The sequence below is a fragment of the Pongo pygmaeus genome, chromosome 20 (assembly GCF_028885625.2).
Source record: "Pongo pygmaeus isolate AG05252 chromosome 20, NHGRI_mPonPyg2-v2.0_pri, whole genome shotgun sequence".
Lineage (NCBI taxonomy): Eukaryota > Metazoa > Chordata > Mammalia > Primates > Hominidae > Pongo > Pongo pygmaeus.
In genome coordinates this window covers 20,075,154-20,651,869 of record NC_072393.2, presented here as the reverse complement: position 1 = coordinate 20,651,869, position 576,716 = coordinate 20,075,154, and the positions used below count along the sequence as shown (strand labels likewise).

At 43.1% G+C, this 576,716-nt stretch overlaps 11 protein-coding genes, 2 long non-coding RNA genes and 3 pseudogenes across 39 annotated transcripts in view; 7 read left to right on the top strand and 9 right to left on the bottom strand.

Annotated features, from left to right (window-relative positions):
* Window positions 1-24,752: 24,752 nt before the first annotated feature.
* ZNF682 (zinc finger protein 682) lies at window positions 24,753-59,663 on the top strand. 5 transcript variants are annotated; one of them, XM_054465126.2, is made up of 5 exons: window positions 24,790-24,967; window positions 37,484-37,545; window positions 40,246-40,372; window positions 41,518-41,613; window positions 57,096-59,663. In XM_054465126.2, exons 2-5 carry the CDS (start codon window positions 37,531-37,533, stop codon window positions 58,364-58,366), a joined length of 1,509 nt encoding a protein of 502 aa, XP_054321101.2. In that variant the 5' UTR covers window positions 24,790-24,967; window positions 37,484-37,530; the 3' UTR covers window positions 58,367-59,663. The 5 variants fall into 5 exon arrangements, with proteins under 5 accessions (XP_063514907.1, XP_054321101.2, XP_054321103.2 ...); XM_054465127.2 differs by lacking the exon at window positions 24,790-24,967 and adding an exon at window positions 37,036-37,390; XM_063658837.1 differs by lacking the exon at window positions 37,484-37,545 and having other exon boundaries at window positions 24,753-24,967.
* LOC129021035 (BCL2/adenovirus E1B 19 kDa protein-interacting protein 3-like) lies at window positions 29,969-36,602 on the bottom strand (annotated as a pseudogene).
* A 68,420-nt stretch (window positions 59,664-128,083) lies between the features above and the next one.
* On the bottom strand, window positions 128,084-247,913 carry LOC129020571 (zinc finger protein 93-like). The gene is given in 5 exon segments (XM_063658824.1): window positions 128,084-129,057; window positions 129,059-130,602; window positions 146,812-146,907; window positions 148,062-148,188; window positions 247,738-247,913. Coding segments are annotated over 5 exon segments (1,866 nt in total). The 5' UTR covers window positions 247,741-247,913; the 3' UTR covers window positions 128,084-128,961.
* On the bottom strand, window positions 194,800-199,323 carry LOC134738878 (uncharacterized). The gene is made up of 3 exons (XR_010125083.1): window positions 198,833-199,323; window positions 197,139-197,204; window positions 194,800-194,906 (listed from the first exon to the last, which is right to left on the bottom strand). It is a non-coding gene; the product is annotated as an uncharacterized LOC134738878 (long non-coding RNA).
* LOC129020574 (zinc finger protein 253) lies at window positions 220,275-302,298 on the bottom strand. Of its 2 annotated transcripts, XM_063658836.1 has the most exons (5): window positions 301,752-302,298; window positions 288,979-289,105; window positions 288,388-288,477; window positions 269,382-270,684; window positions 220,275-222,132 (listed from the first exon to the last, which is right to left on the bottom strand). In XM_063658836.1, the coding sequence occupies exons 1-5, from the start codon at window positions 301,752-301,754 to the stop codon at window positions 221,148-221,150; spliced, it is 2,508 nt and encodes an 835-aa protein (XP_063514906.1). In that variant the 5' UTR covers window positions 301,755-302,298; the 3' UTR covers window positions 220,275-221,147. The 2 variants fall into 2 exon arrangements, with proteins under 2 accessions (XP_063514906.1, XP_054321105.2); XM_054465130.2 differs by lacking the exon at window positions 220,275-222,132 and having other exon boundaries at window positions 265,583-270,657; window positions 288,385-288,477.
* On the top strand, window positions 302,013-414,899 carry LOC129020575 (zinc finger protein 506). 10 transcript variants are annotated; one of them, XM_054465131.2, is made up of 7 exons: window positions 384,314-384,568; window positions 385,954-386,250; window positions 397,190-397,221; window positions 398,306-398,435; window positions 400,471-400,597; window positions 401,409-401,504; window positions 411,900-414,899. In XM_054465131.2, the coding sequence occupies exons 4-7, from the start codon at window positions 398,388-398,390 to the stop codon at window positions 413,006-413,008; spliced, it is 1,380 nt and encodes a 459-aa protein (XP_054321106.1). In that variant the 5' UTR covers window positions 384,314-384,568; window positions 385,954-386,250; window positions 397,190-397,221; window positions 398,306-398,387; the 3' UTR covers window positions 413,009-414,899. The 10 variants fall into 10 exon arrangements, with proteins under 10 accessions (XP_054321108.1, XP_054321106.1, XP_063514911.1 ...); XM_054465133.2 differs by lacking the exons at window positions 397,190-397,221; window positions 398,306-398,435 and adding an exon at window positions 302,013-302,087 and having other exon boundaries at window positions 384,425-384,568; XM_054465132.2 differs by lacking the exon at window positions 384,314-384,568 and having other exon boundaries at window positions 386,062-386,250; window positions 401,430-401,504.
* LOC129020275 (zinc finger protein 486-like) lies at window positions 314,686-331,211 on the bottom strand. The gene is given in 3 exon segments (XM_054464402.2): window positions 314,686-315,538; window positions 315,540-315,823; window positions 331,131-331,211. Coding segments are annotated over 3 exon segments (1,215 nt in total). The 3' UTR covers window positions 314,686-314,688.
* LOC129020274 (zinc finger protein 737-like) lies at window positions 352,241-375,668 on the bottom strand (annotated as a pseudogene).
* LOC129020580 (iron-sulfur cluster assembly 1 homolog, mitochondrial-like) lies at window positions 380,276-380,757 on the bottom strand. The gene has a single exon (XM_054465144.2). The coding sequence runs from the start codon at window positions 380,740-380,742 to the stop codon at window positions 380,356-380,358; it is 387 nt and encodes a 128-aa protein (XP_054321119.1). The 5' UTR covers window positions 380,743-380,757; the 3' UTR covers window positions 380,276-380,355.
* Window positions 414,900-416,692: 1,793 nt separating the features above from the next.
* Window positions 416,693-430,921, bottom strand: LOC134738877 (uncharacterized). Of its 2 annotated transcripts, XR_010125082.1 has the most exons (4): window positions 430,538-430,921; window positions 429,318-429,431; window positions 417,819-420,979; window positions 416,693-417,482 (listed from the first exon to the last, which is right to left on the bottom strand). It is a non-coding gene; the product is annotated as an uncharacterized LOC134738877 (long non-coding RNA). The 2 variants fall into 2 exon arrangements; XR_010125081.1 differs by lacking the exon at window positions 429,318-429,431.
* Window positions 430,922-445,434: 14,513 nt separating this feature from the next.
* On the top strand, window positions 445,435-450,343 carry LOC129021034 (uncharacterized; annotated as a pseudogene).
* Window positions 450,344-468,242: 17,899 nt separating this feature from the next.
* Window positions 468,243-508,271, top strand: ZNF14 (zinc finger protein 14). Of its 2 annotated transcripts, XR_010125079.1 has the most exons (5): window positions 468,542-468,711; window positions 487,176-487,302; window positions 487,510-487,570; window positions 488,585-494,149; window positions 501,143-508,271. XR_010125079.1 is itself a non-coding variant. In XM_054465112.2 (4 exons), exons 1-4 carry the CDS (start codon window positions 468,709-468,711, stop codon window positions 490,320-490,322), a joined length of 1,929 nt encoding a protein of 642 aa, XP_054321087.1. In that variant the 5' UTR covers window positions 468,243-468,708; the 3' UTR covers window positions 490,323-493,541. The 2 variants fall into 2 exon arrangements, 1 of the variants encoding a protein (XP_054321087.1); XM_054465112.2 differs by lacking the exon at window positions 501,143-508,271 and having other exon boundaries at window positions 468,243-468,711; window positions 488,585-493,541.
* Window positions 508,272-521,377: 13,106 nt separating this feature from the next.
* On the bottom strand, window positions 521,378-542,143 carry ZNF101 (zinc finger protein 101). 6 transcript variants are annotated; one of them, XM_063658816.1, is made up of 6 exons: window positions 541,589-542,143; window positions 537,952-538,609; window positions 529,938-530,080; window positions 527,203-527,329; window positions 526,443-526,503; window positions 521,378-526,049 (listed from the first exon to the last, which is right to left on the bottom strand). In XM_063658816.1, the coding sequence occupies exons 3-6, from the start codon at window positions 530,037-530,039 to the stop codon at window positions 524,930-524,932; spliced, it is 1,410 nt and encodes a 469-aa protein (XP_063514886.1). In that variant the 5' UTR covers window positions 530,040-530,080; window positions 537,952-538,609; window positions 541,589-542,143; the 3' UTR covers window positions 521,378-524,929. The 6 variants fall into 6 exon arrangements, with proteins under 6 accessions (XP_063514886.1, XP_063514887.1, XP_054321081.1 ...); XM_063658817.1 differs by lacking the exon at window positions 541,589-542,143 and having other exon boundaries at window positions 537,952-538,109; window positions 538,264-538,934; XM_054465106.2 differs by lacking the exon at window positions 541,589-542,143 and having other exon boundaries at window positions 529,938-530,055; window positions 537,952-538,934.
* Window positions 541,859-560,757, top strand: ATP13A1 (ATPase 13A1). Of its 2 annotated transcripts, none has more exons than XM_054465104.2 (26): window positions 541,859-542,676; window positions 545,936-546,025; window positions 546,132-546,322; window positions 548,509-548,581; window positions 548,768-548,923; window positions 549,001-549,070; window positions 549,151-549,257; window positions 549,735-549,864; window positions 549,985-550,040; window positions 550,252-550,378; window positions 550,453-550,590; window positions 550,667-550,787; window positions 551,208-551,365; window positions 551,765-551,940; window positions 552,015-552,125; window positions 553,189-553,314; window positions 554,112-554,220; window positions 555,984-556,183; window positions 556,261-556,357; window positions 558,202-558,362; window positions 558,433-558,547; window positions 558,635-558,831; window positions 559,610-559,752; window positions 559,970-560,081; window positions 560,165-560,308; window positions 560,423-560,757. In XM_054465104.2, the coding sequence occupies exons 1-26, from the start codon at window positions 542,278-542,280 to the stop codon at window positions 560,531-560,533; spliced, it is 3,618 nt and encodes a 1,205-aa protein (XP_054321079.1). In that variant the 5' UTR covers window positions 541,859-542,277; the 3' UTR covers window positions 560,534-560,757. The 2 variants fall into 2 exon arrangements, with proteins under 2 accessions (XP_054321079.1, XP_063514885.1); XM_063658815.1 differs by having other exon boundaries at window positions 542,278-542,676; window positions 560,142-560,308.
* Window positions 560,758-562,285: 1,528 nt separating this feature from the next.
* Window positions 562,286-576,481, top strand: GMIP (GEM interacting protein). Of its 4 annotated transcripts, none has more exons than XM_054465099.2 (21): window positions 562,286-562,438; window positions 563,324-563,408; window positions 563,892-563,967; window positions 564,076-564,133; window positions 565,373-565,498; window positions 565,584-565,648; window positions 565,751-565,858; window positions 567,445-567,525; window positions 567,601-567,771; window positions 567,873-568,010; window positions 568,371-568,567; window positions 568,903-569,015; window positions 569,145-569,225; window positions 570,211-570,288; window positions 570,363-570,517; window positions 570,719-570,907; window positions 571,003-571,140; window positions 571,229-571,425; window positions 571,741-572,128; window positions 575,418-575,484; window positions 575,621-576,481. In XM_054465099.2, exons 1-21 carry the CDS (start codon window positions 562,420-562,422, stop codon window positions 575,992-575,994), a joined length of 2,904 nt encoding a protein of 967 aa, XP_054321074.1. In that variant the 5' UTR covers window positions 562,286-562,419; the 3' UTR covers window positions 575,995-576,481. The 4 variants fall into 4 exon arrangements, with proteins under 4 accessions (XP_054321074.1, XP_054321073.1, XP_054321076.1 ...); XM_054465098.2 differs by having other exon boundaries at window positions 569,136-569,225; XM_054465101.2 differs by lacking the exon at window positions 570,211-570,288.
* LPAR2 (lysophosphatidic acid receptor 2) overlaps window positions 575,900-576,716 on the top strand; it is a 6,350-nt gene continuing 5,533 nt past the window's right edge. The window contains exon 1 of one of the 2 annotated variants that reach the window (XM_063658812.1): window positions 575,900-576,011. The gene's annotated coding sequence lies outside the window, so the exon portion shown is untranslated. Of the gene's footprint in view, window positions 576,012-576,654 lie in introns of those variants that run through there. The other variant, XM_063658814.1, reaches the window with a different exon arrangement.

Here is a 576,716-nt window from a genome sequence, read left to right as displayed (position 1 = left end):
GAAGTAAAACACTGCTCAGCAAATGCGAAAGAATGGAAATCATAACAAACAGTCTCTCATGTCACAGTGCAATCAAATTACAACTCAAGATTAAGAAGCTCACCCAAAACTGCACAACTACATGGAAACTGAACAACCTGCTCCTGAACAACTACTGCGTAAATAATGAAATGAAGGCAGAAATAGAGATGTTCTTTGAAACCAATGAGAACAAAGACACAACATACCAGAATCTCTGGGACACATTTAAAGCACATTAAACCAGCCTTGGGCTGGTTTGCGCTGTCCAGTGGTTGCCCAGCACCCTCCCCAGCACAGGAAGTGTCTGTCCATAGCTAGGTCCCCCTGCCGGCTCATGCCGCAGCCTCTCTAGGAGCCGCTGGAGGTGGAAATTTGTTGGCATTAACTTTGGGCTGGAGAGCTGTGGCCTGGGTTCCTCGATGCAGTTGGAACAAGATTTCTTTTATAAGGGGTTTGGATAACATTTCTCTTTGGTTTAGTAATATTCATTTGTCCTTCTGAATTTTCTTTAGCACCTTTTTTATCCTTTTACTAAAAGGATATTTTAATTTCCTTACATACCTTGCATATAAACTGTTTCTTTAATAGTTTTATATTCAGGAGGCCTGATTACTTTTAAATTCTACAATATTTCCTGAATACATTCTTTTTAAATAATTTTTTTATGACTGTTACAGACAATCCTTGACATGCCTCAACTTTCTGACTTCCTTTTATAGTATTTCTCTCCCTGATCTCACCCTCTGCGTCTTTCTCTGATCTGTCTCTTCCAGTCTCTCTCTCACTCATTCTCGCCCTCTATTTCTCTCTCTCTCTCTCTCTCTCTGTCATCCCCTCTTGCTTCTCTCCTCACTTAGTCTCTTGGTCTGGGTGGGATCCTCATGGCTGCAGTCCAGGCCCTGGGCCGCAGCCGGCCAAGAGACTCGGCAGATGCCTGCTGCAAGTTGCTGCAGGTTCTCCTCCTCTGCTCTCTTCCCAGCGCCAGTCCCCACCCTCTTCTTCCATGCAGAGCCAGGCTGGGGAGAGGGATCCACACCCCTCCTGGTGCAATTGGCTGCCTGGCTGGGTGGCACAGGCTCCTGGCCCTGGCGCACTCACACTCTTCTGCTCAGCTCCAACTTACAGGTGTCCATGGCCTGCCATCCTCTGAGGGTGGCAAGACATGCCTGAGTGGCATGGAAGGTTTGCAGCTTGATGGCCAGTGGCCTGAGTGGCTCTGTCTGCATGGCAAGGTGTGAGGAGGGCATTCTAGCCACCACTTTGCTGAGTGCCAGCAATCCACAACAATGTGGAGCTGTGCTTGTTGCTCTCTCTCTCTGACTTCTTCTCTCAGTTTCTCTTTCCTCTCTGCTGGTCTTTCCCTGCCTCTGCCAGCCACCTACGCTGCTGTTCTCCCCTCTCCTTTTCCTCCCCCTAGGGAGCAGCCAGCAGGAGTGGAGCTTAGCCTCTTTCTTCCCCAGAGAGGAGGGGAAAGGGAAGTTCTGACTATTTTTCCTACTGCCAGAGGAGTGTGTGAGGTTCAGTCTCCCCCTAATGGGAATTTTTCACTTTTTTGTAACCTCTAAGACATCCAGACTAAGGATGTCAGGATGCCACTCCCCCATGGCTTTTCTTCCCTTATTCCCAACTAAGGAATGCCTTACTGCCCCGAGGCTTCTCTTTCCTTGGTGTGTCCTAACCAAGGAATGCTTCACCGCCCTGCTGCTTTTCTTTTCTTAGTCTTCACTACCAAGGAAATAATTTACCAGCTCCTCTGGCATTTCCTTCCTTGGCTCATGCATGAGGTTGCCTAGTCCACATGGTATATGAGGGTCCTTTACTCCAGGTCACTGGCTGGTTTCTTCCTGCATTGCTGAGAGTCCAGGTTGATTTGTCACACCGAGTAGATCTTGATTCCTTACCCCTGAGGCTGCCACAATGAGGCAGTGGGGTGCCTCCTCATGAGAGAGGACTGGAGACCCCCCTGGAGGAGAATGGCTCCCCATATGGGCCACCATTTTGTTATAAGTAAAATGTTTATTTAGAAATAGGATGCTTGTTCCTTGGTACCACAAGGAAAAACCAGGATTCAGACAAAAATTTTCTCAGCAAGGCAAATTTACGTTCTGCAAAAGGGTGCTCCTTGCAGAAGGGATAATGGCAAGAGCACACCTGAATAAATGAAGAAGGAATTTTTATCCCTTTTGCAGCTTGTCCCTGCTACTGTGTCTTGTCTCCATTGCCTGGAGCCAGACCTCACAATTTAAACTGAACCTGACTGGCTAACAACTTAAAACTTTTCTAAATAGGTAAAAGCAATGGAGAACAAAGGAAAAGAGGAAGTTGCTTATGAAAAGACTTAGAAAAGTAGTAATATTCCCAAATAAGGAAGGGGCATAAGCTGCTAGCTGGGACATGACTGTAAGCACATGCAGCACAGATATCTTGATTAAAGTACAAGGACATAGAGTGTACTATGTGCCTGTGAGCAAACTCCTGACCTCAGGTGATCCACCCACCTCAGCCCTCCAAAGTGTTGGGAATTACAGTCATGAGCCACCGCACCCGGCCAGGCACTTTCTTCTATAGATTTAGAAACAGATATAAAACATGTATACACGAAAACATATACAAACACAAAGGCTTATATGCATGTCCAATTAATGTCCATTTGTGAGCAGGTATTGAAAAAAAAAGCCCAAAAGAAAAGTATGTAAGAGGTCATTACCTTAATAGCTTGATGGCCAGTGGCCTGAGTGGCTCTGCCTGCATGGCCAGGTGCGAAGAGGGCATTCTAGCCACCACTCTGCTGAGTGCCAGCAATCCACAACAATGTGGAGCTGTGCTTGTTGCTCTCTCTCTCTGACTTCTTCTGAGAAGTCAGAAATTCAGTCAATGAACTCAGCCCATGTGATTCTAGTCAGCCCCAGTTAGCTCAGCCCAAGTGATTCCAGTCAGCCAATCAGATTACCCCAAATGATACCAATTAGTCAATTATATCACTATAGGTGAATCCAATTAGCCAATTAGATTAGCCCAAGGTGATTCCAATCAGCCAATTTTCTTAGCCTAGGTAGATTCAATCAGCCAATTATCTAAGTAGTGACTACAGATTTATCAAAACAGGCCCAAACTAGTGGATGTGAAGAGCACATACTTACATTGAGAAGGAATGCAGGATGCTGAAATGCACACCTGAATGGCATGTATAATGTGGCTTTGCTGTCAGCTTATTTCTGAGGCCTATGCTACTGAAGGTGAAGGTTTTTTTGTTTATACAAACAATATTGTACAAATATGTTTCATTCTGAAATGCTATTGAGTAAAAGAGATTGGAAGTAATTATATATCTGCATAATTTGTGCCAAGTGGTTGAAAATTGTCTTTTGGGGAATATTTCTTGTATACATAAATATTTACATAGACATACTCATCCTGTATGTAAGTTTTAAAAATCTATTTACCTGGCCGGGTGCGGTGGCTCATGCCTGTCATCTCAGAAATTCGGGAGGGCAAGGCTGGTGGATCACCTGAGGTGGGGAGTTCAAACCAGTCTGACCAACATGGAGAAATCCTGTCTCTCCTGAAAATACAAAAATTAGTCGGGCACGGTTGCACAAACCTGTGATCCCAGCTACTCGGGAGGCTGAGGCAGCAGAATTGCTTGAATCCGGGAGGTGGAGGTTACTGTGACCCAAGATTGCAGCATTGCACTCCAGCCTGGGCAACAAGAGTGAAACTCCATCTCAAAAAAATAAAAATAAAAATCTATTTACCTATGTGTGTGTATATGTATATATCCCAATGTATCAATATTTTTATTTATATTTATAAAGAATAAAGATGTAGAATGTGGAAGTATTGACAAATATTGGTACTAATAGTAAAACAGAAAGAAACTTTCATACATGTATAAACTTGTTTGCCTTATAAACTATATCTAGAATAGTAGACAAACAGAGGTATGCTCTGACATACATTCTGCTGCATTTAACATAAAAGAAGAAAGCACTGGTCTTTGTTGTTGACTTCTGTGAGATGTAAATGCACTAAGGCCATGGGAGTCATTAACTGTCATGTCAAGGTTGACCCCTACTCTATGTTGTATATATGGCCAGAGATAAACCAGCCCAAGTCCAAAGGCACACACCTACATTTGAGAATGCTTATTCTTCTTTATTACAACTTTCATCAGGACAAGCGTCCCTGTTTTATCCCATTAGTGTGTGATGTAAAAGTACAATCTTGTGTTTTTGTCTTTGTGGCTAAAGTAAGGTGTTTTTGTTTTTTTTTAGATGGAGTCACACTCTGTTGCCCAGGCTGGAGTGCAATGGCATGATCTTGGCTCCCTGCAACCTCCACCTCCCTGGCTCAAGCGATTCTCCCACCTCAGCCTCCCTAGTAGCTGGAATTATGAGCATGCACCACCATGCATAAATTTTCCTTGGCCCCTATTGTTATTAATTTCTGCTTTTCAGCAGAAGAAGAGATAGGAACTGCAGTTGGGGGAGGAAGGCAAGGGGTTAAGTGAAAAACAGGCATTTGAGAGGCATTTCCTAATGGCAGCCTCTTTGGCGATTTGATCTGCAAGGTTATTACCTCAGCTTTCTAAGGAGGTATTTTTTTGATGTCCTGGAACAAGGACAATAGCTATTTCTTATGGCAGCTGGAGATTATCTAATACTTTGCTGATTACATCTTTGTGGACCAAGTCTTGGCCTTTACTATTAATAAGACCTTGTTCAGTCCAAAATTTTCCCAAAAGTATGAACTACTCCAAAGGCATATTTGGAATCAGCATAAATAGTCCCTTCTTGATTTTGCAAGTGCCTTACGGCTTGATTTGGTGCAAACAATTCACATGTTTGAGCGGACCAATTATTAGGCAATCTTCCCGACTCTATCTCTGTGAGAGCACGAGAGCTTCACCATCAATTACTCAATGTCCGTTATGCCTTTTTCCTTCACTGGAGAAGAGCCATCAAGGATTAGGTGTTGTCCCATTTTGAAAGGGGCCTTAAATCAGGCCTGACTTTCGTGTGATAATTAATTAGATCTAAACACTTATGCTCTGGCCCTTTTCTATTTGGGTTCTCTGTTGGGAAACCTGCTGGGTTAAGTGAATTGTCAGTGGTTAATGTTAAGTCATCTCTTTTTAATAAGAGAGCTTCATACTTAAAAATTCTTGAGTCGGTGAGCCATCTCCCTGCTTTTTGGTTCAAGATAGTTGTAACTTGATTGGGTGTGCTCACAACTAAGTTTCCTCCAAAGGTTACTTTCCTACAGTCTTCAGTTAACAGGGTGGTAGCTGCAATGCATTGAACACATTCGGGCCACCCACAGGTTAGTGGATCTAAAACTTTTGATAGCAAGGCTACAGGTTGTCGATGCCCCTGGTGTTCCTGGGTAAGTACTCCTAGAGCTACCCCCTTGTTCACATTAATGACAAGGTGAAATGCTTTCTCTAGGGAAAGTAAGGCTAGACAGGGGCAGTTATAAGTTGATGTTTAAGTTCTTCAACCTGGTGGATTTCTTCAGAAGTCCACAGGAGAAGGTTAGGCTTTTCTTGGGTAAGCTTTAGATATAAAGGTTTTGTCCTTAGGGCCTATGAGTCATTTCATAAGTGACAATACCCAACTAATCATAGAAATTTTCTGAGCTCTTGCTTAGTCTTAGGCAAAGGCAATGACATGATTCCTTCAACTTGTTCAGGCCCTATCCTTCATTTGCATTTACTTATTAAGTATCCCAAGTACTTCACTTCTGGATCTATGAATTGAAGCTTTCCCTTTGAAACTCATAACCCTCCTCCTTGCAAACAGTTAAGGATGTGGGTGGAAAAATCAGTCACTTGTTCTACAGCCTCACCAATTATAAGATCATTTACATATTGGAGCAAACATGTGTTTGGGGGTAGAAACCCGTTCCAGAACCTGTTCTAACATTTGGCCAAAGGTTAGGGGAATCTGTGAACCCTTGGGACAAAACTGCCCATGGGTACTGTTGCTTCCATCCAGAATGAGGATCTTACCATTCAAAAGTAAATATGTCCCAGCTTTTTTCAGCCAAGGGGCATGCCCAGAAGGTGTCTTTTAAGTCTATTACTGTAAACCATTGATGGTCATATGGGATTTTGCTGAGGATGGTGTAAGGATAAGGAACAATGGGATGAGTAGCTTAGACTATTTGGTTGATAGCTCTGAGGTCAGGTACTAGTTGGTATGACCCATCTGATTTCTTTACAGGCAGTATTGGGGTGTTATAAGGGGACATACAGGGATCAAAGAGCCCATCCTGAATGAGACCTTCAATTATGGGCTTCAAGCCAATTCTGCCTGCTAGGGGAATGGGATATTGCTTTCTTCTTACTATTTTTCCAGGGGTTTTGAACTCTATGTGTATCGAAGGGACTTGAAGTCTTCCCCAATTTCTTTCTCTTGACCAGACATCAGGATGAATGTATTTTTCATCCACAGTAATAAGTAGCTTTAATGAAGCGAGGAATCCCTCTGGGCCAACATGTAAGCCTATAACTAGTTTTAACATTAAGTCCCTTCCTAATTGGTTAATTCCTGCCTCAGGTCAGGGATTAATAAAAACTTAATATGAGTTGATCCGTTTTTGTATCTGACTTCTGTTTCCTCTAGGATTTTGGCTTTAAATCCCTCTCCCTTTACCCCTGAAACAGAAAGTTCTTTCAAGGAGCAGGTGATATCAGATGGAGGGAAACAAACAGAGGAGTGGGCTGTTTCTGAATCTACTAAAAAGGTTATGAGCTCATATTTGGGCTCCACCTCTAAATTTATCAAGAGCTCTTGGTGGGATTCGAGAGAAAAAGACATAGCCCCTGACCCCCCTATTCTTCCTCAAAAGTCATGAGTGGAATAACTTCTTTTCCTACTCCCAGTTGGAACATTCCCTCATGAAGTGACCTACTCTACCACATTTAAAACACTTATCCTGTCCTTCCTCTTTTCCTACTCTAGGATTCTTTGGTTTTGCTTCCCTATGCCCATTATAAATAAAGGGCCCAACAGATGGAAGGCTTGGATCCTTTATAGGTTTTAGTCCCCTCAAGCTTTGTTTAGAAGTGTATGGGTTTGGAGCCCCCTGCTGGAAGGTGGATAACATAATTTTTGCCTTCTGGTTTTGCTTCTTTTCATCCCTCTTCACATATACTCTCTGAGCTTCTCTGAGAAGCTCATTCAAAGGATGGTCTTTCCAATTCTCTGTCTTTTGTAATTTTTTTGAGATATCTGGCCAACCATTGGTGACAAAATGAAGCTTTAGCATTTCTTTCCCTAGTGGGTCTTCTAAATCTACATCTGCATATGTTCTCATTTGCTCTTTCAGTCTATCCTTGAATTCCATAGGCCCTTCATCATTCCCTTGTTGAATGTTGAATGCTTGGGAAAGATTTCGTTTTTGGGGTACTGTTTCTCGAATTCATTTTATTACCATTTCCCTAAGGTCTTGTCTATGTTCCCGGTGAGCTGCATTGTTATTATCCCATTGGGGGTCTTGGGTGGGGAATTTTTGGTCCACAGCCAGAATATTTTGACCAGGAGGATGTTCATGTTCCCAGACTACCATAGCAGCCCTACAGATCATGCTCCTTTCTTCCCCTGAAAAGAGGAAGTCCAGGATGGACATTAACTCGGCCCAAGTGTATAACTGAGGTCCTAAAAATTGGTCAATTTGCTCTGCCACTCCATAAGTGTCATCTAACAATGGCTTGAGTTCTTTTTTTAAATTTTGAACTTCTTAGCTAGTTAAGGGAGCATCCATGAAGCCAATGGCTCCCCTCCTTAGGATACCTCCCTTAAGAGGAAGAGGGTTGGGGCTGACTCCTTAGAGGCAAGAGGAAAAGGGAAGTTCTGAATATCCTTTTTACATTGTTCTACCTCACATTGGAGTCCTTTTAGGGAACGGTACTTAGGCTGGTAAGGAGCAGGCTCATGGGATGATAATTCCCAAGAATCAGGCTTGTAGGGAGGAGGGGATTTGGAGTGGGGTCTGGGGCAGCAGCAGCTGCCTAAGAAGGGGGATCAGGGGTACTGAGCAGAGGAAGATGGTCTAGGGGATCCCATGCATTGGAGTCTTTAGGCATTGGAACTAGCTTATCTTTCAGAGGTGCTTGATCGGGCTTTCCCCCAGTTGTCTTTAAAGGAAAAAGGAGGACAGGTCCTTGTCTCCAACAAAGAGCATAGTCCAGCTCTTCTTGAGTGGCTGGATTTTATCATTCACATATTGAATTAAAAGCTGACACATCACATCATCATTTGACCCAAACTTTGGCCAGAAGACTAAGGGTTTGAGGATGGGTTCTTGGGTCCAAATAAAACAGCAATATTTTATCATTTGTTGCTTTTCCTTATGCTTAGTCCTTTCATTATCTTTCCAATACTTTAACATGAAACCTAGGGGACTATCAAGGGGAATATCATTGCTGTTAGCTTTATCCTTTTTACTCCCTGTCTTACTTGGATATTTCCCATTTTGGGTGCTGGTCAGGCTCAATCCGTTGTACTAGAGATTTCTTGCCTTTCCTACCTTCGAAGTTTGGGGTGAGGCTCAAGCCATTATATTAGAAATTTCTTGCCTTCCCTCTCCCGAGAGGCTTAACCCCACCTATTGCAGGTCTCTTGCACTCTCCTCCTTTTGCTTCGTCCTCTCTGGCCACTTCTCCAGAGGGAATTTAGGTCCCTCTTAGCACTGGTGGGTTCAGTACAAGCTCCTGACCTGGACTGCTTTACAGGAGGGCCACCATAAGCTGTATGAGGTGACCATGGAACCGCAGATTGGACTCCCTCACTCTGCACTCAATGTCCTTGAATCTCATTCATGCACTTTCAACCTCCAAGATATCCTGACCACCAAGGAAATACTTTGTCGCACCTGCAACATTTCTTACCTTGGTCTGTGCACAGAATTACCTGATCACCACAGTGTGTGAGGATCCTTCTGCCTGCATTGCTGACAGTCCATGTTTATTCATCACTCCAGGGGAAGTCTTAATCCCCTTGCCTCTGAGGCCATGGCAACAAAGCAGTGGGATACATCTCCTCACGAGAGATGACTGGGGACCTCTCCCCAGAGGAGAAAGTGAATCCCATACAAGCCCCCAAGATCATTGGAAATAAATGCTTGGTGCCACAAAGAAGAATAAGCACTCTGGCAGAAAGCCTTCTCAGCAAGGCAATTTACTTCTGCAGAAGGGTGCCACTTGCACCTGGCGTGTTCACAAGAGCACACCAAGCAAGGTAGGGCAGGGGTTTTTATCCCTAACGCAGCAGATACTGTAGCTGTGTCCTCTCCCCATTGGCTGGAGTCCTACTGCACAATCTAACTGACCTGATTGGCTACTATTTAAAATTGAATAGGGCTAATTAGGTGGGAAGGGAGAGGCTGTCCGTTACAGTACAAGGCATGTCGCCCAGGGTGGAGTGAAGTGGCATGATCTTGGCTCACTGCAACCTCCATCCCCCGGGTTCAAGCAATTCTCCTTCCTCAACCTCCCAAGTAGCTGGGATTATAGCGCCCACCACCACCCCCAGCTAATTTTTGAATTTGTAGTAGAGACGGGGTTTCACCATGTTGGCCAGGCTGCACTCAAACTCCTGACCTCAGGTGATCCACCCACCTCAGCCTCCCAAAGTGCTGGGATTATAGGCGTTGAGTCACCATGACCGGCTGATGCCACATTTTTTTTTTCTTTTCTTTACACAGGTGCTGATGAACTCAGGTGTAATTAACCCTAAGGGGTAAATTATTCACTAACTACAGTAATAGGGTCCAATTTTTATGAACAGGTTTTCAGTTCTTTGATATTGTCCTACATTCAGAAATCACAAATGAAACATACTGGAATATGTGACGTGAACAATGTCTTAGAGATTAACATCCAGGTTTTTACATATTACATATAACAACATGAAAGCTGGTACCATATGGGAACGAAAGGAACTGACCCTGAGAACATAGAATTTTACGGACATCAATTATTAAGAGTTTACATGGAAGCAGAAGTGCTCCTAGATGTTTCCATTATCTGGATAGAAAAATTCAACAGATGAGCCCCAGTGAGTTAAGGAACATCCCTGACTGCTGTGGGTGACGGGCTTTCCATCCAAAGCACAGATGTGAAACCTGACGGGTTTCTTTTTTTTTTTTTTTTTTTTTTGAGACAGAGTCTTGCTCTGTTGCCCAGGCTGGAGTGCAGTGGCATGATCTTAGCTCACTGCAAGCTCTGCCTCCCGGGTTCATGCCATTCTCCTGCCTCAGCCTCCCAAGTAGCTGGGACTACAAGCGCCCACCACCACGCCCAGCAAATTTTTTGTATTTTTGGTAGAGATGGGGTTTCACCGTGTTGGCCAGGATGGTCTTGATCTCCTGACCTCGTGATCCGCCTGCCTCCGCCTCCCAAAGTGCTGGGATTACAGGCATGAGCCACCACGCCCAGCAACCTGATGGGTTTCAAATGACCCCCCAGGTGCTCCACATCTCAAAAGTTGCTCCCACGATTCTGGAATGCTATCTGTTCCTTGGGGATCAGGTCCCACCTGTGTCTCTGAGACACTGACTTGAGATGAGGCCAATGAGTTCAAGCATAAATTGCCTAAATCATCATCAGCTTCATGTTGTGTTCTGGAGCTTGTCCACTTAAGAGGGTTGATTAAAAAATGGCTCACAAGACACATGCCTGGGAAATGGAGTTTTCTTCTTTGCTCTTAGCAGATCTTGGGCAACCCAATAATTAACCTTCTTGATTTCTCAACTTTCACATTTGCGAAAAAGGCGCCAGTGCCCGTGACATTTCCCTGAAGACACAGCCCTTGTTACCCCCTACAAAGCTCTGAAGTTGTGCACAGGTGGGCCAGGTGGCTGATTTCTCTCAAAAGCAGCTGAGCTCGCGCTCTGGCTAGAGAAGGCAGAGGGCTGCGGCACAAGGGACATTGTCTCAGACATCAGGACAGTTTCCATTGCAGTTTAGGAAAGAAGGCAGCTCCCTGGGCTGGAGATGACGCAACACTATGGAAAGACCCTTGGGTGCGGGTGACAGAGGCAACCCAGCTGCACAGGGCCAATGAGGGGAGGCCGAACCGCCCGATTTGGACAAAGGTGAGGTATACTTCCTAGCCTAATACCCTCCTCAATGCCCAGCCCAGACCTACCCTTCACGTCCCTAGCTGTATTCACTCTCCCTGGCAAGGGGGCGGCATGGAATTGGCTGCCAGCAATGCTTTGGACACCGGTAAGTCCACACCGCTTTGCCCCTACCTCCAGGGCTACGCACCGCCCCTATGCATACTGGGATTGTAGTTCTGAAGCTATCTACCCGTTGGCTAAGAACGGTGACGAGACTACAGCTCCCAGCATATCAGGCGCGGCGCGCACCGCCCTGCCCCTTCCTCTAGTGCTGCGAACCGCTCCCGAGCCTGGTACAGGCTGGGATTGTAGGTCCTGCAGCCTTGTGGCCAAAGAGCTGGGAGTTGCCATGAGACTACATCTCCCAGAAAGCTCAGCGAGGCGCGCGCCACTCTGCCCCTTCCTCCAGTGATGCGCACAGTCCCTGATCCCTGTGCGCGATGGGATTGTAGTCCTGCAGCCCTGCCATCGCTGGCCGGCATTGGTTAAGAAATTTTAGCTCCCGGCATGGTGGGCGAAGGCTCCACCTTCAGCCTCGCTCCTCCATACCTTCAGAGCAGTTCCGCCCTGCGGAGGGGGAGCCTGGCTGTTCTTTAACTTCTCCTACCTGACGGGAGTGAACGTAGCCAGGGCAGCTTGTCTCACCAAGTAATTGTAATCCCGCCTCCCCCAATGTGCTGGTTTTCTGACTTCCAAAGTGCCGGAAGTTTGATTTCTCACAGACCTGCAAAGGTCTGGGATCGTTTCCCAGCCTGCTCAAAGTTGCCATGGTACTCACCGTCTGGGAAGCTGGAACACTCAGTGACACCATGTGTTCCTTGAAACTAATCTGTGTCACCTTTTAGGCTTTCGAGACCACTTGAACTCTGACTTTGTGGCATTTATTACCAAATCTACTAAAATGGGTCAACTGTCTGATTTTACCTCCTTTTCCACACATGTTGGTTAGGTAATTTGTTGATTAGACATGGTTTCCTCCAAAAGGGGATTATCTCTTCCTGATTGCCTCCAAGAGAAGGATGAAACGGTTGGGGGCTCTAAGGATCTATTTCCTAAATTTGCGATTCCACACTGATCATTCCTGGGAAAATATGGCATTCTTTTCCATAACCTTAGGCCAGCCTGAGTGCCATTGCAGCTCAATAGGGCTTATGGGACTCCAACTTAGTTCTGATTAAGTTTTATGTAAATATCCTTGTCTGTATTTCACTTGGCTCTACTGGATAAAATGTCTAGGATAAAGTAGGAAGTAAGAAGAATATGGGTGAAATTATAGGTACTGGAATGGGACAGACTGGTTCTGTGGAGGTAGAGAGAGAACAACAACCTAAAACCCAGGGAATGAACAACTTAAACCTCAGAAGCTATGGGGAATGGAGGGGCATTAATAAGTTTTTGTCTTTCTGAATTACTCCTTGTGCAACCCAGAAAAGAGTCTGGGAATCCTGTTGGGCCGGGATAGGAGTAGTATTTGTTAGACCAGAAGGTAAGGCAGAGGCTGTGAATTCATCTCCTTTTGGCTGCCCACATTACCCTTAAGAATCCTTTGAGACTATTCTATCTCTCTGTGATGTAGATGTGGAATTCTAGTGGGCAGCGTGCACACTCAATGCCTAGCTGCCTGAGACCATAGTTCCTTCAAATGATGGATGATATGGTTTGGCTGTGTCCCCACCCAAATCTCATCTTGAATTCTAGCTCCCGTAATTCCCATGTGATATGAGAGGGACCTGGTGGGAGGTAGTTGAATCACGGGTGTGCGTCTTTCCCAAGCTGTTCTCGTGGTAGTGAATATATGTCACGAGATCTGCTGGTTTTATAGAGGGCAGTTCACCTGCACATGCTCTCTTGCCTGCCATAGTGTAAGATGTGACTTTGCCTCTCCTTGCCTTCCTCCGTGATTTTGAACTGACCGCCCACCTCCAGACATGTAGAACTGTGAGTCAATTAAACTTCCTTCCTTTATAAATTACCCAGTCTTGGGTATGTCTTTATTAGTAGCATGAGAACAGGCTAATACTATGGAGAATCGTTGCTTTTTTCAGAAGAGACTCAGTCCCCCATAGGTAAGCTGAAGCTGGAAGCTAGGCAGCATTGATTACATTTTCTCCTTCTGTGAACTGGGGCTTCTCTTTCTGTGAACTGGGGCTCCTCCTTCCCTTTTCCTACCACTTAGAGATGAATCTGTATTAGTCAATATTTGCGTAAATTAGAGACATAGGTAAGGGAATCTTAGACAGCCCGCAGCATAGCTTGACTCTTGCCTATTTTCTTCCCACTTTATGAAATCAATTATGTTGGCACAGAGAGATACCTTAAGATGGGGTCTCTCAGGAGCAATTAGAGCAGCATACTTCTAGAGAAGCTGATAGGACAGAGCAGGTGTGCCAGTGAGGATCAAAGCTTTTGTCCACATTTTTTAGTCAATCTGTGACAGATGACTTTGGGAAAGATCCCAGATCACTGGAAGGAACCATTAAGAGAGGATTCATGTAGATCAGAACACTTGGGTGTGTGTTCATCAGTGACCTTCTAAGTCAAATTCTCAGGGTTAAGTCTGTGGTAGGGCTGCAGAGCAATGATTCCCTGTGAAAGCCTCTGATCATGTGTAAAATATGTGGCTCTGGCACAGGGAGACATCTTTATCTGACAGAACATCGTACTTTTGTGGATGTGAGATTCTTTGCCCTTCCTTAGCAGAGCACCACTGACTGTTTGATAATCGTGCATACATAGGCCTTTATGTTTTGAATTTCTTAAATATTGGAACAGGAAAAAACATTTTTATCCACTTTCAAATTGAGTAAGAGCATGAGCAACTTCAGGGAAAATGTCACAGGAGGAAACTCTGCGGCCCTGTCCATCCCCAGAAACCTCCAAAATCCTGATACAACCTGTAGAATTCACCTTATCAACACCAATTTATTTTTCTGTATAGATTTACCTTTCATTGGACCTTTATTTTGTTCTATGTCGTGAAGAATGAGTCATTTATTTCCTTTGTGATAGGAACATCAATTTTTCACACGTCAAGTATTAATGATGCCATCCTCCACTAGTTTTTCCTGCTTATTAAATTTTTGCTGTGGTTTCAATATTTGTGTCCCCCTCCAAATTCATATGTGGATAGTATTAGGGATGTGACCTTTGGGGAAGTGACTAAACCAAGAGAGCTTCATCTTCCTGAATGGAATAAGTGAGGTTGAAGGGAGTGTCCTTGTCTCTTTTGCCATGTGAGGACACACTAAGAAGGTATCATCTGTGAGGAACTGGGCTGTCACCAAACACCAAATTTGTTGGTGCCTTGATCTAGCACTTTCCAGCCTCCAGAACTGTGAGCAATAAATTTCTGTTGTTTCTACATTACCCAGCCTAAGGTATTTTGTTATAGCAGCCTGGATGGACTAAGACAGTTTCTTAGACACTTTAGTCTATTTCTGAATTTTTAGTTCCAATGATCTATTAGCTTTTTTAATCAATCAAGACTTTTCCCAGGGCTGGCCAGTATTATCTGTGTTTTGTTGTGTTTTTTTCTTTTTTCCCACAGTTTTCTTGGCTCTTCTTGTCTTTTCATCTATATGCTGTTTATTTATTTATTTATTTATTTATTTATTTATTTATTTATTTTTGAGACAGAGTCTTGCTTTGTCGCCCAGGCTGGAGTGCAGTGGTGCAGTCTCGGCTCAGTGCAACCTCTGCCTCAGAGGTTTAAGCAATTTTCCCACCTCAGCCTTCCAAGTAGCTGGGATTACAAGTATCCATCATCATGCCTGGCTAATTTATGTATTTTCGTAGAGACGGGGTTTCACTATTTTGTCCAGGCTGATTTTGAGCTCCTGACCTCAGGTGATCCACCCACCTCAGCCTCCCAAAGTTCTGGGATTACAGGTGTGAGCCACCGCACCCGGCCTATATGCTGTTTTATAGTAAAATGCCTACCTCCAATATCTAATGATATCTATATTGGAACAAAATTTAATTTCTAAATTACCTTAAGGACAATTGATATTGATAGTATATTGAGTTTTTCTGCCTAAGAACATGTAAGTTTTCTATTTGCTTATGTCCTCATTCATATATTGTATGAACATTCTGTCTTTTCTGATATTCTGTAAACATTTTTGTAGTATGGATTCCTAGATAGTTTATTTTATTCTGCTAAAAAGTAATCTGAGACACAATAAAATTGTAAAGAGTTTGAGTAAGAGCAATTGATTAATTATAAGACACCAGTCTAAAAGAGGTTTAGTGCTTCATTGACAGTGTAAGAGGCAACTATTTATTGGGAAAATGTAGAAACAAAATAAATTATTTGATTAGTGGTAGTTAGAAACTTGTTTCTTCTCAGTTTTTTGTTTATTTGCCTTGTTGAAAAGTTCCTAGTTATATAAGGTAGTTGGCTACTTTTGATTGGTTGAGATTCATTTCTGTTTTTCTTTTTTTTTTTTTTTTTTTGAGACGGAGTCTCACACTGTCACCCAGGCTGGAGTGCAGTGGCGCCATCTCGGCTCACTGCAAACTCCGCCTCCTGGACTCACGCCATTCTCCTGCCTCAGCCTCCCGAATAGCTGGGACTACAGGCGCCTGCCCTCACGCCCGGCTAATTTTTTGTATTTTTAGTAGAGATGGGTTTTCACCATGTTAGCCAGGATGGTCTCGATCTCCAGACCTTGTGATCTGCCCACCTCGGCCTCCCAAAGTGCTGGGATTACAGGCGTGAGCCACCGCGCCCGGCCTTTCTGTTTTTCTTTAAAATAGGCAGCTACAAGAAAGAGTTCAAGTTGAGTTTTGCTTGTGTTTGGAAATCAAGCAAGGTTGAGGTTACTTATGAGGCCTAACTGATTTGGTCTGCTCAGGAATTCTTCAGGCCTGACCTCCATTTTAATTTACCTTAACAATCTTTTTGTCATTTTATTTTCCATTCCAACGGAAATTTATGAATTATTATTGTTGTACATAGGTTGGCGCATGTTGTGTATGTCATGAAGGCATGTCCTGCTTTCAAACTGATTTGTAGTATCAGTTGATACATTGAATTTGCCACATTTATTGGAATAATAAACTGCTATCCCCCAGTTACAGCAAGAGCTATCAGTTCTGGGGAGATCAGGTTGAAGATGAAGCACAAGTGAAACAGCTCTTCAGGCCAGGTGCCGTGGCTCACGCCTTTAATCCCAGCAGTTTGGGAGGCTGAGGTGGGTGGATCACTTGAGATCAGGAGTTCAAGACCCATCCTTGCCAACATGATGAAACCCCATCTCTAGTAAAAATACAAAAATTAGCCAGGCGTGGTGGTGCACACCTCTAATCCAACTACTTGGGAGGCTGAGGCAGGAGAATCACTTGAGCCCAGGAGGGGGAGGTTGTAGTGAGCTGAGATTGCACCACTGCACTCCAACATGGGTGACAGAATGAGACTCTTCTCAAAAAATGAAGAAACAAAGAACAAAAAACAAAAGAAAATCAGATTTTCAAGCTACACATGCAGTAAAAAATTCCATATGGATCAAATGAGTCATTATCAAAAATTTAAAATACTCATAGCTCATCACTATGTAATATGGACATTATAAGACAAAAAACAAAACAAATACCCAAAGACTTTTTTTTTTTTAATTTAATTTTTTTTTTTTTTTTTGAGACAGAGTCTCGCTCTGTTGCCCAGGCTGAAGTGCAGTGGCGTGATCACGGCTCACTGCAAGCTCTGCCTCCTGGGTTCACGCCATTCTCCTGCCTCAGCCTCCAGAGTAGCTGAGACTACAGGCGCCAGCCACCATGCCTGGCTAATTTTTTCGTATTTTTAGTAAAGACGGGGTTTAACCGTGTTAGCCAGGTTGGTCTCGATCTCCCGACCTCGTAATCCAGCCACCTCAGCCTCCCAAAGTGCTGGGATTATAGGCGTGAGCCACGGCACCTGGCCAGACTTTTATTTTTTAAAGAGAGATAAAGTCATTTATATGATGAAACACTGCATTATTTCAGTGTAAAATGCCAACAGAAAATATACAAAATAAAAGAACATAATATATAAAATAACAATGCCTGTAAATAGATTTAATATCCTACAATAAAATAAGATCAATCTAAACCTATAAAATGGAAGAAAGTTTAAAATTAGGCAGATATTATGAACCAGGTGAGAAATTAATATGTGTCAATAAGCATTTAATGTATCTTGTCTTAGATTTTATATTAAATAATAAAAAGTAACAAAAAAAGTAGCATGGTAATTTCACCATGATTTTATCAAACTGCAAAAAATAGAAACACTTCAAAAAAAAAAAAATAGAAACATTTCTCCGTTAGAGAATGCTAATTAGTTTGTATCCACTAATTTGTGGATATCGGTCCTCCCTGGACTCAGGCTGAGAGAGTAAAGAGCTTCAGCTTTTTCTGAATTTAATGGAGAGAATATAAATACATATTCATTTTGATACACTGTACAATATACAAACATATAAGCATGATTACATGATAATCTTTTTTCTGATTATAAAGAAATGCATAACTGTCATAAGATATCCAAAAGACATCAGATGTCTTACATGAAATATAATACATGAGATGTCAGTAATATTGGCCCTCAAGAAAACCCAGAGTTCGCCATTCTAAGTACATTGTTCAAGTTTTTTTCCTAGGACCACCACAGGTTCTGTCATTTACTACTACAATGAGTGTAAAAGTGTCTGAGAAGTAGCAGATCTTTGTTTTTTCTGCAGGAGCTACATTTTCTGTTTCCAGAGTATTTGAAATGTTTGTTTTTCAGTGCTATAAAGAAATAGCCCTTGAACATAAATTTAATTTATTTAGTAAGGGTATTTTTACTTCCTGCAGAAAGGGTATATTCGCCAGCAGTTTTGCCAAGAGAGTACATCGAACAAAAGAGACAGGGTTATTTATAACCTGATGTATCCACCCTACTGCTGGAATGGGACTTCACATTCTGCATTTGTCCCGATTGGCTAGCAATTTAGAACTTTTTAAGAGACAAAGGTAGAGGAGAACAAAGGAAGTAGGAAGTAACTTGTGGAATGCTGAGAAAGGTAAAAACACTTTTAAATAAGGAAGAGGAACAGGTTATGACCTAATGCTTGCTCGGATCAGTATAAGCATGCCAGGGCAAATATTTAGGAGCACAGATCTTTGAATAAATTTTGCTTCTAAGAGAAGTTACTATTTATTCATAATTAGATGGGGAGGAAAGTTTTTGAAGAGGAACCTCTACTTTACTTTTTACACAGAGTCCAGGATCTATAAGGCCCTAGTTGCTATAAAGCTCCCAGTTTCCTTCCCAGGGAAGACTGTATTAATCCATCCTCTGTTTCTCCTCATCTTGGAAGAGTCAAATTCTTGCCTTCCAAGAATTTGGAAGGTTTACATTGTAAACCTAGCAGTGCTGTTTCTGGCTTTGAGTTTAGTTTCTTTGGAATTATCCTGATTTGGATTGGGCTGTGATCAAAATGAGTTTAGGTGACTCTCCTCTCTCTAGGCACAGAGCCCCATAGTCTATCCCTAACCTGAACTTGTGGGTCATTCTCTCAGCCAGTGTCAAGAATGAACATGATGAACATAGCTCTTGAGGATGATTGCCACGTTTCTCAAAGCCCCCTGAGGGCTATAAATCATTTCCCATCCTCAATCTCAAAATGAAACCCAAACAAAGATACAGATTAGCATCCCTGATCACACACCAACTGAACACATTTATTTTTTAATTTATTTTCTCCTGATCACCATTATGGTTGGATGCCTCTTTATGCTAGAAAAGTCCATTTGTATTTCTTTTACTATAGCATGTTTTTATAGGTTCTGTGTCTTATTTTTATTAAGTTCATGTTTTTACTCTTCATTATCAGGAGTTCCTACCACATTTTATTTGCATGCCATTTCTCCCACATTATTCTAGAAGGCTGAAGCCTGTCCACGCATCCAAAAATAGATCTGTCCTGGATCTTTTCTCACAAGTCAGCCAGCTGTCAAGACACCTGAGTTGTGATTCTTTCACCTGGCAGAGCCTCTCGTCAAAACATGAACTGAGCTTCCTCTTATCTTATGGACAGCTGATGCATGGAGGTGGATTTATGAATTGGCCTCTTGCTGCACTCAGACACTTTGGCCAGGACTCAATGCTTATTGCCAAGATGAAAATCAGCAAACTAGCAGTTTGCTTTTATGATGTTCTCCAGCCTGCAACCAAGACAGTTATCCTGGCCACTTCTTCAACTCTGACATAAGGTTGTGCTGATATAAATGCAAACCCAGCTCTATGTCTACCAAACATCTATGTGGCTAGGACTGCAAATGGAGCATTTAAGCACCAGGCAAGAGGTCTTCCCAGTTTCCAACCAGACTTTGTAGAATTTCCCCAAAATACTGACTTGGCCTCTTTCAGACCCCATCTCCCAAAGAGAATCAGAGAGGGGCTCTGGAAGCCATTTAGACTGTCTGGCCTCTTCCCTAGTGAAAATGGACTTGGATAAAAAAAGGCAAACTACTGACCTCAAAGATACCAGCCCAGATACTGAGCATTGACCTCCTGCCTCCCCAGGACAGACGTCATCTGAGCCAGATCAAAGCCCGCACTGTTCCTCCATGTGCACCTTTCAGACATGTTCTGGAACAGCCCTCCAGAATTGTCTGGAGATGGGACAAGAGATGATGGAGCTCCAGGTTCAGAATGGCTGCCTCATCCCTCCCTCCTGAAAAGTCTATACCTGCTGATTAGAGCTCTCACACCTTAAGGGCTTAGCCCTCCCTAAGTAAGTGTTCCCTAAGAGGACCTTCTGGTCTTTTTCTACTCTGAGCAGAGTGTGCAGGAATGACACCCTCTGTGCTAGGGAATAAATGACTTCCACTCCCACACGACTTGGTTGACTGATGAACTGATGCCCTGAAGAAGGAAAAGAAGTAGGAACAGCCTGTTTCCCCAACTGTGATGTCTGTGCAAATGGAGGAACCCCAAATAATATTGGGTGGTAGACACACAGGCACTGCCTAATAAAATTAAGGAAATTTAAGTTGAATGTAAAGGGAACTTATATGTCATATACAAAATTTAAGTTAGTGAATTTTAGAAGAAAACTTTGTAAGGGCATTAACATAGTTTTAATATATAATTTTAACTTAATTAAAATTAATAAATTTAATTTTAATAGCATAATTTTAATAGGAAGCTATAAAAATTATCTGCACTTGCTGTGTAAATGACTGAATTTTGGGCAACTATGTAAAGGCCATCTATGGGCTTCAAAAGCTATCTGTTACTTAATGTTATAAGACATTTACTTTCAAATATTTGCTGTTTTTAACAAGCGCCTTCTCATGATATGAATTTTCTTTTTTTTTTTTTTTTCCTGCGATGGAGTCTCACTCTGTCACCCAGGCTGGAGTACAGTGGTATGATCTCGGCTCACTGCAACCTCCGCCTCCCAGGTTCAAGCAATTCTCCTGCCTCAGCCTCCTGAGTAGCTGGGATTACAGGTGCCTGCCACTGCGCCTGGCTAATTTGTGTATTTTCAGTAGAGATGGGGTTTCACCATCTTGGCCAGGCTGGTCTTGAACTCCTGACTTCATGATCCACCCGCCTCAGCCTCCCAAACTGCTGGGATTACATGCGTGAGCCACTGCGACCATTCCTATATGAAAATGTTTTATTGTGAGGGAGCATTTCTATGAAAACAATAGTAGGAATTTTGCCAATTTGGGTTATTAAAATAATAAAAATTTTTGGTGTGTTTATATTTTTCTTAACCAAATGCTCCTACAGATAGCATATTGCACAGATGTTTTGATTTGTCCTTTCACCTTAGGTCAATTTTTCTTAATTTTATTCATCCAATTGTATTTACTTTAGATAAAAGAGACATTGTAGTTACCATGTGCTCTATGGATCCGTACTTTGTTAGAAATACGAATTCTCAGTCCAAACTCAGACCTATTTTATACAAATCTAGATTTTAAATAATACTTTGAGGTAACTTGTGGGCACATTAATGATTGTTAAGTGGAGTAATTCTGTTCTTAAAAGAGGAGATGTTTATATGAGTGAGTTGATTTGTCCAAAAGGTACAGTTAACATCATACCTTTCAATGTATATACATTTTATCTAAAAAAAAAAAACTAAAAAATTAAAAAAGGGATGGGAAATGGGTTGAAATATCAATGAAACAAAAATGGCACATGTCAAGTTTCTGTTAAAGCTGGGTGACGGGTCTATTATACACCTTCTTTGTATTTTGTATATGTTTTTAATGCTCTGTAATAAAACACTTGTACAAAATGACAAAGTTGATCTACACTTAGCTCTTTTTTTTTTTTTTTTTTTTTTTTGAGATGGAGTTTTGCTCTTGTTGCCCAGGCTGGAGCACAATGGCGCGATCTCAGCTCACCGCAACCTCCACCTTCCAGGTTTAAGCAATTCTCCTGCCTCAGCCTCCTAAGTAGCTGGGATTACAGGTATGCACTACCACGCCTGGCTAATTTTTTTGTAGTTTTAATAGAGACGGAGTTTCTCCATGTTGGTCAGGCTGGTCTCGACCTCCTGACCTCAGATGATCCGCCCACCTCGGCCTCCCAAAGTGCTGGGATTACAGGTGTGAGCCACCACGCCCGGCCTACACTTAGCTCTTAAGCTCTTACTTTTGCGAAGAGAAGGAGAAAGTGACCATCCGGCATGAGCAAGTCTGATTCTATTTCTTGGTTACACAAGTTTGGTTTGTAATAATTCACCAAGCTTTCCATAAATGTTTTGTTCATATATTTCTGTATGCATGCTATACATCAATCAAAATTTAAATATTACGTGTTTGCATAATAGTTATAAATTAATATTTGAGAATAATAGTAATACTTTATTTTGTTTTCTTTTAAAGGCAGACATGTGGCCACGTGCAGTGGCTCATGCCTGCAATCCCAGCACTTTGGGAGGCCGAGAAGGGCGGATCACCTGAGGTCTGCCCAAGATAGTGAAACCTCGTCTCTACTAAAAATACAAAAAATTAGCTGGGCGTGGGGGTGCGTGCCTGTAATCCCAGCTGCTGGGGAGGCTGAGGCAGGAGAATCGCTTGAACCTGGGAGGCAGAGGTTGCAGTGAGCCGAGATCCACGCCACTGTACTCCAGCCTTGGTGACAGAGCAAGACTCTGTCTCAAAAAATAAAAATAAAATAAGATAAAATAAAATGGACATGTGTGCTCAGGGCACCATCAGATGTATATTAATATTCCAAGTTATTGATTCATGTTCTAACCTTTGGGTGACCCCCTAGGTCTTTTAATTTTCACCTCAATTCGGTAAGTAGCATGGTTTTTTGGGGTTTTGTTTTTTGTTTTTTGTTTTTTTTTTTTTGAGACGGAGTCTCGCTCTGTCACCTAGGCTGGAGTGCAGTGGTGCAATCTCGGCTCACTGCAACCTCCGCCTCCCAAGTTCGAGCGATTCTCCTGCCTCAGCCTCCCAAGTAGTTCGGATTAGAGGTGCCTGCCCCCACGCCCAGCTAATTTTTTGCATATTTAGTAGAGACGGGGTTTCACTATGTTAGCAAGGCTGGTCCCGAACGCCTGACCTCGTGATCCACCCACCTCGGCCTCCCAAAGTGCTGCGATTACAGGCGTGAGCCACCGCGCCCGGCCAGTAGCATGATTTTAACTTTTTGGGATGTGATTTTGTTTTCAGCAAGGTTCTCCCCGGAGAATGATGCTCACCGGGACCAGGGCACACAGCACAGTGCCCTGTGCATAGTATGCACTGAGCACACATGGAACCAGGTTCAATCAGGAACAAAGCGAATAGCAGAGGCTGGTTCTGCAAAGTATAGTAAGTGGGAAACGAGTTAAGATTGTAAGGTCACAACTCAGTAGCATTTGAAAAACCATTTATAACTAATTCATCAAAACTGTTGGTGAAGGCCAGGCGCGGTAGGTCACACCTGTAATCCCAGCACTTTGGGAGGCCGAGGCGGGTGGATCACGTGGTCGAGAGATCGAGACCATCCTGGCCAACATGGTGAAACCCTGTCTGTACTAAAAATACAAAAAATTAGCCGGGCATGGTGGCACACGCCTGTAATCCCACCTACTCGGGAGGCTGAGGCAGGAGAATCCCTTGAACCCGGGAGGCAGAGGTTGCAGTGAGCCGAGATCACACCATTGCACTCCAGGCTGGGCAAAAAGAGCGAAACTCTGTCTCAAAAAAAAAAACAAAAAACTGTTGGTGAAAAGCATTGGTTTGGGTACTTGGCTACACACTGTAATCACCCCTGAGAGCTTTAAACCATATTGTTGCCCAGATCCAACTCCAAGGATTCTAATTTAATTGGTCTGTTGCAACTTGGGCTTCAGGGATTTTAAGTTTCCATCCTGCCCCGCCCCGCTAGTCATTCTTCACACACACCCCCTCCCCCCCCAACAAAGTCTCACTCTGCAATGACGCAATCTCCACTCACTGCAACCTCCGCCTCCCACGTTCAAGCCATTCTCCTGCCTCAGCCTCCCGAGTAGCTGGGACTACAGGCGTGTGCCACCATGCCCGGCTAATTTTTGTATTTTTAGTAGAGACAGGGGTTTCACCATGTTGGCCAGGCTGGTCTCGAACTCCTGACCTCAGGTGATCCGCCTGTCTCGGCCTCCCAAAATGCTGAGATTACAGGCGTGAACCACCGCTCCCAACCCCGCAGGTGATTTTTATTTGCCAGGGGTAAGAAGCACTGGATCTGATGAGGAATGCATTAGCTGTGAGTGATTTTCATGTATGCTGCAGGGATTTGCCCCATGGCAACTCTGGAGACTGGGGTTTTAGAAAACATCCTTGCCCTGTTAAAAATTAGAAGATGACTTCAAGACATACTTAGCAGCTTGGCTAAATTGCAGAAAGAGAAAATGCCTTCTTCAGAGATCTTTTTTTTTTTTTTAACTGGGTTTCACTCTGTCACCCCGGCTGTAGTGCAACGGTGTGATCGTGGCTCACTGCAGTCTTGGTCTCCCAGGGTCAAGTGATCCTCCCGCCTCAGCCTTCTGTAGCTAGGACTACAGGCGTGCACCACCAGACTTGGCTAAATTTTTAATTATTTTTTGTAGAGATGGGGTCTCGCTATGTTGCCAGGGCTGGTCTTAAACTCCTGGCCTCAAGTGATGCTCCCGCCTCAGCCTCCCTAGTAGCTAGAACTACAGACACAGGCTACTACGCGTCGTTTCTTTTTTAAAATGTGGCTACTAGAAAAGTTAAAATTCATATGTGCTTCACCGTTTATTTCTTAGAGAATTGCCTCCCTTGAGACATCTTAGGCTGCCTGCTCAAAAGACTGGAGGCTAGGAAAGTGATGAAATCTGAAATTTTAAAATCATTGTCATTATATTGTTTCCATTTGTGAATAACATATGTATATTATTCACAAATAAAGATAACCTTATATACAAAGTTAAATGCAAATGTTCCCCAGGAAGGGCCAGTTTCTAGTTCAGGAAGGAAGCGCGCCAGAAAAGGGTTCAGGAAAAACCTGTAACTCTTGCCTTATTCAACCCATTCTCAGATGATGTCTCCTGTCACTCATGACGTGAGGGGGCGGGGAATGGAACTGTATCCAATCATGGGCGCTGGAGTGGGAACTGTCCAATCAGGTGCGCAGCCAAGGTAGAGGGGGCGGTGTCCTGGAGCTGGCGGGGCCTTTGTCTCGCTCCAGCCAGAGCTCAGGGTCCGTCTTCATTGCTTAGTATCCTCTGCTCTAGGAAGTCCCGGTGACTCTGTCGCAGCCCCTGTCGCCCTCTGACTTGCAGATGCTGTGAGATCCAGAGCTAAGACTCCAGGACATCCCGGAAGCCGAAAAATGGTGAGTGTGCCAGGCCGCGCATCCCGAGGTGGGGGCAGGGCTGGTTGAAACCGGCCGGAACCGGCTGTGACGGGACCGGGGCCTCCCCGCTGTCAGCTCCGGAGTCTGAGGACTCGAGTCCCGGCAGGCACAGCTCGGCCCTCGGTCCCCTCCGGGCACGGGATGCGAGGTGGGCCAGCAGCCGGGACCCTGGGCGGGCATCCCGTTCCGTTCTCCCGCATCCCGCGCGGAGCCCACCCTGGGAAGCGCCGCGCGCGTTCTTGCGTCTGCCCCGACTGCGGGGACAATGGGAGGGTCCTCAGGGCAGAGTCCAGACCCCGTGTGTGGTTTGTGCGTGGGAAGTGCTGTGATCCCGGGGGGTCCTCAGTCTTTTCCTTCTCCTGTTTAAAAACAATGGGAGTCACCTTTAAAATATTGAAAACTTATTGAAGTTAACAGTGATTCATGCTCGGAGAGCACCCAGCCACGGTTTGTGGTTGGGGGTCCAACCGAAGGGCTTGAAGGAAAGTTTTTTATAAGGTGCAGGAGGAAGCAAACCGAATTCAGTAACTGACTCGTTCCAGTTATGTAGTCATCTTACTTAGACTATTGAGGTTGTCATTGCCTGATTATGTAATCAGAAGTTAATTGAAGGTTTGTGGTTGTTTAAATCTGAATTTTGTTTCCCCCTAAGGTAGCAATTTACAGGAAATGTATTTGCCTTTGATTTTTTTTTAATGTAGGAACTCAGGGCACTAGAGCCACCTCAATCTGACCGCCTGCTATTTAATTAACACTCCTCAGGAGAAGTGGTTTTCTCTTGGATTTTGCAAATGTGTGACAAACAGAATCTCAAATCTACCACTCTGTTGCCCCAGCCTAACTCTGACTTGCAGTCGAATTTTAAATTTTCAGTTCTTTCCTGACATTCTTCAACACCAACTTCCCCTCTCTAATTCACAACATTATCAACTATTAGTCCTTTTTTGTACATTTCAGACACAGTATTTTGATTAATCATTATTTCAAAGAGCAGCGGATGGCACTTTTTAGAAAACGAATTGTTTTTCATTTGCAAACGTTTTACAGGAGATGAAAGCAGAGAATAATCCCAACACTCCACCATAAAAAAAAAAAAAAAAAAGACCAAAAAACAAAAACCTTTGTGCCAATCTCCTTTAATCTTTCCTAGGCACAGACACCTTATCAGAATGTTTTTGGGTTGAGGTTCCACTTTGGAAACTTCACAGGGCAATGCATCTTCAGCCACCCTGTGTTATTTTCCTGGTTTTAAGTTTCAGAACTGTCTGGGGATGACAAGAGATGCCCACAGTCGCTGTGTCTCCTGAGGTGTCTAGTGAATATCAGCCCCTGGGTCATCTCCTCTCAGGGGCAGCCCGAGGTATGGGAATGCCGCCTCTCTGTGGAGTAGCTGGTGCATTGTGCCTGGGAGAAATCAGGTATACCTTTCCTCTGAAAGCAAATCCATTAGGACCTTAAGATTTTCTTCCCCAACTCCCAGTTTCCATTTCTTAGAGATACAGTGCTAGCCAGGCAATTGGATGGTGGTATTGAGGAGAAAATTTTCTCAGATTGTTGAAGAGAGAAAAAATATCCCCAAGGACAAGGAACACCCAACCCAGTGAGGCAGTGCAAAAACCTGCAAAGCAAAGTGCATCTAAGGGACACAGTGGGGCACAGCACAGTGGCTCTTGGTAGAAAGGTTATTGTCCACTTCAGTGAGCAGGATGGGGGCGGGAAAATGTCCCAAGTGATAGAATGGCTTGACTTGACATCTGAGTCAGATATGTCTGTGTTCCAATCAGCATTGCCGCTTCCTGAGTTTGTCACCTTGGAAAGATTTCTTTGCTTATTTTAACTTCAGTTTTTAATTAAGTGTAAATTGCATTTTATCAGTAGAGCTTGAAAGGTAACCTGTACTGGCAACCTGGCTTTTTCACCAACCCAGGCTTCTGTGCTACCTGATCATAGTCTCATCTGCCTACATGGACACGGGAAGAAGTCAGAGCATAGCCTCTCCTGGGACACGATCTATAGCATGAACCAGTCCTTCCCTAACCCTGTACTGTCCCACCCATGGCTTCTTGATAGCAACTTTCCCTCGTTTGTCTTTTAGTTCCCCCACAAACCCTTTTTTTATGTGCACACAGTGTGCCCAACGCCACCCCACAGTTGTCAGATGTCCAGTAGTTCAAGACCATGGGCCTAGACCTACCTTTTGCAGAAGCAAATACAAATTAGAAATAAGGGGCTTCATTCCCCCACTTGAAAATGAGGGAAGACATTTTGTTCTTTTGCCTTTTCCTAAAGGATATAATTTAGAAAACTTTTATTGTTGATTAATTTATTTTTTTGAGACACAGTCTCATTCACTTAGGCTAGAGTACAACGGCATGATCATAGCTCACTATAACCTTGAACTCTTGGGCTTAAGCAGTCTTGCTGCCTCAGCCTCCCAGTTACCTAGGACTATAGGCATGCACCAACTTGCCTAGCTAATGTTTTTTTTTTTGGTAGAGACAGCATCTCACCATGTTCCCGGAACTGGTGTCGAACACCTGGCCTCAAGAGATCCTCCTGCCTTGGCCTCCCAGAATGCTGGGATTACAGGCATGAGCCACCATGTCTGGCCTAGACAACTTTCATATGTACCTTTTTTCTCTGCGTCTTCAAAATATATGTAAATCTTTTTTTTTTTTTTTTTTTTTTTTTTGAGATGGAGTTTCACTCTTGTTGCCCAGGCTGGAATGCAGTGGCACAATCTCGGCTCACTGTAACCTCTGCCTCCTGGGTTCACGCGATTCTCCTGCCTCAGCCTCCCGAGTAGCTGGGTTTACAGGCACCTGTCACCACACCTGGCTAATTTTTTGTATTTTTAGTAGAGACAGGGTTTCACCATGTTGGCCAGGCTGGTCCTGAACTCCTGACCTCAGGTGATCTGCCCACTTCACTCCAGCCTGGGCAACAGGAGCAAAACTTTGTCTCAAAAAAAAAAAAAAAAAAGTATACACAAAGGATAGGATTTAATTCAGCAATCCAGAAAGCTAAAGGGTCACAGATACTGAAGGGTATCTCTTCAGTATCTGGAGAGAGAAAAACGATAGGTGTTTTCAATAGAAAACTGCTGCTCCAAGGTAACTACTAATATGTGGAGGCTGAAGGGCTTATGCTGCAATAGCAAGACCAGCGCAGAGTACGCCCTGTACCTTGGTTTCTATTTATATTTTAAGAACAGTTGGCATAGTTATATGTACTCTTGTGTAGACAAACTGCATCCATTTAAATTAAAGAGTATTTTTTTGGCTGGGTGCAGTGGTTCACACCTGTAATCCCAACACTTTGGGAGGCTGAGGTGGGAGGATCACCTGAGGTCAGGAGTTCAAGACCAGCCTGGCCAACATAGTGAGACTTTGTCTCTACTAAAAATACAAAAATTAGTTGGGTGTGGTGGTGAATGCCTGTAATCCCTGCTACTTGGTAGGCTGAGGCAGGAGAATTGCCTGAACCTGGGAGGCTGAGGTTGCAGTGAGCTGGGATCACACTACTGCACTCCAGCCTGGGCAAGAGAGTGAGACTCCATCTCAGAAAAAAAAAAACAAACAAACAGTATTTTGTACAATAGTGTGAATATAACAGCACAATATTTATTTTGGACAAACTGCTTTAAAATAATGATTTTAATATTCTGTATTCTTTTGAAATATAAATTATTTTAACGAATTAATATTACAGATAATTTTCTAATACTACATACATTATGACTAATATGTTAAAATTGTTTATCCTAAGATATTTATATCTTATATCAAAAGAAAATAGGCCAGGTGCGGTGGCTTACACCTGTAATCCCAGGAATTTAGGAGACTGAGGCGGGTGGATCACAAGGTCAGGAGTTCAAGACCAGCCTGGCCAACATGGTGAAACCATGTCTCTACTAAAAATACAAAAATTTGCTTGGCGTGGTGTTGGGCGCCTGTAATCTCAGCTACTTGGGAGCCTGAGGCAGGAGAATTGCTTGAAACAGGAAGATGGAGGTTGCAGTGAGCCAAGATCATGCCACTGCACTGTAGCCTTGGCAACAAGAGCAAAACTCCGTCTCAAAAAAAATTTAAAAAAAGAAAAAAATATAGTAGCAAATTGTTACAATAGATATTAACCCCACCTCTGTCACATCAATTAATGTGCTTATTAATTAACCCAACAGATATGATTATAGGTCAGCATGATTTTAGTGTCTGTATATATGTATTTGAGACAGAATTTCAGTCTGTTGCTTAGGGTGGAGTGCAGTGGCACGATCTCTGCTCATTGCAACCTCTGCCTCCCAGGTTCAAGCGATTCTCATGCCTCAGCCTCCTGAGTAGCTGGGATTACAGGCACGCACCAACATGCCTGGCTAGTTTTTGGATTTTAGTAGAGACAGGGTTTCGCCATGCGGGCCAGGCTGGTCTCGAACTTTGGACCTGAGGCGATCTGCCCGCCTCAGCCTCCCAAAGTGCTTGGATTACAGGCATGAGCCACCGGGCCTGACCTTATTTTTTCTTTTCTTTTTTTTTTTTTCCGAGATGGAGTTTTGCTCTTGTTTCCCCAGACTGGAGTGCAATGGCGTGATCTTGGCTCACTGCAACCTCTGCCTCCCAGGTTCAAGTGATTCTCCTGCCTCAGCTTCCTGAGTAGCTAGGATTACAGGCATGCGCCACCAAGCCTGGCTAATTTTTTTAGTAGAGATGGTGTTTCACCATGTTGGTCAGGCTGGTCTCAAACTCCCAACCTCAGGTGATCCATCCGCCTCGGCCTCCTAAAGTGTTGGGATTACAGGCGTGAGTCACCGTGCCTGGCCCTATTTTTTCGTTTTACTAACTTAGGCATGCAGCATTTATAGAACTAATAAATGCAACGGATGCAGTGACCCACCCATGGATATAATAGCTCTTCAGTTAGCTATGCCACAAGCTCAGATATAATTCCAATATGTGAACAACGCTGGTTTCCTATTCCTCATCAAAAGATGCTGGTGGATGTTGTTAGATGGCTTCCAATATAAATCCCCAGTCCAATGGCCAGCAGATGAGACAGCGGCAAAGATGGAAGAAAAACCTCTAGAAATTCTGCATAGAATGTGTATCTGTTCTTCAGAATGCGTGTGTTTCTCATTCTGAGAGTAGCTGTGCACTTTGGTTCTTTAAAGAGAAACTCATTGGGGGGAATATTTTCTTGCTCACTTAACCAATCCCATATCTAATCTGAGTATTCCTTCAATATGCTTTCAATTTCTTTCTTTCTCTCAATATAATCTTCCACAGACTTAACAACTGTTTTTCTCTCCAATGCCTTGGGTGTTTCAGAAGCTCTGTTGGTTCCTTGTGTCTGTGAGCGAGGTGGGCTGTCACGGTGACAACTCGTGGAGCAACTCCATCCAGACTTCTTGCTGGGCATCCAGTCTCCATCCAGACTTCTTGCTGGGCATCCAGTAGTACTTTTTCCATGTCATCGTTGTCAGTAGAAACTGAGGCTGGAGGCCAGGCGTGGTGGCTCATGCCTGTAATCCCAGCACTTTGGGAGGCCAAGGCAGGAGGATCACTTGAGGTCAGGAGTTTGAGACTAGTCTGACCAACATGGCAAAACTCTGTCTCTACTAAAAATACAGAAAATTAGCCAGGCGTGGTGGTGGACGCCTGTAGTCCCAGCTACTGGAGAGGCTGAGGGAGGAGAATCGCTTGAACCCAGGAGGTGGAGGTTGCAGTGAGCCGAGATCACATCACTGCACTTTAGCCTGGGTGACAGAGCGAGACTCCATCTCAAAAAGAAGAGAACCCCAGAAACTTAGGCTGGAACACCACTTTTATTTCCATTATTGTGAAAATATAATTCTAACCAAGAGTGCTCCAGGCCCTCCTCCTGCAGCTTAGGGCTCTGCTCTGTGGCATGGTGCTGGAGCGCAGATGCAGCAGTGAGGGTCTGTGTGGGCTGCAGGCTGTAGGCTAAGCTTCACGGTCAGAAGCACCATGGCCCAGTACTCTGAGTCAGGAACCATTGATTTAATATATAAATAGCCAAGAACATAGATCCCTCTTCCACAGTTTCTTTTTTCTTTTTTTGAGACAGAGTCTCCCTCTGTCACCCAGGCTGGAGTGCAGTGGTGCAATCTCGGCTCACCGCAACCTCTACCTCCCAGGTTCAAGCGATTCTCCTGCCTCAGCCTCCCAAGTAGCTGAGATTACAGGTGCCCACCACAACGCCTGGCTAATTTTTTGTATTTTTAGTAGAGACGGGGTTTCACCACATTGGCCCGGCTTGTCTCAAACTCCTGATCTCAGGTGATCTGCCCACCTCGGCGTCCCAAAGTGCTGGGATTACAGTAGTTAGCCACCGCACCTGGCACCACAGTTTCTATAGAGGAGTAAAACCCTACCTTCAGCAGGTACCTGAATTTGGCTCCAAGTTGCAAAACTACCTCCTGTCATGAAGATGTGGGAAGTTTATCTTTCATAGAATATAATCAACTGACCTCCCCAATTCCCAGGTGGATTTAGGATAAACTACCTACGACAAGTGAGTGCTGTCATGTCGTCTTCTTGAGGACTAATTATGACAACCTTCTTTCTATCTTCGCAATCTCTTAGCAAATAGCCTGCAGTTAATGTCACATTCTGGCTTAATTGTGTAATCTTACAGTTTTTGCTTTGTGTTCTGCCATTGTGGAGAGTTTTTCTGGGGTTGGAGATGATTGTGCTTTTAATTACATTTTTGAAAACACTGTCTGAAATGACCAGGTATGATATAAACATATAAGGTACCCATCAGACTTCACCCTAGAGAGTCTTTCCCTCTTGGGCTTCAAGTCACAACCCACAATTGTGCAAACCCCAAATTTGCAGGCAAAATGGTCTCTCTGCCTATTTGTGATCTATAGTCCCTTGTAGAGCAGTCAGATCAGATTTCTACAAAAATAACCTTACAGGGCAGCAACCAACCATTCCACCTCTTTCAGTGTCCCTGGCGTCTTCAGATCTGAAATGAATTCAGAGACAATTAGGGCCTAGAAACCCTGTCAGGGTTACACATATGCATTGATTAGACCTAAGAATTTAAAATGTTCTCTTCCTCCTCCTGCACAAATGCCTGAGAATGTGCAGAGGGCACCTGCTGCTTTCCCACACCTCTGAAACCTAAATCTGAAACCCCCAAATTTGAATCCAGGCCCTGGGATTTGAGAAAGTAAAAGAACTTTTATCTGAGGGATGCAAGTTCTGTTAGTTATCGGGCTTAGAGAGACATTAAAACGAATCCAGAATTATGTCCTACTTCTCCTTTGAGCAATGTATTCATCTCTTGAAACTGCTTGTTACTGCCACACATAGCTATAAATTAATCTAATAATGCCACACAAGACACTATAGCCCATACCTTCTAGCTTAACCCTGTATAGCCAATCACTAATCAGTGTTATTCCTGTAAACTAATGAGAATCCTTGACAAAGAACTTTGTATCAGCCCACTTTCTATTCCCCTTTTTTACCTTTAAAAATCTACCTCTTGACTGGGCGCGGTGGCTCACGCCTGTAATCCCAGCACTTTGGGAGGCCGAGGTGGGTGGATCACTTGAGGTCAGGAGATCGAGACCAGCCTGGCCAACATGGCGTAACCCCATCTCTACTAAAAATATAAAAAAAATTAGCCGGGCATGGTGATGCATGCCTGTAATCCCAGCCACTCGGGAGACTGAGGCAGGAGAATTGCTTGAATCAAGGAGAGTTTGTAGTGAGCCGAGATCATGCCACTGCACTCCAGCATGGGTGATAAAGTGAGACTATCTCCAAAAAAAAAAAAAAAAAATCCGTTTCTCACTGCTGCTATTCAAAGTATATATTCAAGCCAACTTGAATCTATGCTCCTGGGTTGCTATTCTTGGCTATTCTCAAACGTGGCACATATAAACTCTCTATTTATATTAATTTTACCTCTTTTTTTTTTTTTTTTGGTTGACATTTCATTTATAATGTGTTAGAGCAGTCTCCATGACAGGATCTCTCCTTTGGTTTTGCGCAGCGTGCTATAACACCCAATAATGCACAGCCAGGTTGATGTCACTAGAATCTGCATATAAGCACTGGCTTCTGGGACTCATGAGACAGGGCCTGACTTTGGATTGAGAATGTACAGAAAGCCCATAGGAAACGTTTTCTGCATCGTGACAGGTCAACATCGACATTTTAGAGCCCCACCCTTCAAAGTGTGGTCCTTGAATATTTCCAGATCTTGTCCTCTGACCTGCTGCAGTTGTGTGAGAGGCTCTTGGTGTAAATAGAATCTGATGGCAGAATCACCCCAGCCGTGTGGGGTCCAGGCCACAAAATATCTACAGCTATGGCCATAACAACCACACCTACCTGTAAGCTGTGATACTGGAGTAAAATATTCCTGTCATTCCTCTTACCCAAGCTAACTGATTAAGGACAGGTGATATCACATATGGGTTTAGGATCTGAAGCTCTACCAGGGAAGTTCCATTGTCTATTCTGTTCCCACAGGATCAGTCTCAGTGTTTCCTGTTTGGATTGCTATAGGGACATCAACCCAGGGTGACTGTAGACCCTCTTCCCAGCACCTGAGAGTCTTTGAGACATTTGAGGTTGTCATGTGCAGACTGGGGTGAGGCTGACAAGAGGGTCTAATTCTGCTACCATCTAAGAGGGAGGGGAATGAGTCATTCAGTGTTTCTTCTCTTTCTCACAAAAATAATCTCTTTGGTTGGTTCCTAGATGGGAGTTGTTCCAGTTTTCACTTGGGTGAAAAACAAGGAGAGCTGGAGACTTAAACTGATCAACCAATTGCTTTTATTTCATATGACAATTAGAAAAACAGATGAGGCAATCATAATCTCTGCAATCCAGGAACTGTGTCTGTGGCAAATGAATAAATGGCTGAATTTCACATCATGGGGTCAGTACAAAAAAGGGACGTGTGCAGGGGATTTAGGGCCACTTTCCTTATGTTGGGAACTCTGATGTCACCATCTGAAGGGCCACTCATGAACAGAAGAGTTGTTATTATTATAGTTATTTTTTCTTTTCTGTTTTTTGAGGTGGAGTCTCGCTCTGTTGCCCAGGCTGCAATGCAGTGGTGCGATCTTGGCTCACTGCAACCTCCGCCTACCGGGTTCTAGTGATTTTCTCCTGTCTCAGCCTCCTGAGTAGCTGGGATTATAGGCATGCACCACCACGCCCAGCTAATTTCTGTATTTTTAGTAGATGTGGGATTTCACCATATTGGCCAGGCCGGTCTCGAACTCCTGACCTTAGGTGATCCAACCACCTTGGTCTTCCAAAGTACTGGGATTACAGGCATGAGCCACTGCGCCCAGCCCTATAGTTATTATTTCTATTGCTTTTACCTTGTGAAGACTAAATATTTAGCTTCTAATATACGTGTCCTAGAAAACACTATGCATTTTGGTTAAATTCCTTGTTACTGTATGTTATAAAATAGACAGGGAATTGGGTGAAATAGATTAAAATCACACAAACTTGGGGAGTCAAGTTTCTCTTGGGCAGGCTTAGAAAACACAGAATTGGAAATACCCCAGTGACATAGAGATCAGAATTCTACCTAGGGCCCTTTCCCTGTCCCAGCCTTACCCACATTTCACCTCTTCTGAGGCCTCATCCAGGTCTGGCTCCACCTTGGAATCTCCATACAGAATTGATTAAAGGAGATCAGAGTTTGGCTCCTGCTGCCTCTCCAGAGTGGTTGCTCACAATTCTTCCAAACCCAAAAGCAGATAAATGGAAGCAAATAACTAAATATTTTTGGTCCTTAATTTTTTTTTTAATTAAAACCAGTGTTTCTAGAGGCATACCACCTAGCAAACCATTTTCTATTCCTGCATATCCAGCAGTTGCTCCAGGAATCACAAGAAAGTAAATATAAACCCAATGCTAAGAAATTCCTTTGAACTACACTTAATTTTCCCATTCTATATTTCATTCTTGTGTCTATCTTCAGCTTTTATTTCAAGCTTTTTTTTTTTTTTTTTTGAGACAGGATCTCACTCTATCACCCAGGCTGGAGTGCAGTGGTGTGATCTCTGCTCGCTGCAACCTCTGCCTCCCAAGTTCAAGCAGTTCTCCCACCTCAGCCTCCCAAGTAGCTGGGGCTACAAGTGTGAGCCACCACACCCAGCTAATTTTTGTATTTTTAGTAGAGATGGGGTTTCACGATGTTGGCCAGGCTGGTCTCAAACTCCTGACCTCAGGTGATCCACCTGCCTTGGCTTCCCAAAGTGCTGGAATTACAGGCATGAGCCACCGTGCCTGGCCTATTCCATGCATTTAAAAAAAAAAAAAAGAAAGAAAGGCTGGGTGTGGTGACTCACGTCTATAATCCCAGCACCTTGGGAGGCCAGGGCACAGGTGGATCAACTGAGGTCAGGAGTTCGAGACCAGCCTGGCCAACACGGCGAAACCCCGTCTCTACCAAAAATAGAAAAATTAGCTGGGCATGGTGGCAGGCACCTATAATCCCAGTGACTCAGGAGGCTGAGGCAGGAGAATTGCTTGAACTGGGGAGGTGGAAATTGCAGTGAGCCAAGATCGTGCCACTGCCCTCCAGCCTGGGCAATAGAGCAAGACTCTATATCCAAAAAAAAAAAAAAAAAAAAAAAAAAATCAGTGATAGAACATGAAGAAATTTAAATGCTGGGCTTTTCATATAAATCCAGGGAATTATGGGACAGTTAGTACCCACCTCCCAGGGAGTTATGAGGATAAATTCACATTATGTCATCTTCCCAGCACAATGCTCTGTAGTGTGCTTCTGAGCACACAGTGCATGCTCCATCAACATCGCATTAATGCATGTGCGCATATTGTTTTCCAAATTCAGACTTACTCAGACATGAGCTGCCTGTGGAAACTTTAAAGGACCAACAGAGAATGCCATGTTTTAGAATAGTGATTGGTGGTTTTTATTTTGGACCAAAAGCATTTGTGTTGTAAGAAGTGTGTAGGTATAAGGGACTGTGTGCTGTGGCGCTTTGTCTAGTTGAGTGCTGTTATAAGTGATCTAGGGCAAGCAGGGTCAGCATTAGCTGGGAATGAAGCCAATCCATGGACCCCTTTCAAGCCTGCAGAATTGGCTGGGCACGGTGACTCACACCTGTAATCCCAGCACTTTGGGAGGCTGAGAAGGGTGGATCACCTGAGGTCAGGAGTTCAAGACCAGCCTGGCCAATATCGTGAAAGGCCATCTCTACTAAAAATACAAAAATTAGCCACCTGGGCATGGTGGCATGTGACTGTAGTCTCAGCTACTTGGGAGGCTGAGGCAGGAGAATCACTTGAGCCTGGGAGGCAGAGGTTGCAGTGAGCCGAGATCACGCCACTGCACTCCAGCCTGGGCGAAGAGTAAGACTCTGTCTCAAACAAACAAACAAACAAAAAAACCTGCAGAATCAAATTAGACTGGGGCTTGAAATACCAGATGATTTCTCTGCATATTAAAGTTTAAGAGGCAATTCTTAGCTAAGTGATTGTCAGCTCATCACATTCTAGTTAGGATTAAATGGCCAGTTTGAAGAAATACCCTTACCTGTGTCCTTTCGACGGATTGTGTTGGCCTGGGTGGAAGCATCCATGTTGTTTTAATTAAATGTCCCATGTAATTGTAAGATAAAGCCAGGGGCAATCATGAGGGCTCCCAGACATAATGTGAGAACTGAGTTCAGCCTTTTTGTGTGTGTGAGATAGTCTCACTCTGTCACCCAGGCCCCAGGCTGCAGTGCAGTGGCGCGATCTCGGCTCACTGCAACCTCTGCCTTCCAGGCTCAAGTGATTCTCCAGACTCAGCCTCCCCAGGCTTTGTTTTTTTTTGTTTTTGTTTTTCTTTTTTGTTTTTTTAGATAGAGTTTCGCTCTTGTTGCCCAGGCTGGAGTGCAATGGTGCGATCTCGGCTCACCACAATCTCTGCCTCCTGGGTTCAGGTGATTCTCCTGCCTCAGCCTCCCAAGTAGCTGAGATTACAGACATGTGCCACCACCCTCGGCTAATTTTGTATTTTTGGTAGAGACAAGGTTTCTCCATGTTGGTCAGGCTGGTCACAAACTCCCGATCTCAGGTGATCTGCCTGCCTTGGCCTCCCAGAGTGTTGGGATTACAGGCATGAGCCACCGCGCCCAGCCCCCAGGCTTTGTTTAAAGAGAGGTCACGGGGCCTGCTGTGCTTGGTTTTCATGGGAGCAGGGGAGTGGGGCCCATACTGCCTTTGCTGCAGCAGAAATTGCTGCCATCTCTGGCATGGAAGGGCATCTAAAGGCAGGAAACTAGAGACTCACATTTTAGTCTTTAGGTAGAAGGTCACTGTTCCTGAAATTCTCCTGTGACAATGACAAAGGACAAGCAAGTGTGGCCTTTTCTGCGCCTTTAAGGTACATCTGCCTATGGGTGCGGTGGTAGCAGGTGAAGGGGTTTTGCTGATGCTTTAAAAGGTGTATTCTCAAGTTACAGATGTGATTTTCCAGATAATATCACCTGAGAAGGAATCCCAAAGGAGGAGCAAGAGGAAGAAATGGCTGGTTCTCAGGTGAATGTGTCCCAGCTCAGGGGTGATGTTGTCTTTTCGTTCTTGAATGTCTTGGCTTTAGAACTTACAAACTTTTACTTCTCTACTTCTGATGTTCCTACCTAGCCAGTTTGTTTTAGATACTTTTTTTCCCCCTTTTCTTCTTATAAATATTACTTCTTACTATAGTAGTTAAGAGGCGCTGAAAAATACTTCTCTTTTATATACCAGAGCCTTCTCCTTTATTCTTTGTATCCAGGCTTCTTACATACCATGACCAGTTCTCACCATCGAGTGTATGACCTGCAAGAATAAAAATGTTCTCTTTGTGACTGGGCACAGTGGCTCATGCCTGTAATCACAGGACTTTGGGAGGCTGAGGCAGGAGGATCACTTGAGGCCAGGAGTTTGAGACCAGCTGGAGCAACATGGCAAAACCCTGTATCTACTAAAAATCCAAAAAATTAGCCAGGTGTGGTGGCACATGCCTGTGGTCCCAATTACTTGGAAGGCTGAGGCAGAATCGCCTGAACCCAGGAGGCGAGGTTGCAGTGAGCCGGGATCACGCCACTCACTGCACTCCAGCCTGGGCGATAAGAGTGAGACTGTCTCAAAAATAAATAAATAAATAAAGTTCTCTTTGTGTCACATCAATGTGGAAAGGTGTAGATACCTAAGATCTCTATTAGGGATGGTATAGGGTCCTCAGATATTAGTGAAGAGGGGAATGTGTATTGTTTAGGTTCCATCTGGATGTTCCATTAGCTCTATGCAGAAACAGGATTTTTTTTTTTTTTTTTTTTTGAGACGGAGCCTCGCTCTGTCACCCAGGCTGGAGTGCAGTGGCGCGATCTCGGCTCACTGCAAGCTCCGCCTCCTGGGTTCACGCCATTCTCCTGCCTCAGCCTCCCGAGTAGCTGGGACTACAGGCGCCCGCCACCACGCCTGGCTAATTTTTTGTATTTTTTAGTAGAGACGGGGTTTCACCATGTTAGCCAGGATGGTCTCGATCTCCTGACCTTGTGATCCACCCGCTTCGGCCTCCCAAAGTGCTAGGATTACAGGCGTGAGCCACAGCGCCTGGCCAGAAACAGGATTTTAAAAATGCACATTTAAAGAAGATGGCACTAATTGCCCAGAATAACTCAGAAGATTCTGGAAAAGAGAATAGTTAGATAAGACTTGCTCTTTAAAATGCTGAGGAAAGACTATTTAAATACATTATTAGAGGTTATAAAACCTGGGAGATATCTGTAGCTTGAACTTTGCATAAAGGTATTTCTTTATGCTTAGATTCAGGTTATAATTTACTTTTTGTTGCCAATAATATCATAGCTCTGATGATTGTCTGCCCATGTGTGTTGACACCGCACATCAATTTGTTCTATTGTAGTTCATGTTAATTTTTTTTTTTTTTTTTTTTTGAGATGGAGTCTCGCACTGTCGCCCAGGTTTGAGTGCAATGGCACAATCTTGGCTCACTGCAATCTCCACCTCCCACGTTCAAGCAATTCTCCTGCCTCTGCCTCCCGAGTAGATTACAGGCGCGTGCCACCATGCCCAGCTAATTTTTTGTATTTTTAGTAGAGATGGGGTTTCACCGTGTTAGCCAGGATGGCCTCAATCTCCTGACCTCGTGATCTGCTCACCTTGGCCTCCCAAAGTGCTGGGATTACAGGCGTGAGCCACTGCGCCTGGCCCAATTCATGTTAATTTCAATCACTTGGTTAAGGCTCTCTGTGACAGATTTTTTAAATTATAAAGTTAATTGTTTTTATCTTTATTATTTGTAAGTACCTTGGGAGATTTACTGACTGATATACATAAACCATCACATTTAATCTGCAAACTTCCCTTTCTTTTTAGATTCTCTTTGCTTAAAGCTTGCTTTGGAAAATGAAGGCTCATCTTTGTTTACTAGTCAGATAAACTGGGGCTCAACCACTTACTCTGTGTTTGACAAAATATTCTTGATTCGGACGCCTTGGTATCACTGGCTAGCTTGTTAGAAATTCAGAAACTCAGGCTTCACCTGAGATCACCTGAATCAGACTGCATTTTAACAAGATCTGTAGTTCATTGTTACGTACATTAAAATTTGACAGATACCTTCTAACCCATCATGACTTCTCTGTATGAATAATATTTACAACTTATTCTGTAATCTGTAGACATAAAACTCAAACTGTATATGCCTGTGTTTATGCCCTTAATTTTATACTGATTATTTAGAAAAGTATCTACATTGGTTTTGTGGATTCTGTTTTCCTTTTTGTTTGTCGCCCAGGCAGGAGTGCCATGGCATGATCTCAGCTCACTGCAACCTCTGCCTCCTGAGTTCAAGTGATTCTCCTCCCTCAGCCTCCCAAGTAACTGGGATTACAGGCGTGCACCACCACACCCAGCTAATTTTTGTATTTCTAGTAGAGGCAGGGTTTCACCATGTTGGCCAGGCTGGTCTAAAATTCCTGACTTCAGGTGATCTGCCTGCCTCGGCCTCCCAAAATGATGGGTTTACAGGCGTGAGCCACCGAACCTGGCCACGTAGATTCTATTTTCTTTCCTTAGTGTTAAAGAATACATCAGAAAATATTTTTGTTAAAAATACCAGATTGAATAATTCCAGTAACTCTCATAAGTCACATCAATTCTCTCTTTTCACATGGAGTCAAGAACTCTGCCCGTTGACAGTTGGTCAGTATGTTTTGTTTTGTTTTTCAGGAACTGTTGACATTCAGGGATGTGACCATAGAATTCTCTTTGGAGGAGTGGGAGTTTCTGAAACCTGCTCAGCAGAATTTGTATAGGAAAGTGATGCTAGAGAACTACAGAAACCTGGTCTCTCTGGGTGAGAATAACTTCAATACACAATTCCTATTTCACACAAAAGATTTTATTTTCTTCCTCTGTAGAATGTTTGGTGGGGATTTCTGCTTTGTATAAATGAGTTTTAGATTTCTGCTTTCAAGGAAAATTTGGGGATTTATTGGGATAGAGAAGAAAATTTTCAAGATGTTTTATGTTTACATTAACTTTCTTCTACCTTGAGGTGATGGGCATTTTTCACTCTAGTTTAGTGGTAATTCTATTTTTTTATTTTATTTTATTTTATTTTTTTGAGATAGAGTCTAGCTCTGTTGCCCAGGCTTGAGTGCAGTGGTACAATCCAGCTCACTGCAACCTCCACCTCCTGGGTTCAAGTGATTCTCCTGTCTTAGCCTCCTGAGTAGCTGGGACTACAGGTGCCCACCACCACGCCCAGCTAATTTTTGTATTTTTAGTAAAGAGGAGGTTTCACTATGTTGGCCAGGCTGGTCTCGAACTCCTGACCTCACATGATCCACCCTCCTTGGCCTCCCGAAGTGTTGGGATTACTAGTGTGAACTACCCTACCCAGGCTTTAGTGGTAATTCTTGGAATTCCATTATAAAAATTCCTTTATAAAATATTATTGACCAGACCTTAAAATCCAACTTCTACCACCAATTTTCGATTAAGTAGTATTGGGTAGGGAGCTAAAGACCCACAAATATAAAATATTCTAAACTTTCTGTTTAGAAATATTATTTTGTTATTAATTTTCTTTTCTTTTTTTTTGAGATGGAGTCTCGCTCTGTTGCCAGGCTGGAGTGCAGTGGCACGATCTTGGCTCACTGTAATCTTTGCCTCCTGGGTTCAAGCGATTCTCCTCCCTCAGCCTCCCAAGCAGCTGGGATTACAGGCACGTGCCACCACACCTTCCTCATTTTTGTATTTCTAGTAGAGGTGGAGTTTCACCATGTTGGCCAGGATGGTCTTGATCTCCTGACCTCATGATGTGCCCGCTTTAGCCTCCCAAAATGTTGGGATTACAGGTGTGAGCCAACATGCCTGTCCTTATTATTAATTTTCTAGAATCATCTATAATATTCTCTCTTCTCTACAGAGCACAACACTAGGTTGGTAATTGGAGAATCCCAGCAAGAATCACATTACTTTTTTCTAATAAAACAGGTCTTACTGTTTCTAAGCCAGAACTGATTAGCTGTCTGGAGCAAAGACAGGAGCCCTGGAATGTGAAGAGACATGAGACCATAGCCAAACCCCCAGGTAGGTTGGATGAATGAAACACATGCCACAGGTGAAAGCCCCAAAGGCCAAGAAGGAAGACAGACTTCAAGAGTTATTTGAGAAGCTCTGCTCCAATGGAGATGATTTTTGAGGAGCGTGATTGTTTCTTCTTGCTCTTGTACAGAGGCATCTTCTGTATAATGCTCCTAAATTCTCTAAAAAGTAACCTTCCTTTGAGGTTACAGTGAGAGCCAAAGTCCTCTTCATGGCTTATAAGAGACTTTATTATCTGACTGCCCTTTCATTGTCTTGGGGCACACAGAAATATATATGTATTTTTGAGGAACTCTATGTTAAACTATTTTTTTCTTTTTTTTTGAGAGAGAGTTTCGCTCGTGTTGCCCAGGCTGGAGTGCAATGGCACAATCTTGGCTCACCATAACCTCCGCCTCCTGGGTTCAAGCGATTCTCCTGCCTCAGCCTCCTGAGTAGCTGAGATTACGTGTGCCACCACGCCCAGCTAATTTTGTATTTTTAGTAGAGATGGGGTTTCTCCAAGTTGTTGAGGCTGGTCTTGAACACCCGAACTCAGGTGATCCACCCACCTCAGCCTCCCAAAGTGCTGGGATTACAGGCATGAGCCACCACGCCTGGCCTTTAAACTATTTTTTAAGGTTTTTGTTTTGTTTTGTTTTGTTTTGGTTTTTTTTTGTTGTTTGTATTATGTCTGAAATGTGTGAGAGTATTCGTGATAACGGTATTTGGTTCCAAAATCCCAGTAACACCACAAACAGATGTGGTATGTTCTCTGCTTTATGATTTCTTATGAAGTTTCTTTCTTTTTTTTAATTTTTTTTTGCAACGGAGTTTCACTCTGTCACCCAGGCTGGAGTGCATGGCACCATCTTGGCTCACCGCAACCTCTGCCTTCTGGGTTCAAGCAATTCTCCCACCTAAGCCACCCAAGTAGCTGGTATTACAGGCGTACACCGCCACACCCAGCTACTTTTTGTATTTTAGTAGAGACGGGGTTTCGCCATGTTGGCCAGGTTGATTTGGAACTCCTGACCTCAGGTGATCCACCCGCCTGGGTCTCCCAAAGTGCTGGAATTACAGGCGTGAGCCACCGTGCCCAGCCCCTTATGGAATTTTCAAATGTGATTCTACAAAAATTCCTACTCAGTAATTTTGTTATAATGCTAAGCATCTCCCTAAATATAAGAAAATCTAATGTTATTTTATTTCTACATTTTATATTTTTAGTGTGAACTAAAATTGGTAATTTAAACTTTATTTTCCCAGATTCTTCAACTATATTAGTTGAGGTGTGTATACATATACACACAGATATACCCACACATATACGTGTGGGGACCGTGTGGTTACTTTTCACAAATTAAAATTATATAACTATTTATTATGTAAAGTGTAATGATTTTGTATATGTAAACATTGTGAAGTGATTAATACAGTTAAGTTAATGAATGCATCTGTTACCTCACAGAGTTTTTTTGTTTTTTTTTTCTTTTTTGAGACGAGTCTCACTGTGTCACACAGGCTGGAGTGCAGTGGCGCGACCTCAGCTCACTGCAACCTCCGCCTCCCAGGTTCAAGTGATTCTTGTGCCTCAGCCTCCCAAGTAGCTGGGATTACAGGCTGGTCTCAAACCCCTGGCCTCATGTAATCCACCCTCCTTGGCCTCCGAAAGTGCTCGAATTAAGCCACCATGCAGAGTTTTCTTTTGCAGTGAGAACACCGAAGGTTTGCTGTCTTATTAAAATTTAAGCATATGGAGCATGTTTGTCCAACTCATGTCCTGCTGGCTGCATGCAGTCCAGGATGGCTTTGAATGTGGCCAAACACAAATTTGTAAACTTTCTTAAAACATGAGATTTTTTTAAAGCTAATCAGTTATCATTAGTGTTAGTGTATTTTATGCATGGCCCAAGACAATTCTTCTTCCAGTGTGGCCCAGAGAAGCCAAAAGATTGGATACCCCTGATATAGAGCATTATGATTAACTATAGCCATGATGCTATGCATTAGATCCCCAAAACTTATTCATTTCAGGACTGGAAGTATGTACTCATTGAACATCTTCCCATTTTCCCCACTTCCAGACTGGGTCAACCAGCTTTGTACTCTCTGTTTCTATGAGTTCATCCTTTTTAGATTACCCATAGAGGTGAGGATCATGCATTATTTTTCTTTCTGTGTCTGGCTTATTTCACTTAGCATAATGTCTTCCAGGTCCATCCATGTTGTTGAAATGTTGGCAGGATTTCATGATTTATTTTATTTTTTTATTTTTTTTATAATTTTTTTTTTTTGAGACCGAGTCTTGCTCTGTTGCCCAGGCTGGAGTGCAGTGGCGCGATCTCGGCTCACTGCAAGCTCCGCCTCCCGGGTTCACGCCATTCTCCTGTCTCAGCCTCCTGAGTAGCTGGGACTACAGGCGCCCGCCACCATGCCCGGCTAATTTTTTGTATTTTTAGTAGAGACAGGGTTTCACCATGTTAGCCAGAATGGTCTCGATCTCCTGACCTCGTGATCCGCCCGCCTTGGCCTCCCAAAGTGCTGGGATTACAGGCGTGAGCCACCGCACTGGGCCGATTTCATGACTTTATGGCTGAATAATACTCTATTGTGTATATATGCCATATTTTCTTTATCCAGTCAGTGTCCACAAACATTCAGGTTGTTTTCATGTCTTGGCAATTGTGAAATGAACATGGAGATGCAAATATTAGAAATACAGATTTTATTTCCTTTGGTTACATACACAGAAGTGGGATTGCTGGATTATGTGGAAATTTTTTTTAATTTAATTTAATTTATTTATTTATTTTTGAGATTGAGTCTCACCCTGTCACCCAGGCTGGAGTGCAATGGCACAATCTCAGTTCATTGCAACCTCTGCCTCCTGGGTTCAAACGATTCTGCTGCCTCAGCTTCCTGAGTAGCTTGGATTACAGGCGACTGTCACCACATCCAGCTAATTTTTGTATTTTTAGTAGAGACAGGGTTTCACCATGTTGGCCAGGCTGGTCTCGAACTCTTGACCTCGTGATCTGCCTGCCTCAGCCTCCCAAAGTGCTGGGATTATAGGTGTGAGCCACCGTGCTTGGCCTAATTTTATTTTTTAAAGAACGTCCATACCGGTTTTCATAATGACTCTACCAATTTACAACACACCAACAATGTACAAGATTTTTTTCTTCACACACTTGTCAACACTTGTTATCTCTTTTTAAAAATGTTTTTATGCTTAACATTTCTTTTTTTTTTTTTTTTTTTTTTTTAATTTAAGAGAAGGGGTCTCACTGTGTTGCTAAGGCTGGCCTTAAACTCCTGGGCTCAAGCAGTCCTCTTACCTCAGATTCCTCATGAGCCACCATACCCAGCCCTATTCTTTTTGTTTGTATGAATTTGTGGGGTACAAGTGCAACCTTGTTACACAGATAGATTGCATGGTGGTGAAGTCAGTGCTTTTAAGGTATCCATCACCCAAAAAATATAAGTGTCTCTTGATAATAGACATCCTAACAAATGTGAAGTGATATTTTATCATTGTTTTGGTTTGCACCTGCCTGATGACTGGTGATGTTGAGGTCCTTTTCTCATACCTCTTGGCTCTTTGTCTTCACTGGAAAAATATCTATCCATTCAGTCTGTTTTTCAGTTTGGTTCTTATTATCATTCTTATTATTGTTTTTGCCTTTGATTTGTATGAGTTCCTTATATATTCTGGATATTAACTTCTTATCAGACGTATGGCTTGCAAATATTTTTTTCTGTCCTATAAGTTTCCTTGTTTTATTTTCTTTGCTGTGCAGAAAATTTTCAGTTTGATGCAGTCCCACTCATTTATATTTGCTTTTGTTGCTGTGCTTTTGGTGTCATACCCCAAAAAATAACTGCCAAGAACGGTATCAAATAGGATTTTCCATGTTTCCTGGATTATATAGTAATTCCATTTTTAATTTTTTGAGAAACTGTCATAGTATGTTTTTTACAGTAGCTGCATGATTTTTGCCTACCAGTGGCTCAAAAGGCCTCTCAATTTTCCATATCCATAACAATTTTTTTTGGGGGGAGGGGTGGTTGCAGTTGTTAATGGCTCTCCTGATGGGTTTGAGGTAATATTTTACTGTGATTTTACTTTGTGTTGGTCTAAAAGTTAGGAATCTTGAGCATCCTTTCAAATGCTTATAGGCCATTTATGTATCTTCTTCGGAGAGATGTCAGTTCAATTATTTGTCTATTTCTTAATCAAGTTACTCACTTTTTATTGTTGAGTTTTAGACATTGTTTATATATTGTGAAAATTAACTCCTATCAAATATGTGATTTTCAAATATTTCACCCATTTCTTAGGTGACGTTTTCACCCCACTAAATTTTCCCTTTGATGTGCAGAAATTTCGAAGTTTGATGTAGTCCCATTTCTCTATTATTTGTTCCTTATGTATTTGATTTCAGATGTAAGAAAATGACATCAAATTCTTGGTCTTTTGTAACAAGAAATTAGTGCCAAGTCCAATGTCATATTTTCCCCCATATATTTATCTAGGAAGTTTGTTATATTTGTGTGTTCAAGTATTTAATCCATTTTAAATACTGTTTTTATATGGTGCATGTAACGGAAGGGCTCAACTTTATTTTTTTCATGTAGATACTCAGTTTTCAACATCATTTGTTGAAAAAACTATTTTCTTCCCCATTGTGTGGCCATAGCAATCTTATGTAAGTTTATTTGATTATGTACACACGTGCTTAATTCTGAGCTCTCTATTTTGGTTTATCATCCATTTATTTTTCTTTGTGCTAATACCACATTATTTCTATCTTTATAGCTTTGGGTAATGTGTTATAAAACCAGAAAGTGTAATACCTCTTTGTTGTTCTTTTTAAAGGATGTTTTGCTACTTATAGCTCCTAAAAGAATTTGAGAATCTTAAATATATTTCTGCAAAAAAAAAAAACTGCCATGAAGATTTTGATAGATATTACATTGAATTTGTACGTGGCTGTGCATGTTGACATCTTAACAAAATGAAATTATCTGATCCTTGAGCAAGAATATGTTTGAGTGGGTTTAATTTCCACATTTTTTGGATTTACAGTTTTACTTCTGCTTCTGATTTCTAGTTTCATTCCATTTTGGTCAGAAAATATAAACTGTATGATTTCAGTCTCCTTAAATTTATTAAGACTTGTTATGTGTCCTAACAGAATGCTCTGTGTGTAATTGAGAATATTATGTATTCTGCTGCTTTTAACTGGAACATTCTGTATATATCTCTTAGGTCTAATTGGTCTGTAATGTTTTAAGTTTTTTATTTTCTTATTGATCTATCTGATTTTTTTATATTCAGAATTGAGAATGAGGCCTTGAAGTCTGTAATTATTGTGCTGCTGTGTATTTCTTGCTTAACTTCTGTCAATATTTGTTTTATATATTTGAGAGTGCTATGTGTTATAGTTGTATAACTGTTACACTTATGTAACAGTTACATGTGTTATAGATTCCCGGTAAATGGATCCATTTTGCCATTATATAATACCAATCTTTATCTTTTGTAACAGTTTTTTACTTAAAGTGGCTTTTGTCTAACTATGGCCACCCCACCCACTTGAGCTCACTGTTTGCATGGAATATATTTTTGTATCCTGTCACTTTCAGCCTGTTTGTCTCCTTAAAACTAAAATGAGTCCCCTAAAGACGCATATTGTAAGATTTTGTTTTTAACTCATTCAGCTATTTTACTTTTTTAAAGGGTTCAATCTGTTCATATTTAAAATAATACCAGAAAGAAATAAAATTACTAGTAGCATTTTGTTTTCGATTACTTTCTGTGTTTGTCATGAATACGTTTTCCCTCATTTCCTCTCTTACTGCCTTTGTTTTTGTTTTGTTAATTTTGTAGTGGCATACTTTGATTCCTTTTTCATTTTCTTTTGCATATCTTCTATAGGTTTTTTTGTGATCACCTTGAAAAATGAGAGTTTATGAAACATAACGATATGCTTAAATCTCATAACATCTTTACTTCAGTTGAATCTAAAACTATACCTTTTTACATCCTTTATTAGTGTCACATTATATCATTTAGTATTGTGTATCTATTAACAGATTTATGCACATTTGTGTTTTGGTTTATTAAATTCTATGGCAAGATTTTCAGTTTTATACATCATTATTATAGTAGAGAATTGTAGATCTGTGTATATATTTACTATACCATTTCTTATAGAACTATATATAGTAGAGAATTGTAGATCTGTGTATATATTTACTATACCATTTCTTATAGAACTATACACATGGTGACAAAGACTGACAGCTTTTGTTTATCTTATAAAGTCTTTATTTTTTATCCTTATTCTAGAGGTAAATTTTTCTAGGTAAAATTTTCTTTGTTGGCAGTATTTTTTTGCTTTTATGACTCAATATTTATAAGTGAAATGTCTTTAATTTGCTGATACCATCTATTACCTCATTAAGTTATTTGTTGTGGCTCTGTAATAATTTTTTTAACTTAGTTATTGTATTCAGCTCCACAATTTTTGTTTTTTTAAAAAATACTTTTAATAGTTTTTTAAATCTCTGTTGATATATCGTTTCTTCATGCACTATTTTCTTGATTCTGTTTAGTTGAATACATTCTATTTTTGCTCATTGAACATGTTTAAAATGATTATTTTGAATTCCCTGTCAGATAATGCAAAGATCTTCATTTCTTAAAAATTGATTTCCCAAGAGTCATTTTATTCCTTTAAAGGAATATTATTTCCTGTCTTCTCTCTATGCCCTGTGATCTCTGGATGACATTTGGAAATTTATAAAATGAGTATTTATAGACTGGCTCTATAGACTGATTCAGCCCCCAAAGTAGCTGAGAGTACAGGCGAGTGCCACCACACCTGGCTAATTTTTGTATTCTTTCTAAAGACCGAGTTTCACCATGTTGTCCAGGCTGGTGTTGAACTCCTGAGCTCAAGCGATCCACCTGCCTCAGCTTCCCAAAGTGCTAGGGTTACAGGCATAAGCCACCATGCCTGGCCTAGTTTGTATAGTTAAGTTGCCTGCATGTAAAAAGCTTTCTTTGCATTTTCATCTATATTCCTCAACGTTTATCTGAATGATAGCATAATTTATTCCTAATTCATAATCAGTGTTTTATACCATATTTTACAATATTTATATTGTTCTTACAGTAAAAGATGTAAGTCTTTTCTTTGCTTCTGCAGGCTAGATTACAGCCTTACCATTTTGTGTAAAAAGAAGAGCAACATGTTAATAAGTTTCTCTAGTATTATATAAGTGCTTATTTCTTAAAAATTATTTTCTCAGAGCTTTTCATGAATAATTATAATGGGGTTTCTGTGAAACATTAATGTTCTAACTGTATGCTCTTGATTCAAAAATGTATGCTTTTTATGGATAGCCAGTCATGGTTGAAAATTGTAGCTATCTAGAAGGATTCTTCATCAGTAGTCCACTATGTTTATTCAGAATTTTATGGGTTGTAGTTTCTTTTAATTTTGCTTTGCAATTTTATATTTATTTATTACAGTTTTTATAATAGGCCATTTGACATTCATTATATTTTTTAGTTTTTATTCATATATTATAATTTTGTATGACAGTATTCAGCTGTGTACATTTTAAGACAGTGTGAGGCAAAAGTCAAATATGAATCAGCTGTATGTTTATTGCCAATTGTCTCTGTGTTTGACTGAATAAGTATTACCCCATTTTGTTTGTGACTCTTATATTTACATTTTTGTTGGTCATCAATGATGGTTTTGTCCTGTTTAGATGAGGAGTCATGAAAATTGTTGTAATTTCAACATCTATTTATTGGTGAGTATTTTCTTTTTGTGAGAGAAACACTTGTGATATGAAGGTGATTTTTGAAAAGCTTTATAACTGTATTTCTTTTAGGTGTAATTGTTTATTTTTAATTGTACAAAATACATAACAAAATTTAGAATCTTAAATATTTTCAGTTATACAGTTCTGTTGTATTGGGTATATTGACATTGTCATGCAGTATATCTCCACATGTTTTTATCTTGGGAAACTCAAACTCAACATACATGAAACTACTCATTTTCCCCATTGACTGACCCTTTACAAACACCTCTCTATTTTGTTTCTGAGTACAATACTTTAGATGTCTCATAAATGGATTTATACAATCCTGTCTTTTTATGGCTGGCTTATTTTACTTAGCATCATGCCATCAGATTTATCTTTATCGTACATGTTAGAAGATTTCCTGCCTTTTTTTTTTTTTTTTTTGGAGATGGGGTCTCACTCTGTCGCCAGGCTGGAGTGCAGTGGTGCAGTATCGGCTCACTGCAACCTCTGCCTCCCGAGTTCAAGTGATTCCCCTGCCTCAGCCTCCAGAGTAGCTGGGACTACAGGCACATGCCACCACGCCTGGCTAATTTTTTTTTTTTTGTATTCTAGTAGAGACGAGGTTTCACCATGTTGGCCAGGATGGTCTGGATTTCCTAACTTCGTGATCCGCCCACCTGGGCCTCCCAAAGTGCTGGGATTACAGGCGTGAGCCTACACGCTCGACCCAATTTTCTGCTTTTTAGAAGCTGAGTATTATTCCATTATTTGTATATTATAAATTGTATTTTTCTATTCATTTGGTGAGAGAAGTTTGGGTTTCTTTCACCTATTGATTTTTGTGAATAATGCTACAGTTAATATGGGTGTGCAAGTAACTATTTGACCATATACATGAAAGATAATATCTGTGCTACATTCTTTTTCATTGCTCTAATTGTCTGCTTTTATGCTAGTACTAAACTGCATTTATTACTGTAGTTTTGTCATGTGTTTTGAAATCAGGAAGTGTGATACTTCCAACACTTTTCTTCATTTTAAAGATTATTTAGGTCTTCATGGTCTCTTGAGATTTTATTTGATTTGGGCATTGCTTTTTTATTCCTGCAAAATATGAAATTGGGAATTTGAAGGGGATTGCATTGAATCTGAACATTACTTTGGGCACTGTAAAGATGTTGTACAGTATTCTTCCAATCCTTGAACATGAGCATGCTTAAGAGTGTGTTTAATTTCCATATATTCGTGGATTTTTTTCTATTACTAATTTTTAGTTTAATTCCATTTTGGTCATCATAATAGTCTATAAGATTTCCATTTTTAAAAGTTTGCTAGGCCAGTCATGGTGGCTCACACCTGTAATCCCAGCACTTTGGGAGGCCAGTGCAGGCAGATCACCTGAAGTCGGGAGTTCGAGACCAGCCTGACCATCACGGAGAAACCTCGTCTCTACTAAAAATACAAAATTAGCCGGATGTGGTGGCACATGCCTGTAATCCCAGCTACTCGGGAGGCTGAGGCAGGAGAATCGCTTGAACCCAAGAGATGGAGGTTGTGGTGAGCCGAGATTGTGCCATTGCACTCCAGCCTGGGCAACAAGAGTGAAACTCAGTCTTAAAATTAAAAAAAAAAAAAAGTTTCCTAAGAATTGCTTTGTGCCCTAACAAGTGATATATCCAAGAGAAGGTGTTATGAGCTATGGAGAAGATTGTGTATTCTGCTGTTGTGTGGAGTGTTTGCTATATGTCCATTAGGTGTAATTTTTAGAGTGCTTTGAAGTCCTCTGTTCTTATATTTGATATTCTGCCTTGCTTTATAACTTATTACTGAAAGTGGGATATTGAAATATCTTACTATTATTGCTGTGTATTTCTTCAATTTTGTTAATGTTTACTTTATATATTTGGGAACCCTGATGATCATATATATGTTATAGTTTTCTAGTTTATTAATCTTTTTATTATTATTTAATGTCCTTCTTTGTCTCTTGTGAGAATTTTGACCAAAGTATATTTTATAACAGTGTTTGACCTAAAATGTATTTTGCCTTATATAATTTTGACCTATTTTCTTCTCATTTGGTTAACATTCTAATAGAATGACTTGCACCATCCTTCTTTTAGTCTATTGTCTTCTTCAGATTGAAAGTGAGTATCTTGTAAAAAGAATGTAGTTGCATCTTGTTTTTATACCAGTTTATGTCTTTTGATTGGGAAGTTTATTCCATGAATATTTAATTTTCTGATAGAGAAGGGTTACCATTGCCATTTTATTGATTGTTTTGATGTTTGTTGTTATTTTGTCCTTCTTTTTCTCCCTTTTTGTCTCATTTTTTCATGTTTCTTGGCTGCTTTTATGTCTTTTGAGAAATGACCATGTCCTTTGACCACTCTTTAATGAGATTATTTCTGTTTTTCTTACAGATTTAAATTTCTTATAGATTGTGAACATTAGTCCCTTGTCAGATGTGTAGTCTACAAATACTTTCTCCCAATAGGTTGTCTGTTTAGTCTGTTGATAGTTTGTCATTTTTGATTTTGCTTATTTGGATCTTTTCTCTTTTTTTTCTTTGTTAACTTAGCTAGTGATCTAGTGATCTTGTTTATCGTTTAGAAAAACGTACTTTATTGATTATTTGAATGGTTTTCTTGGTTTCAATATTATTTTGTTCTGCTCTGATTTGAATTATTTCTTTTCTTCTTCTAGCTTTGGATTTACCTTATTCTTGTTTTTCTCATTTCTTTATGCGTGGTATCAGGTTGTTAAACTTGAGATCTTTCTATCTTCTTGATATAAAAGTTTAGCACTATAAACCCTCCTAACACTGCTTTTGCCACATTCCAAGGTTTTGTTACATTTTGTCACTATTTTTTTTTTAATAAGATGGAGCCTCACTCTGTCACCCAGGCTGGAGTACAACGGCGCAGTCTCTGCTTACTGCAACCTCCGCCTTCTGGGTTCAAGTGATTCTCCTGCATCACCCTCCCAGGTAGCTGGGATTACAGGTGCCTGCCACCACGCCCAGCTAATTTTTTGTATTTTCAGTAGAGACAGGGTTTCACTGTGTTGGCCAGGCTGGTCTTGAACCCCTGATCTCATGATCCGCCCGCCTTGGCCTCCCAGAGGCGTGAGCCACTGCGCCCGGCCTCATCACCATTTTTATTTGTTTCAAATAAGTTTCTGATTTCTGCCTTAATTTCATTGTTTACCCAAAAGTCATTAGGAACAAGTTGTTTAGTTTTCTGTATTTGTGTAGTTTTGCGGGTTCCTCTTGCTATTGATTTTTGAGTTTATTTTACTCTGTTTAAAGAAGATGATTTCAATTTTTCGAAATTTGTTTTGACTGAGCATGTGGTCAATCTTAAAGTATATTCTGTGCTCAGATGAGAATGTATGTGTGTGTTCATTAGATGAATTATTCTGTAGATGTCTATGAGGTCCAGTTGGCCAAGTGCTGAGTTTAAGTCCAGAATTTCTTTGTTTTCTGCCTTGAGGATCTGTAATGCTATCTGTAAGGTGTTGTCTTCCACTATTATTGTGTGGCTGGCTAAGTATTTTTTTTAGGTTCAGTAATAATTGCTTTATAAACCTGGGTGTGCCAATGTTGCATGCAGACATATTTAGGATAGTTAAACATTGTTGATTTATCTATTTATTTATTGAATCCTTTATTATTATGTAATGTGTTTGTCTTTTTTACTGTTGTTGGTTTAAAATCTGTTTTATTAATACAAAAATAGTGACCACTGCATTTTTTTGTTTTTTTCCCATTTTTGTGACAGATGTTACTTTTTCCCTTTACTTTGAGTTTATAGGTATCATTATACATGAGATGAGTTTTTTGAAGCTAGCAGAAGGTTAAGTCTTGGTTTTTTTAAAATCTGATTTGCCACTTTGTGTTCTTTTTTTTTTTTTTAATTAAAAATTTATTTTTTCGTTTTTGAGACGGAGTCTTGCTCTATTGGCAGTCTGGAGTACAGTGGCACGATCTCGGCTCACTGCAACCTCCGCTTCCCGGATTCAAGCAATTCTCCTGCCTCAGCCTCCCTAGTAGCTGAGACTACACGTGCACACCACCATGCCCAGCTAATTTTTGTATTTTTATTAGAGACGGGGTTTCACCATGTTGGCTAAGATGATCTCGATCTCTTGACCTCATGATCTGCCCGCCTCAGCCTCCCAAAGTGCTGGGATTACAGGGGTGAGCCACCGCGCCTGGCCAATTTTTTAAAATTTTTTATTTTTATTTTTTGAGATGGAGTCTCACTCTGTCACCCAGGCTGGAGTGCAGGTGCGATATCAGCTTACTGAAACCTCCGCCTCCGGAGAATAAAGTGATTCTCCTGCCTCACTCCTCCCGAGTACCTGGGACTACAGGCACGTGCCACCACTCCTGGCTAATTTTTGTATTTTTAGTAGAGACGGGGTTTTGCCATGTTGGCCAGGGTGGTCTCAAACTCCTGACCTCAGGTGATCCACCGGCCTCAGGCTCCCAAAGTGCTGGGATTATAGGCATGAGCCACCATGCCTGGCCACCACTTTGTGTCTTTTAAGTAGAGCATTTAGACTGCTATGTTCAAGGTTAATATTGATATCTTAGTTTTTGTTCCCTTCATGTGCTCTGTAGTCTTGTTTGTGCAGTTGCTTTGTAGGGTCTGTGGGCTGTGTACTTCTGTGTGTTTTTGTGGTGGTAGGTATCATTCTTCCATTTCCATGTTTAGAACACTCTTAAGCACCTTGCAATGCCAGTCGAGTGGTAGTTAATTCACTTAGTGATTGCTTGTCTGATAAATATTTTATTCCTCCTTTGCTTATGAAACTTAGTTTGCTGGAACATAAAATTCCTGATTCGAATTTCTTTCTTTCTTTTTTTTAAATCTCTTTTTTTGTTGTTGTTAAGATGGAGTCTCGCTCTGTGGCCCAGCCTGGAGTGCAGTGGTGCAATCTCGGCTCACTGCAACCTCCGCCTCCAGGGCTCAAGCAATTCTCTTGCCTCAGCCTCCCGAGTAGCTGGGACTACAGGTGCATGCCACCATGCCGGGCTATTTTTTTGTATTTAATAGAGGCAGGTTTTCACCATGTTGCCCAGGGTGGTCTTGAACTCCTGAACTCAGGTGATCTGCCCAGCTTGGCCTCCCAAAGTGCTGGGATTATAGGCGTGAGCCACTGCACCCGGCCTCTTTAAAAATGTTAAAAACAGGCCCCCAATATCTTCCAGATTGTAAGATTTCTGTGGGGAAGTCCACTGTTTGATAGAATTCATTTTTTAGGTAATATGGCCCTTTTCTCTAGCTGCCTTTTTTTTTTTATTTCATGTTGACCTTGGAAAGTCTGAATACTATGTGCCTTGAGGATGGTTGTCTTGTATAGTATCTCAAAGGAGTTCCTTGAATTTCTTGTATCTTTACGTCAACCTCTCTAGCAAGATGGGAAAATTTTTCGTAGATTATATCCTTAAGTATGTTTTCCAAGTTGGTTACTTTTTTTCCTTCTCTCTCAGGAATACTAATGAGTTATAAGTTTGACCCCTTTACATAATTCTGTATTTCTCAGAAGCTTTGTTTGTTTGTAGTGAATTCTTTTTTCTTTACTATCTTCTGACTGGGTTGATATAAAGGAGTAGTCTCTGAGCTCTGAAATACTTTCATCTGCTTAGTCTATTCTGTTTTTAAGGCTTTCAATTGTATTTTGAAAGTCCTGTAGTAAAATTTTCAATTTTTTAAAGTTGTGTTTGGTTCTTTCAAAGGAACTAGTGAGATCCTTTTGAGGTAACGAAACACTCTGGCTTTCTGTATTGCCAGCGTTCTTTTGCTTTCTCATCTGAGGGAGCTGGTGCTTCTTTTCCTTTTGAATTTTCTGTCATTTGGATGGGGCTTTAAAATTTTTTTAATTCTTTTTTTCCTTGAGGTTTGGCTGTGATGTATGTTGTGTATAATCAGTTGGTTGTGTATAATCATATAAGGTTGTTTTCAGAGGGCAGAAGCTCTGTCTAGGTCCCTTGGTTGTAGATAAGTTCCTGCAGTGGATTTCATAGAGTGCTTCATGTTGAAGCAATGTATTCTTGTTTGGTAGGTGTAATTCAGGCTGCAGTCCAAGCAGATGGCACTTAAGAGTGCTCTGGGGAGGGAAGATAATGTGTGAGAGATTATTTTCTCTCCAAATTTATTTTGGGGCCTTGGTGATATTCTCTTCAACTGCTGGCACTGCACCCATTTCCTTTGCTCCAAGGAGGGCTATGGTGGTCTGTGCTCCCCCCTGCCTTAGGGACAGTTCACATTTTTAGGTCACCAGGAGACCCATATTTATCAGGGGTCCTGCTGTTCTCCTTTGCTTGCAAAAGTAAGGGTGGGTTATGGAATGTGTCTGTGAATCGTTTGGTGATGCAGTGGCTCAAGGATGGAAAATCATCAGGCAGGGCAATTGCACCATGGGTTTGCAACCGATATTGCACCTGCAGCCCAGGATTTTTAGTCCAGCAGATGGCTGTGGGGCCCACTCAGCTTGTGGTCCCCCAACTCAGCAGGTCTGTCTCCAGTGTCTTCCCTGGGAGCAGGCTGAATTGGCTAGGCTTGTCCCAAGCCATCTGCATTGAAATTGCTGAGCTCTTCCAGATGTTCTAGGCTGCTAGGCTTCCTGGGATAGAAACCATGACTGGTCATCTGGCCACACCCTTCCCAGTTTATTCATGTGAATGAAGGGGAACCCACCTCCCATGCTGGCTCATGATCCCATGCCCCACTCTTCTCTGTGTGCTGACAGTGTGGGCTTCTACCCTACTTAAGCTCAGACCACATATATCAGCTTGATATTATTAGGCAGTGTGCTGAAGACCTGGGCAGTTGGCACTGGGCCCATGGATTTGTCCTCTGGCCCTTTGGGGTCAAGCACCATCTGTGATGTAAGTGGATGCTGTGCTGTGGGCACCCTCCTGTAGGAGCAGCCAGGTAGGTCATCTTGGAAGGTGCCAGCAAGCAAGGTGGTGCATGGATCAGATTCACCTCAGTCCCATGATATCTACAACCCTGCTCTCTCTCAGCCTGGCAGACAGCAGGAGATGGATCCCCTCAGTGCAAGATGCAGAGCCTCGGAGGATGGGCACCTATGGTCAGCTACAGCTGCATAGCACAGTGACAACTCAGATTTCCACAAGAGTTTAAGCTGTGCCTCTGCCTGTTCTCCAGGTGGCTCCCCCTGCCAGTTCACAGACGTATAGGGATCATATGAGTCTATAATCAGGAGCTCAGACTAGATTTAGCTGGGAAATGCCTTTCAAGGAGAAGGAACCAAAGTGAGAATCTCAGAGGTCCATGGCTAGACTGTGTTGCCATGGGGTTTCTTCACATATCCCTTCCTTAAGTCTGGTCTGGATTTAGGAGCCAGTCCTGGTGCCCAGTGACTTTGAGCAAGCTTCCCATCTTCCTCTTCAACCACAGTGTCTGCATTACCTCTGAATTAAGTTTTCTCTCAAAAGATCTGTTTAAAATGTGATGTTTTACTCAACATTTTGTTTTCTCTCCTTGGAGTGAGTGTTTCCCAGCTGCATCTAGTAAGTCATCCTGTCCTTTTCTTAATTTTCTATATTAGATTTGTAAAGTATATGTATCTGAGTCTGAAAATAACAAGTGGGATATTTTGTTAATTTTATATTTCAGCTATATCTTCTCATTACATTGAAGACTTTTTGCCAGAACAGGGCATGAAAGATTCATTCCAAAAAGTGATACTGAGAAGATATGCAAGCTGTGGACTCGAGGATTTACATTTAAGGAAAGATGGGGAAAATGTGGGTGAGTATAAGGATCAAGAAAAAAGTTATAATGGACTTAACCAATGTTTGTCAACTCTACCTAGCAAAATTTTCCCATATAATAAATGTGTGAAAGTCTTTAGTAAATCATCAAATCTAAACAGACAAAACATAAGACATACTACAGAGAAACTTTTCAAATGTATACAATGTGGCAAAGTCTTTAAATCTCACTCAGGCCTTTCTTATCATAAGATAATTCATACTGAAGAGAAACTCTGCATATGTGAGGAATGTGGCAAAACCTTTAAGTGGTTCTCATACCTTACTAAACATAAGAGAATTCACACTGGAGAGAAACCATACAAATGTGAAGAATGTGGCAAAGCTTTTAACTGGTGCTCGAGTCTTACTAAACATAAGAGAATCCATACCGGTGAGAAACCCTACAAATGTGAAGAATGTGGAAAAGCCTTTCACTGGTGTTCGCCCTTTGTTAGACATAAGAAAATTCATACTGGAGAAAAACCATATACATGTGAAGAATGTGGCAAAGCATTTAACCGGCACTCACATCTCACCAAACATAAGACAATTCACACTGGAAAGAAACCCTACAAATGTAAAGAATGTGGGAAAGCCTTTAACCACTGCTCACTACTTACTGTCCATGAGAGAACCCATACGGGAGAGAAACCCTATAAATGTGAAGAATGTGGCAAAGCTTTTAACTCATCATCAGTTCTTACTGAACATAAGGTAATTCATAGCAGAGAGAAACCCTATAAATGTGAAAAATGTGACAAAGTCTTTAAGAGGTTCTCATACCTTACTAAACACAAGAGAATTCACACTGGAGAGAAACCCTACAAATGTGAAGAATGTGGCAAAGCTTTTAACTGGTCCTCAATCCTTACTGAACATAAAAGAATTCATACTGGAGAGAAACCCTACAACTGTGAAGAATGTGGAAAAGCCTTTAATCGGTGCTCACACCTTACTAGACATAAGAAAATTCATACTGCTGTCAAACGCTATAAATGTGAAGAATGTGGCAAAGCTTTTAAACGGTGCTCACATCTTAATGAACATAAGAGAGTTCAAAGAGGAGAGAAATCCTGCAAGTATAAAAAATGTGGGGAAGCTTTTAATCACTGCTCAAACTTTACTACGTAAGAATTTTTACTAAAGAGAAATCCTACAAATGTAAAGAATATGGCAAAGTCCATAAATCTTACTCAAGCCATTGAAATCACAAGATAATTCATACTGAAGAGAAACACTACAAATGTGAAGAATGTGGGGAAAGTCTTCAACTATTGCTCACATCTTATTGCACATAAGAAAATTCATACTGAGAAAAATTCTGATTTTAAAGAATGTGGCAAAGCATTTAATAACTACCATGAGCTTACTCATCAGAGGTTTTGTGCTAGATAAAAGCAATATAAGTGTAATGATACACATTACATTTATCTGTGGAAAGTTGTCACCAAATAAAAGCCTTAGAGTACACAAGGTGTAATGATAGTGATACATTACATTTGCACGTGGAAAGACTTCAAAAATAAGCCTTAGAGTACACAAGGGTTTTTATACTGAAGAAAAACATTACAAATATAAAGATTGGTGCAATACTTTTACTTATGTTACAGATTTTGTTGTACATAGGAGAGTTTATGCTGAAAGGTAACCCTCTAACAGTTGCTCAAATTTTATTCCATTTTAGAGAATTTACATTGGAAAGAAACCCTACAACTGTAATGAATATGAAAAAAATTGTTTAAAAAGTACACCTTAGAAAACGCTAGTTTATATGAAAACATTTAACAGATGTAATAAATATAAAAAATTAATCAAAAATTAAGTCTAAATGAACATAAGATTCACAGTAGAAACCACTAAGACGCTAACACTTTCAATGTTATTCTAAATCAGGGCATTGATTATAGAGAGTAATTCGAAGTTAACATAATTTAGTTAGCCTAAACAGGAATAGGAGATTAATATTTTGAGACTTACAATTATATTCAAAGTATACTGTTTTTGCATTGAAAGAATTTTAGATTTTTACAAAGGCAAATTTTGATGTAATTGAACTCTCAAATTACTTGATGCTGTGTCTTTATTCCTAGTGTCTGTATGAAAGCATATGGTCAATTTCTGCTGCTCGGGGTTTGAGAAGTTCTATATTAGGATGTCATTTATATACTTTTCAACAGAAGATTGAGGACACTGAAATATGAGGTGTGTGAAGAAAGTACACAGAGAAACTTTTGTGGTTGACTTATAAAACTGTTGTAAGTGCTGCATGAGATAGATGTTCAGAGTAATAGTCTTGTGCATTATTCAAATTTTAGTAAATTGTTTTACCAATTGCACATTAGATAATATAGTGGATTTTGTAATGCTTTTCTTAGACTGTGTGAACTTAATTTGTTTTAATAAAACAAAATTGTTTTTAATGTGTTAAGACAGTTGTGCATTGAATTAGGTGTTATCCTGCCACCAACATTAACCTGTTTTACCTTACTCAAGTTTCTAGGTAACAGACGGTAACAACATACTATTCAGTAATATAGTGGAATGGCATCTCTAGTGATTCTTATCCTTAGTGACTTTAAACTTCAAATACGTTGGAGAATATTGTTTCCATAGGGTACATTTTTATTATTTTTCTTCTAATTATAGAGTCATTAAGATGGTTATTATGAAAATTACACAGGCATATAATCAAAAGCCATATATTTCTGAATCTTAAATGAGTATGTAGAAGATGTCATCTCACATTTTTCTTTGAACATGCAACCTCTGTGGCCTTCTAGACACACATAGACTCTAAGTTTTCACTTACATGGAAGTTTAATATACAAATATGTTACTCTAAAGATAAAGTGTGGGCTGGGCGTGGTGGCTCACGCTTGTAATCCCAGCATTTTGGGAGGCCGAGGTGGGTGGATCACGAGGTCAGGAGTTCGAGAACAGCCTGACTAACAGGGTGTAACCTCATCTCTACTAAAAATACAAAAAATTAGCCGGGCGTGGTAGTGGTGCACACCTGTAATCCAAGCTACTCAGGAGGCTGAGGCAGGAGAATTGCTTGAATCCAGGAGGCAGAGGTTGCAGTGAGCTGAGATAGTGCCACTGCACTCCAGTCTGAGCGACAGAGCAAGACTCCGTCTCAAAAAAAAATAAATAAAATAAATAAAGATAAAGTGTAAGAGAATTATGAAGCAAGTAATTGTATTTGAATGTGGTTGTGTACCTATTCTGAGAAGAAAGAAAATATGTTAGAACAAACTGGTAATTTTTAAGGTGTTGATAAGTTGCTACCAAACTAGAAACCTCAAAGAATTTCAAAGCAAATCTATTTTTCCCATTTGTATTGAATTCATTTTTTCAAAATCTTATGGTTCCTAGTTCAGAATCTCCTTATGTAAATCCAGGTTTTACTTGCCTGGTATTGATAGTAGACCTAATGCATAATTTTCTTTTTTTTTTTTTGTTTTTGTTTTTGAGACGGAGTCTCGCTCTGTCGCCCAGGCTGGAGTGCAGTGGCGTGATCTCTGCTCACTGCAAGCTCCGCCTCCCAGGTTCACGCCGTTCTCCTGCCTCAGCCTCCCCAGTAGCTGGGACCACAGGCGCATGCCACCAGGCCTGGCTAATTTTTTTGTATTTTTAGTAGAGACGGGGGTTCACCGTGTTAGCCAGGATGGTCTCGATCTCCTGACCTTGTGATCCGCCCGCCTTGGCCTCCCAAAGTGCTAGGATTACAGGCGTAAGCTATCACGCCTGGCCTTGTTGTTCTTTTAATTTTTATAATTAACATTGAGTTTATTGATCTTATTGGGTTAATTTCTTTAGGTGAACACTAGGGAGATGTCATCAGTCATGGTAGTGTTTCTTTTTTTACCAACTCTTACGTCTCTGCATCGGACATGGTGTTGTTTAGACATAAATGAAGTGAACAAACACAGAAAAGCACTAGATGTATTAAAGCACTACCATGTGTAATACACACTCCATAATTAGTGTTCCAATTGGAGTGAGTTGGTGGCTCCAGGAGATTAAAATTGCCATGAGGACATCATTTAATATTCAGTGGACATCCTGATAATATTTACTGTGTTTAACTCTTCAAATAGAATTGAGGCCCTGTGATTATCTGCTTTCTTCATTGAATTATGCCAAGCAGCTACAAAAGGGACTGCACAAGTTACGTGCTTAATATACATGTATTTAGTGAATGGAACCTAACCACAGCCTTCCAAAATGTCTAAGTGGGCCTGAGGCCCATCTTTCAGCACCCAGGGACCTCTGTTATGTCTGTGTGAAGGACAAAGACCAGCTAAGAGAATTGCCCTGGGAGGCCAAGGGAGGCAGATTGAGGTCAGGAGATCAAGAGCATCCTGGTCAACATGGTGAAACTCTGTCTCTACTAAAATACAAAAAAAAAAAAAAAAAAAAAAATTAGCCAGGGGTGGTGGCACACGCCTGTAGTCCTAGCTACTCGGGAGGCCGAGGCAGGGGAATCGCTTGAACCTGGGAGGCAGAGGTTGCAGTGAGCCAAGATCACACCACTGCACTCCAGCCTGGGCAACAGAGACTCCACCTCAAAAAATAAAAAAGAAATAATAACTATAATAACTCTTCTGTTCATAAGTGGCCCTTCAGATGGTGACATTAGAGTTCCCAACATAAGGAAAGTGGCCCTAAATCCCCTGCACACCTCCCTTTTTTGTACTGACCCCATGATGTAAAATTCTGCCATTTATTCGTTTGCCACAGACAGACTTCCTTTACAAAGGCAAAAAGAGCATTGCTTCAGATTGTGACTGTATTTGGACATAGGGTCATTAAAGAGGTAATTAAGGTTGTGAGTTCATTGGCATGGGACCTAATTAAATATAATGGTTCTTATAAGAAGAGGTAGTAAAGACAGAAGCACAAGAGAAGATTCTGTTAACACAGAGTTAGAAGACAGCCATCTACAAGCCAAGGAGAGAGGCTTGGAGAAGTCATTCCACCAACATCTGTTAGATTTCTAATTTCCAGAACTGCAAGAAACTAAATTGCTGTTTTTAAGGCCCTTGATTCTGTGATGCTGTGTTATGGCAGTCCTAGCAGACAATTACAGCCTGTTAGTACACACACACGATATTCTCTGCAGCATGACTGACGTGGAAATAGCATGTTATACCAGGCTGCATCAGCACTGAAAGACTAAACCACTGTGGGGAAGAGCCTCCCTTATGGAATATTATGAAGACATGTGCGTGCACACCTCCTTCCCTGATGGGATATGGGGATGAGTTCTTGAGATGATACATTGCAGGAACATGCGTAAAGTAGTCTCACCCCCTTTTTTTTGTACAGCACATTCCCCCATTTTTGCATAAAAACTTCCCTAGTAATAGTGTTGGCTTTTAAGTTCTGGAGAAGTTCTGTAAGACTGAAGCTGCATGCCACAGGAGATGCCTGGGGTGGGGAGTTAATATAAACTGTAGCAACATGCAAAAATGCTCATGGCCTAATGTAAAGTGAAAACAAGATGAAAGCCCTTTCTCTAATATTTCTACAAGTATGTGAACAGAGACTTTCCACCTAACCAAGTTGCCACTGGGACGAATGAAGGCCAGATTGTATTGAAACAGGACTATGAGTCACTCCTGGGAAGGCCCTAGGACAGAGGTCAGAGAGTTTCCATATTTCAATCTGGGACCTGGGCCTGTCCTGGTCTTCTCAGGTTCCTATCTATAGAGACCTCTAGGTGCCTGCTCTCACCACAGCCCAGTGCTGGCCAAGGTTAGTGGTGTAGGGCACCTGCTCTTTTTCCAAAGAGATGGAGGAGTTAGACTCATCAAACAGCTCCTCATTAATCTGAATGCAGCTCTGTAAACAGTGCCCAGCAGCCAAGCTAAAAAAGATTAATTGCCTGCCTTGTTTTTACCATAGATGACACCTCTATTGAAATTTTGCTCTTCAGATCAGGCACATAGGAATATCTGCATAGATCTTCAGCCAGCAGGGAAACCAGAGAACAGCTTAAAGTCTTGGGATTCACATCTGAGTAGATAAACTTGGTCCCCATTTTGCCAGCCATGACCTGGCTATGAACATGACAGAGCCATGAGAGTTTGAACATTTGACAACCTGGTTCTGTCCAGGAAGAATGCCCTCACCTCTTGATGCCCCCGCAATACATGGCAGTGGGGGTGGTGTGGGGCTATTTAGATGAAACGACAAGAGAGGACTGGCCTGGATCTGTTCTGGGTTGCCCTGTTATCTGTGGGTGTGCCTCATTAGAAATGAGCGCTGAGTGGACATCTGCATTATCGGAGAAGGCTTTTACTTTGAGCCTTTGTAAGGCTAAAACTCAGAAGTGTAAGGATACCATGGAAGAGCATGTTACTCTCATGAGCATCTCTCACCAAAGGAGCTGGATACAGAGTTGTCTCTAGGAGGTGGGGTCCTGGTTTCCTAAGTTCTGTTGGGTTCCATCACCAAGGAAGTATGTTAGTCTCTTCAAGGTTCCATCCACTGGGCCCCTTCTTTCTATAAGACCTATCCAGAGGCCCCACCAGGCTACTGGTTATTCAGCCTCCTCTCCCATGTCAGGCCTCTATTTGTATGTAATTATGAAATCACACCTTCCCCTTAATTCCCTGGGAAGACCTGAATGCAGCCTGGGTTTTAGAGTAGAAGAGACAGCTGGTCAGAACCTTGTTTATCTTACAATTTCTGTGACCCAGTAAAAGCCATTGTCTATTTTCGGGCTTCCCCAGCCTCCTACCGTGCACAGGGGGATTATGCTAGCATCTACCTCCTAGGGAATTTATCAGGTGTATATAAGACAAAACTTATAAAAATTATGGTGTAGGCTGGGTGCAGTGGCTCAAGCCTGTAATCCCAGCAATTGGGAGGCCAAGGCGGGCAGGTCACTTGAGGCCAGGAGTTCGATACCAGCCTGTCCAACATGGCGAAACCCCATCTCTACTAAGAATACAAAAGTTAACCGGGCATGGTGGTGTGCACCTGTAATTTCAGCTACTCAGAAGGCTGAGGTAGGAGAATCACTGGAGCCCAGGAGACAGAGGTTGCAGTGAGCCGAGATCGTGCCATTGCACTCCAGCCTGGGCAACAGAGCGACACTCCGTCTCAAAAAAAAAAAAAAAAAGAAGAAAAAGAAACGCAATGACAATTTGGGCCCTGACATCAGCAAGCTTATTCTTCACAGGCTTCAGTTGACCATATTGTTCCAACCAACTTCAGCCCGTTTTTAAAAATCTCTTAAGCAAAGGAAATTTCAGTGTTTCAGCAAGTTGTTTCTTATTTGCCATTCGGAAAACCCAACTTATTTTAGTCACAGGTTTAGTTTTGTTTTGTTTTGTTTCAACACTTTGGGGACAAAAATTCAGCTTCTGTCCAATGGAGTACAGAATGATAGGGTATCATTTTTGTCACAGTTCAGGCTGCCATCACCAAAGAACTGTGGACTAGGAAGCTTATAAACAACAGAACTTAATTTCTCACACTTGTAGGGGTTGGAAATGTGGGATCAGGGTCTCAGCATGGCTGAGCTCTGGTGATGACTCTCCTGAATTGCAGACTGCACACTTTGGGTTTTAGAATTTGGCAGAAGGAGGGAGAGAGCCCTCTGGGGTATCTTTTTTAAAGCCAGTAATCCCAATCACGAGGACCCCACCTTCAGGACTTAATTATGTCCCACCTCATAGTACCATTACTCTGAGGGTTAGAATTTTCACACAAATATAGGGGTAGAAATCATAATTCTCAAGATTATATATATATATTTCTAAAAGCTGTCATTTTCTTCCTACTTGCTCCCTCAGTCTCTCTTTTTGTGTTTTTCTGTTTAATTATCTGTTTCTGTATTGTATTACTCAAACTGAAAAAGCAAATTCCGATGCTACGAGATGCTCTATGTACAGACCCACATAAAAAGAACTGAGGGAGTGCTCAGGCCAATAGATGGAAGAAACATGGGCTCTCAGGCCACACAAAATCTTGCCAATTTCCACATTAGTGAGTTTAAAGCTGATCCTTCCCCAGTCCAGCTTCTGTTGAGAAGTCCAGCTTCCTATGAGGCCTAAGCCTCCTAAAGACCTTGAAGAAGAGGCACCCCACTAAACTATGTCCAGTTTCTGGTCCCCACAAATTGTGAGATAGTATTTGTTGTTGAAAGGTGCTAAGTTTCAGGGCAATGTTGTAAGAAAGAAGCAGATAACTAGCCTCATCTCCCAGGCCCCAAGATTCTCCATCCTTCTGCTTCTCTCTCTCAGGCTCTCTGCAGCCACAGTCGTCCCTTTCAAACTTCTGCCCAACTCACACCTGTGAGTCTCTTTACTAAGGGTGGCTTCTTCTGACACATTCTTGTGCAGTGCTGGCTCCCTATTGTCATTGTCATCATGGCATAAATGTCATCTCAGTGAGGCATTTGGGTCACCCTTGTGATGATTTCCCAGCTCTTCTGTCAACATTCTACTTTATATTATAGCAATTGCTCTTTTCTTTCATGTATACTTGCTTTAGTGTTTTTGGTCACCTGTCCTCAGACTGGTCCTCAGGGTACGGTGCAGGCATGATTCAATCATTTTCTGTACCACATGTTGGGTCCACCAGGGTAGCTGGCACAGGGTGAGTGCAAGGGAAAGACTGGCTAAGTGAATGCATGGGGGAATCTCAAATTCTCCTGCCTGCTTTTGACCACTTGATAATGTGGGGATCGTTAATAATAACTCAAGTTGCATGACCTTGGTATGACTTCTTTGCTCCAGCTGCTCCAGCAAAGCTCAGTGGGCACCAAAAACTCAGAAGGCTGTCACCACCTAGAGGCCATACTGGCACTGCAGCCCCATGCAGGAGCCTCACAGAACAAAGCTATTTTTATGTTTGGGTCCTCAAGACACTGGCTCTCCAGGGTCCCAGGGGACAAAGGAGCAGCATCCGGAGACTCCAAGTGCCATAAGAGTAACCTTGGAAGTCTCCGTTGTCCTCTCTTTGCCTCCACCTTTTGGGGTGTGCTCTTTACTCATGAGGGACAACCCCTCATCCAGGGAAATTATTTTCTACCACTTCCAAATGATCATCTCAAGAACACAACAGGAACTAGTATTTTCCCTAGACTTCAGAGTCAGAGTCCAGTTATATGGCACATTTCGCTTTATCCCACCTTTATCTACCCAAGATGCCTCTGGAGTGACCATGCCTCACTCTGAAGGGCTTCCAGGGAGTAGAAGCATTTTTGCAGTCTCAGAGCAAAGAGTCTTGGTTCACCAATGAAGAACCAAGGCCAGCAGACACTTATGGGTATGTGAAACCATTGAGGTCACCCACTTCAAGAACTCTCGTTTATGAGGTATGAAAAGGCTTTGCTGTAGCCATTGTCTATGCTAGGCTGAGATGGGGACATAGCTCATTTCCATTTCAGGTACCTACAGAGTTGGATAGTAGGACCCCAGTCCTGTCCTCTTGAAACTGACCTGGAAATGACCCCAGCTGATGGAGAACCCCGGGAACCTGGAGGATCCTCCTGCTCATTCTCTGTGCCCCTGGACATGTAGCCAGAGGAGTGCATGCACCTGGCTTATAGCAGAGCTGCCCCTATTCTGTTTTTTTTTTTTTCTCCTTGTCTTGTGCCTGGTTTCTGTCTGCCTCTTCTCTATCCTCACTTCTGTGATCTTTCCCTGAGAAGTGTTTCTGTGTGTGTGTCTGTGTGTGCTTATCTGAGAATATGGAGACAAAAATAGCCCATGTGGAGAAGGAGAGCACAGGGCTTTCTATTATTTAGGGACTCTAATTTCCAGCCTTTTTTGGGGCCTCAGTTTCCCAATTTTAAAATGAGAAATTGGGATGGTTTTCCTTTTTTTAAATTTCAATAGGTTTTAGGAGAACAGGTGGTGTTTGGTTACATGGCTAAGTTCTTTAGTGGTGATCTCTGAGATTTTGGCACACCCATCATCTGAGCAGTAAACACTACCCAGTGTGTAGCTTTTTATCCCTTACCCACTCCCATTTTTCCTCCCTGAGTCCCCGAAGTTTGTGTGTCATTCTTATGCCTTTGCATCCTCATAGCTTAGCTCCCACTTATAAATCAGAGTATATGATGTTTGGTTTATCATTTCTGAGTTACTTTACTTAAAATAATGGTCTCCAACTCCACCCAGGCTGCTGAGAATGCCATTATTTTGTTCCATTTTATGGCTGAGTAGTGTGCCATGGTATACATGTACCACATTTTCTTTATCCACTCAATATTGATGGGCATTTTGTCTAGTTCCATATTTTTGCAATTGCAAATAGTGCTGCTATAAGCATGCATGTGCGAGTGTCTTTTTCATATAATGACTTCCTTTCCTCTGGGTAGATAGCCAGTACTGAGATTGCTGGAACAAATGGTAGATAACCTTTAGTTCTTTAAGGAGTCTCCATACAGTTTTCCATAGTGGTTGTAACTGCAGAAGCATATGCTCATCGAGAACATGGATTCAAACTCCTCAATAGTTGATGAAATATTGGGGTGGGATGGGTTTGTGTGCCCATGGGTGCTCAAGCCTCCTTACATCGCTAATGCGGATGGACATAGAGCTTGAGGCAGCAAGGTCTCTTTTCCTGAGCTGGCTGATTTCAATACAATGAACCCAGGTCTCTGATCTTGAAGCTGGTCCCACAAGACACCCCACCTTCAGCCACCATCTGCTCTGTGCCGCCCATATCCTGTGGGGCCCATGGCAAACCCATGACAGCGAGGGGGCACAAGGCACTGGTCCTGTGGGCCTGGGGAAGACAAAAACACTTTTCTATTTCTCCCAAACTTTCGAGTGTGTTGTCAGATACTTAATTTTGATTATGACTGAGATGATATGTTCATGTATTTACAGCTGTTTAAATGTAATATATTTTGAAAACTGTGGGATAATGTCTTTCGCTTTTTTTTTTTCCTCCTCGTGTTCACAGATGGGTGGCCAACTCTGGAGCCCAGCCTGTTACTTCCCACTCTGGTGGTGAATCCTCCATAGTCTGGTATGGAGGTAAATTTAAATATTAAATTTGAACTTAATTGAATCTGGACACAAACAATGGTCACCAAGCCCTGGAACAGGTTGTGTGAGCCCCTTGAGGCATTCATCCCACGCTGTTTCAGAGAAATCTCTAATTCAATCTATTCCTATACATTCGTTATAGAAAAACAATAGACAAGCACAAAAACAAGTTGACCTTTTTGTGTTCCTTGAGCCCATTTGTAAAAGGCCCTCATGACTAAGCCTCATGCCAAAAAACTTGTTACAAAAGAGCTAGGGTCCCAGATAGCACCAGAGCTTCATGAGACCTCTCCTCATCTGTGCACGGACAAGTGGCTGACTCTGCAGCCCAGGTTGTTTCTTCCCAGTCTGGTGGTGTAAATATATATAGTCTGGTGAGTGTAAACCTTTTCCATTCTCCTCTTCCCATTGCAATTTGTTTATTATATCTGCAATCTGCTTATTATATTGATTTGCTTATTATAGCATTTGCTGATTAATTATTTGTTTATTATATCTGCATTGCCCTTTACGTGGTATAAAACTTCTTACCCTTAAAAGTATTGTGTGTGGGTCTTTTCTTCTCCCCTCGCAGGTTTCCTGCACAGAACATTTTTGGTGTCACAAACAGTATTTGGAAACAAAATTGTGCCGCTTTTTGGCCAGAAGGATGGGGCTGGAGGCTCAGGGACTTCCCATATCTTGGGATGGGAACTCCCCCAGTTTTCCCCCTTGGCAACTGAATGGTCAAGGGGAACTGGACTTTGTAAGAATTGGGAATCTAAATTAGTGCAATTTAAACTTTTGACTGTGCGGGAAGTGCTGCAGGAGATTCCAGTCACCAAAGGAGATGCTGAGGGGATCTCCCAGAGTGGATGGTGTTTGCTTACTGTTAATAAATTAATGTGTCAAGATAGGGGCTGGTTGCTACAAGAGAAATGTACATTGGAAAAGGAAAATGCTAGTGTGATTTCCAGACTGGCCCTGGCCCAATGCCAGGCCTATATCTTGACTGATCAGGCTCAAAGCTCTCAGCCTATTGCTGAAAAAAAGCAGCTGTCGGAATGGCTCGGTCAGGTTAAAACTGAAGAACTACTTTGCTGGAGCTTGGAGCAGGTAAAAACCCAGCTCCTATCTCAAGGATGGGAAATTAAGCTTAGCAAAATTCAAGGACCTGCACAAACTGTAAAATTCCTTGGCATCCTATGGAATGCAGAGATATAGTCCATCTTACAAAAGGTAAAGGGGCTAAAATACTAGAATTTGCAACCCCTACCACTAAAAAGGAGGCCCAGAAATTTATTGGCATCTTTGGATTCTGGAGACATCATATTCCTCACTTGAGTAACATTTTACAACCTCTGCATGCAGCCACTAGAAAACGCTATGACTTTCATTGGGGAGAGGCAGACAGCATGGCTTCTGAACAAGCTAAACAAGCGGTGCAACTGGCCCTGGATCTATGGTCCATACAGGATGGGCCAGGAGAACTGCAAGTAACTGTCCTAGACAACAGGCTACTTGGAGCCTTAGAAACAAGATGGGAAGAGGGTACCTTTCAGGTTTTGGACCCAGAAACTGCCAGAGGCCAGAAAAGCTTATACCCCTTTCGAAAAGCAATTGTTCGCTTACTATTGGGCTTTGCTGGAAACGGAACACCTCTGCTTCAACGAAGATGTCTTTATGAGGCCCGAAATTCCTAATATAACTTGGGACTTGAGTTCCCCCAAAACCCATCAGATAGGACATGCCCAAGAAAGTAGCATCATAAAATGGACACGGTACATACAAGACCAGGCTAAGTCAAAACCAAAGTGAGTATCACTTTTACATAAGGATGTACAAAATCTCCCAGCTCAGGAAACCACCGAGCAAGTCCTGCAGATAGGGAAGGAAACCTCCCCCACCCAATGGGGCAAATCCCTTAAAGAACTAAGCCCAGAGGATCAGAAACATGCTTGGTTTACTGATGCATCCATCAAATACCTTGGTGGGAATCGATGCTGGAAGGCTGTGTCTTATAATCCTATTAAAAACATAAGCATTTCTGTTGAAGGAAGGGGTGGGAGCAGCCAGTTAGCTGAACTAGTAGCCGTTCCTCTGAGCTATTCAGAAGGAGACCAGAGGGATTTTTCACTTCTATACCAACTCTTGGTCAATACCAAATGGTCTTACTACCTGGATGCCCCAGGCAACAAAGCAAATGGTTAATTGGGAATAAAGAGGTTTGGGGAAAACAATACTGGGGAGATATCTCAATCCTAGCACACACTACCATTATCACTGTTTTTTTTTTTTGGGTTATTTTTTTGAGATGGAGTCTAGCTCTGTCACCATTCTGGAGTGCAGTGGCACAATCTCACTCACTGCAACCTCTGCCTCCGGGGTTCAAGCGATTCTCCTGCCTCAGTCACCCAAGTAGCTGGGATCACAGGCACGCACCACCACGCCCAGCTAATTTTTGTATTTTTAGTAGAGACGGGGTTTCACCATGTTGGCCAGGATGGTCTCGACCTCCTGACCTCGTGATCCACCCACCTGGGCCTCCCAAAGTGCTGAGATTACAGGCGTGAGCCACCGCACCCGGCCCTGTTTTCCATATTGATGCTCATGAGTCTCTGCTTTCTCTTGACAGACTACTTAATCAGCAGGAAGAACAGCAGGCCAAAATTTCCACCATAACAGTAAACTTGAATGCGGATGAATGGATTACAATGTGTTCAAGCCTTGCAAAGAGAGGCATTATAATGTATGGTGCTATAATTGATAGTGATTACCAGGGAGAGTTAAAGGTCATTTTATACAATAATACTCCAGATTCTTTTGCTCTAAAACCACAAAGATGGGTTGCTCAATTGTTAGTGGTACCTTGTCAACAACCCCTGAGGAAATGTCTGCCCCAATAGAGGCTACATACAGAACTGGGGGATTCGGATCTGCTGGTACAGGTAGCTTAAATCCTGGAGCCAAAATATGGGTACAGTATCCATCAGATCCTGACCCTAAGGCTGGTGACCTTGTAGCTATGAAAGCAGAAAATGAAGGCATAGTACAATTTCCTAAAGATGAAAAACAATATCATGTTCCCCTCTGTTTTTGTTATTACAAGAAATAATCTATCTACTAATGGTCAGCACCTGTGTCTTTGTGTCTAAAGCCAAGAATAAATTCATCAACTTGGTAGCCACTGCTGCAACTGAAGCCAACCGCAGTCAATGTTGGCTATATGTTGAGTTGCTGGAGGCCACCTGGAATGTGCTACCTTGCAGAATTGTCCCTGACAACATTTCTGAATGGCTATGTTGTTACCAATAGGGCCACAACAGCAACGCTTGCAATCCAACCTGGACTTCCTTTCACCACACTAAGCAATCTGTCTTTGCCAAGTCAGACAAAAGATGAACTCCACCCTCATCTTTCCTCAAAAGCCTTGGTATCCTGCCCAATAATCCTGGAATGGCATATACTGAAAACCTGCTGTGCTGGTGGCCGGATTCCATACAGTCCCCACTTTGTCTAGAGGCCTTAAATGGCTCCTCTAATGTTTCTTTGGAGTTTCTTCAGACAATTGTTAACATACTCCAAATCAACAACATTGCACCCAATGAACCACAATCTCTTTCCTATTTTAATAACACATTAGTACACTATGATTACAGTAGCTCCATTGCTGTCCCCTGGGGGGCCCTCTGGGTATGCGGATCCTATGGGTGGTGATACCTGTCCCTGCATTGGATGGGGAGATGCACTTGGGGGTGGCCATTAATTCCATTCACCATCCAGGTTAATATTTCCCTCCCCAGTAATCTAGATGCTTACAAACATCGCTGGTTACAAATGCGCTGGACTCCCTGGTGGTGGTACCCTATCACAGTATTCTCCCCTGCCGCTGGTACATTCCTCCTTCACCAACAAATTAAAAGACTTACCTTACATGTAGAAAAAGCTCTTAATGATAGTAGCACTGAATTTATGTTGTTATCAGATGAATTTGCTCAGCTGAGTACCGTTGTGTTGCAAAATCAAATGGCATTAGATATGCTTACCGCAGCCCAAGGAGGCATTTGCACCTTACTGCATACTGAATGTTGTGTGTATTATCTCTGGCAGTTCTCACAATATGACTCTCAAAGCCATGGTGGGTGTGGTTTTTATTAATTGTGCTTTTAATTCTCCTGTGCTTACCCTATATCTGTCATCTATATCAATTATGCTTTCCCCTTGTATCTATAAGGGTATTTTCCTACAGTTGAGTATCCAATTGAGGCCAAATGTGGAGGAAATGTTAAATATTAAATTTGAACTAAATTGAACGTGGACACAAACAATGGTCACCAAGTCCTGGCACAGGTTGTGTGAACCCCTTGAGGTGTTCATCCAGCGCTATTTCAGAAAGAATCTCTATTTCAGTCTATTCCTATACGTTAGTTATTGAAAAACAATAGACAATCACAAAAACAAATTGACCTTTTTGTGTTCCCTGAGCCCAGTCACAAAGGGCCCTCATGACTGGGCCTCATGCCAAACAACTTCTTACAAAATGAAATAGGGTCCAAGACCGCACCAAGGCTTCAAGAGACCTCTCCTTGTTTGTGCACAGATGGGTGGCCAACTCTGGAGCCCAGGCTGTTGCTTCCTGGTGTGGTGATGAATCCCCCATAGTCTGATGAGTGTAAATATATCTGATCCTTTTGAACAAGGTACTTTGCTATTCCTTTTATAACCCCACCTCCTACCTCCAGCGAAAATGTCCTTGGCACTGTCTCTTCCAACATCAGAGAGAGACACCACTTATGGTGGTGTGATGGGACACATGTTCCTGGTGGTGGCACCAGCATGTATTAGATGTGCTTGGGCTGAACACCAAAGAGCTACAGGCTGTTAAATGGAATATTATGAGGACTACATATTTTTAAATAGAGTCAACTATGGACCACATCGTTTGGTTTTGTACATTTATTTACATATTTTCCCTTCTCCCTTTCCCATTGCAATTTGCTTATGGTATCAATTTGCTTATTATATGTGCATTGCCTTTTAGGTGGGATAAAGCTTGTTTACTCTTAACGATATTGTGTGTCTTTTCTTCTCCCCTCATACATTTCCTGCACAGAACACCATATTTCTCAGAGGCCTTATTTGTTCCTTTTTATTCTTTTTTCTTTAATCGTGTCTGAATGCCTCATTTTGGCAAGGTGGTCTTCAAACTCTGATATCCTTTCTTCTGCCTGCCAATTAGGCTATTGATACTTTTGTATGCTTCATGAAGTTCTCATGCTGTGTTTTTCAGCTCCATCCGGTCATTTATGTTCCTCTCTAAACTGATTATTCTACTTAGCATTTCCTCTAACCTTTTATCAAGTTCCTTAGCTTCTTTGCATTGGGTTAGAACATGTTCCTTTAGCTCAGCAGAGTGTGTTATTACACATCTTCTGAAGCCTACTTCTGTCACTTCATCCATCTCATCCTCTGTCCAGTTCTGTGAATTTGCTGAAGAGACATTCTAATCATCTCTAGGAGATAAGGCCTTTCAGGGGGTTTTGGTGATTCTTTCTCATCTTCATGAGTTTGTCTAATTTCAACCTTTGAGGCTGCTGACTCTTGGATGAGTTTTTTTGTTTGTTTGTTTTGAGACAGAGTCTCACTCTGTCACCCAGTATGGAATGCAGTGGCACAGTCTCGGGTCAATGCAACCTCTGCCTCCCAGGTTCAAATGATTCTCATGTCTCAGGCTCTCGAATAGCTGGGACTACAGGCATGCACCACCACACCTGTCTAAGTTTTGTATTTTTTAGGAGAGACTGGGTTTCGCTGTGTTGGCAGGGTGGTCTCGAGCTCCTGACCTCAAGCGATCTGCCTGACTCGGCCTCCCAAAGTGTTGGGATTACAGATGTGAGCCACTATGCCCAGCCTTGGATGGGGTTTTTGTGGGTACGCTTTTGTTGATGCTGTTGTTGTTTCTTCTGTTTGTTTTTTTTTCAATAGTCAGTTCCCTCTTCTGTAGGGCTGCTGCAGTTTGCTGGGGGGATCACTTCAGGCCCTATTCATCTGGTTTACTCCTGTACCTGGAGATGTCACTCAGGGAGGTTGGAGAACAGCAAAGAATGGTGCCTGCTCCTTCCTCTGAGATCACTGATGTCAAGAGGCACCAACCTGATTCCAGTATGATTGCTCCTGTATAGGGTGTCTGACAACCCCTGTTGAAGGGTTGCACCCAGTTTGGTGGCATGGGGAGCTGAACCCATTTAATGAAGCACTTTGACTGTTCCTTGGTGGAGGGGGGTGTTTTGATGGGGGGAAACCCAGTCATCTGGGCTGCCCGAGTTCCAAAGAACTAGCAGAAAGAAAGGCTAAGTCTGCTGGTCCACAGAAACTGCAGCCTCTTCTCCCCCTAGGGGCTCAGGCCCAGGGAGATCAGAGTTCTGTCCCTGAGCCCCTGGCTGGAGTTGTTGGAGTTTCTGGAGGGAGGCCCTGCCCAATGAGGAGGGATGGGTCAGGGTCAGGCCTGAAGGGACATTCTGGCTGCAGTCAGCCACAGCTGGTGTGTTGGGCTGTGGGGGACACCTCTTGAGACCAAGCTGTCCAGCATCCCTGCCTCTAGCGGGGGAAAAGTGTGGCCAGGAGCTATAGATATGGCTGCTTCCTTTCCCCACCCAGGGATCTTAGCCTGTTAGGCAGTTGTGAGTCCCATTGCTGGCTGCTGTCCCTCCCCCCAAGGAGCTCAAACAGCTTAGACAGCAGCCAGCCACAGCTGTGGTGTTGGTCACCCCTCCCCTGGGAACTTGGCAGGCTTAAGCAGATTCTAGCTGAGAGGCTGTTGAGAATCTGCTCAGCTCCAGGTTTGTGTCAGGCATAAGTTCCTCTTCAAAGGATAGCTTCCTTGTTCTTTGTTCTGGAAATCAACTTCCTTGTACCTTCCTGCTCCTAGCTACCTGCTCTGTAAACAACTCTTCCAGCCAGTCCCAATCTGTAACCTACATCTCTTCTTTATTTGGAGGAAGTCCTCCTCACTCCTAGTTACCTACTCTGTAAACAACCTTCCTGCCAGTCTTGATTTAGAATGGCCAATCGAATTAGCTTAGATTGTGTGGTCTGACTCCAGCCAATGAGGAGAGGATGCAGAAGTAGGGACTGCATTAGGGATAAAAACCCCTTCCCTCTCTTGTATGGTGTGCTCTCACAACAGCCAGATATGCAGCAGCACCTCTCTACAGAAGTAAATTTGCCTTGCTGAGAAATTCCTTGTTCGAGTGCTTGTTTTCTTTGTGACTCCAAGCTCTTGTTTCCAACAGTTGGAACCTTAGGCTCCAGTGGCGTGGGTTCACAAATTGAATCTTCTGGTCCATGGGTTTCACAGTTCCATGGAAAAAGCACAGTTTCCCAGGCTGGGTAGCCTGCTCAGTCACCGCCTCCCTTGGCTGGGGTTGGGGGCTCTCCAGTCCCATTTGGCTGTCAGGTGGGTTGCCACACCACATTGCTTTTCCTTCCTCTCCATGGGTCATGCCAGCCACCTAGTTCTGATGAGAGAACCTGGATACCTCAGGTGCTGCTGCAAGATTTATATGCTATTATGGTTCTTTTCTATGGGATGCTGCTTCTAGTCAGCCATCTGGGCCCCATCCCCACCAATTTTTCTTTGAATGTCTGATAGAATTCAGCTGTGAATCCAGCTGGTTCTGAACTTTTATTTTTGGTTGGCAATTTGTTAAATTATTATTCCATCTGGCTTGTTATTAGTCTGTTCAGAGTTGTCGTTTTTTTATCTAAGAGGACTGTACATTACCAGGAATTTATTAATCTCCTCTAGATTTTCTACTTTCTGCATGTAAAGGTGTTCACAGTAGACCTGAATGTGATCTTTCGTATTTCTGTGGCATCAGTTGCAATATCTTCTCTTTCATTTCTAATGGAGCTTATTTATATCTTCTCTCTTCTTTTCTTGGTTAATTCTGTTAATGGCTTAACAATTTTGTTTATCTTTTCTAAGAGCTAGCTTTTCATTTCATTCATCTTTTGAATTTCTTTTGTTTGTTTTAGTTTTATTTAGCTCTGGTCTTTCTTTTCCTCTGCTAGGTTTGGGTTTGGCTTGTTCTTGTTTCTCTAGGTACTTGAGGTGTTATTTTAGCTTGTCTACTTATGCTCTTTCAGACTTTTTGATGTAGGCACTTGATGCTATGAACTTTCCTTTTAGCACTGCTTTTGCTGCATCCCAGATGTTTTGATAGGTTGTGTCATTATTATCTTTCAGTTCAAAGAATTTTTAAATTTCCATCTTGATTTCATCCAGCAATCATTCAAAAATGGGTTGATCTTAAGTTTAATGTTTTATTTAATTTCCATGTATTTATTTAATTTCCAAAATTTATTTAATTTTCACATATTTGCATGGTTTTGATGGTTCATTTGGAGTTGAATTTCAATTTTATTCCACTGTAGTCTGAGAGAGTAGTTGATATGATTTTGATTGTCTTAAATGTATTGAGACTTGTTTTGTGGCCTATCATATGTCTATCTTGAAGAATGTTCCATGTGCTGATGAATAAAATGTATATTCTGCAGTTGTTGGGTAGAATATTCTGTAAATATTTGTCAAGTCCATTTGTTCTAGGGTATAGCTTAAGTCCATTTTTTTTGTTATTGTTGACTTTCTGTCTTGATGACTTGTCTAGTGTTGTCAGTAGAGTAATGAAGTCCCCCATTATCGTTGTGTTGTTGTATTGCCATCTATGTAATTTATTAGGTCTAGTAGTAATTGTTTTATAAATTTAGGAGCTCCAGTGTTAGGTGCATATATATTTAGAATTGTGATATTTTCCTGTTGGACTAGTTTTTATTTTTTTGTCCCTCTTTATCTTTTTTTAAAAAATGTTTTTGCTTTAAAGTCTGTTTTGTCTGATGTAAGAATGGCTACTACTGCTTTCTTTTGGGGTACATTTGCATGGAATATCTTTTTCCAACCCTTTACCTTAAGTGAGTCATTAAGTGTTGGGTGAGTCTCTTGAAGACAACAGATATGTGGTTGGTAAACTCTTATCCATTTTGCTATTCTGCATCTTTTAACTGGAGGATTTAGGCCATTTACATTCACCATTAGTATTGAGATGTGAAGGACTATTCTATTCATTGTGCTAGTCCTTGCCTGAATACCTTCTTTATTGTGTTATTGTTTTATAGGCCTTGTGAGATTTATGCCTTAAGGAGGTTCTATTTCATTGTATTTTGAGGTTTTGTTTCAAGATTTAGAACTCCTTTTAGCAGTTCTTATAGTAGTGGCTTGGTAGTGGTGAATTCTCTAAGCATTTGTTTGTCTGAAAAAGACTGTATCTTTCCTTCATTTATGAAGTTTAGTTTCACTGGATACAAAATTTTTGGCTGATACTTGTTCTGTTTAAGGAAGCTAAACTTAGGACCCCAATCCCTTCTAGCTTGTAGGGTTTCTGCTGAAAAATCTGCTGTTAATCTGATAGGTTTTTCTTTATAGGTTACCTGATGCTTTTGTCTCACAGCTCTTAAAAATCTTTCCTTCATATTGACTTCAGATAACTTGATGACTGTGTGCCTAGGTGATGATCTTCTTGTGACGAATTTCCTTGGTTCTTTGGGCTCTTGTATTTGGGTGTCTAGATCTCTAGGAAGGCCAGGAAAGTTTTTCTCAATTATTCCCTCAAATAAACTTTCCATACTTTTAGATTTCTCTTCTTCTTTGGGAACACCAATTATTGTTAGATTTTATTGTTTAACATAATTCCAAGTTTCTTGGAGACTTAGCTCATTTTTAAATTCTGTTTTGTTTGTCTTTGTTAGATTGGAATATTCAAAAGCCTTGTCTTTGAGGTCTGAAATTCTTTCTTTCACTTGTTTGGTTCTATTGTAATTTTCCACTATATTTTGCATTTCTTTAAGTGTGCCTTTCATTTCCAGAAGTTGTGATTATTTTTTATTTATGCTGTCTATTTCTCTGGAGACTTTTTTCATCCATATCCCATATTTTTAAAATTTTTCATGAAGTTAATATTCACCTTTCTGTGGTGTCTCCTTAAGTAGCTTAAGAATGGAATTTATGAATTCTTTCTCTGGCAATTCAGGGATTTCTTCTTGGTTTGGATCCACTGCTAGTGAGCTAGTGTGGTCTTTTGAAGGTGTTAAAAAAATTCTTGCTTTTTTATATCACCAGAATTTTGTTTTGGTTCCTTCTCATTTGGGTAGTCTATGTCAGAAGTAAGACCTGAGGCTCAAGGCTGCTGTTCAGATTCTTTTGTTTCATGGGGTGTTCCCTTGATGTGATGGTCTCCCCTTTTCTTTTGGGATGGGGCTTCTTGAGAGTCAGACTGCAGTGCTTGTTATTGCTCTTCTGGGTTTAACCACCCAGTGGAGCTACTTGGCTCTGGGCTGTTACTGGGGATTGTCTGCAAAGAGTCCTGTGATGTGATCTGTCTTCAGGTTTCTCAGCCATGGATAATACCACCTGCTCTGGTAGAGGTAGCAGGGGAGTAAAGTGGACCCTGTGAGGGTCCTTTGTTGTAATTCAGTTTAGTGCACTGGTTTTTGTGAATGCAGGTTGTTCTAGCAGTGAAGTTGTCACATGGACAGACTGAGGACTTCTGGGTAGCTAGAATGTTACAATGTTACAGGTGATTAAATTGGCTGTTGTTTTCTCCTTTATTGGAGTGGGGTAGTTCTTTTTTTTTTTTTTTTTTTTTTTTTTTGAGATGGAGTTTCACTCTTGTTGCCCAGGCTGGAGTGCAATGATGTGACCTCGACTTACTGCAACCTTGGCCTCCTGGGTTCAAGCAACTCTCCTGCCTCAGCCTCCCGAGTAGCTGGGATTACAGGCATGTGCCACCACGCCCGACTAATTTTGTGTTTTTAGTACAGACAGGGTTTCTCCATTTTGGTCAGCCTGGTCTCAAACTCCCGACCTTATGTGATCTGCCCACCTCAGCCTCCACAGTGCTGGGATTACAGGCGTGAGCCACCGTGCCCAGCACATTTCTCTATTAAATATTAAAGACTAGTTCAGCTCAGGAATTTGAAGGTTAACAGAAAATTTCCTTTTTAGCAGAACATTTTAAGGAAGCACAGATTCCAGAAAGACACACTGACTTCATTGTCTGTCCTTCGTGTATCAGACTCAGCATTTTCTGAGCCCTCCATGTGAGCCTCTTTCTTTCTTCAGAAATCATAGAAGAGAGTAGCCTGTTCCAAACTCCTTCATTTATCTGGAGATACTAGAGGGCTGTCATTGTTTTTCTTGTCTGTTTGTTTGTTTTTGTTTTTGTTTTGAGATGGAGTCCCATGCTGTCGCCCAGGCTGGAGTGCAGTAGCAGGATCTTGGCTCACTGCAATCTCCACCTCCCAGGTTCAAGAAATTCTCCTGACTCCACCTCCCAAGTAGCTGGGTTTACAGGTGTGCACCACCACACCCAGATAATTTTTGTGTTTTTAGTAGAGACAGTGTTTTGCCACGTTGGTCAGGCTGGGCTTAAACTCTTGATCTCAGGTGATCCACCTGCTTCAGGAGGGAGCCACCATGCCTGGCAAAGAGCTGTAATTGTTATTGGTAAATTGTAACTGGAGCAAATTTTTCAAAATATCTCTATTTTTTTTCAAGTTCAACAGCTGATTTTACTTTATTCAGCTATGAATAATAGAGATCTATCTATACTGACTTAAAACACATAAGTTATATTTTTTCACATAAAAGGTCAGGAGTTAGGCATACCTGGGCCAGTATGGCAGCTTCAGGAAGCCTTTAGGGATGTCTCTGCTCCATCACCCCTGACATTCATTTTCTGTTCTTCATGGTCCAAGATGAGAGCTGAAGATCCAGAGCATCTATTAACATCCATATTTTAGAAGGGCAAAAAAGCTCTTTTTAAAATCATTGTTGTTTTGTCTACTCTATTTCTGAATCTTTTTTATTTGTGGGTTTTTCTTCCAACTTCTATTTTAGGTTCAAGGGTGCATGTGCAGGTTTGTGAAATGGGTAAATTGCATGTCACTGGGGTTTGGTGTACACATGATTTCATCAGGCAAGTAGTAAGCATGGTACTTGATAGGTAGTTTTTTTTAATTTTTTTCTTTTGAGACAGAGTTTCACTCTTGTTGCCCATGCTGGAGGGCAGTGGCACAATCTCTACTCACTGCAACATCTGCCTCCTAGGTTCAAGCGATTCTTCAGCCACAGCCTCATGAGTAGCTGGGATTACAGGTGCATGCCACCACACCCGGCTAATTTTTGTATTTTTAGTAGAGAAGAAGTTTCATCATGGTGGCCAGGCTGGTCCTGAGCTCCTGACCTCAGGTGATCCGCCTGCCTCAGCCTCCCAAAGTGCTGGATTACAGGCGTGAGCCACCACACCTGGCAGAAAGGTAGATTTTTGATCCTCACCCTCCTCACACCCTCTATTCTCAAGCAGACACTCGTGTTTATTGTTTTTCTCTTTGAGTTCATGTGTACTCATTGTTTAGCTTCCATTTATAAGTGAGAACATGCAGTATTTTGTTTTCTGTTCCTGTATTAATTTGCTTATAATAATGGCCTCCAGCTGTATCCATGTTGCTGCAAAGGACATAATTTTATTCTGGTTTATGGCTGACTTGTATTCTATGGTGTACATTTACCACATTTTTCTAATTCAGTCCACTGTTGATGGGCATCTAGATTGATTACATATCATTGCTACTGTCAAAAGTGCTACAATGAACATATGTGTGCATGTGTCTTTATAGTAGAATGATTTATATCCCTTTGGGTATATATCTGGTAACAGGATAGCTGGGTCAGATGGTTTAAAGTTATTTGAGAAATCTTCACATTGCTCTTTCCACAGTGGCTGAACTAACTTCCACTCCCTTTTCCCTGCAACCTCATCAATATTTATTGTTTTTTGACTTTTTAGTAATAGACGCTCTGACTGGACTGAGATGGTGTCACATTGTGGTTTTTATTTGCATTTCTCTAATAATTAGTGATGTTGACCATTTTTTAAATATGCTCTTTGGCTGTGCATATGTCTTCTTTTGAGCAGTGTCTGTTTATGTCCTTTGTTCATTCTTTAATGGGGTTGTTTATATTTCGCTTGTTGATTTGTTTATGATTTTTTGTTTGTTTGCTTGTTTTGAGATGAAGTCTCTCACTGTTGCCCGGGCTGGAGTGGCTGGAGTGCAGTTGTTCAATCTTGGCTCACTGCAACCTCCACCTCCTGGATTCAAGTGATTCTCCTGCCTCAGCCTCCCTAGTAGCTGGAATTACAGGTGCCCACCACCAGGCCCAGCTAATTTTTTGTATTTTTAGTAAAGACGGAGGTTTCACCATATTGATCAGGCTTGTCCCAAACTCCTGACCACGTGATTCACCCGCTTAGGCCTCCCAAAGTGCAGGGATTACAGGTGTGAGCCACTGCACCTGGCCATTTATGTTTCTTTATAGATTCTGGATATTAGACCTTTTTCAGATGCATAGTTTGCAAATAGTTTCTTTCATTATGTAGATTGTCTGTTTACTCTATTGATTGTTTCTTTCACTGTGTAGAAGCTCTTAAGTTTAATTAGGTCCTACTTGTCGATTTCTGTATTTGCTGCAGTTGCTTTGGGTGTCATCATCGTGAAATCTTTGCCAAGACCTATTTGCAGAATAGTATTTCCTAGGTTTTCTCCTAGGGATTTTACAGTTTTAGATTTTATATTTAAGTCTCTAGTGAATGTTAGGTGGATTTTGTACAAGGAGAGAGATAAAGGTCCAGTTTCAAACTTCTGCATATGGCTAGTCCATTATCTCAGCACTATTTATTGAATAAAAAGTTCTTTCCCCTTGCTTGTTATTGTCAACTTTGTCAAAGATCAGATAGTTATAGGTGGGTGGCTTTATATCAGGGTTCTCTAACCTGGTCCACTGGTCTATATGTCTGATTTTTTACCAGTACCATGTTATTTAGATTACTGCAGCTTTGTAGTATAATTTGAAGTTAGGAAGTGTGGTGCCTCTAGCTTTGTTCTTTTTGCTTAAGATTACTTTGGCTATTTAGACTCTTTGTTGTTTTTATATAAATATTAGAAAAAATTCTGGGGAAAATATTATTGGTAGTTTGATAGGAATAGCATTGAATCTGTAAATTGTTTTGGACAGTATAGTCTTTTTAACAATATTGATTCTTTTTATTCATGAGCATGGAATGGTTTTCCATTACTTTGTGCTTTCTCTGATTCCTTTCAGCAGTGTTTTGTGATTCTCATTGCAGAAATCTTTCACCTCCCTGACATAATTTTATTTGATTTTTTGCATTCACAAATACTAATTTTCTCTATATACTTATGGTAATTTAGTTCCTCTATGCAATATTTGACCTTCTACTCATGTTTCAAGTCCCTTTTCTCAATAGCCATTCCATTATGTGCTCCTTCTTGGTTAAGTTAAAAAGTCTTCTAATTCCACGAGGAAACCATTTTTGCATTCAACAAATTCCACTTATTTTAAGAGGATGCTAAATCAGAACATTTATATTCTACTTGAATCTTTGAATAATTATAGATAATATTTGCCAATAAATTATGTAATCATATTTAAATGTAAAATTTTCATATTGCATTTTTAAATAAATATGTACATTCTTTAAAAAGCTAACAAGAGATACATGTTTTTAAAATATGTGGTGTTGTTTTTTTTTTTTTTTTGAGACAAAGTCTCGCTCTGTCACCCAGGCTGGAGTGCAGTGGCTTGGCTCACTGCAGCTTCCACCTCCTGGCTTCAAGCAATTCTCCTGCCTCAGCCTCCTGAGTAGCTGGGATTATAGACACGTGCCACTACGCTCAGCTAGTTTTTGTATTTTTAATAGAAACGGGGTTTCAACCCTCTCAATCTCCTGACCTCATGATCCACCCACCTCAGCCTCCCAAACTGCTGGGGTTACAGGCATGAGCCACTGTGCCTGGCCTATGTAGACTTTTTTAAAAAATATATCTGATGTTGAGACAGCATAATAGTTAAAAACATCTTCAACTCCTGAAACTGCCTCCTACAAGGAGGTGATTTTAGAAATGTCATTTATTCTATTTGTGTCTAAGATCTCTTCACCTGTAAAATAGGAATAATAAAGCACTTCATAGAGTTATAAAAATTATATGTAACACACTAATACAGTAGTTTATAGTGCTATGTATACAGTGTTATCACACTACATATATTTATAATAATAAAAAAGCCCATGGCATCTTTCATATTAAAGTTTTTTTGCAAGAAAAGCCAATGGAACCTTTCATATTAAAGTTTCATATTTAATTCAAATGTATTTCAATGAAATAATATAGGTGAAAATTAAATTACTAAAATAGAAAATGCCTGACAACATGTGAACTAGGTGTCAACCACTGAAATTTATTTTTAAAAGCACAGGCTAAATGCAAATAATGTGTAAATATCTATATGTGTGCGTATGTGTTTATATCGGTTTGTGTGTGTTTGTGTGTGTGTGTGTGTGTAGAAAGAGAGAGAGAATCGAAAAAATCTCAGTGAAAGAAAAGTGGAGTTTAAAAACAAAAAGTTATAAGTTGAAAACAATAGTATGTGGAAAAATAGTCCATTTTAGTTTCCACCATAAAATAGACCTTATGTGTCTATGCAGAATATTCTCACTCTGAATGAATATATTAGTAACTGGAAAATAATGAATGGCCTCTAGGAATTTGGAAATAGGAATGATCTTCTTTTCTCAGACAACAGTTGGATTATTGGAGAATTTATTTTTTTTGCCACTTTGTTATACCAGGTGGATATTAAAATCCACAGATTCGATTCTCAAGCACCTGGCTATAGACAACATCATAGTCATATTCTCCAAAGCAGCCTTACAGACAGCAGAGGTGTGTGTATTGCCACCACCTGCCTCTTAGGTATCTTCTTTTTTTTTTTTTTTTTTTTTGAGACAGAGTTTTGCTCTTGTCACCAGGCTGAAGTGCAATGGCATGATCTTGGCTCACTGCAACCTCCACCTCCCGGGTTCAAGTGATTCTCCTGCCTCAGCCTCTCGAGTAGCTGGGATTATAGGTGCCTGACACCACACCCAGCTAATTTTTGTATTTTTAGTGCAGATGGGGTTTCAACATGTTGGCCAGGCTGGTCTCAAACTCCTGACCTCAGGTGATCCACCTGCCTTGGCCTCCCAAAGTGCTGGGATTCTGGGCATGAGCCACCATGCCCGGCTCTCATGAGTATCTTCTAACTATTATTATCAGCCACATCAGGTGGGCACAGTTGAAACTACAAGCTCCCAAATACATTGGGCCCTCCAACATCTTGTCCTGGATTGTAAATACACTGGTAAATACCATTTTTTTCTATGCATGTGATTGGCAAATCGAACAGCAAAAACAACACAAAAAAGATTTGGGATGCTGTTCTTCATTAGATAATAACAGAATTTTAAGATTACTATGTATTGAATTATCATCATTCCATGGTGTTTTGTGTGTTAGATACAGTTAGGTTCACTCTTCAAATACCTTATCCATTTTCCCCATTCTCTATTCTATAATTCCAAATATTCCTTACCTCACCTGTGCCCCAATTTACCTAACTATGCCTAGACATGCGTGAACTTCCTACAACCCCAGTCCCAGTCCACATTCCTTTCCTTATTAGGGAATAGGTTACTTTTGTAGTTTCCCCATAAGTGACCCCCTTTCTTTCTCTCTTACCTCCCTTATGTGACTACCTTATCTAAAATGTTTTAAGTATTTAGCCATTCGGGACTGGTTTAGACTGTGCGGTCCAACCCTAACCAATAGGGGAAAGATACAGAAGTAGAAGCTGTGTCAGAGATAATAAAAACTCCTGCTTCCTTTGTTCTATGCACCCTTGCCATTGCTTAATTTGTGAGGCACACCCTTCTATAGAAGTAAATTTGCTTTGCTGAGTGCTATTTCTTGTGCAGCACCAAAAGTCTGTTTCTAACATGCGTTTGAGACTCATAATCTGGACCAGTGGCTCCAAGATTTTTATTCTGTACAAGTGGCCAATGAGCAGATGAAAAGATGCACAACATCTTAATTCATTAGAAAGATGCAAGTCAAAACCACAATGATATATCACCTCACACCTACTGGTGCAGGTATATTTCAGAAGACAGATCAGTGTGGGTGAAGATGTAGGGAAATTGAAACCTTCATACAGTGCTGGTGGAATGGCAAAATTAGGGAGCAGTTTTGGAAAACATTTTGGCAGCTCCTCCTAAGGTTAACATAGAGTTACTACTTGTCTTAGCAATTCCACTTCTGAGTATATACTCAACTGAAATCAAAATAGGTCCACACAAAAACTTGTAGATGCATGTCCATAGAAACATTATTTGTTATAGCCAAAAAGTGAAACCAGTGTAAATGCATATCCATGGAGGACTAGACTGACAAATGTGATGTAGTATACGAGGCAATAGTATTCAGCCAGAAAAAGGAATGATGTACTAATATGGGACACAACATGGACAGATATTAAAGACATTATGCTTGATGAAAAAAGCTATACAAGGCCAGGTGCGGCGGCTCACACCTGTAATCCCAGCACTTTGGGAGGCCAAGGCAGGTGGATCATGAGGTCAGGAGTTTGAGACCAGTCTGGCCAACATAGTGAAACCCCGTCTCTACTAAAAATACAAAAAATTAGCTAGGTGTGGTGGTGTGTGCCTGTAATTCCAGATACTCAGGAGACTGACACAGGAGAATCACTTGAACCCAGGAGGCGGAGGTTGCAGTTAGCTGAGATCGTGCCATTGCACTCCAGCCCAGAAGATAGTGTGAGAATCCATCTCAAAAGAAAAGAAAAGAAAAGAAAAGAAAAAAGCTATACAAAAAGCATCATATACTTTATGAATCCATTTGTATCAAATGCCCAAAATAGGCAAATCCTTGGCAACAGAAAGTGGGTTAGTGGTTGCCAGAGGCTGCTGGGGAAAATAGAAAGTGGCTGTTTGATGAGTGTGAAGTTTCTTTTTTGGGTAATTATACTGTTCAAAAATTACCTAGTGCTAATGATTGTAAAGCATTGCGAATACACAAAAAGATACTGAACTGTAAACCTGAAAATAATTAAGATATTGAATTTGATGTTATGTGAATTTCATCTCAATAAACATAATTTTATAAACAAACTTCAAGCCACTGTTGCCAATGATAAAGACTAGATAATGTGCTGTAAATGCAGCAGAAAAACACAGAAACACTAAATAAGCTGAAAGGAAAATTGAAAATAAAATCAAAATGAAGTCAACAAAGTTCTACTGAAGCTTTAGTCACCTAGATATCCAAACAACAACAAAAGATAGGAACACATATTAAAATATTTATTTAACTTCTGAGGAATCAGCATATATGATAACCAGTACAAAAAAAATTCAAATATACAGCAAAAGCAATATAAATTGGAAATATTTAAATAAATATGTAAATGGAGGGAGACTCATATTATTGTATTGTGAGAGAAGAAACAATTGACGCTCTACTGGACAAGACATTGTGAATATCTTTCAGTGACCTAAACCTTAGAAAAAGTTGTAAAAGCACTCAAAGAGAATACTGGCTAGAGTGTGATAATCTGTAGTGGTGTCCCCTAGACAGGGCAAAGTATTTTATTGATGACACATTTTTTTCTACAACGAAGTCAATTGAATAGCTAGAGTTTCTTTAAAAAGAGGGTTCAGTCATTAGAGTGACTAGATTCTAATCATGGGCATTTCTAGGCCTCGATCAGTTCATGGCCAAGTAGACACGAGTGGCATTCAAAAGTCTAGAGTATTACAAAGATGAGTGAAGGACAGGCCCACATGGACATAGTGGGTGTGACTGAGCACTGGGGTCTTGAGAGACCAAGTCCAGGTTGAAAATCAGGTTGATTAATGCAAAGCTCACTGGCTTAGTCCTTTTTGTGATGTAGGAGAACCTGAGACTGGGTAATGTATAAAGAGGTTTATTTAGCTCATGGTTCTTCAGGCTGGGAAGTACAAGAGGAATGGAGCTGGCATCTGTTTGGCTTTTGGTGAAAGCCTCATGTTGGGAGAAAAGCTGAGTGTTGGGAGAGAAGCTGAGGCAGGGCTTGCATGTCTGCTAGACTTGCTGGCTCCTTGCTTCTAGCACTCTCATTATCTCAAGCAGCCATATGTTTCTCATTCACTTGATACACTGTTTCCTTTCAACCCCCAAACCCTCATCACCTGTTTGTTTGTTTGGCACCAATAAATAGCGTGGGCTCCCAGAGCCCAGAGCCTTCACAGCCTCCACACTCGTGATGGCCCCCTGGTCCCACTTTCTCTCTCAAACTGTCTTATTCTCAGTCCTTTGACTCCACCGGACTTCGTCACCCCCACGACTTGGTGTTGGGTCTGATCACCCCAACACCTCATGTTACTTCCACTCATGGTAGAAAGCAGAAGGGAAGCAGGTATGTGCAAAAAGATTATATACCAAGAGGTGAAGCAAAAGGGAGATAAACTTGAGAAAGCCAGATTTTTAAAAATCTATTCTTGCTGGAAACTTTGAGAGTGAGAACTCACCTCTGCAGGAGAGCATTAATCTATTTATGACCTAAAATCTCACATGAGGCCCCCCTCCCAACATTGCCACATTGGGGATCAAATTTCAACGTGAGTCTTTTTCAAGGACAAACTACATCTAAACTATACCATTCAAAAAAGCCCATGTCTAGGATAAGAAGACTTTGAAGCTCTGATAGACATAAAAAGCAGACTTCAGGCCAGGCACGGTGGCTCATGCCTATAGTCCCAGCACTTTGTGCAGGTGAGGTGGGTGGATTATGAGGTCAGGAGTTCAAGACCAGCCTGACCAACATAGTGAAACCCCGTCTCTACTAAAAATACAAAAATTAGCTGGACGTGGTTGCGCATGCCTGTAATCCCACCTACTCAGGAGGCTGAGCGAGGAGAATTGCTTGAACCCAGGAGGCAGAGGTTGCAGTGAGCTGAGATCATGCCACTGCACTCCAGCCTGGGTGACAGAGTGAAACTCCATCTCAACAAGAACAAAAAAACAGACTTTACACTCTTAGCAAGAGCAGAACTACAGTTCTCCATGATATGTCTGGACACCTCTTGTGGGAGATCTGCTGTGTCCAGTGCCTGGACTCTTCCATGCTTATGTTTCTTGCTGCCACTCTTGAGTATCTGATGGCCCATATCCTGGAGCTGGTGACCAATGAAGCTCATAATAGCCACAGAAGGTAGAGTTATATTACATATGATTATATATGTATGTATGTATTATATATATACATATTATGTATTATCTAGAATGTATATAGACATATATATGTTTTGGACAAAGACATATTCAAACAGTAGTTAATGATTATTAAATATTCAAGATTAAAATTATTTATAAATATATATTTTTAAAGCACAGTTACTCATCTTATTCTTAGCCAAAACACCTGATCTGTCTAATAAGCACATATTTCACAGAGCTACATAGAGTTATCAATGGCTAAATACATTTTTTAGGGAAAAGCATACTTCATAGAAATTCTGCCTTAATTGATGAACTTAAAGCCCCAAGTGTTATAAGCCCTTTTATGGTTCCATTAAGTTAAAAATAAGTGTTCCATCAAGTATTGGGTCAATCTAACTCCTTCCTCCTGATTATCAATATTTGAAGTTTTTACCTATTCACCAAAGACTCAAATGGCACTCTCTGGCATCTCTGGTTTTTTCATAGGCAGAAGGTAAGAAGCTTCCCAGCCCATTTGACGTTCAGGATCAGATGGCCTGTACTAGAAGTTCCAGTTTACCATGTACCAGCCATGGGATTGTGTATATTTATTTATTCTCTCTATGCAGCCATCTCCGCCTATGTTTTTTTTTTTTTTTTTTTTTGAGATGGAGTCTCACTCTGTCACCCAGGCTGGAGTGCAGTGGTGCAATCTCGGCTCACCACAACCTTCGCCTCCCGGGTTCAAGCAATTCTCCTGCCTCAGCCTCCTGAGTAGCTGGGATTACATGCGCCCACCACCACACCCAGCTAATTTTTGCATTTTTGGTAGAGACGGGGTTTCACCATGTTGGTCAGGCTGGTCTCGGGCTCTTGACCTCATGACCCACCTGCCTCAGCCTCCCAAAATGCTGGGATTACAGGCATGAGCCACAGCGCCTGGCCATCTCTGCCTATGTAAAATAAGGATGATGAATTCCTCTATCTTTGGGTTGTCCCAAAGAGTAAGTCAATTTGAGCTTAAATTTGAGCTTAATGCAATGCTTGGCACCCCAGGGCATAACACAGGATGCTAAATTGAGCACCTGTATTTTACAAAACTATAAAACTTTGGGTTTCTTTCCTCTCCTGCATTGCCACATGTATTTGGTTTAATCTCTAAAGCTGTTAAAGTTGAATAGATGTGTAGACAAGGATTGAGATTAAAATCTCATTTACAAAAGCATCAAAAAGAATAAAATACACATAAATAAATTTATTCAAAGAGGTAAAAGATCCATACACTAAAAACTCTAAAACATTAATAAAATAAATTGAAGACACTAAAAAATTAAAAGATACACCATGCTCACGAATGGAAAGAATTAATATTGTCAAAATGTCCATACTACACAATGTGATCTACAGATTTAATGCAATCCTTATAAAAATTCCAATTATATTTTTTACAGAATTAAAAAGTAATTCACAAATCTTTATCAATTCATGAAAGACCCAGAATAGCCTAAGCAATCTTGAGGAAAAAGAACAAAGCTGGCGGTATCACACTACCTGGTCTCTGAATATATTACAAAGCTACAGTAAGGCCAGGTGCAGTGGCTCACACCTGTGATCCCAGTACTTTGGGATGCCAAGTGGGTTGCTTGAGCCCAGGAGTTTTAGACCAGCCTTGGCAACATAGCAAAACACCATCTCTACAAAAAATACAAAAATTAGCAGGGAATAATGGCACAAACCCGTAGTCTCAGCTGCTTGAGACACTGAGGTAGGAGGATCCCTTGATCCTGTGAGGTCAAGGCCTCAGTGAGCCATGATCAAGCCACTGCACTCCACCCTGGGCAGCAGAATGAGAACTTGTCTCAAAAAAAAAAAAAGCTACAGTAAGCAAACAGCGTGGTACTGGATAAAAATAAATGCATACTAATGAAGCATAATAGCAAGTCAAGAAATAAATGTATCTACTTCATTTCTGGTGAGAAAGGAACAACATTTTCACCAGTAGGCTTCAACTTCAAGCATTCTATCAGTGAATGTTTATCTGTAGATTATTTTTAATCTAACTTCAAGCATTCTGTAGAAGGCCATATGAGGGCAGCTCAGATAAATGTGTACGTAAAATTTTTGTGTATTTATAGTTAATGATTAATCATCCATGAAAAACTTACCTTATATTTCTGCAGTTGAATTTTTTGCAATTGGTCTAGTTGTGGGCACAGGCAATAAGAAACAGATAAATAAATAAATGTATAATAAGAAACTAAATCAGTGGCCTGAAGAAAAATTAGAGTTCTGTTTAAAACAATAAAGAGAGAGAGCCAGGTGCAGTGGCTCACACCTGTAATCCCAGCACTTTGGGAGGCCCAGGCAGGTGGATCACCTGAGGTCGGGAGTTCGATACCAGCCTGACTAACATGGTGAAACACTGTCCCTACTAAAAATACAAGATGCCTGTAATCCCAGCTACTCACGAGGCTGAGACAGGAGAATTGCTTTGATCTGGGAGGCAGAGGTTGCAGTGAGCCGAGATCACGCCATTGCACTCCAGCCTGGACAACAAGAATAAAACTCCTTGGCCAAAAAAAAAAAAAAAGAAAAAAAGAAAAAAAGAAAAGAAGAGAGAAGCCCTACTTAACAGTTTTTTTAAATCTCTGATGAAGAGTCAATCAATATCTTTCTCTCAAAAGGCAAAAAGAAAAAATGGTGGCCAGGAGACAGGACTAACTTGTATCTCCCACTTGGATGGACAGAACAGCATGTGGAGACTCTCATCATGAACTTTTGCTCCAAGAACTACCACAGGAACATACCAGGAAAACCAAAAGAATGCACAGACTCTTTGGCAGAAGTGGCTTGCCACTGCAACCTCTGCAAGACTACTGAAAAACCGCAAGTGCCCGAAGTGTGACAAGGGGAACATTCACATGCATACTCAAAACCTGAAAATCCAGATCACCAGAGAAGCATTTAACCTTACCTAGAGCCAAAATGAACTTAGAGAGCCAAGCAAAATATAAAAGTAGAAGAAGCAGTGGGAAGAGCCCTACAGGCACTCTTGGTCCTCAGGGAAGCCATTTCTGACTTTATCTCACAGGGGTCCTTGGGATGGGCTGCCAGTGGAATTGGGGAAGAACCACAGGGAGAAGCAAACTGGCAGCTGAACTTTGTAATAGTTTTGACCTAGTGTGAATTTTCTGTGGCAGAATCGGTGAGGGGACAATGAATGGGAAGCACAGATATGGGCACAGAAGCCATGGCAGGTGGTGAGGGGTGGGGCCTTAAAGCCCAGTTTGCTTTCTCAATGGGGAGGCTTATAGCCTGGGGCAAGATCTCAGTACTGCTCACCTCCTGGATATAAACTTGGTGCTGTTGGTGGGGTAGGGTGTGAGTGAAACTGGCCTTTCTGGCTTCATGGGAGCTGAGTGAGGCCTGTCACTGCTGGCTTTCCTTCACTTCCATCCTGACCTGTATGATACAGCAGAGGCAGCCATAATTCCCCTGGAAACATAACTCCATTGGCCTGAGAACCATACTCCCAAACCCACAGCAGCTGCAGCAAGCCCCACCCAAGGAGAGTCTGAGTTCAGACATGTCTAACCCTGCCCTCACCTGATGGCCTTACTCTACCCACCCATGTAGCTGAGGACAAAAGACATACTCTCTTGGGAGCTCTATGTTCCCACTCATCGCCTGAAAAACATGAATACTTATCCAGGTGACCAGGTGGCAAGCTTGCGTACCCCCATATTACCACAGCTGATGCTGTCTTAAAGCTGCCATCTCAAGGTTGGAGGCCAACGAACTCAAGCCATTACAGTAACTCACAAAATAACGACCCCTGCCAGGTGGGGTGGCTCACACCTGTAATTACAGCACTATGGGAGGCTGAGGTGGGTGGATCACCTGAGGTCAGGAGTTTGAGAACAGCCTGACAAAAATGGAGAAACCCCCTCTCTACTAAAAAAGTAAAATTAACCAGGCATGGTGGAACATGCCTGTAATCCCAGCTACTCAGAAGGCTGAGGCAGGAGAATCACTTGAACCCGGGAGGCCAAGGTTGCAGTGAGCCAAGGTCGCGTCATTGCACTCCAGCCTGGTCAACAAGAGTGAAACTCCATCTCAAAAAAAAAAAAAACCCCACTCCAATAAAGGAGAAAACAACAGCTAATTCCACCTGTAACATTGTAACATCCTGGCTACACAGAAGTCTTCAGTCTGTCCATGTGACAACTTCACTGCTAGAACAACCTGCATTCAAAAAAACCAGTGCACTAAACTGAATTACAACCAAGGACCCTCACAGAGTCCACTTCACTCTCCTGCTACCTCTACCAGAGCAGGTGGTATTATCCATGGCTGAGAAACCTGAAGACAGATCACATCATAGGACTCTGCAGATACTCCCCAGTAACAACCCAGAGCCCAGTAGCTCCACTGGGTGGTTAAACCCGGAAGAGTAATAACAATCTCTGCAGTCTGACTCTCAGGAAGCCCCATCCCAAGGGAAAAGGGGAGACCATCACATCAAGGGATCACCCCATGAAACAAAAGAATCTGAACAGCAGCCTTGAGCCTCAGGTCTTACTTCTGACATAGACTACCCAAATGAGAAGGAACCAAAACAAAATTCTGGTAATATAAAAAAGCAAGAATTTTTTTTTTTTTTTTTGATGGAGTCTCACTCTGTCTCCCAGGCTAGAGTGCAGTGGCACGATCTCAGCTCACTGCAAGCTCCGCCTCCCAGGTTCATGCCATTCTCCTTCCTCAGCCTCTCAAGTAGCTGGGACTACAGGTACCCACCACAACACCTGGCTAGCTTTTTGTTTTTTTAGTAGACATGGGGTTTCACCGTGATAGCCAGGATGGTCTCGATCTCCTGACCTCATGATCCACCCGCCTCAGCCTCCCAAAGTGCTGGGATTACAGGCGTGAGCCACCATGCTTGGCCAAAAGCAAGAATTTTTTTTTAACACCTTCAAAAGACCACACAAGCTCACTAGCAGTGGATCCAAACCAAGAAAAAAATCCCTGAATTGCCAGAGAAAGAATTCATAAATTCCATTATTAAGCCACTTAAAGAGACAACACAGAAAGGTGAATACTAACTTAATGAAATTTTTTAAAAATACGGGATATGGATGAAAAAAATCTCCAGAGAAATAGATAGCATAAATAGAAAACAATCACGACTTCTGGAAATGAAAGGCACACTTAAAGAAATGCAAATTATAGTGGGAAATTACAACAATAGAACCAAACAAGTAAAAGAAAGAACTTCAGACCTCAAAGACAAGGCTTTTGAATATTCCAATCTAACAAAGACAAACAAAAAAGAATTTAAAAATGAGCTAAGCCTCCAAGAAGCTTGGAATTATGTTAAACAATAAAATCTAACAATAATTGGTGTTCCCAAGGTAGAAGAGAAATCTAAAAGTTTGGAAAACTTATTTGAGGGAATAATTGAGAAAAACTTTCCTGGCCTTGCTAGAGATCTAGACACCCAAATACAAGAAGCTCAAAGAACACCAAGGAAATTCATCACAAAAAATCGTCACCTAGGCTCATAGTCATCAGGTTATCTGAAGTCAATATGAAGAAGAGATTTTTAAGAGCTGTGAGACAAAAGCATCATATAACCTATAAAGAAAGACATATCAGATTAACAGCAGATTTCTCAGCAGAAACCCTACAAGCTAGAAGCAATTGGGGTCCTCTGTCTAGCCTCCTTAAACAGAACAACAGCCAAAAATTTTGTATCCAGTGAAACTAAGCTTCATAAATGAAGGAAAAGATACAGTCTTTTTCAGACAAACAAATGCTTAGAGAATTCACCACTACCAAGCCACTACTATAAGAACTGCTAAAAGGAGTTCTAAATCTTGAAACAAAACCTCAAAATACAATGAAATAGAACGTCCTTAAGGCATAAATCTCACAAGGCCTATAAAACAATAACACAATAAAGAAAGTATTCAGGCAACGACTAGCACAATGAATAGAATAGTCCTTCACATCTCAATACTAATGGTGAATGTAAATGGCCTAAATATTCCAGTTAAAAGATGCAGAATAGCAAAATGGATAAGAGTTTACCAACCAAATATCTACTGTCTTTAACAGGCTCACCCAACACATAGCGACTCACTTAAACTTAAGGTAAAGGGTTAGAAAAATATATTCCATGCAAATATACCCCAAAAGAAAGCAGTAGTAGCCATTCTTACATTAGACAAAACAGACTTTAAAGCAAAAACAGTCAAAAGGAAAAAGACAAAGAGGGACATTATGTAATGATAAAGAAACTATTCCAACAGGAAAATATCACAATTCTAAACATGTATGCGCCTAACACTGGAGCTCCTAAATTTATAGAACAATTACTACTAGACCTAAGAAATTACATAGATGGCAATACAATTATAATGGGGGACTGCAATACTCTACTGACAACACTAGACAAGTCATCAAGACAGAAAGTCAACAATAACAAAAAAAATGGACTTAAGCTATACCCTAGAACAAATGGACTTGACAAATATTTACAGAACATTCTACCCAACAACTTCAGAATATACATTTAATTCATCAGCACATGGAACATTCTCCAAGATAGACATATGATAGGCCACAAAACAAGTCTCAATAAATTTAAGACAATCAAAACCATATCAACTACTCTCTCAGACTACAGTGGAATAAAATTGAAAATCCAACTCCAAATGAACCATCAAAACCATGCAAATACGTGAAAATTAAATAAATTTTGGAAAAAACATTTTTGAATGATCGTTGGATGCAATCAAGATAGAAATTAAAAATTCTTTGAACTGAAAGATAATAATGACACAACCTATCAAAACATCTGGGATACAGCAAAAGCGTGCTAAAAGGAAAGTTCATAGTATCAAGTGCCTACATCAAAAAGTCTGAAAGAGCATAAGTAGACAATCTAAGATAACACCTCAAGGAACTGGAGAAACAAGAACAAGCCAAACCCAAACCTAGCAGAAGAAAAGAAAGAGCAGAACTAAATGAACTGAAACAAACAAACAAAAGTACAAAAGATAAATGAAATGAAAAGCTAACTCTTAGAAAAGATAAATAAAATTCATAGGCCATTAACAGCATTAACCACGAAAAGAAGAGAGAAGATCCAAATAAGCTCCATTAGAAATGAAATGGAAGATATTGCAACCGATGCCACAGAAATACAAAAGATCACATTCAGGGCTACTGTGAACACATTTACATGCAAAAACTAGAAAATCTAAAGGAGATGAATAAATTCCTGGAAATGTGCAATCCTCCTAGATTAAAAAAACAAACTCTGAACAGACTAATAACAGGCAGTGAGATTGAAATAATAATTTAACAAATTGCCAAGCAAAAACAAAAGTTCAGAACCAGATGAATTCACTGCTGAACTCTATCAGACATTCAAAGAAAAGTTGGTGGGGGTGGGGCCAAGATGGCTGACTAGAAGCAGCATCCCATAGAAAAGAACCATAATAGCATGTGAATCCTGCACTGACACCTGAGGTATCCAGTTTCTCTCATCAGAACTGACTAGGTGGCTGGCATGACCCATGGAGAGGAAGGAAAAGCAGTGTGGTATGGCAACCCACCTGACAGCCAAATGGGGCTGGGGAGCCCCCAACCCCAGCCAAGGGGGGCAGTGAGTGAGCATGCTACCCAGTCCAGGAAACTGTGCTTTTTCTATGGAACTGTGAATCCCATGGATTAGAAGATTCAACTTGTGAACCCATGCCACTGGAGCCTAAGGTTCCAACAGTTGGAAACAACAGCTTGGAGTCACAAAGAAAATGAGCACTCAAACAAGGGATTTCTCAGCAAGGCAAATTTACTTCTGCAGAAGGGGCTGCTCATGTCTCTGGCTGTTGTGAGAGCACACCATACGAGAGGTAAGGGGTTTTTATCCCTAATGCAGTCCCTACTTCTGTGTCCTGTCCCCATTGGCTGGAGTCAGAGTGCACAATCTAAACTAACTGGATTGGCTAATTTAAATAGAGAAAGGCGGGAAGTTTGTTTACAGAACAGGTAACTAAGAATGAGGAGGACTTCTTCCAAATAAGAAGAGATGTGGGTTACAGATTGGAACTGTCTGGAAGAGTTGTTTACTGGCAGGAAGAGCAGGTAGCTAGGAGCAGGAAGGTACAAGGAAGTTGGTTTCCAGAACAAAGAACAAGGAAGTTACCCTTTGAAGAGGAACTTACTATGCCTGACACAACCCTGGAGCTGAGCAGATTCTCAACAGCCTCTCAGCTAGAATCTGCTTAAGCCTGCTAAGTTCCCAGTGGAGGGGCGACCGGCACCACAGCTGTGGCTGGCTGCTGTCTAAGCTGTTTGAGCTCCTTGGGGGAGGGACAGCAGCCAGCACTGGGACTCACAACTGCCTAACAGGCTAAGATCCCTGAGTGGGGAAAGGTGGCAGCCATTATCTATAGCTCCCGGCTGCACTTTTCCCACGCTAGAGCCAGGGATGCTAGACAGCTTGGTCTCAAGAGGTGTCCCCCACAGCCCAACACACCAGCTGTGGCTGACTTCAGCCAGAATGTCTCTTCAGGCCTGACCCTGACCCATCCCTCCTCACTGGGCAGGGCCTCCCTCCAGGAACTCCAACATCTCCAGCCAGGGGCTCAGGGACAGAACTGTGATCTCCCTGGGCCTGAGCCCCTAGGGGGAGAAAAGGCTGCATCCTCTGTGAATCAGCAGACTTGGCCTTTCCTCCTGCTTGCTCTGAGGAATTCAGGCAGCCCAGACGAGTGGGATTTTCCCCAGCAAAAAGCCCCTCCTCTACCAAGGAACAGTCAAAGTGCTTCATTTAATGGGTTCAGCTCCCCGTGCCACCCAACTGGGTGCGACCCTTCAACAGGGGTTGTCAGACACTCTATACAGGAGCGATCCTACTGGCATCAGGTTGGTGCCTCTTGAGGTTAGAGATCCCAGAGAAAGGAGCAGGCACCCTTCTTCATTGTTCTGGAACCTTCTTGAGTGACATCTCCTGGCACAGGAGTGAACCAGATGAATAGGGCCTGAAGTGACCCCCCAGCAAACTGCAGCAGCACTACCGAAGAGGGACCTGACAATTGAAAGAAAAACAAACAAACAGAAAGAAACAACAACAGCATCAACTATAAAAAGTACCCACAAAAACCCCACCCAAGGCTGGGCATGGTGGCTCACACCAGTAATCCCAACACTTTGGGAGACTGAGGCAGGCAGATTGCTTGAGGTCAGGAATTCAAGACCAGCCTGGCCAACATAGTGAAACCCTGTCTATACTAAAAAATGCAAAACTTAGACTGCCGTGGTGGTGCATGCCTGTAGTCCCAGCTACTTGGGAACCTGAGACATGAGAATCACTTGAACCTGGGAGGCAGAGGTTGTAGTGAGCCAAGATCGTGCCACTGCACTCCATACTGGGTGACAGAATGAGACTCTATCTCAAAACAAAACAAAACAAATACTCATCCAAGCATCAGCAGTCTCAAAGATGGAAACTAGACAAACTCATGAAGATGAGAAAGAATCAACAAAAACCCCTGAAAGGCCAGAGTGCTTCTTCTCCTCCAAATGATCACAATGTCTCTTCAGCAAGGGTGCAGAACTGGACAGAGGATGAGATGCATGAATTGACAGAAGTAGGCTTCAGAAGATGTGTAACAACACACTCCGCTGAGCTAAAGAAAGATGTTCTAACCCAATGCAAAGAAGCTAAGAACTTTGATAAAAGGTTAGAGGTACTGCTAAACAGAATAACCAGTTTAAAGAGGAACATAAATGATCTGATGGAGCTGAAAAACACAGTACAAAAACTTCATGAAGCATACAAAAGTATAAATAGCCGAATTGACCAAGTAGAAGAAAGGATGTCAGAGTTTGAAAACCACCTAGCCGAAATGAGGCATGCAGACAGGTTTACAGAAAAAACAATTAAAAGGAACAAACAAAGCCTCTGAGAAATATGGTGTTCTGTGCAGGAAATGTATGAGGGGAGAAGAAAAGACACACAATATCGTTAAGGGTAAACAAGCTTTATTCCATGTAAATGGCAATGCACATATAATAAGCAAATTGATATAATAAGCAAATTGCAATGGGAAGGGGAGAAGGGAATAAACATGTATATATATTTACATTCATCGGACTATGGAGGATTCATCACCAGACAGGGAAGTGATGGCCTGGGCTCCAGAGTCAGACACCACACTCACCAGACTATGGAGGATTTGTCACCACAGCAGGAAGCAACAGCCTGGGCTCCAGAGGCAGTCACCCGTCCATGCACAAATAAGGAGAGGTCTCTTGAAGCCTTGGTGTGCTCTTGGACCCTAGCTCTTTTTGTAACAAGTTGTTTGGCATGAGGCCCAGTCACAAGGGCCCTTTGTGACTGGGCTCAAGGAACACAAAAAGGTCAACTTGTTTTTGTGATTGTCTATTGTTTTTCAATAACTAACGTATAGGAATAGATTGAAATAGAGATTTTTTCTGAAACAGCACTGGATGAATGCCTCAAGGGGTTCACACAACCTGTGCCAGGACTTGGTGACCATTGTTTGTGTCCACGTTCAATTTAGTTCAAATTTAATATTTAACTTTTCCTCCACATTTGGCCTCAATTGGATACTCAACTGTAGGAAAATACCCTCTCAGATACATGGGGAAGGCAAAGTTGAAATAGATGACAGATACAGGGTAAGCACAGGAGAATTAAAAGCACAATTAATAAAAACCACACCCACCATGGCTTTCCAAGGAAAGTCATATTGTGAGAATTACCAGAGATATTACACACAACATTCAGTAAGCAGTAATGTGCAAACCCCTCCTTGGGTTGCGGTAAGCATATTTAATGTCATTTGATTTTGCAACACAACAGTATGCAGCTGAGCAAATTCATCTGATAACAACACAAGTTCAGTGCTACTATCATTAAGAGCTTTTTCTACATGTAAGGTAAATCTTTTAATTTGTTGGTGAAGGAGGAATGTACCAGCGGCAGGGGAGAATACTGTGATAGGGTACCACCACCAGGGAGTCCAGCGCATTTGTAACCAGTGGTGTTTGTAGCATCTAGATTACTGGGGAGGGGAATATTATCCTGGATGGTGAATGGAATTAATGGCCACCCCCAAGTGCATCTTCCCATCCAATGCAGGGACAGGTATTGCAACCCACAGGATCTGCATACCCAGAGGGCCCCCCAGGGGACAGCAATGGAGCTACTGTTGTCATAGTGTACTAATGTGTTATTAAAATAAGAAAGAGATTGTGGTTCATTGGGGGCAGTGTTGTTGATTTGGAGTATGTTTTGACAATTGTCTGAAGAAACCCCAGAGAAACATTAGAGGAGCCATTTAAGGCCTCCAGACAAAGTGAAGCCTGTATGGAATCCAGCCACCAGCACAGCAGGTTTTCAATATATATTGTTCCAGGATTATTGGGCAAGATATCAAGATTTTTGATGCAAGGTCAGGGTGTTCATCTTTTGTCTGACTTGGCAAAGATAGATTGCTTAGTGTGGTGAAAGGAAGTTCAGGTTGGATTGCAAGTGTTGTTGTTGTGGCCCCATTGGTAATGACATAGCCATTCAGAAATGTTGTCAGGGACGATTCTCCAAGATAGCCCATTCCAGGCAGCCTCCGGTAACTCAACATATAGCCAACATTGACTGTGGATGGCTTCAGTCGCAGCAGTGGCTACCCAGGTGATGAATTTTTTCTTGGCCTCAGACACAAAGACACAGGTGCTGACCATTAGTAGATAGGTTATTCCCTGTAATAACAAAAATGGCGTGGAACATGATATTATTTTTCATCTTTAGGAAATTGTACTATGCCTTCATTTTCTGCTTTCATAGCTACAAGGTCACCAGCCTTAGGGTCAGGATGTGATGGACGCTGTACCTATATTTTGGCTCCAGGATTTAAGCTACCTGTACCAGGGTATCTGAATCCGCCAGTTCTGTATGTAGTCTCTGTTGGGGCAGAGATTTCCTCAGGAGTTAATTGTTGACAAGGTACCACTAAAAATTGAGTAACCAGCATCTGGTTTTATAGCAAAAGAATCTAGAGTGTTATTGTATAAAATGACCTTTAACTCTCCCCGGTAATCACTATCAATTATACCACCATACACTATAATGCCTCTCATTGCAAGGCTTGAACACATTGTATTCCATTCATCCGCATTCAAATTTACCATTATGGTGGAAATTGTGGCCTGTTTTTCTTCCTGCTGATTAAATATTCTGTCAAGAGAAAGCAGAGATGCACGAGCATCAACATGGAAAACAGGTCTGCACATGGTGGTGAAGGGGGCCTGCCCCTCCACACCTGTGGGTATTTCTCTCAAGGTGGAGATGAGAGACTGAGAAAAGAAATAAGACACAGAGACAAAGTATAGAGGAAGAAAAGTGGTCCCAGAGGACCGGCGCTCAGCATATGGAGGACCCATACCCGGCACTGGTCTCTGAGTTCCCTCAGTATTTATTGATCACTATCTCTTTCATCTCAGTGAGGGGGATGTGGTATGACTACAGGGTAATGGTGGGGAGAGGGTCAGCAGGAAAACATGTGAGCAAAGGACTTTGTGTCATAAATAAGTTTAAGGAAAGGTGCTGTGCCTTGATGTGCACGTAGGACGATTTATGTTTGACTTTACACAAACATCTCAGTGTAGTAAAGAGCAGTATTGTCGCCAGCATGTCTCACCTCCAGCCATAAGGGGGTTTTCTCTTATCTCAGTAAATAGAATGTATGATCAGGTTTTACACCGAGACATTCCATTCCCAGTGATGAGCAGGAGACAGATGCCTTCCTCTTATCTCAACTGCAAAGAAGCCTTCCTCTTTCCCTAATCCTCCTCAGCTCGGACCCTTTATGGGTGTCAGGCTGGGGAGCTGTAAGGTCTTTCCCTTCCCATGAGGCCATATCTCAGGCTGTCTCAGTGGGGAGAAACCTTGGACAATACGCAGGCTTTCTTGGGCAGAGGTCCCTGCGGCCTTCCACAGTGCATTGTGTCCCTGGGTACTCGAGACTGGAGAATGGCAATGACTTTTACCAAGCATACTGTCTGCAAAGACATTTTTAACAAAGCGCATCCTGTACAGCCCTAAATACATTAATTCTTGAGTCAATACAGCACATGTTTCTGTGGGCACAGGGTTGGGGCTAGGGTTACAGATTAACAGCATCTTAAGACAGAAGAATTTTTCTTAGTTCAGATCAAAATGGAGTTTCTTATGTCTTCCTTTTTCTGCATAGACACAGGAACAGTCTGATCTCTCTTTCTTTCCCCATCATGGTGGCTCATGTCTGTAATCCCAGCACTTTGGGAGGCTGAGGTGGGTGAATCACGAGATCAGGAGATCGAGACCATCCTGGCCAACATGGTGAAACCTTGTTGAAACAGTGATAACAGTGAAACAGTGATAATGGCAGTGTGCGATGGATTGAGATATCTTCCAAGTATTGTTGTCCCCAAACCTCTTTATTCTGAATTAACCATTTGTTTCATTGTCATTGGGGCTTCCAGGTAGTAAGACCATTTGGTACTGACCAAGATTTGGTATACAAGTGACAAATCCCTCTGGCTTCCTCCTGAATAGCTTGAAGGATGGCTACTAGTTCAGCTAACTCGCTGCTCCCCCCTCTTCCTTCATCAGAAATGTTTATGTTTTTAACAGGGTTATAAGCCATGGCCTTCCAGCATCAGGTCCCACCAATGTATTTGGTGGATCCATCTGTAAATCAAGCATGTTTCTGATCCTCTGGGCTTAGTTGTTCAAAGGATTTGCCCCATTGGGTGGGAGTGAGGAGATTTCCTTCCCTATCTGCAGAACTTGCTCGAAGATTTCTGGAGCTGGCAGGTTTTGTACATCCTCATGTAAAAGTGATACCCACTTTGGTTTTGGCTTAGCCTGGTCTTGTATGTACCATGTCCATTTTATGATGCTACTTTCTTGGGCATGTCCTATCTGGTCGGTTTTGGGGGAACTCATGAGCCAAGTCATAATAGGAATTTCGGGCCTCATAAAGACATCATGGTTGAAGCAGAGGTGTTCCGTTTCCAGCAAAGCCCAATAAGAAGCTAACAATTGCTTCTTGAAAGGGGTATAAGCTTTTCCGGCCTCTGGCAGTTTTTGGGTCCAAAACCTGAAAGGTACCCTCTTCCCACCTTGTTTCTGCCTAAGGCTCCAATTAGCATGTTGATCTAGGACAGTTACTTGCAGTTCTCCTGGCCCATCCTGTATGGGCCATAGATCCAGGGCCAGTTGACCCACTTGTTTAGCTTGTTCAGAAGCCATGCTGTCTTTCTCTCCCCAATGAAAGTCATAGCATTTTCTAGTGGCTGCATGCAGAGGTTGTAAAATGTTACTCAAGTGGGGAATATGATGTCTCCAGAATCTAAACCAGCCAATAAATGTCTGGGCCTCCTTTTAAGTGGTAGGGTTTGCAAATTCTAATATTTTAGCCTTAGCCTTTTGTAAAATGGTCTATATCTCTGCATTCCATAGGATGCCAAGGAATTTTACAGTTTATGCAGGTCCTTGAATTTTACTAAGTTTAATTTCCCATCCTGGAGATAGGAGCCAGGTTTTTACCTGCTCCAAGCCCCAGCAAACTAGCTCCTCAGTTTTAACCTAACCGAGCCATTCAGACAGCTGCTTTTTTCAGTAATAAGCTGAGAGCTTTGAGCCTGATCAGTCAAGATATAGGCCTGGCATTGGGCCAGGGCCAGTCTGGAAATCACACTAGCATTTTTCTTTTCCAATTTAAAATATCTTGTAGCAACCAGCCCCTCTCGATACATTAATTTATTAGCAGTAAGCAAACACCATCCACTCTGGGAGATCCCCTCAGCATCTCCTTTGGTGACTGGAATCCCCTGCAGCACTTCCCACACAGTCAAATGTTTAAATTGCACTAATTTAGATTCTCAATTCTCACAAAGCCCAGTTCCCCTTGACCATTCAATTGCCATGGGGGAGAACTGGTGGAGTTCCCATCCCAATATATGGGAAGTCCCCAAGCCTCCAGCCCTGTCCTTCTGGCCAAAAAGCTGCACCTTTTGTTTTCAAATCCTGTTTGTGACGCCAAAAATGTTCTGGGTGGGAAACATGCAAGAGGAGAAGAAAAGACACACACAATACTTTTAAGGGTAACAAGATTTATACCACATAAATGGCAATGCAGATATGTGGGCGGCAAGCCACCCAGGTGCCAAGGCAAGAGACCGATGGCACGAGCTGTTCCAGTATAATAAAATATATAAAATAAGAATAGTTATACTAGACATAGATCTTAGATATGATTGTATATGAATATCATTAATCATTAGTTTATAGCAATTATTCTTTATTCCAGTATTATAGCAATCCTTGCTCTACAATCATAACCTAGGAAAAACCAGGCCATACAGAGATAGGAGCTGAGGGGACATAGGGAGAAGTGACCAAAAGACAAGAGTGCAAGCCTTCTGCTATGCCCAGACAAGGCCACCAGAGGGCTTCTTGGTCTAGCGGTAACGCCAGCGTCTGGGAAGATGCCTGTTGCCTAGCGGACCATGGTCTAGTGGTAGCCTCAGTGTCAAGGAAAAACACCCGCTACTTAGCAGACTGGGAAAGGGAGTCTCCCTTTCCCCGCGGGAGTTTAGGGAAGACTCTACTCCTCCACCCTTGCGGAGGGCCTGACATCAGTCACGCCTGCCTGCAGTTGTCTGGAGGCCTAACCACCTCCCTGTGATGCTGTGTTTCAGTGGTCATGCTCCTAGTTTGCTTTCATGTTCCATCCTGTACACCTGGCTTTGCCTTTTAGATAGCAGTAGCAAATTAGTGAAAGTACTAAAAGTCTCTGATAAGCAGAAATAATGGCATAAGCTGTCTGTCTCTCACCTCTCTCTCTCTCTGCCTCAGCTGCCAGGCAGGAAAGGGCCCCCTGTCCAATGGACACGTGACTCATATGACCTTACCTATCATTGGAGATGGCTCACACTCCTTACCCTGCCCCTTTGTCTTGTATCCAATAAATATCAGTGCAGCCTGGCATTCGGGGCCACTACCAGTCTCCACATCTTGGTGGTAGTGGTCCCCCAGGCCCAGCTGTCTTTTCTTTTATCTCTTTGTCTTGTGTCTTTATTTCTACACTCTCTCATCTCTGCACACAGGGAGAAAAACCCACCGACCCTATGGGGCTGGACCCTACACAGATATAATAAACAAATGATATAATGGGCAAATGATATAATAGGCAAATCAATATAATAAGCAGATTGATATAATAAGCAAATTGCAATGGGAAGAGGAGAATGGAAAAGAGATATATATATTTACACTCACCAGGCTATGGAGGATTCACCACCAGACTGGGAAGAAACAACCTGGGCTCCAGAGTCAGCCACTCATCTGTGCACAGAAGAGGAGCAGTCTCATGAATCTTCAGCACAGTCTGGGACCCTAGCTCTTTTGTAACAAGTTTTTTGGCATGAGGCTTAGTCATGAGGGCCCTTCATGACTGGGCTCAAGGAACACAAAAAGGTCAACTTGTTTTTGTGATTGTCTATTGTTTCTCAATAACAAATGTATAGGAATAGATTGAAATAGAGATTTCTCCTAAACAGCACTGGATGAACCCCTGAATGGACTCACACAACCTGTGCCAGGACTTGGTGACCATTGTTTGTGTCCACTTTCCATTAGTTCAAATTTAATATTTAAATTTGCCTCCACACCAGACTATGGAGACTCACCACCAGACCAGGAAGCAACAGGCTGGGCTCCAGAGTTGGACACCACACTCATCCGACTATGGAGGGTTCACCACCAGACTGGGAAGCAACAGCTTGGGCTCCAGAGTCAACCAGCCATCTGTGCACAGACAAGGAGAGGTCTCACAAAATTTCAGTGCAGTCTGGGATTCTAGCTCTTTCTGTAACGAGTTGTTTGGCATGAGGCCCAATCACAAGGGCCCTTCATGACTGGGCTCAAGAAACACAAGAAGGTCAACTTTTTTTGCAATTGTCTATTGTTTTTCAATAATTAATGTATAGGAATAGATTAAAATAGAGATTTCTCCAAAACAGCGCTGGATGAATGCCTCAAGGGGCTCACACAACCTGTTCCATGACTCGGTGACTATTTTTTGTGTCCACATTCAATTGAGTTCAAATTTAATATTTAACTTTTCCTCCACAAATTTCCCCATCTTGATGAATTGGCTCTGTCTAGGCAAAGGGCAAGGTGAACCCCTTGCGCCATTACACAACCTCTGCCTCCTGGGTTCAATTGATTCTCCTGCCTCATCCTCCAGAGTAGCTGGGACTACAGGTGTGCACCACCATGCCTGGATAATTTTTTGTATTTTTGGTAGAGATGGGGTTTCACCATGTTGGCCAGGCTCGTCTCAAACTCCTGACCTCAAGTGATCCGTCCACCTTGGCCTCCTAAAGTGTTGGGATTACAGGCGTGAGTCACTGTGCCCGGCCCTAAATGATTTCTATCTCCTATAACAGTTTGAAATTACTTAAAGGTTGTTTTGAATTGAAATAATAAAAAGAATATAGGTAAAAACAAAATATAAAAAATTTAAAAAATTACAAGAGATTACAAAATATATATGTAAATCTCCAGAGGTCAAAAATGACAAATTTTATTTATTTATAAGGTTTATTAAAATTAGCTTTAGTATTCAAAATACACTTTTACCAAAGTAAAAGTTGATTTTCTCTTGAACAAATATTTTATCTATTATTAATATGAAAGCAAAATACCTCTGTTCACCTTTTGAATAAATTCAAAAAGAGAGAGTAAAGAAGAGAGAGAATTTCCCCAAGCTCTGGGGTGGGCCTGGCTCAGCTCAGGGAGGAAGCCCTGCCTGAAAATGCTGCAGCTTAGGCTGTCACTCTTTCTTCACTCAGCCCAGCATCTGATGACATCTTCTGTCACTCAGGGCCTGAAGGGGCGGAGCCTTAAGCATTATCCAATCAGAGATGCTGGGCAGGAAACCATCAAATCAGGCATGCAGCTGGAGCGAACAGGGCGACTTCTGGGTTTGGTGGGGTCTTTGTCTCTTGCTGCAGCCGGAGCTCCAGGTCTCGTCTTCACTGCTCTGTGTCGTCTGCTCCTAGAGGCCCAGGCTCTGTGTCCCTCTGACCTGCAGGTATTGGGAGATCCACGGCTAAGACTCCAGGACCCCCTGGAAGCCTAGAAATGGTGACAGTGCTAGTCCGACATCCTGAGAGTGAGGGAGGGGCTAGTTGGAACCCGGGTGAAGTGGCTGTGGTGGGACTCAGGCCTCCCTGTAGTAATCACCACAATCTGCGCCCCTAGTTCTCCTTGCCCAGCTTGGCCTCAGTCCCCTTCAGCCATAAGATGGCAGCTGTGCTGACAGCCAGAATCCTGGGTGAAGGGGGCCTGCCCCTCCACACCCATGGTTATTTCTCGCAAGGTGGAGATGAGAGACTGAGAAAAGAAATAAGACATGGAGACAAAGTACAGAGGAAGAAAAGTGGGCCCAGGGGATGGCGCTCAGCAAGTGAGGACCCACACCCGCGCTGGTCTCTGAGTTCCTTCAGTATTTATTGATCACTATATTTACTATCTCAGCAAGGGGAATGTGGCATAACTATAGGGTGAATGTGGGGAGACGGTCAGCAGAAAAACATGTGAGCAAAAGCATCTGTGTCATATATAAGTTTAAGGAAAGGTGCTGTGCCTGGATGTGCACGTAGGCTAGATTTATGTTTAACTTTACATAAACATCTCAGTGTGGTAAAGAGTAGCAGAGCAGCAATGCCGCCACCATGTATTGCCTCCAGCCATATGGCAGTTTTCTCCTGTCTCAGAATAGAATGTATGGTCGGTTTTACACCAAGTCATTCCATTCCCAGAGGTGTGCAGGAGACAGATGCCTTCCTCTTATCTCAACCGCATAGAGGCCTTCCTCTTCACTAATCCTCCTCAGCACAGACCCTTTACTGGTGTCAGGCTCGGAGGCTGTAAGGTCTTTCCCTTCCCACGAGGCCATATCTCAGGCTACCTCAGTCAGTGGAAACCTGGGCAATACCCAGGCTTTCTTGGGCAGGGGGTCCCTGCAGCCTTCCTCAGTGCATTGTGTCTCTGGTTAATAGAGAATGGAGAATGGCAATGACTTTCACCAAGCATATTGCGTGCAAAAACATTTTTAACAAAGCACATCCTGTACAGCCCTAGATCCATTAAACCTTGAGTCAATACAGCATGTGTTTTTGTGAGCACAGGGTAGGGACAAAAGTTACAGATTAACAGCATCTCAAAGCCGAACAATTTTTCTTACTAGAGATCAAAATGGAGTTTATTTTGTCTTCCTTTTTCTACATAGACACAGTAATGATCTGATCTCTCTTCCTTTTCCCCACACCTGGGTGTCCTGCCTCTTCCCTGCACAGCGACTGTGCCCTGGCCTGGAGCCCTGTCTGGGCAGCTCTGCACCCACAGTGCGGCATCTCTCCCAGATTGTGCAGGGACCATGGGAGGGTGGTCGGGGAGACTCCTGACTCGGGGTGCGGGTCCATGAATGGGAAGAGCTTTGGACCATGGGGTTGACAGTTTCTCTTTTCTCCTATTAAAAATTTATGGGGCCAGCCTAGGTGGCTTATGCGTGTAATCCCAGCATTTTGGGAGGCCAAGGTGGGTGGATCACTTGAGTTAAGGAGTTGTTGGGACAACTAAGTTCCTCTTCAAAGACTTAACTTCCTGGTCATAAGTTGTAAAAGTTGTAAATCAACCCTATCCCTTCTTCTTTCCCCTTCTCCTTTTCTCACAAAATCACGAGTTTACCCTATTTGGAAAAAGTTTAAGGGTAAGCCAACCAGGATTGTGTGTCAGACCCCCGGAGGCTCACACCTGTAATCTCAGCACTCTGAGAGGCTGAGGCAAGTGGATCACGAGTTCAGGAGTTGTAGACCAGCCTGGCCAACATGGTGAAACCGAGTCTCTACTAAAAATACAAAAATTAGCTGGATATGGTGGCAACCACCTGTAATCCCAGCTACTTAAGAGGCTGAGGCACAACAATTGCTTGAACCTAGGAAAGTTAGGTTGCAGTGAGCTGAGATCATGCCATTGCACTTCAGCCCAGTCAACAGAGCAAGACTCCATCTCAAAAAAAAAAAAAGTAAGCATCTTAAAATTTCCTTCCCTTATATAAACACTGTGTTTGGGTAATTTCACTGGAATTTTCAAACACTTACTTTCAAAAACAAAGTGAATAACTCTGACATGGAAATTAAAGCTTGAACCTGGTGATTCCAAGCTAAGGCTAATATTAAGCCTGCAACAGAGGGTTGTTTGTTTGTTTTGTTTTGTTTTTTGTTTTTGGTGTGTCTGTGTGTGTGTGTGTGTGTGTGTGTGTCTGTGTGATGGAGTTTCACTCTTGTTACCCAGGCTGGACTGCAATGGTGTGATCTGGCTCACCACAGCCTCTGCCTCCCAGGTTAAAGCAATTCTCCTACCTCAACCTCTGGAGTAGCTGGAATTACAGGCATGCACCATCATGCCTGGCTAATTTTGTGTTTTTAGTAGAGACGGGATTTGTCCATGTTGGTCAGTCTGGTCTTGAACTCCCGACCTTAGGTGATCTGCCCACCTCCACCTCCCAAAATGTTGTGATTACAGGCATGAGCCACTGAGCCCGGCCAACAGAAGGTTATTAAAGGCCCAGTTAGTTCTTTCTGGGGAGCCTCCCCTGCAGGTGTCCCAGCCTGCTCACCCCAGCCATGGAAGGAGCCTTTATTCTGAGAGAAGCTACGGAGTCCTGGAAAGCTGGGGCCCCACAGGCAGATGCAGTTAAGATTAAGGTGAAAGGAAACTGGGAGGTTCTTACTGATGATGAAGTTGTTACTGTTTTGAGGCATTTTTTAGACTGTGTAAAATAAAAACGTTAGATTTATGTAAAAAAAATAAATTCCAAAAAATTATTGCAACAGGAGGAAGTACCAACTAACTATAAGGAAGGTCTTTGTGGCTTGCAAAGGTGTAGGCAGAAAACGACTTTCCTAGGGAGGTGCAAACAAGATTAGAAAGGAGGTGGGAGGGGAATGGCAAATGGAGGGTGAAAAAGTCAGATCTTAGATCAGAGAATGTTTTACACTGAAATCAGCATGTTCTTAGGAGGGACATAAAATGGGGTTGTATGTTGACTCAGACTGAGGGTAGCTCAAAGTTCAGGAGCCTAAGGGAGGGAGATAAGCTTAAATTTGATTAAGAAATATTTTATTTTAGGCCAAGTGAGGTGCTTCATGCCTGTAATTCCAGCACTTTGGGAGGCTGAGACAGGCAGATCACCTGAGGTCAGGAGTTCGAGACCAGCCTGGCCAATATGGTGAAACCTTGTGTCTACTAAAAATACAAAAATTAGCCAGGTGTCACAGTGGGCACCTGTAATCCCAGATGCTCAGGAGGCTGAGGAAGGAGAATTGGCTGAACCCGGGAGGCAGCCGTTGCAGTGAGCCAAGATCACGCCACAGTACTCCAGCCTGGGCAACAAAGCAAGACTCCATTAAAAAAATTATTTTGACCGCTGAAGACAAATTCAGCTGACTTTTCTAATGAGAAAAAGGAGAAAATCTGCAGAGTGTGTGTCTGGCTGATAGGTAAAACAGAGGACTATCTAAGTCATAATGGGAAGAGTGTTTCTTTCCATAAACTGTTCCTGGAGCACACAAAGGATGGAGAATTTTATTAATCACAAACATTTTCCAGGATTATCTATGTGTTTCATCTTCCCCCATCTCTTTTCTTTGTTCTATGCATTTCTTCCATTTGGCCTTCCCTGGGCTGCATCTTATATATTAAATCAGTAAACATAACTACAGTGTTTTCCTGAGTTCTGTGAGTAGCTCTACCAAATTATTGAACTTCAGGGAGGCGATGGAGTCCCCAATTTTTAAATAGTGGCTCTGAAGCATAGATGGGCCCATGGGGTTTGTGACTGGCATCTGCAGTGAGGACAATGTTGTGGGACTCAGCCCTGAATCAGGGTCTGTGCGGACTCTGGGTGGTGTCAGAATTCAAATGTTAGACAATGAGTTGGTGTTGGAGAATTGTTTGATGTTCAGCAAACTACAGATTTGGTGCCAGAAAAAAACATATCGTGGAGGCCTGGCCTGGAATAAAACTCTGGGTTTCTGGAAATGGAAGGCTCTGCTCTCCTGTACACAGGCTGTCACACTGCCCATTTTCCTGTGATTCCAGGTCTTCTCCCAGGGTGACAGAAGACTGAAAACTTAGAGAAAAGGACCTCTGAGAACAGACACCCCTGTCTTGCATCTGCCACCACAGGATTCCCACTCACTCACAAACACACACACACTAGACATTGATGTGTCCACACTCCTCCCAGGACTAGGCACCACCCTCAGGAACTTCATCACTGCATTTTTGATCCTAGTGTTTCTTGCCAAGAACCCACAAGTGTCTACAAGTCTCCTGGCTTATCCCCACCCTCAGACACTGAATCTGTAGCAGCAACTTGTTTTCTCCACCAACCTAAGGTTCTGGGCCACCTGTTCATAATCTCATCTGCCTGCATTCACACAGAAATAAATCAGTACAGCCCCACCTGGGCCACTATCTATAGTGAAAATCAGTCCTTTCAGCTACATTGCACTCTGCCATCCAGGGATATTTTTTCTTTTAGCTTTTATTTTTGGTTCAGGGTATACATGTGTGTTTGTTTTACAGCTAAAATTATGTCATGGGGGTTTGGCGTGCAGATTATTTTGTCACTGAGGTACTACCCGTGGCACCAAACAGATCTGTTTTCTCATCCTCTTAGTCCTCCCACCCTCCACCCTCAACAAGGCCTCAGTGTCTGTTGTTCTTCTCTTTGTGTTCATGTGTTCTTATTATTTAGCTCTCACTTATAAATAATAACATGTATTTGGTTTTCTGTTTCTGTATTAGTTTTCTCTTTTTTTGTTGCTTTTTGTTTTGTTTTTTGAGATGGAGTTTTACTCTTTTTGCCCAGACTGGAGTGCAATGGTGCAATCTTGGCTCACTGCAACCTTCATCTCCCAGGTTCAAGTGATTCTCCTGCCTCAGCCTCCCTAGTAGCTGGGATTAGAGGTGTATACCACCATGCCCTGCTAATTTTGTATTTTTAGTAGTGATGGGCTTTTTCCATGTTGGTCAGGCTGGTCTCAAACTCCCGACTGCAGGTGATTTGCCCACCTCCCTCCCAAAGCGCTGGGATTACAGGCACGAGCCACCATGCCCAGGCTTTCTGTTAGTTTTCTAAGAATAATGGTCTCCAGGTTCACTGATATTATTGCAAAGGACATGGTCATTTTTTTTAATGGCCACAGAGTATTCCATGATGTTTATGTACCATATTTTGTTTTTACTAAATCTTTTATTTTATTTTTGGAGACAGGGTCACACTTATTGCCCAGGCTAGAGTGTCATAGCATGATATTGGCTTACTTTAGCCTCAACCTCCCAGGCTCAAGCAATTGTCTCCTACCTCATCTTCCTAAGTACTTGGGACTATACATGTGCTTTACCACACTTGGCCAATTTCTCTTTTTGTATTTTCTATGGAGACAGGATTTTGCCCTGTTGCCCAGGCTGGTCTCAAACTTCTAAGCTCAGGCAATCCACCTGCCTCAGCCTCCCAGAGGGCTGGGATTACAGGCATGAGCCACCACATCTGACCATACCATATTTCCTTTATCCATTGATAGGCATTTAGGGCTTGTCCATGTCTTTGCTATTGTGAATAGGGAATCAACTGTATTGTTCTTTTTGAGTGGGCATGTATTGTAGCTGGAACAGGGAGTTCCTGGTTTGAAAGGACAATGTTAATGTCGGGAGTAAGGTAGACTAGGGCACAAGTGCTGTCCAGTTAGTAGGGAGACAGAAGTATGTTGTGGACCCACAGAGAAAGAAGATGCCTGAGGTATTTATGCAAACAGACAGGTGGATTGAGAATAGGTGTTGCAGTTTTTAGGTTCCCCACTTGGAGGGACTTGGCTCAGCTTCAGCAACCCAGAGTGAGAAAGACAGAGACCCCTTTGAGCACTCCTGTCCAAAGAAGGGGTTTTCCATGTTTGAGAGGTGGGAGGGGGGAAATGCAGAAGGGCTGAGTAAAGAGACCATTGACTTCAGGGGATACTGAATAATCCACTCAGAGTGAGATATGGGAGGAAGGGTGAGAGATGGTTCGGGTTGAGTTACAGGCAGAGGGAAGGAGGGTGCCTACGTGTACGTGTCCATTTTAAGAGGTGACGCATAAGGGGGCTTGGCCAAGTCTTGTGGTATGGAGAGTTATGAGACCTTGGATGGTGGGGTATGGGAGTTTTGAGTCATCATAATTGGCAATATAGGTGAAGAGGAGCTTGGTAGCTCTGTCAGCGAGGGCAGTGGGATAGTTTCCAGTGAGAGTGAGGGCTCTGTCTACAAAGGCAGGTCCCTTTTGGATATTGTAAGAGAAGTGAATGGGAACATGATCCCAGGGCTGAGAAATTGGGATAGCTGAGTAGGCAGTAGAGGAAAGGCAAAAACAGGTCCAGAAACTGGAAGCAAATGCCAAATTGGAGCTCAGTAACAAAAAGTGAGTGAGGTTGAGAGATCATTCGAGACTTGTAGAAGTGAGAAGGGACCCTGAGGAGGTAGAGGCCATGGGGCTGGATGTCAAAAGAATTAGGAATCTGAGGAAGAATCAGAATCTGTTGTTGGAGAGAGGAGCTGGTAGGATCCATACAGGGAGGTGGCTTCTTCTAGGGGGTCTATGAGGTGGCTGATAGCATCCCATGGATGGTCAAATTCTCCTTGCAGATTTGCAAGGTATAGGTGGGTTAAGACTTTTCCTCATGTGGAAATGGGGAGAGAAGAGAGGGATTCTAACATCTGATAGGCTATAGGGTGAGGCTGTTCCTTGTCACGAGGACCTTGGCATCTGTAGCAGGGGCAGAAGTGATATGTAAAAGAGTTACCGCTCATGGGCCTTCTTCAGGGGTGGGCATCAGGCAGAGTTTGGTTGGACCAAGGAGGGTGCTGGAGGGTTGGTGGAGGACAGTTCGTGGTTCAGTAGGCACTGCAGGAGCCCTTTTTAGTCTGGAAAGATGGTACCAAGAGGCATGTCCTGAGTTTGGCTGCAGTGGGGGTTGTAAGGATAATTTGAAAAGGGCCTTCCCACCTTGGTTTTAGCCTTGTTGGGTTAAGAGTTTTTAGGAAGACATACTTTCCTGGTAGGAGAGTCCAGTCAGTGGGGCATTTGTGGGGTTTTGGGAGGGCTTGATCTGTTCACAGAGGAGATGATGGATAAGGGAGAAGGTTGGGAGATATTCTCCTAGCTGGGAGTCAAGAGGAGGCCTGTTTTGTAAGAGGAAATGGCATCCATACATTAACTCAAATGGGCCAAGGAAGAAGGGTGATTTCGGACTTGCTCTGATGCAGGCCAGTGCTATGGGCAAAAGGGAGGTCCATGGTTTTTGGACTTTAAGCTTGAGTTTGGTTAACTGAGCCTGAAGGATCTCATTTGCCCTTCTGACTTTTCTGGATGACTGGGGCCATTATGGGATACAGAGGCACCTCTGGATGCCAAGGGACTGAAAAACCTGTTGGGTGATCTGGGAGATGAAGCTAGGGCCATTGTCTGATTGTATGGAGTGAGGGAGACCAAATATAGGAATGATTTCTGTTGTAAGGATTTGAGAGACTACTGCTGCCTTTTCTGAAGAGGTAGGTAATGCCTCTACCCACCCAGAGAAGATGTCTATAAGAGTAAGAAGAAATTTTGTCTTCTTGATGGGAGGCATGTGGGTGAAGTCTACCTGTCAGTCCTCCCCTGGGAGTGTTCCTCTGAGCTGATGTGTAGGAATTGGAGGAGAGCAGAGGGCCCCTTGGGAGGAAGTAACAGCACATATATGACAGTTTGAGGTTATGTGTCTTAGTGAGTTGAATAGGTGAGGGGAGGAGAAATAAGGGCAAAGGAGTAGGTACAGGAAGTGTGCACTGATATGGAAGGATTGGGGAAGAGATGTTATAATTTCTTTGCTTTGTTCTTGGGGGAGGATGAGCTTTTGACTTTTGACTATCCAGTCCCCTTGAAAGGAGGCTTCTTGCTTTAGTAACAAAGCCTTCTTGGTGGGGGAGTACCTGGGTTGGATTGCTGGGGTAACAAGGAGGAGAGGGGCAGGGGCTGATGAGAGGGAGGCTTCTTTTGCAGCCTCGTTGGCTTTTCTATTCCCTTTTGATATTTAGTCTCATACTGTTTCATGTCCTCAACAGTGTATAACCCCTGCCTAAGTTGGGAGGCATGTAGCCTGGAGGAGTTGGTAAATAAGGGGGGGGCATTTGTAATGGGGGTTCCTTTGGCAGTAAGGAATCTCTTTTCTGCCAGATGGTGGCATGAGAATGAAGAATGTGATAGGTATAATTAGAGTCTATAAAAATGTTGACCCATTTGCCTTTTGAAAGGGTTAGGGCCCTAGTGAGAGCTATGAGTTCTGCCTTTTGGGAGGAGGTTCCAGGAGGTAGGGGCTTATCTTTAACTACTCTGTCAAGCATATCCAGCAATTTTATTGGAATTGACTGACTTGGAGGAGGAGCCATCTATAAATAGCTGGTCATCAGGATCAAGTAGAGGTTCTGGGGAGATATTGGGAAAATGATGCAGCAGGTGATCAAGGATTTCAGTACAGGAGTGGATGGGAGAAGAGGAAGATATTGGAAGTAGAGATGCAGGACTGAGGGGAGCATTTTTGGAGAGGCAGAATTCAGGATTCTCAAGAAAAAGAGCATGGAGTAGTTGGACGTGGGAAGGAGAAAAGGTGCTCAGTACTTGGGAGGAGAGAAGATCTTGTAGATTATGTGGCCTATATATGGTGATATCTTGGCTGAATGTTAGTTTTTTGCTTCCTAAGGCTAGCATGGTGGCTGCTGCTAGGACTCTGAGGCAGGCTGGCCTTCCTCAGGTGGTGTTGTTTAGTTGTTTAGAAAGGTAAGCTATAGGAGTGAAGGAAGGAGGACTTCGTTTTTGTTGACCGAGGACACCAAGGGCTATTCCATGGTTTTCAGCTGTGTAGGGGTGAAAGGCTGAGAGATGTTGGGCAAAGATAGAGCAGGAGCAGTTACAAGAGCTGCCTTTAGTTTGCGGAAGCTGGGGATTATGTTGTGTGAAGGATTTAGGGGTTCATTTGGAGGGCCTTTGGCTGCCTCATAAAGAGGGTGGGCTAGGAGGGCAAAATTAGGGATCCATATTCTGAAGAAGCTTGCTAGTTCTAAGAAAGAAAGGATTTCACTTTTGGAGGAGGGTGGAGGTAGACTGTCTATTAATCTGCCCATGCTGGGGTCATGGCTTGGGCTCCGAGGGAGAGTTGGACTCCTAAGTAAGTTACCGTTGGGGTGGAGAGTTGTGCCTTAGAGGGGGAAACCCTATATTCTTTATCAGCAAGGAAGTTTAGAAGGGCAGTAGTGTGGGTTTGAGAGTCTTTTAGGGAGGGGCTGCAGAGGAGGAGGTCGTCTATGTACTGAAGGAGCCAGCAAGGGGAGAGGTTTAGGGATGTGAGGTCTTGGGCCAGAGCTTGCCCAAAGAAATGGGGACTATCTCTAAGGCCTTGAGGGAGGACTTTCCAAGTAAGTTGTTGAGACTGGAGGGTTTCAGGGTCAGTCCAGGTGAAAGTAAGATCTCGGGAATCAGGGTGAAAGGGAATAGCAAAAAAGACATCTTATTTTTTATTTTTATTTTATTTTTTGAGACCAAGTCTTCCTCTGTTGCCCAGGCTGGAGTGTAGTAGCATGATCTCGGCTCACTGCAAGCACCACCTCCTGGGTTCACGCAATTCTCCTGCCTCAGCCTCCCGAGTAGCTGGGACTACAGGCATGTGCCACGATGCTCAGCTAATTTTTTGTATTTTTATTAGAGACGGGGTTTCACCTTGTTAGCCAGAATGGTCTCGATCTCCTGACCTTGTGATATGCCCATCTCAGCCTCCCAAAGTGCTGGGATTACAGGTGTGAGCCACCACGCCTGGCTAAAAAAAAGGCATCTTTCAGATCGATGGCAGTGTAGTAGGTTGTGTTGGAAGGGATAAGAGAAAGGAGTGTATAAGGGTTGGGAACTTTTGGGTGGATGGGAAGGACTGCCTGATTGATAGCCTAGAGGTCTTGGACTAGTTGATAGGAGCCATTTGCCTTCTTAACAGGAATTATGGGGGTATTATATGGAGAATGAGTTGGTCTGAGAAGGCTGCGCAAAAGGAGTTTGTTTATGATGGGCCGTAAGCCTGTTTGATGTGCTACTGAGATGGGATATTGAGAGATGTTAGGGAATTTGGAGGCATCTTTTAGCTGGATTTTGATAGGATCATGGTGTGTAGCTAGGGAATGGGTAGTAGTATCCCACACTGTTGTATTAACCAGAGAAGAGGAGAGTGGATACTGGGGAGAGGGGCCCAGGGCTGGTTCAGTAGCAGAAAGGAGTAGGTGAGAGTCTGGTTGTGGGGAACAGAGGAAGGTAGTGGAAGCCTTTAATTTGGTTAGGAGGTTTCTGCCTAGGATGGGGTTAGGGCAACAGGGCATGATAAGAAAAGGGTGTGAGAAAACGGTATGAAATAGGGAACAGGTAAGAGGTTTGGTGGTGCATGGACTCAACATGAGTCCATTAACCCCTACAACTGAGACCTGGGAGGGATGAGTTGGTCCTGAGAATTCAGGCACAGTTGAGTAGGTGGCCCCAGTATTGATTTAAAAAAGAGATCGGCTTACCTGCTGCTAGTAGAGTTACCCTGGGCTCTGATGCAGTGATGGCAGATGGGGCCAGGGGCCCTGGGCCTCATCGGTCTTCAGCAGCTAGACTAAGGAGCTGTGGGAATGCAAGTGATACTTCACCTATTGTCTCTCCAAAAGGGTGGTGATTTTGCAGTACAGGCTTTTCTGTCTGCCTGTTAACAGGACAGTCAGACTTCCAGTGTCCTGTCTGCTGGCAGACTGGGCAAGGGCTTTTTGGCATTCAGGGATTAGGGCATGCTCATGCCCAGTGGCCTTCTTTGCTGCACTTAAAAAAAGGCCTGGGAGAGTTAATGCTATTGGGTGTTTTGTGCCCTTGGGTACTATGGCTAGGTTGGCAGATAGCCACTGCTAGAAGCTGGTATTTAGCAAGATCTCTTTGGGCTTTATCTAATTTATTTTGCTCATCCCTGTTATTGAAGACTTTGAAAGCTAGATTAGGGAGGTCTTGTTGGGGGTTTCAGGGCCATCTTCAGCCTTTTTAAGTTTGTGCCAAATATTGGGGGCAGATTGGAAGATAAAATGGGTATTAAGAACAATAGCACCTTCTCGGGAGGCAGGATCAACATGGGTATATTTTTGGAGAGCCTCCGTAAGACAGGAAAAAAAATAGGGCAAGGTTTTCATTGACCTTTTGGGAGATTTCTTTGAGCTTTTTAAAGTTTACAGCCTTGTGGGCAACCTTGTTTAGGCCTGCAATGAGGCAAGTAATCATATGATTATGGGATGCCAGGCTGGGGTCTGTGGGTTGGTACTCCCAAGGAGGCTCCTGCCAGGGTACCGCAGCGGCTGCTATGGGCTTGGTAAAATCTTGCTGATGGAGATCATCGGCAAGCGCCTGGGCTGTGAGCCACACTCTTTCCTTCTTTTCCAGAAGGAGGGTAAAAGAGAGGATAATATAGAGATCATGCCAAGTGAGTTCATAAGAATGGGTAAGATACTTACATTCTTTGATATAGGTATCAGGATCGGCGGAGAAAAATCCGAGACATTTTTCAATTTGAAAGAGATCGGAAAGGGAGAAGGGGATGTGGACACAGACGGTCCCTTTGGCCCCTGCTACTTCCCAAAGGGGCAACAAGGGAGCTGGCTGCTGGGCCTGAGAGTGGGCAAGGGGTGGCGATGGGGAGGACTGAGAGTCAGAAGGAGGGTTGTTGGAGAGACGGGGACAAAGAGGTAGAGCCAGGGCAGGGGCACACAGAGGAGGATCATGATGCTGACAGAGGATCATGATGTTGACGGGGAGGGGGAAAATTGGCGGGGTCAAAGGAAGAGGAGTCATCAGCTGGGGCGATGGGGAGGGTAGTAGGGGATGAGTCATCGGCTGGGGTCGTGGGGAGGGTGGTACGAGGCAAATCAGGTTTAGAGTGGGCAAGGAGGATTTGGAAAGTAGAACAGGACTGGCAGAGAGGAGTGGCCATGGACAGTGAAGAAAGCCTGAACATAAGGAATCTCAGACCATTTCCCATTGCGGTGGCAAAAGTTGTCTAAGTCTGTAAGCACATTGAAATCAAAAGTGCCATTTTCGGGTGATTGGGAGCCATTGTCCAATTTGTATTGAGGCCAGGCAGTATTACGGTAGAAAAGAAGCCTCTTAGGATGGACCCCTGAATGGAGGCTGAGAGCATTGAGGTTGTGCACAAGATACCAAAGGGGGGTGGTTTTAGGAGGGTAGAATGAGAAGCTCCCATGGTAAATAGAGGAGGGGGGTAGAGGAAGAACAGACTGCCAGTTGACAAGGATGGTGGGTGAGGGCGTCCCCTGTCCCACAAGCCCTGTCCAGAATGTAGGAGGTAGCTGCCTCCTGAAATGGAGAAACCAGAGGACTGGAGGCTGAAGAAAGTCCTTGGCTCAGCGCTGGGTCTTTTGGGAATGCAGAGACAGTCAAGTGTTCCGGGTAAATGGCAAGACTCTCTCTCTTACCCCTGTGGAGGTTCTGAAGGTGAATGAAGTCACCAACAATGGGAGAGTCTAGGAGATCCTTTGGGTCTTCAGCAGGTTTGGGAAGTGGAGGATAGCTAGCAGGGGGTGGCAGGAGAGGGGGAAAGGCACCTAGGCTCCAGCGCACAATGACCAGCAAGCCTGGGAGGAGGGAGGGTGTGAGAGAGAGAGTGACAGAGAGTCCTCTAGGGACGCTCAGCCAGAGTCTACCTCTTCCCAGGTTTTGACACCAAAATGTAAGGTTGGCCAAGAGAAAGGACAAGTAGACCCAAAGTCAGGCAAGTACATTTATTAACCTACCGGGCTGGTCCACTGCAATCAGAGGAGGTAGCCCTGAGCTTACAAAGTGAGGGGTTTATGTGAGATGAGAGGGGCTTAAGGGAGTTAACTTTGCCGCTAGATAGTTTATCCGTTAGGAACAGGCACAAAGGCAGTTTATCAGTTTACCACGAACTTGCAACACCTCATCTTGTGACATTTATGTGGCAGCTAGGTGAAAAACAGGAATTTACAGGAATGTGTAATGAAGTTTTGTTCCTATTTCCCATGACCTCCGCCTATGCTGCCCATATGGCTGTAATTAGGGTTTGCATGATGTACCATGACTGCAGATTCTACTGTGGCACCTAGATAAGAGCTTAGGAATGCAGCTGCAGAGTATTCAGGGTAAGGGTCAGCTGCATTTTCCTGGGGCAGCTTGTCCCTAACATCTCTATCTGGACTCATCCTGGGAATTCAGTAGTATTTTTTCCATTTCACCATTATAAATAGAAACTGGGGCTGAAACACTGCTCACATTCCCATTATTGTGAAGGTGTAAATCTACCCATGAGGCCTGTAGATTCTCCTCCTGCAGCTTAGGACTCACTCTCTGATGTGACACTAGAGTGCGGCTGTGGCAAATGGGGTTCACATAAAATGTGACCTCTGCTCTGGGCTGTGCCTCAGTAGCAAATGGGAGAACTCAACAGAGGACACTAGCAACCAGGAGAAAGCACACAGGAGGGCTGTAGCCCAGTGCCAGGGAGTGCAGAGACACTGCTCTAAAACGTAAATAGCCAAATAAAGATAGAACCCTATTCGACCATTTTTGTAGCAGAGTGAAAGCCTACCTTCAGCAGGCACCTGGCATCAAGCTGCTAAACTACCTTCTATTATGAAGATAGGAAAAGTTTATTTGTCATTGAATATAGGCAATTAGCATATACAGATGGCCTCTTCAATCTCCAGATGAATTTAGGGTGAACTATGTATGACATGGTTCTGAAAATTCTTCTACTTGTGGACTAATTTTGGTGACCATCATTCTGTCTTTGCAGTCTCTTAAGCAGTTTGACTATGATGCATGTCACATTCAAGTTCAATTGTGTAATAAAATATTTTCTTTCTATTTTATTATTGTGGAGTTTCTCTGAGGCTGGAGAAAATTTTTCTTTTAAGTATTGTTTCCAAGCACAGTCTAGAATTAGCAGACATGATATAAACACATAAGGTGAAAACCAGAATTTACTCTAGAGGGGACTTTCCCTCTCAGCCTTCCAGTCAACTCACACTTGTGCCATAAAGTGCACACTGTCCCCTAAATATGCAGGCAGAATTGTGTCTCTGTCTATATGGTATCTATAATCCTCTACAGTCACTTCTAGAGAGGTTAGGTCCAGATTTCTACAAACTCCACGGGGCACCAATCAATCATTGTATCTTCATACCTGAAACTGATTCAGACACCATGGGGCCCAAAAACCCAATCAGAATAACATGCGTGCATTGAGTAGACATGTAGACATGAGAATCTCCACTTTCCCCTTCCTCCTCTTACTGAAATGCTCACAAATCTGCAGTTAACACCCGCTGCTACTCCAGCCATTCAGGTTCTAAATCTGCAGCTCCGAATTTTGAATCCAGGTCTTGAGATTTGGGAAATAAAAAACTTTTATCTGGAAAATGCAAGTCCTTTGGTTATCAAACTCAGAGAGACATTAAAATGCAAGTGTAGTTATGTCTATCTTCCCCATTTGAACTATGTATTCATCTCTTGAAACTGTACACTATTGCCCCAAGTAGCTATAAATTAAACTAATAATGCCACATTGGACACTATATCGGGTACCATAAACCATAACCATATATATACAATATATATCTCATCAATAATGTTATTTCTGTAAATAAATAAAAATTTCTAACAATCAACTTTGTATCAGCCCACTCTCTGTCCCTCTTGTTGTCATTACAAATCCTCTCGTAACTGCTGCTAATCAAACTGTAGATTCCAGGCAACTTGAATCTTTGCTCCCAGGTTGTAATTCTTAAGCTTGACTCAAATAAAGTGTCTACTTATATTCATGTTTTGTCAGCTTTTTCTTTTTTTTCATGTAGATTTATCATTTAGAATGTGCTAGAGCAGCCTCTATGAGGGTATCTCTCCTTTGATTGTGCTTCACTTTCTGTAACACCAAAGGATGCAAAGCCAGGTGGATCCTACCTAGAATCTGCCAATTAGGTCTGGCCTCTGCCTTGGATTTACAAAACAGGGCCGGACTTTTGATTGAGAATGTACAGAAACAAAAGACATTTTCTGTGTCGTGAAATGTAAACATAGACATAGCCCCCATTTGGGAGTGTGGCTTTTTGAGATTTTTACATCTTGTTCATTGACTTGCTACAGCTATGTGAGAGGCTTCAAGAGGAAATAGAATCCGATGGCAGAATCTGTAAGTGTAAATAAGCATCTTAGGAGTAAGAGATCAAGGCCCCAAAGTATCCAGAGCCATGACCACAATTACATTTACCTGTAAAATGTGATACTGGAGTAGAGTATTTTTGTTCTTTCTTTCAAGAGCTAGAAAATCAGAACAGGTGATCCAGGTTCAGGAGCTCCACTAGGGCACTTCCATTTTCTATGTAGGATCAGCGTAAGTCTCCAGCCTGGCTTATTATTGGGCCATCAGCCCCAGGTCACTGGGAATTCTCTATCACCTAGGTGTCTTTGAGGCATTTGAGGATGTCCAGATGGAGTCTCACTCTGTGTCCCAGGCTGGAGTTCAGTGGCATGATCTCAGCTCACTGCAACCTCTGCTGCCCGGGTTCAAGTGATTCTCCTGACTCAGCCTCCCGAGTAGCTGGGATTACTGGCACATGCCACTGCACCTGGCAAATTTTTGTACTTTTAGCAGAGACGAGGTTTCACCATTTCAGTCAGGCTGGTCCTGTACTCCTGACCTCGTGATCCACCTGCCTCGGCCTCCCAAAGTGCTGGGATTATGGGCATGAGCCACCGCATCCGGCTGTATAATTTCTATTTCTTTCACTTGTTAAGTGTACGGTATTTATTAAAATTACCCTAGAAAACCTTAAGGGATTTGTTTAAATTGCTTATTAGTATATAGTATAAAGTTGACAGGGCAGTGGCTAGAAAATATTTAAATTACAGAAACTGTTGGATTTAAGTTTCTTTTAGGACACTTAAAAGAAACAAAGCTGGTAGTACCTCAGTGACATAGAGAACAGAATTCTACATAGGGTCCTCACACTGCCCCAGACTTGTTTACATATATTCTTTTTGGAGGCCTTATTTAGGTCTGACCATACCCTGGAGTCTTGCCTCACAGAACTGATTAGTAGAGATCAGAGTTTTGGCTGGAGAATCCTGCTGCCTTTCTAGAGCTGGTGCTCACAATTTCCTGAAGCCCAAAAGCAGATGAATGGGAAAAATAAAGTATGTATTATAGAGTCTTAGCTTTTAAGTTTTCTATTAAAACCAGTGCTTGCAGAGACATTCTATTTAGCAACTTGTTTTCTATTCCTGCAGATCCAGTAGTTGCTCCCCAAGTGACAAAAAAGTAAACATAAATAGAATTTTCTCTAAACTGCATTAAACTCATCCTTTCTATATCTTTTCTATCTGTCTATATTTAGCTTTTATTTCTTACAACTTTTTAAAAAATTTGATGACAGAGAAACAGAAAAATAAAAATGCTGGGCCCTTTATCTAAATCCTGAAAATTACTAAACCCTTAGTACTAGCTCCCAGGGTATTATGAGAATTAAATCACATAATGTGTTATGCCCAGCACTGTGCTCTGTATCCTACTCTTGAGTACATAGTACTTGCTTAATAAACATTGCAGTAGTACATGTGTACATGTTGTTTTTTAAACCCAGACTTATTCAAACATTGCTGCCTTCTGTTTCCTCTATAAACTTAAAGAGCCAGCAAAGAATATAAAACTTTAGGATGGAGATGGATTGTCCTTATTTGCACAAGAAGTATTTGGTCATGAGAAGGGTGCTAAGTGTAAGGGACCCTGTGCTGTTCCTGCTTTCTCTAACTAATGCTAATAATGAGCCAAGGGGGAGCAACATCAGCATTGACAGGGGACTTGTTTAAAACACTCATTCATAAACCCTTTACAAACCTGCAGAATCACCCTACATAAAGTGGGGCCAAAATTACCAAGTGATTTATACTTGTGCCCTCCCCACAGCTTCTGTTTATTGTTCTGGGTGGAAGGATCCATGTTGTTTTAATGAAGGGCCTCATGTGACTCTAAGGTGAGACCAGAATCAAGTATGAGGGCTTCAAAATACATTTTCGAGAGTGAAGTTCCACCTTTGCACTAAAGGGTGGCCACAGGGCCTGTTCTGTTTGGATTTGGTAGGGACAGGTCAGTGTGGTGCATATTTCCATTACTGTAGCAGAAATTGCTGGAGTCTCTGGCAGTGGAGGGCATCTGAGGACAGAAAAGGAGAAGCTTATATTTTTGTCTTCATGGAGCAGCTCATTATTCCTGAATCTATTGAAAAGACAGAAATAAGTGAATTTTTCTGTCTTTTTCTGCCAGTTGATGTCATGCTAGCAGGTAAACATGTGGTACTGACACCATTAAAGGTATATTCTCCATATGCAGGTGTAACTTGTCCAGAGAATCTCATCTGAGAAGGAATTCCAGAGGAGGAGGAGAAAGAAAAAAATGGCTTTTCTTCAGGTAAACATGTGTCAGATGAAGAGCTGTGTCCACTCTGCCTCCTGGACTGCCATGTGTTTAGTACTCACAAACCTTTACTTTTCTACTTATGTTTTTCCTCCCTAATGAGTTTGGTTTAACTATTTCTTAAAATTCTTATGATAGTCAAGGGTCTCTGGAAAACGTTTCTGTCCTATGTCCCACAGACTTCTCTACATTCTGTACATCATAGCTTCTTATATGCCATGCAGAATTCTCAGCAAGAATTTATGATCTGCAATATTAAAAATGTTCCCTTTGTGGCTATTGAACATGAAAAGATGTGGATACTCAAGGTTTCTGTTGGGGAAAACTGTGGTCCTTAGTAAAGATGGAGAACATGTAATGTTGAGGCTCCATCTGTGTGTTCCATTAGCTCTGTGCAGAACAGGATTAAGAAAATGCTTATTTAAATGGAATGGCATTTATTACCCAGAAAGTTCTGAAAAAAATTATTAGGAGATACCTGCTCTCTAGGGTGCTAAATGAAGCCTACTTAAAATTCCTACTAAAAATTACAGAACATAGGAGTTACCTGTATTTTGAAGTTTGCATAAACTGCTGTTTACGGTTAAATTCAGACTATAGTTTGCTGTTTTGGGGAGGAATATTTCAACAGTGATGCTGTGTTCTTCTGTGTGCATTAGCACATCATAAAAATTTGTCCTAGTGCAGTTAATGGTTAATGATTCACTTGGTGAAATAGCTGATAGATTTTTTTCACTATGGAGATAATTATTTTTCTCTTCATAATTAAGTATCTTTATGCAGCTGCTCTGCACAAGTGATCACATTTAATCTGGCAGTTGTCATTTTATTTTTTTCTACATATTTTTCTTTAGAAAATGAAGGCTTTTATCTTTGTTTACAGGCTAGAAAAACTGGGAAAACACAGGCTCTACCACTTACTGGATGTTTGACAAAATATCCCTATTAGGCCAAAAACGTTAGCATTACTGGTAAGCTTGTTAGAAATTCAAAAAATCAGTGGGGAGCCCTGGCTCATGCCTGTAATCACGGCATTTTGGGAGACCAAGGCGGGCAGATCACCTGAGGTTGGGAGTTTGAGACCAGCCTGACCAACATGGAGAATACCCTGTCTCTACTAAAAATACAAAAATAGCTGGGCAAGTGGTGGCCCATGCCTGTAATCTCAACTACTCAGGAAGCTGAGGCAGGAGAACTGCTTGAACCCAGGAGGGGGACACTGCCGTGAGCCAAGATCATGCCACTGCACAGAAGCCTGGGCAACAAGCATGCAACTCCATCTCATATAAAAAAGAAAAGGAAAAAATATGTAAATTAGACTTACTCTAGATCTTCTTGGAAAAAAAAAACAAAACCTGCATAAGGTCTTCAGCTTATTGTACATAATAAATTTGAGAGGTGCCTTCTAAGTGAATGTCTTTTCCATCTGAAAAATATTCACAACTCATTCCATATGATGTAAATATAGCACTCAAAAATGTACATGTTCGTGTTCATGCCCTTAATTTTATACTTTATTATCTAGAAAAATAAAATATATGAACTGTTGTTCTGGATCTTATGGTGCTTTTTTATCACAGTTAGAGAAGAATATTTCTGTGTTGAAAATTATTTTATTGGATACTTTTAGTCAGTGCTATAAGTCAGAATCACTTCTCTTTACTCTCTCATTTCACCTTAAGTCAAATTAAAAATTCCACCTCTGGCCACTTGGTAAAAATGTGAGTGTTTTTCAGGGACCATTGCAATTTAGAGATGTGGCCATAGAATTATCTCTGGAGGAGTGGCATTGCCTGCACACTGTACAGCGGAAGTTGTATATGAATGTGATGTTAGAGAACTATGGAAATATGGTCTTTCTTGTTGAGGATAACTTTAAGACATAATTCATAATATACCCTAAAAGTTTTATTTCTCTTTTATGTAGAACTTTTTTAGTAATTTATTCTTTGCATAAAAGAGTTTCAGATCCCCTTTTTTCAGAAGATCTTCAAAATTTGCTCATGCAGGAAAGTGTCTCTTCAAGATGTTTCATCTTAATCCAAACTTTCCACATTCCTGATTTGAGCTGTATAATTCACTCTAAATTAGTGGTAATTCCAAAAATTTAGTGACAAAGCATTCTTGCCCCCATCTGAAAATCTAATTGCCACCACCAATTTTTGATTCAGTAGTACTAGATAGTAAAATTAAGAAACCTACAAATTGAAAGCATTTTCTAAATATTTAGAAATTTGTTATAAATTAGCATTTTTGTATTAATTTACTAGAATATTTTATCACATCCTCTCTACTGAACACATTACTAGCTTGTAATTGGAGAATATGAGCAAGATTCATGTTATTTATTCTTAATACAACAGTATTGTTGTCTCTAAGCCAGACCTGATCACTCATCTGGAGCAAGGAAAAAAACCTTTGGCTCTGAAGAGACATGAGATGATTGCCAACCCCCCAGGTAGGTATGAGTGAAAAGGAATACAACAGAAAACACAGGTAAGAAGTCTCAAAGTCAAAGAGAAAACCAGTTCTTAAAATCTAATTTGGGAAGTTGTATTCCAAAGGAAATATTTCCTGAACAGCTGGGTTTTTTTTTGTTTCTGTTTTTTAATTTCGCTCTCACAAAGGGGCATCTTCTGTCTTATGTTTTTAAATTCTCTAAGGATTCTACTTTTCTTTCAGTGAACTTCCTTCAAGTTCACAGTGAGAGCCAAAGTCCTCTTCATGGTATATAAGAGACTGCACCATTGGCTTCTTTTCTATTGTTTTGGGGACACACAAATATCTGCATGATTTTGATAAACTATTTTTTAAGTTTTTTTCATCATGTCTGAAATATGTGTTAGCTTCTGTTGCATTTTTGTTCATTTTTTTGCACAATCCATTCGGTTTTTATTACTACACAGTCTTGAAATACAGCTTGATATTATAAGTATGATATCCTCCTACTTTTTTTCCTCAAGATTGCTTTGGCTATTCAAATTTTATTTTAGTTTCATATAAATTTTAAAATGGTATTTTCCATTATTGTGAAAGAAATACCACTGCAAATTTTGATAGGAAGTTTATTGAATCTGTAGATAACTTTGGATAATATGGCACTTTAATGATATTTATTCTTTCAACCCAGAGATAAAATGTTTTATGTTTATTTGGATTTTCTCTAATTTTTTATTGATATTTTTATTGTAAAGATTTTTTACCTTTTTGGTTATTTTCTCAGTTTTTTTTTTTTTTTTTTTTGAGAAAGTGTCTTGCTCTTTCTCCAGGCTGCAGTGCAGTGGCATGATCTCAGCTCACTGAAACCTCCACCTCCCTGGGTTCTAGCGATTCCCCTGCCTCAGTCCTAATTAGCTGAAACTAGAGACATGTACCACCATGCCCAGCTAATTTTTTATATTTTAGTAGAGATGGGGTTTCACCATGGCCAAGGTGGTCTCGATCACCTGACCTCGTGATCTGCCCACCTTGGCCTCCAAAAGTGCTGACATTACAGGCATGAGCCACCAGGCCTGGCCAGACATTTATTATTTAATGCTATAGTAAATATGATTTTTTTCTTTTTTTTTTTTTCTTTTTCAGATGGAGTCTGGCACTGTTGCACAGGCTGGAGTGCAATGGCACGATCTCTGCTCACCACAACCTCCACTTCCCAAATTCAAGCAATTCTCCTCCCTCAGCCTCCCAACTAGCTTGGACTGCAGGTGCTAGCCACCATGCCCACCTAATTTTTGTATTTTTAGTAGAGATAGGATTTCAACATGTTGGCCAGGCTGATCTCAAACTCCTGACCTCGGATCATTCACCCACCTCAGCCTCCCAAAGTGCTGGGATTACAGGCGTGAGCCAAAGTGCCCAGTGTGTTCCTCTGTTTAATTAGATAGCTTAAGTGTATAAAACCATATATATACATGTATGTTGATTTTATATTTTGTTAATTTACTGAGTGCATTTATTAGTTTAGACAGATTTTAATGTACTGTTTGAGGTTTTTCAAATACAAGATTGTATGATCTACAAACAGCAACATGTTATTTTTCTTCAATTTCAATGGCTATCTTTATTTCTTTGACTAATTCTTCTGCCACACACTTCCAGTGCTACATTAAAATAGAACCAGACAATGGGCACAATATAGTTTTGTATTGGTGTCTGAATTTGATGGAGCAAACACCTTTTCAAGTTTTCATAAACTGATTTTAGAAGGTAAAGATCTTCTTTCGTTGGGCCCTTAGGGTGACAAGATGCCCTCTGAATTTGTAGTGATGAGGGGTTTTAGCTTGATCATGAGGTTGCTGGGTCTGCACTATAGTCCACCTTTAGCTGGCTTGTTAGAGGGGGTTGGGGAGTTGAAATTTTCATTTTAGTTTTGGACAGACTAAATATCCTTCAGGACTTTGCTCTGTAGGGCAGACACTAGGGCATGTTTTGGCAGTCAGGTCTGCATATGGTGGGCCTTGTATCAGGATGTGGATGAGTATGGCTTTCAGAGAGTACCAGAGAGCATTTCCTCAGGTTAACTGTATGGGTTTCTATGTAGGCAGAACTGACCTTAAGCTGTGGCTCAGATAACTGAAACTGAGTCATTGAACCACTTCAGGGACTATAGTAAAGGCCAAGGTCTGCAGGCCTGCCTACATGGCTGTAAATGGACCACTTCCTCCAGGTCTCTGGAATGGCAGGACCTCTGCCAGACTGTGGCTGGGAGGAGTTTGGGATGGTTACAGAGTAAGCTCAGAACTCTCAGTGTATAGTAAGCTGTGAGGACCGCATGAAGGCTTTGCCACATTCTTCACATTTCTAGGGTTTCTCCCCAGTATGAATTATCTCATGTCTACTAAGGCTTGAGGGTGAAATAAAGGCTTTGCCACATTTATCACACTTGTATGGTTTGTTTCTCTCCAGAATGAATTTTCTTATGTGAAGAAAGGGTTGCAGAATGGTTAAAAGCTTTGCCACATTCTCTACATCTATAAGGTTTCTCTCCAGTATGAAGTATCTTATGTGTAGTAAAGTGTGTGGATAGGTGAAAATCTTTGCCACATTCTTCACATTTGTAGGGTTTCTCTCTAGTATGAATTTTCTTATGCTTAGTAAGGGTTGAGGACTGGTTAAAAGCTTTGCCACATTCTTCACATTTGTAGGGTTTCTCTCCAGTATGAATTTTCTTATGTTTAGTAAGGGATGAGGACTGGTTAAAAGCTTTGCCACATTCTTCACATTTGTAGGGTTTCTCTCCAGTATGAATTTTCTTATGTTTAGTAAGGGAAGAGGACTGGTTAAAAGCTTTGCCACATTCTTCACATTTGTAGGGTTTCTCTCCAGTATGAATGATCTCATGTTTAGTAAGGGTTGAGGATACAACAAAGGCTTTGCCACATTCTTCACATTTATAGGGTTTCTCTCCAGTATGACTTCTCTTATGTGAACTAAGGACAGAGGAGTACTTAAAGGCTTTGCCACATTCTTCACATTTGTAGGGCTTCTCTCCAGTATGAACTCTCTTATGTCTAGTTAGGACTGAGGACCAAATGAAGGCTTTGCCACATTCTTCACATTTGTAGTGTTTCTTTCCCATATGAATGATCTCATGTCTACTAAGGGTTGAGGATGCAATAAAGGCTTTGCCACATTTATTACACTTGTATGGTTTCTCTCCAGTATGAATTCTCTTATGTGTAGTAAGGGTACGGGAGTACTTAAAGCCTTTGCCACATTCTTCACAAACGTAGGGCTTCTCTCCAGTATGAATTTTCTTATGTTTAGTAAGTGTTGATGATTGGTTAAAAGCTTTGCCACATTCTTCACATTTGTAGGGTTTCTCTCCAGTATGAATTGTCTTATGTTTAGTAAGGGATGAGGACTGGTTAAAAGCTTTGCCACATTCTTCACATTTGTAGGGTTTCTTTCCAGTATGAATGATCTCATGTTTACTAAGGGTTGAGGATGAAATAAAGGCTTTGTCACATTTATCACACTTGTATGGTTTCTCTCCAGTATGAATTCTCTTATGTGTATTAAGGGCAGAGGAGTACTTAAAGGCTTTGCCACATTCTTCACAAATGTAGGGTTTCTCTCCAGTATGAATTTTCTTATGTGTTATAAGGGTTGAGAAACGGTTAAAAGCTTTGCCACATTCTATGCATTTGAAAGGTTTTTTTTCAGTATGTCTTATATTATGTCTGTTTGAATTTGAAAATTTATGAAAGACTTTCCCATATTTATCACATTGAAATACTTTGCTCTGGGTAGTTGTACTACATTGGTTAAGTCCATTATAACCTCCTGTGTGCACCTTACACTCATCCACACTTTCACACCTTTTTATTAACTGTAAATTTCCATGTCCACGTTTTTCATACCTTCTCGGTATCACTTTTTGGAAAGAATCTTTTATGTTCTGCTCTGGCCAAAGGTCTTGGGCAAAATGAGAACATATAACTGAAAGAAACAATAAAAACACATTGTTTCAATTGCTAGACTCAGATAAATATACTTTACAAATCTAACCCATAAAATTATACAAACTACATAACTAAGATGACATAGTAAAATACCACAAGCTGTAATTTCTTCCTGAACATATAAATGTAACAAAAACATACAAACCAAAATGGCACAAATGTAACTGGTAAGGCAGGTAAATTTAACTCCATCTCAAAAACAAACAATTGAAAAATAATATTTTGAAGATGTCTTTAGTGCTCAATTTAACCTACAGATTTAATGCAATGTTTTTCAAATGACTCATTGCATTTTCAAAGAAATAAAAACAACAAATTTAAAAGTATATGGAATCCAAACAGACAATAAAGTACCCAGCAATCTTCAAAAACAGGAACAATGTTAGAGGCAATACCATTTCTAATTTCAAAACACATCAAAAAGCTACGGAATTAAAATAATTTGGTATGAGTATAAAGGTGAAAAAGTAGACTAATAAAACAGAATGCAGCATATATATTACATTAACTTTCACATAATTATTGTAGCATTGTTACTGCAAGCCAATAGGTAAAAGTAATCCAAAGTTGTGTCACCAAATCATTCAGTAGACACAAAAGTACAGGAATTATCACTCAGTTTTCAAAAAGCAGAAAATACTGTAACAACTATTAAGATAAATATTGATGACATCATGGAAAATAAAATGACCCAGCCACAAAAAGACAGAGATTGGATGAGATATATAAAGCAGTTATACTCTTAGAAACAGAAAACAGAGTGGTGTTTGAAAAGAACCACAAAATACAAAGAATTGGTAATTGTTTAATGTGTATTGAGATTTAGCTTTGCAAGATAAAAAACACTCTAGTGATATGTTGCATAACAATGTCAATATAATAAGACCAAACTGAATATTTGGAAATATATATATATTTTGAGATGGAGTCTCACTCTGTCTCCCAGGCTGGAGTGCCTCCTGGGTTCTAGTGATTCCCCTGCCTCAACCTCCTGAGTAGCTGGTACTACAGGCATGGGCTACCATGCCTGGCTAATTTTTTGTATTTTAGTAGAGATGGGATTTCACCATGTTGGCCAGATGGTCTCGATCTCCTGACCTCAGGATCCACCCACCTTGGCCTCCCAAAGTGCTAGGATAACAGGCGTGCACCTGTAGATACACCATGTAAAATAATTTTTATATCAATAACAAACTGGAAAATATAGAGGCATAGTTTTTATTCAATTGAAGTTGTTATGAGATTAAAATACATTGTTTTAACTTTAAGATGTAGGTAATCTCCAGTTTTTGAGATGATTACAAAGATATTATTTATACAAAGCATGCAAAAGAAAGTAAAATATAATCAAAGCATGCCAGTACAAAATTAAATGAAAATTAAGTAAGTAAAACAGGAAATGAGAAAAATATAACTACTAGAAACACATAAAACAATAACAATATTAGTGGTAATAACAACTTCATCTCTTTAACCAATCATTATAAATATAGATTAAACTACTTAATAAAATGAAATGTAATCATAGGACTTTGGAAGGTCAAGGTGGGCTGATCACTTGATCCCAAAATTTCAAGATCAGCCTGGGCAACATGGCAAACCTCTGTCTCTACAAAAAATACAAAGAAGCTGGTTGACAGAGTGAGACACTATCTCAAAAATAAATGAGGCTGGGAGCAGTGGCTCATGCTTGTAATCCCAACACTTTGGGAAGCTGAGGCAGGCAGATCACCTGAATTCAGGAGTTCAAGACAAGCCTGGCCATCATGGTGAAATCCCGTCTCTACTAAAAATACAAAAAATTAGCTGGGCATGGTGGCATGCACCTGTAATCCCAGCTACTCAGGAAGCTGAGGCAGGAGAATCACTTGAAACTGGGAGGTGAAGGTTGCAGTGAGCTGAGATCATGCCACTGCACTCCAGCCTGGGCAACAAGAGTGAAACTCCATCTCAAAAACAAACCAAATAAAATAAATAAATAAATACAAATATAAATGTATATATAAATAAAATTATATAAAGAAAAAGACATAGAATGCCTAAGTGGTTTTTTTAAAAAAGCATACAGTATGCTGCCTACAAGGGACTTACTTTAGCATTGAGTCAAATAGGCAGAAAGTAACAGAATGAAAAAAAGTATATTCCATGAAAATAGTAACCACAATTAAGATGGTCATAATTATATTAGACATAATATGCTTTAAATCAAGTACTTCTACAAGATAAAAATTGATATTATATTGTGGGCAGCAAGCCACCCAGGTGCCGAGGCAAGAGCCCGAGGACATGAGCTGTTCCAGCATAATAAAATATAAGATAAGAATAGTTATACCAGATATAGATCTTAGATATGATCATATATGAATATCATTAATCATTAGTTGGTAGCAATTACTTTTTATTCCAATATTATAATAATCCTCGATCTATAATCATAACCTAGGAAAAGCCAGGCCATACAGAGATAGGAGCTGAGGGGACACAGTGAGAAGTGACACAGGACAAGAGTGCGAACCTTCCATTATGCCCAGACAAGGCCACCAGAGGGCTCCTTGGTCTAGCGGTAACGCCAGCGTCTGGGAAGATGCCCGTTGCCAAGCGGACCATGGTCTAGTGGTAGCCTCAGTGTCAAGGGAAAACACCCGCTACTTAGCGGACCGGGAAAGGGAGTCTCCCTTTCTCTGGGGGAGTTTAGAGAAGACTACTGCTCCACCTCTTGTGGAGGGCCTGACATCAGTCAGGCTCGCCCACAGTTATCTGGAGGCCTAACCGTCTCCCTGTGATGCTGTGCTTCAGTGGTCACGCTCCTAGTCTGCTTTCAGGTTCCATACTGTACACCTGGCTCTGCCTTTTAGATAACAGTAGCAAAATTAGTGAAAGTACTAAAAGTCTCTGATATGCAGAAATAATGGTATAAGCTGTCTCTCTCTCTCTGCCTCGGCTTCCAGGCAGGGAAGGGCCCCCTGTCCAGTGGACACGTGACCCACATGACCTTACTTATCATTGGAGATGACTCACACTCTTTAACCTGCCCCTTTTGCTTTGTATCCAATAAATAACAGCGCAGCCAGACATTCGGGGCCACTACTGGTCTCCGCATCTTGGTGGTAGTGGTCTCCTGGGCCCAGCTGTCTTTTATCTCTTTGTCTTGTGTCTTTATTTCTACAATCTCTCATCTCTGCACACGGGGAGAAAAACCCACTGATCCTGTGGGGCTGGTGCCTACATTATATGACGGTAAAGTGAGCTGATTTAGCAGGAATGTATAACTAAAACATTTATCTATCTATATGTATATGTGTATATAACATCAGAGCCCCAAAATATATAAAGCAAATATTGATAAAAGTGAAGCAAGATATACATAGCAACATAATGATTGTAGACATCAAGACCTAGTTTGCAATAATAGAAAATTCAGGTAAAAAATAACAACCAAAAAACTTAGACAACATTATAGACTATGTTGATTCTTTGGCATATAGAGAAATACTTGAGAGTGCATAATTTATAAAGAAAAATTGTTTATTTGGCTCATAGCTTGGCAGAGTGTATAAGAAGTGTGTGCCAGCATCTCCTTCTGGTGAGGATTTCAGAAAGCTTAAAATGAAGGTGAAAGGTAAAGAGTAACTGGACATATTATATGGTAAGAGACAGAGCAAGTATGAGGTGAAGAAGCCATGTTCTTTTAATGAACCAGCTCTTACTTGAATTCATAGATTGTAAACTTTTTGGTTACTGAGAGGATGTACCAAGCCATTCATGAGAAATTTGCCCCCAATGACCCAAACGTATCCCACCAGGTCCCATAGCCAACATTGAGGATTTATATTGCAGCATGAGATTTGGACAACATAGACATCCAAACCATATTATAGACCAACTAGGCTTCACAGACACATGCAAAACTCTCCAGTCAAAACCAAGGTAATACACAATACTCTTATTTGCATCTGGTGTATTCTGTTAGGACACATAACAAGTTTTATTAAATTTAAAAATACCGACTGGGTGCCATGGCTCTTGCCTATAATCCTAACACTTTGGGAGATCTATTGGTGTCAAAAGTTTGAGACCAGCCTGGGCAACATAGTGAGATCCTAACACTACAAAAAAGCAAACAACTAGCCTTACATGGTAGTGCACGTCTACAGTCCTACCTACTCAAAAAACTGGGGTGAAAGAACAGTCACTTCAGCCCAGGAGGTTGAGGCTACAATAAGCTAAAATTCTGCCACTGCACTGCAGCCTGAGTGATGGTAAGATCTTGTCTCAAAACAACAACAACAAATCAATTTAAAAACACTAAAATTATGCACTGGGTGTTTTCTAATAAAACCTGAATAAAACTAGAAATTAAAAAGCCAAAGTCAAACTGGCAAATTCAAAAATATGTGAATATGAAACACACTCTTCAATATATTCTTCCTCAGGGGTCAAAAATTTCATTTTTCAAAGACATCAATACAACCTACAGTTAAAAGCTACAGTAACATAAACAATATGATACTGACACAAAGATAAACAGATGAAAGAACAGAATAGAGAGCTCAGAAATGAACCATTTTGTATATGATCAAATGATTTTCCACAAAGTTGCCATGTTTACAAAATAGAGAAAAATAATCTCTTCAAAAACTGATTATCAACACTGATAAAGTTGGCTTATTTTCTTGAATGATACAAAAATGTATTTTAAATAAGCTACTTAGACATAAAAATACACAAATGGAAAAAAGTATTTATAAATCTACACCCAAAACATGTAACACAGGCCAGGTGCAGTGTCTCAAGCCTGTAATCCTAGCAATTGGAGAGGGTGAGGTGGGCAGATACCTGAGGTCAGAAGTTCGAGACCAGCCTGGCCAACATGGTAAAACATCATCTCTACTAAAAATACAAAAATTAGCTTGGTGATGTGGCATGCACATGTAATCCCAGCTACTTGGGAGGCTGAGGTACAATAATTGCTTGAACCAGAAGCCAGAGGTTGCAGAGAGCTGAGATTGCACCACTGCATTTTAGCCTGGGCAGCAAAGCAATCCATGTTTAAAGTAATCAGTATTCACAAAAGCCAATAGGCTGATGCACCCTAGATGTCTCTTGATTTATAAACATATTAAAAAATGTAACATATACATACAATGGAATATTATTCCACCTTAAAGAGAATAATCTTGTCACCTTTTTAGATGAACCTTGTGAATATTATGTCACCTGAATTAATCCAGTAACAAAATTATGGATACTATATGATTCCACTTATGGATATCTTAAGTAGTCAAAATCATAAAAACAGAAAGTAGAAGGCTTGTCTCTCAAGGTATGGAGAGAGGGTAAAATGAGCAGTTGTTACTTAATGGATATTGAATTTAAGTTTTACAAGATGTTAAGTTTCTAGAAGTCTTTTGCATAACAATGTGAATATACTTAACATGCCTGAAATGAACAGCTTTTTTTGAGATAGGGTATCACTCTGTCACCCAAGCTGGAGTGTAGTGGCACAATTTTGACTCCCTTCAATCTCCCAAGTAGCTGGGACCACAGCTGCACACCACCATGCCTGGCTATTATTAAATTTTTTTCATAGAGAGGGGTCTCCATATGTTGCCCAGGCTGGTCTCAAACTTTTGGGCTCCAGGGATCCTCTTGGCTTGACCTCCCAAAATCCTGGGATTACGCATGAGCACCACAGCCACACCTAGCCCTGAAATATAAACTTCAATAAATTTAAGATGGTAAATTTTATGTTATGTGTTTTTAAAACAATGTTTTTAAAGAAAAACTGAAAAAAATACAGAATTATAAATCTTTTTGAAAATTACCTTCAAATCACAAAAGTGTTTCTTTCACAAAAAGAAATATATATTAATCATTAAACACATGGTGAAAATAAGACTATCTCCATGACTACTCACTTAGACAAGATAAAACTACCATCGAAAATCAGCTAAGAAAGAATATAAGCCATAACTAAAATTGGAGTCATATTTATAGATATACACATATACATATATAATCTGATGGACAGAGATGCATAATTTATCTCTTAATTAAACCTCAAATTGACTTAAAGTGTACCAACAGAATTGCAAATTGTCTAAAATTATAATACATAAGTAAAACAAAAAAACACAAGAAACTAATGTTAAGAAACCTACAATGAGGCTGGGTGCAGTGGCTCACACCTGTAATCTTAGCACTTTGGGAGGCTGAGGCATGAACCACAATCCCTTGAATCCCGGAGGCAGAGGTTGCAGTGAGGCAAGATCATGCCACTGTGCTCCAGCCTGTGCGACAGAGTGAGACTCTGTCTCGAAAAAAAAAAACCCTACACTGAGAAAACACACTAATATGGAACTTTGAAACAATAATAGAAATGTTTACTCATAAAATCTAGTATGCAACATTGATGTATCACAAAAAAAAATTGTCAGGCTGGGTGCAGTGGCTCATGTCTGTTATCTCAGTGCTTTGGGAGGCCAAGGCGAGTGGATCACCTGAGGTCAGGAGTTCAAGACCTGCCTGGCCAATGTAGTGAAGCCCCGTATCTACTAATAATACAAAATTTAGCTGGGTGTGGGGACACATGCCTGTAATCCCATCTACTTGGGAGACTGAGGCATGAGAATGGCTTGAACCTGGAGGTGGAGTTTGCAGTGAGCCAAGACTGCACCACTGCACACTAGCCTGGATGACAGAGATTGACTCCATCTAAAAAAAAAAAAAAAATTCTAGGTAACTGCAATATTTAGCTTTTAGTTTGTACTCATTAAGTGCAGGTATTTTGAATCATTGGTATGCACTGTATGGCAGTAAAATTTCAGAGAATATGCCGTATAATTAGAAGATTCTAATAAGAAACTTAATAAATTAGCATTTAAAAGAACCTAGAGTTACTTTTGTTTTAAATATATGCTATTCTTACACAAAATGAAACTGCTGTAATCCAATTTTAGAAGCAAAGTGTAGTCTTACATTTTTAAATAAAGAAAACATATGTTTTGCAGAATAGGGTTAGACCCTCTGATATGTAAAACAAATATTAGAAAATAAAGTATATTATTATTTAGATATAGGCTGAAGTAAGTAGATGAAAATCCTTTAATTCCTTTTTGCCTGCAGCAAACTGAAATTTACAAGTAACTATTTTGGTAAATATGGAGTGCCTACTAATTATCTAATTTACTTGAGGCATACCATGTAAATTCTAGCATATTGTCCTAAATATCTGAATCTCAAATTACAGAAAAATTTGAAGTAGAAAATAGAAGTAAAAATGTACAAGGAGAGTGACATCAGTAAGATGAAAAGATTAAATGTGCCCTACTTTCATATCCCCTTACAGCAAAAAAGATCTCAACCATCCTTGACAAAAATGCCTTTATGAGAAAACCAGGCATTATGGTTCACACCTGTAATGACAGCTCCATGGTACATTAAGGTTGGAGAACTGCTTCAGCCAGGATTTTGAGACCAGCCTGGGTTATGTAGCAAGATGACATCTCCAAAATAAGTGCCTCTAACAGAAATTTGAGATCCGGGGAGGGAGTTGTGAAATGCAGTTGAAGCTGAAGATTGAGAAGTGTTCTATTCAGAAGGGAGGCCCTCATTCAGGTGGGAAACTACAGGACCCCTGTTCTTGGCTATAGACCAGGATAGGGCTCAGCCAACTTGGTCTCACTGAGAATTCTGAACTTACTCTGTAACCATCCCAAACTCATCCCAGCCACAGTCTGGGAGAGTTTGTGTCATTCCAGAGACCTGAATAAAGGCATCCATGTACAGCCATGTAGGCAGGCCCACAGACCTTCGCTTTTACTGTGGTCCCTGAAGCAAATCAATGACTCAGTTTCAGTTACCTGAACCACAGTTTATGGTCAGTTCTGCCTACGTAGAAATCCACACAGTTGGGCCAGGCGGGGTGCCTCCTGCCTGTAATTCCAGCACTTTGGGAGGCTGAGGCAGGTGGATCGCCTGAGGTCAGGAGTTGGGAGACCAGCCTGACCAATATGGAGAAACCCCTTCTCTACTAAAAATACAAAACCCCCCGGGTGTGGTGACACATGCCTGTAATTCCAGCTACTTGGGAGGCTGAGGCAGGAGAATCTCTTGAACCCAGGAGGTGGAGGTTGCAGTGAGCCTAGATTGCACCATTTCACTTCAGCCTGGGCAACAGGAATGAAACCCCGCCTCAAAAAAAGAGAAAAAAGAACGAAAAAAAGAAACCCACAAAGTTACCTGAGGAAATGGTTCTAAAATCGGTTTATGAAAACTTGAAGAGGTGTTTGCTCCATCGTATTCAGACACCAACACAAAACTATATTGTGCCCATTGGCAATATATCTATTTGAATGTAGCACTAGAAGTATGTGACAAAAGAATTATTCACAGAAATAAAAAAAATCCAGCCAGGTGCGGTGGCTCACAGCTGTAATCCCAGCACTTTGGGAGGCAGAGATGGGCGGATCATCTGAGGTCAGGAGTTTCAGACCAGCCTTACCAACATGGTGAAACCTCATCTCTACTAAAAAATTACAAAAAATTAGCCAGGCATTGTGGCGAACACCTGTAATCCAAGCTACTCTGGAGGCTGAGGCAGGACAATCACTTGAACCCAGGAAGCGAAGGTTGCAGTGAGCCAAAATCATGCCATTGCACTCCAGCCTGGGCAACAAGACTGAAACCCCACCAAAAAAAAAGAAAGAAGAAGGAAGGAAAGAAGGAAAGAAGGAAGGAAGGAAGGAAGGAAGGAAGGAAGGGGGCAGTTCCAAGATGGCCAAATAGGAAAAGCTGCAGTCTACAGCTCCCAGTGTGAGCGACACAGAAGATGGATGATTTCTGCATCTCCAACTGAGGTACCAGGTTCATCTCACTGGGAATTGTCAGACAGTGGGTGCAGGACAGTGGGTGCAGGACCATGGGTGCAGCACACCAAGTGTGAGCTGAAGCAGGGCAAGGCATCACCTTACCTGGGAAGTGCAAGGGGTCAGGGAATTCTCTTTCCTAGCCAAGGAAAGGGGTGACAGACAGCACCTGGAAAATTGGGTCACTCCCACCCTAATACTGCACTTTTCGACAGTCTTAGCAAATGGCACAACAGGAGATTATATCCTGCACCTGGCTCAAAGGGTCCTACGCCCATGGAGCCTCACTCATTGCTAGCACAGCAGTCTGAGATCAAACTGCAAGGCAACAGCGAGGCTGGGGGAGGGGCACCTGCCATTGCTGAGGCTTAAGTAGGTAAACAAAGCAGCCAGGAAGCTCAAACTGCATAGAGCCCACCACAGCTCAAGGAGGCCTGCCTGCCTCTGTAGACTCCACCTCTGGGGGCAGGGCAGAGCCGAACAAAATGCAGAAGAAACCTCTGACAGCTTGGAAGACAGTAGTGTTTCTCCCAGCATGGAGCTTGAGATCTGAGAACGGACAGACTGCCTATTCAAATGGGTCCCTGACCCCTGAGTAGCCTAACTGGAAGGCACCCCCAAGTAGGAGCAGACTGACACCTCACAGAGCCAGGTACCCCTCTGAGATGAAACTTCCAGAGGAATGATCTCTGGAGCAGCAACATTTGCTGTTCACCAATATTTGCTGTTCAGCAGCCTCCGCTGCTGATACCCAGGCAAACAGGGTCTGGAGTGGACCTCCAGCAAACTCCAAAGGACCTGCAGCTGAGGGTCCTGACTGTTAGAAGGAAAACTAACAAACAGAAAAGACATCCACACCAAAATCCCATCTGTACGTCACCATCATCAAAGACCAAAGGTAGATAAAACCACAAAGATGGGGAAAAAACAGCAGAAACACTGAAAATTATAAAAATCAGAGTGCCTCTCCTCCTCCAAAGGAACACAGCTCCTCACCAGCAACGGAACAAAGCTGAATAGAGAATGACTTTGACGAGTTAAGAGAAGAAGGCTTCAGATGATCAAACTTCTCCAAGCTAAAGGAGGAAGTTTGAACCCATGGCAAAGAAGTTAAAAACCTTGAAAAAAGATTAGACGAATGGCTAACTAGAAGAACCAATGCAGAGGAGTCCTTAAAGGACCTGATGGAGCTGAAAACCACGGCACGAGAACTACGTGACGAATGCATAAGCTTCAGTCACTGATTCGATCAACTGGAAGAAAGGGTATCAGTGATGGATGATCAAATGAATGAAATGAAGTGAGAAGAGAAGTTTAGAGAAAAAAGAATAAAAAGAAATGAACAAAGCCTCCAAGAAATATGGGACTATATGAAAAGACCAAATCTACATCTGATTAGTGTACCTGAAAGTGACAGGGAGAATGGAACCAAGTTGGAAAACACTCTGCAGGACATTATCCAGGAGAACTTCCCCAATCTAGCAAGGCAGGCCAACATTCAAATTCAGGAAATACAGAGAATGCCACAAAGATAGTCCTCAAGAAGAGCAACTCCAAGACACATAATTGTCAGATTCACCAAAGTTGAAATGAAGGAAAAAACGTCAAGGGCAGCCAGAGAGAAAGGTCAGGTTACCCACAAAGGGAAGCCCGTCAGACTAACAGCTGATCTCTCGGCAGAAACTCTACAAGCCAGAAGAGAGTGGGGGCCAATATTCAACATTCTTAAAGAAAAGAATTTTTAACCCAGAATTTCATATCCAGCCAACCTAAGCTTCATCAGTGAAGGAGAAATAAAATCCTTTACAGACAAGCAAATGCTGAGAGATGTAGTCACCACCAGGCCTGCTCTACAAGAGCTCCTGAAGGAAGCACCAAACATGGAAAGGAACAACCAGTACCAGCCACTGCAAAAACATAACAAACAGTAAAGACCATTGAGGCTAAGAAGAAACTGCATCAACTAATGAGCAAAATAACCAGGTAACATCATAATGACAGGATCAAACTCACACATAATATTAACCTTAAATGTAAGTGGGCTAAATGCTCCAACTAAAAGACACAGACTGGCAAATTGGATAAAGAGTCAAGACCCATCAGTGTACTGTATTCAGGAGACCCATCTCACCTGCAGAGACACAAATAGGCTCAAAATAAAGGGATGGAGGAAGATCTACCAACCAAATGGAAAACAAAAAAAGGCAGGGGTTGCAATCCCAGTCTCTGATAAAACAGATTTTAAACCAACAAAGATCAAAAGAGACAAAGAAGGCCATTACATAATGGCAAATGGATCAATTCCACAAGAAGAGCTAGCTATCCTAAATATATATGCACCCAATACAGGAGCACCCAGATTCATAAAGCAAGTCCTTAGAGACCTACAAAGAGACTTAAGACTCCCACACAGTAATAATGGGAGGCTTTAACACCCCATTATCAACATTAGACAGATCAATGAGACAGAAAGTTAACAAGGATATCCAGGAATTGAACTCAGCTCTGCACCAAGCAGACCTAATAGACATCTACAGAACTCTCCACCCCAAATCAACAGAATATACATTCTTCTCAGCACCACACTGCACTTATTCTAAAATTGACCACATGGTTGGAAGTAAAGCACTCCTCAGTAAATGTAAAAGAACAGAATTTATAACAAACTGCCTCTCAGACCACAGTGCAATCAAACTAGAACTCAGGATTAAGAAACTCACTCAAAACCACTCCACTACATGGAAACTGAACAACCTGCTCCTGAAGACTACTGGGTACATAACAAAATGAAGGCAGAAATAAACATGAGAACAATGAGAACAAAGACAAAACATACCAGAATCTCTGGGACACATTTAAAGCAGTGTGTAGAAGGAAATTTACAGCACTAAATGCCCACAAGAGAAAGCACAAAAGACCTAAAATTGACACCCAACATCACAATTAAAAGAACTAGAGAAGCAAGAGCAAACACATTCAAAAGCTAGCAGAAGGCAAGAAATAACTAAGATCAGAGCAGAACTGAAGGAGATAGAGACACAAAAAACTCTTCAAAAAATCAATGAATCCAGGAGCTGGCTTTTTGACAAGATCAACAAAATTGATAGACTGCTAGCAAGACTAATAAAGAAGAAAAGAGAGAAGAATCAAATAGACGCAATAAAAAATGATAAAGGGGATATCACCACCCATCCCACAGAAATACAAACTACCATCAGAGAATACTATAAACACCTCTACGCAAATAAACTAGAAAATATATAAGAAACGGATAAATTCCTCAACGCATACACCCTCCCAAGACTAAACCAGGAAGAAGTTGAATCTGAATAGACCAATAACAGGCTCTGAAATTGAGGCAACAATTAATAGCTTGCCAACCAAAAAAAGTCCAGGACCAGACGGATTCACAGCTGAATTCTACCAGAGGTATGAGGAGGAGCTGGTACCATTCCTTCTGAAACTATTCCAGTCAATAGAAAAAGAGGGAATCCTCCCTAACTCATTTTATGAGGCCAGCATCATCCTGATACCAAAGCCTGGCAGATACACAACAAAAAAAGAGAATTTTAGACCAATAACCCTGATGAACATTGATGCAAAAATCCTCAATAAACTGGCAAACCGAATCCAGCAAACACACATCAAAAAGCTTATCCACCATGATCAACTGGGCTTCATCCCTGGGATGCAAGGCTGGTTCAACATACACAAATCAATAAACATAATCCAGCATATAAACAGAACCAACAACAAAAACCACATGATTATCTCAATAGATGCAGAAAAGGCCTTTGACAAAATTCAACAGCCCTTCATGCTAAAAACTCTCAATAAACTAGGTATTGATGGGACGTATCTCAAAATAATAAGAGCTATTTATGACAAATCCACAGCCAATATCATACTGAATGGGCAAAAACTGGAAGCATTCCCTTTGAAAACTGGCATAAGACAGGGATTCCCTCTCTCATCAATCCTACTCAACACAGTGTTGGAAGTTCCAGCCAGGGCAATCAGGCAGGAGAAGGAAATAAAGCGTATTCAATTAGGAAAACAGGAAGTCAAATTGTCCCTGTTTGCAGATGACATGATGGTGTATCTAGAAAACCCCATCGTCTCAGCCCAAAATCTCCTTAAGCTGATAAGCAACTTCAGCAAAATCTCAGGATACAAAATCAATGTACAAAAATCACAAGCATTCTTATACACCAACAACAGGCAAACAGAGAGCCAAATCATGAGTGAACTCCCATTCACAATTGCTTCAAAGAGAATAAAATACCTAGGAATCCAACTTACAAGGGACGTGAAGGACCTCTTCAAGGAGACCTACAAACCACTGCTCAATGAAATAAAAGAGGATACAAACACATGGAAGAACATTCCGTGCTCATGGATAGGAAGAATCAATATCGCGAAAATGGCCATACTGCCCAAGGTAATTTATAGATTCAATGCCATCCCCATCAAGCTACCAATGACTTTCTTCACAGAATTGGAAAAAACTACTTTAAAGTTCATATGGAACCAAAAAAGAGCCCGCATCACCAAGTCAATCCTAAGCCAAAAGAACAAAGCTGGAGGCATCACACTACCTGACTTCAAACTATACTACAAGGCTACAGTAACAAAAACAGCATGGTACTGGTACCAAAACAGAGATATAGATCAATGGAACAGAACAGAGCCCTCAGAAATAATGCCACACATCTACAACTATCTGATCTTTGACAAACCTGACAAAAACAAGAAATGGGGAAAGGATTCCCTATTTAACAAATGGTGTTGGGAAAACTGGCTAGCCATATGTAGAAAGCTGGAACTGGATCCCTTCCTTACACCTTATACAAAAATTAATTCAAGATGGATTAAAGACTTAAATGTTAGACCTAAAACCATAAAAACCCTAGAAGAAAACCTAGGCAATACCATTCAGGACATAGGCATGGGCAAGGACTTCATGTCTAAAACACCAAAAGCAATGGCAACAAAAGCCAAAATTGACAAATGGGATCTAATTAAACTAAAGAGCTTCTGCACAGCAAAAAAAACCTACCATCAGAGTGAACAGGCAACCTAAAGAATGGGAGAAAATTTTTGCAATCTACTCATCTGACAAAGGGCAAATATCCAGAATCTACAAAGAACTCAAACAAATTTACAAGAAAAAAAAAAACAACCCCTTCAAAAAGTGGGTGAAGGATATTAATAGACACTTCTCAAAAGAAGACATTTATGCAGCCAAAAGACACATGAAAAAATGCTCATCATCACTGGCCATCAGAGAAATGCCAATCAAAACCACAATGAGATACCATCTCACACCAGTTAGAATGGCGATCATTAAAAATCAGGAAACAACAGGTGCTGGAGAGGATGTGGAGAAATAGGAATACTTTTACATTGTTGGTGGGACTGTAAACTAGTTCAACCATTGTGGAAGTCAGTGTGGCGATTCCTCAGGGATCTAGAACTAGAAATACCATTTGACCCAGCCATCCCATTACTGGGTATATACCCAAAGGATTATAAATCATGCTGCTATGAAGACACATGCACACGTATGTTTATTGCAGCACTATTCACAATAGCAAAGACTTGGAACCAACCCAAATGTCCAACAATGATAGACTGGATTAAGAAAATGTGGCACATAATACACCATGGAATACTATGCAGCCATAAAAAAAGGATGAGTTCATGTCCTTTGTAGGGACATGGATGAAGCTGGAAACCATCATTCTCAGCAAACTATCACAAGGACAAAAAACAAAACACCTCATGTTCTCACTCATAGGTGGGAATTGAACAATGAGAACACTTGGACACAGGAAGGAGAACATCACACACTGGGGCCTGTTGTGGGGTGGGGGGAGAGGGGAGGGATAGCATTAAGAGATATACCTAATGTAAATGATGAGTTAATGGGTGCAGCACACCAACATGGCACATGTATACATGTGTAACAAACCTGCACGTTATGCACATCTACCCTAGAACTTAAAGTATAATTTAAAAAAAGAAAGAAGGAAGGAAGGAAGGAAGGAGGGAAAGAAAGTCATTGAAATTGAAGAAAAATAAGCAAAAAGTTGCTTTTTGTAGATCATACAATCTCATATTTTAAAAATCATAAACAGTATATTAAAAACTGTCTAGCTGGGCGTGGTGGCTCATGCCTGTAATCCCAGCACATTGAAAGACCAAGGCAGGTGGATCACCTGAGGTTGGGAGTTTGAGACCACTCTGACCAACATGGTGAAACCCCATCTCTACTAAAAATACAAAATTAGCCAGGCATGGTGGTGGTGAGCTGAGATCGTGCCACTGCACTCCAACCTGGGCAACAAGAGCGAAACTGTCAAAAAATAAAAAAAATTTAAAAAGCTGTCTAAACTAATAAATACACTCAGTAAATAGTAAATTACCAAAATAGAAAATTAACACACAAGTATATGAATGGTTTCATGCACTTAAAAGAAACTATTTGACAAAATAGAGGAAGAAAAATCTTATTTAATGTAGCATTAAAAAAAACTTCTGGGGAAAAAATTAACTAAGGAGATAAAAAATCTTTACAATAAAAAAATTAGAAGATCCGAATAAATTTTAAAATATTTTATGTCTATAACTTGAAAGAATAAGTATTATTAAACTGTCATATTATCCACAGTAAACTACAGATTCAATAAACTTCCTATCAAAATTGCAGTGGTATTTTTTTCACAGTAATGGAAAATACAATTCTAAAATTTACATGAAACTACAATAAAAGTGTGAATAGCCAAAGCAATCTTGAGGAAAAAGAACAAAGCAGAAGCATATCATATGTACAATTGCAAACTATACTTAAAAACTATGTAGTAATAAAAATAGAATGGACTATAAAGAAAAATGAACAAAAAAATACAACAGAAACTACTCTCACACATTTTGGACCCAATGCAAAAATAGAACTAAAAAGTAGTTTCAGTTTTTCAAAATCATGCAGATATTTTTGTGTCCCCAAAAGAATGGAAAAGCAGCCAGATCGTGTAATCTCTTATATGGCATGAAGAGGACTGTGGCTCTCACTGTGAACTTGAATGAAGCTCACCAAAACAAAAGTAGAATCGTTAGAGAATTTAAAAGCATAAGACGGAAGATGTCCCTTTGTGAGAGTAAAATTAAAAAACAGAAACAAAAACAAAAAACAGCTGCCCAGGAACTATTTCCTTTGCAACACAGCTTCCCGAATCACATTTTAAGGACTGGCTTTCTCTTTGACCTTGGGACCTCTTCCTGTGTTGTCTGTTGTATTCATTTTCACTCACACCTACCTGATGGGTTGGCTACCATCTCATGTCTCTTCATAGTCAAAGGTTTTTTTCCTTGTTCCAGACGGGTGATCAGGTCTGGCTTAGAGACAACAATACCTGTTTTGTTAAGAATAAATAACATAAATCTTGCTCATATTCTCCAATTACAAGCTAGTAATGTGCTCAGCAAAGACAATGCGATAAAATATTCTAGTAAATTAATACCAAAATACAAATTTATAACAGAAATTTATAGATATTTAAATAATACTTTCAATTTGCCAGGTGCAGTGGCTCACGCCTGTGATCCTAGCAATTTGGGAGGCCAAAGCAGGTGGATCATGAGGTCAGGGGGAGGCCAAGGTGGGCAGATCACGAAGTCAGGAGTTGGAGACCAGCCTGGCCAACATGGTGAAACCCCATCTCTACTAAAAATACAAAAATTAGCAGAGCATGGTAACACATGCCTGTAGTCCCAGCTAATTGAGAGATTGAGTCAGGAGAATTGCTTGGGCCCGGGAATCGGAAGTTGCAGTAAGCCAAGATCATGCCACTGCACTCCAGCCTGGGCGACAGAGCAAGACTCAGTCTCAAAAAAAAAAAAAAAAAGGAAAAAGAAAATACTTCCAATTTATAGGTTTCTTAATTTTACTACCTGGTACCACTGAATCAAAAATTGGTGGTGGCATTTAGATTTTCAGGTGGGGGCTACAATATTTTATGTCAGTAAATTTCTGTAATTACCACTAATTTAGAGTGAAGAATACAGCTCAACTCAGGAATGTGGAAAGATTGGATTAAGATGAAACATCTTGAAGAAATTTTTGTTTTTTTCTCGAGAACTAATCTTGCTCTGTCATCCAGGCTGGAGTGCAATGGTGCGATCTTGGCTCACTGCAACCTCCGTGTCCTGGGTTCAAGCAATTCTCCTGCCTCACCCTCCCGAGTAGCTGGGATTACAGCCGCGTGCCACAACGCCTGGCTAATTTTTTGTATTTTTAGTAGAGATGGGGTTTGACCATGTTGGCCAGGCTGGTCTCGAACTCCTGGCCTCAGGCAATCCCCCCACCTTAGCTTCCCAATGTGCTGGGATTACGGGTGAGAGGCACTGAAGAAATTCTTTTCTAAATGAACAAATTCTGAAGATTTTCTGGAAAAAATGGATCTGAAACTCCTTTATGCAAAGAATAAATTACTAAAAAACATTCTACAAAAAAGAGAAATAAAATCTTTAGGGTATATTATGAATTATGTATTAAAGTTATCCTCACCAAGGAAGACCAGGTTACTGTAGTTCTCTAACATCACATTCCTATATAGATTCCGCTGTGCAGTGTCCAGGCAATGCCACTCCTCCAGAGAGAATTCTATGGCCACATCTCTAAATTGCAATGGTCCCTGAAAAACACACACACACACATTTTTACCAAGTGGCCATGGGTGGAACTTTTAATTTTACTTAAGGTGAAATGAGAGAGTAAAGAGAAGTGGTTCTGACTTATAGGACTGACTAAAATTACCCAATAAAATAATCTTCAACACAGAAATATTCTCTAAAGTATTCTCTGAGAAAAAAAGGGCAGCATTAGATCCACAACATCAGTTCATATATGATAGTTTTCTAGATAATGAAGTATAAAATTAAGGGCATGAACATGAACATGTACATTTTTGAGTGCTATATTTACATCATACAGAATGAGATGTGAATATTTTTCATATGGAAAAGACATGTTGAGTTAGAAGTCACCTCTCAAATTTTAATATGTACAATAAGCTGAAGACCTTGTTATGCGGGGTTTTTCTCCCAGAAGATCTGGAATGAAGTCTGATTTTTTGAATTTCTAACAAGCTCACCAAAAATGTCAAGGTTTTTGGCCCGAGAAGGATATTTTGTCAAACATCCAGTAAGTGGAAGAGCCTGTGTTTTTCCAAGTTTTTGTGGCCTGTAAACAAAGATAACAGCCTTCATTTTCCATAGAAAACTATGTAGAAAAAAAAGAAAAAAGGACAACTGCCACATTAAACATGATGGTTTATGCAAATCTGCTGCATAAGGATGCTTATAATGAAGAGAAAAATAATTAACTATAGTGAAAAAATCTGTCAGAGAGCTACTTCACCAAGTGAATCATTAACCATTAACTGCACTAGGACAAATTTTTCTGATGTGTTAATGCACACAGAAGAACACAGTTATCACTGTTGAAATATTCCTCCCAAATAACATAAATTATAATCTGAATTTAACCATAAAGAAACATCAGTTTTATGCAAACTCCAAAATACAGTTAACTCCTATGTTCTGTAATTTTTAGTAGTAATTTTAAATAGGCTTCATTTAGCACCCTAGAGAGCAGGTATCTCCTAATAATTTTTTTCAGAACTTTCTGGGTAATAAATTCTATCCTGTTTAAATAAGCATTTTCTGAATTCTGTTCTGCATACAGCTAATGGAACACATGAGTGGAGGCTTTTACTTTACCATCTTTATTAAGGACCACAGTTTTCCCCAATAGAAATCTTGAGTATCCACATCTTTCCATGTTCAACAGCCACAAAGGGAATATTTTTAATATTGTGGATCATAAATTCCTGCTGATAATTCTGCATGGCATATAAGAAGCTATGACATACAGAATGTAGAGAAGTCTGTGGGATATAAAAAAGAAATATTTTTCAAAGACCCTTGACTATCATAGGAATTTTAAGAAGTAGTTAAATCAAACTCAGGGAGGGAAAACAAAAGTAGAGAAGTAAAGGTTTGTGAGTACTAAACGCATGGCAGTCCAGGAGGCAGAATGGACACAGCTCTTCATCTGACACATGTTTACCTGAAGAAAAGCCATTTTTTTCTTTCTCCTCCTTCCCTGGAGTTTCTTCTCAGATGAGATTGTCTGTACAAATTACACCTGCATCTGGAGAATATGCCTTTAAAGGTGTACCACATGTTTACCTGCTAGCATGACATCATCTGGCAGAAAAAGACAGAAAAAGACAGAAAAAGCCACCCATTTCTGTCCTTTAAAACAGAAGAGATTCGGGAACAATGAACTGCTCCATGAAGATAAAAATGTAAGTTTCTCCTTTCCTGTCCTCAGGTGCCTTCCCCTGCCATAGACACCAGCAATTTTTGCTACAGTAATGGAAATATGCACCACACTTACCCATCCCTACCAAACCCAAATAGAATAGGCCCCATGACCACCCTCTAGTGCATAGGTGGAACTTAACTCTCATGAATATATTTTAAAGCCCTTATACTTGATTCTGGAATCACCTTAGAGTTACGTGAGGCACTTCATTAAAACAACATGGATGCTTCCACCCACAATAATAAACAGAAGCTGTGGGGAGGGCAAAAGAGATTTCAGCAAATTGGTCATGTGATCCTAATGAGAAGCCTGGGCTGATAACCACTAAGCTAAGCATTGCCTCTCAAGCTTTAACAAGCTTATAAATCACTTGATAATTGTGGCCGCACATTCTGTAATGTGATTCTGCATGTTTGTAAAGGGTTTATGAATGAGTGTTTTAAACAAGTCCCCTGTCAATGCTGATGTTGCTCCCCCCGGCTCATTATTAGCATTAGTTAGAGAAAGCAGGAACAGCACAGGGTCCCTTATACTTAGCACTTTTGCCATAACCAAATACTTCTAGTAAAAATAAGGACAGCCCATTCCATTTAAAAGTTTTATATTTTTTGCTGGCTCTTTAAAATTTACAGAGGAAACAGAAGACAGCAATATCTGAATAAGTCTGTATTTTAAAAAGAACATGTACACAGGTACTAATGCAATATTTATTAAGCAGGCAGTATGTGCTAGAGTATGATACAGAGCACTGTGCTGGGCATAACACATTATATGATTTAATTCTCTTAACACCCTGGGAGCTGGTACTAAGTGTTTCTTAATTTTCAGGATTTAGATAAAGGGCTCATTTTTATTTTTTCTTCTGTTTCTCTGTCATCAAATTTTTTAAAAAATTGTATAGAATAAAAGCTAAATATAGACAGATGAAAGAGATACAGAAAAGAAGAGTTTAATGTAATCTAGAGAAAATTTCATTCTGTTTATATTTACTTTTTTTGACTTGTGGAGCAACTACTGGATCTGCAGGAATAGAAAACAAGTTGCTAAATACAATGTCTCTGCAAGCACTGGTTTTAATAAAAAATTTAAAAACAAAGACCTTACAATACATACTTTATTTTTCCAATTTATCTGCTTTTGAATTTCAGGAAATTGTGAGAACCAATTCTAGAAAGGCAGCAGGATTCAGCAGCCAAAACTCTGATCTCCTCTAATGAGTTCTGTGAGGCAATACTCCAGGGTAGGTTCAGACCTAACTAAGGCCTCCAAAAAGGATGAATCTGAACACGTCTGGGGCAGGGTGAGAACCCTATGTAGCATTCTGTTCTCTATGCAGCTAGGGTACTTCCAGTTTTGTTTTGTTTCTAAGCTTACCTAAAAGAAACTTAAATCCCAGAGTTTCTGTAGTTTTTATCTTTTCTAGTCACTGCCCTGACAAATTTATAGTATATTCTAGCATGCAATTTAAACAAGTCCCTTAAGGTTTTCTAGGGTAATTTTATTAGCAAATAAATATCTACAGTTAGCAAGGTAAAAGAAATAGAAAATATACGGCCAAGCGCAGTGGGTCATGCTTGTAATCTCAAGATTTTGGGAGACCGAGGCGGGTGCAGAACGAGGTCAGCAGTTAAAGACCAGCCTGATCCAGATGATGAAATCCCACCTCTAGTAAAAATACAGAAATTAGCTGGGTGCAGTGGCAGGCACCTGTAATCCCAGCTACTCGGGAGGCTGAGAAGGGAAAGTCACTTGAACCTGGGCGGCAGAGTTTGCAGTGAGCCGAGATCATGCCACTGCATGCCAGACCAGGTGACAGAGTGAAACACCATCTCAAAAAAAAAAAGAATTTATAATAATTATTTTGTTCATAAATCTCCCTTCAGGTGTAGACATCAGAAGTCACAACAACATAAAGAAAGTGGTCTAAAGCCCAAGATTTTCAACACATCTATTTATTATACCAACCATATGATGCACACTTCAATTATTTATCCAGTTGTTAGTCTAGACTAAAAGTTTCTGGATTGTAGGAACTATGACTGCTTCAGTATTTTTTTAATGCCCATATGAAGTGGAAGGAGCTAGTTTATCTATCTGGGTCTCCAGATCTTCTCCTTATTATCCAAGTACCAGGAAACTGGAGAAGCTCTTATCTGGGTACCAACCAAAGATATCTCTTGTATGAGGGGATGAACAAACACAGGATGACTCATTTCTCTTACACTGAGACAGAAGCAGAATTAACCGCTCTTGTCAGCCTGACAAAATTCTGCTCTGGACATCCTCAAATGCCTCAAAGACACCTGGGTGATTGTAAGAGATTCCCAGTGACCCAGGCCTCATGGCCCAATGATAAGCCAGGCTGGAGAGACTCAGGCTAACTCTAAATAGAAAATGGAACTGCCCTGGTGGAGCTCCAGAACCTGGATCACCGATTCTGATTTGCTAGCTCTTGGGTAAGAGAAAGATCAAAAATACTCTACTCTAGTATTACATTTTACAGCTAAATATAATTGTGGTCATGGCTCTGGATACTTTGTGGCCTCGATCTCTCACTCCTAAGATGCTTATTTACACTTACAGATTCTGCCATCTGAGTCTATTTCTCCTGGAGCCCCTCACATAACTGTAGCAGGTCAATGAACAAGATGTGAAAATCTCAAAGAGCCACACTCCCAAATGGGGGCTGTAAGATGTCTATGTTTACATTCACAATGCAGAAAATGACTTTTGTTCATTTTCTGTACAATCTCAATCCAAGTTCCGGTCCTTTCTTGTAAATCCCAGGCAGAGGCCAGATCTTATCTGCAGATTCCAGGTAGGATCCACCTGGCTCTGCATCCTTTGGTGTTACAGCAAGTGGATTACAATCAAAGGAGAGATCCCCTCATAGAAGCTGCTCTAGCACATTCTAAATGATAAGTCTACATGAAAAAAAAAAGCTGATAGAACATTAATATAAGTAGACAGTTTATTTGGGTCAAGCTTAAGGATTATAACCTGGGAGCAAAGATTCAAGTTACCTGGAATCTACGTTTTGATTACCAGCAGTTATAAGACGATTTGTGAAGACAACAAGACAGGGACAGAGAGTGGGCTGATACAAAGTTGATTGTCAGAAATTTTTATTTATTTACAGAAATAACATCGATTATTGATTACATATAGGGTACATATAGGATATTGATTACATATAGGGTATGGGATATAGTGTCTAATGTGGCATTATTAGTTTAATTTATAATTACTTGTGGCAATAGTGAACAGTTTCAAGAGATGAATACATAGTTCAAAGGGGGGAGAAAGACCTAACAGTACTTTCATTTTAATGTCTCTCTGAGTTTGATAACCAAAGGGACTCACATTTCTTAGATAAGTTTTTTTTCCCCAAATCTCAAGACCTGGATTCAAAATTTGGAGCTTCAAGTTTAGGGCCTGAATGACTGGCATAGCCACAGGTGTTTACCTGTACATTTGTGAGCACTTAGCAAGGAGAAAGGGGAAAGTGGAGATTCTCATGTCTCTATGTCTACTCAGTGCACACGTTACTCTGATTGGGTTTCTGGGCTCCATAGTTTCTAAGTCAGTTTCAAATCTGAAGATACAAGAGTCACTGAAAAAGGTTAAATGATTAATTGCTACCCTGTGAAGTTTGTAGAAATTGGGTCTAGCCTCTCTAGAAGTGACAGTGGAGGAACTATCAATACCAAATAGGCAGAGACAAAATTCCACGTGCATATTTAAGGGACAGCATGCATTTTTTTTGCACAAGTGTGAGCTGACTCAAAGTCTGAGAGGGAAAGTCCCCTCTACAGTAAATTCTGGTTGGCACCTTATGTGTTTATATCATGTCTGGTAATTCTAGACACTCTGTGGAAACAATAATTAAAAGAAAAATTTTCTCTATTTTCAGAGAAACTCCACAATAATAGAACAGAAAGAAAATGGTCTTATTACACAATTAAACTTGAATGTGATATACATCATCATCAATCTGCTTAAGAGACTGCAAAGTCAGAAAGATGGTCATCATAATTAGTCCACAAGTAGAAGAATTTTCAGCACCATGTCATACATAGTTCATCCGAAATTCACCTGGATATTGAAGTGGCCATCTGTGTATACTAATTGCTTATATTCAATGACAAATAACCTTTTCACATCGTGATAATGGGAGTTGGTTTAGCAGCTTGAAGCCAGGTGTCTGCTAAAGCTAGGCTTTCACTCTGCTACAAAAATGGCTGAATAGTGTTCTATCTTTTTGGCTATTTACATTTTAGAGCAGTGGCTCTGTACTTCCTGGCACTGGGCTACAGCACTCCTGTTTACTTTCTCCTAGTTGCTAGTGTCCTCTCTTTACTGCTACCATTTGCCACTGAGGCACAGCCCACAGCACAGCTCACATTTTATGTGAACCCCATTTGCCACAGCAGCACTCTAGTGTCACATCAGAGAGTGACGTCTGAGCTGCAGGAGGAGAGCCTGCAGGCATCATGGATAGAATTTCACCTTCACAATAATTGGAATGACAGCAGTGTTTCAGCCTCAGTTTCTACTTATAATGGTGACATGGAAAAAATACTTCCGAATTTTCAGCATGAGTCCAGATAGACATACCTTCAAAAGTTCTCACTGTGACAGCCCACCTTATTCAGACACCACGGGATACTAATAGGATTTTTGAAACAGACGCCCAAAGCATTAGAGAGAAAACCAAATCTCCATCTGAGCAAGATTTTTTTTTTTATGAGACAGAGTTTCACTCTTGTTGCCCAGGCCAGAGTGCAATGGTGCGATCTTGGCTCACAGCAACCTCTGCCTCCCGGGTTCAAGCCATCCTCCTGCCTCAGCCTCTGGAGTAGCTGGGATTACAGGCATGTGCCACCATGCCTGGCTAATTTTTGTATTTTTAGTAAGGAAGGGGTTTCTCCATGTTGGTCAGGCTGGTCTCGAACTCCTGGCCTCAGGTGATCCGCCCACCTTGGCCTCCCAAAGTGCTGAGATTAGAGGCATGAGCCACCGCGCCCGGCCAGCAAGATTATTTTGAAAGAAAAAAGTTAAAAAGATCTTAAGAAAAAGCTCAGGTTAGATATAAGATTGATCATCAGCCAGAAAATACGCCCCTAAAAGCAATTTATTTCTAAACACCCAAAGTGCACAGCTACTCTCAGTATGAGAAACATGAGCATTATGAAGAAAGAGGGCAGATTTTCAGAAAAATTTTATAAAGTTTCTTTTCCATCTCTGCTGCAGTCTCATTTTCTAGCCATTGAATAGGGGGTTCTATATGGAAATCATCCGTCAACTTCCAACAACACTTTTTCATGAAGAAATACAATCTGACTGTGTTCATACAGTGGAACATATTAGAGCTTGTAATATAGTTAACTGAAGAGCTATTATGGTTTTTGGTGGCCACATCACCTGTCTTTATTTGTCCTGTAATAGCAGCGTTCCAATTTAGTGAAATAAAAGATACTAAAATTGTGTTTACCCATAATGATCCCTATTGAATCAAGTAATAAACATGTCAGACTAACATCTACTGTAACACTTCGGTAGTAAATTTTCTTTGGATATTAGATATAAATAAGTATGAATATTTTAATGTACTAGTAGTAATGTATGTAGCATTTTAAAAAATTGCAACTATACTTCAGTTAAAACACTTTATATTTCAAAAGTATAAATAACAATATTAAAACAACCATTTAAGCGATTCATTCAAAGTAAGTATTGCGGCTTTATATTCATACTATTGTAGAATATACTGTTTATGGCTCACACCTGTAATTCCAGCACTTTGGGAGGCTGTGGTGGGTGAATCACCTGAGATCAGGAGTTCAAGATCAAGCTGGCGGACATGGTAAGACTCCATCTCTGCTAAAAATACAAAAGCTTAGCCAGGTGTTGTGATGCATGCCTGTAATCCCAGTTACTTGGGAGGCTGAGGCAGGAGACTCACTCGAACCCAGGAGACAGCAGTTGCAGTGAGCTGAGATCATGCCACTGCACTGCAGCCTGGGCAACAGAGTGAGACTCTGTCTCAAAAAAAAAAAAAGAAAGAAAGAAAATGCTGTTAAATTTATATGAATGCAGGTTGTCTGCAAATATGCAAATACTACACATAATTATGCTAATTGTTCTGAAGTAGTAAATAGAAAGCAAGGTACAACTAGAGACTCCACTGTTCAGTTTACACACTGAACTGTTTTTGCTTTTGCAGTATAAGCACTTCAGCCTGCAAATATTTGATAATTAACTTGAATAATCAGGTTTCTGTCAATGGAACTTAGTATCTTTTAGTCTTTATCATTCGGTATTGCTATATTTAATCCTATTTTTGTGCTAGGCTTCTGTGTGCTCTTAAAATGAGCTTTTATCTAAACAAATCTGTGTCTACTTTGAAGGACTAAAAATGGAAAAAAATAAACTTTTCAGAAGCCAAAACAAAGCAATAAATCTGAAGTACTAGAGAAAGACAATCTGGGGTGAGAAAAAAATTACAAAAAGTTCCTTTAGCTGTGAATATGATTTACATATATGTTTTAAAAAGCAGAAAAAACATCTACATATAATGTAAATCCCTAAGGAGAAGAGAGAATAGCAAAATATTTTTTTGGAACTTTTTAAAGAATTTTTGAACTCTTGGACACCTGAATTTTGCACACTAGATGCACTTGAAAGAATCTTTATGGGGGAAAAAGCAGAAGAGAAAAAAATGTTATAAAAAAATCCATGAGTGCACAAGACCAACAGAATAGAGAGCCCAGAAATAATGACACCCTCCTACAACCATCAGATTTTTGCCAAAGCTGACAAGAGAAATGTGGGAAGAATTACTTATTTCATAAATGGTGCTCAAATAACTACCTAGCACTATGTAGAAGACTGAAACTGGACTCCTTCATTACATCATATATAAAAATTAACTCAAGACAAATTAAACACTTAAATGAAAAACTTAAAATTATAAGAAACCCTGAAAGATAACTAGGAAATACCATTCTAGACACAGAAACTGGCAAAGACTTCATGATGAAGCTATGAAAAGCAACTATAACAAAAGCAAGCATTGACAAATGGGACCTATTTAAACTAAAGAGGTTTTCACAGCAAAGGAAACTGAGTAAACAGACAACCTACCAAATAAAAGAAAATATTTGCAAACTTTGCCTCTGATAAAGGTCTAATATCCAGAATTTATTAAGAACTTAAACAATTTTACAAGAAAAACCAAACAACCTCATTAAAAAGTAGGCAAAAAAAAACATGAACAGATGCTTTTCAAAAGCAGGCATACATGTGACTAACAAGCATATGAAAAAAAGTTCATCACCAATCATTAGAGAAATTTTAAAAAAACCACAATGAGATACCACCTCACACCAGTCAGAATGGCTATTTTTAAAAAGTCAAAAAGTAACAGATACTGGCAAGGTTGCAGAGAAAGGAGAAAGGACATGCTTATACTCTGCTGGTGGGAGGGTAAATTAGTTCAACAACTGTAAAAAGCAGTGTGGTGATTCCTCACAGAACTAGTAACAGAATTATCATTTGACCAGAAACCTTATAATTGGGTATATACCCTGTCAGGCCAAAGAAATATAAATTATATTATAAAGACACATCCACATGCATGTTCATTGCAGCACTATTCACAATAGCAAAGACATGGACAGGCCATAAATGCCTATAAGTGGTAGACTGAATAAAGAAAATACGGTATGGTCAGATGCAGTGGCTCATGCCTGTAATCCCAGCACTTTGGGAAGCTGAGGCTGGTGGATTACCTGAGCTCAGAAGTTTGAGACCAGCCTAGGCAACATGGCAAAATTCTGTCTCCACGGAAAAAAAAAAAAAAATTGGCCAGGTGTGGTAACGCATATGTGTAGTTTCAGCTACTTGGGAGGATGAGGTAGGAGAGAATTCCTTGAGCCTGGGAGGCTGAGGCTAAAGTAAGCCAATATCATGCCATGGCACTCTAGCCTGGGCCATAAGTGAGACCCTGTCTCCAAAAATAAAAGATTTAGTAAAAACAAAATATGGTACATAAACATCATGGAATACTCTGTGGCCATTTAAAAAAAAAAATCATGTTCTTTGCAATAACATTGATGAAGCTGGAGACCATTATTCTTAGAAAACTAATGCAGAAATAGAAAACCAAATGCATGTTGTTATTTACAAGGGAGAGCTAAATAATAAGAACATAAACACAAAGAGAAAAACAACAGACACTGAGGCCTAGTTGAGGGTGGAGGGTGGGAGGACTAAGAGGATCAGAAAATATACCTGTTTGGTGCTATGTTTAGTACCTCAGTGAAAAAATAATCTGCACACCAAATCCCCATAACATAATTTCAGCTGTATAAAACCCACATGGGTACCCCAAACCAAAAATAAAAGCTAAAGGAAAAAAAAAAATCCCTGAGTGAGAGAGAGCACCATGTAGGTGAAAGGACTGATTTTTGCTACAGATAGTGGCCCAGGTGGGGCTGTACTCTGATTTATTTCTGTGTGAATGCAGGCAGGTGAGATTATGAACAGGTGGTCTAGACCCTAGGTTGGTGGAGAAAACAGGTTGCTGCTGCAGATTCAGTGTCTGGGGTTGAGATATGCCAGGGGTTCGAAGACACTTGTGGGTTCTTTGAAAAAAACACAGATCAAAAATGCCACGGTGAGGTTCCTGAGGGTAGTGCATAGTTCTGGGAGAAGTGTGGACACGTCAATGTCTAGTGTGTGTGTTTGTGAGTGGGTGGGAATCCTGTGGTGGCAGCCGTGAGAAAAGGGAGTCTGTCATCAGAGCTCCTTTTCTCTAAGTTTTCAGTCATCTCTCACCCTGGGAGAAGACCTGGAATTGCAGGACAGTGGGCAGCGTGACAGCCTGTGTAGAGGAGAGCAGAGCCTCCCATTCCCAGACACCCAGAGTTTTATTCCAGGCCAGGCCTCCGTGATATCTTTTTTCTGGCACCAAATCTGTAGTTTGCTGAACATCAAACAATTCTCCAACACCAACTCATTGTCTAACGTTTGAATTCTGACACCACACACAGTCAGCACAGACCCTGATTCAGGGCTCAGTACCACAACATTGTCCTCACTGCAGATGCCAGCCACAAACCCCATGGGCCCATCTATGCTTCTGAGCTACTGTTTAAAAACTGGGGACTCCTATCACCTCCATGAAACTCAACAATTTCGTAGAGCTACTCACAGAACTCAGCAAAACACTGTAGTTATGTTTACCAGTTTCATATTTAAGATGCAGCCCAGGAAAAGCCAAAAGGAAGAAATGCATAGAACAAAGAAAAGAGATGGGGAAAGATGAAACACATAGAAAATCCTGGAAAATATCTGTGATTAATACAATTCTCCATCCTTTGTGTGCTCCAGAAAGAGTTTATAGAAAAACCCTCTTTCCCTTATGACTTAGTGCTCTCTTTTCTTACCTATCACACAGCCAGACACACACTCTGCACATTTTCTCCTATTTCTCATTAAAAAAAAAAATTCAGCTGAATTTGTCTTCAGTGGTCAAAATAAAATATTTCCTTTTTTTTTTTCCCCAGCCAGAATCTCGCTCTGTTGCCCAGGCTGGAGTGCAGCGGCACAGTCTCGGTTCACTGCAACCTCTGCCTGCAGGGTTCAAGCAATTCTCTTGCCTCAGCCTCCCAAGTTTCTAGGATTACAAGCGCCCACCTAGTTTTTGTATTTGTAGTAGACACAGGGTTCCACCATGTTGGCCAGGCTGGTCTTGAACTCCTAACCTCAGGTGATCCGCCTGCCTCTGCCTCCCAAAGTGCTCGGATTACAGGCGTGAGCCACCGCGACTGGCCTGAAATATATTTTGTTTTTTTGTTTGTTTTCAGAGTCTCGCTCTGTTACCAGGCTGGAGTGCTATGGCTTGATCTGGCTCACTGCAACCTCTGCTTCTCGGGTTCTAGCGATTCTCCTGCCTCAGCCTCCTGAGTAGCTGGGAATACAGGTGCGCGCCAACACGCCGAGTTAATTTTTGTATTTTTAGTAACGATGGAGTTTCACCACGTTGGCCAGGATGGTCTCGATCTCCCGACCTCGTGACCTGCCCGCCTTGGCCTCCCAAAGTGCTGGGATTACAGGCATAAGCCACCAGGCCAGGCCTAAAATAAAATATTTCCTAATCAAACTTTACTTAGGTTTATCTCCCTCCCTCAGGCTCCTGAACTTTGAGCTACCCTCACTCTGAGTCAACATACCGCCCCACTTTACATCCCTAAGAACATGGTGATTTCAGGGTAAGACATTCTCTGATGTAAAATCTGACTTTTTCAACCTCCATTTGCTATTCCCCTCCCACCTCCTTTCTAATCTTGTTTGCTCCTCCCTAGGGAGAAAAACCCTTTTCTGCCTACATTTTTGCAAGCCATAAATATCTTAGAGTTAGTTGGTACTTCCTCCTGTTGTAATACTTTTTTGAAATTCATTTTTTACATAAATTAACGTTTTTATTTTACAAAGTCTAAAATATTCCTCAAAACAATAACAACTTCATCATCAGTAAGATCCTCCCAAAGGCCGGGCGCGGTGGCTCACGCCTGTAATTCCAGCACTTTGGGAGGCCGAGGCGGGTGGATCATGAGGACATGAGATCGAGACCATCCCGGCTCACACGGTGAAACCCCGTCTCTGCTAAAAAAAAATTTTTTAAATTAGCTGGGCATGGTGGTGGGTGCCTGTAGTCCCAGCTACTCAGGAGGCTGAGGCAGGAGAATGGCATGAACCCGGGAGGCGGAGCTTGCAGTGAGTCGAGATTGCGCCACTGCACTCCAGCCAGCGACAGAGCGAGACTCTGTCTCAAAAAAAAAAAAAAAGATCCTCCCAGTTTCCCTTCATCTTAACCTTAACTGCATCTGCTTGTGGGGCCCCAGCTTTCTGGGGCTCTGTGCCTTCTCTCAGAATAACACCTCCTTCCATGGCTGCGGTGAATAGGCTGGGACATCTGCAGGGGAGGCTCCCCAGAAAAAGCTAAATAGGACTTTATAAACTCCTGTTGGCTGGGCCCTGTGGCTCATGCCTGTAATCCCAGCACTTTGGGAGGCTAAGGCAGGCAGATCACCTGAGGCGGGAGTTCGAGACCAGCCTGACCAACATGGAGAAAACCCGTCTCTACTAAAAACACAAAATTAGCCAGGCATGATGGTGCATGCCTGTAATCCCAGCTACTTGAGAGGCTGAGGCAGGAGAATCGCTTGAACCCAGGAGGTGGAGATTTCAGTGAGCCATGATTGCACCACTGTACTCCACCTGGGCAACAACAGCAAAACGCAAAACTCTGTCAAAAAACAAACAAAAAAAAAACTCTTCTGTTTTAGGCTTAATATTAGCCTTAGCTTGGAGTCACTAGGTTCAAGCTTTGTCATGTCAGAGTTATTCACTTGGTTTTTGAAACTCAGTGTTTGAAAAATCCGTGAAATTACTCAAACACAGTGTTTACACAAGGGAAGGAAATTTTAAGATGTCTATTTTTTTTTTTAGACGGAGTCTCACTCTGTCACCAAGGCTGGAGTACAATGGCAAGATCTCGGCTCACTGCACCTCGCCTCCCAGGTTCAAGCAGTTCTCGTGCCTCAGCCTCCCAAGTAGCTGGGATTACAGGCGCCTGCCACCAACCCCGGCTAATGTTTGTATTTTTAGTAGAGACGAGGTTCCACCATGTTGGCCAGGCTGGCCTAGAACTCCTGACCTTGTGATCCACCCGCCACGGCCTCACAAAGTGCTGGGATTACAGGCATCAGCCACCGCCCTGGGCCAGGAAGGGGAATTTAACCCTAACGCAGTTCCGGTTTTTGTGTCCTTCCCATACTGGCTGGGGTCCCACCGCACAATCTAAGCTGATCCCGGTTGGGCTAGACACAAACTTTTTCCAAATAGGGTAAACGCGCGATGTTTTGAGAAAAGGAGAATGGGGAAGAAGAAGGGGTAGGGTTGCCTTACAATTTTTACAACTTATGACCAGGAAGTTGAGTCTTTGAAGAGGAACTTAGTTGTTCTAACAACTCCTCAAGTGATCCGCCCGCCTCGGCCTCCCAAAGTGCTGGGATTACAGGAGTGAGCCACCTTGCCCAGCCCCATAAATTTTTAATAGGAGAACAGAGAAACTGTGAACCCAACGCACTAAAGCTCTTCGCATTCGCGAACCCGCACTCCGAGTCAGGATTCTCCCCTGACGACTCTCCCGCGATCTCCGCACAATCTGGGAGAGAAGCGGCGCTGAGGGTGCAGAGCTGCTCAGCGAGGGCTCCAGGCCAGGGCACAGTCACCGCGCAGTGAAGAGACAGGACGCCTGGGGGCTGCGCTATTAGCGCAGCCGCCATCTTATGGCTGAAGGGAACCGAGGCCGAGCTGGGCAAGAACTCCGGCGCAGATTGTGGAGCTGACTACGGGGATACCTGAGTCCCGCCACCGTCACTTTCCACCGGTTCCAACCAGCCCCTCCCCCTCGCTTGGGATGTCGGACAGGCACTCTCACCATTTCTAGGCTTCCAGGGGTCCTGGTGTCTTAGCTGTGGATCTCCCAATACCTGCAGGTCACAGGGCCACAGGGGCTGGGCCTGTAGGAGCACAGGACACAGAGTAGTAAAGAGGAGACTTGGAGCTCCGGCTGCCCCGAGAGACAAAGGACCCGCCAAACCAGAAGCCGCCCTGTTCGCTCGGGCTGCGTGCCTGATTGGACGTTTCCAGACCAGCGTCCCTGATTGGATAATTCTTAAGGCCCCATCCCCTCAGGACCTGAGTGACAGAAGATGTGATCACATGCTGGGCTGAGTGAAGAATATTCATAATACTGTTGGAAGTAGTGTTCGGTGTCACAGTGAAACCAGTACTCAGGCAAAAGTTTTTTTAGTAAGGCAATTTACTTCTGCAGAAGGTTTTTGTTTGCATTAATCACGATCGCAAGAGCACCCTGAACAAAGGAGGGAAGGGGTTTTTATTTTTAAGGTAAAGTCTCTACCTCTGTGTTACTCCCCCATGGGCTAGGGTCGGACCCCACAATCTAAACTGACCCGATTGGCTATTTGTAAATATTTTTCCAAATAAGGAAGGGAAGGGGCATGTATAAGTCACAGTGGTGGGACGTGTGGTTTTTTTTTTTATCTTTTTTTTAAATTTATTATTATTATACTTTAGGTATATCTCCCAATGCTATCCCTCCCCCCTCCCCCCACCCCACAACAGTCCCCAGAGTGTGATGTTCCCCTTCCTGTGTCCATGTGTTCTCATTGTTCACTTCCCACCTATGAGTGAGAATATGCAGTGTTTGGTTTTTTGTTCTTGTGATAGTTTACTGAGAATGATGATTTCCAGTTTCATCCATGTCCCTACAAAGGACATGAACTCATCATTTTTTATGGCTGCATAGTATTCCATGGTGTATATGTGCCACATTTTCTTAATCCAGTCTATCATTGTTGGACATTTGGGTTGGTTCCAAGTCTTTGCTATTGTGAATAATGCCACAATAAACATACGTGTGCATGTGTCTTTATAGCAGCATGATTTACAGTCCTTTGGGTATATACCCAGTAATGGGATGGCTGGGTCAAATGGTATTTCTAGTTCTAGATCCCTGAGGAATCGCCACACTGACTTCCACAATGGTTGAACTAGTTTATGGTCCCACCAACAGTGTAAAAGTGTTCCTATTTCTCCATATCCTCTCCAGCACCTGTTGTTTCCTGATTTTTTAATGATTGCCATTCTAAATGCTGTGAGATGGTATCTCATTGTGGTTTTGATTTGCATTTCTCTGATGGCCAGTGATGGTGAGCATTTTTTCATGTGTTTTTTGGCTGCATAAATGTCTTCTTTTGAGAAGTGTCTATTAATATCCTTTGCCCACTTTTTGAAGGGGTTGTTTGTTTTTTTCTTGTAAATTTGTTTGAGTTCATTGTAGATTCTGGATATTAGCCCTTTGTCAGATGAGTAGGTTGCGAAAATTTTCTCCCATTCTGTAGGTTGCCTGTTCACTCTGATGGTAGTTTCTTTTGCTGTGCAGAAGCTCTTTAGTTTAATTAGGTCCCATTTGTCAATTTTGGCTTTTGTTGCCATTGCTTTGGTGTTTTAGACATGAAGTCCTTGCCCATGCCTATGTCCTGAATGGTAATGCCTAGGTTTTCTTCTAGGGTTTTTATGGTTTTAGGTCTAACGTTTAAAGTCTTTAATCCATCTTGAATTGATTTTTGTATAAGGTATAAGGAAGGGATCCAGTTTCAGCTTTCTACATATGGCTAGCCAGTTTTCCCAACACCATTTATTAAGTAGGGAATCCTTTCCCCATTGCTTGTTTTTCTCAGATTTGTCAAAGATCAGACAGTTGTAGATATGTGGCATTACTTCTGAGGGCTCTGTTCTGTTCCATTGATCTATATCTGTTTTGGTACCAGTACCATGCTGTTTTTGTTACTGTAGCCTTGTAGTATAGTTTGAAGTCAGGTAGCGTGATGCCTCCAGCTTTGTTCTTTTGGCTTAGGATTGACTTGGTGATGCGGGCTCTTTTTTGGTTCCATATGAACTTTAAAGTAGTTTTTTCCAATTCCGTGAAGAAAGTCATTGGTAGCTTGATGGGGATGGCATTGTATCTGTAAATTACCTTGGGCAGTATGGCCATTTTCATGATATTGATTCTTCCTACCCATGAGCATGGAGTGTTCTTCCATGTGTTTGTATCCTCTTTTATTTCCTTGAGCAGTGGTTTGTTGGTCTCCTTGAAGAGGTCCTTTACGTCCCTTGTAAGTTGGATTCCTAGGTATTTTATTCTCTTTGAAGCAATTGTGAATGAGAGTTCACTCATGATTTGGCTCTCTGTTTGCCTGTTGTTGGTGTATAAGAATGCTTGTGATTTTTGTACATTGATTTTGTATCCTGAGACTTTGCTGAAGTTGCTTATCAGCTTAAGGAGATTTTGGGCTGAGACGATGGGGTTTTCTAGATATACCATCATGTCATCTGCAAACAGGGACAATTTGACTTCCTCTTTTCCTAATTGAATACCCATTATTTCCTTCTCCTGCCTAATTGCCCTGGCCAGAACTTCCAACACTATGTTGAATAGGAGTGGTGAGAGAGGGCATCCCTGTCTTGTGCCAGTTTTCAAAGGGAATGCTTCCAGTTTTTGCCCATTCAGTATGATATTGGCTGTGGGTTTGTCATAGATAGCTCTTATTATTTTGAGATACATCCCATCAATACCTAATTTATTGAGAGTTTTTAGCATGAAGGGCTGTTGAATTTTGTCAAAGGCCTTTTCTGCATCTATTGAGATAATCATGTGGTTTTTGTCTTTGGTTCTGTTTATATGCTGGATTACATTTATTGATTTGCGTATATTGAACCAGCCTTGCATCCCAGGGATGAAGCCCACTTGATCATGGTGTATAAGCTTTTTGATGTGCTGCTGGATTCTGTTTGCCAGTATTTTATTGAGGATTTTTGCATCAATGTTCATCAAGGATATTGGTCTAAAATTCTCTTTTTTGGTTGTGTCTCTGCCCGGCTTTGGTATCAGGGACGTGTGGTTTTGAAGGGTGGAAAGGGTGCAGAGTGAGTAATCAAGGGAACAGATGTGAGTTATTGATTAGAGCTGTTGGGAAGGAAGGTTGTTACAGTAACTAGGGGCAAGGAGGCATGGAGAACAAGAAAGTTGAATTTGAGAACAAAGAACAAGAAAGTTAAGACTAAACCTTTGAAGAGGAATTTTATTGTATTTTACAATTTCCCCCTTTAATTTTTATAATTTAAAAAAACTTTTTTTTTGAGATGGAGTTTTGCTCTTGTTGCCTAGGCTGGAGTGCAATGGCACAATTTTGGCTCACTACAACATTCGCCTCCCAGGTTCAAGCAATTCTCCTGCCTCAGCCTCCCGAGTAGCTGGGAGTACAGGCATGTGCCACCACGACCAGCTAATTTTGTATCTTTAGTATAGATGGGGCTTCTTCATATTTCTCAGGCTGGTCTCTAACTTCTGACCTCGGGTGATCCGCCCGCATCAGCGTCTCAAAGTGCTGGGATTACAGGCGTGAGCCACCGCGACCACACGCTTTTTAAAACTTTTTAAACATACCTTTGCTTTGTTGTTTGACTTGATCTTTTAAAAGGAAAAGTTTATCTGAATAAGATGGAGGAGAACTAAGGGAGGTTTTCATAAGTGTTGTTTTTATAAGTCTTTGTACTAGCCCACGGATGCATGGTATGACACAACACCCAACAAGAATTAGTACACCTATTACAACTATAAGAGAAGTAAGAATTGAGGCTATGATTTTTTTTCATTTACTGAACCACCTCTCTAGCCATTCTGAAAACGTGTTATTGACCCCAGAATTTTTAGCTAATTCATTGGACAAAGTGGTAAGTTCGTGTAAGGCCCTTCTTATGTTCCTATTGGGGGCAGTATTGTTTGGGATGAAGGTACAACATTGAGTTTTAATCATAACACAAACTCCACATTTTTCAGCTAATATTATGTCCAGGGCCATTTTGTTTTTCTAAGTTATCTGGCTAGTAGGCCTTAATTGGTCGGCTATTTCTTTGACAGCATTTCTGGTGTAATTAATAAACCAATATTGGTTATAATCGATGTGATTTATCTATCTAATCTACATTTTTATTAATAGTTACCGTGGAAATACTGATTTAAATCCTGCAGCTATTTGATCTTGGGCTTTGAATTCATCAGGTACCACCCGTGGGACTCCAGTTGTGTCTAAATAAACTTGAAAGTCAAAAGACCCCCATAAGGGGCTTCTCTTATTTTACGGTGTTGTGGTTTTTCTTTTTCTAGTTGATGTAATGCCAGAGTGAAAGGGATAGCCAACTGGACAACAGTGCAAGTGCCGTTCCAGTTACTTGGTGGAGTCTCCAGTAAGGGTCCACCACAATACCACCATATATTTGCTCAAAGATGAACAAGGGCAGACTGACTGGTAAGATCTTGGAAAGGCTTAAGCTCACTGTATCCCATTAGGTCTCCAAGAAATGCCAAGTTTTCCCCTTGTCGTGAGAGACACAAGGTAAAATTGACACTAGGAGATGGAGGCTGGATGGCTCTTGGGGCCTGACCCACATGATGTTGGACTTTAAGAAATAGCAAATAGAGAGCTCAGCAGGATTTATTACCCTAGGCTGTGGGGTCTTGGAAAAGAGCTACTATACAGTTTATGCCTGGTCAACTAGAAGACCATCTGAGTGGGAAAGGGACAATTTGGTCCTCTGTCTGGCCATGTGCACAAATGCAACATTTGCTTTTGCTTAAAGTGTGCACAGAATATTTGATCCATTTTAACCAGGCATTTGTATCTTGGTATCTTGTTTTAATTGTTAAAGTTTGCCTTAAATTAGTTACTTTTACAATATCTATTTTAGTCTTATCACTGGGCATAGAAGATATGACAGTCTGGTTAGAAAAGAGCTTAGGAGAAGAGAGGAAAGGGAGCGAAGAGCGTGAGGGATGATTAGACGCATTTTGAAAGACCCTATGAGATTTGTGCCAGCCAAGTTGGGTCTTATGCCATAGAAGCAGCTCAAATCAAAGTGGGGTTAGGATCCACAGAAGTGGGGGTGAGAACAGAAATTTGCACCAGATTACATTGGTTAAACTGGCAATTGGAAGGAGTGTTTCCTTTAGCAAAGCAAATATATGGCTTTAAGGACATACAACCACTTGTTGATGAGGTCCAGCCCTGATATTCGGTTGTTTATAAAACATCATTCAGCTGTGGCAGGCCTGTTTTTTTTACATTTGTTAAAGAACAGGAGTCGTGTTAGAGGGAGCCTCTTGTCCAAAAGTGACAGATATTTCTCTGAGGCTGAGAGCTGTTTTTGACTCCGGAGATTTTCACAGGGCATAAAGAGGCAAGCACTAAAGGAAATAGTTTGGGGTGAGCCCAACCTAGTTACATTAATAACGAGAGGATTAGCAATAGAAGGGGAAAAGAAGAAGGAGTAACAGAACAGATGGAACATAGGTAAACTTTTCTTAGCTTTAGTTTGGTAGGGTTCTCCCCTGGAACTATGGCCCATGATTCTGGAGAGGGTGTAGCAGGATAAGCCACAGACAAAACTGCTCAGACACCGAGTTAAAGAAGGAAGGGGTTTATTCAGCCAGGTGTGTCAGCAAGACTCCTGTCTCAAGAGCTGAGCTCCCAAGTGAGCAATTCCTGTCCCTTTTAAGGATTCACAACTCTAAGGGGATGCGTGTGAGAGGGTCATGATTGATTGAGCAAGCAGCGGGTACGTGACTGGGGGCTGCATGCACCGGTAGTTAGATGAGAACAAAACAGGATAGGGATTTTCACAGTGCATTTCTATACAATGTCTGTAATCTATAGATAACATAACCGATTAGGTCAGGGGTTGATCTTTAACTACCAGGCAGAGGGTGTGGCGCTGGGCTGTCTGCTTGTGGATTTCATTTCTGCCTTTTAGTTTTTACTTTTTCTTTCTTTGGAAGCAGAAATTGGGCATAAGACAATATGAGGGGCAGTCTCCTCCCTTATTCCCCCACTTTGAGACTCTCACTCAATAGTGGGAGTTGTCACTTTTATTTTTACTACCTATGTTTTCTTGCAAGACACATCAATAGTGATTCATATGTTACACTTGTGCTGAAGCATTTTGGTGAACTAAGGTAGCAATGAAGCTTTTTATCATTTGAAGAAGTACAGTTAGCAAACAAGGGAGCAGTAAGCAGGTTCCTATTACTATTATAACTTTTATTATAAGAGTTTTAAATCCTCTTAGCACTGGGAACCATTTTCTAAACATGGCCCCAGGCTCAAATCCATGCCACACTTGCATGGGCACATGTGCCGGTTTTGTCATATCTCTAACTATGTCTTCAACAACTGGCCCTTGATTATCTACGTGTATACAGCAATTAGTAAGGTTAAATTTCCTGCAGACCTCTCCTTCAGCTGCTAGCAAGTAGTCGAGAGCTAATCTATTTTGATAGATAGCATTTCTCATCTGAGTTTCTTGCCAGGCCAGAATAGTCAAGGCTCTGCTGGTTTTATTAGTGATTATTTTTAAGACATGCTTGTAACCATATGATTTGGTTGATCATGTAAATGGGGGTCCGGTATCCCCATGAGCCATCTTGTGCCTAAGTAGCAGGCCTATAATATTGTATGATTCTCTCAGGGGGCCATTTATCATTTTTTCAATTTCTTATAGCTATGATTCTCTTTTCACAGGAAGCATAGACAGGGAAGCCAAGGAGTTTGCCTGTTTTTATGGGCAGTAGGAAGAAAGATGTTTTAATAGCACCAATAACACAACTACCTGCCTACTGATCAGTAATTTGTCATAAGCTCTATGCCTACATATCCAGTATAATCCAGTGGGGGCTGTCCAGTCCCAGTGGGACCCCAGGTGGTTCCACACACTTTGCAACTTTGGGAAGTTACTAAATTTTCTCCCTGTGTGATTAGAACCCCACCAAGTGATTGTTTTTGTGGTACCATTATACAGTTTCTGTCTCTGACAACTAAATCATCCTACGTGGTGAGTGAATTCTTTTCCTTCTGTAGCTATGCAATATTGTTTAATAATTGAGGCTTTTAGGATCAGAAATTATCAGGGTGATTCTTTTGAGCCAGGAATTCATCAGGAACTTTAGGTACTAATTCTCAGGCTTCCCATGGCCGTTGATCTCTTATTACAGCTTCTCCACATACATAACATGAAGTGACATTGAGAGACTGGGCTACATGCTTGGCTAATTGCAAAAACAAATTTCTTGTTTTTCCTGGAATTTCTGGTACTGGCACATTGAGTTCATCATAGAAAGTTTGAAACATTGGCTCAGGAGAGTCTTTGTAAACTTCTCGAACCAAGATATTTTTACTGGAGGATCCAGTCTGGCCCTGTCAATTCCTAAGGTCACACGCTCCTCTTTTTTTCTAGCGAGGGTCAAGGGCATTGGTTATTACTAGCTCTAAGGGGTTACATTGTCCCTTAGTACAGGAAGGGCCATTTTTTCCTTTCTGAAGGTGGGCTGGATCTTTTTCATTATTTTTTTTATCCAAGTGGCCTAAATGACACAAGACCAGTATTTACATTTATTTCCACACAGTGCTAATTTATGACAGTTGTATTTATTTTCTGCCATATAGCCTCTTTTCTAATTAAGAGAACCACACCTTATTCCTAACTTATTACTATTAATGACAGCACAGGCATCAAATTTTAAGGTGACTTGTTTGGGCACCCCTTTTTCTTCTGTTTTGGCTAACACTTTACTCATATCATTTATGAGCCCCAACCAGTCCTCAGTCCTTAATCTTATTTTAAAAACTGTGGTCATGGGAGGCTCAGGTGGGTCATAACGCACATCAGGTTGGTCATTTCCTGGGCTACATACCTTGTATAGAAAAACATTATACAAACAAGTTCTTTTTAGAGTTCCAGTACACTTATAATAACTATAAAATAACAGGACCATAGCAATCTTTTGTCCTACCTCAGTACTTGATGTATACACTAGGAACAGTCCTCAGTCTGAGGAAGGTCAGTTGAAGTCCTTACTGTACAAGTCCAAATTTTAAGGAAAATGAGTCCTGCAATGAGTTTTCTCATGCTTCAGCTGTGTGTGGATCAGTTGGCTTTTGGGTGTGACCAGAGCAGGGCTTGTCATCTTCTTCAGAGTCACTTTGCAGGGGTTGGCAAAGCTGCTCCCATCCATGTACCACTCACAGTCTACTGATGTTTAAGGATGGTCTTGGAGGTTGGGCCTGCTAGAATAAACTGAGTCCAACACCTCTATACAGTTATGTTCAACTTTGCTCTCTGATACTGGGAGCAAGGTGGTGGGGTTTAGGGTGTTGCAAACTTCAATGGTTATGTGGGGATTTTCACATAGCAAGCTTTGGTACTTGGTTAATCTAGCATTTGTTAACCAATGATGTCCTTTGGTAGTCATTAAAGTTACCACAGCATGGGGGACATTTATATTCAGGTTTTGCCTAAGGGTTAGTTTATCCACTTCTTGTGCTAACAGAGCCATTGCTGCTAGGACTCTTAGACCTGGGGGCCAGCCCTTGGAAACCCTGTCTAGTTGTTTTGAGAGATAGGCCACTGGCCTTGGCCAGGGCCCCACAGTCTGGGTTAAAACTCCAACTGCCTCATGAAAAGCTCATTGCTTCCCTCTCCCTCTCCCTCTCCCTCTCCCTCACCCTCACCCTCACCCTCACCCTCCCCCTCCCCTTTCTTCGGTCTCCCTCTCCTTTTTTCGGTCTCCCGCTGTTATCGAAGCTGGACTGTACTGCCATGATCTCGGCTCGCTGCAACCTCCCTGCCTCGGGCTCCTGTGACTCTCCTGCCTCGGCCTGCCGAGTGCCTGGGATTGCAGGCGCGCGCCGCCACGCCTGAATGGTTTTTGTATTTTTGGTGGAGACGGGGTTTCACCGTGTTGACCGGGCTGGTCTCCAGCTCCTGGCCTCGAGTGATCTGCCTGCCTCGGCCTCCCGAGGTGCTGGGATTGCAGACGGAGTCTCGCTAACTCAATGCTCAATGGTGCTCAGGCTGGAATGCAGTGGTGTGATCTCGGCTCGCTGCAACCTCCACCTACCAGCCTCCTGCCTTGGCCTCTTAAAGTGCTAAGATTACAGCCTCTGCCCCGCCGCCACCCCGTCTAGGAAGTGAGGAGCATCTCTGCCTGGCCGCCCATCGTCTGGGATGTGAGGAGCCCCTCTGCCCGGCCGCCCTATCTGGGAAGTGAGGAGCGCCTCTGCCCGGCCGCCCATTGTCTGGGATGTGAGGAGCGCCTCTGCCCGGCTGCCACCCCGTCTGGGAGATGAGGAGCACCTCTGCCCGGCCGCCCCGTCTGGGAGGTGAGGAGCACCTCTGCCTGGCCGCCACCCCGTCTGGGAGGAAGTGAGGAGTGCCTCTGCCCGGCTGCCACCCCATATGGGAAGTGAGGAGCGCCTCTGCCCAGCCGCCCCGTCTGGGAGGTGAGGAGTGCCTCTGCCCGGCCGCCCCGTCTGGGAGGTGAGGAGCGCCTCTGCCTGGCCGCCACCCCGTCTGGGAGGAAGTGAGGAGCACCTCTGCCCAGCTGCCCCATCTGGGAAGTGAGGAGCGCCTCTACCCGGCTACCACCCCCTATGGGAAGTGAGGAGCGCCTCTGCCCGGCCGCCCACTCTGGGAAGTGAGGAGCGCCTCTGCCTGGCCGCCCACTCTGGGAGGTGAGGAGCGCCTCTGCCTGGCCACTCCGTCTGGGAAGGGAGGAGAGCCTCTGCCCGGCCACCCCGTCTGGGAAGGGAGGAGCGCCTCTGCCCGGCTGCCCCGTCTGGGAGGTGAGGAGCGCCTCTGCCCGGCCGCCACCCCGTCTGGGAGGAAGTGAGGAGCACCTCTGCCCGGCCGCCCCGTCTGGGAAGTGAGGAGCGCCTCTGCCCGGCCGCCACCCCGTCTGGGAGGAAGTGAGGAGCGCCTCTGCCCGGCTGCCCCATCTGGGAAGTGAGGAGCGCCTCTGCCCGGCTGCCACCCCATATGGGAAGTGAGGAGCGCCTCTGCCCGGCCGCCCCGTCTGGGAGGTGAGGAGTGCCTCTGCCTGGCCACCCCGTCTGGGAAGTGAGGAGCGCCTCTGCCCGGCCACCCCGTCTGGGAAGTGAGGAGCGCCTCTGCCTGGCCGTCACCCCGTCTGGGAGGAAGTGAGGAGCGCCTCTGCCCGGCTGCCACCCTGTCTGGGAGGAAGTGAGGAGCACCTATGCCCGGCTGCCCCATCTGGGAGATGAGGAGCACCTCTGCCTGGCCGCCCCATCTGGGAGGTGAGGAGCGCCTCTGCCTGGCCGCCACCCCGTCTGGGAGGAAGTGAGGAGCGCCTCTGCCCGGCTGCCCCATCTGGGAAGTGAGGAGCGCCTCTGCCCGGCCGCCACCCCATATGGGAAGTGAGGAGCGCCTCTGCCTGGCCACTCCGTCTGGGAGGTGAGGAGCGCCTCTGCCCGGCCACCCCGTCTGGGAGGTGAGGAGTGCCTCTGCCCGGCCGTCACCCCATCTGGGAGGAAGTGAGGAGCACCTCTGCCCGGCTGCCCCGTCTGGGAGATGAGGAGCACCTCTGCCCGGCCGCCCCGTCTGGGAGGTGAGGGGTGCCTCTGCCCGGCCGCCACCCCATCTGGGAGGAAGTGAGGAGCACCTCTGCCCGGCCGCCCCCTCTGGGAAGTGAGGAGCACCTCTGCCCGGCCGCCCCCTCTGGGAAGTGAGGAGCGCCTCTGCCTGGCCGCCACCCCATCTGGGAGGAAGTGAGGAGCGCCTCTGCCCGGCTGCCCCATCTGGGAAGGGAGGAGCGCCTCTGCCCAGCCGCCACACCGTCTGGGAAGTGAGGAGCGCCTCTGCCCGGCCGCCCAGTCTGGGAAGTGAGGAGCGCCTCTGCCCGGCCGCCCTGTCTGGGAGGTGAGGAGCGCCTCTGCCTGGCCGCCACCCCGTCTGGGAGGAAGTGAGGAGCGTCTCTGCCCGGCCGCCCCGTCTGGGAAGTGAGGAGCGCCTCTGCCCGGCCGCCCCCTCTGGGAAGTGAGGAGCGCCTCTGCCCGGCCGCCCCCTCTGGGAAGTGAGGAGCGCCTCTGCCCGGCCGCCCCGTCTGGGAAGTGAGGAGCGCCTCTGCCCGGCCGCCCCGTCTGGGAGGTGAGGAGCGCCTCTGCCTGGCCGCCACCCCGTCTGGGAGGAAGTGAGGAGCGTCTCTGCCCGGCCGCCCCGTCTGGGAGGTGAGGAGCGCCTCTGCCTGGCCGCCACCCTGTCTGGGAGGAAGTGAGGAGCGTCTCTGCCCGGCCGCCCCGTCTGGGAAGTGAGGAGGGCCTCTGCCCGGCCGCCCGGTCTGGGAAGTGAGGAGCGCCTCTGCCCGGCCGCCCCCTCTGGGAAGTGAGGAGCGCCTCTGCTCGGCCGCCCCGTCTGGGAAGTGAGGAGCGCCTCTTCCCGGCCGCCCCGTCTGGGAGGTGAGGAGTGCCTCTGCCCGGCTGCCACCCGGTCTGGGAGGAAGTGAGGAGCGCCTCTGCCCGGGCGGCCCCGTCTGGGAAGTGAGGAGCGCCTCTGCCCGGGCGGCCCCGTCTGGGAAGCGAGGAGCGCCTCTGCCCGGCCTCCCTGTCTGGGAGGTGAGGAGCGCCTCTGCCCGGCTGCCCTGTCTGGGAGGTGTACCCAACAGCTCCGAAGAGACAGCGACCATCGGGAGCGGGCCATGAGGACGATGGCGGTTTTGTTGAAAGGAAGGGGGGGGGGAAGTGTGGGGAAAGGAAGGAGAGATCAGATTGTTGCTGTGTCTGTGTAGAAAGGGGTGGGCATAGGAGACTCCATTTTGTTCTGACTAGGAGAAATTCTTCTGCCTTGGGATGCTGTTGATCTATGGCCTTTCCCCCAGCCCCATGCTCTCTGAAACATATGCTGTGTCAACTCAGAGTTAAATGGATTAAGGGCGGTGCAAGATGTGCTTTGTTAAACAGATGCTTGAAGGCAGCATGCTCTTTAAGAGTCATCACCACTCCCTAATCTCAAGTACCCAGGGGCACAAACACTGCAGAAGGCCGCAGGGTCCTCTGCCTAGGAAAACGAGAGACCTTTGTTCATGTGTTTATCTCCTGACCTTCTCTCCACTATTATCCTATGACCCTCCCATATCCCCCTCTCCGAGAAACACCCAAGAATGATCAATAAATACTTCATAAATTTAAAAAAAAAAAAAAAAAAGCTCATTGCTGTTGGTTGTAATAGATATAGCTTATGCAGTCTACATTTTTGTTAACCGTTACCTATGAAAATATTGACTCAAATCCTGCAGCTATTTGATTTCAAGATTTAAATTGATCTGGTATTCCTCGTGGGACTCCAATTGTGTCTAAATAGACATGAGAGTCAAAAGACCCCTGAGGGGCTTCTCTCATTTTATGATGTCTTATTTTTTTCCTTCTGGTTGATGAAATGCCAGGGTGAAAGGGACAGCCAATTGGATTAAAGTACAAGTGCCACTCCAGTTATTCGGCAGAGTGCCTGGTAAAGGTCCACCACAATACCACCACACATCCACTTGGGGATGAACAAGGGCTGACTGATTGATAAGCTCTTGAAAATTCTTAAGCTCACTGCATCCTTTCCTTTCAGGTCTGCAAGGAACGCTAAGTTTCCTCCCTGTCATGAGAGACATGAAGTGAACTTAGTGTTGGGAGATGGAGGCTGGATGGTCCTCGGGGGCTGACCCACAGGGTGCCAGACTTTGGGATATAGCAGAGAGACCTTGGCACGACTTATTACTCCAGGCTGTAGAATCCTGGAAAAGAGCTACCATGCAGCCCACACCTGGTCAACCAGAGGACCACCTTAGTGGAAAGGGGACAATCTGGGCCTCTGGCCTGCCATGTGCACAAGCATAACAATTGCTTTTGTTTAACGTGCAGATGGAATATTTGATCGATTTTAACCAGGCATTTGCATCTTGGTATCGTGTCTTAATTGCTAAAGTTTGTTTTAAGTCTTTAACTTCTACTATCCTCTAATAAAGTGAATGTATGGTTTTAGGAAATCACAAAAACCGGTTGGGGCAGTCCATCCTTGCTCTTTAGTGGTCCACAGAATGTTGGACCAATTATGGCATGAAAGCTCTACATTGTGGGGTAAGACTCCTGGTTGGCACTGAGGTCTTTATCGAAATCTCCCCAGATTAAATGGTCCTAGTTTACTAATGCCCAGTCTGAGCAGAGTCAGGAGGGACAGAAGTTCTTTTCTGAAGTAGAGAGCTGTCTTTGACTTGGCAAATCTACACAGGGTATAACAAGGCAAGCATTAAATGCAATAATGCAATAGTTTGAGGCAAAATTGACTTGGTTATGTTAATAACTAGATGGTCAACATAGAATGAGGAAAGAAGAAACAGTAATAGAATAGATGAAAATAGTTAAATTTTTCTTAGCTTTAGTTTGGTAGAGTTTTCCACTGGGACTATGGCCCAGGACTCTAGAGGGGGTGGCACTTTCTTGACTCAGGTGTGATGAGTCCATTTTTTTTTTCTTTCTTTATGAACAGCAGGCTTGGTGGTTAGCAGCACAAGGTAGGGTCCTTCCCAGGCTGGCTCAAGTTTTTCTTCTTTCCACCCCTTGATAAGAATGAGATCTTCAGGCTGGTGCTGATTTACCGGAAATTCTAGGGGTGGTACATGTGCTAAAAGACTTTTAGTTTTTGAGAGAAAGGAAAGTGGAAGATAAACCAAGTATATAATTTTTAAGAAACTGACCTTTTGTTTTAAATGTGGGGAACTTGGCAGTGGCCTTTATAGTCCTTAGTGTCTTTTTACTGAGAAATTTCCTTTAGCACCTATTTTTATTAGTTTTTAAACCAAAGAAAGCCAAATACCATTTTACATTTAACAATGCTTCTTGTATGATTTTTATACCAGATAAGCTAAATTTTATCTTTATATTAGGGTGTTATTAATGTTAAACCTAATTTTAATAAAACCTTGTAGACATATTTATCTAATTTTTAATGTTTGACCATAAGGTAAGATTTTATAGACTCTTTTTAACCTTTTATAATTTTTGCTAAAGAGCAGGTTGGTGCTTTAAGAAAAACCTGTTATGCTTTTACTTTAATGTCCAGTTCACAGAAAAACTGGACGATACTTTTTTAACTTTAGCTAATATGTTTACACACAGAATTTTCTTTACAATTAACATTTTAAAACTTGCTTAAACCTTCAAAACAATAACTTTTTATAACTTTTTAATGTAGGTAAAAATGTACATTCTTATGCCTCCTTATAATCCTTTTACCAAAGGTATATTTTACTTTTCTTATACACCTTGCACATAAACTTTTTTTCCAATAGTTTTACATTCAGGAGGCCTAGTTGCTTTTAAATTATACAACTTTTTTGAATAAATTCTTTTTTATAACATTTTTCTCTTTCTTGACTTTCGCAGACAATTCTTCGACATGCCTCAACTTTCAGACTTATTACAAATATTTCTTTCTTTAAACAACCAATTAATTTGTTTCAGGACAAGAATTTACTGTATAATACTCTTTTTATATAAATTCCACCCTCCCCCACCCCTTTTTTTCCCCTTAGGATACTTTTGAACTGGTGAGGTGTGCTCACAATGAGGTTTCCTCTAAAAGTTATTCTTTTTACTTTTTTTGTTGTTGTTGTTAGCAAAGCAGTTGCCGCTACAGATTGAATGCATTTGGGCCATCCGCACGTTACTGAGTTAAGGAATTTTGATAGGAAGGCCTCAGTGCTTTCGGGACATGCCCTTGTTTACACTGACAACAAAGTGGTATTGGAGTGTTATAGGGTTATGAGAATACCTTCAATTATCATTTATAGGTTTTAAATTTACCTTGGCTTTTTAAAGGAATAGGGTACACTTTTTTTTTCTAACTACTTGTATCTCTTTCTTTCTTTCTCTCTTTGACTTTGTCTCTCTCCTTTTGACTTTCCTTTTGCCTCTGTCTCTTCCTCTCTCTGCCTCTCTCTTTCTTTCTCTCTCTCTCTCCTTGACTTCCTCTTTGTCTTTTCCTCTCTGTCTCTTCCTCTCTCTCTTTGCTTCTTTTTCCTCTCTGTCTCTTTCCTTTCTCTCTCTCTCTGCTGGTCTTTCCTGGCCTCTGTCAGCTGCTTATGCTGCTCTTCTCTCAATCAGTGTGTTTTGGGGTTGGGGGGTCTAAAATCAGCTGTAACCAAGTGTCTATGTGTGGGAACTGATCTGGGTTCCCTGGCTTACAGGTTACCTTGTGCCGTACCTTTGAAACAAGGGACCTGTCCAGGCTTTCCTTTAATGGCCAACCTACCTCTAATGCTGGCCAGTCTATCTTACACAAAGCTTTAAGTTTTCCTGGTGTCATAGAACTCCATTGTCTCCCTTAAATTCTTTTTTGAAATTTTTTAACGTAGTTCCTAGTAGGGTGGGCTTATTTGTGCCTGACCTATGCTGCTTTGAGACAAAATACCACGCTCACTCGACACGCACATCACAAAACAAAGAATGGGTAAAAAGGGCACACACACACTTTTGCAGTTTGCACCAAACCAAAATCAAAAGAGTATCCAGAAATCTAAACCAGGTCAAAACCAAAACCAAAGTATCAAGCAATCCAAGTCAAGTCAAAACCAAAACCAAAGTGCCGATAAAGGCACACCGTGGGTGTCAGGTCATGCTTCCACTCAAATGGAGTGGGCAAGTTCCCAAGATCCATCCTGTCAAGCAATTCAAACCAAGTCAAAGCCAAAACCAAAACCAAAGTGCCGATAAAGGCACGCCATGGGTGATCAGGCCAAACTTCCACTCAAATGGAGTGGCCAAGTTTCAAAGACTAGTCTTACCAAGTTTCAGATGTCCAGACTCCAAGTGCCCATTCCTTCCTAGTGTTCAGGCACTGCGTTCATCCTGCACAGGCACATGTGCCAGCTTTGTCATCTTTCTAACTATCCTCATTCTTTGGCCATGCATGGACCAGTCAGCTTCCGAGTGTGACTAGAGCAGAGCTTGTCGCCTTGTTCAGAGTCACATTGCAGGTGTTGTCCGGGCTTGGTCTCATCTCCCAGGTCTCAGGTGCTGCAGGTTTTACATGGCTATGGTGGATCCAGGCTGGGATTCTCTCTACATTTATGGCTGTGGGAGTGGTCAAGATGACAATCTAGGGTCCTTTCCACCATGGCCACAAGGGGGCTATGTTCCAATCCTTGATCCACACCCAATCACCTGGAGACAAAGGGTGAACTGGGGAGAATAAGCTGACAGGGCACCTCTCATTTACCCAGGAGAAACTGTTTGTGTTATGTTCCCTAAAGCCTGTAGCTGTTTCTGTAACTCAATTTCACCTAGCTTACGAGGAGTGCCTGGGATTCCCTGTAGTATAGGAGGAGGCCTATGATATAATACTTCATGAGGGGAATATCCTGTTCTTTTAGAAGGGGTACATTTAATCTTAATCCCATAAGGACAGCTTGTACCCACTTTAGTCCTGCTTCTTGACACACTTTCCCTAAACTATTTTTGATAGTCCGATTCATTCACTCCACCTTTCCAGAACTCTGTGGTTGGTAAGCGGTATGTAGTTTCCATGTGATCCCCAACATCTTTGCTGTCTTCTGTACCAAGTCAGTCACAAACACTGGCCCATTGAGCTGATACCGAAGGGCAGTCCAAACCTAGGGATGAGAGAAGTACATGGGTTACTTCATGAGTGTTCTCAGTTCATGTCGGATAGGCCTCCACCCACCCAGAGTATGTACACACTAGAACTAGCAAATACTTGTTACCTCCACATTTGGGCATCTCTGTGAATTCTACCTGGAGATCTTAAAAGGAGGCTGCTCCATAAGCTTGTATGCCAGGTGGGACAGTTGGACCTTGCCTAGCATTGTGCTGCTGGCAGATGACACACTGCTGCACCACTGTTTTGGCAAGGGCTGACAGATACAAGAGGTAGAAGTACTGGCCTAGCAACTTTTCAAGTGACTCTTGGCCTAGGTGGGTGATCTCATGGACAGCCAGTACAACTGCGGCTCCTAGCAGTTGTGGCACGGCTATTCTTCTGTCTGATAACCGGATCCATCCCTCTTCTATCACCTGCCCTCCCTCTCCTTCTCTACTTTAGAATAAGTAGGTACAATGTCAGGTGCCTGAGGGAGCTGTGACTGATGCCCAGTAGTAGGTGGATGCTGCTGTTCAAGCCTCTGAGTCAGCTCGGGAGTTCCCCAAGGTAATCGAGGTGGAAGCTCACTGGTGTCCTCTGCAGTGCATGACTGCCACCTTTTGGGGCTTCCACACTGCCTCTAATAATTGCAGGCTCTCTTGCTGATACTTTATGTCTTTTTCCCCCAGAGTTCAACAGGCCTTTTTCTTTGTATAACACCCCATGCCCTTGGAGAGTTAAGAAGGCATACCGAGGATCAGTATAAATGTTTACATTCTTACCTTCACTTAGCTCTAAGGCCTGAATTAAAGCCATGAGTTCAGCCTTCTGGGCTAAAGTACCCTGGGGCAATGATTTGGCTTCAATGACAGCGTCCAGGGTTACCACTGCATATCCTGCATACCTCTCTCCTTGTGGGTTGGCAAAGTTGTTCCCGTCCACATACAGCTCCCAGTCTACTGATATCCAAGGATGGTCTTGGAGGTTGGGCCTGCTAGAATAAACTGAGTCCAACACCTCTACACAGTTATGTTCAACTGGGCTCTCTGATACTGGGAGTAAGGTGGCAGGGTTTTAGGCATTGCAAACTTCAGTGGTTATGTGGGGATTTCCACAGAGCAAGCTTTGGTACTTAGTTAGTCTAGCATTCATTAGCCAATGATGTCCTTTGGTATGCATTGAAGTCACCACATCATGTGGGGGCCTTTATGTTCAGGTTTTGCCCAAGAGTCAGCTTATCCACTTCTTGTGTTAGCAGGGCGGTTGCTGCCAAGGCCCTCAAACATGGGGGGCCAACCTTTAGAAACCCTGTCTAGTTGTTTAGAGAGGTGAGCCACCGGCCTTAGTCAGGGCCCCATGGTCTGGGTCAAAACTCCAACCACCATCTTTTCTCTCTCTGACACATATAGTGTAAATGGCTTTGTCAGGTCAGGCAGCCCCAGGGCTGGGGCCGACATGAGTTTCTCTTTCAACTCATGAAAAGCTTGTTGCTGTTGGGACCCCCATTTGACAGTTTCCTTGTTGCCCCCCTTTGTGACTCTGTACAGGGGCTTGGCCACTACTGCAAAGTTTGGGATACATAACCTGCAGAACCCCGTGGCCTCTAAGAATTCCCTTACCTGCCTTCTGGTCTTAGGCTCTGGTAGGTTGCAAATGACCTGCTTTCTTTCTGATCCCAGAATGCGCTCCCCCTGTTGGATAGTAAATCCCAGGTAACATAGCTGCTGTCTTCAGATCTGAGTTTTCTTCTTGGACACCTTATACCCACAGTCCTCCAGGTGCTGGAGTAGTGTATCCATTCCCTTTGTGCATCCAACTGCTGTGGGGTGTCCCAGCAGAAAGTCGTCGATGTACTGGAGCAACACGCAGCCTAGGTCTTTGTCAGGAAACTTACGGAGGTCTCGAGCTAGCACCTCCCTGAAGACAGTGAGGGAGTTCTTGAACCCTTGGGGAAGCCAGGTCCAAGTGTACTGAGTGGTGACACCTGGCCCCAGATCCTCCCACTGAAAGGCAAACAGTTTCTGGCTCTCAAAGAGCTGCTCTGATGCTAAAGAAAGCATCCTTCAAGTCCAGGCAGGTGAACCAGCTGTCCTCAGCTGGCAGCAATACCAACAACATGTACGGGTTAGGTACCATTTGGTGTAAAGTCACTATAGCTTGGTTGACCAAGCACAAATCCTGTACTGGCCTGTAGTCCTTGGTCCCTGGCTTGGGAACAGGCAGGAGGGGAGAGTTCCATGTAGACTGACAAGGGACTATAATTCCAAAAGCCCTCAGGCACTTGAGATGGACCTGGATACCTTCAAGAGTTTCTCTGCAGACCAGGTACTGTTTTGCCTGACTGGATGGGCCCCAGGCTTAACTTCTATGAGTACGGGGGCCTGCTTGATTGCCAACCCTGGAGTCTTCTGCCCACACTTTTGGCCACTGCTTACCCAGAGCTGGTCCTATCTCTTGGCCTGGCTCAGTTAAGAAATTTCCATTTCTCCTCCTGAGGAACCATAAGGGCCATGATGACTCCCATTCCAGGTAGCTTTAGCTGTAAAGAGCCATGCTTTGTAAAAGAGATGGTGGCTCTCAGCTTGCTAAGTGGGTCCCTTCCTAGCAAAGGCAAGGGGCAGCCAGGCATGTACAGAAACTGGTGAATCACTTGATGCCCCCCACCCCTCACAGTGCAGGTCCAGGGCAAACAGAAAGCTTGCTTTGCCAAAATGCCTGTGGCTCTGATTATATCAATAATCTTTTTGGATAAGGGGGCAACCAGGGTGGTCACTACTGAATGCTCAGCACCAGTATTGACAAGAAACTCAATGTCCTTGACCCCAACTGTCATCCTGACCATGGGCTCTTTGGAAGTACATGAGCCCAGTCCCCCTCAGTCCAGTAACCCTCCTGCTAGATTGAACAATGCCCCTTCATCCTTGTCTGAGGCCTCTTGCTCAGAGTCGCCTTGTTTCCCTTTTGACTGGGGGCACTTGTCTTTCCAGTGTCCTATTTCCTTACAGTAAGCACACTGGTTATGCTGCAAGCATGAATGGCCAGACTAGGTATTATTCCTGGGGCCCCCCTTCTCTTGCCCCTTTCAGGGGGGGACCCCTCTAATAGCTGCAGCTAGCAGGTCAGCGGGCTTGGCTTTTGCTCTCTCTGTGGTTCTCTCTGCAGCTTAGTGCATCTCTATTCACGAACACTTGGTTGGCTATCTCCAATAAGTGTGAGGTATCCATACCTGCAAACCCAGCCTGTTTCTTCAATTTTCTTCTAATGTCTTCTGTGCTTTGACTAACTAAAGCCATGTTAATCATGTGCTGATTTTCAGGGCTATCAGGATCAAAAAGAGTATACATACAATAGGCCTCACATAGTCTCTCGTAGAATTATGCCGGGCTATCATCTTTTCCTTGAATGACCTCAGAGACTTTGTTACATTTGTGGCTTTCTGAGCTCCCTTCTTTAACCCTTCCAGAAGGGCTTCCCTATACCAGTTTAGCCTTTGCATACCCTGTCTTTCATTTGGGTCCCAATGTGGGTCTGTTCCTGGTAATTGGATCCTCACGTACTCTTGAAAGTTTTGGTAATCAGCTGGAACATGTTCTTCCAGCCACTTAGTTGCTGTTGGAGCACTCACCTCCTTTCATCTGCATTAAAGAGGTACATAAGCAACTGGCGGCAATCAGCCCAGGTGGGGTTGTGGGTCTGGATAATAGTTTGAAGCAAATCAATCATAGCTTGAGGCTTTTCAGTATAGGATGGGATATTGTTTTTCCAATTGAGGAGATTGGCAGAGGTAAATGTTGGTACATAAAGGCATGCCTTTCCACCATATGCCCATCCTCGTCTATCCCAGTATACCGTTGCTCTCTCAAGGGCATTTGTATCCCAGTTCTAGGACTCAAATGGGCTGCCAAGGGAGGGGTTTCTCCCGAGGTCTCACATCCTTTCTTTTCTACTCTGGGTGGCCTAGGGGTATGTAGGCCTTGTGGAAGCTCGGGCGCAGTGGGCTCAGGAGTGGGAGGCCTTCCTTCTTGGTGAAAGGGGGGGCCACTGGCACCATTTCTTGCCATGAATTCTCTGATGTTGGGTCAGACAGGACTTTAGGAGCTGACTCCCCTCGGCAGGTGGAGCGGGATTTTTCCTTGGCTGTCTGTCCCTTTGTTACTAGTACTACTGCTGCCTGTCCTCTTAACCACTGTGGGGGGTCTAAAACCAGCTGTAACCAAGTGTCTATGTACAGAAACTGGTCTGGATGTCCTGGCTTACCAGTTACCTTGTGCCATACCTTTGAAACAAGGGACCTGTCTAGGCTTCCTTCTGATGGCCAACCCACTTCTAATGCCAGCCAGTCTATCTCACACAAAGTTCTAAGTTTTCCTGGTGTCATAGTAACTCCATAGCCTCCATTAAATCCTTTCTTGAAATTTTCCAATGTAGTTCCTAGTGGAGTGGGCTTACTTTACATTCCACCCATCTTCCTCCCAAGACAAAACAACACTCACATCACAAGAAGGAAAGGGTAAAGGGGTCACTCACTCACCTCTCCTGTCTCAAACTCAAGCACTCACTCACTTTCATTTTCCTTTTTGCAAACAAGTCAAGCCAAATCAAAATCAATACTGACACCAAAGTGCTGATAAGGGCACACCATGGGTGATCAGGACACTTCCACTCAAATGGAGTGGGAAAGTTCACAGGACTGGTCCTACCTTATTCCAGATGTCTGGACTCCAAGAGCTGGTTCCTTCCTGGTGTTCAGCCACTGCGTTGATCCTCCACAGGGGCCTGCCATGCACCGCTCTGATGAGGTGTTCCACTGGGGCAAATGCCTACCCAGGAGGGATTTCAGGATCCAAGTTGCTCAAGCTGGCTGGAGTCTCCCATAGGGATGCTTCTCAGGGCAGGCCTAAGCCACCTAAGGGGCTGCCTCAACAGTCCATTAATCACCTTGCTTCCTGGTCAGGGAACCAAGAAATGTAGCAGGAGGAGCCATAGACAAAACCCCTCAGACACCGGGTTTAAAGAAGGAAGAGGCTTTATTCGGCCAGGAGCATCAGCAGACTTGGTCTCAAGAACCAAGATCTCTGAAGAAAGAATTCTTGGCCCTTTTAAGGGCTTACAACTCTAAGGGGTCCACATGAAAGGGTTGTAATAGATTAAGATCTATAGATAGCACATGTAGTTAGAGTGGGAGGTTAATCTTTAACCTCAGGCAGATTTTACTTCCTCCTTCTCTTCAGAGACAGGAGACAGTATGAGAAATGGCCTCTCTCCTCACTTTAAGATTCCTTGAGTTAGTAAGCCACTTCCCTGTTTTTTGGTTTAAGATAGCTCTAACTTGGTGGGGAGTCTTTACTATCAATTTCCTCTAAAGGTTAACTTTTTACTTTTCTCAACCAATACTGCAGTGGTCACAATGGGTTAGATGCACTGAGACCCTCTATAGGTGATTGGATCTACAACTTTTGATAGGAAGACACGGGCTGCCGGCAGCCTCTGTGTTCTTGGGTAAGCACCCCCAAAGCTACCTTATTGTACACACTAACAAAATGGTGGAATGGCTTTTCTAGGGAAGGGAAGGCTAAGACATGGACGGTTATGAGCCTTTCTTTTAGCTCTTCAACCTGATCTACTTCCTCAGAAGTTCACAGGAGATGGTCAGGCTTCCCCTGGGCAAATTTTTGATACCAGTTTACTGTTTAGGGTACATGAGTCAATCCATAAGCGGCAATGTTCAATTACCCCTAAAAATGTTCTGAGCTTTTGTTTCGTTTGAGGCAAAGGTAGAAACACAATTTTTTTCAACCCATTCAGGCCCTATCTTTTGTTTGTCTGTATTTATCAAGTGGCCTAAATATTTACATCAGACTCCACATACTGAAGCTTTCCCTTTGAGACCCCTAACCCCTCAGACTCCAGATGGTTAAGAGTATGTGTACAGAAGCTACATTTTCTATGTCCTTCCCAGATATCAGAATATTATCTACAATGGGGCATGGTGACTCATGCCTGTAATCCCTGAACTTTGGGAGACTAAGGCAGGCAGATCACGAGGTCAGGAGTTTGAGACCAGCCTGACCAACATGGTGAAACCCCATCTCTACTAAATATACACAAATTAGCTGGGTGTGGTGGCACGTGCCTGTAGTCCTAGCTGGTTGGGAGGCTGAGGCAGGAGAATCACTTGAACCCAGGAGGCAGAGGTTGCAGTGAGCCAAGATGGAGCCATTGCACTCCAGCCTTGGTGACAGACTGAGACTCCATTAAAAAAAAAATTATCTACATATTGAAGCAGAAATATTTGCTTTGGGACAACAACTTTTTTTAATACTTGTTTTAAAATTTGACCAAACTGGTTAAGGGAGTCTTGAACCCTTGGGGTAAGACTGTTCATCAATATTGTTGTTTCTGCCCTGAATGGGGATCTTTTCACTCAAAAGCAAATATATCTTGGCTGTGTTCAGCCAGAGGACATGCCCAAAAAGCATCCTTTAACTCTATCACAGTAAACCATTGATGATAATATGGAATCTCATTGAGAATGGTGTAAGGATTGGGAACAATGGGCTGGGTAGTCTGGACTATTTAGTTGATAGCTCTGAGGTCTCGTACCAGCCGGTATGATTCATCTGATTTCTTGACAGGCAGTATTGGGGTGTTATAAGGAGACACACAGGGTTTAAGGAGCCCGTCCTTAATGAGACTTTCAATTATGAGTTTTAACCCTATCCTGCCCACTAAGGGAATGAGGTACTGTTTTCTCTTTACTACTTCCCCGGGGGGTTTTAGTTTGATATGGATTGGAGGGACTTGGAGTTTCCCTTGGTTTCTTCTCTGGACCAGACATTAGAATTAATGTATTTTTCATCTGTGGTAGTGAGTAGGTTTAATGAGATAAGAAATCCTTTAGGTCCAACTTATAAGCCTATGTTCAATTTTAGCATTAAGTTTCTTCCTAATAGATTAGTTCCTGCCTCAGGGATCAACAAGAATTGGATATGAGTCCATCGATCTTGGTATATAACTTCCATACTTTTTAAGATTTTTGTTTTAAATCCTTCTCCTTTTATCCCAGAGACTAAAAGTTCTTCTGAAGAGTAGGTAACATTAGATGGAGGGAAACAGAGGAGCGAGTCGCTCCTGAATTGACTAAAAAGGTCATGCTTATGTCCCACCTCTAAATTTATTAAGGGCTCCTGGTGAGACTCAAGATAAAAGAGACAGATCCCCTGACCCCCCTATTTCTCCTCAAAAGTCATGAGCAGAAGGGCTTTCTTCTCCTTTTTAAATTCAGAACATTTTTTCTTGAAGTGGCCTGCCCTTCTGCATTTGTAGTACATATCTTGTCTGTCTTCACTCTCAGTTCTGGGATTCTTTGACCTTGTCCCACCTCATTATTTAGAGGGTCTGGTAAATGAGGGGTTGGGTCTTCTAGATGGAGGCTTGTGTTCTTTAAATCGGGGTCTAGACCCTTTATAGTTTTTGGCCCCCTGAGAGTTTTGTTTAGAAACATGTGGGTTTGCAGCCACTTGTTGGAAAGTGTATAGCATGAGTCTTGCTTTTTGTTTTTGTTTTTCTTCATCTCTCCTCACATAAACTTTCTGAGTTTCCCTGAGAAGTTCATTTAAGGACCAGTTAACCAATTTTTGTAACTTTTTTGAAATATCTGGCCAACTTTTAGTAATGAAATGGAGCTTTAACATTCCCTGTCCAAGGGGGTCTTCTAAATCTAGGCCTGCATATTGTCTTATTTGCTGTTTTAGTCTGTCTAGGAATTTTATAGGCACTTCATCTTTTTGTTGTTGTTGTTGTATATTGAATGCTTTAGAGAGATTTTGAATTCGGGGTACTGATTACCTAATTCCTTTTATTATCATTTCCCTTAGATATTGCATTTTTTCTCAGTGAGCTGTGTTATTATTGTCCCACCAGGGATCTTGGGTGGGGAATTTCTGGTCTGCAATAGGAACGTTTTCACCGGGAGGGTGTCCACGTTCTCAAATTGCCATAGCAGCCCTACGGATTATGCTTCTTTCCTCCCTTGAAAAGAGAATGTCTACGATGGACATTAGCTTGACCCAAGTGTACAACTGAGGTCCTAAGAATTGATTAACTTGATCTGTCACCCCAAAAGCATCATCTAACAATGGCTTAAGTTTCTCTTTTTAAACTTCATACTTTTGAAATGGACAAGGGAGCATTTATGAAGCCAAAAGCTCCCCCGCCTTCGGGCACCTCTTTTAAGGGGAAGACAGTTGGGGCTGATTCTTCAGGTGTGGAGGTGAATGGGAAATTCTGGATATTCCTTTTACATTGTTTTAACTCATATTGGAGTCCCTTTAGTGAGGAGTACTTGGGCTGAGAGGGAATAGGCTCATGGGGTGATGTAGGATTATAAAGAGGAGGAATAAAGTGAGCAAGGGAAGAATCTTGAGTGGGATCCAGGATGACAATGGCTGCCTGAGGGGAAGTGTCGGGGGACACTGAGCAGGGAAGATAGTCTAGGGGATCCTACGTGCTGGAGTCTTTAGACATGGGAACTGGCTTTTCTGACATTTTATTTTGGGGTGCTAGTTTAGGTTTTTCCCTAGTTGTCTTTAAGGGAAAAAGGAGGACAAGTCCCTGTCTCTAACAAAGAGCATAGTCCAGTTTTTCTTGAGAAACTGGACTTTTGGCCAGGTGCAGTGGCTCACACCTATAATCCCAGCACTTCCGGAGGCCAAAGCAGGCAGATTGCCTGAGGTCAAGAGTTCAAGACCAACCTGACCAACATGGAGAAACCCTGTCTCAATTAAAAACACAAAATTAGCTGGGCGTGGTGATGCATGCCTGTAATCCCAGCTACTAGGGAGGCTGAGGCAGGGGAATCGCTTGAACCTGGGAGGTAGGGGTTGTGGCGAGCCGAGATCATGCCTATTGAATTAGAAGTTGACACATCCCATCCTCATTTGACTCAAACTTTGGCCAGAAGATTGAGGGTTTGAGGATGGGTTCCTGAATCCAAATAAAATGCAATTTTTTTTTTTTTTGAGATGAAATCTCGCTCTGTCACCCAGGCTGGAGTGCAGTGGTGCTATCTCAGCTCACTGCAACCTCCACCTCCTGAGTTCAAGCAATTCTCCTGCCTCAGCCTCCCAAGTACCTGGGACTACAGGTGCATGCCGCCATGCCCGGCTAATTTTTATTGTATTTTAATAGAGACCGGGTTTCACCATGTTGCCCAGGCTGGTCGCAAACTCCTGAGCTCAGGCTATCCAGCCACCCAAACTGCTGGGATTACAGGCGTGAGCCACCACACCCAGCCAACAATATTTTATCATTTGTTGTTTTGTCTTATGTTTAGTCCTTTCATTATTTTTCATATATATATGTGTGTATATATATATATGTGTGTGTGTGTGTGTATATATATATATATATATATATATACAGAGTCTCGCACTGTCACCTGGGCTGGAGTGCAGTGGCATGAATTTGGCTCACTGCAACATTTGCCTCCTGGGTTCAAGCAATTCTCCTGCCTCAGCCTCCCAAGTAGCTGGGATTAGAGGTGCACGCCACCATGCCCAGCTATTTTTTTGTATTTTTAGTAGAGACGAGGGTTTCACTATGTTGGCCAGGTTGGTCTCAAACTCCTGACCTCGTGATTCTCCTGCCTTGGCCTCCCAAAGTGCTGGGGTTGCAGGCATGAGACACCATTCCCAGCCTATTTTTCCAATATTTTAACATGAGACCTAGGGGGATATCAGGGGGAATATCATTGTTATTATAGTTATCTTTTCTACCCCCTGTTTTGTTTGGAGTATTTCCCATATTAGGTCCTGGTTAGGCTCAATCTCTTGTACTAAAGATGTCTTGCCTATTCTTTCCCTGGAGGCTTATTAAGGCTCAATCCCTCATAATAGAGATTTCTTGCCAATTCTTTCCCTGGACGCTTGCTAAGGCTTAATCCCTTATACTAGAGATTTCTTGCCTATAATTTAGTCCCACCTGCTGGAGGCTCCTTGCACCTTTCTTTCACTTTGTCCACTCTGGCTGCTTTTCTCATGGGAATTTAGGTCTCTCTTAGCATTGGTGTGCCAGTATGAGTCCCATGGCAGGATCTGCCACAAGCCGTGTAAGGTGACCATGGAACTACAGATAGGACCCACTCACTCTGCACAGCAGTAGTGCTTAGTATCATTCCCACAAGCAGCACCACAAGCAGTAGTGCTTGTGATCATTTACAGACTCTCAACCTCCAGAATCCCAACCACCAAGGAGATACTTTGTCATCCATGTGACGTTTTTTACCTTGACCTGTGCACAGAGTTACCTCTTTGCCACACTATTGCAAGCCTTTTTCTTTCTGTGTTGCTGAGAGTCCAGATTTATATGTCACAATGAATGGGTCTCAATCTCTAGCCCCTGGGGCCACTGCAACAAGGTAGTGTGACATGTCTCCCCCTGGGAGGTGACCAAAGACCCTTCCCTGGAGGAGAATCAGAATCCCAGAAGAGCCCCTAGAACTGTTGGAAGTAAAATATTTTGTCACAAAGTGAAACCAGCACTCAGGCAAAAGATTATTCAGTAAGGCAGTTTACTTCTGCAGAGGGTGTTGTTTGTGTCAATCACGATTGCAAGAGCACCCAGAACAAAGGAGAGAAAAGGTTTTTATTTCGTTTTTCTTTTTGAGATGAAGTGTCACTCTGTCACCCAGGCTGGAGTGCAGTGGCACAATCTCAGCTCACTGCAACCTCCACCTCCCGGGTTCAAGCAATTCTCCTGCCTTAGCCTCCTGAGTAGCTGGGATTACAGGTTCATGCCACCATAACCAACTAACTTTTGTATTTTTAGTAGAGATGGGGTTTCACCATGTTGGTCAGGCTGGTTTCAAACTCCTCACCTCATGATCGGCTCACCTTGGCCTCCCAAAGTGGCGGGATTACAGGCATGATCCACAGCGCCCAGCCAAGTTTTTTATTTTTAACACAAAGTCTCTACATCTGTGCAACTCCCCCATGGGCTGGGGGTCAGACCACACAATCTAAACTGACCTGATTGGCTATTTGTGAATATTTTTCCAAATAATGAAGGGAAGGGAGATGTATGAGTCACATTAGTGGGACCTGCGGTTTTAAAGGTGGAATGGGTGCAGAGTGAGTAACCAAGAAAACAGATGTGAGTTATTGATTAGAACTGATGGGAAGAAAGATTGTTACAGTAACTAGGGGCAAGGAAGCATGGAGAATAAGAAAAGTTGAATGTGAGAACAAAGAACAAGGAAGTTAACAGGGATTTTTGCATTTATACAATAAAATTTTAAAAGAAATTTTATTGTATTTACAATACATAAAATTTTTGTTCAAAAGAAAATCAACTTTTACTTTGATAATAGTGTATTATCAATGCTAAAGCTAATTTTAATAAAAACTTATAAATAAACTCAAATTTGTCATTTCTGACCACTCAAGATTTACATATATATTTTGTAATCTCTTGTAATTTTTTAAACTTTTTATATTTTATTTTTATCTACATTCTTTTTACTTTTTCAAACAACCTTTAAGTAATTTCAAACTGTTATAGGAGATAGAAAGAAATAATTTAGGGCCAGGCACGGTGGCTCATATCTGTAATCCCAGCAAGTTGGGAGGCCAAGTTGGGAGGATCACTTGAGGTCAGGAGTTCAAGACCAGCCTGGCTAATATGGTGAAACCCCATCTCTACGAAAAATACAAAAAATTAGCAGAGTGTGCTGGTGCACACCTGTAGTCCCAGTTACTCCAGATGCCGAGGCAAGAGAATCTCCTGAACCCAGCAGGTGGAGGGTGTTCACCTTGCCCTTTGCCTAGACAGGGCCGATTCATCAAGCCAGGGTAACTTGTGGAGGAAAAGTTACATATTAAATTTGAACTCAGTTGAACATGGACACAAACCAAGTTTTGGAACAGGTTATGTGAGCCCCTTGAGGCATTCATCCTGAGCTGATATGGAGAAATGTCTATTTCAATCTATTCCTATATGTTAGTTATTGAAAAACAATAGACAATCACAAAAAAACAAGTTGACCTTTTTGTGTTCCTTGAGCTGTCACAAAGGGCCCCCATGACTGGGCCTCATGCCAAACAACTCGTTACAAAAAAAGCTAGGGTCCCAGACAGCACTGAAGCTTCATAAGACCTCTCCTCATCTGTGCTTGGATGGGTGGCCGACTCTGGAGCCCAAGCTTTTGCTTTCCAGTCGGGTGGTGAATCCTCCATAGTCTGATGAGTGCAATTTCCGACTCTGGAGCCAGGCCTGTTACTTCCTGGTCTGTTGCTGAATCCTTCATAGTCTGGCGTGGAGGCAAAGTTAAAAATTAAATTTGAACTAATTGAATGTAAACACAAACTATGGTCACCAAGTCCCAGAACAGGGTGTGTGAGCCCCTTGAGGCATTCATCCAGAGCTGTTTCAGAGAAACAGGAGCGATCCTACTGGCATCAGATTCCTGCCTCTTGAGGTCAGGGATCCCAGAGGAAGGAGCAGGCACTCTTCTTAGCTGTTCTCCCACCTCCTTGAGTGATATCTCCAGGCATGGGAGTGAACCAGATAAATAGGGCCTGAAGTGAATCCATAGTAAACTGCAGCAGCCCTACAGAATGGAGATCTGACCAATGAAAGAAAAACAAACAGTAAGCAACAGCAAAAGCATCAAAAACAAAAAAAAATTACCCACAAAAACCCCATCCAAGGCCGGACCTGGTGGCTTACACTTGTAATCCCAAAACATTGGGAGGTCAAGGTGGGTGGATCATGATGTCAGGAGACCAGTCTGGCCAACATGGCAAAACCCCATCTCTACTAAAAAATACAAAAATTAGGCCGGGTTTGGTGGCTCACACCTGTAATCCCAGCACTTTGGGAGGCCAAGACAGGCAGATCACCTGAGGTCAGGAGTTCAAGACCAGCCTGATCATCATGGGGAAACCCTGTCTCTACTAAAAATACAAAATTATCCAGACATGGTGGGACATGCCTATAATCTCAGCTACTTGGGAGGCTGAGGCAGGACAACCACTTGAACCCAGGAGGTGGAGATTGCAGTGAGCCAATATCACACCATCGCACTCCAGCCAGGGCAACCATAGTGAAACTCCATCTCAAAAAAAAAAAAAAATTCAAGGGTCAGCAGCCTCAAATATTGAAACTAGACAAACTCACGAAGATGAGAAAGAATCAACAAAAAAAACGCTGAAAGGCCAGAGTGCATCTTCTCCTACAAATGATCAAAATGTCTCTTCAGCAAGAGTGCAGAACTGGACAGAGGATGAGATGTGTGAATTGACAGAAGCAGGCTTCAGAAGATGGGTAATAACAAACTACTGAGCTAAAGGAACATGTTCTAACCCAATGCAAAGAAGCTAAGAACCTTGATAAAAGGTTAGAGGAACTTCTAACTAGAATAACCTGTTTAGAGAGGAACACAAATGACCTGATGGAGCTGAAAATCAGAGGACAAGAACTTCATGTAGCATACAAAAGTATCAATAGCCAAATTGATGAAGCAGAAGAAAGGATATCAGAGTTTAAAACCACCCTGGTGAAATAAAGCATGCAGACAAGATTAAAGAAAAAAGAATAAATAGGACCAAACAAAGCCTCTGAGAAATATGGTGTTCTGTGCGGGAAATGCACGAGGGGAGAAGAAAAGATACCTACACAATACCTTTAAGGGTAAAAAAGTTTTATTCCATGTAAATGGCAATGCAGATATAATAAGCAAATTGCAATGGGAAGGGGAGAAGGGAAAAGAGATAAATATGTTTACACTCACCAGACTATGGAGGATTCATCACTATACAGGGTAGCAACAGCCTGGGCTCCAGAGTCAGACATTACACTCATCAGACTATGGAGGATTCACCACCACACCAGGAAGCAACAGCCTGGGCTCCAGAGTCGGCCACCCCTCCGTGCACACATGAGGAGAGATTTCTTGAAGCTTTGGCTCAGTCTGGGATCCTAGCTCTTTTTGTAACAAGTTGTTTGGCATGACGCCCAGTCATGAGGGCCCTTTGTGACTGGGTTCAAGCAACACAAAAAGGTCAAGTTGTTTTTGTGTGGTTGTCTATTTTTTTTAATAACTAATGTATAGGAATAGATTGAAATAGAGGTTTTTCTGAAACAGTGCTGAATGATTGTCTCAAGGGGCTCACACAACCTGTGCTGGGACTTGGTGGCCATTGTTTGTGTCCATATTCAATTGATTTCAAGTTTAATAAGTAACTTTTCCTCCACATTTGACCTCAACTGGATACTCAATTGTAGGAAAATACTCTTACAGATATATGGGGAAGGCAAAGTTGAAATAGATTACAGATACAGGGTAAGCACAGGAGAATTAAAAGCACAATTAATAAAAACCACACTCAGCATGGCTTTGCAAGGAATGTAATATTGTGAGAATTACCAGGGATATACACACAACATTCAGTATGCAGTAAGGCACAAACCCCTCCTTGGGCTGCGGTAAGCATATCTAATGTCATTTGATTTTGCAACACAACAGTACGCAGCTGAGCAAATTCATCTGATAACAACATAAGCTCAGTGCTACTATTATTAAGAGATTTTTCTATATATAAGGTTAATGTTTTAATTTGTTGCTGAAGCAGGATTGTACCAGCAGCAAGGGAAAATACTGTTATAAAATACCACCACCAGGAAGGCCAGCACATTCATAACTAGTGATGTTTGTAAGCATCTAGATTACTGGGTAGGGGAATATTATCCCCAATGGTGAATGGAATTAATGGCCACCCCCAAGTGCATCCCCTGATTCAATGCGGGGACAGGTATCACCACCCACAGGATCTGCACACCAACAAACCCCCCAGGGGACAGCAATGCCACTGTAATCATAGTGTAATAATGTGCTACTATAGTAAGAAAGAGATTGTGTTCCATTGGGTGCAATGTTGTCAATTTGGAGTATGTGTTGACAATTGTCTGGAGAAATTCCATCTAAGACCTCCAGACAAAGGGGACACTATATCAAATCTGGCCACCAGCACAGCAGGTTCTCAATATATTCCATTCCAGGCATATTGGGCAGGATACCAAGGCTTCCGATGCAAGGTGAGGGTGGAGTTCATCTTTTTTTGACTTGGCAAACATAGATTGCTTAGTGTGGTCAAAGAAAGTCCAGGTTGGATTGCAAGTGTTGTTGTTATGGCCCCATCGGTAATGACATAGCCATTCCAAAATGTTGTCAGGGATGATTCTCCAAGATAGCCCATTCCAGGTGGCCTCCAGCAACTCGACATATAGCCAACATTGACTATGGTTGGCTTCTGTTGCAGCAGTGGCTACCCAGTTGATGAATTTTTTCTTGGCCTCAGACACAAAGACACAGGTGCTGATAATTAGTAGATAGGTTACTCCCTGTAATGACAAAAACAGAGGAGAACGCGATATTGTTTTTCATCTTTAGGAAATTGTACTATGCCTTCATTTTCTGCCCCCATAGTTACAAGGTCACCAGCCTTAGGAGCGGGATCCGATGAATGCTGTACCCATATTTTGGCTCCAGGATTTAAGCTACCTGTACCAGTGGATCTCATCTCCCAGTTCTGTACGTAGCCTCTGTTGGGGCAGAGATTTCCTCAGGGGTTAATTGTTGAAAAGGTGCCACTAACAATTGAACAACCTGCATCTGTGGTTTTATAGCAAAATAATCTGGAGTGGTATTGTATAAAATGACCTTTATATCTTGCCTGTAATTGCTATCAATTATACCCACCATATATTATAATGCCTCTCATTGCAAGGCTTGAACACGTTGTAATCCATTCATCCACATTCAAGTTTACAGTTATGGTGGAAATTTTGGCCTGTTGATCTTCCTGCTGATTAAATAATCTGTCAAGAGAAAGCAGAGACACATTTGCATCAACATGGAAAACAACAATAATAATAGTGTGTGCCAGGATTCAGCTATCTTCCCAGTATTGTTTTCTCCAAACTTCTTTATTCCCAATTAACCATTTGTTTCATTACCACTGGGGCATCCAGCTAGTAAGACCATTTGCTACTGACCAAGAATTGGTATACAAGTGACAAATCCCTCTGGCCTCCTCCTGAATAGCTCAGAGGGTGGCTACTAGTTTAGCTAACTGGCTGCTCCCACCGCTTCCTTCATCAGAAATGCTTATGTTTCTAACAGGATTATAAGCCACGGCCTTCCAGCATTGGGTCTCACCAATGTATTTTGTGGATCCATCAGTAAACCAAGCATGTTTCTGATCCTCTGGGCTTATTTCTTTAAAGGATTTGCCCCATTAGGTGGTGGAGGTTTTCTTTCCTATCTGCAGGACTTGCTCAGTGGTTTCCTGAGCTGGCAAGTTTTGTACATCCTCATGTAAAAATAATACACCTGCCGGGCATGGTGGCTTATGCTGTAATTCCAGCACTTTGGGGGCTGAGGTGGGTGGATCACGAGGACAGGAGTTCAAGACCAGCCTGACCAACATGGTGAAACCCTGTCTCTACTAAAAATACAAAAATTAGCCAGGCGTGGTTGTGTGCACCTGTAATCCCAGCTACTCTGGAGGATGAGGCAGGAGAATCGCTTGAACCTGGGAGGCGGAGGTTGCAGTGAGTCAAGATCAAGCCACTGCACTCCAGCCTGGGTGACAGAGTGAGACTCTGTCTCAAAAAACAAATGATACTCCCTTTGGTTTTGGCTTAGCCTGGTCTTGTATGTACCATTTCCATTCTATGATGCTACTTTCTTGGGCATGCCCTATCAGGTGAGTTTTGGGGGAACTCATGACCCAAGTCATAATAGGAATTTCAGGCCTCATAAAGACATTATGGTTGAAGCAGAGGTGTTCCATTTCCAGCAAAGCCAATAGCAAGCTAACAATTGCTTCTGGAAAGGAGTATAAGCTTTGCCAGCCTCTGGCAGTTTCTGGATCCAAAACCCAAGAGATACCCTCTTCCCATCTTGCTTCTGCCTAAAGCTCCAATTAGCATGTTGATCTTGGACAGTTACTTGCAGTTCTACTGGCCCATCCGTTATGGGCCATAGATCCAGGGCCAGTTGCACCACTTGTTTAGTTGTTCAGAAGCCATGCTGTCTGTCTCTCCTCAATGAAAGTCATAGCGTTTTCTAATGGCTGCATGCAGAGGTTGTAAAATGTTACCCAAGTGGGTAATATGATGTCTCCAGAATCCAAACAAGCCAATAAATTTCTGGGCCTCCTTTTTAGTGGTAGAGGTTGCAAATTCTAGTATTTTAGCCTTAGCCTTTGGTAAAATGCACTATTTCCCTGCATTCCATAGAATGCCAAGGAATTTTACAGTTTGTGCAAGTCCTTGAATTTTACTAAGTTTAATTTCCCATCCTTGAGATAGGAGCTGGGCTTTTACCTGCTCCAAGACCCAGCTGACTAGTTCTTCAGTTTTACCCTGACCAGGCCATTCAGACAGCTATTTTTTTTCAGCAATAGGCTGATAGCTTTGAGCCTAATCAGTCAAGACGTAGGCCTGGCATTGGGCCCAGGTCAGTCTGGAAGTCAGAGTAGCATTTTCCTTTTCCAGCTTACATTTCTTTTGTAGCAACCAGCCCCTCTCTTGATACATTAACTTATAAGCAGTAAGCAAACACCATCCACTCTGGGAGATCCCCTCAGCATCTCCTTTGCTGACTGGAATCCCCTGCAGCACTTCACACACAGTCAAAGGTTTAAATTGCACTAATTTAGATTCTTAGTTCCCACAAAGGCCAGTTCCCTTGGACCATCAACTGCCAATAGGGAGAACTGGGCGAGTTCCCATCCCGGGACATGGAAAGCCCCTGAGCTTTCAGCCCTGTCCTTGTGGCCAAAAAAGTGACACACTTTTGTTTTTGAATCCTGTTTGTGACACCAAAAATGGGCTGTATGGGAAATGCGTGAGGGGAGAAGAAAAGACACACACAATACAAGTAAGGGAAGCTTTATCCCACATAAATGGCAATGCAGATATAATAAACAAATGATATAATAAGCAAATTATATAATAAGCAAATCAATATAATAAGCAGACTGATATAACAAGCAAATTGTAATGGGAAGAGAAGAAAAAAGAGATATATATATTTACACTCACCAGACTATGGAGGATTCACCACCAGACTGGGAAGCAACAGCTTGGGCTCCAGAGTCAGCCACTCCTCTGTGCACAGAGAAGGAAAGGTCTCATGAAGCTTCAGCACAGTCTGGTACCCTAGCTCTTTTGTAACGAGTCGTTTGGCATGAGGCCCAGTCACCAGAGCACTTCACGACAGGGCTCAAGGAACAACAAAAAAATCAACTTGTTTTTGTGATTGTTTATTGTTTTTAAACAACTAATGTATAGGAATAGACTGAAATAGAGATTTTTCCAAAACAGCTCTGGAAAAAACACCTCAAGGGGCTCACACAACCTGTTTCAGGACTTGGTGACCATTATTTGTGTCCACGTTCAATTGAGTTCAAATTTAATATTTAACTTTTCCTCCACACCAGACTATGGAGGATTCACCACCAGACTGAGAAGCAACAGCCTGGGCTCCAGAGTCAGACATCACACTCACCAAACTATGCAGAATTCACCACCAGACCACGTAGCAACAGCTTTGGCTCCAGATTCAGCCACCCATTCATGCACAGGTGTCTGGGACACTAGCTCTTGTTGTAACGAGTTGTTTACCATAAGGCCCAGTCATAAAGGCCCCTGGCAACTGGGCCCAAGGAACACAATAAGGTCAACTTGGTTTTTTTGCAATTGTCTATTGTTTTTTAATAACTAATGTATACGAATATACTGAAATAGAGATTTCTCCATAACAGCTGGATAATCGTCTCAAGGGGCTCACATAACCTGTTCTGGGACTTGGTGACCATTGTTGTTGTCCACATTCAATTGAGTTCAAATTTAATATTTAACTTTTCCTCCACAAAATCCCCTGTCTTGATGAATTGGCTCTGTCTAGGCAAAGGGCAAGGTGAACCCCTTGAGCCGTTACACAACCTCTGCCTCCTGGGTTCAAGCGATTCTCCTGCCTCGGCCTCTGGAGTAGCTGGGACTACAGGTGTGCACCAGCATGCCCAGCTAATTTTTTGTATTTTTAGTAGAGATGGGATCTCACCACGTTAGCCAGGCTGGTCTTCAACTCCTGACCTCAAGTGATCCTCCCACCTTGGCCTCCCAAAGTGCTGGAATTACAGGGGTGAGCCACCGTGCCTGGCCCTAAATCATTTCTATCTCCTATAGCAGTTTGAAATTACTTAAAGTTTGTTTCAAATTGAAAAACTAAAAAGAATGTAAATACAAATAAAATATAAAAAGTTAAAAACATACAAGAGATTACAGAATATATATGTAAATCTCGAGAGGTCAAAAATGACAAATTTGATTTATTTATAAAGTTATATTAAAATTAGCTTTAGTTTAGATAATACACTATTATCAAAGTAAAAGTTGATTTTCTCTTGAACAAAAATTGTAGGTATTATTAATATGACAGCAAAATACTTCTGTTCACCTTTTGAATATATTCAAAAAGAGAGAGAGTGAAAAAGAGATAGAATTTTGGGCCTGGCTCAGCTCAGGGACGAAGCCCTGCCTGAAAAGTCTGCAGCTTAAGCTGTTCTTTTCCTCACTCAGCCCAGCATCTGATCTCATCTTCTGTCACTCAGGGCCTGAGGGGGCGGGGCCTTAAGCATTATCCAATCGGGGACATTGGGCTGGAAACCGTCCAATCAGGCACGCAGCTGGAGCGAACAGAACGGCTTCGGGTTTGGCGGGGCCTTTGTCTCTACCTGCAGCCGGAGCTCAAGGTCTCGTCTTCACTGCTCAGTGTCCTCTGCTCCTAGAGGCCCAGCTTCTGTGGCCCTGTGACCTGCAGTATTGAAAGATCCACAGCTAAGACTCCGGCATCCCCTGGAAGCCTAGAAATGGTGAATGTGTCCGGTCCAACATCTCGAGAGAGGGGGAGGTGCTGGTTGAAACCAGTGAAAAGTGGCTGTGGCGGGACTCAGGTCTCCCTGCTGTCAGCTCCACAATCTGTGCCCGAAGTTCTCCTTGCCCAGCTCGCCCTCAGTCCCCTTCAGCCATAAGATGGCGGCTGCGCTGACAGCCGCGGCCCCGGGCATCCTGTCTCTTGCCTGCGCGGTGACTGTGCCCTGGCCTGGAGTCCTCCCCCGGCAGCTCTGCACCGGCAGTGCCACGTCTCTCCCAGATTGTGCAGGGACCACGGGGAGGGTCGTGAGGGGAGAACCCTGACTCGGGGTGCGGGTTCATGACTGGGAAGAGCTTTGGTCCGTAGGGTTCACAGTTTCCTTTTCATCTATTAAGAATTCATGGGGCCGGGCGCGGTGGCTCACGCCTGTAATCCCAACACTTTGGGAGGCCGAGGCTGGCGGATCACTTTAGGTCAGGAGTTCAAGACCAGCCTGGCCAAAATACATCTCTACTAAAAGTACAAAAATTAGCTGGCTGTGATGGTGAATGTCTGTAGCTCCGGTTATTCGGGAGGCAGAGGTGAGAGAATGCCTTGAATCTGGGAGGCGGAGGTTGCAGTGAGTTGAGATCACGCCACTGCCCTCCAGCCTGGGCGACAGAGCAAGACTCGGTCTTAAAAAAAAAAATTATTTGAGTCACCGCCAAAATATCAAATAATTTAATCAAAGAATGATTCAAGAATTGTGGAGCACCCAGCTATCCTTTGTAGTTTGTGGTCCATGGGAGGGGCTTGAAGAAAAGACATTTATAAGGTGCATGATGAAGAAAACCAAATTCAATAATGGGTTAGGTATAGTTATGTAGTTTCTTAATTTGTACAATCAAGGTGGAAATTTCCTGGTTATGTATTCAGAGCTTAACTGGCAGTTTATAGTTGTTTAAGCCTGAATTTTGTTTCCTCTAATGTAGTAATTTACCAAAAAATACACTTAGAGTTTAGATTTTTTTTTTTTTTTTTTTTTTAGAAATAGAAATCGGGGGACTAGAGCCTCCTCAGTCTAATTGCCTGCCACTTAATTATTTTCACACCCCATAGGGGTCTGATTATCCCTGGCATTTTTCACATGTGTCCCAAGCAGGGCCTAAAGTGTTCCCCATGTACCTCAATTGATAATTTTTTTAAAGCATTGCATAACACTAATGAAAAGATTTGTTTTCTGTTTGTAAATATTTCTTATGAGAAGAAAGCAAACAATAATCCCCTGACACTGTATTGTAAAAAATATCTGTGCTTCTTTTTCCTTTATATTGCCAGAGAACTTACCGAAATGTTTTTGGGTCAAGATTACTCTTCTGAAACTTTATAGGGTGATGTGTCCTCAGCCAACCTTCAGTTTTTTTTCTGGTCCTGGGTTTTAGTAATTTCTGGGGATAAACCAAGATACCCACCATGGCTATGTCTGCTAGAGTGTCTAGTGACTATTAGCTCTTGGGTCATTTTCTCCCATACGACCACCTGAAGTATGGAGTGTAGCCTCTCAAGGGAGCAGGTGGCAGCCTTGGGACTGAAAGGCATCTCCTGGTGCACTTTTTTTTTTTTTTTTGGAAAAGCTAAACCCTTGAGACATGAAGATTTTCTTCACCCAACCTAGCTTCCATTTCTTGGAGACACATTGCTGGTCAGCCAATCAGATGCTGGTACTGAGGGGAAAACAAATAATTTCTGACCCCTGGATTCTCTTGGGTGTGGCAGAAAAATAATGAAAGAAAAATCGTGAAAAATTTGTTAAAAAAAAAAAAAAAACAAGCACCAAAAGACAAAAATCTGACCCCAGTAAGATGGTGTAAAATGCACCTGGCACACTCACTGGGGCATAGTGCCGTGACTCCTGGGAAAGTGGTTATTGAGCATGTAAGTGAACAGGGTGGGGTGGGTAATTGGATCTGTACCTTGAAAAGATTGATTCACTTATTTTGACCTCAGGTGTTTTTTTATTTGTGTTTTTTTGTTTTGTTTTGTTTTTTGTTTTATGTTTTGTTTTGTTTGGTTGGTTGGTTTGTTTTTGAGACAGTCTCACTCTGTTGCACAGGCTGGAATGCAGTGGCTCGATCTCAACCCACTGCAACCTGTGCCTCTTGGGTTCAAGCGATTCTCCTGCCTCAGCCTCCCGAGCAGCTGGGATTATAAGCATCTACCACCACGCCCAGCTTATTTTTTGTATTTTTAGTAGAGATGGGGTTTCACTATGTTGGCCAGGCTGGTCTCAAATGCCTGACCTCGTGATCCAACCGCCTCAGCCTCCCAAAGTGCTGGGATTACAAGGCGTGACCCACTGCACCCGGCCTAACACCCAGTTAGTTTTTTTTTGGAAAGCGTCTCCTGCAGATGTCCCAGCCTGCTCACCCCAGCCATAGAAGGAGCCTTTATTCTGAGAGAAGCTACAAAGCCCTGGAAAGCTGGGGCCCCACAGGCAGATGCAGTTTAGGTTAAGATGAAAGGAAACTGGGAGGGTCTTACTGATGATGAAGTTGTCATTGTTTTGAGGCACTTTCTAGACTTTGTAAAATAAAAACGTTAGATTTATGTAAAAAAAAAAATGAATTCCAAAAATGTATTGCAACAGGAGGAAGTACCAACTAAATGTAAGATCTTTCTGGCTTGCAAAAATATAGGCAGAAAAGGAATTTCTTTCCTAGGAAGGAGCAAACAAGATTAGAAAGGAGGTGGGAGGGGAACGGCAAATGGAGGGTGAAAAAGTCAGATTTTAGATCAGAGAATGTGTTTGGTTTTTTTGTTTGTTTTGTTTTGTTGTTGTTGTTTTTTGAGACAGAGTCTCCCTCTGTTCCCCAGGCTGGAGTACAGTGGTGCAATCTTGGCTTACTGCAACCTCCACTTCCTGGGTTCAAGTGATTCTCCTGCATCAGCATCCTGAGTAGCTGGGATTATAGGCATGCATGACCACCCCCAGCTAATTTTTGTGTTTTTAGTAGAGACGGGGTTTAACCATGTTGGTCAATCTGGTCTGGAACTCCTGACCTCATGATCTGCCCACCTCAGCGTCCCAAAGTACTGGGATTACAGGCATGCACCACCATGCCTGGCCTAGAGAATGTTTTACACTGAAGTCAGCATGTTCTTAGAAGGACATAAAGTGGAGTTATATGTTGAGTCAGACTGAGGGTAGCTCAAAGGTCTGGAGCCTGAAGGAGAAAGATAACCATAAGTAAAGTTTGATTTAGAAATATTTTCTTTTAGGCCAGGTGTGGTAGCTCACGGCTGTAACCCCAGCACTTTGGGAAGAAGATGGAGGTGGATCACCTGACATCGGTAGTTCAAGACCAGACTTGCCCACATGGTGAAACTTTGTCTCTACTTAAAATACAAAAATTAGCTGGGCATTGTTGCCAGTGCCTATAATCCCAGCTACTCCAGAGGCTGAAGCAGTAGAATTGCTTGAACCTAGAAAGCAGAGGTTGCAGTCAGCTGAGATCATGCCACTGCACTGCATCCTGGGCAACAGAGCGAGACTCCAGCTCAAAAAAAAAAAAGAAAGAAAGAAAGAAATATTTTATTTTGACCACTGAAGACAAATTCAGCTGATTCTTTTAATGAGAAAAAGGAGAAAATGTTCAGTGTGTGTCTGGCTGTGCGATAGGTAAGAAAAGAAAGCACCATCTGGCCAGGTGTGGTGGCTTATGCCTGTAATCCAAGCAGTAGGGGAGGTTGAGTTGGGCGAATCATCTGAGGTCAGGAGTTCATGACCAGCCTGACCAACATGGAGAAACCTCGTCTCTACTAAAATACAAAATTAGCTCAGCATGGTGGCACACACCTGTAATTGCAGCTACTCAGGAGGCTGAGGCAGGAGAATCACTTGACCCCAGGAGATGGAGGTTGCAGTGAGCCGAGATCACACCATTGCACTCCAGCCTGGGTAACAAGAGTGAAACTCCGTCTCAAAAAAAAAAAAAGAAAGAAAGCGCCATCTAAGACACAATGGGAAGGGTGTTTTGTTTTGTTTTGTTTTGTTTTGTTTTCATAAAATGTTCCTTGAGCACACAAAAAATAGAGAATTTTAATAATAACAAATATTTTCTAGGATTATCTATGTGTTTCATCTTTCCCCATCTCTTTTCTTTGTTTTATGCATTTCTTCCATTTGGCTTTTCCTAGGCTGCATCTTATATATGAAACCAGTAAACATAACTACGGTGTTTTGCTGAGTTCTGTGAGTATCTCTACCCAATTATTGAACTTCAGGGAGGTTATGGGAGTCCCCAGTTTTTAAGCAGTAGCTTAGAAGCATAGATGGGCCCAGGGGGTTTGTGACTAACATCTGCAGTGAGGTCAATGTTGTGGGACCCAGCCCTGAATCAGGGTCTGTTCTGACTCTGGGTGGTGTCAGAATTCAAATGTTAAACAATGAGTTGTTGGAGAATTGTGTGATGTTCAGCAAACTCTACAGATTTGGTGTCAGAAAAAAAATATCACAGAGGCGTGGCCTGGAATAAAACTCTGGGTGTCTGGGAATGGAGGCTCTGCTCTCCTCTACACAGGCTGTCACACTGCCCATTGTCCTGTGATTCCAGGTCTTCTTCTCCCAGGGTGACAGAGGACTGAAAACTTAGAGAAAAGGAGCTCTGATGACACAACCCCTTTTCCCACAGCTGCCACCACAGGATTCTCACCCACTCACAAACACACACACACTAGACATTGATGTGTCCACACTCCTCCCAGGACTAGGAACCACCTTCAGGAACTTCACCACAGCACTTTTGATCCACGTGTTTCTTGCCAAGAACCCACAGTGTCTACAATTCTCCTGGCATTTCCCCACCCCCAGACACTGAATCTGCAGTAGCAACCTGTTTTTTCCACCAACTTTGGGTCTGGACTACCTGTTCATAATCTCATCTGCCTGCATGCACACAGAAATAAATCAGAGTATAGCCCCACCTGGGCCACTGTCTGTAGTGAAAATCAGTCCATTCACCTACATTGCACTCTTCTACCCAGATATTTTTTTTCCTTTTAGCTTTTATTTTTAGTTTGGGGTACACATGTGGATTTGTTATACAGCTAAAATTATGTCATAGGGGTTTGATGTGCAGATTATTTTGTCCCTGAGGTACTATCCATAGCACCAAACAGGTATGTTTTCTGATCCTCTTAGTCCTTCCACCCTCCACCCTCAACTACACTTCAGTGTCTGTTGTTCTCCTCTTTGTGTTCATGTGTTCTTGTTATTTAGCTCTTACTTATAAATAATAACATGCATTTGGTTTTCTGTTTCTGCATTAGTTTTGTTTGTTTGTTGTTTGTTTTGTTTTGTTTTTGTGAAGGAGTTTTGCTCTTGCTGCTCAGGCTGGAGTGCAATGGTATAATCTCGACTCACCGCAACCTTTGTTTCCAGGGTTCAGGCGATTCTCCTGCCTCAGCACCCCGAGTAGCTGGGATTACAGGTGGGCGCCACCACATCTAGCTAATTTTGTATTTTTAGTAGGGACGGGGTTTCTCCGTGTTGGTCAGGCTGGTCTCAAATTCCCAATCTCAAGTGATCTGCATGCCTCGGCCTTTCAAAGTGCTGGGATTACAGATGTGAGCCACCGCACCTGGCCTCTGCATTAGTTTTCTAAGCATAATGGTCTCCAGCTTTATTGATATTATTGTAAAGGACATGATTTTTTTTTATAATGGCCACAGAGTATTCCATGATGTTTATGTACCATATTTTGTTTTTACTAAATCTTTTATTTTATTTTATTTTTGGAGACAGGTTTATTGCCCTGGCTAGAGTGTATAGCATGATACTGCCTTACTTTAGCCTCAACCTCCCAGGATCAAGCAATTCTCTCCTACCTCATTTTCCCAAGTAGCTGGGACTACATGTGTGCATTACCTTGCCTGGCCAATTTTTCTTTTTGTATTTTCCGTGGAGACAGGACTTTGCCATGTTGCCCAGGCTGGTCTAAAACTTCTAAGCTCAGGCAGTCCACCTGCCTTGGCTTTTCAAAGTGCTGGGATTACAGGCATGAGCCACCACATCTGACCATACTATATTGTCTTTATTCAGTCTACCATTGATAGGCATTTAGTGCCTGTCCATGTCTTTGCTATTGTGAACAGTGCTGCAATGAACATGCATGTGGATGTGTCTTTATAATATAATAATTTATATTTCCTTTGGTGTATACCCAATTATGAGGTTTTTGGGTTAAATGATAATTCTGTTTTTAGTTCTGTGAGGAATCACCACACTGCTTTTTACAGTTCTTGAACTAATTTACACTCCCACCAGTGGAGTATAAGCATTCCCTTTTCTCTGCAAACTTTCCAGCATCTGTTATTTTTTGACTTTTTAAAAATAGCCATTCTGACTGGTGTGATGTGGTATCTCATTGTGGTTTTTCTTTTAATTTCTCTAATGATTAGTGATGAGCATTTTTTTCATATGCTTGTTAGCCACATGTATGTCTTCTTTTGAAAACCGTCTGTTCATATTTTTTACCTACTTTTTAATGAGGTTGTTTGTTTTTTTCTTGTAAACTTGTTAAATTTTTTTTTTGTTTTTTTTTGAGATGGAGTCTTGATCTGTCGCCCAGGCTGGAGTGCAGCGGTCTGATCTCAGCTCACTGCAACTGCTGCCTCCTGGATTCAAGCGATTCTCCTGCCTTAGCCTCCCAAGTAGCTGGGGCTACAGCTGCATGCCAGCATACCTGGCTAAGTTTTTCTATTTTTAGTGGAGATAGGGTCTCACCATATTGGTCTCACCTTGATCTTGATCTCCTGACCTCAGGTGATCCACCCGCCTCCCTCTTCCAAAGTGCTGGGATTACAGGCATGAGCCATAAACAGTATTTTCTACAATTGTATGAATAAAAGCTGCAATACTTACTTTGAATGAATCGCTTAAATTGTTATTTTAATATTGTTATTTATACTTTTGAAATATAAAGTGTTTTAACTAAAGTATAGTTGCATTTTTTTTTTTTTTTTGAGATGGAGTCTCACTCACCCAGGCTGGAGCACAGGGGTGCCATGTCGTCTCACTGCAACTTCTGCCTCCTGGGTTCAAGTGATTCTTCTGCCTCAGCCTCATGGGTAGCTGGGACAACAGGCATGCTCCATCATGCCTGGCTAAATTTTTTTTGTATTTTTAGTAGAGACAGGGCTTCACCATATTGGCCAGGCTGGTCTCAAACTCCTGACCTTGTGATCTGCATGCTTCAGCCTCACAGAGTGCTGGGATTACAGGTGTGAGACACTGCACCTAGCTATATTTGCAATTTTAACAAATGGTACATACATTATGACTAGTTCATTAAAATTATGCATAGATACTTATATCTAATATCCAAAGAAGATTTACTACCAAATTGTTACAGTAGATATTAGTGTGACATGTTTATTACTTTATTCAATAGGGATAATTATGAGTAAACACAATTTTAGTATCTTTTATTTCACTAAATTGGAATGCTGCTATTACAGGAAAAATAAAGACAGGTGATGTGGCCACCCAAACACCATAATAGCTCTTCAGTTAACTATGTTACAAGCTCTAATATATTCCACTATATGAATATGGTCAGATTCTATTTCTTCATCAAAAACAGTTGTTGGAAGTTGTCAGATGTATTTCAATATAGAACTCCATTTAATGGCTAGGAGATGAGACAGCAGCAGAGATGGAAATAAAACTTTATAAAATTACTCTGAAAATCTGCCCCCTTTCTTCATAATGTTCACGTTTCTCATGCTTAGAGTAAGTAGCTGTGCACTTTGAGTGTCTAGAGAGAAAGCGCTTTTAGGGGAATATTTTTTGACTGACTTGATCTATCTCATATCTAATCTGAGCTTTTTCTTAAGATCTTTTGAACTTTTTTCTCAGCATAATCTGGCTCAGATAAAGATCTGTTTTTCTCTCCAGTGCTTTGGGTGTCTGTTTCAGAAGCTCTATTAGTATCCTATGGTGTCTGAATGAGGTGGGCTGTCACACTGAAAACTTTTGGAGCTATCTCTATCAGGACTCATGCTGGAAATTCAGCAGTATTTTTCCATGTCACTACTATACATAGAAACTGGCTGAAACACTGCTCACATTCCCATTATTGTGAAGGTGTAATTCTACCCAGGAGGCCTGCAGGCTCTGCTGCTGCAGCTCAGGCTTCACTCGCTGATGTGACACTAGAGTGCTGCTGTGGCAAATGGGATTCACATAAACTGTGAGTTATGCTATGGGTTGTGCCTCAGTGGCAGATTGTAGAGGTCAAGAGAGGACATTAGCAACCAGGAGAAGGCAAGCAGGAGGGCTGTAACCCAATGCCAGGGAGTGCAGAGCCACTGCTCTAAAATGTAAATAGCCAAAAAGATAGAACCCTATTCAACCATTTTTATAGCAGAGTGAAAGCCTACCTTCAGCAGGCACCTGGCTTCAAGCTGCTAAACCAACTCCTGTTATCACGATGTGAAAAGTTTATTTGTCATTGAATATAAGCAATTAGCATACACAGATGGCCACTTCAATCTCCAGGTGGATTTGGGATGAACTATATATGACATGGTGCTGAAAATTTTTCCACTTGTGGACTAATTATGGTGACTATCTTTCTGTATTTGTGGTCTCTTAAGCAGATTGACTATGATGCATGTCACATCCAAGTTCAATTGTGTAATAAAACCATTTTCTTTCTGTTCTATTATTGTGGAGTTTCTCTGGGGCTGGAGAAAATTTTTCTTTCAATGATTGTTTCCAAACACTGTCTAGAATTACCAGACATGATATAAACCCATAATATGCCAACCAAAATTTACTCTAGAGGGGACTTTCCCTCTTAGGTTTCCAATCAACCTACACTTGCACAGGAAAGTGCATGTTGTCCCCTAAATATGCAGGCAGAATAGTGTCTCTGCCTATTTGGTATCTATAGTCCTCTACAGTCACTTCTAGAGAGGCTAGATCAGATTACTACAAACTTTAGAGGGCAACAATCATTTTACCTCTTTCAATGACTCTTGTATCTTCAGACCTGAAACTGAAACAGAAACTATGTAGCCCAGAAACCCAATCAGAATAACGTGTGCACTGTGTAGACACAGAGACAGGAGAATCTCCACTTTCCCCTTCCTCCTCTTGCTAAAGTGCTCACAAATGTTCAGGTAACACCTGCTGCTACTCCAGCCATTCAGGCCCTAAATCTGCAGCTCAAATTTTGAATTTAGGTCTTGAGATTTGGGAAATAAGAAACTTTTATCTAAAAAAGGCAAGTCCTTTTGGTGATCAAACTCAGAGAGATGTTAAAAATGAAACTGTAGGTATGTATTTCTCCCCCCTTTGAACTATGTATTCATCTCTTGAAATTGTTCACTATTTTTACAAGTAGCTATAAATTAAACTAATAATGCCACATTGGACACTGTATCCCGTACCCTGAACCATAATGATATATATCTAATCAATAATCAATGCTGTTTCTGTAAATATATAAAAATTTCTGACAAACAACTTTGTATCAGTTTTTAACAGTAGGTTGTATTGACATCTTTAATAAATTAAATATTTTCACCCCTGAGCAAAAATATATTGAAGAGTGTTTTATATTCGCATATTTTTAAATTTGCCAGTTTGACTTTTGGTTTTAATTCCTAGTTTCATTTAGTTTTTGTTAGAAAACACACAGTGTATAATTTAATCTTTTAAATTGATTTCTTGTTTTGAGAAAAGATCTTACCATCACCAAGGCTGGAGTGCAGTGGGATAATTTTGGTTCACTGTAGCCTCAGCCTCCTGGGCTCAAGTGATCTTTTCACCTCAGTTTTCTGAGTAGCTTGGACTATAGACATGCACTACCATGTCTGGCTAATTGTTTGCTTGTTTGTAGTGTTAGGATCTCACTATGTTTCCCAGGCTGGTCTCAAACTTTTGGCCCCAATGGATACTCTTACCTCAGTCTCTCAAAGTGTTAGGATTATAGGCAAGAGCCACTGCTCCCAGTCAGTGTTTTTAAATTTAATAAATCTTGCTCTGTGTCCTAGCAGAATACACCAGATGCAAATAAAAACATTGTGTATTTTTTCGCTTTTGACTGGAGAGTTTTGTATGTGTCTGTGAAGCCGAGTTGGTCTATAATATGGCTTGGATGTCCAAGTTGTCCAAACTTCATACTGCAATATAAATCCTCAATGTTGGTTGTGGGACCTGGTTGAACACGTTTAGGTCATGGGGGCAAATTTCTCATGAATGGCTTGGTGCATCCTCTTGTTAACCAGAAAGTTTACACTCTATTAATTCAAAAGAGAGCAAATTTCAAATGAGGGCAAATTTCTCATGAATGGCTTGGTATATCCTCTTGGTAACCAAAAACTTTACACTCTATTAATTCAAATGAGAGCTGGTTCATTAAAAGAACCTGGCCCCTTCGCCGCACACTTGCTCTGTCTCTTACCATATAATAGGTCCAGTTACTCTTTACCTTTCAGCATGATTTTAAGCTTCCTGAAATCCTCACCAGAAGCAGATGCTGGCACACACTTCTTACACAGTCTGCCAAGCTGTGAGGCAAATAAACCTTTTTTCTTTATAAATTATGCACTCTCAAGTATTTCTCTATATACAAAATAATTCAGTCTATAATGTTGTCTAAGTTTTCTGTTTCTTTTTGTTGTTGTTGTTGTTTTTGTTTTGTTTTAAGATGGAATCTCGCTCTGTCACCCAGGCTGGAGTGCAGTGGCACAATCTCGGCTCACTGCAAGCTCTGCCACCTGGGTTCACGCCATTCTCGTGCCTCAGCGTCCCAAGTAGCTGGGACTACAGGCGCCCACCACCACGCCTGGCTAATTTTTGTATTTTTAGTAGAAACAGGGTTTCACCGTGTTGGCCAAGATTGTCTCGATCTCCTGACCTCGTGATCCACCCGCCTCAGCCTCCCAAAGTGCTGGGATTACAGGCGTGAGCCACCACGTCCGGCTTCTGTTTCTTATTTTTAATCTAAATTTTCCATTTATTATTGCAAATGGGGCTTTGATGTCTACAATTATTATGTTGCTACGTATGTCTTGCTTTACTGTCAAGAATTGCTTTATATATTTTGAAGTCCTGATGTTATATTCACATATACATATAGATAGATAAATATTATAATTATAGATTCCTGCTAAATGAACTCACTTTACCATAATATAATATCAGTCTTGGTCTCACAGTACTACCTGACTTAAAGCATATTATGTATAATATAATTATGACCACCTCATTCAATTGAGGTTACTATTTTCATGGAATATACATTTTTTTCATTCTGTTACATTCAGCCTATTTGACTCAATGCTAAAATGAATCTCTTGGAGGCAGCATAGTGTATCCTTTTTAAAAACCACTCAGGCATTCTATTTTTTTCTTTATATAATTTTATTTATATATATATTTATTTATTTTTATTTTTTATTTCATTTTATTTTTTTGAGACATAGCTTCGCTCATGTTGCCCAAGCTAGAGTGCAATGGTGCGATCTCAGCTCACCACAACCTCTGCCTCCCAGTTTCAAGCGATTTTGTGGCCTCAGCCTCCCCAGTAGCTGGGATTATAGGCAGGAGCCACCATGCCCAGATAAATTTTTTTGTATTTTTAGTAGAGAAGAGGTGTCTCCATGTTGGTCAGGCTGGTCTCAAACTCCCGACCTCAGGTGATCCACCCACCTCGGCCTCCCAAAGTGCTGGGATAACAGGAGTGAACCACCGTGCCCAGCTTTAATTTATTTTTTGAGATGGAGTCTCACTCTGTCGCCCAAGGTGGAGTGCAGTGGCGCAATCTCGGCTCACAGCTGTGAGCAGTGCCACTGCACTTCTGCTTGGAGAACAGAATGAAACTCCATCTCAAACAAAAGAAAAAGCAAAAACAAAAACAAAAAAGAGAGAGAAGGAAGGAAATGGATTACTCACAATACCTACAATTTGGAATTAACCTGTTTCACCAATAGGTGAATGGAGAAGGAAAATGTGGTGTATGTACACAATGCAATGCTATACAGCCCTTAAAAATAAGAAAGTCTTGTTATTTGCAACAATATTCATAAACCCAAAAAATATGCTAAGCAAAATAAGCCAGCACAGAAAAATACACACACACACACACACACACACACACACACAAATCCTACTTTTTTTTTTGAGAGGTAGTTTAGCTCTTGCTACCGAGGCAATGGTGCAGTGACATCATCTCAGCTCACTGCAACCTCCACCTCCTGAGCTCAAGCAATTCTCCTGCCTTAGCCTCCCCAGTACCTGGGATTACAGGCGCCCACCACCATGCCTGGATAGTTTTTATATTTTTAGTAGAGACGGGGTTTTGCCATGTTGGCCAGGCTGTTCTCGAACTCCTGACCTCAAGTGATTCACCCACCTCAGCCTCCCAAAGTGGTGGGATTACAGGCATGAGTCACCACCCCCGGCCCACATAATTCTATTTCCATGTGAAGTGTTAAAAATAATTTAAACTTGCCAGGGGCAATGGCTCACACCTGAAATCCCAGCACTTTGGGAGGCCGAGGCAGGCAACTCACAAGGTGAGGAGTTCAAGACCAACATGGTGAATCCCCATTTCTACTAAAAATACCACAATTAGCCAGGTGTGGTCGCACATGCCTGTAATCCTAGCTACTCAGAAGGCTGAGGCAGGAGAATCGCTTGAGCCCAGGAAGTGGAGGTTGCAGTGAGCCGAGATTGCGCCACTGCCTTCCAACCTGAACAATAGAGGAAAACTCTGTCTCAAAAAAAAAAAAGTTTTTTAATTCATAGAAGTAGAGAGTACAATAATGAAAAAACAACAACAAAATACATCCCCTATGGGTTTTTTTGTCTGGTTAAGGGAGCTTCTTCATGATCTTTCAGGGATTATATTTTCTTTCATCTGCATCCTTCTGTTGTTCTTCAGCCAATGGATGAAAAAAGATATAGAGAAAACACATTTGCTTTTTATCCACTTCACTTCCACTCACTATTAGTCAATGTGGTTACAGCTGAGAATAGCAGTTTTCTGGCAGGACAGCCACTTCTAAGCAATAAACCAACACACTGGGCCTGGTGTGGTGGCTCACGCCTGTAATCGCAGCACTTTGGGAGGCTGAGGCAGGTGGATCACGAGGTCAGGAGTTTGAGACCAGCCTTACCAACATGGTGAAAACCCGTTTCTACTAAAAATACAAAAATTAGCTGGGTGTGGTGGTGCACCCCTGTAATCCCAGCTACTCAGGAGGCTGAAGCAGGAGAATTGCTTGAATCTGGGAGGTGGAGGTAGCAGTGAGCGGAGATTGTGCCACTGCACTCCAGCCTGGGTGACAGAACAAGACTCTGTCTCAAAATTAATTAATTAATTAATTAATTAAAATAAACAACACACTAAAAAAAAGTCTAAATCTTTCATTAAAAGCTAATGGATTTTAAGAAAAACAAGCATAGGCATCAACAATGCTTGTGGTAAAATAAAGATTCATTTGGTTCATTTCTATTGAGCTCTGGTAAGATTTGATCAAAAGCTAGCAAATATAGAGCAAAAAAGAAGCATTATTCTAAATAAGAATATTGTGAATTGTTATTATATCAATATAAGTAAAAATATGACCTCACACTAATAGTCTCACCTATAGTTGTACAACTTCAAATGCTATTTTTTATTTAAAATTTTGTTTCATATAAAAATTCAATTTATATCACCCTCCTTTGGCCATTTCAATACCTTCTCCACTTTATATCGGTGGAAAACAGGACAGCAGGTCCCAGGAAAGGACGTGGTGTTATTGCTGCTTTAACAATGATCATGAAGAGCACTTGGCTAGGTGCTGCTCACTTGTCAAACCCTGTTCATTGCCTTAAAGTATTGGTTTCTAAAATTTACTTGTAATATAAAATTATTAACTAAGAAGACTTTATCTTATTCAAATATGTTTTATGGAATTTCCTTGACATTTAAGTGTCTGAGTTATCTGGAATATTGAAATTTTCCATGAACCCAAATTGAGTACTACAATCTTTTACTAAAAGCTTTTCTGAGGCAGAACAAGATTTATAACATTTTATTATCATATGGAAGAAGTGTATAAACCATGTTTCCAGTAATCACTTTGAGCACAGCATTCTCAGTTCCCAGTAGGCACCCTGAGTCACTCAGGTGAAATTGGTTTCTCTGTGAAGAGGCAGAAGAAAATGCTGAGTGGAGGCATCACACTGCACAGCAATGCTTTCCACATGCACCTATTAGAGTCTCAATTTAATTGGGCTGTTATTTGCTTGGCTAGATACTTACTGAATTTAGTCATACTATTTTTTAGCAACTAATGGCATCTATCACCCATTAATTTTATACATTTGCTTTTTTCAAAAACAAATCTTTTGTTAATTTTACCCTAAGTTAAGACTAAATTTACAATCTTCAATTTTTCACTGTTAAGACAAATCAGAGAAGAGCAATGTGTGTATATAGCGTGTATATTTCTGCCTGTCAAAATTTTTCTTTCATTGCTTTGGAAACCCTGGGAAGCCACCTATAAAATACTCCCTTTGAATACTTTAGCCAGGATTTTAGATTTCAAAAGGTCAAATGAGCAAAGCCCAAATCTTGTCTTTGTTTTTTGTTAATCATCTGGCCATTTCCAAAAGCATGGCAATTATGCCAAGCCTTTGAAAAGATGTGGTTTTGATTAATTTTATCTCATTTCAAATGTTTTCTCTGATTGTTAGTTTTTTCATGTTAATCTAAAAGAAACTGCCTATATAATTATGTATTCAAGAAATACTCATGTTAAGGTGTTTACAGTTTAATCTTCTATTACAGTATAGTAGAATCCTCTAATTAGAAGCTAATTATTTATAAATTCATTGTTGTTAAGGTTTTTCAAATGTGAAAAAAACAATTAGGTATGCCTTTTGAAATAAGTTCAATTCTAGGACATTACCTACTGGTCTTCATGGTATTTCTGTAATGAATAGTGGAAACCTCGGTCGCCAGAATGGTGCAGACATGCTGATTGAATTAGAATAAGTTCAGCCTTGTTGGTAGACTATCAATATCCCAGAGGCTGATCATTCACTACAACTTACTATATGTTGTTCCATAATGCCAGTGAGCACTTTTACCCAGGTTACCCTTTCCTGGGTAACCTATAGCTAACTATCCTAAATATATATGTACCCAATACAGGAGCACCCAGATTCATAAAGCAAGTCCTTACAGACCTACAAAGAGACTTAGACTCCCACACAATAATAATAGGAGACTTTAACAGCCCACTGTCAATATCAGACAGATCAACAAGACAGAAGGTTAACAAGGATATCCAGGAATTGAACTCAGCTCTGCACCAAGCTGAGCTAATCGACATCTACAGAACTCTCCACCCCAAATCAACAGAATATACATTCTTCTCAGCACCACACTGCACTTACTCTAAAATTGACCACATAATTGGAAGTAAAGCACTCCTCACCAAATGTAAAAGAACAGAAATCACAACAAACTGTCTCTCAGACCACAGTGCAATCAAATTAGAGCTCAGGATTAAGAAACTCACTCAAAACTGCACAACTACATGGAAACTGAACAACCTGCTCCTGAATGACTACTGGGTAAATAACGAATTGAAGACAGAAATAAAGATGTTCCTTGAAACCAATGAGAACAAAGACAAAACACCCGAATCTCTGGGACACATTTAAAGCAGTCTGTAGAGGGAAATTTATAGCACTAAATGCCCACAAGAGAAAGCAGGAAAGATCTAAAATCGACACCCTAACATCACAATTAAAAGAACTAGAGAAGCAAAAGCAGACAAATTTAAAAGCTAGCAGAAGGCAAGAAATAACTAAGATCAGAGAACTGAAAGAGACAGAGACACAAAAACCCTTCAAAAAATCAATGAATTCAGGAGCTGGTTTTTTGAAAAGATCAACAATATTGATAGACCACTAGCAAGACTAATAAAGAAGAAAAGAGAGAAGAATCAAATAGACGCAATAAAAAATGATAAAGGGGATATCACCACCGATCCCACAGAAATACAAACTACCATCAGAGAATACTATAAACACCTCTACACAAATAAACTAGAAAATCTAGAAGAAATGGATAAATTCCTGGACACATACACCCTCCCAAGACTAAACCAGGAAGAAGTTGAATCTCTGAATAGACCAATAACAGGCTCTGAAATTGTGGCAATAATTTTTTTCTTTTTTTTTTTTTGAGACGGTGTGTCACTCTGTCGCCCAGGCTGAAGTGCAGTGTTGTGATTTTGGCTCACTTCAACCTCTGCCTCCCAGGTTCAAGTGATTGTCCTGCCTCAGCCTCCTGAGTAGCTGGAATTACTGGCACGTGCCACCATGCCCAGCTAATTTCTTGTATTTTTAGTAGAGACAGGGTTTCACCGTGTTAGCCAGGATGGTCTCAATCTCCTGAGCTTGTGATCTGCTTGCCTTGGCCTCCCAAAGTGCTGGGATTACAGGCATGAGCCACCCCGCCTGGCCAAGGCAATAATTAATAGCCTACCAACCAAAAAAAGTCCAGGACCAGATGGATTCACAGCCAAATTCTACCAGAAGTACAAAGAGGAGCTGGTACCATTCCTTCAGAAACTATTCCAATCAATAGAAAAACAGAGAATCCTCCCTAACTCATTTTATGAGGCCAGCATCATCGTGATACCAAAGCCTGGCAGAGATACAACAAAAAAGAGAATTTTAGACCAATATCCCTGATGAACATCAATGCAAAAATTGTCAATAAAATACTGGCAAACCAAATCCAGCAGCACGTCAAAAAGCTCATCCACCATGATCAAGTTGGCTTCATCCCTGGGACGCAAGTCTGGTTCAACGCAGGCAAATCAATATACGTAATCCATCACATAAACATAAACAGAACCAACGACAAAAACCACATGATTTTACCAATAGATGCCGAAAAGGCCTTCAACAAAATTCAACAGCCCTTCTTGCTAAAAACGCTCAATAAACTAGGTATTGATCGAACGTATCTGAAAATAATAAGAGCTATTTATGACAATCCCACAGCCAATATCATACTGAATGGGCAAAAACTAGAAGCATTCACTTTGAAAACCAGCACAAGACAAGGATGCCCTCTCTCACCAATCCTATTCAACATACTGTTGGAAGTTCTGGCCAGGGTAATCAGGTAAGAGAAAGAAATAAAGGGTATTCAATTAGGAAAAGAGGAAGTCAAATTGTCCCTGTTTGCAGATGACATGATTGTATATTTAGAAAACCCCATCATCTCAGCCCAAAGTCTCCTTAAGCTGATAACCAACTTCAGCAAAGTCTCAGGATACAAAATCACAAGCATTCCTATACACCAATAACAGAGAGCCAAATCATGAGTGAACTCCCATTCACAACTGATACAAAGAGAATAAAATACCTAGGAATCCAACTTACAAAGGATGTGAAGGACCTCTTCAAGGAGAGCTACAAACCACTGCTCAATGAAATAAAAGAGGACACATATCAATGGAAGAACATTCCACACTCATGGATAGGAAGGATCAATATTGTGAAATTTATAGACTCAATGCCATCCCCATCAAGCTACCAATGACTTTCTTCACAGAATTGGAAAAAACTAATTTAAAGTTCATATGGGACTAAAAATGAGCTCATATAGCCAAGACAATCCTAAGCAAAAAGAACAAAGCTGGAGGCATTACACTACCTGACTTCAGACTATACTACAAGGCTACAATAACCAAAACAGCAGGGTACTGGTACCAAAACAGATATATAGACCAATAGAACAGAACAGAGTCCTCAGAAATAACACCACACATCTACAACCATCTGATCTTTGACAAACTTGACAAAAACAAGAAATGGGGAAAGGATTTCCTATTTAATAAATGGTGCTGGGAGAACTGGCTAGCCATATGTAGAAAGCTAAAACTGGATCTCTTCCTTACACTTTACACAAAAATGAACCCAAGATGGATTAAAGACTTAAGTATTGGGCCTAAAACCATAAAAATCCTTGAAGAAAACCTAGGCAATACCATTCAGGACATAGGCATGGGCAAGGACTTCATGACAAAAACACCAAAAGCAATAGCAACAAAAGCCAAAATAGACAAATGGGATCTAATTAAAATAAATCATGCTACTATAAAGACACATGCACACGTATGTTTATTGTGGCACTATTCACAATAGCAGAGACTTGGAACCAACCCCAATGTCCACCAATGATAGACTGGATTAAGAAAATGTGGCAAATATACACCATGGAATACTATGTAACCATAAAAAAGGATGAGTTCATGTCCTTTGCAGGGACATGAAGCTGGAAACCATCATTCTCAGCAAACTATCACAAAGGCAGAAAACCAAACACTGCATGTTCTCATTCATAGGTGGGAATTGAACTTGGCAGTTGGACACAGAGTGGGGAACATCACACACCGGGACCTGTCGGGGGGTGGGGGGCTGGGGGAATGATAGCATTAGGAGAAATACCTAATGTAAATGATGAGTTGATGGGTGCAGCAAAACAACATGGCACATGTATACTTATGTATCAAACCTGCATCTTGTGCACATGTACACTTAAAGTATAATAATAATAAAGTAAAATGATCACAAGTAACAGACTAAAAAAAAAATTAACTACTTTCCAGTTTTATTCATTATAAATATTAACTAACTTTTTTTCTGGCTTAAATTATTTTTTGTACCGTTTTATACATTCACACACACATACAACAATAAAAACATATCCAATTATTCAATTTTAGTTAAATTTTTAGTTAATATAACATTTAGTTAATATAAATTTAGTTAATATAAATGTTAAAAATGATTATTTTTTTTCTTTTTGAAAAGGGCTTTTATTGTTATACTCAAGAGTGTTATTTCTGGAGACAAAGTTGCCTGTGCTTTAATAGGCAGATTCTGGGAAGAATCTGAACCATAAGCCATAAAATTTTACATTAATAAATTCAAGACAAAGCAGAAAGTATAGATTTGCTTTCAGCATTTTTGAGATGTTTAGTTTTCTATTAGTCACCCTATTAAAATAATTTGTTTTGTTTGAATAATTGCTCTTCTGATAATATGTACAAACACATTCACAAACACACTCACTTCATAATTTTCTTACACCTAAGGTTTATCTTCAAAGTAATTTGTGTATAGTTAACTCTATGTAAATTACCACCAAAAGTCTGTATGTTTGCAGGCAGAGAGACTACATGTTCAAAGAAAACTATATAACAAATATTTATTAATAATTTTTCAGGACTCAGAAATGTAAGATTTTTTTTATATTTCTCTTTTTTTGAGATGGAGTCTCTCTCTGTCACCCAGGCTAGAGTGCAATGGCATGATCTCAGCTCACTGCAACCTTCCCTCCAGGGTTCAAGCGATTCTCCTGCCTCAGCCTCCAGGCACGCGAGACCATGTCCAGCTAATTTTTGTATTTTTAGTAGAGACGGGGTTTCACCATGTTGGCCAGGCTGATCTTGAAATCCTGACCTCAGGCAATCCACCTGCTTCATTAAATTATGGACCAAAAGTGTATAATTACACTGTTTGTAATACAAATGATAAATGCAAGAGGTGACAGATATCTTACTTACCCTAATGAAATTTCTACATATTGTATGCCCGAATCGAAATATACCATATAAGGCATAAATATATACACATACAATATACCCACAAATACTAATAATAAATTTCAATAAGAAAAAAATAGGCAGGGTGCGGTGGCTCATGCCTGCAATCCCAGCACTTTGGGACGCCGAGATGGGCAAATCACTTCAGGTCAGGAGTATGTGACCAGCCTGGCCAACATGGTGAAACCCTGTCTCTACTAAAAATACAAAAATTAACCAGGCATGGTGGCGCACACCTGTAATCTGAGAACTCCCAGATTCAAGCAATTCTCTTGCCTCAGCCTCCTGAATAGCTGGGATTACAGGCATGTGCCATCATGCCCAGCTAATTTTTGTATTTTTAGTAGAGATGGGGTTTCTCCATGTTGGTCAGGCTGGTCTCGATCTCCTGACCTCAAGTGATCCATCTGCCTCAGCCTCCCAAAATGCTAGGATTACAGGCATGAGCCACTGCACCCATCCCATACAACTGCATATTTAAAAAACCATAAACATTATATTAAAACCTGTCTAAACTAATAAATATACCTGGCTGTATTTTAATATTTTTAACTATAATTAATAATTTCTTTCTCTCACTATAATGTAGAAAAGCATTACTCTGAAACCCCACCTTATTTTTTATCTTTATTAATAAAATAATTATGATTTTTGAAAAAAAGTTTTAAGATGTTCTGCATACATGTTAATGTGGGTTAGACCACCCAAAAGACATTCAAAGCATCAACATTAAGTCATAGGCTAGGATTATAGAAATGAGAACACGAACCCCCACCTTACACATTACTTAATATCAGTTAACTACAAAGAGCCTCTCCACTTATATTTTCATCATGCATCTTACATCTTAATGTCCTTACTCTTTTATAGAAAAGGTCATACATAATGCCCAACTAATAAAAAACAATCTCTAATATCTCTAATGCAGCAACAATTGATCCCATGCTTTCACACGTGAATACAATAGGAATAAAATAACAGCATAAAGCAATGTGAAAGCTGTATTATATCATTATTCACTTTTCAAAAAAAATTTTTCAAGAAAACAAGTATACTTTCAATGTAATTACAGTGCTTCAAAAATCCACTTTTTAAAAAATTATATAGAAATAATTTATCTAACAGCTGTAGCTGTGGATTAGTTTTTATACTGAACATTCTGATTTAGTGTAATGTCTGAAGTGTCAGTGCCTTAATTATTCTATGGAAAATTCTCTGATATTTACATAGAATCAATTTTGAATTAAATATTTTTTCATATTTACTGAATCTGCAAAAATATATTTTGGTATAAACCCTCTGGTAGTTTTTGGAAAAGAAAAAAAAGTTTTTCCATTCATTACATTTGCAGTACTATTCTCAATATAAATTCCCTTGATTCCCTCAAACAAAGCTTGAGCAACTGCTTCAGGGTTTTTCTCTAGTACTAAATGTGTGCACTAAGATCTGTGACACAAGTAAAGGCACTACAACCCCCTTTATATTTGTAAGGGCTGTCTTCAGAATAAATATTCTTCACTTTAAAGACTTCTATTTTCTGAAAGATTTTTTGACAGTAATTGCACTTTTAATGCTTTATTAACTATGAACCTTCTTCTGTTCAATAAGATGTGAGTAGGCATTAATGGTTTTTCCATATTCTTTGTATTTGCACAATTTTTCTCAAGGATAAGAGCTTTCCTGTGAAATAAGGTATAAGCACTAATAAAATATTTTGCCACATTCTTCACACTTACAGGAGTTTTGGAAGTATGAATTATATCACCTACAATCATGTATGACAATCATATAAAGGCTTTGTCACATTTTATACATTTCTAGGGTATTACACTAGTATAATTTATTTTTATGTATAGGAAATTTGGAGGTGGTGGTAAAAGCACTGTCACATCTTTCAGGTTTCTAGATTTCCTCTTCAGCATGAATTATCGCCATGTCTCTTAAGAATTAAGAACTTGCAGCTAGACACATTGGCTCACACCTGTAACCCCAGCACTTTGGAAGGCCAAGGCAGGTGGATTACCTGAGGTCAGGAGTTCGAGACCAGCCTGGCCAACATTGTGAAACCCCATCTCTACTAAAAATACAAAAAATTAGCCAGGTGTGGTGTTGGACACCTGTAATCCCAACTACTTGGGAGGCTGAGGCAGAAGAATGGCTTAAACCCAGGAGGCAGAGGTTGCAGTGAGCTAAGATCATGTCATTGCACTCCAGCCTCAGTGACAAGAGTGAAACTCCAACTCAAAAGAAGAAAAAAAAAGGAATTGAGAACTTGTTATAGGTTTATAGGTTTTGCCACATTCTTCACACTTGTAGGTTTTCTGTTTGGTATGAATTATGTGTAATAAGGGTTTAGAACTTCCTTAAAAAGCTTTGTCACATTCTTTATATTTGTAGGGTTTATGTTCCATATAAACTCTCATATTTACTAAGAGTTGAGGGCCGGTTAAAGGCTTTCCCACATTCACCACATTCATATGGTTTCTCTCCAGTATGAATTATCTTATGCTAATTAAAAGTGGAGGAACATTTAAAAGATTTGTCACATTCTTCACTACGTAGGGTTTTCGTTCAATATGAATTTTCTTATGTTTATTAAGGTCTGAGGACCAGTTAAAAGCTTTGCCACATTCTTCACATTTGTAAGGTTTCTCTCCAGTATGAATTCTCTTATGTGTAGTTAGAGTTGAGGATGCAGTAAAGGCTTTGCCACATTCTTCACATTTGTAGGGTTTCTCTCCAGTATGAATTCTTTTATGTTTGGAGAGGATTGAGGGCCAGGTAAAGGCTTTGCCACATTCATCACATTTGTAGGGTTTCTCTCCAGTATGAATTTTCTCATGTGAAAAAAGGGTTGTGGAATGGTTAAAAGCTTTGCCACATTCTCTACATCTGTAGGGTTTCTCTCCAGTATGAAGTATCTTATGTGTAGTAAGGTGTGAGGATAGGTGAAAAGCTTTGCCACATTCTTCACATTTGTAGGGTTTCTCTCCTGTATGAATTCTCTTATGTATAGTAAGGTTAGAGCAGTGCTTAAAGGATTTGCCACATTCTTCACATTTGTAGGGTTTCCCTCTAGTATGAATTTTCTTATGTGTGGTAACGTGTGAGGGGTGCTTAAAGGCTTTGCCACATTCTTCACATTTGTAAGGTTTCTCTCCAGTATGAACTATCTTATGTGTAGTAAGGTCTGTGGATCGGTTGAAGGCTTTGCCACATTCTTCACATTTGTAGGGTTTCTCTCCAGTATGAATTTTCTTATGTGTAGTAAGGTTTGAGGACTGCTTAAAGGCTTTGCCACATTCTTCACATCTGTAGGGTTTCTCTCCGGTATGAATTCTTTTATGTGTTGTAAGGTTTGCAGATTGGTTAAAAGCTTTGCCACATTCTTCACATTTGTAAGGTTTCTCTCCAGTATGAATTTTCTTATGTGTAGTAAGGGTTGAGGACCGTTTAAAAGCTTTGCCACATATTATACATTTGAAAAGATTTATTCCAGTATGTCTTGTCTTATATGTGTTTGAATTTGAAACCTTATGAAAGACTTTTCCATATTTATCACATTGAAATATTTTTTTCTGGGTAGTTGTCAAACATTGGTTAAGTCCATTATAACCTCCTTTGTGCACCTTATGCTCACCCACGCTTTTACAGCCTTTTTTTAACTGTAAATTGTCACGTCTGCATTTTTCATATCTTCTCAGCATCCCTATTTGGAAAGAATCTTGTATGTTCTCTGGCCAAAGGTCTTGGGCAAAATGAGAACTCATAACTAAAAGAAACAATAAAAACACATTACTTCAATTGCTAGACTCAGATAAATATACATTACAAATCCAACCTATAAAATTATACAAACTACATAAGCAAGATGACATAGCAAAATACCACCAGTTCTAATTTCTTCCTGGACATATAAATGTAACAAAAACATACTGACAAAAATAAAATTGTAAAAAATTTATAAATGAGTTAAGTGTGTGAAGGGCCCCAGGTGAGCAGAATGCAAATAGCCACATAGAAGAAAAAGAAAGCTCTGTTAGTTATACCCAACACAGCTCTTCCTGCTGCCCAGTATAACATTGTGCTTTTAAAAATAAATTGCCAGTTGCGCATGGTGGCTCACGCCTGTAATCACAGCACTTTGGGAGGCTGAGGTGGGTGGATCACAAGGTCAGGAGTTCAAGGCCAGCTTGGCCAAGATGGTGAAACCTTGTTTCTACTAAAAATACAAAAAATTAGCCAGGCATGGTGGCGGGCACATTTAATACCAGCTACTCGGAGGGCTGCAGCAGAGAATTGCTTGAACCAGGGAGGCAAAGACTGCAGTGAGCCAAGATTGCGCCACTGCACTCCAGCCTGGGCAACAGAGTGAGACGCCATCTCAAAAAAAAAAAAAAAAAAAAAAAAAAAAAAATTAAATTGTTGGCCAGGCATGATAGCTAATGCCTGTAATCACAGCACTTTGGGAGGCTGAGGTGGGTGGATCACAAGGTCAGGAGTTCAAGACCAGCCTGACCAACATGGTGAAACCCCATCTCAACTAAAAATACAGAAAATTAGCCAGGCATGGTAACAGATACCTGCAATCCTAGCTACCTGAAGGCTGAGGCAGGAGAATTGCTTCAACTGTGGAGACGGAGATTGTAGTGAGCTAAGATTATGCCACTGCACTCCAGCCTAGGTAAGAGAGTGAGACTCTGTCTCACACACACACACACACACACACACACACACACACAAATATAAATTGCCAACTCCTGGTTTCTTTTTTAAAAATAAGAAAAATATTGGCACATACATCTTTATTTCTGGCATCTATGAACTTTTTTTAGACACCGGCTAATGTCTCCCGTAACATAAAATGCTGAAATAGTGATATGTTAGAATGACAGTTTGAGTCTGCTGAGTCTAAAGGTAAATGTTACAGAAGCAAAGAAACTGCAGTAATCCAAACAGGAATGGCTGTAGCAAGTGATTACTGATTATTAGGAAGAAATATGAATAAGCCGATTTAACTAAACAATAAACACAAAATTTTAGACAAGACACATCCTAAAAACATGTTTGAGAAATTCCCAGAATCTCTAGCCAAAACAATTGATTTCAGACTACACAAGGACAAAACTATATTATAAAGATTGGAACAGGTAGCTTTTTCTTAATGCCTGAATCTCAATCAAAGATTACAATGTATACAAAATATTTGGGCAACATGGCCCATCAAAAAAATTATAAAATTTTCAAAAGTGACCATAAAAAGTGTATAAAGTAATTTTTAAAATTCAGAATAAATTGAACACGCCAGGCTTGGAAGCTCATTCCTGTAATTCTAACACATTGGGAAGCCAAGGTAGGAAAATCACATGAGGTCAGGAGTTTGAGACCAGCCTGGCCAACATGGTGAAACCCTGTAACTACTGAAAATACAAGAATTAGCTGGGCGTGGTGGCATGTGCCTGTAATCCCAGCTACTTAGGAGACTGACACACAAGAATTGCTTGAACCCAAGACGGGAAGGTTGCAGTGAGTGATTGTACCACTGCTGGCCAGGCTGGGCAACAGAGCAAGGCTGTCTCAAAAAAAAATAAAATAGGACAGGAACAGTGGCTCATGCCTGTAATCCCAGCACCTTGGGAGCCTGGGGTGGGTGGATCATTTGAGGTCAGGAGTTCAAGATCAGCCTGGCCAAGAGAGTGAAAGCCTATCTCTACAAAAAATACAAAAATCAGCCAAATGTGGCAGCGTGCACCTGTAATCCCAGCTACTGGGAGGCTGAGGCAGGAGACTCACTTGAACCTGGGAGGGGTAGGTTGCAGTGAGCCAAGATCATGCCACTGCACTCTAGCCTGGGTGACAGAGTGAGACTCCGTCTCAGAAAATAAATTAATTAATTACATAAAAGAAATGGAATGATATTCAGTAAGTGAAATAGGAACACAGACCACTACTGAAGATCAGAAAAATGAGGATAACAAGAAAAAATATTAAAATAGAAAAAAACAAAAATTATGGATATAAAAAATACAAAAAATAACTTAAAAATTTCTTAAAAGAAAAAATAATGTAAACATGAAGCTGAATAAACTAGGATACACAGAAAGATATTTATCACAAACACACCTATAAGCAAAATTTCAAAAATCACAGATAAGTAAAGAATTTTGGGTGCTGCAAGATAAAAATGATGTGTCATTTATAAGCACAGTCTTATAACCAGTGAATTTATCAAAAAAAATTTTTGCAGAAAATAATACCATCAGCAAAATTGTACTACCATATAAAAAGGAGTCCTTCCAAAATAACCAAATCCTAAGAAAGTATATTGGCACTGCATATGCCCTACCTATCAAAGATGCTGAAGGAAGTTTCTTCCACTGAAAATAACATAATACAAGAAAACAACACATGATCATATGAAAATACGTAACTTTCTGGAAAAGATATGCACATACACAAAAATAGAATTCCTTCCTAATTATCATAATGGCACAGAAAACACTTTTAGTTATTCTCTAAAATGCAAAAGATAGAAGTAGAGGAATTATTATAAACATCTGTTAATGAATATATAACATAAAAAGTAGAATTAGCAAAATCAATAACAAAGTTGAAGGCAGATGTAATGAAGAATTTTTGCATGCAACTGAAGTTTTTACTGCATTAAAGTATATTGTTGGATCTTTTAGAGGTTTTATGTAATCCCCTAGATACCACTAAGAAAATATCTGCCTAGATATACAAAAGAAAATAAGAAAAAAATAAAAGCATATCAACACAAAAATAAAAAAAACACAAAAAGACAGAAAGAGAAAAAGAGACAAAGATAAAAGAATCAAATAAAACAATTAATAAAATAACATTGGCCAGGTGCAGTCGCTCACGCCTGTAATCCCAGCACATTGGGAGGCCAAGGCGGGTGAATCACTGGAGGTCAGGAGTCCAAGATCAGCCTGGCCAACATGGAGTAATCCCATCTCTACTAAAAATACCGAAAATTAGCCAGGCATGGTGGTGGGTGCCTGTAATCCCAGCTACTCAGGGGGCTGAGACAGAAGAATTACTTGAACCTTGGAGGCAGAGGTTGCAGTGAGCCAAGATTGTGCCATTTCACTCCAGCCTGAGTGATAGACCAAGATTCCGTCTCAAAATAAATAAATAAATAGATAACATTAGTAAGTTTTTCTCTTTCACAAAACTACTTAAATATATATAATTATCTTTCCAGTCAAGAAACATACTTTTAATAAAAAGGTTTATTAAAAATTTTTATCAGCCTGACCAACATGGTGAAACCCCATCTCTACTAAAAATACAAAAATTAGCCAGGCGTGGTGGTGCATGCCTGTAATCCCAGCTACTCAGGAGGCTGAGGCAGGAGAATCACTTGAACACATGCACTGCAGTCTGAGCAGCAGAGTGAGACTTCAAAAAAAAAAAAAAAAAAATTAAAAATCAAGATCCAACTTGCTTTTCTACAAGAGTCACCTGAGATCTAATGACAAAGACTGAAAATGGCAACACAGAAGTAGAAATTTCATGTAAATATTAACCAAATGAGAGCAGAAGAGGTCAAAATAATATTACACAAGCTACATCTTAAGTCAAAAACTGTCATATTTTATAAAATGTACTTTAAGTCAAAACTTCAAAAAGACAAAGAAGGACAATATATAGATCACCTGAGGTCAGGCATTCAAGACCAGCCCAGCCATCATGGTGAAACCCCATCACTAGTAAAAATACAAAAAAATTAGCCAGGTGTGGTGGCAGATGCCTTTAATCCCAGCTACTCAGAAGGCTGACGCAGGAAAATCACTTGAACCTGCGAAGCATAGGTTGCAGTGAGCTGAGATCGCACCATAGCACTTCAGCCTGAGCAACAAGAGTGAAATTCCATCACAAAAGAAAACAAATAAATAAATAAATAAAATTATATATATATAAAAATAGAATGCCTGAGTGGTTTTTAAAAAAGCATACAGTACGCTGCCTACAAGAGACTCATTTTGCATTGAGTCAAATAGGCTGAAAATAAAAAATGAAAAAAAAATGTATATTCCATGAAAATAGTAACCACAATTGAGTGATGTGGTCGTAATTATATTAGACATAATATGCCTTAAGTCAAGTACTACCATGAAACATAGACTGATATTATATTATAGTAAGGAATTTATATTATAGCAGGAATCTATAACTGTAATATTTATCTATCTATATAAATGTGTATATATAACATCAGGGCTCGAAAATATATAAAGCAACTACTGACAAAAGTGAAGCAAGACATACAGGGCAACATAATAATTGCAGACATCAAGACCCCATTTGCAGTAATAAATATAAAATTCAGATAAAAAATAAGAAACAAAAAACTTAGCTAACATAGACAATATTAATTATTTTGCATATAGAGGAATATTTGAGAGTGCATAATTTATAAAGAAAAAAGGTTTATTTGGCTCACAGTTTGGCAGACTGTATAAGAAGTGTGTGCCAGCATCTGCTTCTGGTGAGGATTTCAGGAAGCTTAAAATCATGGTGGAAGGTAAAGAGTAACTGGACATATTATATGGTAAGAGACAGAGCAAGTGTGAGGTGAAGGACCCAGGTTATTTTAATGAACCAGCTCTCATTTGAATTAATAGAGGAAAAGTTTTTGGTTACCAAGAGGATATACCAAGCCATTCATGAGAAATTTGCCCCCATGATCCAAACATGTCCCACCAGGTCCCACAACCAACACTGAGGATTTATATTGCAGCATGAGGTCTGGACAACATGGACATCCAAACCATATTATAGAACAACTAGGCTTCACAGACACATACAAAACTCTCCAGTCAAAACCAAGACAATACACAATATTCTTATTTGCATCTGGTGTATTCTGTTAGTACACAGAGCAAGTTTTATTAAATTTTAAAATACTTACTGCGAACAGTGGCTCTTGCCTATAATCCTAACATTTTAGGAGACCAAGGTAACAGGATCCCTTGGGGCTAAAAGTTTGAAACCAGCCTGGGCAACATATTGACATCCTAACACTACAAACAAGCACACAATTAGCCAGACATGGTAGTGCATGACTGTAATCATAGCTACTCAGGAAACTGATGTGAAAGGATCACTTGAGCCCAGGAGACTGAGGCTACAGTGAGCCAAAATTATGCTACTGCACTCCAGCCTGGATGACGGTAAGATCTTGTCTCAAAACAACAACAAAACAATTTAAAAAGACTAAAATTATACACTGTGTGTTTTCTAACAAAAACTGAATTAAACTAGGAATTAAAAGCAAAAGGCAAATGGCAAATTCAAAAGTATGTGAATATAAAACACATTCTTCAACATTCTTGCTCAGGGGTAAAAAATTTCATTGTTCAAAGATGTCAATACAACAGTTAAAAGCTATAGTATCAACACTGATAAAATAAAGTTGGATTATTTCCTTGAATGATACAAAAATATATTTTAAATAAAATACTTAGACAAAATAAACTAACAAATCTTTTAGAAAAAATACAAAACAAGCCAGGCATGGTGGCTGATGCCTGTAATCCCAGCACTTTGGGAGGCCAAGGCGGGCGGAACATGAGGTCAGGAGATCGAGACCATCCTGGCTAACACGGTGAAACCTCGTCTCTACTAAAAATACAAAAAACATAGCCGGGCATGGTGGTGGGCGCCTGTAGTCCCAGCTACTTGGGAGGCTGAGGCAGGAGAATGGCGTGAACCCAGGAGGCAGAGCTTGCAGTGAGCTGAGATTGCGCTACTGCACTCCAGCCTGGGTGACAGAGCAAGACTCTGTCTCAAAAAAAAAAAAAAGAAAGAAAGAAAGAAAAAATACAAAAAAAAGACATGACATTGGTCTTGGCACCATTTTCTTAGGTATGACATTAAATGTATGAGCAACAAATAAAAGAATAAAAAAGTTTAACTACACTATACTTCAAAATTTCTGAAAGAAAAAAATTTCAGGAGTGACAACTTCCCTTAAAAAATAGCTGAAAACATTTACATATTACTTGTTAAAGGAGTTAATATTCAAAATACATAAACAACTCTTAAAACTAACAGTAAATTTGAATAACTTGATTTAGAAATGGACAAATTTTTCTCAAAAAAATACACAAAATGGGAAAATGCATTTGAAAGCACACACAAAATTACTAATTTGTAGAGAAATGAAAAAAGAAACATAACAAACAAAATCACCTCACACCCATTAGACTGGCCACTATAATTTTTTTTAATACACCCAATCTGTTGATGATGCAATAAAAAGGAAACCCATGTTGACTGCTGGTGGAAAATAATGATGCAGCCATTATTTTAAAATGTTAGAAATGTTCCTCATTTATAAATCTATATCTAAAATACATAACACAGGCGAGGTGCAGTGGCTCAAGCCTGTAATCATAGCACACTGGGAGGCTGAGGTGGGCAGAGCACCTGAGGTCAGAAGTTCAAAACCAGCCTGGCCACCATGGTAAAACACCATGTCTACTAAACATACAAAAACTAGATGGGTGACATTATGTGCACCTGTAATCCCGGGAACTTGGGAGGCTGAGGTAGGAGAATCGCTTGAACCCCAAAGGCAGAGGTTGCAGTGAGCCGAGATCGCACGACTACACTCCAGCCTGGGTGACAGCGGGAGACTCAATCTCAAAAAAAAAAATAAAAATAAAAACAACAAAAGAAACAAAATATGTAACACAGGACCTGGAAGACATATTTGAAAATATATGTTTATTGTACCAGTATTCACAAAAGTCAAAAGGCTGAGGCAACCCAGATGTCTCCTGATTTATAAACATATCAAAAAATGTAACATACACATAAGATGGAATATTATTCCACCTTAAAAATAACAATCTTGTCACATTTTAAGATGAAGATTGAGAATATTATGTCACCTGAATTAAACTAGTAACAAAATTATGGATACTATATGACTCCACTCATATGAGGTATCCTTTTTTTTTTTTTTTGAGATGGAGTTTCACTCTTGTTGACCAGGCTGGAGTGTAATGGCCCGATCTTGGCTCACTGCAACCTCCACCTCCCAGGTTCAAGCGATTTTCCTATCTCAGCCTCCCGAGGAGCTGGGATTATAGGCATGTGCCACCATGCCCAGCTAATTTTTTTGTATTTTTAGTAGAGACAGGGTTTCTCTATGTTGGTCAGGCTGGTCTCAAACTCCCAATCTCAGGTGATCCGCCTGCCTCAGCCTCCCAAAGTGACGGGATTACAGGCATAAGCCATCATGCCCAGCTATATGAGGTATCATAAGTAGTCAAAAACCATAAAACAGAAAGTTGAACGTTTGTCTGTCAAGGGCTGGAGAGAGGGTAAAATGAGCAGTTGTTACTTAATGGGAATTAAGTTTTAGTTTTATAAGATGTAAAGTTTCTAGAAGTCTTTTGCATAACAGTGTGAATATACTTAACATGCCTGAAATGAACAACTTTTTTTTGAGACAGGGTCTCACTCTGTCCCCCAACCTGCAGTGTAGTGGCACAATTTTGACTCCCCCTCAATCTCCCAAGTAGCTGGCACCACAGGTGCACACCACCATGCTTGGCTATTATTAAATTTTTTTTTAATAGAGAGAGGTCTCCATGTGTTCCCCAGGCAGCTCTCAAACTTTTAGGCTCCAGGTATCCTCCTGCCTTGGCCTCGCAAAATCCTGGGATTACAGATGAGAGCCACAACAACTCCTGGCCCTGAAATGTACACTTCAATAGATTTAAGACAGTAAATTTTATGTTATGTGTTTTTAAAATAAGTTTTAAAGAAAAATGGAAAAAAATACAGAATTATAAATCCTTTTGAAAATTACCTTCAAATCACAAAAGTGCTTTTCTCACAAAAGGAAATATATATTCATCATTAAACACATGGAAAAAATAAAACTATCTCAGTGACTGCTCACTTAAGATAAAACTACCATTGAAAATCAGCTAAGAAAGAATATAAGATAAGCCATAACTAAAATTGGGGTCATATTTATAAATAAACACACATACATATGTAATCTGATTGTAATAAACATGCATAATTTATCTTTTTTTTTTTTTTTTTGAGATGGAGTCTCGCACTGTTGCCCGGGCTGGAGTGCAATGGTGCAATCTCGGCTCATTGCAACCTCCGCTTCCCAGGTTCAAGCAATTTTCCTACCTCAGCCTCCCAAGTAGCTGGGATTACAGGTGCCCACCACCATGCCCAGCTAATTTTTTGTATTTTTAGTGGAAACGGGGTTTCACTATGTTGGCCAGGCTGGTCTCAACTCCTGACCTCTTGATCCACCCACCTCAGCCTCCCAAAGTGTTGGGATTACAGGCGTGAGCCACCGCGCCCAGCAATTTATCTCTCAATTAAACCTCAAATTGACTTAAAGTGTACAAACAGAATTGCAAATTGTCTAAAATTGTAATACAAATTAAAACCAAGACACAATAAACTGATGTTAAGAAACCTACACTAAGGCCGGACACAGTGACTCACACCTGTAATCCCAGCTCCTTGCAAAGCTGAGACATGAGAACTGCTTGAACCTGTAAGGATATTCAGTCTGTCTAAAAATAAAATGAAATTACAACTACCCAAGCCACTGTAACAAGCCAACTAAAGGTGGACCTAAAGGCAGACCCAGCAGCCTTGTGACCAAGCTAGAACCCCTCTTCACTAAAAATTCACAGAGTATCTCATTACCCTAAGGGCCCAATAAGAGATCTTTACCTTCTAAAATCAGTTTATGAAAACTGAAGAGGTGTTTGCTCCATCAAATTTAGATACCAATACAAAACTATATTGTGCCCATTGTCAATGCTTCTTCTTTTCTTTTTTTTTTTTATTGAGACGGAGTTTCACTCTTGTTGCCCAGGCTGGAGTACAATGGTGTGATCTTGGCTCACTGCAACCTCCGCCTCCCTGATTCAAGCGATTCTCCTGTCTCAGCCTCCTAAGGAGCTGGGGTTACAGGTGCATGTCACCACACCCGGCTAACTTTTGTATTTTTAGTAAAGATGAGGTTTCATCATATTGGTCAGGCTTGTCTCGAACTCCTGACTTCAGGTGATCCACCTGCCTTGCCCTTTCAACGTGTTGGGATTACAAGTGTGAGCCAGGGAGCCCAGCCGATGCTTCTATTTTTATGTAGCACTGGAAGTATGTGGCAGAAGAATTAGTCAAAGAAATAAAAAAAAATCCATTGAAATTGAAAAACATTAAGTAAAAAGTTTCTGTCTGTAGATCATACAATCATATATTTAAAAAACCATAAACAGTACATTAAACCCTGTCTAAATAAATACAGTCAGTAAATTAGCAAAACATAAAATTAACATACATAAGTATATGTATGGTTTCATACACTTTTTTTTTTTTTTTGAGTAGGAGTCTAGCTCTTTTGCCCAGCCTGAAGTGCAATGGAGTGATCTCGGCTCACTGAAACCTCTGCCTTCCAGGTTCAAGTGATTCTCCCATCTCAGCCTAACGAGTTGCTGGGATTACAGGTATGCGCCACCATGCCCAGTGAATTTTTGTAGTTTCAGCAGAGACAGGGTTTCTGTATGTTGGTCAGGCTGGTCTCGAACTCCTGATCTCAGGTGATCCATGCACTTTGGTCTCCCAAAGTGCTAGGATTACAGGCATGATCTAGTACTTTGGGAGACCACCCCCAGCTATGGTTCCATACACTTAAACTGTGCCCAGCTACAGTTTCATACACTCAAAACGAACTATCTAATAAAATAGAGAAAAAAAATCTTATTTACTATAGCATTACATAATAAATTTCTGAGAAAAAAATTAACCAGGGATGTAAAAAACCTTTACAATAAAAAAAATCAATAAAAAAGGGAAGATCCAAATAAATTTTAAAATATTTTATGTCTTTGGATTGAAAGAATAAATATTAATAAAGTGCCATATTATCCAAAGTGATCTATAGATTCAATACACTTCCTATCAAAATTGCAGTATTTTTTTCACAGTAATGCAAATTCAATTCTAAAATTTATATGAAACTAAAATAAACTTTGAATAGCCAAAACAGTCTTGAGGAAAAGGAACAAAGCAGAAGAGTATCATACTTATAATTTCAAACTATATTTGAAGACTTTATAGAAATAAAAACAGAATGGACTGTGCAGAAAAATAAACAAAAAAAGCAAGATAAACTAATACTCTCACACATTTCAGACCTGATGCAAAAAGAGGACTTAAAAAAATAGTTTTAGTTTCTCAAAATTATGCAAATATTTGTGTATCCCCAAAACAATGGAAAAGCAGCCAGATTGTGCAGCCTCTCATTCTCTCTCTCTTTTTTTTTTTGTGAGATGGAGTCTCACTCTGTTGCCCAGGCTGGAGTGCGATGGCATGATCTCGGCTCACTGCAACCTCCACCTTCTAGCTTCAAATGATTCTCCTGACTCAGCCCCCCAAGTAGCTGGGATTACAGGTGCCCACCACCACGCCCAGCTAATTTTTGTATTTTTAGTAGAAATGGAGTTTCACCATGTTGGTCAGGCTAATCACGAACTTCTGACCCCCTGTGATCCACCTGCCTTGGCCTCTCAATGTTCTGGGAGTACAGGGGTGAGCCACCACTCCTAGCCCACGCAGCCTTTTACATGCCATGAAGAGGACTTTGGCTCTCACTGTGAACTTGAAGGAAGCTCACCAAAGGAGAAGTAGAATTCTTAGAGAATTTAAAAGCATAAGACAGAAGATGCCCCTTTGTGGGAGCAAAATTAAAAACAAACAAACAAACAAAAAAAAAACAGCTGCCCAGGACCTATTTCCTTTGGAACACAGCTTCCAGAATCACATTTTAAAGACTGGTTTTCTCTTTGACATTGGGACCTTTTATCTGTGTCATCTGTTGTATTCGTTTTCACTTGTACCTACCTGGGGGTTTGGCAATCATCTCATGCCTCTTCATAGTTAAAGGTTTTTTTCCTTGCTCCAGACAGGTAACCAGGTCTGGCTTAGAGACAACAATACCTGTTTTATTAAAAATAAATAACATGAATCTTGCTCATATACTCCCATTACAAGCTAGTACTGTGCTCAGCAGAGAGGATGTGATAAAATATTCCAGTAAATTAATACCAAAATAATAATTTATAACAAAAATTTCTAAATATTTAGAAAATACTTTCAATTTGTAGGTTTCTTATTTTACTATCTGATACTACTGAATCAAAAATTGGTGGTGGCAATTAGATTTTCAGGTGGGGCAACAGTATTTTATGCCACTAAATTTCTGGAATTACCACTAATTTACAGTGAATACAGTTTTCAGATTACTTTATGCCGTTATTTTATTCCTATTGTATTCACAGGTGAAAGCATGTGATCAATTGTTGCTGCATCAGAGATACTACAGATTCTTTTTTATTGGGCATTATTTATGACTTTTTCTATAAAACAGTAAGGACATTAAAATGTAAGATGCATGATGAAAATGTAAGTGGAGAGGCTCTTTGTAGTTAACTTATACTAAGTAATGTATGAGGTAGGGGTTCATGTTCTCATTTCTATAATCCTAGCCTATGACTTAATGTTGATGCTTTGCTTTGTCCTTTGGATGGCCTAGTCTACATTAACATGTACGCAGAACAATTTAAAACTTTTTTTCAAAAACATAATGAATTACTTTATTAATAAACAATGATAAAAAATAAGATGGGGGTTCAGAGAAATACTTTTCTACATTATAGAGAAAAATTATAGTTAAAAGTATTAAATTTGTATATTACACTAATTGCACTTTTATGTAATAAAATGCAGTACATTTAAATATTATTAGATTATGTGTGAACTTAATTTTAATTTTTTTTACCATGTTAAGACTATTGTTTGCTTAATGAAGCATTATGCTACCAACTTTGACATATCCCACCTTACTCAAGCATGTAGGTAAAACATGGTAGCAATATACTATTTGGTACCTAGTGGAATATCATGTCTAGTAATCACTTTGCCAGTGACTTTAAACTGCAAATGAGTTGAAGAACATTTTTCCCATCGGTTAAATTTTTATTCTTTGTTCTTACTGAAATTTATTCTAGTATTTGTGGGCATACAGTATATGTATATATTTATGCCTTATATGGAATATTTTGATTCAGGCCTACAATGTGTAGTAATTACATTAGGGTAAATAGAGTATGCATCACCTCTAGCGTTTATCCTTTGTAGTACAAACAGTGTAATTATACACTTTTAGTTATTGTAAATGTACAATTAAATTGTTATTGATTACAGGGTTATCTTTGTGGTCATAATAAAAATTATACAGAAATATAAATAAAATATGGCCAGGCGCAGTGGCTCATGCCTGTAATCCTACCACTTTGCAAAGAATAAATGACTAACAAACATTCTACAAAAAAGAGAAATCAAATCTTCAAGGTATATTATCAATTATATATTCAAGTTATCCTCACCAAGGAAGACGAAGTTTCTGTAGTTCTCTAACATCACATCCCTATATAAATTCCGCTGTGTAGTGTCCAGGCATTGCCACTCCTCCAGAGAGAATTCTATGGCCACATCCCTAAATTGCAATGGTCCCTGGAAAACACACACACACACATAATTACTAAATGGCATAAGAGGAATTTTTAATTTGACTTAAGGTGAAATTAGAGAGTAAAGAGAACCGGTTCTGACTCAAAGGACTGCCTAAAATTATCCAATAAAATATTTTCAACCCAAAAATATTCTCTAATGTATTCTCTAACTCTGAGAAAAAAGAGTGGCACAAGATCCATAACATCAGTTTATATATGATATTTTTCTAGATAATAGAGCATAAAATTAAGGGCATGAACATAAACATGTACTTTTTTAGTGCTATATTTGCATCATATGGAATGAGTTGTGAATATTTTTCAGATGCAAAAGATGTGTTGAGTTAGAAGGCACCTCTCAAATTTTAATATACACAGTAAACTGAAGACCTTGTTGTGCAGGGTTTTTTTTTATTCCGGAAGATCTGTCATAAAGTCTGACTTTTTGAATTTCTAACAAGCTCATCTCTAATGTGAATGTTTTTGGCCCAAGAACGGTATTTTGTCAAACATCCAGTAAATGGATGAGCCTGTGTTTTTCCCAGTTTTTCTGGCCTGTAAACAAAGATAAGAGCCTTCATTTTCCAAAGAAAAATATGTAGCAAAAAAAAAAAAAGGATAGATGCCAGATTAAATGTGATGGTTTATGCACATCAGCTGCATAAAAATACTTAATGAAGAGAAAAATAATTAACTCTATTGTAAAAAAAATCTGTCAGATAGCTATGTCACCAAGTGAATCATTAACCCTTAACTGCACTAGGACAAATTTTTATGATGTGCTAATGCACACAGAAGAACACAGCATCGGCCAGGCATGGTGGCTCATGCCTGTAATTCCAGCACTTTGGGAGGCTGAGATGAGTGGATCACCTGAGGTCGGGAGTTCGAGACCAGCCTGACCAACATGGAGAAACCCCGTCTTTATTGATAATACAAAATTAGCTGGGCGTTGTGGCACATGCCTGTAATCCCAGCTACTCAGGAGGCTGAGGCAAGAGAATTGCTTGAACCTGGGAGGCAGATGTTGCGGTGAGCTGAGATTGCACCATTGCACTCCAGCCTGGGCAACGAGAGTGAAACTCTGCTTAAAAAAAAAAAAAAGAAGAACACAGCATCACTGTTGAAATATTCCTCCCAAAGAAAGTAAATAAAGTCTGAATTTAACCATAAAAAACATGTTTTATGCTAACTTCAAAATACAGGTAACTCCTATGTTCTGTAATTTTTAGTAGGAATTTTAAGTAGGCTTCATTTAGCACCCTAGAGAGCAGGTATCTTAATTTTCTTTCAGAACTTTCTGGGTAATAACTGCCATCCCTTTTAAATAAGCATTTCCCTAATCCTATTCTGCATAGAGCTAATGGAACACACAGATGGAGCCTCAACATTACACGTTTTCCATCTTTACTAAGGACCACAGTTTTCCCCAATAGAAATCTTGAGTATCCACATATTTCCATGTTCAACAGCCACAAAAGGAGCATTTTTAATATTGCAGATCATAAATTATTGCTGAGAATCCTGCATGGCATATAAGAAGCTATGATGCAGCAAATGTAGAGAAGGCTCTAAGATATAGAAAATAAATATTTTACAGAGACTCTTGACTATCATAAGAATTTTAAGAAGTATTTAAACCAAACTCATTAAAAAAAAAGCAAAAGTAGAGAAGTAAATGTTTGTGAGTACTAAATGCATAGCATTCGAGGAGGCAGAGTGAATACAGCTCTTGATCTGAGACAGAAAAGCCACTTTTCTTCCTTCTCCTGCTTCTCTGGAATTCCTTCTCAGATGAGATTCTCTGTACAAATTACACCCGTATCTTGATAATATGCCCTTAAAAGTGTCAGCACCACCTGTTTACCTGCTAGTATGACATCAAATGGCAGAAAGAAAAAAAAAAAACACAGAAAAAGTCCACCCTTTTCTGTCCTTTAAAACAGAAGAGATTCAGGAACAATGAGCTGCTTCATGAAGATAAAAATATGTTTCTCCTTTCCTGTCCTCAGGTGCCCTCCCCTGCCACAGCCACCAGCAATTTCTGCTACTGTAATGAAAATATGCACCACACTGACCTGTCCCTACCAAACCTAAACAGAACCAGCCCTGTGACCACCCTTTAGTGTAAAGGTGGAACTTAACTCTCATGAATGAGAGCACTGCCTGTAAAGTTTTAATGAGCTTATAAATCACTTGATAATTTTGACTCCACTTTATGTAATATGATTCTGCAGGTTTGAAAAGGGTCCATAAATGGGTGTTTTAAACAAGTCCTCTGTCAATGCTGATGTTGCTCCACCTGGGCTCATTGTTAGCATTAGTTAGAGAAGGAGGCACAGCACAGGGTCCCTTGCACTCAGCACTATTTTCACAACCAAATACTTCTGGTACAAATAAAGACAACCCTTCTCCATCCTAAAGTTTTATATTCTTTGCTGGCTCTTTAAAGTTTACAGAAGAAACAGAAAGCAGCAATGTCTGAATAAGACTATATTTAAAAAACAACATGTACACATGTACTAATGCAATGTTTATTAATCAGGTACAATGTGCTCAAGAGTACGATACAGAACACTGTGCTGGGCATAACACATTATGTGATTTAGTTCTCATAATACTCTGGAAGCTGGTACTAAGGGTTTAATAATTTCCAGGATTTAGATAAAGGGCCCAGCATTTTTATTTCTTCTTCTGTTTCTCCATCATCAACTTTTTAAAAAAATTACATAGAATAAACGCTAAATGTAGACAGATTTCAAGATAAAGAAAGAAAGAGTTTAATGGCCGGGCGCGGTGGCTCACGCCTGTAATCCCAGCACTTTGGGAGGTCGAGGCGGGCGGATCACGAGCTCAGGAGATCGAGACCATCCTGGCTAACACGGTGAAACCCCGTCTCTACTAAAAATACAAAAAAATTAGCCGGGTGTGGTGGTGGGCGCCTGTAGTCCCAGCTACTCGGGAGGCTGAGGCAGGAGAATGGCGTGAACCCAGGAGGCAGAGCTTGCAGTGAGCCGAGATCGCACCACTGCACTCCAGCCTGGGCGACAGAGAGAGACTCCGTCTCAAAAAAAAAGAAAAGAAAAGAAAGAAAGAGTTTAATGTAGTTTAGAGAAAATTTTATTCTGTTTATATTTACTTCTTTTTTTGTGATTTGTGGAGCAACTACTGGATCTGCAGGAATAGAAACCAAGTTGCTAAATAGAATGTCTCTGTTTGCACTGGATTCATAGAAAACTTAAAAACTAACACCCTCTAATGCATATTTTGTTTTTCTGACTTATCTGCTTTTGAGTTTCAGTAAATTCTAAGCACCAGCTTTAGAAAGGCAGCAGGATTCACCAGCCAAAACTCTGATCTCTTCTGATCAGTTCTGTGAGGCAAGACTCCAGGGTAGAGGCAGACCTAAATAAGGCCTCCAAAAAGGGTGAATCTTAACAGATCTAGGATAGGGTGAGAACCCTATGTAGAATTCTGTTCTCTATGCCACTAGGGTACTTCCAGTTTTGTTTTTTCTAAGCTTACCTAAAAGAAACTTAAATCTCAGAGTTTCTGTAATTTGTTTGTTTGTTTGTTTGAGATGGAGTCTCTCTGTCCCCCAGGCTGGAGTGCAGTGGCACGATCTCGGCTAATTGCAAACTCCGCCTCCCAGATTCACGCCATTCTCCTGCCTCAGCCTCCCAAGTAGCTGGGACTACAGGCGCCCACCACCAGGCCCAGCTAATTTTTTTGTATTTTTAGTAGAGACGGGGTTTCACCGTGTTAGCCAGGATGGTCTCGATCTCCTGACCTCGTGATCCGCCCGCCTCGGCCTCCCAAAGTGCTAGGATTACAGGCGTAAGCCACTGCGCCCGGCCTGTTTCTGTAATTTTTATATTTCCTAGCCACCGCCCTGTCAACTTTATACTATACACTACTATGCAATTTAAACAAATCCCCAAAGGTTTTCTAGGGTAATTTTTATTTTCTTTTTGGAGACAAAGTCTTGCTCTGTCGCCCAGGCTGGAGCGCATTGGCATGATCTCGGCTCACTGCAACCTCCGCCTCCTAGGTTTAAGCTGTTCTTTTGACTCATCCTCCCGAGTAGCTGAAACTACAAGCGTGTGCCGCCATGCCTAGCTAATTTTTGTATTTTTAGTAAAGACAGCGTTTCACCATAATGGCCAGTCTGGTTTGGAACGCCTGACCTTGTGATCTGCCCGCTTCGGCCTCCCAAAGTGCTAAAATTACAGGTGTGAGGCACTGCACCAGGCCTTTCTGGGCTAATTTTATTAGAAAATAAATATGTGGCCGGGCACGGTGGCTCCCGCCTATAATCCCAGCACTTTGGGAGACCGAGGCGGGCAGACCACCTGAGGTCAGGAGTTAAAGACCAGCCTGGCCATCATGGTGAAAACCTATCTCTACTAAAAATACAAAAAATTAGCTGGGCATGGTGGTGGGCACCTGTAATCCCAGACACTCTGGCGGCTGAGACAGGAGTATCACTTGAACCCAGGAGGCCGAGGTTTCAGTTAGCTGAGATCCCGCCGTTGCACTCTATCCTGGGCGACAGAGACTCCATTTCAAAAAACCAAAAATTAATTATAACAATTCTTCTGTTCATGAATATCCCTACAGGTGCAGACATCTCAAATCACAACAATATAAAGAAAGTGGCCTAAATAAAGCCCAATATTTTGGACACATCTATTTATTATACCAAACATATGACACATAATTCAATTATTTATCCAGTAGCTAATCTAGACTGAAAGTTTCTGGATTGTAGGAACCATGACTGCTTAATTTTTTTTAATGGTTATATGAAATGTAAGGAAATACTTTATCTATTTGGGTCTCCAGATCTCATCCTTGTTTATCATTCAAGCACCAGAAACTGGAGAAACTCTCATCTGGGTACCAAAGAAACCTCTTGTATGAGGGGATGAACAAACACAGGATGACTCATTTCTCTTACACTGAGACAGAAGCAGAATTAACCGCAATTTTCAGCCTGACACAATTCTGCTCTGGACATCCCCAAATACCTCAAATACACCTAGGAGATTGTGAGAGAATTTCCAGTGTCCCTGGGCTGATGGCCCAATGATAAGCCAGGCTGGAGAGACTCGGGCTGATTCTAAATAAAAAATAGAACTGCACTGGTGGAGCTCCAGAACCTGGATCACCCGTTCTGATTTCCTAGCTCTTGGGTAAGAGAAAGAATAAAAATACTCTACTCCAGTACCACATTTTACATAGTTGTGGTCATGGCTCTGGATACTTTGTGGCCTCGATCTCTCACTCCTAAGATGTTTATTTACACTTACAGATTCAGCCATCAGATTCTATTTCCTCCTGGAACCTCTCACTTCACTGTAGCAGGTCAATGAACAAGATGTGAAAAATCTCACAGAGCCACATTCCCAAATGGGGGCTGTAAGATGTCTATGCTGACATCTCACAAGGCAGAAAATGCCTTTTGTTAGTTTTCTGTACATTCACAATCCAAAGTCCAGCCCTTTTTTATAAATCCGAGGCAGAGGCCAGACCTTATCTGCAGATTCTAGGTAGGATCCACCTGGCTCTGCATCCTTTGGTGTTACAGCAAGTGGAGTACAATCAAAGAAGAGATCCCCTAATAGAGGCTGCTCTAGCACATTCTAAATGATAAGTCTACATGAAAGAAAAAAAAGCTGACACAACATGAATATAAGTAGACATTTATTTGGGTCAAGCTTAAGGATTATAACCTGGGAGCAAAGATTCAAGTTGCCTGGAATCTACACTTTACTTAGCAGCAGTTATAAGAGGATTGGTAAAGACAACAAAACAGGGACACAGTGGGCTGATACAAAGTTGTCAGAAATTTTTATTTATTAACAGAAATAACATTGATGTTATATATATATATATCTTGTTATGGTTTAGGGTATGGGATATAGTGTCCAATGTGGTACTATTAGCTTAATTTATAGCTACTTGTGGCAATAGTGAACAGTTTCAAGAGATGAATACATCGTTCAAAAGGCGGAGAAATACATAACTGCACTTTCTTTTTAACATCTCTCTGAGTTTGATAACCAAAAGGACTTGCATTTGTCAGATAAAAGTTTTTTATTTCCCAAATCTCAAAAACTTGGATTCAAAATGTGGAACTGAAGATTTAGGACCTGAATGGCTGGAGTAGCAGCAGGTGTTACCTGCACGTTTGTAAGGATTTTAGCAAAAAGAGAAAGGGGAAAGTGGAGATTCTCATGTCTACACATCTACTCAATGCACACATGTTACTCTGATTCGGTCTGTGAGCTCCATGATCTCTGAATCAGTTTCAGGTCTGAAGATGCAAGAGTCATTCCAGGAGAGATAAAACGATTGATCACTGCCCAGTGAAGTTGGTAGAAATGTGGTCTAGCCTCTCTTGAAGTGACTGTAGAGGACTATAGATGCCAAATAGGAAGAGACACAATTCTTCTTGCATATTTAGGGGACAGCATGCACTTTGCTGCACAACTCTGAGCTGACTGGAAGGCTGAGAGGGAAAGTCCCCTCTAGAGTAAATTCTGGTTGGCACCTTATGTGTTTATATCATGTCTGGTAATTCTAGACAGTGTTTGGAAAAAACAGTTAAAAGAAAAATTTTCTCCAGCCCCAGAAAATCTTCACAATAAGACAAAAGAAAGAAAATGGTTTTATTACACAATTGAACTTGAATGTGATATGCATCATCGTCAATCTGTTTAAGAGGCTCCAAAGACAGAAAGATGATCACCATAATTAATCCACAATTAGAAGAATTTCCAGCACCATGTCATACGTAGTTCATCCTAAATTCACCTGGAGATTGAAGAGGCCATCTGTGTATGCTAATTGCTTATATTCAATGACAAATAAACTTTTCACATCTTCATAACAGGATATAGTTTAGCAGCTTGAAGCCAGGTGCCTGCTGAAGGTAGGATTTCACTCTGCTACAAAAATGGCTGAGTAGCGTTCTATCTTTTTGGCTATTTACATTTTAGAGCAGTGGCTCTGTACTCCCTGGCACTGGGTTACAGCCCTCCTGCTTGCTTTCTCCTGAATGCTAGTGTCCTTTCTTGACCTCTACCATCTGCCACTGAGGCACAGTTCAGAGCACAGCTCACAGTTTATGTGAACCCCATTTGCCACAGCAGCACTCTAGTGTCACATCAGAGAGTGAGGCCTGAGCTGCAGGAGGAGAGCCTGCAGGCCTCGTGGGTAGAATTGCACCTTCACAATCATGAGAATGTGAGCAGTGTTTCAGCCTCAGTTTCTCCTTCTAATGGTGACATGGAAAAAATACTGCTGAATTTCCAGCATGAGTCCAGATAGAGATAGCTCTGAAAGTTCTCACTGTGACAGTCCACCTCATTTGGACACCATAGGATAGTAATAGGGCTTCTGAAACAGACACCCAAAGCATTGGAGAGAAAAACAGATCTCCATCTGAGCCAGATTATTTTGAGAGAAAAATGTAAAAAAGATCTTTAAAAAAAGCTCAGGTTAGATATAAGATTGATCAAATGAGCCAGAAAATGTTCCCCTAAAAGCAATTTCTCTCTAAACACCCAAAGTACACAGCTACTCTCAGCATGAGAAACATGAACATTATGTAGAAAGGGGGCAGATTTTCAGAAGAATTTTATAAAGTTTCTTTTCCATCTCTGCTGCTGTCTCATCTCCTAGGCACTGAATGGGGGTTCTATATTGAAATACATCTGACAACTTCCAACAACACCTTAAGATGAAGAAATAGAATTTGACTGTGTTCATATAGTGGAATATATTACAACTTGCAACATAGCTAACTGAACAGCTATTATGGTTTTTGGGTGGCCACATCACCTGTCTTTATTTTTCCTGTAATAGCAGCATTCCAACTTAGTGAAATAAAAGATAATAAAATTGTGTTTACTCATAATTATTCCTATTGAGTAAAGTAATAAACATGTCAGACTAATATCTACTCTAACAATTCGGTAGATATTTATATCTAATGTCTATAGACATAAATTATATTTATGTCTAATTTGGTAGTAAATTTTCTTTGGACATTAGATATAAATATCTAACTGAATAATTTTAATGAACAGGTCATAATATATGTAGCTTTTTTTTTTTTTGAGACACAATCTCATTCTGTCACCCAGGCTGGAGTGAAATGGTGCGATCTCAGCTCACTGCAACTTCTGCCTCCCAGGAACAAGCAATTCTCCTGCCTCAGCCTGCCAAGTAGCTGGGATTACAGGCACGTGCCACCACACCCAGCTAATTTTTTATTTTTAGTAGAGATGGGGTTACACCATGTCAGGCTGGTGTCGAACTCCTGACCTCAGGTAATTAACCTGCCTCAGCCTCTCAAAGTGTTGGAATTACAGGTGTGAGCCACTGCACTCGGCAATGTATGTAGCATTTTTAAAAACCGCAACTATACTTCAGTTAAAACACTTTATATTTCAAAAGTATAAATAACAATATTAAAATAACCATTTAAGTGAATCATTCAAAGTAAGTATTGTGGCTTTATGTTCATAATATTGTAGAAAATATTGTTTTTGGCTCACACCGGTAATACCAGCACTTTTGGAGGCTGAAGCAGGTGGATCACCTGAGGTCAGGAGTTCGAGACCAGTCTGACCAACATGGCGAAATCCTGTCTCTACTAAAAATACAAAAAAGTAGCCGGACATGGTGGTGCACACCTGTATTCCCAGCCACTCAGGAGGCTGAAGCAGGAGAATTACTTGAACCCAGAAGGCAGTGATTGTAGTAAGTCAAGATTACACCACTGCACTCCAGCCTGGGCAACAGAGTAAGACTGTTTTTTTTTTTTTTTTTTTACAGGCTCATGCCTGTAATCCCATCACTTCGGGAGGCTGAGGCAGGCAGATCACCTGAGGTCAGGAGTTCAAGACCAGCCTGACCAACATGGAGAAACCGCATCTCTATTAAAAATACAAAATGAGCTGGGCCTGGTGGTGCATGCCTGTAATCCCAGCTACTGGGAGCTGAGACAGGAAAATTGCTTGAACCTGGGAGGCAGAGTTTGCCTGAGCCGAGATCACACCATTGCACACCATCCTGGACAACAAGAGCAAAACATCACCTCAAAAAAAAAAAATGTTTAATTTATATTAATGCAGGTTGCCTACAAACCCTACACATAACTATGCTAATTGTTCTGAAGTAATAAATAGAAAGCAAGATACAACTACAGACTCCACTGTTGATGCACTGTTCTTGCTTTTGCAGTATAAGTACTTCAGCCTGCAAATATTGGATAATCAGGTTTCTGTAAAAGAAACTTAATATCTTTTAGTCTTTAGCATTCTGCATTGCTAAATTTAATCCTATCCTTGTGCTAAACTTCTGTGTGCTCTTAAAATAAGCTTTTATCTAAACAAATCTGTGTCTAACTTAAAGGACTAAAAATGAAAAAAATAAACTTTTCAGAAGCAAAAACAAAGCAATAACTCTGAAGTACTACATAAAGATAATCTGGAACCGAGAAAATGACAAAGGGTTTATTTAGCTGTTCATATGATTTACATATATTTCAAAAAAGCAGAGAAAAGTATCTACATATAACCTAAATTCCTTAAGAAAAGAGAGAATATCAAAATATTTTTTAAGCTTTTTATTTATTTATTATACTTTAAGTTCTGGGGTACATGTGCATAACATGCAGGTTTATTACATAGGTATACGCGTGCCATGGAGGTTTGCTGCATCCATCAAACCATCATTTACACTAGGTATTTCTCCTAATGCTGTCCCTCCCCTAGCCCCCCAACCCCCTTTTTTGGAACTTTTTAAAGAGTTTCTGAACTCTTGGACATCAGAATTTTATAGACTGTATGCACTTGAAAAAATGCTTATGGGGGAAAAAGCAGAAGAGAGAAAGATGTTATAAAAAAAATTCATGAGTGCACAAGACCAATGCAACAGAATAGAGAACCCAGAAATACTGCCACCCTCCTACCATCATCAGATTTTTGGCAAAGCTGATAAGAGAAATGTGGGAAGAATTCTCCACTTAATAAATGGTGCTGGAATAACTAGCTAGCACTATGTAGAAGACTGAAAGTGGACCCCTTCATTACACAATATACAAAATCAACTCAAGATTAATTAAAGACTTAAATGAAAAACTTAAAATTGTAAGAAACCTTGCAAGATAACCTAGGAAATACCATTCTAGACATAGAAACTGGCAAACACTTCATGATGAAGCTACCAAAAGCAATTGCAACAAAAGCAAAAATTGACAATGGGACCTATTTGAACTAAAGAGCTTCTTCACAGCAAAGGAAACTATTAACAGAGTAAACAGACAACCTACAGAATAAAAAAAAATTTGCAAACTTTGCCTCTGACAAAAGTCTAATATCCAGAATTTATTAAGAACTTAAACAAGTTTACAAGAAAAAAAAAATCTCATTAAACAGTAGGCCAAAAAAACATGAACAGATGCTTTTCAAAAGAACATATACATGTGGCTAGCAAGCATATGAGAAAAAAAAGCTCATCGCTAATCATTAGAGAAATTAAGAGAAACCACAATGAGATACCACATCACATCAGGCAGAATGGCTATTTTTAAAAAGTCAAAAAATAACAGATGCTGGCAAGGTTGCAGAGAAAAGGGAATGCTTATACTCTACCTCATAATTGGGTATATACCCAAAGAAGTATAAATTATTGTATTATAAAGATACATTCATATGTATGTTCATTGCAGCACTATTCACAATAGCAAAGACATGGACAGGCCCTATCAGTGGTAGACTGGATAAAGAAAACACGGTATGGTCAGATGCGGTGGCTCATGCCTGTAATCCCAGCACATTGGGAGGCTGAGGCAGGTGGATTGCCTGAGCTTAGAAGTTTAAGACCAACCTGGGCAACATTGCAAAATCCTGTCTCCACAGAAAATACAAAGAGAAAAATTGGCCAGGCGTGGTAACACCAGCATGTAGATCCAGCTACTTGAAAGGATGAAGTAGGAGAGAATTGCTTGAGCCAGGGAGGTTGAGGCTAAATAAGGCCGTATCACTCCACAGCACTCTAGCCTGGGCAATAAGTGACACTCTGTCTCCAAAAATAAAATAAAATAAATAAAAGATTTAGTAAAAACAAAATATGGTACATAAACATCATGGAATACTCTCTGGCCATTTAAAAATAAATGATCGTGTCCTTTGCAATAACATCAATAAAGCTGTAGACCATTATTTCAGAAAACTAATGCAGAAACAGAAAACCAGACATTCGCCATCACACCCAGCTAATTTTTGTACTTTTAGTAGAGATGGGGCTTCCCTATTTTGGCCAGGCTGGTCTTCAACTCCTGACCTCAAGTGATCCATCCACCTCGACCTCCTGAAGTGCTGTGATTACAGGCGTGAGCCACGGCGCCCGGCCCCAAATTTTTAATAGGAGAAAAGAGAAACTGTGAACCCTGACAGATATAATAGATTCCTCTTCAAAGGCCTAACTTTCTTGTTCCTTGTTCTTAGGGCCAACTTTTTTGTACCTCTTTGTACCTAGACACCCGCTCCGTAAACAACCCAAACCGCCAGTTCCAATCTGCGACCCGAACCCCTTCCTTATTTGGAAAGTAGCCAATCGGGTCAGCCTAGATTGCGAGGTCTGACCCCGGCCAATGGGGGAAGGACACAGACACAATAATGGCGTTTAGGGTTAAAAACCCCTTTCAAACTGGGAGGCCGAGGCGGGCGATCAACTGAGTTCGGGAGTTCAAAACCAGCCTGACCAACATGGTGAAACCACATCTCTACTAAAAATACAAAATCAGCCGGGCATGGTGACGCATGCCTGTAACCCCAGCTACTCGGGAAGCTGAGGCAGGAGAATCGCTTGAACCCGGGAGACGGAGGTTGCAATGAGCCGAGATCGCGCCATTGTACTTTGGCCTGGGCCACAAGAGCAAAAGTCCGCCTCAAAAAAAAAAAAAAAAAAAAAAAAAACCCTTCCTTCCTTTCTTCGGTGTGCTCTTGCGATAAGGACGGACGCGAGCAGCACCCTTCTTCAGAAGTAAATATGCCTTCCTGTGAAATTTTCTAAGTGCTGGGTAGTTTTTTGTTTTGTGTTGTTTTGCGGCACCAAGCGCTTGTTTCTAACAACCCAACGGACCAAAGCTCTTCCCATTCATGAACCCGCAGGGAACCGAGTCAGGATTCTCCCCTGACGACCCTCCCGTCGTCCTTGCACGATCTGGGAGAGACGCGGTGCTGCGGATGCAGAGCTGCTGAAAGAGGGCTCCAGGCCAGGGCACAGTCACTGTGCCGGGCCCCGGATGTCACCGCAGCCGCCATCTTATGGCTGAAGGGGACTGAGGCCGAGCTGGGCAGGGAGAACTCCGGCGGCAGATTGTGGAGCTGACTGTGAGGAAGCTGAGTCCCGCCAGAGCCACTTCCCAGTGTTCCAACCAGCCTCTCCCCTCTCTCGGGACGTTGGACCCGGCACTCACCATTTCTAGGCTTCCAGGGGTCCCGGGGTTTAGCTGTGGCTCTCCCAATACTTGCAGGTCACAGGGCCACAGAGGATGGGCCTCTATAAGCACAGGACACAGAACACGGAGGATAAACCTGCAGCTCCCGCTGCAGCGAGAAACAAAGGCACCCAGAAACCATGCGGTTCGCTCCAGCTGCGTGCCTGATTGGACGGTTTCCAGCCCAGCGTCCCTGATTGGATAATGCTTAAGGCCCCGCCTCCCCAGTCGCTGACTGACAGATGTGATCAGATACAGGGCTGAGTGAAGAGTGACAACCTAGGCTGCAGCCTTTCCTTTCTTTCTTTCTTTGTTTCCCCACCCCCCCCCCCCGAGACGGAGTTTCGCTCTTGTTGCCCAGGCTAGAGTGCAATGGCACGATGTTGGCTCACCGCAACCTCCACCTCCCGGGTTCAAGCGATTCTCCTGCCTCAGCCTCCCATGTAGCTGGGATTACAGGCATGCGTCACCACCCCCGTCTAATTTTTTGTACTTTTAGTAGAGACAGGGTTTCACCATGTTGGTCAGGCTGGTCTCGAGCTCCCGATCTCAGGTGATCCGCCCGCCTCGGCCTCCCAAAGTGCTGGGATTACAAGCGTGAGCCACCGCGCCTGGCCTAGCTGCAGCCTTTTCAAACAGGGCTTCCTCCCTGAGCTGAGCATCCCATCCCAGAGCATGGGAAAATTCTATCTCGTATTCTCTCTTTTTTGAATGTATTCAAAAGGTGAACAGAAGTACTTTGCTGTCATATTAATAATACATGAAATGTTTGTTCAAGAGAAAATCAACTTTTACTTTGGTAATAGTGTATTAGCAATACTAAAGCTAATTTTAATAAGATCTTGTAAATAATAATAAATTTACAAGATTTTAATAAAATCTTGTAAAGCCAGGTGCGGTGGCTCAGGCCTGTAATCCCAGTACTTTGGGAGGCTGAGGCGGCAGATCACTGGGTCAGGAGATCGAGACCATCCTGGCTAACACGGGGAAACCCTGTCTCTACTAAAAATACAAAAAATCAGCCGGGCGTGGTGGCATGCACCTGTGGTCCCAGCTACTCAGGAGGCTGAGGCAAGAGAATGGCTTGAACCCAGGACGCAGAGGTTGCGGTGAGCCAAGATCGCACCACTGCACTCCAGCCTGGGTGACAAAGTGAGATTGCGTCTCCAAAAATGAATGAATAAATAAATAAATAAATAAAACCTTGTAAATAAAATTTGTCATTTTTGACCTCTCGAGATTTACATATATAATTTATAATATCCTGTAATTTTTTAACTATATTTTATTTATATCTACATTCTTTTTATTTTTTCAGTTTGAAACAACCTTTAAGTAATTTCAAACTGTTATAGGAGATAGAAAGAAATCATTTAGGGACAGGTGCGTTGGTTCACGCCTGTAATCCCAGCACTTTGGGAAGCCAAGGTGGGCGGAATACTTGAGGTCAGGAGTTAAAGACCAGCCTGGCTAACACGGTGAAACCCCATCTCTATTAAAAATACAAGAAATTAGCCGTCTCTACTAAAAATACAAAAAATTAGCCGGGCGCGGTGGCGGGCGCCTGTAGTCCCAGCTACTCGGGAGGCTGAGGCAGGAGAATGGCATGAACCCGGGAGGCGGAGCTTGCAGTGAGCCGCGATTGCGCCACTGCAGTCCAGCCTGGGCGACAGAGCGAGACTCCGTCTCAAAAAAAAAAAAAAAAAAATTAGCCTGAGGCAGGAGAATGGCATGAACCCGGGAGGCGGAGCTTGCAGTGAGCCGAGATTGCGCCACTGCACTCCAGCCTGGGCGACAGAGCGAGACTCTGTCTCAAAAAAAAAAAAAAAAAGAGGCCACTAGCAACCAGGAGAAAGCAAGCAGGAGTGCTGTAACCCAATGCCAGGGAGTACAGAGCCACTGCTCTAAAATGTAAATAGCCAAAAATATAGAACCCTATTCAACCATTTTTGCAGCTGACTGAAAGCCTACCTTCAGAAGGCACCTGGCTTCAAGCTACTAAACTACTTCCTGTTATGAAGATGTGAAAAGTTTGTCATTGAATATAAGCAATTAGCATACACAGATGGCCTCTTCAATCTCCAGGTGAATTTAGGATGAACTATGTATGACATGGTGTTGAAAATTCTTCTAATTGTGGACTAATTATGGTGACCATTTTTCTGTCTTTGCGATCCCTTAAGCAGACTGATGATGATGCATGTCACATTTAAGTTCAATTGTGTAATAAAACCATTTTCTTTCTGTGCTATTTTTGTGGAGTTTCTCTGGGGCTGGAGAAAATTTTTCTTTTAATTGTTTGCAAACACTGTCTAGAATTAGCAGACATGATATAAACACATAAGGTGCCAACCAGAATTTACTTTAGAGGGGACTTTCCCTCTCAGGCTTCCAGTCAACTCATATTTTCGCTTCAAAATGCATGCTGTCCCCTAAATATGCAGGCAGAATTGTGTCTCTTCCTATTTGGTATCTATAGTCCTCTAGAGCCACTTCTAGAGAGGCTAGATCACATTTCTACAAACTTCACAGGGGAGCAATCAACCATTTTACCTCTATCAATGACTCTTGTATCTTCAGGCCTGAAACTGATATAGAAACTATGTAGCCCAGAAACCCAATCACAGTAACATGTGCATTAGTAGACATAGAGACAAAAGAATCTCCACGTTCTCCTTTCTCCTCTTGCTAAAGTGCTCACAAATGTTCAGGTAACATCTGCTGCTACTCCAGCCCTTCAGACCCTAAATCTGCAGCTCCAAATTTTGAATTTAGGTCTTGAGATTTAGGAAATAAAAAACTTTTATCTAAAAAATGCAAGTCCTTTGGTTATCAAACTCAGACATTAAAATAAAAGTGCAGTTATTTCTCCCTCCTTTGAACTATGTATTCATGTCTTGAAACTGTTCACTATTGCCACAAGTAGCTATAAATTAAACTAATAATGACACATTGGACACTATATCCCATACCCTAAACCATAACTATATATATCTAATCAATAATCAATGCTATTTCTCTAAATACATAAAAATTTCTGACAACTTTGTGTCTACCTACTCTCTGTTCTTCTCTCATTGTCTTTATAAATCCTCTTGTAACTGATGCCAATCAAAGTGTAGATTCCAGACAACTTGAATCTTTGCTCCCAGATTATAATCCCTAAGCTTGACCCAAATAAACTGTTTACTTATATTCATGGTGTGTCAGCTTTTTTTTTTTTCTTTCATGTAGACTTATCATTTAGAATGTGCTAGAGCAGCCTCTATGAGGGGATCTCTCCTCAGATTGTACTCCACTTGCTGTAACACCAAAGGATGCAGAGCCAGGTGGATCCTACCTAGAATCTGCAGATAAGGTCTGGCCTCTGCCTGGGATTTACAAAAAAGGGCCGGACTTTGGATTGTGAATGTACAGAAAACTAACAAAAGGCATTTTCTGCCTTGTGAGATGTCAGCATAGACATCTTACAGCCCCCATTTGGGAATGTGGCTCTGTGATATTTTTCACATCTTGTTCATTGATCTGCTACAGTTACGTGAGAGGCTCCAGGAGGAAACGGAATCTGATGGCAGAATCTGTAAGTGTAAATAAACATCTTAGGAGTAAGAGATCAAGGCCACAAAGTATCCAGAGCCATGACCACAACTATGTAAAATGTGATACTGGAGTAGAGTATTTTTGTTCTTTCTGTTACCCAAGAGCTAGCAAATCAGAACGGGTGATCCAGGTTCTGGAGTTCCACCAGGGCAGTTCCATTTTCTATTTAGAAACAGCCTGAGTCGCAGCCTGGCTTATCATTGGGCCATCAGTCCAATGATATCTAATAATCTCACAATAACCTAGGTGTCTTTGAGGCATTTGAGGATGTCCAGAACAGAATTGTGTCAGGCTGACAAAAATGGTTAATTCTGCTTCTGTCTCAGTGTAACAGAAATGAGTCATCTGTGTTTGTTCCTCCCCTGATACAAGAGGTGTCTTTGGTTAGTATCCAGATGAGAGTTTATCCAGTTTCCTGGTACTTGGATGATTAACAAGGAGGAGATCTGGAGACCCAAATAGATAAACTAGTTGCTTCCATTTCATATGGACATTAAAAAAAAAAAAAAACATGAAGTAATCATAGTTCCTACAATCCAGAAACTTTTAGTCTAGATTAGCAACTGGATAAATAATTGAATTATGCATTATATGGTTGGTACAATAAATAGATGTGTCCAAAATCTTAAGCTTTATTTGGGCCACTTTCTTTATATTGTTGTAATTTCTGACATCTACACATGAGGGATATTTATGAACAGAAGAATTTTTATTCTAATTACTTTTTAATTTTTGAGATGAAGTCTCACTCTGTCACCCATTCTGGAGTGCAGTGGCACAATCTCAACTCACTGCAAGCTCTGCCATTCAGATTCAAGCGATACTCCTGTCTCAGCCTCCCGAGTAGCTGGGATTACAGATGCCTACCACCACACCCAGCTAATTTTTGCATTTTTAGTAGAGACAAGGTTTCACCATCTTGGTCAGGCTGGTCTTGAACTCCTGACTTCATGTTCCACCAACCTTGGCCACCCAAAGTGCTGGAATTACAGGTATGAGCCACCATGCCGGCCATATGACTTCTATTTATTTTACTTTGTTAAGTGCACATATTTATTTTTAAATAAAATTACCCTACGAAACCATAAGGGATTTGTTTAAATTGCATATTAGTATATAGTATAAAGTTGACAGGACAGTGGCTAGAAAATATTAAAATTAGAGAAACTCTGGGATTTAAGTTTCTTCTAGGTGAGCTTATTAAAAACAAAATTGGAAGTGCCCTAGTGGTATAGAGAACAGAATTCTACACAGGGGCCTCACCCTGCCCCAGACCTGTTCAGATTTATCCTTTTTGGAGGCCTTATTTAGGTCTGACTCTACCTTGGAGTCTGGCCTCACAGAACTGATTAGAAGAGATCAGAGTTTTGACTGGTGAATCCTGCTGCCTTTCTAGAACTGGTGTTCACAATTTCCTGGAACACAAAAACATAAATGGGAAAAACAAAGTGTGTATTTTTGGGTCATATTTTATAAATTCTCTATTAAAACCAGTGCGTGCAGAGTCATTTAGCAACTTGTTTTCTCTTCCTGCAGATCCAGTAGTTATTCCACAAGTCACAAAAAAGTAAATGTAAACAGAATAAAATTTAAACTATGTTAAACTCTTCCTTTCTATATCTCCTTCATCTGCCTATATTTAGCTTTTATTCTTTACAGTTTTTTAAAAAATTTGATGACAGAGAAACAGAAGAAGAAGAAAAAATGCTGGGCCCTTTATCTAAATCCTGGAAACTATTAAACACCTAGTGCCAGCTCCCAAGGTGTTTCGAGGATTAAATCACATAACGTGTTAGGACCAGCACAGTGCTCTCTACCATACTCTTGAGCACATAGTACCTGCCTAATAAATAGTGCATTAGTACATGTGTACATGTTGTTCCTTTTTTTTTGGAGATGGAGTCTCACTCTGTCACCCCAGGCTGGAGTGCAGTGGTGCAATCTCAGCCCACTGCAACCTCTGCCTCCTGAGTTCAAGCAATTCTGCCTCAGCCTCCTGAGTGGCTGGATTACAGGCACGCGCCACCATGCCCAGCTAATTTTTGTATTTTTAGTAGAGATGGGGTTTCACCATGTTGGCCAGGATGCACTCGATCTCTTGACTTTGTGATCCACCCGCCTTGGCCTCCCAAAGTGCTGAAATTACAGGTGTGAGCCACAGGGCCCGACCCATGTTGTTCTTTAAATACAGAATTATTGAGACATTGCTGCCTTCTGTTTTCTCTGTAAACTTTAAAAAGCCAGCAAAGAATATAAAACTTTAGGATGGACATGCATTGTCCTTATTTGTACCAGAAATATTAGGTTGTGACAAGAGTGCTGAGTGTAAGGAACCCTGTGCTGTGCCTGCTTCTCTAACTAATGCTAACAATGAGCCCAGGGGGAGCAATATCAGCATTGACAGATGACTTGTTTAAAACACCCATTCATGGACCCTTTTCAATCCTCCAGAATCACATTACATAAAGTGGGGCCAAAATTACCAAGTGATTTATAAGCCCATTAAAGCTTGAGAGGCAATGCTTAGCTTAGTGGTTATCAGCCCAGGCTTCTCATTAGGATCACATGGCCAATTTGCAGAAATGTCTTGTGCCCTCCCCACAGCTTCTGTTTATTGTTGTGGGTGGAAGGATCCATGTTGTTTTAATGAAGGGCCTCATGTGACTCTAAGGTGAGGTGAGAATCAGGTATGAGAGCTTCAAAATACATTCATGAGCGTTAAGTTCCACCTTTGCACTAAAGGGTGGTCACAGGGCCTGTTCTGTTTGGGTTTGGTAGGGACAGGTCAGTGTGGTGCACATTTCCATTACTGTAGCAGAAACTGCTGGTGTCTGTGGCAGGGGAGGGGACCTCAGGACAGGAAAGGAGAAACTTATATTTTTAACTTCATGGAGCAGCTCATTGTTCCTGAATCTCTTCTATTTTAAAGGACAGAAATGAATGAAATTCTGTCTTTTTCTGCCATTTGATGTCACGCTAGCAGGTAAACATGTGGTACTGACACCTTTAAAGGCATATTCTCCATATGCAGGTGTAATTTGTCTGGAGAATCTCATTTGAGAAGGAATTCCATAGAAGCAGGAGAAAGAAAAAAATGGCTTTTCTTCAGGTAAACACGTGTCAGATGAAGAGCTGTGTCCACTGCCTCCTGGACTGCCATGTGTTTAGTACTTACAAACCTTTACTTCTCTACTTGTGTTTTTCTCCCTAATGAGTTTGGTTTAACTACTTCTTAAAATTCTTATGATAGTCAAGGGTCTCTGAAAAATATTTCTTTCCTATATCCCAGAGCCTTCTCTACATTCTCTACATCATAACTTCTTACATGCCATGCAGAATTATCAGCAATAATTTATGATCTGCAATATTAAAAATGCTCCTTTTGTGGCTGTTGAACATGGAAAGATGGGGATACTCAAGATTTCTATTGGGGAAAACTGTGGTCCTTAGTAAAGATGGAGAACATGTAATGTTGAGGTTCCAACAGTGTGTTCCATTAGCTCTATGCAGAACAGGATTAAGAAAATGCTTATTTAGGCCTGGCGCGGTGGCTCACACCTATATTCCCAGCACTTTGAAAGGCTGAGGCGGGTGGATCACAAGGTCAGGAGTTCAAGACCAGCCTTGCCAAGATGATGAAACTCGGTCTCTACTAAAAATACAAAAATTATCCGAGTGTGGTGGTGGGCGTGTGTAATCCCAGCTACTTGGGAGGCTGAGGCAGAGAATTTCTTGAACCCGGGAGGCGGAGGTTGCAGTGAGCGGACATCACGCCACTGTACTCCAGCCTGGGTGACAGAGTGAGACTCCATCTCAAAAAAAATAAATAAATGCTTATTAAAACGAGATGGCATTTATTACCCAGAAAATTCTGAAATAAATAATTAGGAGATACCTGTTTTCTAGGGTGCTAAATGAAGCCTACTTAAAATCACAGAACATAGGAGTTATGTGTGGTTTGAAGTTTGCATAAAACTGATGTTTCTTTATGGTTAAATTCAGACTGTAATTTACTTTTTACTTTTTTGGGGAGGAATATTTCAACAGTGATGCTGTGTTCTTCTGTGTGCATTAGCACATCATAAAAATTTGTCCTAGTGCAGTTAATGGTTAATGATTCACTTGGTGAAATAGCTCTCTGATGGATTTTTTTCACTATAGAGTTAATTATTTTTCTCTTCATATTAAGTATCTTTATGCAGCTGATGTGCATAAAGCATCACATTTAATCTAGTGGCTGTCCTTTTTTCTTATTTTTTTCTACATATTTCTCTTTGGAAAATGAAGGCTCCTATCTTTGTTTACAGGCTAGAAGAACTGGGAAAAACACAAGCTCTTCCACTTACTGCGTGTTTGACAAAATATCCTTCTTGGGTCAAAATATTGGCATTACTGGTAAGCTTGTTAGAAATTTAAAAAATTGGCCTGGCCCGGTGGCTCATGCCTGTAATCCCAGCACTTTGGGAGGCCAAGGCGGGCAGATCATCCGAGGTCAGGAGTTCGAGACCAGCCTGGCCAAAATAGAGAAAACCCCAACCTACTGAAAATACAAAATTATCCAGGAGTGGTGGTGCATCCCTATAATCCCAGCTACTTAGAAGGCTGAGGCAGGAGAATCACTTGAACCCGGGAGGCGGAGGTTGCAGTGAGCTGAGATCACATCACTGCACTTCAGCCTGGGCAACTAGATTGAAACTCCGTCTCAAAACAAAGCAAAACAAAACTTGAGATGTGCCTTCTAACTCAACATGTCTTTTCCATCTGAAAAATGTTCACAACTCATTCTGTATGATGAAAATATAGCACTCAAATATGCATGTTCGTGTTTATGGCCTTAATTTTATACTTTATTATATGGAAAAATAGATGAACTGATGTTGTGGATCTATTTTCTCAGAGTTAAGAGAATACAGTAGAGAATATTTCTGTGCTGAAAATTATTTTATTGGATAATTTTAGTCAGTCCTATAAGTCAGAACCAGTTCTCCTTACTCTCTCATTTCAACTTAAGTCAAATTAAAAATTCTGCCTATGGCCACTTGGTGAAAATGTGTGTGTGTGTGTCTTTTAGGGACCACTGCAATTTAGAGATGTGGCCATAGAATTCTCTCTGGAGGAGTGGCATTGCCTATACACCGCACAGCAGAATTTTTAAATGGATGTGATGTTAAAGAACTACAGAAACCTGGTCTTCTTTGGTGAGGATAACTTGAATACATAATTCATTCTCTTTTTTTGTAGAATGTTTTTAGTAATTTATTCTTTGCATAAAAGAGTTTCAGGGCCGGGTGTGGTGGCTCACGCCTGTAATTCCAACACTTTGAGAAGCAAAGGCAAGTGGATCATGAGATCAGGAGTTCAAGACCAACCTGGCCAAGATGGTGAAACCGTGTCTCTACTAAAAACAAAAAAACTAGCCAAGTGTGGTGGCGGGCGCCTGTAATCCCAGCTACTCAAAAAGCTGAGGTAAAGAATTGCTTGAACCCAGGAGGTGGAGGTTGCAATGAGTCAAGATCGTGCCACTGCACTCCAGCCTGGGCAACAAAGAAAACTCCATCTCAAAAAAAAAAAAAAGAGTTTCAGATCCTCTTTTTTTAGAAAATTTTCAGAATTTGGTAATTTAGAAAATAGTTTTTTCAAGAGGTTTTATCTTAATCTAAACTTTCCACAGTCCTGAGATGAGCTGTATTCTTCACTCTAAATTAGTGGTAATTCCAGAAATTTAGTGACATAAAATATTGTTGCCCCCACCTGAAAATCTAATTGCCACCACCAATTTTTGATTCAGTAGTACCAGGTAGCAGAATTAAGAAACCTACAAATTGAAAGTATTTTCTAAATATTTAGAAATTTCTGTTATAACTTAGTATTTTGGTATTAATTTACTAGAATATTTTATCACATCCTCTCTGCTGAGCACAGCACTAGCTTGTAATTGGAGAATATGAGCAAGATTCTTGTTATTTATTTTTAATAAAACAGGTATTGTTGTCTCTAAGCCAGACCTGATCACCTGTCTGGAGCAGGGAAAAAAACCTTTCACTGTGAAGAGACATGAGATGATTGCCAAACCCCCAGGTAGGTGCGAGTGAAAATGAATACAACAGACAACACAGACAAGAGGTCCCAAGGTCAAAGAGAAAGCCAGTCCTTAAAATGTGATTTGGGAAGCTGTGCTCCAAAGGAAATAGTTCCTGGGCAGTTTTTCTTTTTTCTTTTCTTAAATTTTGCTCTCACACAGGGCATCTTCTGTCTTATGCTTTTTTTTTTTTTTTTTTTTTTGAGACCAAGTATCGCTCTGTTGCCCAGGCTAGAGTGCAGTGGCGCAGTCTCTGCTCACTGCAACCTCCACCTCCCGGGTTCAAGCAATTCTCCTGCCTCAGCCTCCCGAGTAGCTGGGAGTACAGGAGACCACCTCACGCCCTGCTAATTTTTGTAGTTTTAGTAGAGATGGAGTTTCACCATATTGGCCAGGCTGGTCTCCAACTCCAGACCATGTGATCCGCCCGCCTCGGCCTCCCAAAGTTCTGGGACTACAGGCCTGAGCCACCGCGCCTGACTATGCTTTTTCTTTTTTTAAGGAAGAGTTTTACTCTTGTTGCCCAGGCGGGAGTGCAATGGTAGGATCTCAGATCACCGCAACCTCCCTTTCCTGGGTTCAAGTGATTCTCCTGCCTCAGCCTTCGGAGTAGCTGGGATTACAGGCCTGCGCCCCCATGCCCGGCTAATTTTGTATTTTTATTACAGAAGGGGTTTCTCCGTGTTGGTCAGGCTGGCCTCGGACTCCTGACCTCAGGCAATCCGCCCGCCTTCGCCTCCTAAAGTGCTGGGATTACAGGCATGCGCCACTGCGCCCACCCCTGTCTTATACTTTTAAATTCTCTTAAGGATTCTACTTTTCTTTAGGTGAGCTTCCTTCAAATTTACACTGAAAGCCAAAGTCCTCTTAATGGCATGTAAAAGACTGCACTGGCTTATTATTCATTGTTTTTGGGACACGCAAATATCTGCATGATTTCGAGAAACTAAAACTATTTTTTAAGTTCTCTTTTTGCATCGGGACTGAAATGTATGACAGTAGTAGATCCCGTTGCATTTTTTTGTACATTTTTCTGCACAGTCCATTCTGTTTTTATTACTATATAGTCTTGAAATATAGTTTGAAATTGTAAATATGATATCCTGCTTTGTTCTTTTACCTCAAGTTTGCTTTGGCTATTCAAAGTTTATTTTAGTTTCATGTAAATTTTAGAATCATATTTTCCATTACTGTGAAAAAAATACCACTGCAATTTTGATAGGAAGTTTAATGAATCTATATATCACTTTGGATAACATAGCACTTTAACAATACTTATTCTTTCAATTAATACACATAAAATAATTTAAAATTTATTGTGCTCTTCTCTAATTTTTTCGGTTTTTTATTTTAAGGATTTTTTTACCTCCTTAATTTTTTCTCACAAATTTATTATTTAATGCCATAGTAAATAAGATTTTTTTCCTCTATTTTTTTTTCTTTTGAGATGATGTCTTGCACTGTTGCTCACTTCAACCTCCACCTCCTGGGTTCAAGCAATTCTCTTGCCTCAGCCTCCTGACTAGCTGAGATTGCAGGTGCCTGCCACCACACCCAGCTAATTTTTATATTTTTAGTAGAGACAGGGTTTCAGCATGTTGGCCAGGCTGGTCTCAAACTCCTGACCTCACATGATCCACCCGCCTCGGCCTCCCAAAGTGCTGGAATTGCAGGCATGAGTCACCCTGCCCAGCCTCTTCTTCTATTTTACCAGATAGTTTAAGTGTATGAAACCATACACATACTTTTATGTTAATTTTATATTTGGCTAATTTACTGAGTATATTTATTAGTTTAGACAGGTTTTAATATACTGTTTATGCTTTTTCAAATATAAAGTTGTATGGGCCGGGTGCAGTGGCTCACACCTTTAATCCCAGCAGTTTGGGAGGCTGAGGTGGGTGGATCACCTGAGGTCGGGAGTTCAAGGCCAGCCTGACCAACATGGAGAAACCCCCATCTCTACTAAAAATACAAAAATTAGCTGGGTATGGTGGCGCATGCCTGTAATCCCAGCTACTCGAGAGGCTGAGGCCAGACAATTGCTTAATCCCGGTAGGCAGAGGTTGTGGTGAGTTGAGATCGTGCCATTTCACTCCAGCCTGGGCTACAAGAGCAAAACTCCATCTCAAAAAAAAATAAAAAAATAAATATATATATATATATATGTGTGTGTGTGTGTATATATTGTATGATCTACAAACAACTTTTACTAATTTTTCTTGAATTTAAATGCATTTTTTTATTTGACTAATTCTTCTGCCACATACTTCCAGTGCTACATTAAAATAGAGCCATTGACAATGGGCAAAATCTAGTTTTGTCTTGGTGTCTGAATTTCATGAACACCCCTTCAAGTTTTCATAAATTGATTTCAGAAGGTAAAGTTGTTCTTTCGTTGGGCCCTTAGGGTGAGGAGATGCCCTCTAAATTTGTAGTGAAGAGGGGTTGTAGCTTGGTCACAAGGCTGCTGGGCCTGCACTAGGGTTCACCTTTAGTTGGCTTGTTACAGGGGCTTGGGTAGTTTTAATTCCCATTTTATTTTTGGACAGACTGAATATCCTTCAGGACTTTGCTCTGCAGGGCAGACACTAGGGCAGGTTTTTGCAGTCAGGTCTGCATACGGTGGACCTTGTATCAGGATGTGGGTAAGTATGGCTTTCACTGAGTACCAGAGACGATTTCCTCAGGTAACTGTGTGGATTTCTATGTAGGCAGAACTGGCCATAAACTGTGGCTCAGGTAACTGAAGCTGAGTCATTGAACTGCTTTGGGGACCACAGTAAAGGCCAAGATCTGCAGGACCTGTAGTTTCCCACCTGAATGAGGGCCTGCCTTCTGAATAGAACTCTTCTCAACCTTAAGCTTTAACAGTGTTTCAGAACTCCCTCCCTGGATGTCAAATCTCTCTTACAGACACTTATTTTGGAGATGTCATCTTGCTACATAACCCAGGCTGGTCTCGAAATCCTGGCCTGAAGCAGTTCTCCAACCTTAATGTACCATGTAGCTGTCATTACAGGTGTGAGCCATAATGCCTGGTTCTCGAATACAGGCTTTTTTTTTCTCTCTCTCTGAGATGGAGTCTCGCTCTGCCACCCAGGCTGGAGTGCAGTGGGGCCATCTCAGCTCACTGCAACCTCCACCTTCTGGGTTTAAGCAATTCTCCTGCCTCAGCCTTCTGCATAGCTAGGATTACAGGCGTGCATCACCACAACCGGCTAATTTTTTTGTATTTTATTAGAAATGGGTCTTCACCATGTTGGCTGGGCTGGTCTCAAATTCCTGACCTTGTGATCTTCTAGCCTTGACCCTCCAAATTTCTAGGGGGCATCAGCCACCCCGGCTGGCCAATATAGGCATTTTTGTCAGAAATAGCTGACTTTTTTTTGGCTGTAATGGGATATGAAAATAGGGCACTTTTAATCTTTTCATCTTACTGATGTCATTCTCCCTATATATTTTTACTTTCTATTTTCTATTTCAAATTTGTAATTTTAGATTCAGATATTTAGGACAATATCCTAGAATTTGTATGATATGCCTGCAGTAAATTACATAATTAGGAGACACTCCACACTTACCAAAATAGTTACTTATATATTTAAGTTTGCTGCAAGCAAAAAGGAATTATAGGATTTTCATCTACTTTCTTAGCCTATATCTAAATACCATAGTTTATTTCCTAATATTTGTTTCGCATATCAGAGGGTCTAACCCTATTCTGCCAAATATATATATATGTGTGTGTGTATATATATATATATATACACACATATATGTATGTATTTTCCATATTTAACAATGTAAGGCTATTCTTTGCTTCTGAAGTTGGATTACAGCAGTTCCATTTTGTGTAAGAATAGCATATATTTAAAACATAAAAAGTAACTCTAGTTTCTTTTAAATGCTTATTTATTAAAAGTTTCTCATTAGAATATTATTTATAATTATACTGCATATTCTCTGAAATCTTACTGCCACACAGTTCATGCCAATGATTCAAAATATCTGCATTTGATGAGTATACAGTAACAGTTAAATATTGCAGTTACCTAACAAATTTTTTTTTTTTTTGAGATGAAGTCACACTCTGTCACCCAGGCTGGAAGTGCAGTGGTGCGATCTTGCTCACTGCAACCTCCACCTCCTGGGTTCAAGCGATTCTCGTGCCTCAGCCTCCTGTGTAGCTGAGATTACAGGCATGTGCCACCATGCCCAGCTAATTTTGTGTTTAGTATAGTCAGCATTTCTCCATGTTGGTTGGGCTGGTCTAGAACGCCCGACCTCAGATGATCCACCCGCCTCAGACTCCCAGAGTGCTGAGATTACAGGCGTGAGCCCATGTGCCCAATTTGTGTGTCCTTCTGGGTATCTTTTTGATGAAAATTTTGTTCCTCCATTTTTAAATCAAGTTATTTTTTATTGTTTAGTTTTAAGAGTTGTTTATATATTTTGAATATTCACTTTTTTCACATGTAATTTGCAAATGTTTTCACCCATTTTCTAAGGGACGTCGTCACTCTTCAATTTTGTTTGGATGTGCAGAAATCTTAAAGTCTAGTGTAGTTAAACTTTTATTTGTTGCTCATGCATTTAATGTGGTATCTAGGGAAATGGTGCCAAGACCAATGCCATGTCTTTTTCTCGTTTTTTCTACAAGATTTGTTAGTTTATATCTAAGTATTTATTTATTGAGAGAAGTCTCACTCTTGTCCCCCAGGTTTGTGTGCAATGGCTTTATCTCAGCTCACTGCAACCTCTGCCTCCCGGGTTCAAACGATTCTCCTGCCTCTGCCTCCCAAGTACCTAGGGTTAAGGCACCTGCCACCATACCTGGCTAATTTTTTTTGTATTTTTTAGTAGAGACGGGGTTTCACCATGTTGGCCAGGCTGGTCTCAAACTCGTGACCTCAGATGATCTGCCCACCTTGGCCTCCCAAAGTGCTAGGATTACAGGTGTGAGCCACCACGCCCGGTCATAAGTATTTTATTTAAAATATATTTTTGGCCAGGCACAAAGGCTGAGGCACTAAAATGGCTTGAACCTGCGAGATGAGGTTGCAGTGAGCCGAGATCGCGCCACTAAACTCCAGCTTGGGCCACAGAATGAGACTCGTCTCAAAACAAAACAAAAGAGAAGGAAGGAAGTGGATTACTCACAATAGCTAAGGTATGGAACCAACCTAAGTGTCCATCAATAGGCGGAGAAAGAAAATGTGGTATATGTACACAATGAAATGCTATTCGGCCCTTAGAAATAAGAAAGTCTTGTTATTTGCTACAACATTCATGAACCTAAAAAATATTATGCTAAGTAAAATAAGCCAGCACAGAAAAACACACACACAAAAATCCTACTTATTTTTTTGGAGACGGATTTTAGCTCTTATTGCCCAGGCGATGGTGCAGTAACACCATCTCGGCTCACTGAAACCTCCGCCTCCTGGGTTCATGCGATTCTTCTGCCTCAGCCGCCTCAGTACCTGAAATTACAGGCTCCTACCACCATGTCCAACTAATTTTCATATTTTTAGTAGAAACGGGGTTTCACCATGTTGGCCAGGCTGATCTCGAACTCCTGACCTCAAGTGATCCACTCACCTCGACCTCCCAAATTGGTGGGATTACAGGCATGAGCCACCAGGCCCAGCACACGTAATCCTATTTCCATATAAAGTGTAAAAAAAAAAAAAAATTTAAACTTGTCCAGCGCAGTGGCTCACACCTATAATCCCATAACTTTGGGAGGCCGAGGCAGGCAAATCACGAAATGAGAAGTTCAAGACCAGCCTGACCAACCTGGTCAAACCCTGTCTCTACTAAAAGTACAGAAATTAGCTGGGGGTGGTAGTGCTTGCCTGTAATCCCAGCTACTCAACAGACTGAGGCAGGAGAATTGCTTGAACCCGGGATTTGGAGGTTGCAGTGAGCCAAGATTGTGCCACTCCCCTCCAGCCTGGGCAACAGAGCGAGACTCCATCTAAAAAAAAAAAAAATTCAACTCATAGAGGTAGACAGTACAATAAAAAAAATAAAATAAAATAAACACACATCCACTATGGGGATTTTTGTCTGGTTAACAGAGCTTCATGATCTCTCAGAGATTATATTTTCTTTCATCTTCTGCATCCTTCTGTTCTTCAGCCAATGGATGAAAAAAGATATAGAGAAGATACATTTACTTTTTATCCACTTCACTTCTACTCACTGTTAGTCAACATGGGTACAGCTGAGAATAACAGTTTTCTGGCAGGAGAGCCAATTCTAAGCAATAAATAAGACACTGAAAAAAAAAGTATAAATCTTTCATAGAAAGCTAATGGATTTTAAGAAAAACAAGCATATGCATCAGTAATGCTTCTGGTAAAATTAAGATTCATTTTGTTGATTTCTATTGAGCTCCCATAGTATTTTATCAAAAGCTAGCAAATATACAGCAGAAAAGGAATATTATTCTAAATAAGAATATTGTGGTTATTTTGTCAATATAAGTAAAAATATGACCTCACACTAATAGTCTCACCTATAGTTGTACAACATCAAGTGCTATTTTTTACTTAAAATTTTGTTTCATATAAGTATTCAATTTATATCACACTCCTTTGCCATTTCAATGCCTTCTCCACTTTATATCAGTGGAAAACAGGACAGCAGGTCCCAGGAAAGCACGTGGTGTTTGTTATTGCTGCTTTAACAATGATCATGAAGAGCACTTGTCTGGGTGCGACTCACACGTCAAACACTGCTAATTGGCTTAAAGTACTGGTTTTCTAAATTTACCAGTAATATAAAATTCTTAGCAAAGAAGACTTTATCTTATTCAAATATGTTTTATGGGATTTCACTGACATTTAAGTGTCTGAATTATCTGGAATATTGAAATTTTCCATTAACCCAAAAGCTTTTCTGAGGCAGAGTAAGATTTATAACATTTTATTATCATATAGAAGAAGTGTATTAACCATGTTTTCAGTAATCACTCTGAACATAGCATTCTCAGTTCCCAGTATGCACCCTGAGTCACTCAGGAGAAACTGGTTTCTCTGTGAAGAGGCAGAAGAAAATACTGAGTGGAGGCACCACACTGCACAGCAATGCTTTCCACATGCACCTATTAGGGTCTCAATTTAATTGGGCTGATATTTGCATGGCTAGATACTTACTGAATTTAGTCATACTATTTTTTAGAAGCTAATGGCATCTGTTACCCATTAATTTTATACATTTGCTTTTTTCAAAAACAAATCTTTTGTTAATTTACTCTAAATTGAGATGACATTTACAATCTTCAATTTTTCAGTATTAAAGCAAATCAGAGAAAAGCAAGGTGTGTATACAGTGTGCATTTTCCTGCCTATCAAAATTTTTCTTTCATTGCCTTGGAAACCCTGGGAAGCCACCTATAAAATATTCCCTTTGAATACTTTAGCCAGGATGTTAGACTTCAAAAGGTGAAAAACAATCATTGAGCAAAGCCAAATCTTATCTGTTTCTTGTTAGTCGTCTGGCCATCTCCAAAAGCATGGCAATTAGGCCAACCCATTGAAAAGTTGTGGTCTTGATTAATTTTATCTCATTTCAAATGTTTTCTCTAATAGTTTTTTCATGTTAATCTAAAAGAAACTATCTACACAACTAATTATGTATTCAAGAAATATTCATATTAAGTTTACAGTTTAATCTATTACAGTATAGTAGAATCCTCTATAATTAGAAGTTAATTATTTATAAATTCATTGTTTTTGAGGTTTTTGAAATGTGAAAACAAAAAGGTATGCCTTTTGAAGTAAGTTCAATTCTAGGACATTACCCACTGGTTTTCATGGCATTTCTGTAATGAATAGTGTAAACCTCGGTCACCAGAATGCTGCAGAGATGTTGATTGAATTAGAATAAGTTCAACCTTGTTGGTAGACTATCAGTATCCCAGAGGCTGATCGTTCACTACAGCTTACTAAATGTTGTTCCTTAATGCCAGTGAGCACTTTTAGCCAGGTTACCCTTTTCCTCCCATTAATGAGGTCCTGTTGTGGTCTCCTGTTTCTCTTAAGCTATCCCAGATGAGAGGTGATTATTTCTTGCATGAATGAGATTCCCTTTTTTTCCGTCTGCCATAGGATCCTCTTATTCTCCCTACTGGAAACAACATGCAAGAGGCAGGAATGATGACAATATACAAGCATGTTTTCTGCCATGCGGCCACCATAAGCAGCTTACAACATGTTCCACCTATAGAAGTCACTTACTTTCAGGCCAGCAGGGGTGTTTTTCTATGATGTGTCTCTTTCTCTTAAAAACACCTCTGATTAAGTTTAGCACAATCAGGATAATCTCCATTTTGATAAACACAAAGTCAACACATGGGTAACCTAACTTCATGAGTGATTTCCCACCACAGTCACATTTTTACACTCGAGAGTATTACACAGCAGGTGTGCAACAGACTGGGAATCCAGGGTATTATCTTAGAATGTTGCCTACCCACCTGAATAAACTTTTAAAAGTCTTTCTGCTGCTTTTCTTATCTACATAATCAAAGATATCACCTGCACATAATAATTACTTTCCAGTTTAATTCATTACAAATATTAACATCTTTTTTTTCTGGCTTCTTTATGTACTGTTTTATGCATTCACACACAGAATAATAAAAATATACCAATTATTCAATTGTGGTTAAATTTTCATTAAAATAAGTGTTAAAAATGATTTTTTGTTTGAAGAAGGCTTTTATTGTTGTAGTCAAGAGTGTTATTTCTGGAGACAAAATTGCCTGTGCTTTAATAGGCAGATTCTGGGGAGAATCTGAGACATAAGCCATAAAACTTTACATTAATAAATTCAAGACAAAGCAGAAAGTGTGGATTTGCTTTCAGCATTTTCAAGGTGTTTAGTTTTTTATTAGTTACCCTATTAAAATAATTCATTTTGTTCCAATAATTGCTCTTTTCTTCTGAAAATATGTACAAACTCATACTCACACAAACACACTTACTCACTGCAAGATTTTCTTACACCTAAAGTTATCTTCAGAGTAATATGTGTATATTTAACTATATGTAAATTAGAAGTGTATATGTTTGCAGGCAGAGAGACCACATGTTCCAAAAAAATTAAATAACAATTGTTTATTAATAATTTTTCAGGACTAAAAATGTAAGAATTTTATTTATATTTCTTTCACTTTTTTTTGAGATGGAGTCTCACTCTATTCCCCAGTCCAGAGTGCAGTGGCATGATCTCAGCTCACTGCAACCTCCACCTAAGGGATTCAAGCGATTCTCCTGCCTCAGCCTCCAGGCTTGCACCACCATGCCTGGTTAATTTCTGAATTTTTAATAGAGACGGGCTTTCAGCATGTTGGCCAGGCTAGTCTTGAACTCCTGACCTCAGGCAATCCACCTGCCTCACTAAATTATACACTAAAAGTATTAATTACACTCTTTGTAACAGAAAAGATAAATGCTAGAGGTGATGGATATCTTATTTACCCTAATGTAATTACTACATATTGTATGCCTGAATCAAAATATGCCATATAAGGAATAAATATATACACATACTATATACCCCAAAATACTAATAATTAATTTCAATAAGAAAAAAAGAATAAAAATTTAACCAGTGGGAAAATATTCTTCAGCTGATTTACAGTTTAAAGCCACTGGCAAAGGGATTACTAGAGATGTTATTCCACTATGAACCAAATAGTATATTGCTACCATCTTTTACCTACACCGTTGAATAAGGTTAAATAGGTTAAAGTTAGTGGCATAATAATGCTTCATTAAATGCACAATAGTCTTAACATGGTAAAAAAAATAAAATTAAGTGCACACACAATCTAACAATTTTTAAGTGTACTGCATTTTATTACATAAAAGTACAATTAGTAGAATAATATACTAATTTATTTTAATACTTTTAACTATAATAATTTCTTTCTCTCACTATAATGTAGAAAAATATTACTCTGAACCCCCATGTTTTTTTATCTTTGTTGCTAATAAAGTAATTCATTATAACTTTTGAAAAAAAAGTTTTAAGATGTTCTGTGTACATGTTAATGTAGGTTAGGCCAGCCAAAAGACAAAGCAAAGTGTCAACATTAAGTTATAGGGTACGGTAATACAAATGAGAACATGAACTCCCACCTTATATATTACTTAGTATAAGTTAACTACAAAGAGGGGCTCCACTTACATTTTCATCATCCATCGTAGATTTTGATGTTCTTACTCTTTTATAGAAAAGGTTCTAAGTAATGCCCAATTATCAAACAATCTCTAATATATCCGATGCAGCAACAATTGATCACATGCTTTCACATGTGAACACAATAGAAATAACAGCATAAAGTAATATGAAAACCATATTACATACTTATTCACTTTTCAAAATTGTTTTTTTCAAGGAAACAACTATACTTTCAATGTAACTACAATGCTTCAAAAAAATCTACTTTTAAAGTTATATACAAATAATTTATCTAACCACTGTAGCCGTGGATTAGTTTTTCTACTCAACACTCTGATTTAGTGTTATGTCTGAAGTGTCAGTGCCTTAGTTATTTTGCTGTAAATTATCTGATATTTACATAGAATCAATTTTGAATTAAATTTTTTTATGTTTACTGCATCTGCAAAACTATATTTTAGTAAACTCTCTGGTGTTTTCTAAGCTGCAGTTTTTGAAAAAAAAAAAAGGCTTTCCAAATTCATTTGCAGGACTCTTCTCCAATATAAATTCCAATGTTGAGCAAAGCTTGAGCAACTGCTTCAGGGTTTTCTTCTAATACAAAATGTGTTCAATAAGATCTGTGACACAAGTAAAGGCACTACAACCCACTTTATATTTGTAATGGCTGTCTTCAAAATAAATATTCTTCACTCTAAAGGCTTATATTTTCTGAAAGATTTTTTGACAGTAATTGCCCTTTTCATGCTTTTATTAACTACGAACCTTCTTCTGTTGAGTAAGATGTGATGGGCATTAATGGCTTTTCCATATTCTTTATATTTGTACAATTTTTCTCAAGGATAATAGCTTTCCTGTGAAATACGGTGTAAGCACTGATTAAAAGTTTTACCACATTCTTCACACTTGTAGGAGTTTTGCCAGTATGAATTATCTTACCTACAATCAGTGTCACAACCATATAACGGCTTTGTCACATTTTATACATTTCTAGGGTTTCACATCAGTGTAATTTATTTTTATGTATAGGAAATTTGGAGGTGTTGGTAAAAAGCACTGTCGCATCTTTCAGGTTTGTAGATTTCCTCTCCAGCATGAATTATCACCATGTCTCTTAAGAATTGAGAACCTGTAGCCAGGCATGGTGGCTCACGCCTGTAACCCTAGGACTTTGGGAGGCCAAGGCAGGTGGATCACCTGAGGTCAAGAGTTTGAGACCAGACTGGCCAACATTGTGAAACCCCATCTCTACTAAAAATACAAAAAATTAGCCAGACGTGGTGGTGGGCAACTGTAATCCCAGCTACTTGGGAGGCTAAGGCAGGAGAATGGCTTGAACCCAGGAGGCAGAGGTTGCAGCGAGCCAAGATCATGCCATTGTACTCCAGCCTGGGTGACAAGACTGAAATTTCATCTCAAAAAAAAAAAAAAAGAAAAAGAAAAAAGAAAAAAGGAATTGAGAACTTCTTATAGGCCATGCCACATTCTTCACACTTGTACGGTTTCTGTCCAGTATGAATTACATGTAATAAGGGTTGAGAACTTCCTTTAAAAGCTTTGCCACATTTTTTATATTTGTTATATTTGTATGAGTTTATGTTCCATATAAATTCTCATACTTAGTAAGAGTTGAGGGCTGGTTAAAGGCTTTCCCACATTCATCCGGTTTCTCTCCAGTATGAATTATCTTATGCTTATTAAAAGTGGAGGAACATTTAAAATATCTGCCACATTCTTCACTATGTAGGGTTTCTGTGCAATATGAATTCTCTTATGTTTATGAAGGTATGAGGACCAGTTAAAAGCTTTGCCACATTCTTCACATTTGTAAGGTTTCTCTCCAGTATGAATTCTCTTATGTTCAGTTAGAGTTAAGGATGCAGTAAAGGCTTTGCCACACACTTCACATTTGTAGGGTTTCTCTCCAGTATGAGTTCTCCTGTGTTTACAGAGTAGTGAGGGCCAGGTAAAGGTTTTGCCACATTCATCACATTTGTAGAATTTCTCTCCAGTATGAATTTTTTTGTGTGAAAAAAGGATTGTGGAATGGTTAAAAGCTTTGCCACATTCTTTATATCTGTAGGGTTTCTCTCCAGTATGAAGTATCTTATGTGTAGTAAGGTGTGAGGATAGGTGAAAAGCTTTGCCACATTCTTTACATTTGTAGGGCTTCTCTCCAGTATGAATTCTCTTATGTGTAGTAAGGTTAGAAGTGCACTTAAAGTCTTTGCCACATTCTTCACATTTGTAGGGCTTCTCTCCAGTATGAATTCTCTTATGTGCAGTAAGGGTAGAAGTGTACTTAAAGTCTTTGCCACATTCTTCACATTTGTAGGGTTTCCCTCCAGTATGAATTTTCTTATGTGTAGTAACGTGTGAGGGGTGCTTAAAGGCTTTCCCGCATTCTTCACATTTGTAGGGTTTCTCTCCAGTATGAACTATCTTATGTACAGTAAGGTGTGAGGACCTTTTGAAGGCTTTGCCACATTCTTCGCATCTGTAGGGTTTCTCTACAGTATGAATTTTCTTGTGTGTAGTAAGGTTTGAGGACTGTTTAAACGCTTTGCCACATTCTTCACATCTGTAGGGTTTCTCTCCAGTGTGAATTTTCTTATGTGTAGCAAGGTTTGAGGGCTGCTTAAAGGCTTTGCCACATTCTTCACATTTGTAGGGTTTCTCTCCAGTATGAATTTTCTTATGTGTAGTAAGGTTTGAGGACCAGTTAAAAGCTTTGCCACATACTATACATTTGAAAGATTTTTTTCCAGTATGTCGTATCTTACATCTGTTTGAATTTGAAAATTTCTGAAAGACTGTCCTATATTTACCACATTGAAATATTTTTCTCTGGGTAGTTGTCAGACTGTGGTTAAGAACATTATAACCTCTTTTGAGCAGCTTATGCTCATCCACACTTTTACAGCCTTTTTTTAACGGTACGTTGTCATATCCGCATTTTTCATATCTTCTAAGTATCACTTTTTGGAAAGAATCTTTTATGCTCTGCTCTGGCCAAAGGTCTTGGGCAAAATGAGAACACATAACAGAAAGAAACAGTAAAATCACATTACTTCAATTGCTAGACTCAGATAAATAAATATACTTTACAAATCTAACCTATAAAATTATACAAACTACATAAGCAAGATGACATAGCAAAATACCACCAGCTCTAATTTCTTCCTGGACACATAAATGTAACAAAAACATACTGACCAAAATACATGTGTAAAAAAATTTATAAATGAGTTAAGTGTGTGAAGGTCCCCACATGAGCAGAATGAAACAGCCACATAGACGAAAAAGAAAGCTCTGTTATACCCAACACAGCTCTTCCTGCTGTCCAGTGTAATACTGTGCTTTTATTTATTTATTTATTTTTTTTTTTTTTGAGACGGAGTCTTGCTCTGTTGCCCAGGCTGGAGTGCAGTGGTGCAATCTTGGCTCACTGCAAGCTCTGCCTCCCGGGTTCATGCCATTCTCCTGCCTCAGCCTCAGCCTCCCAAGTAGCTGGGACTACAGGCACCTGCCACCATGCCCAGCTAATTTTTTTGTATTTTTAGTAGAGACAGGGTTTCACTGTGTTAGCCAGGATGGTCTCAATCTCCTGACCTCATGATCCGCCCGCCTCGGCCTCCCAAAGTGCTGGGATTACAGGCGTCGGCCACTGCGCCCGGCCAACATTGTGCTTTTAAAAGTAAATTGCTGGCTGGATGTGATGACTCACACCTGTAATCCCAGCACTTTGGGAGGCCAATGTGGGTGGATCATGAGGTCAGGAGTTCAAGGCCAGCCTGGACAAGATGATGAAACCTGTCGTACTAAAAATACAAAAAATTAGCCAGGCATGGTAGCAGGCCCCTTTAATCCCAGCTACTTGGGAGGCTGATGCAGAGAATTGTGTAAAACAGGGAGGCCGAGGTTGCAGTGAGCCGAGATTGTACCAATGCACTCCAGCCTGGGTGACAGAGCGAGACTCCATCTCACAAAAAAAAACGTAAATTGCCAGCCAGGCATGATGCCTCATGCCTTTAATCCCAGCACTTTGGGAAGGCAAGGTAGGTGGATCACCTGAAGTCAGGAGTGTGAGATCACTCTGACCAACATGGTGAACCCCATCTCTACTAAAAATACAGAAAATTAGCCAGGCGTGGTAACAGGTATCTGTAGTCCTGTCTACCTGGAGGCTGAGGCAGGAGAATTGCTTCAACTGTGGAGGCAGAGATTGTAGTGAGCCAAGATTATGCCATTGCACTCCAGCCTACATAACAGTGAGACTATCTCTCACACACACACACACACACACACCCACAAACACATGTAAATTGCCAACTCCTGGTTTCTTTTTTAAAAAATAAGAAAAAAAATGGCACATACATCTTTATTTTTGGCTCCTGGGAAATTTTTTAGACACTGGTTAATGTCTGCCATGACATAAAATGCTGAAAGAAATAGTGATATATGTTGGAATGACAGTTTGAGTCTGCTGAGTCTAAAGGTAAATGTTACAGAAGCAGAGAAACTGCAGTAACCCAAACAGGGAATGGCTGTAGCAAGTGATTACTGATTATTAAGAAGAAATATGAATAAACCAATTTAACTAAACAATAAACACAACATTTTAGACAAGACACATCCTAAAAACATATTTGAGAAATTCCCAGAATCTCTAGTCAAGACAACTGATTTCAGACTACGCCAGGACAAAGCTATATTATAAAGATTATAACAGGTAGCTTTTTGTTAATATCTGAATCTCACTCAAAGGTTACAATGCATACAAAATATTTGGGCAACATGGCCCCATCAAAAAATTATAAAATTTTCAAAAGCAGCCATAAAAAATGTATAAAGTAATTTTAAAAATTCAGAATAAATTGAACATGCCAGGCTTGGAGGCTCATTCCTGTAATTCTAACATATTGCGAGGCCAAGGTGGGAAAATCACGTGAGGTCAGGAGTTTGAGACCAGCCTGGCCAACATGGTGAAACCCTGTATCTACTAAAAACACAAAAACTAGCTGGGCATGGTGGCATGTGCCTGAAATCCCAGCTATTTGGGAGACTGACACACGAGAATTGGTGAACCCAGGAGGGGAATGTTGCAGTGAGTGAAGATTGTACCACTGAACTCCAGGCCGGGCAACAGAGTAAGACGGTCTCAAAAATAAAATGAAATAGGCCAGGCCTGGTACCTCATGCCTGTAATCCCAGCACTTTGGGAGGCCGAGGTGGGTGGATCATTTGAGGTCAGAAGTTCAAGATTAGCCTGGCTAACATGGTGAAACCCCATCTCTACTAAAAACACAAAAATAAGCCGGGTGTGGTGGCACACAGCTGTAATCCCAGCTACTAGGAGGCTGCAGCAAAAGATTCACTTGAACCCAGGAGGCAGAGGCTGCAGTGAGCCAAGATCGCACCACTGCACTCCAGCCTGGGCAAGACTATCTCAGAAAATGAATGAATAAGTAAGTAAATAAATAAAATAAATTGAATAATATTCAGTAAGTGAAATAGGAACACAGACAACTACTGAAGATCAGAAAAATGAGGATAACAATAAAAATATTAAAATACCAAAAAACAAAATTGTGGATATAAAAAATACAAAAACTAACTGAAAATTTTCTTAGAAGATAATGTACACATGAAAAACCTGAACAAGCAAACTAGGATACACACAAAGATATTTATCACAAACACACCTATAAGCAAAATTTCAAAAATCACAGATAAGAATTTTGGGAGCTGCAAGACAAAAATGCTGTGTCATTTATAAGCATAGTCTCATGAGATAACTTGTCGCAGGCTGAAAGAGTGAGGGTCGTGATCAACTCAATATATCACTGGAGGCTATGTGAGTAAACAGCAAACTGTTCTCATAAATGCAGAATATTGGCAAACACACAAACTGTGTCTGCCATCCAGAAGGAATGCTGAGGGCAGTCACGCCCCAACCTCAGTGTTTCTTGTGATTAGGTACATCCGAAGCCTATTAGCAATAATGTGAACCTGTGATCAATTAAGCAGCTGACCAATCATTACCTCCTCCTCCCTGATCTTTCTGCCCAATAAATACGAAAAGCTGTGGAAGCGCCAGGGCTGCCTTTGCAAACTAGAAGCAGGGAGCTCTCTTCTTCCCTGGTTCCCAGATCCCCTTCTTTAAAACAGTTTCTTTTGTCTTAACTTTTCATTTCTACGTTCATCCCCCTTCGTTCAGTCTTGTAATGAGGTTCTCAAGTAGTAACAGTAACTGTTGTAATCATGGTCTCAAGTAGTAACCATGCCAAACTGTCACAATAACCAGTGAATTTATCAAAAAAATTTTTTGCAGGTCAGAGAAAAACTGTGTGATATTGTTGAAGTCATAATAAAAAAAGCTATCAAGTGAGAATAATACCATCAGCAAAATTGTACTACCAAATAAAAAGAAGTCCTTCCAAAATAACCAAATCCCGAGAAAGTATATTGGCACTGCATATGCCCTACATATCAAAGATGCTGAAAGAAGTTTCTTCCACTGAAAATAACATAATGCAAGAAAACGCATAATCAAATGAAAATACATAACTTTCTGGAAAAGATATGCACATACAAAAAAAGGTATTTCTTACTTATCATTATAATGGTGCAGAAAAGACTTTTATTCCCTAAAATTTAAAAGTAGAGAAATTATAAACATGTTAATGAATATATAACATAAAAATACAATTAGTAAAATCAATAACAGTTGAAGGCAGATGTAATGACGAAGAATTTTTGCATGCAACTGAAGTTAATTGTTTACCACATTATAATATATTGTTGGATCTTTTAGAGGTTTTATGTGATCCCCAAGATGCCACTAAGAAAATATTTGTATATTTCCAGGTGCACCGGCTCATGCCTGTAATCCCAACACTTTGGGAGGCAGAGGTGAGTGGATCACGAGGTCAGGCGTTTGAGACCACCCAGGCCAACATAGTGAAACCCCGTCTCTACTAAAAATACAAAAAAAACTAGCCAGGTGTTGCAGCGGGCACCTGTAATAACAGCTACTTAAGAGGCTGAGGCAGGAGAATCTCTTGAACCTGGGAGGCAGAGGTTACAGTAAGCTGAAGTCACACCAAGGCACTCCAGCCCAGGCGAAAGTGCGAGACTCCATCAAAAAAAAAAATATATATATATATATTTGTATAGATACACAAAGAAAAATAAAAAAATTGAAAGCATATCAATATAAAAATAAAAAAAACATAAAAAGACAGAAAGAGAACATGGGAGACAAAGATATAAGAATCAAATAAAACAATTAAATAAAGTAACATTGGCCAGGCACGGTGGTTCATGCCTGCAATCCCAGCACTTTGGGAGGCCAAGGCAGGCAGATCACCTAAGGTCTGGAGTTCAAGAACAGCCTGGCCAACATGGCATAAACCCATCTCTACTAAAAATACCAAAAATTCGCTGGGCGTGGTGGTGGGCACCTGCAGTCTCAGCTAGAGACTGAGGCTGAGACAGGAGAATCCCGTGGACCCAGGAGGCAGAGGTTGCAGTGAGCCAAGATCAAGCCATTGATCTCCAGCCTGGGTAACACAGTGAGACTCTGTCTCAAAATAAATAAATAAATAACATTAGTAAGTTTTTCTCTTTCAGAAAACTATTTAAATATATACAAAATTATCTTTCCAATCAAGACCCATACTTTTTTTTTTTTTTTGAGACGCAGTTTTGCTCTTGTTGCCCAGCCCAGTGCAGTGGCACAATCTTGACTCACCACAACCTCCGACTCCCAGGTTCAAGTGATTCTCCTACCTCAGCCTCCAGAATAGCTAAGACTACAGGCATGCACCACCACGCCCAGCTAATTTTTTGTATTTTTAGTAGAGATGGGGTTTTTCCATGTTGGTCAGGCTGGTCTCGAACTCCTGACCTCAGGTGGCTGCCCACCTTGGCCTCCCAAAGTGCTAGGATTACAGGCATAAGCCACCGCGCCCAGCTGAGACATACTTTCAATAAAAGGGTTTATTAAAAAATTTTACCAGCCTCACCAACGTAATGAAACCTCGTCTGTACTAAAAATACAAAAATAAGCCAGGCGTGGTGGCACGTGCCTGTAATCCCAGCTATTCAGGAAGGCGAGGGAGAATTGCTTGAACCCAGAAGGCAGAGGTTGCAGTGAGCAGATATCAAGCCACTGCACTGCAGCCTGGGCAACAGAGTGAGACAAAAAAAATTTTTAAATCAAGATCCAAATTGCTTTTCTACAAGAGTCACCTGAGATCTAATGACAAAGACTGAAAGTGGCAACACAGAAGTAGAAATTTCATGTAAATATTAACAAAATGAGAGCAGAAGAGGTCAAAATAATATTACACAAGCTACATCTTAAGTCAAAAACTGTCAGATTTTATAAACTATAAGTCAAAACTTCAAAAAGACAAAAAAGAACATTAAACAATATATAGATGCATTCACTGGAAACGTATGACAAATTTGTTTATACATGTGTGTATTTGTGTGTGTGTGTGTGTTTCAAATTAGGGTTTCAAATATATAAAACCAAATACTAACAAAACTGAATAAACACAGAGAGAGCAATATAATTATGGTAGGATATTTCAATACCCCACTTTCTGTAATAATAAAACAAGACAGAATATTAGCAAAGGAACAGAGGACTAGAAGGCAGTCAAAAACAATTATTTCTAATGAAGGTATAGAGAACACTCCTCAACATCAGGATACACAGCCTTCTCAATAGCTCATACAACTTTCTTCTTTATAGACCACCTGTTAGGCCAAAAACAAACTCTTAACACATTTTTTGAAACTGAAATTTTATAGATTACTTTCTATGACAAAAATGGAATTAGAGTATGAAGTAGTAATATAAGGCCAGTTGCGGTGGCTCACGCCTGTAATCCCAGCAATTTGGGAGGCCAAGGTGAGCAGATCACGCAGTCAGGAGTTCAAGACCAGCCTGGTCAACATGGTGAAACCCCACCTCTACTGAAAATACAAAAATTAGCCGGGCATGCCACCTGTAATTTCAGCTACTTGGGAGGCTGAGGCAGGAGAATTGCTTGAAACCAGAAGGCGGAGGATGCAGAGAGCCAAGATCACACCACTGCACTCCAGCCTGGGCAAAAGGACAAAACTCCATCTCAATAAAAAATAAAAATAAATAATTGATAAATTTACAAATATATAGGAATTATACAACACACTCTTGAGCATGCACTTGTTGAAATAACTGGGCTGGGTGCAGTGGCTCATGCCTTTTATTCTAGCACTTTGGGAGGCAAAGGCGGGTGACTTTAACTCTATCTCAAAAACAATAGAAAAAGAAATAATTAATATTGTGAAGATGTCTATACTGCTCAATTTAATCTACAGATTCAGTACAATGTTTTTCAAATTTCTCATTGCATTTTTGAAGAAATAAAAACAGCAAATCCAAAACTATATGGAATCTAAAGAGACAATAAAAGTACTCAACAATCTTAAAAAAAAGGAACAATGTTGGAGGCATTACCATTTCTGATTTCAAAACACATTAAAAAGCTACAGAATTAAAACAATTTGGTATGAGCATAAAGGTGAAAAAGACTAATAAAACAGAATGCAGCAAATACATTAACTTTCACATAATTATTGCAGCGTGGTTACTAAAAGCCAATAGGTAAAAGGAATGCAAATTTCTGTCACCATATCTTCAGTAGATACAAAAATACAGAAATATCACTGAGTTTTCAGAAAGCAGAAAATATTCTAACAACTATTAAGATTAACATTGATGGGCCGGGTGCAGACTCATGCCTGTAATCCCAGTACTTTGGGAGGCCAAGGCGGGTGGATCACCTGAGGTCAGGAGTTCAAGATTAGCCTGGCCAACATGGTGAAACCCCGTCTCCACTAAAAATACAAACATTAGCCAGGTGTGGTGGCAGGCGCCTGTAATCCCTGCTACTCAGGAGGTTGAGGCAGGAGAATTGCTTGAACCTGGGAGGCGGAGGTTGCAGTGAGCTGAGATAGTGCCACTGCACTCTAGCCTGGGTGACAGAGTGTGAGACACCATCTCAAAAAAAAAAAAAAAAGATAAACATTGATGACATTATGCAAAATAAAATAAGCCAGCCACATAGAGACAGAGATTGTATAGATCTATAAAGCAGTTATACTCTTCGAAACAGAAACAGAAAACAACGTGGTGTTTGAAAAGTGCCATGAAATGGAAAGAAGTGGTAGTTGTTTAATGTGTATTGAGATTTAGCTTTGCAACATAAAAACATTCCAGTGATACGTCGCATAACAATGTCAATATAATATGACCAAACTGAATATTTAGAAAATATATATTTGAAATATATATATACACACATATGAAATATATGTTTTGTTTTGTTTTTGAGGAGTCTCGCTCTGTCACCCAGGCTGGAGTACAGCGGCACGATCTCGGCTCACTGCAGTCTCCGCCTCCCGGGTTCAAGCGATTCCCCTGCCTCAGACTCCTGAGTAGCTGGGACTACAAGTGTGCACCACCGTGCCCAGCTAATTTTTTGTATTTTAGTAGAGATGGGGTTTCACAGTGTTGGCCAGGATGGTCTTGATCTCCTGACCTCACGATCTGCCTGCCTCTACCTCTCAAAGTGCTGAGATAACACAAAACACAATTTTATCAATTGTGTTTTGATAAAATCAAAACACAATTAACTGGTGTGATGTGACATATCCAAAAATATATAACACAAAAATATAAAATTGCAAAACAAAATTAAAATATGGAAAGTAGAACTCATTGGATACCATCAAGTAGATCAATATATTTATGAAATAAATCTTAAAATACAGGGAAAAAGTAATAGTTTACCTAAAAAAAAAAAAGCTGAGAACTTTTCAAATTTTGATGTAACATAAAAAATATTCTTTTTTTTTTTGAGACAGACTCTTGCTCTGTTTCCCAGGCTGGAGTGCAGTGGTGCGATCTCGGCTCACCACAACCTCCATTTCCTGTGTTCAAGCGATTCTCCTGCTTCAGCCTCCTGAGTAGCTGGGACTACAGTCAGGCTCCAACATTTCTGCCTAATTTTTGTATTTTTAGTAGAGACGGGGTTTCACTCTGTTGGCTAGGCTGGTCTCAAACTCCTGACCTCAGGTGATCCTCCCACCTCGGCCTCCCAAGTTACAGGCATGAGACACTGCACCCAGCATAAAAAAATTTCTAATGAGTAATACTTGATTCAAAATTATTTTACTTCAGAAAGAAGATAAAGACTTTCCAAAATGTAATGTGAGAGTGTTAATCACCAGTAGCACAGTCCTACAAAATACACTACATGGGGCTGCGCGCACTGGCTCACACCTATAATCTCAGCACTTTGGGAGGCCGAGGCAGGTGGATTACCTGAGGTCAGGAGATCAAGATCAGCCTGACCAATGTGGTGAAACCCTGTCTCTACTAAAAATGCAAAAATTAGCCAGGCATGGTTACACACACATGTAGTCCCAGCTACTCAGGAGGGTGAGGCAGGAGAATCACTTGAACCCGGGAGGTGGAGGTTGCAGTGAGCCAAAATCATGCCATTACACTCCAGCCTGAGTGACAGAGCAAGACTCTATCTCAAAAGAAAAAAAAAAGAAAAAAAAAAAAAATAGGCCGGGCGCAGTGGCTCACACTGCGCACTTTGGGAGGCCAAGGCGGGCAGATCACCTGAGGTTGGGAGTTCGAGACCAGCCTGACAAACATGATGAAACCTCGTCTCTACTAAAAATACAAAATTAGCCGGCTGTGGTGGGAGGTGCCTATAATCCCAGCTACTTGAGAGGCTAAGGCAGGAGAATTGCTTGAACCAAGGAGGCAGAGGTTGTGGTGAGCTGAGATCGTGCCATTGCACTCCAGCCTGGGCAACAAGAGGGAAACTCCATCTCCTTAAAAAAAAAAAGTACAAAAAAAAATTAGCTGGGAGTGGTGGCAGGCATCTGTAATCCCAGCTACTTGGGAGGTTGAAGCAAGAGAATTGCTTGAACCCGGGAGGCGCAAGTGGTATATAAAACCTCTAAAGTTATTTTATAGACTATAAAACACAATATGGAAATCTGTATAAATCTGTTCATAGATACAGCATATATAATAATTTTAATATCAATAACAAACTGGAAAATATACATGCATACTTTTTTATTCAACTGAATTTTTAGGAGATTAAAATATATTGTTTAAAGATGTATGTAATCTCCAGTTTTCAAGATGTTTACAAAGATAATATTTATAGAAAGTATGCAAAAGAAAGTATTATCAAAGCATGCCAGTACAAAATTAAATGAAAATTAAGACAGTAGAACAGGAAATGAGAAAAATATAACTACTAGAAACACATAAAACAATAACAATATAACTAGCAATAACAACTTCATTTCTTTAAGAAATCATTTTAAATATAAATTAATTAAAATACTTAATAAAATGAAATGTAATCTTAAAACTTTGGAAGGCCAAGGTGGGCTGATCACTTGATCCCAGGAGTTCAAGACCAGTCTGGGCAACATGGCAAAATTCTGTCTCTAAAAAAAAAATACAAAAAAGCTAGCTGGGTGTGATGGCACATACTTGTAACCCAGCTACTTGAGAGGCTGAAATGAGATGATCATCTGAGTTTGGGAGGTTCGGGCAGCAGTGAGCTGTGCAAATCAACCTGGTTGACAGAGCAAGACCCTATCTCAAAAATAAATGAGGCCAGGTGCGGTGGCTCATGCCTGTGATCCCAGCCCTTTGGGAGGCCAAGGCGGGTGGATCACCTGAGGTCAGGAGTTCAAGACAAGCTTGGCCATCATGATGAAACTCTGTCTCTACTAAAAATACAAAAATTTAGCTGGGTGTGGTGGTAAGTGCCTGTTATTTCAGCTACTCAGGAGGCTGAGGCAGGAGAATTGCTTGAACCAGGGAGGCAGAGGTTGCAGTGAGCTGAGATCGCGCCATTGCACTTCAGCTTGAGCAACAAGAGTGAAACCCCGTCAAAAAAAGAAAATAAATAAATAAATAAATATGTAAATTAATAAAGTTATATTAAAAAAGAAATAAAATGCCTGAGTGGTTTTTTAAAAAGCATACAGTATGCTGCCTACAAGAGACTCATTTTAGCATTGACTCAAATAGGCTGAAAGTAACAGAATGGAAAAAATGTATATTTCATAAAAATAGTAACCACAATTGAGTGACGTTGTCATAATTATATTAGACATAATATGCCTTAAGTCAAGTACTACCATGAGACAAAGATTGATATCTTATGGTAAAGTAAGTTGATTTAGCAGGAATCTATAATTATAATACTTATCTATCTATATGTATATGTGTATATAACATCAGGGCTCCAAAATATATAAAGCAAATATTGACAAAAGCGAAGCAAGACATACATAACAACATGATTGTAGACATCAAGACTCCATTTGCAATAATAAATAGAAAATTCAGAGAAAAAATAAGAAAGAGAAAACTTAGACAACATTATCGACTATATTAATTATTTTGCATATAGAGGAATATTTGAGAGTGCATAATTTATAAAGAAAAAAGTTTTATTTGGCTCACAGTTTGGTAGACTATATAAGAAGTGTGTGCCAGCATCTGCTTCTGGTGAAGTTCTCAGGAAACTTACAATCTTGGTAGAAGGTAAAGAGTAACTGGACATATTATACAGTAAGAGAGCAAGTGTGAGGTAAAGGAGCCAGGTTCTTTTAATGAACCAGCTCTATCTGAATTCATAGAGTGTAAACTTTTTGGTTACCAAGAGAACGTACCAAGACAATCATGAAAAATTTACCCCCATGATCCAAACGTGCCCCACCAGGTCCCAAATCCAACACTGAGAATTTATATTGCAGCATGAGGTTTGGACAACATGGACATCCAAACCATTTTATAGACCAACTATGCTTCACAGACACAAAACATTCCAATCAAAACCAAATTAATACACAACATTCTTATTGTCATCTACTGTATTCTGTTAGGACACATAGCAAGTTTTATTAAATTTAAAAATACTGACTGGGTGCAGTGGCTCTTGCCTATAATCCTAACACTTTGGGAGACCAAAGTAAGAGGATCCCTTGGGGACAAAAGTTTGAGACCAGCCTGGGCAACACAGTGAGATCCTAACACTACAAACAAGCACACAATTAGCCAGACATGGTAGTGCATGTCTGTAGTCCAAGCTACCCAGGAAACTGAGATGAAAGGATCACTTGGGCCCAGGAGGCAGAGACTACAGTGAACCAAAATTATGCTACAGCACTCCAGCCTAGGTGATGGTAAGATCTTGTCTCAAAACAACAAATCAATTTAAAAAGACTAAAATTATACACTGTGTGTTTTCTAACAAAAACTGAATAAAACTAGGAATTAAAGGCAAAAGTCAAACTGGCAAACTCAAAAATATGTGAATATAACATACACTCTTCAACATATTCTTGCTCAGGGGTCAAAAAATTTCATTTTTCAAAGATGTCAATACAACCAACAGTTAAAAGCTACAGTATCAACACTAATAAAATAAACTTGCATTATTTCCTTGAATGATATAAAAACATATTTTAAATAAAATACTTAGACATAAAAAAACTAACAAATTGTTTAGGAAAAATACAAGAAAAAGACATGACATTGGTCTTGGCATTATTTTCTTAGATATGACATTAAATGCATAAGTAACAAATAAAAGTTTAACTACAATAGACTTCAAAATTTCTGCACATCAAAAAAAAATTCAAGGGGGGGAGAGGGGAGGGATAGCATTTGGAGATATACCTAATGTTAAATGACGAGTTACTGCATGCAACACACCAACATGGCACATGTATACATATGTAACTAACCTGCACGTTGTGCACATGTACCCTAAAACTTAAAGTATAATAAAAAAAAAAAATTCAAGAGTGACAACGTCTCTTAGAAAATGGGTGAAAACATTTGTATATTACATGTTAAAGGAGTTAATATTCAAAATATATAAACAACTCTTAAAACTAAACAGTAAAGTTGAATAACTTGATTTAGAAATGGACAAAGTATTCATCAAAAAAAAACACAAATGGGAAAATGCATTTGAAAGGACACACAAAATTACTAATTTGTAGAGAAAGAAAAAAAACACAATGACAAACAAAATCACCTAATGCTCATTATAACGGCCACTACAAATTTTTTTAAAAACAAGAAATCTAGGCCAGGCATGGTGGCTCACGCCTGTAATCCCAGCACTTTGGGAGGCTGAGGCAGGTGGATCACGAGGTCAGGAGATCGAGACCATCCTGGCTAACACAGTGAAACCCCGTCTCTACTAAAAATACAAAAAATTAGCCGGGCATGTTGGTGGGTGCCTGTAGTCCCAGCTACTCGGGAGGCTGAGGCAGGAGAATGGCATGGACCTGGGAGGCAGAGCTTGCAGTGAGCCGAGATCACGCCACTGCACTCCAACCTGGGCAACAGAGCAAGACTCTGTCTCCAAAAAAAAACAAAAACAAAAACAAAAACAAAAAACAAGAAATCTGTTGATGATGTAATAAAAATGAATCCCCTGTTGATTACTGGTGGAAAACAAAGATGCAGCCATTATTTTAAAATGTTAGAAATGTTCCTCATTTATACATCTATATCCAGAATATGTAACACAGGCCAGGCGCAGTGGCTCAAGCCTGTAATCCTAGCACTTGGGAGGCCGAGGTGGGCAGATCACCTGAGGTCTGAAGTTCAAACCAGTCTGGCCAACATGGTGAAACACCATGTCTACTAAACATATAAAAATTAGCTGGGTGATGTTGCATGTGCCTGTAATCCCAGCTATTTGGGAGGCTGAAGTAGAAGAATCGCTTGAACCCAGGAGGCAGAGGTTGCAGTGAGTCAAGATCGCACCACTACACTCCAGCCTGGGTGACACAGTGGGACTAGATCTCAAAAAATAAAAATAACAAACAACAAAAGAAACAAAGTATGCAACACAGGACCTGGAAGACATATTTGAAAATACATGTTAATTGTACCAGTATTTACAAAAGTCAAAAGGCTGAAGCAACCCAGATATCTCTTGATTTATAAACGTATCAAAAAATGTAACATATACATACAATGGAATATTATTCCACCTTAAAAATAACAGTCTTGTAACATTTTAAGATGAACATTGAGAATATTATGTCACCTGAATTAAGTAACTAAATTATGGATACTGTATGATTCCACTTATATGAGGTATCTTTAGTAGTTAAAATCTTAAAAACAGAAAGTGGAAGGTTTGTCTTGTCAAGGGCTGGACAGAGGGTAAAATGAGCAGTTGTTTCTTAATGGGTACTGAGTTTCAGTTTTACAAGATGTAAAGTTTCTAGAAGTCTTTTGCAAAACAATGTGAATATACTTAAGATGCCTAAAATGAACAGCTTTTTTTTTTGAGACAGGGTCTCACTCTGTCACCCAAGCTGGAGTGTACTGGCACAATTTTGACTCCCCCTCAATCTCCCAAGTAGCTGCGACCACAGGTGCACACCACCATGCCTGGCTATTATTAATTTTTTTTTTATAGAGAGAGGTCTCCATATGTTGCCCAGGCTGGTCTCAAACTTTTGGGCTCCAGGGATCCTCTGCCTTGGGCTTGCAAAATCCTGGGATTACAGATGAGAGCCACAACCACTCCTGGCCCTGAAATGTACACTTCAATAGATTAAAGATGGTAAAATTTATGTTTTTGTTTTTAAAACAATCTTTTAAAGAAAAACTGAAAAAAAATACAGAATTATAAATCTTTTTGAAAATTACCTTCAAATCACAAAAGTATTTCTCTCACAAAAGGAAACATATATTCATCATTAAACACGTGGGAAAAATAAAACTATCTCCATGACACTTAGACAAGATAAAACCACTGTCGAATATCAGCTAAGAATATCAGCTGAGGCTGGGCACAGTGGCTCATGCCTGTAATCCCAGGGATTACAGAGAAGCTGAGGCATGAGAATTGCTCGGACCTGGCAGGTGGAGGTTGCAGTAAGCCACGCCGGCACCACTGAACTCCAGCCTGGGCGACAGAACATGACTCCGCCTTAGAAAAAAACAAAAAAATTTGTCTAGGTAACTGGAATATTTAACTATTACTGTGTACTCATCAAATGCGGGTATTTTGAATTACTGGCATGCACTGTATCGCAGTAAAATTTCAGAGAATATGCAGTATAATCATAAATAGAAGATTCTAATGAGAAACTTTTAATAAATAAGCATTTAAAAAAACTAGAATTACTTTTTACGTTTTAAATATATGCTATTCTTACACAAAATGAAACTGCTGTAATCAGACTTTAGAAGAAAAGAATAGCCTTACATTGTGAAATATAGAAAAAAAAATATATATATATAGTGCAGAATAGGGTTAGGTCCTCTGATATGCAAAATGAATATTAGGAAATAAACTATGTTATTACTTAGATATGGGCTGAAAAAAATAGATGAAAATCTTATAATTCCTTTTTGCCTGCAGCAAACTTAAATTTCTAAGTAACTATTTTGCTAAATATGGAGTGCCTACTAATTATTTAATTTACTTCAGGCATACCATGCAAATTCTAGTATATTGTCCTAAATATCTGAATCTAAAATTTGAAATAGAAAACAGACAAATTTGAAATCGAAAATAGAAAGTAAAAATGTATACAGAGAGTGACATCAGTAAGATGAAAAGACTAAAAGTGCCCTATTTTCATATCCCCTTACAGCAACAAAATGCCAGCCACCCCTGACAAAAATGCCTTTATTAGAAAACTAGGCATTATGGCTCACACCTGTAATGACCGCTACATGGTACATTAAGGGTGGAGAACTGCTTCAGGTCAGGATCTTGAGACCAGCCTGTGTTATGTAGTAAGATGCCATCGCCAAAATAAGTGCCTCTAAGAGATATTTGAGATCCAAGGAGGGAGTTGTGAAACGCTGTTAAAGCTTGAGATTGAGAAGTGTTCTATTCAAAAGGCAGGCCTTCATTCAGATGGGAAACTATAGGACCCCTTTTCTCGTCTACAGACCAGATAAGGTTCATCTAACTTGGTCCCACTGAGAATTCTGAACTTACTTTGTAACTATCCCAAACTCCTCCCAGCCATAGTCTGGGAGAGGTCGTGCCATTCCAGAGACTTGGAGGAAGGCACCCATTTACAACCATGCAGGCAGAAGTGCAGATCTTGGCCTTTACTGGGGTCCCCAAAGCGGTTCAATGACTCAGTTTCAGTTACCTGAGCCACAGTTTATGGTAAGTTTTGCCTAATAGAAACGGACACAGTTATCTGAGGAAATGCTCTCTGGTACTCACTGAAAGCCATATTCATCCACATCCTGATACAAGGCCCACCATATGCAGACCCGACTGCAAAAACATGCCCTAGTGTCTGCCCTACAGAGCAAAGTCCTGAAGGATATTCAGTCTGTCCAAAAATAAAATGAGAATTACAACAACCCAAGCCCCTGTAACAAGCCAACTAAGGGTGGACCCTAGTGCAGACCCAGCAGCCTTGTGAACAAGCTATAACCCCTCTTCACTACAAATTCAGAGGGCAGCTCATCACCCTAAGGGACCAATAAAAGAAGATCTTTACCTTCTGAAATCAGTTTATGAAAACTTGAAGAGGTGTTTGCTCCATCAAATTCAGACACCAATACAAAACTATATTACCCGCTCACTGCAACCTCTGCCTCCCGGGTTCAAGCAATTCTCCTGTCTCAGCCTCCCAAACAACTGGGATTTCAGTCACATGTCACCACACCGAGCTGATTTTTGTACGTTTAGTAGAGATGGGTTTTCATCATATTGGTCAGGCTTGTCTTGAACTCCTGACCTCAGGTGATCCACCCACCTCGGTCTCCCAAAGTGCTGGGATTACAGGTGTGAGCCACGGAGCCCGGCCAATGTATCTATTTTGATGTAGCACAGGAAGTATGTCACAGAAGAATTAGTCAAAGAAATAAAAAAACTATTGAAATTGAAAAAAATAAGTAAAAAGTTGCTGTTTGAAGATCATACAATCATATATTTAAAAAACTATAAACAGTATATTAAACCCTGTGTAAACTAATAAATACACTCAGTAAATTAGCAAAATATGAAATTAACATACAAGTATATGTATGGTTTCACACACTTTTTTTTTTTTTTTTTTTTTGAGAAGGAGTCTCACTCTTGTTGCCCAGCCTGGAGTGCAATGGTGCAATCTCGGCTAACTGCAACCTCTGCCTTCCAGGTTCAAGCAATGCTCCTGCCTCAGCCTCCCAAGTAAATGGGATTACAGGCATGCACCACCACACCCAGCTAATCTGTATTTTTAGTAGAGATAGGGTTTCTCTACATTGGTCAGGCTGGTCTCCAACTCCTGACATCAGGTCATCCACCTGTAATCCCAAAGTGCTTGGATTACAGGCGTGAGCGCGCCCAGCTATAGTATCAGATACGTCATTTTATACACTTAAAAGTATTATACACTTAAAACGACGTTCTGATAAAATAGAGGAAAAAAATCTCATTTACTATAGCCTTAAATAATAAATTTCAGAGAAAAAAATTAACCAAGAAGGTAAAAAATCTTCATAATAAAAAAACAATTAAAAAATTAGAGAAGATCCAAATAAGTTTTAAAATATTTTATGTCTATGGATTGAAAGAATAAATATTAATAAAGTGCTGTATTATCCAAAGTGATTTATAGATTCAATAAACTTCCTATCAAAATTGCAGTGGTATTTTTTTCACAGTAATGCAAAATACAATTTTAAAATTTGTATGAAACTACAATAAACTTTGAATAGCCAAAGCAATCTTGAGGAAAAGAACAAAGCAGAAGAATATCATACTTATAATTTCTTTCTTTTTTTTCTGAGACAAAGTCTCGCTCTTATCCCCCAGGCTGGAGTGTGATGGTGTGATCTCAGCTCACTGCAACCTCTACCTCGGGGGTTCAAGTGATTCTCCTGCCTCGGCCCTCTGAGTAGCTGGCATTACAGGCACCTGCCACCATGCCCAGCTAATTTTTGTATTTTTAGTAGAGACGGGGTTTCACGATGTTGGCAAGACTGGTCTTGAACTCCTGACCTCAGGTGATCTGCCCACCGCGGCTCCCAAAGTGCTGGGATTACAGACGTGAGCCACTGCACCCAGGCCATACTTAAAATTTCAAACTACATTTCCAGACTTTATGGTAATAAAAACAGAATAAACTGTGCAGAAAAATGAACAAAAAAATGCAACAGAAACTACTACTCTCATACATTTCAGAGCTGACGCAAAAAGAGAACTTAAAAAATAGTTTTAGTTTCTCAAAATCATGCAGATACTTGTGTGTCCTCAAAATAATATTGGTCAGGCTGGTCTCGAACTTCTGACCTCAGGGTGATCCACCTGCCTCAGCCTCCCAAAGTTCTGGAAGTACAGGCATGAGCTACCGTGCCCAGCCTGTGCAGTCTCTTTTATGTCATGAACAGGACTTTGGCTCTCACTGTGAACTTGAAGAAAGAAAAGTAGAATCCTTAGAGAAGTTAAAAGCCTAAGACAGAAGATGCTCCTTTGTGGAAGCAAAATTTAATTTAAAAACCAAACAAACAAAAAAACAGCTGCCCAGGAACTATTTCCTTTGGAAAACAGCTTCTAAAATCACATTTTAAGGACTGGCTTTCTCTTTGACCTTGGGACCTCTTATCTGTATCATCTGTTGTATTCATTTTCACTCGCACCTACCTGGGGGTTTGGCAATCATTTCACGTCTCATAGTCAAAGGATTTTTTCCGTACTCCAGACAGGTGATCAGGTCTGGCTTGGAGACAATAATACCTGTTTTATTAAAAATAAGTAACATGAATCTTGCTCATATACTCCAATTACAAGCTAGTAATGTGCTCAGCAGAGGATGTAATAAAATATTCCAGTAAATTAATACTAAAATACTAAGTTATAACAGAAGTTTCTAAATATTTAGAAAATACTTCCACTTTTTAGGTTTCTTAATTTTATTACCTGGTACCACTGAATCAAAAATTGGTGGAAGCAATGAGATTTTCAGGTGGGGCAACAATATTTTATGCCACTAAGTTTCTGGAATTACCATTAATTTAGAGTGAAAAATACAGCTCAACTCAGGAACATGGAAAGTTTGGATTCAGATGAAACATCTTGAATAAATTGTTTTCTAAATAAACAAACTCTGAAGGTTTTCTGGAAAAAGGGCATCTGAAACTCTTTTATGCAACAATAAATTACTAAAAAACATTCTACAAAAGAGAGAAATAAAATCTTTAGGGTATATTATGAATTATGTATTAAAGTTATCCTCACCAAGGAAGATCAGGTGTCTGTAGTTCTCTAACATCACATCCCTATATAAATTCCGCTGTGCAGTGTCCAGGCAATGCCACTCCTCCAGAGAGAATTCTATGGCCACATCTCTAAACTGCAATCGTTCCTGAAAAACACACACACACATTTTTACTAAAGGGCCATGAGCAGAATTTTTAATTTGATTAAAGGTGAAATGAGAGAGTAAAGAGAACTGGTTCTGACTTATAGGACTGACTAAAATTATCCAATAAAATAATTTTCAACACAGAAATATTCTCTAATGTATTCTCTAACTCTGAGAAAAAAGAGCAGCACAAGATCCACAACATCACTTCATATATATTTTTCTAGATAATAAAGTATAAAATTAAGGCCATGAACATGAACATGTACATTTTTGAGTGCTATATTTACATCATACAAAATGAGTTGTGAATATTTTTCAGATGGAAAAGACATCTTGAGTTAGAAGGTATCTCTCAAATTTTAATATACACAATAAGCTGAAGACTTTATTATGCAGGTTTTTTTTCTCTCCGGAAGATCTGGAATAAAGTCTGATTTTTTGAATTTCTAACAAGTTCACCAATAATGCCCATGTTTTTGGCCCAAGAACGATATTTTGTCAAACATCCAGTAACTGTTTTTCCCAGTTTTTCTGGCCTGTAAATGAAGATAAGAGCCTTCATTTTCTGAAGAAAAATACGTAGTAAAAAATAAGGAAAAAAGGACAGCTGCCAGATTAAAGGTGATGGTTTATGCACATCAGCTGCATAAAGTCACTTAATAATGAAGACAAAAATAATTAAGTGTATAGTGAAAAAAAATCTGTCAGAGAACTATTTCTCCAAGTGAATCTTTAATTATTAACTGCACTAGGCCAAATTTTTATGATGTACTAATACACACAGAAGAACACAGCATCACTGTTGAAATATTCCTCCCAAAGAAAGTAAATAAAATCTGAATTAAACCATAAAGAAACACGTTTTATGCAAACGTCAAAATACATACAACTTTCATGTTCTGTAATTTATAGTAATAGGCTTCATTTAGCATCCTAGAGGGCAGGTATCTCCAAATAATTTTTTTTTAGAACTTTCTGGGTAATAAATGCCATCCCATTTAAATAAGCATTTCCCTAATCCTGTTCTGCAATAGAGCTAATGGAACACACAGATGGAGCCTCAACATTACATGTTTTCCATCTTTACTAAGGACCACAGTTTTCTCCAATGTGAAATAGAAATCTTGAGTATCCACATCTTTCAATGTTCAACAGCCATAAAGGGAACATTTTTAATATTGCAGATCATAAATTCTTGCTGAGAATTCTGCATGGCATATAAGAAGCTATGACATAGCGAATGTAGAGAAGGCTCTAAGGTATACAAAAGAAATATTTATCAGAGACCCTTGACTATCATTAGAATTTTAAGAAGTACTTAAACCGGCCAGGCACGCTGGCTCATGCCTGTAATCCCAGCACTTTGGGAGGCTGAGGCAGGCAGATCACCTGAGGTTGGGAGTTCAAGAACACCCTGACCAACATGGAGAAACCCTGTCTCTACTGAAAATACAAAATTAGTCAGGTGTGGTGGCACATGCCTGTAATCCCAGCTACTCGGGATGCTGAGGCAGGAGAATTGCTTGAACCTGGGAGGCGGAGTTTGCAGTGAGCTGGAGATCCGGCCATTGCACTCCAGCCTGGGCAAAAAAACAAACAAACAAACAAAAACCCAAGTACTTAAACCAAACTCATTAGAAAGAAAAAACAGAAGTAGAGAAGTAAATGTTTTTGACTACTAAGTGCATAGTATTCGAGGAGGCACAGTGGACACAGCTCTTGATCTGAGACAGAAAAGCCACTTTTTTTCTTTCTCCTGCTTCTATGGAATTCCTTCTCAGATGAGATTCTCTTGACAAATTACACCTGCATCTGGAGAATATGCCCTTAAAGGTGTCAGCACCACCTGTTTACCCGCTAGCATGACATCAACTGGCAGAAAAAAAAAGTCCAACCATTTCTGTCCTTTAAAACAGAAGAGATTCAGGAACAATGATCTGCTCCACACAGATAAAAATATAAGTTTCTCCTTTCATGTCCTCAGGTGCCCTCGCCTGCCACAGACACCAGCAATTTCTGCTACAATAATGGAAATATGCACCACACTGACATGTTCCTACCAAACTCAAACAGAACAGGCCCTGTGACCACCCTTTAGTGCAAAGGTGGAACTTAACTCTCATGAATGTATTTTGAAGCCCTCATACTTGATTTTGGCCTCACCTTAAGAGTCACATGAGGCCCTTCATTAAAACAACATGGATGCTTCCACCCACAACAAGAAACAGAAGCTGTGGGGAGGGCACAAGACATTTCTGCAAATTGGCCATGTGATCCTAATGAGAAGCCTGGGCTGATAACCACTAAGCTAAGCATTGCCTCTCAAGCTTTAATAAGCTTATAAATCACTTGGTAATTTTGGCCCCACTTTATATAATGTGATTCTGGAGGTTTGAAAAGGGTCCATGAATGGGTGTTTTAAACAAGTCCCCTGTCAATGCTGATGTTGCTCCCCTTGGCTCATTGCCTCCTGCGTAGAATTACACCTTCACAATAATTGGAATAGGAGCAGTGTTTCTGCTCGTTTCTACTTATAATGGTGACAAGGAAAAAATACTGCTGAGTTTCCAGCATGAGTCCAGACAGAGATAGCTCCAAAATTTCTCACTGTGACAGCCCACCCCAATCAGACACCATGGGATACTAATAGCGCTTTGGAAACAGACACCCAAAGCATTGGAGAGAAAAACAGATCTCCATGTGAGCAAGATTATGTTGAGAGAAAAAAGTTCAAAAGATCTTAAGAAAAAGCTCAGATTAGATATAAGACAGATCAAGTCAGTCAAAAACTATTCCCCTAAAAGTAATTTCTCTCTAGACACTCAAAGTGCACAGCTACTCTCAGTATGAGAAACATGAGCATTATTTAAAAAGGTGGCAGAATTTCAGAGGAATTTAATAAAGTTTTATTTCCATCTCTGCTGCTCTCTCATCTCCTAGCCATTGAACGGAGTTCTATATTGAAATACATCTGACAACTTCCAACAACACTTTTTGATGAAGAAATAGAATCTGACTGTGTTCATATAGTGGAATATATTAGAACTTGTAACATAGTTAATAGAATAGCTATTATGGTTTTTGGGTAGCCACATCACCTGTCTTTATTTTTCCTGTAATAGCAGCATTCCAATTCAGTGAAATAAAAGATACTAAAATTGTGTTTACTCATAATTACCCCTATTGAATAAAGTAATAAACATGTCAAACTAACATCTACTGTAACAATTTGGTAGTAAATTTTCTTTGTATATTACATATAAATATCTAACTATGAATATCTTTAATAAACTAGTCATAATATATGTAGCTTTTTTTTTTTTTGAGACAGAGTCTCACTCTGTCACCCAGGCTGGAGTGAAATGGTGTGATCTTGGCTCACTGCAACCTCCACCTCCTGGATACAAGTGATTCTCCTGCCTCAGCCTCCCAAGTAGCTGGGATTACAGGCATGTGCCACCACACTTGGCTAATTTTTCATTTTTAGTACAGATTAAGTTTTACCACGTCGGCCAGGCTGGTCCCAAACTCCTGACCTTAGATGATCCACCTGCCTCAGCCTCCCAAATTGCTGAAATTACAGGTGTGAGTGACCGCGCCTGGCTATGTATGTAGCATTTTTAAAAACTGACACTATCCTTCAGTTAAAACACCTTATATTTCAAAAATATAAATAACAATATTAAAATAACCATTTAAGTGATTCATTCAAAGTAAAAATTGCGGCTCTATATTCATACTATTGTAGAAAATACCGTTTTTGGCTCACACAGGTAATCCCAGCACTTTGGGAGGCTGAGGCTCGTGGATCACCTGAAATCAGGAGTTGGAGACCAGCCTGACCAACATGGCAAAATCCCATCTCTACTAAAAATACAAAAAATTATCCGGGCATAGTGGTGCATGCCTGTAATCCCAGCTACTCGGGAGCATGAGGCAGGAGAATCGCTTGAACTCGGGAGGCAGTGGTTGCAGTGAGCCAGGATCACACCACTGCACTCCAGCCTGGGTAACAGTGAGACTCTGTCTCAAAAAAAAGAAAATATTGTATAATTTATATGAATGCAAGTTGTCTACAAACATTACACATAACTATGCTAATTGTTCTGAATACATAGAAAGCAAGGTACAACTACAGACTCCACTATTCAGCTTATGCACTGATCTGTGCTTGCTTTTACAGTATAAGTACTTCAGCCTGCAAATGTTGGATCATTACATTGGATAATCAGGTTTCTGTCAAAGAAACTTAGTATCTTTTAGTCTTTATCATTGTGTATTATTAAATTTAATCCTATCTTTTTGCTAAGCTTCTATGTGCTCTTAAAATGAGCTTTTATCTAAACAAATCTGTGTCTAATTTAAAGGAATAAAAATGAAAAAAATAAAACTTTTCAGAAGCCAAAACAAAGCAATAAATCTGAAGTACTACATAAAGATAACCTGGACCCGAAAAAATGACAAAAAGTTTATTTAGCTGTTAATATGATTTTCATATATTTCAAAAAGATAGAGAAAAAACATCTACATATAATCTAAATCCCTTTAGAAAAGACAGAATAGCAAAATTTTTTTTTGAAACTTTTTATTTCTTTATTATACTTTAAGTTCTAGGGTACATGTGCAGATCTTGCAGTTTTGTTACATAGGTATACACATGCCACGGTGGTTTACTGCACCCATCAACCCATCATCTACACTAGGTATTTCTCCTAATGCTGTCCCTCCCTTAGCCCCCCAGCCCCCTTTTTGGGAACATTTAGAGTTTTTGAACTCTTGGACATCAGAATTTTACATACTCTATGCACCTGAAAGAATGCTTATGGGGGAAAAAGCAGAAGAGAGAAAGATGTTATAAAAAATTTATGAGTGCACAAGACCAATGCAACAAAATAGAGAACCCAGAAATACTGCCACCCTCCTACCATCATCAGATTATTGACAAAGCTGACAAGAGAAATGTGGGAAGAATTCTCTATTTAACAAATGGTGCTGGAATAACTAGCTAGCACTATGTAGAAGACTGAAACTGGACCCCTTCATTATGCCATATACAAAAATCAACTCAAGATAAAGACTTAAATATAAAACTTAAAATTATAAGAAACTCTGCAAGATAACCTAGGAAATACCATTCTAGACATAGAAACTGGCAAAACCTTCATGATGAAGCTACCAAAAGCAAATGTAACAAAAGCAAAAATTGACAAATGGGACCTATTTAAACTAAAGAGCTTCTTCATCGCAAAGAAAACTATCAAGAGAGTAAATAGACAACTTACAGAATAAAAGAAAATTTTTGCAAACTTTTCCTCTGATAAAGATCTAATATCCAGAATGTATTAAGAACTTAAATAAGTTTACAAGAAAAAAACCAAACAACCTCATTAAAAAGTAGGCAAAAAAAACATGAACAGATGCTTTTCAAAAGAAGACATACATGTAGCTAACAAGCATATAAAAAAATGCTCATCACTGATCATTACAGAAATTAAAAGAGAGAGACCACAATGAGATACCACATCACACCAGTCAGAATGGCTATTTTTAAAAAGTCAAAAAATAACAGATGCTGGCAAGGTTGCAGAGAAAAGGAAATGCTTATACTCTGCTGGTGGGAGTGTAAATTAGTTCAACAACTGTAAAAAGCAGTATGGCGATTCCTCACAGAACTAAAAACATTTGACCCAGGAATCTCATAATTGGGTATATACCCAAAGAAATGTAAATTATTATATTATAAAGACACATCCACATGCATGTCCATTGCAGCACTATTCACAATAGCGAAGACATGGACAGGCACTAAACGCCTATTAATGGTAGACTGGATAAAGAAAATATGGTATGGTCAGATGCAGTGCTTTATGTCTGTAATCCCAGCACTTTGGGAGGACGAGGCAGGTGGATTGCCTGAGCTTAGAAGTTTGAGACCAGCCTAGGCAACATGGCAAAATCCTGTCTCCATGGAAAATACAAAAAGAAAAATTGGCCAAGCATGGTAATGTACACGTGTAGTCCCAGCTACTTGAAAGGAGGAGGTAGGAGAAAATTGCTTGAGCCTGGGAGGTTAAGGCTGAAGTAAGGAAATATCACACCACAGCACTCTAGCCTGGGCAATAAGTGACACCCTGTCTCCAAAAATAAAATGAAATAAAATGAAAGATTTAGTAAAAACAAAATATGGTACATAAACATCATGGAATTGTGGCCATTAAAAAACAATGATCATGTCCTTTGCAATAACATCAAAGAAGCTGGAGACCATTATTCTTAGAAAACTAATGCAGGAACAGAAAACCAAATGCATATTATTTACAAGTAAGAGCTAAATAATAAGAACACATGAACACAAAGAGGGGGAACAACAGACACTGAGGCCTAGATGAGGGTGGAGGGTGGGTGGACTCAGAGGATCAGAAATCATGCCCATTTGGTGCTATGCTTAGTACCTCAGTGACAAAATAATCTGCACACCAAACCCTCAGGACATAATTTTAGCTGTATAACCCACCCACATGTGTACCCTGAAACAAAAATAAAAGCTAAAAGAAAAAAAAAAATCCCTGGATGGGAAAGAGTGCAATGAAAGTGAAAGGACTGATTTTTGCTACAGATAGTGGCCCAGGTGGGGCTGTACTCTGATTCATTTCTTTGTGCATGTAAGCAGATGAGATTATGAACAGGTGGTCCAGAACCTTAGGATGGTGAAGAAAACAGGTTGATGCTGCAGATTCAGTGTCTGGGGGTGGGGAAATGCCAGGAGACTTGTAGACACTTTGGGTTCTCGGCAAGAAACACTAGCATCAAAAATGCCATAATGAAGTTCCTGAGGGTGGTGCCTAGTCCTGGGAGGTGTGTGGACACATCAATGTCTAGCGTGTGTGTTTGTGAGTGGGTGGGAATCCTGTGGTGGCAGCTGTGGGAAAAGGGGGTCTGTCATCAGAGCTCCTTTCTTCTAAGTTTTCAGTCCTCTGTCACCCTGGGAGAAGACCTGAAATCACAGGACAATAGGCAGTGTGACAGCCTGTGTACAGGAGAGCAGAGCCTCCCATTCCCAAACACCCAGAGTTTTACTCCAGGCCAGGCCTCCGTGATATCTTTTTTCTGGCGCCAAATCTGTAGAGTTTGCTGAACATCAAACAATTCTCCAACACCAACTTATTGTTTAACATTTGAATTCTGACACCACCCACAGTCAGCACAGACCCTGATTCAGGGCTCGGTCCCACAACATTGTCCTCACTGCAGATGCCAGCCACAAACCCCATGGGCCCATTTAAGCTTCTGAGCTACTGTTTAAACACTGGGGAGTCCCATAACCTCCCTGAAGTTCAATAATTTGGTAGAGCTACTCAGAGAACTCAGCAAAACACTGCAGTTATGTTTATTGGTTTCACATATAACATGCAGCCCAGGAAAAGCCAAATGGGAAGAAATGCATAGAACAAAGCAAAGAGATGGGAAAAGATGAAACACATAGAAAATCCTGGAAAATATTTGTGAGTAATGTAATTCTCCATCCTTTGTGTGCTACAGAAACAGTTTATAGAAAAAAACAACCTTCCCGTTATGACTTAGATAGACTTAGTGTCTTGAAGAAAAGACATTTATAAAATGTATGATGAAGAAAACCAAAATCAATAATTGGTTAGGTATAGTACATAGCTTCTTAATTTGTACAATCAAGGTGGAAATTTCCTGGTTATGTAATCAGAGTTTAATTGGCAGTTTATAGTTGCTTAAGCCTGAATTTTGTATCCCTTAATGTAGTAATTTACCAAAAAATGCACTAAGCCTGCTCAGGTGGTCTCTTATATGGACGCACGCATAACATTTGTTGCTGAAGGCCAGGGATAGGAGATGTCCTCCAGGAGACCTATGCCCTATTCCCCCGGGGCTCTCCCTCAGAGACCCCCTTCGACCTTGGGACTTCAGATCCACCCCTGCAAAATGACCTCACTCCTGCCTACAGATCTGGTAAGCTGCCTCAGTCTCTCTTCATCTCTCTCTCTCTTCTTCTTCCAGACAAGGAACCTCCTTTTATCCGTGTTTCTGAAACCCAACATTGGTCACGGACTCTCCTTGGGAAGACAGTCTTCCCTCAGTGTTTCGTCAACGCCGGGGACACCTGCCTTGGCCATTCACCCACCGTACAACCCAGGACTTCCACTGGGGACACCCACTGAAGATCCCAGTGGTTGCTCTATTCCTTGTCTCTTTCTTTCCCCTCAATCTTTCCCTGTATTCTATCATGGACAACCTCCCGCCCTCCATCCCTCCTACTTCCCCTCTGGCTTGTGTCCTCAAAAACCTCAAACCTCTTCCGCTTTCACCCAGTCTAAAACCCAAATGTCTCATTTTCTTCTGTAAAGTGGCCTGGCCCCAATAGAAATCAGACAACGGCTCTCAGTGGCCAGAAAATGGCATTTTCGATTTCTCTATTTCGCGAGACTTAGACAATTTCTGTCACAAAATGGGCCAATGGTCTGAAGTATCCTATGTCCAGGCAGTTTTTACAGTATGAGCTCTCCCTAGCCTCTGCTCCCAATGCGACCCCTCCCAAATTTTCCTTATCTCCCTTGCGTCTGCCCCTTCTTTTTCCACCCGCGATGCTGACTCCTCCTCGTCTGCTGACCCCTCCAATCTTCCCTCCCCCACATTCCCCCTCTGAACCTAATTCCCCCTCTAAACCCAGTTCCTCTTCTACCCACAGTCCACCCTCCTTATCCCCCACTCACCACCACCCCTCCTCACACCCAGTCTGGCTTGCAATTTGGCCCCACGACTGGGCCCCCTGCCCCTGCCCAGCAATTTCGCCTTCGAGAGGTGGCAGGAGCTGAAGGAATAGTTCAGGTTCATGTCCCTTTCTCCCTGTCTGACCTCTCCCAGATCAGTCAACGTCTAGGTTCTTTTCCATCAGACCCCACCAAATATACTCAGGAATTCCATTACTTAACCCAGTCCTATAATCTTACATGGAATGACTTAAATGTCATCCTCACCTCTACTCTCGCTCCTGAAGAGCGAGAGCGGGTTTGGACCCTAGGTCAATCCTATGCTGATGACCGCTGGCGCCTTAAGCCTGGCCTCCAAGAAGGTGCTAGGGCAGTACCCCATGAAGACCCCTGATGAACTTACCAGGCAGGGGACCAAGGCATAGCCAGGTGGGACTATATGATCTCTTGCCTAGTTCAAGGGCTTCACTGCGGAAGCCCCCTGGATCATCATGGACGCTGAGCTTCAGGTAACTCTTACGGTGGAGGGTAAGTCCGTCCCCTTCTTAATCGATATGAGGGCTACCGACTCCACATTACCTTCTTTCCAAGGGTCTGTTTCCCTTGCCCTCATAACTGTTGTGGGTATTGACGGCCAGACTTCTAAACCTCTTAAAACTCCCCAACTCTGGTGTCAAATCGGGCAACACTCCTTTACGCACTTCTTCCTAGTTATCTCCACCTGCCCAGTCCCCTTATTAGGCTGAGATATTTTAATTAAATTATCTGCCTCCCTGACTATTCCTGGACTACAGCCACATCTCAGAGCTACCCTTTTATCCAACTCCAAGCCTCCCTCGCAACCTCCCCTTTCATCTTCCCACCTCGACCCTAAAGTATGGGATACCTCTGCTCCTGCTCCTTCCCTTGCAACTGACTGTTCACCTCTTATCATCCCATTAAAACATAACCACCCCTCTCCTGCTCAATGCCAATACCCCATCCCACAACAGGCTTTAAGGGGCCTAAAGCCTGTTATTACCTGTCTACTACAGCATGGCCACTTAGTTCCTACCAACTCCCCTTAAAACTCTCCCATCCTACTTGTTCAAAAACCAGATAAATCCTACAGGCTAGTCCAAGACCTTCACTTCATTAATCAGATTGTCCTCCTCATCCAACCTGTTCCTTCCTTGGCCAAAAATTATTGGCTATGCATTTCCCTCTCTTCTTCCTACTACACAGCTGTCCCTGCCCTACCAGCTGACTGGGCAACCTCCTCCATCTCCCTACACCTCCAAACCGCTTTCAATGACCCCCATCTTCACCCTCCTGAACAACTTCTCTACTTCCTGTAAAAATTCAGTAAACACTCCCCAGATATTTCATATCAACAGGCTGCTGCTCTCCTCCATACCTACCTAAAAAAATCTGTCTTCCTATGTCAATTCCACACCCCCTGTCTTTGGACCCCTCACTACACAGACAACTATCCCCATTATTGCTTCCTTATGCATCTCCAGACAACTGCCTGCTGGAATTCCCTTAGGTAACCTCCCATCTTCCTTATATTCCTTTACTCTTCTCCTCCAAGGTCCTACTACACACATGAATCAAAACATTGGAGCATTCCAGCTTCATATTACAGAAAAGCCCTCCCTCAGCACTGATGGTCTAAAACACATCAGTAGCAACTTTTGTCTAGGAAGACACCTACCCTGCCTCTCGCTCTATCCTTGGCTATTCTCCCCTTGTTTGTCAGATTCCCCTCCAAGTCCTTCTTGCTTGCTTATACCTACTCTTATAAACAACAGCGAATGGTTGCTTATGGACACCAAACGCTTCCTCATACACCATGAACACAGAACTTTTCCCTCTACACAACTACCCTACCAAACCCCACTACAACCTTTCACAGCTGCTGCCCTTGCTGGATCCCTAGGGGTCTGGGTACAGGACCCCACTTCCAAAACACACTCTCACCTTTTTACTCTGTACTTCCAGTTTTGCATGCCTCAAGGACTCTTTTTTTTTTCTCTGTGGCTCTTCCACCTACATGTGCTTCTGTGCCAACTGGAAAGGCACCTGTACTCTAGTTTTTCTTACTCCCAAAATCCAGTTTGCAAATGGTAGCGAACAGCTACCCATTCCCCTCTTAACCTCAGCATGACAAAAAAGAGTCATTCCATTAATTCCCCTGCTTGTAGGATTAGGAGTCTCTGCCGCTTCAATCAGAACAGGAGTAGCAGGCCTTACAACTTCCATCACCGCTTTTCGCAGTCTCTCCAATGACTTCTCCGCTAGCCTTACCGATATAACTCAAACACTTTCTGCCCTCCAACCCAGGTCGATTCCTTGGGTGCAGTTGTCCTCCAAAATCGCCGAGGCCTCAATCTGCTTACTGCTGACAAAGGAGGACTCTGCCTGTTCTTAAATGAAGAATGCAGCTTTTACTTAAATCAATCTGGCCTCGTATACGGTAACATCAAAAAACGTAAAGACAGAGCTCAAAAACTTGCAAATCAGGCAAATAATTACTCTGGATCTACCTGGCCATTCTCTAGCCTAGCTTCATGGCTCCTTCCACTAACAGGCCTTTTCGCACTCATCCTTCTCCTCCTCTTGTTCGGACCTTGTCTTTTCAGGCTAATCTCTCAGTTTATACAAAATCGCATCTAAGCTATTACTAATCAATCAATATGGCAAATGCTCCTCCTAACAACCCCACAATATCACCCCCTACCCCAGTTTAATCTCTCCAACTTCAGGTTCCCACACGGCCCCAACCCCGCTCAAAGTAGCCTTGAGGAACATTGCCCATCACCCCAAAACATCACCCATCACTCCTCCATCCCACCCCCAAAATTTTGACCCCAACATTACGCTATTCTTTCTCGTTTTCTTTCTCATTTTATTTTTTATTATTAAACATAAAAAGACAGGAATGTAAGGTCCTCTGAACAGACTACACCATGGTCGAGCCACTGTGACCCCTTTGTGAGCCACACATATAGGCCTCCTGGAGTCCCAAAGCCTGGAGCAACAGGAGAACCACTAAAGAAGAAGAAAGAGCTAATTCCTGCCTTAACTGATTAACCCACCTTGCAACATTCCACATTGTGATATGTTCCTGCCCTACCCTAACTAATCAATCCACCTTGTGATATCACAATATCACCTTGTGATATTGTGACCTCCCCCCACCTCGTGACTATGCACCTTGTGACATTCTTCCCCTGCCCGAAAAAACTGCCCCTAACTGTAACTTTCCACTACCTACCTCAAACCTATAAAACCAGTTCCACTCCCACCACCCTTCGCTGACTCCCTTTTCGGACTCAGCCCACTTGCACCCAAGTGAATAAACGGCCTTCTTGCTTACACTTAGCCAGCTCAGGTGGTCTCTTACACGAACGCGCACGTAACAATAGGGTTTCGCCATTTTGGCCAGGCTGGTCTTGAATTCCTGACCTCAACTGATCTACCCGCCTTGGCCTCCCAAAGTACTGGGATTACAGGCACGAGCGACCGCGCCCGGCCCCATAAATTTTTAATAGGAGAAGAGACACTATGAACCCCACGGGCCAAAGCTCTTCCCATTCACGAACCCGCACCCCGAGTCAGGAATCTCCCGACTACGCTCGCCTGGTCCCTGCGCAATCTGGGAGAGACCTGTGGGTGCAGAGCGGCCCGGGGAGGGCTCCAGGCCAGGGCACAGTCACTGCACAGGGAAGAGACAGGACGCCCGGGAGCCCGGCTGTCAGCGCAGCCGCCATCTTATGGCTGAGGCGGAGGTGGGCAAGGAGAACTCGGGGCGCAGATTGTGGAGCTGACTGAGGGGAGGCCTGAGTCCTGCCACGGCCACTTCCCACCCATTCCCCCCAGCCCCTCCCCCTCTCTCGGGATGTCCGACCCGGCACTCTCACCATTTCTAGGTTTCTAGGAGGTCCCAGCGTCTTAGCTGTGGATCTCCCAATACCTGCAGGACACAGGGCCACGGAGGCTTGGCCTCTAGGTGCAGAGGACACAGAGCAGTGAACACGAGACCTGGAGCTCTGGCTGCTGGGAGACAAAGGCCCCGCCAAACCCGGAAGCCATCCTCTTCCCTCCAGCTGCCTGCCTGATTGGACGGTTTCCAGCCCAGCGTCCCTGATTGGATAATGCTTAATCCCCCGCCCCCTCAGGCCCTGAGCGACGGTAGATGTGATCAGATGAGGGGCTGAGTGAAGAAAGAGTAACAGCCTAAGCAGCAGCCTTTTCAGGTAGGACTTCCTCCTTGAGCTGAGCCAGAACCACCGCAGAGCATGGGAAAATTCTCTCTCTTCTTTACTCTCTCTGTTTTTGAATGTATTCAAAAGGTGAACAGAAGTATTTTCCTGTTATATTAATAATACCTAAAATTTTTGTTCAAGAGAAAAATCAACTTTTACTTTGGTAATAGTGTATTGTCAATTAAAGCTAATTTTAATAAAACCTTATAAATAAATCAAATTTGTCATTTTTGACCACTCTAGATTTACATATATATTTTGTAATCTCTTGTAATTTTTTTAACTTTTTATATTTTATTTTTATCCACATTCTTTTTATTTTTCCAATTGAAACAACCTTTAAGTAATTTCAAACTGCTACAGGAGGTAGAAAGAAATCATTTAGGGCCAGGCGCGGTGACTCACGCCTATAATTTCAACATTTTGGGAGGCCAAGGTGGGTGGATCACTTGAGATCAGGAGTTCAAGACTATCCTGGCCAACATGGTGAAACCCCATCTCTACTAAAAATACAAAAAATTAGCCAGGCGTGGTGTTGCACACCTGTAGTCCCAGCTACTCCGGAGGCTGAGGAAGGAGAATCGCTTGAACCCAGAAGGCGGAGGTTGGGTCACGGCCCAAGGGGTTCACCTTGCCCTTTGCCTAGACAGAGCCGATTCATCAAGACAGGTGAATTTGTGGAGGAAAAGTTAAATATTAAATTTGAACTCAATTGAACGTGGACACAAACAATGGTCACCAAGTCCGGGAATAGGTTAATGTGAGCCCCTTGAGGTGTTCATCCTGCGCTGTTTTGGAGAAATCTCTATTTCAATCTATTCCTATAAGTTAGTTATTGAAAAACAATAGACAATCACAAAAAAAACAAGTTGACCAGTTTATGTTCCTGGATCCCAGTAGGGAAGGGCCCTCATGACTGGGCCTCATGCCAAAGAACTCGTTACAAAAAGAGCTGAGTTCCCAGACTGCACTGAAGCTTCATGAGACCTCTCCTCATCTGTGCACGGATGGGTGACTGACTCTGGAGCCCAAGCTGTTGCTTCCCGGTCTGGTGGTGAATCCTCCATAGTTTGATGAGTGCAGTGTCTGACTCTGGATCCCAGCCTGTTGCTTCTTGGTCTGGTGGTGAATCCTCCATAGTCTGGTGTGGAGGAAAAGTTAAATATTAAATTTGAACTAGTTGAACATGGACACAAACAATGGTCACCAAGTCCCGGAACAGGTTGTGTGAGCCACTTGAGGCATTCATCCAGCACTGTTACATAGAAATCTCTATTTCAATCTATTCTTATACATTCGATATTGAAATCAATAGACAATCACAAAAATAAGTTGAGCGTTTTGTGTTCCTTGAGCCCAGTTGCGAAGGGCCCTCGTGACTAAGCCTCATGCCAAATAACTCGTTACAAAAGAGCTAGGGTCCCAGACTGCACCGAAGCTTCCTGAGACCTCTCCTTATTTGTTTGTTTGTTTTTGTAAACTTATTTAAGTTCTTAATAAATTCTGGATATTAGACCTTTTTCAGAGGGAAAGTTTGCAAATATTTTCTTTTATTCTGTAGGTTGTCTGTTTGCTCTATTCATAGTCTCCTTTGCTGTGAAGAAGCTCTTAAGTTCAAATAGGTCCCATTTGTCAATTTTTGCTTCTGTTGCAGTTGCTTTTGGTAGCTTCATCATGAAGTCTTTGCCAGTTTCTGTGTCTAGAATGGTATTTCCTAGATTATCCTGCAGGATTTCTTATAATTTTAAGTTTTTCATTTAAGTCTTTATCTTGAGTTGATTTTTGTATATAGTGTAATGAAAGGGTCCAGTTTCAGTCATCTACATAGTGCTAGGTAGTTATTCCAGCACTATTTATTAAAGAGAGAATTCATCATTCCCCTTGTCAGCTTTGTCAAAAATTTGATGGTTGTAGGAAGGTGACATTATTTCTGGGCTCTCTATTCTATTTCATTGGTCTTGTGCACTCATGGATTTTATATAACATCTTTCTGTCTTCTGGTTTCTCCCCCATAAACATTCTTTCAAGTGCATGCAATGTGCAAAATTCTGATGTCCAAGAGCTCAAAGACTCTTTAAAATGTTCCAAAAAATTTTTGCTATTCTCTCTTTTGTTCAGGGATTTAGGTTATATGTAGTTATCTTTCTCTGCTTTTTTGAAATATATGTAAATCATATTAACAGCTACATAAGACTTTTGTCATTTTTTCTGACTCCAGTTTATCTTTATCTAGTACTTCAGATTTCTTGCTTTGCTTTTACTTCCGAAAAATTAATTTTTTTCATTCTTAGTCCTTTAAAGTAGACACAGATTTGTTTAGATAAAAGCTTTTTTGTTGTTGTTTGTTTGTTTTTTGAGATGGAGTCTCACTCTGTCACCCAGGCTGGAGTGTGGTGGCATGATCTCGGCTCACTGCTACCTCCGCCTCCCAGGTTCAAGCAATTCTCCTGCCTCAGCTTCCCGAGTAGCAGGGATTACAGGCACGCACCATCACATCCAGCTAATTTTTTGTACTTTTACTAGAGACAGGGTTTCACCATGATGGCCAAGCTGGTTTCGATCTCCTGACTGCACGTGATCTGCCCGCCTCAGCCTTTCAGAGTGCTAGGATTACAGCCATGAGCCACCGTGCCTGGCTGATAAAAGCTAATTTTAATTGCACACAGAAGTTTAGCACAAAGATAGGACTAAATTTAGTAATACAGAATGATAAACACAAAAAGATACTAAGTTTCTTTGGCAGAAACCTGATTATCCAAGAAAAGTATCCAATATTTGCAGGCTAAAGTACTTAACACTGCAAAAGCAAGAACAGTGTAGTGTATAAACTGAACAGTGGAGTCTGTACCTTGCTTTCTATTTATTACTTCAGAATAATTAACATAGTTATGTGTAATGTTTGTACTCAACCTGCATTCATATCAATTAAACTGTATTTTCTTTTTTTGAGGCAGAGTTTCACTCTTTTGCCCAGGCTGGAGTGCAGTGGCATAATCTCAGCTCACTGCAACTGCTGCCTCCCATGTTCAAGCAATTTTCCTGCCTCAGCCTCTCGAGTAGTTGGGATTACAGGTGTGCATCACCATGCCAGGCTAAGTTTTGTGTTTATAGTAGAGATGGGGTGTCACCATATTCACCAGCTTGACCTTGATCTTTTGACCTCAGGTGATCCACCCGCCTCAGCCTCCCAAAATGCTGAGATTACAGGCATAAGCCATAAACAGTATTTTCTACAATATTATGACTATAAAGCTGCACTACTTAGTTTGAATGAATCACTTAAATGGTTATTTTAATGTTGTTATTTATACTTTCAAAATATAAAGCGTTTTAACTGAACTCTAGTTTTAATTTTTAAAAATGCTACATACATTATGACTAGTTCATTAAAATTATTCATACTTATATATTTATATCTAATATCCAAAGAAAATTTACTAACAAATTGTTACAGTAAGTAGATATTAGTGTGACACCCAGCCTGGATGACAGAGTGAGATTCTGTCTCAAAAAAAAAAGCCACATGTATTATGACTAGTTTATTAAAATTATTCATAGTTAGATATTTAAATGTAACATACAAAGAAAATTTGCTACCAAATTGTTACAGTAGATATTAGTCTGACATGTTTATTACTTTATTCAATAGGGATAACTATGAGTAAACACAATTTTAGTATCTTTTATTTCACTAAATTGGTATGTTGTTATTACAGGACAAATAATGACAGGTGATGTGGCCACCCAAACACTGTAATAGCTCTTCAGTTAACTATGTTGCAAATTCTAATATATTCCACTATATAAACACAGTCAGATTTTATTTCTTCATCAAAAAGGGTTGTTGGAAATTGTCAGATGTATTTCAATAAAGAACCCCCATTCAATGACTAGAAGATGAGAAAACAGTGGAGATTGAAAAGAAACTATATAAAATTCTTCTGAAAGTATACCCCTTTCTTCATAATGCTTGTATTTCTCATGCTCAGAGTAGCTGTGCACTTTGGGTATTTACAGATAAATTGCTTTTAGGAGAATATTTTCTGGCTGACATGATCAATCTGATATCTAATCTGAGTTTATTGTTTTTGGGGGGGCGGAGTCTCACTCTGTCACCCAGGCTGGAGTGCAGTGGCGCAATCTCCGCTGGCTGCAACCTCCGCCTCCCAGGTTTACACCATTCTCCTGCCTCAGCCTCCCAAGTAGCTGGTACTACAGGCGCCTGCCACCACGCCCAGCTAATTTTTTGTATTTTTAGTAGAGACGGGGTTTCACCGTGTTAGCCATTGTGGTCTCAATTTCCTGACCTCGTGATCTGCCCATCTCAGCCTCCCAAAGTGCTGGGATTACAGGCGTGAGCCACCACACCCGGCTAATCTGAGCTTTTTCTTAAGATCATTTTAACTTTTTTATCTCAAAATAATCTTGCTTAGATGGAGATCTGTTTTTCTCTCCAATGCTTTGGGTGTCTGTTTCAGAAAACCTATTAGTATCCCATGGTTTCTGAATGGGGTGGGCTGTCACAGTGAGAACTTTTGGAGCTATCTCTATCTGGAGTCATGCTGGAAATTCAGCAGTATTTTTTCCTTGTCACCATTATAATTAGAAACTGAGGCTGAAACACTGCTCACATTCCCATTCTTGTGAAGGTGCAATTCTACCCACGAGGCCTGCAGGCTCTCCTCCTGCAGCTCAGGCCTCACTCTCTGATGTGACACTAGAGTGCTGCTGTGGCAAATGGAGTTCACATAAAATGTGAGCTGTGCTACGGGCTGTGCCTCAGTGGGAGATGGTAGAGGTCAACAGAGGACACTAGCAACCAGGAGAAAGCAAGCAGGAGTGCTATAGCCCAGTGCCAGGGAGTACAGAGCCACTGCTCTAAAATGTAAATAGCCACATAAAGATAGAACCCTATTCTACCATTTTTGCAGCAGAGTGAAAGCCTACCTTCAGCAGGCACCTGGCTTCCAGCTGCTAAACTACCTTCTGTTATGAAGATGTGAAAAGTTAATTTGTCATTGAATATAAGCAATTAGCATACACAGATGGCCTCTTCAATCTCCAGGTGGATTTAGGATGAACTATGTATGACATGGTGCTGGAAATTTTTCTACTTGTGGACTAATTTCAGTGACCATCTTTCTGTCTTTGCAGTCTCTAATACTCTATTACCCCATCTCTACTAAAAATACAAAAATTAGCCGGGCATGGTGGCACACATCTGTTATCGCAGCTACTTGGGAGGCTGAGATGGGAGAATCGCTTGAACCCAGGAGGCAGAAGTTGCAGTGACCAAGATCCCACCACTGCACTCCAGCCTGGGAGACAGAGCGAGACTCCATCTCAAAAAAAAAAAAAGAACATGAACAATGATCATGAAGAGCACTTGTTTAGGTGCTACTCACTTGTCAAATACTGTTAATTGGCTTAAAGTACTGGTTTTCCAACTTTACCAATAATATAAAATTCTTACCTAAGAAGACTTCATCTTATTCAAATATGTTTTATGGGATTTCATTGACATTTAAGTGTCTGAATTATCTGGAATATTGAAATTATCCATGAACCCAAATTGAGTGCTATAGTCTTTTACTAAAAGCTTTTCTGAGGCAGAGTAAGATTTATATCATTTTATTATCATATGGAAGAAGTGTATTAACCATGTTTTCAGTAATCACTCTGAACACAGCATTCTCAGTCCCCAGTATGCACCCTGAGTCACTTAGGGAAAATTGGTATCTCTGTAAAGGGGCAGAAGAAAATGCTGAGTGAAGGTGCAGCACACTGCACAGCAATGCTTTCCACATGCACCTATTAGGGTCTTCATTTAATTGGGCTGATATTTGCATGGCTAGATACTTACTGAATTTAGTCATACTATTTTTTAGAAGCTAGTGGCATCTGTTACCCATTAATTTTATACATTTGCTTTTTTGAAAAACAAATCTTTTGGCCGGGTGCAGTGGCTCACGCCTGTAATCCCAGCACTCTGGGAGGCCGAGGCGGGCGGATCACGAGGTCAGGAGATCGAGACCATCCTGGCTAACACGGTGAAACCCCGTCTCTGCTAAAAATACAAAACAAATTAGCTGGGCGTGGTGGCAGGCCCCTGTAGTCCCAGCTACTCAGGAGGCTGAGGCAGGAGAATGGCGTGAACCCAGGAGGCGGAGCTGGCAGAGATCGTGCCACGGCACTTCAGCCTGGGTGACAGAGCAAGACTCCATCTCAAAAAAAAAAAAAAAAAGAAAAACAAATCTTTTGTTACTCTAAATTGAGACTACATTTACAATCTTTTTCAGTGTTAAAGCAAATCAGAGAAGAGCAATGTGTGCATATAGTGTGCATTTTCCTGCCTATCAAAATTTTTCTTTCATTGCCTTGGAAACCCTGGGAAGCCACCTATAAAATACTCCCTTTGAATACTTTAGCCAGGATTTGAGATTTCAAAAGGTCAAAAACAATGGCTGAGCAAAGCCAAAATCTTCTCTTTGTTTCTTGTTAGTCATCTGGCCATTTCCAAAAGCATGGCAATTATGCCAAGCCATTGAAAAGATGTGATTTTGATTAATTTTATTCCATTTCAGATGTTTTCTCTAATTGTTACTTTTGTTATGTTAATCTAAAAGAAACTATCTACATAACTAATCATGCATTCAGTATTCATGTTAAGGTGTTTACAGTTTAATCTTGTATTATAGTATGGTAGAATCCTCTATAATTAGAAGTTAATTATTTATAAATTCATTATTTTTAAGGTTTTTCAAATGTGAAAACAAACAATTAGGTATGCATTTTGAAATAAGTTCAATTGTAGGATATTACCCACTGGTCTTCATGGTATTTGGTTTTTTTTTTGGTTTGTTTTTTTTTTGAGACGGAATCTCGCTCTGTCGCCCAGTCTGGAGTGCAGTGGCATGATCACGGCTCACTGCAAGCTCCGCCTTCCGGGTTCACGCCATTCTCCTGCCTCAGTCTCCGGAGTAGCTGGGATTACAGGCGCCCGCCACCACGCCAGGCTAATTTTTTTGTATTTTTAGTAGAGATGGGGTTTCACTATGTTAGCCAGGATGGTCTCGATCTCCTGACCTCGTGATCCGCCCACCTTGGCCTCCCAAAGTGCTGGGATTACAGGCGTGAGCCACCGCGCCCGGCCTTCATGGTATTTCTGTAATGAATAGTGTAAACCTGGGTCACCAGAATTGTGCAGACTTGCTGATTGAATTAGAATGAGTTCAGCCTTGTTGGTAGACTATTGGTATCCCAGAGGCTGGTCATTCACTACAGCTTGCTAAATGTTGTTCCATAATGCCAGTGAGGACTTTTACCCAGGTTACCCTTTTCCTCTATTAATGTGGTCCTGTTGGGGTCTCCTGCTTCTTTTCAGCTATCCCAGATGAGAGGTGATTATTTCTTGCATGAATGAGATCCCCTTTTTTCCCCTCTGCCATAGGATCCTCTTATTCTCCCTACTGGAAGTAACATGCAGGAGGCAGGAATGATGACAATATACAAATATGTTTCCTGCCATGTGGCCACCATAAGCAGCTTACAACATGGCCCACCTAGAAGTCACTTACTTTCAGGCCAGCAGGGGTGTTTTTCTATGATGTGTCTCTTACTCTTAAAAACACCTCTGATTAAGTTTAGCACAATCAGGATAATCTCCATTTTGATAACACAGAGTCAACATATGAGTAACCTAATTTCATGAGTGATTTCCCACCACAGTCACACGTGTTTTTACACTCAAGAGGAAAGTATTACATAGCAGTTGTGCAACAGACTGGGAATCCAGGGTATTATCTTAGAATGTTGCCTACCCACCTGAATAAAATTTTAAAATAGTCTTTTGTCGGGCCTGGTGGCTAACACTTGTAATCCCAGCACTGTGGGAAGCGGAGGCGGGCAGATCATGAGGTCAGGAGTTTGAGACCAGCCTGGCCAACATGGTGAAACCCCGTCTTCACTAAAAACACGAAAATTAGCCAGGCATGGTGGCTCACACCTGTAATCCCAGATACTCAGGAGTCTGAGGCAGGAGAATTGCTTGAACCCGGGAGGCAAAAGTTGCAGTGAGCCGAGATTGCACCACTACACTCCAGCTTGGAAGACAGAGTGAGACTCCATCTCAGGAAAAAAAGAAGTATTTCTGCTGCTTTTGTTATCTGCATAAATAAAGATATCTGGAAATAATAATTATTTTCCAGTTTTATTCATTACAAATATTAACATATTTTTTCTGGCTTAAATTATTTTTCCTTTATGCACCATTTTATACATTCACACACACAGAATAAAAACATATCCAATTATTCAATTTTGGTTAAATTTTCATTATAATAAGTGTTAAAAATGATTATTTGTTTTCTGTTTGAAGAGGGCTTTCATTGTTGTACTCAAAAGCGTTATTTCTGGAGACAAAGCTGCCTGTGCTTTAATAGGCAGATTCTGGGGAGAATCTGAACCATAAGCCATAAAATTTTACATTAATAAATTCAAGATAAAGCAGAAAGTATAGATTTGCTTTCAGCATTCATGAGGTGTTTCGTTTTTTGTTAGCCACCTTATTAAAATAATTTGTTTTGTTCCAATATTGTTCTTCTGAAAATATGTACAAACTCATACAAAAACACTTACTTCATAATTTTCTTACACCTAAGGTTTATCTTCAGAGTAATATGTGTATATTAAACTCTATGTAAATTAACACTAAAAGTCTATATGTTTGCAGGCAGAGAGACCACATGTTCAAAGAAAACTATATAACAAATATTTATTAATAATCTTTCAGGATTATGTATGGATTTCTAGATCTTTTTTTCTTGAGATCGAGTCTCACTCTGTTGCCCAGGCTGGAGTGCAGGAGTGTGATCTCTGCTCACTGCAGCTTCCACCTCCTGGGTTCAAGCGATTCTCCTGCCTCGGTATCCAGGCATGCGCCACCATGCCCAGCTGTATTTTGTACTTTTAGTAGAGACAGGGTTTAACCATGTTGGCCAAGCTGGTCTTGAACTCCTGACCTCAGGCAATCCATCTGCCTCCACCTCCCAAAGTATTAGGATTACAGGCATGAGCCACTGGGCCTGGCCGTATTTTATTTATATTTCTGTATAATTATTATGACCATAAAAATAACCCGCTAGTCAATAGTAATTTAATTGTACATTTAAAAATAACTAAAGTGTATAATTACACTGTAATACAAAAGATAAATGCTAGAGGTGATGGATACCTTATTTACTCTAATGTAATTACTACATATTGTAGGCCTGAATCAAAATATGCCATATAAGGAATAAATATATACACATACAATATACCCACAAATACTAATAATAAATTTCAATAAGGAAAAGGAATAAAAATTTAACCTATGGGAACAATATTCTTAAATTCATTTGCAGTTTAAACCCACTGGCAAAGTGATTACTAGAGATGTTATTCCACTATGTACCAAATAGTATATTGCTACCATCTTTTACCTACACCCTTGAGTAAGGTGGGATAGGTTAAAGGCAGAGGCATAGAAATGCTTCATTAAACACACAATAGTCTTAACATGGTAAAAAAATAAAATAAAATAACATTTACACATAATCCAACAATTTTTAAATGTATTGCATTTTATTACATAAAAGTACAATTAGCTAAATAATATACTAATTTATTTTAATGTACTTTTAACTATAATTTCTCTTACTATAATGTAGAAAAGTATTATTCTGAACACCTACCTTATACATTACTTAATATAGGTTAACTACAAAGAGCCTCTCCACTTCTATTTTCATCATGCATCTTACATTTTTCTGTTTGTTTCTTTTTGAGATGAAGTCTCGCTCTTGTCCCACAGGCAGGAGTGCAATGGCATGATTTTGGCTCACTGCAACCTCCGCCTCTTGGGTTCAAGTGATTCTCTTGCCTCAGCCTCCCGAGTAGCTGGGATTACAGGCGCCTGCCATCACGCCCAGCTGATTTTTGTATTTTTAGTAGAGACGGAATTTCACCATGTTGGCCAGGCTGGTTTCGAACTCCTGACCTCAGGTGATCTGCCTGCCTTGGCATCCCAAAGTGCTGGGATTACACGCGTGAGCCACTGCTTCCGGCCGCATCTTACATTTTAATATCCTTACTTTTATAGAAAAGGTCATAAATAATGCCCAACTAATAAAAAAGAATCTCTAATATCTCTGATGTAGCAACAACTGATCACATGTTTTCACATGTGAATACAATAGGAATAAAATAACAGCATAAAGTAATTTGAAAGCTGTATTACATCATTATTCACTTTTCAAAAATTTTTTTTCAAGGAAACAAGTATACTATTTTGTTTTGTTTTGTTTTGTTTTGTTTTGTTTTTCTGAGACGGAGTCTTGTTCTGTCACCAGGCTGGAGTGCAGTGACATGATCTCTGCTCACTGCAACCTCCGCCTCCCGGGTTCAAGTGATTCTCCTGCTTCAGCCTCCCAAGTAGCTGGGACTACAGGCGACACCACCATGCCCAGCTAATTTTTGTGTTTTTTGTAGAGACGGGGTTTCACCATGTTGGCCAGAATGGTCTGGATCTCTTGACCTCGTGATCTGCCCACCTTGGCCTCCCAAAGTGCTGGGATTACAGATGGGAGCCACCGTGCCCAGCCAGAGAACAAGTATACTTTCAATGTAATCACAATGCTTCCAAAAATCTACTCCTTTTAAAGTTACATACAAATAATTTTTCTTTTTCTTTTTTTTTTCTTTTTTTTTTTTTTTTTTTTGGAGACGGAGTTTTGCTCTTCTTGCCCATATTGGAGTGCAATGATCTCGGCTCACCGCAACCTCTGCCTCCCAGGTTCAAGCAATTCTTCTGCCTCAACCTCCTGAGTGGCTGTGATTACAGGCATGTGCCACCAAGCCGGGCTAATTTTGTATTTTTCGTAGAGACAGGGTTTCTCCATGTTGTTCAGGCTGGTCTCACCTCCCGACCTCAGGTGATCCACCCGCTTCCACCTCCCAAAGTGCTGGGATTACAGGCGTGAGCCACTGCAACCGGCCACAAATAATTTATCTAACAACTTTAGTTGTGGATTAGTTTTTAGACTCAGCACTCTGATTTAGTGTAACATCTGAAGTGTCAGTACCTTAGTTATTCTACCATAAATTCTCTGATATTTACATAGAATCAAATTTGAATTAAATTTTTTTTATATTTACTGCATCTGCAAAAATATATTTTAGTATAAACTCTCTGGTGTTTCCTAAGCTGTAGTTTTTGAAAAAAAAGTGTTTCCAAATTCATTACATTTGCAGGACTTTTCTTCAACATACATTTCCAGATGTTGAACAAAGCTTTAGCAACTGCTTTATGGTTTTCCTCTAATACAAAATGTGTGCAATAAGATCTGTGATACAAGTAAAGGTACTACAACCCCCTTTATATTTGTAATGCTTATCTTCAGAATAAATACTCTTCTTCACTTATGTTTTCTGAAAGATTTTTTTGACAGTAATTGCACTTTTAATGCTTTTATGAACTATGAACCTTCTTCTGTTGAGCAAGATGTGATGGGCTTTTCCATATTCTTTATATTTGTACAATTTTTCTCAAAGATAATAGCTTTCCTGTGAAATAAGGTATAAGTATTGATTAAAAGTTTTGTCACATTCTTCACACTTGTAGGAGTTTTGGCAGTATGAATTATCTTACCTACAATCAAGTGTGGCAACTACATAAAGGCTTTGTCGCATTTTATACATTTCTATGGTTTCACACTAGTATAATCTTTTTTATGTGTAGAAAAGTTGGAGGTGTTGGTAAAAGCACTGTCACATTTTTCAGGTTTGTAGAGTTCCTCTTCAGCATGAATTATTGCCATGTCTCTTAAGAATTGAGAACTTGTGGCTGGGTGTGGTGGCTCATGCCTGTAATCCCAGCACTTTAGGAGGCCAAGACAAGTGGATCACCTGAGGTCAGGAGTTTGAGACCAGCCTGGCAAACATGATGAAACCCCATCTCTACTAAAAATACAAAAATTAGCTGGGCATGGTGATGGGCACCTGTAATCCCAGCTACTTGGGAGGCTGAGGGAGGAGAATGGCTTGAACCCAGGAAGTGAAGATTGAAGTGAGCCAAGATCATGGCATCACACTCCAGCCTGGGTGACAAAAGTGAAACTGCATCTCAAAAAAAAAAAAAAAAAAAACTGATGCCAGGCGCAGTGGCTCACACCTGTAATCCCAGCACTTTGGGAGGCCGAGGCAGGTGGATCATGAGATCAGGAGATCGAGACCATCCTGGCTAACACAGTGAAACCCCATCTCTACTAAAAATACAAAAAATTAGCCAGGCATGGTGGCAGGCGCCTGTAGTCACAGCTACTTGGGAGGCTGAGGCAGGAGAATGGCGTGAACCTGGTAGGCGGAGCTTGCAGTGAGCTGAGATCACACCACTGCACTCCAGCCTGGGCAACAGAGCAAGACTCCATCTCAAAAAAAAAAAAAACAAAAAAAAAACTGAGAATAGGCTTTGTCACATTCTTCACACTTGCAGGGTTTCTATCCAGTATGAATTATGAGTAATAAGGTTTGAGAACTTTCTTTAAAAGCTTTGTCACATTCTTGGTTTCTGTTCAATATGAATTCTCTTATGTTTATTAAGGTCTGAGGACCAATTAAAAGCTTTGTCACATTCTTTACATTTGTAAGGTTTCTCTCCAGTATGAATAGTCTTATGTTCAGGTAGAGTTGAGGATGCAGTAAAGGCTTTGCCACATTCTTCACATTTGTAAGGTTTCTCTCCAGTATGAGTTCTCCTATGTTTATAGAGGCTTGAGGACAATGTAAAGATTTTGCCACATTCATCACATTTGTAGGGTTTCTCTCCAGTATGAATTATCTTATGTATATTAAGGTGTGAGGAATGGTTGAAGGCTTTGCCACATTCCTTACATTTGTAGGGTTTCTCTCCCAAATGAATCATCTCATGTTTAGTAAGGGTTGAGGATGAAATAAAAGCTTTTCCACATTTATCACACTTGTATGGTTTCTCTCCAGTATGAATTTTCGTATGTGAACAAAGGGTTGCGGGATGGTTAAAAGCTTTGTCACATTCTCTGCATCTGTAGGGTTTCTCTCCAGTATGAATTATCTTATGTGTAGTAACGGCATAGGGGTACTTAAAGGCTTTGCCACATTCTTCACATTTGTAGGGTTTCTCTCCAGTATGAATTATCTTATGTCTAGTAAGGCATGAGGACCACTTGAAAGCTTTGTCACATTCTTCACATCTGTAGGGTTTCTTTCTAGTATGAATTACCTTATGTCTAGAAAGGCACGAGGACCACTTGAAAGCTTTGCCACATTCTTCACATTTGTGGGGTGTCCCTCCAGTATGAATTTTCTTATGTGTAGTAAGGGTTGAGGACTGGTTAAAAGCTTTGCACATTCTATATATTTCAAAGATTTTTTTCAGTATGTCTTCTCTTACGTCTGTTTGAATTTGAAAATTTATGAAACACTTTCCCATATTTATCACATTGAAATATTTTTCTCTGGGTAGTTGTCAAACACTGGTTAAGTCTATTATAACCTCCTCTGTGCACCTTACACTCATCCACACTTTCACAGACTTTTTTTAACTGTAAATTGTCATGTCCACATTTTTCATATCTTCTCAGTATCACTTTTTGAAAGGAATCTTTTATGCTCTGCTCTGGCCAAAGGTCTTGGGCAAAATGATAACATAACTGAAAGAAACAATAAAAACATATAACTTCAATTGCTAGACTCAGATAAATATATGTTACAAATCTAACCTATAAAATTATACAAACTACCTAAGCAAGATGACATAGCAAAATGCTACAAGCTGTAATTTGTTCCTGGACATAGAAATGTAACAAAAACATACTGACCAAAATACATTAAAACATTTATAAATAAATGTGTGAAGGGCCCCAGGTGAGCACAGTGTAAAGAATCAAATAGAAGAAAAAGAAAAGTCTGTTACTTACACCCAACACAGCTCTTCCTGCTCTCTAGTATAGCATTGTGCCTTTAAAAGTAAATTGCTGGCTGGACACAGTGGCTCACATCTGTAATCTCAGCACTTTGGGAGGCTGATGTGGGTGGATCACTTGAGGTCAGGAGTTCAAGACCAGCCTGGCCAAGATGGTGAAACCCAATCCCTACTAAAAATACGAAAAATTAGCCAGGTGTGGTCACGAGCACCTGTAATCCCAGCTACTCAGGAGGCTGAGGCATGAGAATTGCTTTAACCTGGGAGGCAGAGCTTACAATAAGCCAAAATTGCACCACTGCACTCCAGCCTGGATGACAGAGCAAGACTCCATCTCAAAAAAAAAAAAAAAAAAAAAAAGTAAATTGCTCACCAGGCATGATGGCTCATGCCTGTAATCCCACCACTTTAGGAGGGCAAGGCGGAAAGATCATCTGGGGTCAGGAGTTTGAGACCAGCCTGACCAACATGGTGAAACCCCATCTCTACTAAAAATACAAAAAAATGGCCAGGGGCGGTGGCTCACGCCTGTAATCCCAGCACTTTGGGAGCCCAAGGTGGGCAGATCACCTGAGGTCAGGAGTTCGAGACCAGCCTCAACATGGAGAAACCCCATCTCTACTAAAAATACAAAATAAGCCGGGCGTGGTGGTACATGCCTGTAATCCCAGCTACTCGGGAGGCTGAGGCAGGACAATTGCTTGAACCTGGGAGGCGGAGGTTGCAGTGAGCCAAGATCGTGCCATTGCACTCCAGCCTGGGCAACAAGAGCAAAACTCTGTCTCAAAATAAAATAAAATAAATTAAAATTAAAATACAAAAAATTAGCCAGGCATGGTAACAGGTACCCATAATTCTAGCTACTTGGGAGGCTGAGGCAGGAGAATTGCTTGAACTGTGGAGGCAGAGATTGTAGTGAGCCAAGATTATGCCACTGCACTTGAGACTAGGTAACAGAATGAGACTCTGTCTCACACATACACACAAAAATGTAAATTGCCAACTCCTGGTTTCCTTTTTAAAAAACAAGAAAAATATTGGCACAAATATCTTTATCTCTGGCTTCTAGGGGCTTTTTTAGACACTGGTTAATGTCTCCCATGACATAAAATGCTGAAAGAAATGGTGACATACGTTGGAATGACAGTTTGAGTTTGCTGAGTCTAAAGATAAATGTTAGAGAAGGAGAGAAACTGCAGTACCCCAAACAGGGAATGGGTGTAGTTAGTGATTACCGATTATTAAGAAGAAATATGAACAAGCTGATTTAACTAAACAATAGACACAAAATTTTACACATCCTAAAAACATGTTTGAGAAATTCCCAGAATCTCTAGCCAAGACAATTGATTTCAGACTACACCAGGACAAAGCTATATTTTGAAGATTGTAACAGGTAGCTTTTTGTTAATGTCTAAATCTCAATCAAAGATTATAATGTATACCAAATATTAGAACATTGCCCCATAAAAAAATTATAAAATTTTCAAAAGCAACCATAAAAAGTACACAAAGTAATATAAAAAAATTCCAAATAAATTGAACAGTCCAGGCTTGGTGGCTCATTCCTGTAATCCCAACACACTGGGAGGTCAAGGTGGGAAAATCACATGAGGTCAGCAGTTCGAGGCCAGCCTGGCCAACACGGTGAAACCCTGTATTTACTAAAATTACAAAAATTAGCTGGGTGTGGTGGCATTTGCCTGTAATCCCAGCTACTTGGGAGGCTGAAACAGGAGAACTGCTCGAACTCAGGAGGGGAAGTTTGCAGTGAGTGGAGATTGTACCACTGAACTCCAGGCTGGGCAACAGAGCAAGACTGTCTCAAAAATAAAATAAAAAAGGCTAGATGCAGTGGCTCATGCCTGTAATCCCAGCACTTTGGGAGGCCAAGGTGGGTGGATCACAAGGTCAGATCCACCATCCAGGATGGTGATCGAGACCATCCTGGCCAACATGGTGAAACCCCTTCTCTACTAAAAATACAAAAATTAGCTAGGCTTGACAGTGCATGACTGTAATCCCAACTACTTGGGAGGCTGAGCCAGGAGAATCGCTTGAACCCGGGAGATGGAGATTGCAGTGAGCCAAGATCGCGCCACTGCACTCCAGCCTGGGGACAGAACAAGACACTCCATCTCAAAAATAAATAAATAAAATAAAATAAAATAAAAAGGGCCGGGCGCGGTGGCTCATGCCTGTAATCCCAGCATTTTAGGAGGCTGAGCTGGGTGGATCATTAAAGGTCAGGAGTTCAAGATCAGCCTGGTCAACATTGTGAAACCCCATCTCTACTAAAAATACAAAAAATTAGCCGGGTGTGGTGGCAGGCACCTGTAATCCCAGCTACTCGGGAGGCTGAGGCAGGAGAATCACTTAAACCCAGGAGGCAGAGGTTGCAGTGAAATTGCTCCACTGCACTCCAGCCTCGGCGACAGAAAAGGACACTGTATCAGAAAAAAATAGAAACACAGAAAACTACTGAAGATCAGAAAAATGAGGATAACAAAAAGAAATATTAAAATACCAAAAAATGAAAATTGTGGATATAAAAAATAAAAAAATTGCTGAAAACTTTCTTAAAAGAAAATATGATGTAAACATGAAAAAGCTAAACAAACAGACTTATATACACACAAAGATTTTTATAACAAACACACATATAAGCAAAACTTCAAAAATCACATATAAGAAGAGAATTTTGTGTGCTGCAAGATAAAAATAATGTTTCATTTATAAGCATAGTCTCAAGAGATAACCAGTGAATTTATTTAAAAAATTTTTGCAGATCAGAAGGAAACTGTGTGATACTGTTAAAGCTATAATAAAAAAAAAAAGCTGTCAACTGGGAATAATACCATCAGCAAAATTGTACTAACAAATAAAAAGCCCTTCCAAAATAACCATATCCTGAGAAAGTATATTGGCACTGCATATGCCCTACTTATCAAAGATGCTGAAAGGAGTTCCTTCCACTGAAAATAACATGATGCAAGAAAAGAACACATAATCAGATGAAAACACATAACTTTCTGGAAAAGATATGCACATACACAAAATTGGAATTTCTCACTTAACATTATCATAATGGTACAGAAAACATATTATTCTCCAAAATTTAAAAGATAAAAGTATAGAAATTATCATAAACATCTGTTAATGCATATACAACATAAAAATATAATTAGCAAAATCAATAACAAAGTTGAAGGCAGATGTAATGATGAAGAATTTTTGTATGCAACTGAAGTTAGTTTTTTACCACATTAAAATATATTGTTGGAACTTTTAGAGGTTTCATGTAATCCCCCATGGTACCACTAAGAAAATATCTGTATAGATATACAAAAGAAAATAAGAAAAAAACTAAAAGCATATCAATGCAAAAATCACAAAAACGAAAGAGAAAATGAAAGACAAAGGTTCAAGAATCAAATAAAACAATTAATAAAATAACTTGTTCTTTATAATAAAGTAACTTGTTCTCTTTCAGAAAACTATTTAAATATATATAATTATCTTTCCAGTCAAGAGACATACTTTCAATAAAAAGATTTTTAAAAAATTTTTAAATCAAGATTCAACTTGCCTTTCTACAATAGTTTAGATGACAAAAAAAGACTGAAAGTGGCAAGATGAAGTAGAAATTTCATTTAAATATTAACAAAATCAGAGCAGAAGAGGTCAAAATAGTATTACACAAGCTACATCTTAAGTCAAAAACTGTTATATTTTATAAAATATACTTTAAGTCAAAATTTCAAAAAGACAAAGAAGAACATTAAATGATATATAGATTAATCCACTGGGAACCTATGACAAATTTGTTTATACAACGTGTGTATTTTTGTGTATGTGTGTGTGTTTCAAATTAGGGTTTCAAATGTATAAAGCAAATACTAACAAAACTGAATAAACCAGATAGAGCAATATAATTATAGTAGGATATTTCCATATCCCACTTTCTGTAATAATAATAAAACAAGACAGAATATTAGTAAGGGAACAGAGGACGAGAAGACAGTAAAAAACAATAATTTCTAATGAAGGTACAGAGAACACTCCTCAACAACATCAGGATACACAGCCTTCTCAACAGCTCATACAATATTCCTCTTTATAGACCACCTGTTAGGTCAAAAACAAAGTCTTAACACATTTTATAAAACTGAAATTTTATAGGTTACTTTCTATGACAAAAATGGAATTAGAGAATAAAACAATAATATAAATAATTGACAAATTTACAAATATATAGAAATTATACAACACACTCTTGAGCATGCACTTGTTGAAATAACTAGGCTGGATGCAGTTGCTCATGCCTGTAATCCTAGCACTTTGGGAGGCCGAGGTGGGTGAATTTAACTCCATCTCAAAAACAACCAATTGAAAAAGAAATTATTAATATTGTGAAGATGTCTATACTGTTCAATTTAATCTACAGATTTAATGCAATGTTTTTCAAATTTCTCATTGCATTTTTGAATAAAAACAGCAAATCCAAAAGAGACAATAAAGTACCCAAAAATCTTTAAAAAAAAAGGAACAATGTTGGAGGCATTACAATTTCTGATTTCAAAACACATCAAACAGCTACAGAATTAAAACAATTTGGTATAAGTATGAAGGTGAAAAAGTAGACTAATAAAACAGAATGCAGCACATATATTAACTTTCACATAATTACTGTAGCATTGTTAGTGAAAGCCAGTAGGTAAAAACAAAGCAAATTTCTGTCACCAAATCATTCAGTAGATATAAAACAGTGGAATCTCATTCAGTTTTCAAAAATTAGAAGATATTCTAACAACTATTAAGATAAATATTGATGACATTATGCAAAATAAAATGAGCCAGCCACAGAAAGACAGAGATTATATGAGATAAAGTAGTTATACTCTTAAAAAGAGAAAACAAGAGGCCGTGTGCAGTGGCTCACGCCTGTAATCCCAACACTTTAGGAGGTCGAGGTGGGCTGATCACCTGAGGTCAGGAGTTTGAAGCCAGCCTGGCCAACATGTCGAAACCCCTTCTCAACTAAAAATACAAAATTAGCTGGCTGTGGTGACACATGCCTGTAATCCCAGCTACCCGGGAGGCAGAGGTTGCAGTAAACCGAGATCACTCCATTGCACTTCAGCCTGGGCAACAAGAGCGAAATTCTGTCTCAAAAAAGAAAAAAAACAAAAAAAACCCAACACAGAGTGGTGTTTGAAGAGTGCTACAAAATGGGAAGAATTGGTAGCTGTTTAATGTGTATTGAGATTTAGCTTTGCAAGATAAAAACATTCTAGTGATATGTTGTATAACAATGTCAATATAATTAATATGACCAAACTGAATATTTAGAAATATATAGTTCTCACTCTGTCTCCCAGGCTAGAGTGCAGTGGCACAATCTCAGCTCACTGCAACCTCCACCTCCCAGGTTCAAGCAATTCCCCTGCCTCAGCCTCCTGCATAGCTGGGATTACAGGTGCACACCACCCCCCCGGCTAATTTTTTGTATTTTAGTAGAGATGAGGTTTCACCATGTTGGCCCATATGGTCTCAACCTCCTGACCTTGTGATCCGCCCACCTTGGCCTCTCAAAGTGCTGGGATTACAGGCATGAGCCACCACGCCCGGCCTATATTCCAGTGTACTTTATGCCAGAAATGCAGGTGAGATTTAGCATTTGGAAATCCACCAACAAATTAGTCAAATAATTGAAACCAATAAGAATGTCATGTTTTCATGTTCATAGATATAAAAAAAAGACATTACCAGAATTCTACAGAAAATTATATCTATCTATCTATCTATCTATCTATCTATCTATCTATCTATTTTTTTGAGACGGAGTCTCATTCTGTTGCCTAGGTGGGAGTACAGCAGCGTGATCTCGGCTACAACCTCCACCTCCCAGGTTCAAGCAATTCTTCTGCCTCAGCCTCCCAAGTAGCTGGGACTACAGGCGCACGCCATCATGCTCAGCTAATTTTTGTATTTTTAGTAGAGACGGGGTTTCACCATATTGACCAGGCTGGTTTCGAACTCCTGACCTCATGATCTGCCTGCCTCAGCCTCCCAAAGTGCTGGGATTACAGGCATGAGCCACCGTGCCCAGCCTAGAAATTTATATTTTTAAAAAATTAGTAAGGATTTAGCATAAAATATTTCTGAAAAACATGAATAACAGATTTGTAAAAATGAAAATAGTGGCAATACACGTTTGGGAAGGAAGATTCAACAATATTGGGTCAATGACTTTTTTTTTTCTTTCTTTCTTTTTTTTTTTTTTTTTTAATTTTTGAGATGGAGTCTGGCTCTGTCGCCCAGGCTGGAGTGCAGTGGCGAGATCTCAGCTCACTGCAAGCTCCACCTCCCGGGATCACGCCATTCTCTTGCTTCAGCCTCCCGAGTAGCTGGGACTACAGGTGCCCGCCACCGCACCCGGCTAATTCTTTGTATTTTTAGTAGAGACGGGGTTTCACCATGTTAGCCAGGATGGTCTCAATCTCCTGACCTCCTGATCCCCTACCTTGGCCTCCCAAAGTGCTGGGATTGCAGGCATTAGCCACCATGCCTGGCCATGATCTTTTAATCAGTTTAAAAATTGAGTTTAAATCCAACAGAGACACCATTTTATTGTGTTCTGAAAATAGAACTTTTACTTCAAAGAAGAATAAATGAATAAAGATATTCATAAAAGGCATAAAAAGTGAAGTGACATATTCTGTCATGTGTTATAAGGAATTTAAAAGTAAAACAGTGTAGTTTTAATTTATGAACAGATTGAAAGACCCAAGGGAATATAAAATTCAAAAATAGTATGAAATATATATGAAATGTAGTGTATGACAGATGCAGCAGTAGTGAAATAGGAGATGTGAGCTCAATGTGTCTCCCTGGAGACTAAAGCCCACATATATGCAGTGAGGACCTTGTCTCCCAATGCTTTATTTTTGCACATTTAATGTTTCCACATGTGCAGGGAAGAGGTTTAATATTTGATTGTCTTTGGCTATGGTCTGATGGATGAGTCTCTCCTGACTCAATACACATTGTAACCTGTTCTCAGAGTGCACAGTATGTCTCTTGGTGAATGTAGATGTTACTACTGTCTGCAAAGGTTGACCATCTACAACAGACACTCTTGCTCTGTTTGGGAATAGGCACATATTGTTTCAGTAATTATTTTCATTTGGTAAATTTTCTGTGGGACTCCCCCATGCCCTTGTCCCACATGAGGTAATTGTCTTAAAGCAGTTCAGAAAGGACAACTTTGTGTAAACTCTGGAATGGGTCTGCTTCAAAGTAGGATACTCTATATAACCTATATTCTATATAACCTGTATACTCTATATAACCTATACTCTATATAACCTATACTCTATATAGGTTATACTCTATAAAACCTATATTCTAATATGAAACCAACAGAAGACAGCACACTTTTTTTTTTGAAAAATGTTTTTGGAGAAATTTGGCAGGACATGGTGGCTCACGCCAATAATCCCAGAACTTCAGGAGGCCATGACAGGAGTATCACTTCAGGCCAGGAGTTTGAGATTAGACTGGGCAACATAGGGAGACCTTGTCTCTATAAAAATAATAATAATAATAATAGGGCATGTTGACACACAACTGTAGTCCCACTTACTCAGGAGGCCAAGGCAGGAGGATCACCTGAGTTCAGGAGTTCCAGGCTACAGTGAGCTATAATCACAGCACTGCACTACAGCCTAGGTGACAAAGTGAGATCTTGTTTACAAAAAAAATTGAAACAAATAAAGATTCTTTGTTATAAGAAATGAAACTAATCTTAAGAGGATGTGCTACAATGTAAATGAAAAGATGTTTTATGCCTATACTAGAATTATTTGTTTGTTTGTTTTTTGAGACAGAGTCTCACTCTGTCAACCAGGCTGGAGTGCAGTGGTGCAATCTCTGGCTCACTGCAACCTCCGCCTCCTGAGTTCAAGCGATTCTCCTGCCTCAGCCTCCCAAGTAGCTGGGACTACAGATATGCACCACCATGCCCACCGTGCCATGTAATTTTAGTAGAGATAGGGTTTCACCATGTTGGCCAGGCTGTTCTTGAACTCTTGACCTCAAGTGATCTGCCCACCTCAGCCTCCCAAAGTGCTGGGATTACAGGCATGGGTTACCATGCCCAACCTGAAATTTTTTATTTGTTAGAAATTGGTTTCCAAGACAGTAATGAAGAAGAATTTTCTGGCTAACATCGAGAGGCACAGACCAAAAAGTCAAATGAGAGCAAGGGCTAAAGAAGGCCAGAAGTGCCAGAATCCTTCACACAATCTGGAAGTTCTTGGTAGGAGTGACAGGCACCTTGCTATAACAAAAGGCAGATACCTCAGACACAGTTGCTGGTTTTTGAGTTTCACAGTATTTCTTGGGTGTTTGTATATTTCTCTGACCCTCCTGTTTGTGATTAAACATCTGGTGTGCACAGATGACTTGTTATGTGTAAAATATTGCATTCATTATTTTCCATTGTTCAATGTAGAAGTATTTCTCTGTAGTCTAAGAAATACTTTTATCTGGCTGGGCCTGGCGGCTCATGTCTGTAATCCCAGAACTTTGGGAGGCCGAGCGGGGAGGATCACTTGAGGTCAGGAGTTCAAGACCAGCCAACATGGTGAAACACCATCTCTACTAAAAATGCAAAAATTAGCCCGGCATGGTGGCACATGCCTGTAGTCCCAGCTACTTGGGAGGCTGAGGCAGAATGATCACTTGAACCCAGGAGGTGGAGGTTGCAGTGAGCCAAAACCACATCACTGCATTTCAGCCTGGGGGACAGCACAAGGCTCTGTCTCAAAAAAAAAGAAAAGAAATACTTTTATCTAATGAAAGAAATCAGAAGAAGCAAGTAGGCGAAAGATACAACATGATCATAAATGCAAATACTCCATATTGTCAAGATGTCAGTCCATCCTAGCTTGTTATATGATGCACTACAACCTTAAACAAAAATTCCATGAACTTCTTTTGGGTCTATTGACAAACTGATTCTAAAGTTTATATGTAGAAGCAAAACCCTAGAATAAGTTTATATGTAGAGGCAAAAGACCTAGAATAGCCAACACCATATTGTAGGAGAATAATAAAATTGGATGATTGAGACACTACTCAGCTTCAAGATTAAATATAAAGCTACGGTAATCAAGAGAGTGTGATATTGGTAAAAGGGTAGACAAATCAGTTGAGGGAATGAATGCAGAGCCCAGAGGTAAGCCCATATTAATATACTGAATGAATCTTTGATAAAAGACTAAAGACAATACAATGCATCCAAGAGAATCCTTTCAACAAATGATGCTAAAACAATTGGACATCCACATACAAAAGCATGAATCACAAACATTACATCCTCACAAAACTTAACACAAGTGGGCCACAGACCTAAATTTAAAATACAAAACTCTAAAATTCCTAGAATGTAATTAGCAGAAAATCTAGATGATCCTGGATTTAGCAATTATAATTTAGATAAGATACCAAAAGTTTATTTTCTGAAAGTAAAAAATTGATATCAAATTTACCAAAATTAAGCATTTTTGCTCTGTGAAAGACACTATAAAGAGAATGAGAAGAAGAATGAAAACAGTATGGAAGAAAATATTTGCAAAAGGTATATCTGGTAAGGATTGCTATCCAAAATATAAAAATAATTTTCAAACTCCACACCAGTAAAACAAACGACCTGACTAAAAAATAAAAATAAAGAGTGAACCAAAGACCTCAATCAACACTACACCTGAGGGCAGCAGGAATGAAATAACCACAGGTAAACCACTGCTTACCACCTGTTGCCCACCTTTCTTTGAGAGAACAGACAATGAACAAGGGATGATGGGGCCATAGGAGAAGAAAACTCTTTGTCTTCAGATCTGTTCATAGTCTGGACCTTTAATGTTTACATAGAAAGAAAATAGATTAAAGGCAAGCTTATTTTGCTATTTGGCCTTGATTCTAATAGTTGGCTGTGGTTATCTGTTTTCTCCTCGTGTGGGAAACTGTGTAAATATAAGCACCAATCACATGCATACATGCCACATGTCCACATGTATTTCTGCATTTCTTTTCTTTCTTTCTTTATTTTTTGAGATGCAGTTTTGCTCTTGTTGCCCAAGCTGGAGTGCTATGGCATGATCTCAGCTCACAGCAACCTCTGCCTCCCGGGCTGAGCCTACCTCAGCCTCCCGAGGAGTAGCTGGGATTACATGTATGCACCACCACACCCAGCTAATTTTTTGTATTTTTAGTAGAGATGAGGTTTCTCCATGTTGGTCAGGCTGGTCTTGAACTCCTGAACTCAGGTGATCCGCCTGCCTCAGCCTCCCAAAGTGCTGGGATTACAGGCAGGAGCTACCACACCCAGCCATATTTCTGCATTTCTCAACATTATCTTACAAGACATCTAACTTTAAATGGGGAAAAATATCAGTACTTTTATGGTGCCCACCATTAGAAGGTAACTAATAATCAACCTGGCATTAAATCTTAGAATTTTATCTGCACTGGGTGCACATATTAGTTAGCTATGCAGCATAACAAACCATCCAAAACTGATTAGCTCATAATTGAGCTGCTCAGCCATTTAGGCTGGACTCAGTGGGGCCATTCTTCTGGTCTCAGTTGAGCTCCCTCAGACATGTGTCATGAGCTGCTCATTGATTAGGAAGGCAGCTGTGCTTCTAGGGGTGAGCTTCTGCTTCTGGGGCTGTCAACAGAGGCACCTTGCTTCTCCTCCCCGTGGTATCTTATCCTCCAGCTGGCTAATATGGGCTTGTTTCATGAAGATGGCAGCATTCTGAAAGAAAAACAGAAGCAGGACAGGCATGGTGGCTCACACCTGTAATCCCAGAATTTTAGTAGGCCAAGGCGGGCGACCACCTTAGGTCAGGAATTCAAGACCAGCCTGGCCAACATGGTGAAACCCTGTCTCTACTAAAAATACAAAAATTAGTCCAGTGTGGTGATACACACCTGTAGTCTCAGCTACTTGGGAGGCTGAATCAGGAGAATTGCTTGAACCTGGGAGGTGGAGGTTGCAGTGAGCCAAGATCACACCACTGCACTCCAGCCTGGGTGACAGAGAAAGACTCCTTCTCAAAAAAAGAAAAAAACAGAGAGCGAAAAGAAAAACAGAAGTAGTCAAAACTGTTTGAGCCTAGGCCCCAAACTAACACACTGTCATGTTCCCAGGTTTCTACTGCCCTGAGCAAATAAGGCCAGCCAGATCAAGTGTTTGGAAAATAGATTCTGAATCTTGATGGGAATGGCTGTAAAAGCACCTGACAATGGACATGAATACAGGAGGGATGAAAAATTGCTACCATATTTGCAATCAGTATCATTCTGCTGTTTGTTTGTTTGTTTTGAGACAGCGCCATTTTGGCTCACTGCAACCTCCACCTCCTGGGTTCAAGTGATTCTTGTGCCTCAGCCTCCTGAGTAGCTGGGATTACAGGCCCGTGCCACCACACCCAGCTAATTTTTGTATTTTTAGTAGAGACAGGGTTTCACCATGTTGGCCAGGATGGTCTCGATCTCCTAACCTCATGATCCGCCCTCCTTGGCCTCCCAAAGAGCAGGAATCACAGGCGTGAGCCATCGCACCCAGCTGATTCTGCTTTTTCTGCATGTGTGGTCTATAGAACTCTTCCACATCAAGAAATTGTCCAAACACCCACAGCTACTAAGTGGCTGGGCTGGGACTCTGGATCAAATCTGTCTGACTCCAAAGCCTATGTACCTCCATGGATCACACTACTCAGGTAGCTGCCCTAGACTCTTAAAATCCTGGAGAGTGACCCTTCAAAAATAGAAGCCAGATTGCTTTTAGATTTGTGCCCATACAGTACTGTTTATTGTTGGGAATAATCTCAAGAAATTACTGAAGCACATGGCGGTTCACATCTGTAATCCTAACACTTTGGGAGGCTGAGATGGGAGAATCACAAGCTCAGGAGTACAAGTGCAGCCTGGGTAACATAGTAAGATCCTGTCTCAATAAAAGAAATTTAAAAAATTAACCAGGCATGATGATACTCAAGCGTCTAGGATAGGAGGATTGTTTAAGACTGGAAAGTGGAGGCTGCATTAAGCCATGATTGATTACACCACTGCACTCCAGCCTGGGTGATAGAGTGAGATTCTATCTCAAACAAAACAAAACAAAAAAACAAAAAAGAAATTGCAAAAGCATTTTGAAAGAACATGGAATAACTTGGAAAAAGTAGCTGACATAGCTGATATAGAATAATTTGGGAACCATAACTTATTTTAGATAATGAAAGCCCAACAACACATCACTTATTTTTTATCATACAAAACATTTGAAAACTTTAAAAAAAAAACTTCAGAGAAATTAAGTTTAACATAGTTTAATTGAGCAAAGAATAATTTGCAAATTAAGCAGCCCGTGGGTCTGGAGTAGGCTCAGAGAGGCTCCAGCACAGCCACACGGTAAAAAAGATTTATGTACAGAAAAAGCAAAGTGACATACAGAAAATGGAAGTGAGGTACAGAAACAGCCAGATTTATTACAGCTTGGGATTTGCCTTATTTGAATATGGTTTGAACAGTTGATGTTCTTTTATTGGCAAAAACACAGTGGTTGGTACAAGAATAGTTTACAATCTATTTACATATTCAGCTAGGTTTTAGTTTACTATGTACAGAAAAACCTATTGACCAAAATTAAACATAAAAGGGTCAAATTTAGGCTATAATTAATTTAACAATATCTCCCTTTTGGTTATCTTCTCAATTTTGAGAAATAAACCAAAACTTTAGACATTGATATTACTTTGTCACCATCAAAAATGTACTTATTTAGTCTTAAATTCCACTGTAAAATAGGAGAACTGTGGGTTTTGTAAAGTGAAAACAAGTACTTCAGGTTATTATTTTTTAAAAGGATTACAGTAGAGGAGACCACCTTGTATTGAAATCTGCTGTTTACCAAAGAAAAACAAGACCTGGCCACTTTTAGAATCTACCTATTTCTTTAAATTTTCAGTTTGACTATGTCACATTTAACATGAATGACTGCATTTTGGTTTGGTTTGGTCTGTTTGGGCCTAGTGAACAAGCTCAGTCCAGAATGATGGCCTCCAATAATTTTGTTTAAAAAGTTCCCCCCTGTTGATTAAGTTTTCACATGGGTCACAGTGTCACCAAAACTCAGCGTCTTAGTGTCACTCTCAATTTCCATTATTTTTGGTTTCCATTCTTATGAGGTCATTCATAGGTTATGGTGTTCTCATGGTCAAATACATCTTCAAGTTTTCATCATTCCAGTTAATGAGAGACCACTTGACATTCTAGAGATGACTGCATGCAAAGAGTTATAACTTTTGAGAGAATAGAGTGCAGTAGGGAGACTACTATTTTGACTATCAGGAAAATAATATCAAGGGTTTGAAGTATGGTTTTTTTTGTTTTTATTTTTATTTTTTTTTGAGACAAAGTCTCGCTCTTGCCACCCAGGCTGGAGTGCAATGCCACCATCTCGGCTCACTGCAACCTCTGCCTCCTGGGTTCAAGCAATTCTCCTGCCTCAGCCTCCCAAGTAGCTGGGATTACAGGCGTGTATCACCACACTCAGCTAATTTTTGTATTTTTAGTAGAGACGGGGTTTCACCATGTTGGCCAGGCTGGTCTCAAACTTCTGACCTCAGGTGATCCACCTGCCTCAGTTTCCCAAAGTGCTGGGATTATGGGGGTGAGCCACCGTGCCTGGCCTGAAGTATGCTTTTTAACAAAGTTCCCCAGGAACCAACCAACTAAGATTAAATAGATCAAATAATTAGCTAGATAAATGGTCTACTCATTTCAACCAAACAGTGTTATTAATTCCCTACAACTGAATCTCTGTAATACTCGATGTATTTCTCCATGTGCAGCTACAAATACTACCAACTGCATAGATACTTCTCTGTTTATCCAGTAAGTAAACTGGATAAATTCTGTTATTTAGCACAACTTTCAAAAAAAATTTAAAGTCTATTGTGTAACTATAGCCTTTACAGTAGAATCTGCTATAGAGCCTATTATGGAAGATAAATTTCTAATCATTGCCTCATTTACTCTAAGCCATTGAAAAAAAAGATGTAACAAATCATGGCCACTCAGAAGGGTAATGGCCTCCTGGCAATGCTCTTTAACTTATTCTGAATAAGTTTCTCTTTAACTTAATATTGCTCCAAGAGCAGTGGACCAATATACTGTTTCTGATATTATGAGGCAACAAATTTCCCATTAAAATTTCTCACCCACACTGGCCCTTCATCTTTTACCTATCAAGACATAAGTTTGTTCATACATAAGGTTGGCTGCAAAATTATTTACATATATAAGTATACCCCATGAGAGCACACAAGAGATCCCTTTTTTATTTTTGTTGTGTATACAGTCATAAAAAAGAAACTGTGAACTAAGAGTGTCATGATATCAGAGATGTCCTCATTTTTGATCTTGCGGAAAAAGCTATCTACATCAAGATTGCCATCTGCTTTTGAGGAGAAACTTCTCTGGTTAGCTTTACCTCAAGATCTCCAATTAAGATCTCCAATATGATTACAAGAGTTTAGAGGGCCCCCTTTGAGTTGTAAGGTTATGAACCCAAGTTTAAAGTCCCAAAGTCTTGCTACAGTGTAGATGGCAAGCAGATTCAATATTTTTTTTCTAGATTATAAAAGGTTTTCCTGTTCCCTGTCAGTAGACTATTAAAAGCTTTTCTGGATGGATGCAGTGGCTCATGCCTGTAATCGCAGCACTTTGGGAGGCCAAGTCAGGTGGATCACTTGAGGCCAGGAGTATGAGACCAGCCTAGCCTAAAAACAGAAAAATTAGTAGAGTGTGGTGGCACACACCTGTAATCCCAGCTACTCAGGAGGGTGAGGCATGAGAATCACTTGAACCCAGGAGGCGGAGGTTGCAGTTAGCTGAGATCACACAACTGAACCCTGGGTGACAGAGTGAGACTGTCAAAAAAAAAAAGTTTTCTTTACTCTGTGAAAATATGCTTTGCCATAATGCATTAGAGCCTTGCCACATTTAGTAATGTCAGACTTCAGCAGCAGATGATACATGACGTTCTATTATTAGGTGCATAGGTCTTGAAATGACTTTTATAAGGGTCAACACATTTTTTCCACTCTAAGTGGATCTGTCATCAGTTGCAATACAAAAGCAATCTAGTAAATTTAGTTAGCTTTGCTCAATACTATTGTATCTGTAATAACTTATTTAACAGTTTTATAACTTTTATAGTGAAATAAGTATCTTTGTCATTGGAAAACTTTTCAGAAATGTTCCATGAGGAAAAAAAATTCTTAGTATCCTTTTAGCTACCGTTATAACATCAGCCTTCTTGCATCAGAAAGCTTTTATACTAGCAGAAAACATGCATTAAAAATGACAATTGCCTGCCAGGCACGGTGGCTCACACCTATAATCCCAGCACTTTGGGAAGCTGCTGATGAGGGCAGATCATCTGAGGGCGGGAATTCGAGACCAGCCTGACCAACATGGAGAAACTCTGTCTTTACTAAAAAATACAAAAAATTAGGCGGGCATGGTGGACCATGCCTGTAATCCCAGCTACTCGAGAGGCTGAGGCAGGAGAATCGCTTGAACCTAGGAGGCGGAGGTTGCGGTGAGCCGAGATCGCGCCATTGCACTCCAGCCTGGGCAACAAGAACAAAACTCCATCTCAAAAAAAAAAAGACAAATACCAGGCGCGCAATTGTCTGCCCGGTGCTCACGTCTGTAATCCCAGCACTTTGGGAGGCCGAAGTGGGCGGATCACCTGATGTCAGGAGATCAAGACCAGCCTGGCCGATATGGTGAAACCCCATCTCTACTAAAAATACAAAAATTAGCTAGGCTTGGTGGCACGTGCCTGTAGTCCCAGCTACTCGGGAGGCCGAGGCAGAAGAATCGCTTGAACCTGGGAGGTCGAGGTTGCAGTGAGCTGAGATTGCTCCACTGCATTCCAGCCTGGGCGACAGAACGAGACTCTGTCTCAAAAAAAAAAAAAAAAAAAAAAAGACACTCTCTGTATAAATGTTGAAGTGGCCCATGAGGTAGCGGAAACATACATAAACTTTTAATTGTCCTTTTTTTTTTCAGACGAAGTTTCACTCTTCTTGCCCAGGCTGGAGTGCAGTGGCGCAATCTTGGCTAACTGCAACATACGCCTTCCAGTTTCAAGCGATTCTCCTGCCTCAGCATCCCGAGTAGCTGGGATTACAGGCGCCCGCCACCATGCTGGGCTAATTTTTGTATTTTTAGTAGAGATGGAGTTTCATCAAGTTGGCCAGGCTGGTCTCGAACTCCTGACCTCATGATCCGCCCGCCTCAGCCTCCCAAAGTGCTGGGATTACAGGCGTGAGGCACGGCCCCCGGCCCAACTTTTAATTGTCTTCCAAGGATTATAAGTTTGACAAAAAAAATTCGCGTTAACCTAGTGTAGTAATTTAGAATGGTCACCACACACACACACACACACACACACACACACACACACATTCAATTTATATTTAATCTAGATTATTTTATCTCTTCTGTGAAGAGTAGTGAAATGCAGAGCTTTTAATAATGGAAAGTTTAAGAACTCAGGAACAGGGGGTGGCACGGTTGCTTACGCCTGTAATCCCAGCACTTTCGGAGTCTGCAGCAGGCAGATCACGAGGACAGGAGTTCAAGACCAGCCTGGCCACCACAGTGAAACCCCATTTCTACTAAAAATACAAAAATTAGTCGGGTGTGGTGGTGGCCACCTGAAATCCCAGCTACTTGGGAGGCTGAGACAAGAGAATTGCTTGAACCTGGGGGGTGGAGGTTGCAGTGAGCCAAGATCATGCCATTGCACCCCAGCCTGGGTGACAAGAGTGAAACTCCATCTCAAAAAAAGTTTTAATTTAATTTTAAAAAAAAACTCAGAAAAAAATCAAGTGGCTGCCTATATTCCCCATGAGTCCACACTTAATATTAAGTTTATGTCTTCTTAAATACAAGGTTTCTTTCCCCAATTTAGGTGCACAGCACTAATACCTGAGAGGTTATCATAGGTAATTTGACTTGAACCACAGAGTTGATTTAAATAGCATATCTAAAAAATTTCCATACTGGCTGATATAACTTTAAAAATGTGGCAGAGTATTTTTCTAATATTCAATTAATTTTTGTCTTGTCTGGGCTCACAGTTTTGTTTGTTTGTTTTTGGTTTTGTTTTGTTTTGTTTTGAGATGGAGTTTCGCTCTTGTTGCCTGGGCTGGAAATGGTACGATCTCGGCTCACCCCAACCTCCGCCTCCTGGCCTCAAGCAATTCTCCTCCCTCAACCTCCCGAGCAGCTAGGATTACAGGCATGCGCCACCATGCCCAGCAAATTTTGTATTTTTAGTAGGGAAGGGGTTTCTCCATGTTGATCAGGCTAGTCTCGAACTCCTGACCTCAGGTGATCCACATGCCTTGGCCTCCCAAAGTGCTGGGGTTACAGGTGTGAGCCACCACACCTGGCCTGGGCTCACAGTTTCTTAAAAGTCTATCTCTTCATTCAAATTCTCACAATTTTTAGCCAGTCCAAATAATATGATCCTAAAATTATCAGAAACCTGTACTCAATTTGTGTGGACCCTTTCCATCTTTTCATGAACCTTTTGTGTGTGTGTGTGTGTTTTTTTTTTTGAGATGGCGTCTCGCTCTGTCACCCAGGCTGGAGCGCAATGGTGTGATCTTGGCTCACTGCAACCTCTGCCTCCCAGGTTCAAGCGATTCTCCTGCCTCAGCCTCCTGAGTAGCTGGGACTACAGGCACCCACCACCATGCCCAGCTAATTTTTATATTTTTAATAGAGACGGGGTTTCACCATGTTGGCCAGGATGGTCTCGATCTCTTGACCTCATGATCCGCCTGCCTCGGCCTCCCAAAGGGCTGGGATTACAGACATCAGCCACCGTGCCTGGCTCATGAACCTCTTTAAAGACACGCTCCTCTAGGATTTTATGTGCTTTTGAAATTTTTAAAAACTACATCAGAATTAAACCATTAACTGTGGAAATGAATTTAAATGGTTATGAAGAAATAAATGAAAAAAATGATTATACCCGTGGCCTACAATAATTTATCATAATAACCATAATTATGACTAATAGCATATAGTCAGATATATTACATTTTTAGATATTTCATATAATTTTGGAATAAATATTATAACATTTATTAAAATATAAGTTGAAGAAGGTCAAACATTCTTTTTAATTTGACAATGCTTTCCATGTAATTTAACATATCAAATAATTCTGTTTATCACTCTTTTGGATGCTGCATTTGCCCTCTGTAGCATTCAAATGCTAGGGGTCAAATACACACAATTTTTAAGCTGAATTTTAATTTTGGGAAGCCTTCCAAGTATGTCAAAGCGTTAAAATACTTGACCAAAATGGGATCACAGGTCACTATTAAAAAACAGTCATTCATTTACCCAAAGTAATAATTAAAAGATTTTTAAGACAAAACTTTTTACTGTTTGATCTTGGCTCACTGCAACCTCCGCCTCCTGGGTTCAAGCGATTCTCCTGCCTCAGCCTCCCTAGTAGCTGGGATTACAGGCATGTGCCACCACACCCAGCTAATTTTGTATTTTCAGTAGAGACAGGGTTCTCCATGTCAGTCAGGCTGGTCTTGAACTCCCGACCTCAGGTTATCTGCCTGCCTCGGCCTCCCAAAGTGCTGGGATTACAGGCATGAACCACTGCACCTGGCCTTGTTTTGTGTTTTAAACCGAACTCTTTAAATAATAAACATTTTAAAGATAATTATTTAGCATTTTCAAATTTGGGTGAGGGTCTATAAGCTGAGGCTAATTTACCTCTTCTTCTGTCATCACCAGACTAAAAAAAGAACATCCTTGACATCTAGATGTAGTAATACACAGGTAGATCGATAAATATATATAAACAGAATTATATGTTCTTCTATGTAAATATTTATGTATACCCAAGATGTTCATCAAGAGACATTTTCAATACACCAGTCAATTTTGAGGACAAGGATGAAAACTTAATTCTCACTTATATGTCTCCTATGCTTAATTCTCACCTATATGTCTTATGGGCATGGCCTGGGAAATAAGCTTTCAGTACTGCCATTTAAGGTTTTATGTCCAGCTTGGAATTTTAGGGCCCTGCATTTCTTCTCCCAGTATGCCTGTGATTTTCACATTCACAATTTTGGGCCTGACTTAATCTCTGTTTTTCAATTTAGCTAGTTGGCTTATTATATCCTCCCAAGCTAAGCTAATTGGCTTTTTGCTAGCACCTGGGCTGTGCTAATTGGCTTATTGAATTCACCTGGGCATCAGGGGTAGAAAACAATAACCTCTGGCCTACTTCTCTTTTTTTAAGCTATTTTACAAGACAGATGCATAAATGGACATTGCATTATGTAGACAGACCCATGTAATCTATTCTGTGTTGATATGTTTATCTATCTACCTGTCTTATTCTATATTTACATATACAAAAAGAAACCCCTAAAGTAAACTATGCTAGAGGTCATTTGCATTTTCTCTTTCTCCAGGACAGGTAAATCTAATTAGCCAATTAGTTCAATAAATATTTGTTTGATTCAAGCTACACACCACATCGCATATTTTTGGTAAGTGTGAAAATGTCCTACTAACCTGGAACTCAGGTTCTCTTAATTTTGGGTCTCACCAAACCAGCCCAGTGGGATTCTGTCCATTCAGCTAGAAAATTTGAAAATACCTGAAACCAGCGGGCCTAGCCTCCCTGATAAAATAAACTTTGGTCAAGTCAGTAAGAGTCACCTTTGGAAGCTCATTGCATGTTCACTATTATTTCATAGAAATGTGGCCAGACACCATCTACCTTTATATTTGCTTTCAGTATCACACTCTATCTTCTGAAGAGAGACCTAGACTTTCTTCCCATTACCATAAAGACCCTGTTTTAGGCTGGGTGCAGTGGCTCATGCCTGTAATCCTACTGCTTTGGGAGGCTGAGGTGGGTGGATCACCTGAGGTCAGGAGTTCGAGACCAGCCTGGCCAACATGGTGAAACCCTGTCTCTACAAAAATACAAAAATTAGCCAGGCATGATGGTGGGTGCCTTTAATCCCAGCTACTGGGGAGGCTGAGGCAGGAGAATCGCTTGAACCCAGGAGGCAGGGGTTGCAGTGAGCCGAGATCATTGCGCCACTGCACTCCAGCCTGGCCATAGAGAGACTCAGTCTCAATAAAAATAAAAATAAAAATACTTTGTAAAAGTTAAATGCCAATGGATTTAGAATCCATTTGAGTAGTATTCTAGGTGTATTTTATAGGACAGAAAATTTTATAACTCTGTGGAATTATCTTTGTATATTACTATTGATATCAGTAGTGATCAACACTTTCACCTTCTACATCTTTATTTTTTGTGAATATAGATGCAAAGATGGATACATCTGGATATAGGTAGACAGATAAACACACACAGAATTATATAAGTACAGTTATGTAAACGTTTATTAATATACAAGATGTTCACCAAATGACATTTTTAATACCTTAGTATATACTAGGAATGCAGATGTGGACTTCCTAGTCTATTTTATGGCACAGTAGGAACCCAAAACAGAACACAGCCATACAATGATGTTTAGTGAAACATAAAGCTTCACTTTCAAAGGCAAGTTCTTGGAAATAAGCTGACAATAAAGCAATGTAATGCTTTATGACCAGATTACCATGTCCAGGCCCTGCTTTTCTTCTCAGTGTAAAAAAGTGCCATTTACTTGCACCATTCTTTTTGTTTGTTTATTTGTTTTTGTTTTTGTTTTCTAAGTAGGCTTTTTAAAAATTATTTTTATACTTTAAGTTTTAGGGTACATGTGCACAATGTGCAGGTTTGTTACATATGTACACAGGTGCCATGTTGGTGTGCTGCACCCATTAACTCGTCATTTAGCATTAGGTATATCTCCTAATGCTATCCCTCCCCCTTCCCCCCACCCCACAACAGTCCCTGGTGTGTGATGTTCCCCTTCCTGTGTCCATGTGTTCTCATTGTTCAGTTCCCACCTATGAGTGAGAACATGCGGTGTTTGGTTTTTTGTCCTTGCAATAGTTTGCTGAGAATGATGGTTTCCAGTTTCATCCATGTCCCTACAAAGGACATGAACTCATCATTTTTTATGACTGCATAGTATTCCATGGTAAATATGTGCCACATTTTCTTAATCCAGTCTATCGTTGTTGGACATTTAGGTTGGTTCCAAGTCTTTGCTATTGTGAATAGTGCTGCTATAAACATATGTGTGCATGTGTCTTTATAGCAGCATGATTTATAATCCTTTGGGTATATACCCAATAATGGGATGGCTGGGTCAAATGGTATTTCTAGTTCTAGATCCCTGAGGAATCGCCACACTGACTTCCACAATGGTTAAACTAGTTTATAGTCCCACCAACAGTGTAAAAGTGTTCCTATTTCTCCACATCCTCTCCAGCACCTGTTGTTTCCTGACTTTTTAATGATCGCCATTCTAACTGGTGTGAGATGATATCTCATTGTGGTTTTGATTTGCATTTCTCTGATGGCCAGTGATGATGAGCATTTTTTCATGTGTCTGTTGGCTGCATAAATGTCTTCTTTTGAGAAGTGTCTGTTCATATCCTTCGCCCACTTTTTGATGAGGTTGTTTGTTTTTTTCTTGTAAATTTGTTTGAATTCATGGTAGATTCTGGATATTAGCCCTTTGTCAGATGAGTAGGTTGCAAAAATTTTCTCCCATTCTGTAGGTTGTGTGTTCACTCTGATGGTAGTTTCTTTTGCTGTGCAGAAGCTCTTTAGTTTAATTAGATCCCATTTGTCAATTTTGGCTTTTGTTGCCATTGCTTTTGGTGTTTTAGACATGAAGTCCTCGCCCATGCCTATGTCCTGAATGGTATTGCCTAGGTTTTCTTCTAGGGTTTTTATGGTTTTAGGTCTAACATTTAAGTCTTTAATCCATCTTGAATTAATTTTTGTATAAGGTGTAAGGAAGGGATCCAGTTTCAGCTTTCTACATATGGCTAGCCAGTTTTCCCAACACCATTTGTTAAATAGGGAATCCTTTCCCCATTTCTTGTTTTTGTCAGATTTGTCAAAGATCAGATAGTTGTAGATGTGTGACATTATTTCTGAGGGCTCTGTTCTGTTCCATTGGTCTATATCTCTGTTTTGGTACCAGTACCATGCTGTTTTGGTTACTGTAGCCATGTAGTATAGTTTGAAGTCAGGTAGCGTGATGCCTCCAGCTTTGTTCTTTTGGCTTAGGATTGACTTGGCGATGTGGGCTCTTTTTTGGTTCCGTATGAACTTTAAAGTAGTTTTTTCCAATTCTGTGAAGAAAGTCATTGGTAGCTTGATGGGGATGGCATTGAATCTATAAATTACCTTGGGCAGTATGGCCATTTTCACGATATTGATTCTTCCTATCCATGAGCATGGAATGTTCTTCCATTTGTTTGTATCCTCTTTTATTTCATTGAGCAGTGGTTTGTAGCTCTCCTTGAAGAGGTCCTTCACGTCCCTTGTAAGTTGGATTCCTAGGTATTTTACTCTCTTTGAAGCAATTGTGAATGGGAGTTCACTCATGATTTGGCTCTCTGCCTGTTGTTGGTGTATAAGAATGCTTGTGATTTTTGTACATTGATTTTGTATCCTGAGACTTTGCTGAAGATGCTTATCAGCTTGAGGAGATTTTGGGCTGAGATGAAGGGGTTTTCTAGATATACAATCATGTCACCTGTAAACAGGGACAATTTGACTTCCTCTTTTCCTAATTGAATGCCCTTTATTTCCTTCTCCTGCCTGACTGCCCTGGCCAGAACTTCCAACACTATGTTGAATAGGAGTGGTGAGAGAGGGCATCCCTGTCTTGTGCCAGTTTTCAAAGGGAATGCTTCCAGTTTTTGTCCATTCAGTATGATATTGGCTGTGGGTTTGTCATAGGTAGTTCTTATTATTTTGAGATACATCCCATCAATACCTAATTTATTGAGAGTTTTTAGCATGAAGGGTTGTTGATTTTTGTCAAAGGCCTTTTCTGCATCTATTGAGATAATCATGTGGTTTTTGTCTTTGGTTCTGTTTATATGCTGGATTACATTTATTGATTTGCATATGTTGAATCAGCCTTGCATCCCAGGGATGAAGCCCACTTGATCATGGTGGATAAGCTTTTTGATGTACTGCTGGATTTGGTTTGCCAGTATTTTATTGAGGACTTTTGCACTGATGTTCATCAGGGATATTGGTCTAAAATTCTCATTTTTGGTTGTGTCTCTGGAAGAAACTGCATCAACTAATGAGCAAAATAACCAGGTAACATCATAATGACAGGATCAAATTCACACATAACAATATTAACTTTAAATGTAAATGGGCTAAATGCTCCAATTAAAAGACACAGACTGGCAAATTGGATAAAGAGTCAAGACCCATCAGTGTGCTGTATTCAGGAGACCCATCTCACATGCAGAGACACACATAGGCTCAAAATAAAGGGATGGAGGAAGATCTACCAAGCAAATGGAAAACAGAAAAAGGCAGGGGTTGCAATCCTAGTCGCTGATAAAACAGACTTTAAACCAACAAAGATCAAAAGAGACAAAGAAGGCCATTACATAATGGTAAAGGGATCAATTCAACAAGAAGAACTAACTATCCTAAATATATATGCACCCAATACAGGAGCACCCAGATTCATAAAGCAAGTCCTTAGTGACCTGCAAAGAGACTTAAGACTCCCACACAATAATAGTGGGAGATTTTAACACCCCACTGTCAACATTAGACAGATCAATGAGACAGAAAGTTAACAAGGATATCCAGGAATTGAACTCAGCTCTGCACCAAGCAGACCTAATAGACATCTACAGAACTCTCCACCCCAAATCAACAGAATATACATTCTTTTCAGCACCACACCACACCTACTCCAAAATTGACCACATAGTTGGAAGTAAAGCACTCCTCAGCAAATGTAGAAGAACAGAAATTATAACAAACTGTCTCTCAGACCACAGTGCAATCAAACTAGAACTCAGGATTAAGAAACTCACTCAAAACCGCTCAACTATGTGGAAACTGAACAACCTGCTCCTGAATGACTACTGGGTATAATGAAATGAAGGCAGAAATAAAGATGTTCTTTGAAACCAACAAGAACAAAGACACGACATACCAAAATCTCTGGGACACATTCAAAGCAGTGTGTAGAGGGAAATTTATAGCACTAAATGCCCACAAGAGAAAGCAGGAAAGATCTAAAATTGACGTCCTAACATCACAATTAAAAGAATTAGAAAAGCAAGAGCAAACACATTCAAAAGCTAGCAGAAGGCAAGAAATAACTAAGATCAGAGCAGAACTGAAGGAAATAGAGACACAAAAAACCCTTCAAAATATTAATGAATCCAGGAGCTGGTTTTTTGAAAAGATCAACAAAATTGATAGACCGCTAGCAAGACTAATAAAGAAGAAAAGAGAGAAGAATCAAATAGATGCAATAAAAAATGATAAAGGGGATATCACCACCCATCCCACAGAAATACAAACTACCATCAGAGAATACTATAAACACTTCTACACAAATAAACTACAAAATCTAGAAGAAATGGATAAATTCCTCGACACATACATCCTCCCAAGACTAAACCAGGAAGAAGTTGAATCTCTGAATAGACCAATAACAGGCTCTGAAATTGAGGCAATAATCAATAGCTTACCAACCAAAAAAAGTCCAGGACCAGATGGATTCACAGCCAAATTCTACCAGAGGTACAAGGAGGAGCTGGTACCAATCCTTCTGAAACTCTTCCAATCAATAGAAAAAGAGGGAATCCTCCCTAACTCATTTTATGAGGCCAGCATCATCCTGATACATCCACCATTCTTAATGAATCTACAGTCACTATTTAGATTATTAGCTGATTTGATCCACCTGTACAGAACTAATTGCCTTATTGGAATCAACTAATTGGTTAATTAGATACTTCTGAACTGAGCTAATTGACTGATAGGAATCACAGGGTTTCAACTAACTGGCTGATTGGATTCTCTAGAACTTAGCTAATTTCATAATTAAAATCACATGAGCTGACAGTTACCATTAGAATCACCAAGGCTGAGTTAATTGGCCAATTAGATTCACCTGGGCTGATCTCATTGACTGATTGGAATTGTTAAGGCTGAAGTAATTGGCTGTTTGCAATCACCTGGGCTGAGCTAATTTACTGATTGGAATCACCTGGGTTGAGTTGATTGGCTAAACATAATCACCTGGGTTGAGCAAATTTACTGATTGGGATTGCCTGGGCTGAGCTGATTGGCTAAATGGAATCACTTGGGCTGAGCTAATTGGCTAATAGCTCAAGGTGATTCCTAGAATCACCTTGGCTGAGCTAATTGACTGATTGAAAACACCCAATTTGGGCTCATTGGCTGATTAAATTTGCCTGATGAAATTCTATTCATCTGTCTTGAGGAGCATGAATAGGGACATAATCTCTGACTTTTAATTTGTGAGTATTTTACAAAACATACTCACAAATGGACATTACATACACATTTTTATGACGTTGTGTCTTTGTGTGTGTGTGCGTGTACTTTTTTTTTTTTTTGAGACAGAGTCTCATTCTGTCACTCAGGCCAGAGTGCAGTGGTGTGATCATGGCTCACTGCAACCTCCACCTTCCAGGCTCAAGTAATTCTTGTGCCTCAGCTTCCCTAGTAGCTGAGATTGCAGGTGTACACCACCATGCCCAGCTAATTTTTGTATTTTCAGTAGAGACGGGGTTTCACTATGTTGGCTCAGCTGGTCTTGAACTCCTGGCCATAGGTGATGAACCTGCCTCGGCCTCCCAAAGTGATGGAATTACAGGCACCACACCTGGCTGTATATGTTTATCTATCTACTTATCTTATATCTGTATCTAAATCTACAGAAAAAAGCATCTGAAAACACCCTGAAATTTGCTTTCAGTATAGTAGTCTATCTTCAAGTCAGATACCTCGCATTTAATTTTCTTACCCAAAATATCACTACTTGAGCAAACGAAACAATAAGATAAGATTCTATTTCTGCCGGGTGCGGTGGCTAATGCCTGTAATCACAGCACTTTGGGAGGCCGAGGCGAACAGATCACCTGAGGTCAGGAGTTCCAGACCAGCCTGACCAACATGGAGATACCCCAATTCTACTAAAAATACAAAATTAGCTGGGTGTGGTGGCGTGTGCCTGTAATCCCAGCTACTGAGGAAGCTGAGGCATGAGAATCACTTGAACCCGGGAGGCAGAGGTTGCAATGAGCCAAGATCACACCATTGAACTCCAGCCTGGGCAACAAGAGTAAAACTCTCTCTCAAAAAAAAAAAAAAAAAAAAAAGGGCGGGGGTGGGCACAGTGCCTCACACCTGTAATCCTAGCACTTTGGGAGGCCGAGGTGGGCAGATCACGAGGTCAGGAGATCAAGACCATCCTGGCTAAAACGTGAAACCCCATCTCTACTAAAAATACAAAAAATTAGCCCGGCGTGGTGGTGGGTGCCTGTAGTCCCAGCTACTCGGGAGGCCGAGGCAGGAGAATGGCATGAGCCCGGGAGGCGGAGATTGCAGTGAGCCGAGATTGCGCCACTGCACTCCAGCCTGGGACAGAGCGAGACTCCGTCTCAAAAAAAAAAAAAAAATTCAGGCCGGGCGCAGTGCCTCACGCATGTAATCCCAGCACTTTGGGAGGCCGAGGCAGGCGGATCACTAGGTCAAGTCAGGAGTTCAAGACCAGCCTGGCCAACACAGTGAAACCCCGTCTCTACTAAAAATACAAAAATTAGCTGGGCATGGTGGGGAGGGGGAGTGCCTGTAATCCCAGCTACTCGGGAGGCTGAGGCAGGAGAATCGCTTGAACCGGGGAGGCAGGGGTTGCGGTGAGCCGAGATCATGCCATTGCACTCCAGCCTGGGGGACAAAGCGAGACTCCATCTCAAAAAAAAAAAAAGATGCTATTTCTATGTCAAGTGTTTGAATATAAGAGCCCTAAAATTGAAGGAAACTTTAAAAGGAATTGTTTCTCTTTTGCAAATTTGTGTTAAGAGCTTCAAGCTGACACTAGTTTATTCATGTTTTCACGTTCACCAAAATAAAAAAGGCCATTTTTGACTTGGCAATAAATGAATCTCACGGCCTTAGTGCATTTTTGCTAACAGATGTGAGCAACAAAAACCAATTCTTTCTTTGAAAACATTAAGTGCAGCAAGATGCAGATCAGAGCATACCCCCATTTGTGTGTTCTTATGGATGAAATTCATAGGGCAAATAAGATTTTGCCTTTATTGAAGTTTTTCTTTACAATGCTATAAGTACAAATACCTATTTATCCTTTGACCTCCTATATCTTTATTCTGTATTCATATGGAAAAAATGATAGCTAGATCTGTATATAGATATACATGGGTAGATAAACACACACATATAGAATTACATGAGTTTGCCTATGTAGATATTTATGTATACAATAGATATTAATCAACAAACATTTTAAATTCCCCAGCCTACACTGAGGATGCAGATATAAACTTACTCTCACCTATATGGATCCATACCATCTCAGACTGGAACACAGCCATGCAATGTTATGTTTAAACATGAACAAAGCTTCACGTTTAGGTGCATGGCCCAGGAAGTATGTTTTCGGTAAAGCCATGTAAGACTCTAGTTCCAGCTTAGCATTTCAGGGCCCTGCTTCCTTTTTCACCATATGCCTATGTGATTCACATTTGCCATTTGGGTCCTGCCTGGATGCCTTCACTTTCCCAAGTTAGCTAATTGACTTATATCCATCTACGCTGATCTAAGTGGCTCATTAAACTCATCTGGGCTGCAGAAGTTGAGAAGGAAAACGACCTCTGACCTGCTTATTCTCAGGCTTCTCTACAGGACATAGGCAATAATGAAAACTACATTGACATACCTGTGTTACCCATTTTCTGTGTATATGTTTATCTAGCCACCTATCTTATATCTATATGTATAAAAAAGACCGCCAAAGAAGAGTAGGTCAGAGGTGATTTTTATTTTATTTTCCATTCAGTCCAGGTAAATCCAATCAGCCATTAGCTCAGTGAAGATTTATGAAATCCAAGCCATACACCAAATCACATTTTGCTAAATGTGAAAATGTCCCTCATTACTGGGCACCAAGGTATTTTAAATTCAGAGTCTAATCAAAACAGCCCATGGGGTTCTGTCCATCTAGCTAGGAACCTTTGGACATGCCAGTGGGCCTAATTTTTTTTCCCAAGGAGCTCTGGCCTGACCAATAAGAACTACCTTTGGTGCTTCAGTGAACTGTCACTATCACCTATTTGAAATGCAACCAGATAACATGTACCATTATATTTGCTTTTAGTATCACAGTCTATTTTCTAATAAGAAACCTAGGCTTTCTTTCCATTACCATAAAGACCCTATTGTAGCCACAAAGGCAAAAGGGGAAAAGTGTACTTTTATATCGCACACTCGTGGAAATAAACAAGCGTCCCTGTCTTGATGAAAGTCTTAACAAGAAAGAATAAACATTCTGAAATTTTGGTGAGAAACTTTGGACTGAGGCTATTTCAACTTTGGCCCCATGTGTAACAGAAAGAGAAGGGTCAACTTTGACATGGCGATGAATGACTTCCATCACCTTACTGCATTTTTTTTTTTTTTTTAAATGAAGTTGTGCTCTTGTTGCCCAGGCTGGAGTGCAATGACACGATCTCAGCTCACCGAAACCTCCGCCTCCCGGGTTCAAGCAATTCTCCTGCCTCAGCCTCCCGAGTAGCTGGGATTACAGGCGTGCGCCACCACGCCCGGCGAATTCTGTATTTTTAGTAGAGACGGGATTTCTCCATCTTGGTCAGGCTGGCCTCGGCCTCCCAAAGTGCTGGGATTACAGGCCTGAGCTACCACGCCCAGGCCCTTAGTGCATTTTTATCTCCCAGAAGCAAGAAACAAACAAAAAAATGCTTCTTTCATATATGTTAAATGCAGCAGGATATGTGAGCATATTTTTGTGTCATAATTGTGATATTGTTTATACAGCAGATAAACTTATACATGTATGGAAGTTACTTTTTTGTTTCTTTTTTTTTTTTTTTTTGAGACGGAGTTTCACTCTTGTTGCCCAGCCTGCAGTGCAATGGCACGATCTTGGCTCACCGCAACCTCCGCCTCCCGGGTTCATTCGATTCTCCTTCCTCAGCCTCCCGAGTAGCTGGGATTACAGGCATGTGCTACCATGCACGGCTAATTTTGTATTTTTAGTAGAGATGGGTTTGCACCATGTTGGTCAGACTGGTCTAGAACTTCTGACCTCAGGTGATCCACCCACCTCAGCCTCTCGAAGTGCTAGGATTACAGGCATGAGCCACCACGCCCAGCCTCGTTTTTGTTTTTTGAGATGGAGTCTTGTTCTGTTGCCCAGGCTGGAGTGCAGCGGCATGATCTTGGCTCACTGCAACCTCTGCCTCCCTGCAAACTTTGCTTCCCAGGGCAAGCGATTCTCTCACCTCAGCCTCCCAAGTGGCTGGGATTACGAGTGCCCAACACCCTGCCTGGCTAATTTTTGTATTTTTAGTAGAGACGGGGTTTTACCATGATGACCAGGCTGGTCTCTAACTCCTGACCTCAGGTGATCCACCTGCCTCTGCCTCCCAAAGTGCTGGGATTACAGGCGTGAGCCACCACGCCTGGCTGGAAGTTACTTTTTATGTTACTATTCATAGCATTGCATATCAATACAAAGACTGACACATCTAGATATAAATATACATAGGAAGACAAACACATAGAGAATTACATAAATATTTCTATCTAAATATTTATGTATACAAAACACGTTCCCCAAAAGACATTTTTAATCTTCTAACATGCACTAAAGATGCTGATGTGGAATGACTTCTGTATTTTTTTCCTAAATACAATGTCAAGATGAACCATAGCCCTACAATGTTGTTTATGTAAATATCAACAAAGCTTTATCTTCAAGGGCAAGGCTGCAGAAATAAGCTGAGAATAAAGCCATGTATCATATCTGTCCAGGTTAGTATTTCAGTGCCTGGCGTGTCTCCTCAGTGTGTGCATGTTCTGTTCACATCCACCATTTGGGGCCTGCCTTAATAAAGCCACAGTCTCTATTTAGATAATTCAATGATTGGATCTACTTGGGCTAATTGGCTGGTTGGAATCACCTGGGCTATGCAAATTGGCTGATTGGAATCACCTGGGTTCTGCTAATTTGCTTATTTAATTTACCTCAGCTTCAGGGGTAGAATATGGAGATGTCATCTGACCTATTTTATTTCTGAGGCTTTTTTTTTTGCAGGACCTATGCACAAATAAACATTATGTAGACATACCCATGTGACTCAATTTGTGTGTATATTTTTATCTAGCCACATACTTTATATCTATCTATATATATATGTACAGAAAGAAGCCTATAAAATAAACTTGTTCAGAGGAGATTTCCTTTTTCTTTACCTACAGGCTAGGTAAATTCAATCAGCTACTTAGCTCAGTGAAGATGTATTCAAACCAAGCCACACACCACATTTTTTTCCATAAATGTGAAAATGTTCTTAATAACCTGGCACCTGGGTGTTTTTAATTCTGGTCTCATTAAACCAGCCCAGTGAGGTTCTGTTTATCTATCTAGGAACAGCCAGAAATGCTTGACACCAGTGGGCTGAGCCTTTCTCGCAAAGATTTGACCTGGCAAATAAGAGCCACGTATGGCACTTCAGTGAATGTTCAGTATCAACCCCTTTGAAATGTGGCCAAGTACCATGTACCATTATATTTGCTTTCATCATCTCCATCTGTCTTCTAAAAAGAGACCTAGACTTCTTTTTCATTACCATAAACACCCAACTTCTGCCACAAAGACAAAAAGACAAGAGTGTGATTTTACATCACACACTCTTGGAAAAAAAAAATAGAGCTCTTGTCTTGATGGAAGTTCTAAAGAGTGGGTGAGAGACTAAATGACTACCAGGAGCTAGATAACTGCTGTTTTGCTGGGCATGGTGGCTCATGCCTGTAATCCCAGCACTTTGGGAGGCTGAGGCGGGTGGATCTCTTGAGCTCAGGAGTTTGAGACCAGCCTGGCCAACATGGTGAAACCCCGTCTCTACTAAAAATACAAAAATTAGTCGGGCATGGTGGCACATGCCTGTAGTCCCAGCTACTCAGGAGAGTGGAGCAGGAGAATTGCTTGAGCCCGGGAGGTGGAGAGGTTGCAGTGAGCCGAGATCATGCCACTGCACTCCAGCCTAGGCAACAGAGCTAGACCTCGTCTCAAAAAAAAAAAAAAAAAAAAAAAATTGCTGTTTTACTAACAAATGTTTACTTTCATTTCTATATTGTCTCGTTATGTTAATAATGAAGTAATAACCTTTATCCAAGAAATTTCAAAAAAATCTTATTTTAAAATCAGTCATAATAGTACTCAAAAACAGAAATGAAGGTTTTTAACATTCATAATTTATATTTTAAAATTAAAATCCTTATAGAAATAAAGAAGGAAAGAAAGATATAAACAAATGAAAGGCAGCCTGGTCAACATGGTCAAAGCCTGCCTCTACTAAAAACACAAAAATTAGCCAAGTATGGTTGTGCACACCTGTAATCTCAGCTACTCAAAAGGCTGAGTGAGGCACTAGAATCACTTGAACCTGGGAGGCGGAGGTTGCAGTGACCCGAGATGGCACAACTGCACTCCAGCTTGGGCGATAGAATGAGACTTTGTCTCAAACAAAACAAAACAAAAAAACAACAACCAAAAAAACAGAAAGAAGTGGATTACTCACAATACCTAAGGTATGAAATCAACCCACGTGTCCATCAATAGGTGAATGGAGAAAGAAAATGTGGCATATGTACACAATGAACTGCTATTCATTAAAAATAAGAAAGCCTTGTTATTTGCAACAACATTCATGAACCTGAAAAATATTATGCTAAGTAAAATAAGCCAGCACAGAAAAACACACAAAAAAAAATCCTTTTTTTTTTTTTGAGATGGAGTTTAGCTCTTGTTGCTCAGGTGATGGTGCAGTGGCACCATCTCGGCTCAGTGCAACCCCCACCTCCTGGTTTCAAGTGATTCTCCTGCCTCAGCCTCCCCAGTAATTTGGATTACAGGCACCTGTCACTATGCCTGGCTAATTTTTATATTTTAGTAGAGACAGGGTTTCGACACATTGGCCAGGCTGTTCTCGAACTCCTGACCTCAAGTGATCCACCCACTTCGGCCTCCCAAAGTGGTGGGATTACAGACGTGAGCCACCACCCCCAGCCCACGGAATCCTATTTCCAGGTAAAGTGTAAAAAAAAATTTAAACTCGACGGGCAGAGTGGCTCAACCTCCCAAAGTGGTGGGATTACAGGCATGAGCCACCCTGCCTGGCCCACATAATCCTATTTCCATGTAAAGTGTAAAAAAAAATTAAACTCGCCAGACACAGTGGCTCACGCCTGTAATCCCAGCATGTTGGGAGGCAGAGGTGGGCAAATCACGAGGTCAGGAGTTCGAGACCAGCCTGACCAACATGGTGAGACCCCGTGTCTACTGAAATACAGAAATTAGCCAGGCGTGGTGGCACACGCCTGTAATCCCAGCTAATCAGGAGGCTGAGGCAGGAGAATCGCTTGAACCCAGGAGGTGGGGTTGCAGTGAGCCAAGATCACACATCTCTGCCCTCCAGGCTGGGCAACAGAGTAAGATTCAGTCTTTTTGCTGCTTTTGTTATCTACATAAACAAAGATGTCATCTGCAAATAATAATTAACTACTTTCCAGTTTTATTCATTACAAATATTAACATCTTTTTTCTGGCTTATTTTTCCTTTATGTACCATTTTATACATTCACACACACACAGAACAATAAAAATATATCCAATTATTCAATTTTGGTTAAATTTTCATTAAAATAAGTGTTAAAGTTGATTTTTTTTTTTTTTCTGTTTGAAGAGGGCTTTTATTATTGACTCAAAAGTGTTATTTCTGGAGACAAAGTTGCCTGTGCTTAATAGGCAGATTCTGGGGAGAATCCAAACCATAAGCCATAAAATTTTACATTAATAAATTCAAGACAAAGCAGAAAGTATGGATTTGCTTTCAGCATTTTCGAGGTGTTTAGTTTTCTATTAGTAGCCCTATTAAAATAATTCATTTTTGTTCCAATAATTGCTCTTTTCTTCTAAAAATATGTACAAACTCATACTCATACAAACACACTCACTTCACAATTTTCTTACACCTAAGGTTAATCTTCAGAGTAATGTGTGTACGTTTAACTCAATATAAATTAAGTCTATATGTTTGCGGGCAGAGACCACGTGTTTAAAGAAAACTATATAATATTTATTTATTTTGAGATGGAGTCGCTCTATCACCCAGGCTGGAGTGCAGTGGCGCGATCTCAGCTCACTGCATCCTCTGCCTCCCAAGTTCAAGCGATTCTCCTGCCTCAGCCTCCCGAGTAGCTGGGACTGCAGACGCATGCCACCACGCCCAGCTAATTTTTGTATTTTTAGCAGAGACGGGGTTTTGCCATGTTGGCCATGCTGGTCTCAAACTCCCAACCTCAGGTGATCCACCTACCTCCACCTCCCAAAGTGCTGAGATTATAGGTGTGAGCCACTGCACCCGACCATAACAAGTATTTATTAATAACTTTTCAGGACTCAGAAATGTAAGGATTTTATTTATATTTCTTTCTTTTTTTTTTTTTTTTTTTGAGATGGAGCCTCACTCTGTCACCCAGGCTGGTGTGCAGCAGCATGATCTCGGCTCACTGCAACCTCCACCTCCGGGTTTCAAGTGATTCTCCTGATTCAGCCTCCAGGTGTGCACCACCATGCCTGGCTAATTTTTGTATTTTTAGTAGAGACAGGTTTCACCGTGTTGGCCAGGCTGGTCTTGAACTCCTGACCTCAGACAATCCACCTGCCTCAGCCTCCTAAAGTGCTGAGATTACAGGCATGAGCCGTTGCACCTGGCCATATTTTATTTATATTTCTGTATAATTTTTATTATGACCATAAAAATAACCCTGAAGTCAATAACAATTTAATTGTTCATTTTAAAATAACTAAAAGTGTATAATTACACTGTAATACAAAGGATAAATGCTAGATGTGATGGATACCTTATTTACCCTAATGTAATTACTACATATTGTATGCCTGAATCAAAATATGCCATATAAGGCATAAATATACACATACTATATACCCACAAATACTAATATATTTGTGGGTATAGAAAGAATAAAAATTTAACATATGGGAACAATATTCTTCAACTTGTGCAGTTTAAAGCCACTGGCAAAGTGACTACTACAGATGTTATTCCACTATGTACCAAATAGTATATTGCTACCATCTTTTAACTACACCTTTGAGTAAGATGGGATAGGTTAAAGTTAGTGGCATAATAATGCTTCATTAAATGCACAATAGTCTTAACATGGTAAAAAAATAAAATTAAGTTCACAATCTAACAATTTTTAAATGTACTACATTTTATTAAAGTACAATTAGAAAAAAACTAATTTATTTTAATACTTTTAACTATAATTAATAATTTCTTCCTCTCACTATAATGTAAAGTATTACTCTGAACCCCACCTTATTTTTTTATCTTTGTCTATTAATAAAGGAATTCCTTATGATTTTTGAAAAAAGAAAGTTTTAAAATGTTCTGTGTACATATTAATTTAGGTTAGGCCATCCAAAAGATAAAGCAAAGCGTCAACATTAAGTCATAGGCTAGGATTATACAAATGAGAACATGAACCCTCACCTTACACATTACTTAATATAAGTTAACTACAAAGAGTCTCTCCACTTACATTTTCATCATGCTTCTTACATTTTAATGTCCTTACTCTTTTTTTTTTTGTTTGAGATGGAGTTTTGCTCTTATTGCCCAGGTTGGAGTGCAATGGCATGATCTCAGCTCACCGCAACCTCCGCCTCCCGGGTTCAAGCGCTTCTCCTGCCTCAGCCTCCCAAGTAGCTGGGATTACAGGCATGCACCACCACACCCAGCTAATTATGTATTTTTAGTAAAGATTGGGTTTCTCTACTGGCCAGGCTGGTCTCGAACTCCTGACCTCAGGTGATCCACACACCTCGGCCTCTCAAAGTGCTGGGATTACAGGTGTGAGCCACTGCACCTGGCCATGTCCTTACTCATTTATAGAAAAGGTTGTACATAATGCCCAACTAATAAAAAAGAATCTCTAATATCTCTGATGCAGCAACAATTGATCACAGGCTTTCATATGTGAATACAATAGGAATAAAATAACAGCATAAAGTAATTTCAAAGCTGTATTACATCATTATTCACTTTTCAAAAAATTTTTTCAAGGAAACAAGTATACGTTCAATGTAATTACAATGCTGCAACAAACCTAATCCTATAATTTGTCTAACAGCTTTACAAATAGTTTATCTACAAATAATTAACAGCTTTAGCTGTGGATTAGTTTTTATACTCAACACTGATTTAGTGTAATGTGTGAAGTGTCAGTGCCTTATTCTACTGTAAATTCTGATATTTACATAGAATCAATTTTGAATTAAATATTTTTTCATATTTACTGCATCTGCACAAATATATTTTAGTATAAACTCTCTGGTGTTTTCTAAGCTGTAGTTTTTGAAAAAAAAAAAAAAAGTCTTTCCAAATTCATTACATTTGCAGGACTCTTCTCCAATATAAATTCCCTGATGTTGAACAAAGCTGGAGCAACTGCTTCAGGGTTTTCATCTAGTACAAATGTGAGCAATAAGATCTGTGATACAAGTAAAGGTACTACAACCCCATTATATTTGTAATGGCTATCTTCAGAATAAATATTCTTCTTCATTTTAAAGGCCTATATTTTCTGAAAGATTTTTTGACAGTAATTGCACTTTTAGTGCTTTTATTAACTATGAACCTCCTGTTGAGTAAGATGTGACCAGGCATTAATGGCTTTTCCATATTCTTTATATTTGTACAATTTTTCTCAAGGATAATAGCTTTCCTGTGAAATAAGGTGTAAGCACTGATTAAAAGTTTTGCCACATTCTTTACACTGGTAGGGGTTTTGGCAGTATAAATCATCTTACCTAAAATCAAGCGTGGCAACCATATAGATGCTTTGTCACATTTCATATATTTCTAGGGTTTCACATTAGTATAATTATTTTTATATAGACAGAAGTTTGAGGTGTTGGTGAAAAGACTGTCACATTTTTCAGGTTTGTAGAGTTCCTCTTCAGCATGAATTATCGCCATGTCTCTTAAGAACTGAGAACTTGTGGCCAGGCATGGTGGCTCAGGTCTGTAATCCCAGCACTTTAGGAGGCCAAGTGAGGTGGATCACCTGAGGTCAGGAGTTTGAGACCAGCCTGGCAAACATGGTGAAATCTCATCTCCACTAAAAATATAAAAATCAGCTGGGTGTGGTGGTGGAAACCTGTAATCCCAGCTACTTGGGAAGCTGAGGCAGGAGAATGGCTTGAATCCAGGAGGCGGAGGTTGCAGTGATGTGAGATCATGCTATTGCACTCCAGCCTGGGTGACAAGAGTGAAACTCCATCTCAAAAAAAAAAAAAAAAAAGAATTGAGAACTTGTTATGGGCTTTGCCACATTCCTCACACTTGTAGCGTTTCTGCCAGTACGAATTATGTGTAATAAGTGTTGAGAACTTCCTTAAAAGCTTTGTTACATAATTTATATTTGCAGTGTTTATGTTCCATATAAATTCTCATATTTAGGCCGGGTGCAGTGGCTTACACCTGTAATCCCAGCACTTTGGGAGACCGAGGTGGGCGGATCACGAGGTCAGGAGATCGAGACCATCCTGGCCAACATGGTGAAACCCCATCTCTACTAAAAATACAAAAATTAGCCAGGCATGGTGGCACACACCTATAATCCCAGCTACTCGGGAGGCTGAGGCAGGAGAATCGCTTGAACCCAGGAGTTGGAGGTTGCAGTAAGCCAAGATCGCCACTGCACTCCAGCCTGGCAACAGAGTGAGACTCCATCTCAAATAACATAACATAACATAACGTAACGTAACGTAACGTAACGTAACGTAACGTAACGTAACGTAACGTAACGTAACATAACATAACACATAACATAACATAACATAAAAATAAATTCTCATATTTAGTAAGAGTTGAAAGCTGGTTAAAGGCTTTCCCACATTCATCAAACTCATAGGTCTTCTCTCCAGTATTAATTAAGGGTTGAGGAGCACTTAAAAGATCTGTCACATTATTCACTATGTGGTGTTTCTGTCCAATATAAATCATCTTATGTTTATTAAGGGCTGAGGACCAGTTAAAAGCTTTGCCACATTCTTAACATTTTTCACGTTTCCCTCCAGTATGAATTATCTTATGTTTAAAGAGGCTTGAAGACCAGAGAAAGGTTTTGAAACATTTATCACATTTGTAGGGTTTCTCTCCCATGTGAATTATCTCATGTTTACTAAAGGTTGAGGATAAAGTAAAGGCTTTAACACATTTATCACACTTGTATGGTTTCTCTCCAGAATGAATTTTCTTATGTGAAAAAAGGGTTGTGGGATGGTTAAAAACTTTGCCACATTCTTTACATTTGTAGGGTTTCTCTCCAGTATGAATTATCTTATGTGTAGTAAAGTGAGAGGTGCACTTAAAGGCTTTGCCACATTCTTCACATTTGTAGGGTCTCTCTCCAGTATGAATTTTCTTATGTGTAGTAAGGGTTAAGGACTGGTTAAAAGCTTTGCCACATTCTATACACTTGAAAGGTTTTTTTTCAGTATGTCTTCTCTTATGTCTATTTGTACTTGAAAATTGATGAAAGACTTTCACATATTTATCACATGGAAATATTTTGCTCTGGGTAGTTGTGAAACATTGGTTAAGTCCATTATAACCTCCTTTGTGCACCTTACACTCATCCACACTTTCACAGCCTTTTTTTAACTCTAAATTGTCATGTCCACATTTTTCATACCTTCTCAGTATCACTTTTTGGAAAGAATCTTTTATGCTTTGCTCTGGCCAAAGGTCTTGCTCAAAATGAGAACACATAACTGAAAGAAATAATAAAAACACATTACTTCAATTACTAGACTCAGATAAATATACTTTACAGATCTAACCTATAAAATTATACAACTACATAAGCAAGATGACATATCAAATACCACAAGCTGTAATTTCTTCCTGGACATATAAATATAACAAAAACATACTGACCAAAAGACATTTTGTAAAAAATTTATAAATGACTTAAGTGTATAAAGGACTCCAGATGAGCACAATGCAAAGAGCCACATAGAAGAAAAAGAAAAGTCTGTTACTTGTACCCAACACAGCTCTTCCTGCTCTCCAGTATAACATTGTGCCTTTAAAATAAAATGCAAGCTGGGTACTGTGGCTCATGCCTGTAATCCCAGCACTTTGGGAGGCTGACGTGGGTGGATCATGAAGTCAGGAGAGCAAGAGCAGCCTGGCCAAGATGGTGAAATCCTATCTCTCCTACAAATACAAAAAATTACCTGGGCATGGTGGCAGGCACCTGTAATCTCAGCTACTCGAGAGGCTAAGGCAGACAAATGCTTGAATACAAGAGGCAGAGGTTGCAGTGAACTGAGCCAAGATCATGCCACAGCACTCTAGCCTGGGCGACAGAGTTAGACTCCATCTCAAAAAAAAAAAAAAGAAAAAAGAAAAAAAGAAAAGAAAAGTAAATTGCTGGCCAGGCTTGATGGCTCATGCCTGTAATCCCAGCACTTTGGGAGGGCAAGGTGGGAATGTCACCTTAGGTCAGGAGTTTGAGACTAGCCTGACCAATATGGTGAAACCCCATCTCTACTAATGGAACAGGAATTAAAAGAAATTTTAAAATGTGTAAGTGAAAACTCAGTTATATGTAAGAAAACCCAATTCCCCCCGAGAAAGAGAAAGAGCTGGAGTCCTTTAAAAATTAACTGCCTGTTTTTCTATGGCTAGTGAGCCTTATCTCTCCTCCTTTCCCAGACATTATAAAGACCCTGTTTCTCTAGCTGAGCAGCTGCAAGGTCACTAGACAGATAAACTCAAGTTGTAAAATACGTTTTTCCTTAAAATGTAAGAAATAATGTAATGCAAATCTCAATTAATTCAATAACTATCTTTGCTTCTTGCTTCTATAATATGCTTCCCCCAGCACAGACCTCCCCCCGCCCCACCCCACATAATGCTTAAAAGGTAACTTAACTCTTTGTTCAGGGCTCAGTCCTTTGGATGTTAATCGAACTGGGCTGGTGCACCTAAAGAATAAATATCCTCCTGAACCCTATCGGTCTCTCTGATTCCTTAACAATCCTGTAAAATTTCTGGGGGCTCATCTGGGATTGGAGATAACAGATTTACTCTCTCCTTTGCCTGTGGGACTAGAGCCCCAGGGCCGGGGGAGACCCGGCATCCAAGGTGCGCCACAGGGGAACTTCACCCAGATGGAAACCGGCTCTCCCCACATCCTGGCACCCTGCCCAGCAGTGCAACGGAACTGGGGACGGGGCTGCAGGACAATATCAGCACTTGAGGAACTGTGGTAAGAAGGGCCCAAGGCAGGAAAGCCTGTCCCATAAGGATGAAGGGGAGCTTAATCACCTCCCAGGAACTGACCACTAATGCAACCCAGAGTGGCTGAGGGTGGCAGGAGTGGCTTGCCAATTTGGATGAATCTTGTGTCCCCACTAACACTGGAACTGGAAAAAAGGAGAAAATGGGCCGATAGAGTGGCAAGTGCAGCAAGGTAGAGCTTGCTGGCAGGGTGGCAAGAGTGGCTTCCCACCCCAACTGGGAGTGTGTGGGTGTGTGTGAACCTACCCGGGACAGGAGAGAGGCTCGTTTCATCTGATGAGGAGTCCTGGGGTAGAAGTGGTGTGTGTATGTGTGTGAATGTGGGAGTCTAACTAGGCTCACCCAGGACGTGAAAGGCTCGTTTCATCCAGTGAGGAGTCCTGGGGCAGGGGAGGTGCATGAAAGTTTGTGAAAGAGACGGTCTTGGGAAAGGCCAATGCAGGGAGTGATGTGGGGAGGCACAGATCCCTTAGCATGGGCTGTGTGCTCGGAGGTGAGTGTGGGAGAAATCAGACCTAGGACGTTGCATACGGCTGTTAGGACCAGCTTCATAGCCACAGCAGGCTGTGACAGGGGAAGGCATGATCCTGGCTAAGCAGCATCTGAAACTCCCGTAATAGGACCTGGTCTAGTGGACCCAAGAGTGAAAGTGAGAGTGAAAGTGTGCCACAAGGGAGGAAATGGGAGGGAAAGCATCAAAACCAACTACTTTGAAGTGCACGATAAAGAATTTTTAAAAAGGATTTAGAGGTGATTATGGGATAAAACTGGATGTTCAAAAGTTACGGGCATACTATGAATTAAAATAGCCCGCTTTTAGTGTCAGATGGCTGGCTGAAGACACTATAGAGAAATTGGCTGTGTGTTTTAAGGTGGTGACTAGAGTTGAAGGACAGCCAGGGCATTCAGACCTAGTCTTTATATTGACTCATGGCTAAATGAATGCAGCACTGCCTAGCAGTTTATTGTGGAATGCTCGCAGCTCATGCCAAGAGAAATCAGCTGTGCTGGCAGCTACAGAGTTAAAAGGAAAGTCAGAGAGGCTTGTGGCACCCCTGAGCCAAAAGTGAAAGTAAAAAATCAGCTGCCCTGGCAGCTATGGAGACAAAAGAAAAGTCTCAGGAAAGGCAAAAAAACTGGTTTTGCAAGAACCACAGGAGGTCGGGCGTGGTGGCTCACGCCTGTAATCCCAGCACTTTGGGAGGCCGAGGCGGGTGGATCACGAGGTCAGGAGATCGAGACCATCCTGGCTAGCACAGTGAAACTGTGCTACTAAAAATACAAAAAATTAGCCAGGCGTGGTGGCAGGCGCCTGTAGCCCCAGCTACTCGGGAGGCTGAGGCAGGAGAATGGTGTGAACCCTGGAGGCAGAGCTTGCAGTGAGCCGAGATCGCACCACTGCACTCCAGCCTGGGTGGCAGAGTGAGACTCCATCTCAAAAAGAAAAAAAAAAAAAAAGAACCACAGGAGGGAATAGAGACCCCTTCTGCCTACATTCCAATCTACCCCCTTTACCAAAGCTAACTGCCCCTAAGGAGTTAAGTTCAAAGGGATACATGCTCCCAGTCTCACCTGAGAAGGAGAAATCAAAGCTCCAAGAAGTTAAAGTAAAAGTCTTGAGAAGTCAGATAGGCCATCTCAGGTCTGGCTGTGCCCTATACCTCTTAAGCAGACAAGAGGACCCCCACTAGGACCCAGATGATGCAGTCCAGCTTTAACATCTATAAAGGTGCTGAGAAACACTTCTGCAAAGTCTACAGGATGGTAAAAGAAAAAGGCAACCAATATAAAAAATCTCAGAGGTGCTCCAGGGTGCAGAAGAAAGCACCAGCCAGTCTTATAAAACACTTTGTGAGGCATTTTGGTTGTACATTTCATTTAACCCTGAGGATGCTGAAAATCAGCGCATGGTAAATATGGTGTTTGTAAGGCAGGCCCAGGGAGATATCGGGCATAAATTGCAAAAGTTAAAAGCTCCGTAGGTGTGAACGCTACTCAGCTTATTAAAGTGGCTACCAAGGTGTACATTAACTGAGATCAGAAGGCTGATCAGAGGCTTAAAAAAGACTAATTTACTAGCAGCAGCCCTTACGGGAAGAGAAGCTAGCTTTGCAAGGAGGCATGGATGTGAGCATGAACGCGGTCATGGAAAAGGCTAGTCTGGAGAGGAGTTTAAAAGCTGGCTGAGGCTAGAGAGAGATTAATGTGCATGGTGCAAAAGGAAAGGACACTGGAAAAATGAATGTCAAAAGGATAAGAAGAATGGTTAAGTCCATAGTATAAAAAAAAAAAATCACCAGCCAAGGGCTACTGCACCCAGGAGAAACCCAAGATCCCCTGCACCTGCTGTGGAAGGCAGGATATAAAGTGTCAGAAAAAAAAGCTCAAATCTACTCTAAAAATTTCCAGTATTTAATTAAGCTTTCATATAAGCCAAGAGGAAAAATGGCTTAGTAGTGAAAAAAAGCAGGCTGTTTATGCACTTCCTACTCCAACCACCTGGCATCAAATAAGAGATTTCCTAGGGGCAGCAACGCTCAGCCACATTTAGATTCCAAATTTCTGGCTCATCGCTAAGTTATTATACAAAGCCACAAAGAGGAGGCAAAAAGGAACCCCTCCTCCAGGAGGCCAACAAAGAGAAGGCTTTTAAAGAAATCAAAGAAGCCTTGACTGAGGCCCCAGCTTTAGGGCTACCAGATCTAACTAACTAAGCTTTTCTTCTTGTATGTCCACAAGTGAAAGGGAGGACATAGAGGACCTAACTCAAGCCATAAGGTCATGGCATTGCCCAGTGACATACTTATCCAGGCAATTAGATTCTGTGGCACTTGGATGGCCTCCTTGTTTTAAAGCCTAGCTGCCACTGCCCTACTGGTGCAGGAAGCTAATAAACTGACTTTAAAGACTGTGAATACCCTAAACCCGGCTACCTTGCTCCTCATTGAGTCAGTGGCAGGAGGCCCCCTCCATTGCCTTGTGGACACGGTAAATAAAGTGTCCTCAAGCCAGAGAGATTTAACAGATCAGCCCCTTGGGGACCTGGAAGGCACCCTCTGGCCTATATTGGATCTGTGGAGCACGAGCATATTGGCAGCTGCCAGCCAAATGGACAGGGGCATGTGTGTTAGGAACAATCAAGCCATCCTTCTTTCTAATTCCTCTAAAGCAAACTCTTAAAATATCCAGTTTATGATAAAAATAAAGAACTAAAAAAAGCATAATCACAAAAATAGACACAAATGTCAAAAAAATAAATAAATAAATGGCCTCCTGAAAGAACCATTAAATATTACGGGCCAGCTACCTGGGCACAAGACGGGTCATTGGGGGTACCACACCCCAATCTATATGCTCAATCTCATCATAAGATTGCAGGCAGTCCTTGAAATCATAACCAATAAAACATCAAGGGCATTAGATTTATTGGCAATACAAGCAACACAAATATATATCAAAATAAACTGGCTTTAAATTACCTCTTAGCCTCAGAAGGAGGAGTATATAAAAAATTTAATTTAACCAACTGTTGCCTAAAAGTCGATGATAATGGTCGAGCTGTCATAAAAATCACAACTAGAATGGCCCATGTTCCAGTTCAGACTTGGTCCGGGTGGTCCCCGGATTTCTTGTTTAAGGAATGGTTCTCATCCTTTAGAGGATTCAGAACCCTCATTGGTAAGTTCTTGCTTATTCTTGGCATCTGCCTTATCCTCCCTTGCCTTTTACCCCTGTTTTTTAGAAGTATTCAATCAACTATAGAGGCAATAATAACCCGACACACTACTGCACAGTTGATGGCATTAACCAGATATCAGCTGCTGCCCGTAGAAGAAGCTCAGCTCTGCAAAGAGGTGACAAATAGTGGGGCTTTCTATTAACACCTTTGTTATAAAAAGCACCAAAGTGGGGAATGGAACAGGAATTAAAAGAAATTTTAAAATGTGTATGCAAAAACTCAATTATATGTAAGAAAACCCAACTCCCCCTGAGAAGGAGAAAGAGCTGGAGTCCTTTAAAAATTAACTGCCTGTTTTTCTGTGGCTAGTGAGCCTTATCTCTCCTCCTTTCCTAGACATTATAAAGATGCTGTTTCTCTAGCTGTGTAGCTACAAGGTCGCTAGACAGATAAACTCAAGTTGTAAAACATGTTTTTCCTTAAAAAGTAAAAAATAATGTAATGCATGTCTCATTTAATTCAATAACTATCTTTGCTTCTTGCTTCTATAATATGCTTCCCCCTGCACAGATCTCCCCCCTCAACCCACAAAATGCTTAAAAGGTAACTTAACTCTTTGTTCAGGGCTCAGTCTTTTGGATATTAATCCAACTGGGCTGGTGCACCTAAAGAATAAATATCCTCCTGAACCCCATTGGTCTCTCTGATTCCTTATCAATCCCATGACACTAAAAATACAAAAAATTAGCCAGGCATGGAAACAGGTACCTGTGATCCTAGCTACTTGGGAGGCTAACGCAGGAGAATTGCTTGAGCTGTAAAGGCAGAGATTGTAGTGACCAGATCATGACACTACACTCCAGCCTAGGTAACAGGATGAGAGTCTGTCTCACACACACACACAAATGTAAATTGCCAACTCCTGGTTTCTTTAAAAAAAAATAAATAAGAAGAAAAATATTGGCACATACATCTTTATTTCTGCCTTTTAGGGGCTTATTTAGACACTGGTTAATGTCTTCCATGACATAAAATGCTGAAAGAAATGGTGATATATGTTGGAATGACAGTTTGAGTCTGCTGACTCTAAGGTAAATGTTACAGAAGCAGAGAAACTGCACTACCCCAAACAGGGAATAAGTGTAGCAAGTGATTACTGATTATTAAGAAGAAACATGAATAAGCCAATTTAACAATAAACACAAAATTTTAGACAAGACACATCCTAAAAACACGTTTGAGAAATTCAAAGACTCTCTAGCCAAGACAATTGATTTCAGACGATGCTGGGACAAAGCTGTATTTTAAAGGTTGTAACAGGTAGCTTTTTCTTAATGTCCAAATCACAATCAAAGATTACAATGAATACAAACTATTAGAAAAACATGGCCCCATCAAAAAAATAATAAAATTTTCAAAAGCAACCATAAAAACTATATAAAGTAATTTTTAAAATTTCAAATAAATTGAATAGGCCAGGCTTGGTGGATCATTCCTGTAATCCCAACACACTGGGAGGCCATGGTGGGAAAATCACATGAGGTCAGGAGTCTGAGACAACCCTGGCCAACATGGTGAAACCCTATATCTACTAAAAATACAAAAATTAGCTGGGCATGGTGGCATGTGCCTGTAATCACAGCTACCTGGGAGGCTGACACATGAGAATTGCTTGAACCCAGGAGGGGAAGTCTGCAGTGAGTAAAGATTGTACCACTGCACTCCAGCCTAGGCAACAGAGAAAGGTTGTCTCAAAAATAAAATAAAATAGGCCAGGTGTGGTGGCTCATGCCTGTAATCCCAGCACTCTGGGAGGCTGAGGTGAGTGGATCATTTGAGGTTAGGAGTTCAAGATCAGCCTGGCCAACATGATGAACCCCCATCTCCACTAAAAATACAAAAAATTAGCCAGACGTGGTTGCAGGGAACTGTGATCTCAGCTACTCGGGTGGCTGAGGCAGGAGAATTGCTTGAACCTGGGGGATGGAGGTTGCAGTGAGCCGAAATGGTGCCACTGCACTACAGCCTGAGTGACAGAGAGAGACTCTGTCTCAGAAAAAATAAAAAATAAAATAATTCAGTAATATTCAGTAAGTTAAATAGGAACACAGACAACTACTGAAGATCAGAAAAATTAGTATAACAACAAGAAATATTAAAATAGCAAAAAACAAAAATTACAGATATAAAAAATATTAAAATTAACTGAAAAATTTCTTTAACAATGATGTAAACATGAAGAGGCTGAACAAACTAGGATACACACAAAGATATTTATAACAAACACACATATAAGCAAAATTTCAAAAGTCACAGAATTTTGGGAGCTGTAATATAAAAATGATGTGTCATTTATAAGCATCGTCTTATATGATAACAAGTGAATTTATAAAAAAAAAAATTTTGGCTGGGCACAGTGGCTCACGCCTGTAATCCCAGCACTTTGGGAGGCTGAGGCGTGCAGATTACGAGGTCAAGAGATCGAGACCATCCTGGCTAACACGGTGAAACTCCGTCTGTACTAAAAATACAGAAAATTAGCCAGGCATGGTGGCAGGCGCCTGTAGTCCAAGCTACTCAGGAGGCTGAGGCAGGAGAATGGCATGAACTTGGGAGGCGGAGCTTGCAGTGAGCCAAGATCGCGCCACTGCGCTCCAGCCTGGGCAACAGAGCAAGAGTCCGTCTCAAAAAAAAAAAAAATTTTTGCAGGTCAGAAGGAAACTGTGATATTGTTAAAGTTATAATAATAAAAAAAAAAGTCTGTCAAGTAAGAATACCATCAGCAAAATTGTACTACCAAATAAAAAGAAGTCCGTCCAAAATAACCAAATCCTGGCTGGGTGCGGTGGCTCACTTCTGTAATCCCAAGACTTTGGGAGGCAGAGGCAGGTAGATCATAAGGTCAGGAGTTCGAGAACAGCCTGGCCAATACGGTGAAATCCCATCTCTACTAAAAATACAAAAATTAGCAAGGCGTGATGGCAGGCATCTTGAGGCAGAGGAATCGCTTGAGGCAGAAGAGGCGGAGGTTGCAGTGAGCAAAGATCATGCCACTGCACTCCAGCCTGGGTGACAGAGGGAGACTCCATCTCAAAAACAAAAATAAATAAATAAAAACAAAATAAAATAACCAAATCCTGAGAAAGTATGTTGGCACTACATACGCCCTACATATCAAAAATACTGAAAGGAGTTTCTTCCACTGAAAATACCATAATGCAAGAGAACAACACATAATCATATGAAAATATGCAACTTTCTGGGAAAGATACGTACATACACACAAATGGAATTTCTTAACATTATCAAAATGGTGCAGAAAACATTTTTAATTATTCTCTAAAATTTAAAAGATAAAACTATAGAAATTATTATAGACAACTGTTAATAAATATACAACATAAAAATATAATTTGCAAAATCAATAACAAAGTTGAAGGCAGATGTAATGGTGAAGAATTTTTGTATGCAAGTGAAGTTAATTTTTTACCACATTCAAATACATTTTTGGATCTTTTAGAGGTTTTATGTAATTCCCCAAGATACCACTAAGAAAATATCTGTATAGATACACAAAAGAAAACAAGAAAAAACTGAAAGCATATCAACACAAAAATAAAAAAAAACACAAAAAAGACTGAAAGAGAAAACGAGAGACAAAGATACAAGAATCAAATAAAATAATTAATAAAATAACATTAGTAAGATTTTCTCTTTCAGAAAATGAGAACAGAAGAGGTCAAAATAATATTACACAAGCTACATCTTAAGTCAAAAATTGTCATATTTTATAAAATGTACTTTAAGCCAAAAGACAAATAAGGACATTAAACAATATATAGATTCATTCACTGGGAACCTATGACAACTTTGTTTATACATGTGTGTATTTGCGTGTGTGTGTCTCAGATTAGGGTTTCAAATATATAAAGCAAATATTAATAAAAGTGAATACACACAGAGCAATATAATTCTAGTAGGATCTTTCAATACCCCACTTTCTGTAATAATAATAAAATAAGGCAGAATATTAGTAAGGAAACAGAGGACTACAGGCAGTAAAAAACAATTATTTCTAATGAAGGTATAGAGAACAAGTGACAGAAAACTACAGGGAAAATATTTATCCAGGCAAACAAACATAGAAATAATTATATTGGCAATAGACATATGGTTTATTCATATTTAATTTTGCGGAACAGTCTTAAATTGTACATAGTTAAACATTGTCACATATAAACTAAAAACTCAAAACACAATTAACTGGTATGATGTGGCATACCCAAAAATATATAACAAAAAAAGTTAAATTGCAAAAAAATTAAAACGTGGAATGCAAAACTTATTGGATACGATCAAGTAGATCAATGTACTCATGAAAGGAATCTTAAAACATAGGGAAAAAGTAGGCCGGGCATGCTGGCTCATGCCTGTAATCCCAGCACTTTGGGAGGCCGAGGTGGGCGGATTACCTGAGGTCGGGAGTTCGAGACCAGCCTGACCAACATGGAGAAACCCTGTCTCTACTAAAAATACAAAATTAGCCAGGCATGGTGGCACATGCCTGTAATCACAGCTACTAGGGAGGCTGAGGCAGGAGAATCGCTTGAACCTGAGAGGCGGAGGTTGTGGTGAGCTAAGATCGAGCCATTGCACTCTAGCCTGGGCAACAAGAGCAAAACTCCGTCTCAAAAAAAAAAAGTAATAGGTGGCTCATGCCTGTAATCCCAGCACTTTGGGAGGCCGAGGTGGGTGGATCACGAGGTCAGGGATTCGAGACCAGCCTACCCAACATGGTGAAACCCCATCTATATTAAAAATACAAAAATTAGCCGGGCATGCTGGTGCACACCTGTAATCCAAGCTACTCAGAATGCCGAGGCAGGAGAATCACTTGAACCTGGGAGGCAAAGGTTACAGTGAGCCAAGATCACGCCATTGCACTCCAGCCTGGGCAACTGAATGAGATTCCATCTCAAAAAAAAAAAAAAGAAAAATATTTGCATAAATCTGTTGATACACTATATAAAATAATTTTAATATCAATAACAAACTAGAAAATATGCAGGCATAGTTTTTGTATTCAATTGAAGTTGTTATGAGATTTAAAAATACTGTTTTATCTTTAAGATGTATGTAATCTCCAATTTTCAAGATCATTACAAAGATAATATTTATAGAAAGTATGCAAAAGAAAATAAAAAATAATCAAAGCATGCCGTACAAAATTAAATGAAAATTAAGAAAGTAAAACAGGAAATAAGAAAAATATAACTACTAGAAACACATAAAACAATAACAATATAACTGGCAATAACAATTTCATTTCTTCAAGCAATCATTTTAAGTATAAATTCATTAAACTACTTGATATAATAAAATCTAACCTTAGGACTTTGGAAGGCCAAGGTGGGCTGATCACTTGATCCCAGGAGTTCAAGTCCAGCCTGGGCAACATGGCAAAACTCTGTCTCTACAAAAAATACAAAAAAGCTGCCTGTGTGTGATGGCACATACTTGTAACCCAGCTACTTGAAAGGCTGAAATGAGAGGATCATCTGAGTTTGGGAGGTTTGGGTAGTAGTGAGCCATGCAAATCAGCCTGGTTGAGAGAGTGAGACACTATCTCAAAAATAAATGAGGCCAGACACGGTGGCTCACATCTGTAATCCTAGCACTTTGAGAGGCCGAGACGGGCAGATCACCTGAATTCAGGAGTTCAAGACCAGCCTGGCCATGCTGGTGAAACCCAGTCTCTACTAAAAATAAAAAAAAAAATTAGCCTGGCATAGTGGCGGGCACCTGTAATCCCAGCTACCAGGGAGGGTGAGACAGGAAAATCACTTGAACCCGGGAGGCGGAGGTTGCAGTGAACTGAGATCACACCGTTACACTTCAGCCTGGGCGGCAAGAGCAAAACTCTGTCTCAAAATAAATAAGGAGGCGGAGGCTACAGTGAGCCAGAATTATGCCACTGCACTCCAGCCTTGGTGACAGTAAGATCTTGTCTCAAAACAACAATGACAATTATTTTAAAAAGACTAAAATTATACACTGTTTTCTAATAAAAACTGAATGAAATTAGGAATTAAAAGCAAAAATCAAACTGGCAAATTCAAAACTATGTGAATATGAAACACACTTCAACATATTCTTCCTCAGGGGTCAAAAAATTTCATTCTTCAAAGATGTCACTACAACGTACAGTTATAAGCTACAGAACAATGTGATACTGACACAAAGATAAACAGATGAAAGACCAGAATAGAGAGCTCAGTAATGAACCCTTCTGTGTATGATCAAATGATCTTCTACTAAGTTCCCATGAGCACAAAATAGAGAAGAATAATCTCTTCAAAAAATGATGTTGAGGCCAGGCTCGGTGGCTCACGACTGTAATCCTAGCACCGCTGAGGCGGGCAGATCACTTGAGGTCAAAAGTTCGATACCAGCTTGGCCCTCATGGTGAAACCCCATCTCTACTAAAAATACAAAAAATTAGCTGGACGTGGCAGTGTGTGCCTTTAATCCCAGATACTCGGGAGGCTGAGACTTCCCGAGTACTTAGCCATAAAAATAATTAGCCATAAAAATACTTAGACATAAAATAACTAACAGATATTTTAGAAAAAATACAGGAAAAACACATGACATAGGTCTTGGAACCATTTTCTTAGATACGAAATTAAACGCATGAGCAACAAATGAAATAACAGAAAAGTTTAACTACACTAGACTTTGAAATTTCTGCATATCAAAAAACAATTCAAGAGTAACAACATCGCTTAGGAAATGGGTGAAAACATTTGCAAATTACATGTGAAAGAAGTTAATATTCAAAATATAAACAACCCTTAAAACTAAACAGTAAAGTTGAATAACTTGATTTAGAAATGGACAAACAAAATTTTCATTAGAAAAGTATACCAATGAGAAAAAGCACTTGAAAGGACAAACAAAATTACTAATTTATAGAGAAAAAAAAACACAATGACAAACAAAATCACCTCACACCCATTCGAATGGCCACTATAAATTTTTTTAAAAACACCAAATCTGTTGATGATGCAATAAAAATGAAACTCATGTTGAATGTTGGTGGAAAGCAAAGATGCAGCCATTATTTTAAGAAGTTATAAATGTTCCTCATTTATAAATCTATATCCAAAATATGCAACAAAGGCCAGGTGCAATGGCTCAAGCCTGTAATTCTAGCAATTTGGGAGGCCAGAAGGGCAGATCACCTGTGGTCAGGAGTTTCAGACCAGCCTGACCCCGTCTCTACTAAAAATACAAAAAATTAGCTGGGCATGGTGGTGGGTGCCTATAATCTCAGCTACTTGGGAGGCTGAAGCAGGAGAATCACTTGCACCAGGGAGGCAGAGTTTGCAGTTAGCCAAGATCACACCACTGCACTACAGCCTGGGTGACAGAGCGAGGTTCCATCTCAAAAAAAAAAACAAAAAACAAAAAAGCAACACAAGACCTGTAAGACGTATTTGAAAATCTGTTTTATTATACCAGCATTCACAAAAGCCAAAAGGCTGAAGCAACCCAGATGTCTCTTGATTTATAAGCATATCAAAAAATGTAACATATACATACAATGGAATATTATTCCACCTTAAAAAAAAAAGTCTTGTCACATTTTAAGATGAACATTGAGAATACTATGTCACCTGAATTAATCCAGAAACAACATTATGGATACTGTATGATTCCACTTACATGAGATATCTTAAGTAGTCAAAATCATAAAAACAGAAAGTGGAAGGTTTGTCTGTCAAGGGCTGGAGAGAGGGTAAAATTAGCAGTTGTTAATAGGTATTGAGTTTTAGTTTTACAAGATGGAAAGTCTCTAGAAGTCTTTTGCATAACAATGTGAATATACTTAACATGTCTGAAATGAACAGCTTTTTTTGAGACAGGGTCTTGCTCTGTCACCCAAGCTGGATTGTATTGGCACAATTTTGACTCCCCCTCAATCTCCCATGTAGCTGGGACCACAGCTGCACACCACCATGCTTGGCTATTATTTATCTTTTTTTATAGAGAGGGGTCTCCATATGTTCCCCAGGCTGGTATCAAGTTGTTGGGTCCCAGGAATCCTCCTGTCTTGGCCTCCCAAAATCCTGGGATTACAGATGACAGCCACAACCACATCTGGTCCTGAAATGTACACTTCAATAAATTTAAGATGGTAAATTTTATGTTATGTGTTTTTAAAACAACGTTTTTCAAGAAAAACTGAAAAAAATCCAAATTATAAATCTTTTTGAAAATTACCTTCAAATCACAAAAGTGTTTCTCTCAAAAAAGGAAATATATATTCAATATATATTCATCTTTAAACACATGGTGAAAATAAGACTATCTCCATGACTACTCACTTAGACAAGATAAAACTACCATCAAAAATCAGCTAAGAAAGAATATAAGGTAAGCCATAACTAAAATTGAGGTCATATTTATAGATAAACACACATACATATGTAATCTGATTGTGATAAACATGCATAATTTATCTCTTAGTTAAACCTCAAATTGACTTAAATTGTACAAAAAGAATTGCAAATTCTCTGAAATTATAATATGTAAGTAAAACCAATAGACACAATAAACTGCTGAGGCTGGGTGCGGTGGCTCATAACTGTAATCCCAGCACTTTGGGAGGTCGAGGTGGGTAGATCATGAGGTCAGGAGTTCAAGACCAGCCTGACCAATATGGTGAAACGCCATCTCTAATAATAATAAAAAAATTAGTCGGGTGTGGTGGCGCACCTGTAGTCCCAGCTACTCAGGAGGCTGAGGTGGAAGAATGGCTTGAACTCATAAGGCTGAGGTTGCAGTGAGCTGAGATCGTGCCACTGCACATTAGCCTGGGCGACAGAGTGAGACTTCATCTCAAAAAAAAAAAAAAAAAAAAAAAAACCTAAACTGAAGAAACACACTAATATAGAAATTCAAAAAAATAATAAGAGAAATGTTTACTCATAAAATCTGGTATGCCACATTGATGTATCATTATGAAAAAATTGTCAGACTGGGTGCGATGGTTCACGCCTGTAATCTAAGCACTTTGGGAGGCAGAGGAGGGGCAGATCACCTGAGGTCAGGAGTTTAAGACCAGCCTGGCCAACGTGGTGAAACCCCATCTCTACTAAAAATACAAAAATTAACCGGGCATGGTGGCACATGCCTATAATCTCAGCTAATTGGGAGGCTGAGGCACGAGAATTGCTTGCACCTGGGAGATGAAGGTTGCAGTGGTTCAAGATTGCACCGCTACACTCCAGCCTGTGTGAGACAGGGTAACTTATCTCAAAAAATAATAATAATAGGCCGAGCACGGTGGCTCACGCCTGTAACCTCAGCACTTTGGGATCCAAGGTGGGCGGATCACGAGGTCAGGAGATCAAGACCATCCTGGCTAACACAGTGAAACCCTGTCTCTACTAAAAGTACAAAAAATTAGCTGGGCGTGGTGGCAGGCGCCTGTAGTCCCAGCTACTCGGGAGGCTGAGGCAGAAGAATGGCATGAACCCAGGAGGCAGAGCTTGCAGTGAGCCGAGATCACGCCACTGTACTCCAACCTGAGCAACAGAGCGAGACTCCGTCTCAAAAAATAATGATAATAATAATAATAAATTTGTCTAGGTAACTGCAATATTTAACTGTTACTATGTACTCATCATATACAGGTATTTTGAATCATTGGCATGCACTGTGTGGCAGTAAAATTTCACAGGATATGCAGTATATAAATAGAAGATTCTAATAAGAAACTTTTAATAAATTAGCATTTAAAAGAAACTAGGGTTGTTTTTTGTGTTTTAAATACATGCTATTCTTACACAAAATGAAACTGCTGTAATCCAACTTTAGAAGCAAAGAATAGCCAGCCTTACATTGTTAAATATAGAAAATATACATATATATTTTGCATAATAGGGTAAGACCCTCTGATATGTAAAACAAATATTAAGAAATAAACTATGTTATTATTTAGATAGAGGCTGAAAAAAGTAAATGAAAATCCTGTAATTCTTTTTGCCTGCAACAAACTTAAATTTACAAGTAATTATTTTAGTAAATATGGAGTGCCTACTAATTATCTAATTTACTTCAGGCATACCATGCAAATTCTAGCATATTGTCCTAAATATCTGAATCTAAAATTATAAACAAATTTGAAGTAGAAAATAGAAAGTAAAAACGTATAAGGAGCGTGACATCAGTGAGATGAAAAGATTAAAAGCGCCCTATTTTAATGATTGCCATTCTAACTGGTGTGAGATGGTATCTCATTGTGGTTTTGATTTGCATTTCTCTGATGGCTAGTGATGATGAGCATTTTTTCATGTGTCTTTTGGCTGCATAAATGTCTTCTTTTGAGAAGTGTTCATCAGGAAACAACAGGTGCTGGAGAGGATGTGGAGAAATAGGAACACTTTTACACTGTTGGTGGGACTGTAAACTAGTTCAACCATTGTGGAAGTCAGTGTGGCGATTCCTCAGGGATCTAGAACTAGAAATACCATTTGACCCAGCCATCCCATTACTGGGTATATACCCAAAGGACTATAAATCATGCTGCTATAAAGACACATGCACACGTATGTTTATTGCGGCACTATTCACAATAGCAAAGACTTGGAACCAACCCAAATGTCCAACAATGATAGACTGGATTAAGAAAATGTGGCACATATACACCATGGAATACTATGCAGCCATAAAAAATGATGAGTTCCTGTCATTTGTAGGGACATGGATGAAATTGGAAATCATCATTCTCAGTAAACTATCGCAAGGACAAAAAACCAAACATGGCATGTTCTCACTCATAGATGGGAATTGAACAATGAGAACACATGGACACAGGAAGGGGAACATCATACTCTGGGGACTGCTGTGGGGTAGGGGGAGGGGGGATGGATGGCATTAGGAGATACACCTAATGCTAAATGGCGAGTTAATGGGTGCAGCACACCAGCATGGCACATGTATACATATGTAACTAACCTGCACATTGTGCACATGTACCCTAAAACTTAAAGTATAATAAAAAAAAAATTAAACAGAAAATAAATAAATAAATAAAAGTGCCCTATTTTCATATCCCCTTATAGCAAAAAAATGTCAGCCATCCCTGACAAAAATGCCTTTATGAGAGAACCAGGGATTATGGCTCACACCTGTAATGACAGCCACATGGTACAATAAGGTTGGAGAACTGCTTCAGGCCAGGATTTTGAGACCAGCCTTCGTTATATAGCAAGACAACATCTCCAAAATAAGTGCCTCTAAGAGATTTGAGATCCAGGGACACAGTTGTGAAACACTGTTAAAGCTTAAGTTTGAAAAATGTTCTATTCAGAAGACAGACACTTATTCAGGTGGGAAACTAAAGGATCCCTGTTCTTGGCTACAAACCAGGATAGAGTTCACCCAACTTGGTCCCACTGAGAATTCTGACCTTACTCTGTAACCACCCCAAACTCCTCCCAGCCACAGTCTGGGAGAGATCGGGCCATTCCGGAGACCTGGAGGAAGGTGCCCATTTACAGCCATGTAGGCAGGCCTGCAGACCTTGGCCTTTACTGTGGTCCCTGAAACAGTTCAATGACTCAGTTTCATTTACCCAAGCCACAGTTTATGGTCAGTTCTGCCTATATAGAAACTCACACAGTTACCTGAGATTTGCTCTCTGGTACTCAGTGAAAGCCACACTCATCCACATCCTGATACAACGCCCACCATATGCAGACCCGACTGCAAAAACATGCCCTATTGTCTGCCCTATGGAGCAAAGTCCTGAAGGATATTCAGTCTGTCCAAAAATAAAATAAAAATTACAACTACCCAAGCCCCTGTAACAAGCCAACTAAAGATGGACCCTAGTGCAGACCCAGCAGCCTTGTGACCAAGCTACAACCCCTCTTCACTACAAATTCAGAGGGCATCTCCTCACCCTAAGGACTCAATAAAAGATCTTTACCTTCTGAAATCAGTTTATGAAAACTTGAAGAGGTGTTTTCTTCATCAGATTCAGACACCAATACATAACTATATTGTGCCCATTGTCAATGGTTCTATTTTAATGTAACATGGGAAGTATGTGGCAGAAGAATTTGTCAAAGAAATAAAAAAAACCATTGAAATTGAAGAAAAGTGGCTGGGCATGGTGGCTCACACCTGTAATCCCAGCATTTTGGGAGGCCGAGGTGGGTGGATCACGAGGTCAAGAGATCAAGACCATCCTGGCCAACATGGTGAAACCCCATCTCTACTAAAAATACAAAAAGTTAGCCAAGCATGGTGGCATGCACCTGTAGTCCCAGCTACTCAGGAGGCTGAGGCATGAGAATTGCTTGAATCTGGGAGGCGGAGGTTGCAGTAAGCCGAGATCATGCCAGTGCACTCTAGCCTGCCAATAGAGAGAGACTCCATCTCAAAAAAAAAGAAAAAAGAAAAAAAAAGAAATTAAAGAAGAGTAAGTAAAAAGTTGCTGTTTGTAGATCATACAATCTTATATTTAAAATACCATACACAATACATTAAAACCTGCCTAAACTAATAAATACACTCAGTAAATTAGTAAAATATAAAACTAACATACATGTATGGTCTCATAAACTTAAAACAAACTGATAAAATAGAGGAGAAAAAAATCTTAGTTACTATAGCATTAAGTAATAAATTTCAGAGAAAAAATTAACCAATGAGGTGAAAAATCTTTACAATAAAAAAATAAAATCAATAAAAAAGTTAGAAAAGTTCCAAATAAATTTTAAAATAGTTTATGTCTATGGATGGAAAATATTATTAAATTGCCATATTATTCAAAGTGATCTATAGATTCAATAAACTTCCTATCAGAATTGCAGTGGTATTTTTTCCTAGTAATAGAAAATACAATTCTAAAAGTTACATGAAACTAAAATAAACTTTGATAGCCAAAGCAATCTTGAGGAAAAAGAACAAAGCAGGATATTAAACTTACAATTTCAAACTATATTTCAAGACTATATAGTAATAAAAACAGAATGGACTGTGCAGAAAAATGAACAAAAAATGCAACAGAAACTGCTACTGTAACACATTTCAGACCTGATGCAAAAAGAGAACTTAAAAAATAGGTTTAGTTTCTCAAAATCATGCAGATATTTGTGTCCCCAAAACAATGGAAAAGCAACCAGATTGTGCAGTCTTTTATATGTCCTGAAGAGGACTTTCGCTCTCACTGTGGACTTGAAGGAAGCTCACCCAAAGAAAAGTAGAATCGTTAGAGAATTTAAAAGCATGAGACAGAAGATGTCCCTTTGTGAGAGCAAAATTAAAAAACAACAAAAACAAAAAACAGCGCCCAGGAACTATTTCCTTTGGAACACAGCTTCCCAAATCACATTTTAAAAACTGGCTTTCTCTTTGACCTTGGGACCTCTAATCTGTGTCATCTGTTGTATTCATTTTCACTCCCACATACGTGGGGGTTTGGCAATCATCTCATGTCTCTTCATTGTCAAAGGTTTTTTTTCTTGCTCCAGACAGGTGATCAGGTCTGGCTTAGAGACAACAATACCTGTTTTATTAAGAATACATAGCATGAATCTTGCTAATATTCTCCAATTACAAGCTAGTAATGTGCTCAGCAGAGAGGATGTTATCAAATATCCTAGTAAATTAATACCAAAATACTAAATCATAACAGAAATTTCTTGATATTTAGAAAACACTTTCAACTTGTAGGTTTATTTTTCTTGGGGACAGTTTCGCTCTTGTTGCCCAAACCAGAGTGCAATGGCGCGATCTCAGCTCACCGCAACCTCTGCCTCCCGGCTTCAAATGATTCTCCTCTCTCAGCCTCTGGAGTAGCTGGGAATACAGGCCTGAGCCACCATGCCGGGCTAATTTTGCATTTTTAGTAGAGATGTGGTTTCTCCATGTTGGTCAGGCTGGTCTCAAACTCCCAACCTTAGGTGATCCATCCGCCTCCGCCTCCCAAAGTGCTGGGATTACAGGCATGAGCCACCGCACCCGGTTTTGCTTGTAGATTTTTTAATTTTACTACCTGGTGTGACTGAATCAAAAGTTGGTGGTGGCAATTAGATTTTCAGGTGGGGACAACAATATTTTATGCCACTAAATTTCCAGACTTACCACTAATTTAGAGTGAAGAACACAGCTCAACTCAGGCATGTGGAAAGTTTGGACTAAGATTAAACATCTTGGCTGAGCACAGTGGCTCACGCATGTAATCCCAGCACTTTGAAAGGCCAAGGCAGGAGGATCACGAGGTCAGGAGATCGAGACCACCCTGGACAACACAGTGAAACCCCGTCTCTACTAAAAATACAAAAAAAAAAAAAAAAAAAAATTAGCCAGGCATGGCGGCGTATGCCTGTAGTCCCAGCTACTTGGGAGTCTGAAGCAGGAGAATAGCGTGAACCAGGGAGGCAGAGGTTGCAGTGAGCTGAGATAGTGCCACTACACTCCAGCCTGGGCGACAAAGCGAGACTCTGTCTCAAAAAAAAAGAGGTTAAACATCTTGAAATTCTTTTCTAAATGAACAAATTCTGAAGATTTTCTGGAAAAGGGGCATCTGAAACTCTTTTATGCAAAGAATAAATTACTAAAAAACATTTCACAAAAAGGAGAAATAAAACCGTTAGGGTATATTATGAATTATATATTCAAGTTATCCTCACCAAGGAAGACCAGGTTTCTGTAGTTCTCTAACATCACATCCCTATATAAATTCCACTGTGTAGTGTCCAGGCAATGCCACTCCTCCAGGGAGAATTCTATGGCCACATCTCTAAATTGCAATGGTCCCTGAAAAACACACATATACACACACATTTTTACCAAGTGGCCATGGGCGAGATTTTTAATTTGACTTAAGGTGAAATTAGAGAGTAAAGACAATTGGTTCTGACTTATAGGACTGACTAAAATTATTCAATAAAATAATTTTCAACATAGAAATGTTCTCTAATGTATTCTCTAACTCTGAGAAGAAAGAGCAGCATAAGATCCACTACATCAGTTTATTTATGATATTTTTCTAGATAATAAAGTAGAAATTTAAAGTCATGAATACGAACATGCACATTTTTGAGTGCCATATTTACAATATACAGAAGGAGTTGTGAATGTAGTGGAAAAGTTAAATATTAAATTTGAACTCAATTTAATGTGGACACAAACAATGGTCACCAAGTCCCAGAACAGGTTGTGTGAGCCCCTTGAGGCGTTCATCCAGCGCTGTTTCAGAGAAATCTCTATTTCAATCTATTCTATATGTTAGTTATTGAAAAATAATAGACAATCGCAAAAACAAGTTGACCTTTTTGTGTTACTTGAGCCCAGTCGTGAAAGGCCCTCGTGACTTGGCCTCATGCCAAACAACTTGTTACAAAAAGAGCTAGGGTCCCAGACTGCGCCAAAGCTTCAAGTGACCTCTGCTTATCTGTGCATGAATGGGTGGCCGACTCTAGAGCCCAGGCTGTTGCTTCCCAGTGTGTTGGTGAATCCTCCATAGTCTGGTGAGTGTGGTGTCTGACCCTGGAGCCCAGGCTGTTGCTTCCTGATCTGGTGATGAATCCTCCATAGTCTCGTGAGTGTAAATATGTATATATACACATCTCTTTTCCCTTCTCCCCTTCCCACTGCAATTTGCTTATGATATCAATTTGCTTATTATATCTGCATTGCCATTTACATGGGATAAAGCTTGTTTACCCTTAAAGGTACTCTGTGTGTGTCTTTTCTTCTCCCCTTGCACATTTCCCACACAGAACACCATATTTCTCAGAGGCTTTATTTGTTCCTTTTTATTCTTTTTTCTTTAATCTTGTCTGCAAGCCTTACTTCGGCAAGGTGGTCTTCAAACTCTGATATCCTTTCTTCTGCTTGATCAATTCAGCTATTGATATTTTGTATGCTTCATGAAGTTCTCATGCTGTGTTTTTCATCTCCATCAGGTCATTTATGTTCTTCTCCAAACTGGTTATTCTAGTTAGCATTTCCTCTAACCTTTTATCAAGGTTCTTAGCTTCTTTGAATTGGGTTAGAACATGTTCTTTTAGCTCAGCAGACTTTGTTATTATCTGCCTACTTGTGTTAATTCATCCATCTCATCCTCTGTCCAGTTCTGCACCCTTGCTGAAGAGACATTTTGATCATTTGGAGGAGAAGAGGCACTCTGGCCTTTCAGCATTTTTTTGTTGATTCTTTCTCATCTTCATGAGTTTGTCTAGTTTTGATCTTTGAGGCTGCTGATCCTTGGATGTTTTTTTTATTTTTATTTTTATTTTTTATTTATTTTTTATTTTCAGACAGAGTCTTGCTCTATTACCCAGGCTGGAGGGCAGTGGCATGATCTCAGCTCACTGCAACCTCCACCTCCCAGGTTCAGGTGATTCTCATGTCTCAGACTCCCGAGTAGCTGGCACTACAGTCATGCACCACCACGCCTGGCTAATTTTTGTATTTTTTAGTAGAGACAGGGTTTCGCCATGTTGGCCAGGCTAGTCTCGAACTCCTGACCTCAAGCGATCTGCCCACCTCAGCCTCCCAAAGTATTGGGATCACAGGTGTGAGCCACCATGCCCGGCCTCAGGTAGGGTTTTTGTGGGTACTTTTTTGTTGTTGATGCTGTTGTTGCTTTCTGTTTGTTTGTTTTTCTTTCAATGGTCAGGTCCCTCTTCTGTAGTGCTGCTGCACTTTCCTGGGGGATTACTTCAGGCCCTATTGTTCTGGTTCACTCCCGTGCTTGGAGATGTCACTCAAGGAGGTTGGAGAACAGCAAAGACAGGTGCCTGCTCTCTGGAATCTTTGACCTCAAGAGGCACCAACCTGATGCCCATAGGATCGCTCCTGTATAGGGTGTCTGACAACCCCTGTTGAAGGGTCTCACCCATTTGGGTGGCACAGGGAGCCGAACCCATTTAATGAAGCACTTTGACTGTCCTTTGGTGGAGGAGTGGGGTGTTTCCTGAGGGGAAACCCACTCATCTGGGCTGCCTGAATTCCTCAGAACTAGCAGGAGGAAAGGCTAAGTCTGCTGGTCCACAGCGACTGCAGCCACCCCTCCCCCTAGGGGCTCAGGCCCAGAGAGATCAGAGTTCTGCCTCTGAGCCCCTGGCTGGAGTTGTTGGAGTTCCTGCTGGGAGGCCCTGCCCAGTGAGGAGAGATGGTCAGGGTCAGGCCTGAAGAGACACTCTGACTGCAGTCTGCAACAGCCAGAGTGTTGGGTTGTAGGGGACATCTCTTGAGACCAAGCTGTCCAGCCTCCCTGGCTCTAGCAGGGGAAAAGTGTGGCCAGGAGCTATAGAGATGGCTGCTGCCCTTCCTGAGCCCAGGGAGCTTAGCCTGTCAGGCAGTTGTGAGTCCCATTGCTGGCTGCTGTCCCTCCCCCAAGGAGCTGAAAGGGCTTAGACAGCAGCCAGCCACAGCTGTGGTACTGGTCGCCCCTCCCCTGGGAACTTGGCAGGTTTAAGCAGATTCTAGCTGAGAGGCTATTGAGGATCTGCTCAGCTCCAGGGTTGTGTCAGGCATAATAAGTTTCTCTTCAAAGGGTAACTTCCTTGTTTCTTGTTCTCGAAATCAACTTCCTTGTATGTTCCTGCTCTGAGCTACCTGCTCTGTAAACAACCCTTCCCACCAGTCCCAATCTGTAACCCACATCTCTTCTTTATTTGGAAGAAGTCCTCCTCACTCCTAGTTACTTACTCTGTAAACAACCTTCCTGCCAGTCTCGATTTAAAATAACCAATCAAGTTAGCTTATATTATGTGGTCTGACTCCAGCCAATGGGGACAGGACACAGAAGTAGAGACTATGTTAACAATAATAACCCCTTCCCTCTCTAGTACAGTGTGCTCTCACAACAACCAGAGATGTGAGCAGCACCCTTCTGTAGAAGTAAATTTGCCTTGCTGAGAAATTCCTTGTTTGAGTGCTTGTTTTCTTTGTGATTCTGAGCTCTTGTTCCCAACAGTTGGGACCTTAGGCTCCGGTGGCGTGGGTTCACGAGTGGAATCTTCTAATCCATGGGTTGCACTGTTCCATGGAAAAAGCACAGTTTCCGGGGCTGGGTAGCACGCTCACTCACTGCCTCCCTTGGCTGGGGGGTGGGGGCTCCCCAGCCCCATGTGGGTGTCAGGTGGTCTGTTGCACCACACTACTCTTCCTTCTTCTCCATGGTTCATGCCAGCCACCTAGTCAGTTCTGATGACAGAACCTGGATACCTCAGGTGATGGTGCAGGATTCACATGCTATTATGATTCTTCTCTATGGGATGCTGCTTCTAGTCAGCCATCTTGGCCCCACCCCCACCAATTTTTCATTGAATGTCTGATAGAATTCAGCTGTGAATCCACCTGGTTCTGAACTTCTTTTTTGGTTGGCAATTTTTAAAAATTATTATTTCAATCTCACTGCTTGTTATTAGTCTGTTCAGAGTTGTTTTTTAATCTAGGAGGGTTGTACGTTTCCAAGAATTTATTCATCTCCTGTAGGCTTTCTAATTTGTGCATGTAAAGGTGTTCACAGTAGCCCTCAATGATCTTTTGTATTTCTGTGGCATCAGTTGCAATATCTTCCATTTCATGTCTAACTGAGCTTGTTTGGATCTTCTCTCTTCTTGGTTAATGCTGTTAATGGTCTATCAATTTAGTTTATCTTTTCTAAGAGCCAGCTTTTCATTTCATTTATCTTCTGGTTTTTTTTGTTGTTGTTGTTTCAGTTTCATTTAGTTCTGCTCTGATCTATGTTATTTCTTTTCTTCTACTGGGTTTGGGTTTAGCTTGTTCTTGTTTCTCTAGTTCCTTGAGGTGTTATCTTACATTGTCTACTTAAGCTCTTTCAGACTTTTTGATGTAGGCACTTAATGCTATGAACATTCCTTTTAGCACTGCTTTTGCTGTATCCCAGATATTTTGATAGCTTGTGTCATTATTATTGTTCATTTCAAATAATTTTTTTTAATGATCACAAAGAGGCCACATTTTTTTTTCTTTTGATAGAGTCTCGCTTTGTTTCCCAGGCTGGAGTGCAATGGCAAGATCTCGGCTCACTGCAACCTCCACCTCCCAGGTTCAAGCAATTCTCCTGCCTCAGCCTCCCAAGTAGCTTGGATTACAGGCACCTGCTATCACGCTCAGCTAATTTTTTTGTATTTTTAGTAGACGAGGTTTCGCCATGTTGGACAGGCTGGTCTCGAACTTCTGACCTCAGGTGATCCACCCACCTCAGCCTCCCTAAGTGCTGGGATTACAGGCATGAGCCACCACACCCAGCCTGAGGCCTCATTTTTTTTTAATTGACAACTCAATCTCTAGATACATACAGTATTGCATGAATTATAAGTGGATCAACAATTATATTATTGATACAAACTCATGAGCATTTACATAAAACTACTGCTCTAGGTTTTGGTGTGTTTTGTGCCAGCTACTTTAGGGAATGAAAGAAGCATAAAGGACCTCAGCTACTTGAATTCATGAGAATCAGCTTTCAAAAAAAGCATATATGTCATTTCATAGAATACTTAACATGTCAAACCCGGGACAATCAGTAACTACGTGACAAAAGGAACACTTTTAAAGAAAAGTTGATGATAAAAATATTAGGCTAAAATATTAAGAACTTTAGCAACTGGATCGAGGAACCAGAAAGTGTATGCACACGGAATTTTAAGAAAAGATCCCACGTTCTCCTGCGCAATGAGGACCACATTCCAAAAGCATAATTTTGGGTTGCTGCAATGTCTTCTCTGCTACAAATCATTGTTTCAGAGGTGAAAGAAACAAGATGGATATTCACATAAAAGGGTTTTAAAATTCTTCCCACTCAAAATAAAATAAAAATACTATGATCTCCATCAAATTATAAATAAATTCTATCAAAACATCAACCAAATAAAGAAATCAGACCATTTGCCTTCACTGATTGCCTCAGAGGGCACAGCGTGCGTCACCTACAAGGAAGGGGAGATGGGGGTAGAGTCCCCACTCTCCCTTGGCCTGTGGAGTGGGGGTGGACAGGAGCACTTTGGCTTCCCTGGGGATTTGCTTCCTCACATAGGGAATTGAGAGAGGTGGGATAAATGGCTTTAAGAGACCCCACAACTAAAAGAATCAAAGTCACCTTGAGATCCCATCTCTGAGCAGACATATAGGGTGGCAAAAGAAATGGATTAAAAAACAGGTGGGTGACATCTTTCTCACCTTTTGATACCATCACTCAGAACTAATCTGTACTATAGTTGAAGAAAATCTTTGCCCAGTACTATTAAAGGGTACGCAATGAGGCATCTGACAATAAAAGTTTTCATACAAATGTATTAAAAGGCTATGTTAAGTTTGGGTGGAAAAAACAATGCACCACCATGTTACTACCAGTAGTCAGGACATCCTGTCTCAGATTTTAGGAGTTGCCGATCTGGTTGGGAGAAATGCTGAGGGGGATGCATGTTCAAGCCATTCAGTAGAGATCTAAGGAGTGCACACGGTCCAGGAAATGGATAAACAGGTGCCCAGGAAGGCAACTTTAATGAAACTGGTTCTAAAACAAAGGATGTAAGAGACCTAAATGATCCAAAGAGAGGGATGGCTTCTCATTTTCTGTCCCCTACAGGGAATACAAATATCATTTCTTCTGGAATCTAACACACTGGCTTCATTTTCAAAATGCATAACTTTATTTTCCTTACAAAGCAGCAGCATATTAAACACGTGACAGTCACATGATTTCTGCAGTGAGCCCCAAGGCTTCCATGAGCTTTCCTGGAACCTACGGCCAGAAGAGTCCTTAGATTTCAAATATTAAAGCTTTCTCCACAGCCACAAGTTCCTTTGATGTTTGGGTTATTGAACACAAGCTCACTGGATAATTTTTCTTCAACATAGTCCATTTCTGTTCCTAAAAGTGTTAGCTGTGCTTTCTTTTCAATGAATACTCTGACTCCATCTTGAATAACTTCATCAGAATCTCCTTTTGTCTTTGTATATTCTAGAGTATAAGAAAGGTCATTATAGCCTCTGGCTCGCACACCAACTTTTACACCTACATGCTCAGGCTTATCTTTAAGAAGTTGTTTTATCTTGTTTACTGCTGAAGGTGTCAGGGTGAGGGCGGCCCGGGTGGGCTGAAGCTTCCTCTTGCTCACAGCCCAGACAGTTGCCCGAACTAAGGAAGCCGACATCTTTGCCGTCCTGGCACTCCGGTACCTCCAGCTGGAGCTCGGCCACCTCAGCCTCTCTCCGTGGACATGGCAGGCACATTCAGTTCAAAGAATTTTTAAATTTCCATCTTGATTTCATCCAACGCTCATTCAGAAACAGGTTGATCTTTAATTTTTTAATTTAATTTCCATGTATTTAATTCCTAAAATTTATTTAATTTCCATGTATTTGCATGGTTTTGATGGTTCATTTGGAGTTGATTTTCACTTTTATTCCACTGCAGTCTGAGAGAGTAGTTGATATAATTTTGATTGTCTTAAATTTATTGAGACTTTTGGCCCATCATATGTCTATCTTGGAAAATGTTTCAAGTGCTGATGAATAAAATGTATATTCTGCAGTTCTTGGATAGAATGTTTGTAAATATATTTTAAGTCCATTTGTTCTAGGATATAGTTTAAGTCCATTGTTTGTTGTTGTTGTTGTTGACTTTCTGTCTTGATGACTTGTCTACTGCTGTCAGTAGAGTACTGAAGTCCCTCATTATTACTGTGTTGTCATCTATTTCATTTCTTAGGTCTAGTAGTAATTGTTTTATAAATTTGGGAGCTCCAGTGTAAGGTGCATATATATTTAGGATTGTGATGTTTTCCTGTTGGACTAGTCCTTTTATCATTATATAATGTCCCTCTTTGTCTTTTCTTTTTTTTAATGGTTTTTGCTTTAACATCTGTTTTGTCTGATGTAAGAATGGCTAGTACTGCTTGCTTTTGGGGTACATTCGCATGGAATATCTTTTTCCAACCCTTTACCTTAAGTGAGTCCTTATGTGTTGGGTGAGTCTCTTGAAGACAACAGATATTTGGCTTGTAAAATCTTTTGTGTGTGTGTGTGTGTTGGAGTTTAGTTCTCGTTGTCCAGGCTGGAGTGCAATGGCATGATCTCGGCTCACTGCAGCCTCTGCCTCCTGGGTTCAAGCTATTCTGCTACCTCAGCCTCCTGAGTAGCTGAGATTACAGGCATGCAGCACCATGTCTGGCTAATATTTTGTATTTTTAGTAGAGACAAATTTCTTCATGTTAGTCAGGCTGGTCTCAAACTCCTGATCTCAGGTGATTCACCCACCTCAGCCTTCCAAAGTGCTGGGATTACAGGCATGAGCCACTGCACCCGTCCTGATAAACTCTTATCCATTCTGCCATTTTGTATCTTTTAAGTGGAGCATTTAGGCCACTAAATTAGTAGCATTTAGGCCAATAATCACTATAAATTATACCACCATACATTACAATGCCTGTCATTGAAAGGCTTGAACACGTTGTAATCCATTCAAGTTTGCAGTTATGGTGGAAATTTTGGCCTATTGATTACCTTGCTGATTAAATAGTCTGTCAAGAGAAAGCAGAGATGCATGAGCATCAACATGGAAAACAGTGACAATGGTAGTGTGTGCCAGGATTCAGGTATCTTTGCAGTATTGTTTTCTCCAAACCTCTTTATTCCCATTTAACCATTTGTTTTGTTACCATTGGGATATCCAGGTGGTAAGACCATTTGCTACAGACCAAGAGTTGGTATACAAGTGACAAATCCCTCTGGCCTCCTCTTGAATAGCTCGGAGGACGGCTACTAGTTCAGCTAACTGGCTGCTCCCACCCCTTCCTTCATCATAAATACTTATGTTTTTAACAGGATTATAAGCCATGGCCTTCGAGCATCAGGTCCCACCAATGTATTTGGTGGATCCATCTGTAAACCAAGCATATTTCTGATCCTCTGGGCTTAGTTCTTTAAAGGATTTGCCCCAGTGGGTGGGGGAGATTTCCTTCCCTAACAGCAAGACTTGCTTGGTGATTTCCCGAGCTGGGGAGTTTTGTACATCCTCATGTAAAAGTGATACCCCATTTGGTTTTGGCTTAAATGGACTTGTATGTACTATTTCCATTTTATGATGCTACTTTCTTGAGAGTGCTCTATCTGGTGAGTTTGAGAGAACTCATGACCCAAGTCATAATAGAAATTTCAGGCCTCATAAACACATCATGGTTGAAACAGAGGCGTTCCATTTCCAGCAAAGCCCAATAGCAAGCTAACAATTGCTTCTCGAAAGGGGTATAAGCTTTTCTGGCCTCTGGCGGTTTCTGGGTCCAAAACCTGAAAGGTACCCTCTTCCCATCTTGTTTCTGCCTAACGCTCCAATTAGCATGTTGATCTAGGACAGTCACTTGGAGTTCTGCTGGCCCATCCCATATGGCCCATAGATCCAGGGCCAGTTGCACCACTTGTTTAGCTTAAGAAGCCATACTCTCTGTCTCTCCCCAGTGAAAGTCTGCATGCAAAGGTTGTAAAATGTTACCCAAGTGGGGAATATGATGTCTCCAGAATCCAAACAAAGCCGATAAATTTCTGGGCCTCCTTTTTAGTGGTAGGGGTTGTAAATTCTAGTATTTTAGCCTTAGCCTTTGGTAAGATGGAGTACATCTCTGCATTCCATAGAATGCCATGGAATTTTACAGTTTGTGCAGGTCCTTGAATTTTACTAGGTTAATCTCCCATTTTTGAGATAGGAGCTGGGTTTTTACCTGTTCCAAGCCCCAACTGACTAGTTCTTCAGTTTCACCCTGACCGGGCCAGTTGGACAGCTGCTTTTTTCAGCAATAGGCTGATAGCTTTGAGCCTGATCAATCAAGACATAGGCCTGGACATTGTTGGGCCAGGGCCAGTCTGGAAGTCAGATTAGCATATTCCTTTTCCAACTTATGTTTCTCTTTTTGCAACCAGCCCCTATCTTGACACATTAACTTATAAGCAGTAAGGAAACACCATCCACTCTGGGAGATCCCCTCAGCATCTTTTTTGCTGACTGGAATCCCCTGCAGCACTTCACACACAAAGATTTAAATTGCACTAATTTAGATTCTCAACTCTCACAAAGTCCAGTTCCCCTGGACCTTTCAATCACCAAGAGGGAGAACTGGGGGAGTTCCCATCCCAGGGTATGGGAAGTCCCTGAGCCTCCAGCCCTGTCCTTGTGGCCAAAAAGAGGCACACTTTTGGTTTCTAATCCTGTTTGTAATGCCAAAAATGTTCTGTGAGGGAAAGGCGCAAGGGGAGAAGAAAAGACACACACACAATACCTTTAAGGGTAAACAAGCTTTATCCCACATAAATGGCAATGCAGATATAATAAGCAAATGATATAATAAGCAAATAAATATACTAAGCAGATTGATATAGCAAGAAGATTCATATAATAAGCAAATTGCAATGGGAAGAGGAGACAAGAAAAGATATATATATATATATTTACACTCACCAGACTATGGAGGATTCACCACCAGAGTGGGAAGCAACAGCCTGGGCTCCTCACCCATGCACGGAGGAGGAGAGGTCTCTCATGGAGCTTTGGCACGGTCTGGGACCCTAGCTCTTTTGTAACGAATTATTTGGCATAAGGCCCATTCATGAGGGCCATTCGTGACTGGGCCCACGGAACACAAAAAAGTCAACTGGTTTTTGCGATTGTCCATTGTTTTTCAACAACTAATGTATAGGAATAGACTGAAATAGAGATTTCTCCAATACAGCGCTGGATGAATGCCTCAAGCAGCTCACACAACCTGTTCCAGGACTTGGTGACCATTGTTTGTGTCCACGTTAAATTGAGTTCAAATTTAATATTTAACTTTTCCTCCACACCAGACTATGGAGGATTCACCACCAGACCAGGAAGCAACAGGCTGGGCTCCAGAATTGGATACCGCACTCATCAGACTACGGAGGATTCACCACCAGACTGGGAAGCAACAGCCTGGGCTCCAGAGTCAGCCACCCGTCTGTGCGCAGGTGAGGAAAGGTCTCATGAAGCTTCTGCGCGATCTGGGACCCTAGCTCTTTTTGTAACGAGTTCCTTGGCATGAGGCCCAGTCATGAGGGCCCTTCGCGATTGGGCTCAAAGAACACAAAAAAGTCAACTTTTTTTTGTGTGTGTGATTTTCTATTGTTTTTCAATAACCAATGTATTGGAATAGATTGAAATAGAGATTTCTCCAAAACAGCACAGGATCAACACCTCAAGGGGCTCACATAACTTGTTCCAGGACTTGGTGACCATTGTTTGTGTCCATGTTCAATTAAGTTCAAATTTAATATTTAAGTTTTCCTCCACAAATTCCCCTGTCTTGATGAATTGGCTCTGTCTAGGCAAAGGGCAAGGTGAACCCCTTGGGCCGTTACACAACCTCCACTTCCTGGGTTCAAGTGATTCTCCTGCCTCAGCCTCCAGAGTAGCAGGGACTATACGTGTGCACCAGCACACCCCGCTAATTTTTTGTATTTTTAGTAGAGATAGGGTTTCACCATGTTGGCCAGGCTAGTCTTGAACTCCTGACCTCAAGTGATTTGCCCACCTTAGCTTCCCAAAGTGCTGGGATTACAGGCTTGACCCACCGCGCCTAGCCCTAAATGATTTCTTTCTACCCCCTATAGCAGTTTGAAATTACTTAAAGCTTGTTTCAAATGGAAAAATAAAAAGAATGTGGATAAAAATAAAATATAAAAAGTTAAAAAAATTACAAGAGATTACAAAATATATATGTAAGTCTGGAGTGTTCAAAATGACAAATTTGATTTATTTGTAAGGTTTTATTAAAATTAGCTTCAATTGATAATACACTATTACCAAAGTAAAAGTTGATTTTCTCTTGAACAAAAATTTTACGTATTATTAATATGACAGCAGAATACTTCTGTTCACCTTTTGAATATATTCAAAAAGAGAGAGAGTAAAAAAGAGAATTTTCCCATGCTCTGGGGTGGGCCTGGCTCAGCTCAGGGAGGAAGTCCTGTTTGAAAAGACTGCAGCTGGCCAGGCTTAGTGGCTCACGCTTGTAATCCCAGCACTTTGGGAGGCCGAGGCAGGCGGATAACTTGAGGACAGGAGTTTGAGACCAGGCTGGCCAATATGGTGAAACCCCGTCTCTATTAAAACTACAAAAACAAATTAGCCGGGCATGGTAGCGGGCGCCTGTAATCTCGGATACCCGGGAGGCTGAGGCAGGAGAATCACTCGAACCCAGGAGGCAGAGGTTGCACTGAGTCAAGATGACGCCATTGCAATCCAGCCTGGGCAACAAGAGTGAAACTCCGTCTCAAAAAAATAAATAAATAAAATTAAAAAAGAAAAAAAAGAAAAAGGCTGCAGCTTAGACTGTCTCTCTTTCTTCACTCAGTCCAGCATCGGATCACGTCTTCTGTCACTCAGGACCTGAGGGGGCGGGGCCTCAAGCATTATCCAATCGGGGACGCTGGGCTGGAAACCTTCCAATCAGCCACGCAGCTGGAGCGAACAAAACGGCTTCCGGCTTCCCGCTTTGGCGGGCCCATTGTTTCTGGCTGACGCCAGAGATCCAGCTCTTGTCTTCACTGTGCCGTCAGCTCCTAGAGGCCCATCCTCTGTGGCCCTGTGACCTGCAGGTATTGGGAGGGCCACAGCTAAGACGCCGGGACCCCCTGGAAGCCTAGAAATGGTAAGAGTGCCAGTTCGACATCCCGAGAGAGGGGGAGGGGCTGGTTGGAACTGGGGAGGAAGTGGCTGTGGCAGAACTCAGGCCTCCCGGCAGTCAGCTCCACAATCTGCGCTCCAAGTTCTCATTGCCCAGCTCCGCCTCAGCCATAACATGGCGGCTGCGTTGACAGCGGGTCCCCGGGGTGTCCTGTCTTTTTCCCTGCGCAGTGACTGTGCCCTGGCCTGGAACCCTCTCCGGGCAGCTCTGCACCCACAGGTCTTTCCCAGATTGTTCAGGGGCCACGGGAGGGTCGTCAGGGGAGAATCCTGACTCGGGGTGCGGGTTCATGAATGGGAAGAGCTTTGGTTCGTGGGGTTCACAGTTTCTCTTTTCTCCTATTAAAAATTTATGGGGCCGGGCGTGGTGGGTCACCCCTGTAATCCCAGCACGTTGGGAAGCGAGGCGGGCTGATCAGTTGAGGTCAGGAGTTCAAGACAAGCCTGGCCAAAATGTGGAAACCCCATGTCTACTAAAAATACAAAAGTTAGCTGGGTGTGATGGCAACATGTCTGTAGTCCCAGCTACTGGGGAGGCAGAGGTGAGAGAATCTGTTGAACCCAGGAGGCGGAGGTTGCAGTGAGCTGAGATCGCGCCACTGAACTCCAGCCTGGGCGACAGAGCAAGACTGCCTTAAAAAAACAAAAACGGGGGGGAGTCACCGCAAAAATATCAAATAATCTAATCAAAGTGTGATTCAAGAATTGTAGAGCACCCAGCTACAGTTTGTTGTTTGTAGTCCATGGGAGGGGCTTGAAGAAAAGACATTTATAAAATGCATGATGAAGAAAACCAAATTCAATAATTGATTAGGTATAGTTACGTAGTTGTTATTTTATTTATTTTTATTTTTATTTATTTTTATTTTTATTTTTATTTTTTTTGAGTCTCGCTATGTCGCCAGGTTGGCGTGCAGTCTCGCGATCTCGGCTCACCGCAAGCTCTGCCTCCTGGGTTCACGCCCTTCTCCTGCCTCAGCCTCCCCAGTAGCTGGGACTACAGGCGCCCGCCACTACGCCCTGCTAATTTTTTGTATTTTTAGTAGAGATGGGTTTCACCGTGTTAGCCAGGATGGTCTCGATCTCATGACCTTGTGATCCACCTGCCTCAGCCTCCCAAAGTGCTGGGATTACAGGTGTGAGACACCGCGCCCAGCCTAGTTAGGTAGTTTTTAAATTTGTACAATTGAAGTGGAAATTTCCTGATTATGTAATCAGAGTTTAATTGGCAGTTTATAGTTGCTTAAGCCTGAATTTTGTTTCCCCTAATGTAGTAATTTACCAAAGAATACGGTTGAGTTTTGTTTTTTTTTTTCTTAGAAGTAGGAATCTGGGGACTAGAGCTTCCTCATTCTAATTGCCTGCCACTTAATTATTTTCACATCCCACAGGGGACTGATTTTCCCTGGCATTTTTCACATGTGTCCCAAGCAGGGCCTCAGGTGTACCCCACGTTCCTCAGTTTTTTTTTTGTTTTGTTTTGTTTTTGAGACGGAGTCTCACTCTGTCGCCATGCTGGAGTGCAGTGGGGCGATCTCAGCTCACTGCAACGTCCGCCTCTTGGGTTCAAACGATTCTCCTGCCTCAGCCTCCTGAGTAGCTGGGAGTACAGGCGCGTGCCACCACGCCCAGCTAATTTTTGTATTTTTAGTAGAGACAGGGTTTCACCTTGTTTGCCAGGGTGGTCTCTATCTCTTGACCTCGTGATCCGCCCGTCTCAGCCTCCCAAAGTGCTGAGATTACAGGCGTGAGCCACTGCGCCTGACCAATAGTCATTTTTTAAAAAGCATTGCATAACACTATTGAAAAGATTTGTTTTCTGTTTGTAAATATTTCCCATGAGAAGAAAGCAAAGAATAATCCCCTGACACTGTATTGTAAAAAATATCTGTGCCTTTTTGTCTTTTATTTTTCCAGAGAACTTACCGAATGTTTTTGGGTCAAGATTACCCTCTGGAAACTTAATAGGGTGATGTGTCCTCAGCCAACCTTCAGTTTTTTTCTGGTCCTGGGTTTTAGTAGTTTCTGGGGATAAACCAAGATACCCACCATGGCTATGTCTGCTAGACTGTCTAGTGAATATTAGCTCTGGGGTCATTTTCTCCCATAGGACCACCTGAAGTATGGAGTGTAGCCTCTCAAGGGAGCAGGTGGCAGCCTTGGGGTTGAAAGGCAGATCCTGGTGCACTTTTTTTTTTTTTTTGAAAAGCTAACCCCTTGGAGACATGAAGATTTTCTTCACCCAACCTAGCTTCCATTTCTTGGAGACACATTGCTGGTCAGCCAATCAGATGCTGGTACTGAGGGGAAAACAAATAATTTCTGACCCCTGGATTCTCTTGGGTGGGGAGCAGAAAAGTAGTGAAAAAACACTTCAAAAGACAAAAAAAACTGACCCCAGTGAGAGGGCGTAAAAACTTAAAGTAAAATGCACGCGGGGCACTCACTGGGGCATAGCGCCGTGTCTCCTGGGAGGGTAGTTATTGAGCATGTACCTGAACTGGATGGGGTAGGTGATAGAATCTGTAACTTGAAAAGATTTGTTCACTTATTTTAACCTCAGGTGTTTCTGCTGTTGTTTTTGTTTTGTTTTGTTTTGTTTTGAAACAGTCTCTGTTGCACAGGCTGGAATGCAGTGGCTCGATCTCAGCTCACTGCAACCCCTGGCTCCTGGGTTAAAGTGATTCTCATGCCTTGGCCTCCCGAATAGCTAGGACTATAGGTGCCCGCCACTGCGCCCGGCTAGCTTTTGTGTTTTTAGTAGAGACGGACCAGGCTGGCTTCAAACTTCTGGTCTTAACCTGCTTTGGCCTCCTGAAGTGCTGGGATTACAGACATGAGCCACTGCACTCAGCTGCATCAGTTTCTTAACTGTAATTTGCATTTTATTAGTAGGGCTTGAAAGGTAAGAAAATATTTACAAAGCACATAAAAGAGATGAGTTTTAAAAAATTAGTATCTAATCATATATTCTATTTGTTAATAATTCTCATTTACCTTTTTCTTTCCCAGAGTGAGTTTAGGAATTTTCTCAGGTGTGTTTTTTATGGCTGAGTGATTTCAAACAGAATTCTAAGCCTTAGCTTTAAGAATGCTAGCTACCAAGGAAAAAAGTAGAGAAAATCTCTCTTCCATTTTGTCTGTAGACAATGGAAATGTTTCCACAGGAAAATCTGGTAGATAATTGATGAGTTATATAGATCGTCAAAACATCAGTTCCTCTTTTTGCAGGGTAAATTTGTGACAGTGAATATCTTGGTTCTATATCCTGTTGTCTTGATTTCTGAGTTTAATGCTAAATTATATGTGATGAAACGTGGTACCTTCTAGAAGTGTTCCCATATGACTAATTTTTTACTACATTGTTTTTAATATAAATAATAAAATAATATGTTGTCTGAAAGAAGTAGACATATTTGCTTTTCTTGTGAAGGTATAAAATGCAAGCACCTTAGCCAGGTGCAGTGGCTCATGCCTGTAATTCCAACACTTTGCGAGGCCGAGGGGGGGTTGATCACTTGAGGTCAGGAGTTCAAGACCAGCCTGCTCAACATGGTGAAACCCCGTCTCTACTAAAAATACAAAAATTAGCCAGGTGTGGTGGCGCATGCCTGTAGTCCCAGCTACTTGGGAGGCTGAGGCAGGAGAGTGGCTTGAACCCCGGAGGCAGAGGTTGCAGTGAGCTGAGATCGGGCCATTGCATTGCAGCTTGGTGACAGAGTGAGACCATCTCAAAAAAAAAAAAAAAAAGTAAGCACCTTAAAATTTCCTTCCCTTATGTAAATACTGTGTTTGAGTAATTTCACAGGATTATTCAAACAGTTTCAAAAACCAAGTGAATAACTCTGACATGGAAATTAAAGCTTGAACCTAGTGACTCCAAGCTAAGGCTAATATTAAGCATGCAAGAGGAAGTTATTAAAGGCCCAGTTAGTTCTTTCTGAGGAGCCACCCATGCAGATGTCTCAGCCTGCTCACCCCAGCCATAGAAGGAGCCTTTATCCTGAGAGAAGCCAGAGCCCTGGAAAGCTGGGGATCCACAGGCAGATGCAGTTGAGGTTAAGATGAAAGGAAACTGAGAGGGTCTTACTGATGATGCAGTTGTTATTGTTTTGAGGTACTTTCTAGACTTTGTAAAAAAAAAAAATTAGATTTATGTAAAAAGAAAATTCTAAAAAAGTACTGCAGCAAGAGGAAATACCAACTAACTATAAGATCTTTATGGCTTGCAAAGGTGTAGGCAGAAAACGACTTTCCTAGGGAGGTGCAAACAAGATTAGAAAGGAGGTGGGAGGGGAATGGCAAATGGAGGGTGAAAAAGTCAGATCTTAGATTAGAGAATGTTTTACACTGAAATCAGCATGTTCTTAGGAGGGACATAAAATGGGGTTGTATGTTGACTCAGACTGAGGGTAGCTCAAAGTTCAGGAGCCCGAGGGAGGGAGATAAACTTAAGTTTGATTAAGAAATATTTTATTTGGCCGGGCGTGGTGGCTCATACCTGTAATCCCAGCAAGTTGGGAGGCCAAGGCAGGTGGATCACCTGAGGTCAGGGGTTTCAGACCAGCCTGACCAATATGAAGAAACCCTGTCTCTACTAAAAATACAAAAAAATTAGCCAGGCATGGTGCCGCCTGTTGCAGGCTTACATGCCTGTAATCCCACTGGGAGGTGGAGGTTGCGGTGAGCCAAGATGGTGCCGTTGCACTCCAACCTGGGCAACAAGAGCAAAACTCCCCTCAAAAAAAAAAAACAACAGGAAATATTTTATTTTAGGCCAGGCTGGTGGCTCACACCTGTAATCCCAGCACTCAGCCTGTGGAGGCTGAGTTGGGCAGATCACCTGAGGTCGAGAGTTCGCGACCAGCCTGAGCAACATGGAGAAACCCTGTCTCTATTTTAAAAAACACAAGTCAGGCGCGGTGGCTCAAGCCTGTAATCCCAGCACTTCGGGAGGCCAAGGCGGGTGAATCATGAGGTCAGGAGATCGAGACCATCCTGGCTAACACGGTGAAACCCTGTCTCTAATAAAAATACAAAAAAATTAGCCAGGCGTGGTGGCAGGCACCTGTAGTCCCAGCTACTGAGGAGGCTGAGGCAGGAGAATGGTGTGAACCCGGGAGGCGGAGCTTGCAGTGAGCCGAGATCGCGCCACTGCACTCCAGCCTGGGCAGCAGAGCAAGACTCCATCTCAAAAAAACCACTGAAAAAACAAAAATTAGCCGGGTGTGGTGGTGGGCACCTGTAATCCCAGCGACTCGGGAAGCTGAGGGAGGAGAATGGCTTGAACCTGGGAGGCAGCAGTTGCAGTGAGCTGGGGTAGCGCCACTGCACTCCAGCCTAGGCGACAGAGTGAGACTCCGGCTCAAAAAAAAAAAAAAGAAAAGAAAAGAAACATTTCACTATGACCACTGAAAACAAATTCAGCTGATTTTTTTAATGAGAAAAAGAAAATGTGCAGAGTGTGTGTCTGGCTGTGTGGTAGGTAAGAAAAGAGAACACCATCTAACTCATAATGGGAAGGGTGTTTCTTTCCATAAACTGTTCCTGGAGCACACAAAGGATGGAGAATTTTATTAATCAGAAATATTTTCCAGGATTATCTATGTGTTTCATCTTTCCCCATCTCTTTTCTTTGTTCTGTGCATTTCTTCCATTTGGCTTTTCCAGGGCTGCATCTTATATATTAAACCAGTAAAGATAACTACAGTATTTTGATGAGTTCTATGAGTAGCTTTAACAAATTATTGAACTTCAGAGAGGTTAATAACGGGACTCCCCAGGTTTTAAACAGTAGCTCAGAAGCATAGATGGGCCCTTGGGGTTTGTGACTGGCATCTGCCATGAGGACAATGTTGCGGGACTGAGCCCTGAATCAGGGTCGACGATGACTCTGGGTGGTGTCAGAATTCAAATGTGAGACAGTAAGTTAGTGTTGGAGAATTGTTTGATGTTCAGCAAACTCCACAGATGTGGTGGCAGAAAAAAGATACCACGGAGGCCTGGCCCGGAATAAAACTTTGGGTGATTGGGAATGGGAGGCTCTGCTCTGTTGTACACAGGCTGTCACACTGCCTGTTGTCCTGTGATCCCAGGTCTTCTCTCAGGGTGACAGAAGACTGAAAATGTAGAGGAAAGAAGCTCTGATGACAGACCCCGTTTTCCCACAGCTGCCACCACAGGATTCCCACCCACTCACAAACATGCCCACTAGACATTGATGTGTCCACACTCCTCCCAGGACTCGGCACCACCCTCAGGAACCTCACAATGGCATTTTTTGTTTTTGTTTTGTTTTGTTTTGTTTTGTTTTGTTTTTGAGATGGAGTCTCGCTCTGTTGCCCAGGCTGGAGTGCAGTGGTGCGATCTCGCTCGCTGCAAGCTCTGTTTTGTTTTTGAGATGGCGTCTCGCCACCACGCCTGGCTAATTTTTTTTTGTATTTTTAGCAGAGACGGGGTTTCACCGTGTTAGCCAGGGTGGTCTCGATCTCCTGACCTTGTGATCCGCCCGCCTCGGCCTCTCAAAGTGCTGGGATTACAGGCATGAGCCACGGTGCCCGGCCCACAATGGCATTTTTGATCCTAGTGTTTCTTGCCAAGAATCCACAAGTCTCTACAAGTCTCCTAGCATATTCCCACTCACAGACACTGAATCTGCAGCAGCAACCTGTTTTCTCCACCATCTTAGCATTTTGGACCAGCTGTTCATAATCTCACCTGCCTACATGCACACGGAAATAAATCAGAGTACAGCCCCACTGGGACCACTATCTGTACCAAAAATCAGTCCTCTCACCTACATTGCACTCTCTCCCACCCAGGGATTTTTTTTTTTCTTTTAGCTTTTATTTTTGGTTCAGGGTACACATGTGGGTTTGTTACACAGCTAAAATTATGTCATGGAGGTTTGGTGTGCAGATTATTTTGTCACTGAGATACTACCCATAGCACCAAACAGGTCTGTTTTCTGATCCTCTTAGTCCTTCCACCCCCCACTCTCAACTAGGCCTCAGTGTCTTTTATTCTCCTCTTTGTGTTCATGTGTTTTTATTATTTAGCTCTTACTTATAAATAATAACATGCATTTGGTTTTCTGTTTCTGCATTATTATTATTATTATTATTATTATTATTTTGAGATGGAGTTTTGCACTTGTTGCCCAGGGTGGAGTGCAATGGTGTGATCTCGGCTCACTGCAACCTCCGCCTCCCGGGTTCAAGCAATTCTCCTGCCTCCGCCTCCCGAGTAGCTGGAATTAGAGGCGCGTGCTACCACCCCTGGATAATTTTGTATTTTTAGTAGATACGGGGTTTCTCCATGTTGGTCAGGCTGGTCTCAAACTCCGCAACTCATGTGATCCACCCCTCTTGGTCTCCCAAAGTGCTGGGATTACAGGCATAAGCCATCACACCCAGCCTCTGCATTTGTTTTCTAAGAATAATGGTCTCCAGCTTCATCAGTGTTATTGCAAAGGACATGATCTTTTTTTTTAGTGGCCACAGAGTACTCCATGATGTACCATATTTTGTTTTTACTAAATCTTTTATTTTATTTTATTTTTGGAGACAGGGTCTCACTTATTGCCCAGACTAAAGTGCCATGGCATGATATTGGATTACTTTAGCCTCAACTTCCCAGGCTCAAGCAAATCTCTCCTATCTCATCCTCCCAAGTAGCTGGGACTACATGCGGGCGTTACCACACCTGGCCAATTTTTCTCTTTGTATTATCTGTGGAGACAAGATTTTGCCATGTTACCCAGGCTGGTCTCAAACTTCTAAGCTCAGGCAGTCTACATGCCTCATCCTCCCAAAGTGCTGGGATTACAGGCATGAGCCACCGCATCTGACCATACCATATTTTCTTTATCCAGTCTACCATTGATAGGCATTTACGGCCTGTGCGTGTCTTTGCTATTGTGAATAGTGCTGCAATGAACATGCATGTGGATGTGTCTTTATAATATAATCTATATTTCTTTGGGTATATACCCAATTATGAGGTTCCTGGGTCAAATGATAATTATTTTTAGTTCTGTGAGGAATCACCACACTGCTTTTTGTAGTTGTTGAACTAATTTACACTCCTACCAGCAGAGTATAAGCATTCCCTTTTGCTTAAATGGTTATTTTAATATTGTTATTTACACTTTTGAAAGTGTAAAAGTGTTTTAACTGAAATATAGTTGCAATTTTTTAAAATGTTATATATATTCTGACTAGTTCATTAAAATTATTAATACTTAGATATTTATATCTAATATCCAAAGAAAATTTACTGCCAAATTGTTATAGTAGATATGAGTCTGACATGTTTATTACTTTATTCAATAGGGATAATTATGAGTAAACACAATTTTAATATCTTTTATTTCACTAAATTGGAATGCTGCTATTACAGAACAAATAAAGAGAGGTGATGTGGCCACCCAAACACCACCAACATAGCTCTTTAGTTAGCTATATTGCAAGCTCTAATATATTCCACTATATGAACACAGTCAGATTCTATTTCTTCATCAAAAAGTGTTGTTGGAAGTTGTCATATGTATTTAAATATAGAATCCCCATTCAATGGCTAGGAGATGAGAGAGCAGCAGAGATGGAAAAGAAACTTTATAAAATTATTCTGAAAATCTGCCCCCTTTCTACATAATGTTCATGTTTCTCATGCTGAGAGTAGCTGTGTACTTTGGGTGTTTAGAGAGAAATTGCTTTTAGGGGAATATTTTCTGGCTGACTTGATCAATCTCATATCTAATCTGAGCTTTTTCTTAAGATCTCTCCTTTAATTGTACTCCACTTGCTGTAACACCAAAGGATACAGAGCCAAGTTGATCCTACCTAGAATCTGCAGATAAAAAAGGGCCAGACTTTGGATAATGTACAGAAAACTAACAAAAGGCATTTTCTGCATTGTGAGATGTCAACATAGACATCTTATAGCCCCCATTTGGGAGTGTGGCTCTTTGAGATTTTTCACATCTTGTTCATTGACCTGCTACAGTTATGTCAGAGGCTCCAGGAGGAAATAGAATCTGATGGCAGAATCTGTAGTGAGAGATCAAGGCTGCAAAGTATCCAGAGCCATGACCACAACCACAACTATATTTACCTGTAAAATGTGATACTGGAGTACAGTATTTTTGTTCTTTCTCTTACCCAAGAGCTAGTAAATCAGAACGGGTGTTCCAGGTTGTGGAGTTCCACCAGGGCAGTTCCATTTTCTATTTAGAATCAGCCTGAGTCTCTCCAGCCTGGCTTATCATTGGGCCAACAGCCCAGGGTCACTGGGAATTCCCTCAAAATCACCTAGGTGTCTTTGAGGCATTTGAGATGTCCCATGCAGAATTGTGTCAGGCTGACAGGAGTTAATTCTGCTTCTGTCTCAGTGTAAGAGAAATGAGTCATCTGTGTTCATTCATCCCCTCATACAAGAGGTGTCTTTGGTTGGTACCCAGATGAGAATTTCTCATTTCCTAGTACTTGGATGATAAACAAGGAGGAGATCTGGAGACCCAAATAGATAAACTAGTAGCTTCCATTTCATATGGCCATTTAAAAAAAAAAAAACATAAAGCAGTCATGGTTCCTACAATCCAGAAACTTTTAGTCTAGACTAGCAACTGGATAAATAATTGAATTATGCAACATATGGTTGGTACAACAAATACAATGTGTCTAAAATCTTGGGCTTTATTTAGACCACTTTCTTTATATTGCTGTGGCTTCTGATGTCTACATCTGAAGGCATATTTATGAACAGAAGAACCGTTATTATAATTTCTTTTTTTTATACTTTTGAGAGGGAGTGCAGTGGCGTAATCTCAGCTCACTGCAACCTCTGCCACCCTGATTTAAGTGAGCCTACTGCCTCAGCCTCCTGAGTAGCTGGGATTACAGGTGCCTGCCATCGCGTCTGGCTAATTTTTGTATTTTTAGCAGAGATGGGGTTTCACCATCTTGGTCAGGCTGGTCTTGAACTCCTGACCTCGCGATCCACCCACCTCGGCCTCCCAAAGTGCTGGGATTACATGCATGAGACACTACACCCGGCAGTATAATTTCTATTTCTTTTTCCTTAAGTGTACGTATTTATTTTCTAATAAAATTACCCTAGAAAGGCTGGGCACGGTGGCTCATGCCTATAATCCCAGCACTTGAGAGGTCGAGGCAGGCGAATCATGAGGTCAGGAGTTTGAGACCAGCCTGGCCAATATGGTGAAATGCCATCTCTACTAATAATACTGAAATTAGCTGGGCATGGTGGCACACACCTGTAGTTCTAGCTACTTGGGAGGCTGAGGCAGAAGATTCACTTGAATCTGGGAGACAGAGGTTGCAGTGAGACGAGATCACACCAGTGCACTCCAGCCTAGGCGACAGAGTGAGACTGCATCTCAAAACAAAAAAAAAAACAAAAAACAAAAAAAGTTACCCTAGAAGACCTTAAGGGATTTGTTTAAATTGCATATTAGTATATACTATAAAGTTGACAGGGCAGTGGCTAGAAAAGATTAAAATTGCAGAAACTCTGGATTTACATTTCTTTTAGGTAAGCTTAGGAAAAACAAAACTGGAAGTACCCCAGTGGCATAGAGAACAGAATTCTACATAGCGTCTTCACGCTGCCCCAGACCTATTCAGATTCACCCTTTTTGGAGACTATTTAGTTCTGACCCTACCCTGGAGTCTTGCCTCACGGAACTGATTAGAAGAGATCAGAGTTTTGGCTGGTGAATCCTTCTGCGTTTCTAGAGCTGGCGCTCACAATTTCCTGAAACCCAAAAGCATATAAATGAGAAAAATAAAGTATGTATTTTAGGGTCTTAGTTTTTAAATGTTGTATTAAAACCAGTGCTTGCAGAGACATTCTAATTAGCAACTTGTTTTCTATTCCTGCAGATCCAGTAGTTGCTCCACAAGTCACAAAAAAAGTAAATATGAATAGAATAAAATTTTCTCTATACTAGATTAAACTCTTCCTTCTATATCTCTTCCATCTGTCTATATTTAGCTTTTATTCTATACAATTTTTAAAAAAATTTTGATGACCGAGAAATAGAAGAAATAAAAATGCTGGGACATTTAACTACATCCTGGAAATTATTAAACCCTTAGTGCCAGCTCCCAGGGTGTTATGAGAATACCCAGCACAGTGCTCTGTATCATACTCTTGAGCACATAGTACCTGCTTAATAAACATTGCATTAGTAAATGTGTACATGTTGCTTTTTAAATCAAGACTTATTCAGACATTGCTGCCTTCTGTTTTGTCTGTAAAGAGCCAGCAAATAATATAAAACTTTAGGATGGAGATGGGTTGTCCTTATTTGTACCAGAAGTATTTGGTTGTGACAAGAGTGCTGAGTGTAAGGGACCCTGTGTTGTTCCTGCTTCTGTAACTAATGCTAATAATGAGCTAAGGGGGAGCAACATCCGCATTGACAGGGAACTTGTTTAAAACACCCATTCATGGACCCTTTTCAAACCTGCAAAATCACGTTACATAAAGTGGGGCCAAAATTACCAAATGATTTATAAGCTCATTAAAGCTTGAGAGGCAATGCTTAGCTTAGTGGTTATCAGCCCAGGCTTCTTACTAGGATCACATGGCCAATTTGCAGAAACCTCTTGTGCCCTCCCCACAGCTTCTGTTTATTGTTGTGTGTGGAAGCATCCATGTTGTTTAATGAAGGGCCTCATATGACTCTAAGGTGAGGCCAGAATCAGGTATGAGGGCTTCAAAATACATTCATGAGAGTTAAGTTCCACCTTTGCACTAAAGGGTGGTCACAGGGCCTGTTCTGTTTGGGTTTGGTAGGGATAAGTCAGTGTGGCACATATTTGCATTACTGTAGCAGAAATTGCTGGTGTCTGTGGTAGGGTAGGGCACCTGGGGACAGGAAAGGAGAAACATTTTTATTTTCATGGAGCAGCTCATTGTTCCTGAATCTCTTCTGTTTTAAAGGACAGAAATGGGTTAACTTTTTCTTTTTCTGCCAATTGATGTCATGCTAGCAGGTAAACATGTAATACTGACACCTTTAAAGACACATTCGCAAGATGCAGGTGTAATTTATCCAGAGAGTCTCATCTGAGAATGAATTCCAGAGAAGGAGGAGGAAGAAAAAAAATTACTTTCCTTCAGGTAAACATGTGTCAGATGAAGAGCTGTGTCCACTCTGCCTCCCAGACTGCCATGCATTTAGTACTCACAAACCTTTACTTTTCTACTTGTGTTTTTCTGCCCTAATGAGTTTGGTTTAACTACTTGTTAAAATTCTTATGATAGTCAAGGGTCTCTGAAAAATATTTCTTTACTATATCTCAGAGCCTTCTCTTTATTCTCTGCATCATAGTTCTTATATGCTATGCAGGATTCTCAGCAATAGTTTATGATCTGCGATATTAAAAATGTTTCTTTTGTGGCTGTTGAACATGGAAAGATGTGGATACTCAAGATTTCTATTGGGGAAAACTCTGGTCCTTAGTAAAGATGTAGAACATGTAATGTTGAGGCTCCATCTGTGTGTTCTATTAGCTCTATGCAGAACGAGATTAAGAAAAATGCTTATTTCAATGGGATGGCATTTATTACCCAGAAAGTTCTGAAAAAAATTATTAAGAGATACCTGCTCTCTAGGGAGCTAAGTGAAGCCTACTTAAAATTATTACTAAAAATTACAGAACAGAGGAGTAATCTGTATTTTAAAGTTTGCATAAAACATGTTTTTTTTTTTTTTTTTTTTTGAGACAGAGTCTCTCTGTGTCACCCAGGCCAGGGGTATAGTGGGGCAATCTTGGCTCACTGCAAACTTCACCTCCCGGGGTCAAACAATTCTCCTGCTTTAGCCTCCCAAGTAGCTGGGATTACAGGTGCCCGCCACCACGCCGGGCTAATTTTTGTATTTTGTGGAGATGAGGTTTCACCCTGTTAGTCAGGCTGGTCTCGAACTCATGACCTCGTGATCCGCCCACCTCGTGCCTCCCAAAGTGCTGGGATTACAGGCGTGAGCCACTGCACCCGGCCTAAAACTGATGTTTCTTTATGGTTAAATTCAGATTATAATTTACTTTTTGGGGGGGAATATTTCAACAGTGATGCTGTGTTCTTCTGTGAGCATTAGCATATCATAAAAATTTGTCCTAGTGCAGTTAATGGTTAATGATTCACTTGGTTAAGTAGCTCCCTGACAGATTTTTTTCACTATAGAGTTATTCTTACTATTAACTATCTTTATGCAGCTGATGTGCATAAACCATCACATTTAATCTGGCAGCTGTCCTTTCTTATTTTTTTCCTACATATTTTCTTTGATAAATGAGGGCTCTTTGTTTATAGGCTAGAAAATGTGGGGAAAAACACAGGCTCTTCCACTTACTAAATGTTTGAAAAAATATCCTTTTGGGGCCAAAAGCATTGGCATTACTGGTGAGCTTGTTAGAAATTCAAAAAATTGACTGGGTGCGGTGGCTCAAGCCTGTAATCTCAGCACTTTGGGAGGCTGAAGCAGCGGATCACCTGAGGTCGGGAGTTCAAGAGCAGCCTGACCAACATGGAGAAACCCCATCTCTACTAAAAATACAAAAAAAAATTAGCCGGGCATGGTGGTGCATGACTAATGCCAGCTACTCAGGAGGCTGAGGCAGGAGAATTGCTTGTACCCAGGAGGTGGCGTTTCCAGTAAGCCAAGATGGCACCATTGCACTCCAGCCTGGGCAACAAGAGCGAAACTCCATCTATAAATAAATAAATAAGAAAGACTTTATTTCAGATCTTCTGGAGAAAACCTGCATAACAAGGTCGTCAGCTTATTGTACATATTAAAATTTGAGAGGTGCCTTCTAACTCAACATTTCTATCTGAAAAATATTCACAGCTCATTCCGTATGATGTAAATATACCACTCAAAAATGTACATGTTCATGTTCATGGCCTTAATTTTATACTTTATTATCTAGAAAAATATATATGAACTGATGTTGTGGATCTTGTGCTGCTCTTTTTTCTCAGAGTTAGAGACTACATTAGAGAATATTTCTGTGTTGAAAATCATTTTATTGGATAATTTTAGTCCTATAAGTCAGAACCACTTCTCTTTACTCTCTCATTTCACCTGAAATCAAATTAAAAATTCCACCCATGGCCACTTGGTAAAAATAAGTGTGTGTGTGTTTTTCAGGGACCATTGCAATTTAGAGATGTGGCCATAGAATTCTCCCTGGAGGAGTGGCATTGCCTGGACACTACACAGCGGAATTTATATAGGGATGTGATGTTAGAGAACTACAGAAACCTGGTCTTCCTTGGTGAGGATAACTTGAGTACATAATTCATAATATTACCCTAAAGGTTTTATTTCTCTTTTTTGTAGAATGTTTTTTAGTAATTTATTCTTTGCATACAAGAGTTTCAGATCCTCTTTTTCCAGAAAAATCTTCAGAATTTTTTCATTTAGAAAAGAATTTCTTCATGATGTTTCATCTTAATCCAAACTTTCCACATTCCTGAGTTGAGCTTTGTTCTTCACTCCAAATTAGTGGTAATTCCAAAAATTTAGTGGCATAAAATATTGTTGCCCCCACCTGAAAATCTAATTGCCACCACCAATTTTTGATTTAGTAGAACCTGGTAGTAAAATTAAGAAACCTACAAATTGAAAGTATTTTCTAAATATTTAGAAATTTCTGTTATAGGCCAGGTTTGGTGGCTCACGCCTATAATGCCAGCACTTTTGGGAGGCCAGGCAGGTGGATCACCTGAGGTCAGGAGTTCAAGACCAGCCTGACCAACATGGTGAAACCCTGTCTGTACTAAAAATGCAAAAATTAGTCGGGCATGGTGGCACATGCCTGTAATCCCAGCTACTCGGGAGGCTGAGATAGGAGAACCACTTGAACCCTGGAGGTGGAGGTTGTGGTGAGCGAAGATCAAGCCATTGCACTCCAGCCTGGGCAACGAGAGCGAAACTCTGCCTCAAAAAAGAAAAAAAATTTATGTTATAACTTAGTATTTTAGTATTAATTTACGAGAATATCACATCCGCTCTGCTGAGCACAGTACTAGCTTGTAATTGGAGAATATGAGCAAGATTCATATTATTTATTCTTAATAAAACAGGTATTGTTGTCTCTAAACCAGACCTGATCACCTGTCTGGAGCAAGGAAAAAAACCTTTAACTATGAAGAGGCATGAGATGATTGCCAAACCCCCAGGTAGGTACGAGTGAAAATGAATATGACAGACAACACAGATAAGAGGTCCCAAGGTCAAAGAGAAAGCGAGTCCTTAAAATGTGATTTGGGAAGCTGTGTTCCCAAGGAAATAGTTCCTGGGCAGCTTTTTTTTTTTTTTTTTTTCCCTTTTATTTTCTTTTTTCTTTTAATTTTGCTCTCACAAAGAGGCATCTTCTGTCTTATGCTTTTAAATTCTCTAAGGATTCTATTTTCTTTCGGTGAGCTTCCTTCAGGTTCACAATGAGAGCCAAAGTCCTCTTCATGACAGATAAAAGACTGCACAATCTGGCTGTTTTTCCATTGTTTTGAGGACACACAAGTATCTGCATGATTTTGAGAAACTAAAACTCTTTTTTAAGTTCTCTTTCTGCATCAGGTCTTAAATGTGTGTGTGAAAGTATTAGTTTCTGTTCCATTTTTTTGTTCATTTTTGTTTTATTACTATATAGTCTTGAAATGTATAGTTTGAAATTTAAGTATGATATCCTTCTGCTTTGTTCTTTTTCCTCATGATTGCTTTGGCTATTCAAAGTTTATTTTAGTTTCATGTAAATTTTAGAATTGTATTTTCGATTACTGTGAAAAAAAAACACTGCAATTTTAATAGGAAGTTTATTGAATCTGTAGATTACTTTGGATAATATGGCACTTCAATAATATTTAATCTTTCAATCCATAGACATAAACTATTTTAAAATTTACTTGGATCTTCTCCAATTGTTTCATTCTTTTTTTTTTTTTTGTATTACCTCTTTGGTTAATTTTTTCCTCAGAAATTTATTATTTAATCTTATAGTAAATAAGATTTTTTCTTTATTTTATCAGATAGTTAAACTGTATGAAACCATAGATATACTTTTATGTTAATTTTATATTTTCCTAATTTAATTAGTGTATTTATTAGTTTAGACAGGTTTTAATGTACTGTGTATGGGGTTTTTTTTATTACACTTTTAAGTTCTAGGGTACATGTGCACATCGTGCATGTTTGTTACATGCACATGCCATGTTGGTTTGCTGCACCCATTAACTCGTCATTTACATTAGGTATTTCTCCTAATGCTATCCCTCCCCCAGCCCCCCACCCCATGACAGGCCCCGGTGTGAGATGTTCCCCGCCCTGTGTCCAAGTGTTCTCATTGTTCACTTCCCACCTATGAGTGAGAACATGCGGTGTTTGGTTTTCTGTCCTTGTGATAGTTTGTTCAGAATGATGGTTTCCAGCTTCATCCATGTCCCTGCAAAGGACATGAACTCATCCTTTTTTATGGCTGCATAGTATTCCACGGTGTATATGTGCCACATTTTCTTAATCCAGTCTGTCATTGATGGACATTTGGGTTGGTTCCAAGCCTTTGCTATTGTGAATAGTGCCGCAATAAACATACGTGTGCATGTGTCTTTATAGTAGCATGACTTATAATCCTTTGGGTATATACCCAGTAATGGGATCACTGGCTCAAATGGTATTTCTAGTTCTAGATCCTTGAGGAATCACCACACTGTCTTCCACAATGGTTGAACTAGTTTACACTCCCACCAACAGTGTAAAAGCGTTCCTGTTTCTCCACATCCTCTCTAGCATCTGTTGTTTCCTGACTTTTTAATGATTGCCATTCTAATTGGTGTGAGATGGTATCTCATTGTGGTTTTGATTTGCATTTCTCTGATGACCAGTGATGATGAACATTTTTTCATGTGTCTGTTGGCTGCATAAATGTCTTCTTTTGAGAAGTGTCTGTTCATATCCTTTGCCCACTTTTTGGTGGGGTTGTTTTTTTCTTGTAAATTTGTTTAAGTTCTTTGTAGATTCTGGATATTAGCCCTTTGTCAGATGGGTAGATTGCAAAAATTTTCTCCCATTCTGTAGGTTGCCTGTTCATTCTGATGGTGGTTTCTTTTGCTGTGCAGAAGCTCTTTAGTTTAATTAGATCCCATTTGTCTATTTTGGTTTTTGTTGCCATTGCTTTTGGTGTTTTAGTCATGAAGTCCTTGCCCATGCCTATGTCCTGAATGGACAAAATTGAGAATATAGTTGGAAGTAAACCACTCCTCAGCAAATGTAAAAGTACTGTGTTTGGTTTTTTAAAAATAAGATTGTATGATCTACAAACAGCATTTTACTTATTTTTCTATTTCAATGGATTTTTTTTATTTATTTGACTAATTCTTCTACCACATACTTCCAGTCCTAGATTAAAATAGAAGCACTGATAATGGGCGCACCATATAGTTTTGTATTGGTGTCTGAATTTGATGGAGAAAACAAAACACCTCTTCAAGTTTTCATAAACTAATTTTAAAAGGTAAAAAATCTTTTATTCGGCCCTTAGTGTGATGAGATGCCCTCTGAATTTGTAGTGAAGAGGGGTTGTAGCTTGGTCACAAGGCTGCTGGGTCTGCACTAGGGTTCACCTTTAGTTGGCTTGATACAGGGACTTGGGTAGTTGTAATTCCCATTTTATTTTTGGACAGACTGCATATCCTTCAGGACTTTGCTCCATAGGGCAGACACTAGGGCATGTTTTTGCAGTCAGTTCTGCATATGGTGGGCGTTGTATCAGGATGTGGATGAGTGTGGCTTTCACTGAGTACCAGAGAGCAAATCTCAGGTAACTGTGTGAGTTTCTATATAGGCAGAACTGACCATAAACTGTGGCTCAGGTAAATGAAACTGAGTCATTGAACTGTTTCAGGGACCACAGTAAAGGCCAAGGTCTGCAGGCCTGCCTACGTGGCTGTAAATGGGCACCTTCCTCCAGGTCTCTGGAATGGCAGGACCTCTACCAGATTGTGGCTGGGAGGAGTTTCGGATAGTTACAGAGTAAGTTCAGAATTCTCAGTGGGACCAAGTTGGGTGAACCCTATCCTGGTCTGTAGCCAAGAACAGGGGTCTTGCAGTTTCCCACCTGAATGAAGGCCTGCCTTCTGAATAGAACACTTCTTAATCTTAAGTTTTAACAGCATTTCACAACTCCCTCCCTGGATCTCAAATCTTACAGGCACTTATTTTGGAGATGGGGTCTTGCTACATAACGCAGACTGGTCTCAAAATCCTGGCCTGAAGCAGTTCTCCAGCCTTAATGTACCACGGAGCTGTCATTACAGGTGTGAGCCATAATGCCTGGTTTTCTCATAAAGGCATTTTTGTCAGGGATAGCTGACCTTTTTTTGCTGTAAGAGGATATGAAAATAGGGGACTTTTAATCTTTTCATCTTAGTGAGGTCACTCTCCCTATACATTTTTACTTTCTGTTTTCTATTTCAAATTTGTCGTAATTTTAGATTCAGAAATTTAGGACAATGTGCTAGAATTTGCATGGTATGCTGGAAGTAAATTAGATAATTAGTAGGTACTCCATATTTACTAAAATAGTTACTTGTAAATTTAAGTTTGCTGCAGGCAAAAGGGAATTACAGAATTTTCATCTACTTCAGCCTATATCTAAATAATAATGTAGTTTATTTCCTAATATTTGTTTTATATATCAGAGGGTCTAACCCTATTCTGCAAAATATATTTTTTTTATTTAACAATATAAGTCTATTCTTTTCTTCTAAAGTTGGATTATAGCAGTTTCATTTTGTGCAAGAAGATATTTAAAACATAAAAAGTAACACTAGTTTCTTTTAAATGGTTATTTATTAAAAATTTCTCAGAATCTTCTATGTATAATTACACTGCATATTCTCTGAAATTTTACTGCCACACAGTGCATGCCAGTGATTCAAAATACCTGCATTTAATGAGTACACAGTAACAGCTAAATATTGCAGTTACATAGACAATTTTTTTTTTCTTTTTTTTTTTTTTGAGATAGAGTCACTCTCTGTCACCCAGACTGGAGTGCAGTGGTGCGATCTTGGCTCACCTCAACCTCCACCTCCACCTCCTGGCTTCAAGCAGTTCTCATGCCTCAGCCTCCTAAGTAGCTGCAATTACAGGCATGTGTCACCATGCCCGGCTAATTTTTCTGTTTTTAGTAGAGATGGGGTTTCACCATGTTGGTCAGGCTGGTCTTGAACTCCTGACCTCAGATGATCTGCCTGCCTCGGCCTCCCATAGTGCTGAGATTACAGATGTGAGCCACTGCGCCTGGCCTAACAATGTTTGTTTAAATGATACATCAATGTTGCATACCAGATTTTATGAGTAAACATTTCTCTTATTATTGTTTTGAAGTTCCACATTAGTGTGCTTTTTCAGAGTAGGTTTCTCTTTTTTTTTTTTTTTTTTTTGAGACAGGGTCTCACTCTGTCACCCAGGCTGGAGTGCAATGGTGCGATCTTGGCTCACTGCAATCTCCGCCTCCCAGGTACAAGAGATTCTTCTGCCACAGCCTCCCGAGTAGCTGGGACTACAAGCACCCGCCACCACAGCCGGCTAATTTGTGTATTTTTAGTTGAGATGGGGTTTTACCATGTTGGCCATGCTGATCTCAAACTCTTGACCTCAGGTGATCTACTTTCCTGAGCCTCCCAAAGTGCTGGGATTAAACAGGCTCAAGCCTCCGTGCCCATCTCTTTTTTTTTTTTTGAGATGGATTCTCGTTCTGTTGCCCAGGTTGGAGTGCAGTGGCATGATTTTGGCTCACTGCAACCTCCACCTTCTGGGTTCAAGCGATTCTTCTGCCTTAGCCTTCTGAGTAGCTGGAACTACAGGCGTGCACCACCATGCCTGGCTAATTTTTGTATTTTTAGTAGAGGTGAGTTTTCACCATGTTTGTTTGTCAGGCTGATCTCGAACTCCTGACCTCAGGCAATCCACCCGCCTTGGCCTCCCAAAGTGCTGGGATTACAGGCATGAGCCACGGCACCTGGCCAGGTTTTTTTTGTTTTGTTTTTGTTTTGTTTTGTTTTTTTATTTTTTTTTTAAAGGGAGTTTTGCTCTTGTTGCCCAGGCTGGAGTACAATGGCATAATCTTAGCTTACTGCAACCTCCACCTTCCGGGTTCAAGTGATTCTCCTGCCTCAGCCTCCTGAGTAGCTGGGAGTACAGGCACACAACACCATACCCAGCTAATTTTGTATTTTTAGTAGAGATGGGATTTTACCATGTTGGTCAGGCTGGTCTCAAACTCCTGATCTCAGGAGATCCTCCTGCTTCAGGCTCCCCAAGTGTTGGGATTACAGGTGCGAGCCACCGCTCCCAGCCTGAAACAGTTTTTTAATCCTGTCTACGTGAGTAGTCATAAAAATTCTCCTAATTTCAACATCTATTTATTTATGAATCTATATTATTTTTGTGTGGGGGAAACACATAACAAAATGTATTATCTGTCAAAAACACATAAGAAAATTTATAATATTTCTAGGCCAGGCGCAGTGGCTCACACCTGTAGTCCCAGCACTTCAGGAGGCCAAGGCAGGCGGATCATGAGGTCAGGAGATGGAGACTATCCTGGCCAACATGGGGAAACCCTGTCTCTACTAAAATACAAAAAATTAGCCAGGCATGGTGGTGCATGCCTGTAGTCCCAGCTACTCAGGAGGGTGAGGCAGAGGAATTGCTTGAACCCGGGAGGCGGAGATTGCAGATTGCAGTGAGCCGAGATCTTGCCACCATACTCCAGCCTCAGAGACAGAGTGAGACTCCATCTCAAAAAAAAAATAAGTATATATATATGTATATATATATTTATATATATTCTGTTTAGTCATATTAATTATGTTGACATATTATGCAACATATCACTAGAATATTTTTATCTGGCAAAGCTAAATCTCAATACACATTAAACAACTACCAATTCTTCACATTTCCTAGCACTTTTAAAACACCACTCTTTGGTTTTAAGCGTATAACTGCTTTATATATCTCATACAATCTCTGTCTTTTCGTGGCTGGCTCGTTTTATTTTTCATAGTGTCATCAATATTTATCTTAATAGTTGTTAGAATATTTTCTGCTTTTTGAAAATTGAGTGATATGCCAGTATTTTTATATCTACTGATTTGGTGACAGAAATTTGCATTGCTTTTACCTGTTGGCTTTCAGTAGCAATGCTGCAATAATTATGTGAAAGGTGATATAATATATGTGCTGCATTCTGTTTTATTAGTCTACTTTTTCATCTTTATACTCATACCAAATTGTTTTAATTCTGTAACTTTTTGATGTGTTTTGAAATCAGAAATTGTAATGCCTCCAACTTTTTTTTTTTTTTGAAGATTGTTGGGTACTTTGTCTTTTTAGATTCCACATAGTTTTGGATTTGCTGTTTTTATTTCTTCAAAAATACAACAAGAAATTTGAAAAATATTGCATTAAATCTATAGATTAATTTGAGCGGTATAGACATCTTCATAATATTAATTATTTCCTTTTTGATTGTTTTTGAGATGGAGTTAAATTCACCCACCTCAGCCTCCCAAAGCGCTGGGGTAACAGGCATGAGCCACCGCACCCAGCCAAGTTATTTCAACAAGTGCATGCTCAAGAGTGTTGTATCATTTCTATATATTTGAAAATTTATCAATTATTTATATTATTGTCTTATACTCTAATTCCATTTTTGTCATGGAAAGTAATCTATGAAATTTTAGTTTTAAAAAATGTGTTAAGACTTTGTTTTTGACCTAACAGGTGGCCTATAAAGAGGAATGTTTTATGAGCTATTGAGAAGGCTATGTATCCTGATGTTGTTGAGGAGTGTTCTCTATACCTTCATTAGAAATAATTGTTTTTTACTGGCTTCTAGTCCTTTGTTCCCTTACTAATATACTGTCTTGTTTTATTATTATTACAGAAAGTGGGGTATTGAAATATCCTACTATAATTATATTGCTCTATTTATTCAACTTTGTTAGTATTTGCTTTATATATTTGAAACCCCAATTTGAGACACACACACACACACACACAAATACACACGGATAAACAAATTTGTCATAGGTTCCCATGAATTAATCTATATATTGTTTAATGTCCTTCTTTGTCTTTTGAAGTTTTAACTTAAAGTATATTATAAAATATGACAGCTTTTGACTTAACAATGTAGCTTGTGTAATATTATTTTGACCTCTTCTGCTCTCATTTTGTTAGTATTTACATGAAATTTCTACTTTGGTCTTGCCACTTTCAGTCTTTTCTTGTCATTAGATCTCAGCTGACTCTTGTAAAAAGGCAAGTGGAATCTTGATTTTTAAAATTTTTTAATGAGCCTTTTTATTAGAAGTATGTCTCTTGATTGGAAAGATAATTATATTTAAATAGTTTTCTGAAAGAGAAAAACTGTTAATAAAATAATTGTTTTGATTCTTGTTATCTTTGTGTCTTAATTTCTCTTTTTTAAGTTTTTTTTATTTTTGTGTTGACATGCTTTGAGCTTTTTTCTTATTTTCTTTTGTGAATCTATACGGATATTTTCTTTTTTCTTTTTTTTTTTTTTTTTGAGATAGAGTCTCGCTCTTGTCGCCCAGGCTGGAGTGCAGTGGCCTGATATTGGCTCACTGTAAGCTCCGCCTCCCGGGTTCACGGCATTCTTCTGCCTCAGCCTCCCGAGTAGCTGGGACTACAGGCGCCCACCTCTACGCCCGGGTAATTTTTTTTTTTTTTTTTTTGTATTTTTAATAGAGACGGTGTTTCACCGTGTTAGCCAGGATGGTCTCCATCTCCTGACCTTGTGATCCGCCTGCCTCAGCCTCCCAAAGTGCTGGGATTACAGGCGTGAGCCACCGCGCCCGGCCTCAGATATTTTCTTAGTAGTACCTTGGGGGATTATCTAAAACCTCTAAAAGATCCAACAATATATTTTAATGTAGTAAAAATTTAACTTCAGTTGCATACAAAAATTCCTCATTATTACATCTGCCTTCAAATTTGTTATTTTACTAATTATGTTTTTTATGTTGTCTATTCATTAACAGATGTTTATAATTTCCACACTTTTATCTTTTAAACTGTACCATTATTAACATAACTAATTAACATTAGTTAAGTAAGAAATTCCATTTTTATGAATGTGCCTATCTTTTCCAGAAACTTACATATCTTCATATGATTATGTGTTGTTTTCTTGCATTATGTTATTTCCTGTGGAAAAAAACTCCTTTCAGCATCCTTGATATGTAGTGCGTATGCAGTGCCAATATACTTTCTCAGGATTTGGTTATTTTGGAAGGACTTTTTATTTGGTAGTACAATTTTGCTGATGGTACTTTTCCCACTTGACATCTTTTTTTATTATAACTTTAATAACAATATCACAGTTTCCTTTTGACCTACAAAAATTTTTTTGATAAATTTATTGGTTATCTCATAAGACTATGCTTATAAATGACCATCATTTTTATCTTGCAGCTCCCAAAATTCTCTTATCTGTGATTTTTGAGATTTTGTTTATATATGTGTTTGTTATAAATAGATGTTTGGGTATATCCTAGTTTGTTTGTTCAGCTTTTCAGCTTTGCCCTATTTACACAATTTTTTCTTTTAAGAAATTTTTCACTTAGTTTTTGTATTTTTTATACCCACAATTTTTGTTTCCTATTTTAATATTTTTTCATTGTTATCCTCATTTTTCTAATCTTCAGTAGTTGTCTGTGTTCCTGTTTCACTTTGTGAATATTAAATTTATTTTATTTGTGGTTTTTTTTGGTTTTTTTTTTTTTTCCTGAGACGGAGTCTCGCCCTGGAGTGCAGTGGCGTAATCTCAGCTCACTGCAACCTCTGCCTCCCACATTCAAGCGATTCTCCTGCCTCAGACCCCTGAATAGCTGGGATTACAGGCGCCTGCCAACACAGCTAGCTAATTTTTTGTATTTTTAGTAGAGACGGGGTTTCACCATATTTGAGGCCAGGCTGGTCTCAAACTCCTGACCTCATTTGATTTTCCCACCTTGGCCTCCCAGTGTGTTGGGATTACAGGAATGAGCCACCAAGCCTGGCCTGTTCAATTTATTTGGAATTTTAAAAATTATACACTTTTTATTGTTGCTTTTGAAAATTTTATAATTTTTTTGATGGGGCCATGTTGCCCTAATATTTTGTATACATTGTAATCTTTGAGATTTGGACATGAACAAAAAGCTACCTGTTATGATCTTTATAATATAGCTGTGTCCTCGCATAGTCTGAAAATCAATTGTCTTGGATAGCGATTCTTGGAATTTGTCAAACATGTTTTTAGGATGTGTCTTGTCTAAAATTTTGTGGTGTTTAGTTAAATCGGCTTATTCATATTTCTTCTTAATAAATCAGTAATCGCTTGCTACACCCATTCCATGTTTGGGATACTGCAGTTTCTTTGCTTCTGTAACATTTACCTTTAGACTCAAAGTGTCATTCCAACGTATATTACCATTTCATGTCATGGGAGACATTACCAGTATTTTAAAAAGCCCCTAGAGGCCGGGCGTGGTGACTCACGCCTGTAATCCCAGCACTTTGGTAGGCCAAGGCGGGCGGATCACAAGGTCAGGAGATTGAGACTATCCTGGCTAACACGGTGAAACCCCGTCTCTACTAAAAATACAAAAAATTAGCCGGGCATGGTGGCGGGCACCTGTAGTCCCATCTACTTGGGAGGCTGAGGCAGGAGAATGGCGTGAACCCAGGAGGCGGAGCTTGCAGTGAGCGGAGATCACGCCACTGCACTCCAGCCTGGGCGACAGAGCGAGACTCCGCCCCAGAAAAAAAATTAATTAAAAAAAAAAAAAACTAGAATCCAGAAATAAAGATGTGTGTGCCAATACTTTTCTTGTTTTTTAAAAAAGAAACCAGGAGTTGGCAATTTACATTTTTGTGTGCGTGTGTGAGACAGAGTCTCACTCTGTTACCTAGGCTGGAGTACAATGTCATGATCTTGGCTCACTACAATCTCTGCCTCCACAGTTCAAGCAATTCTCCTCCCTCAGCCTCCCAAGTAACTGGATTACAGGTATCTGTTACCACGCCTGGCTAACTTTTTGTAGTTTTGTAGAGACGGGGTTTCACCATCTTGGCCAGGCTGGTCTTGAACTGTTGACCTCATGATCTACCTGCCTCAGCCTTCCGAAGTGCTGGGGTCACAGTGTGAGCTACCACACCCATCCCATCCCGCAATTTACTTTTAAAGGCACAGTGTTACACTGGAGAGCAGGAAGAGCTGTGTTGGGTATAAGTAACAGACTTTTCTTTTTTTCTATGTGGCTCTTTGCATTGTGCTCACCTGGAGCCCTTTACACACTTAACTGATTTATACATTTTTTTACAAATGTATTTTGGTCAATATGTTTTTGTTACAGTTATATATCCAGAAAGAAATTACAGCTTGTGGTATTTTGCTATGTCATCTTGCTTATGTAGTTTGTATAATTTTATAGGTTAGATTTGTGAAGTATATTTATCTGAGTCTACCAATTGAAGTAATGTGTTTTTATTGTTTCTTTCAGTTATGTGTTCTCATTTTGCCCTAGACCTTTGGTCAGAGCAGAGCATAAAAGATTCTTTCCAAAAAGTGATACAAAGAAGATATGAAAAATGTAGACATGACAATTTACAGTTAAAAAAAGGCTGTGAAAGTGTAGATGAGTGTCCAGTGCACAAAAGAGGTTATAATGGACTTAAACAATGTTTGACAAGTACCCAGAGAAAAATATTTCAATGTGATGAATATGTGAAATTCTTGCATAAATTTTCAAATTCAAACAAACATAAGAGAAGAGATACTGGAAAAAAACCTTTTAAATGTATAGAATATGGGAAAACTTTTAACCAGTCTTCAACCCGTACTACATATAAGAAAATTGATGCTGGAGAGAAACGCTACAAATGTGAAGAATGTGGTAAAGCCTATAAGCAGTCCTCACACCTTACTACACATAAGAAAATTCATACTGGAGAGAAACCCTACAAATGTGAAGAATGTGGCAAAGCCTATAAGCAGTCCTGTAACCTTACTACACATAAGATAATTCATACTGGAGAGAAACCCTACAGATGTAGAGAATGTGGCAAAGCTTTTAACCACCCCGCAACCCTTTTTTCACACAAGAAAATTCATACTGGAGAGAAACCATACAAGTGTGATAAATGTGGCAAAGCCTTTATTTCATCCTCAACCCTTACTAAACATGAGATAATTCATACTGGAGAGAAACCCTACAAATGTGAGGAATGTGGCAAAGCTTTTAACCGTTCCTCAAACCTTACTAAACATAAGAGAATTCATACTGGAGATGTACCCTACAAATGTGATGAATGTGGCAAAACCTTTACCTGGTACTCAAGCCTCTCTAAACATAAGAGAGCTCATACTGGAGAGAAACCCTACAAGTGTGAAGAATGTGGCAAAGCCTTTACTGCATTCTCAACTCTAACTGAACATAAGATAATTCATACTGGAGAGAAACCATACAAATGTGAAGAATGTGGCAAAGCTTTTAACTGGTCCTCAGCCCTTAATAAACATAAGAAAATTCATATTAGACAGAAACCCTACATAGTGAAGAATGTGGAAAATCTTTTAAATGTTCCTCAACCCTTAATAAGCATAAGATAATTCATACTGGAGAGAAACCGTATGAATGTGATGAATGTGGGAAAGCCTTTAATCAGCCCTAGACTCTGACTAAATATGAGAATTTATATGGAACATAAACCCTACAAATATAAAGAATGTGACAAAGCTTTTTAAGGAAGTTCTCAACTCTTATTACACATAATTTATACTGGACAGAAACCCTACAAGTGTGAAGAATGTGCCAAAGCCTATAACAGCTTGTCAATTCTTTTTGTTTTTTGAGATGGAGTTTCACTCTTGTCACCCAGGCTGGAGTGCAATGGCACAATCTCGGCTCACTGCAACTTCTGCCTCCTGGTATCAAGCCATTCTCCTGCCTCAGCCTCCTGAGTAGCTGGGATTACTGGTGCCCACTACCATGCCCAGCTAATTTTTGTATTTTTAGTAGAGATGGGGTTTCATCACGTTTGCCAGACTGGTCTCAAATTTATGACCTGAAGTGATCCATCCGCCTCGGCCTCCCAGAATTCTGGATTAACTCCTGACCTCAGATGGTCCACCCACCTCGGCCTCCTAAAGTGCTGGGATGACAGGCATGAGCCACCATGCCCAGCCACAAGTTCTCAATTCTTAAGAGACATGGCGATAATTCATGCTGAAGAGGAACTCTACAAACCTGAAAGATGCAACAGTGCTTTTACTACCACCTCCAACTTTTGTATACATAAAAGTAAATCATACTAATGTGAAACCCTAGAAATGTATGAAATGAGACAAAGCGTTTATATGGTTGCCACACTTGATTGTAGATAAGAGAATTAATGCTGCCAAAACTCCTAGAAGTGTGAAGAATGTGGCAAAACTTTTGAGTGCTTACACCTTATTTCACAGGAAAGCTTTTATCCTTGAGAAAAATTGTACAGATATAAAGAATATGGAAAAGCCATTAATGCCCACTCACATCTCAACAGAAGAAGGTTCATAGTTAATAAAAGCATTAAAGGTGCAATTACTGTCAAAAAATCTTTCAGAAAATATAAGCCTTTAAAGAAGGATATTTATTCTGAAATCAGCTATTCCAAATATAAGGGGGAGTTGTAGTACCTTTACTTGTATCACAGATCTTGTTGCACACATTGTGTACTAGAGGAAAACCCTGAAGCAGTTGCTCCAGCTTTGTTCAACATCATGGAATTTATATTGGAGAAGAGTCCTGCAAATATAATGAATTTGGAAAGACTTTTTTTTCAAAATCTATAGCTTAGAAAACACCAGCGAGTTTATACTAAAATATATTTTTGCAGATGTAGTAAATATGAAAAAATATTTAATTCAAAATTGATTTTATGTAAATATGAGAATTTACACTAGAATAAGGCACTGACCCTTCAGACATTACACTAAATCAGAGTATTGAGTATAAAAACGAATCCACAACTAAAGTTGTTTTTGTATATAACTTTAAAAGGGAGATTTTCTGAAGCATTGTAATTTCATTGAAAGTGTACTTTTTTCTTGAAAAAAATTTTTGAACAGTGAATAATGATGTAATACAACTTTCAGATTTCTTTATGCTGTTATTCCTATTGTGGTCACATGTGAAAGCATGTGATCAATTGTTGCTGCATCAGGGATATTACAGGTTCTTTTTTATTGGGTATTATGACCTTTTCTATAAAAGAGTAAGGACATTAAAATGTAAGATGCATGATAAAAATGTAAGTGGAGAGGCTCTTTGTAGTTAACTTATATTAAGTAATGTATAAGGTGGGGGTTCCCATTTGTATAATCCTAGCCTATGACTTAATGTTGATGTTTTGCTTTGTCTTTTGGATGGCCTAACCTACATTAACACGTTGGCAGACCACTTTAAAACTTTTTCTCAAAAATTATAATGAATTACTTTATTAATAAAGATTTTTAAAAAGTGGGGGTTCAGAGTAATAGTTTTCTACATTATAGTGAGAAAAATTTAAAGTATTAAATGAGAATATTATTTTACTAATTGTACTTTTATGTAATCAAATGCAGTATATCTAAAAATTGTTAGATGATGTGTGAACTTAATTTTATTTTTTATACCATGTTAAGACTATTGTGCATTTAATGAAGCATTATTATGCCACTAACTTTTTTTTTTTTTTGAGATGGAGTCTCGCTCTTTCACCCAGGCTGGAGTGCTGTGGCGCGATCTCGGTTCACTGCAACCTCCGCCTCCCAGGTTCACACCATTCTCCTGCCTCAGCCTCCTGAGTAGCTGGGACTACAGACACCTGCCACCATGCCCAGCTAATTTTTTTGTATTTTTAGTAGAGATGGGGTTTCACTGTGTTAGCCAGGATGGTCTCAATCTCCTGACCTCGTGATCCGCCCATCTCGGCCTCCCAAAGTGCTGGGATTACAGGCGTGAGCCACCGCACCCGGCCATTATGCCACTAACTTTAACCTATCCCACCTTAATCAAGGGTGTACTTAAAAGATGGTAACAATATACTATTTGGTACATAGTGGAATAACATCTCTACTCGTCCCATTGCCAGTGGCTTTAAACTGCAAATAAGTTGAAGAATATTGTTCCCATAGGTTAAATTTTTTTTTCTTTTTGAAATTAATTATTAGTATTTGTGGGTATATAGTATGTGTATATATTTATGCCTTATATGGCATATTTTGATTCAGGCCTACAATATGTAGTAATTACATTAGGGTAAATAAGGTATCCATCACCTGTAGCATTTATCCTTTGAATTACAGTGTAATTATATATTTTTAATTATTTTTAAATGTACAATTAAATTGTTATTGACTACAGGTTTATTTTTATGGTCATAATAAAAATTATACAGAAAAATAAGTAAAATACGGCCAGGTGCAGTGGCTCACGCCTGTAATGCCAGCACTTTGGGAGGCCAAGGCAGGTGGATTGTCTGAGATCACGAGTTCGAGACCATCCTGGCCAACATGGTGAAACCCTGTCTGAGGCAGCGCTCCTTTCGCGGGGGCACTCGCTGTGGATGAATAAAGTACACTGACACACATTCTGCTCTGCCAGTCCAGCTGAGGGTCCGAGCCGCTTACAGGCTCCAAGGTGAGTTCTGTAAACAGTTGCAACTTGGCCCTGATCAGATAGTGAGGCTTGCATTTATTCAGTAAGACTAATTAACAAAAGTTGTGAGTAAACACCACTAGAGGGTAAAATTAAAGGCCAGCTTCCCAGGCCTAAAGCAAACACCATTTGTGGGTAATAAACTGCGGACCCCCAAGTAGGAGGCAGTAAAGTACCCTCAGCAGGACAAAAGTTAGTCTTAAGCCCATATAACTAAACAGGTTAGTAAGATAAACTTCCCACATTCCTTTGTACTTGCACCCTAATCTTCCTGGCTCCTGCAAAGAGACCCTGGCTGCCTTCAGCCAAGCAATCAAGCTCTGCAAACTCTCCGGCCTTTTAAGAGAGCTTTTGACTATTACTCTTTTTAATATTTTTCCCACCAGCCTGATTGAACCCCAACACCCATCTCTACTAAAAATACAAAAATTAGCCAGACCTGGTGGTGCACACCTGGAGGCTGAGGCAGGAGAGAATCGCTTGAACCCCAGAGGTGGAGGTTGCAATGAGCTGAGATCACACCGCTGCACTCCAACCTGGGCAACAGAGAGCAAGACTCTATTTCAAAAAAAAAGAAAGAAATAGAAATAGAATCCATGTATTTCTGAATCCTGAAAAATTATTAGTAAATCTTTTATATAGTTTTCTTTGAACATCTGGTCTGTCTGCAAACATATAGACCTTTTTTTTTTTTTTTTTTTTTTTTTGAGATGGAGTCTTGCTCTGTCCCCAGGCTGGAGTGCAGTGGCGTGATCTCAGCTCCCGGGATGGAGTGATTCTCCTGCCTCAGCCTCCCAAATAGCTGGGACTACAGGCATGTGCCACCATGCTTAGCTAATTTTTGTATTTTTAGTAGGGATGGGCTTTCACCATGTTGGCAAGGATGGTCTCGATCTCTTGACCTCATGATCCGCCCGCCTGGGCCTCCCAAAGTGCTGGGATTACTTATATGAAACAAAATTTTAAATAAAAAATAACATTTGATTACAACTATAGGTGAGACTATTAGTGTGAGGTCATATTTTTACTTATATTGACAAAATAACCATTCTGTATATTGGATATTGACTTATATTGACAAAATAGCCACAACAATATTCTGATTTAGAATAATACTCCTTTTCTGCTGTATATTTGCAAGCTTTTGATCAAATATTACGGGAGCTCAATAGAAATCAAGATGAATATTTTACCACAAGCATTACTGATGCCTATGCTTGTTTTTCTTACAATCCATTAGCTTTTTATGACGCATTTATACTTTTTCAGTTTGTTGTTTATTACTGAGAAGTGGCTGTCTTGCCAGAAAACTGCTGTTCTCAGCTGTATCCACAATGAGTAATAGTGAGTGGAAGTGCAGTGGATAAAAGCAAATGTGTCTTCTCTGTATCTTTTTTCATCCATTGGCTGAAAAACAGGAGGATGCAGAAGATGAAAGAAAATACAATCCCTGAAAGATCATGAAGAAGCTCTCTTAATCAGACAAAAAACCCCATAGGGGATTTTTTTTTTTCATTATTGCACTCTCTGCTTCTATGAGTTTAAATTTGTTTTACACTTTACATAGAAATAAACCTAGGCTTACATAGAAAGAAACCTAGGCTTTTGGCCGGGCATGGTAGCTTAAGCCTGTAATTCCAGCACTTTGAGAGGCCAAGGCAGGTGGATCACCTGAGTTTGGGAGTTGGAGATCAGCCTTACCAACATGGAGAAACCCCATGTCTACTAAAAATACAAAATTACCTGGGCATGGTGGTGCGTGCCTGTAATCCCAGCTACTCGGGAGGCTGAGACATGAGAATCACTTGAACCTGGGAGGCGGAGGTTGCTGTTAGCCAAGACTGCGCCACTGCACTCCAGCTTGGGTGACAGAATGAGACTCCATCTCAAACAAAACAAACACAAATGAAAGGGAAGGAAGTGGATTACTGATAATAACTAAGGTATGGAATCATCCTGAGTGTTCATCAGTAGGTGAATGGAGAAAGAAAATGTGGTGCATGTACACAATGAAATGCTATTCAGCCCTTAAAAATAAAGTCTTGTTATTTGCAACAACATTCATGAATCTGAAAGGTATCATGCTAAGTAAACCCAGCACAGAAAAAAACAAAAAAAAAATCCTTTTTTTTTTTTTTTTTTTGAGATGGAGTTTCACTCTTGTTGCCCAGGCTGGAGTGCAGTGGCATCATCTCGGCTCGCTGCAACCTCCACCTCCCGGGTTTAAGCGATTTTCCTGCTTCAGCCTCCCTAGTACCTGGGATTAGAGGCACATGCCACCATGCCCAGCTAATTTTAATATTTTTAGTAGAGATGGAGTTTCACCATGTTGGCCAGGGTGGTCTGGAACTCCTGACCTCAAGTGATCCACCCACCTCAGCCTCTCAAAGTGCTGGGTTACAGGCGTGAGCCACCACACCCAGCCAGAGGCCTAGGTTTCTTGTTAGAAGATAGACTGTGATACTGAAAGCAAATATAATGGTACATGTTACCTGGCTGCATTTCAAACAGGTGATAGTAACACTACACTGAAGCACCAAAGGTGATTCTTGTTGGCCAGGCCAGAGCTCCTTGTGAAAAAAGTTAGGCCCACTGGTATGTCTGAAGCGTCCTAGCTGGATGGACAGAACCCCATGAGCTGTTTTGATTAGACTGAATTTAAAACACCTTGGTGCCCAGTAATGAGGATATTTTCATATTTAGCATAACGTGATTTGGTGTGTGGCTTGGATTTGATAAATCTTCACTGAGCTAATGGCTGATTGGATTTACTTGGCCTGAATGGAAAATAAAAATCACCTCTGACCTCTGGTGGTCTTTTTTATACATATAGATATGATATCGGTGGCTAGATAAACATACACAGAAAGGCCAGGCGGTGGCTCACTCCTGTAATCCCAGCACTTTGGGAGGCCGAGGTGGGTGGATCACCTGTGGTCAGGAGTTTGAGACCAGCCTGGCCAGCTGTAGTGGCAGGTGCCTGTAATCCCAGCTACTCAGGAGGCCGAGGTAGGAGAATCGCTTGTACCCAGGAGGCAGAGGTTGCAGTGAGCTGAGATTGCACCATTGCACTCCAGCCTGGCCAACAAGAGTGAAACTCCATCTCAAACAAAAAAATAGAAAATGGGTAACATAGGTATGTCAATGTAATTCCCATTATTGCATATGTCCTGTAGAGAAGCCGCAGAATAAGTAGGTCAGAGGTCGCTTTCCTTCTCAACTTCTGCAGCCCAGATGAGTTTAATAAGCCACTTAGATCAGCTTAGATGGATACAAGTCAATCGACCCAAATGGCAAATGTGAATCACACAGGCATACAGTGAGAAAGGAAGCAGGGCCCTGAAATGCTAAGCTGGAACTAGAGTCTAGCATGGCTTTACCAAAAACATACTTCCCAGGCCATGCACCTGTATGTGAAGCTTTATTGATGTTTAAACATAACATTGTATGGCTGTGTTCCAGTCTGAGATGGTATGGATCCATATAGGTGAGAGTAAGTTTATATCTGCATCCTCAGTGTAGGCTGGGGAATTTAAAATGTTGATTAATATCTATTGTATACATAAATATCTACATAGGCAAAGTCATAAAATTCTATATGTTGTGTTTACCCATGTATAATCTAGATACAGATCTAGCATTTTTTTCATATGCATACAGAATAAAGATATAGGAGGTCAAAGGATAAATGGGTATTTGTACTTACAGCAATGTAAAGAAAAAGTCAATAAATGCAAAATCTTATTTGCCATTTAAATTTTGTCCACAAGAGTACACAAATGGAGGTATGCTCTGACCTGCATCTTGCTGCATTTAATGTTTTTTTTCCCTTTTTTCTTTTTTTGAGATGGAGTTTCGCTCTTCTTGCCCAAGCTGGAGTGCAATGGCATGCGATCTCAGCTCACCGCAAGCTCCACCTCCCAGGTTCAAGCAATTCTCCTGCCTCAGCCTCCCGAGTAGCTGGTATTACAGGCATGTGCCACCACACCCAGCTAATTTTGTATTTTTTAGTAGAGACGGGGTTTCTCCATGTTGGTCAGGCTGGTCTCGACCTCCTGACCTCAAGTGATCCGCCCGCCTCGTCCTCCCACAGTGCTGGGATTACAGGCATGAGCCACCATGCCTGGCCAATTCTGCAGGTTTGAAAGGGATCCATGGATTGGCTTCATTCACAGCTAATGCTGACCCTACTTGCCCTAGATCACTTATAGCAGCACTCAACTAGACAAAGCGCCACAGCACACAGTTCCTTAAACCCATACTCTTCTCACAACATAAATGCTTTTGGTCCAAAATAAAAACCACCAATCACTATCCTAAAACATGGCATACTCTGCTGCTCCTTTAAACTTTACAGAGGCTGGAGAAGGCAGCTCATGTCTGAGTAAGTCTGCATTTGGAAAACAACATGCATACATGCATTAATGTGATGTTTATGGAGCATGCTCTGTGTGCTCAGAAGCACGCTACAGAGCACTGTGCTGGGAAGATGACATAATATGAATTTATCCTCATAACACCCTGGGAGGTGGGTACTAACTGTCCCATAATTCCCTGGATTTATATGAAAAGCCTAGCATTTACATTTCTTCTTGTTCTCACTTTTTTTTTTTTTTTTTTTTTTTTTTTTTTTTTTTTTTTTTAATGCATGGAACAGGCCAGGCACAGTGGCTCATGCCTGTAATTCCAGCACTTTGGAGGGCCGAGGCAGGCAGATCATCTGAGGTCAGGAGTTCAGGCAAATCAGGGGGCCCGTGAAAGGCAACTGAGCAGGGATCCATGGGAAAGACACCCTCAGAGGGACAAGATTCTCTCGTTACCTTTCAGTTTTGCTGATGCTTCAATTAAAGTCTCCTGGGAAACGTCTGCAGTAGGTTCTTCCTCTGTAGCTCTTCTTACCTTGCCTGCAAGACAAACTATCTTTAGTGTCTGCATGGGTTTCCACTTCTTGTCCGCACCTGAGGAATGGAAAGCAATGGCACAGTCCTTGCTCATGTTTTGGAGTGAAAGGAGCATTGAAGGTCATGTGAGCTTTGCCAAGGCTTCTCCTGGCCTCATGTCAGATACAGCTCCTAACTCCAAGCAGCCTACCATAGTATCCTCCTTTGTGTGTGTGTGTGATGGGGTTTCGCACTTGCTGCCCAGGCTGGAGTGCAATGACACAATCTCAGCTCACTGCAACCTCCGCCTCCCAGGTTCAGGTGATTCTTCTGCCTCAGCCTCTCGAGTAACTGGGATTACAGGCATGCGCCACTAAGGGAGGAGACCACTTGTCATATTGTCTTATGCCCAATTTCTGCTTCCAAGGAAAGAAGTAAAAACTAAAAGGCAGAAATGAAATCCACAGGCAGACAGCCCGGCGCCACACCCTGGGCCTGGTAGTTAAAAATCGAGCCCTGACCTAATCGGTTATGTTATCTATAGATTACAGACATTGTATAGAACAGCACTTTGAAAATCCCTGTCCTGTTCTGTTCTGTTCTAATTACTGGTGCATGCAGCCTTCAGTCACTTATGCCCTGCTTGCTCAATTGATCATGACCCTCTCATGCAGACCCCCTTAGAGTTGTAAGCCCTTAAGAGGGATAGGAATTGCTCACTCAGGGAGCTCGGTTTTTGAGATGTGAGTCTTGCCAATGCTCCCGGCCGAATAAAGCCCTTCCTTCTTTAACTCGGTGTCTGAGGGGTTTTGTCTGAGGCTCGTCCTGCTACATTTCTTGGTTCCCTGACCGGGGAAGCGAGGTGATCAATGGACGGTTGAGGCAGTCTGTTAGGCGGCTTAGGCCTGCCCTGTGGAGCATCCCTGTGGGGCACTCCGGCCAGCTTGAGCGATGCGGATCCTGAGAGCGCTCCCAGGTAAGCAAATTCCCTGGTGGAACGCCTCACCAGAGCAGCGTGTGGCAGGCCCCCACAGAGGATCAATGAATGCAATGGCTGAACACCGGGAAGGAACTGGCACTTGGAGTCTGGACATCTGAAACTTGGTAAGACTGGTCTTTGGAACTTGCCCACTCCATTTGAGTGGAAGCATGGCCTGATCACCCACGGCGTGCCTGTACCGGCACTTTGGTTTTTGTTTTTGACTTGACTTGGATTGCTTGATACTTTGGTTTTGACCTTGCTTGGATTTCTAGATACTCCGATTTTGGTATTGATTCTGGTTTGGTGTAAACTGTAAAAGTGTGTGTGTGCCCTTTTTACCCGTTCTTTGTTTTGTGCTGTGCGTGTGGTGTTAGCATGGTGTTTTGTCTTGAAGAAGCATGGGTCAGGCACAAAGTAAGCCTGCCCCAGTAGGAACTATGTTGAAAATTTTCAAGAAAGGATTTGAGGGAGATTATGGTGTTACTGTGATACCAGGAAAACTTAGAACTTTGTGTGAAATAGACTGGCCAGCATTGGAGGTGGGTTGGCCATCAGAAGGAAGCCTGGACAGGTCCCTTGTTTTCAAAGGTATGGCACAAGGTACCCTGTAAGCCAGGGCACCCAGACCAGTTCCTGTACATAGACACTTGGTTATAGCTGGTTTTAGACCCCCACCCCACAATGGTTGAGAGAACAGCAGCATAAGCAGCTAGCAGAGGCAAGGAAAGACCAGCAGAGAGAGAAAGAGGAAGAGACAGAGAGATAAAGAGGGAGTCAAGGAAAGAGAGAGGCAGAGAAAGAGAAAGAGACAGAGGCAAAAGGAAAGTCAAAGAGAAAAGACAGAAAATCAGAGAAAGAAAGAGAGAGATATACAAGTAGTTAAGAAAAAAAACAGTGTACCGTATTCCTTTAAAAGCCAGGGTAAGTTTAAAACCTATAATTGATAATTGAAGGTATTCTCTATAACCCTATAACACTCCAATACCACTTTGTTGTCAGTGTAAACAAGGGCGTATTCTGAAAGCACTGAGGCCACTGATAACCTGTAGCCTTACTGTCAAAAATCCTTAACCCAGTAACCCGCAGATGGCCCAGATGCATTCAATCTGTAGCAGCAACTGCTTTGCTAACAGAAGAAAGTAAAAAAATAACTTTTAGAGGAAACCTCATTGTGAGCACACCTCACCAGTTCAGAAGTATCCTAAGGAAAAAAAAAAAAAAAAGCGGGATTTAACATTAACCACTGAAAATTCCCTTAACCCAGAAGTTTTCCTAACAGGGCATCTAAATCTTAATTACCATACAAAGGTCCGACCAGACCTAGGAGGAACTCCCTTCAGGACAGGAGGATCGATGGTTCCTCCTAGGTAATTGAAGGAAAAAAAAAAAGCCATCTATACCAATTCTAAATTAATTTGGACAAAACAAGGTCTTATTAATAGCAAAGGATAATTAAAATCCCAAACTTACAAGGTTTTCAACAAAAGTAAAGTTTGCTAAAAGTTAACAGTGTAACATGTATTATAGTAACTTCTAATCTTGTGGCCTTAGACAGTCTATTCCACAGACATGAAGGAAGTTCGCTTTGGAAAAGAACGGTTAACATCTTCGGAAAAAAAAGGGAAAAAAAGGAGGGGCAGAATTTATGTAAAAAGAGTGTTATATGGTAAATTCTTGTCCTGAAATAAATTAACTGGTTGTTTAAAGAAAGAAATGTTTGTAATAAGTCAGAAAGTTGAGGCATGTCAAAGAATTGTCTGCAAAAGTCATGAAAGAGAAAAATGTTATAAAAAAAGAATTTATGCAAGAAATGTTGTATAATTTAAAAGTAGCTAGGCCTCCTGAATGTAAAACTATTGAAAAAAACAGTTTCTGTGCAAGGTGTATAAGGAAAGTAAAATATACCTTTGGTAAAAAGGATTATAAGGAGGCATAAGAATGTAAATTTTTACCTACATTAAAAGGTTAAAAAAATTATTGTTTTGAAGGTTTAAGCAAGTTTTTAAATGTTAATTGTAAAGAAAATTCTGTGTGTAAACATATTAGCTAAAGTTAAAGAGGTATCATCCAGTTTTTTTGTGAACTGGACATGAAAATAAAAACACAACAGGTTTTTCTTAAAGCACTAACCTGCTCTTTAACAAAAATTATAAAAGGTTAAAAAGAGTCTATAAAAATCTTACCTTATGGTCTGACATTAAAAATTGGATAAATATGTCTACAAGGTTTTATTAAAATTAAGTTTCACATTAATAACACACTAATCTGGTATAAAAATCATACAAGAAGCATTATTAAATATAAAATGGTGTTTGGCTTTCTTTGGTCTAAAAACTAATAAAAGCAGGTGCTAAAAGAAATTTCTCAGTAGAAAGGCACCAAAGACTATAAAGTCCACTGCTGATGTCCCCACATTTAAAACAAAAGGTCAGTTTCTTAGAAATTATATACTTGGTTTATCTTCCACTTTCCTTTACCTCAAAACTAAAAGTCTTTTAGCATATGTACCACCCCTAGAATTTCCAGTAAACCAGCACCACCCTAAAGATCACGTTCTCATCAAAAGGTGAAAAGAAAGGAAACTCGAGCCAGCCTAGGAAGGACCCTACCTTGTGCTGCTAACCACCAAGACTGCTGTTCGTACAACGGAAAAAGGATGGACTCATCACAACTGAGTCAAGAAAGCGCCACCCCCTCCAGAGTCATGGGCCATAGTCCCAGGGGAAAACCCTACCAAACTAAAGCTAAGAAAACTTTTAACTCTTTCAAAATCTATTCTATTACTTTTTCTTCTTTGCTCGCTCTATTGCTGACCATCTAGTTAGTAACATAACCAAGTCAATTTTGCCTCAAACTATTGCATTTAATGCTTGCCTTGTTATACCCTGTGGGGACTCACCAAGTGAAAGACAGCTCTCCACTTCAGAAAAGTACCTCTGTCCCTCCTGACTCTCCTCAGACCGGGCATTAGTAAATTAGGACCATTTAATCTGGGGAAATTTTGATAAAGACCCCAGTGTCAACCAGGAGTCTTGCTCCCCAGTGTAGAGCTTTTATGCCGTAGTTGGTCCAACATTCTGTGGACCACTAAAGAGCAAGGATGGACTGCCCCAACCGGTTTTTGTAATTCCCTAAAATCATGCATTCATTTCACTAGAGGATCATATAAGTTAAAGACTTAAAACAAACTTTGGCAGTTAAGACAGGATACCAAGATGCAAATGCCTGGTTGGAATGGATCAAATATTCCATCCCACGTTAAACAAAAGCAATTGTTATGCTTGTGCACATGGCAGGCCAGAGGCCCAGACTGTCCCCTTTCCACTAAGGTGCTCCTCCAATCTACCAGGCATGGGCTGCATGGTAGCTCTTTTTCAGGATTCTACAGCCTGGAGTAATAAGTCGTGCCAAGCTCTCTCTGCTATATCCCAAAGTCCGGCACCCTGCGGGTCAGCCCTCGAGGGCCATCCAGCCTCCGTCTCCCAACACTAAGTTCACTTTGTGTCTCTCACGATAGGGAGGAAACTTAGTGTTCCTTGGAGACCTGAAGGGATGCAGTGAGCTTAAGAATTTTCAAGAGCTTATCAATCAGCCCTTGTTCATCCCCGAGCAGATGTGTGGTGATATTGTGGTGGACCTTTACTGGGCATTCTGCCAAATAACTGGAGTGGCACTTTAGTCCAATTGGCTATCCCTTTTACCCTGGCATTTCATCAACCAGAGGGAAGAAAAATAAGACATCGTAAAGCGAGAGAAGCCCCTTATGGGTCTTTCGACTCTCACGTCTATTTAGACGCAACTGGAGTCCCACGGGGAATACCAGATCAATTTAAAGCTTGAAATCAAATAGCTGCAGGATTTGAGTCAATATTTTGGTGGGTGACAGTTAATAAAAATGTAAATTGGATAAACTACATCTATTACAACCAACAGCAACGAGCTTTTCATGAGTTAAAAAAAAAACTCATGTCGGCCCTAGCCCTGGGGCTACCTGACCTGACAAAACCCTTTACACTCTATGTGTCAGAAAGAGAAAAAATGGCAGTTGGAGTTTTAACCAGACTGTGGGCCTCCTAAGTACCTGGGATTACAGGCGCCCGCCACCATGCTCAGCTAATTTTTTTGTATTTTTAGTAGAGATGAGGGTTTCCCCATGTTGGCCAGGCTGGTCTCGAACTCCTGACCTCAGGTGATCTACCTGCCTCGGCCTCCCAAGGTGTTGGGATTACAGGCATGAGCCACCATGCCCGGCTAAACTTAACTTGAATTATTTCTTGTAGCTGCCTATTTTAAAGAAAAACAGAAATGAAGCTCAACCAATCAGAAGTAGCCAACAACCTTATATAACTAGGGACTTTTCAACAAGGTAAACAAACAAAAAACCAAGAAGAAACAAGTTTGTAACTACCACTAATCAAATAATTTGTTTCTACATTTTTCCAATAAATAGTTGCCTCTTACACTGTCAGTGAAACCTAAACCTCTTTTAGACTGGTGTCCTATAATTAATCAATTGCTATTACTCAAATAAACTCTTTACAATTTTATTGTGTCTCAGATTACTTTTTAGAGGAATAAAATAAACTAGGAATCCATATTACACAAAGGTTTACAGAATATGAGAAAAGGCATACGACATTCATAAAATATATGAATGTAGACATAAGCAAATAGAAAAATTACATGTTCTTAGACAGAAAAACTCAATATACTATCAATATAAATTGTCCTTAAGGTAGTTTATAAATTAAATTTTGTTCTAATATAGATACCATTAGATATTGGAGGTAGGCATTTTACTATAAAACAGCATATAGGCTGGGTGCAGTGGCTCACACCTGTAATCCCAGCACTTTGGGAGGCTGAGGTGGGTGGATCACCTCAGGTCAGGAGTTCGAGACCAGGCTGGCCAACATGGTGAAACCCCGTCTCTATGAAAATACAAAAATTAGCCAGACATGATGGCAGGTGCCTGTAATCCCAGCTATTCGGGAGGCTGAGGCAGGAGAATTGCTTGAACCTGTGAGGTGGAGGTTGCAGTGAGCCAAGATGGTGCCACCACATTCCAGCCTGGGTGACAGAGCAAGACTGTGTCTCAAAAATAAATAAATACATACATACATACGTACATAAAATAAAACAGCATATAGATGAAAAGACAAGAAAAGCCAAGAAAACTCTGGGAAAACAAAAAAAAAAACACAGATATTATTGGCCAGCCCTGTGAAAAATCTTGATTAAAAAAGCTAATAGATCAGCTGGGCGTGGTGGCTCACGCCTGTAATCCCAGCAGTTTGGGAGGCCGAGGTGGGCAGATCACGAGGTCAGGAGATCGAGACCAGCCTGGCTAACACGGTGAAACCCCATCTCTACTAAAAATACAAAAAAAATTAGCTGGGTGTGGTGATGGGCACCTGTAGTCCCAGCTACTTGGGAGGCTGAGGCAGGAGAATGGCGCAAACCTGGGAGATGGAGCTTGCAGTGAGCTGAGATTGTGCCACTGCACTCCAGCCTGAGTGACAGAGCAAGACTCTGTCTAAAAATAAACAATAAATAAAAGCTAATAGATAATTGGAACTAAAAATTCAGAAATAGACTAAAGTGCCTAAGAAAGTGTCTTAGTCCATCCAGGCTGCTGTAACAAAATACCTTAGGCTGGGTAATGTAAAAACAACAGAAATTTATTGCTCACAATTCTGGAGGCTGGAAAGTGCTAGATCAAGGCACCAACAAATTTGGTGTTTGGTGACAGCCCTGATCCTCATATATGATACCTTCTTGGTGTATCCTCACATGGCAAAAGACAAGGACACTCCCTTCAATCTTATTAAAAAGGGCACTTATTCCATTCAGGAAGATGACGCTCTCTTGGCTTAGTCACTTCCCGAAAGGTCGCATGCCTAATACTATCCACATATGAATTTGGAGGGGGACACAAATATTTAGACCACATCAAAAATTTAATAAACAAGAAAAACTATGTGGAGGATGGCATCATTAATACTTGACATGTGAAAAAATTGATGTTCCTATCACAAAGGAAAGAAATGACATTCTTCATGTTCTTCATGACATAGAACAAAATAAAGGTCCAATGAAAGATAAATCTATACAAAAAAATGAATCAGTGTTGATAAGGTGAATTCTACAGGTTGTATCAGGATTTCTGAGGTTTCTGGGGATGGGCAAGGCCCCAGAGTTTCCTCCCGTGATATTTTCCCTGAAGTTGCTCATGCTCTTATTCAATTTGAAAGTGAATAAAGGCCAGGCATGGTGGCTCATGCCTGTAATCTCAGCACTTTGGGAGGCCAAGGCGGGTGGATCACGAGGTCAGGAGTTCAAGACCAGCCTGGCCAACATCATGAAACCCTGTCTCTACTAAAAATTAGCTGGGCATGGTGGCACGCATCTGTAATCCCAGCTACTCGGGAGGCTGAGGCAGGAGAATCGCTTGAATCTGGGAGGCAGAGGTTGCAGTGAGCCGAGATTGCGCCACTGGACTCCAGCCTGGGAGACAAACCAAGATTCTGTCTCAAAAAAAAGAAAATAGTGGATAAAAATGTTTTTTCCTGTTCCAATATGTAAGAAATTCAAAATAAACAGGCCTATGTATGCATGATTCTCAATCAGTCAGCAGTGCACTGTTAAGGAAGAGCAAAGAATCTCACATCCACAGAAGTACAATGTTCTGTCAGATAAAGATGTCTCCCTGTGCCAGAACCACATATTTTTACACATGATCAGAGGCTTTCATGGGCAAGCATTGCTCTGCAGCCCTACCACAGACTTAACCCTGTGAATCTGACTTAGAAGGTCACTGATGAACACATGCCCTAGTGTTCTGATCTACATGAATCCTCTCTTAATGGTCCCTTCCAGGGATCTGGGATCTTTCCTGAATTCATCTGCCACATACAGATAGACTCAAAAATTTAGACAGAAGCTGTGATCCTCACTGGCACATCTGCCCTGTCCTATCAGCTTCTCTAGAAGTACACTGCTCTAATTGCTCCTGAGTGACCCCATCTAAGGGTATCTCTCTGTGCCAACATAATTGATTTCATAAACCGGAAAGAGAAATAAGCAAGAGTCTAGCTATGCTGGGGCTGTCTAAGATTCCCTTACCTATGTCTCTAATTTACCCAAATATTGACCAAAAAGATTAATGGTGGTAGGAAAATGGAAGGAGGAGCCCCAGTTCACAGAAGGAGAAAATGTAATCAATGCTGCCTAGCGTCCAGCTTAAGCTTACCCATGGGGGACTGAGTCTCTTCAGAAAAAAGCGATGGTTCTCCATTGTATTAGTCTGTTCTCATGCTGCTAATAAAGACATACCCAAGACTGGGTAATTTATAAAGGAAAGAGGTTTAATTGACTCACAATTCCACATGGCTGTAGGTCAGGGCGGGGTTCACAATCATGGAGGAAGGCAAGGATGAGCGAAGTCATGTCTTACACGGTGGCAGGCAAGAGAGCATGTGCAGGGGAACTGCCCTTTATAAAACCATCAGATTTCGTGAGACATAATCACTATCACGAGAACAGCATGGGAAAGACTCACCCCCATGATTCAATTACCTCCCACCGGGTCCCTCTCACAACACATGGGAATTATGGGAGCTACAATTCAAGATGAGATTTGGGTGGGGATACAGCCAAACCATATCATTCATCATCTGAAGGAACTGTGGTCTCAGACAGCTGGGCACTGAGAGTGCACGCTGCCGCCTAGAATTCCACACCTCAAAGGATTCTTAAGGTTAATGTGGGGAGCCAAAATGAGGAGATGAATTCACAGCCTGTGCCTTACCTTCTGGTCTAACTAGAACTACTTTTGTCCTGGCCCAACAAGATTCCCAGATTCTTTTCTGGGTTGCACCAGAGGTAATTCAGAAAGACAAAAAGTTATTAATGCCCCTCCACTCCCCATAGCTCCTGAGGTCTAAGTTGTTCATTCCTTGGGTTTTAGGTTGTTGTTCTCCCTCTGCCTCCACAGAATCAGTGTGTCCCATTCCAGTACCTATGATTTCACCTGTATTCTTGTCACCTCCTCTTTCTCCTAGACATTTTATCTAACAGAGCCAGGTGAAACAGAGACAAAGATATTTACATAAAACTTAACCAGAACTAAGTTGGAGTTCCATAACCCCCATTGGGCTGAGATGGCACTCAGGCTGGCCTAAGATTGTGGTTATGGAACAGAAAGACACATTTTGCCCAGGAATGATCAGTGTGGAATCTCAAATTTGGGAAATAGATCCTTAGAGCGCCCAATCGTTTCATCCTTCTCTTGGAGGCAATCAGGAAGAGATAATCCCCTTTTGGAGAAAACCATGTCTAATCAACAGATTACCTAACCAACATGTGTGGAAAAGGAGGTAAAATCTGACAGTTGACCCATTTTAGTAGATTTGGTAATAAATGCCACAAAGTCAGAGTTCAAGTGGTCTCAAAAGCCTAAAAGGTGACACAGATTCGTTTCAAGGGACACAAGGTGTCACTGGGTGTGCCGACATCCCAGAGGGTGAGAACCATGGCAACTTTGGGCAGGCTGGGAAAGGATTCCGGACTCTTGCAGTTCTGTGAGAAATCAAACTTACCGCAATTTTGGAAGTCAGGAAGCCAGCACGTTGGGGGATGCGGTATCACAATTACTTGGTGAGACAAGCTGCCCTGGTAGCTTGTCCTCTCCCATCAGGTAGGAGAGGTTAAAGAACAGGCAGGCTCCCCCTCTGCATGGCGGAACTGCTCTGGAGGCATGGAGGAGCGAGGCTGAAGGTTGGGGCCTTCGCCCACCATGCCGGGAGCTGAAATTTCTTGTTACCGGCGAGTTATCGCAGGGCTGCAAGACTACAATCCCAGGGTGCACAGGGATCAGGGACTGTGCGCATCACTGGGGGAAGGGGCAGAGCTGCGCGCGCCTGGCTGAGCATGCTAGGACATGTAATCTCATGGCCAGTCCCAGCCCTTCAGCCACAAGGCTGCAGGACTACAATCCCAGCCTGTACCAGGCTCGGGGACGGTTCGCAACCCCAGTGGAAGGGGCAGGGCGGTGCGCGCCGCGCCTGGTATGCTGGGAGTTGTAGTCTTTATTGCTCTCAGCCCATGGATAGGTAGCTTCAGAACTACAATCCCAGTATGCATCGGGGTGGTGCGTAGCCCTGGAGGAAGAGGCAGACACTTAACTGTGTCTAAAGCACTGCTGGCCGCCCAGTCGCCAGGGAGAGTGAATACAGCTAGGGACGTGAAAGGCAGGTCTCGGCTGGGCATTGAGGAGGGTATTAAGCTAGGAAGTATGCCTTACCTTTGTCTAAATCGGGCGGGTCATCCTCCCCTCATTGGCCTTGTGCAGCGCGGATTCCTCTCTCACCCGCACCCAGGGGTCTTCCCAGAGCATTGCGTCGTCTCCAGCCCAGGGAGCTGCCTTCTTTCCTAAACTGCTATAGAAACTGTCCTGATGTCTAAGACAATGTACTTTGTGCCGCAGGCCTCTGCCTTCCCTAGCCAGAGCGCGAGCTCAGCCGCTTTTGAGAGAAATCTGCCACCTGGCCCACCTGTGCACAACTTCAGAGCTTTGCAGGGGGTGACAAGGGCTGTGGCTTCAGGGAAATGTCACGCGCACTGGCACCTTTTTCGCGAATGTGAAAATTGAGACATCAAGAAGGTTAATTATTGGGTTGCCCAGGATCTGCGAAGAGCGAAGAAGAAAACCCCATTTCCCAGGCCTGTGTCTTGTGAGCCATTTTTTATCAACCCACTTAAGTGGACAAGCTCCAAAACACAACATGAAGCTGATGATAATTTAGGCAATTTACATTTGAAATCATCGGCCTCATCTCAAGGCAGTGTCTCAGAGACACAGGTGGGACCTGATCCCTCAGGAACAGATAGCGTTCCAGCTTTGTGGGATTGACTTTTGAGATGTGAAGCACTTCGGGGTCATTTGAAACCCGTCAGGTTTCACATCTCTGCTTTGGATGGAAAGCCCATCACCCACAGCTGTCAGAGATGTTCCTTAACTCTCACCCACAGCTGTGGCTACATCAGGACCAATCTTTTCAGACAGCTGCCGTGGGACTGCTGAGAGCAACTACACACCAAACAGCAGTGCATCTGAACACAAGTCCCAAGACACTCCTCTCTATTAATCCTCATTTTGAGAAGATGGATATGGTTACGTTACAACATCCCCATGCAACACTTGTGGGTGAGGGTAATCAGACACCCTCACCTAAAGAGGGCACAGGAAGGAGGAGGATGAAAACAGAGATAGGGAAGGGATGTGTGCTCATCTGTTGAATTTTTCTATCTAGATAATGGAAACATCTAGGAGCACTTCTGCTTCCATGTAACCTCTTAATAATTGATGTCCCTAAAATTCTGTGTTCTCAGGGACAGTTCCTTTGGTTCCCAGACGGTACCAGCTTTCATGTTGTTACATCTAATATGTAAAAACCTGGATGTTAATCTCCAAGACATTGTTCACGTCACACATTCCAGTATGTTTCATTTGTGATTTCTGAATGTAGGACAATATCAAAGAACTGAAAACCTGATCATAAAAATTGGACCCTATTACTGCACTTAGTGAATAATTTACCCCTTAGGGTTAATTACACCTGAGTTCATCAGCACCTGTGTAAAGAAAGAAAAAAAAATTGTGGCATCTGCCAGGCACGGTGGCTCAAGCCTGTAATCCCAGCACTTTGGGAGGTCGAGGCAGGTAGATCACCTGAGGTCAGGAGTTCGACACCAGCCTGGTCAACATGGCGAAACCCCATCTCCACTAAAAATACAAAAATTTGCCGGTCGTGCTGGCAGGCGCTATAATCCCAACTGCTCGGGAGGCTGAGGCAGGAGAATCGCTTGAACCGGGGGGCGGAGGTTGCAGTGAGTCTAGGTCGAGCCACTTCATTCCAGCCTGGGCGAAAGGGCGAAACTCCTTCTCAAAAAACAAAACAAAACAAAACCATGTAGCACCTATGCATGTGGCAAGATGAGGAAGTATAGGGAGACCACAGCACATTTCTAGGACTCTTGTTTTAAATAGTGCCTGTGGGGAAAGTCTGTGTGATCCAGAGCACACATCCCTTCCCTATCTCTGTTTTCATCCTCCTCCTTCCTGTGCCCTCTTTAGGTGAGGGTGTCTGATTACCCTCACCCACAAGTGTTGCATGGGGATGTTGTAACGTAACCATATCCATCTTCTCAAAATGAGGATTAATAGAGAGGAATGTCTTGGGACTTGTGTTCAGATGCACTGCTGTTTGGTGTGTGGTTGCTCTCAGCAGTCCCACGGCAGCTGTCTGAAAAGATTGGTCCTGATGTAGCCACAGCTGGTGTTCACAGGGCTGGGTGCTTCTTGTGGTTTGGTGTCTTTTGCTTAGATTTTGTGGCTCTGACCCTCTTCTGCTTATCCATTCCTGGTAGTATCTGCGAGGTTGCCTCGTTTGTTCCACTTGTTTCCTGGAAGCTTGTTGTGTAACTGTATTTCCCAGGATCTTTGGGATTCTATTCTCACTAGACCAGTCACTGTCCACTGGCCCTATACTTATCTTGCTGGAGCCCCCATGTTCATCCTCTCCAGTGGAGCTGGGAAGAATTCTAGTTACTTCTAAATCTTCTAATTCTGATGCTGTTGGGCCATTTATGAAGCTGGGAATCTTGTCTTTGGGCTCATAGACATTATTCCAAAGGTTGCAGTGAGCCGAGATCACACCATTGCACTCCAGCCTGGGGTACAAGAGCGAGACTTCGTCTCAAAAAAAAAAATACAATAAAAAAAAAAATAATAAAATTATGATTTCAGTTTCTTTCTAGTGTAGGGCAATTCAAAAATATCACTTTTTTAATTGGGTAATTGTGATAATTTATGTTTTGAGTGATTAAATCATTTCATCTAAGCTGTTAAATTTTATGTGTATAGAGTGATTCATATTGAAGTCCCAACCCTCACTGGGACTGGGTATGGAGAGGGACATTTTTAAGAGGTAATTAAGGTTAAATGAGGTCATCAGAGTGAGGCCATAATCCAGTATGACTATCATCATGATAAAAGAGATAGAGGCCAGGCACTGTGGCTCACGCCTGTAATTGCAGCACTTTGGAAGGCCAAGGCAGGTGGATCACTTGAGGCCAGGAGTTCGAGACCAGCCTGGCCAACATGGCAAAACCCTGGCTCTACTAAAGATAAAACATTTGCTGGGCATGGTGGCGCACACCTGTAATCCCACACCTGTATTCAGGTCACTGAGGCAAGAGAATCGCTTGAACCCAGGAGGCGGAGGTTGCAGTGAGCCGAGATTGTGCCACTGCACTCCAGCCTGGGAGATAGAGCACGACTCTGTCTCAATAAATAAATAAATGAATAAATAAATAAATAAATAAAGGAGAAGGGACAGAGAAACACTAGAATGGGCCAGTTAGAAGAAAAAGGCCTGCCGGGCTCTGTGGCTTACGCCTGTAATCTCAGCACTTTGGGAGGCCGAGGCGGGTGGATCACAAGGTCAGGAGTTTAAGACCAGCCTGGCCAAGATGGTGGAACCCCGTCTCTACTAAAAATACAAAAAAATTAGCCGGGAGCAGTGGCAGGCACCTATAATCCCAATTACTCAGGAGCCTGAGGCAGGAGAATCTCTTGAACTCGGGGGCAGAGGTTGCAGTGAGCCGAGATCGTGCCACTGCACTCCAGCCTCAGTGACAGAGTGCGACGCCATCTCAAAAAAAAAAAAAGAAAAGAAAAAAAGAAAAGGGCCACGTGAGGATACAGAGGAAGGTGGCGCCATATGCAGAGGGCTCAGGAGAAACGAACTGTCCTGGGACTTTGATCTTAGACTTCCAGCCTCCAGAACTGTGAGATGATTTCTTTTAACTCACCCAGACTCTGGTATTTTCTTATGGCAGCCCTAGAAGACTAATACACTTTATTATGCTTTTTATGTCTGCAGGGTCTGTAATGATATCCTTTGTTTCTTTTTTTTTTTTTTTGAGATGGAGTCTCGCTTTGTAGCCAGACTGGAGTGCAGTGGCCTGACCTTGGCTCACTGTAATCTCCACCTCCTGGGTTCAAGCAATTCTCCTGCCTCAGCCTCCCGAGTAGCTGGGACTACAGGAGCCCACCACCATGCCTGGCTAATTTTTATTTTTTGTACTTTTGGTAGAGACAGGGTTTCACCATATTGGCCAGGCTGGTCTCGAACTCCTGACCTTGTGATCCACCTGACTTGGCCTCCCAAAGTACTAGGATTACAGGCGTGAGCCACCGCGCCTGGCCGATATCCCTTGTTTCATTCCTGACATGGTAATTTGTGTCTTGTCCTTTCTCCCACTTAGTCTTGCTTGAGGTTTGTCTATTTAATTGATCTTTTCAAAAAAAATCAGCTGTCTGTTTTATTGGTTTTTCTCTATTACTTTTTGAGTCTCAACTTTATTTCTCTTCCTATCTTTATTATTTCCTTCTTAATACTTCTTTTGTTTGGGTTTAGTTTATTAAGTTTGACCTTTTCCCAGGTTATTGATGTGGAAAATTAGATTATTTGGAGACTAGTTTTTTCTTTTTTTTCTTTTTTTTTTTTTTTTGAGACAGAGTCTCGCTCTGTCGCCCAGGCTGGGGTGCAGTGGCGCGATCTCGGCTCACTGCAAGCTCCGCCTCCCAGGTGCACGCCATTCTCCTGTCTCAGCCTCCTGAGTAGCTGGGACTACAGGCGCCCGCCACCACGCCCGGCTAATTTTTTGTATTTTTAGTAGACACAGGGTTTCACCATGTTAGCCAGAATGGTCTCGATCTCCTGACCTCGTGATCCGCCCGCCTTGGCCTCCCAAAGTACTGGGATTACAGGCTTGAACCACCGCGCCCGACCAGTCTTTTCTAATATATGAGTTTAGTGCCATCAATTTCTTCAGTACACTGCTTTAGTTGTGTCTTATAAATTTTGATCCATTGTCTTTTCATCATCTTTGTGGTCAATGTATTTTTTGTTTTCCCAGAGACTTCCCCTTCAAGCTTTGCAAGAGTTGGAGATGTTTGCATTCTCTTCATATTATTGATTTCTAGTCTGACTCCATTATGATCAGAGAACACACTCCCTGTAATCTGATTTTTAAAATTTGTTGAAATTTGTTTCATGGCCTAGGAGATGGTCTATCTTACTATATGTTCCATGAGTCCTTGAAGAGAATGCATATGCTGCTGCCATTGACTAGCTGCTGCCGTTGACTAAATTACTCTACAAATGTCAACCAGATTCTGTTGATGGGTGATGGTGTTGAACTGTTGTCTTTTTTTTAGATTTGCTGCTGAAATTTTCTCTGTTCTATTGTTTAGAGAAAAATGTCAATATCTCCAACGATAATTGTGTGTTTGTCTTATTGTCTATTTCTCCTCTGTTTCTTCCAGCTTTTGTTTCACATTTTTCATGTCTGTTGATTTGTGCCTACACATTTAGGACTGCTGGGTCTTCTGGATGGATTAAGCTTTTTATCATTATGTAATTTCTCTCCATGTCTCAGTTTTTTTCTCTGAAATCTACTTTATCTGATATTATTGTAACTACTCATGCTTTCCTTGATTACTTGTATCTTTTTCCAGCTTCTTATACTTTATTTATTTATTTTAAATTTATTTTTGATATGGAGTCTCACTCTGTTGCTGAGGCTGGAGTACAGTGGCGCGATCTTGGCTCACTGCAACCTCTGCCTCCCAAGTTCAAGCGATTTTCCTGCCTCAGCCTCCCAAGTAGCTGGGATTATATAGGCGCCAGCCACCACGCCTGGCTAATTTCTGTATTTTTAGTAGAGCCAGGGTTTCACTATGTTGGCCAGGCTTGTCTTGAACTCCTGACCTCAAGTGATTCACCCACCTCGGCCTCCCAAAGTGCTGGGATTACAGGCGTGAGCCACCACGCCTGGCCCAGCTTCTTATACTTTAAATCTACCTTTTTATATTGGAAGTGAGTTTCTTCTAAAGAGAATATGCATGGTCATATTTATTAATCAATATTGTCAGGCCGGGAACAATGGCTCACGCCTGTAATCCCAGCACTTTGGGAGGCCGAGGCAGGCAGATCACGAGGTCAGGAGATCGAGACCATCTTGGCTAACACGGTGAAACCCCGTCTCTACTAAAAATACAAAAATTTAGCCGGGCACTGTGGCAGGCACCTGTAATCCCAGCTACTCAGGAGGCTGAGTAGCTACTCAGGAGAATGGCGTGAATCCGGGAGGTGGAGCTTGCAGTGAGCCGAGATAGCACCGCTGCAGTCTGGCCTGGGCGAAAGAGCAAGACTCCATCTCAAAAAAAAAAAAAAGAAGCTAAATATAACAACTTACTCTTCTCCTTCCAAGGGATATGTTGGCATGTTCCAAACCACTAGGACCCTATAAATCTCACAGAGATAGAAGGCTTCTGAAATTTTGTTGGATTAATGTCCTATATCCGGACATAAATTTCATACCAATAAGTCTGGAGTGAGCTTCTCCTACCAATAAGTCTAGTGAGTTTCTTGCTCACTGTATTCAATGAGCATAATACCATCAATGTAAAGAACCAGTGTGATAGTTTGTGGAAGGAAAAGGTGACCAAGATCCCAGCAAACTAAGCTATAACATAAGGCTGAAGAGTTGATATATCACTGTTATTGACTGAAATGTTCCTCTAAAATTTATATGTTGAAGCCCTAACCCTCAATGTGACTGTAATTGGAGATAGGACTTTACGGAGGTAATTAAGATTCAATGAGAGCCTGGTGCGGTGGCTCACGCCTGTAATCCCAGCACTTTGGGAGGCTGAGGCGGGTGGATCACCTGAGGTCAGGAGTTTGAGACCAGCCTGGCCAATATAGTGAAACCCCATCAGTACGAAAAATACAAAAAATTAGCCAGGCCTGGTGGCAGGCTCCTGTAATCCCAGCCACTAGGGAGGCTGAGGCAGGAGAATCGCTTGAACCCAGGAAGTGGAGGTTGCAATGAGCCGAGATTGTGCCGTTGCACTCCAGCCTGGGCAACAAGAGCGAGACTGTGTCTCAAAACAAAACAAAACAAACAAACAAAAAAGGTTAAATGAGGTTATAAGGCTAGGGTTCTATGTAAAAAAAAAAAAAAAAAAAAAAAGTCATTATAAGAAGAGAAAGAGACATTAGAGATCTCCCTTACCACAAAAGCACAGAGGAAAGTCCGTGGAAGGACATAGAGAAGGTGGTCACTTACAACCCAAGGAGAGAGATCTCACCAGACGCCAGTTCCGATGATCTTGATTGTAACTTCTACCTTCTGCAACTGAGAAGAAAATATATTGATTAAGTCACTCAGTCGGCATGCTGTTACAGAAGCCCAAGCCAATTACTAGTGTGTGAGGTAGGACAGTGAAAGTGTGTTTCTGTCTTTGCCACCTGAAAGCAAACTGCTTCTGGTGGTATTTATTAACAATGATAGAGAAAAAAAAAGTATTAGGCAGATGAATAGCTGTACACTAGGTACCAGGGATGTGTATATTTGCTCAAGTAATAAAACAACATCTGGTACAACAGCTGCAATGGGAGTCTCCATATGATTTAAGCTTATGTTTATCCAGTATAATTCTCCAAGATCTCTTATGTTTATTCAGTGACTTACATAGGATGATATGAAAGCCAGGACCCATGACCCTTGGATCGTTTTTTTTTTGTTTTTTTTTTTTTGTTTTTTTTTTGAGATGGAGTCCAGCTCCATCACCCAGGCTGGAGTGCAGTGGCACGATCTCAGCTCGCTGCAACCTCTGCCTCCCGGGTTCAAGCGATTCACCTGCCTCAGCCTCCCGAGTAGCTGGGATTATAGGTGCGTGCCACCATGCCTGGCTAACTTTTTTTGTATTTTTAGTAGAGATGGGGTTTCACCATGTTGGTCTTGAACTCCTGACCTCGTGACCCACCCGCCTCGGCGGGCTCCCAAATCTGAACTCAGCACTCCCGAAGTGCTGAGATTACAGGCATGAGCCACCTCTCCCGGCCTACCCTTGGATCTTTTAAGACCCTCCTGGTGGCATCAGTCTCTGAAATCCCTGCACGAATGTGCTATTGCTTTCGGTTGACTTTTTCCTAGGAATAGGCTGTTCTGATGACTTCATCTTGACCTTTTTTTACCAAAATAGCTCTCGCTTCACTGGTCAGGGAACCAGTTTGGGATTCTACCAGTTGCTGAGTATGTCTAATCTAATTATGTATTCCAGAACGGGGAAGATAACTGAAGGGTGGTTTGAGAAACCCACCAGGCCAACTGGGAATTAGAATTGATTCAAAACTCTGTTGATCGCCTGACCTCCATAAGCTCCTACTCTGGTTAATGCACTGCAATGTCATTTCAGTTCTCCTGGAATTAGTATCAATTCAGAAACTGTATTCAGTAATTCCTCAAAGGTCTGATTATTTCTTTTTTCCCAATGCAAAGGTTCTCTAGTAAAAGGCCATAGTTTTCTTTGGGGAAAAGAGGGGGAAAAATTAACAGTATATATTTGTAATAGTATACTGGAGTTCTTCCTCATAGGGACCCAGCATCTCATTGATTCAAGGAGTTCTGGGTCTATAAACTAATTCGAGACTGGAAATTAATTGAGAAGCCAAGCGAGGCGTGGTGGCTCACACCTGTAATCCCAGCACTTTGGGAGGCCGAGGCGGATGGATCACGAGGTCAGGAGTTCGAGACCAGACTGACCAACATGGTGAAACCCCATCTCTACTAAAAAAAATACAAAAAGTAGCCGGCGTGGTGGCGCGCACCTGTAATCCCAGCTACTTGGGAGGCCAAAGCAGGAGAAGTGTTTGAACCCAGGAGGTAGAGGTTGCATTGAGCCGAGGTCGCACCACTGTACTCCAGCCTGGGTGACAGAGTGAGACTCCATCTCAAAAAAAAAAAAAAAAATTGAGAAGCCATAAATCTTTGGTTTTGTTTTTTGTTTCATAATTCGGGTTTGGCTTTGTTTGTTTGACTTGAACTTTTCTACTTATATAGATCAAGTAAGAACTTAGTAGTCTTCCTATCTATTCTAATTCTTTTTTTTTTTTTTTTTGAGACAGAGATTCGCTTTTATTGTCCAGGCTGGAGTGCAATGGCACGATCTCGGCTCCGTGCAATCTCAGCTCACCGCAACCTCCGCCTTCCGGGTTCAAGTGATTCTCCTGCCTCAGCCTCCCAAGTAGCTGGGATTACAGGCATGCGCCACCACACCCAGCTAATTTTGTATTTTTAGTAGAGATGGGGTTTCTCCATGTTGGTCAGGCTGGTCTCAAACTCCTGAACTCAGATGATCCCCCTGCCTCGGCCTCCCAAAGTCCTGGGATTGCAGGCATGTGCCACTGCGCCCTCTATTCTAATTCTAGGAAGCCCATGAGTCAAACTATTCTTATTGCTTGCTTTGCCTTTGCAGTCTGTTAAATAACCATTCCCACCATTTTTTTCACAGCTGCAGTTAGTTGAGTGCTGCCACTTAAATCCTGCAGTCCCGAGATCCGGTTATAACCAATGCATTTAGATTTTTCATTTCGGTGGCAACAATCTTCATCGTAAGTTCTGTCCTACAGAGAAGTGTGGTGATCAAGCTCTTCGGAGATACTGGGACTCCTCTCACAAATGTATGTCTCACAGTTATGATGAATGGTGTATCTCCTGGATCTTCCTCAGTTGAGGATGTTTTAAATGAAAAATACACTTTATCATTCAAATCTTTCAAAGCTTTTGAATCACTTTATAGCAAACCAATGAAGATCCAGCATTTCATTCTTTCATTTCTTTTTTTTTTGAGACAGAGTTTCACTCTTGTTGCCCAGGCTGGTGTGCAATGGTGCAATCTCGGCTCACCGAAACCTCCGCCTCCCGGGTTCAAGTGATTCTCCTGCCTCAGCCTCCTGAGTAGCTGGGATTACAGACATGCTCCACTACACCCAGCTAATTTTGTATTTTTAGTAGATAAGGGGTTTCTCCATGTTGGCCAGGCTGGTCTTGAACTCCCAACCTGAGGTGATCCTCCCACCTCGGCCTCCCAAAGTGCTGGGATTACAGGTGTGAGCCACCACACCTGGCCCTCATTTTAACTTTTTAATATCCAATGTTTTCCGAATGAATACCTCCACTGTAAAAGTAGGCATCCTGCAAGCCTGGGAATTTAATTTTTGTTGTAATTCAGCCAGTTATGGGATGAGATGCTGTGATTTATTTTCAGCATTTTGAACCCTGAAGCTGCAGGAGTTAAGGATCTTCTTCAGGGCTACATATAAATTTTTAGGATATTAATGCAGTACTTGTATTAAAAACTTTGAATCCCTGACTTAATCTTTTTCTTTACCCAGTTTGTCCAGCAACATCAGAAGCAAATATCAAATCTCATTATACTCGTTAGTCTGACAGAAAGGTTTGGAAATATTGTATACAAAATCACCCAGATACTTGCACCTTTTAAGTGTTTGATTAGCAGTATCTAATGGTGATATCTTGTGCATTTCTACTACCAGATTACGCCAAAAACTATTCAAGTACATTTTACTATTTAAAATAAAATCAAGGCTGGGCATGGTGGCTCACGCCTGTAATCCCAACACTTTGGGAGGCCGAGGTGGGCAGATCACCTGAGGTCGGGAGTTCAAGACCAACCTGACCAACATGGTCTCTACTAAAAAAAAAGACAAAAATTAGCCAGGTGTGGTGGCACACGCCTGTAGTCCCAGCTACTCAGGAGGCTAAGGCAGGATAATTGCTTGAACCCAGGAGGCAGAGGTTGTAGTGAGCTGTGATGGCACCACTGCACTGCAGCCTGGGTGAAAGAGCAAGACTCTGTCTCAAAAAATAAATTATTTAGGTTCTTTATTTGATCAAAAGACTAAAGTAGAAAAAATATGTAATCACTTTAGTATGTCCTTGAATAAAATATGTGATGATTAAGAATACCAAATAGGATAATAGAAACTTCTGGCTGGGCATGGTGGCACATGACTGCAGTTCCAGCTACTTAGGAGGCTGAGGTGAGAGAATCGCTTGAGCCCAGGAGTTTGAGGCTGCAGTGAGCCATGATTCCACCTGTGACTAGCCACTGCACTCCAGCCTGAGAAACATCTGAGATCATGTTTCGGAAAGAAAGAAGGGAGGGAGGGAGGGAGGGAAGGGAAAAGGCAAAAATAAAGTTCTTATTAAGCAAAGATATTTGTACAAACATCATAATCAACAGCAAACATCAGAAGTGTTTCAATAAAGAAAAGTCTAAGACAAGGGCCGGCCAGGCCTTTCCCATTTATCACTGTGAGGGATGCCTGAGCCTGGACCAGAAGAGAGAAGAGGAGGAAACAGGAAAGAATGTAAGTCAAAGAATTTGAACTGTAGTTATCCACAGAGGCCATGAGTACAAATAGAAAAGCAGGGTAATCGATTTCAACTTTCAGAACAAAAACTGTTTAACAACATTCAGGAAATTGAGCAAATGCACATTGTACATATAATAAACCTTGAATCTTTCATACTAATAATAAACACATAGTAACAATAACAAAGAATCAGCCTCCATCCACATTAGCAAACGTGCCATGAAATCGATTTAGAAGACATTCCCAAGCCTATGTGAAACCATAAAACTTTACTGAAAACCATAAAAAGACACATTGAGGCTGGGCATGGTGGCTCACGCCTGTAATCCCAACACTTTGGGAGGCCAAGGTGGGCGGATCATGAGGTCAAGAGATTCAGACCATCCTGGCCAGCATGGTGAAACCCCGTCTCTAGCAAAAATACAAAAGTTGGCTGGGCGTGGTGGTGTGCGTCTGTAGTCCCAGCTACTTGGGAGGCTGAGGCAGGAGAATCGCTTGAACCCGGGAGGCAGAGGTCGCAGTGAGCCAAGAGCACACCACTGCACTCCAGCCTGGGCAACAGAGTGAGACTCCATCTCAAAAAAAAAAAAAAAGACACATCGAAGACTAACAAACCAAATCCTTACATTAGAAGAAGTAGTGAAATAAAGATATTAAAGATCCATACTCAGTGCATTTCAAACTTTTTGAAATAGCTCTTCTAACAGATGTGAGGTGACATCTCATTCTAGTTTTAATTTGCATTTCTCTGATGATTATTGAACTTGGGCTTTTGTTCATGTACTTGTTGCTCATATGCGTGCCTCCTTTGAGAAATGTCTGTATCAAGTCCTTTGCTAATATTTTATAGTATTTGTTTTCTTGCTGTTGGATTGTTTGAGTTTTTATACATTTGTGATATTAATGCATTATCAGACGTATAGTATACAAATGTTTTCTGTCATGCAGATGCTTCTTCTTAGAGACAAGGCCTCACTCCATTGCCCCTAGGCCAGGCCTGGTGAGTGACAGCAGCCCTGGTGCCCCAGCCTGCTAGGGCAACGTGTCACCCAGAGGCTTCGAGGCCCTCCTCACCATGGTACCCACCTCCTCGAAGCTGCCTCCCAAAGCCCTCTAGCTGCTGCTGCAGCCGCAACAAGTGCCACCACCAGGGGCCTTCCAGCTGCCAGTGCAGGCTTTCCAGAGCTGGGGATTGGGGAACCTGCAGTCATCGCCTCAGCAACTCTGGTGGCAGCCAGGCCAGCCAGGGCAGTGATGATGACTCTGTAATGAAAAGTGGGATGACAGCTCCACACTGGTGGATGAGTTGAGAACACCAGGCAGAGGCATGTACCTGGTCTTTGAAGGTTCAGTGGACCTGCACTACCATTGCAGTGCAAAGTGCAAGAGTTGAAGCTTGGAAACCTTCACCTAGATTTAGGAAGGTTCATGGAAAAGTCTGGATGTCCATGCAGAAGCCTGCTGCACAAGTGGAACCCTCATGGAGAATCTCTACCAGGGCAGTGTGGAGGGGAAATGTGGGGTTAGAGGCCCCACACAGAGTCCCACTGGAGCACTTCCTAGTGGAGCTATGAGAAGAGAACCACTGTCCTCCTGACATCAAAATGGTAGATCCACTGGCAGCTTGCACTCTCAGCCTGAAAAAGCTACAAGTACTCAAGGCCAGCCCTTGAGAGCATCTACAGGTGCTAAACCCTGGAAAGCCACAAGTGTGGTTGATGCCCAAGGCTTTGGGAGCCCACCCCTTGTACCAGCACGCCCTTGATGTGGGATATAAAGTCAAAGGAAGTTATTTTGGAGCTTTAAGATTTGATGACTGCTCTGCTGGGTTTTGGACTTGTGTAGGCTTGTAGCCCCTTTCTTTTGGCCAATTTCTTCCTTTTAGAATGGGAATGTTGATCCAATGTCTATACCCCCATTGTATCTTGGAAGTAACAAACTTGCTTCTTGTTTTACAGGGTCATAGGCAGAAGGGACTTGTCTCAGATAAGACTTGTCTCAGATAAGTCTTATTTGAGACATAGCCTTGTCTCAGATAAGACTTTGGACTGTGGACTTTTGAGTTAATGCTGGAATGAGTTAAATATTTGCAAGACTGTTGAGAAAGCATGGTTGTTTGGTTGTTTGTTTGTTTGTTTGTTTTGAGACAGAGTCTCCCTCTGTCACCAGGCTGGAGTGCAGTGGCGCGATCGCAGCTCACTGCAATCTCCGTCTCCCGGGTTCAGATGATTCCCCTGCCTCAGCCTCCCCAGTAGCTGGGACTACAGGCCTCCATCACCATGCCTGGCTAATTTTTTGTATTTTAGTAGAGATGAGGTTTCACCTTGTTGGCCAGGATGGTCTCGATCTCCTGACCTTGTGATCCGCCTGCCTCAGCCACCCAAAGTGCTGGGATTACAGGCGTGAACCACTGCACCCGGCCAGTAGTATTTTGAAATATGAGAAGGACATGAGATTTGGGAGAGACCAGAGGTGGAACAATATGGTTTGAATCTGTGTCCCCGCCCAAATCTCATGTTGAATTGGAATCCCCAGTGTTGGAGGTAGGGCCTGGTGGAAAGTGATTGCATCATGGGGCGGTTTCTCATTAATGGTTTAGCACTATCCCCTTAGTGCTGTTCTTGGGATAGAGTTTGCATGACATCTGGTTGTTTAAAAGTGTGTAGCACCTCCCCCCACACTTCCTTCTGCTCCAGCCATGTAAGACATGCCTGTGGCCGGGCGCGGTGGCTCACGCCTGTAATCCCAGCACTTTGGGAGGCCGAGGTGGACGGATCACGAGATCAGGAGATCGAGACCATCCTGGCTAACACGGTGAAACCCCATCTCTACTAAAAATACAAAAAATTAGCTGGGCACGGTGGCGGGCGCCTGTAGTCCCAGCTACTTGGGAGGCTGAGGCAGGAGAATGGCGAGAACCTGGGAGGCAGAGCTTGCAGTGAGCCGAGATCGCGCCACTGCACTCCAGCCTGGGCGAAAGAGCGAGACTCCGTCTCAAAAAAAAAACAAAGACGTGCCTGCTACCCTTTCACCTTCCACCATGATTGAAAGTTTCCTAAGGCCTCTCCAGAAGCCGAATAGATACCAGCATCATGCTTCCTGTACAGCCTTTAGAACCATGAGCCAATTAAACCTCTTTTCTTTATAAATTTCCAAGTCTCAGGTGTTTTTTTATGGCAATGCAAGAACACACTAATACAGCTGAGTTATTGGGGCCACATCAGTGGAACCTATTCAGTGGAGTCGTGTGGGACCTGGTCATGTGGGACCTGGTCAGCAGGGCCTGGTGAATAGGTCCTTGTGAGTGGGGGTCTGGTCGGTGCTGACCTGGTCAGCAGCAGCCTGGTCAATAGCACTTGGTCAGTGGGGGCCTGGTCAATGGGGACACAGTCATTGGAGACTTAGTCAGAGGAAGCCTGGTGAGTAGGTGCCTGGTCAGTGAGGACCTGGTCTGAGGGGACCTGGTCAGAGGGGACTGGTCAGAGGGTCTGGTCACTTGGGGCTACACCAGTGTGTCCTGGTCAGCATGGGCCTGGTCAGCTGAAATCTGGTCAGTGGGGGCCTGGTGAGTGTGACCTGGTTATTGGGGTCCTGGTCAGTGGAAACCTGGTCATTGAGCCCCAGTCAGTGGAAATCTGGCAGTGGGGGCCCAGTCAGTGGGGGTCTGTTCAGTAGGGACATGGTCAGTGGGGACCTGGCTACTGGGGTCCTGGGTAGTGGGGCCTAGCCAGTAAAGTTCTGGTCATTAAGGACCTGGTCAGTGGGAACCTCATCAGTCAGTGGAGGGACATGGGCAGTGGGGAGCTTGGCAGTGGGGTCTGGAATTGGGGGGCCTATCCCTGGCTAGTGGGGCCTACTCAGTGGAGGTCTGGTCAGTGGGGTCCTAGTAAGTTGAGGCCTCATCAGTTGGGGCCTGGTCAATGGGGACCTGGTGAGTGAGGGACTTGTCAGTGGGGCCTAGTCAGTGAAACGTGGCCACTGGGAGCATAATCAACTGTGGTCTTGTCAGTTGGGGCCTCATTAGTTGAGGCCCAGTCAGTGGGGGCCTGGTCTTTGGAGTCCTCATTAGTGGGGCCTGGTCAGTAAAGGTCTGTTCAGTAAGGACCTGGTCAGTCAGAACCCCATCATTTAAGGCCCAGTCAGCGGAGACGTTTACAGAGGGGGCCTTGTCAGTTGGGCCCAGTCAGTGGGGATCTGGCAGTGGAAGCCTCATCCGTCGGTCCTGGACAGTGAGGCCTGGTCACTGGAGGTCTGATTGGGGGTTTTGTCAGTATGGCCCAGTCAGTGGCGGCCTAGAAGTGGAGGCCTCATCAGGGGGTCCTGGCTAGTGGGGTCTAGTCAGTGGTGGTCTGGGGTCCTGGTAAGTTGAGGCCTCATCAATTGAGGCCTGGTCAGTGGGGCCTGATCATTGGGGTCCTGGCTAGTGGGGCCTGGTCAGTAAAGTTCTGGGTCATTGGGGTCCTGGTTAATGGGTCAGTAAAGGTCTGGTTATTAAAGACCTGGCCAGTCAGAACCTCATCAGTTAAGGACCTGGTCAGTTGGGACCTCATCAGTTAAGAACTTGGGCAGGTGGAACCTTGTCAGTTAAGGACATGGTCAGTTGGGACCTCATCAGTGAAGGAAGTGGTCAGTTGGCAGCTCGTCAGTTGGGCCCAGTCAGCCTGGCAGCGGAAGCCTCATCCATGGGTTCTGGATAGTGAGGCCTGGTCACTGGAGGCCTGGCCGTGGAACCTGGTCAGTGAGGGTCTGGTCACTGGGGTCATGGGTAGTGGGGCCTGGTCAGTAAAGGCCTGGTCATTAAGGACCTGATCAATCAGAACCTCATCAGATGGGGCCCAGTCAGTGGAGTCCTGGTCAGTGAGGCTTGGCTAATGGGCCTCGTAAGTTGGGTCCCAGTCAGTGGGGACCTGGTCACTTGGAGGCTTGTCAGGGGACCAGGTTGGTGGGGCCTAGTCAGTGAAACCTGGACACTGGGGACATGATCAACTGGGATCTTGTCAGTGGGGACCTGTTCAGTGGGGTCCTGTTTAGCAGGGGCTGGTCAGTAAAGGTCTGGTCACTAAGGACCTGGTCAGTTGGAACCTCATCAGTTAAGGACCTAGTCAGTGAGGGCCTCCATCAGTGGGAGCCTGGCAGTGGAAGCCTCATGAGTGTGTCCTGGATAGGGATGCCTGGTCACTTGAGGCCTTACAGTAAGACCTAGTCAGTGAGGGTCTGGTCACTGGATACTGAGCTGTGGAGCCTGTTCAGTAAAGTCTGGTCAGTAGAAACATGGTCAGTTGGAACCTTGTTAGTTGGTCCCTGTCGGTGGGGCCCTTGTCAGTTGGGCCTAGTCAGTGGAGGTCTCTCTGGTCAGTGGGTTCTTGGTAAGTCGGGCCTCATCTCTTGAGGCCTGATCAGTGTGGACCTGGTCAGTGGAAGCCTCAGCAGTGGGGGCCTTGTCAGTTGGGACAGTTAGTGGGGGTCTGGTGACTTGGGACCTGGTTAGTGGGGGCTTGGTAATTGGGGTCCTGGGTAGTGGGGCCTAGTCAATAAATGACCTAGTCTGGTCATTAAGGACCTGGTCAGTCAGAATCTCATCAGTTGGAGCCCGGTGAGTGAGGGCCTGGTCAGTGGGTCTTGGTTACTGGGGCCTAGTCTGTAGAGGTCTGGTCAGTGGGGTCCTGGTAACTCAGGGTCTCATCTGTGGGGAACTGGTCGGTGAGGACCTGGCCAGTGGGACCTGGTCAACAAGGGTTTTGTCCATTAAACCTAATCATCAGGGCCTGGTCAGCTGAAACATAGTCATTGTGGCCTAGTCAGTGGGGGCCTGACAGTGGGGGCCTGTTCCATGGGCACCTTGTCAGCAGCGCCTGCTCAGTGATGGGCCTGGTCATTGGGGCCTAGTCCTTTTGGGCCTGGTCAGTGGAAACACGATCAGTGGGGACCTGATCATGGATGATCTGGTTAGGACTGACCTAATCAGCGAACACATTTCAGCAGGTTCTTGTCAGCAGAAACCTGGTCAGAGGGGGCCTGGCCAGTGGGGCCTAGTTCTTAGAGTCTGGCAGTGGGACCTAGTCGGTGAAAACCTGGCCAGAATATCTGGTCAGTGGGACTTGGATGTGAAGGCCTAGTCAGTGCGGGGAATAGACACTGGGGGCCTGTTCAAGTGTGGGCCTGTTCAGTCAGGAGGGACGTGGCCCAAGGGGACATGATGACTAGAAGCCTGGACAGTGGAAGCATAACCAGCAAAGACATTATCAGTGTAAGTCTCATTCATGAGGCCTAGTTAGTGGAGTCCGGGCAGTGAGGGCCTTGTCACGAAGACCTAGTCAGTGGGGTCTTGTGCCTGCTCAGTGCGAACCTGGTTTTCAGGAGCTTGGTTAATAAGTAACTGATCAGCGGGGACCTGGTCGATGCAGCTGTGGCCACTGGCTGACTGATCATTGGACCCAATCAGTGGCGGCCTGGCTTGGCTGGGGGGTAGAGCAGCTGCCAGTGGGGCCTGGTCAGCCGGGGCCTAGTCAGGGGGAGCCCAGTCACTAAGGCCTGGTCAGTGGGGCCTCATCAGGGGGGACTCTTCAGTGGGGTCCTGCTCATCAGGGCCCATTCAGTGAGGGCCAGGTCATGGCAGAGGTCAGCAGGGGCCTGGTCAGTTGGACCCAGTCATCCCAGGACTGGTCCTCAGGGGCCACTCTGACTTCACGGGCTCCCCTGACCGTGCCAGTCCTCCAGCCTATAGCCAATGGTGTCCTTTATATCTCTCCCGGCACAGGCCCAGGACGTGGGGATGCCCGATGCTGGGAGGAGGCACAGACAGCAGGAAGGAGAGAAGGAAGGAACTTCCATAGTATGGATGCCTATGAAGTTACAACACGTGGTTCCATCGCCATGTTCTCTGTTTATTTCCCACATAATTCTCTATTCTAAATTGGCCTCAGTTGAGCACAAAACCATCCTTGTACTACCACAAATAGTTGGCCATGGCTCTTTGATAGCAGTTTTTATTCTGCTGTAGAAATTATCCTTGAACTGGAAAAAGTCCCCAATCCAACATCCAGTCACTCAACACTCTCATCTTTATAAAGAGCTGCTTCCAAATTCTAGATCGATTTTTGGAAAAATATGTATTGCTCTGGTAAAAAGTGCTGCATCTGTGATCTGAAATCTCTCCCTCGAATTGGATGGAGATGGTGAATTTCAGCCAAAGTGGCCAAAGAACTCGTGTCCCGCGCTCTTGAATGCCATCAGCCCCCGCACCTCCATCATTCTTCCTCCCACGAGTCTCCTGCTCCCTGTGACTTTGGTAAGAGCTCCTCTGTGAACGTGGAGGATGTCTGGGAATTTGATGCATTGCTGCTTGGACAGCAGTAACAGGTCCGAGACAGAATCCAGGTCCTGCCTGGGCCAATCTGGGAAGAGCTTGACGATGGTATCGTAGGCACCGCCGGTGAAGGTGATGGGCTGGTTCAGGCCCACCCAGAAAGCCTGCTGTGCCCACTCCAAAGCCTGGCTGAGGCCACGGGAGGGCTGGCCTCCTGCTGATGCTCCTTCTCAAAGCCCCTCACCTGCTTGCCGTGAACTCCATGCCCTGTGGCTGAGCAGCAGCGCCTTCATCCACCTTCTTGAGAAAGCATATGAAGCTGTCAATCATGCTCTCCGCCTCCTGCAGGTCGAGGGCAGTGGTGGTGGAGTGCTCAGGGTCAGGAACGAGCTGGCACCCACCATGTCACCTTTCTCGCACCACCCACCTCCCATGACCAGGCCACGTATCCAGTGTTCATCTTCGATACCCACATCCACTCCCCCAAGTGATGCCCACCTTCTCGCTGACCTGCTCTGCTTGGATCGGAGGCAGTTTTCTTATTTTCTTTCCTCAAGAGGTGCTGTGCCATACAGAAGGCCTTCCTCTTGCCTTGTTTCCAGGCCTTCTCTCGGTGCTGCTAAGGCACATCAGGAAGTGCTGGAGGACGTGGCACTGCGCCAGCACTGGGCGGCCGGCCATGTAGCTCATCCCGCAGATCGTGCTCTTCTTGTGCTTGGAGACGAAGTCCTCCTGGAAGCAGCTCGTGGCCCACTTCTCAGGTAGGTGGGGCACAGACATAGCCAGGAATGTCACCAGACACGCATCCAGCCAGTCCAAGTGCTTGTTGCACCGTGCACTGGGACCTGCCTGTGCAAGGTCACCAGCTTGCAGGAGAGGACGCTATTCATGCCCTTGAACTTGTTCTACTGAGCGGTGTCGCTGGTAGTGCACTGGAAGGAGTGGGGGTTCTCCTGCCACTTGAGGCCATAGAGCCACAGAGCCACGCACAGCTTGTCCCCGTCCTTCACAGAGCCCAACGCCTCGCCAAGCACCAGGCCTCCCTGCCTGACTTGACAGGTGGGGAAGCGGTTGAGACTGCGCCTCATGGTGGCCAAGCTGTTGCCACCACAGGGGCCCAGGGAGCCACTGAGGACCAAGTGTGAACCGCCACTAGGCTCATCCACCATCATGGATCTGCCATCCCACTTGTCGTCCTAGGCATCATCACTTCATCACTGCCCTGACTGTCCTGGTTGCCACGAAAGAGCTGCTGAGGCCACGGCTGTCGGGCACGCCTGCCGTCTGAAGCCTGCACTGGCTGCTGAAAGGTATTCAGTGGTGGCACGTGCTGCGGCTGTAGCACTGGCTGGAAAGTGTCAGGAAGGGGTCTCAAGGAGGTGGGCAGCATACCGGGCATGGCCTCAAAGCCTCCCGCCAGCATGTTGGCAGCGTGGCTGAGATGCTGGGGCCACCATCACCTGCCAGTCCCAACTTGGAGTCATAGATCACCTGCCCGGCACAGACGAGGCTGGGAAGAGGTGACAGTCACTGTAGCCATGGACGCTCTTGAGCAGCCCTTGATGTCCTGCTCCCGCACAGGCTCAGCACCTCATGTTCCTGCAGCAAGTTCTTGCCAGGGTTCTCTGACCTGAAATGGTACAACAACCGGGTGAGGTGTGCCATACCCCTGTGTGGCCATCCGTGCTGCAACTAAAGGCCCATGGCACCCCTGGTGCCCTCCCCTACTAAGTAGGGCTGGGGTTGAGGCCAGGCCCCTCTGGACCGAGGGCTTGTGCCCTGGGAGGGGACTCTGTCCAACAAGTCAAATCAGAGGCCATAGGGCATGCTCCTGGCTGGCCAGGGCTAGGAAGACACCATGTTCACCCCTCCCTCTGGCAGCCTGAAAGGGACCAGCTTCCCTGTTGAGAAGGACTTCATAAGGCCCAGGAGCCATCTGGGGCTGCAGAGCAACTGGCTGGGAGCCGCCCTGGCTCCTTCCATGCCATGCTAGTCATTGCCCACCAAGACGGGACCGATGCCAGTGCCCCCCTGCAAGGGACTTATCTCTGGACCTGCCTCTCAGTTCTCACGGGGCCCAGCAGGGCCTGGTGTTGTGGCCAAGATAGGGTTGCAGGGCTGGGCCCCACTGATGGTCCTAGGGCTGTGTAGGGTGGATGTGGAAGGGATGGAGCGCAGCATCCCTGTTCAAAATTTTACAATGGGAACCACGGGCCTCTGACAGCCAAGTCTCTGGGCAGCTTCGGGAGGGAGTTCAGAAAATGCATGGGTCCATTCTGAACCCTCAGGATCCCCAGAGAGCAACCTGCTGCCCTGAGCTTTCTGGAAGCTCCTTCGTGCCCCTGGGCCTCAGTCTTGGAGACTGCCAGCCAGGCCAGGGTGGGAGAAGACCAGGGTTGCATTCCAGGGTAGGGGGCCGGCTGCATGGGCCCCTGGAGCTAAGCTGGTAGGCAGGGGTGGGCCAGCCCATCTCCCTTGCAGAGGGGCTCAATGCCGGGGTATGCTCACAGACGCCTGGGTGCCAAGGACCGTCGATCGGGTTTGGCTGAAAAAATAGCAGATGCAAGCGGTCAGCTTCTCCTCCAAGTCCATTAAGTCCTTACAAGGCTGGGCCCCACAGACCTGGGTCTCTGGTGTCCTCAGCATCCCTGTGTGGCTTCTTGAGTCTGACTCTGAGGACACCCCTGCAGGCTGCTGATCACAGAGCAAGGGGTGTGTGGATCCCTCAGGGCACGGGGAGCTGTTGGGGCACCTCACGTCACTCCTGGGGCAGTGGCTTAGGATTCAGGCTGGCTCCAGACTTCCTCCTTCACCTCCTCATCCCAGGGCTGTGCAGCCTGGGTAGTAGCCCTGATTCAGAACCAGGTGGGAGAGGCCTTGGCTGTCACCTAGCCCCCTTGCCACCTCACACAAGACACTGTCTCCACAGTGGGTAAGATGGTCCCAGGCACGGGGCCCCCTTTGCCCTCCAGGACCGTCCACTCCATGCCTGGACTGGACCATTCCCACACCTGCACCTGGCTGAACTCTTGGATCTGGCTCCGGCCAGGGCTCGTATCCGTGTCCTCTCCCCGAGTCCTCTGGGTCAGTGACACTGATTCTCTTGTTCCCCTGGCTCAAGACTTATTGCCCTGATGTCCTTGGAGGGGCATTCTGGAGTAAGCGGCCCCTGCTCCTCTCAGCATCTGTTGATGTTGGGATGGTGGTTCAGGGAGCTCGCACAGAGGAGAGAGGATGTAAAAAGCATAGGGGGCGTTGAGGGGTCTTTCTCCAGCCCCTGCCTGTCTGAGCAGCATGTCCAGTACATATGCACTCAGCACCTGCCCAGAAGCTGCTTAGTGTAGAGGAGGAAAAGGCAGAAAAAGAGGTGCGGGAGGAAGGGCCAGGTAGTAGGACTGGTGGGGCCGGGGCCCTCTCCACTATCGAACGCTCCAGAGGATGACTTGGGAGGGGACCTGGTGCTGGAGCCCACGAGGGGGTGGCAGATCGCAGCACTGGCTCATCAGTTCTCCCACAAAAGCTTCAAAGTGCCTGAGCACTGTGGCATCCTCCAGGGCCCAGGCCTCGGAGAACTGGTCCTGAAAGAACTCCCTCCCACAGGCTGGACTGGGACAGGTTCATGGTCGCTCAAGGGACAGGAAGGGCATCAAGCCAGGAGGGGTTCCTGGAAGGGGCTGGTGCCCACACCCCGTTTCCAACACTGCCACCTCTCACTGGGCAGCACTGGGTCCCTCTGTGGCCACCCCTGGGGTCCAGCTGTGCACAAGAGGCCATGGCCGGGGGGGCCCGGGCAGGGCGGTGCCCACCACACTCCCACCTTTCACGTGGGTCACTCATTTCAAGGGTGGGCTCAGGGTCTGGGAGAACTCACTATGCCCTGCCCAGCCCTACAGGCCAGGCCTGGCCATCCCTGGCCATCCCTTCTGATGAGAGCAGAAGGTCATGGGGACAGTGGCCTCAGGCCAGCCAGGCTCTGTCCCGTGACCTCCCCAGGAAACCTCAGACACAGGGGGACTTGCTTCTGTGAACCCTGAAGGCTGTGGGCGCCATTGCCATTATTGCATGCTTCATCTTCAGGCTGAACCCGAAGGGGATCTGTGGGGACAGCAGGTGTGAGAGGACCTGGCCCTTCCAGGCTGGGAGCTGGTGGCCCAAGCAGGGCCCACTGTGGTTTCAGTGCCCTGGAGTGCCAGGGACCCGTCCCCATGGGATGAGCTGCCACCGTGAGGCTGGGTCAGAAGAGGTCTTGCAGCTCCTCATGGAGGGGACTCATCTCAGCAGGGATGTGGCTCCTGGAGGGAGGGGCTTGGACTTCCCTGGGCTCTTCCAAGTGAAGACCTGGCCCATTCTGACCTGGCCTCTGCCGTGGGATGCACCCTCTCGGGAGTTGCCTGGCTCGTGTGCCCTGTGGAGACCCGCCTGTGCCTCCTGCTGGGTGGGAGTAAGCCAGGTCCTCCTGGGGAAGCCGGACCCCTGGGCTGGGGGAGCCAAGCAGTGCGGGGCAGGAGGGTCTCTGGGCTGGGAGCTTCCAGTGCCTCATTACCCCCATTTAAAGCACCAGAGGAGCCAGTGTAAACGTGGAATTCTGGGCACGCAGCTCATCCTTGTCCTGATGGGAGGAGCAGAGGTGCTCAGGGCCCCTTGGGCTGCCCCCAAAACATCCCTATTTCAGGCCCCTCTGCAGCCCTTCCCTGAGGGGCAGAACACTGGGCGGTCCCCAGGGCGCCCCGCCACACCTGCCCCCTGGCATGGACCTTCGGTGGACACGCTTCCCTTAGCCCAGCTCAGCCAGAGCCCAGTCCCCGTCCCAGAGCCTCTGCCTGCTCCAGAGCAGAAAAAGGAAACCCAACTACAATCCCATGGAGAACCCCACATCCCAGGTACAATCCCACGGAGAACCCCACATCCCAGGTCTGGCCCCTGCTGGGAGTCGACCTCTCACCCACCATGAGGAGGAGCCAACCTCTCACCCACCATGAGGAGGAGCCAGAACCTCCCTCTACCCCTGATCCCCAAGCCTCTGGGGAAGAGCCGAGGGGACCGTCTCCTCACCAAGTCCTCAGAAGCTTCGGGGATGATGTGCATAACACGTGTCCCGGGTGGGCTTAGAGTCTCTGGAGCCTGGCACTATTTGAACTGCAGAATCCTGAGAGCCCACAACCTATCACAAAATCAAAGCCTGCTCCCAAGATGTGGAGCCGTCAGCTGCAAGAGCTGGCACTGGCAGGGGTCCTCAGACCCCCAGGCCTCCCACCCTCTCATCTGGCCCCTCCAGCATGCAGCCTTGGCCCAGGGGAGGAGGGACAGGAATGTCCACTGGATCCTGGCGGGAGAAGCTGCCCAGCGGGGCCCTGAGCTGAGGTATTAGGAGGAGAGGCCTGCCGTGGAGGCCGAGAGGGAGGAACGTGGCAGGCAGGGGCCAGCAGGGTGAGCAGGGTGGGTGTTGGGGGTGCATTACTGTCTTCTGGACATTCATGGGGTCAGGCTAGGGGACATGCAATGAGGAAGCATTACTGTCTGGGTTTCATCTGCCTGTCCGAGGGTGGCGAGGACGGCTAGGAGCACGGTCAGCCACCAGGAGGCAGGGGGACCCTCAGGGAGGTGAGCGTTGCCTGCGCAAAGTCAGGGCTGGAGGACCGAGGCTCCGGGATACAGAAGGCAGCCTCAGGGAGGCTGCGATGCCCTCTGCTGATGGGGATGAGAGGCGTCTAACTCAGGGTGTGGGGGTCCCTATCCAGTCCCAGGCTCCTGCATGACCCACAGCAGGCAACATCCTAGAGGCTCCAAACGAGCTGGGGACACAAGGAAGGCTCCTTGCCTGGAAGCTGGGATCACCTAGCCAGGGTGACCGTCCCCAGGCCTGGCTGTGTAAGTCCCCGTGGGCAGCTGTCCACCTATCCTGCAAGGAGTGTCTCTCACTAGCCAGCAGCTGAGCCAGCACTCAGAAGGTGTCTTTTCCAGGCAGATAGAGGAGAGTGGCAGTGATGCAGCTCATGGCCCTGCAGTAGCCCAGCTCCTGCAAGAGCCAGAGTCACCATGGAAGGATGTCACCTGGGAGGGCTGAGGTCACCTGAGAGGACTGATGTCATTGAGGAGGCTTGCCACAGGCCCTGGGGGATTTGGGGTGCAGCCTGTTCACCCCTCTCCTGACACTGGGTGTCAGGACTGAGCAGGTCACGCACGTCTCAGTTGACAAGGAGTCCAGAGAGACTCCTGTAGCGAGCGTCCAAGCCCACGTGGCCCGAGAGGACATAGGAAACGACCATGGATGTCCCTCCCCCTCAGATGCCAGGCCAGGGAGGCCACCGTGCCAGGCCTGGGACAGCATCTGTGAGCTAGGCTGGCCAACAGGGCGGGCTGGGGGCCCACCGCATACAGGGTCCTGGGAAGACCCATGGGCTGCCTGCCAGGTATGAGAGGGAGGCTGGGTCCAGACCCTGTGTGTGCAGCCCATGGAGCTGTCCCTCCGTGGCTGTCCCTCCAGGAGTGATCTGGAAACTGGGGGCACAGTGGGAGCAGGCACTTCGGGAACCCCCTCCCTGTCTGCTGCTCTCCAGTGGGGATCGGGCGGAGGGGACATTGGATCCCTGCCAGTTTTCCAATGAAGAAACAGCTTCCATGGGATCCACACTCATTTCGTGACAAGAGCGACGTCCATCAGGTACTTTGGCAACTTGTCAAAAATGCCTCCTGGGAGGACCATTCTGGGACACTGACCAGCTCCTGGGCCTTGGGGCAAGACCAGGAGGCAGGTGTCATTTCTTGTTCTGAGATTGGGGGTCAGGCTCAGGTCAGACCAGGAGTCTGTGCCTGAGCCCTCTCCATCTCAGCATGACCCCTCTGAGACCCTCCCTCCCTGCCTTGCTTGAATGTTCAAGCCAGCAGCGAACTTGAGTCCTACCCGCTGCGTCTTGGTAGGTGTCAGATACTGAATTTTAAAGAAGCAATGACACCCCCTACCAAAGACACCCATGCCTATGAATATGGGAATGTGACCCGGGAATATTGTTGCCTGGGAATACTCACGGGATTAGATGCAGAATATGCCACCAGGACAAGAAAGACATGCTGCAGCCTAGGAAAGACAGAAAAGAGGGTTTGGGTTCACACGGATGCTGTTTTGTTCTCTCTATCTTGTTCCAACAAGGAATCCAATTCCAGGTCCAGATGATGCGTGGAATAAGCAGTGAGCTCTTCAGGGTCATTGAGTTTTATGAAATGTTTTGGTGAAAGTGGATTTTACTGTTCCCATGTTGAAGATTGTCTCGGTGGCCTTCAACTGTGAGTGACGGTGAATCAAGCTGTGGACGTGGCATGCAGATTTTACATGGCCATCAGTTTTCAAATCAGTGGGATCTGTCTCTGAGAATCTTCTGGGACATGTGGTGTGAGTCCACTGAGTTCGTGAAGAGCCACCCCATGGGTTCCCAAAGGGGCTGTGCCCTGTCGCATTCCCACCTGGCAGGGACAAGGGTCCCCGGGGCCGCACATCGTCCCAGCATTTGGTGTCGTCAGTGTTGCTTAGGAAGGCTCCCGAGCCCCTCATCCTGCCGCCCTCCCAAAGGTCACTGAACTTTCCACCATTTCTCATGATTTTGTTCATTGCTCTCTGTCTCCTTGGCAGCCATTTGGGCTCTGGCCCCACATATCCCAGCCAGACCCAGGGCTTGGAGCCAGGAAGGCACTCAGTCCCTGGTGCTAGCTGCTCCCTGGGCCTGGAAAGCTTTTGGTGGCTCTGTCACCCCTCCTGGGTGACCCCTGCCTCTGCTCTGGTGAAGCTCGCATCCCTTTGTTTCACGCCATCTCCCCAGGGACTCTCCAGCCCTGCAAGCCTTACTTGACACTGTATTGTGACCGAAACATCATGTGCTTTCTTAGTGTACGGCTGACATCCAGGTTGATCTGGTGGAAGTTCCCGGGGGGACCTCTTTCCCTTCATCTTCATGACCTCCAGGGCAGGGCCAAGGAGAGGAAGCAGCCTCTGAACAGAGAGAAGACTCGCTGCCCCACATGGCAGTCGTCCACAGGCAGCCCTTAAGGAAGGAAGGAAGGAAGGAAGGAAGGTTGGTTGGTTTCCTTCTGCAGAAAGCTCCTCCTCTGGCTTGGTTCCTTACAATCCAACTAGTCCTGGAGCTCAGCTCACCTTTGGTGCTGGCATCACCGTCTCTGCCCAGGATGTCCACCTTCAACTCAGGCTCTGCGTTCCCTCCAGCTGGAGGCTTGGGCTCCCAATACAGCCTGGCCTGTTTGTCCTGCTCTGGCTGACTTCGGAAGGGTCATACCTCGTATTTCCACCAGTTCTCGGCCTTCACCTTCTCGACGTCCAGGAAGTGTGACCACACTTGGCCCCACATCTATGGAGAATGCCTTTATAGATGCTGTCTGTCAACTTGGGACAGAACACTCTGAAGAAACAGGCTCTGGGGCAGCCCCAGGGAGGATTGGAGCCTGAGGATTCTGGAAGTCTCCAGCCTTTGACTTGTTGGTTTTTCAGGAGAGGTGCGGTCTATCTAGGACCAGGCCTCCCTCCCACGATTCAGAGTTACGAATTCTCATCTTGACCTATTCCTTCCTTCGGTTTGCCAGGGGTGTCCCTATCCCTGAGATAGTGCTGGCTCATGCCCTGGCATCACACTGTCTCCAGCAAGTTGAGGTTTGCAGGGACAAACAGGAAAGCTGGTGACCAGACCTGCTGTCCTGGGTGAGGACAGTGTGTCACCCACCCTCTGAGAGGCAGGCAGTGCCAGGACCCAGCCATGGGAGCCCATCCCCCTGACTCTGTAGAGAGCGGTCATGGGGGCCCTCCCTCCCCATGTCACCTCCTTGCCACTCCTATATCCCTGCCTGTCTTGAAGCATCTGGAGCCATTTCTCTGTGCCTCTCATCTCCTGACGTCTTTGCTGTCAACTATGATGACAAGAAGTTAGCAGAGCAGCCAAGGCTTCCTGAAGCAGCCTTTGGATGCTGCATCCTGGGCTCCAAGGCCCTGATGGGACTGAACCACAAAAAGAACCAGGAAAGGGCAGGCCCCGGGGACTGAGACCCTCTGACTGAACAGGCGTCCGTGACCTGGCCTCATGACCTGGGACATGCCATCCTCAGGCCACAGACGCCGGACTTTGGTCAAGTACCAGCCTCCAGGTGGGGTCCTGGTGCAAGCAGACAGCAACCCCCAAGCCGTGACTACAGTTCTCAGTTTGGAGTTTGGTCAAACCACCAATGGGGACAGAGTCTTGGGGTCAGGTCCAGCAGGAACTGCCACCCCTCCCAGGGACAGCTTGTCTCTCCCACTCACCATTGCTGGTGCCCATGGGCTGCTGACCACCTGCCAAGTCCTCCTGTCCCTGGACCAGCCTCTCAGGCAGCAGGTCTTACCTTTGCCTCCAGGGCACTCATTGATGGCAGCTTTGTCTCACTGTAAGGCAACCCAGACAGAGCTGAGGGCCTGTGCTGGGCCGGGAGCTGTCCTCCTCCTCCCCTAGCGGTCCTAGGGAAGGACCAGCCATGTCTCTCCCCGCCCCATCCCTGGTCTCAGCCCAGGAGACACACAGGGAAGGTAGGAAGAGGGTCTCCCTGTGGGCTGACGCCTGTGAAGGGACATGACCTGGGAGAAGAGGGGTGTGTGGGTGGGGCAGGGACCACTAGGGTCCTGTAGAGCATGGGCTTGGGCTACACAATGGGGCTGCCCCTCCTGGGCTAGAGGCAGTGCCCTCTGCAGGAGCTGAGAATGTCCAGTCCTGAGAAACGACGTGTATGGCCCAGGGTGGGTGACTGGGCCCCAAAAGCAGTCCTCGAGGGAGTGACCACATTACCAGGCCAGAATCCTGAGACCTGCCCAGTGCACTGAGGGTGCACCTGGGGCCTGTCCCACCTGATGTCCCCAAGTGCCCCACAAGGTCTGATCTCCCAGCCTCCATCTACCTCCCCCGGGGGGTGGGGGCTTGCTTTGAGTTGTCCCCACCTTTCTAGATAGAACTAATGTACTTCTTACATATACTGATTGATGTCTCGTGTCTCCTTAAAATGTATAAAAGCAAGCTGTGGGCCAGGCGCACTGGCTCACGCCTGTAATCCCAGCACTGTGGGTGGCCGAGGCTGGTGGATCACGAGGTTAGGAGAACAAGACCATCCTGGCTAACACAGAGAAACCCCGTCTCTACTAAAAAATACAAAAAATTAGCCAGGCGTGGTGGCGGGCACCTGTAGTCCCAGCTACCTGGGAGGCTGAGGCAGGAGAATGGCGTGAACCCGGGAAGCTTGCAGTGAGCCGAGATCGCACCACTGCACTCCAGCCTGGGCAACACAGAGAGACTCCGTCTCAAAAACACAAAACAAAACAAAAAATTATCTGGGCATGGTGGCGGGTGCCTGTAATCCCAGCTTCTCAGGAGGCTGAGGCATGAGAATTGCTTGAACCTGGGAGGCAGAGGTTGCAGTGAACTGAGATCGCACCACTGCACTCCAGCCCAGGTGACAGTGTGAGACTCCGTCTCAAAAAAAAAAAAAAAAAAAAAAAAGCTGTGTCCCAACCACTTTGGGCACATGTCGTCAGGACTTCCTGAGACCATCATGGGCACATCCTCAACCTTGGCGAAATAAACTTTCTAAATTAACTGAGACCTGTCGCAGATTTTCTGGGTTCACCTCTCAAAGGGTAAAGAGTCAAGCAAATAATTTAAGACAAGTGGCACTGGTTCCCTGACCAGGAATCGAACCTGGGCTGAAGTCGTAAAAGCCCAGCATATTAGCCCCTGTACCACAGGGTGGAGTGTAAGTTCAATAGGAATCCAAAGCAGGCAGTTTGAGCATTTAAAGGACTTTAACAGGGGAGGAGTTTCTACGCTAGAAAGGAGGTTGGCACGAGCTGGGGAGATGTGTCCTGCGTCAGTGAGGCCTTTCTAAAAACAAAACCCATCCCTGGGTGGTGAGGGTGGGAACAGAGGACTCACTGCGGAATCCCGAGGTGATCGGTGACTTTGTAGCTGTCAATATCCTCAGGCCCCGCGTCTGCAGGCGCCTCCGCTCAGCATCCCTGTGACCCAGAGGGGATTCAGGGTGAGGGGGCCGAGGTGAGGGGTGTGGGGGCATGAAGTTCCCAGCAGCTGGTCCTGGCCCTGCATCCAGAGGGAGCCCAGGACACTCCAACCAGGATACAGCTGGAGACGGGTGGCCTCGCCTCCCTCGAGGGAACAGCCCGACCCGGACCTGCTCACACTTGTCAATCATGTCCCGCTCCTATGTGGGCAGGGCAACTGTAATCCTTTTCCATGTCCATCCTGCGAGACAACATTGTCCAAAGGCCACACTCCACCTGGGTGCTTCAGAGAACACCCAAACCGCCTCCACCCAACTCTGAGACGCCGCCGGCCAGGTGAACCCCATGCCACCACTGCTCTGGGTGAAAAGGGGCCAGACCTAGGGTCCCCATGCCTGCTGGGGTCTCTGGAGTCCCTGCCCCAGCCAGAGGTGGGCTTCTTCCTGAGGATTTGAGAACAGGGGGACCTGGACACAGAGGCCCATTGTCCCCAAATGCCCTGAATCAGGCACATACGGGAGGAACGGTGTCCATCTGCCAAGGGTGAGGGGCCTGTGGTGTGCTATTTCAGACACCTGTAGGTAGACTGGGGTCAGAGATCAGAGAGCTCCATATGCTCAGCCTCCTGGGATCACGCAGGGGCCATGAAGATGCCCAGTTTCTTACAGGGAACAAGACACCTCGTGACTGCTCCATTTCACCCCCATCTCCACTCCTTCTGGCCAGTGATGCTGCTTCAAGAATAACACCAGCCAAACAGGAGAGTGCTTGGTTTGGGGTCAACGCAGCCTCTCTGTTCATGAAGATGTCTCAGGTGGAGGGACAGTGGATCCCAACTTCTGAGCTGTCAATACAGGAAGGAGCCTCGTGTTCCAGGGTTATTGAGAAAGAATGAGAACTCTGAGGACTTGATCCTGGAGAACCCCAGAGGGCCCCTTCCCATGAACATTAGGAACAAAGAAAGTGCCAGGCCTGTAGAGGAACAGACAGAGAAAGGGCCTTGTGGGGAAGAGCCCCAGTCCCCGGTGAAGAGGAGGAACAATCATCACCCTCCGGCCAACCCTCTGGGGCGCCATCATTTTCCACAACTGCCCAAGGACAGAGGGCTCCCCACCCCACTCCCAGACAAGAAACCCCATATGTCCAGTGGGTCCCACAGCGACCCCCACTGACTGCACCCGAAGTCTGTGTTGATGAGATCTTCTCTTGCAGGGACCCACCTTAGGACACAGACCTGGATGGAAGACCACCCTCCACCCCACCCACAGGGACTCTTCCAAGGCCAGGCTCTGTCCTATTGCTGTCAAAAATTTTGGAAAGATTTGGGATCGAGGGCATAAGGGGCATCGCGTAAGGGAGTGAGTCCCACACAGCACAGGGCAGGGGTGAGAGCGTGGCCCAGGGTCACGTCTGGGTTCCTGGACCAGTGACCGCCCCTATAACCTCAGATGTCTCACCTGTCAAATGGGTATACTTGGGAACAGCACCCACCCCCTGGAGTCACCACGAGGATGAACAAGACAACCGTGTACATGGTCAGCACAGAGCAAGCACTGGTGAGTGCCCAGGAATGACCCTCTTTGGCAGCTGCCCAGAGACCAGCATCACCCACCAGGTAGTGACTGTCCCCAAGTCAGCAGGGAAGGAAGAGAGCAGGTCATGCTCTCAAGTCAGATCTGGCAGCTGTTCTGAGATGTGCCTCTCGCCTAGAAAAGAGCCCTACGCGCACAACACTCACAGACACCGATGTGCCTCTCGCCTAGAAAAGAGCCCTACGCGCACAACACTCACAGACACCAATGTGCCTCTCGCCTAGAAAAGAGCCCTACGTGCACAAAACTCACAGACACCAATGTGCCTCTGACTGCTCCATGACACAGAGGCGGGCAGGTGGGCATTTAGCATGGTGATATTTTGGGGTCACAGCACCCACAAGGGGCCCAGAGGCAGCGTCCTCCACCCCCTGAACTGTCAACCTCAGTATGTGTGATGTGTCTGTGCATGTGAGCATCCCACGTGGGTGAACACATGTGTGAGTGTGTGTGTCACACTCACTCACGTGCACACCCACGTCCTCATCACTGTCACCCTAGGGCCCATGGTCAGCCTCAGAGCATCCATGGGTGCTCCTCAGTCTCTGCCGTCTCCACATGGGTCTGTCCTGGGGATGCAGACAGAGTGGGGGCAGAGGGCTGAGGGCAGAGGGCAGAGAGCTGGCCCCTTCCCTGGGGGGACTCAGGTAGTATGTAAAGTGCTAGGTCTGAGAGACAGGCCTGGATTCAACTCACCTTCTCACCTCCTCCTCCCAGTAGATGTCTAGGGGGCTGTGACTCAGGGATGGAGGCAAGGAGGCATCAGGGACAAACTGTTTACCTGAGGTCACCCAGCAGCCAGCTGACCAGGCCCCACTGACCCAGTCCCTGCTGACCAGGTACCACTGACCAGTTCCCCAATGACAAGGCCCCCACTGACCAGGCCTTGGATGACCAAGTCCCTGTTGACCAATCCCCCCAGACCAGGTTCCTGTTTTGTTTTTTTTTTTGGACTTTACTTTTTTTTTTTTGAGACAGGGCTCACTCTGTCGCCCAGACTGGAGTGCAGTGGCACAATCTTGGCTCACTGCAGAGCTGACCTCCTGGGCTCAAGCAATTCTCCCACCTCCACCTCCTGAGTAGCTGGGACTATAGGTGCCACCACCACACCCAGCTACTTTTTGTATTTTTAGTAGAGAGGGGGTTTCACCATGTTGCCCAGGCTGGTCTAGAACTCCTGAGCTCAAGCGATCCTCCCGCTTGGGCCTCCCAAAGTGCTGGGATTACAGGCATAAGCCACCACACCCATCCCCTGACCAGGTTCCTAATGACAAGGCCCCCGCTGATCAGACCACTGACACGCAGTGCCCAAAGTCCTCTACCAGTGCCCGCCCCCCGACTCAGCCCACAGACCCTCTCCTTCCTGTGGCTGTGCCCGCAGGCCAGACCCTGGGGGTCTTCTCAGGACAGGGCTCCTCATCCAGGACACAGGGAGGGACAGTCAGCCTCAGGCTCCAGGTACCCCCACAAGGCTCTCTGGGCCCATCTCCAAGGGGACAGTGAGGGGGTCCTGGCACCACCTGGACATGTCACCTGGCCCTATTCCTGAGCCTTGGAGCCAGAGGAACAGAGGGATGTTTGTCAGACCAGGATCCCCCTTCTGCTGGGCCTCCCAGGGCTCTTCCAGCAGAGCCTGGATCTAGAGACACAGTAGAGGCAGCATGGTAGCCAGCCCAGGAGCCCCCAGGCTGGGCTGAGGACCACATACAGAGACTCTCCCCACGCAGCCAGGAGACCCTTTGCTAGTTTCACCACACCTGAGCAGATGGGTGGCAGTTCTTCCCACTGGGGCCTAGTGAAGGTGCACGGGGGGAGGGTGCTCTCCACCCCTGCTTCTAAGAAAAATGGCTGGTTCCAGGGCTGGAGCAGAGGAAATACAAGATAAGCTTGGAACATCTCATGTTCATCATCTTGTTAGGCCAGAAAGTAGGGAAGTGCTCAAAGGAAACCAGTGACAGATCAAAAACACATTAAGTCAGCTTGACATGGCCACCACATCGGGGGGCATTTGAGCAGCAAATTAACATGCTTTCCTTCCCTTCTCCCCTCTTTGTTGGTTTTGTTTTGTTTTAGTTCTTTATCCACGTTGAAGGAATGAAATAATAAGAAAGCCATCATTTGGGGCCAGGTAAAGTGGCTCATGCCTGTAATCCCAGAACTTTGGGAGGCAGAGGCGGGGGGATCACTTGAGGCCAGGAGTTTGAGACCTAGCCAACATACCAAGACACCATCTCTACAAAAATGAAAAAATTAGCCAGGCGTGGGAGCACGGGCCTGTGGCCCCAGCTACTCAGGAGGCTGAGGGAGGAGGACTGCTTGAGGCGAGGTTGCAATGAGCTACGATCACACTGCTGCACTCCAACCCGGGTGACAGAGGGAGACCCTTTCTAAAAAAATAAAAATAAAAATAAAACAAAAAAAGAGCAAAAGAAGAAAGAAGAACTGGAAGAAGTGGGGAGATTATCTCACACTTTAAAAGGATAAAACCACTACTGGGCATTTGGCTAAGAACATAAAATGAAGTGAGACAAGAGAAATTATATAGATCACATAACTGATATAATAAACAAATTTATTAAACCCTGTCTTTACCTTATGTGTTATTAGCATAACTATTATGATAGTTTGATTTGAATTAAAATACAGAGTAGACCGGCACGGCCATGGTGATGCAAACAAGGCCTATTTTTAGTGTGAGCCGGGCGCAGTGGCTCACACCTATAATCCCAACACTTTGGGAGGCCGAAGCGGGTGGATCATCTGAGGTCAGGGGTTGGAGACCAGTCTGGCCCACATGGTGAAAGCTCGTCTCTACTAAAAATACAAAAATTAGCTGGGCATGGTGGTGCGTGGCTGTAATCCCAGCTATTAGGGAGGCTGAGGCAGGATAATCACTTGAACCGGGGAGGTGGAGGTTGCAGTGAGCCGAGATTGCAGCACTACACTCCAGCCTGGGCAACAGAGTGAGACTCCATCTCAAAAAAACAAAACAAGAAAGGCAACTCAATATTCTGCTGAGACACAATGTTCCATCACATAAAAAGTTAAAGGCTTAGGAATATTATTTTAGCTTTGAGGTATCTGTATTACCACATTTAGAAAGAGTTCCTAAATTGGCTGGGCATGGTGGCTCACACCTGTACTGTATCCCAGCACTTTGGGAGGCTGAAGCGCGTGGATCACTTGAAGCCAGGAGTTCAAGACAAGTGTGGGCAACATGGTGAAACCCCATCTCTACTAAAAATACAAAAATTAGCCAGGCGTGGTGGTGCATGCCTGCAATCCCAGCTACTCGGGAGGCTGAGGCAGGAGAATCGCTTGAACCTGGGGGGCAGAGATTGCAGTGAGCCGAGATCGCACCACTGCACTCCAGCCTGGGCAACAGAGCAAGACTCTGCCTCAAGAAAAAAAAAAAAGACAATACAAAAATGCTTTATTTAAACATTTTTAAAAGAGTTTCTAAATCGGCCAGGCACGATGGCTCATGCCTGTAATCCCAGCACTTTGGGAGGCCTTGGCGAGAGGATCACTTGAGGTCAGGAGTTCGAGACCAGCCTGGCCAACACAGGGAAACCCTGTCTCTACTAAAAATACAAAAGTAAGCCAGGTGTGGTGGCACGTGCCTGTGATCCCAGCTACTCGGGAAGCTGAGGCAGGAGAATCGCTTAAACCCGGGAGGTGGAGGTTGCAGTGAGCCAAGATTGCACCACTGCACTCCAGCCTGGGCAACAGAGCGAGACTCTGTCAAAAAAAAAAAAAGGGGGGAGAGAGAGAAATTGGTGAGGAGGGCATGACCAGCAGTTCAGTAATGGCAGAGAGAAAGGCAAAAAGGGAAAAGGGCTAAAGTTGGAGAGCTAGTCTTACCTCACTCTAAGAGTTGGCTAACCTCACTCTAAGTCTCAGCTCAGGCGTGATCTCAGAGCGTGACCCTTCTCAAAAAATAAAACAATAAATAAAATATCAATGCCTAGTATACAATGAATCTTTTTTTGTGTGTGTGAGACAGGGTCTTGCGCTGTCACCCAGGCTGGAGTGCGGTGGCACAATCATGGCTCACTGCAGCCTCAACCTCCCAGCCCCCAGTGATCCTCCTGACTCTGCCTCCTGAGTAGCTGGGACTACAGGTGTGCACCACCACACTCAACTAATTTTTTTATTTTTTGTAGAGACAGGGTCTTGGAATGTTGGCCTAGGCTGGTCTCAAACTTCTGGCCTCAAGCGATCCTCCTGCCTCAGCCTCCCAAAGTACTGGGATTACAAGCGTGAACCACCATGCCCAGCAAAATTGATAACTTTTGTATTTCAAAGGACACCACCAAAAAAGTGAGAACATCTTTTGGGGTCCTTGTGCACTGTTGGTGGGAATGGAAAATGCTATGTCTGCTAGGAAAAAGTATGGCCATTCCTTAAATAAATAATAAATACAAAGTAATCATATGATCCAGGAAGTCCACTTCTGAGCATACCCTAAAAAACTGAAAGCAGCAACTCACATATTTGTTCACCCATGTTCATAGGCATATTATTTACCATAGCCAAAGGTAGAAGCAACCTAGGTGTCCATGAAAGGATAAATAAGGCCGGGCGAGGTGGCTCATGCCTGTAATCCCAGCACTTTGGGAGGCCAAGGTGGGCAGATCTCTTGACCCCAGGAGTTTGAGACTAGCCTGGGCAACATGGTGAAACCCCATTTCTGCTAAAATTACAAAAATTAGCTGGGCATATTGGCACACACACCTGTAACCCCAGCTACTCTGGAGGCTGAGGCACGAGGACTCCTTGAGCCCAGGAGGTGGAGTGCAGTGAGCCGAGATCATGCCATTGTGCTCCAGTCTGAGCAACAGAGCAAGAGTCTGTCTCAAAAAAAAAATAAAAATAAATAGATCCAGAAAAATCCAGAAATTTGATATCTACATACAATAGAATATAATTCAGCATTAAAAAGAAGTAAATTGGGGACAGGCGAGGTGGCTCAAACTCCCAGCATTTTGGGAGGCCAAAGAGGGCGGATCACCTGAGGTCAGGAGTTCGAGACCAGCCTGGCCAACATGGTGAAACTCTATGTCTACTAAAATACAAAAATTAGCTGGGAGTAGTGGTGGCGGGCGCCTGTAATCCCAGCTACTCAGGAAGCTGAGGCAGGAGAATCACTTGAACCTGGGAGGCAGAGGTTGCGGTGGCTGAGCGCCACTGCACTCCAGCCTGGGCAACGAGAGTGAAACTCCATCTCCAAAGAAAAAAAAAGAAGTAAATTGGCCGGTGGCAGTGGCTCACACCTGTAATCCCAACACTTTGAGAGGTCGAGGCAGGAGGATCGCTTGAACCTAGGAGTTCGAGACCAGCCTGGGCAACAGAAGGAGACGCACATCTCTACAAAAAATTAAAATTAAAATTAAAACAATTAGCCAGGCCTGGTGGTGCGTGCCTGTGGTCCCAGATATTTAGGAGGCTCAGGTTGGAGGCTTGCTTGAATCCAGGAGTTGAAGACTGCACTGAGCAATGATCACGCCACTGCACTTCAGCCTGGGCCACAGAGCAAAACCCTGTCTCTTAAAAAAAAAAAAAAAAAAAAAAAAAAAAGAAGAGGCCGCGCGCGGTGGCTCACGCCTGTAATCCCAACGCTTTGGGAGGCCGAGGCGGGCGGATCACGAGGTCAGGAGATCGAGACCATCCTGGCTAACACAGTGAAACCCCATCTCTATTAAAAAAACACAAAAAATTAGCTGGGCGTGGTGGTGGGCGCCTGTATTCCCAGCTACTTGTGAGGCTGAGGCAGGAGAATGGCGTGAACCCGGGAGGCGGAGCTTGCAGTGAGCCGAGATGCGCCACTGCACTACAGCCTGGGCGACAGAGCGAGACTCCGTCTCAAAAAAAAAAAAAGAAGAAGAAATAAATCCTAACATACTACAAGGTGAAGCTCGAGGACATTATGCTAAGTGAACTAAGCACGTCAGAAAAGGACAAATACTTTATGATGCCATTTACATGAGATTCCCACAGTCAAATTCACGAACTCAGACAATGGAATGGAGGTTGCAAAAGACCCTGAGGGAAGAGGTGCACTGGGAGTTGTGCAACGAGACAGATTTCAGTGTTGCAAGATGAAAACAACTCTGGAAATTGGCTTCACAATGTGAATGTATTTAACAGTACTGAAGAGAACACTTAAAATGGATGGAAGGCAAAGAACACATTAGGTTTAAACGCAAACGTCCTGGCGGGGACAAGCCAGACTGAAGCCAGGCTAGCTCAACCACGCCCCTTCCTGCTCCGCTGTCACTCAGTGATAAAGAGGCGGCGCCATTGGATCTGTCCAATCAGGACCTCAGCTGAAAAGATGTGAGCGGCGCCACGCTGCGCCTGCGCAGTGCAGACGTCGCCATTCCTGGCCCAGGGGAAGATTGCGTTTCACCTGCTCCTGAAGGCCGAAGGTGGCTCTAGCGCATCGTTTGTCGAGCCGTGACCTGCAGGTACTGACAGATCCGTAGGGAGGACACCGTGACTTCCCGGACGCTGGGAAATGGTGAGTGTGCGGGGCCAGTGTCCGAGGGGAGGTTTCTGGTTGGAACCGTCTGTGGCCGAGGCCGGGGACCTCCTTGCAGTCAACTCCGGGCTCTGCAGACCCGGGGGCCACCGCGGGCGCAGTTCGGCCCTCAGTCCTCTCCGTGGGAGCTGGACCGGCAGCCGGGAGCCCCAGCGTCCTATCCCGTCCCCGCGGGGCGACCTCGGCCCCCGGCCCTGGAGCCCTCTGTGGGAAGCTCTGCGCCCGCAGCCCCGCGTCTCCCCGGATTGTTCGGTGACAGCGGGAGGGTCCTGGGGAGATCCCATCTCGGTCTGTGGGGTTTGTGCGTTTAAGAATCCACTTGGCTGGAAACCTTACGATGAATCCACGGGCGCGTTTCCTCACTTGTGAGAACCGAAGCCTGGGGAGGTCCTTGCTGCCGGGGTCAGGTTCCTGAGGCTGTTCAAACGCCCCTGCCCTCATCACCAGGGACTGACCCCCTCTAGTGCTCCCAGCACTCAAGCCTGGGGGTGTTTTTGACCTTCTGAATGTGGGCTTTCTTTTCGAACTGCGGGGAAGGGGACTCCTTATCTTAACTGATCAGAAAGTTTATGTTTCTTCCCTTTGGACTCCTTGATCAAATATTAATTCTAGCCACCCTTAATTCCAGTTTCCCTTCGCTCTGGGTAATTTTGTTCCCTTGCGTGAATGTGTGCGATTTTTAGTTTCTTTGGCTTCTGGATGGAATTTATTGTGAGCTTGTTCCGGTTCTTTTAAATTTTCTTGTTTGTGTGTGTTTATCTGTGTGGTTTCTACCCAAGAGATTTCGCCTATGTTGGAGTGCCATGATGATGCAAAATCTCTGTATGTCATTTGTTCCATATATAAGTGGTAAGCGTGTGTGTGTGTGTGTGTGTGTGTGTGTGTGTGTGTGTGTGTGTGTGTGTGTGTGTGTGTGTGTGTGTGTGTGTGTGTGACGGAGTCTCGCTCTGTCGCCCAGGATGGAGTGCAGTGGCGCGATCTCGGCTCACTGCAAGCTCCGCCTCCCAGGTTCAAGCCATTCTCCTGCCTCAGCCTTCCCAGTAGCTGGGACTACAGGCGCCCGCCACCACGCCCAGCTAATTTTTTGTATTTTTAGTAGAGACGGGGTTTCACCGTGTTAGCCAGGATGATCTCGATCTCCTGACCTTGTGATCTGCCCGCCTCGGCCTCCCAAAGTGCTGAGATTACAGGCGTGAGCCACTGCGCCCGGCTAAGTGGTAAGCTTTGAGGTGTTTGTGAGAGTGATGTTTATGACATACACCACTTTGATACATTTGATTGTACGTGTATGTTGTGATTTTTTCTTTCCTCGTGTGGTTGTAATAGGTCAGTGTGTTTTTCTCTGAGCAGTTATCCAGTGGAAGGTTCCTGAGTCTAGAGTCATTGTGGGTAGTTTTTTTTTTTTTTTCTTTTTTTTGAGATGGAATCTCATTCTGTCGCCCAGGCCGGAGTGCAATGGCGTGATCACAGCTCACTGCAACCTCTGCCTCCCTGGTTCAAGCAATTCTCCTGCTTCAGCCTCCTGCATAGTTGGGATTACAGGCGCCCACCACCACGCCCGGCTAATTCTTTTATTTTTTAGCAGAGATGGGGTTTCACCACGTTGGCCAGGCTGGTCTTGAACTCCTGACCTCAAGTGATCTGCCTGCCTCAACCTCCCAAAGTGCTGGGATTACAGGCATGAGCTACCGCACCTGGCTGACGGTGGGTATTCTTTTGATGCTGATATGTCAGTTTGGGTACCATATCTAGTTTGGGTACTATATCCTGAAAGGTGTAGTATATAGTTTTTCAGAATTGGAATACTAATTATTTTTGTATAAAATAATCATCAATAAATAATGGTTTTTCTAAGGTGGTTATTTGTAGATTATATCTTTTATCTGTCTGTGTACTTGGGTCAAAAGCTAGTGGTGAGTCTCCTCATCTTAATTCAAGTAGGCTTAATATATGTTACCTTGAATCTTCACATCCTGATGGTTTGGATGTATCCAGTTGAACTACAGCTGCTTTATGCCAGTGTTTTGTAAATAATTTTCCTGATTGTATTGGGTTTCTTTTTTTATATTTTCTTTCTTTTTTTGAGATGGAGTTTCACTCTTGTTGCCCAGGCTGGAGTGCAATGGCGTGATCTTGGCTCACCGCAACCTCCGCCTCCCAGGCTCAAGCGATTCTCCTTCCTCAGCCTTCCTAGTAGCTGGGATTACAGGCATGCGCCACCACGCCCAGCTAATTTTGTATTTTTAGTAGAGACGGGGTTTCTCCATGTTGGTCAAGCTGGTCTCGAACTCCAAACCTCAGGTGATCCGCCCGCCTCAGCTTCCCATAGTGCTGGGATTACAGGCATGAGCCACTGCACCCGGCCTGTATTGGGTTTCTTATGTTATTCCAAGTCTGAGTTAGTAAAGTACTTCGCTTAGTACATTGGGTTTGCAGTCAGTCTTTCACCGTCAAGTTTCTTAATGTAAATAGATTGGTTTTTAAGATGCCTACCTTGTAATTGATATTGTAATTAAACACCTTTTGATATTCTGTGAGGTCATTTATGTGAGTCATCATTGATTGTATTTCATTGTCTGTGAGATAGAGGAGAGTATGAAAGTGGTAGTTGACATTTGGGAGTTAAGTTTGTGTTTAAAATCAAACCCTGCTCTTAAGAAATAAAACTGCGGGCTGGGCACGGTGGGTCATGCCTGTAATCCCAGCACTTTGGGAGGCTGAGGCGGGCGGATCACCTGAGGTCAGGAGTTCAAGACCACCCTGACCAACATAGTGAAATCCGTCTCTACCAAAAATACAAAAAAAAATTAGCTGAGTGTGGTGGCGCACACCTGTAATATCAGCTACTCAGGAGGTTTAGGCAGGAGAATTAGAATTGCTTGAACCCAGGAGGTGGAGGTTGCAGTGAGCTAATGCCACAGCACTCCAGCCTTGAGACTCTGTCTCAAAAAAAACTAACTAAATAAATAAAGGTAGTTTGCATATATTGTAGCCAAGTTTGCCACGAATGTGAATTTAGTATGTGTTGAATTATGTCAGATTCTGAATGGTGCTGTGTCTATTCATTCAGTTTGATTTGTAAAGCTTGTTGGTCTAGGTATGTGTAGCCATTTTAGTAAATTATATTGAAAAATGGGTGAGGGTAAGGTTTTTCACCTGTAGGATGATGAAATACAGCTCTAATACATGTTAAGGTGGAAGCATATTAATGTTGGTTGTCCCTTAAAATATATGTCTCATTGGGTGGTGTTGATTCTGTACATTTTTTTTTATAAGTTTCTCAGTTGTGGTGTTTCAGGGTACCAACCCTTGAAAACAAGTATATTTAGGACAACTCTGTCTACATAATCTTCTGTTGTTTTAGCATGTGTTTCAGAAGTCGTGTGTGTAGGTCAGGCGTGGTGGCTCATGCCTGTAATCCCAGCACTTTGAGAAACCGAGGTGAGTGAATCACCTGAGTCAGGAGTTCGAGACCAGCCTGGCCAACATGGTGAAACTCCGTCTCTCCTGAAAATACAAAAAATTAGCTGGATGTGGTGGCGGGCGCCTGTAATTCCAGCTACTCAGGAGGCTGAGGCAGGAGAATTCCTTGAACCCAGGAGGCTGAGGTTGCAGTGAGCTGAGATTGCGCCATTGCACTCCAGCCTGGATGACAGAGCAAGACTCTGTCTCAAAAAAAAAAAAAAAAAAATTGTGTGTGTAAAGTGATCAGGATCAGTTAAGATTATTGGGTGGGCCAGGCACAATGGCCCACACCTGTAATCCCAGCACTTTGGGTGGCCAAGGTGGGTGGATCAAGAGGTTAGGAGTTCCAGACCAGCGTGGCCAACATGGTAAAACCCTGTCTCTACTAAAAAATACAAAAATTAGCTGGGTGTGGTGGTGGGTGCCTTTAATCCCAGCTACTTGGGAGGCTGAGGCAGGAGAATCGCATGAACCTGGGAGGCGGAGGTTGCAATGAGCTGAGATCGCGCCGCTGTACTCCAGCCTGGGCGACAGAGCAAGACTCCATCTTGTTGCGGGGAGAAAGATTACTGGGTGTAATCTTTGTTTCCAATCTAATTCTACTAATGAGGATTTTTTTAGTTCTGTCAAAGAATTGTGGTTCTGTCAAATAAGTTTGACTTTTGGCATAATTATAACAAGGTTGGGGAAGGCAAAATTTCCCGAAAGTGGAAAGTTAGAGAACCATTATAGTATGTCTTATCCTCTTCTATTGTATATCACAGTCCAATGGGTATCCCAGTGGCATTGGTATTTTTTCCCGTGGAGGTCTGAAAGTTGGGTATATGTAATATGAATGATTGGTGTGATAGCTGTGTCTGGTGTTGTACCATCTTTTAGATCTGCTTTGTAATCATAATCTTTACTTCAAGTCCGGGTTGGTACCAGAATTCATATCAAGTATCAACAAATGACTCGTAGGAGTATATATAATATTTAAGCTTGTCATGTTAGTTCTTCCAGTATATTTTTGTTTGTTTGTTTGTTTTTGAGATGGAGTTTCGCTCTTTCGCATAGTCTGGAGTGCAGTGGCTCGATCTTGGCTCACTGCAACCTCTGCCTTCCAGTTTCAAGTGATTCTCCTGCCTCAGCCTCCTGAGTAGCTGGGATTACAGGTGCCCGCCACCATGCCCAGCTAATTTTTGTATTTTTAGTAGAGTCGGGATTTCACCATGTTGGCCAGGCTGGTCTCGAACTCCTGACCTTGTGATCCACCCACCACGGCCTCTCAAAGTGCTGGGATTACAGGCGTGAGCCACTGCGCCTGGCCCCAGTATATGGTTTGACTGTGGTACTGGGATTGGTGTTTGGTCTGACAGATTGCTTTTATCTAATGATCTGTTTTGTTTTGTTTTTTGTTTGTTTGTTTTGTTTTGTTTTGTTTGAGACAGAGTCTCACTGTGTTGCCCAGGCTGGAGTGCAGTGGTGCAATCTAGTCTCACTGCAACCTCCACATCCCGGGTTCAAGCGATTCTCCTGCCTCAGCCTCCTGAGTAGCTGGGATTATAGGCATGAGCCACCATGCTGGCTAATTTTTGTATTTTTACTAGAGACAGAGTTTCACCATGGGTAATGATCTGTTTTGATTGGCATGTCTGTTTCTGGTAGCATTTTTCTATTATTATGTGTGCTGTCCATTGGTTTGAGATGTTATTGAATGCTTGATTATAGCTACATACATTGGTTGAGTCGCATTTATGTGGTCTTCTAAGGGGTGTTTGGGAATACATGCCCAGCGTCTATAAAGATGCATTGATTGGATGTGTGTGTAGAAACTCTTTAGGCATTCATTTCAAATGGTTTGAGACTACATATTATTAGTCCCTTGATTTTTCTGGCAGTTGCTCAAAAAATAATATATTTTCATCAAGTACATGTGGAGTGTGTTCTGGTAATCGTGTGATTTTAGGTATGAGTTGGCATTGTTGGATATCTATGTATTCAAGGCTCAGGAATTTTTATGGTGGCTTTAGTAGGAGTGGTAGGAACAGAAGTAGTAGTAGTAGTAGTTGTTGTATCTGTTATATCCCTTTTATATTCTAAAATATTTTAGGCTGCATGCATTGCCTCACACCTATAATCCCAGCACTTTGGGAGGTCGAGGCAGGAGGATGGCTTGAGACTAGCAACATAGGGAGACCCCATCGCTACAAAAAAGAAAAAAATTAACTATTTTAGTCTATTTGTGTCAATCCTATGTTTTATATTAATTATTGGATATGTAATATGTATCTGATTAAACATAACACTGTAACAACTAAGATATAACAGTACTCGGCCTTGAGGTTCCAAGATGGCCAAATGGGAACAGCTCCAGTCTACAGCTCCCAGCATGAGCAATGCAGAAGATGGGTGATTTCTGCGTTTCCAACTGAGGTACCGGGTTCATCTCACTGGGGCTTGGTGGACAGTGGGTGCAGCCCACGGAGCAGGGCGGGGCATCGCCTCACCTGGGAAGTGCAAGGGGTTGGGGAATTCCCTTTCCTAGTCAAGGGAAGCCGTGACAGATGGTATCTAGAAAATCGGGACACTCCCACCCTAATACTGCACTTTTCCAACAGTCTTGGCAAACGGCACACCAGGAGATTATATCCCATGCCTGGCTCGGAGGGTCCTACGCCCGCGGTGCCTCTCTCACTGCTAGCACAGCAGTCTGAGATCGAACTGCAAGGCGGCAGCAAGGCTGGGGGAGGGGCATCCACCATTGCTGAGGCTTGAGTAGGTAAACAAAGCCGCCGGGAAGCTCGAACTGGGTGGAGCTCACCACAGTTCAAGGAGGCCTGCCTGCCTCTGTAGACTCCACCTCTGGGGGCAGGGCATAGCTGAACAAAAGGCAGCAGAAACTTCTGCAGACTTAAACATCCCTGTCTGACAGCTTTGAAGAGAGTAGTGGTTCTCCCAGCATGGATTTTGAGATCTGAGAACGGACAGACTGCCTCCTCAAATGGGTCCCTGACCCCTGAGTAGCCTAGCTGGGAGACATCTCCCAGTAGGGGCCGACTGACACCTCATACAGCCAGGTGCCCCTCTGAGACGAAGCTTCCAGAGGAAGGATCAGGCAGCAACATTTGCCGTTCTGCAGCCTCCGCTGGTAATATCCAGGCAAACAGGGTCTGGAGTGGACCTCCAGCAAACTCCAACCGACCTGCAGCTGAGGGTCCTGACTGTTAGGAGGAAAACTAACAAACAGAAAGAACATCCACACCAAAACCCCATCTGTACGTCACCATCATCAAAGACCAGAGGTAGATAAAACCACAAAGATGGGAAGAAACCAGAGCAGAAAAGCTGAAAATTCTAAAAATCAGAGCACCTCTTCTCCTCCAAAGGAATGCAGCTCTTCACCAGCAATGGAACAAAGCTGGACAGAGAGAATTACTTTGATGAGTTGAGAGAAGAAGGCTTCAGATGACTGGTAATAACAAACTTCTCTGAGCTAAAGGAGGATGTTCGAACCCATCGCAAAGAAGCTAAAAACCTTGAAAAAAGATTAGACGAATGGCTAACTAGAATAAACAGTGTAGAGAAGACCTTAAATGACCTGATGGAGTTGATAACCATGACACAAGAACTACTTGATGCATGCACAAGCTTCAGTAGCTGATTTGATCATGTGGAAAAAAGGGTATCAGTGATTGAAGATCAAATGAATGAAAAATGAAGTGAGAAGTTTAGAGAAAAAAGAGTAAAAAGAAATTAACAAAGCCTCCAAGAAATAAATATGGGACCATGTGAAAATACAAATCTACGTCTGATTGGTATACCTGAAAGTGATGGGGAGAATGGAACCAAGTTGGAAAACACTCTTCAGGATATCATCCAGGAGAACTTCCCCAACCTAGCAAGGCAGGCCAACATTCAAATTCAGGAAATACAGAGAACGCCACAAAGATACTTCTCGAGAAGAGCAACTCCAAGATACATAATTGTCAGATTTACCAAAGTTGAAATGAAGGAAAAAATGTTAAGGGCAGCCAGAGAGAAAGGTCATGTTCCCCACAAAGGAAAGCCCATCAGACTAACAGCAGATCTCTTGGCAGAAATTCTACAAGCCAGAAGAGAGTGGGGGCCAATATTCAACATTCTTAAAGAAAAGAATTTTCAACCCAGAATTTCATATCCAGCCAAACTAAGCTTCATAAGTGAAGGAGAAATAAAATTCTTTACAAACAAATGCTGAGAGATTTTGTCACCACCAGGCCTGCCTTACAAGAGCTCCTGAAGGAAGCACTAAACATGAAAAGGAACAACTGGTACCAGCCACTGCAAAAACATGCCAAATTGTAAAGACCATTGATGCTAGGAAGAAACTGCATCAACTAACAAGCAAAATAACCAGGTAACATCATAATGACAGGATCACATTCACACATAACAATATTAACCTTAAATGTAAATGGGCTACATGCTCCAATTAAAAGACACGGACTGGCAAATTGGATAAAGAGTCAAGACCCATCAATGTGCTGTATTCAGGAGACCTATCTCACATGCAGAGACACACATAGGCTCAAAATAAAGGGATAGAGGAAGATCTACCAACCAAATGGAAAACAAAAAAAAGTAGGGGTTGCAATCCTAGTCTCTGATAAAACAGACTTTAAACCAACAAAGATCAAAAGAGACAAAGAAGGTCATTACATAATGGTAAAGGGATCAATTCAACAAGAAAAGCTAACTATCCTAAATATATATGCACTCAATACAGGAGCACCCAGATTCATAAAGCAAGCCCTTAGAGACCTACAAAGAGACTTAGACTCCCACACAATAATAATGGGAGACTTTAACACCCCACTGTCAACATTAGACAGATCAGCGAGACAGAAAGTTTACAAGGATATCTAGGAATTGAACTCAGCTCTGCACCAAGTGGACCTAACAGACATCTACAGAACTCTCCACCCCAAATCAACACAATATACATTCTTCTCAGCATCACATCGCACTTATTCCAAAATTGACCACATAGTTGGAAGTAAAGCACTCCTCAGCAAATGTAAAAGAACAGAAATTATAACAAACTCTCTCAGACCACAGTGCAATCAAACTAGAACTCAGGATTAAGAAACTCACTCAAAACTGCTCAACTGCATGGAAACTGAGCAACCTGCTCCTGAATGACTACTGGGTACATAACAAAATGAAGGCAGAAATAAACATGTTCTTTGAAACCAATGAGAACAAAGACACACATACCAGAATCTCTGCAACACATTTAAAGCAGTGTGTAGAGAGAAATTTATAGCACTAAATGCCCACAAGAGAAAGCAGGAAAGATCTAAAATTGACACCCTAACATCACAATTAAAAGAACTAGAGAAGCAAGAGCAAACACATTCAAAAGCTAGCAGAAAGCAAGAAATAACTAAGATCAGAGCAGAACTGAAGGAGATAGAGACACAAAAAACTCTTCAAAAAATCAATGAATCCGGGAGCTGGTTTTTTGAAAAGATCAACAAAATTGATAGACCACTAGCAAGACTAATAAAAAAGAAAAGAGAGAAGAATCAAATAGATGCAATAAAAAATGATAAAGGGGATATCACCACCCATCCCACAGAAATACAAACTACCATCATAGAATACTATGAACACCTCTATGCAAATAAACTAGAAAATCTAGAAGAAATGGATAAATTCCTGGACATACACCCTCCCAAGACTAAACCAGGAAGAAATTGAATCCCCGAATAGACCAATAACAGGCTCTGAAATTGAGGCAACAATTAATAGCCTACCAACCAAAAAAAGTCCAGGACCAGGACCAGACAGATTCACAGCCAAATTCTACCAGAGGTACAAAGAGGAGCTGGTACCATTCCTTCTGAAACTATTCCAATCAATAGAAAAAGAGGGAATCCTCCCTAACTCATTTTATGAGGCCAGCATCATCCTGATACCAAAGCCTGGCAGAGACACAACAAAAAAAGAGAATTTTAGACCAATATCCCTGACGAATATCGAATCAAAAATCCTAAATAAAATACTGGCAAACTGAAAACAGCAGCACATCAAAAAGCTTATCCACCATGATCAAGTTGGCTTCATCCCTGGGATGCAAGGCTGGTTCACCATACACAAATCAATAAATGTAATCCATCATATAAACAGAACCAAAGACAAAAACCACATGATTATCTCAATAGATGCAGAAAAGGCCTTCGACAAAATTCAACAGCCCTTCATGCTAAAAACTCTCAATAAACTAGGTATTGATTGGATGTATCTCAAAATAATAAGAGCTATTTATGACAAATCCACAGCCAATATCATACTGAATGGGCATAAACTGGAAGCATTCCGTTTGAAAACTGGCACAAGACAGGGATGCCCTCTCTCACCACTCCTATTCAACATAGTGTTGGAAGTTCTGGCCAGGGCAATCAGGCAGGAGAAAGAAATAAAGGTATTCAATTAGGAAAAGAGGAAGTCAAATTGTCCCTGTTTGCAGATTGTATATTTAGAAAACCCATCGTCTCAGCCCAAAATCTCCTTAAGCTGATAAGCAACTTCAGCAAAGTCTCAGGATACAAAATCAATGTGCAAAAATCACAAGCATTCCTATATACCAATAACAGGCAAACAGAGAGCCAAATCATGAGTGAACTCCCATTCACAATTGCTACAAAGACAATAAAATACCTAGGAATCCAACTTACAAGGGATGTGAAGGACCTCTTCCAGGAGAACTACAAACCACTGCTCAATGAAATAAAAGAGGACACAAACAAATGGAAGAGCATTCCATGCTCATGGATAGGAAGAATCAATATAGTGAAAATGGCCATACTACCGAAGGTAATTTATAGATTCAATGCCATCCCCATCAAGCTACCAATGACTTTCTTCACAGAATTGGAAAAAACTACTTTAAAGTTCATATGGAACCAAAAAAGAGCCCATATAGCAAAGACAATCCTAAGCCAAAAGAACAAAGCTGGAGGCATCACGCTACCTGACTTCAAACTATACTACAAGGCTACAGTAACCAAAACACCATGGTACTGGTACCAAAACAGAGATATAGACCAATGGAACAGAACGGAGCCCTCAGAAATAATACCACACATCTACAACCATCTGATCTTTGACAAACCTGACAAAAACAAGAAATGGGGAAAGGATTCCCTATCTAATAAATGGTGTTGGGAAAACTGGCTAGCCATATGTAGAATAAGGTAAGACATAGGAGATCTTAGAAAGGCTAAAGGTGATCTTGGAGAAACTAAGTCTCCGTGCTGGGAGTGCACTGTTGCTGTCAGTCTGCAAATTATTAATCAGATACTTGCTTGGCAAGCAGATGGTGTAATTTGTCATTTGTCTGCAGTGGTGTGTATGCTTGTGTTACCCTAGTTTATGTGGTTGGAATTTAAGTAATAACAAGACAGTAAAGTCACTCTGATGACTAGCAGAGGTGAATAAGAAAGGCGCTAAGACCAACTGAGAAGCTACACAAATTTGTAGCCAGGTGGTTCTTCTTTTTTTTTTTTTTTTTTTGAGACTGAGTCTTGCTCTGTCGCCCAGGCTGGAGGGCAATGGCGCGATCTTGGCTCACTGCAAACTCTGCCTCCTGGGTTCAAGCAATTCTCCTGCCTCTACCTCCCTAGTAGCTGGGATTACAGGTGGCTGCCACCATACCTGGCTAATTTTTGTATTTTTTAGTAGAGACAGGGTTTCACCATGTTGATCAGGCTGGTCTTGAACTCCTGACCTCAGGTGATGCACCCACTTCAGCCTCCCAAAGTGCTAGGATTACAGGCATGAGCCACCACACCAAGCCCAGGTTGTTGGTCTTAAGCAAGTAAACGAGTTATTCCAGTGATGGCTACAGGTGATGTTGAAGTTAAAAATACTAGGTGAGTGGCAAGTAAAACTGGATTGAATTACACCTTCAATTATTCTTACGGAAATATTGATGCAATCAGTGACTTGAAGAAAACAGTGTAGTGCCACTGTTGTAAAAGGTGTAACAAATCTAGGTCTAGTGAGAATTTGGAGAAAAGTTGGAGATTTTGCATAATTCTAAGTCTCCTCTTTTACCTGTAGTCAATAAGTATTTTTATATCCATGGGCCAAGATGTCCTGCTGGGAGATAGTGTTGTCATTTAGTCAAATGCCCCCCTTGTAAGGTATAATCTTTGTATCATTGTCTTCCTTATCCTTTGTGACTGTCAAAGTTGGTTGATTAAAGTAAGAGTAGGAAGGGCCGGGGGTGGTGGCTCATGCCTGTAATCTTAGCACTTTGGGAGGCCAAGGCGGGCAGATCATGAGGTCAGGAGTTCGAGACCAGCCTGACTAACATGGTGAAACCCCGTCTCTACTAAAAATACAAAAATTAGCCAGGCATGGTGGTGCGTGCCTGTAATCCCAGCTACTTGAGAGACCGAGGCAGGAGAATCACTTGAACCTGGGAGGTGGAGGTTGCAGTGAGCCAAGATCGCGCCACTGCACTGCAACCTGAGTGACAGAGCAAGACTCTGTCTCAAAAAAATAAGTAAATAAAAACAAATAAGAGTAGGAGGTTGTTCTTATGAACTCTTTCTCTTTTATTTAAATTAAAACTTGCTGGGTTAAGAGCTTCTTGGGATGTGCTCATTTTGTCTAGGGTTTTCAATTCTCTTTTTAGTAGCCTGTTTAATTTCTATATACGTCTTGCTGCTGTGGGATTATAGGGTAGGTGGAAATTCCACTGTGTATCTCATTGATCTGATGTCACTTGTGTAGTCCTTGATGTAAAATGAGTTCCCTGATTATTTTTAATTTTAGGGGCTTCCAATTATTTTAGGAGCTCTTAGAAAATTCAGCTGCCCAATTTCCTGGCAGGGCATGGTGGCTCATGCCTGTAATCCCAGCACTTTGGGAGGCCGAGGCAGACAGATCACTTGAGGTCAGGAGCTTGAGACCAGCCTGGCCAATATGGCAAAACCCCGTCTCTACTAAAAATACAAAAAAATTAGCCGGGCATGGTGGCGGGCACCTGTTATTTCAGTTACTCGGAAAGCTGAGGCAGGAGAATCACTTGAACCCAGGAAGCAGAGGTTGCAGTGACCCAAGATTGTGTCATTGCACTCCAGCCTGGGCAACAAGAGCGAGGCTCCATCTCAAAAAAAAAGACATGTTTTATGTTCCAGAATGTGGGCTATCTTGGTGAATGTTCCATGTGAACTTGAGAAGAATGTATATCCTACTATTGCTGGTCTAAGTGTTTTGATTTTCAGTTCAGTCCAGTTGTTTGATGGTACTGTTCAGTTCAACAATGTCCTTCCTCATTTTCTGCCTGCTGGATCTGCTATTGCTGCTAGAGAGGTGTTGAAGTCTCCAGCTAGACTTCGTGGCTCCATGCAGTTCTCCCTGCAGTTCCATCAGTTTTGCCTCATTATTTTCCCACTCTGTTTTTATGCACATACACACTAAGGATTGCCTTGTCTTCTTGGTGAATTGATCACTTTGTTATTACGTAATGCCCCTGTGTCACTGAGATTTCCAGGATGTGAAGTCAGCTTTGTCTGAAATGAACATAGCTATGTTACTTTTCTTTTTCTTAGTGTTAGCATGGCATATCTTTCTTCATTCCTTTATTTTTAATGTATCTATACCTGTATATTTAAAGTGTGTTTCTTTTCAACACCGTATATTTGATCCATTATTGACAGTATCTGTCCACCATTTGTTGTATTTAGACCATTGATGTTTAACATGTTATTGATTTAATTGTATTAATGTCTCCCTTTTTCTTCTTATGTTTTTCTATTTGTTGTTGTTCTTCCTTTCCCATCTTCCATTCTTTTTCTACCTTATTTGCTTTCATTAAGCATTTTACCTGATGCCATTTTTCTCCCCACTTAGCACATCAATTATAGTTTGTTGTTGTTTTTTAAGATTTAGTGATTGCCTTTGAGTTTGTAGTACATGCTTACAAGTAACCCAAGTCCTCTTTTAAAGAACACTGTAGTACCTCACTGGTTGTGCAAGTACCTCATGAAAAAGTATTCCCAATTCCTCCTTTCCTGTCCTTTGTAACATTGCTGCCATAGGTATCGTTTATCCATAAGCTGGACTTACCAAATATATTGTTCCTGTTAGTGTTTTGGACAAACTCATCTGTCAGATTACAAAAAAGAGATTGTATTTTACTTGTATTTATTTTTTCTCTAATACCCTTCTTTATCGTTTTTCTTTTTTGTAGGGAATTTTTTCTAACAGTTCTTTCAAGGCAGGTACACTAGTGACAGATTATCTTTTCTTATCTCATAAAGTTTTTATTTCTCTTCCATTTTGAGAGATATTCTTGCTCTATACAGAATTCTATGTGGTCGGGGGTTTTGTCTTATAATGTTTTAAACATTTCACTCCAGTCTCTTCTTGCTTTCACTTTCTGTAAAGAGTCTTGGGCTGGTCCCAGTGGCTCATGCCTGTAATCCCAGCCCTTTGGGAGGTCGAGGTGGGCAGATCACTTGGGGCCAGGAGTTTGACACCCACCTGGCCAACATGGCAAAACCCCATCTCTACTGAAAATACAAAAAATTAGCTGGGCATGGTGGTGCATACCTGTAATCTCAGCTACTCGGAGGCTGAGGCAGGAGAATCGCTTGAACCCAGGAAGTGGAGGTTGCAGTGGGCCAGGATCATGCCACTGCACTCCAGCCTGGGCAACAGAGTGTGACAATGTCTCAAAAAAAAGAGTCTGACTTAATTCTTTTATGTTTTTATAACAAAGATGTTGTTTGTTCCCCCTGTAACTTCTTTCAAGGTTTTTCTTTGTCATTTAATTTTCTCCTTGAATATGATACACCCAGGTGTGGATTTGGGGGTATTTATGTTGCTTGGCATTCCTGGATATGTCCTTTCATGTATAGCATTAATTTTGGGAAATTATCAGTCATTATTGCCTCAGTTATTTCTTCTGTTTCTTTCTCTTCTTTAGTTAGTACTATTATGTGTATGTTCCACTTTTTGCAATTTTCTGACAGTTTTTGGATCTTCTGATGTCTTGTTTCTCCTTTTCAGTTTGACGGGTTATACTGACAGTTCTTCAAGATCACTCATCATCTCTTCAGACATTTCCACTGTATTGATGAACCTGTAAGGCTGTTCTTCATTTCTGTTGCTGTGTATTTTATGTCCTTCGTTACCTTTTGATTCTTTGTTAGAATTTCTATATATCTGCTTAAATTGTCTATTTTTTCTTGCATATTGTTCAACATTTCCATGAGAACCCTTAGTATATTAATCATATTTGGTTTAAATTTCTGATCTGACAATTCCAACATCTCTTCTTTACCTAATCTGGTTCTGGTGCTTGACCTCTGTATTCTAATTCTGTTATTAAAACCTTTTTGTATTTCGTATAATTTTTGTTGAAAACTGGACAAGATGTACTGGGAAAAAGAAACTGAGGTAAATAGGCCTTGAGTGTGAGGTTTTAGGTTTATCCTACTGGGTTTTGTCTCTGTTTACTGTTTTCAGTAGCTGTAGATGTCAGAGGTTAAAATTTCCTTTGGTGTCCTTGCTTTTCTCTTTCCTGTCATCTTGGGGTTCTCTAGACACTTGTTAAATAAAGTCTGAAACATGCAGAAAGAAACAGTGCAATATCCTTTCATTGCAGTCACCTGTTTTTAAACAGAAACCCTAATGACAATAGTGGTAAGGTGTAGGTGGAAGGGAAACATCTTATAGTCCTATGATTTGATCTCAGTCTTTTAGTGAGCCTGTGCCCCTGAGCTGCGATGTTTTGTGATATGATAAGAAAGATACTTAGTCTTTGTATGTGATTCCTAGCACAGAGCTCCTAAATCCCTTGAATTTCACAAGTGAGAAGGGTGAAAGGATCCTCCTTGTTTGCAAAGTGGCACTCTTAGGAGATCCTAGATGACTTTAGGATTAGGATTGGTGACCAGAAAGACCCGCCCTTGAACTTTCAGCCCTAGCCCCCAGCCTCACAAGAGAAAAGAGGAGCTGGAGATTGAATTAATCATTAGTGTGTAATGATCTAATCAATCATATCTGTGCGTTGGGACCTTCATAAATATTGGGGTTCCGAGAACTTCCATGTTGGTGAACATATTGAGGTGCTGTGAGGATGGCACACCCAGGGAATGCATGGAAACATCCCACCTCCTCTGCATACCTACCAATGGGCCTCTTCCACTTGGCTGTTCCTGAGTTGTATGTTTTGTAATTAAACCGGTGATGCTAAGTAAATCACTCTCCTGACTTCTGAGGGAGGCCCTAGTGAACTATTGAACTATAAAGGGTGGTGTGGGAACTCCAGATTTGTAGTTGGCATGTAGAAGCATGGGTGGCCTGGGCACCCCACCGTGTGGCTTGCATCTGACATGGGGGCAGTCTTGTGTGACTGAGTCCTTAACCTGTGGAGTCTGACTAATTCTGGGTACTTAGAATTGAATTAAATTTTAGGTCACAGTCAATGTCAGAGATTTGGAGAATGGTGTTGGAAAAGACACCTTGTATTGGTGCTGGGAAGACAAAAAACGGTTCACCTTCACACATGATTCTGTGTCCCTGCCCCCAGGTCACATAGGCTTTGGTAAAATCATAGTAGGTTGGGCTTTTGTTGAAATGGATTTTTTTGAGAACAGGTCTTCTTAAGAAGAACATTATGTTCTGGGAATATTACAAAATTGTTACTTTTCCTATTTGTCTCTCAAATTTTAGAGAGAAAACTTTGCCTTATGACCCTCAATTCTTTAATGGATCGAAGAAGGGTAATTGATTTGATGTTTACTTGCCCAGCTGGGATTAACAATTTCTACGTTCCTTACCTGTAAGACCAGAAATTGGAAGTCTCTGACTTCATTTTTTTGTGATGTTTGATGGATGATAGCTTTAAAATCTCATTATTGCCAGGCATGGAGCCTCACACCTATAATCCCAGCACTTTGGGAGGTGGAGGCAGGCAGATCACTTGAGCCCGGGAGTTCAAGCCCAGCCTGGCCAACATGGCAAAACCCTGTCTCTACTAAAAACACAAAAATTAGACAGGTGTGGTGGTGCACATCTGTAATCCCAGCTATTCAGGAGGCTGAGGCACAAGAATCGCTTGAACCTGGGAGGCGAGATCACGCTACAGCACTCCAACCTGGGCAACAGTGAAACTCGGTCTCAAAACAAATGAAATTAAATAAATAAAATAAAATCTCATTGCTCCTTTTCTACTATGTACCCTACATCCAGATGTGGTAGGAAGAAAGCCTGAGTCACCCTCATTTGGTGCTGGTGAGACATTCAATCCACATTAGCCCCTGCTTGTATGCTTGAACTCCCACACTAGCCCACTCCCTAAGCTCAGTGAAAACCCCCAGCCAGCCTACCTGACTCTTCCCAAAGTCTCAAGTAAACACGTAATAAACCCTCTCCTGGTATACAGATTTTGTAGAGGTGTAAGTTGCCATACGTTCCTCCTCAGGCCTGAGCTCTAACTTCCCAGTAACCTCCTAGATCCATGAAATGTGAGAGAGAGAAAAAGGAAGAACTGAGCCTGTGATAAATATTACACAAACAAGTTGAAATTAATACTTCTGCAAAGGAATATTTTCATTCAGCCAGCTGGATTTGAGTACTTATAGTGGAACAGGAATTAAAAGAAATTTTAAAAATGTATAAGCAAAAACTCAGTTGTATGTAAGAAAAACCAGTTCCCCCTGAGGAAGAGAAAGATCTGAAGTCCTTTAAAAATTGACTGCCTGTTTTTCTGTGGCTAGTGAGCCTTATCTCTCCCTTTCCCAGGCATTGTGAAGACCGTTTCTCTAGCTGTGCAGCTGCAAGGTCACTAAACAGATTATCTCAAGTCGTAAAACATGTTGTTGTTCCTTGAAAAGTAAGAAGTAATGTAATGCATGTTTTAATTGAATAACTGTCTTTGTTTCTCGCTTCAGTAATACACTTCCCCCTGCACAAATCTCCCCCTGCCCCACGAAATGCTTAAAAGGTAGCTTGACTCTTTGTTCGGGGCTCAGTTCTTTGGATGTTAATGCAACTGGGTCGGTGCACCTAAATAATTAAATAATTCCTCCTCAACCCCTCAATCTCTCTGATTCCTTAATTACCCCACTGCAGTAGTGGCCCGGAGTCCTTCAGTACATGGCCAGCAGCTCCTTGTGACAATTTAGCTTTCCACAGGCCTCCTGGCCTCTCGTTTGTTGATGGGAATAAAAGAAAAGCCTACAGTTCTTGAAGGTGTATTTATTTATTAAAACCTTATCCAGATTGATTCCATGTGTAATGAAATGCTGAGTGATATGGTGTGTAATAAGGTAGGAAATGAGTTTTTCTCACAAGGGATTAGTGGTCTTAAAATTTGTTTCATTTGTATAGCATTTCTTTTACTTTTCCAATGTGAGCTTGAGTCCACCTTTAGAGAACAATAAGGTTTCAAATGATCACAGTAAGAATTTAGAAGTAATTGACCAGGCACAGTGGCTCACGCCTGTAATCCTAGCACTTTGGGAGGCCAAGGCAGGCAAATTGCCTGAGCTCAGGAGTTAGAGACTAGCCTGGCCAACGTGGTGAAACCCCGTCTCTACTAAAAATACAAAAAATTAGCTGGGTATGGTAAACACCTGTAGTCCCAGCTACTTGGGAGGCTGAGGCACGAGAATCATTTGAGCTCCAGAGGCGGAGGTTACAGTGAGCCAAGATCACACCACTGAACTCCAGCCTGCGCAATAAATCAAGACTCTGTCTCAAAAAAAAAAAAAGAAAAAAAGGAAAAAGAAAAAATAGAAGTAATTTCTGTGTGTTCATGACAGCATGAATTTTATGAGGAAGTCAGTGTGGACAGTCGTAGTTCTGACAGCCGAGTCATACACCAAATGTCTGGAGAACACAGAATTGTATGGGAACTTACAAATCAATTATAGATCCCCAGTACTGCCAGTCTTACCCATCCTCCTGTAAACATATGTGGAATGTTTCAGGACTCAGTCTCCTTTGAGGATGTGGCCGTGAACTTCACCCTGGAGGAGTGGGCTTTGCTGGATTCTTCACAGAAAAAGCTCTATGAGGATGTGATGCAGGAGACCTTCAAAAACCTGGTCTGTCTAGGTAAGGATATCAACATTTCTTTCCTCAGTTAAATATAGAACACAGAACAAGTGTTTCTTGCTCAACAGCTGTGTTCCAAGATTTGAAATGTAGAAAGGGAATCTTTCGGTGATTGAATCAGAGTCACAGCTAATCATGAAACTAGACTGTAACAGTTTTCTATAATTTCTAATAATTTATAATGGTCTTTCTGGCTGTGCATTTTAGGAAAAAAGTGGGAAGACCAGGACATTGAAGATGACCACAGAAACCAGGGGAGAAATCGAAGGTGAGTTGCATCCACAGAAAAATAGTGGCCCGTGGGGGGATTTCAAAAGAAAGCAAGCAAAACAGTTAAGCACAGCTTCAAATTTACTTATTCCTAGAAAACTTTCACTGAAAATGTTTTCTTAAAAACATCATAGATGTTCAGGATGTGAAAAAGAAATCACTTTGAAATAGCATTTAGAAACCCCTTCTATAACTATTATTATTTTGGCCAGGCACAATAGTTCATGTAGGTAATCCCAGCAGTTTGGGAGGCTGAGGTAGGAGGATCACTTGAGGCCTGGAATTCAAGACCAGCCTGGGTAACATAGCAAGACCTCATCTGGGGAAAAAAAAAAAAAAAAAAAAAAAAAAAAGGCCTGGCACAGTGGCTCACGCCTGTAATCCTAGCACTTTGGGAGGCCAAGGCAGGCGGATCACCTGAGGTCAGCAGTTCAAGACCAGCTTGGCCAACATAGCAAAACCCCATCTCTACTAAAAATTCAAAAATTAGCCAGCCATGGTGGCATGCTCCTATAATCCCAGCTACCCAGGAGGCTGAGGCAGGAAAATTGCTGGAACCCGGGAGGCAGAAGCTGCAGTGAGCCTAGATCGTGCCACTGCACTCCAGCCTGGGCGACAGAGCAAGACTCCATCTCGAAGAAAAAAAAAACTAGCCGGGCATGGTGGCACTCTCTAGTCCCAGCTGCTCAGGAGGCTGAGATGGGAGGATTGGTTGAGCCCAGGAATTCAAGGCTTCAGTGAGCTGTGATCATGCCACTGCACTCCAGCCTGGGTGAGAGAATGAGACTCCATCTCTTATTTAAACAACAACAACAAAAAAAATTGACTGTTTTGATCATTAACTATGGTTGAGTCTTCTTCCAGAGTATTGAATATATTAACTTTCAAACAATTCAGACAGGGCAGATATCCTACACTTTTTCTGAAAATGGTTAAAATGTAATTCTCATACCTACTAATAAATACAAAATAATTAAAAAGCCACTAATAATGTGCTGCTTATTTTTCACAGATGTCATATGGTTGAGAGACTCTGTGAAAGTAGAAAAGGTAGCAAATGTGGAGAAACCACTAGCCAGATGCCAAATGTTAATATCAACAAGGAAACTTTTACTGGAGCAAAACCACATGAATGCAGCTTTTGTGGAAGAGACTTCATGCATCATTCGTCCCTTAATAGGCACATGAGATCTCACACTGGACAGAAACCAAATGAGTATCAGGAATGTGAAAAGCAACCACGTAAACATAAAGCAGTTGAGAAAACCTTCAGTTATCACCACTGCTTTCGCAAACATGAAAGAACTCACACTAGAGTGAAGCCATATGAATGTAAACAGTGTGGGAAAGCCTTTATATATTACCAGCCATTTCAAAGACATGAAAGGACTCATGCTGGAGAGAAACCCTATGAATGTAAGCAATGTGGAAAAACCTTTATATACTACCAGTCTTTTCAAAAACATGCTCATACTGGAAAGAAACCCTATGAATGTAAACAGTGTGGGAAAGCCTTTATATGTTACCAATCTTTTCAAAGACATGAAAGGACTCACACTGGAGAGAAACCCTATGAATGTAAGCAATGTGGTAAGGCTTTCAGTTGTCCCACATACTTTCGAACTCATGAAAGAACTCACACTGGAGAAAAACCCTACAAATGTAAAGAATGTGGTAAAGCCTTCAGTTTTCTCAGTTCTTTTCGAAGGCATAAAAGGACTCATAGTGGAGAGAAACCCTATGAATGTAAAGAATGTGGAAAAGCCTTCTTTTATTCTGCAAGCTTTCGAGCACATGTTATAACACACACTGGGGCTCGACCTTATAAATGCAAAGAGTGTGGGAAAGCCTTCAACTCTTCTAATTCCTGTCGAGTGCATGAAAGAACTCACATTGGAGAAAAACCATATGAATGTAAACAATGTGGCAAATCATTCAGTTGGTCCATTTCTCTTCGATTGCATGAAAGAACTCATACTGGAGAGAAACCTTATGAATGTAAACAGTGTCATAAAACCTTCAGTTTTTCAAGTTCCCTTCGAGAACACGAAACAACTCATACTGGAGAGAAACCCTATGAATGTAAACAATGTGGTAAAACCTTCAGTTTTTCAAGTTCCCTTCAAAGACATGAAAGGACTCACAATGCAGAGAAACCCTATGAATGTAAACAGTGTGGGAAAGCCTTCAGGTGTTCAAGTTATTTTCGAATTCATGAAAGGTCACACACTGGAGAGAAACCCTATGAATGTAAACAGTGTGGAAAAGTTTTCATTCGTTCCAGTTCCTTTCGACTGCATGAAAGAACACACACTGGAGAGAAACCCTATGAATGTAAACTATGCAGTAAAACCTTCAGTTTTTCAAGTTCCCTTCGAGAACATGAAAAAATTCACACTGGGAATAAACCTTTTGAATGTAAGCAGTGTGGTAAGGCCTTCCTTCGTTCCAGTCAAATTCGATTGCATGAAAGGACTCATACTGGAGAGAAACCATATCAATGTAAACAATGTGGAAAAGCCTTCATTTCTTCCAGTAAATTTCGAATGCATGAGAGAACTCACACGGGAGAGAAACCCTATCGATGTAAACAATGTGGGAAAGCCTTCAGATTTTCAAGTTCTGTTCGAATTCATGAAAGGTCTCACACTGGAGAGAAACCTTATGAATGCAAACAATGTGGAAAAGCCTTCATTTCTTCCAGTCACTTTCGACTGCATGAAAGGACTCATATGGGAGAAAAAGTCTAAGAATATAAGCAACATTCTGAAGCCTTTGGTTGTTCCAGCTCCTTCTGAATACACAAAAGAGTTCATACTGGACTGAAGCTGTGTGAATACAAACATTGTTCTAAAGCCCTTGATTGTTCCAGTTTCTTTTGAACACAAAAGAAGTCCCACTGGTGAGAAACCATATGAATGTAAACATTGTGATTAAGCCTTCAGTTGACCTAATTCATTTCAAAGACAGGACTCCTGCTGCAGTGAAATCTTTTTTTTTTTTTTTTTTTTTAAAAAAAGGCCAAGCTTGTTGGCTCATGCCTATAGTCCCAGCACTTTGGGAGGCCAAGGTGCAAGGTGGGCAGATCATCTGAGTTCAGAAATTCGAGACCAGCTTGGTCAACATGGTGAAACCCCATCTCTACTAAAAATTACAAAAAAATTAGCGAGGCATGGTAGCGCATGCCTCTAATCCCAGCTACTCGGGAGGCTAAGGCAGGAGAATCACTTGAACCTGGAGGCAGAGGTTGCAGTGAGCTGAGATCATGCCACTGCATTCCAGCCTGTGCGACAGAATGAGACACTGTCTCAAGAAAAAAAAAAGTGGGAAAATCTTCACCTGTCCTCTAGAGTGTGAATATATGAAAGGACTCAGAGTGGGGTGAAAGTCTATAAATGTAAGAAATTTGGGAAAACCTTCACACAGCCTTTTGAGCACACATGAGAATGTATACTGGAGAGAAACCCTATAAATATTGAGAATGTGGGAAATTCTTCGTCCTAGTTCTTTTGTTGTTGTTGATGATACAAAAATATTTTCATTTAATAAAGATTGTCAGTTTATATTTAATGAGAAAGAAAGTATCACGTAAACAGCCCAGTAATAAAATTTTACGATCTTATAAATTATAACATTTTTCTTTAAAATTGGAACATATTCTCATTATGCTTTCCAAAGAACATATTGATTTAGATATGACTCATTCTTCAGTGGATTCTACAGAAGAAACCATATGAGAGCTAATTTCCAATTCAGCAACAACATTTTTTACTTCTGTAGTTATTTTTTTCTATCCAATCTGGCTGAGTCTTGGTTGAGTAGTTCATGCTGCTATTTGAGGTCTCTGGGTATGAGGTAGGGATCCTTAAGTTTTCTCTCATAATATGTCCTCTGTTGAGACCTACACTATTAAGATTTTCAACACAAGGTAACTCTTGGACTGGCCTTGTAGTAAAAATGGAGAGTAAACATTTGACGCATTATGTCTGTAGAAGCTTGGTGCAGACTGCTGCTAGTACCTCATTCATTCTGTAGATGGACTTCTAATTTTTCTCTTTATTGTCTTTCTCTTTCTTCATTCTCTCATTTAAACTTCTCTACATATTCTATATCATGTTCATTTCCATGTGACTTTTCAGATTTACTACTTCTGTTACAGGCTTGCCAATGCACCACAGTGTAGCAGTTTTTTGTTTTCTGAGGTAGTATGTGGAGTTATTTGTCTTACTTCCAAGAAGATTAAGGAATGCAGACACAAGGGTGAGATTGGAGCAAAAGTTTAATAAGCAAAAAAAGAAAGCTCTCTGCAGCAGAGAGTGGAGCCCAAATGGGTTACCCACTATGAGGCTGGGTCTGGGATTTTTATAGACTGGAAAGGGGAAGAAATGTGCTGACTAGTCTGAAGGCTGTCTTGGCAAAGCATGATTCAGCCTGGCCCAGGACCTTGGCCTGGGACCAATCAGAGGCTGAAGTGATGATTCATAGAGGCTAAAGAATGTTTAAAAAAAGAAAGTGCCCACCAGAACCCACCAGAGCCCACCAGGTATATGCCCATAAAAGGAGTAGAGGCTATTTCCTGGAAGCCCACTAGTTATACAAAGGACGAAGGCATTTCTATGTTGGGCCTTGTTCCTTTATTTAAGTGGGCTAAAGGTTTGTGCAAGTTTCCTTATCTGAGTGGGCTAAAAGTTCTATCTGTGCAGCTGTGGGCATATCTCTAGGCATGACTCCCTGTGCTAATTATTATTATTTTTAATCCAATCAGAGAACTTGTTATATGTGGGAATAAGGCACTAACCAGTGGGTCGGGGGCTCTCCAAAAACCCTTCCCTTGCTGTTTCCCTAAGGCAAGCTAGCTAACTCCTCTCACTTCTTGTTCCGACACCTTTTTATTCTTCTCAAATTCTTTATATTTGTTGTATCGTTTTCATAGATAATAATTCCTGTTGAAGAACTTGATTGTTTTCAGCCAGATACAGACATTTGGAGGATGCACCTTCCAGTTCTGCTGTAAGATTATCAATCTTATGTTTTATCTTTTTAATCTGAATATCCATTTCAAGTTGACTGGTTTTTAAATATCCATGGAAACTAAACTCTTCAGCTTCATATTCATTTAACTTCTTTTCTGTCATTTCTAAGAGTTTCTTGTGCATCCTAGTTCATTTTGAGACCATGAAACCATGCACACATTTAAGAGCAGCTTCTTGAATGTAAGCAATATGGAAATGTCTTCAATTACATATGCAACCCTTTCCACCGCCTTAGGACAAATTGAAGGACTGAGGAGAAAGGACTTGGGTCCCAACAGGCCTTTCTTGGAACCCCGTCTGAAGTTAAGAAACACTCCCAGCCCTTAGCTCACGTACGTGACTGCACAGAATTGAGAGGGCTCCCACAATCTGCCTTTGAACTTTCATCAGTGTCCTTGGGTCAGATCTTTGGGGATGCTGTGGTTCTGAAAACAAAGGTACATCCCACAGTTCTCCAGTGGGATCTGCCTGTGGACACCCTAATTCATGGCTGTCAGCATCATGTTATTCCAAGGCCATCTGGAGGTCACGTCCAGCTCCGTTTCCCATCCAAACCCACACTGTAGATTCTTGCTGGTAAATGCGTTTAAAAGTTCACACTAAGGCCGGGCACGGTGGCTCATACCTGTAATCCCAGCACTTTGGGAGGTCAAGGCGGGCAGCTCACAAGGTCAGGAGATTGAGACCATCCTGGCTAACGCGGTGAAACCCCATCTCTGCTAAAAATACAAAAAACTAGCCAGGCGTGATGGCACGTGCCTGTTCTCCCAGCTACTCAGGAGGCTGAGGCAGAAGAATCGCTTCAACCAAGGACGCGGAGGTTGCAGTGAGCCAAGATCACACCACTGCACTCCAGCCTGGGTGACACAGACAGACTGTCTCAAAAAAAAAAGAAAAAGAGAAAAAATAAATAAATAAATAAATAAAAGTTCACACTAGACCATTTCTCTGTGACAACCCAGGTAGCTCTAAAGTGAGGGCTGAAGAAGCCATGGCAGAATGTGTCATGCCCCTTGACCATATAAGATCCACTGTCCCATAACCACCAGCTCTGCACCAACCACCACAGAAGTCTCAAAACCAACCATGGCATCATAGAGACATGCCCTACCATGTCCCAGCTACAGAACACAGTCAGACGAGATCAGGCACGTTCAGGGTAGTATGGCCACAGACTGCAGGACACAATCAAACTTTTTACCTTCCCTAATTTGCCCACCCCAGATTTTCTGACACATTCCACCTGGCTTAGGCACTGACAGTGACAAGGTCTTCTCTCCTCAGTGCGTGTCACATGTGTGCTGCTGCAGGGCTGGTTTCATAGCCTTGCCTCCAAGGCCAGCACTTACTGCTTCGTGGAACAGAACCCACCCTGTAGAACTCCAGCCTTGTGGTATACAGGAAGCTGCCATATCAGAGAGGTGCCACCGGCCATGGAGCCGACTCGCTTCATGTCACTCCCAGAATGCAAGGTGTACTAAACTCCCAAGAAACTGTCCTGACAGCACCAAAGAGTTCCTCCTTTGCTGAGCTGTGCAGCCATGGTAGGTGTCAGGCCCTTCCTTTAGTGGAGGCAGTGCCCACTGTTACCTGGATAGCAAGTCAGAGTGTCCTGCCAGAGATGTGGCAGGAATGAGGGAAGCCAGCTCACCATCCAACCTCACAACAACTTCCTGTCTCTCCCTGGATACCGGAAGTGATATTTCTGCTACTTCAAGATGTTTAGTCTGAGTTTTGAAGGCCTCCATCCTACCCCAACAGCAGATGTGGGTCAGGGGGCAGCCTTGCAAGGCTTCAGCATGGTGGGGTCCCGTGAGGCCATCTGGAGCGAGGTCTGCTGGCAGATGTGCCCTTAGTGAAGGTGAGGGCTACCAGGAAGAGCTCAGAGGCGGGCATGCAGCTGAGCCATGAGATCCATGCCTTTGCTGCCCTCACTGTGCTCTCAGTGGAAAAGCAAACTGACATATGGTCAAGTCATGAGGGATGTTTCTGGAATCATCTACAATTTATAACAGTTGAAGGGCTGGAGCAGCAGCATCAATCCATTTCCAACCCTTACTTTTGCATCCTTGAACTCGCATTTTCTACTTTTGCAGAAAAGCACTTCTTAGAGTCTATATGCTCAAGTAGTGTAAAATGTCTTCCCCATCAGGATGGGCTAAAGAGCCACTTTTTGTGAGAGGCTTGGGGGCTGGAAGCACCTCTCTGCTACATGGGATGTGGGTGAGAACAATTCAGTCTTTGAAGATTAAGTGTATGTGAGTTTATGGCGAGGTTTGTGTAAAACCTGTTTGGGTGTCTGTTTGAGTCCTACAATTCAATAAGTGTTTTTTTGTTTTGTTTTGTTTTTTGAGACTGAGTTTCGCTCTTGTTGCCCAGGCTGGAATGCAATGGCGCGGTCTTGGCTCACTGCAACCTCCACCTCCCGGATTCAAGCAATTCTCCTGCCTCAGCCTCTGGAGTAGCTGGGATTACAGGCATGCACCACCACGCCCGGCTAATTTTTATATTTTTAGTAGAGATGGGGTTTCACCATGTTGGCCAGGCTGGTCTCAAACTCCTGACCTCAGGTGATCCGCCCACCTCCACCGCCCAAAGTGCTGGGATTACAGTCATGAGCCACCGCACCTAGCCAATTCAATAAGTATTAATCTCCTTGATATAACAGGTTCTCTAGTTGGTGTAATGAACAAATCTACACTAATATCCCTGTCTCCTCCAACTTGACATTCTAGAAGAGAAGAAACAAGAGAATAAGCAAAAATATCCAGTAGATCATAGTGGTTATTCCTCAGGAAGGAGAGAAACCTGGAGTACAGGGGGCAGGCCTGGGGTCTGTGTGTCTCTGCAAGCATCTGTTGGTATCTCTGGGCCATTTTTATCTGTGAGTTTGTGAGTTTATGTGTCTGTCTCTGGGTATGTCCACCTGTGTGTACAGTGAAAATGGTTATGATCTCTTGTATGTTAGTCTGGGAGGCTGTGGGGGCTGTGTGTATATATTTTTTAATCTAGAATGCTTTCATTTCATTTTCTTGCCTGATTTCCCTGACAGCATCTCCCTTAACACATTGAGTAAAACTAGTTAGGGCTGGGCGCAGTAGCTCACACCTGTAATCTCAGCACTTTGGGCGGCCAAACGGGCAGACCACTTGAGTTCAGGAGTTCGAGACCAGCCTGACCAACATGGTGAAACCCCGTCTCTACTAAAAATACAAAAATTAGCTGGGTGTGGTGGCATCTGCCTGTAGTCCCAGCTACTCGGGAGGCTGAGACAGGAGAATCACTTGAACCTCTGGGAGGTGGAGGCTGCAGTGAGCTGAGATGGTGCCACTGCACTCCAGCCTGGACAACAGAGTGAGAACTCTGTCTCAAAAAAAAAAAAAAAAAAAAAAAAACAGCCTGTTAGAGCATACATCCTTTTGTTCCTGATCCAGTTTTTCACCGTCAAAATGATGTAGGTTTTTCATATACGGCATCAATTGAGATAATTGTCATTTTCCATCATTTTGCTAATGTGGTATATGACAATGATCAGTTTTCATATTTTGAACCATTTTTATGTTCAAAGAATAAATCTCACTTGGCTATGTTATGTAATGCTTTTAATATGTTGCTTCCTATGGTTTGCTGGTGTTTATTTGAGGATTCCTGTATCACCGTTCACAATAGGAATTAATGCAATCTTCCTTGCTGTCAAGCCATTTCACACCTGCTTGTGAGCCCTGCCTTGAGACCTCAATTATGTAATAAGCCTTTTTATACTCACTCACTGTGTGTCTGCCACATAGCCATGCATGTCAACATCAGAACCACGCGTTTTCAGGCGACACTGGCAGCTGGCACCGTGAACAAGATGTCTAGATGCTGGTCACCACGCCACGGGTCTGTTCTCTCGTCTGGGTTGCTAACCTGCTCTGCTGCCCGGCAGCCAGCGTGTACTTTGAGCTGCTGTTTGCTGCCCTGTGTTGCAATGCTGAGGCCTAGCCAGCCTCAGTTCCAGATTCAGCTGAGCTAAGTCAGCAGTTTGCATAATTCCTTTACATTGAGGAGCAGAAGTATGGGATTGCAGCGCCCCCACCCCCTTTTTTTTTTTTTGAGATGGAGTTTCGCTCTTTTTGCCCAGGCTGGAGTGCAATGGCATGATCTCTGCTCACTGCAACCTCCGCCTCCCAGGTTCAAGCGATTCTCCTGCCTCAGCCTCTCAAGTAGATGGAATTACAGGCATGTGCCACCACGCCTGGCTAATTTTTTGTATTTTTAGTAGAGACGGGGTTTCTCTATGTTGGTCAGGCTGATCTCAAAATCCCAACCTCAGGTGATTCACCTGCCTCGGCCTCCCAAAGTGCTGGGATTACAGGCGTGAGCCACTGCGCCTGGCCGATTGCAGCCCCTTTTACACAATCCTGGGTCATATGTTTTGGCTGGGACCTAGCTGTGGTTTTTTTGTTTTTGTTTTAGTTTTTGTTTTTTTAGACAGAGTCTCACTGTGTCGCCCAGGCTGGAGTGCAATGGCGGGTTCTTGGCTTACTGCAACCTCTGCCTCCCAGGTTCAAGCGATTCTCCTGCCTCAGCCTCCCGAATAGCAGGGATTACAGGAGCATGCCACCACACCCAGCTAATTTTTGTATTTTTAGTAGAGATGGGGTTTCATCATGTTGGCCAGGCTGGTCTCAAATTTATGACCTGAAGTGATCCATCCACCTCGGCCTCCCAGAATTCTGGGATTACAGGTGTGAGCCACTGCACCCAGCCTAGCTGTGGCTGTGTATTTTAGAATGAAGCTGTGACTCATGCTGGGTATTGGCCTTCATCTAGGGTGCAGGCTGGTGGGGAGATTTTTTTTCTTCTGTGCAAGTTGTGGGCCCATCAAGTAGTTATTCCTGAAAAAGTAGTCATCTGAAAAACAGAAAGAACAAAAAGAGTGGGGACTGGGAAGCTGCTATTAGATGGTGTCTTGAGGTCCACACTCTCCAGGACCCTTAAATACCTCTGCTACTGTTGCTGCTGCTGCTCATGCCTCTAATGCAACAAAGACCTGGATCCTCCAAGGTTGTCAGAAATAACCCTCATGGCATCCTTGTAGCTCAGCAAAGATGTTAGTTCAGACCTAAATAAAGCCCTGCGTCCTTAAACCACACAAAGCATCTCTCACTATGCAGGAGGCCCCTAACTGATAGTAGTTATTTGAAGATCTCTGGAGAAAAAAAATAACACATGCTGTAGTAGAGAGGGCCCTCCCCTCCCCAAAGTATTTCCAGTGAGCAGAAAACAAAAAGTGAAGGAGAGCTGGGCGTGGTGGCACACGCCTGTAATCCCAGCACTTTGGGAGGCTGAGGTGGGTGGATCATCTGAGGTCAGGAGTTCGAGATCAGCCTGGCCAACATACCGAAACACCGTATCTACTGAAAATACAAAAAAATTATCTGGGCCTGGTGGCGGGCGCCTATATTCCCAGCTGCTAGGGAGGCTGAGCCAGGAGAATCGCTTGAATCTGGGAGGCAGAGGTTGCAGTGAGCCAAGATCGCACCATTGCACTCCAGCCTGGGCAACAAGAGCAAAACTCCATCTCAAAAAAAAAAAAAAAAAACAGTGAAGGAAGGAAAATAGATTTTTGTTTTCTTTATTCCAACAACAAAACCTGAAACAAAAGTCCATAATTTGAGCCATTTGGAAATGGAATGTATACTAAAAGCGTCTGACAAAATTCACCCCTTTCTAGATTAAAAAAAGAACAACCTAACAAACTAGGAATAGAAGAAAAATACCCAACATAATAAAAGCCATATTTGAAAACACAGCTAACACCATATTCAGCAGTAAAAGACAAAGCTTTTCTTCTAAGATCCAGAAAAAGGACACTCCTTCTGTTCGACACACCACCAGCCCTCGCAGACCAATTAGACAATTTAAAAAAAAAAAGGCATCCATATTGGACAGGAATACGTAAAATTATCTCTTTTTGTTAATGGCAAGATCTCTGTGAATAAATCCCTAAAGATTCCATTTTTAGGCCAGTCATGGTGGCTCATGCCTGTAATCCCAGCCCTTTGGGAGGCCAAGGAGGGCAAACTGCTTGAGTTTAGGCGTTCGAGACCAGCCCAGGCAACATGGTGAAACCCTGTCTCTACAAAAAATACAAAACTTGGCCAGGCACAGTGGCTCACACCTGTAATCCCAGCACTTTGGGAGGCCGAGGTGGGTAGATCACTTGAGGTCAGGAGTTCGAGACTAGCCTGGCCCACATGCTGAAACCCTGCCTCTACTAATAATACAAAAATTAGCTGGGCGTGGTGGCACACACCTATAGTCCCAGCTACTCAGGAAGCTGAGACATGAGAATTGCTTGAACCCAGGAGGCAGAGGTTGCAGTGAGCCAAGATCGCACCACTGTACTCCAGCCTGGCCAACAGAGACAGTTACAAAAAATATATATATATATATATGTTTTTTGTATATATATATATACATACAAAAATACAAAAATCAACCAAGTGTCGTGGCTCATAACTGTAGTCCCAGCTACTTGGGGGGCTGAGGCAGGAGGATCGCTTGAGCCCCAGAGGCAGAGGTTGCAGTAAGCCAAGATTGCTCCACTGCACTCCAGCCTGGGTGACAGAATGAGACCCTGTCTAAAGAAAAAAGAAAGATTCCATTTTTAAAACTTAAAATTAATGTAGTTCTTCAGTATCCCTGGGGAACTGGCTCCAGTGTACCCCTTGGAACCAAAATTTATGGAAACTCAAGGCCCTTATATAAAATGGCACAATATTTCTATAAAAAAGTCAACCTAAGGCCAGGCGCGGTGGCCCACACCTGTAATCCCAGTACTTTGGGAGGCCGAGGTGGGCGGATCATGAGGTCAAGAGTTCAAGACCAGCATGACCAACCATCTCTACTAAAACTACAAAAGTTAGCCGGGTGTGGTGGCATGCGCCTATAATCCCAGCTACTCAGGAGGCTAAGGCAGGAGAATCGCTTGAACCCAGGAGGCGGAGGTTGCAGTGAGCCGAGATCATACCACTGCACTCCAGCCTGGGCGACAGAGTGAGACTGTCTCAAAAAAAAAAAAAAGAAAAAAAAATGCCAACCTAAAAGAAAGAGGCTGAGGCACAAGTATAATTTAACAAGTTTACTTGAGCCAAAGTGAGAACAGCTTCCTGGGAGACTCAGACCCAAGTGACCTTGGATATGAACTCCGTTCTGCCTTTGTTACAAGCAGGTGTGTTTTGTTTGTTTGTTTGTTTTTTGCAACAGAGTCTTACTCTATCACCCAGACTAGAGTGCAGTGGTGCAATCATGGCTCACTGCAACCTCCACCTCCTGAGTTCAAGCGATTCCCCCACCTCAGCCTCCCGAGTAGTTGGGATTTCAGGCACCTGCCACCACAACCGTGTAATTTTTGTATTTTTAGTAGAGACGGGGTTTCACCATGTTGGCCAGGCTGGTCTCAAACTTCTGACCTCAAGTGATCTGCATGCCTCTGCCTCCCAAAGTGCTAGGATTACAGGCATGAGCCACCACACCTGGCCACAAGCAGGTTTTTAAAGGCAAAATGGGGTACAGGGAGTGGCTGGTATAAAGTTGTTTGTCAGGAATTCTCATTGGCTTACAGAAATGACATTGATTAGTAATTGGTTATCCATTGTTAAGCTATAGGACGTGGGTTATAGTGTCTGGTGCAGCATTAGTAGGTTAATTTACAGCTATTTGTGACATACAAGTCCTCCATCTAAGGATGTACAAAACTTCCCAGCTCAGGAAATCACCGAGCAAGTCCTACAGATAGGGAAGGAAACCTCCCCTGCCCAATGGGACAAATCCTTTAAAGAACTACGCCCAGAGGATCAGAAACATGCTTGGTTTAGGAATGGATCCACCAAATACATTGGTGGGACCAGATGCTCAAAGGCCATGGCTTATAATCCTGTTAAAAACATAAACATTTCTAGGCCAGGCGCGGTGGCTCACGCTTGTAATCCCAGCACTTTGGGAGGCCGAGGCGGGCGGATCACGAGGTCAGGAGATTGAGACCACCCTGGCTAACACGGTGAAACCCCGTCTCTACTAAAAAATACAAAAAAATTAGCCAGGCGTGGTGGCGGGCACCTGTAGTCCCAGCTACTCGGGAGGCTGAGGCAGGAGAATGGCGTGAACCCAGGAGGCGGAGCTTGTAGTGAGCTGAGATAGCGCCACTGCACTCCAGCCTGGGGGACAGAGTGAGACTCAGTCTCAAAAAAAAAATAAATAAACATTTCTGATGAAGAAAGGGGTGGGAACAGCCAGTTAGCTGAACTAGTAGCCATCCTCTGAGCTATTCAAGAGGAGGCCAGAGGGATTTGTCACTTGTATACCAACTCTTGGTCTGTAGCAAATGGTCTTACCACGGGGATATCCCAATGGTAACAAAACAAATGGTTAAATGGGAATAAAGAGGTTTGGGGAAAACAATACTAGGAAGATATCTGAATCCTGGCGCACACTACCATTGTCACTGTTTTCCATGTTGATGCTCATGCATCTCTGCTTTCTCTTGACAGACTATTTAATCAGCAGGATGATCAATAGGCCAAAGTTTCCACCATAACTGCAAACTTGAATACAGATGAATGGATTACAACGTGTTCAAGCCTTTCAATGACAGGCATTGTAATGTATGGTGGTATAACTGATAGTGATTCTTGGCCTAAATGCTACTAATTTAGTGGCCTAAATGCTCCACTTAAAAGATACAGAATGGCAGAATGGATAAGAGTTTACCAGACCGGGTGCAGTGACTCATGCCTGTAATCCCAGCACTTTGGGAGGCTGGGGTGGGCGGATCACCTGAGGTTGGGAGTTTGAGACTGGCCTGACCAACAAGGAGAAACCCTGTCTCTACTAAAAATAAAAAAAAATTAGCCAGACGTGGTGGTGAATGCCTGTCATCCCAGCTACTCAGGAGGCTGAGGTAACAGAATTGCTTGAACCCAGGAGGTGGAGGTTGCGGTGAGCTGAGATCACGCCATTGCACTCCAACCTGGACAACAAGAACTAAACTCCAACTCAAAAAAAAAAAGATTTTACAAGCCAAATATCTGCTGTCTTCAAGAGACTCACCCAACACATAAGGACTCACTTAAACTTAAGGTAAAGGGTTGGAAAAAGGTATTCCATGCAAATGCACCCCAAAAGCAAGTAGTAGTAGCCATTCTTACATCAGACAAAACAGACTTTAAAGCAAAAACAGTTTAAAAAAAAAAAAAGACAAAGAGGGACATTATATAATGATAAAAGGACTAGTCCAACAGGAAAACATCACAATCCTAAATATATATGCACCTAACACTGGAGCTCCCAAATTCATAAAACAATTACTATTAGACCTAAGAAATGAAATAGATGACAACGCAGTTATAATGAAGGACTTCAGTACTCTACTGACAGCAGTAGACAAGTCATCAAGACAGAAAGTCAACAACAACAACAGCAAACAATGGACTGAAACTATATCCGGGAACAAATGGACTTAAAAAATATTTGCAGAACATTCTACCCAAGAACTGCAGAATATACATTTTATTCATCAGCACTTGAAACATTTTCCAAGATAGACATATGATAGGCCACAAGTCTCAATAAATTTAACACAATCAAAATTATATCAACTACTCTCTCAGACTACAGTGGAATAAAAGTGAAAATCAACTCCAAATGAACCATCAAAACCATGCAAATACATGGAAATTAAATAAATTTTAGAAATTAAATACATGGAAATTAAATAAAAAATTAAAGATCAACCTGTTTCTGGATGAGCGTTGGATGAAATCAAGATGGAAATTTAAAAATTCTTTGAACTGAATGCGCCCGCCATGTCCACGGAAAGAGGCTGAGGCAGCCGAGCTCTGGCTCGAGGTACCGGGGCACCAGGACAGCAAAGATGTCGGCTTCCTTAGTCCGGGCAACTGTCTGGGCTGTAAGCAAGAGGAAGCTTCAGCCCACCCAAGCCGCCCTCACCCTGACACCTTCAGCAGTAAACAAGATAAAACAACGTGGCTGGGCGCGGTGGCTCACGCCTGTAATCTCAGCACTTTGGGAGGCCGAGGTGGGTGGATCATGAGGTCAGGAAATTGAGACCATCCTGGCTAACACGGTGAAACCCCATCTCTACTAAAAATACAAAAAATTAGCCAGGTGTGGTGGCGGGCACCTGTAGTCTCAGCTACTCAGGAGGCTGAGGCGGGAGAATCGCTTGAACCTGGGAGGCAGAGGATGCAGTGAGCCGAGATCGCAGCTGGGCAACAGTGTGAGATTCCGTCTCAAAAAAAAAAAAAAAAAAAATTCCTTCATTATTTTTGTCATGCATTAAAGCCCAAGAAAGGCCTAGAAAAAACTTTTTGGTGGGCTTTTGTTACATCCCAGCCTTTATGTGAGGGCGCTGGCTTTTAATATTTAACTTAACCACTCAGTCAGTACTGAAACAGTTGTTATGGACCTGCGTTAGTGAGACCTGGCCTGCCACAGTCTCACATTCTTCGATAAAAGTTCTTTTCTCATAACCTACACTCATCTTCCTGTATCCTTTAAATCATCTCTAGGTTATTTGTAATACCTAATACAATGCAACTGCTGTGTAAATAGTTTTTATAATAAGTCGTTTAGGAGATAATAAGGGGGAAAAAAAGCACATATTCATTACAGACACAGCCATCCTATTTTTTTCTGAATATTATCAATTTGTAGCTGGTTGAATCCATGGATGCAGAACCCAGGAATATGGAGGGCTGACTCTATGGGATTTCAGCAAAGGCGAAAAAAACAAAATCAGCAAAAAAAAAAAAAAATGAATTGTGTTTCTACACACTAGCGGTGACCAGGCAGAAAAGAAAATTAAGAAAACAATCCCATTTACAATGGCGCAAAAACAAACAAATACTTGAGAATAAATGTAACCAAGAAAATAAAAGACTTCTACACTGAAAGCTACAAAGCATTGCTAAAAGAAACTAAAGAGGCTGGGCGCAGTGGCTCACACCTGTAATCTCAGCACTTTGGGAGGCCGAGGCAGGTGGATCACCTGAGGTCAGGAGTTTGAGACCAGCCTGGCCAATATGGTGAAGCCCCGTCTCTACTAAAAATTCAAAAATCAGCCGGGCGTGGTGGTGCGTGCATGTAGTCCCAGCTACTAGGGAGGCTGAGGCAGGAGAATCACTTCAACCCAGGAGGAAGAGGTTGCAGTGAGACGAGATCACACCACTGCACTCCAGCCTGGACAACAAGAGGGAGACTCCATCTCAAAAAAAAGAAAGATACAAATACCTAGAAAGATACCTGTGATATTATGAAATATTTATTTTGGTTCGTTCCTGTTTCCTTGGCCTACAGCTCCTAAAAGCCTTGGAATCAAAGTGATGTTGAGGTGACTAGTGACTGCGGGCCGTGCATAGCCTCAGGATGGGGTGGTTGCCAGGGGAAGCAACCACGTGATTAGATGGTTGGGATACTCTGCTTCACCCCTGACTCCCCTGTGTTACTGGAAGGAAGGCCGTGAGTGTGAGTTGTCCAGGTCCTTGGAGTTTTTGAACAAAGAACTGAACAAAACACACAAAGGAACAAAACCCAGGACCGAAGCCGCAAAAGCAGGGATTTATTAAAGGGAGAAAGCACATTACAGGGTGGAAGTGGGCCCGAGCAAGCAGCTCAAGGGACCAGTTACAAAGTTTTCTGGGTTTTAAGTACTCCTTTCGAGGTCCCCATCAGTTACCCCTTATCTGGATGAAAGATTTGGCTGGTGGCTAAAGGCTGAGGTGAATTGGTGCCCTCTGAAGATGAAGGGATGGGCCGTGCTTGGCCCGCAGCCATTCTGGGGCACTTTCCATCTGAGATGTGGTGGAAATGGGAGGGCTGGAGGAAAAGTAGCCTTTGATCCTTTGCTGCTCCAGGCTTGGGGAGGTGGGGTTTTTCCTTTTGGTTTAGCTTTAGGCAGTTGGCGTTAATTGGCCTTAGATTCTCTGCCCCCAGACCTTGGTGTTTTCCTTTGACCCAGCTTTAGGAAGTCAGCGTGAATTGGCCTTAAGTTCCCTGCCTCACCTGGAGGAGAGATGTGCTGAAGTTTAAGTCTATCACCAATATCCAATGATGTAATCAAGCCAGGCGCTTGATTACATCATTTCTTCAGACCCCCAGTAAAATTTGTTTAATCCTAATGGTCCTGTTAAGAATTCCAGGCCAGGCGCGGTGGCTCACGCCTGTAATCCCAGCACTTTGGGCAGCCGAGGCAGGCATATCAGAAGGTCAAGAGATCGAGACCATCCTGGCCAACACGGTGAAACCCCAACTCTACTAAAAATACAAAAATTAGCCAGGCATGGTGGCAGGCACCTGTAGTCCCAGCTACTCAGGAGGCTGAGGCAGGAGAATGGCTTGAACGTGGGAGGTGGAGGTTGCAGTGAGCCAAGGTCGCACCACTGCACTCCAGCCTGGTGACAGAGCGAGACTCCATCTCAAAAAAATTAATTAAGTAATTAACTGGCACGTGAGGTGAGGGCAGTCTTATGGCACTGGGACCTGAACCTGTGGAATCTGATGCTATCTCCAACTAGCATCAGAATTTAGTTCAGTTAGGGGGCAGCCTCCTGGTGTCTGCTGGAGAGGAATGCTCTGCAGAATTGCTTGCTTGGTGTGTGTGGAAAGACCCCCCACATCTGGTCGCAGAAGTGTTGCATGTTATTGTTTGAGAATAAGAAAAAGAACTATTGTGTTTTTCTGTATTCTCAGAGAATTCCATGCTCATAGATCGGATGACTTTATATTTTTTTGTTTTTTGAGACAGAGTCTCACTGTGTCTCCCAGGCTAGAGTGCAGTGGCGCAATCTCAGCTCACTGCAACCTCAGCCTCCTGGGTTCAACCAATTCTCCTGCCTCAGCCTCCCGAGTAGCTGGGATTACAGGCATGCACCACCACATCTGGCTAATTTTTGTATTTTTAGTAGAGACAGGGTTTTGCCATGTTGGCCAGGCTAGTCTCAAACTGGCCTCAAGTGATCTACCGGCCTTGGCCTCCCAAAGTGCTGGGATTACAGGCGTGAGCCACTGCATCCAGCCCAGATGACTTAATATTGTTAAGATGTCTCCACTACCCAAAGTCATCTACAGATTTAATAAAATCTACACCAAAATTTCAACTGCTATTTTGCAAAAATAGTATATATATACTCCCTGTTTTTGCAAAATACAAAAGGATGCCATTGAAATATCTGTACACACACACTCACCATCAGAGATCATAAGAGAAGTGCAAATTAAAAGCATAATGAGGTCGGGCATGGTGGCTGACGCCTGTAATCTCAGCACTTTGGAAAGCCAAGGCGGGTGGGTCACCTGAGGTCAGTAGTTCGAAACCAGCCTGACCAACATGGTGAAACCCTGTCTCTACTAAAAATACAAAATTAGCTGGACATGGTGGTGCATGCCTGTAATCCTAGCTGCTTGGGAGGCTGAGGCAGGAGAATCACTTGAACCAGGAGGCGTAGGTTGCAGCGAGCTGAGATCACGCCACTGCACTCCAGCCTGGGCAACAAGAAACTCGGTCTTTAAAAAAAAAAAAGTGCATAATGAGGTATTTCCTCACACCAATTAGAATGGCCAACATCAGAATAGCAGGCCAGGTGCGGTGGCTCACGCCTGTAATCCCAGCACTTTGGGAGGCCGAGGCAGGCAGATCACGAGGTCACGAGTTCAAGACCAGCCTGACCAACATGGTGAAACAAAAATTAGCTGGGTGTGGTGGCACGTGCCTGTAATCCCAGCTGCTCCAGGGGCTGACGCAGGAGAATCACTTGAACCCAGGAGGCGGCAGTTGCAGTGAGCTGCGATCGTGCCGCTGCACTCCAGCCTGGGCGACAGAGCAAGACTCCATCTCAATAAATAATAAATAAATAAATAAAAAGTGTTCGTGAAGACAGAGAGATATTGGAGTGCTTATGCATTGATGGGCCATTATGAAAAACAGCATTGTGAAGAACAGGTTGTAAAAAAAATGAAGGCCAGGCATGGTGGCTCATACCTGTAATCCCAGCACTTTAGGAGGCTGAGGCGGGTGGATCACTAGGTCAGGAAATCGAGACCATCCTGGCCAACATGGTGAAACCCCATCTCTACTAAAAATACAAAAATTAGCTGGGTGTGGTGGTGCGCACCTGTAATCCCAGCTACTCAGGAGGCTGAGGCAGGAGAATGGCTTGAACCCGGGAGATGGAGGTTGCAGTGCGCCGAGATCATGTCACTGCACTCCAGCTTGGCGACAGAGTGAGACTCCATCTAAAAATAAATTTTAAAAAAAAAGAAAAATAGTATGACCATATGATCCAGTAATTCCACTTCTGGGTGTGTATCCCAAAGATTTCACAACAAGATCTCAAAGAGAAGAGAAAGAAACTTTGTCAGTTGGTACAACACCGATGAACCCTGAGGACATTAGGCTGAGTGAAATGAGGCAGTCATCAAACAATAAATGCTGTAGGATTCCGTTCATATGGACTAGCTGAAGTAGTCAAAATGCAGAAACAGTGCAGCAAGGTTGTTGCTGAGGATGGGGGCTGTAGAATGGGGCTGGGGTGGTGGGCAGTTGGAAGTAGTGTTTAATGGATATAGATTTTAGGTTTTGCAAGATTGAAAAGGTCTAAAGATCTGTTGCCCAACAGTGTGAATAGACTTAACACTGCTGACCTATACACTTGGGGTTAACTTGGTATATTTAATTTTTCTTTCAGACAGAGTTTTGCTCTTGTTGCTCAGGCTGGAGTGCAGTGGCGTGATCTTGGCTCACTACAACCTCTGCCTCCCAGATTCAAGCAATTCTCATGCCTCAGCCTTCCAAGTAGCTGGAATTACAGGCACACACCACCATGCCCAACTAATTTTTGTATTTTTAGTAGAGATGGGGTTTCGCCATGTTGACCAGGCTGGTCTCGAACTCCTGACCTCAGGTGACCCACCTGCCTCGGCCTCCCGAAGTGCTGGGACAGACGTGAGCCACCATTCCCAGCCATTATATTTAGTCTTAAGAGTTTTTGCCACAAAAAAAAAATAATCTTCAAACCTTTTAAATTTGAAAGAAACTACTAAACAGAATTTCCATATGACATCAGTTTTTGTTGTAGGTAGAAATAAATGGAAACATGTCCACACAAGACCTTGAGCATGAACGTTTATAGTGGTGTTATTCATGACAGCCAAAAGGTAGAAACCAATCCATCATTGAATGCATGGATAAAATATGTAATAGCCAGACAATGGAAAATATTAATAATTCCATCATAAATCTAAATGATGTACAGGACCATACTACAACATGGATATCCCTTCAAAAAACTATAGTAAATGAAACCCAGTTAAAAATTCCCTGTATGGTATGATTTCATTCACATGAAAGTCCAGAGCAGAGAAATCTGCAGAGAAAGAAAGTCAATTGCTCACTGCCTAGGGCTGGGTGTTGAGGAAAAAAGATGGGAGGATGGGGGGAGTGGATACCTAAAGGGTACAGGGGTTTCTCTTTGAGGTGATGCAAATCCACTGTGGTGATGATTGCATGTATCTGTGAATATACTATACCTATGAATTATACACTTTAACTGGGTGTATTGTGTAGGATATGCATATTTGAATAAAGTGGTTGAAATAAGTAAATTCATTAGGAGTTTTGGTCCAATTTGTTAACAGTATTGAGTTTCCAGGTTTATGCCAAATTTACATACCCCTTTTTTGTTTTTCTTTTCTTTTTTTTTTTGAGACAGTCTCGCTGTGTTGCCCAGGCTGGAGTGTAGTGGCACAATCCCGGCTCACTGCAATCTCCACCTCCCGGGTTCAAGCGATTCTCCTGCCTCAGCCTCCTGAGTAGCTGGGATTACGGACATGCACCACCACGCCCGGCTAACTTTTGTATTTTTAGTAGAAGCAGGGTTTCAACAAATATATTGGCCAGGCTGGTCTCAAACTCCTGATCGCAAGTGATCCGCCCACCTCGGCCTCCCAAAGTACTGGGATTACAGGCATGAGCCACCACACCCAGCCTTTTTTTTTTTTTTTGGTGACAGTCTCACCCTGTCCCCAAGGCTGGAGTGCAATGGCTCAATCATAGCCCACTGCAGCCTTCACCTTCTGGCTCAAGCAATCCTCTCACGTTAGCCTCCTGAGTAGCTGAGACTACAGAAGCAGGTGACCACACCCTGCTAATTTTTTTATTTTTAATAAAGATGGGATTTCACTATGTTTCCCAGGCTGGTCTTGAACTCCTGGGCTCAAGCGATCGGCCTCCCTAAGTGTTGGGATCACAGATGTGAGCAAATGCATGTGGCCTGTTTTTCTTAAATATACCAGTGAGAATAGGAATTTGATTGCCTTGGAGATACCATGGCTTTTTACATTTCAAAATTCTCTTTAAGAGTCAGGAGTGGTGGCTCAAACCTAGAATCCCTTTATTATACATGGTGACATCACTGTTAGATGTCTGTGTTTCTAAACAAGGGTGACAGTTTTTTCTATATATTCGAGATACTAGTTCTTTGCTGTATGTGTAGTTTGAAAATAGTTTCCCACTCAGGAGCTTATTACATCATCTTAACTGGGTGTTTCTTTTTTCCTTTTTTTTTTTTTTTTTTTTTTTTTGTGAGACAGAGTCTCACTGTTTCCCAGGCTGGAGTGCAGTGGCACGATCTCAGCTCATTGCAACCTCCACCTCCTGGGTTGAAGCAATTCTCCTGCCTCAGCCTCCCAAGTAGCTGGGATTACAGTCACCCGCCACACCCGGCTAATTTTTGTATTTTTAGTAGAGATGGGGTTTTACCATGTTGGCCAGGCTGGAACTCCTGACCTCAAATGATCCTCCCACCTCAGCCGTCCAAAGTGCTGAGATTACAGGCATGAGCCACCGTGCCCAGCCTAACTGGGTGTTTCATAGAGCTAAAGGGTTTTTCATACAAAATTTTATTTTATCCATTTTAAGTGCACCATTCTGTGGCATGAATTATATTCATAATGTTAAACCATAACCATGCCAGGTGCACACCTGTAATCCCAGCACTTTGCGAGGTCAAGGCAGGAAGATCGCCTGCATCCAGGAGTTGGAGACCAGCCTGGGCAAAGGAGACCATCTCTACAAAAAAAAAAAAAAAAAATTTAGCTGGGCCGGGCACAGTAGGTCATGCCTGTAATCCCAGCACTTTGGGTGGCCAAGGTGGATGGATCACTTGAGGTCAGGAGTAGAGACCAGCCTGGCCAACATGGTGAAACCCTGTCTCTACTAAAAATACAAAAATTAGCTGGGCGTGGTGGCAGGCACCTGTAATCCTAGCTACTCAGGAGGCTGAGACAGGAGAATCACTTAAACCTAGGAGGCAGAGGTTGCAGTGAGCCGAGATTGCACCATTGCGCTCCAGCCTAGGCAACAGGAGTGAAACTGCATCTCAAAAAAAAAAAAAAAAAAAAAAGGCCAGGCCCGGTGGCTCATGCCTGTAATCCCAGCACTTTGGGAGGTCAAGGTAGGCGGATCACAAGGTCCGGAGTTTGAGACCAGCCTGGCCCATCTCAACTAAACCCCATCTCAACTAAAACTACAAAAATTAGCCAGGTATGGTGGCGAACGCCTGTAGTCCCAGCTACTCAGGAGGCTGAGGCAGGAGACTCGCTTGAACCCAGGAGGCGGAGGTTGCAGTGAGCCGAGATGGTGCCACTGCACTCCAGCCTAGACAACAGAGTGAGACTCCATCTCAAAAAAAAATAAACAAATAAAAAAATTAGCTGGGCATGGTGGCGCACACCCATAGTCCCAGATACTCGGGATGTTGAGGCAGGAGGATCATTTGAGCCCCGGAGGTCAAGGCTGCAGTGAGCAGTGATCCTGCCACTGCACTCAGCCTGGGTGAGACCCAGTCTCAAAAGAGATAAGAAAAAGAGGCCAGGCGCGGTGGCTCATGCTTGTAATCCTACCACTTTGGGAGGCCAAGGCGGGCGGATCACAAGGTCAGGAGTTCGAGACCAGCCTGGCCAACATAGTGAAACCCTGTATCTACTAACTACAAAAAAAAAAAAAAAAAAAAAAAAAAAATAGCCAGGCATGGTGGCCCATGCCTGTAGTCCCAGCTACTCAGGAGGCTGAAGCAGCAGAATCGCTTGAACCTGGGAGGTGGAGGTTGTAGTGAGCCGAGATCTTGCCACTGCACTCCAGCTTGGGCAACAGAGTGAGACTTCCTCTCAAAAAAATAAGAAAAAGAACTTTTGTGAAGTTGAAGAACTGGACAAACTGATATATTAATTTGTTAATACAAATTGAAACAGACACGGCCTTTGGAGGGGTGGGTGAGTATTAATTGACAAGTTACCAAGGGGCTGATTCCTGAGTTAATGGACATAACTGATAGTTTGATAGTGCTGTTATATGCTGCAGGGTATATAAAGTTTTAAAAAGCTGTAAAGCCCTGCAGTTGATGGACACATTTCACTTTTTTTTTCTTATTTTTATTTTTTTTATTTTTGAGATAGTGTCTCACTGTGTCCCCCAGGCTGGAGTGCAGTGGCACAATCTCGGCTCACTGCAACCTCTGCGTCCCTGGTTCAAACAATTCTCCTGTCTCAGCCTCCTGAGTAGCTGGGATTACAGGTGCGTGCCACCACACCCGGCTAATTTTTTGTATTTTTAGTAGAGACAGGGTTTCGCTATGTTGGCCAGGCTGGTCTCGAACTCCTGGTCTCAAGTGATCCACCTGCCTCAGCCTCCCAAAGTGCTGGGATTACAAGTGTGAGCCACCACGGCCCAGCCTCATTTCACTATCTTTTAATTTCATATTAAGAACAAGAAAGAGGGGGAGAAGAATGATTACACAGCAATGGAGGCAGGCACATTGCATTTACAAATCCCACTGCCCAGTGAAAGCTGTATAACGGACCAATCCGGGATGCCTGTTGCTGGCTGGGTTCCAGGCAGAATGTTGAGGGTTATCTGGAATTTGTTGTAATACTGGGATCCAAGGTTACTGGGTAGAGTCCTGTGGTGGCTGCAGTGCCATGGAGGGGCTGTGATCCTCTGTGGAGCTGGGTTCTGGGCTGACCCTTGCAAACCTGGGCAAGGTGGTGGTGGAGCTGCTACCCCATGACCTGAGTCTGCAACTCACTTTCCACAGCCTCAAGGGGGCGACACTGGTGTGTCCACATCTCATCAGCTTATTGGTGGGTCTCCTGTGTTGTGTTTGTTTTGTTTTTGAGATGGAGTCTCGCTCTGTCGCCCAGGCTGGAGTGCAGTGGCGTGATCTTGGCTCACTGCAAACTCCGTCTCCCGGGTTCAAGTGATTCTCCTGCCTCAGCCTCCCGAGTAGCTGGGACTACAGACATGTGCCACCATGCCCGGCTAATTTTTTGTATTTTTAGTAGAGATGGGGTTTCAGCTTGATAGCTAGGATGGTCTTGATCTCCTGACCTTGTGATCCGCCCACCTCGGCCTCCCAAAGTGCTGAATTACAGGCATGAGCCACCATGTCTGGCCATGTCTCCTGTTTTTATTGAGACTTGTTCAGTCTGTTAGGAGTCAACTTTATGGAAGACATGAAAAGCAGCTTGCGGAAGCCCTGGCTGCTCAGATTGAGGAGAAATGCCAACACTTGCCAAGCTCAAGTGCTGCCAAAAAAGAGTATGCAGAGAGGGAGGCATCTTTGGAGAATGCCAGGCTAGAGAAGGCATCTCTAAAAATACCCAGCCTTGGCTGGGCGCGGTGGCTCACACCTGTAATCCCAGCACTTTGGGAGGCCGAGGTGGGTGGATCACAAGATCAGGAGTTCAAGACCAGCCTGGCCAAGATGGTGAAACCCCGTTTCTACTAAAAATACAAAAATTAGCTGGGCGTGGTGGTGGGTGCCTATAATCCCAGCTACTCAGGAGGCTGAGGCAGAGAATTGCTTGAACCCAGGAGGCAGAGGTTGCAGTAAGCTGAGATCACACCACTGCACTCCAGCCTGGGTGACACAGCAAGACTCTGTCTCAAAAAAAAAAAAAAAAAAAAAAACCAGCCTTACAGATGCTTACAGAAAGATGAAGAGGATCAACTAGATGCTGATGAAAGAATTAACTTCCCTGGTTCAAGAACTGCAAGAGGAGAGGTCCAAAATCTCCAAACAAGAAGAGGCAATGGAGGAGATGCTAAAAACACTGGAGTCCCCAGAAGAGGTCATAAGAGTCACTCCATCCCAAGGACCTTTTCCAAACCTGCCCAGAGGCAAAGAGCTGAGCCTTGCGGGTCCTGTCCCCACCAGCAGGTCAGAGCTTAGAGCAGCGCTATTCCCTCCCCTCCATTCAGGCCTCCTGAGCTTCCAGGCTGTGTTCACCCACTTCGATGGCATCTGAGGGTCATTGAGGCCAGCAGATCCCAGATCGGGGAGGCGCTTCTCCCTGGGCTGGGGTCCCTTCACCTCCACCAAACACATCAGTCAGCTCCTTCATGGCCAAATCCTCCAAGTCTAAAAATTGGACTTCCTGGAACACACCAAGAAATGTGGGACTTTTGCTTCACAGAAAGTTTGGATTCTCTTTCATTAGCAATGAAAAAAAAAATGCTGTCCTTGAGAGCCTAAAGAGGCTAATCTTTTGGGGGTTTTTGTTTTTCGTTTTACAGGGTCCCACTCTGTCGCCCAGGCTGGAGTGTGTCTTGGGTGCACCTAGCGAGAGCCAGTTTCGGGGGCAGTAAAGGAATTTACCAAGACAGCTGTAGGTAAAGAAAGGCAAGTTTAATAGAGAAAGTATGAAAATGCATTGCAAGTGCAACGGGCAGCACAGCAGAGAAGGAGCTGTCTGCCAAGAGGTGGGGGCTGGAGGGAAACTTTATAGGATCATGGGGGAGGTCATTGTGCCCCTGAGTTGTTTTGTGATTAGCTGTTTCTCAGAAGAATTGTTCATTGTTCTCCCCCACCTGGGGCCCCTTCCTTTTTGTTGTTTACTTATCTTAGCAGGACACCACGGAGTGCACCCAGCACTTCCGTTCCCAAGCCCACCATGTGTCTGGCCACCACTGGACTTTTTTTTTTTTTTTCAGGGGGATGGAGTCTCACTGTGTTGCCCAGGATGGAGTGTAGTGGCTCGATCTCGGCTCACTGCAACCTCCACCTTCCAGGTTCAAGAGATTCTCCTGCCTCAGCCTCCCCTAGTAGCTGAAGTTACAGGTGTGTGCCACCATGGCTGGCTAATTTTTTTGTATTTTTAGTAGAGATGGGGTTTCACTGTGTTGGCCAGGCTGGTCTTGCACTCCTGACCTCAGGTGATCTGCCTGCCTAGGCCTCCCAAAGTGCTGGGATAGGTGTGAGCCACCTGTGCCTTGCCTTCTTTTTTTGTTTGTTTTATTTTGAGACAGAGTCTTGTTCTGTCACCCAGGCTGGAGTATAGTGGTGCGATCATGGATGATTGCAGCCTTGATCTCCTTGGCTCAAGCAATCCTCAGCCTCAGCCTCCCAAGTAGCTGGGCCTTACAGGTGTGCACCACCACACCTGGCTAATTTTTGTATTTTTTTATAGCAATGGGGTTTCACCGTGTTACCCAGGCTGGTCTCAAACTTCTGACCTCAAGCGATTTGCCTGCCTCAGCTTCCCAAAGTGCTGGGATTACAGGCGCGAGTCACAGCATCACCTGAGAAGAGACTTGAGACTGGGACCTTTTGTCACCAGAGTAGAAATGCCAAGTGCTCAGGAGGACATAAGGTAGAGGACTCAGAGGAGTGAACACAGCTGCCCCTGATGGGTTGACCAAGCTCTCACAAGGCCTGAGCCCTCTTATCAACTGGGCCTCTTCCTTGGCATATAACATCCACAGACTCAGCACAAATGATTTTCTCCACCTCTCCCCCAACATTCAATGATTTGAATGAGGCCAGGCACAGATTACACACCTGTAATCGCAGCTGACATTACAGGAGGCTGAGGCACGAGAATCACTTGAACTTGGGGGTCAAAGGTTGCAGTGAGCCGAGATCGAGACACTGCACTCCAGCCTGGGCAACAGAGCAGCGATACTCCGTCTCGAAAATAATAATAGTAGTTAAGTGTGTCCAATTTACTGATTTTGAACTTTAAGCAAGACTTTGTCTCAAAAAAATTGTGGAATATGCTGGACGCGGTGGCTCATGCCTGTAATCCCAGCACTTTAGGAGGCCGAGGTGGGTGGACCACTTGAGGGCAGGAGTTCAAGACCAGCCTGGCCAACATGGTGAAACACCATCTCTACTAAAAATACAAAAAAAAAATTAACCAGGTGTGGAGGCGCATGCCTGTAATCCCAGCTACTCAGGAGGCTGAGGCAGAAGAATCGCTTGAACCCGGGAGGCAGAGATGGCAGTGAACCGAGATCACACCACTGTACTGCAGCCTGGGCAACAGAGCAAGACTGCATCTCAAAAAAAAAAAAAAAAAAACCGGGGGTGGGGAGGATATAGCAAAAACCGTGCTTAGAGCTACATTTAGAGCATTGGATATATACATCAGAAAAGAAGAAATATTTAAATCAATAATGTAATCTTGGGCCAGCGCAGTGGCTCACGCCTGTAATCCCAGCACTTTGGGAGGCCGAGGCTGGTGGATCACGAGGTCAGGAGATCGAGACCATCCTGGCTAACACGGTGAAACCCCATCTCCACTAAAAATACAAAAAATTAGCCAGGCGTGGTGGCGGGCGCCTGTAGTCCCAGCTACTCCGGAGGCTGAGGCAGGAGAATGGCCTGAACCCGGGAGGCAGAGCTTGCAGTGAGCCGAGATTGCGCCACTACACTCCAGCCTGGGTGACAGAGCGAGACTCCGTTTCAAAAATAATAATAATAATAATGTAATCTTCCACCTTAAGAAACTAGAGAAGGCCGGGTGGGTGCGGCAGCTCACGCCTGTAATCCCAGCACTTTGAGAGGCCAAGGAAGGCAGATCACAAGGTCAAGAGTTAGAGACCAGCCTGACCAACATGGTGAAACCCCGTCTCTACTAAAAGTACAAAAATTAGCCGGGCGTGGTGGCGGGCGCCTGTAATCCCAGCTACTCGGGAGGCTGGGGCAGAGAACCGCTTGAACCCAGGAGGCGGAGGTTGCAGTGAGCCAAGGTCGCACCACTCCACTCCAGCCTGGGCAACAGGGCGAGACTCCATCTCAAAAAAAAAAAAAAAAAAAAGAAAGCCGGGCGTGGTGGCTCACGCCTGTAATCTCAGTCCTTTGGAAGGCCAAGACGGGCAGATCACCTGAAGTCAGGAGTTCGAGACCAGCCTGACCAACATGGAGAAACCCCATCTCTACTAAAAATACAAAATTAGCCAGGCGTGGTGGCACATGCCTGTAATCCCAGCTACTCAGGAGGCTGAGGCAGGAGAATCACTTGAACCCGGGAGGCAGAGTTTGCGGTAAGCCGAGATCACGCCATTGCACTCCAGCCTGGGCAAAAAGAGTGGAACTCTGTCAAAAATAAAAAACTAGAGAGAAAAAGAGCAGTATAAACTTTTATCTGGCTAGGTGCAATGGCTCCACCTGTAATCCAAACACTTTAGGAGGCCAAGGCGGGTAGATCACTTAAGGACAGGAGTTCGAGACCAACCTCACCCATATATCAAAACCCCATCTGTACTAAAAATACAAAAAATTAGCAGGGAGTGATGGCTCAAGCCTGTCACCCCAGCTGCTCGGGAGGCTGAGGCATGAGAATTGCTTGAACCCAGGAGGTAGAGATTGCAGTGAGCCGAGAGCACACCATTGCACTCCAGCCTGGGCAACCAGAGCGAAACTCTGTATAGATAAGACAGATAGACAGACAGACAGATAGATAGATGATAGATAGATAGGTAGCCAACTGTGGTTGATAGAGCCTGTGGTCCTAGTTACTTGGAAGTCTGAGGCTGGAGGATCGCTTGAGCCCCGTTTGAGGCTACAGTGAGCCATCATCACGCCACCACACTCCAGATAGAGTGAGACCATCTCTAAAATAAAAAATAAGTTCCAATCCTTGAACACCCTGTTTAACTTATATTGGGCCACGTAAACTTATTTAAACTGGTGGGGTCTCAGAGTTCCCATTTCTTTGTAAGTGATAAAAGATTTAGTATTTTTTTAAGAGACCAGGTCTCACTGTATTGCCCAGGCTAGTCACAAATTCAGGCCTCAAGTTATCCTCCTGCCTTAGAGGCCACAGGCACACACCACCACACCCAGCTAATTTAATTTTTTAAGATATGGGGTCTCTGGGACAGGTGTGGTGGCTCATGCCTGTAATCCCAGCACTTTCGGAGGCCAAGGCAGGCAGATCACCTGAGGTCAGGAGTTCCAGACCAGCCTGACCAACAGGGCAAAACCCCATCTCTACTAAAAATACAAAAATTAACTGGGCGTGATGGGAGGGGCCTGTAATTCCAACTACTCAGGAAGCTGAAGCACAAGAATTGCTTGAACCCAGGAGGTGGAAGTTGCAGTGAGCCGAGATCATGCCATTGCACTCCAGCCTGGGCGACAGAGTGAGACTCTACCTCAAAAAAAAAAAAAAAACGATATGAGGTCTCATATCTTTATGAGTAGCTGTAGTCCCAGCTACTCTGGAGGTTGAGGCAGGAGAATCGCTTGAACCCGGGAGGCAGAGGTTGCAGTGAGCCAAGATTGCGCCATTGCACTCCAGCCTGGGTGACAAAGCGAGACTCCATCTCAAAAATATATATATATATAAAAATATATTTTTATTTATATTTATATATAAATATAAATATATAATTTATTTACACATAATATAGCAATATAATATATAACTATATAATTTATTTATATATTAATATAAATAAAATATATTAATATTTAATATAAATAAAATATATTAATATTTAATATAATTAAAATATATATACATATAAATATTATATATATTATATATATATATAAAATGTATCATATGGGCCTTAGTCCCCAGGAGGGAGGGAAAGCAGTAGGGATGGAGTGCCGGTAGGGATAGAGTGCCAAGGGCCTGGGCTCTGCCTGTCTGGGGGAATCCGTTGGTGTCACTGGGACATTACTCGGGAGGGCTTGTGAGTTGGTTGTGTCTGCAGCTGTATGTGCAGTGACAAGGTCGTGATTTTGTTTGTCTGAAGGGCTATGTGTGTATGTCCATTTTATATATTTTTTATTATTTTATTTTGGAGACATAGTCTTGCTGTGTCCCAGGCTGGAGTGCAGTGGCACGATCTCAGCTCACTGCAACTTCATCTCCCGGGTTCAAGCGATTCTCCTGCCTCAGCCTCCCGAGTAGCTGGGATTACAGTTATGCGTCAAGACGCCTGGCTAATTTTTGTATTTTTAGTAGAGACAGGGTTTCGCCATGCTTGCTAGGCTGGTCTCGAACTCCTGACCTCAAGTGATCTGGCCGCCTCAGCCTCCCAAAGTGCTGGAATTGCAGGTGTGAGCCACCATGCCCAGCCCTTAATGATTTTTAAGCGTACGGATCAGTAATATCAACTATACTAACCTGGGGTTGCAACCAATCTCCAGAAAGTTTTCATCTTGCAAAACTGAAACTCTGTACCCACTGAATAATAGCTCCTCACTTCCCCCTCTCCTCCTTACCTGCTAGCAACTAATATTCGGTTTCTGATTTTATGAATTTGACAATTTTCCATGGATCATCTGTGTAGGATCACGCAGTATTTGTCTTTTCAGGACAGGCTTATTTCTGCATAATGTCCTCAAGTTTCATCCATGTTGTAGCATGTGAAAGGATGTCTTTTTATAAGGCTAAGGAATATTACATTGTTTGCATATACCATTTTTTTTTTTTTTTTTTTTTTTTTTTGAGGCAGGGTCTCCATTGCCCAGGCTCAAGCGCAGTGGCACAATCACAGCTCACCTCCTGGGGTCGACCTCCTGGGGTCAAGTGATCTGCCTGTCTTGGCTTCCCAAAGTGTAAGCCACTGCGCCCAACCAGTGTATCCTTAAAAATGAAGGGAGTCGTGGCCGGGCGCAGTGGCTCACGCCTATGATCCCAGCACTTTCGGAGGCCGAGGCTGGTGGATCACAAGGTCAGGAGTTAGAAACCAGCCTGGCCAACATGGTGAAACCCCATTTCTACTAAAAATACAAAAAATTAGCCGGGTATGGTGGAGCGTGCCTGTAATCCCAGCTACTCTGGAGCCTAAGGCAGGAGAATCCCTTGAACCCAGGAGGCGGAGTTTGCAGTGAGCCAAGATTGCACCATTGCACTCCAGCCTAAGTGACAGAGCAAGACTCTGTCTCAAAAAATAAAAAAAAAAATGAAGGGAGTCGTGGCTCACACCTGTAATCCCAGCACTTTGGGATTCTGAGGCAGGCAGATCATGAGGTCAGGAGTTCAAGACCAGCCTAGCCAACATGGTGAAACACTGTCTCTACTAAAAATACAAAAATTAGCTGGGCATGGTGGTGCACACCTGTAGTCCCAGCTACTCGGGAGGCTGAGTTAGGAGAATCACTTGAACCCAGGAAGCGGAGGTTACAGTTAGCCAAGATCATGCCAGTGTACTCCAGCCTGGGCGACAGAGCAAGACTCTGTGTCAAAGAATAGTAATAATAATAATGAAGGGAGTCCCTTGTAGGCAGCTTATAGTTCAGTAGTGTTTTTTATGGGTTTTAAAAATCTATTCAGCTACTCCATAAATTTTGACTGGAAATTTAATCCATTTACATTTAAAGTAATTGTTGGCCAAGCATGGTGTCTCACACTTGTAATCTCAGCACTTTGGGAGGTTGAGGCAGGCAGATCACTTGAGGTCACCAGACCAGCCTGGCCAACATGGTAAAATCCCGTCTCTACTAAAAATACAAAAATTAGCCAGGTGTGGTGGCATGTGCTTGTAACCCCAGCTACTCAGGAGGCTGAGGCAGGAGAATTGCTTGAACCTGGGAGGCAGAGGTTGCAGTAAGGTGAGATCATGCCACTGCACTCCATCCTGGGCAACAGAGCGAGAACCTGTATCTAAATAAATAGAGGCCAGGCACGGTGGCTCACGCCTGTAATCCCAGCATTTTGGGAGGCAGAAGCGGGCAGATCACCTGACGTCAGGAGTTCGAGATCAGCCTGGCCAACAGGGTGAAACCCCGTCTCTACTAAAAATACAAAAATTAGCTCAGCGTGGTGGTAGGCACCTGTAATCCCAGCTACTCAGGAGGCTAAGGCAGGAGAATGGCGTGAACCAAGGAGGCGGAGGTTGCAGTGAGCTGAGATTGCGCCACTGCACTCCAACCTAGGCAACAGAGTGAGACTCTGTCTCAAAAAATAAAATAAAATAAAACAAAAAATAAAGTAATTGTTGATAGGTAAGACTTACTATTCCCATTTTAACTGTTTTCTCGCTGTTTTATAGATCCTTTGTTCCTTTCTTCCTCTTTCTGTCTCTCTGAGAGTTAATGATTTTCTGCTTTGATTCCTTTCTCTTTTGTGTATCTGCTATAGGTTTTCTCTTCTGGGCTACCATGAGGGTTACAAAAAGAATCTTAGCTATCGAAGTCTATTTTAAGCTAATAACAATTTAAGTGATTGCATACAAAGGCCCTGCAGTTTTACTCCGTCCCACCCCCCCACCCCCACAATATGGACATTTCATTTCATGAGTCTTACGTGAGAATTTTGACTTTTGAGTTAATGCTGGAATGAGTTAAGACTTTGGGTGACTATTGAGAAAGGATTATTGTATTCTGCAATATGAGAACATGAGATGTGGAGGCATAGGGATGGAATTATATGGCTTAGATGTGTCCTCTCCAGATCTCTTGTTGAAATGTGATCCCCAGGCCGGGCGCAGTGGCTCACGCCTGTAATCCCAACACTTTGGAAGGCCAAGGCGGGCGGATCAAGAGGTCAGGAGATGGAGACCAGCCTGACCAACATGGTGAAAACCTATCTCTACTAAAAATACAAAAATTAGCTGGGCGTAGTGGTGCGCCTGTAATCCCAGCTACTTGGGAGGCTGAGACAGGAGAATCGCTTGAACCCAGGAGGTGGAGGTTGCAGTGAGCCAAGATCGTGCCATTGTACTCCAGCATCGGCGACAGAGCAAACCTCCATCTCAAAAAAAGAAAAAAAAAAAAAAGAAATGTGATTCCCAGTGTTGGCTTGTTGGCTGTTGGGCCTAGTGGGAAGTATTGTACCATTGGGGCAGATCTGTCATGAATGGCCTAGCACCATCCCTTAGGGATAAGTGAATGCTCACTCAAGAGTCTGAGACCTCCCCTCTCCTACTCTTGCCATGTGACATACCTACTCCCACTTCACCTTCTGCCAAGAGTAAGAGCTCTGAGGCCTCACCAGAAACCCAGCAGATGTGATACCATGCTTCCTCTATAACCTGCAGAATCGTGAGCCAATGAATCTCTACTTTACAGATTACCCAGTGTCAGGCATTCCTTTACAGCAATGCAAAACTGACTAAAAACCACAGGATCTTTGGGAGGCTGAGGCAGGCAGATCACCTGAGGTCAGGAGTTCGAGACCAGCCTGGCCAACATGGTGAAACCTGATCTGTACTAAAAATACAAAAAATTAGCCAGGCGTGGTGGAGGGCACCTGTAATCCCAGCTACTTGGGAGGCTGAGGCAGAAGCATCACTTGAACCCAGGAGGCGGAGGTTGCAGTGAGCCAAGATTGAGCCACTGCACTCCAGCCTGGGTAAGAAGCACGAAACTTTGTTTCAAAAAAAAAAAAAAAAACAAAACGGGATCATCCCAATAAATGCAAAAAAGTTCAATAGCACTTGATGAAACAATAAATAATTAACAGAAGGGAACTTCTTCAAACTGAATTAAGGCATTTATTAAAAACCTGCAGCTAATACCATACTTGATCAGGAGACTAAATGCTTTCTCCATCAGATTAGATAAAAATATTGTCGTATCACAGGGCTGTCCTTAAGTCAAAATGAACCATCCAAATAATACTCAAATAATGACAAAGAGTAAAGGGCAAAAAATGGGAATGATTCACATGAGACAATACTCTATGGTAAACTTTACATACTGATAAATTGATACCAAGTCCTTATTAGCAAAGAAAATGGAGTAAACATTGTATCATGCCAAAAAGAGTAGTTTTCCCCATAAAAAAAAGTAGTTTTCCCCATAATAAAGGAAAGTGGAATACATATGATGGGTGAGGAATATGCAGAATCTGCCACATAACACCAGCAAGAAATCTCTATTAATAAAGACTCATGGGCCGGGCGCGGTGGCTCATTCCTGTAATCCCAGCACTTTGGGAGGCCAAGGTGGGGTGGATCACAAGGTCAGGAAATGAAGACCATTCTGGCCAGTACAATGAAACCCCGTCTCTACTAAAATACAAAAAATTAGCCAGGTATGTCGGCACGCGCCTGTAGTCTCAGCTACTCAGGAGGCTGAGGCAGGGGAATTACTTGAACCTGGGAGGTGGAGGTTGCAGTGAGCCAAGATCACGCCATTACACTTCAGCCTGGTGACAGAGCAAGACTCCGTCTCAAAAACAAAAGAAAACAAACAAAAATAGACTCATTTTGTAATGGCCCATTAATCACAGAACAATTAAACACTACATAAAAATTAAACCTGCTTACATATTAGAAATAAATTTCACTTCACCCACAGATCCAACACTCTTTAAAATGGATAGAAAAAAATTTTATTAACTAACTTAGGATAAAAACACTTCCTATTAAACCTCAGGTACCACTGCTTAAAGAGTATCTATGGAATTCTCACGTTTCCTTGCAAAAGTGGAAACCCATAATCCAAAGATCCTTTTTAAGAATGAGCCACAGGGGCCGGGTGTGGTGTCTCATGCCTATCATCTCAGCACTTTGGGAGGCTGAAGAGGGTGGATTCCTTGAGGTCAGGAGTTCAAGACCAGCCTGGCCAATGTGGAAAAACCCTGTTTCTACAAAAATACCAAAAATTTAGCTGGGCATGGTGGCGTGCGCCTGTAATCCCAGATGCTTCGGAGACTGAAGCAGGAGAATTGCTTGAACCCAGAAGTCAGAGGCTACAGTGAGCCAAGATTGTGCCACTGCACTCTAGCCTGGGCAACAGAGTAAGACTGTGTCTCGGAAAAAAAAAAAAAAAAAGGCCAGGCGCGGTGGCTCACACCTGTAATCTCAGCACTTTGGGAGGCTAAGGAGGGCAGATCACGAGGTCAGGAGTCTGAGACCAGCCTGAACAACATGGTGAAACCCTGTCTCTACTAAAAATATAAAAAAAGGCCAGGCGCGGTGGCTCACGTCTGTAATCCCAGCACTTTGGGAGGCCGAGAGGAGTGGATCACGAGGTCAGGAGATCGAGACCATCCTGGCTAACATGGTGAAACCTCGTCTCTACTAAAAAAATACAAAAAAATTAGTCGGGCGTGGTGGCAGGCGCCTGTATTCCCAGCTACTTAGGAGGTTGAGGCAGGAGAATGGCGTGAACCCGGGAGGCAGAGCTTGCAGTGAGCCGAGATCGCGCCACTACACTCCAGCCTGGGCCACAGAGCGAGACTCCGTCTCAAAAAAAATAAAAATAAAAATAAAAAAATAAAATTAGCCAGGTGTGGTGGCATGCGCTTATAATCCCAGTTACTCAGGAGGCTGAGGCAGGAAAATTGCTCAAACCCAGGAGGCGCAGGTTGCAGTGAGTCGAGATGGTGCCACTGCACTCCAGCCTGGGCAACAGAGCAAGACTCCATCTCAAAAAAAAAAAAAAAAGAAAAAGAAAAAAGAATGAGCCCTGATAAATGCTATATATTTATAACTTTGTGTAATAACTCATTCATGATCAAGTTTTTGAGCATTATATAATAATTAATTTGCATCAGGCTTTCAAAATTACTTACATTTATAGGATTTCTTTCGAGTGGATGTTCTCAGATGATTAATTTTTGACAGGGTCTCGCTGTCACCCAGGCTGGAGTCCAGTGGCGCAATCTCCACTCACTGCAACCTCGACCTCCCAAACTCAAGCAATCCTCCCACCTCAGCTTCCTGAGTAGCTGGGACTACAGGCGAACACCATCATCCCTGGCTAACTTTTGTATTTTTTGTATATATGGGATTTCTCCAGTTTGCCAGGCTGGTCTCGAATACCTGGCCTCAAGCAACCCACCCACCCCAACCTCCCAAAGTGCTGGGATTACAGGTGACAGCCACTGTGCACAGTCTATGTGAATTTTAATTGTTGTTAAAATTGAAGTTTCCTGTATTTTCCAAACTACTAACGTTTCCATCCAGTGTGTATTCTTCGATTCATATCATCCATCTCCAGTGTGCACTGACATGTGTCTTTGAATGGAGATGAGAGCAATGAGAGTTTCCCCATATTCTGTACATTTCTACAATTTTTCTCCAGTATGAGTCCTTTTATGGCTCTGAATAGAACTGGAATATCTGAGGTCTTTGGATTTTTTTCCAGTTAGTCTTTTCATATCTTTGGAAACTGAATGTATTCCCATATTCCTTACATTCATAGGATTTCTCTCCTGTATAAATGAGAATTATTTCTTTCCCTTTTTTTTTTTTCTGAGACAGAGTCTCACTCTGTCATCCAGGCTGGAGTGCAGTGGCACGATCTCAGCTCACTGCAGCCTCAACCTCCCAGGCTCAAGGGTGCCTGCCGCCTCAGCTTTCTGAGCAGCTGGAACTACAGGGATGCACCACCCCACCCAGTTAATTTTTTTTTTCTTTGGAGATATGGGGCCATCTTTTTTTTGTTTTGTTTTGAGACGAAGTGTCACTCTGTCACCAGGCTGGAGTGCAGTGGCGTGATCTCGGCTCACTGCAACCTCCAAGTCCCTGGTTCAAGCGATTCTCCTGCCTCAGCCTCCCGAGTAGCTGGGACTACAGGCACACGCCACCACGCCTGGCTAATTTTTGTATTTTTAGTAGAGACGGGGTTTCACCATGTTGGCCAGGATAGTCTCGATCTCTGGACCTCGTGATCTGCCCACCTAGGTTTTCCAAAGTGCTGGGATTACAGGCGTGAGCCACCATGCAATTTTTTTTTTTTTTTTTTTTTTTTTTTGAGATGGAGTCTCGCTTTTGTCGCCCAGGCTGGAGTGCAATGGCACGATCTCAGCTCACTGCAACCTCCGCCTCCCAGGTTCAAGCGATTCTCCTGCCTCAGCCTCCTGATTAGCTGGGATTACAGGTGCCCGCCACCATGCCCAGCTAATTTTTTGTATTTTTAGTAGAGATGGGGTTTTGCCATGTTGGCCAGGCTGGTCTTGAACTCCTGACCTCAGGTGATCCACCTGCCTCGGCCTCCCAAAGTGCTGGGATTACAGGCGTGAGCCACCATACCCGGCCGATATGGGGCCTTCTTATGTTGCCCAGGCTGGTCTCAAACTCCTGGGCTCAGGTGATCCCCCTGCCTCCTGCCAAAGCACTGGCTACGCCCGGCCAAATGAGTTCTTTCATGAAGTCTAAGGTAATTTGAAAAAGTAAAGACTTTACCACATTGTTTACAATCAAAGGGTTTTTCTCCAGTGTGAGTCATTTCATGTCTTCGGAGGGAACTGCACCACCCAAAGGCTTTACCACACCTTTTACATTCATATGGCTTTTCTCCACTATGAGTTTTTTTATGTCTTCGAAAACAACTGGGATAATTGAAGGTTTTACCACACTTATTACACTCATAAGGTCTTTCTCCAGTGTGAGCTCTTTCATGTGCTTGAAGGGACGTGGGACATCTAAAGACTTTGGCACATTTTTGACATTCGTAGAGTTTTCCTCCACTATGAGTTCTTTCATGTCTGTGAAGGGAACTGGAACAACTGAGTTTTTTCCCACATTCCTGACATTGGTGGGATTTCTCCAGCGCGTGAGATCTGATTTCATGGGTCCGAAGGTAACCTGCGGAAATGAAGGCTTTACCACATTGTTTACATTTGTAAGGTTTTTCTCCAGTGTGAGTTCTAACATGAATTTGAAATAAACTGGGATAATCGATAGGTTTTCCACAGTATTTACATTCATAGCGTTTTTCTCCAGTATGCATTTTTCCATGTTTTCGAAAGAAACTGGAAACCGTGAAGGCTCTCACTATTTCCCTACATTTATAGGATCTCTTTCCAGTGTGAGTTCTTTGATGGATTTGAAATAAATTGGGAGAATTAAAGGCTTTCCCGCACACCTTGCATTCATAAGGTCTCTTTCGAGTTGGTGTTACTGTGCGCCGTGCACCACTACTGGGGGAAGTGGAGGCTTTCCCACATTGTTTCTGTTTACGGGGCTTCTCTCTCCATTCCCCACCACACTCAGATCGTTTGTGTCCAGCATGAGCTCTCATGTGCCTGTCCAGGAATGAATGACGGAGGAAGACTTTCCCACACACGCTGCATTTGCATGGTTTCACTCCAGTATGACTTTTCTTGTTCAGGTGACAATCAGGAATCTGGCTGAAAGTTTCTCTGTGTTCACTCCCTTCTTTACGTCCACAGAGTCTCTCCACCAGACTTCTATGAAAAATGACAAGCGCATTATCAATGCTTGGTTTATTAATGCTTTTCTACTAATTGACATGTCTTAAGACTTATGCTGCTACCAAAATCAGGAAAAGTGGAGGTTTTCTCCTGGGTCAGAATTATTAGAAAGGAAGTATACTGATGATTCTGCTACCCAGCTCCCCAAAGCAATTATCCAAACAGTGACATCCATGTCACAGATTCTTAGTACCCTGTCCAGACACTCAACATCTACATTACATTGAAGGACAGATTTTTGGTGGCAATCTTCTAATAATCAGTTAAAAACCTAACATTGTACTTATTTGTCTTGTATTTTTTTTTAATTTTCCTGACATGCTAAGATTCCCTCAAGAGACACTGCTTCCTCTTGTGAGTGGAGATTACCTTAGCTTAATCCCCAGATTTTGGTACAGATTCTCAATGTCCTGGTCTTTCCATTGGATTCCTAAAATGTAGACCCAGAGAAATCATTATGAATTATTTAAAACTACAGAAAAATCACTAGGTTCTAAGTTCATTAAACACTGCCATAATGCCTGATTTTTTTTTTTTTTTTTGGAGACAAAGTCTCACTCTGCCACCCAGGCTGGAGTGCAGTGACGCAATCTCTGCTCACTGCAGCCTCCGCCTCCTGAGTTCTAGTGATTCTCCTGCCTCAGCCTCCCGAGTTCTAGTGATTCTCCTGCCTCAGCCTCCCGAGTAGCTGGAATTACAGATATGCACTACCACACCCAGCTAATTTTGTATTTTTAGTAGAGACGAGGTTTCGCCATGTTGACCAGGCTGGTCTCAAACTCTTGACCTCAGGTGATCCATCTGCTTCGGCCTCCCAAAGTGCTGGGATTATAGGCGTGAGCTACCACAACTGCCCACCCCCTACTTTTTTTTTTTTTTTTTTTTTTTAAAGAGACAGGGTCTCATCATGCTGCCCAGGCTGGTCTCAAACTCCTGGACTCAAGCAATCTTCCCACCGTGGCTTCCCAAAGCACTAGGATTACAAGGGTAAGCCACTGTACCTGGCCCACGATGCCCGATTTATTCACCAACGTATTCTCTTTCCACATTCCAAATTGTGCAACCACACTGGTGACCAAAGCACACTTGTCTTCTAATTGACTAAGGAAGGAAATGTTGTCCTTCTTACCGACAGAGGCCAGGTTCCTGAAGGTTTCCAGCGTCACGTCTCTGTAGAGATTCTTCTGGGAAGGACTCAGCAAAGCCCACTCCTCCTGGGTGAAGTTCACAGCCACATCCTCAAAGGCCACTGAGTCCTGAAACATCCCACAGGTGTGGAGTAGGAGGGGTGAGACTCAGCACTGGGGATCTCTACTCAATACATGAGTGATCCCATGACGCCGGGCTCTCCAAACACTCACTCCATGATTGAGTCATCAGCCTCCTCCTCTCTACCTACACGCACTTACTCCCTCACAGCAGTTCCGGTGTGAGAACTGACCTACTCAGAGAGCCAGCCACAGAGGAGGACCACCCTCTCCATGGTGGGTCCAGGGAGTCAGTTGTGCTGCTGTGTTGCCCCGAATGCTCTTTGCAGAGTGGATCTCTAGTACCCGTCACAACAAACTCCCACCACCTGGTGTGCAGACAGCACTCATTTCAGCAGTCCTGAGTCTGGGTATCCTTAGAAAGGCCTGTTCACCAAGTTCGACCTTTGCTACTATCGGGGTCAACTTAGACTACGAGAGGGATCCCATCAACTTAAGTGACAAAGTGGCTCACTGTGGCTAAACGGTTTATGGTATTGACAAACAGGATGGTACTGACTGAACTGTTTTCCTTATGAAAGCCTACTCTTTTGTTCCAAAAAGTAGAAGCGGTGCCTAGGGCACTAGCCCCAGAAAAACACTCTGGGCACAGAGTCTTTAATGAGCTTTCCTGGGAGACAATATGTCACACCTGTTGTCACAACTTGTCCACTGGGAAACTGAGCTCATCCCATGTGGTTATACCAAGAGAGAATATCCTGAAGCTTGCAAGCGGTTTACTCTAGACCAAATTTAATCAAGTAGTAAATAAGACTCATGATCAATATTTAATTGTCCTAATGGAAGAATTTTAAAATTTCTATCAGGTAATGTCAAAGCAGTATGAAGTGGAAAGATAACACGTGTTCCTAGAAAAAACTCAATAAGATATCCCTTCTTCCAAATGATAGCCTTATAAAATTTCATAAATACCCAATACAGCTGGGTGTGGTGACTCACACCTGTAATCCCAGCACTTTGGGAGGCCGAGGCAGGTGGATCACTTGAGGACAGGAGTTTGAGACCAGCCTGGCCAACATGGTGAATCCCCATCTCTACTAAAAATACAAAAAATTAGCCAGGCGTGATGGCACATGCCTGTAGTCCCAGACACTTGGGAGGCTGAGACAGAAGAATCACTTGAACCCAGGAAGCGGAGATTACAGTCAGCTGAGATCATGCCACTGCACTCCAGCCTGGGCAACAGGGCGAGACTCTGTCTCAAAAACAAAACAAAAAAAATCCCCAAAACAGACATTTTAGGTCAACAAAAGCTACTTTTCCAAACCTCCCACCACCTGGTGTGCAGGAATTAACATCTAATAATTGTCAAAGCCTTCTGAATAGTCAAAGACTTCTGAATAGCAGGTAGATGGCTTGCCTAACAAACACCAAGGATTTCCAAACCATCACATTCAGGACAGCATACTATTAGCAGAGAGATAAACAAATAGATCAAGGAAAAAGAAGAGAGTCTTCAATGGGCCAGTATTCATATGAAAACTTGGTTAATAACAGAGTAGGCATGTAGAGTAGTAGTAGGGCGGAACACTTGAGGTCAGGAGTTAAAGACCAGCCTGGCCTACATAGTGAAAACTGGTCTCTACTAAAAATAGAAAAATTAGCCTGGCATGGTGGGCCTGGGCAACAGAGCAAGACTCCACCTCAAAAAACAAAAAAATTAAAAGTTATAGCCATCTCTAGAAAATTTTTTTTTAAAACCTTAGCAGGGTATGTTAGCAGGTGCCTGTGGTCCTAGCTACTTGGGAAGTTAAGGCAGGAGGATTGCTTGAGCCCAGGAATTCAAGGCTGCAGTGAGTAGGATTGTGTTACTGCACTCCAGCCTGAGTGACAGAGTGAGACTTTGTCTCCAAATAAATAGATAAATAAATAAAGATTGATATAATATTTTTTTTTGAGATAGGATCTCACTCTGTTGTCCAGACTAGAGTACAGTGGTACAATCATGGCCCCTGCAGTCTTAACCTCCCAGGCTCAAGTGATCATCCCACCTTGTTCCCTACTACAGGTGGGCACCACCACACCCAGCTAATTTTTGTATTTTTTGTAAAGATAGGATCTCCCTGTGTTGCCCAGGCTTCTCTCAAACTCCTGGGCTAAAGCGATCTGCCACCTTCTCCTCTGAAAGTGCTGGGACTACACGCATAAGCCACTATGCCCGGCCTATTATCTTTAAATGAGGCTAAGTCATAGGTCAATAGAATGATTCCCCTCACCTCACCCCTTACACTCACAGCAACAGCAGCAGAATACATACATACAGCAGAGGACAAAAAACTGTACAACTCAGGCTTAATTTCAGAAGTCCTTTAGAATACTTCAGCAAATTATAAAACTGATTACGTGGACAAATGTCTACACATACACAATTTACCAAGACTGAGTCATGAAAAAACAAAAAATCTGAACAGAGCTGTAGTAGTAGGAAATTGGCATAGTAATAATAAAAAAAAAAAACAGCCGGGCACGGTGGCTCATGCCTGTAATCCCAGCACTTTGGGAGGCCAAGGCGGGTGGATCCCTTTAAGTCAGGAGTTCGAGGCCAGCCTAGCCAACATGGTGAAACTCCGTCTCTACTAAAAATACAAAAAATTACCTGGGCGTGGTGGCGGACAATGGTAATCCCAGCTACTTGGGAGGCAGAGGCAGGAGAATCGCATGAACCCGGGAGGCGGAGGTTGCAGTGAGCTGAGATCATGGCATTACACTCCAGCCTGGGCAACAAGAGTGGAACTCCGTCTCAAAAAAAATAACATAAATTAAGAAAAATAATAAATTGGCTGGGCGCGGTGGCTCATGCCTGTAATCCCAACACTTTGGGAGGCAGAGGCGGGTGGATCACGAGGTCAGGAAATCGAGACCATCCTGGCTAACATGGTGAAACCCCATCTCTACTAAAAATACAAAAAAGTAACCCAGGGTGGTGGCGGGCGCCTGTAGTCCCAGCTACTGGGGAGGCTGAGGCAGGACAATGGCATGAACCTGGGAGGCGGAGGTTGCAGTGAGCCAAGATTGCGCCACTGCACTCCATCCTGGGTGACAAAATGAGACTCCATCTCAAAAAAATAATAATAATAATAATTTTTAAAACCTCAACAAATACAAAACCCAGGACACCAAATAGTTTCACTGCTGAAATCCCAAAAATTTTAAAAAGAATTGCTATCAATCCTCCTCAAACTCTTCCAAAACTGAAGAGGGGACATTTCCAAACTCCCTCTATGAGGTCAAAATTATGCTGACACAAAAGACAGACACAACAAAAAAGAAAACTACAAATGCCCTTTATGAATATCAATGCAAAAAATCCTCAAATAAATGCTAGCAAATCATACCTGACAGCATATTTAAAGGATTATATGACATGATCAAGAGAGATTTATCCGCAAAATTCAAGGATGGTTCAAATATGAAAAACAATGGGGCTGGGTGCGGTGGCTCACGCCTGTAATCCCAGCACTTCGGGAGGTCGAGGCGAGTAGATCACTTGAGGTGAGAAGTTCAAGACCAGCCTGACCAGCATGGTGAAACCCCATCTCTACTAAAAATACACAATTAGCCAGGTGTGGTAGCCCATGCCTGTAGTCCCAGCTACTCGAGAGGCTAAGGCAGGAGAATCACTTGAACCCAGGAGGCAGAGGTTGCAGTGAGCCGAGATCACACCATTGTACTCCAGTCTGGGCAACAGAGGGAGACTGTCTCAAGACCAAAAAAGTCAGTTGCATTTATATGCACCAAAACTGAATAATGTGAAAAAGAAATTAAGAAAACAATACCACAAACAATAGCACCAAAAAGAATTGAAAAGGCCAAGCGCGGTGGCTCACATCTGTAATCCCAGCACTTTGGGAGGCCAAGGCAAGTGGATCAAAATGTTAGTTCAAGACCAGCCTGGCCAAGATGGTGAAACCCCGTCTCTACTAAAAATACAAAAATTAGTCAGGCACGGTGGCAGGCACCTGTAATCCCAACTACTTGGGAGGCTGAGGCAGGAGAATCGCTTAAACTCAGGAGGCAGAGGTTGCAGTGAGCTGAGATCGCGCCACTGCACTCCATCCTGGGCGACAAAGCGAGACTCCGTCTCAAAATAATAATAATAATAATAATTTAAAAAACCTCAACAAATATAAAACCCAGGACACCAAATAGCCCAGACTGGGCGACAGAGTGAGACTCTGTCTCAAAAAAAAAAAAAAAAAGAATTGAACACTTAGAAATTACAAAACCAAGAAGTCAAAAGACTACTTGTACACTAAAAACAACAAAATGTTGCTGAATGAAATTAAAGAAAAATTGAAAAATATCTTGTGTTCATGTGTTCGAAGACTTTACATTATTTGGCCAGGTGCGGTGGCTCATGCCTGCAACCCTAGCACTTTGGGAGGCCGAGGTGGGTGGATTACAAGGTCAGGAGTTCAAGACCAGCCTGGCTAACATGATGAAACCCTGTCTCTACTGAAAATACAAAAATTAGCCAGGTGTGGTGGCACGTGCCTGTAATCCCAGCTACTCCGGAGACTGAGACAGAAGAATTGCTTGAACCCAGGAGGTGGAGGTTGCAGTGAGCCGAGATCATGCCACTGAACCCCAGCCTCGGCGACAGAGCAAGACTCTGTCTCAAAAAAAAAAAAAAAAAGCCGGCACAGTGGCTCATATCTGTAATCCCACCACTTTGGGAGGCCAAGGCAGGCAAATCACCTGAGGTCAGGAGTTTGAGACCAGCCTAGCCAACATGGTAAAATCCCATCTCTACTAAAAATACAAAAAAAAAAAATTAGCCAGGCGTGGTGGCATGCGCTTGTAGTCCCAGCTACTCAGGAGGCTGAGGCAGGAGAATCGCTTGAAACCAGGAGGTGGAGGTTGCAGTGAGCCAAGATCGTGCCACTGCATTCCAGTCTAGGTGATAGAGCAAGACTCTGTGTCAAAGAAAAAAAAAAGACTTTACATTATTTGGAAGGTAATACTACCCAAAATGATCTGCAAATTCAATACAATCCCTATCAAAATCCCATGTCTGTTTTGTTTTGTTTTGTTTTGTTTTTCAGAAATAAAAATACCAGCCAGTCACAGTGGCTCATGCCTGTAATCCCAACACTTTGGGAGGTCGAAGTGGGAGGATTGCCTGAGCTCAGGAGTTTCAGACTGGCCTAGCCAACATGTTGAAACCCCGTGTCTACTAAAAATACAAAAAATTAGCTAGGCATGGTGGCAGGTGCCTGTAATCCCAGGTACTTGGGAAGCTAAGGCAGGAAAATCGCTTGAACCTGGGAGGCGGAGGTTACAGTGAGCTGAGATCGTGCCACTGCACTGCAGCCTGGGCAACAGAGACCAAAAAAAAAAAAAAAAAAAAAAAAAAGCTCGTTCTAAAATGCATATAGGGCTGAATGTGATGGTTCACGCCTGTAATCCCAACACTTTGGGAGGCCGAGGCAGGAGGACCATGAGGTCAGGAGTTCGAGACCAGCCTGGCCAACATGGTGAAACCCTGTCTCTACTAAAGCTACAAAAAATTAGCTGGGCGTGGTGGAGGGCGCCTGTAATCCCAGCTACTCAGGATTCAGCTACCGGGTTCAGCTACCAGGCGTGGGGGAGGGCTGAGGCAGGAGAATAGATTTAGCGGAGGTTGTAGTGAGCCGAGATTGTACCACTGCACTCCAGCCTGGGCAACAGGGCAAGACTTTGTCTCGAAAGTAAAAAAATAAAATAAGTAAATAAATTTATAAATATATATATAATCATACATAAAATTTATAAATATATTATATATAAAATCATACAACTTATAAATATATATATAATCATACATATAATTTATATATATACATACACACACACACATTTTTTTAAGAGATGGGGATCTCACTATGTTGCCCAGGCTGGACTTGAACTCCTGGGCTAAATCGATTCTCCCGCCTCAGCCTCTCAAGTACCTAGAATTACAGGTGTTTGCCAGTGTTCCTGCCCTCAGTTCATCTTGAACTGCTGTTACAAGCCATTGAAGTAAATTTTTAGAAAAGAACAAAGCCTATTGAAATTTTTCTTGAAGTCTGAAAACGTCTCATGAATAAAATGATTATGATGAAAAAAGTATACATTGAAAAATATCAGGCCAGGCGCAGTGGTTCACGCCTGTAATCACAGCACTTTGGGAGGCTAAGGCAGGTGGATCACCTGAGGTCAGGAGTTCAAGACCAGCCTGGCCAACATTGCGAAACCCTGTCTCTACTAAAAATATAAAAATTAGGCCAGGCGCAGTGGCTCACGACTGTAATCCCAGCACTTTGGGAGGCCGAGTCGGATGGATCACCTGAGGTCAGGAGTTCAAGACCAGCATGGCCAACATTTTCTAAAAATACAAAAATTAGCTGGGCGCTGTGGCGCGTGCCTGTAATCCCAGCTATTCAAGAGGCTGAGGCAAGAGAATCGCTAGAGCCTGGGAGGCGGAGGTTGCAGTAAGCCGAGATTGCACCATTGGACTCCAACATGGGTGACAGAGCAAGACTCCGTCTCAAAAAAAAAAAAATTGGCCAGGCATGGTGGCGGGTGCCTGTAGTCCCAGCTACTTGGGATGCTGAGGCAGGAGAATAGCTTGAACCAGGGAGGCAGAGATTGCGATGAGCCGAGATCGCACCACTGCACTCCAGCCTGGATGACAGAGCAAGACTGTCTCAAAAAAAAGAAAGAAAGAAAGAAAAAAAGGCCAGGGACGGTGGCTCACACCTGTAATCCCAGCACTTTGGGAGGCCAAGGCAGACGGATCATCTGAGGTCAGGAGTTTGAGACCAACCTGACCAACATGGTGAAACCCTGTCTCTACTAAAAAAAAAATACAAAAATTAGCCGGGCGTGATGGCAGGCGCCTGTAATCCCAGCTACTCGGGAGGCTAAGGCAGGAAAATCCCTTGAACCTGAGAGGCAGAGTTTGCAGTGAGCTGAGATGGAGCCACTGCACTCCAGCAACCCCAAATTCTCATTGAAATCCTAACACCCGGCCAGGCGCAGTGGCTCACGCCTGTAATCCCAGCACTTGGGGAGGCTGAGGCGAGTGGATCACGACCGAGGTCAGGAGATCAAGACCATCCTGGCTAACATGGTGAAACCCCGTCTCTACGAAAAATACAAAAAAAATTAGCTGGGCGTGGTGGCAGGCACCTGTAGTCCCCGCTACTGGGAGGGGGTGGTGCTGAGGCAGGAGAGTGGCATGAACCCTGAACCCAGGAGGCGGAGCTTGCAGTGAGCCGAGATCACGCCACTGCACTCCAGCCTGGGCGACAGAGCAAGACTCTGTCTCAAAAAAAAAAAAAGAAGAGAAATCCTAACACCTAAGGTGATGGTATTAATATTAGGGGCAGCAACTCTGGGAAATAACTGGGATTACATGAGATCATGAGAGAGCCCTAGGAGTAAGATTAGTATCCTTAGGAAAAGAGATGAGTATCTATCACTTTCAGATGTCATTCAGTATTTTTTCCATAATAAACCATTCAGTAAACAAAAGATCATATCTGACTACTTCTAGATGTTGCCAAACTTATCCCAAAGGATTCAGCAGTAATCTGTCAAATCCACATAACACAAAACAGAACAGAGTTATCCACCATCACAAATTCCCCAACCTGCAAAGGAGAGGAGCTGATGTGCTGGTGAATCTTTGTAAATCACTAATTTCTGCTTATCTACCATGCCTTTTTTTATTATTTATTTTTTGAGACGGAGTCTCACTCTGTCGCGCAGGCTGGAGTGCAGTGGCGCGATCTCCAGCTCACTGCAAGCTCCACCTCCCGGATTCACGCCATTCTCCTGCCTCAGCCTCCAGAGTATCTGGGACTACAGGGGCTCACCACCACGCCTGGCTAATTTTTTTGTATTTTTAGTAGAGACGGGGTTTCCCCATGTTAGCCAGGATGGTCTCGATCTCCTGACCTCGTGATCCGCCCGCCTCTGCCTCCCAAAGTGTTGGGATTACAGGCGTGAGCCATCGCGCCCGGCCTACCATGCCTTTTTTTTGTGGGAATGTATTCATATTCTGCAGCCATAATGGAAGATTTCCTTTTTTTTTTTTAAAGACAGGGTCTCACTCTGTCGTTCAGTGCAGTGGCGCAATCACAGCTAACTGCAGTCTCAACCTCCCCGGGCTCAGATGGCTCTCCCACCTCAGTCTCCTGACTAGCTGAGACTACAGGCATGCGCCACCATACCCGGCTAATTTTTGTATTTGTTGTAGAAATGGGGTCTCGCCACGTTGCCCAGGCTGGTCTCAAACTTCTGGGCTCAAGAGATCTTCCCGCCCCAGCCTCCCAAAGTGCTGGAATTACAAGCGTGAGCCACCTAGAATCGCTTTTGACTTCCAGAGCAGACTGGGCAACATAGTGAGACCTTGTCTCTACAAAAAATAAAAATTAGCCGGGCGTGGCGCATGCCTGTGGTCCCAGCTTCTTGGGAGACTGAGGCAGGAGGATTGCTTGGCCCCAGAGGTTGAGGCCTTAGTAAGCCATGACTGTGACACTGCATTCCAGCCTGAGCTGCCTCAGAAGGGAGAAGTTTCTTTCTACTGTTTCTGGCCCCACCCCACCCCCAAGGGCCAGCAGGGACTCCCTCTGGAATTTCCTAAGGAAACTTCTTTTCAAAAGACAAGAACTCCTCCCTAGGAGGCTCATCAAACAACCAGGAAAGATTAACCACGCCAGGACAGACTTTTCACCCATTCTTCAGAGGGCAGCTGGAAGAAATCCCTGGACGGTCCTGAAACCCAGGACCAGAAAGATAGGAGGGTGGGCTGAGGACCCAATACCCTGTGAAGTTCCCAAGAGGAGCCTCCACCCAAAGACTGTCTGATAAGGTGTCCGCGCCTAGGGAAGGTAAAAAGAGGGCAGACACAGTGTTTTTTTTTTTAACATCGGAGTGTCAGGGGGTTATTTTCTGCTTTGCTCGCATGTGAAATGTTCACAAACGGAAAATGAACTTTTTAAGAAGTGCCATCTACGGCTCCTTGGAAAAGATGACAGTTAAAACACTGGGTCTTGCCAGGCGCAGTGGCTCAAGCCTGTAATCTCAGCACTTTGGGAGACCGAGGCAGGCAGATACCTGAGATCAGGACTTTAGCACGGCCAACATGGTGAACCTGTCTCTACTGAAAATACAAGTTAGCCGGATGTGGTGGCGAGCACCTATAATTCCAGCTACTCAGGAGGCTGAGGCAGGAGAATCACTTGAACCCGGGAGGCGGAGGCTGCAGTGAGCCGAGACTGTGCCACTGCACTCCAGCCTGGGCGACAGAGCGAGACTCCGTCTCAAAAATAATAGAAATAATGATAATAATAATAATGTGAAGTGGATGTAGTGGAGGGAAAACTTAGGGTTGGGGAATGCGGGGAAATTTAGGGATTTACTGCAGCCCTGGGAGGAGCGAGGCTGGGGGACGGGGTCGTGGGTTTGAAACCCAGCTTCCCACACCTTTGGAAGGCTCCGAAGGAAACGGGGACCGCCTAAGAGAGGAGGAACTGGGGACCCCACAGGCCACGGCTCCTCCCACACGAACCCCACACCTGAGGCGGGATTCCCCCTAAGACCCTCCTGAGGCCCCCGCACAATCTAGAGAGACGCGGGGCTGCGGGCGCAGAGCTGCCCTGAGAGGGCTCCGGGCCGGGACAGGACACCCGGTGTCCGGGCGGCTGGTCCAGCTCCACCCCGCGACCGAGGGGACCAAGGGTCGAGCTGCGCCTGGGGGAGTCGGGTCCCAGACCCCACAGTCGCCGCGGGGAGGCCCAGGTCCAGCCACTGCCGGTTCCGACCAGCTCCTCCTCAGGTCTCCGGACGCCCGGCTCCGCACGCTCACCATTTCCGGCTTCCGGGTGTCCTGGGTCTTCCCTGGGGCTGGAGCAGCCAGAACAGGTCCCACACGACAGAATCTGCCGTATCCGGGGCACCAGAGGCTCCCCAAGGAACTAAAACCCGGACCCGAATGGGGGGGCGGCGCGAAAAGAGACCGCTTCGGGCTTTGGAAGTTGCCCCTCCTCCCGGCGCACCTGATTGGACAGTTTGCCGCACAGCGCCTTTGACTGGATGGCGCCCCAGGTCCCGCCCCTGGGGCTTAAGCAACAGGAGAGGTGATCGGAATCCTCAGATAATCCGCCCGCTGTGTGGGGTGTGAGTGACAGGTGCTACCTGCAGCCCCTCGCAGGGCGGGACTTTCTCTGGGACCTTGGACTTGGACTTGCATGGAAGCAGAACTTGCTCCTGTTAGGGTCAACCCAACCAGACTGTTCCCCTCCTTCCCCCATCAGTCTTACAGTACAGTCCTTTGTGACCGCCACACAACTCCCCCCGGGCTAGAAGTAGACCTCCTCCCCACTGACCCTTCCAGTAACTGTTTGTTCAAAAGACTTCAGCTGAACCGGCAGACAGTTCCAGGATGCGGTGAGAACACCTGCCCACCTTGCATAACAAAGCTGGCAAAAACATCTCCAGGATGCGGTCAGGACACCTGCACCCCCGACTCAGTTTTCACACCCCAGCCCAGTTCCTCGCCCTATAAAGCCCTGCTGTAGTCTGTAAGCGGGGTTGCCTCCTCTAACTGTGGGGGAGCAGCCCGGCAAGTTAATAAAACTTACTTGATTGACTTCAGGTCTCTTCGTCCTTTCGGCTGACCTTACAGCTCCTGGTTTTCCAGAGCAGGCCCTGTCGGCTTCCTGTACTCAGTGGGTCCTTCCTGCTGCTGCTTTTTTTTTTTTTTTTTTTTTGAGACGGAGTTTCGCTCTTGTTGCCCAGGCTGGAATGCAATGGGCAGGATCTCAGCTCACTGCAACCTCCGCTTTCCGGTTTCAAACGATTCTCCTGCCTCAGCCTCCCGAGTAGCTGCGATTACAGGCGCCCACCACCACTCCCGGCTAATTTTTGTATTTTTAGTAGAAATGGGGTTTCACCATGTTGGCCAGGCTGGTCTCGAACTCCTGATCTCGTGATCCGCCGGCCTCGGCCTCTCAAAGTGCTGGGATTACAGGCGTGAGCCACCGCACCCAGCCGCCTCCTGCTTCTTTTTCCGGAACACCGCTCACATGAGTGTGCATGGAATTCCAGACTCCGTGTTCAGTGAAGCCATCTCTCCGCCTTGGAGCTGGAGAGACTCCCAGGTCACACTGGAACAGGTAGAAGGCCCTGATGTCCTCCAGAGATCAGGAATTTAAGATGAGGCTATTGGTCCCATGGCCAAGGCTTCCTACACCTTACTTCTCAGGCTACTCCTTTTCAGCCAAGAAAATAAAAACATGCCTTAAAGGGAACAAAATTATTAAATGCAGGGAAAAACTGGAGTAAACCACTTTCTTTTTTTCTTTTTTTTGAGATGGAGTCTGGCTCTGTCGCCCAGGCTGGAGTGCAGTGGCATGATCTCAGCTCACTGCAACCTCTGCCTCCCAGGTTCAAGCGATTCTCTTGCCTCAGCCTCCTGAGTCCGAGTAGCTGGAACTACAGGCATGTGCCACCATGCCCGGCCAATTTTTTGTTGTTGTTGTTGTTTTTGTATTTTTAGTAGAGACGGGGTTTCACCGTGTTAGCCAGGATGGTCTCAATCTCCTGAACTCGTGATCCACCCGCCTTGGCCTCCCAAAGTGCTGGGATTACAGGCATGAGCCACCGTGCCCGGCCTGGAGTAAACATTCTATAAAGGTATTGCTACCAGAAAGGGGTCCAGTCCCAGACTCCAAGAGCAGAAGCTTGGACCTTGTATGGGAAAGAATTAATATTGGAGAAAAAACTGAAAAAGTAAGTATATCGAACTGTATCATGGGACAGAACCATGTCATTCCTATTTTTACTGAAGATTATTTTATTTGATACTATGTGATTATTAAGTCCTATTACATTTCCTTTCTCCTTTTACGAAGTCATGTATCTTAAGAATATGCAGCCGGGCACAGTGGCTCACACCTGTAATCCCAGCACTCTGGGAGGCCGAGGCAGGCGGATCATGAGGTCAGGAGTAGACCAGCCTGGCCAACACGGTGAAACACCGTCTCTACTAAAATTACAAAAATTAGCCGGGTGTGGTGGCGCATGCCTGTAATCCTAGCTACTAAGAAGGCTGAGGCAGGAGAATTGCTTGAACCCAGGAGGCGGAGGTTGCAGTGAGCCGAGATCACAGCATTGCGCCTGGGCGACAGAGCATGACTCCATCTCAAAAAAAAAAAAAACAGGGCCGGGCGCGGTGGCTCACGCCTGTAATCCCAGCACTTTGGGAGTCGGAGGCGGGTGGATCACGAGGTCAGGAGTTCAAGACTCAGCCTGGCCAAGAAGGTGAAACCCCGTCTCTACTAAAAATACAAAAAATTAGCTGGGTGCAGTGGCAGGCGCCTGTAATCCCAGCTACTCGGGAGGCTGAGGCAGGAGAATCGCTTGAACTCGGAGGGTGGAGGTTGCAGTGAGCTGAGATCATGCCACTGCACTCCAGCCTCCAGCCTGACGACAGAGACTCCATCTCAAAAAAAAAAAAAAAACCTAACCAGAATATGCAGTGGGTGGCCGCAGTGGGTCACACCTGTAGCACTTTGGGAAGTCGAGGCAGGCAGAGCTCTTGAGGCCAGGAGTTCCAGACCAGCCTGGCCAACATGGTGAAACCCCATCTCTCCTAAAAATACAAAAATTAGCAGGCATGGTGGTTCATGCCTGTAATTCCAGCTACTAAGGAGGCTGAGGCAGGAGAATCGTTTGAACCCAAGAGGCAGAGGTTGCAGTGAGCCAAGATTGCAACACTGCACTCCAGCTTGGGCAAGAGTGAGACTCTGTCCCAAGAAAACAAAACAAAAGACTAGGACCGGGCACCGTGGCTCACACCTGTAATCCTAGCACTTTGGGAGATTGAGGCGGCCAGATCATTAGAGGCCACGAGTTTGAGACCAGACTGGCCAACATGGCGAAACCCGTCTCTACTAAAAACACAAAACATTAGGCTGGGAGCGCTGGCTCAGGCCTGTAATCCTAGCACTTTGGGAGGCTGAAGTGGGCGGATCACAAGGTCAGGAGTTCGAGACCAACCTGGCCAACATAGTGAAACCCCATCTCTACTGAAAATACAAAAAATTAGCCAGGCATAGTGGCACGCGCCTGTAGTCCCACCTACCCGGGAGGCTGAGGCAGGAGAACCGCTGGAACCCAGGAGGCGTAGGTCATAGTGAGCTGAGATCGCACCACCGCACTCCAGCCTGAGCAACAGAGTGAGACTCTGTCTAAAAAAAAAAATACAAAAATTAGCCGGCGCGGTGGCATGCGCCTGTAATCCCAGTTACTTGGGAAGCTGAAATGGGAGAATCGATTGAACTCGGAAAGTGGAGTTTGCAGTGAGCCGACATCGCGCCACTGCACTCCAGCCTGGGCGACGGAGTGAGACTTCATCTCAAAAAATTAAAAAAAGAATATGCAACAATATAAGCTACAAAATTTAAATATCCAATAAATTTTTAGTTTAAATAAATTTGCTGTATCAGAAAACAAAAAGAAACATAAAATATTGTTACTGTTTGTCACACTGTTTAATCCTACTAATTGGTACTGTTAAGTAGTCCTATTGTGGTTTTGTTCAAATAGCATTTATGCAACAGTACAGTTAATAATATAGAACTATATAATTTCTTTTTTTTTTTTTTTTTTGAGACAGAGTCTCGCTCTGTCGCCCAGGCTGGAGTGCAGTGGCGCGATCTCGGCTCACTGCAAGCTCCGCCTCCCAGGTTCAGGCCATTCTCCTGCCTCAGCCTCCGGAGTAGCTAGGACTACAGGCTCCTGCAACCACGCTCGGCTAATTTTTTGTATTTTTAGTAGAGACGGGGTTTCACTATGTTAGCCAGGACGATCTCGATCTCCTGACCTCGTGATCCGCCCGCCTCGGCCTCCCAAAATGCTGGGATTACAGGCGTGAGCCACCTCGCCCGGCCTATAAGTATATAATTTCAAGTAAACACCAGTTTTTCATTTTTTTTATGTTAAAGTGGTAAGTTTTTTTTTTTTTGGAGACGGAGTCTCGCTCTGTCGCCCAGGCTGGAGTGCAGTGGCGCAATCTCCGCTCACTGCAAGCTCCGCCTCCCAGGCTCACGCCATTCTCCTCCCTCAGCCTCCGGAGTAGCTGAGACTACAGGCGCCCGCCACCACCCCCGGAGAATTTTTTTTTTTTTTTTGTATTTTTAGTGGAGACGGGGTTTCACCGTGAGCAATCTTGGCTCACTGCAACCTCCGTCTCCCGGGCTCAAGCAATTGTCCTACCTCATCCTCCCGAGTAGCTGGGATTACAGGCATGTGCCACCACGCCCAGCTAGTTTTTGTATTTTTACGTGGTTTCACCACGTTGGGTCTTGAACTCCTGACCTCAGGTGATCCGCCCGCCTCCGCCTCCCAAAGTGTTGGGATTACAGGCGTGAGCCACCGCGCCCGGCTAGTTTTCGTAATTCTTATCTATCACATTAAGGCTCTTGTCCGGTGTGGTTGTGTTCCGGGGCGGTGACCGACCCCGCCCCTCACTAGCCCCGCCCCCGCAACGGGCCCCGCCTCCTGAACTCCAGAGCTCCCGACCCCGCCTCCGCAGGGTCCAGGCTTCGCCCCTCGTGACAGGTGGTGCTGGTGTAGTCAAGGAGGAGGGCTCGCTTTTTTTGGTTCAGGTTGTCATGGTGGCACCCAGCCCGCCTTGCCGGCCTTGTCTTTTCCGGTCTCAGTCCGGCGTGGCAGCGGAGGCAGGCAGCGTTAGGTCTTCCAGTCCGTCTCTGTCATGGCAACGCCCTGCCTCTTCTTCCGGCCACAGCCTGTCATGGCGGCACCCGAAGTAGGCAGAACAGCCTGTTCTGTTGCCCTGGTTCTTCCTAGTCCAGGCTGCCATGGCGGCGCTCAGGGCTTACCGGAAGTAAAACTTCGGAAGTGAGTCGTTCCTCTGCCCGGAAGTGAGCGCGGCGCTAAGAAAGATGGCGGCAGCGGCGGCGGCGGTGGGCAATGCGGTGCCCTGCGGGGTCCGGCCTTGCGGGGCCCGGCCTGACAGGCAGCCCAAGCCCGGGCCGCAGCCGCGCGCGCTCCTTGCCGCCGGGCCGGCGCTCATAGCGAACGGTGACGAGCTGGTCGCTGCCGTGTGGCCGTACCGGCGGTTGGCGCTGCTGCGGCGCCTCACGGTGCTGCCATTCGCCGGGCTGCTCTACCCGGCCTGGTTGGGTGCCGCAGCCGCTGGCTGCTGGGGCTGGGGCAGCAGTTGGGTGCAGATCCCCGAAGCCGCGCTGCTCGTGCTTGCCACCATCTGCCTCGCGCACGCGCTCACTGTCCTCTCGGGGCATTGGTCTGTGCACGCGCATTGCGCGCTCACCTGCACCCCGGTAAGTGTGTACGCGCGAGCCCGACCCCCAGCACCGTCGGGCCTCGCCGTGGGTCCCAGCTGCGGCCTTCCTTTCGGTCACCATCGCGACCTGGGCCACCCATCTGCCTGGCCTGGGTTCCCAGGGGCACCCTCTACACTTTGGCGCAGGCTTAATCATGACCCCGCTGCTGACTTGCTGTGCATGCCTGGTGCGTGTTATTTCCTTTTTCTGAAGTCTTCCCTGTTACGGTCATTTAGATTCAGTAATGTAATACTTGTAAGAGGCTTAGCGCAGGGCCCAGCATACGTCGCCCAGGTCAGGTAGGAGTTGTTAATGGTATTTCCCATATTAGCGACTACTCTTGTTCTGGAAACGGCCCTACCTTTCGTCTCATCTGTCTCCTACCTTGGTTTTCAAAGTGTAAGGCGAGACCACTGGGATAGGTTTCCCCCATCCATGAAGCTTAGTTGGTTCTTAGACTGAACCAAGTTTTGCTGTCCAGTGCTTAGTGGTCTTCTATACTGTGATGGAAAGGAGCATGAAATGCAGTTAATTACAATGTTGAAGAGAGGCAGAGGTGTTTATGAGCGAGTCACTTACACGATGTCTTTCCGCAAAATGAGGGTGGTGATAGTGAGTTCTGCTCGGGATACAACAGCAAGCAAGGTCGCGCTCCTGATCCACAGTTTAGAGTTCTGAGTGACCAAGTGTCATCGGAGGAGTTGGTGACTGTGAGCTTCCCTGGGCCTGAAGCAGTGACTGTGCCATCTCTCTCTGGGCCTGTCTCAGGTGACACCAGCAGGTTTGGAGCCATGGACACTGAGGTATATCAGGAAGCTTCCCCTCTGATCCCAGGAGTGTGTTTGCCTCAAGAAGAGGAAAAGGGAACAGCATCAAAGGCTACAGAAAGACAGAAGCCCCCCACCCTGGCTGGCTCTGAATGTGGGTAGAATCCTCATTCTCCTCTCCTGAGAGACTGAACCTGTTCTGTCCTTCAAAGAGACTTATCTATCCCAGGGGAGGAGCTCAACTTGGTGGCTTTGAGGTAGTGCAATGAAAGACACCATGAGGGACAAAATAAAGGAGGGGTTAAGGGGACTGTGGCACCGCTCAAACTTCAGCTGCCTTTTGACCTACAGCTAAGCAGCTTAGCTCTTAACTTCCTCTCCAGGGATGGAGAAGTGGGAGGAGCTGAACAGCCATCAGCCAGGAGAGGTGGATCTGGGTTTGATTCAGGTCTCAGAAAGGGCCACTTCTGCTCTCTGAGATTCAGTTTCTCCCTTCTGTAAACTGAGAACCGTAACACCTACTGGGTGCCATCGTGAGAAGTGGAGATGATATCTGCAAAGTGCCCGCCCTGGGGCCATCACGGTGTATAGCCTCTTGTACCTTTCTTCCGTGACGTCACGTTTGTAGTTATGTGATTGTTGTTATTTGCTGCCTGCTTTGGAGGCTCATGAACCACCCGTGCGGTGGCGCTTTGTTTCTGCGGGTCATCATTGTGCTCCCCCAATCTCCATGCAGCTCGTCTCCATGCAGCTCGGTCTAGCAGAGCCGCAGAGGGATGGATGTAGTTCACGGGATCCACGGAGCACTGAACGAGCTCCATTCAACATTTCTGTGTCTTAGGTGCTGGGGAAACAGCAGTGAACAAAACAGGCAAATCCCCCTGCCTTTATGGTGTTACTGGGAGGGAGAACTCACAGTCAGCAGTTGATGCTAAAGAGAGATGACATCTAACATCAGGACAGGATGGGACATTGCCAGGAACTTTAGATGGGGCAGCCAGGGAGGGGCTCCTGAGAAGGCGATGTTTCAGCAAAAGCCTGAGGCAGCAAGGGAGCTGTGTGAATGTGTATTCCAGGCAGAGAAAACAGCACATGCCAAGGCCCTTTGCTGAGGCACGGTCGAGCCCCATATGCGTGTGGAGCTGTGGAGTGTAGTGAGCAGGGTTGGTGGAAGAGGCAGAGCTGAGCACGAGGCCAGGGGGCCTGTGATGGGGGCAGGGGCTTGGCTCATGTGAATTGAGGACATACTGAGTGGGCGCCTGGCAGCGTTCTTCCTATTTGAGCTCATGTCACCATCAGCAGAGCAGAGCCCTGGGCATTAGGTGCTGTCTGTGCAGCCAGCTTCCCAGCTTTTTTTGTTGTTTTGTTTTTGTTTTGTTTTTTGGGGCTTTTCTTTTTTTTGCTTTTGAGATGGAGTCTGGCTCTGTTGCCCAGGCTGGAGTGCAGTGGCACAATCTCGGCTGACTGCAACCTCCACCTCCCGGGTTCAAGTGATTGTTCTGCCTCAGCCTCCCGAGTAGCTGAGACTACGGGTGCCTGCCATCATGCCCAGCTAATTTTTATATTTTTAATAGAGACGGGGTTTCACCATATTGGCCAGGCTGGTCTCAAACTCCTGACCTCGTGATCCCCCCTGCCTCGGCCTCCCAAAGTGCTGGGATTACAGGCGTGAGCCACTGCGCCAGCCTTTTTATTGAGACAGAGTCCTGCTCTGTCGCCCAGGCTGGAGTGCAGTGGCGCGATCTCAGCTCACCGCAAGCTCTGCCTCCTGGGTTCACGCCATTCTCCTGCCTCAGCCTCCCAAGTAGCTGGGGCTACAGACGCCTGCCACCACGCCCAGCTAATTTTTTGTATTTTTAGTAGAGATGGGGTTTCACCATGTTAGCCAGGATGGTCTCAATCTCCTGACGTCATGATCCGCCCACCTCGGCCTCCCAAAGTGCTGGGATTACAGGTGCGAGCCACTGCGCTTGGCTGGTTTTTTTGTTTTTTTTTTTAATTGAGATAGGATCTTACTCTGTCACCTAGGCTGGAGTGCAGTGTTGCAATCTCAGTTCACTGCAACCTCCGCCTCCCAGTTCAAGGGATTCTCCTGCCTCAGCCTCCTAAGTAGCTGGGATTACAGGTGTGCACCACCATGTCCAGCTCATTTTTGTATTTTTAGTTGAGACAGGGTTTCGCCCCATTGGCCAGGCTGATCTCGAATTCCTGACCTCAAGTGATCTGCCAGCCTTGGCCTCCCAAAGTGCTAGGATTATGGGTGAGTCACCGCGCCCAGCCCTGTGCTCCCAGCTTTAAGTGTGGCACCAGAGGCACAGCAAGGTGGTCTCCTTTGTCCTGATGACAGACGAGGGAGTGACAGAGCACCAGAGCCCAGTGGCATTTCAGAATATACCCATAGAGGTGCTGCACCCAAAACCTCCCGGGGGGGGTGTTGGAACTGTAGGTTGAGAAGAGCTAAGCCACAATGCTTTCTTTGTCTCTGTCAGGAGTACGACCCCAGCAAAGCGACCTTTGTGAAGGTGGTGCCAACCCCCAACAATGGCTCCACGGAGCTCGTGGCCCTGCACCGCAATGAGGTAGGGACTGCCTGCTGGGCTCCTGGAGGAGGGGCTTGAGTGGGATTCCCAGGCACTGACACCCCAAGGTCAGGGGCCTCTGCGGCAAACACACCTTCTACCACAGGGCGAAGACGGGCTCGAGGTGCTGTCCTTCGAATTCCAGAAGATCAAGTATTCCTACGATGCCCTGGAGAAGAAGCAGTTTCTCCCCGTGGCCTTTCCTGTGGGAAACGCCTTCTCATACTATCAGAGCAACAGAGGCTTCCAGGAAGACTCAGAGATCCGAGCTGCTGAGAAGAAATTTGGGAGCAACAAGTGAGTCCTTGATTTGCCTGTAGCACCTTTGCCTTTCTGTCCTGCTCCCCTCCTGATTCAGGGTGCCTAGGAAGCGGGACAGAGGCATCTGCCCTTTTATTTGTTTATTTACTATTATTTTATTTTTATTTTATTTTTTATTTTTGAGACTGAGTCTCGCTCTGTCACCCAGGCTGGAGTGCAGTGACGCGGTCTCAGCTCACCCCAACCTCCGCCTCCCCGGTTCAAGCGATTCTCCTGCCTCAGCCTGCCAAGTAGCTGGGAATATAGGCTCCGCCGACCACACTTGGCTAATTTTTGTATTTTTAGTAGAGACGGGGGTTTCACCATGTTGGCCAGGCTGGTCTTGAACTCCTGACCTCAGGTGATCCTCCCATGTTGGCCTCCCAAAGTGCTGGGATTACAGGCGTGAGCCACCACACCTGGCCAAATCTGCCCTATTTTAGCCAAATGTCCCAGGTGACTGTGATGCCGTTTGAGCAACATGCTCTAAGTCCAGTCTCCCCTGAACTTGCCTGCTGGCAGGAACCCCAGAGGGTCTGCAGCTGGAAGCCCGTGCTCTGGGGTGTGAGACCTTGAGTGTAAGGTTCTTCACAGGAGTCTAGCCTGTGGCCCCTCCTCAGCAACAGCTTCATTTTAAATTCTTTTAAAATGTTTGTTTATTTGTGTAGAGATGGGGTCTTGCCATGTTGCCCAGGCTTGTCTCAAACTCCTGGCCTCAAGCAGTCCTCCTAAATCAACATCGCAAAGTGCTGGGATTACAGGCATGAGTCACTGCACCCAACCTAAACATTTCAGTCCTCACTGTTTCGAGTCTACGCATCTCAGTGCTTCAGGAATGGTGATGAAGACAGTGACCATGTCTGCCCTTTTGTACTGAGCACAATGGCCAATGTGTGGTGCACACCCTCTGCCTTCATCTTCACCAAAACTGCAAATGCTGACATGTGGCTGGGAGCCGGAGAACTGGGCTCCAAACCCCGTCATGGCCTTGTTACAATGGTCCTCAACCTGGAAACCCACAGAACACCTAGGGAGCTCTTTCCTGACTTAATCACTGTTCAGAGATTACAAATATGTTGACTTCAACTATCAATCTAATACAAGGATTTATAAGAAACATTCAGCGACTTCCCCTACCCCAAGGTTGGCCAGTCACATTAATGGCTTGTGGCAACTACGTTGCCTTTCATGCTGTTCTTACTCACGCAAAGGTACCCAGCAAGATACAAGGGAAGGGCTTATTGTTTGATAGCAGCGGGGTTGCTCTTTGGTTTCCTCTTCTCACATCCCATACATAAGACGTCCATGCAGTTAAAGGGCAGAGCGAGAATGACCCTCATTGACGTGACTGATGCCCTGATCAGATTGGACCATGGCACAGAGTACTGCAGAACACACCCTTAGGCCCGAGTCCTTGAATTCTCGAGCTTTGTTTTTTTTTTTTGGAGACAGGGTCTCACTCTGTTACCCAGGCTGGAGTGCAGTGGCGTGATCATGGCTCACTGCAGCCTAGAACTCCTGGGCTCAAGCATTCGTCCTGCCTCAGCCTTCCAAATAGCTGGGACCACAGGCACACACCACCACCCCCCAATAATTTTTAAATTTTTTGTAAAGAGAAGGTCTCGCTGTGTTGCCCAGGCTAGTCTCTGACTCCTGGGCTCAAGCACTTCTCCTGCCTCGGCCTCCCAAAGTGCTGGGATTACAGGCGTGAACCACCCTACTCGATCCATTCTGGGGCTTTAATTCAGGAATCGTAGAAAATCTCAGCTTTGGTGGGGCTGGGTCTCAGTGTCTTCTGCTGTCTGTAGCTTCAGGGCCTCCATCCTTCAATCAGAGGCTCCTTCTCTACTTGCTGCGTCACTCGACCAGATGATGGGCTCTCGTCTGACACCAGCCCCAGGCTGCCGGGAAGAGCATATTGCAGATTTGGGAGCTTCATCTGTTTTATGCAGAGCCGAGGGCTGTGGGTGGGCAGCGTGTCTACCCCAGGCGCAGCCAGGATGAGGGAGAGCCACTGTCAAATGGATCCTCCTGTCTGGAAGCTCGCCAGGGCTCCCGACACCCACATATGACTCTTGGTTTCTTGAGAGCAGCCTGCCATGCTCAGGTTGGAGGGGTCAGGTGGAGACTCCATACCCTAGAGGCCTTGCCCTGGGAACAGGATGGGGCCTGGTCTCTTGCAGGGCCGAGATGGTGGTACCTGACTTCTCGGAGCTTTTCAAGGAGAGAGCCACAGCCCCCTTCTTTGTATTTCAGGTAAGGCAGCAGCTCTGGCCCATCTCCCCATTTCTTCCCTTGGGGCTTTCCTAGCCGGATCAAGCCTGCCCACCACTTCTAAACCTGGAAGCCTCTCCCCATCCTCACGTGTCAGATCCAGTGGGTGGAAGGGGCTCATGGGAACAGGGCGGGTAGGGCAAGGACAGACGGGCTGGCATCCCACAGGTGTTCTGTGTGGGGCTCTGGTGCCTGGATGAGTACTGGTACTACAGCGTCTTCACGCTATCCATGCTGGTGGCATTCGAGGCCTCGCTGGTGCAGCAGCAGATGCGGAACATGTCGGAGATCCGGAAGATGGGCAACAAGCCCCACATGATCCAGGTGTGGCTGCCGGGGAGACCCAGGTGGGGGTTGCGGCACAGGTGCAGCTTCTGTGCTGACACCCGTGCCCCACCCAGGTCTACCGAAGCCGCAAGTGGAGGCCCGTTGCCAGTGATGAGATCGTACCGGGGGACATCGTCTCCATCGGTGAGGCCGGGTTCCGCTCAGTCCCAGTGGGAGCCCCAGCCTCAGGGCCTCTGGCCAACCCTCCTGCCTCTGCCCTGCAGGCCGCTCCCCACAGGAGAACCTGGTGCCGTGTGACGTGCTTCTGCTGCGAGGCCGCTGCATCGTAGACGAGGCCATGCTCACAGGGGAGTCTGTGCCACAGATGAAGGTACTTGGTGGAGGATGGGGATCCTCAAGCTGTTCAGGAGGAAACAGGCCAGGAGGTGGAGGCCCAGGGGGTGGCGGGGATCCCCCTCAGGCACAGGCGGAGGAGGCAGTGTGGGCACAGATGAGCTCTGTGGACTGGGGAGCCGGGTGGTGGGGGTGAGGAAGGAGGTGAGAGAGCCAAGGGCATCCAGGGTACATTGGTGCCCTGGGATGTCAGACCAAGGTGGACTGGGAGCAGCCCAGAGTGGGTGAGTCCCGGACGAGGCCAAGTGCAGGCCCCAGAGAGCAGGCACTGTGAGTGCAATGGGGAGAAGACAGGACAGGGTGAGGGTGAGGACCCGGGAACTGGGTGGGATGTGCTGGTCGGGTGGGGAGCCCCCTGGCTCATTCCAGCCTCGAGGTCCAGCTGTCCAGGAACTCAGATGGAGAAGGAAGCAAGGTAGGCCTGGCCATCCAGATTCACGATCTTCCTCCCCAGGAGCCCATCGAAGACCTCAACCCAGACCGGGTGCTGGACCTCCAGGCTGACTCCCGGCTACACGTCATCTTCGGGGGCACCAAAGTGGTGCAGCACATCCCCCCACAGAAAGCCACCACAGGCCTGAAGCGTAGGTGCCTCATGGGCGTCTGGGGGTATCTGGGTTTCCACCCCCTTTGCCCATCTGCTTGATCATGAGGGAGTCAGGACGAGGAGACAGGCATGACAGTGACTCTGCTTCTCTCCCCAGCGGTTGACAGCGGGTGTGTGGCCTACGTCCTGCGGACTGGATTCAACACATCCCAGGTGCAGGGCCAGGTCTGGGGAGGGCGGGCCCCAGGGCAAGGTATCAGCCCTTTCCAACCCCAGAACATCTGCCCCACGGGCTGACTCTGGCAGCACGGCCCTGGACCTGGGCCAGGGTGCAGAGGCTACCCCAAGACCAGGCCCACGCACTCAGGCCTGAGCTGCTGGAGGGAGTCCACACAGCAGAAAGGCTGTCCCTCCATTCTTCCAGGGCAAGCTGCTGCGCACCATCCTCTTCGGGGTCAAGAGGGTGACTGCGAACAACCTGGAGACCTTCATCTTCATCCTCTTCCTCCTGGTGTTTGCCATCGCTGCAGCCGCCTATGTATGGATTGAAGGTAAACGCCACGGCCTCTGTGGTCCCCTGCGCCCGCCCTCCGAGGCTCCAGGCTGGCAGGCCCTGTCTCCACAGGTACCAAGGACCCCAGCCGGAACCGCTACAAGCTGTTTCTGGAGTGCACCCTGATCCTCACCTCGGTCGTGCCTCCTGAGCTGCCCATCGAGCTGTCCCTGGCCGTCAACACCTCCCTCATTGCCCTGGCCAAGCTCTGTGAGTGTGTCAAATGGGGTAGGGTGCCAAGTGGGCTGGGGCCAAGCAGGACCCCTGACCTCACTCCCGCCCCTAGACATGTACTGCACAGAGCCCTTCCGGATCCCCTTTGCTGGCAAGGTCGAGGTGTGCTGCTTTGACAAGACGGGGACCTTGACCAGTGACAGCCTGGTGGTGCGCGGTGTGGCCGGGCTGAGGTAAGCGTCAGGGGCCCTGCAGCAAAGGTCACCCAGATGGGGTTTCTGGGAAGTCGAGAGACAGGTGGCCCATCCACCCCAAGCCCTTGCAGTGAGGGCCCGTCAGAGGCCCTGCCTCAGGAGTTCATTTCCAGGGGCTCCCCACAAAGTCCTGGGTGTCAGCCATGGTAGCGGCACAGGGGCTCAGCTCAGGCCTGGAACATCACACACCAGCCATGAGACCACATGACCCCCAGGCACAATGCCTGGCTTCTGGGGGCATCTGTGAAGCAGGTGCGGGTCTCACAAAGACCCAGTTGGCGCCCAAGCCCCCCAGTGACAGGCACAGAATGAATGGCCTCGGAGGTCTTTCCGCTGGTGGAGATGCAGCTTCGCCCTACCCGCCTGCACTCTGTAACCAGCTGTTCCCCGACCTTGCAGAGACGGGAAGGAGGTGACCCCAGTGTCCAGCATCCCTGTAGAAACACACCGGGCCCTGGCCTCGTGCCACTCGCTCATGCAGCTGGACGACGGCACCCTCGTGGGTGATCCTCTAGAGAAGGCCATGCTGACGGCCGTGGACTGGACGCTGACCAAAGGTGAGGGGCTGGGTCCTCAGGCCCAGCAAGGGGGAACCATTGGCTCTCACAGCCCTAGGCAGGTGGGCTGCACCCCTCAGAGGATCTTGGGGACAGGCAGGCCTACAGCTCTGATGCTCCCCGAGGTGGGTGGCCAGAGGCTCACTTTAGACCCAGGACAGGCCACGTCCTTAGGTGTTCCTCTGGGTTGGAATCTGCCCTGCCCTGGCCGAAGCCACAGTGCCAGGGTCCTCCAAGCCCAGGTCTTCCAGCTCTGGACCAACCCCTGCTGTAGCCCAGAGCCCCCGATCAGGCCCTGGGGGAGGCAGGGGGGAGGTGGGGGAGGCCGGGGTGAGAGGTGGGGGCTTGGCTGCCTCTTTGGAGCAAAGCCCCTCAGGACTCGTACTTATTTGTTTCCAGATGAGAAAGTATTCCCCCGAAGTATTAAAACTCAGGGGCTGAAAATTCACCAGCGCTTTCATTTTGCCAGTGCCCTGAAGCGAATGTCCGTGCTTGCCTCGTATGAGAAGCTGGGCTCCACCGACCTCTGCTACATCGCGGCCGTGAAGGGGGCCCCCGAAACCCTGCACTCCATGGTGAGCTGGCCCCAGCCTGGGGCAAGGGGTAGGGGTGCGGGGCAGCCCGTGACATCCCCCTGCATTCCCTGCAGTTCTCCCAGTGCCCGCCCGACTACCACCACATCCACACCGAGATCTCCCGGGAAGGAGCCCGCGTCCTTGCGCTGGGGTACAAGGAGCTGGGACACCTCACTCACCAGCAGGTACGGGCCCAGGCTCCCCCCGCCTTCACCATGTGCCTGGCCCGTCAGCTCCTCCCTGAGTCACCTCCTGTGTCCCACAGTGCCAGGTTGAATGGTTGTGATTTTGTCCTCCTTGCCCCGCCTCCAGCTTCTACCTTTGGAGACTCCAAATGGCACTCAGTCTGTCCGCTGCTGTGGGGACCCATCCAGTCCTGGCTCATGCAGAGCACACGCAGGGCTTACCTGCCCCAGTCCTGGTGTGTCCCTAGCTCTACTCTTCTGCCCTGGTCTTGGGCAGGGCTTGGTGGCATCCTCAGCCCTCTCACCCATCCACCCTCCACAAAGCCCACCTTCCGCCTCCACCACCGGCACATCTGCCGCTTGGCTTCTTCCTGGGCTCTCGTTCGTTCTGCTTGCACCCTACAGCTGCGGATCCTTCCAGAATTTAGCCTCAGGTTGCAGTGCTGTGTGCAGAGCCCAGGCCACAGCTCACAGCCTGCGTGCTCTGCCCTGTTCCTGCACCTGGAGCCCCCTTCCCAGTGACACAGGTCCTCATCACCTTCATAGTGACCACTTCTGAGGCCTTTCCACCCTCTCTGGATTCCGTTCTCACCTCCTCTCTCGTGGCACTCAGCACTCCGATTTCTGTGACTTTCTTGATCATGCGTCTCCCCTGGTGCAGTGTGAGCTCCCTAAGGCCAGGGGTCTGTGCCCAGTCTCTGGTATGTGGTGGAGCCCCAGTGAGTAAGAGTTCATGGCTAAACTCCAGCATTATCGGGAGAGTCCCCACTTCATTGACTCAGAAGCTGAGCCACAAGGGACTCTGTGATGTGCCCATGTCTGCAAGCAGGACATAGAGCCACATTCAGGGGACCCAGACCACCCGGTCACTGCCAGATCCCACCCCTCGAGCGTGCCTGGTACCCTCCTGGCATTTCTCCCCTCCCAACCCTCGCATGTGCCCACTACGGGAACAGGGCCTTCCATCGTCCCCCTGGCCCCCAGCGCATGGTCAGAGCTGAGGAAATGCAGAGTGTGGGCAGAGGGAGGGACAGATGGTGAGGGTGCCCCTGTCTATCCACAGGCCCGGGAGGTCAAGCGGGAGGCCCTGGAGTGCAGCCTCAAGTTCGTCGGCTTCATTGTGGTCTCCTGCCCGCTCAAGGCCGACTCCAAGGCCGTGATCCGGGAGATCCAGAATGCGTCCCACCGGGTATGGGACGGTGCTCAGCTCCACCCTCTGCATGGGAAATAGAGGCGAGGAGATGACAATTACAGCTTCGTGGTTGGGGTGGGCACCCAGGTCTCACAGGCTGCATGTTTTGGCTGAGCAAGATCATAGCTCAGGTGCTAACATTGCCGCTGGCCCAAGAACACTTTGGGACCCGCCTGTGCTGGCTCCTCTCACCTCCACAGACCACTCCCTTCACCCCCCGCATCATGGAAAGATAGGGGCGCTTCTCTCCACTTCCCCGATCCACCGCCATCCTGGAGAGAAGGAAGCTGAGGCTGGGGAGTTGGGTGGGGGGCACTGTCTGCCTGTCCTGGTGGCTTCTGGTGGCTTGTGTTTTCTATTTTGGGACTTAGGGTGTCTTTTAGGGTATAAGGGGTGAGTGAACCGTCTCAGAGGATGATGGCTCTGGGTCAGATGGGTGATGTGATTAGTCCCCACCAAGCCCAGAGGTCATGGTCCCATCCTCCTCTTTGCTGAAATATTACCCCCATGGGCAGCTACCAAGCCAAGAGGGTCCACCTCAGGGGCAGGTTGTTCATTTGTATTGCAAATCCAAGCTAAGGGTGTCTTCAGAAGCACACACATACACGTGTCATTTGTGTAAAATGACCTGGGTGGGGGTGGATTGTGGCCCTTGGAAGCCCATTCAGCATCTCGGTTAGAGGCCCAGGATCTCCCACTGTGGCCTGCCTTAGAAGGAGACTTGGCAGCCTTGTCTCTGGCCTAGAGCTTGGCCCCAGGGTGCCCTGCTGAGCCTCTGCCCCTCTTTCCCCAAGGTGGTCATGATCACGGGAGACAACCCGCTCACTGCATGCCACGTGGCCCAGGAGCTGCACTTCATTGAAAAGGCCCACACGCTGATCCTGCAGCCTCCCTCTGAGAAAGGTGAGGCCCTAGCCCGGCCCACAGTGGGGAAGGGGGACCCTGAGTCCAAGAACAGCTCCCATCGCAACAGCCCACCTGTGTGCCAGGCCTCAGCAGCAGAGTGTCTTCAAATGCCTGGCACCACGTTGGCACCACTAATCACAGCCCTGGCCCACTGGGCACCTCGGACAGCATGTGAGCGTTCACTGGGTCACAGGTCCCAGGATGTGCGGCATGTAGGTGTTTATTTACCATAATTAGGCGATAGTCTGACTGCCAGCTCGGGTTTCCTGTGCACTCATGGGCAGATACTGCTCCTACCACGCTTACTCCCCATCCTCAGCGTCATCCTCATTTCACACCCTCTTTGGCCTGGCAAGCTGCCCATGTACCGAGTGCTCCCTTCCCGAGCACAGGGACTGCTGGCATCCTCAGCCACAGTTGATGGCACAGTTTGCCCAGTGCTCAGCCTGACCAGACCCCAAGCGGAGCACTCTATGCGTGGTACTGCGTTGGTTCCTCCACCCCATCCTGCACCACAGGGGGTGGCTTGCCTTCCCCACACCACAGAGGAGGAAGCTGGCTGGGTCAGCTCTCGGGGCCCCTGCTTTGTAGAGAAGGGACAGAGGCTCAGAAGTGAACCCACTTGCCCAGGTCACTTGATGTCCCCATGGCTAAGGATTGGAATCCAGACAGCCTGACTCTAGAGCTCAAGGCTCCAACCTCTCCCCGGTGACCTCTTTGAGCAATGCCCTGGATTCAGATTGATGAAGAGGCAGACATAGAGACCCAGCCCCTCCCAGCTAGAGGTGTGGGGCTTACCAGATACCTGCCCCAGGGCTAGAGGTGAAGCCCCCGTGGGCACATGCAGTTCAGGAACTGCATGAGTGTTGACAGGGCCCTAAGAAGAACCACATGGAGCAGTGTTGCCACAGGGCTGCTGGCAGCAAACATTCACAGGTCTGGGCCAGAGCAGCTTCCAGAACCTCCAGGCCACCTCTCAGAGGACTTGGTCCCTGCCCTCCCTCTGTTCTGTTGGTCCCAGGCCTCCCCCTGTCCCAGCCCCAGCTACCGGGGTCTTCCAGGGCCTGGGGATTGTGGGCAGGTGGCATGGAGCAGATGAACAGGACTGTTGACAAGCGAAGCTGGTCTAGCAACAGCTGCAGCACAAGCCAGGTGGAGGTGTGCTGCCCTTCAGCTTGAGATGGTCCAGGGTGAGCAGGCCAGTGCCAGGAGGGCTGGTGGGCCGCCCTTGGCCATCCTCAGCGCCCAGCATCCAACCCAGGGCCAGCCAGCAAGAAAGGGGGGAAGTGGAGCAAGAAGACGTTGAGAACTCAGGGGTCCTGTCAGAGTGGGGAGGGGGCCCAGCCCTGAGAAAACAGGATTTCAGAGAGGCCAAGGGCGCAGGGATAAATGAGGTGAGGGCCTGGTGTGGGGTTTCCCAAGGAGAGTGCAATAGCCTCCTTCTGTGTGTTTCAGGTTGGGGGGCCTTGCATGAGGTGGGGGCATGGCTTAGCTGGGGTCAGACTGCCCAGGTTCTAATCTGGCTGTGTCCCATGCTCTCAGGCAAGTAGCTCAGGCCCCAGGCTCTTGGTTCCACCCTGCACACCTGAGGGACATTCTTTCTGGAGTCCCCAGAGAAGGGCTGGGGGTCACCTGGGTGGGTAGGGAGGTGCGGGCTCCAGAGAGGAGAGACTGGCCGGTGCTGGGGTCCGAGTGGAGGGAGGGTGCTTCTGAGCCCGGGCAGCCAATCCCCCAGCCCTAACCCTAGGTGCTGCCCGCAGGCCGGCAGTGCAAGTGGCGCTCCATTGACGGCAGCATCGTGCTGCCCCTGGCCCGGGGTTCCCCAAAGGCACTGGCCCTGGAGTACGCACTGTGCCTCACAGGCGACGGCTTGGCCCACCTGCAGGCCACCGACCCCCAGCAGCTGCTCCGTCTCATCCCCCACGTGCAGGTGTTTGCCCGTGTGGCCCCCAAGCAGAAGGTATGTGCACAGCCCTAGGGGTCAGGGGTACAGACGTAGGCACGCAGCCCCTGCTCAGCCTGTCTCCGCCCACACAGGAGTTTGTCATCACCAGCCTGAAGGAGCTGGGCTACGTGACCCTCATGTGTGGGGATGGCACCAACGACGTGGGCGCCCTGAAGCACGCTGATGTGGGTGAGTGCTGTGGGCTAGGGTGGTTCCTTTGTGGACGAGGTGTTGAGGACATGTCACTGAGCTAGAAAGACAGACCCGGCCCTTGGTGACAGCCATGGGGGCACTAATTCCTGTGAGGAAGCATGCAGGGGATGGGAGGGGGTGGCAAGGTCAGGGGCTTCGAGGGCAGGAAGGGATGTGAATATCCCAGGAACAGAGCAGGGTGGAGGCCAGAGGCCAGGAGAGAGGCAACAAGTTGGGAGAGTGACTCAGAAAACCCAGAGCTGAAGCCATGAAGATGGTTCATAGCCCCAGATCTCTGTCAAAAGCACACAGATGGCTGAGCACTGTGGCTCCTGCCTGGAATCCCAGTGCTTTGGGAGGCTGAGGCGGGAGGATCACTTGAGTCTGGGAGTTCAAGGCAGTGGTGTGATCCACTCTAATCTAAGTGACAGTGCAAGACCCTGTCTTTTTTTTTTTTTTTTTTTTTTTTTATGACGGAGCCTTGCTCTGTCGCCCAGGCTGGAGTACAGTGGCACGATCTGGGCTCACTGCAACCTCCACCTCCTGGGTTCAAGCGATTCTCCTGCCTCAGCCTCCCAAATAGCTGGGATTACAGGCACGTGCCACCATGCCCGGCTAACTTTTGTATTTTTAGTAGAGATGGGGTTTCACCATGTTGGCCAGGATGGTCTCCAACTCCTGACCTCAAGTGATCCACCCGCCTTGGCCTCCCAAAGTGCTAGGATTACAGGTGTGAACCACTGCATGCCGCCGAACCCTTTTTTTTTTTTTTAATTTATTTATTTTTTTAATTGAGACAGAGTTTCTCTCTTGTTGCCCAGGCTGGAGTGCAATAGCACGGTCTCAGCTCACTGCAACTTCTACTTCCCGGGTTCAAGCAATTCTCCTCCTTCAGCCTCCCAAGTAGCTAGGATTACAGGCACCAGCCACCATGCCCATCTAATTTTTGTATTTTTAGTAGAGACAGGGTTTCACCATGTTGGCCAGGCTGGTCTCAAACTCCTGACTTCAGGTGATGCGCCTGCATTGGCCTCCCAAAGTGCTGGGATTACAGGCGTGAGCCACCTCACCTGGCCTTTTTTTTCTTTTTTTTTTTTTTTTGGCAAGAACACAGGTGTTAAATTGAACTTTAAAGATCAATCTTACATTGTTTTTTTTTGCTTTTCCAATATTTATCTGCTTTTATCTACTAAAGCATTTATTGAGTGTTGTTTGCCTCCTAGAATCATGCTCCTTGGCTGTTTCTTTTGAAATCAGTTTAGGTTTTTTTGTTTTGTTTTTGTTTTGAGACTGTCTCGCTCTGTCGCCCAGGCTGGAGTGCGGTGGTGTGATCTCATCTCACTGCAACCTCCGCCTCCCGGATTCAAGCGATTCTCCTGCCTCAGCCTCCTGAGTAGCTGGAATTACAGGCACATACCACCACCCCTGGCTAATTTTTGTATTTTTAGTAGAGATGGGGTTTCACCATATCAGCCAGGCTGGTCTCAAACTCCTGACCTCAGGTGATCCGCCCACCTCAGCCTCCCAAAGTGCTGAGATAACAGGTGTGAGCCACTGCGCTCGGCCAAAATGAGTTTAGTTTTGACCCATCTCTTGTTGTGTGTTTTTTCATTGCATTTGTTTTGGCGGTTTGTTGTTGGTGGTTTGTTTTCTTAAAGTAGTTTGTAGAAAGCAACACGGGCACTCTCAGGTCTCCTTAGGGTGTCAGGTGAAATGGGGAAGTCTGGGAACTGTCCTCACGGGAGCCAGTTGGGGAACTTCAGGACCAGTGGCTCTGAAGCCAGCAATCTTCCCCTCCGTGGAGCCCGCTCCTCCGGGTCTGACACCCTCCTGCCCCCCAGGTGTGGCGCTCTTGGCCAACGCCCCTGAGCGGGTTGTTGATCGGCGACGGCGGCCCCGGGACAGCCCAACCCTGAGCAACAGTGGCATCAGAGCCACCTCCAGGACAGCCAAGCAGCGGTCGGGGCTCCCTCCCTCTGAGGAGCAGCCAACCTCCCAGAGGGTGAGTCCCAAGAGGGGAGGTGCTGCACCCCATCCTGGCCAGGGCTGACAGCCTGCTGCCTACCCTGCAGGACCGCCTGAGCCAGGTGCTGCGAGACCTCGAGGACGAGAGCACGCCCATTGTGAAACTGGGGGATGCCAGCATCGCAGCACCCTTCACCTCCAAGCTCTCGTCCATCCAGTGCAGTGAGTTGCCTGCCCCCGCTCCCCCTCCCTTCGTTCCCCCTTGGCACCCCTACCCACACCCACACCTGCCTCCCCACCACCCTGCAGTCTGCCACGTGATCAAGCAGGGCCGCTGCACGCTGGTGACCACGCTACAGATGTTCAAGATCCTGGCGCTCAATGCCCTCATCCTGGCCTACAGCCAGAGCGTCCTCTACCTGGAGGGGGTCAAGTTCAGTGACTTCCAGGCCACCCTACAGGGGCTGCTGCTGGCCGGCTGCTTCCTCTTCATCTCCCGTTCCAAGGTGGGCCCCAGAGGTGCTGGAAGGCCAGGGATGCATGGGCCTGCCAGGGCCAGGCTGATATAGGCACGGGAATTGTCATCCCCAAGTTACAGGACCCAGGGCCCCAGAGGTGGGGGCTGTAGCTGGGATGGCTCAGGAAATGCCGGCAGGGCAGTTGCGGACTGAGGCTCCCAGACCCCTCCAGGTGGCACAGCTTGGGGTCCACACCTGTCCACAGGCAGGGGTTCCAGGAGTGGGCCTCACAGAGCCCCACAAGCAAGGAACAATCATCAAGAGGGTAAAAAAACAACTAAGTGGGTCATAGGCTACACAGGACAGGCTAGTGGACAGCTGGGGAGGCCTGTGTGACACCGACACTCAGGCCAAGGCGTAAAGAACCAGGGGAGCCAGCGGCCGGGAACTGGACGCAAAGGCCCCAAACAGGCGTGGGCTGACGCAGGGAGGCCCCAGTGGCTGGAGGGGGTGGGAGATTGGCTGGGCGGGACTGTGCCTGTCCCGTGGGCTCCAGGAAGGGCAGGATCTGCTTCATGATTCTCAGGCCCCTGTGGCTGCCACGGGGAGCCTGGATGGCAGAGCCAGGGCCAGGGAGGCAGCCCTGGGCTCAGGGGTGAGAGGCAGGTAGGGCTCCGGGGACTGGTGCCGACTCATGGAATCCCCCAGGATTTGGTGGTGGCTCTACACAAGGTCTCCCGGGAGGCAGATGTTACTGCCTGCTGTGTGGGCAGGGTGGCCCCGAGTGAGCCAGATCCTGACTCCCCCACCCGCCTTGCTGCTGCAGCCCCTCAAGACCCTCTCCCGAGAACGGCCCCTGCCCAACATCTTCAACCTGTACACCATCCTCACTGTCATGCTCCAGTTCTTTGTGCACTTCCTGAGCCTTGTCTACCTGTACCGTGAGGCCCAGGCCCGGAGCCCCGAGAAGTAAGTGCTGCCTTGGAGGAGGTGATGTCCCTGCAGCTGAGAGTAGCAGGATGACGACTCCACAGACATCAGCAGGAGAGCCTGGGGGTTGTCCAGGGTGTCCAGGGAGGGGCACTAGGCCAGGCAGAGCCCTAGCTCTGCCAGGGCAGCAGGAAGCCACAGAGTGTGTGTGAGCCGGAGCAGGAGAGGGGGCCCTGACTCCCATGTGTCCTTGCAGGCAGGAGCAGTTCGTGGACTTGTACAAGGAGTTTGAGCCAAGCCTGGTCAACAGCACCGTCTACATCATGGCCATGGCCATGCAGATGGCCACCTTCGCCATCAACTACAAAGTAAGGCCTGGGACCCGCCTGAACATCCCCTGTCTGCCCACCCAGCCCCACCCCATGTAGCCATCTGTCCCTCATCCCCACAGGGCCCGCCCTTCATGGAGAGCCTGCCCGAGAACAAGCCCCTGGTGTGGAGTCTGGCAGTTTCACTCCTGGCCATCATTGGCCTGCTCCTCGGCTCCTCGCCCGACTTCAACAGCCAGTTTGGCCTCGTGGACATCCCTGTGGAGGTCAGTGGCCTTGTGGAGGTGACCCTGGGGCTCAGCTTGATGGGTCCCTCCTATGGCGGTGACCCTGGGCTGGGCTGCAGGTCTCCAGCTCACCATCACTCCCTGCCCCGACAGTTCAAGCTGGTCATCGCCCAGGTCCTGCTCCTGGACTTCTGCCTGGCGCTCCTGGCCGACCGCGTCCTGCAGTTCTTCCTGGGGACCCCGAAGCTGAAAGTGCCTTCCTGAGATGGCAGTGCTGGTACCCACTGCCCACCCTGGCTGCCGCTGGGCGGGAACCCCACCAGGGCCCCGGGAGGGAACCCTGCCCCCAACCCCCCACAGCAAGGCTGTACAGTCTCGCCCTTGGAAGACTGAGCTGGGACCCCCACAGCCATCCGCTGGCTTGGCCAGCAGAACCAGCCCCAAGCCAGCACCTTTGGTAAATAAAGCAGCATCTGAGATTTTAAAAAGCCCTGCCTCCACCTCGTCTGCGCCACACGGTGTTTGCTGGGGGCTCAGGGACAGAGGGTCACTGAGGAAGGTCCCAGCACCCTCCCCACAGGCCGTGTGATGTTGGTGAAACCCTCCAGCACTTTCAGCACTTGAACATGGACTTGTCCCTGCCCAGAGAATTCAGTGCATATTTTCTAGTTTAACAAGCACCCCCATATTTCTAAGGTCTGTTTCACATTTTAACAACTCAGGTGCTGAGAGAAGCCTTAGGATGTGTAGTATTTTTTTCTCTCCCATAATACATAACAGCATGCCTTCCTCTCGGGTGGTGTCTGAGACTTGAGGAATATGATCTGCATCATTACGAGTATTAACTCTGTCTGGTGGCTCAAGCCTGTAATCCCAGCACTTTGGGAGGCCGAGGCAGGCCGATCACAAGGTCAGGAGATCGAGACCATCCTGGCTAACATGGTGAAACCCTGTCTCTACTAAAAATACAAAAAATCAGCCAGGCGTGGTGGCGGGCGCCTGTATTCCCAGTTACTCGGGAGGCTGAGGCAGGAGAATGGCGTGAACCCAGGAGGTGGAGCTTGCAGTGAGCCGAGATGACGCCACTACACTCCAGCCTGGGCAACAGAGTGAGACTCCCAACTCAAAAAAAACAAGTACTGACTCTGTCACGCTCTTTGGGGTCCTCCGCTGCTCTACTATCTCATGTCACAGTCGGGGAGCTCTGGCTGAGCATCAGCCAGGATGTGACCTGGAAACCTGGCTTGGCTCTTAGGTCGATAGTATTATTCCTTTCAATGGACTCATCACAACTCAAGAGCTGCAGAGTAGGCAGCACGGAGCCAGTCAGAGAATCCTTGCCTCCTTAACAGCCAAAGCCTTTGGACACAAAGTTATAAACATACTTTAAAGTCTATTTCCAGCCCCAAAATTCCGCTGCGCTGGGTGTGGGAGCAGTTTTATAACTGACAAGCAGCTTGTGGCAACCCCAGAGCTGGTGCTTCTGGACAAACCTCCACTCCCTACCTAAAAGGGCTGCTCCCTGGTGTGCTGTAATTGGGGCCTTGAGCCTGATCCAGCTTTGAGGGTCACGGAAGGGGCGTCCCCCAGGGGTTCTCCAGCCTGAGTATTAGAATTTTGGTTGGAATCGGACAGAGTATCAGGCCTCCACCAGGGGGCGCCATGGCTCCAGCGAGGCCCAGGTGGTTTCAGGGCTCCGAGAGACAAGCTGGGCAAGGGGATCCCCGGGGTCGCGGGTTGTGGGAGCTCCTGGGAGAGGCTCCCCGGGACGGGTGGACTCTGCAACCATTCAGGGAGGAGGGGGCTGGGGCTCCGTGGGATTTGGTGTAGCACAAAGATCTGGGAGGGAACCTATGGCCTAGATGAAGTCTTAGGATGCCCAGGTCAGGGGCACTGCAGCCTCGAGTGGTCGCTCAGGGGGCCCTGGCCCGACCCAGTTTCAGGCGGCTTAGGTAGAGAAGGGCACTATCAAGGCTTCCGGGCTACGGGGGCGTGGTCTGATGCGGGGGCGTGGCCTCCGCTGGGCAGGGCGACGCGGAACACAGGCGGCGGCGGCTGCGGCTGCGGCGGCAGGAAATCGGGGCTCGGCCCCGCCGGCGCGCGACCCCATCCCCATCCCGGTCCCCGCAGAGCGATCCCCGGGCCCAGACATGGACGCAGCAGAGCCGGGTAGGGGGTCGGGGATCCGGGAGGGGCCTCCCCCGACCATCCCCTGCTTCCTACATTGAGGGCACACACTTGCCCCGCTCCGTCCTGAGAGCCAGGAGAGGAGTTCCTGAATGGGAAGGACCCAGGGATCCTCCATTGTGGGGAGCCCTATGCCTGGATGGGTTCAGGACGCCAGCCCTTCACTCCACCTCCCCCTTTTGATCCCTCACCCCAGACGCCTGGGGGAGGGGGCCCAGGAAGGGGAAGTGGCTGCTTCTGCTTCTGATTTTTGTGGTGGGGGCAGGGTGCCACGACTGCTGAGGGAGAGGGCAACGCGGTAGGATCCCCACAGGGCCCCTCTGTAGCCCTGGGGAGTCGGCAGTGCTGGTCTGGGCCCCCTAGGAAAGGGGGCAGGGGGGCAGCAGCAGAAATGTGGCAGGGTCCGACTTGGTGTTTCCGGCCGTCTTTGTGTCTGTGTTGTGTATGTGGAGTGTCATTCAGTCTTTATGTCCCTCATGGCTTCAGTCTCTCCATGTGTGTTTCTGCCCCAGGCTCTGCCTGGCTGTCCCTTGTGTATTTCTATCTGTCTAGCCTGTGGTTCCATTGTCAGACCGGCTCTCTTCTCGGGACAGCGTGATTGCATCTGGGGCATCCGTTTTGTTGGTTTGCTTCTGGGTGCAGGCAGACCCAGGGTGTGGGTGTCTCTGTTCCCCGAGCAGCTGTCTCTGGTCTCTGGTGGTGTGTGAGTCCATCTGCCTGCCTCGAGTTGGCCCCAACCAAGCCCCCCCAGCCCTCTTTCTCTCTCTCTTTCCCTTTCTCTTCCACCCCCTCCAAATGAGACTGGTTGAGGTGCTGTGGGTGGAGGGAGGCAGTGGTTAGCCCATGTATTACACTCCCCTCCCCTAGGACTCCCCCCAGCTCCTGAGGGCAGGAAGAGGTACAGTGACATCTTCCGGAGCCTGGACAACCTCGAAATCTCACTGGGGAATGTGTGAGTCTGAGCCTGGATCACCCCCAAATCCTACCAAGATGCCCCAAGCCCCTAACCATTTAGGTGCCCTGAAGTCCCATTTGGAACCTGTAACATCTGGACCTACATACCTAATAACCAGAGAAGTCTAGGATGAGACCCTCCAAAATGCCTCGGTATCCTAAAAGTGTCCCCCTAAATAGACTGGAAATCCCCAAAGTGGTCCTAGAACCCCTACATATCCTTGTAACCCCTTAAAACATTTGCGATCCCTATAATCCCACTCTATGAACCCCAGAGTTACCTGGGGCCCTTCAGACCCTTTTTCAAGTCCTATTTAAAAAAAACTCACCTGATTCCCCCAAAACACCATTCTTCGGACCTCCCAGACACAAGAGATGCCACAGAGGTGATGTTTGTCACAAACAACCCTAAGGTCCCCAGCACCCCTTGGCAGGACAGACTGGGTGTAAGGTAGCATCCTGACACACCTTTATCCCCCAGGACCCTTGAGATGCTGGCTGGAGACCCTCTACTCTCAGAAGACCCAGAACCTGACAAGACCCCTACAGCCACTGTTGTGAGTGGGGAGTAGGGGAATAGGGAGGAAGGCCTCAAGCAGAGGGGGCCTTAGGAAGGCCAGGTCCCTGCCCTGTTTGCTTCTGAATACTGTCTCCCTCCCCCACAGACCAACGAAGCCAGCTGTTGGAGCGGCCCCTCCCCAGAGGGTCCTGTACCCCTCACAGGTAGGGAGGTCTGGAGGCCAGGACAGTGGGGACAGACAGGAGTCTTTCCTTCAACAAATCACCACTGATCCCCTGTTCCATGCAAGGCATCATTTAGGTTTTGGGAATATGGCAGTACACACGACAGATCTCAGTCCCAGCCCTCAGGGAGACTCCAGGCAGGGTGGAGGCTGAGGTAGGAGGATCACTTGAAGCCAGGAATTCGTGACCATGCTGGGCAAGAGTAAGACACCATCCCTACCAAAAGAAAAAATATTTTTTTAATTAGCTGGGTATGGTGGTGTGTGCCTGTATTCCCAGCTACTTTGGAAGCTGAGGCTGGAGGACTGATTAAGCCCAGGACTTTGAGGCTGCAGTGAGATACGATCGCGCCTCTGCACTCTAGCCTGGATGACAGAGCAAGACCATGTCCAAAAAAGTCAAACACAGGGCCAGGCGCGGTGGCTCACGCCTGTAATCCCAGCACTTTGGAGGCTGAGGCGAGTGGATCACGAGGTCAGGAGATCGAGACCATCTTGGCTAACACGGTGAAACCCTGTCTCTACTAAAAATTACAAAAAAATTTAGCTGGGCGCAGTGGCGGGTGCCTGTAGTCCCAGCTACTCAGGAGGCTGAGGCAGGAGAATGGCGTGAACCCAGGAGGCGGAGCTTGCAGTGAGTCAAAATAGGGCCATTGCACTCCAACCTGAGTGACAGAGCGAGACTCCGCCTCAAAAAAAAAAAAAAAAAATCAAACACAGGCCGGGCACGGTGGCTCACGCCTGTAATCCCAGCACTTTGGGAGGCCGAGGCGGGCAGATCACCTGAGATTGGGAGTTCGAGACCAGCCTGACCAACATGGAGAAACCTCGTCTCTACTAAAAATACAAAAAATTAGCCAGGCGTGGTGACGCATGCCTGTAATCCCAGCTACTCGGGAGGCTGAGGCAGGAGAATCGCTTGAACCCAGGAGGCGGAGGTTTTGGTGAGCCAAAATCGCGCCATTGCACTCTAGCCTGGGCAACAAGAGCGAAACACAGTCTCAAAAATAAATAAATAAATAAATAAATCATAAAATAAAAAATCAAAAACAAAAAACAGTGAGTCTGTAAAATTGCAACCAGGACAAGTGATCCCAAAGCAGTGTTTGGGGAGCTGTGAGGCTGTAGGACAGGTGCCACTGGTCTGGTCTGGGGGCTTAGGGAAGACATCCATAGCAGACTAGGGTGCAAAGGTCAGAGGTCCATCCATCTTCCCCAGGGGAGGAACTGGACTTGCGGCTCATTCGGACAAAGGGGGGTGTGGACGCAGCCCTGGAATATGCCAAGACCTGGAGCCGCTATGCCAAGGAACTGCTTGCCTGGACTGAAAAGAGAGCCAGCTATGGTGAGGACCTCTTCCGCCCAGCCCCAGTCACCAGGCAGTCCCCAGACCCCAGCTAGACCCAGAGCCCTGCTCTCTCTTCCCCTAGAGCTGGAGTTTGCTAAGAGCACCATGAAGATCGCTGAAGCTGGCAAGGTGTCCATTCAACAGCAGGTAGTCATGACCAGACCCCCCGGAGAGCCCAAGCCCCCTAGAACCCTACCTTTGTCCCCCACAGATCTTCAGTATCCTCCTACACCACTCTGTCTCCCCCAGAGCCACATGCCTCTGCAGTACATCTACACCCTGTTTCTGGAGCATGATCTCAGCCTGGGAGCCCTGGCCATGGAGACAGTGGCCCAGCAGAAAAGAGACTACTACCAGGTGAGGGGGGCAGGGCGGAATGTTACAGAGGGCACCCTGCTGTCCTGCTGTCGTTCAGGCCTGATCCCCTCGGTTCCCAGCAAGCTGGGAAGAAGGCACCACTACCAACATCGCCATTTCACTGATGAGGAAGCTGAGGCCCGGGGATGCTTGGGAACTTGCCCAAGGTTACCCAGCAAAGATTCAAGCTGGGCTTCCTGTGCAATTGCAAAACTTCACTTTACTTTTGTTCTTGAGACAGAGTCTCTTGCTCTTTTGCCCAGGCTGGGGTGCAATGGTGTGATCTCAGCTCACTGCAACCTCCGCTTCCTGGGTTCAAGCAATTCACCTGCCTCAGCCTCCTGAGTAGCTGGGATTACAGGCGCCTGCCACCACGCCCAGCTAATTTTTTATTTTTAGTACAGATGGGGTTTCAGCATGTTGGCCAGGCTGGTCTCAAACTCCTGACCTCAGGTAATCCACCTACCTCAGCTTCCCAAAGTGGTGGGATTACAGGCATGAGCCACCACGCCCAGCCAAAAACCATTTTTGTTTGTGGGGAGGGGAACGAGGTGCTGAGTGTTCTCAGGAGGAAAGCCTTGGTGTCTCTGCTTCCAAGCAGAAAGGATGGGGTGACCACATGAGATTTCTGGACTCAGGGGTTGGGGAGAGCAGGTCTGGAGAAGACCCCAGGAGGAGAATACTGACTCAGAAAAGGGTCCAGCCAGGCACAGTGGCTCATGCCTGTAATCCCAGCACTTATGGAGGCCAAGGAGGGAGGATTGCTTGAGCCCAGGAGTTTGAGACCAACCTGGGCAACATAGTGAGACCCCCTATCTCTACAAAAAAAAAAAAAAGTTTTTTAATTAGCTGGGCCTGGTGCACATGTCTGTAGTGCTAGCTACTAGGAGGCTGAGGATGGAGGATTGCTTGAGGCCAGGAGTTCAAGACTAACCTGGGCAACATAGTGAGATCCCTGTTTTTATCTACCCAAAAAAATTTATTTTTTTTTTTTTTTTTTTGAGACAGAGTCTCACTTTATCATCCAGGCTGGAGTGCAGTGGCATGATCTCAGCTCACTGCAACTTCCGCCTCCTGGGTTCAAGTGATTCTTCTGCCTCAGCCTCCCGAGTAGCTGGGACTACAGGAGCATGCCATCACATCTTTATAATTTTTGTATTTTTGTAGAGACGGGGTTTCACCATGTTGGTCAGGCTGGTCTCCAACTCCTGACCTCGGGTGATCTGCCCGCTTTGGCCTCCCAAGTGCTGGGATTAAAGGTATGAGCCACTACACCTGGCCAACCAAAAAAAAGAAATTGTTTTTTAAATTAACTAGGCCTAGTGCACATGCCTGTAGTCCTAGCTACTGAGAGGCTGAGGCTGGAGGATTCCTTGAACTCAAGAGTTCAAGTTCAATGCTGCAGTGAGCCATGATTGCCCACTTGTACTCCAGCCTGGGCAACAAGGGCAAAACTCCGTCTCAAAAAAAAAAAAAAATAGAGTCCAGAGGTGGCAAAGCACATGGCGCAGGAATGGAAGGACTGGGTGGCTGCTTCTGGGGTGGCCCTAAGGCAGCGTCTCCACCCCATCCCCAACCCTTGCCAGCCCCTCGCCGCCAAACGGACTGAGATTGAGAAGTGGCGGAAGGAGTTCAAGGAGCAGTGGATGAAGGAGCAGAAGCGGATGGTGAGGCTTGGAATGGGTGGAGGGGTAGGGTGAGAGAGAGGCCGGGACGCTGACCTTCTCCTCATCATCCCCCAGAATGAGGCGGTGCAGGCACTTCGGCGCGCCCAGCTGCAGTATGTGCAACGCAGCGAGGACCTGCGGGCTCGCTCCCAGGGGTCCCCTGAGGACCCGGCCCCCCAGGCCTCGCCGGGACCTAGCAAGCAGCAGGAGCGGCGGCGGCGCTCGCGAGAGGAGGCCCAGGCCAAGGTGGGCACCCGGCCCCGAGCCCCTGTAGCGCTTTGGCGCCCCCTGCCCTCCACTCTCGCCCACACGCGCCCCACCCCGCCCCTGGCCTCCCGTTTCCCCAGGCGCAGGAGGCCGAGGCGCTGTACCAGGCCTGTGTCCGCGAGGCCAACGCGCGGCAGCAGGACCTGGAGATCGCCAAGCAGCGAATCGTGTCGCACGTGCGCAAGCTGGTGTTTCAGGGGGATGAAGTGCTGAGGCGGGTGAGGCCCATCCCCAAGGCCATCCTCCCCTCACCCCGTTGGGTCCCCGACTGAGTGCCCCACTCCTCGCCCCTAAGCCACCCTGGAGACACCAGGACTAGGCCATTTCCCTCGACAGCCAGTTCCCGCCCCCAGACCCACTGTCTCGGCTCCACCCCATGAGGTCCTGTCCCCTGGATGACCAGCCCCTGCTCTGACCACGCCTGGGTCCCCTGGCCGACTGCCCTAGTTCCTAAGCCGCCCAGGTGCGTCCCAAACCCTGACCACGTTCGCGTCTCTCTCAAGCCCCGCCCCAGCTCTGGCCCTGCCCCCAGACTCCCAGGCCCCGCCCCTCCCCAACCTGCTGTCTCCACCCGGCAGGTGACCCTGAGTCTCTTCGGGCTGCGGGGGGCGCAGGCGGAGCGTGGCCCCCGTGCCTTCGCCGCCCTGGCCGAGTGCTGTGCGCCCTTTGAGCCGGGCCAGCGCTACCAGGAGTTCGTACGGGCGCTGCGGCCCGAGGCCCCGCCGCCCCCGCCGCCCGCCTTCTCCTTCCAGGAGTTCGTTCCCTCCGCGAACAGGTGGGTCACTGGAGCAGGGAGTCGGGAACGAGCCCCGGAATCGCGATGCCAGGCTGTTGGCACCGCAGGCTGGTTACTCGAGGTTAGAGAACGCAAAGCCTTAGTGGAATTTAGTACTCCAGGCTCTCGGGGGCCTTAGGAGGGTGAATGGGTTGTCCCAGTCCTAGGGGCAGGGGCAGAAATGTGGGGCTACTGTATTTCAGGGGCCACAATGCCCTGGGTGTCAGGGTTTGCAGACCCAAGTGCTTGGAGTTGGTACCTAGACATGATGCCTGGGTGCCATCACCCCAGGCCAGTTTCCTGGGATTCAAACCTTCAAACTTCTGTCTTCTCAGCTCCCCTCTGGACATCAGAAAGAAGCTCTCTGGGCCTCTACCTCCAAGGCTGGATGAGAATTCAGCTGAGCCAGGCCCTTGGGAGGATCCGGGCACAGGCTGGCGCTGGCAAGGTGAGTGCAATGAGGGCCGGGTGGGAGTGGTGCCAGGAGTTCGTTCCACCCACACAAAGGTGGGCTGCAGGAGTGGGGTTTGGGAGCAGAGGACCATCTTTATTGACCTGTGCCACCTAGGGACTCCAGGCCCCACTCCGGGCAGTGATGTGGACAGCGTGGGTGGCGGCAGCGAGTCTCGGTCCCTGGACTCTCCCACTTCCAGCCCAGGTAAGGATAGGACCTGGTCCTGACACACACTCCACCTGTGACCATCCTCCAGCCCCTGGCCAAGCTCTGACCCTCAATCTTTAACTATCTTTGACCTCTGACCTACCCCACATCCCTGACCTATTTCCTCAACCTCTTTTTTTACCTTTTTTAAAATTATTTATTTATTTATTTGTTTGTTTATTTGAGACAGTCTCATTCTGTCGCCCAGCCTGGAGTGCAGTGGCGTGATCTCGGCTCACTGCAACCTCCACCTCCCAGATTCAAGCGATTCTCCTGTCTCAGCCTCTGGAGTAGCTGGGATTACAGGTGTGCACCACCACACCGGCTGATTTTTGTATTTTTTAGTAGAGACAGGGTTTCACCATGTTGGCCAGGCTGATCTGGAACTCCTGACCTCAGGTGATCCACCCGCCTCAGTCTCCCAAAGTGCAGGGATTACAGGTGTGTGCCACCACGCCCAGCCTTTTCTTTTCTTTCTTCTTCTATTTTTTTTTTTTTTTTGAGACAGAGTCTTGCTCTGTTGCCCAGGCTGGAGTGCAGTGGTACGATCTTGGCTCACTGCAACCTCCGCCTCCCAGGTTCAAGCGATTCTTGTGCCTCAGCCTCCCAAGTAGCTGGGACTACAGGTGCCTGCCACCATGCCTGGTTAATTTTTGTATTTTTAGTAGAGACGAGGTTTTGCCATGTTGGCCAGGCTGGTCTCAAACTCCTTGCCTCATGTGATCCTCCTGCCTCAGCTTCCCAAAGTGCTGGGATTACAGGTGTGAGCCACTGTGCCCGGCCTATTTCCTCAACCTCTTGATCCAGCTTATGAACCACACCCCCAGGTTGCTGACCCAATTCTCCAACCCTTAACCACTGACCTGTCCAATCCCCCTCCTGACTTCTGACCCCTTGGGAATTAGTGGGTGGTTCTGGAAGCCCTAAAAACCAGGAGTGCCTCCCATAGCCCAGGAATCTCCCATGATTCCTCTGACCCCAGGCGCTGGCACGAGGCGGCTGGTGAAGGCTTCGTCCACAGGCACTGAGTCCTCAGATGACTTTGAGGAGCGAGACCCTGGTGAGGCTGAAGCAGGGTAGGGCAGGATGGGACAGGGCAGGGCACCAGGCACTCCTGACCCTGTCTCCCTGCAGACCTGGCAGACGGGCTGGAGAACGGGCTGGGCAGCCCCTTCAGGAAGTGGACGCTGTCCAGCGCAGCTCAGACCCACCGGCTGCGGCGACTGCGGGGCCCAGCCAAGTGCCGCGAGTGCGAAGCCTTCATGGTCAGCGGGACGGAGTGTGAGGAGGTGTGGCCTGGGCTAATGACCAAATGACCTTTGCTGACCCTTGATCATCTCCCTGACCTGAGATTCCTACAGCCTTTCTGCCCCCGGGACCCACCCTAACCTGATGTCTCCCATAAGCCCCCATTCCTTGAGGATCCTTGTAACCTTCTCTTCCCCTACTGGTCCCTAATGACCTCCCTGTCCCTGTGACCTTCCCTGCAGTGCTTTCTGACCTGCCACAAGCGCTGCCTGGAGACTCTCCTGATCCTCTGTGGACACAGGCGGCTCCCAGCCCGGACATCCCTCTTTGGGGTTGATTTCCTGCAGCTACCTAGGGACTTCCCAGAGGAGGTACCCTTTGTGGTCACGAAGTGCACGGCTGAGATAGAACACCGCGCCCTGGATGTGCAGGTGCTGCCCTGACCCTTCATCATCCTCAGAAGTGACCTGACCGAATCAATGTCCTATCACGAACTGGGCGTCTGTTTCTCACCCTCACCCTGCAGGGCATTTACCGGGTCAGCGGGTCCCGGGTCCGTGTGGAGCGGCTGTGCCAGGCTTTCGAGAATGGCCGAGCGTTGGTGGAGCTGTCGGGGAACTCGCCTCATGACGTCTCGAGTGTCCTCAAGCGATTTCTTCAAGAGGTGGGTGCTCAGGACACTGAGGGGGACGTGGGCAGGGGCCCTCCACAGCCCACCCACGCTCGTGTTGCGCCCTCCGTTCCACCCCCAGCTCACCGACCCTGTGATCCCCTTCCACCTCTACGACGCCTTCATCTCTCTGGCTAAGACCTTGCATGCAGACCCTGGGGACGACCCTGGGACCCCCAGCCCCAGCCCTGAGGTTATCCGCTCGCTGAAGACCCTCTTGGTACAGCTGCCTGACTCTAACTACAACACCCTGCGGCACCTGGTGGCCCATCTGTTCAGGTGTGCATGGGTCCTTGAGCCTTGAAACGCGACCCTCTTCCCTGGACATGCGACTACTGACTTCCCTGGCTGACCCCGACACTGACCTCTGACCTTTGACCTGTGTTTTCTGAACTCTGAACCTTAATCCATGATTCATAACTTTGGGTACTGACCCCTGACCTCCAGCTCTGGATATGTGGCTGCTGGTCTCAAACAACTTACACCTGTGACATGGGCAAGTCACCACTAGGCTGGCCTGCGGGTCCCACCCTTACCCTCAGACCAATGACCTTGCACCCTGTACCCTGACCTTTCTCTTCACACCATCCCCAGGGTGGCTGCACGGTTTATGGAAAACAAGATGTCTGCCAACAACCTGGGCATTGTGTTTGGGCCAACACTGCTGCGGCCGCTGGACGGCCCGCGGGCAGCCGGCGCCATCCCTGTCACCTGCCTGCTGGACTCTGGGCATCAGGCCCAGCTTGTGGAGTTCCTCATCGTGCACTACGAGCAGATCTTTGGGATGGATGAGCTCCCCCAGGCCACTGAGCCCCCGCCCCAAGACTCCAGCCCAGCCCCTGGGCCCCTCACAACCAGCTCCCAACCGCCACCCCCGCACCTTGACCCAGACTCCCAGCCCCCAGTCCTAGCCTCAGACCCTGGCCCAGACCCCCAGCACCACAGTACCCTGGAGCAGCATCCCACGGCCACACCTACCGAGGTAAGAACCCACTGGGCCCACAGCTATGGAGAGGGCCTTATCTCTGTTCAATTCTCTTACCTTCTCTTTCGCCTTCCTTCCTTTCCTTTTAAAATTTCCTTCATTCTCTTCCTCCCTTCCTCATTTAACTTGTGTTCATTCTGGAAGGAATAGTGAGGAATGAGCAGTGGGCAGTGATGTTGTAACAAAAGGGGACAGCCCTGCAGAGGTACTAACATGGGTGATCATTCATTCCTCCAACAGAATATTTATTGAACATGTATTTTGGGCCAAGCATTGTCGTAGGCATTGCAGATACATCCACGAGCTAAATATCCAAAGACCCTGCCCTCTCAGTGCCTGTGTTTTAGTGGGGAAAGACCAACCATATACGTGACACAAACTCAGTTACCTGGAATGTGATGAGGTGATGATGATAAGGGTAATCGATCATGAAAAGGTAGAGTAATGGCTGGGCGCGGTGGCTCACGTCTGTAATCCCAGCACCTTGGGAGGCTGAGGCGGGCGGATCACCTGAGGTCAGGAGTTCGAGACTAGTCCAACCAGCAAGAAGAAACCTGTCTCTACTAAAAATACAAAAATTAGCCGGGTGTGGTGGTGTGTACCTGTAATGCCAGCTACTCAGGAGGCTGAGGCAGGAGAATCGCTTGAGCCCAGGAAGCAGAGGTTTTAGTGAGCCGAGATCATGCCACTGCACTCCAGCCTGGGCAATAGAGCAAGACTTTGTTTCAAAAAAAAAAAAAGGTGGAGTAAGACACATGACACCAGGGAGCATCACGGTGGGAGGTGGAGTTTGTATCACTAAGTAGGATGGTGGGGGCAGGTCTTAGAGAGCAGATGGACTTGAGCGAAGACTGGAAGGACATGAAGGAGTGAGCTGGCCACATGCTGATCAGGTGAAGGGTGTTCCAGGCAAAGGGAACAGCCAGTGCAAAGACCCTGAGGTAGGAACGTGCCTGGTGTGTTAGGACGCAGCCCCATCCTGTAATGAATGATCGGAAGGTGGTATGAAGTGATACCAAAGAGGAGTGGGCCCAGGTGGCTCTGCCAGCTATCCCGACCTTGCATTTGCTATTCACAGGCACAGACCTTGCATCTGCTATTCACAGGCACAGATCACCACTGAATGCGCACCTGCTGTGCAGGGGACACTATAGAGACTTCCTGCTGTCCTCTCCACAGTCCTGAGAGGTAGACAGTGTTAATGAGAATCATTTACAGATGAAACAATGAAGGCTCTGAGCAGTTAATGGCCCTAAAAGGGGACTGTAAGCAGTTGGAATCTTTTATTTTTTTTGGAGACAGAATCTCACTGTGTCGCCCAACTGGAGTGCAGTGGTGCGATCTTGGCTCACCACAACCTCCGCCTCCCGGGTTCAAGCAATTCTAATGCCTCAGAGACAAGGTTTCGCCATGTTAGCCAGGCTGGTCTCCAACCCCCTACCTCAAGTAACCCACCCACCTCAGCCTCCCAAAGTGCTGGGATTATAGGCGTGAGCCACCACACCCGGCTGCAGTTGGAATCCTTTACTTTTTTGGACAGAGTTTCATTCTTGTTGCCCAGGTTGGAGTGCAATGGCGTGATCTTGGTTCACCGTAACCTCCACCTTCTGGGTTCAAGCGATTCTCCTGCCTCAGCCTCCAGAGTAGTTGGTATTACAGGCATGCACCACCACACTCAGCTAATTTTTTTTTTATTTTTAGTAGAGTAGGGGTTTCTCCATGTTGGTCAGGCTGGTCTCAAACTCCCGACCTCAGGTGATCTGCCCTCCTCAGCCTCCCAAAGTGCTGGGACTACAGGCATGAGCCACTGCACCCGGCCTAGAATCTTTTTTTTTTTTTTTTTTTTTTTTTGAGATGGAGTCCCTCTCTGTCGCCCAGGCTGGAGTGCAGTGGCGCGATCTCGGCTCACTGCAAGCTCCGCCTCCCGGGTTCACGCCATTCTCCTGCCTCAGCCTCCCGAGTAGCTGGGACTACAGGCACCCACCACCACACCCGGCTAATTTTTTTGTATTTTTAGTAGAGACGGGGTTTTACCATGTTAGCCAGGATGGTCTCGATCTCCTGACCTTGTGATCCATCCGCCTCAGCCTCCCAAAGTGCTGGGATTACAGGCTTGAGCCACTGCGCCCGGCCGCCTGGCGTAGAATCTTTAACAAAGGTCACCAGTCTGGATCCAGAGCTCAGCTGTGACCCAGGAAGATAGCAGCACCCGCCACTCTGGATTGCTAGAACAGTCCATGCCCAAGGGCTGTGCTGCTGGTATCTTGCTGCATCTGCCATTCCTGAGAGCAAGGATCTCTCCTGCAGCAGCCCAGAGCTGGGAAGTGGCTGCTGGTGAACTGTGGGTCTCTGAGAGCTGGAATGGCTCATAAAGTGCTCTGGACAGTGTCTGATGTGTAGACACTGCCAACCATTTAGCTAAGGATGGAACAGTAAGGTTGGTAAGGTTGCAGAGAGCAGCCCAGGATGGTAGTTCAGAGGCACCACCTGGTCCTAATGTGGAGAGGGCTGAGCCACTCGCTAGGCTGGCCATTTGCTAAACAAGGATTTTCCCACCCTCATGGAGCCCACGGTCCAGACTCAATGAATGACACTGCTCTATGCTGGAAGGGCAAGCAGTACACTTACTATTATTTGTGAGACGGAGTCTCATTCTGTCACCCAGACTGGAGTGCAGGGGCATAATCTGAGCTCACTGCAATCTCCACCTCCCAGGTCCAAGCGATTCTCTTGCCTCAGCTGGGATTACAGGCATGCACCACCACACCTGGCTAAATTTTGTATTTCTAGTAGAGACGGGGTTTCACCATCTCCTGGAGTTCACCGAACTCTTGACCTTAGATAATCCACCCACCTCGGCCTCCCAAAGTGCTGGGATTACAGGTATGCACCACCATGCCTGGCCAAGCAGTACACTTATAAGGGCATCGTCTATCCCCAAACACCAAAACTGCAAAGGATGACAGGTGCACATTCAGTGGTTGTCCATGCCCTGTGCATAGGAGGAGTTCAGTGGTGGTCCACACCCAGTGCAGAGTAGGTGCAAAGTCAGGGGTGGCTGGCAGAGCCACCTGGGCCCACTCCTCTTTGGTCTCACTTCCTACCACCTTTCCCTCATTCATTACAGGGTGGGGCTGCGTCCTAACACACCAGGCATGCTCCTACCTCAGGGCCTTTGCACTGGCTATTCCTTTTGCATGTCCAGGAACAAGCCCTTGGCTCTCCAGGAATCTCAAAGAACTGGGATTTTAGTGTTGGGGTCTCATTCTTGGGTTTCTCCCTGCAGATTCCAACTCCACAGAGTGACCAGAGAGAGGACGTGGCTGAAGACACCAAAGATGGGGGAGGGGAAGGTGAGTATGTTAGGGAGAAGCTCAGGAGTTCTGGGGGTGCCCTGGCCCCAGGATGGCTTGCTAAAAGATGACTCCTGGGGGGGGATATCCAGAGAACTTGGAGGTGCTCTGCACTGACCACCCACCCCACACACAGTGTCCAGCCAAGGCCCAGAGGACTCACTCCTGGGGACACAGTCTCGTGGCCACTTCAGCCGCCAGCCAGTGAAGTATCCCCGGGGCGGTGTGAGGCCTGTAACCCACCAGCTGTCCAGTCTGGCCCTGGTGGCTTCCAAGCTGTGCGAGGAGACCCCCATCACATCTGTGCCCAGAGGGAGTTTGCGGGGGCGGGGGCCCAGCCCTGCAGCTGCCTCCCCTGAGGGCAGCCCCCTGCGCCGCACCCAGCTGCCCAAGCATTTTGAGATCACCCAGGAGACAGCCCGGCTACTCTCGAAACTGGACAGCGAGGCTGTGCCCAGGGCCACCTGCTGCCCGGACGTCCAGCCTGAGGAAGCTGAGGACCATCTCTGACCACCCTGGCACCTTAAGTAAGGAAGAGGCCCAGATTGTGAAGACGGACCCATATCTCCCTACCTCCCACCACCTAGTGGCCAAACACCCCGCCAGGAGTTCAATGCTGGGAGAGGTCCAGAGGGTTCCTATAAGGAAAAACTATTTAATACATGGCCTAGGGGAGGCCTAAAACCCTTTTGGGGATAATGTCCCAGAGCCCCCCCACTAGACACAGGTCACTGCCAAGCATCAGGGCCACTCGGGCTCAGAGGTCACTCAGGGTCAATACTCAGGGTCAATACAGGTTATGAGATCCTTGGGGTCCACCCTAGTCTGTGACCCCTGGGACAGGGGTGCTTTTGCTACTTTGGTTGTGGTCACTCCCCCACACCTGCCTGCCTCCTTCGTGGACTCGAAGTGACCTTCCTGGAGGAGGTGGGCAGCTCAGACTCCACATCCTGGTGGTGCCTGAGGTCTGATGGCCTCTAATAAACTGTGTCCTATATGCCCTTGGGTGCATCTCTGCTAGGGGAGAGGCCGGCATGGGTAGCACTCCTCGCCCCCATTTTACAGATTAGGGGAATCAAGACCTCTTTTTTTTTTTTTTTTTTTTTTTTTTCTGAGACGGAGTCTTGCTCTGTCGCCAGGTTGGAGTGCAGTGGCGCGATCTCGGCTCACTGCAACCTCCACCTCCCGGGTTCAAGCGATTCTCCTGACTTAGCCTCCCGAGTAGCCGGGAC

Coding starts and splice junctions, on each gene's coding strand:
- GMIP (XM_054465098.2), top strand. Junction 564,134..565,372: donor GGGTCCTGTACCCCTCACAG/GTAGGGAGGTCT, acceptor CATCTTCCCCAG/GGGAGGAACTGGACTTGCGG. Junction 569,016..569,135: donor CACAGGCTGGCGCTGGCAAG/GTGAGTGCAATG, acceptor TGTGCCACCTAG/GGACTCCAGGCCCCACTCCG.
- LOC129020574 (XM_063658836.1), bottom strand. Junction 288,478..288,978: donor CAGACACCTGATCTTCCTTG/GTGAGGATAACT, acceptor TTAATAAAACAG/GTATTATTGTCTCCAAGCCA. Junction 222,133..269,381: donor CATATTGCACAGAAACCCTA/CATAGTGAAGAA, acceptor AATAAATCTTTT/CAAATGTATAATATGTGGCA.
- ATP13A1 (XM_063658815.1), top strand. CDS start 542,278: ATGGCGGCAGCGGCGGCGGCGGTGGGCAATGCGGTGCCCTGCGGGGTC. Junction 546,026..546,131: donor TGGCCCTGCACCGCAATGAG/GTAGGGACTGCC, acceptor CTTCTACCACAG/GGCGAAGACGGGCTCGAGGT. Junction 558,832..559,609: donor TCTTCATCTCCCGTTCCAAG/GTGGGCCCCAGA, acceptor TTGCTGCTGCAG/CCCCTCAAGACCCTCTCCCG.
- ZNF101 (XM_063658816.1), bottom strand. CDS start 530,039: ATGATCTCAGCTCACTGCAACCTCCGCCTCCCGGGTTCATGCGATTCT. Junction 527,330..529,937: donor TTGTCCGCCACCACGCCCAG/GTAATTTTTTGT, acceptor GGGATGTTTCAG/GACTCAGTGGCCTTTGAGGA. Junction 526,504..527,202: donor CAGGAACCTGGCCTCTGTCG/GTAAGAAGGACA, acceptor TCTACATTTTAG/GAATCCAATGGAAAGACCAG.
- ZNF14 (XM_054465112.2), top strand. Junction 487,303..487,509: donor CAAAAACCTGGTCTGTCTAG/GTAAGGATATCA, acceptor TGTGCATTTTAG/GAAAAAAGTGGGAAGACCAG. Junction 487,571..488,584: donor AACCAGGGGAGAAATCGAAG/GTGAGTTGCATC, acceptor TATTTTTCACAG/ATGTCATATGGTTGAGAGAC.
- LOC129020575 (XM_054465131.2), top strand. CDS start 398,388: ATGAATTCCAGAGAAGGAGGAGGAAGAAAAAAAATTACTTTCCTTCAG. Junction 398,436..400,470: donor AAAAAATTACTTTCCTTCAG/GTAAACATGTGT, acceptor TGTGTTTTTCAG/GGACCATTGCAATTTAGAGA. Junction 401,505..411,899: donor GATGATTGCCAAACCCCCAG/GTAGGTACGAGT, acceptor TGTTTCTTTCAG/TTATGTGTTCTCATTTTGCC.
- ZNF682 (XM_054465126.2), top strand. Junction 40,373..41,517: donor CAGAAACCTGGTCTCTCTGG/GTGAGAATAACT, acceptor CTAATAAAACAG/GTCTTACTGTTTCTAAGCCA. Junction 41,614..57,095: donor GACCATAGCCAAACCCCCAG/GTAGGTTGGATG, acceptor TTTATATTTCAG/CTATATCTTCTCATTACATT.
- LOC129020580 (XM_054465144.2), bottom strand. CDS start 380,742: ATGTCGGCTTCCTTAGTTCGGGCAACTGTCTGGGCTGTGAGCAAGAGG.